Source organism: Lissotriton helveticus, chromosome 2_1 (genome assembly GCF_964261635.1).
Source record: "Lissotriton helveticus chromosome 2_1, aLisHel1.1, whole genome shotgun sequence".
NCBI lineage: Eukaryota > Metazoa > Chordata > Amphibia > Caudata > Salamandridae > Lissotriton > Lissotriton helveticus.
Genome location: NC_136059.1, coordinates 1,188,792,910 through 1,189,235,649, shown reverse-complemented (window position 1 = coordinate 1,189,235,649; position 442,740 = coordinate 1,188,792,910). Strand labels below are relative to the sequence as shown.

Genomic DNA, 442,740 nt, shown 5'->3' with positions numbered 1-442,740 from the left:
TATACATTTCTGAAAACTAGACACCCAGGGGAATTCAGGATAGGGTGACTCGACTGCCTCCCACCAGGTTCTGTTACCCAGAATCCCTTGCAAACCTAAACAATTGGGAAAAAACGCATTTCCTCACATTTCTGTGGTGGAAAGTTCTGGAATCTGCGTGGTTCAACAAATATCCACCCACCCCGTGTTCCCCAAAGTCTAATGAGAAAAATGGTACCTCACTTGCCTGGGTCTGCCTAGTGCCTGCGACAGGAAATTACGCAAAACGCAATGTGGTCGCACCTCAATTTCGCAGTGAAAACTGGCCCTTTTTTGGCAAAGTGCCTACCTGTAGTTTTTGAACCCTAGCTCTGCCGGCACCTAGGAAAACCTAGCAAGCCTATACATTTTTGAAAACTAGACACCCAGGGGAATTCAGGATGGGGTGAATCAACTGCCTCCCACCAGGTTCTGTTACCCAGAATTGCTTGCAAAGCTAAAGAATTGACAAAAAAAATGCATTTTCCTCACATGTCTGTGGTGGAAAGTTCTGGAATCTGGGTGGAACAACAAATTTCCACCCGCCCAGCGTTCCCCCCGGTCTCCCGATAAAAATGGTACCTCACTTGCGTGGGTAGGCATAGTGGCTGCAACAGGAAAAGGCCCAAATTGTACAGTGGAGACTTAAAAATTACCTTTGGCAAAACTACCTTATTTTTTGGGGGGGCACCTGAGTTTTTGGCCCGGTGCTCGGCGGCCATCTTTGGAAACCACCAAACCAAAACAGTTCTGAAAACTAGACACCCGGGGGAGTCCAGGGAGGTATGGCATGTGTGGGTCCCCCAACGTTTTCCTACCCAGAATTCCCTGCAAACCCTAAAATTAGGTAAAAAAACACTTTTCCATACATTTTTGCGTGGGATCTCCGTGCCGGCACAAATGTTCTACCACCCAACGTTTCCCTTGTTCTCCCGAGTAAAATGATACCTCACTTTTGTGGGTGTCCAAAGCAGAACAGGCAAAAAATGTATTTTTAAGAAATTGTAGTGTTCGGGATTGACAAATTAAGCACAGAGAATGCTACTGTTTTGGGGTCATCCTAGTCACAGGCCTTTGGCCCACCCACACAAGTGAGGTATCATTTTACTCGGGAGAACAAGGGGAACACTGGGTGGTAGGACATTTATCTCGTGGCAAAGCTAAACCATTGTCAACAAAGTGCATCATCCGAAGCAGAAGCAAATACCTATCACGACTCATGACTGCCGGAAATATAGATGTTGCCATCAAGGAACTAGTAGACCAATATGAAGCCATTGATGATTTCCTAAGCAAGCCCATCCAAAAAGTTAACCCCAAAAATTTTTCATCTCCTCCAAATTTGTGGGAGTCCACCGGGTAGCTCTAGCGTAGGGCTTAAGGCTGGCACTGTTCTCCCTCAAAAACTGTTCTGCATACAAATTAGTCTGCTCTACAATCTCTGCCAAAAACACATCATCCATAAACAACTTGAAAAAATCAATTAGCAAAAAGTTTTCAGTGTTCACCCTACACCCTGGAACACCAGTAAATTCAGGCAATGCCGGCTGCACCTTGCCTGGGACAACCCAGAGGTCAGAACTTTCAACGACAAGTCTTGCAGCCTGAGGCTGGAGCCCAGCTGCCTCTTGTCTCACTACACCAACTGGAAGTCTAGCAGCCCTAGACTGCAGCCCAGATGCCTCTTGCCGCACTACTGGCACAGCAATGTCCTCCTCTAACACAGACACTTCATCCACACCAAAAGTAGCTTCATCAGCACTCAGAGTATCTTCATCATCAGACGATGCCATGTGGAGAGAAAACTCACAACCAGAATCTTCACCTCCCACCTCTGCCTCAGAATCAGAGTCAGTCTCAGCACCAAGGTCAGAGGAAGAATCAAAAAGCATTCCAACAACTTGCTGAGCAGTAATCCGGCGGCTCGCCATTATCCTCACTAAGAAAGGAGACTGCACAAACAACTCAACAACCAACACTGTGCAAAGTAGGTAAAAAAATGTAAGCCTTTATCACAAAGATCTATAAACTGAATAACTATACATTTCACCAGGCGCGGTCCGTCCATTGGCCCGCAGCCGCCCGCAGCTCCCCCTCGGCGTTAAGCTCAAAGTAAAGGCAGGCGGGACTCGGTAGAACTGACATTCCAATCATGTCAGTCAGCATGATGCCACCCCGCCCACCCCTTCAGAGTCTGAAGGGGGTGGGCGGGGTGGCGTCATGTTGACTGACATGATGATGTCATGTCACCAGGGCAAGCAATACAAGTGCGCATGAGTGGGGACGGAGGGTGAATTTTTTACCCGTGTATGCTCATGCGCACTTGCGTTTGCACTTTTTTGCGCATGCCCATTAGGAGCCCTTTGGGCTCCTAATGGGCGTGCTCCGGGCGAAGAGAAACCTGTGCCCCAAGCACCAGGATTGGCTGCGAGGGGCTGCCAGCCCCCATTCGTGCGTGATGTGAGGCGCCAAGGGGTTGGTGAGCAGAGGTGGCGCGGACCCGGACCGGCGGTGACTTAGGTAAGTTTTAAAAAAACCATTTAATATGTAATTCCCTCCCACCCCCCGTTTCCTCCCCGCGCGACATCACTCTCTCTCTCCCCAGCCGCGACTGATTGTCGTTTAGTTTTATGCTCATTTTACGCCCCACCAGTTAAAAAAGTCACCAGCCACCACTGCAATTCACTTACAAAATACATCCACACTCACCAGCACCTACTCTGCAAAGACACAGCAAATAGTCAACGATATCCCACTAGAAAGAAGAAAAAAAAACTTAAATCTACAAAAAGCAAAATACACATCAAGCACAAATGCAAAACATGTTTGACAATCACAAAAAACAGAAACCAAACATACTCGTATTACTACACACTTTAAAAAAAAAACATTTACATAAAAATTGTACAAAAAAGGTCTCTTACCAAACACATGCAACTACACAAACAGCAGAACCACCAGTAATGATGCCACACACTGCAACAGTCTAAAGAGAAAAGAAAACATTACACTTTAGAAAACAAAAAATACACATTACAACAGGCTATGTCACAGGTTATGTTACAAATGGGGTGACTGTCCCAATGGGGGACAGAATATAAATCTTTTTAGAATTTGGACCCCCTGGAAGCAACCCTTGCCCAAGGGGTCGCTTCCATTTAAAAAAAAAAAACAGATTTCCCTGGTGTCTAGTAAGGTTTTTTGCTCCCTCCTGAGGGCAGAAAGGCAAAATTATGAGGCAGAATATATTCAATAAAAACTAAGGGCCCAAGAAAGAGTCCCTTGCCCAAAGGGTCGCTCGCTTTGCAAAAAAAAAAAAACAATCCCTAGTGTCTAGTGGGCTTTTCTACGCCCCCTGGGTCCAGATTAGGCAAAAAAAGGGGCCAATCTGCCGCCAGGGGGGGCAGAAAAATCTAAAATAATTATTTTGCCCCCAGAAAGCAATCCTTGCCCAAGGGGTGGCTTCCTTTTCAAGAAAAAAGCAATCCCTGGTGTCTAGTGGGCTTTTCTGCCCCCCCCCCCACCTGGGTCCAGATTCGGTAAAAAACACCCAAGTCAAAAACAATTATTTCGCCCCAAGGAAGCAACCCTTGCCCAAGGGGTCGCTTCCTTGCAAAACAAAAGACAATCTCTGGTGTCTAGTGGGCTTTTCTACCCCCCCCCCCCTGGGTCCAGATTCGGCCAAAAAAACGGGGGATGAAAAGTCTAAAATAATATTTATGACCCCAGGAAACGACCCTTTCCCAAGGGGTCGCTTCCTTCCTTTTGATAAAAACAATAATCCCTGGTGTCTAGTGGGCTTTTCTGCCACCCCCCCCGGTCCAGAATCGGCGAAAAAACACTTGATCTGCCCCCAGGGGAGGTAGAAAATTCTGAAATTATAAAATATGCCCCGGGAAGCGACCCTTGCCCAAGGGGTCGCTTCCTTTTTCCCCAAAAAATCCCTGGTGTCTAGTGGTGGCATTCCTGGTGCAGGATTGTGATGCAGTGCTCGATCCTGAACCAGGAATGCCCTGCATTGGGACATCAGGGGAGAGAAAATAGTGTTTCCTCCCCCCCGATGCACCAAGGCACCGAGAAACGCCCGCCCCACCGGAGAGCAGAAACCTTACCTGCTCGCTGGATGCGCTGAAAAGAAATGGCTTCCAGCGCGTCCAGCACTTCCTGGTGACATCGGCGCGCGCTGAGCGTGCTGACGTCCCCAGGAAGCGGGGAGGGAGCGGGGGTGGCAGCGGAAAGTCTTCCGCTGCCATCCCTGCTTAAATCACCGAGATCGATGCCCCAGGGGGGGAGCGCCAGCGCTCCCCCCGAGGGCTGTGCCGATGATGGAGCGGTTCTGTCATCAGCACAGCCCAACCGATGCTGATGACGGAACCGCTCCGTCATCAGCATCGAAGGGGTTAACTCCTCCTTCACTCTGTCAGGTAACCTCAAATAGCACTGCATGGCAAACCCTGCCTGGCAGTCAAAATAATGCCTCTGCAGAGGGATGAAGAAACCAAACTTGTTCTTTCAGGGTTTCTTCATACATGTCAACGTTTTAGAATTAGAAAGGGGAAGAATTTGAAAATAAATCATGGGAATGTATTTTCCACCTTGATTTCTATTGAAGCAGAGTCAATTTAAGACTGGTGAGACAGCTAAAATAAAGCCATTTTAAAGTCATTTTAGGCTTAAAAAATCAGGAGTCTCCTGCCTGCATTGGATCTGTTGGTGTGTATTTTTCTATGAAGATCACAATTCGGCTGCAATACATGTTAAATGTCTATCATTGTTTATCATCACTTTTTAAAAAATCTAAACACAAAAACACCTGAAATCTAAGGGGGGACCCAGGGAGAGCCAGGCGCGAGCTGGTCTTTCCCTGGGTGCGTTCGCGCGAGGGATCTGGGAGCAGGTGGGGTTGATTAGGGGAAGGTATAAAGGGAAGGCGGGCGGTTAATCAAGGAACTGCGTAGCGAGGCAGGGGAAGGGAGTTTTCCTTTTTTGCTGCTCCTTTGGCGTCGCGTACCTTATGGGGACCATGGAGGAAGCGGCGGAGGTCCGTCGGGCTGTCCAGACCCTGTGTGCGGCGGGACGAGAGGACCTGTTACGGCCGGGGGTTCCGGCGGAGGCGTGGGTAGGGTTGGCCCGCCCCCCGCCTCGCAAGGCTTCAAGGGGAGTGTCGCGGGCGGTGTCTGCGTGTCAGTCACCCGGCCCGGAAGTATCGCAGGAGGAAGACGGAGACGCTGCCATGCCGGCGGCGCAGCTCTTGCCGGTCCTGCCCCCCGCAGTGTTGGAGTTCCCGCCGGTTGACCCGGGCGCCCACCAGCAGGTATGTGTTCTACCTTTGCAATGTGCTGGCTTGCGTGGGGCGCCCGGGGGGAGGAGGGGGCGCTCCGTGGGTCGGGCGAAGCAGCGCTTGGGCGGGGCCCCACCGGGGAAGGCTAGGAAGCCTTCGGTGGGGCCGGGTACTTGCCGGGGGAGGAGTCTCGACCTTAGGAGCCTCCCCCGGGTTACTGATCAGGCCGAGGTGCCCGGGGGACCTTCCAACCCGGTTTCTGGCGGAATTGAGGGGGTCTCTCCCTGCCTGTGGGTGAACGGCCGTTGCTACCTTCTGTCCCCTGCGCCTGCTGAGTTGGGGCTGGCCCAACCCCCCTTGCCTGGTGCTGGGGTTGTGGGTTGCCCTGTTGTTGGGGTCCCCCCTGCTGTTCCCTCGGATTGTGCACCCCCTCGGGGGACTTCTGACGCCCACGGGGCTGTACTGCTCACTGACTCCCACCCCCCGCCAGCCCCATGGACACATGGGTCCCCGTCCCCCGGTTTTGCTGACTCCTGTCCTGACCCCCAGCTGTCTCAGGTGTATGGTGGGTTGGATTCGGGCGGTTTGGGGGTGGCCATTGCTCCCTGCCAGGTTCTTTACCCTGTTTCGCGTGAGATGCCCACTGCCCCGCATGTTAGCTCGGCCCCCGGTTTCGCTGGTGCCCCCGGTTTTGCGTCGGTGGACGGTTCTTTGGCGCAGGCTTCACTTGGCTCTTTGGGGAGTGGCAGGTTTGCAGGTTCTTCGCAATCTGGCTTGAGCGGCCGCAGTTTTCATGTCGCGTCTACAGCTGGGCGGCTGTTGGCCGGTTCGGCGGGCTCGGGAACTGTCCCTACGGCTGTTTCCGGTAGCAGGATTACGGGAGAGTCATCTGGAGCGGATCTCTCTTCTGCAGCGTTGCGCGCGCGGAGCTTTCATGACATTGACTGGCAGTTTTATGATGGGGGAATTGGTGATGGGGCGCTGCCAAGTGGCAGTGCGGAGTTTTCATTTTCTGGGGATGTTTCACATGTAACTGTACAAGATGATGAATTGGAAGAAGGGGAATTGCGGGACAAGGAAGTTGGGCTTTTGGCAGCACGGGCCCAGAGGGGTGGGACGGAGCACCCCTCTGTTTCTCGTATTTTGCAGGAGTCATGTGCGGGCCATGCAGCGGTACGGGAGACAGCAAGGAATCGACCGTCTCGAGGGGCTCCTGTTGAAGTTCAGCAGAATTCGGCACCATTGCCAAGAGGTAAGGATAGTTGGTGGGTCGTGTGGCAACCAAGGGAGAGTCTCCCGGTGAAGCGTACCAGATCAATAGGTACAGGGGATGGAGTTGTTACTGAGCGAGTCGCTCTGGCACCGAGGCTTGAGCGGCCGGTGCATCTGAATGTTTCTGATGTGCAAGTTACGGGGGAAGTTTCTAAGGAGGGGGATGGGGTGGCAGTTCCCCAGAAAGTTTCGGAGGATAGTATCCTGCCAAAGAAGTTGCCTTATTCTGGAGTGGGGATGCCTTTGGGGTCTCATTTGTCTGAGAAAACCAAAACTCGCATATGGAATGGTGAATATGTGGATGTTTTTCGGCTTCTCCATAGAGATATACAAGCTAAGGAGGGGTCGAAAGAGGAGGAGTTGGAGTTGGCTCGGAGGCCTCGAGTTCCGAGGTCTATTGAGAATTGGACTTCGGCCTTTCTAATTTATGCCAGCGTGTATAGTCAGCGTTATCCGGATAAGGCAGTGGACATGTTTAAATATGCGGACGTCATCCGTAAGGCCCATGGTTATTTTGGGGGTTTTGCATGGTTGTCGTACGACGAGGAGTTCCGGGCTCGTATGAGTGTGTTCCCAGAGCGTTCCTGGGGTGAGGTCGACATGGAGTTGTGGTTACAGTGGATGGCGTCTGCTCAACCGCCTGCTACGACCCACACGGCTAGCGGGCAGCCCGTGCAATATCGGCCCTTTCAGTTTCGCCCCACTCTCCCTGGGGCGGGGGGTTGGGGCAGAGGGCAGTCCTCCTCCTCTGGAGCGTGCTGGCATTTTAACAGGGGTTCGTGTAACCGGCCAGCATGCAGATATAAACATGAGTGTTCACAGTGCGGGGGCCGGCATGCTCTCACGCAGTGTTTTCCCGGACAGCGTTTCGGAGACCAGGGGAGGGGTGCAGGGGGCAGGGGACAACCCCAGCATTTTGTACACAAGGGCCCCTACTCCTATTAAGCAGGACATTTTGGATTCATGGTTGGAGGAATACCCGGACGTTGAGGCTGCTAAGACTCTGTCCTGGGGTTTCAGAGTTGGGTTCCGGATTGGGTACCAGGGTCCTCGGGTGGGCAGGTGGTCTGACAATCTGAAGTCTGCGAAGGAGTGTCCTCAGGTGGTGCAGAAAAAACTGGACGCTGAGCTGGCAGCGGGTCGGATTGCTGGTCCTTTTCTGGGTTGCCCCCTTCCGGATTTGATTGTCTCCCCGCTGGGTGTGGTACCAAAAAAGGCGGTTGGGGAATTTCGCCTTATACACCATCTGTCTTGGCCTGAGGGTGCATCTATCAACGATTTTATTGACCCAGCTGACTCAACCGTGACCTATGCTTCCGTGGATGACGCCTTGCGGCTTGTTCGCATGGCGGGATTTGGGGCTTTGCTGGCAAAGAGTGACATTCAGTCAGCTTTCCGGCTCCTGCCCATTCACCCCTGGGATTTTGGTCTCTTAGGCATGCATTTTGGTGGCTGTTTTTATGTCGATAAAGTGTTACCCATGGGCTGCTCGATTTCCTGTTCCCTCTTTGAGACCTTCAGTACATTCTTGCAGTGGCGATTCACTTTTATCAGCGGCCATGCTCTGGTCTGCCATTACCTTGATGACTTTCTTTTCATTGGTGAGGGTCATTCTGGGCAGTGTCAGTCGGCTTTGTCAACTTTTCAGGATATGACTTCGGAATTGGGCGTCCCTTTGGCGCCGGATAAAACTGAAGGCCCTTGTACCTCCCTGACTTTCTTAGGGATTGAAATTGATACTACAGTTATGATGGCGCGGCTGCCTGCTGCTAAAGTGCAAGAGATGTCTGATTTCCTCAGGTGGGTTTTGGGGGAGCGCAAAGTAGAACTGCGTAAAGTCCAGAAGCTTTTGGGGTACCTCAATTTTGCTTGTCGGGTTGTACGGGCAGGTCGGACTTTTTGTCGACGTCTGGGCCTCTCGATGTCCGGCGCCAGCCTGCCCCATCATCGGGTGCGCATTACAACTGCTGTCCGTGCTGATTTGACTACCTGGTTGAGTTTCCTGCAAGACTTCAATGGCGTGTCCTTGTTTTTTGCGGATGAGGACATGGTGTGGCAGGTACAGCTTTTCACGGATGCATCGGGAGCGCACGGCTTCGGCATCTTTTGGGAGGGTCGTTGGTGCGCGGCAGGCTGGCCACAACATTGGAAAGATCAGGGTCGCAGTATTGCGTTTCTGGAACTCTTCCCGTTGTTGGTTGCTCTGTTTATCTGTGGACAGGAATTTCAGAATCGCTCTGTATTGTTCCATGTGGACAACATGGCAGTTGTGGACTTGGTTAATAGACAGAGGGCCCGCGATTTGCGGGTATTACGGCTACTGCGAGCCTTCATGTTGAGGTGTCTACAGCTGAATATTGTCTTTAAGGCTAGGCATGTTCCTGGGGCCTCTAATTGCATCGCTGATTCTTTATCTCGCTTTCAGTGGTCCGAATTCCGCAAATTGGCTCCTGGGGCGGACCTGGAACCGACGGCGATCCCACAGTACGTATGGGACTTGGGGGATTGAGGGTACAACAGTTGGTTGAACATTCAGTGGCTGCCTCTACACGGCGGAGCTATTTGAAGGCCTGGCAGGAGTTTTTACAGTTTGGTGAGGAGCTGGGGGGTACGGTTCGGGCTGGTTTATCTGAGGAACAATTCTTATTGCAGTTTGTTTTGCATTTAGCGGACAGAGGCCTATCCCAAACGACCATCTCTGGCAAGTTAGCTGGGGTGTCTTTTTATGGTCAGCTTTGGTGGGGGAGGGATCCTGTTGGGGGGGTGTTGGTTCGTAAGGTTCTTAAGGGGTTGGGTAGGCTACAAGCCGGTGGGCAAAAGTTACGGCAGCCTGTGACCTTTGATTTACTTCAGCTGCTGGTATCGCAGTTGGCTGTGTGCTGCTATGACGCTTTTGAGTGCCACAAGTTTCGTTTGTGTTTTGTTTGGTTATTCTTTGGTGCATTCCGGGCCTCTGAATTGCTGGGTTTGAGGGGTAGGGTGGGTATGACCAGTAGCGAGGTGGTGGTGGAGCATGACAGGGTGCGTTTGTGGTTACGGATGTCCAAAACTGATCAGATGGGGAGGGGAAGGTGGGTGTTTCTGGGTAGGAGTGGAGTGCCTGCTTGCTGCCCTGTGGGGGAATGGGAGGTTTTTGTGTCCTCTCCACATTTTGCCCCGGGGGCAATTTTTTGTCATGGTGATGGAAGCCCCATCCTTGTTTCTCAGTTGTTGGCGGTCCTCCGCAAGGTGTTGTTGGGCCTGGGGAGGGATCCTTCCCAGTTCGGCACTCATTCATTCAGGATTGGGGCGGCGACAGAGGCCGCCAGGCTGGGGTGGGATTGGTCCCAGATTCGTCGCATTGGGCGTTGGCGCTCAAGATGTTGTGAGAAATATGTAAGAAAGTAGTCCTCATTTGCTTTGCCTAACATTTCTTTTTCTCCTAGGTCCTTGGCCCTCAGTCGCTGGATGCAAACGGAGGGTGTGGATCCTGGGGCACTCTTTTGTTAAAAGGGCCGCTGTGGCCGCTGCACGTCAGCTTTGTGGGAGATCTCTTGGTTTAAGTAGCCTGACGCATGCAGTCTCCTGGCATGGCACTGGGGGCATGCGCTGGGGCGGTCTCTTTCCCGCCTTGGCTTCTCTAATTTCAAAAGGTTTGGGGGGCCCTCCGGATCTCCTGGTGTTGCATCTTGGGGAAAACGACTTAGTTTCTCTCTCTGGTTTGACTCTGTTAAAATTAATGCAACAAGACCTAGAAGCCATCAAGACCACATGGGTGAGCACCATGGTGATATGGACTGAGTTTGTTCCTCGATTAAACTGGAATGGGGCAAGGAACTATTCAGCTGTGGAGAAGGCAAGACGCAAAGTGAATAGAGCAATGAGACTGTTTTGTGATCATTTATGTATATACAATTTGGCTCATCACCATTTGAAAGTTTCAGAGACTCATTTATTTTGTGAGGATGGGGTCCATCTGTCTGTCAGGAAGCCCCGGCCGCTGGTAAATCACTGCCTGCATTGTGAACTTGTCTGGAACATGAAAAACTACATTACCCATGTTTCCTAAAGCGGCGCGTCAGAATGATGCAGCGCGACCAGGAAACAGGATATCCTGGTGTTTGCGGAAGACACTTTGCCGATTATTCAGTTCGGACGAGCGGACTAGAGGCTCGTGTGACCGGCTCTTTGTTTTGTCCTGGTTCAGGTGAGTTGAGCGGAAGCTCACGCTGAATGGTGTTTGGAAACCGCTGGATTACCAGGTGGGGCTTAGGAAGCGCCCGTCCCGGTGGCTTATCTGTCGGTATTGGAAACCGGCTATACACCGCCTTGTGGATTAACTGGAGGGGCTTAGGAAGCGCCCGCTTCGCGTCTTGCGAGGTCCTGCTACAGGTTATCCCTGAACTAAGGGGGTGGCGTTACTCGGTACTGTACTGTACTCATTGTCACTGTTTTCCTGTTGCCTCCAACTCGGCTGAGTTCGGAGGTCTGAGCAGTTACTGACATCTAGTATCTGTGTACTTTAAAGGAAAAGTGTTCCTGTTCTTTCCTGCAGAGACGTATCTGCAGGGGAGTGCGTGTTTTCACAACAACCTTTTGTTTTGCTGGGCAACAGTTATGTTCCTGTCTTTATTCCTGGTTGGAATACCCTAATTGACTCCCGTGTACTTGTGGTTGAGAAACTTTTGGGGTATTCGTGTACCTGACGGTACACTTCATTATCCATCCTCTCGGAGGGGAACTTTTCTTTTCCATACTTTGTGACAGGTGAATGGTATCCTCATTGGCATTCAGGTTCCCTTCCAGTTCTCAGGGGGTAGGTGGTGAATGATCTTCCTTACACTCAGTACTTGTGAAACCCTATACCAAGTGGTGGGAGAGAGGGGGCATATTGATGGTCTTCTTTATATCTTTAAGCAGGAAATCCTGGGAATCGAGAAGACGCCTGATCTGTCACTCTTGGTTCCAATACGCCTGTAGTCAAATCAGGTGGGTGTCAAACATAAAGCTGTTCCCCTCCGGACTATCCTCATTTTCCCCCGCTTGATCTCCTTAATAGTCTGCGTCACAAAGAGCCAGACTTGGGATGATCTAGAGGTGGGCCCCTTTTCAGCATCAAACCAATCCTGAGGAGCCACGACGAAAGGCCTGACAGAATAATCGGCCCACGAGTTCTTCTCCTCCTGGTTGGGTTGAATAAAGGGATGGCCACCTTAGATGATGTTCTGGCAGCACTTGCCTTAGTGCAAACAGAACTAGCCTCTTCTCACCAAGAGATAGCCGCGCTGCAGGCCCGGTTTGATGCCTCGCAGCGTAACCCTTTTGATGCAGGGGCTCATGCCCCTCAACCTGCCTCAGTAGTGGTGGAAATGCCTTCCCCTGTTCCCTTAGCCCCTCCGGAACGGTTTATGGGAGATAGAAAAAAGGTACAAGTTTTTATGACCCAGGTAATGTTACACTTCACTTGTAAACCTAAGTGTTTCCTCACTAACCAAGCCAGGGTTTCTTTTCTGATTTCTTACCTGGGGGGAGAGGCTGCTCAGTGGGCGGTTCCCATAGTAAAGAATAATGACGCTATACTTTATGATTGGGACCTATTTAAAACTGAGTTTGAAAAAACCTTTGACCGGAGAGCTGAAACCTTTTCAGCTGATAAAGAATTACTCGTTCTGAAACAGGGCTCTTCAGATTTAGTCACCTACCTGAACCACTTTAGAAGGTTAATAGCGGAAACCGACTGGCCTGAAGCAAAGCAAATGGTTCTGTTCTACCAAGGACTCACAGAAAACCTTAAAGATGTCATCGCTCAAGTTGACCCCCAACCTACGACATGTGCTGCCTTTATTGATTTAGCTCTACGCTTAGACCACAGACTACGGGAACGTAAAGGAGAACAAAGCAGAAAAGACCGCCCAGTATTCTTGGGGGAAAAGACAGCTACTGGGGAAAGAACTGAAGGAAAAACAGAACCGATGGAGATTGGGGTGGTACGGGCATCTTTAACACCGAGTGAAAGAGAACATCGCCGTAAGTTCGGGCTCTGCCTGTATTGTGGAAAGAAAGGTCACTTCTTAAGGGAGTGCCCTGTGAAACCGAAAGGCAGTCGTTATCGTTCAGGACAGGCAGCAGCTTCCACAGCGGAAAAGGTGTCGGAAAACTTCAATGCTTGAGTTTATCAGAAGGGAGAAACTCGAGCACTCACTTCATCCCTTCAGTAACCGAAGAAGACTATGTAGAAAAACGCCTGTTTTTTCTGTCCCTGGAGTTGTGGATAGATAACAATCCCAAGAACATCAGCGCTATGATAGACTCCGGAGCCACTGGCTGTTTCATGGATCTAGCAGAAGCCCGGCGTTTGGGGGTAGTACCTATCACCAAAACTGTTCCTGAGGCAGTTTATGCGGTGGACGGACATGAACTGGAATCAGGCCCAATCAATCAACATACGCCAGAATACGAGATGTGGTATAAGAACTGTCATACGGAAAACATATCGTTCAATCTTATACATGCCCCTACATATGGGGTTATTTTGGGACTTCCGTGGCTGAAAAAACATGAGCCCACCATCTGTTGGACGGATCAGTCATTGCAGTTTCAATCTGCGTATTGTCTAGACCATTGCCTCAGAGAGATTTCGCGGCCTTCCATGTCTTTAGCCGCTACTCAGTTCATTTCCACGGCCGCCGAGAAAGAAGTAACACTACCAAGTTGTTATCAAAAGTATGAAGAAGTATTCAGTAAGGCAAAGGCGGAGATCCTCCCTCCACACCGCGAATACGATTGCCGGATTGATTTGGCACCCGGATCTGTGGTCCCCTGTGGTAGGATTTACGCGTTATCACAACCCGAAACCATACACCTCCGAGAATATTTGGATGACCTTCTTAAATTGGGTTTCATTCGACCCTCTAGATCACCAGCAGCTTCCCCGCTTTTTTTTATTCCGAAAGCAAACGGGGAGCTTCGTTGCTGCATCGATTACAGGGCTTTAAATGCAATCACAATAAAAAATCAATACCCGCTCCCCTTGATACCGGTGTTGTTAGAGCAAGTCAGATCCGCCAATATCTACACTAAATTGGACCTACGGGGAGCCTATCATTTAGTGAGAATAAGAAGCGGCGACGAGTGGAAGACCGCTTTTAAAACACGGTACGGGCTTTTTGAGTACATGGTAATGCCCTTTGGGCTTTGTAATGCCCCAGCCTCTTTTCAGTTTTTTTTGAATGAGGTATTGAGAGACTTTTTAGACATTTTCGCAGTGGTCTATATTGACGACATCCTGATTTACTCCAATGGAGAGAAAGAACACCAAGAACATGTATGCCAAGTCCTTCACGCCTTACACCGGAACCATCTGTTTTGTAAATTGACAAAGTGTGAATTCCATGTCACCACTGTAGAATTCCTAGGTGTTATGCTCACTCCATCAGGGCAAGTCATGGCTGAACGAAAAGTGAGGGCAATCATGGAGTGGCCGAAACCTCACAACGTTAAAGACATTCAAAAACTCCTGGGGTTCGCGAACTTTTATAGGAGGTTCATTGCACACTTCTCAGACATGGTGACTCCGCTTACTAAACTCACCAGAAAGAACACTCCTTTTGTGTGGGGTTTGGCAGAACAGACAGCTTTTGAACAATTGAAAACTGCGTTCACAACCGCTCCTGTGCTAACTCATGCCGATCCAAAACTCCCGTTTGTGGTGGAAGCAGATGCTTCCGATGTAGCTGTCGGGGCCGTGCTCTCCCAAAGGAACGAGAGTACCGGCCATCTCCATCCCATTGCCTTCATGTCCCGAAAATTGAACAACGCAGAGCGTAATTACACCATAGCTGAAAAAGAACTGCTTGCTATTAAAGAAGCGTTCGCGGAATGGAGACACTGGTTAATGGGAGCCTCTCAGCAAATCACGGTGTACACCGACCACCGCAATTTACAGTTTATGCGAGCTGCTCGTCACCTTACTCCCAGACAGCTACGCTGGATGCTGTTTTTTGCCGAATTCCACTTCGTGGTTACGTTTCGTCCGGGTTGTGATAACCGGAAGGCTGATGCACTCTCGCGTCAAGAAAACAGCCCAGCCAAGGAGGTTTTACAAGAGAAATGCATCATTGATCCCAAGAAGGTGGTAGGAGTGATACACACCAATGAGTTTCTTCACAAAGTCAAAAAAGGCATGCAAACCTTTATCTGGAAGACCTGGATCCGCCTACATCCAGAGTGGAAAATTCGTCAGGGGTTGCCAAGAAAGGGCTCGCAACTGCTCCTGCCTACGTTAGCATTAAGACAACAGGCTTTTCAATGGTGTCACGAGTTGCCATGTGCTGGACACACTGGAGGAAAGAAGACTTTGGAGAAAATGCTACGCACATATTGGTGGCCTACCATCCGTCCAGATGTCTTTTCATGGGTACAGCGATGTGACATTTGCTCCCAGGCCAAGAGCGACCATCGTCCAACACAAGGCCTTCTGCAGAGCATGCCTACTCCTGTGAGTCCTTGGGAGAGCTTTTCTGTGGACTTTGTGGTGGGTCTCCCTAAAGATCAAGGGATGACGACCATATTGGTAGTCGTGGACTACGTAACAAAAATGGGTCATTTCATTGCATGCAAAGGAATCCCAACTGCCAGCCAACTTGCTCACCTATTGCTTCTTCACGTAGTCCGGTTGCATGGATTACCAAAAGTCATTGTTTCAGACAGGGGAGCCCAGTTCACCGCTAAGTTTTGGAAGGTATGGTGTAACAGGTTAGGAATAGCATCTTCCTTGTCCACAAGCTTTCATCCCCAGACTGACGGGCAAACCGAAAGGTTAAATCAAACACTCAAGCAATACTTGAGATGTTTTGTTGATACCACTACTGAGGCATGGGTTGATTGGTTATGGACCGCTGAGGTTTCCTATAATGATGCTGCTCATTCCTCTACGTCCTACACCCCGTTTTTCTGTACATATGGGTTTCACCCTAGGTTTGCCCCTTTGAGTGTTCCTCCTTCCGAAGTTCCTATCCCACAGTTACAGGTTAGGCTGGTTCAGTTACGGAAAACTGTGCTACAGGCAAGGAGGAATCTTGAAAAGGCTAAACTGAAGTACAAAGCACAGGCTGATAAGCACCGTAGGTCTTGTCCTCTTTACAACAAGGGCGATTGGGTTTGGTTGTCCACCAGAAATATTCGCTTCCGCAAATACAGTGTTTTCAACCCTAGGTTTATTGGCCCTTACCAGGTGCTTCGTCACATCAATCCAGTAGCTGTGAAACTGTGCCTTCCAGGTCATTTCAGGATCCATCCTGTTTTTCATGTGTCCCTGCTCAAACCTGCAAAGGGTCCTAGAACTAAAACCCCTGAGCCTGTGCGGGTGCAACCGGATGTTGAGTATGAGGTGAGGGGTATCCTGGACGCACGTAAGGTGAGGGGTCGGCTTCAGTATCTGGTAGCCTGGAAGGGCTATGGACCTGAGGAGGACTCATGGGAACCTGCTGGTGCAGTTCATGCCCCTAGGCTGGTTAAGAAATTTCATCTGTCTCATCCGGGTAAACCTGGTGGCAGTCAGTGAATCTTGTGAAGGGGGGGTGTTCTGTCAGGAAGCCCCGGCCGCTGGTAAATCACTGCCTGCATTGTGAACTTGTCTGGAACATGAAAAACTACATTACCCATGTTTCCTAAAGCGGCGCGTCAGAATGATGCAGCGCGACCAGGAAACAGGATATCCTGGTGTTTGCGGAAGACACTTTGCCGATTATTCAGTTCGGACGAGCGGACTAGAGGCTCGTGTGACCGGCTCTTTGTTTTGTCCTGGTTCAGGTGAGTTGAGCGGAAGCTCACGCTGAATGGTGTTTGGAAACCGCTGGATTACCAGGTGGGGCTTAGGAAGCGCCCGTCCCGGTGGCTTATCTGTCGGTATTGGAAACCGGCTATACACCGCCTTGTGGATTAACTGGAGGGGCTTAGGAAGCGCCCGCTTCGCGTCTTGCGAGGTCCTGCTACAGGTTATCCCTGAACTAAGGGGGTGGCGTTACTCGGTACTGTACTGTACTCATTGTCACTGTTTTCCTGTTGCCTCCAACTCGGCTGAGTTCGGAGGTCTGAGCAGTTACTGACATCTAGTATCTGTGTACTTTAAAGGAAAAGTGTTCCTGTTCTTTCCTGCAGAGACGTATCTGCAGGGGAGTGCGTGTTTTCACAACAACCTTTTGTTTTGCTGGGCAACAGTTATGTTCCTGTCTTTATTCCTGGTTGGAATACCCTAATTGACTCCCGTGTACTTGTGGTTGAGAAACTTTTGGGGTATTCGTGTACCTGACGGTACACTTCATTATCCATCCTCTCGGAGGGGAACTTTTCTTTTCCATACTTTGTGACAGGTGAATGGTATCCTCATTGGCATTCAGGTTCCCTTCCAGTTCTCAGGGGGTAGGTGGTGAATGATCTTCCTTACACTCAGTACTTGTGAAACCCTATACCAAGTGGTGGGAGAGAGGGGGCATATTGATGGTCTTCTTTATATCTTTAAGCAGGAAATCCTGGGAATCGAGAAGACGCCTGATCTGTCACTCTTGGTTCCAATACGCCTGTAGTCAAATCAGGTGGGTGTCAAACATAAAGCTGTTCCCCTCCGGACTATCCTCATTTTCCCCCGCTTGATCTCCTTAATAGTCTGCGTCACAAAGAGCCAGACTTGGGATGATCTAGAGGTGGGCCCCTTTTCAGCATCAAACCAATCCTGAGGAGCCACGACGAAAGGCCTGACACTGTCTACTTTAGGGATTTCTTTTTACCTTCTGGAGCTTAGAGACTTGATTGCTAAAGTGCTACAGGTGCAGTTATGGTGTACTCCTTCTATTTCTCCTTTGGGTGGGGCAGGAAAACGCTAAAGGTTTTCCTGGGTGGCGGTTTTGCTAGTGGGGTGGGCAGCCTGGAGCGGGTTGGCCATCCTGAAGGGTAGCTAGTTGGGTAATCCTGGGGGTATTAGGCAAGAGTTCGTTTCGGGTTTCTGTTAGGTAGGGATTTTTAGGCATACTGTGTAGATTGAAATGTCATGAAATAAATAAATAATGAATGTGTTCAGGAAATGTATTATGCACCTGTCTTAAATTAAAGTGGCCTTTCTTGCTCCTTGAAGAAGTGTGGACAGTGATTTCTTGCGCGAGGGGGGACCCAGGGAGAGCCAGGCGCGAGCTGGTCTTTCCCTGGGTGCGTTCGTGCGAGGGATCTGGGAGCAGGTGGGGTTGATTAGGGGAAGGTATAAAGGGAAGGCGGGCGGTTAATCAAGGAACTGCGTAGTGAGGCAGGGGAAGGGAGGTTTCCTTTTTTGCCCCACCCACCCTCCCTGTATTCCTTTAGTTAGGTTTTTCTTTGCGGTGCTCTAGGCGCTGCTCTGGTCTGCTGGCTTTGCCACTCTTAACCCCTTCGACGCTCATGACGAGCTGGGCTCGTCATGAGGTAGCCTCCTCGCACGCTCATGACGAGCCCAGCTCGTCATGAATAATGGGTTTTTTAAAAAACGAGCACAGGGGCAGAATTTCGCTAGCGCTCATGTGGTTAAGGCAGGTGTGTCTGTTATTGTAGTAGGCGGTTTTGCTAGTGGGGTGGGCAGCCTGGAGCGGGTTGGCCATCCTGAAGGGTAGCTAGTTGGGTAATCCTGGGGGTATTAGGCAAGAGTTAGTTTCGGGTTTCTGTTAGGTAGGGATTTTTAGGCATACTGTGTAGATTGAAATGTCATGAAATAAATAAATAATGAATGTGTTCAGGAAATGTATTATGCACCTGTCTTAAATTAAAGTGGCCTTTCTTGCTCCTTGAAGAAGTGTGGACAGTGATTTCTTGCGCGATTTGATCCAGGGGTGGTATCATGAAAGAATTTTTCTAGTGCAGCGCCTGCAATACATAAGGTGAATTCATGTACCCAATATGACTCTGCGTTAGTGCTTTATTTTAGACTGCAAAGCATAGAAAGAGGCAAACCTTTCACACAATTTCTAAGACGTTGGGGGTAGAGTCTCAATAATTTTGTGCTTGGACACTAGCCAGCACAAAATATTTTTTTCCTAATTCAATTTCCAATGCAAAAATTGTTTTCTGCTGGAGAGTACTCTAAAGGTAACGAAAACAGGGCGCAGCACGGCTTTGCGTTACTTAGCGCCAAGAGGGAGTTACATGGGCGTTGCCATGCAACCACCCATGCCTTTTGATGCAAAACCCAATCTACGAACTATAGTGGACATGGTTTAGTCCTAAAAGTTAACACCAGTTGAAAGGAGGCACTAAAAGCAGAAAAGTTTTTATTTCTGCTTTCTTTTCCGACTTTGCATGCGTGCTGCACTGTGCAGCACATATACACAGATACAAAGTAGGACAAGCTTTAAAGTGTGACTAAGCATAGTATTTTGTACTGGATGGGTTTCCTTTCAGTACAACCTAAGCTAGACTCACGCAGACACCCTTGCACTATGGTGCAAAGGTGTTTGCATAAGGCAGGGCAGTTCATTTCTGCACTGGTGCCAGGGAAAGGGGAGGAGAGAGCCATATCTCTGTAGATATGGCACTCTCCCATTCCCTCCCTCCCACACAACCTAGCGCAGCTTTTTTGGCTGCTGTGCTGCGTTCTGTGATTCTTTAGAGAATCTGGGCCGTAGCATTTGAAAATAAATCTCTAACTCCGGTTAAATAACTCAGTTGACGCCATACTCGCGCAAAAAAACAGGGACTTGGCACTACACCAGAATAGCCACCCTGATACGCCCCCAGGTGCTTATTCTCTTTCTAGGTACATCTAGCTCGACAGACCCCACCATAGCCGAAATATTCGAACCTAAAATGGCACCTTTCCAATGGGTGACTTATCTTTTATAAGTCAGTGAACTCGCTTGAACTCAGGTCGAAGATCAGTGTGTTGCTGCGGCTTTTCAAGGTTCTCTAAAGCATACGTCAATGAGTGTAGAAAAGACTGATAACGTGCATCTGGGAGGGGCGCCATGTTGGCTTGTGTATATGAGGCCAGCTGGCTCACGCGCACCCCTAGACGGTACCTACGCGCGCTTCACGTCTGACGCAGGTGTGCGCGAGCTGCAAGCAAGATATATTCATGGAGACTGCAGGGAAAGTAAGCCTTAAAAGCTTATTAACTTTTTTATTTGTTAAATACGTCTGTATTGTATGATCTTACACAACGGAGAATAATGTCTTACATTTGTGAAGATCTTACTTCAAATGCTTTGTAGGGTAACAGCAGTGGTTAATAAAAAGGTAATACAATCCCTGCAAACGGTGGGAAAAAGAACTGTTAAAGTATTACAAGAGCTTTTTCCCATATCAAAACTCCTTTAAGCGTGGGTGTGAGAATGGGAGTGAATGACCTAATCATTTCCTGTGTGCTGAATTAGCAATCGTGGACTATCTGATTATGTCCTAATTTGACCCAATATCGTGTTTTGCACGTGTAACACATTACTATCTCGCCCCTTTTCGTTTTCACAGACAGCCAGTCCTTTTTCTTATTTTGTCTTTATTACCCACATCAAAAAATGAGTTCCAGTAGTATACACAATAAGATATTAAATAGAACGTCTGCGAATATTGACATCACATGGGACATTTTTGTAATCCACTTGGGAAATGTATGTAATCCACCATGGGAATTTCTTGAGTCCACCAGGGCATTTATGTAATTCAGTTATGGAATTTATGTAAACTATGCGGGGGATTTAGGAAATGTATGTAGCCCACCTGAGCCTGGGGAATGCATGTAATTCACCTAGGGAATCTAAGTAGTCCATCTAGGGAAATTATGTACTCCAACCTGGAAAATGTATGTAATCCATCTAGTTTATTCGTGTAATGGAAATCCGGTACTCGCAGTGTTTTTCTTCCTTCAGATTTTCCTAGACCGATGTTTGAACCGTTACTTAAACGTTCTTTTAGATTGCTTTAGGACAAATAAAATGCCCCTGGCTTCCACAACACAGACACTTGTATATAATCTGTCAATTTCTGCATAGGAGTCATGTGACTCCGAAGAAGCCAGGGTGAAAATGTAGTGTTCAGGTTAAGTAAGGTGTCCTGGCAAAGATTCATAGTCTCTTTTCTACACTTGCAGCTCTTCTAGCAACCGATGAAAACCTGCTCTGCCCATTTCGTTTACATTGTCAATATTAAGGGTCTTCAACCCAGAGGCAAAACACCCATGTTTTAGTTTCAGTGATACTAAGCCAAAGTTCAATGTGAAGAAGTTATCTAAAGACAGTCAAGCTAATTCTTCTTTTGTCAGTGAAAAAGACACCTCTCAAAGATATTCAGCAATCACAGACACAATTCGACCTGTCAGTATCCCACATATGAGGTGAATCGCTTTTAGGCAGGACATTTTGAGTGGCAGGAAAGATCGACTCTGTTCATTTTTGTGTCTAGTAAACAATGTTCAAAACAACTGCAATGATGTGCAAAGGAAAATATACATTCATCTTCAAGGTACCTATTCCCAAACTATACTAAATACGTCACAGTTTCGCGGCCCAAACATGGCAAACCTCGAACAACCAGTGTATGTATTTGCATCACAGTGCTATGTTTAAAGACACATTTCCTTTAGATTTTATTGTTCTGGGTGAGACCCAAACCCAATTCTTCTTTCTGTGCCCTGGAAGAAGAAGCATATTTGTTGCAGACAAAGAAACAGCTACATTTTATAAGTTTGGCCACAAAAATGAGAAATGTAATCATTAAATGTTTACAATTGTTATGCGTCCCTAGTGAATTATATATATATATATATATATATATATATATATATATATATATAGTTAGGACCTAGCTGCCATAGGAAATCCGCAACATTCTATTGGGAATAACTTTGGCGACGGTTGAGGAATTTGCGTGTAATTTTCCAAAATTTAGGCCAGCTCCGCTCCGCTTCTTCCCTTGAAGTTTCGGGGGGATTCGTCATGCGGGGGCCGAGAAAAAAGGGGGGTCCCAAAACGTGTTTTCCCCATGTTAATTTCCATAGGACGAATAGACAAGGCTACAGCCCGAACCGCTGAATGGAATTACACCAAACTTTGCAAAATTGTAGGGACTGGTACGCAGAAGTGCCTTTTCTATATTTGGTGAAAATTGCTCCAGTGGTTTTTACAAAAATTAACTTTAAAAAAATGTATATATCTATATGCGCGCTTCGAGCGCTTACAGGTACGCGTACCGGGGAGCGTACCGGGCGCGTCACGGAAGTGCGCGAGTGGAAAGCTGATTGGCTCTCGGGTATCTGTGAACATTCCAAACGGTCCGGAGAGTCCGCCATCTTGTGTCTCGGTAGAACCGAGACACAAGAGGTGGAAAACAAAAGGGGAAAACTGTAAAAGGGGGCAGGGTAGAGACCTCCTGACCCCCTAGGTTTTCTCAGGGGGGCCTAGGAGGAGCCCAAAGGGCGGAGTACGCGCTGGGTGCGATGCCATGTACGCTTACAGGTACGCGTACCCTGAGCGTACCACGGGGAAAAGCAAAAAATATATATATTTTTGGGCCTGGGGGGGGGTCCTTGTGGTGCTTCTACCCTGCCCCCTTTGCGTGTTTTGCACCTTTGTTTCACTGCTTTCTTGTGACTTGGTTCTACCGAGGCACAAGATGGCTGCCAACACTTCCTGGTTTGGAGTGTTGACAGACAGTGGCAGCCAATCAGCATGCCTTTCACAGGAAAGCAGCATGCTCATTGGCTGTCAACACTTCTAACCAGGAAGTGTTGGCATTCATCTTGTGCTAGGTAGACCAAGGCACAAAAGAAGCAGAAAAACAAACGTGTAGAATGCAAAAAGGGGACAGGGTAGAAACAACCTGACCCGTTAGGGCTGCTCAGGTGGTCCCACAAGGATATTAACATATTTAAACGTTATCTGCTAATAGAATTAGCATTTAAAAAACCTTACGAATTCACTGAAAAAACCATAGGTTTCAGGCCTTATATAGTTAGCAATTAGCATTAAAAAAACCTTGCGAATTCACTGAAAAAACCATAGGTTTCAGGCCTTATATAGTTAGGAATTAGCATATACAAAACATTTGAAATTCACTTAAAAAACTATTAGTTGGACTAACTATATTTCGCGCACCCGCAATCCACTGCTGATGATGTTACATATTACATCATTCATGACATGGTCAGTGACATCACTGATGACATCACTGATGACATCTCAAATGACATCACTGATGACATCACTGATGACATCTCAATTGACATCACTGATGACATCATTCATGTGATAATACGATGCACCTCCTCACACTCTAATCTAACCTTTGATACACCCAGTGTTAAATACAAACTACCATTCTTGAAACCATTGACACACCAATACCAGTTACTACGTAAGCACTCACTGATTCCTAGGTCTACACACACATCCACTCATTCGCCCATACAATCACTCATACATACAGTCACTCATCAATACAACACTATCATATGCACTCATACACCTATACAGACACTCACACACTGCCACTCATCCATGGAGTTCCTCACACACCTAGTCAATCATGCAAAGAATCAATCACACTCCCATTTCCTCATCTATACAGTTATACACACAACACCTTACTTATTCAAACATATACTAACACATACTTACTCTCTTAAACAATCACTGATACAAGTACACATTGATCCATACAGCCACTTGCACAATCACTGGCTCTCATGTATAGTCATTTATATATACCAACTCTCACATGCACTGTGTTTTACATATGTACTTACTTGGACATGTAGCACTGAGATATACATTCACTCACCAACACACCAATGCACACAGTCAACCGCCCATACAGCTGTTTCCATATGCACTCTTGAACCCATACACCTAGTGAATCAACTGCTCACACATCTATGCAGAGTCACACACCTCCCAGTCACCCACACACACACTCAGTCTCACATATAAATACTTGGGCAGCCAATCTATAACCCATATAGCCACTCATATAGCTACTGATCAACACATACAGCATCTTACACAACAACAGACATACTGATGCACACATTCAGACAGTTTAGTCACTAACCCATGCATTCAGTAAGACACATTTAATCACTCACTCATACAGTCAGTCACACACCTACTAAATCATTCATCCAGACACTTATACATCCACTCATTCTTCAATATGTAAAACATATTTAAACTTTACAGAAACACACAGTCACTGGATGATGTCATCAGTGATGTCACCAGTGATGTCATCAGTGATGTCATCAGTGATGTCATTTGAGATGTCATCAGTGATGTCACTGACCATGTCATGAATGATGTAATGTGTGATATCATCAGCAGTGGATTGCGGGTGCGCGAAATATAGTTAGTCCAACTAACTATATAGGACCAATTTCAATGTTTTTTTAAATGCTAATTCCTAACTACATAAGGCCTGAAACCTATGGCTTTTTCAGTGTATATATATATATATACCTGAACCTGTACTAATAAACAAACAACTTACCTGCAAGATTGAGTTTGCGGTTTATGTGCTGCAGTGCCCCTGTGAGCTTCGTTACGTGGGTAGTACCCGTCTGCCGGCTCACAGACGGATACTGCAGCACATAAGAGCCATCAACACCAAAGACCAGTCATATCCCGTAGCACGCCATTTTCAGAGTACTCATAACAGCGATCCAAAACATCTCACTTATTATGTTATCGATTGTATCATGCCGCTAAATAGAGGGGGCAACAGAGATGCACTTTTAAGAGTCTTGGAAACTCGCTATATACTGGAGTTAGACAGTCGTACCCCAGGGGGTCTTAACGCCAGTGAGGATTTGTATACGTGTTTATGATCATTTCCTAATAACAATCTCAAACATCTAAACCGTACAATCCTAGATAGCACAATGGTACTCTGTTTTCAATTAATATGGCTGTCAATTTAGACTTCTTTATGGGTTTTAATCTGTTTGCTTTGTAGTATTGCAGTGGTTTAACATCTGTTATGAAATCTAAGATAAAAGGGAGGGGCTCCTCCCATCATATTTTGAAAAAAATTTAATGAAATTTATGATTATATACACATTAGCACATTGCACTTTTAAGAAATACTATTGCACTATGCAGTTATAGCTGCTCCATGCCACTTTAATGGGTTTGAACGTATAAACATGTTTACATTGTATAATGTGTTCATTAGCACAAGCACTTTTGATGGATCCCCACTTGGGGTGCATGAAATCTTGGAGGTTTTATTTAATTAGGAATCATATGGCCTCTAATGCCAATATTTCAACATATTGATGTTAGTGGTTTAAACATGTATTTATTTATTTATATGAATATTTATGAATATGTATTACTTTTGCGATATGTTGCACATAAATATTATATTGTGTATTAAATAAAATCACTCACTATGAGTTTCATTAGTTGAGGTCAAAGACTGCAAAATTATATATAGTCTTTTGTTTGTTTCCTTTTCAAAACAACAACCTTCTGAAATGATGTTGGGGGCGGGAACAATAAGTCCGCCCTTTGTGTTTGCTATTTATATCCCATTTGTGGCAATGCAAACTTACCATGTGATCAAGACTGTGGAGACAGTCGAAACGCGTAATGGCGGGCAAGCTGAGCAATAATATGCATAAATAAAGGCACCTTTGTTTTGGCACCAGAAACGGGTTCAACTCTTCGTCTTTTCATCCAGTTGAATTACTAATTGGAGGCGCAGGCTGCGCCAGGCGAGTTTTGTTTCATATATATATATATATATACACACACACACAACCTAGCTGGAAGGACCCTCAGTTAAAGTTTCTAAAACAGGGAACATTGTTTAACTAGCATCCCCCATGTCTATATGATAATGAAATATAAACTCAAGACTGTTATTAGCTATTGCTATATGTAGAACTCCGTTTAAAAAAATAAATAAAATGTTATTGCATCAAGTAACGAATATTCTGCAGCTGTAACCCATAGACCTTCTGCCACATATATGATACAGTAAGGGCATTGACGTTTATGACATGCAAATTATAAGTCGACTGAAGAATAACAATGAGAAAGAGTAACAACCCACCCCCCCGATGCACTGTCAGTAAACCCCCCCCCTCAAGTTACTGCTCATCCTTCATGGAACGAAAAAGAGAGAGAACAAAAAAGTAGAAAAGAAGAAGATCTCGGCTAAGCAGAGCAACTCCTGAACTACATTTCAACATACTATCCTCAGTGTGTATCGACGCCAAGTGAGGCGGGTTCTAATGGAAGACCCCTATATTCAGCCCACCGTTTCCATATCTTTGTGTGCTTACGCGGACATCCCCTGGCCTTAAAAATCGGAAGCTCTAGGCCCATATTGGAGTCTAAGCCATTTTTCCATGCTGCTAAGGGGGGTGAGTTAGTAGCCTTTCAATGGCGTGCAATGTCATGTTTGGCTAACGTAAGGCCCACAAACATTAGATGGCGCTTGTATATATTGCCACCAATCCAGTATTTAATTTGTAAAATATTAAGGGCAGGTGCTCAGATTTTTAACTGCTTAACCGCGGTGGCAATTCCGCCGCGGTGCGGCAGTTTTAATGAGTGGGCGGGCCCCATCAGCCAATGGACGTGCGCAGCACTACGGAGGTAGGGCTCGCGACGGCTTTTGGCCGACGGGCGCATCGAAGGGGTTAAGGAGGCCACACCCACACACCCCTGGCTCCACCCACTCACCCCACTGACTCCACCCACTTCCTCTATTGGCCCCACCCACCCACACCCAGAACTAGTATTGCTGAACGTGCCATAACAAGGGTTAGACCAAAATCTACAGGTTGAAATCTCAGGAAATGAGCCATGTGCATTGCCAAAAGGATGCACTACAGGACAGTCTATACCCTGTACTGTGCACCTGTGGCTGAGGGTCAGTCACTAGCCACGTGTCATTGAAGCACAGATGGGCCAAGCTGTGGCACAGCAAGATCCTGAGGAGGTGCCTGTCATCCACAGGGGTGTAATTCTGAACACACCACACATCCACCCAGAGAGGTAGAAGACTGAGCACCACACACCCATGACATCTCATCTCCATGTCCCTAGCCCACAGGAAGACCATCAAGGCCCCATTAGCTCCTGTATACACATGCTGTCAGGATCTGACGTGCAGAACCCCTGCAGGTGCTAGGCAGTGGGTAGAGAGCCATACGAAGGACAGAGCTCCTGTCTGGAGCCCAGTGCTGCAGCAAGCGGACCCAGGTAAACTCTGAAATTAAAGCCCTGCTGTTCCTTTCTGATGATGCTTATTCTGGAATGTCACTTATTCACACCTGAATACCCCACCCCTTCTCCCTAGCTGCAACCGGACCTGACCCTCCAAAACAGAAGCATCAATCAATGCAATGCACTTGCAGGAACGCAGTCGCAATATCCGATCATAATGTAATGTCTCACAGCCGCTGCACCCTAAATACAGCAGCAGCCTTGGCCCTACCACAGAGAACAAGACGTGATTCATTGTGATATTATATATAATATTTATACAATCTATGATTTTTAGGTGAGCCCCACCAATACTTCATAGACAAAAGTTGCAGTTGAGCTCTTTTTGCAATTGCTATTCATATTTCATTTCCTGCTTAACAAGGCCCTCTAAGTTATTTATCACCATGCAATGTCCGGTTTTGTTTAGCATTACTCCATATGGACATAAACAAAACATTCCAGTCTCCTCTAACCATTCCAAGCTTCAAATCGGGTAAACTGTGAGAAAAAGTGGTGATGAATGTTCAAGGCAACAGCAAACCAACCCTCTCCCTTCCAGCCTCCTGAGAAATTCACAAGTTAAGCAGCTACAAATTACTTCAAACAGAAACAGTGCTAATTCATCCCTTTGCCGAGCGATGAAGTGGCCAGGCAGCTAGAAGATAACTGTGAATGCGCTAGTGTAAATTAACGTTAAAGGGGCACAAAGTGTGTGCGAAAAATGTGTGTGCGAGAGTGATATGGCACAGTCCGGGCCTTTAAGATGAATGCGCAAATTTAAAATATCTGTGAGTGTTCACACACCAGGCCTGTCTGATAATCATTCATCTGCGTGATTTACATCTAAAGTTACTACAAGAATGGAGATGCTAGAGCCAGGGATCCTACAGTGGACCAATTTGCGCAAGAAACATGAACATAGATAACCTGCAGGAACTTCTGTCCATAAGTGTGTCACTGGGATCTGCCTAAAACTTGTACTGCAGCTGCAGACAAGTGCTGTACCCTGCCCATTTTCTTTAGCATATTCTGCAAAAAGAAAAATATGCTGGTTTACATATGCGGAAAAGCACTGGCACTGGCAATTTACTCTGTTAACCCATAAATTGGGAGGTCAGGTGTGGCAGAGGAAAGGGGCCGTTGAGTCACGAGGTGCTGAGCTTGAAAAAACAGAGTTGACAGTTAACTTATACATTTCTTTGCTGCAAAGAAATTGGTGAAGAGGATACACAATAGTAAACCTGCGTCACATTAATTATTAGCGACTTGTTGTAGTACTATCTACTACTTTCTTACCTGTGACCAGCAGTCTCCTTGGCACTGGCTCCATTAGATCGCTGGCAAATAATGTGTTTTGGTGAGCCCCCGGCCCCGGCCAAGAGCATCAGCATGCAATGCAAATGACAAGTCAAAAGGAATAATTTATATCCTGCTTCTGCTGGGTTTTCATTTCAGTGCATGCGAGTTGTTAATAGAAAGCAGCTACACACTTTTTTATCACTTCGACGATGTCGTATTAAGGTTATTGCCGAGACCGGAACTTTCCAGTACCCAGTCTGCCTTGCCCGCAGACCCAGTGAGCCTTGCCCGCAGCTCCCCCATCAGCCCACCCTCAACTGTAATAATTAACCAATGCGAAAGAAAATGCTCCTTTAAAGGCAGGCATGCACTAACGTGATGCAGTCATCATCCTGGACCTGGGTGGGCCATCCTGCAGGTAGGAGGACGCCACAGGACGCAGGACAGGTAGGTACATTTCTTTTTCATAAGTATTGGGCTCATCTCACTGGGGAGAAAAATTCAATAGCTCCGGCCCTGTTAATGAAGTGCAGGTGCTTAGCACCTGAAAGCTCCTGCACAAATTAAGCACTGCACCAATCCCTTCCAAGATGTGCAGGAATACCAACTTGGGTGAGTAGGGAAGGTCCCATCATAGGACATCCGACAGTCAAGTCAACACCCTTTGCCAGAATCGCACAATCACCTCACATTGCCATATCGTATGAAAAAAGGTACCATCATCTCGCCCACCACGTAGGCAGAGGGGAGAGGCTATCAAGCCAGCCCTGCATAGGCTAGCACAGGTATGGTACACCTGATGTAGATTATTAAACTGAATTAAGCAAAGCCGCATAGCTATAGCAGCTTCTCTGGGGAAATAAAGAGCCTCTGTCCAATCTTCGCTTTCTAATGGGCCCAGATCCCCCTCCCAGGACTCCCGGAGTCGATCCAATGTGGTGGGACTATTAGTCACCAGGGACTAGTATATTTTGGAGATTTTGTGATCCTGTAGATTCCTCATAAACAAATTGGCCTCAATGGGGCTGAAGTCCGGGAGTGACTTCAGGTTGGCGACACTGGGGAGAAGGGTATGTTGGAGGTGAAGATATTTATAGAATTGAGTCTTGGACATCATTAAGTCCTGTTGGAGCTGTGCAAAGGACTTAAGGGTCATACCCTGCATCACATCCCCAAGGGTGGAGATCCCTATGGCATCCCAGTCTTGAGAACTCAGTTTTTAAAAGTTCAATTCTACATAATTTTGTAATTTACAAAGACTCTTTTCTCCACATTCAAGAAAATATTGATTTCTTTTCTCTGTTCATGTAACATTATTTGCCTATTAGTCGCGTGATTTTAGCATAGAAAGCACAACATTATATATCTTGTACATAAAAGTAAAAAAGTGGCATCGAGCAGCATAACTGTTTTAAATTCATAAAATGCTTAACCCTTCAAATATTCATCGGTGTTGACTATCGGAGCATATAGCATTGCCAAAATCTGTGCAATGTCTGAAGTGCGGTTTTCTCTTTAATGAGCAACATTATCGGAGAATGAGCAAGGGTTTGGAACGGAGAGCAGAGTATTTAAAATTCCAATGCTTTGTGAAGCACCGTCCTGAGCCAACTGTGTGTGCACACTACCTAGTTAATTTCAGATCAGTGTGTTAAGTTGCACTGTGTCATGTTCTACTGCTAGAAGCGCTATATATGTGGGGTCGTAGCCACTAATGTGCAACGTGCGCCTGGACACAATAACAATAAAGTTCAAAATCAGGCACAGCCAGCCCTCCTTGGTCACAGGGCAAGGTCAGCGTCTGACAATTGGACCTGAGGTTGCCAGTGTAGTCATAAGTGATTTGAGTGTCAGGGTCCCCGTGGTATGTGGCAGTGGTGGCTCCTCTGCTAAGGCAGAGTAGCGTCGACCCACTGCTATTTCAGCAGTGCAAAATATAAAAATAAAATGATAATAACAGGACTTTTATTTTTCTTTACTAGTGTTGGGGTGGGGATGGGCTCTGTGATGCCAGAGCAGGGGACAAGTGGTTTACACTCCTCTAAGTGCCCCTTATGGTTTGGCCGGCCCTCTAGGGCCGTCCAAACTGTAATGCGCTTTTGGCATGTTCTCCATTGGGCTGTGTTGTACAGCCCCCTGGAGAACAGGCCCAGGCTCCCAGGCACCACCTGATCGTCCAAACAGGACATTCAGACCAATAATGACGCTGCTTCTCCAGCGTTGTGATTGACTGATAGCCTGGAAGGCTGGGTGCTTCTGGTGCTTCCAGCAGACCAAGGACAGAGGAGAGGCATGCGGCTGCGGAAGAGGCATGCGAGGCAGCTGCCACTGGTCAATCAATCAATCATGTGTAGAGTGCACTACTCACCCCTGAGGGTCTCAAGGCTCTGTGGGGGTGGGAGGGTGCTGCTACTGCTCAAACACCCAGGTCATGAGAAGTCTCCTGAAGGTCAGTAGGTCCTGGGTCTGTTGCAAGTGGATGGGGAGGGTGTTCCATGTCTTGGCAGCGAGGTGGGAGAATGATCTGCCACCGGTGGTCGTTCGGTGGATGCGTGGAACGGTGGCGAGTGCGAGGTCAGCGGGCGAAGCTGGCGGTTCAGGGTGTAGAAGGTGAGTCGTTTGTTGAGGTATGTTGGTTCGGTGTTGTGGAGTACTTTGTAAGCGTGGATGAGGAGTTTGAAGGTGATCCTCTTGTTGACGGGGAGACAGTGCAGGTCCCTCAGGAGGTCGGCGATGTGGTTTTGGCAGGGATGTCAAGGATGAGGTGAGCGGAGACGTTCTGTATGCGTTGAAGTCTTCTCTGGATCTTGGCCATGGTTCGCGCGTAGAGGCAGTTGCCGTAGTCCAGCCTACTGCTGACGAGGGCTTGGGTGACCGTCCTTCTGGTTCCGGTGGGGATCCATCGGTAGATCTTGCGAAGCATGCAGAGGGTGTTAAAGCAGGAGGAGGAGGCGGCGTTGACTTGCTGGGTCATTGATAGTGTTGAGTCCAGTATGAACCCCAGGTGTCCGTATAGCTCCCAGCGTGGCCGGCCACCAGGAGTCGTCCCAGGCGTAGGGGGTGGAGGCGAGGATGAGGACCTCTGTCTTGTCAGAGTTCAGTTTCAGGCGACCATTCTTCATCCACTCTGCGATGGCCTTCATTCTTTTGTGGAGGTTGGTCTTGGCGGTGGCGGGGTCCTTGGTGAGGGAAAGGATCAGCTAGGTGTCGTTGGCATATGAGATGATGTTGAGGTCGTGCGATCAGACGATGTTGGCAAGGGGTGCCATGTAGATATTGAAAAGGGTCGGGCTAAGGAATGATCCTTGGGGTACGCTGCAGATGAACTTGGTGGCTTTGGTTCGGAATGGGGGGCGGCAGACTCTCTGGGTTCTGCCGGTGAGGAAGGAGGTGATCCAGTCCAGGGTTTTGTCGCGGATCCCTGTGTTGTGGAGGCATGTGCATAGGGTGTGGTGGCAGACGGTGTCAAAGGCGGCCGAGAGGTCCAGGAGGATGAGGGCCGTGGTTTCGCTGTTGTCCAGCAGAGTCCCGATGTTTTCTGTGGCGGCGATGAGGGCGGTTTCGGTGCTGTGGTTGCTGCGAAATCTGGATTGAGATAAGTCCAGGATGTTGTTCTTCTCGAGGAAGCGGGTCAGTTACCTGTTGACAGTCTTCTCGATGACTTTTGCCGGGAACGGGAGCAGGGAGATGGGCCCGAAGCTCTTTAGGTCCTTGGGGTCCGCCTTGGGTTTCTTGAGTAGGGCGTTGATCTCAGCATGTTTCCAGCTCTCTGGGAAGGTGGCGGTCTCGAAGGAACTGTTGATGATCTTCCCGAGTTGGGATGCAATGATGGAGCTCACTTTGTTGAAGATGTGGTGAGGGCAGGGGTCGGATGGTGAGCGGGAGTGGATGGTGTTCATGATTTTGATGGTGTTGTCATCATTGATGTAGTTCCAGGAGAGTAGGAGGCTGGTTTGGTTGGTGGGCGGTGAGTTTGAAGTGTCGGCAGCTGTTGTGAGGGTCTGGGTGTTGAAGCTGTCGTGGATGTCTGCGATCTTACGGTGGGAGAAGGTGGCTAGTGAGTCGCAGAGGTTTTGCGACGGTGGTATGTTGTTGGAGCTGGAGCTGGGGTTGGCGAGTTCCTTCACTATGTTGAAGAGCTCTTTGCTGTTGTGCGTGTTGTTGTTGATGCGTTCCTTGAAGGAGGTCCTTTTGGCGGTTCGAATGAGCTGGTGGTGCTTGTGGCTGGCGTTCCTGAGGGCTCCTTGTTTGTCCGGTGTCTGTTTGTGGCGCCACTTCTTCTCAAGTATTCAGCAAGTCTGCTTGGATGCCTGGAGGTCGGTGGTGAACCAGATGGCCCTCCTGTTGGTGTGTCTGTTTGAAGGTATCCTGATTGGGCGAGAGTGTTGGTGCAGTCGTCGATCCATTGCCTGATGTTGCGGGCGGCTGTGCCGGTGTTGTTGGAGTCGATTGGTGGGTCTCGGGCGAGGGTGGTGATTAGCTGGTTTTCGGTGACCTTGTTCCAGCTGTGGTGGGGGATTCATTGCAGGTGGTTGTGCGTGGTGTATTTCTTGAAAGAGAAGTGGATGCAGTGGTGGTTGGTCCAGTGAAGTTCAGTGGTGTGGCTGACTGTGACGTGGTTGCTGGCGGAAAAGATGGGGTCAAGTGTGAGTCCGGCGGGGTGGGTGTGTCTCGTGACGAGCTGTTTGAGTCCAAGGTTGGCGAGGTTTTCAAGCAGGGTGGTGGAGTTGCTGTTGTTGGCGTTCTCGAGGTGGAAGTTCAGGTCTCTGAGGAGGATTTAGTCTGTGGAAGCAAGGGCGTGCGTGCTGACGTGCTAGTATATCATCTGCACTGTGCAGCAAAGTCACCATTATCCCCTTCCAGCTGTGTTATGGCGTAAGTTGCTCATGGGGCATTTTAAGAGAGCAAGGGTACAACCAAACTTTCAAGCTCCCCGTATTTCTTGGCCCTAGCATTTTTGGGTAAATGTTTGACCTCTGAATCTCCATCTGCAGTAAAAACTGTATTTTATGTTATAATTTCAGCTAACATGTGGGTGTTGTGATTTTGTGTATATTGCTCTCAAGTGCTTGAACTTTGCATTTTAAACATTTTTGTTGAGCGTGTAGACCGCATAGAGCATTGTGGGTTCCATGCTGCTTTGCGATGTAGACCCTGCATATATAGGCCATAAAGGCTTCCAAAAAAATGCTAGAGGTTTGTGCAGGATTTTCTTCGCTATAGGCAGTATCTACCACTGCCTGTGGAGAAGGGTGCCAAGTGAATGCCTGTTGTTTTGAGGCAAACATTTCTATTATTAATTTGAGAGGTTGGAGAATGTACATGGGAGGTCTCCTATACATTTGGTCAAACTACCAATATCACACAAGCCCATCCTGTAATCAAGGGTTGCTCAGGATCCATATGCTGTGGAAATGTGTGTGCCATTCTTTTGGGTACTACTTCTATGTGTCCATTTGTCACTAGGCCAGATTGTCCTTTATATCAGCTAGGGCTACAGCTTCTGAGTAGTGCATACACAACATGGCTTTGGAACAGCCAAGTTGCTTATCCAGGACTAGGTTGAAGTCTCCTCCCCATAGTATAGTCTGAGGCAAAAGTGCCTTGCACTTGCTCCAAATTCATCAGGGGAAGTGTGGATCATACGTATTTAAGCTGTATGTGTTTATGAAAGTGAAGTGTTGCCCTTCTAGTAGTACTTATATGATTCGAGGGAGTGGACCAAAGTCATGCAAATATCACTGGTTCACAAAAGTTCTTGATTCCCAAATTGTTCTTTATTGTTCAAGTGTCCATCACACAATGACGACAGTTCAAAGAATCATTTCCAATACTCCAAGTAAATCCAAGATGATCAAAATAACATCAAACAGCCGACGCGTTTCGTCCAATGAAGGACATCATCAGGGCTGTTGAAAAACAAACCAGATATAAGAGAATATTCATAACATAAATGTAATCACATTTTCAGAAATTTCCTACTAGTCTCAGCCTATTTCACAATCTAGTGTCTTTTAATTCTACCCCAACCTGTGTTAGGTTTACATCAAACCAAATCATATGAACAAATTTATAAGGCTCACAGAAATTACACATTTTTTGTCGAAAAGACCTGCATAAACTGAATACATCACAAATACAGTTGATTATCTCTCTATACATCATACCTACCTTGCAAAAGGCTTTTCTCAGTACTTCCCTCTTTCCAGTTTACGTCAAAGTGAATACACCACAGTTTGTCTACAAAAATATATCACATAGATATATAAGATTCATGGTACATATATTCCTATTAGCAATCAATCTATTATCTTTAGGACAACTCAGGTTAAACCCGTAGCCCATGTTCTTAAGTCCCATCATCATTGACCTACAATCTCCATCTTAGTTCTACTCCTGACCGTCATTTGAGTTATCTTAACATTCCTAACTTACTATGTCTATTAACCTTATTGGTATTCTTTCCAGTTTTTACTGCAAATTCTTACCTATATTTCAGGTCTATTCAGGTGCAGGACCTCAACTCCCTTTCCAATGTATCCTATTCTGTGTCATGAGAAAAACACAATATTTTATCTAACCAAAAATCACAGATAGACGCTATTCCGCAACCTCTATCAAGTTATCTTCTTAACAAATCCTCAAAAACTGCTTACCAATATGACTATCAGCCAATCTTCACACAACAAATCTCACGAAAGCTCAAAATATTTTCTTTAAACTCTGTATCTGTGAACATAAATACGCCTAAAAAGATGTATATTAAAAACAAAAACAAAAATCTGCATTAAGGAGAAGCTTGACCTCCTAGTACTACTACTACTATGCTGCTACCATACCCTCACCTGTTCTCAGTTAACATTCCATCTTCTTAGTTCTGTTCAAAGAAAAAATATACAAAAAATCTGTCATTAACTATTCTCTCATCAATTTTTTAAAAGCAACTAGTGCATAGACAGAAAATGTCTATCTCCTCCCCTCTTTACCTGAATCAATTCGATTAATTCGTCTACGGGAAGCCCTGATCCATGGCGACGGGCATCTCATCTGGTAACCGTGCACTTAATCTCTTCGGGATGTCGTTATTTAAACTGCTCCTCAGCCAATCACCTTTGCTCCATTTTCCCGCTAAATAAACTTAACCTGCTTCCACTCCGGTCCGCGCTCTACGATTTCCGCCTACATAGCCATCAACCAATCCCCATTCACCTATGCTCAACCAGATAGGTTCCCACTTAGGTCCGCACTACATTCCTCACGCTAAGCCCGTAACCCTATCTCCCGGTAAGTCTGGTGATTTCCGCTTCCTTGCTTGCACCAATCATAAGTAGAGACAGCGCCCTGCATGTTCCGACCTAAAAACCTCATTTAAAGGAAGTGTATATGTCCTCATTCCTATTATATCCGGTCAACATTACTTCCGGTTAATTGTCAACCAATAGAATTCCATTACATCAAATATACGCGAAGACTTGCTCAATCTTTCCTTTTTACCGTTCCTGTCAACCAATCAGATAAAGGGAAAGGAATTCTCATATTAACTCACGTCCCCCGTACCAAGTGTTTCGTAAAAACTTATTAAACAAGTCGTGTTTATTGAAATTAAAGTCATGTGCCGCAACCAGCCACCTATCGATCAATATCTACAAAATATCCATCAATGTGCAACTAATAATATATGTATTACATTTTGTACCTCTGCACTCCAAGTATTCAAAACTTCTGTTCATTAGTTGTCAATGAGTTTATCACATATCCTAATCGCTTATATTCAATTACTGTTGTTATATTGATAACCATCTTATTATTAGTGCAGTTTTAAAATACAAGAAACTTGACCATTATTCAGCACACAAATTTCTCTCGAAATCTTTCATTAATAACCATTTTATTATTAGTGCTGGCTTGCGATTCATGAAATATAACCATTAATCAGTATAGCAACTTTTCCTCGAAATCTTTCATTAATGACCATCTTATTATTAGTGCTGGCTTGCCGTGCATGAGATTTAAACATTAATCTGCAAACAGATTTTCTTGTAATTGCGTATTGTAACTTCAGTGATCATCTCACCTCAGAGTCCTCATCACTGAGAATTTCTGTCCATTACTTACATGTCAAGCTAATCTCCCTTTCCTCTCCTCCATATTAAACTTTATATTACATCCTGTAAATATTTCTACTTCAGAGACTACGCCTTTTATTTTCCAACAGGGATAATTCAAAGAAAGTAATGTAACTCATGTTCTGTTGTAGTGTAGTTCCTATTATCCCAATAGGCTCTGCGCATTGGAATAATACCTTCAATAGTATAGGCCTAGACCAGACGTTAACTAGGTCTACTACTGTCGATATTAGACTTAAAGTTTTGGGTTTGCCAGCTTAGCTCAGAGTTCACTAGAAACTTTCTCGAATGTTCAGGAAGGAATTAACTTCCCTGATTAGACAAGAAGGGATTTAGTTTCTGACAACCATAGAACATGACAACTTTGCTCTCCCCTAATCAAGAGTGTATCTCTAGAGTCGTGTGAACAAAAGGCAATTTATTTTACTCAGTCAGTAAGTGCATTCTTAGTCTCATCAGATTGTAGAGAAAAGGAAGAGACGGGCGTGTTCAATAAAAGATGTTATTTATTGATCAGTCTCTTTTCTCATACAAGAGAAATGGATCGATATTATTGCAATACTTATAGTTAAGTAAAGTGCATACATTAAAAGCAGAAGTATAAAATAATACAGTAAAAACATTGATATGGTTTCTAAGCCATATGAAGGTTTAAAATGAATAAAATATATACATACACATATACATTTGACTAATCGTACTCAACTGGTGTTTCTAGCTACGCCTACCCCGTGTACCTGACCTAAGCCTAATACGTGGGCGGGAATAGAAAGTTACAGTTTAAGTTAAGTTTGTTTTGCCAAGTGACTGACTAAAGAATTCTCTGTGAGGGGTTATTCAGTTCTGTACCTGGAAGTTAGGATGAATGAGGGATGGTATCTCTCGTCTCTGGTCTCGATATTCCAGGCTGCCTGCGAGGGCTACCCGGAAGCGCCGGAGCTGGATTTCTCGGCAGGAGAAATAGGCAGCTGCTCGTTCTCAGCACGTCAAGAAGGCGGGGATGCGCCAGCGGGGTCTGCTCTGCTCTGGGCTTCGGCAAGTCTGGCTGCTCCGATCTCGTCACCACCGCGTGTGTTTGCATAGGGCAATATCGGTAATATTTATACCTTTAAGGTGTCGAGATTGACGTAAGGATGGACATAGATACGTCAATAAGGATGTCATACGACTTGGTCGTTAGCACATTCTTTTGCTGAAGTTCTCGATGAAATCAAAACAATGGCCGCAGGGTTTTTCCCAGGTTGACATAGGTTTGATTTGTTTTGAGAACTCCGTATGCCTTATCAGGGGCTGGAGGAATATCGCTTGTCTAATTAGATGGCAAGCGTTATGACCTAATCAGATAACACGTTCCTGTGCCATAGTGTGGCCTTATCAGATAACGGTTCCTGCATCATGGGGGTTTTCTGCCTCATGGGCTGGCTGCTAGTTAACTTGTTAACCAGAATAGGGTCAGGAATAGGGGGATCGATACAGAACCTATAGGAATACATCACACCCACTCCACGCTAACTATGGACATATTTACTAATCTATGCATAGTAAAACATACTGTAGAGTATAGTGTATACCTTACCACCCAAAATACATAAATGCATTTTGAAATTATCAAATATACGGAAAAAATGCAGTCATATGTATAGTATGCACTCAAGCTGTAGAAAATAGCTAAAGTAAGCACGCATTTGTATACATTGTTGCTATTTGGTATATGAGAATTTACACATGAAATGGCTCTTAATACAGAAAAAAGGTCGAGACCATTTCATCACAGAATAAAATAATTATGAACATACCAGCGGGCAGCTAATGTCTATAAGCTATCGAAAATTAGAAATGTTAGTTCTCTAAGAATAGTTCTTACTTTAAGCAGAAGATAAGTGTCCCGAAAAATATGCAAAAATATTTTGGGGCTGCTGAAAAAATTGCTGTCCGTGAACTGGAGGGAAAATTGTTCATGGTATTCTGTTATTAAAGTTGAAGGCCAAATTCAGGGAACGCCGTGTGCGAGCTTGCTCAAAAGTCTCTATTTTTGCTCTGGTGAGAACATCATATCATTTAGGCTTTCGAAAAAGCTGTCAACAGCTTCCTGGGAGAGTTCCACTAACTCGGAAAAAGGTGTCACCATGCATTCGGTCGCATGATTGTCTCCACTGGCGTTTTGATTTGGAATGATGACAGAAGGTCGTACCTGATCGATGCTGCTTTCATCTTGAACTTCACTACCCCTTAATCGTGATGGTGAAGCTTCCACGAATGCCGTCATCAGGATTGGTAGCCGTTGAGGGCAGCACAAAGCATGAGCCTTTATCGGACTCAACAATGTTTCTGCATCCATTGGCGCATCCGATTGTAGCGTCAGACAGGTGTCTAACACGCATTCTTCTCCGCATAGCAGGCACCTTAATACAGGTAAAACACATCGATGCCACATTGGTCGAAATGATAGAAACCAAGTCATGTTCAGGTCTCTAAGCCGGGATAGTCCCAGGATTTTTGATATCCAGTCCCGGTATCCAATGGCTCGGATTGTTTCTTCCCTTGTCGCAGGTGTTTTGTCTGTGACACGGTTTGCCATAACGAAATATAAGGACTAGGAATAGGATTCCTGCAATCAGTCCTAAAATGAGGGGAAGTCCGCCAAAAATCGAGTGGACGAAATCTGGAAAAATACCCAGTATGGCTTTGAATGGTGTTAATGCCATCGAAAATACTGTCTTAAATACTTGTGAGACTCCACTGGTATCAGAAATATTTAAGATTTCATTCAGGATTTCTGCGAAATGTATGGGGGAATTAGTCGATAACAATGAATGTATCTCTGCAGTCGTCCTTGCGACTTGGAGATCATACGTTTCTTTTGATGACGTGAGCCTGGTCGGCGTCTGAAGAAGCACTGTTTTCATTCTGCTTAAAGTGTCTATTCGAATAGAAGTAATTTTCAAGTTGGGCCATGCCCTTGCCTCCCTGTCTGGAAAGGAGCTGGGGAACAATAAGTGTCCACAGCACTTGTCCTTCGCAGTCGTAGTTCCGAGATAAGGAGTCCCGGGCATAAGACTACAACATCTGCGATCTACAATTAGAATGTAACTCCCATTGTAGAGTCTTTGAAAGAATGGTTCTATCTCTGTTGCAGGTGCGCCTTGCTGGTGACATGAAAGGTTATTTGAGTTCCCTTCACAGGCTCCATGCAAACTAATTCCATTACACAGAAGTGTACCGCTCAGTGACATCGCACAATTATTGCCACTAAGAAACACTTTCTGTCCTTTATTACTGACACATGCATGTGAATAGGGCAAGTTCCATGTTGTTTTAATGTACCCCTTTCCCAATTTTTCGTACATGCCAGCCTGTATATATTTTTGGCAGTATTGAAACCTGAAGGTTGAAATTGGAATATTAATTATCCCATGTATTATCCATTCACTGACAGGTCGTTCTGACATTGTCACTGGTAATCTTTCGAGTTTCTCAATGCTCAGGATTGTATAATCAGCACCCTTCTGGGCCATACTGATATGTTTATCAGTAAGGTTAAAGAAATGGAATAGTGACGTTGTGTTGATTAGACGCCAAGGCACATAGCCTGAACGCAGATTTTGTAACGTCCAGCCAAGCTGTACAATAGAACGCAATTGAGACTGACCGTGTTGTAATAACAGTAAGTCTTGCGATAATATGTCGATTGCTGAAGACACAATGCTGTCCAGAGAAAAAATTCTGGAGGACAGAGTCATTAACCCATTGTCCACTACACAAAGTGATTTTTCCAAATGAATACGGTCAATTTCCCGTATTCTTTCTGCTGTTTCAATTTGAGTAACCTTCCAGGCCTCGTTGTATGCTGCATATACAGAGGCTGCTATGAAACGCTTTTGACGCTGTTTGCGCGGTCCCATAATGAAATCACGCAAGTCAGCACCATCAGTCAGTAAAGTTAGGTGTTGCTTAATTTCTGCCAGTGTGGAAGTTTGTAGCCATTGAAGGCATAATTTGCCCACACTGTAGGTGGTTATTATCCCTGGGTGTTGTCTTTGAGGATATCTAGGGTCTGGCCTGGTCATTTTGAACCCCTGTGTTTTGTTCAGGAATCTGTCTTGACAGTTATTAGTATCTGTGGGCCAGATCAACCACTGTTTCCAATCTGGATGTGTTCTGTTTTGGTTTAATACATAATTTACGTCTATCTCTTCATCTGTAGAGCTATTGCTGTTCATTGTTGGCTTTGGAATAGACGGTTTATTTAAGTCTTTGATTTTGGCTAGGCCAAGACAGGTGGTTTGTTGAACAGTGTCATTTAAAAATATAATTTGTTCTGGGATCATGCAGGCTCTAAACAAAGATTCTATACCATGTACTTGCCATTCTTTTGTACCCCAAACACTTTTTACTTCAACATGTTTGTCCCAATAATCAAAACCAAAAGTATTCATTTTTTCAAAGAATGAGTCTGAATATATCAATTTCGTGTTTGTTATCATGTTCTTTGTCCCTGTCTTATTTGACAATTTGAAATAAAATGTTTCAGCATTACTTGTGTTAAAACCTGAAAAATATGAATATTTGTCGTAAACGGTTCTTGAGCTTCCTTTTGGAGGGGTTGCACAATGTTCCCATTGATTATAATTTAAAACATTTCTAGGTTGTGCAGATTTATGTAAAAAATGGTTACCATAGTGGTTGTAGCAATACATACTATCATAATTTGTAGAACCCTGCAAATAATCATGTTTGGTAAATTTAGCAGACATTACTAAGTCAGACATCATGTTATTTATACTTTCCAAGTCCCAATCATCAGCAAATGAGCTTGGTTTTACAAAGTCACTCAATGAGATCTTAATTTGGTGTGGATATTTCAGGATTTCAACCGGACCATAGATTTCGTAGTCAGTGTTGTCCCATGCTACCCCACCCGGTATAGGATTGGCTGTGAAGTTGACTGAAGAAAGTTCTCTTTTCTCGACGTGTGAAGATGTGTGTGGTTTGAGGATCAAGTTGATTTTCTGACTTGCTGTGTCCATTTTAGCATATTTTCCCTCAATGAAGCGTCCCAATGTTAGTATCATGATGAGCCAAAGTATGAGGATAAATGCACCAAAACCCACCCAAAATTCGATCCATGGAGAAATCAGATATGTTTCTTTCAGTTGTTTCAAAAGTTCTTTAGCTTTATCTTTAAAGGTTTTTGATGATGGCTGTGTCTTTGATTCACTGAAGCCTTCAGAGGAATCATCGAAGTTTATGAAGTAGCCGGATGCAGTTCTGTCAATTGTTCCAATTGCTTCAGGATTACTGTTTCTTGCATTATCATTTGGTACTTCATTATAGATTGGTGTGTCTCTGCTAAATGTTTTTATTTGGGTTTTCAGAGGTCTAAGTTCCATTGCATTTTTGCATAGTCCTTGTTGTTCTTCTGTAGGCGTTTCGAATGTGATTAGCCTCTTTGTTAGGACCTCTGTACTGGTAGCAAACCTTGGTGTTCTGCTACTTATTGGGAGTCCACTTGGCCTACTGTTTGTTATCGGCCACATGATTGTGGTTTTACCAGGTCGATGGATACAACTCGGTTCTCCTTTTTACCAGCAAGCGGCGGTAGTACAACTGATCTTGTCCCGTTGACAGACAAGACAGGAACTGCTTTTCTGTAAGAAGGCCCAAATTCCTTCTTTACCGTGATCTTTTCTCTGACTAGATCCCCGACTTTTGGAATCCAGACAGGTCTTGCTGGGACAGGTGGTGGTTCTTCAGTGGTTGTTGGCTGTTGTTTCAACTTTATGTTGCTCAGGTCTTTTCTTGTTTCATTTAAGTCCTGCAAAATAGCCAAACGGTCTTTGATATCAAAGCTTTTTTCCTTCACCACTGAAGTTTGACTGTCAAGGTCAGAGATTAACATCCTAGTTCCAAATAATAATTCGTACGGACTGAATCCCTTCAGAGAATTTCTTGGCAGGTTATTTAGACTACGTTGGACACTTATTAGATGTTTGACCCACCCAGCTCCCGAACCTAATATCCTTTCCGTTATAGATTGCTTTATGCCTTGGTTTTTTCTTTACACCATCCCGTATCCCTCAGGAAGGAAGTGAGAAGATTCCCGCTGTGCTATGCTCATTTGGCCATGTTTCCCATCAGGCTGGAGGGCTAGAGTGAAAACAATGGTCAAACGTAGCATGCTCTTAGCGTATATGCCATTTAGACTCGCAAATCTTTGTATAACAGTCCAGACGTCAGCCGAGTGCTGGTGATCTACATTATAAGTGGAAACTAGCCTGTATATGTTAATCGCAAGCCTTGCTTTTTACTGTTGATTTTTTCTGGAGTGAAACGACACGGTATTACACCGTTTCTCTCACCACTGCGATTCCTGTTGCAGTTTGGGCAGTTTTTTACAAACAGGGTATGATGCAGGCTCATGCCTGGCCACCAGTACCTTGATTGTAATTCTTCCAGAGAATCTTTTATTTTGAGGTGTCTGAGACCCTCGCCCATATGTGCGTCTGCGATTAACAAGGTTCTCCTGTCCATGTTTGGAATCACTCTATCCCCCACTCCAGGGATTCGAGCAAAAGGGACGGAGTTTGCATCAATTATGTATGTATAATTGAGTGGATAATTGATCGGTAGCGCTGAGCAGTCGCCTTTTGATGACGTTTTCACCGCCAGCACTGTTTCACCGTCAATATACTTCGCTGTATGCTTTTTTCGAACTACGGAAGCCGATTTAGTTGCTACCGCTGTGGCTGTTTCAGCCAATGAATTCCCTGCAACGGGAACGCCATCACGCTGATGACTCAGTGAGTGTATCACGTGAGTCTTTGGTAGTTCTCTTTGTAACAGAACTATTTGTTCCCAAAGCAGTTTTTGCTTTATTGTTGCACCTGTGTCATCTTTGTAACCGTTTTGAATCCATGTCTGCAAATCCTTGTTATATGATTTGACGCAGTAATATGAATCGGACACTATAAGTGTCGGGAATTCGCGATCCGCATTATCTAGCGCCATTTTCAATGCTAATATTTCAGTCTGTTGTTCTGAATTAGTTTCTACTGAGTGTGTTTTTGTTAATAGAGGTCTTAGTTTACCTCCTCGCCACACTTCTTTTGTAATCTCACATGTGGGGTTGTATGCTTGTTCTCCCCAAACGGAGGGTTGAGCATGTCCGTCTGTATAGATTACACAAGCGTACTGTCGTAATGGCAGAATGTCGGCTGGCAGAGGGAATGTTCTTTCATATTCTAGATTTTTTAACTCCTTTAGTTCTGGATCAAAGTAGTAGTATACTTTGTCCGTTGTGATTGAATTCACCCATTGTATCCACTTTGGATTCAATGCTGTGGTTGGTAAATTACATGGTGTTGTTAATGCCTCAAAGGCTGATTCCGCTGTTCTGACTGTGATATGTCTACCGTCAGCTTTCTCTTTTTCTTTCGCTAATGCGGTTTGAACTGCATGAACAATGTTTTCTGTAATGCTGAATTTCTTTTCAGCTTCTGTGTACAAGTGTGATTTGAATGCAATTGGTACCTTTTCTCCCTCATTAGAGGTCAGGTATGTGAATCCGCATCTTCCTGGGATGACTCGAATCACAAGATTGCGTGTGTTGTCACGTGTTTCTAATTTTGTTTTAATTAACATGTCTGTTTGTAAGGATCTCAGAATTTCTGTGTGTATTTGAGTCCAACTGGTTATTTTAAAATCTGGTTTTATCAGATCATAAAGGGGTTTGACCCTTTCTGCGTAATTTGCAATGTATGTTCTTCCGAAATTTAGGAAGCCTAGAATTGACTGTAGGTTTTTTAGTGTTCTAGGTGCTTGGAGTACGGCACATTTCTCTAGGAAATTGTCAGCCAGGCTTTTGCCTTCACTTGATAATTCATATCCTAAGAACAGGACTGTCAGATGGGCAATTCTGGATTTTTTAAAGTTGAATGTGTAACCCTCTGCTGCGAACCCAAGTATTATGGTGTTCACTCTTTTCAAGTGAGTATCCAAGTCATCATCTGTTAAGTATATGTCGTCGACATAAGATAATGCTTCGTCATCATATGTTTGTAGTAATTCTGTTACTCTCGCTGAGAATACTCCCGGGCTGTTCTTGTACCCCTGGGCTAACCGACAGAATTGTTTTTGAGTGCCATTTATTGAGAACGCAGACAAATATCTGCTCTCTGGTGCTATGTTTTGACAAAAGAATCCATTAGAGATGTCTAATGTTGTTTTGTATTTTTTGCGCACTATGTTATTCATTAGTGCAGCACTATGCGAGTTTTGCACTGCAAATGTTTTGCAACATGAGTTAAGGTGTCGGTAATCCAAAACTAGACGGTATGAATTGTCTGGTTTGGAGACCGGAAACAAAGGGTTGTTCATTTGTGAGGTGCAAGTTTCAATCACCCCCTGGTATTCTAGCTGATCTAGTATTTCTTTTACCTGTTTTTTAGCTTCTTGCTTAATTGGGTACTGCCTTTGTGCAGTAGGTTGTGATTTTAACTGGATTTTGTGAGGAGGAGAGTCCTCATCCCATCCTACATGATTTTTATATAAAGCAGGAGCTTGAGCTACTGCCCACTTTCTAGCAAGTGTGTATTTTTTATGAATTGGGATATGATTTGAGAAGGCAGGCATAATTACTTCTTCGCCATGAGGGCACTCCCTGACAAACTCTGGTGGCCAGTCTTTTTCAGCTAGAAGGATGTCATAGCCCTTGGAGAGATTATCCCAAAATAGTCCCCTTATTTTTCTAGTCTTATCCCCTTCTATACGTAATGTTATTTCATATATTTTGTGAGGTTTGCTAACTCTGGTGTCTGCAGTTTCCACTTGAAGATATTCATTCGTGTCCACTGTCTCCAGATGATTCATCTGGACTTTGCGAGCTATGCTCACTTCTGCTGCGCTGTCTAGCATTGTCTGAGCCCATTCTCCGTTTTTCAGTTGTGTCCTCAGAATTCTCGGCATTGTTAACTATTTTAATGCTGGCTACCTTCTTTTTTGGAAATTGTAATTTCTTTTTTAGCTGAGGTTCCTTGTCTTTGGACTTGGCGTGCTCTTCTCTTTGTTCTGATCGTCCTCTTCTTTCCGATTTCTGCGAGGAAGTCTGAAAAGATTGAGAGGGACGTGTATCAATGTCTTGATATCTATCAGGCTTCTTTATATTATCCCTATTTCTAAGGTTATATCTTTTCCCAGAGGGGTCGCTTTGGGGTGACCTGTGTCTTAGGTTCGGAGATTTTTCTCTCCGCCTAGGAGACCTTCCTCTGGACTGGAATTTCTTTTCTTTAGGATTGGATTGTTTGTTTCCATCCCAGCTCTTTTTCTGTGAGGATGAATTGTTATTAAAAAATATTTTTTCCGGACTTTCAACCAGTTGTGGTTTTACTGGTATTCCACCTAAACTATCTCTACCTAGTTCCTCATAGGATTTTTCTATGATTCTGGCAATTTCAGCTGGTTGGTCTGCTATATCTGTCTCTTTTAACCTCTGGCGGATCGCCACGTTTGCTGCTTCTCCCTTGATGTTGGCTAATAATATAGCCGAGACCTGCTTGAAGTCTTTTAGTAATTTCATACCAAGAGTTAAAGCGGGTTCAGGACCGTATTCGTCTTGAATTTGTTTTAGCACATCTGGTATTACCGAAATGGATGGAACACCGTGCGTTTTTGTGTAGATGGAAGCAAAGACTGTACCCCAAGTGTCACAGTCCTCAATGTGTGGTGCGATTCCCATTGGAAGACAGATAGTCAGAATCCTGTGTTTTTCTAACGGGGTGGTGTCTGGAAACACCGCCTCTATTTGGGTGATTTTCTGTGCTAACCAGAATGGTATTTGTTCCCGTTTAGCCGGTACTTTACCTAGGCAGGACTGTATGTTCTGTGGTGTAATTTTATTTGTGTTCCCCTGGTGAGGGGTCAGCTGTGGAATTTTAATTGCTGGTTGAATTGTTGAAGTCCGCATCACATACTGGACTAATTGTCTATGTACTTTTATTAATTGTTTTAGCTGTGTTAAAAGATCCGCTGCAGACATTCTTTCGATGTCTGGATGTGGTGTGTATCCGGCTAGGACCGGCCACGTTGCTCCTGGTCTACCTAAAGGACCGAGCCTGGTGATGTGATTGTTATGTTTTAGGGCGCCATCAAATAAGAGCAGGTGCTCTTGAAATTTGAGAGGTACTTCCACCTCCTCGAAGGGAGTGTACATTTCAGGAGGTTCCTCTATTTTGTAATAGTGGAAGTACTTTGTTACAGCATTTGCTGCTGGAAAATGTATCCATGAATAGTATACCTCTGTCTGCCGATATTCGTGTGCCTCAATTACGAATATGACTGTGCCACCTCTAGGTGTCAGTCCGTTTTCTATAAGTTTTAAGGTTATAGATTTCCTTTTTATGACCGGGATGAGTATTATATCATGGTCTGCGTCTTGTAGTGCAGTATCAGCTGCTGCTATTTCAGCTGCTAATCTAACTGCTTCTCTTTCATCATCACTGTCTACCATTTTACCGACAGGATGGTTATTTCTTTTGTTTGCAGATCAGGTTTCTTATGGAAACAAAGATTAGATGCACAATATTTTGGAACAGTGTATCCTTCAACGTTGACTAAACCAAGAACCATACATAGGAGTTCCCTCCTGCGAGGTCTGGCGGATATGACCTTTCACCCACTCCAGACGTCTTTGGAGTATTATGGGAAAAAGGGGTCTGAGTGAGAAAGCACGACTGAGTTACTCTAAATGTCTTACGTTAGTTTTATCGCCCTTCCAAACGCGTTGGGCGCCATGTAGTGTAGTTCCTATTATCCCAATAGGCTCTGCGCATTGGAATAATACCTTCAATAGTATAGGCCTAGAGCAGACGTTAACTAGGTCTACTACTGTCGATATTAGACTTAAAGTTTTGGGTTTGCTAGCTTAGCTCAGAGTTCACTAGAAACTTTCTCGAATGTTCAGGAAGGAATTAACTTCCCTGATTAGTCAAGAAGGGATTTAGTTTCTGACAACCATAGAACATGACAACTTTGCTCTCCCCTAATCAAGAGTGTATCTCTAGGGTCGTGTGAACAAAAGGCAATTTATTTTACTCAGTCAGTACGTGCATTCTTAGTCTCATCAGATTGTAGAGAAAAGGAAGAGACGGGCGTGTTCAATAAAAGATGTTATTTATTGATCAGTCTCTTTTCTCATACAAGAGAAATGGATCGATATTATTGCAATACTTATATTTAAGTAAAGTGCATACATTAAAAGCAGAAGTATAAAATAATACTGTAAAAACATTGATATGGTTTCTAAGCCATATGAAGGTTTAAAATGAATAAAATATATACATACACATATACATTTGACTAATCGTACTCAACTGGTGTTTCTAGCTACGCCTACCCCGTGTACCTGACCTAAGCCTAATACGTGGGCGGGAATAGAAAGTTACAGTTTAAGTTAAGTTTGTTTTACCAAGTGACTGACTAAAGAATTCTCTGTGAGGGGTTATTCAGTTCTGTACCTGGAAGTTAGGATGAATGAGGGATGGTATCTCTCGTCTCTGGTCTCGATATTCCAGGCTGCCTGCGAGGGCTACCCGGAAGCGCCGGAGCTGGATTTCTCGGCAGGAGAAATAGGCAGCTGCTCGTTCTCAGCACGTCAAGAAGGCGGGGCTGCGCCAGCGGGGTCTGCTCTGCTCTGGGCTTCGGCAAGTCTGGCTGCTCCGATCTCGTCACCACCGCGTGTGTTTGCATAGGGCAATATCGGTAATATTTATACCTTTAAGGTGCCGAGATTGACGTAAGGATGGACATAGATACGTCAATAATGATGTCATACGACTTGGTCGTTAGCACATTCTTTTGCTGAAGTTCTCGATGAAATCAAAACAATGGCCGCAGGGTTTTTCCCAGGTTGACATAGGTTTGATTTGTTTTGAGAACTCCGTATGCCTTATCAGGGGCTGGAGGAATATCGCTTGTCTAATTAGATGGCAAGCGTTATGACCTAATCAGATAACATGTTCATGTGCCGTAGTGTGGCCTTATCAGATAACGGTTCCTGCATCATGGGGGTTTTCTGCCTCATGGGCTGGCTGCTAGTTAACTTGTTAACCAGAATAGGGTCAGGAATAGGGGGATCGATACAGAACCTATAGGAATACATCACACTGTGTTGAGTCCACATCTCACAGCCCTACAGCGACTGATCCAACGCGACTCCTGCTGTCGCAATTGTAAAACCCAATCCCCTCCTCGTTTCGAGATCTTAACTCTTTGCAATCCATGAAATCTGATCCTATTCCTGAATTGATGATGTGTCCTAATGTGTGTATAAATAGGTGACCTTTCATCACAATTCTGAATGGATCTAACATGCTCCTGTATCCTCAATTTGAGCTTTCTCTTTGAGCTCCCAATGTATACTTGATTGCATTCACATAGAATGGCATAAACCACCCCCTCACTGTTACAATTAATGAATTCTTTGATTGTATACACCTGCTCTGTATTAAAGCTGAACTTCTTGGTCCTATTCATACCTATGTCACAAACATTGCATGAACCACACGTAAAAAAACCCGCAGGAGTCTGGTTTAACCAATCTGTATGTTTCTTCTTGATAGGCTCCAAATAATTACTACTGATCATCTGTTTGACCATTGGACTCCTCCTATAAATTACTTCAGGGTGTTCTCCCAATGAAGATGTTAATTGTGGAACACCCCTCAAAAGATTCCAATTTTTATTCAAAGCCTTATACACATCTTTTCTGTTCTCACAGTATTTGGTAACAAAGGCTACACGACACATCGCACTTTTACTATCCTTTTTCTGTATCAGCGTGGATTTCCTTTCCACTCCCAGTATTCTTGCCCTTCTAGTAGTGTTTGTATTAAATTATAGTGGCCTTGCACACCGTTCTCCTCACATACGAGTTTGAATGGAGGTCTCCATGTTACCAGGAGAGCCGTTCCACAAACATATGAGGAGTAATTTGGTAATGATCTATGACAGCACCATTTTAGTGCAAAGAGGGATGTTGCACATATACTGATATAAGTCCCGTGAAGAGTGCAAGAACATTTCTCTATTTGCATAGTCATGCTCACTTTCTGCTAGATTTTTCTGCTGGTTTTTGGACTCTGCACACTAGGACACAGCAGTCCAGTGCCCACTACATGTGATCTGACCCCAAAGGCCCGTAAGTTAAATATCACTAGTGCACTGCAGCCCATTTGGTATCACCACTATAGGGACAATGCAAAGTATGTCACTGAGCCTGCCCCTGCAGGCTGGGTGTGCAGCTTTGGAAAACTGTGTATTCGACCTGGCAAAATAATTTTTTCCAGTCCTAAACCTTATTTTCTGACACTTATAAGTCACCACCAAGGTAGGCCCTGAATGCCCATAGGGCAGGGTGCATGGTATTTCAAAAGCAGGACGTGTATAGTCTATGCTTCACATGTCCTGGCAGCGAAAAACCTCCAAAGTAATTTTTCAATGTGGCAATGCTGGCTCACCAGAAGGGAAAACTTGGGTTACATTTAACTTATTAAAAAGCCTAACTTCAGTTTGGGAGTAGCTAGAAAAATGATTTAATGACTCTTTCAATAGTAATTTAAACCCCTACTTACTGACCAAAACAGATTTTATACTACTGTTTTGACAATGACACTTTTAGAAAGCAGTAAAGTTTCTGCCTGAGCCATATGTGCCTTTCTGCCAGTGTTCACTGTCACCTGACTGTTGATGGCTCCCCAGTGGTGAGATGTGGATTGCTCCCAGACAGTAAGCAAATTACTTGGTTGTGGGGTGTCACATAGCTGGGTTAGGCCCAGGAACAAACACTGCCATTTTACATGTACATGTCTCTTAAGTTGCCTTTTTCTTGAATGATGACTTTTGACACACATTTGCTTGCGTAACAGTGCAGGAACTACATTGCTTACATTTCCACTAGCAATGTCTCCTTGTTTTTATCTCACTTTTATCTCTTTCAGGTCTCGAAACGACACAAGGTGCCACTCAACCATGTGCTATTAAGCACGGCTGGCGACTTAATTAATCTGCCTAATGTTTACACCAGCCGTGCAGTAGTGTAAGATTATTAGGAAATTTTCCTGTGCATGGCTCTGATGAATTGCCAATAGACCCTTTAGGGGTTGATCTGGCAAGAAACATGTTGATCAAACAAACTAAATAGTGCTTATGCTCTACAGGATCATTGTCCCTGATATGAGCCACATTGTTTTTACTTGGGTTAGAGAGCCAGGATTAATAAAATGTATTTAATAAGAATCTCTCTGAACCTTTTTTAAATCTTCACTCACTACACTACAAGCTCCAGTTCACATACCCTCACTCACCAAATGGCTTTATCAAAAGAACTCCATCAAAGAGCCCCTTTGCGGATGCCCGTCGGGCATTGCAGGGCCGGCCCTATGAGGGGCATGCCCAATGATGAAGCATGACACTTTTTGGGGTGTGTGAGGGCACTTCCTCCATTTGGAGGTTACTCCAGAGACCTGACCACCACTAATACCCTTTGGAACTGCCCCTCCCCGTATTTGAGCCCCACCACACATAACAGATGATGTTAGACTAGGTCCCCTTAGTAATGAGGGAGTAACATGCCCAGTCTTAGCCAGTTACACAACACATCCTGATGTCGATAATTTGACAGCAGTACAGTTATGTAGTTTGTATAAAAATTTAGCAACACTATACAAGTGTTTGACCCAGTTTGTTATGCGAACATTAACAATAGATCCTGCAAGGGCTGCTCAAGCTGCACAACCCCAAATGGGTACACTGGGCATAAGCCCACAAACACTAAATGCAGTCATGGGTAAAGTTCCCACAAGACAGGCGGAAATTCTGTTCTGGATTGCACAAAAAACAACTCAGCTTGAAGCAGTATTTCCCCGTACGGGACCCCAGGAAAAGCAAAGGATTTTAACAATATGCTTGCCAATGGGGATGTCTCCCCCAGGAAAGGACTGCACTACTTGGGGTACGGTATTTGCTGCAGTTTATACCAGAACTCTTGGTACCCCTTCGTTACCTGTTTTGCCAGAAGTGGTTAAACAGATCCAGAATGAGTATGGGGCAGCCCCTGCCCTGGCTTTGGGGATGAACCTGATGGGTAATTATGCTGCATTGTCTGCCACCATTAGGCTAAATACCATCAATAACATTAAACCACCTGACTGGTATCAGGATATGTAAATGTAAATGTAAATGTACAGGAATTTATATAGCGCAAATCACCAAGCGGTTTCTAAGCGCTTGCTTAGGGAACCCGTCCTGGTATTCCCCTGTGAGATAACCCCGACAGGGTATCCGCAAGGTGAAAGCCAGGCATCCCGCCGCGAGGGGCCGTTGTGGAGATTAAGCAAGCTATTGCCCAGAGTCGCAGAGTGTGAACCCGTGAGTCGAGTAGGCACCGGAGCGAGAATTGTCGAGTCCATGGACATTTTAGGACTCAAGACCCCGCCGAGCCGGGAATTGAGCCCCGGTCTCGGGCTGACCTCTGCTTCCAGGTCTGCCTCCTCTAACCAGTGAGCCACACTTCTCCACTTGTTCCTTTAAGGAGTCTTCCAAAAAGCGCTCAGTGAGAGGTAGATGGTCAGAACGCAGATCAAAGGAGTACTTGAAACCGAAGAAGGTCTCACAATGCTCATCTGACTACATACTTAAACAGTAAGATGAACCCAAATCATCCAAACCTCAATTCAAAAACAAGAAGGTAGCTAGACTTAAGGTCAAGCATGCAGTGAATATTAAGGACACTGCTTCTGAGTGGGGTGTGGGCTCTGACCATGCTGGACAGTGCTGCAGAGGTCACTATAGTTCACCGGAACCTGATGGATTGTCTGGCGGCAGTCGTAATGAGTGACTATATCCAGTTGAGAACGATAGATACACAGGGTAGAGTTCCGCATCACTTGTGTGTGATGCAACTCCAGTTGGAGGGGGACTTGCATTGACCCGTTATAGTTCTCTTTTTCGGAAACTTGTCATTCGGTGAAATTAGGGAAATTCTCCAATGTTGCAAAGTGCACCCTCATTTTTTTTGCTGAAGGATAGTGACTCTGACTATGCCTTGGGCTCTGTTGACAGGCCCACACATGTATTAGGGTGCACTATGTGTTAGGGTACACCTATAATTGGCATGAACTACCTTATAAGTCCCTAGTAAATAATAGGGTAGGGCGATTGAAACTACCTATAAGACCCTAGTACTTGATAGGGCATGGACATTTAGAGACCAGCAGCATTTGTTGCACTTGCACGTGTGCACTGCTAAGTGCCTGAGGTAAATTTAAAAACAGTCCTGCTCTGCAGCACTGCTTTGAAATGTAAATTGTGCCCAAACTTGACTTTGGTCATACGGGCACTTAAAAAGTGATAATCTACATTATTTGTTTACATAATAGGTACCCCCAGGGTCTCCCCTATGTGTCCCAGCAGTGGAGGGTCATGTAATTAATTATAAGCAGGTCCTCATAAAAGATTTTCTTTATGCCCTGGAGATAGAGAAATTGCACATTTCACTTCCCCTAATGTAGTAAAGTCCCTCCCAAAATTCGACTTTGATGCTACAAGCACTATAGAGTGAGGATGAACATTATTCTTGCATATTCAGGATCCCCAGGCCTCCCCTAAGGGTCCCAGGGGTAAGAGGTCTTATAACTATAATCAGGGCCTTTATAAGTTTGGAAGGAATTTGAGTCTCCACCTGATGCACTGACCAGATGCTGTCCTCTTCCTCGCAGAGAATCCAGCTCCAGTGTTTCTGACTCCCTTCGCGGGGTATTAGAGATTGAGACCCGGAAAGAGATTCCAACCTCTCTCATTCTAAAGGTATGGAGCAGACTAGAACCTAGAGGGACTTCTGGCAAATATTACCTATAGCTAAACTATACCATAGAAAAACAGCACCTACTTCTTACCTCGTACTACACTTAGGTTAGGTACACTGGGGTAGAACTATTTAGAAGCACCAGACAAGTATACACATTTTAGCCTGTGTAATTTATGTATGCATTTTATGAATATTTGTCATAGCTACAAACCATGCTATTGCAGTATTGTTTTATCTTACTGCTAATGCTGTACGTATTATACTGCGCATTCTGTCTTACGATTGTAGCTGTTCATATCTCTTGCACGAGAAATAAGACTTTTCAATAAACCCTTTTTACTGAAACGACCATCTACCTATTTCTGTGTAAACTCTGTAAAAACGAAGCATGCACGATTGACTGAGTGAAACTGTTATCCATTCTTTCCACAATTCTGAGAACTGTTCCGATTCTAAGGGAAACAAAGTTGTCATGTTTATGCGGTTGTCAGAGACTAATCCCTTCTTGTTCATTCGAGAAGTTTCTAGTGACCTCTGAGCTAGCTGGCACACACAAGTAATTAAGTTTAATATACTTGATAGAGACATACTGACCTCAGTCCTATGTCAAAACTATAGTGTATATTATTCCAATGCGCAGAGCCTATAAGGGGTATAGGAACAGCACTACAATGTTTTATATGCCCTGGTGATGGAGAAATTGCACATTTCATTTTCCCCATTGTAGATACCAAGCCACATAGAATAACATTGCAGTAGTTTATAAATGCATAAATATTGCTAGGAATTGAATGAAATATCATTCATTCAAAGACTTAGAAGAATGGCATTCATAAATCCAGCAATATGCCATTGCTGGAATTATCCTAAATTGTACAGAAATAAGACTTTCTGGGATGTAAGTCAAAATGTGGCCTTCATGCAGTCTTCCCTGCTTGGTCAGAGTTAACATGATTAGCCTGGTTGCTTTGTAAAGGATGAGGCTTCAAAAGAGGAACAGGACAAGGAGGGAATGCCAGTCCTACCTACCCCATCCCCTCTGACCCAGCTAGATGGCAGCCTTAAGGAAGGACTCTGCAGATATTAGGGGGAGGAGAGCTATGGAAATGAGCCACACTAAAGGTTGATGTAGCTACTTCTTGCTGTTCTGCTAAGAGTTCAGCCATCATACATTTTGGAGGAACAGTGCTTTCTGGGACAAGAATATGCCACACTTTGGAGTAAGGTGTCATGCTCTGGGTGTTGCCTTGCATGTCATTGGACAGGAGTACTCTCCTGCTTGACCCCATAGAACACCGAATAAATATGTGAGTGATGCAGAGCCTCTCAGTGCTGCTGCCTGAAACTGTAAGGAAAAGAAGGAGTGTACTGCTGCAATCTGAATTTGCACCCACAGGCCCTGCGCTCTGACTGACTGTGCCTGGTGCACACTTTGGTACTACAGCCCTGGGGACTGTGCCTTGCTTCAAGAAGGATTAAGGAGTTGACTCCCTACAGCCCAAGTTAACAGAGCCCACCTGCATCATCTTCACCAAGAGTTCCCAGACTGGAATGCCTTCAGTGGACTTCTAAGGATTTGGCCAAGTGCATTGTGGGATTGTGGTCTCAACCTTCCAAGGTCCATCCAGGAGATTACAGACCCTAGGATTTGTGTTTTGGACAAGGTAAACACACAAGGAGACCTTCAGGAAACACCTCCTGATGTTTTTAGAATTTTCAGGAGAAAAAGCTCCAGAAAAATTTGTAAGTCCGAAGGCAACATTTTGACTGGGACCTCCTGCGTAGTGTATCCCGCTAAGGCTCTATCGCAGTCGGCCTTAAACATTGACTTTGTCCCAGTCAAGCATGACCAGATGTCCCAGAGTGGCGCTATAGACTTATAAGCACTAAAAAGCGGTAATTCTTTAAAAATTCATATCTGCGGTTCCCTGCATTGGATCTTTGTTGTTTTGGTGTCTATTTGTTCATACAAATGTTTACTATTCTTATGAATTGGTGTGGGATTTTTATTATGTGTTGTGTCTTACTTATTTAATGCAATGGTGTTTTAAAATATTTTACATACCTGTATCTTAAGTTAGGTCTGACTGCTCGGTTATAGCTACCTAGGGTTGAGCAAGAGACTAATTTATTGAGATTTTTAATGGACCCTATACCTCGTTAGTGGACTTATTACTGGTTGTAGGTGCATACTTACCCCTACCAATAACGCACCTACCAACATCCAACACCTTCAATACCAAGGTGTAATAAGAAGTTGCACCTTCCAATGAATAATCCTTTTGTTTCCAGTAATGAAACCTGATTATTCATATTGTCTAGTATTAGATTGCAGACATTTAAACACAGCTACTAGCACATTTGCAGTACAAAATGTGCATAAAGCAATACTAATGAACAACATAGTGAGGGAAAAAATACAAAACCCACTCTATATATCTCGAATGCATTTTACTGCCAAAATTTAAAGCGCCTGAAAGCCGGTATTCGACTGCATTTTGGTCACTGAGCTCTCAAAAACAGTTTTGTTGTTGGCTCAAGGGTATAAGAATAGCCCGGGCTGTTTTTGGCACGAGTAACAGAACTTCTGCAAAATTTTGATGACCAGGCATTGTTCTATGCCGATGACATACATGTGACGGATGATGATCTATCACTACACTTGACATGAGTAGATCGCAGCTACAAATTTAATTTAAAAAATCAAAAATTGCCAACTTCAATGTCTTGTTCCTGGGATACGAGCTTTAAGTGAAGGCAAAATCCTGGTGACATATTTCTTAGAGAAGTGTGCTCTTCTACAACCTTCAACTACATTGAAGAGATTAGAATCCATGTTGACATTCCTTGATTTTGGCAGAACTTACATTCCAGATTACGCAGAGTGGGTTGAACCAGTTTACGACCTCATTCATCCAGATTTTTCAAACACACACTGGACACAGCAACACACAAAACATTTGCAGTCAGTACAAGCTGACATGCTATCTTCAAAACACTTACTCACACATGTAAACACAACAAACCAGGTGATCCATATAATTGATGGTACATCAGGGTACACATATGTAACATTCAATGAAGCTGACAATGTACTGATTGCATATAAATCACGTTTATACACCATTCCATAATACACTCTGGTCCAACAGAAAAAATACTAACTGCGGTACAGAATGCTGTGGAGAGAGAGAGAGAGAGAGAGAGAGAGAGAGAGAGAGAGAGAGCACTGACTCAGGGAAAGCGAAAAATTGGCATAACCCGTGCCAACCTTAGAGGCCATCACAACTGCAAACGTTCAGAATGCAAAAGCATTACATTTATAATGGATACAATGGGCTAACTCACTCACTGCAACAGATGTAGATTACAGATTTGACACTACACTACAAACACAGGCATTTCTGCCATATGAACACGAATATCTTCTGCCTAATGAAGTCATGCCTCTAGATCAGTATGATTACATCATATATACTGACAGTTCCTCCAAACCTGCTGCACCAATGCACCAATACTCAGCAGTGTGCACTGCTGTAAAGGGGTGCATGCAGGATGAAGTATTCCACCCTAAGAAAACCTACATGAAGTCACTTAGCGACTGCACTGTGCAGTTGGCTGAACTCAGAGCTCTAATTCTGGCACTAGAGAATTCAGATCCCAGATTCCCCACAGCACATTATGTGTGATTTGTATTATTATGTCCAGTCTAACAATGAGTACTTGCACTACTGCAGCCAGAATGAAGTCAGAAAATCAAAGGGGTGCACAATCAAGCACAAGATTATTTCGGAACAGGTGGCAAAGCTGAAAGAATGCTTGCCTCAGACTCATGTAATCCACACATTGAGTCATCAGCGTGTTGGTGTACATGTTGCAGAGAATTCCATTGCTGATGAAGCCGCAAAAGCAACAGTGCAAACTACTGCTATGGCTGCAATAACTTGTTTAAGTACGAGGACATACAGAGACATGATGGCGTCTGTCAACACTGCACGCAATAATATGTAAGTGTACCTCGGCACTCAAGTATTTATTACACATAGGAGCAAGTGCTTCTATGGGAAAAAAGGTGTTCTGTTCCCATAGAAGCACTTGCTCCTATGTGTAATAAATACTTGAGTGCCGAGGTACACTTACATATTTAGCTTATCTTGTCAGATCTCCTAGGGGATTGTTGACAGTAGTTGACATGTGTGGCGGTGAGATGTCATTGTTACCTTGAAGGGCACCATTAAGTAATTGTTAAACAATTTGGACTATCTTAGTGAATTTCGCAATAATTGGTAGTGCGACAGCCAATACCACCACTACTGACTGTATATTTTTTTGTAAAACTGCACGCAATAACACCCACCTGCTGAAAGGCTTTCCACTCAAGTACTCCTACAAGTTGGATACGCAAAATGGGAACACTGCCGTACACCACCAGGGAGTAGCTCAAAAACATTTGCTCAAAACTTTGCTATTTTTGTGGTTACGATACATCTGAACCAGCGTCATATTATTATAAGCTTGCACTGTAACTTGCAAAGAAAAATATTCTAACAGATACCAAGCTGATATATTCTGCATCTTTTCTTTCCCAGCTGTCAACACAAGGGTTTGACTTTTGGAGGAACGAAGGACTAGCACGCTCGGAGAAACAAGACTTTGTTTAGAGCATGCCATAGAGCACATCAAATGATTTTCCTGAACTGTGCAACAAACATCATGCCTTGGTTTGGCTAAAATAAAGGATTTGAACACACCATTTGCATGTTTTGCAAACTGGCAGCAGTTTACAAAATACACGGAGGAAACATTAGACACCATGCTATGCAATTACATGCACAATTCATCAGATTCCAATTGGAAGGGATGGTTAGTACGGCTCTTAGACACTAATGAATGTCAAGCACAGTTCCTGGATAACACCAAGGGTTTCAAGATCAGCCGTCAACCTATATTATGTACAGACAGAACACTCAGGGTGGTGAAAATTTACAGTTTTGGGAAATTGTGCCTTGATTGGCTAAAAGCCTCAACATTGTCCCAGGTGAAACAGCACTTATCCCTTCTTTTTGATGTCATGGGAATACAGGACTTTTGTTGGGTCCTCGAAAACCACTTAAAAAGCGCTTCTTGTACGCAATATATGATGAAGTGTGAAAAGCTTCTAAGCAGGAAGCTGCTGAAAGACTACGCGAGATTCACAGGGCTAATCCGGATTTCAGATTACTCTCTAATGGGAGTTATTTGATGCTGAATGATGAAGTTTGCTGCAGCATGAAACCAGGAATAGCTTATCTTGTTACAGTTTCTGCCATTGTGACTTGTACACAAGTTCTGTTTACACCTGCCCGTACATTAATGGAGTCAATGCTTTGGCCTTTGATAAAGCTTCGGAATGTGCTCTTTGATACTGTAAGTAGACTGGAAGCCTTACTATTTCAGAAAGATGTGGCCTTAACATCTGCTAAGGAGACATCAGGCGTTATACACACTGAGGGGACCTTTCGTTTGGGCGGCTATTTCCCGCTTTCTTTTTCTTCTCCGAGAACTACGGAGGTGGAACCACGAATATACTTCTTTTGATGGCAGGATATCCGCTATAAGGGGCACTTGGTCATCCATAGATTATAGTGCACATCGAATATTTGGTGCACCGGATATTTATTTACGTGTGAAGAATTGGATGTTTAATCATTTTATCCTCTAGACTTGGATAGTATATTTATAGGCAAGTTGGGCATACATCCCTCTTCACCTCTTTTGTGTTACCTCACTTGTGACAAGTTTATCAATCGTAGATTAAATCACATATTGGTGCACGGACCATTTATTATCCAGAAATTGAATCCTCATAGGACTCCACCTATCAGACTATCATGATCAAAAACCAGAATATTATGTAACAAGCCTCTTCAATTTTTATTTTTCATCATAGTATTTGGTACCAAGACCCCGTGTATACATGACCCTTCATGATTGAACCATCTCTTGAACATCCATATGGATACTGACCATTTTTATTGGAAATAGGGATTGACAGAGCGGTCTGCCACACAGCTGGTTCCGACATCACTTTCTGGTTTTGACATCATATTCTGGACATTGTATTTTCTATTGCCCTGAAGAAGTCCCGGCTGGGACGAAACGCGTCGGCTGTTCTATTATCACTTTGTTGAAAAATAAATCATCTTAAACAAAACGGACTTGCAGAACATTTATATTTACTAAGTGACTATTGAAAAACTGCTTGTTTTATGGTGCACCTGTGCTTTTGATTAACTTCTGCTAAGGAGGCGTTTGATCTTCAGGTTGCAAGGTCTTCTTCTGAGATACAGTCGCTACTCCGGCCAAATATCCCATTACGTCTTGGAGAACTGGTGCATTACATTTTTAACATGTCTGATACTCCAGGGATAGCACACTTTTTCAAAAGCATAGGCTCTGGGTTGGTTAGCACCTTCCAGACACTCTTCGTTGTCATTCCATCATTTATACACTCCATGCTTGGAAGTTTTTTTGGAGGTCTTCAACTGGGCCTTCTCCTGATTGTCGGGACTGTGCTTTTACTTTTTCTGCTCCACAATGGATGTCCCACCTAGAAATCACATGTAACTGGCACTACCACATGTGCTCCCCTGTCGTGAATGCATGGTACAGAGCTTTGATGCACACTTGATCCAGGAACTCAATGAGCACTGGTTTTTGTCATTTCTACCTGCGTGGCTACACTGTGTGTAGCCTGTATGCCGCTGACTGCTGTGCACTTTTGAGTGTGCTGTGAACTTATGCTTAGGAACGCAACTAGTTCAGTCTCTGGACATAGAAGTACTGGTAGACCCCTTAAAGGATCATTTGTATCAGTGTCCTTTGCATTTGCCACTGCTTCTAAATGCATTCTAAGAACTTTCCTGGGATGCTTCTGCTTCTGGTAAATTGAATCCTGGCTCTAGGTCTGTGGATTTCACACTGGCTATGCTTCCTCTTTCACTGGCTGCTGTAGGGTCTAGTTGGGAACATGGTTCCTCCATATACCTGCTCCTTGATGTGCCTCTGGGATCATTGTCTGCGGTTGATGGGAACAGAAATGTTTTCTACCTCTCGAAACACATAAACAATTTGGCATTTTTGATTGTTGGGAACTTTCAATTCAGCCTGTTTTTAACTTTGTACATTAAATCACATTGTTTTTAAGTTTGGTTGTTATGCATTTTATATTTTTTATTGTGGTATTTTGAATGCTTTGGCTTCAAATGGTAAGATTGCCTTTTATCATTTTTTGCATCTTTGAGATATACCACATAGCGTTGCTCTGGATTGCTTTTTATTAGTCTTAGATAGATTTAGCGACTTACATCTGAGAAGTGGGTGTGACGTGGCTTAGTCAGGCGCCGGGAAGAAACACTGCCATTTTACATGCTCACGTTTCTTAAGTTGGCCTCTTTCTTACACAATGATTTTTTGACATACATTTGCTTGTGTAAACGTGCAGGATTAGTGTCTCTGAAAACATTGCTCACATTTCCACTTTCTAAGCACACCATCACAACACTATGAACATTTAGTATAAGGCCGATACGTACATTGTGCAAATGTTGTTATTTGTTGATCGTCCATGAGGCAACATAGCTATCATAAGAGGATAAGTAATGTCTGTCTGGCTGAGGACTCGGCACCAATGCATGGATGCTGTTATCATTTATACACACCCATTTCCTTATTCAATAAGAGGAGCACTCTGCTGTCATTGCGAGTTCACTGAAGGATGGAATCTCAGCCCAGCTGATTCCTTATTTCACTCTGCGAGGAGGGATGTCCAACTTGTGGCCATGGCGAGGACCTGAAAACATTTGCCCAAAGGTTATGGGGAGTTAAATCATTTAGTAGGGATTTTGGCAGACTACCCTCCTTAGGCAACTAGGTTAGGGAGCACATAGTAGGATTACAATGTACACAGTATCTATATGCCAGCATATATACATTGCTTTAGGACAATGGTGGAATAGTTTACCCTTTACACTGTTCTCATATTGCTAATCGTTTTCATCTGCTCCTGTCTATTAATCATTGCAGCGCATATATTTTACATAAGAATCACAATGGTTCAATAAATATTGAACCGCCTCGATGTGTATTTCTTGTATACTATACTCTTTTGGTATGCACCAGTGACTAAGCAAAACAAGTTCTAGATGTGTTACCACAATTCATTGGGGAGTCAGAGTTGTCATGTTCTGAGGTTGCCCAATCAACAATGTGTTACCTTCTCAGGGTTAGGGGTACATATGGTGGCACTGTGCATTAGCAGGGCTGTAGGCCAACATATCCGGAGGGCGTGCATGGAATCAGTCTGGCACAATCCCAACATTTATGTTGTCTATTAAATGTACAGAACCCACTGAGCAAGTGGAATCCGTAAGCAGGGAAGATGTTTTTTCTCCCTGAGCAGGATGACCTGAGGGCTGTGTCCACCACCTTCTGAGTTTCATATGAAGCTTACACTGTCACTGGCAGATGTAGCTCACACCTAGACTTATCGTCCTTTTGTCTTATTACCTGTCTTGTCTTCAAACCCAATGAGACGGGAATCTTCCCCAGAACTGGTTTAGAATGACCACAAGGGATGTTTTGCCCATCATCATAGCCTATTGGGTGGGCATGGGTCGCTCAGCACAAGGAAAGAAAGTTTCTGCTATGTTGGTTTTAGGTAGAGAGGTGCACTGTGGAATAGTCACCAATAAAACACACAGGAAATGCTGCATAAATAGGTACGATCACCAATGGACACATCTACCCCCATTGGTTAGGGATTGACCAGGAGTTTCCTCCACCCACATGCTGACACTGGGCATACATGTGGCACCCCCAGTGTCCTCTTCAGAACACCTCTAGATCTGTGGAAGGTAGAGGAAGGGCTGAATTTGCTATTGTAACCTATGAGGAGAACCCATAGGGCTGGACTTGCTCCCACTTGTACCTAGGACTGAGAAGTGGACTCTTATTAAGCTTCAGGGACACAAAAGCTACAAGAAGCACACTTTTCTGAACAATCCAGTTGACCAGTACCAACTGTTCCTGCCCCGGACCCTGCTGGCGGCTTCCACTGGAGAGAATCCTGACTTCTAGGTGGTGTATTTAAGTTCATGTGGCCTTTAGATAAGTGTGGGAGTGCACTCCTCCTATAAGACCCTAAAAACTGGGACTTTGAAGACTGGAACCAACCTGCCAAGCAGATACGCTGAGGTTGCATTGTTGGTGGGCCTGACTTCACCGCCGCTCCCGCTACATTCTTCTCCACTGCAGCAAATCTGATTCAGCAAGCCTGACACGAACTGGCATAAGATTACGTTGAACCCTCTCCTGCTACAAACTGCAGCCTTGACCCCTGAAGGAATCTGACTTCTGGAAAAGTGACTAAGTACGAATGTAGAAATCTTCACCAAACCTAACGGCAAGCAAAATCTTATCAACATTAATGTCTTTCTGGGGGCGGACTGGGGACTATTCCTGCTTTTTCCTCCTTCATCAGCTGCTTCGTTGAGACCTCGTCTTTCACCAATCCGTCATCAATGACCCCGTCTTCAAATCCTGCCTGCCACATTGCCCTCTGAGGATCTACCTTATCAGAAATGCCTAAGTCAGAAGGTATCTCTTTGACCGCGACCAACCTGAGCCTCGTATCTGACTCATGCTCCATCATTGTCGGCATTAAACCTTACCCTTGTCCAGGTCTAGGGTGACCAGTTGCCCGCAAATGGTGCTTTCTGCTTTTTGGCACTGTGATTCAATTCAAACGTTTAACCTTCATATATTTGATTCTCTATATTGGATGTTTGTCATTTTTATGTTATTTTGTTCATTAAAATATACTCTGTTTTTTCTAAATTGGACTGGGATTTTTATTGTACTCTGTTTTCAACTTTATAACAGTTTTGGTACTTCTAAAATCTTTACACATTCTCTTGCTATGAGCCATAGCTACCAGGGGTTGAGCTCAGCTTTAAATGGCTGAAACCTTTACTGTACCTAACAAGAATAGTGCCATTATTACTTGTAGTGGACTACCATCCAACCCAACTAATAATCCACTTTCTCACAGACAGCCACATCTACCTGTGCCGGTCAAGATAGGCTTTTATTTTTCTTTGCTTTGCACAGATTATTTAGACCGCCCATAATGTATGTCAAGGAATGAAGTGAACAGAAGCAGCACCATTAGTTCACATTAGGGAGTGTGAGAAGGACTTAACTGGACAAACAAGATGGGGTTCGTGTCACCCGTTGTGTAAAACTTGCAGCAAGCAATCGCCGCAGATTCTCAATCACATGAATTGCCAAAAAGAGCTATTACTCCGCATGTCAAGAGTCTAACTATACCCATCCACCTCTCCCTCACCCACATTAGCCACCCCACCTTGTCAGAGGATTGTTTTCATACCCCAAAATCAACCTGATCCCAATTTAATATCTTGATACCAGCAATCCTGCCTATATTTACCTTCTTCATCCGAGGACTTACTGTAGAGGGAGTCCAAGGTGCCGGCCTTTTGACACCACTGCAGTTGTGCCTGCTGGGCTTGTCTCTGTAATGATGTGGCAGTGGTGTGTTATGATCTACTGCGATTAATATGGTGTACCTCTCTTCATGGCATCAGTACCACTGAGCTGGAAATGATTGTAGCTGAGACTTTCAGTATTTACCTACCCATTTCTTAAGTTTCCAATCGTTTAATGTTGATTACACTTCACATGTCTACTAACCAGGCGAATGGAGTTAGGTACTCTACCTAGAGTTAGTAATGTGTTAAGTTCACTGACTTATGATTTATCTCAGTAGATTTCTCCAGTTTGGAATCATAGCCCTTCACAGGGTACTTGTGCTTATAGTTGTGCAGATAATATGTTACAGTGTTTGTTTTATTCAGCCTTGCTTAGGCCTTCTTCAGGTATGTCTGATCCTCTGGGTGAGGTGGTCTTCAAGCCTTTTGTTTACAAACGGCAAGGCACTCTGTTGAGTAAGGAACCAATGAGGCTTGTTGCGAATGGTGATTTTGAGGTATGCCGAATACAGCAAAGGGTAAGTATGCTGGCATGGCATAATTTATGTCTGATGGCTAGGTGTTTCTATCATGCCTTTTGGACAGTTAGGGACATATTTATTAACAAATCAAGCAGCATACCAAGTCATCTTGCTGCGCTGAATGATAGCGAAAGGGCAGGAATGCCCTGTACTTAACATTGTACTGTGCATTCCTATAATTTCCCATGCAGGCCCACATTGTGCTTCCTAGCACCAACGCAAGCACCCTTGCATGATAGTGCAATGGTGTATGTGTTGTAGGCAGGATTGTTGTTGTGCAGGAAGGGGCACCTTCCTGCACAAAAACAATCATCAGAGGCATTTCCTCTTTCTATGTGTGCTGCAGGATGCAGCTCACTTAGAAAGAAGAAACAATGCGGAGAAGTAAAGATATTTCTCCTCGTTGTGCCTCTGGTGGGGAGGCCTACAATTCTAACACGTTCCCAGATCTACCACTCTTGGTATATCTACGGAATTAATCGGAATATATGGATAGATGCGGGGGAGCACCCAAGCTCCACCCATGTAACACCCTCACCATACATTGTAACACAAGGCTGTGATTTGTGCTGCCTGGCGTTACTCTAGATCTACCGAGCCAACAAGGGACATGCAGAGTGGCATTGCATGGCTTGATAATGCTCATTGTAGGTTTTGCACCAACCTGCTTCGCCTTGCATTGAGCAGGGAGACGGAAAACCTATGATACATATACCCCTAAATGTAAAGTCTGGAAATATGGAAAGGGTGGTGCCTAAGTGTGTCAATGACTACTTTTCCCTCACCTTTTGCAGTACTGTGCCCGATCTCTAAAGTTGAACAATATAGCGATGACTGTACATGGTGTCCCCCGGACATGGTATGGGCCCCAGAGAGTGGTGGACCGTCCTGACAGCGAACAGTGGGGAGAAAATGTCAGATCCAAAGAGGTTTTTACATAGTGTTTCAACAAAATCTGCACAATTTCCCATGTTGGATGATTCTGGGAGACCCACTGTGCATAAATGATTGCACCTGGATTGAGTTTTAAGGTCCTTTTTCTTGACATTTAAGACATTCAACACTTTGATCTTGTTGAGGGTTGTGTTTTTGGTCTACATGGTGTTATGTCTCTTTTTGTGCTTGTTAGGAGTAGTAGTCTGCTTGCTCACTCTGGAATTGAGCGTGTCTAACTTAGCATCAATATACTTTTTCGCATTTAAGTAGGAGCAAGCTTGTTGGACTTGGCCCTTTTGGCAGGTTCACCCCTAAACTTTTTGCCTTTTAATGTGACCTGATATTAGTTGTTTTTGGCCTCTGCGCAATTTAGCACTGTGGCCCAGTGTAAAGTGTGTGCGTACTCTGAGTGCGTGTGGTGAGATTGGCCTGCCCTCCCATAGGAATGCATGGGGGATATGTGTGTCCATGGTAATTCCTGATATGAGAGAAGTGCAGGGGCGAGTTTAGTATGTGCGAACTTGTGAGACTAAATGCTGTGCAATGGTGTGCGCAGATTTATTGTGACTAGTGGATGCACTGGGCCAGGGACAGACTAATTTGCATATAGCCAGGTTCTGAACTGGGATGGTGCAGTGAGCTAAAAAACGGCGATGGATCAAGCCCTGATCTGTTGACTGGGTAGGAGTGTTCTGATTAACTCAGATACTCTGTCCATCACCACCCCCTTTTTGAAATTATTTTGGCCACCATGAGTGTGGAAGGGTATGCTCAGACATGAGTCCCTTGCTCATTGCACCATCAGGATTCAAGCAAGCCGGGCCGAAGACGGCTGTAATGCCAGAAACCGGTCCCCGGAAGCTTGTTTCCTTTCCAGTGAAGAATTGGCTTGGTAGTTTGGTCTGCCCTGTTCCCATGATGCACTGGGCCAGGGACAGACTAATTTGCATATAGCCAGGTTCTGAACTGGGATGGTGCAGTGAGCTAAAAAACGGTGATGGATCAAGCCCTGATCTGTTGACTGGGTAGGAGTGTTCTGATTAACTCAGATACTCTGTCCATCACCACCACCTTTTTGAAATTATTTTGGCCACCATGAGTGTGGAAGGGTATGCTCAGACATGAGTCCCTTGCTCATTGCACCATTAGGATTCAAGCAAGCCGGGCCGAAGACGGCTGTAATGCCAGAAACCGGTCCCCGGAAGCTTGTTTCCTTTCCAGTGAAGAATTGGCTTGGTAGTTTGGTCTGCCCTGTTCCCATGATGCACTGGGCCAGGGACAGACTAATTTGCATATAGCCAGGTTCTGAACTGGGATGGTGCAGTGAGCTAAAAAACGGTGATGGATCAAGCCCTGATCTGTTGACTGGGTAGGAGTGTTCTGATTAACTCAGATACTCTGTCCATCACCACCCCCTTTTTGAAACTATTTTGGCCACCATGAGTGTGGAAGGGTATGCTCAGACATGAGTCCCTTGCTCATTGCACCATCAGGATTCAAGCAAGCCGGGCCGAAGACGGCTGTAATGCCAGAAACCGGTCCCCGGAAGCTTGTTTCCTTTCCAGTGAAGAATTGGCTTGGTAGTTTGGTCTGCCCTGTTCCCATGATGCACTGGGCCAGGGACAGACTAATTTGCATATAGCCAGGTTCTGAACTGGGATGGTGCAGTGAGCTAAAAAACAGTGATTGATCAAGCCCTGATCTGTTGACTGGGTAGGAGTGTTCTGATTAACTCAGATACTCTGTCCATCACCACCCTCTTTTGAAATTATTTTGGCCACCATGAGTGTGGAAGGGTATGCTCAGACATGAGTCCCTTGCTCATTGCACCATCAGGATTCAAGCAAGCCGGGCCGAAGACGGCTGTAATGCCAGAAACCGGTCCCCGGAAGCTTGTTTCCTTTCCAGTGAAGAATTGGCTTGGTAGTTTGGTCTGCCATGTTCCCATGATGCACTGGGCCAGGGACAGACTAATTTGCATATAGCCAGGTTCTGAACTGGGATGGTGCAGTGAGCTAAAAAACGGTGATGGATCAAGCCCTAATCTGTTGACTGGGTAGGAGTGTTCTGATTAACTCAGATACTCTGTCCATCACCACCCCCTTTTTGAAACTATTTTGGCCACCATGAGTGTGGAAGGGTCTGCTCAGACATGAGTCCCTTGCTCATTGCACCATCAGGATTCAAGCAAGCCGGGCCGAAGACGGCTGTAATGCCAGAAACCGGTCCCCGAAGCTTGTTTCCTTTCCAGTGAAGAATGGGCTTGGTAGTTTGGTCTGCCCTGTTCCCATGATGCACTGGGCCAGGGACAGACTAATTTGCATATAGCCAGGTTCTGAACTGGGATGGTGCAGTGAGCTAAAAAACGGTGATGGATCAAGCCCTGATCTGTTGACTGGGTAGGAGTGTTCTGATTAACTCAGATACTCTGTCCATCACCACCCCCTTTTTGAAATTATTTTGGCCACCATGAGTGTGGAAGGGTATGCTCAGACATGAGTCCCTTGCTCATTGCACCATCAGGATTCAAGCAAGCCGGGCCGAAGACGGCTGTAATGCCAGAAACCGGTCCCGGGAAGCTTGTTTCCTTTCCAGTGAAGAATTGGCTTGGTAGTTTGATCTGCCCTGTTCCCATGATGCACTGGGCCAGGGACAGACTAATTTGCATATAGCCAGGTTCTGAACTGGGATGGTGCAGTGAGCTAAAAAACGGTGATGGATCAAGCCCTGATCTGTTGACTGGGTAGGAGTGTTCTGATTAACTCAGATACTCTGTCCATCACCACCCCCTTTTTGAAATTATTTTGGCCACCATGAGTGTGGAAGGGTATGCTCAGACATGAGTCCCTTGCTCATTGCACCATCAGGATTCAAGCAAGCCGGGCCGAAGACGGCTGTAATGCCAGAAACCGGTCCCCGGAAGCTTGTTTCCTTTCCAGTGAAGAATTGGCTTGGTAGTTTGGTCTGCCCTGTTCCCATGATGCACTGGGCCAGGGACAGACTAATTTCATATAGCCAGGTTCTGAACTGGGATGGTGCAGTGAGCTAAAAAACAGTGATGGATCAAGCCCTGATCTGTTGACTGGTTAGGAGTGTTCTGATTAACTCAGATACTCTGTCCATCACCACCCCCTTTTTGAAATTATTTTGGCCACCATGAGTGTGGAAGGGTATGCTCAGACATGAGTCCCTTGCTCATTGCACCATCAGGATTCAAGCAAGCCGGGCCGAAAACGGCTGTAATGACAGAAACCGGTCCCCGGAAGCTTGTTTCCTTTCCAGTGAAGAATTGGCTTGGTAGTTTGGTCTGCCCTGTTCCCATGATGCACTGGGCCAGGGACAGACTAATTTGCATATAGCCAGGTTCTGAACTGGGATGGTGCAGTGAGCTAAAAAACGGTGATGGATCAAGCCCTGATCTGTTGACTGGGTAGGAGTGTTCTGATTAACTCAGATACTCTGTCCATCACCACCCCCTTTTTGAAATTATTTTGGCCACCATGAGTGTGGAAGGGTATGCTCAGACATGAGTCCCTTGCTCATTGCACCATCAGGATTCAAGCAAGCCGGGCCGAAGACGGCTGTAATGCCAGAAACCGGTCCCCGGAAGCTTGTTTCCTTTCCAGTGAAGAATTGGCTTGGTAGTTTGGTCTGCCCTGTTCCCATGATGCACTGGGCCAGGGACAGACTAATTTGCATATAGCCAGGTTCTGAACTGGGATGGTGCAGTGAGCTAAAAAACGGTGATGGATAAAGCCCTGATCTGTTGACTGGGTAGGAGTGTTCTGATTAACTCAGATACTCTGTCCATCACCACCCCCTTTTTGAAATTATTTTGGCCACCATGAGTGTGGAAGGGTATGCTCAGACATGAGTCCCTTGCTTATTGCACCATCAGGATTCAAGGAAGCCGGGCCGAAGACGGCTGTAATGCCAGAAACCGGTCCCCGGAAGCTTGTTTCCTTTCCAGTGAAGAATTGGCTTGGTAGTTTGGTCTGCCCTGTTCCCATGATGCACTGGGCCAGGGACAGACTAATTTGCATATAGCCAGGTTCTGAACTGGGATGGTGCAGTGAGCTAAAAAACGGTGATGGATCAAGCCCTGATCTGTTGACTGGGTAGGAGTGTTCTGATTAACTCAGATACTCTGTCCATCACCCCCCCTTTTTGAAATTATTTTGGCCACCATGAGTGTGGAAGGGTATGCTCAGACATGAGTCCCTTGCTCATTGCACCATCAGGATTCAAGCAAGCCGGGCCGAAGATGGCTGTAATGCCAGAAACCGGTCCCCGGAAGCTTGTTTCCTTTCCAGTGAAGAATTGGCATGGTAGTTTGGTCTGCCCTGTTCCCATGATGCACTGGGCCAGGGACAGACTAATTTGCATATAGCCAGGTTCTGAACTGGGATGGTGCAGTGAGCTAAAAAACGGTGATGGATCAAGCCCTGATCTGTTGACTGGGTAGGAGTGTTCTGATTAACTCAAATACTCTGTCCATCACCACCCCCTTTTTGAAATTATTTTGGCCACCATGAGTGTGGAAGGGTATGCTCAGACATGAGTCCCTTGCTCATTGCACCATCAGGATTCAAGCAAGCCGGGCCGAAGACGGCTGTAATGCCAGAAACCGGTCCCCGGAAGCTTGTTTCCTTTCCAGTGAAGAATTGGCTTGGTAGTTTGGTCTGCCCTGTTTCCATGATGCACTGGGCCAGGGACAGACTAATTTGCATATAGCCAGGTTCTGAACTGGGATGGTGCAGTGAGCTAAAAAACGGTGATGGATCAAGCCCTGATCTGTTGACTGGGTAGGAGTGTTCTGATTAACTCAGATACTCTGTCCATCACCACCCCCTTTTTGAAATTATTTTGGCCACCATGAGTGTGGAAGGGTATGCTCAGACATGAGTCCCTTGCTCATTGCACCATCAGGATTCAAGCAAGCCGGGCCGAAGACGGCTGTAATGCCAGAAACCGGTCCCCGGAAGCTTGTTTCCTTTCCAGTGAAGAATTGGCTTGGTAGTTTGGTCTGCCCTGTTCCCATGATGCACTGGGCCAGGGACAGACTAATTTCCATATAGCCATGTTCTGAACTGGGATGGTGCAGTGAGCTAAAAAACGGTGATGGATCAAGCCCTGATCTGTTGACTGGGTAGGAGTGTTCTGATTAACTCAGATACTCTGTCCATCACCACCCCCTTTTTGAAATTATTTTGGCCACCATGAGTGTGGAAGGGTATGCTCAGACATGAGCCCCTTGCTCATTGCACCATCAGGATTCAAGCAAGCCGGGCCGAAGACGGCTGTAATGCCAGAAACCCGTCCCCGGAAGCTTGTTTCCTTTCCAGTGAAGAATTGGCTTGGTAGTTTGGTCTGCCCTGTTCCCATGATGCACTGGGCCAGGGACAGACTAATTTGCATATAGCCAGGTTCTGAACTGGGATGGTGCAGTGAGCTAAAAAAAACGGTGATGGATCAAGCCCTGATCTGTTGACTGGGTAGGAGTGTTCTGATTAACTCAGATACTCTGTCGATCACCACCCCCTTTTTGAAATTAGGAAATGGAATACAGCAAATAAAGAAGACTTCCTCTGTATGCTTTCAGACACTGCCCCGTCCCCGGGGGCAGACATCGAGGCCACAGAAGCAAATGTATCCAAATGGCTACTGAACGCCAGCAATAAGCATGCTCCCCTGACCAGGCTAAAATCAACCCGTCGTACCGACGCACCAAGGTGGTTCTCCTTTGAGCTTAAAAACCAGAAACTGTCGCTACGTCAACTGGAGAGACAGTGGCGATCAAAATATTGTTGAGACAAAAAACTCATTTATATTGCTGCTAGGAAAGAATATAAGAAATGTATACTTCTAGCCAAAGCTGGCCACTTCTCCTCACGCATTATCAATTCCAACAAAAATTCCAAAGAAATATTTAATATAGTTAACGTACTTTCTAACCCAGAGAGAATATTATTGAAGGCTCCACCTTCCCAGGCATTATGCGACTCCCCCAACGACTACTTTATCGATAAAATCACCGCTATAATGGTCAACATCCCCAAGCATTCTCTCACTCCTAGTCCCCCTGCTTTGCCCATTAACAATAAAACGATCAGTCACTTTCCTAGCATTAATACTGAAACTTTCCAGAAACTTCTAACAAAGGTTAAATCAGGCGCTCCCTCTGACTGCTGCCTGCCCCACATACTTAAAGACTGCCTCACAGCTTTCCCTGGTCCTGTACTTACTCTCTTGAATGATTCCTTATCATCTGGCCAAGTTCCCATGGCTTTTAAGAAAGCCATAGTGGTACCCCTACTAAACAAACTAGGAGCTGATCCCACGCTCCTATTCAATTATCGTCCAATCTCCTTGCTCCCGTTCCTTGCTAAGATACTGGAGGCCCACATAGCAAATAGTCTTTCTAATTTTCTGGAAGAATCCAAATACCTCGATCCTCACCAGGCAGGGTTTCGGCCGGCCCATTCCACTGAAACTGTCATATTGGCAGTCCTGAATACTCTCCGGGACCGTGCTGATAAGGGCTCCCCTCATGCACTGGAATTACTGGATCTATCTGTGGCCTTTGACACAGTCGACAATGCTATCTTGGTCGACTGTGTCAAACTTGCGGGCATTGAAGGCGTTGCTGCATGCTGGCTCACTTCATTTCTGGATGATAGGTCTCAGGCGGTTCGCCAAGGGTCCTTCCTGGCTCCCCCACGTAAAATCACATGTGGAGTTCCACAGGGCTCAGCACTTTCCCCTCACTTATTTAATATCTATATCTCTCCTCTGATTAAATCTCTTAAAGAAAGAAATGTGACAGTATTTAATTATGCGGACGATTTACAGTTGGTCTTTAAGATAGATGGCTCCCACAGCTCTGTGTTGGATTTTCAGGCTACCATGTTACACATACAAGAGTGGACGGACCATAATCATCTTAAATTAAACCCAGGAAAAACAGAGATTGTCTTGACTGGGGACAGCCATAAATTCTGGGGCCCACATTACTGGCCTCCAGTGCTGGGTCCTTCACCTTCCCCTTCTACCTCAATAGCGAACTTACAATAAATTCCCAGGTTGGCACTGTGATTTCTAAATGTTTTTTCCAGCTGCGAAAGATTAGGAAGATACACCGGTTCTTCACCCATGATGCCCTAATCCAGATTATAATTGCCACCGTTATGTCACACTTAGACTATGCTAATTCGGTATACCTGGGAATGCCACTCTATCTGTTCAAACGGCTGCAGCTGGTTCAGAACCAGGCAGCACGGCTGATTTTTCGACAACCAAGATGGCAACGAGTTACACCAGTGTTAAGGAAACTACATTGGCTCCTTATTTCTCAGCGTTGTGCTTTTAAAACAGCCTTGCATGGCAAAAGCCCTGCATTTATCAACAGACTGATTTTTAGACATACTCCGACACGAAATCTCCGCTCTGCCCATCTCTCACTACACACCACCCCAACCTTCAAACGAGTTAGACAAGGAGGCTGCAGATTTGCGGTCCTTGCTCCTAAACTCTGGAACTCACTCCCTCTGGAAGTCCGGTCCAGCACTGACATTTTGCAATTCAGAAACCTTCTTAAGACCTGGCTGTTTGTGCGAGCGTACAAATAGATTATTCTGGTAGTATACTTAGCCTGTCTAGCGCCATGAAGCCACCCGGTGTAAGTGTGCTCTACAAATGCCCATTAACATTAACGATAGGCAGGTACATTAGGAAGTCCAATTGTACTACAAACCAAGAGTTTCAATAAATGTCTAACAAACCGGTAACGCGTGGCAGATCCCACCACCGCGATCCGGTCTCATTTCCAAACGAGAGGACAACCTATACACGGTAGCGCGTAGTTGCGACCACCACAGCGCTCCGTGAATCTTTGAAACCAAATAAACAAGTAACTGAAAAAACTGCAGCATGTGGTTGTGACCACCACTGCGCTCCACTTTGGCCCAAACAAAGAAATACCATTGGAATGAAAAATGGCAGCACGTGGCTGTGACCACCACCGCGCTCCGCTTAGGCCCAAACAAAGAAATATCACTGGAATGAAAAACGGCAGCGCGTGGTTGTGACCACCACCGCGCTCCGCTTTTAAATCTCAGAAGATCTAAACCAAGTTAACAACAGCGCGTGAATACAATTACTACTGCGCTCCACATGAAACTCCCACATGAATTACCAATGAAACTGTAACGCGTGGTTAACTCAGCACCGCGCTCCGCTCACCCTTGAATAATCTTCTTATCGGAAATGAATCTCTGAAGGTGCCGGTAGCCTTCCCCCTCTCACAGATCCTGAGGGAAGAAGGAAATCAATGAACCGAAAAAGGAACCGTCCATCCCGAGATCCTCACAACTACCACCGCGACCTGCAATACCAAGAATCAGCCGATGCGCGTTCGTGCCTGAAGTACTTCCTTCCGCTCAAGGATCATGGGAATTGTAGTTTCTTGGTGTTTCGGTAGGGGCAATTCGACCTGTTCTGACAGGGGGTGAATGTTTGCATTGTCCAGCATTCCGTCCATCAATTGTTCTTCTGCAGTGTTCTTATCAAGGCACATATTCTCATGGATGATGACACTATGAGCAAAATTGGAACAAAGCTTGGATTTTTAACTGATGAACCTGTGGAGTTTCTAAAAGCATTTGCTGAGACAGAATAAAAATGTGGCTTTAAAGACATAGAAAAATACCTTGTGCTTGTGTGGAAAATGAGGTCTGACAGTCACATGTTAGGCGATCTTCAGTACAGTGAGTTCAAGAGATCAGTCCTGCTAAGTGACCGTCCACCGACGCCATATTCTGTGCTTGGACACATCAAAACAGTGTTCTACTTGATCAGAAGATGTGTAAATGTTTTGGATCACGCATATGCAGAGAAAGATCTGTGTGAATGAGGTTGCGAAGATATTGATGGGGTACTAAAACCTACGAAATTTCTAAAGCCATTACCCACAAAACTTACACATACATGTACTTGCAAAACCTATGTTAAAAAAAGATGTCCCTGTTGATATGCTCTTTTCAAAGGTTCAACATTCTGCAAATGTATCACAAGCGATTGCCAAAACAAATAAATAAAGTAAACTATGAAAATGTGTCTAAAACAGTAGTGATAAACATTTTCTTTTTCTTATTCAGATCATAAACATTGTTTGATGTATACATAAAAGGATTAAAAACAATTATTATTTGTTTCATTTCTATATATGTCTCTTCTTCCTCTATTATAGCCACAATTTTGGAAAATGGCAGAAGGGTTGCTCTGAGGATTTACTTGCTGGCTCTATAAGACACCTTGACCCCCAAAACCTATGTTTTGACACCAAAATGAAGTATATAGGGCTCATGGTTCCTGAAATATGACATCATCACTGCAACACATCCCCCATTTTTAAAAATGCCATCCAGAAACATTAGGCCCGGATCAGCAATGTCTACTTAAGCTAAATGACTTCTCTAACGATCCAAAAATACTAATCGAAAATAAAAATCTCTAGACAGCAATTTTTTTACATAGATATATCAGGGACCCAGGATCAATACCTAAAGGTGCTAACACAAAGCAATCTATTGCGAAAGGAGATGGACCCAAGGTCCTTCGCTGTTTTTAATTTGTCATGATAACAAGTACCTTTTCTTATTAATCACGTTAGCTCTGGCAGCCAGCTAAAGCTGACTTTTGCCGCCTAAAAATATATGGGTATGTGGATGGTCTGTTTAAGAAGGTGGGGGTGCAGCAAGATGCCAAGAATGTTATGTATCACAGTGGTGGGTGGTTGAGCGGCTGCAAGGTGGTAGGGCAAATATTGTATAGATCTCCCATAACTCCCATCTTCCACCAGAGGTGCCCTTGGGATCAGTTGGGCATGGTTATGGGGGCAGCATTTTAGATGGGTAACTAGGAATAATGGGCAAGTTTTTCACATTTGGAATCTGGGAGCCTTTAATTCTATATGTAAAAGACACACTAAAATACCTTGTGGGTTAAAAGACAAACACACACCTGTATAAGCACACATTCTTTGTTTAGTGTTGCTTAAAAAGCTGCTGGACTTTCATCTGTTAGTGACATTTGCCCAACAAAGTAAGTCAAAGATAAATCAACAGTACTCTCGGTGAAAGACTCCTGGTAAAGGTTGCACTTTATCCTTAGCTACTGGTGTTGTTCACAATAACCTTTCACCATCAGGTAAAATAGCAAACCACTGTCTAAAAGCGGCCTTTAGGTATACTGTAATACTTGCAGTGCAGATCAGTAAGTCCTATTTCTATCGAGTCATGGGTTTGGTTTTCTTTTTCTTTTTAACTAGCAACATAACGACACGCAGCTCGAAATGCATTTTTCGAACAAGACTGGAGAGACTGTGTTAACTTCTTTTTACTTTCCTGTGGTTGACCACTCTGTAAATGTTCACATTTGTCTGTGAGACAATTTTTCTAGGGAGGCCACAAGTTATAGGGTGCTTTCAAGGGCTATTCCGGTTGTCAAAGGCCCTGAGCCCGAGTATAGGTTCGTGCTACAGCTATTATAGCTCAGGGCAGAAGAGTTATAAGGCTATTAGAACATTCCACTGACTGAGCCCAGAATGCTTTAAATTAAAAAAGGAGCAACAGAAAGGCAAACATTGGAATGTTGGAGCAGAAGGTCTATAACAGCCATTACTAGCCACTAGCCTCGCCATGGCTTCACTGGAGCAACATTCAAATGTTCTAATATCTCTTACAATGGTATTGAGTTGACCTTAAACTTACTTTCTCCACTCTCCGCACCATTGTTGTATTACAAATCTTTTCATTCTCCAACCTCCCTGGACATATGGTTATATGTAAAAATATCATGGTCAGAATATCGAATTGCAAATATATTGCATCCACGGTATCAACTATGAGCACATAATCATGCTAAGTGTATATAGAGAGGTATAGATTTACTATTTTTTTTGTTCCTGACACTTTTTTTTAACAGAAACATAGAAAGAAAAGAACTCCAATAACATGTTTTGCAGACTGCGTGGAAGTGGAAGATCCATGAAATTTAATTCTAGATTTACTATTATTAACTCCCCATCTACATTGCTTGATGAAACCGCAGTCAATATTGTGCATGTAGTACTGTTGCAGGTTGATATTCCGACGACAATATTATGACTGCTCCACCCAACTGCCACCTTTATTTGATGCCAGTAGTCGCTCTTTCCTCTGGTCCTACTCACTGCCTCTGATTACACTCTTCCTGCGTTTAACCAAGCCGTGTTGTACCCACATTTCTGCAGTACCGAGTCACGATTGGCACCATCACCATGCTCTCTTTTACCTGCTCTCCCTTCATGTTGCTGCCTCTCCTACAACCTTTCCCTTTCAACTCCTCACTATTTCTTCTCTCTCACAGGCCACCCACTCCACCTCTCTCATGATTCCACCGCTCTCCTTCTCCCTATTTTCCTTATACCCATCCTCACTATTTGCTGCCTCTGACCCCTTTCCCTGGGATCCATTCCCATCTTCTCTATGCGACGCCTTATCTCTCTTACTCCATCTCTTGGTCTCCACTCCCTCTCTCCCTTGTCCCCGTTCTCTGTTTATCTAATTTACCTCTTGCTGGTGCTATAAATTTCTCTTTCTCTGTCTCATTCTGTCTCTTTTGCTTGCCCTTTTCATTCTCCTTTGGCAGCCTTGCTCTTTCTGCCTATATCCAATTCAGTAGCTAGTCCCACCCTCTCTCTTCCAAACCATCCCTTTCCCTTATCCCTCTTCACTACGTTTCTGTTCCCTTTATCTACTGGCATCACTCTCAGTCTGCTGCCTACATCCCCCATCAGATGTCCCCATGTCTCTCTCTTTTTTTGCCAGTGCTGAATTTGAGGCAGTGGGTGCAGGAGGGACCCAAAGGCTCTCTTTTCTGGGGACCAGCACTTATATTTGCTCATCAGATTTTGACCCAGAGCAATAGAGAGAAAAGCACAAAAGTAGGAAAGGAGGATGAGAAAGATGGAAATACAGTGACAAGGGAAAAAGCAGGAATGAAAAAGAACATGGAAGAGTGAGATAAAGGGGCAGAGAGTGTCTGGTAGTGGATGAAAGCGGGATGAGGTGGAAGTAAGAGTACTTAGCCTTGGTATTCGGCACCCTTGACATTCAATAGCACCGGTCACAGGAAGTTGAGCAAAACTTTAGACCTCAACACTTATTTTGTTTTTAAATCAAGCACTGTTGCTGACCCTCTCCTTTCCATTGGTAATCCAACTATCGCTTTTCTCTGTCCCTCACCCACTGTCCCTTTCTAGTTTGATGCATACTGGAAGATGACTTCTCACTCTTGCTGCCAAGATAAATCCCATTATTCATAATATCTGACATCCTCTTTGGTGAAAAGGGAATAGTTGCCAGTGTGAACTATAAGGGTGGGAAACAACCTTTACAACGCAACTTTTACAACGCACTACCATTACAACGCAACTTTTACAACGTAAAATCCATTACAACGCATGTTTTTACAACGCAGTCATTACAACGCATCACACTACATCGCACACCACTACAACGCATGTCATTACAACTCAGTTATTACAACGCATACCATTACAACGCATAAAATTACCATCCAACACTTACCCTACTGTTGCACCTCCTGGAGTTAGAATAGTAATTTTTACCCCTACACTATCCAAAACCTACCCTACTGTTGCACCCCCTGGAGTTAGAATAGTAATTTTTACCCCTACACTATCCAATACTTACCTTACATGCAATGTAATGTAATGCGTTGTAATGGTATGCGTTGTAAATGTAGTATGCGTTGTAATGGAATGCGTTGTAAAGGTAGTTTTAAAGTATTCATTGTAATGGCATGCGTTGTAATGGTGTGCGTTGTAGTGGATGTTGCGGTGTAAAAATTGCGTTGTAAAGGTAGGCGTTGTAAAAGTATGCGTTGTAACGTCATACAACCATAAGGGTTCTTTAGAAACAAACATTTCTATTAAGAAACAGAAAAGAAGGTGAGGGTGGGGAGATGGCCACAACAAATTCCAAAAGCTTCATATGCACCCCTTGTTATGTTATGTAATGTAATGTTATGTTAATGCTATGTGTATTTGTAGTGTGTACGACTCACCCAGGAGTGTATCCTGGTATTGAAAAGCTGGAGTGGCATGGGCTGAGTCAGGGCACAGAGTAGGTATGCACACAACCCATTTTTCATTAAGACAGCCCTCCGCTTTTCTTTCTGGGGAGCATCTAACACCAGAGCCAGTGGCTAGGGGCTCTGCCTATAAAGGGTCTGCCTTGCAGCATTGGTAGCATTTGAATTTCTATAAAAAGAAGTCACTGAGAAAAATAAAATAAACCTACAAATTTCGAAATTAGACTTCCACCAATTCAGACTTGTGAAACCACAGAAACCTTTCTTCAACATGGGGAGGAACCAATGACACCTACTAGGAGGAGAAGGAAACATGAAGCATTTTGTCAGTGATACAAAAGTGGGCAGCATTAGAAGTATAAAGCTAGAGAAAGGGATCTTAACTCAATTGTAAAATTGGTCACAAAATAATTACAGAGGCTGTGGCTATCTGATGTCATGTATTTATAGAGTGTTATCCCCTGTGAGGGTATCAAGGCGCTGAGCAGGTGTGTTGGCATTGTCTTGAGGGGCAAGGGGAGGTTACTGGAAGATCCAAGCCTTCAGCCTCTGTGGAACTCAAGTAGAGAAGAGGAGGCTGAGATGTGTATTGGGAGGTTGTTCCACACTTTAGGAGCAATGTATGAGACGGCACAACCTCCATTTCTGTTTCTGTGTATGAGCACAAATAGGAATCTGGCTGAGCAGAAGTGTCTGGCTGTTTGATGGAAAGAGATACATTGTTCAGGTAGTTATTACCTGTGTTGCATAGTGCTTTGAATGTGTGTGAGAGGAGTTTGAACTGGACGCATTTATGTATCCGGAACTAGCCGAGCACTCTGAAGTGAGGATGAGTCGTACAGCGGTGTTCTGGATGGTTTATAGCCTTCTGATGAGTTGCTTGCCGATTCCTGCATTGAGGGTGTTCCCATATTCCAGCCTGCTGGTGACAAGGATATGGGTGACGGTTTTTATGGTGTTGGTAGGGAGCCATTTGAAGATCTTCCTCAACATTCTCAGAGTGTGGAAGCAAGAGGCTGTGACGACATTGATTTGTGTGGACATGTTGAGCTTGTTGTCAGTGACGATCCAGAGGTTCTTGGCATGGGAGCTGGGGCTGGGACTGGTGTTAGGTCTGAGGTCAGCCGGCCACCAGTGGAGTCCCAGCATGAGGTGTTTTGTCCAAAGATCAATACTTCTGTCTTGTCAATGTTGAGTGTGAGTCAGTTTGATTTCATCTAAGAGGCAAACTCGGTCATGAATGCAGTGAACTTGTTCTTTTTATTTGGGGTCTTGTCCCAGAGGGACAATGTGAGTTGCATGTTGTCAGAGTATGAAAGATTGTTGTTGTGGGAATGAATGACGCTCAGTAGTGGAGTCATATATGTGTTGAAGAGGGTGAGGCTAAGGATTGAACCTTGAGGCCCTCCTCAGATGAGTTTGCAGGTTTCTGAAGGGAACAGTGGTAGGCTGACTGCTTTAGTTCTTTCTGTTAGAAAAGAGCAGATCTAGTGGAAAGTAGTATCTTGAATGCTGATCTTGTATGCATATTTGATGAGGGTGGGGTGTGATACCTTTTGAAAGGCAACTGAGAGGCTGCTGTCTCTCCTCTGTCGAGGATCATGCGGATGTCATCTATGGCAGCAATGAGTGCTGTTTCCATGCTGTGGTTCGGTCTAAAACAGGACTGTGTGGCATTTAGTAACTTGTGGCCGGATGAGGTGGACAGTGAGGTGTCTGTTGATGAGTTTCTTTAGAACCTTGGCCAGGTATGATAGGAGGGAGATCAGTCTGTCATGTTTTCGCTTTGTTGGATCTGTTGAGGGTTTCTTGAGCATGATGGTGACTGCAACTTGTTTCCAAGCTTCCGGGAAGGTGTCTGACTTAATGAAGGCATTGAGGATCGGAGTGAGGGCTTCGCTGATAGGGATGAGTCCTTAGTTGATGGCGTTGTCAGGTCAGGGGTTCAATGGGGCTCTGGAGTGGATGGACTACATTGTACCTGCAAGCGTGGAAATCCTATAAAAATTTCCACAAATGATGTCACTATAAAATTTACTAAGAGAACCAAGAAGTTCCACGATCTTCTACTTCCATGAATTTTTGCCACCATTTTAGAATACATCTTTATACAACACAGGCATTAATAATTACATTTGACTTTCAGTCAATAAATCCAGGTTTGGTGAAGTTTCAAAAGATTATTTTCTTTTTTCAGTAGATTAGTTGCTATTTTTGTTCTTTTTATTCAAATTAGTGGCACATCGGTTACAGAAATATAAAGAAATAAGACTGGTTAGGACAAGCATAGAGAAATAAAAACAGTGTGTTCCATTGAGAGTATAGTCCCTATTCTAAACTAAAGGACCTATCCTAACAAGAACCCATAAAGAGCTCCTTCTGGAAAAGAGCAAGTAGATTTTGGAGCTAATGCAGATAGCTATGGAAAAGATCGCACTCCCCATAAAGGGTAGTTTTGCAGATTCAGCCGAGTACGCCAAACAATTGCAGTAGCAACCTTCTATGCAGGTGAGAAGGAGAGAATCACAGCTGTAGCTATAATCAGTATAAAAACAAAAAATCTGCTCACACAGCGTAAGGAAACAAAGAAATCATCATAAGCAGCAGCTTATACAATTTGGGCTAGGGCATGATAGGGTAGGCATGCATTGAATGCCTCAAGAGTGAGTCTCTTTAGCTAGGAGCACATACTATATAGAAAGCAGCTAAACATGTTGCAAAAATAGATGAATGTGTCATCGGCGTCCAATGTTGAGAGATATTTTGATGGTCCATCGTCTTCGTCCTCAATTCCCACAGTAAATGTTCATGTCAACATGAAGTCAGTTAGAGATGGCTACAACGTATTACAAAAAGTTACATCTACGAAAGTTCTCATGAGAATCTTTTGCAAGCCTACTCTGTACAACAACGAGCTACTCTATGAAATGAAACATTTAAGTTCTGGTATGTCTTTGTTGGATTACAAAATGTAAGCTGCAGCAATCATTTTCTTTTGATTAATACCCTTGTTCAAGATGTATATGTGGCAAAGAATACAATCTACAATAAAGTGATGTCATATTGTGTGAGGAAAGATGGAATATACCTTTCAGAAAACAGCACATTTCACAAAAAGTCAAGCCTTAGAGTTTGAATATAACGTTAAATCACTATTTTATAAAAAAGCATTTATTTTCTTAAAGGGATAGAGTAGAATAAAAGTGTAGGGCTGCCTCATAAGTGGAGAATGACAGAAATGAAAGCTTTCTGCAGAAAATAAACACATTTTTTCACATTTGCATGTCATAGAAAGTCACATTTTCTAACGATTAAATTATTATGCATTTTCCTTGTTAATATTTAGCATGTTTCTATATTATTGTGTGGTGATATTTTCGTAAAACCTTTTCTGCTACCTCATATAATTGGTTGCGTCTCTGTTGTGGTAGCAGGCCACGTAGTCCAGGTCCATTTTTTATTCAAGACGGGGAGACTTGCAGTGACTTCAAAGGGGTCCGGGTGCGGGTCAAAGTGATTTTGTCACAGTAGAAAACTGATACATCATGGCAGAGGCCTTGAGAAGGGGCGATGTTTTTGGAGGTGGCTGCAGCTGCAATGAAATCTTTGATGTTGGCAAATATTCCTTGCTGTTGCTGTTGCCTGCGTTGATGCGATCTGCGAGGTTTGTGCACTTGGTCTTCCGGATTTGCTGGTGATAGTGTCTCGAGGCAGCTCCGAACATTGGGCCCGATTCACAGAACTAACTTAAGACAAAATCCTAAACTTACTACTTTTGGTATTCACAGAACGTACTTACTACTTTTGGTATTCACAGAATGCACTTACTACTTTTGGTATTCACATAATGGATTTACGACTACTAACTTTACGTCTGCACTCGGGCCTGAGATTCCGGCCTGGTGGTGGAGATTCCGGCCCGGAGGTGGGAATTCTGGCCTGGAGGTGGAGATTCCAGCTGGTGGCGGAGACCTAACGACGGCCAAAAGTAATAAGTGCATTTTGTGAATATCAAAAGTAGTAAGTACGTTCTGTGAATACCAAAAGTAGTAAGTATAAGATTTTGTCTTAAGTTAGTTCTGTGAATCTGGCCCATATATTTTTCTGTGTGTTCCAGTTGCTTACAGTACAGTGTCCTCAGCATGAGTTCTTCTGTGTGCCAGCTGGAATGTGTCTGTGTTTCGGCTGTTTTTCTGCATTTGACGGGCCTGGAAGTCGGTGCACGCTGTGATTCAGTCGTTGAAGTTCTTGATTTCCTCCGTCAGGTTGCTGGTGGGTTTAGGCCGGTGTGAGTAGATGGCAGAAGGCCAATCGATATCCAGTATGCTTTTCTGGCAGCTGCAAGCAGGTTCAGAGGTGGTGGATCTATTGTGCCTAGGAACTGGAAAGCTGAAGCTGACGAGGATATGGTCTGTCCAATTGACCATGGTGGTTTGTTAACCATGATGTTGTTGAGGAAATAAAAATAGGGGCCAAGAGGTGTCCAGTGCTGTGGGTGGGCCTGTGACATACTGGGTGAGGTTACCGAGATTTACCAGGAGGGCAATCAAGTTTGAGTCTGTGCGGTATTCCAGGTAAATATTCAGGTTTCATAAGAGGACGAAGGTGCTAGAATATGATGAGGGGCGCAACCATGTCTGTGATTTTGCTGGCAAAGTTGATGTGGTACCCTGGTGGGCTATATAGGAGTGTTCCGCACAAGGTGAAGCTGGCAGTGATTTGTGGCTTGAAGGTGAGGTGCTCCATGTAGCTGGTCTTGGAGTTCGTGGTGTAGGTGCAGCTGAGGTGGTCCTTGTGTATAATGGTGACTACTCCACCAGGTTTGTGCTGACTGTCTGTTCTGGTAATCTTGTAGCAGGTGGGAATGGCAGTGACGATGTCCGCTTCAGAGACTGCATTCAGCTCAGTTTCTGTGAGGCAGAGTAGATCCTGGCCGTGATCGTGCAGCAAGTCCCATATATCTCTGGTGTGTTTGCTGAGGGAGCGGTTGTTGAGGAGCATGCATGTGAGAGCGGAGTGGTGTGTGCATTTAGGTGGGTGGGGTAATGTTGGTGTGGGAGTTTTCAGCTAGATTCATCAAGCCGAAAACGGCTCGCAAAGGGCCAGATTCTGAGAATCTGGCCCTTTGCGAGTGCAATTTTTGCATTTGGAATTCATCATCCCAAATGCAACAATCGCTAATTGCGAAATCGCATATTTGCGAGGAATTGCATTTAAGGAATCTCTATTTGAGATTCCTTAAATGCAATATATCAACCATTTTCAATTTGCGAATTCGCAATTTCTGGCCGCTATTTACCACGAAGTCAGACTTCGTGGTAAATAGCGAAAAATTGCACTTTAGTGAATTTTTCTGAGTGGTATGTTACACACACACATGTCCTTTGAACATGTGTGTGCGCAACATCTGGCTACATTTGCTTTTCAGGGATGCTACAGGGTGTCTTTTGGACACCCCTGGCACCCTTGAAATCGCATCCTTATTTGCGATTAGCAAATTGCTAATCGCAAATAAGGAATAACTCCCCATTCATTCCTATGGGCCTTTTAGGCCCATAGGCCCATAGGAATGAATGGGGAGTTATTCCTTATTTGCGATTAGCAATTTGCTAATCGCAAATAAGGAAGATGTAGGAATCGCAATATTTTTTGCAATTCCTACATGAATCCCGTTTTGCAAGTCCTTAATAACGATTCCTTATGAATCGCTATTAAGGACTCGCAAAACTGAATGATGATGAATCTAGCTGTTTGTGTGTTGGGGGAACGAGTGTGCATGAGAACCTGCAAGAGGCACAGGTGAAGGCTCATTCCGTGTTGTGTGGCACTTTAAGTGTCGGCCAGAGCTGAAAGCATGGAGTGGCAGGGTGGGTAGGTGGAGGAACAGGGGTCCAGTTGCTGGGGCAGTCCAGGCATGGACAGGTGCAAACAAGCTTGCCTTTGGTGCGCCTTTGGCACTCTAGCGGTACAACTGCTGTGTGCATCCTCTGTGCATCTGTGCTGCAGCAGTCGTTAAGTAGGTCCTGGAAGGAGAACGGGAGTGGGAGGCAGGAAGCGGGAGAGCAGGAAACTAGTGAGAAAGAGGACGAGTGCATGGAGGAGTTAAGAGCAGTGGGGTATGGGGGATCAAAAACAACACTTACGTTGAAAGCAGGGTAGCAGAAAAGCAGTGAAAAAAGTCAAAAGTAATAGCGAAAGAAATATGGCATAGAGAAAGCACAGAAAGAGAAGGAGATGATAATGAAACAGAAAGAAGAGCAGGGTCAGACTGGGACAGAAAATTGGCTTGGGCACCAAAATAAAAGTGGCCCCCATTAGTGAATTAGATAGCTGAAAAAGAGGCCCACATTTCAAAATCTGAAGAGGGTTGAGCTTGTAAAGACATGCTGTACAGCTGTTTTGCAAGGTATGCAAGGCAGCATGCATTTGTGCTTGCAGGCAGTATTTATTTCAATGCCAGGAAATTCAAAAGTAAAAACTGGCCCAGCAGACCATAAAACAGTCCCTCAGAAAAGAAAATGGCACACAGCCTGACCTTTCAGACCGGCCCATCTGTCACTGCCTGATTGCCCTATAGGCCAGTCCATCCCCTGAGAGGGGCACAATAACAAACGTAGGTGGCAAGAAATTGGTAAAACAGACAGTGGCAAAATAAACAGTGTCAGACACACAATGAGGTGGCAAAACAGACATTTGCAGATGGACACTGGCAAAAACAAACAGTGGCAAAGACAGACAATTAAGTGGCAAACAGAGAGTGGCAGAACTATTGATGATGCATTTAGGCCAAAAAACGTGTTTAGTCCATATTTAGAATGTTGTCTCCCACCTGCTCCCATATAAATAAACATTTATATTAATATAAAACGCACTAAGACAACAGACTAAAAAAGTAAAAGATGAAAAATATTTTAGATAAGGGCTGAGCCGCTATGGGTTATTTTCATTATAGTAAAAGGTGTAGAAGTTGAGCATCACAACTATCGTTCTGAGTGCCCAGTAATGTGGTCACTTTGGGAATTACAACTGATGCAGTAAATCTATATATGTGGAATTACCTCAGGGGCGTCTGTGGACAAATGACCGAGTGAAACCTGGATATATTTTTCCCCAGAAAATAGCCCGGAATTCAAAATGGCAATCAGAAATTCAGAGAAACAACAATTCTAAAACTATTTTCCATTCAGCAGGGAATTACACGTGAACCTGAAGTAGTTTGCATTTTGGAATAGCCGATGCCCATGATATTGGAAATTCCCGTGCAAATTAACTCCATATGAATTCTGGACACACTTATAATACAGGGAATTCTGTAATCCCTGTGTAAAAGGCAGTCTCTAATTTCCTTATGATTGTCGACTTGTGACACACCCAGTCTTTGATTGTAAAGAAAAGACATCAGAACTCGACTATTATAAGTTATTACAGATGAGTTCTGATGTCACAATGCCTGTTGCCAAAGCCAGCCACCATGGTGAAAGGCAGGTCAGGACACATCGAGGAGCTTAACCGAAGCAGCTGTTTAGCAAGGAAAACTGAAGGTCACCTTGGAGTTCCATAACCTTATAAAGTAACTCCGCCATCTGAACTCTTCTTTGACTTGATATCTCCGTATATTGTACAGTAGAGAGTACTTTATACCTTAGATAATGAAGGCCCATGTGTAAAGCTATAAATATCTTGCAGACATTGTAGAAGACCAGACTCTCCCATATTAAAACCATAAATGTTTATTCTTGTCTTTTTTACCAAAAAGTTATTTCATCTGAAGAAGCAGTACTATGAGACCGCACTCTGAAGTCTCTTTTGTGTCTGCTGGTGAAATGAAAAATACATTTTAAACATCCATGTCCCATCCACAAAGTCTCCTAAGAAGATAAGACACCATCTATTTTGGGAAACTGGCAACACTCTACTAAGGCATCAAAAACTTAGGGCGCAGTAAAATACCCAAAAGCATGGTCTAAGAAACATAGAGGTAGATCTTTAAGAACCTTCGACTCGGGCTGCTTTGTGTCAGCCTCGCTGACCAACTTGGAGACCAATCAAAGTACCAGAAATAAGAAAATGAGTTAAAACTTAGAAGCCTATTTACAAGTTATGCATTGCGCTGCATGACAGGTAAAGGGTAGAAATGCGCCATATTTAGGGCAATACAGCCCATTTCTGACTTTTCCTCTGCATTGGCGTCCTTTTGGCAACCTAGTACCAATGCAGGCACCCTTGCACCATGGTGCAAGAGTGTCTCTGTTGCATGCAGGATTGTTTTTGTGCAGGAAGGAACACCTTCCTGCATAAAAACAATCCTGAGAGGCATATTCCCCAAGCTATGTGTGCTGCAGAATGCAGTAACAACAACAACAATTGATGGACAAAATGCAGAACAATGTCATACATTCAACCCAGTACAGAGGTCTGGGCCTAAATCCATAGTTTCTTTGCACTCCACACCACCCCAGGTCAGACATGGCCATTATGCAAATCAGCCTTGACCCTGTGCCTCATGGGAACAGTCCAGCCCGAACTGCCAAGCCATGTCTTTCCTGGACCGGAATCAAGCATCCAAGGACCGGTTTCTGGCTATCAGCCTTCATCAGCCTGGATAGCTTGACTCCAGTGGTGTGGAGAGCATGGGACTCACGTCTGAGCATACCCATCCCACTCGGGGTGACAAATGCAAAAACAACAATTGATGGACAGAATGCAGAACAATGTCATACATTCACCCCAGGTCACATGCATTTAACCCTTCGAGATGTTTTATGAGATGTTTTATGATTAATTCAACTGGGCGGCAGGAGATTACACACTGATCTCTTTTGTAAGTGCATTAACAACCTTCATAATATTTACCAAGGCTGCCTGCCAATGTCAGTTGACTGGGTGTGAGTGTTTGATTGATTCAGATGCTCCGTCCATCACCACCCCCTTTTGTACCGCTTTTGGCCACCATAAGTGTGGTAGGGTATGCTCAGACGTGAGTCCCTTGCTCACTTTGCCACTGGATTCAAGCAAGCCGGGCTGAAGACGGCTGGAATGCCAGAAACCAGTCCTCGGAAGCTTGTTTCCGGTCCAGGGAAAACATGGCTTGGCAGTTCGGGCTGGACTGTTCCCATGAGGCACAGGGTCAGACTGATTTGCATATAGCCATGTCTGAACTGGGGTGGCAGAGTGGGCTAAAGAACGGTGATGGATTAAACCCAGATCTTTTGACTGGGTGTGAGTGTTTGATTGATTCAGATGCTCCGCCCATCACCACCCCCTTTTGTACCGCAGAATGCAGTAGACATTGAAAGAAGAAATAACGAGGAGAAATAAAGATATTTCTCCTCGTTAAGCCTCTCCTGGGAAGGCATATCTTTTTGGCTTGTTCCCAGATGTACCTCTTCTGGTAAATCTGGGAATGCAACAAAAACCATAGGAATTGCATGGGAAAACCCATGCAGCACTCATGGGACGCCTTCCCAGGGCAGAGTAACGCAACCCAGTGAATTGTGCTGCTTTGCCTTACTCCAGATTTATGGAGACATTCAGGACCACGCAAAGTGGCTTTGCGTGTCTTCATAAATCGGACTTAAGGTTTGCTTCAATCTTGCACTACGATGCGTGTTGTAAGAGTGATGCAAACCAAGTCATAAATAGGCCCCTTTGTTATTCAAGAAGGCCTCCACTGTAACCATATCAGTACAGGACGACCCCCACTCAACTGCCACAGATACATTCAGGGGGAAGTCCTGTCCATCCACTACAGTGGCAAGGAAGGATAACCAAACCCTTCCCATCAGATACTCTAGAAATACCCTAACTAAATGTGCCTGATGTGGGTATCAAGGGGGTTGAAGGACTCTTCCTCTCCAGAAGGCGTCTAATCTAGCATCCTCAACTGCCACCTAAATCAATCTCTGCATGGGCGAAATGCACTCAGTAGTCTTAAGGTGGCATGTAGATGGCAAGTAGGATATTAAAAAAGTGACGGGTAGTATGTTTGAGTTAATCTCAGCCACTGGCAAATACTCTTTAGATCATTCCAGTCTGTGGCACCAAAGTCTGCATTCATGTCCCATTCTTTGGGCAGAACTCAAAATATGTATTATTTTTGGCACACAGTAAATTCAGAATGCTGCAGTATAAGATTTTATTAGCAATACATATTGCAAGGCGCTCTGGGGCTCTCGTAACCGAGGCCTATGGTAACAAGTTTAGATGATATGCATCTGTTGGACCAAAAATACACAACTAATAAAAATATCTCATCTTTTTTTCACAGGTTATAAAATGCAAGGCAGCCGTCCTCTGGGGGGTTAACCAACCATTTTCCATTGAGGAGATTGATGTTGCGCCACCCAAGGCACATGAAGTCCGTATCAAGGTATGGGACAAATGGGGAATGTGTTGCTTTTGGATTTCCATGTGTTCAATGCACTGGTCCAGTAAAAGATAAAACCTAGCTGAAGCATAGGTTTCTAAAACATACTATGAAACTTCTTGCGTTGGGATGACTCCGCAGAGCTTAATTTGTAAAATAATAAGTGCCAGGACCCTGACGAGGAGGCCACTGCAGCTTGCACCACCCATTGCCCCCTCATCGCTGCCAATGACGGTACAAAAATAACCATTAACCATCTCTCTCACCTGCAAGTGCGACCTTTCAGATTATTCCAGGTCCCCAAGCTAAAGGAATGGCTGGGCAGGCAGGCATTAATATTATTAATGTATATTGAATTCATAAACAACAACTGTTCTGTTAATCTCTAAATTAGATGAGCAGCGGCACCATGTGGCAGAGTGTCATAAGGGTAGTGATGGCAATTAAGTGCTGGTGCCGAGCACTGGAAACCACGGGTTCAAATTAAGCACTGACGACGAGGAGGTGAAAATAAACTTCATCAAATTCAGTGACAAGGAAGGGCTAAAGACAAATCCCTGGAACTGCTTAAATGTCAGAACCTGTCTCAGCAGGATCGACCCTCCTCAGTACGGATGATGCTGCTGTCTCAACTGGGAGCAACATCCCCACCCAGTAGTTCAGATTAATGTTTGAGCCCTAAGCCTCTTCTGGAGGATGTCGGTTGATTGACTGACACGTTTTTTTCAAAAGAGAAGGTTGCTACTAATATCTGTTTATTAAGACAGTTAGTCAGCCAACACATTAGTTTGCCTACAATATGGCCAAGAGCTTCAGCTTTCTCAAGGCACTAGTCGGTCATGTATTGATGTGTCAGTAGCTGTCAGGTCCACGGTTCTTGTCGTAAATATATGCACATTTCGAGAATGGAATCCGTAGCTTGTATATCATTATCTCATAAAATGGCATTCCGATTTCGCATCATTGCTTCCTTCCGTTTCTCATCTCTTCAGAATGCACAATTTCGCCTTTGCATCCTGGAACGTGAGGAATCACCTTCCTTAGTTGTACTTGCAGTTCTGCCTAAGGCACCAGTTCCAACCCGAGAATGCTATTGAAGCGTTATTATTGCACCACCATGTACCGCTAATTTTATTTCTAAACATTATGTTAATTTATTTATATAGTTGAATGTTTAACTATTTTAAATAGGTTTTGCTGAATTTACACATATGCTGCTTTGTTCTGAATTTGCAGATGTAATGCTTCATTCACAGTTTAAACTGGGTGCTATACTTTTTGTCACATTGAAAGGTGCCTAAAGTTTGATTGGCCAGAAGTAGCTTAACCTTTGAGTAGGACTTCTTAGTTTTAGGTCCCTAGGCTTACAACAGTTCCAATCTTGGGGTCTGATTATAATGGTGGGACCGCCACCAACAGGTCATTGGTGGCAGTCCCACCAACATCCAGCATAGCGGTTCGACCACCGCATTTTGATGTGGTCGGTCTGACCACAGTGGTTAGAAGGACCGACTGACGCTTCCGACAGGCTCAAGGAGCCCGTCGGGGCGTCAGTCAGATTGTAATCCCTACAATGAAGGCAGTGCCTGGGCAGGCATCACAGTAGGGATTACAATATCCCTTTCCGACAGCCTTTCCAGGGTGGTCTGACCGCCATGAAAAAGCTGTCTGAAAGGTACTTTGGAGGTCAATACCTGGGCCCCTGTGGGCCTCTGCTTTGTGGCCCAGGGGGCACATGTGGTGCCCTCACAAACATCCATGCACTGTGTGCCAGGCCCCTAATGGTGCAAGGCTCTTTGAAAAATTCTCTTTACCATTGCGACTTGTGCAGGAGCAGTTTCTCTGGGCCGCTGCTCAAGCTGCAAAGATAAACAGCATTTTACAACCACCTCCATGGCAGTCGCATCATATTTGGGCTGTCGGGACCGTCGACTCCTTGTCGGATGGCCCAGTGCCTGAAACAATGGAGGTCAGACTGCCATCATAATGAGACCCATTGTTTTATCTTTATTATGATTTTTCCAGAAGCCACCTGGTGGGTCTCCATTTCTCTGTGTTGCCAGTCTAGCGTTGATGTGCGGTACTAACAACTTCTATTTAAAGGTGGGTAGTGCGCAACAACGCACTGTGGGCTAAGCCAGTGTGCTAAAGGCAAAAGTGTTTCTGTGGTCGGCAGCGCCCTGGACCAGCCTGAGATCTGTTATGCTGCTCAATTTTACTCCTGCAGTGGCATTACAGTTTCTAGAACTTGGTGAATTTACCTTTTCAGACTAACTTTTTCCATCCATATGCATGTGACTGATTTGTATTTAATACAAATCTTAAAGAGAATTTTACCGTGGTGTTCCTCATCTAGCAACTAAAGTACATGCACATAAATATTAATTTGCATTGTTAGATCGGCTGTTGCTCATCGACATACCATAGCAAACCTATTTCAATAACTAAAAGATTATCCATCTAGCTTCACAGAAAGGTGGCTGTCTGAACATCACAGGAGATAAATTGATTAATCATTTTCTTTAGTTTGCAATTTGTTATTACTGTGATTAATGAAATAAACAGGGAGAAAGTGTGGCAATCATTACATGGCCACACCTCATTATTAACATCGATTTTTACTGATTTAGTCTTTGTCTTTTTTCACATGCCGGTACTGATACTTTTAATCTGACTTTAATATGTGCCCCCTCGTCTACCAATTCCAGTACTCTTTTTCTAAACTTGACACATTTGACAAGAAGCTTTCGTTCCAGCCTGTAGTTAAGTCTGTGGAAGGGATCGCTTCGGTCCCCTCCACGTATTGAAAACAATTTGCATTTCCTCTCTCTACAAGCCAGAAAAACAGTAATGTTATGTTAATGTTATGTTATGTTAATTTCGATTTATATAGCGCCAAATCACCGACAGGTCTCTTAGCGCTTGCTTTTGGGAACCCGTCCTGGCTTTCCCTGCGAGATTACCCCTACTGGGCACCCCCAAGGTGAAGACCAGGCATCCCGCCGCGGGGGGCCGTAGTGGAGATTAAGCAAGCTATTGCCCAGAGCTGCAGAGTGTGAACCCATGATTCGAGTAGGCACCGAGGCGAGAATTATCGAGTCCGTGGACATTTTGGGCTCAAGACCCTGCCGCGTCGGGAATTGAACCCTGGTCCCGAGTCTGACCTCTGCATCAGGGTCTGCCTCCTCTAACCAGTGAGCCACACTTCTCCACTCCACTTCTCTAATTCAGGCCCTTATTACTTCAAGGTAGGATTACAGAAATGTTTTGTACCTGGGCCTGCCAGACTTCTTAATCAAAAGGCGACAAGAAGTTCAGAATGCAGCGGCACGGCTGCTTCTCAATCTTCCACTGAGAACTCATGTTTCCCCTTATCTCCATTCTTTATATTGACTACCTGTGACTAAACATATTTTGTTCAAGTCATTGTTTCTTACCTTTAGAGCCTTATATCAAGTTGGTCCCAAATATTTTGCCACTAGAATTGATTTCTACCTTCCCATTAGGAAGCTTTTTTTTTTAAATTCTTTAAAAAAAAAAAAGACATGTTAACAGACTTCATGGACAGAAATGCATTATCATCATAGGAGAGTTGCCACAATACCCATGAACCCAATAGCATAATATTATACAAAGACAGTATCTCCATCCAAGGGACAAGGAGTCGCCCCGGCAAATACCACAAAACATAACCTCCAATGTTCATGCTTCCTGAAACCAAATCTATCAATTGTATATGCAGCAAATTATTACATTTCCCCCATTCGACATTTCACATCTGCATGTTCAGGTCATGCATTATAAATGAGGCATTAGCCCTGGTCCATGCCCCAATAAACAACTAACAACATTATAGGGCCACTGATTGACCCTCTAGTTTGCAACACACAGGTGGCCTCCCTGGTACTCCCAGCTATCAGTGGCCCTATAGTACAGCCAGTAAGAGATGAACCCAGTCAGCAGCAGGAATATTCTGCCCAAGCAGATTCTTGTCTGCACATAAACAAAAGAGAAAAGGAAAGAAAAAGGTAACTTACCCAAAACAACAAAAAAACAATAACTAACTGCCAGGAGTCTGCGGATCAATCGCAAAAAAAAAAAAGAAAAAAGGAGCAAACTGACCACTCTATATACGGATGGGGGGGAAGGGAGGGGTAAGCAGGGGTGCCAGGAAGGGTGTCCCGAGAAGGGGGCGACTCTACACCACAGCCCAGAGCAAGCAGAACTAACACATTGGGCGGCGATTTGCGCATGTCTACTCCGTATTCTCAGTCCCACCCCACCGGGCGTCCCCCTCCACTCCATGACAGTGTCCCATGATTTAGCTTTGTCACCCCAAGGCTCCGCATATGGTTTACGCTGCTTAGTGATCTTATCTTCAGAGATAAGTACTTGTTCCTCTGCTTTGACCCAACAGGTCACGTCCACTTCCCACGAGGTAACAAGTGGAGGAGTCCTAGCTTTCCAATGAAGCGCAATTCTCCTCTTGGCCAGGAGGAAGGCCAGATTTCCAAATCTATGCCCTAACTTACGAGCTTTGGGTCTCGGGAAGAGGCCCAACAAACAAACCTCAGGGGTGCACGGCAATGTGCGATCCAGTACGTTATTAACCAGTTCCACAATCCTATTCCAGTAAGTGGGAAGCGCCGGACAGGACCAGATCATATGGTCAAAGTCTGCATTCTCCAATGTGCACCTAGCACAGGACTGGTCATTCCTATTGTAAACCACATTCAACCCATGGGGAGTGAGGTAAGTTCTATGCAGGATGTTGAATTGAAGGGCCTTAAAGGCTGTGTTCCTTGAGGTCTTTTTCAAGCTCGCTAGGACTTTCTGCCATTTCTTATCTGACAGTGGTCGCATTAACCGTTTCTCCCATCTATCCCGTACACCCGGAAGCTTCTTAGGCGCCAACTCTCTTATAGCCAGGTAAAGCCATGTATCAGGTGCCCTGCAGAACCCAGAGTCACTATTGTCTCCAGGACTTGGTGGATATCCGGTTCGCCCCTGGCCGCACCCCAGAGCTCAGTCACTGCCCCACGGAGCTTATGATAATTCTAGAATTGACCGGGGGGAAGTTCGTGATACGTAAGAAAATCGGCCAGCGGAAGCCATTCGCTATCTCTGTAACAGTCGCCCACCGTACGTATGCCCGCCTCCCCTGAACCTATCAATTGTCTCTGCGTGAGAGGGGGGCTGAGCCCCGCCTGGGGGATGCCCACCAATGGAAGGCTCGGGGCATATAACTGTCTCAATCGGGATCTGGCCACACATCTCTCCCAACACCGCACCACCATAAAAAGTAGTGTTCCCATATCAAGCATCTTCTGCCTGAGGTCAAGAATTCTGGGAAGTAACTTGGTATATAGTGCCCCAGCGGGGAGCGAGAACATAAGCAGATCCCTACCATCTATCCATCTTGCTAACCATTGGAGTTGGGTCGCCAAGTAATATGCCTCGAAGTCTGGGGCCCCTAAACCACTGTCTGTAAGCAGGAGGCGCAGGGTCTGTAAAGACACTCTATTACGGCCACCATCCCAAATGAGATCTCTGAGCAACCCATACAACGTCCTAAACTAAGACTTCGGTATCAGTACCGGGAGATTGACAAAGTAATACAATATGCGGGGTAGGACAATCATTTTCGATAATGCCAATATAGCCATAAGTGGTAACTTAAGAGAGCGCCAGAAGGCCACCTGCAGACGCAATGCCCTCAAAGTGCCCCCGAGGCTCCCCTCAAACATATCCGCCTGCGTATGATAAATCTCTATCCCCAAATATCTCCGCCATCCCGAGTGCTCTGGAACTGCCGCTGGGCCTGTCGGCTCACACAAGTGCTGGGGACCCCATGTGGTGTGTGGGCCAAAAAGTCGGAGAGGCAACAGCATAGGGTGGTGAATCTCCCGGCGCTCCCCTCGAGTACCCTGAATGTATGGGCGAACTGCTGCGAAGAATGAAAGCGGCTGTGCCTCTACACGGAAGATAACTGGGCACTTGTGTGTGGTGGGGATCCACTGACTGAGGGCTGCACGGGTGGCAGATCGGCCATTAGCGGCGCCGCCATCTTCTTGATCATCGGACAGCGCTGTTGTGGTGGTGATGTGGCGCGATTGACACCCCTTTGCTGGAGTTGCCTATGTCTTCAGATAAAAAAAAAAACAGCCTCTAACGAGAGGAAGGAGCCCGAAATACCCTGTCAGACATTTACGACTCTCGCCCAGTAATTACAGAGAAGAGACGTGGCAGATCACTGTAGAGTCAGAGAAGTGCTGAGAGGCGGGAGAGGCTGCCTTCCATGTTCATGGGCCCTACGGGATACAAGGGAGTACAAGAACTGAGTAGGGAAGCCAGGTCACTACCACTTGGCTGCACATCCTCTCTCAAGACGCTGGCTGGCAACCACCTGGCCCACCCACTTGTCCTATAATGGCCCAGAGCCTACTCTACAACGGGCAGCACTGAGTCAGCCCTCACTTTGGGGCAATCCCAGCGCACCCGCTGCACTGAAGCCCCCCTTGCGGCTCCCACAGCTCCCACTGCTTTTACAATGGTTTCTGGTGCCTAGAATGGGGAAGCCAGATGCGCGCCAACCGCGCATCACCTTTGATGCTAAGAAAAACACCCGGCAGCAGACAGCGGAGGTTGAGGGAGGTGCTGATGAGTCGCAGCCTGATATACAGCCGTCACAAAGTGAAGATATGAAAGCACTCTTACTAAAAGTCTGGCAGGGCTTTGCAGGAATAGCTGAAAGATAGACACCCTGACCACGCGCATGGATGCGGTTGCCCGCAAGATTGAGGGTCACGAGGCACGCATAAAAGAGACGGAACAACGCATATCAGATGACACATTCAGAGCTCAGTATTGCAAATGGCTAAATTACTGAAGCTCATTGCTGCCAAGAACGAAGACATCGAAGCGAGGAGCTGTAGAAATAACATCCGTGTACTGGGCATTCCTGAAAGCACAATCACAGGCAAAATGGAGGAGTTTATCGAGAGGCTTTTGCTAGACGTAGTAGGGGCGGAACTTCTCTCCCCTCACTTCATAGTGGAGCGGGCGCATTGCTCCCTCGGACCGAAACCACCCCCTTGAAGCACGCCCAGAACCATCATTGCTCGCCTCCTGAATTATAGGGACAGGGATGTCGCTTTCCGGATTGCGAGGGAGAACAAACAATTGCACTTCGAGGGGGTACCCTTCACCATGTATCCTGATTTTACTGCCGCAGCGCAAGAAAAAAGACGCAAAGTCCTAGTGGTGAAACAAAAGCTGTGACAGGCCCAAATAGATTATGCTCTTCTATACCCTGCACATTTACGGGTCACGTACCAAGGTAAACAAGTGTTTTACACAAAGCCCCAACACGTTGAAGAATTTCTAAAAAGGCTTAAAATCCACAAGACAGTTGCAGCTACACCAGGGAGCTCGCCAAGATCAGTCTCACCGCACATAAACTGATAGAAAACTCAGGAAATGGCCACCTTGCTATCTTCTCAAGAATACAAGAATTACCTTGATCTGGCGCCACAAATACTTGCAAAAACTGACCCTATCCTAATAGACTACACATACGAATTGGCGATCTGCCCCCTATGCTGGGAAACAAGGACCAACTGTTGCTAGGCACCCTCGTGCCTAACAGGGTGAATGGTTGTCAGCTCACTGTCCCTGGACGGCAAGAGATACCCGTGTGCCACCCAGCAGTGTTCCCCCTAAGGGAGATCCCCCTGTCCAGTTTCTTCTGGTCGCTGACTAGAAAAGTTGAACGTAATGTTCTGTTCTTTGGGTACCTGGGAGGGGAAAGGGAATGACATAACTGGCATGATTGGGATGCTTCAGTGAGAGGGGGTGATAGGGATATGGATTAATGAATGTTTTGGTATGCACAACTCACAGCTCTCCATTAGTATCTGTGGTTTTCTTCATGTTCGAACACTACTGATAACAGACCTAAACTATTGCAGACCTAACAGCAAAGGGAGACATGGGTGATAAGGTAGGTACTTCTCAGTTGAGACTCATGTCTTGGAATATCAGAGGGTTGGGGGATCCGCTGAAACGGTGGCAAATATTGGCCTATCTTGACCGTCACCAGGTAGGCATTGCCATGCTCCAGGAGACCCACGCCAACTCCAAACTCCCTAATACATTTGCCAGTAAATGGGCAGAATGCAGGCTCTTTTCTTTGTATTCCTCCTATGCCCGGGACACAGCGATACTAACCAAAAAGGAGACACCTTTTGCACTAGCAGGTTCGATAACAGATCCAGATGGACGGTATGTGATTGCTTGGGGCCGCCTAGGCTCCGACTTGGTCACGCTGGCATGCGGTTATGGCCCCAACACAGATACTCCTGACTACTTTACCAACCTCTGGGGTAAAGTTGTAAACATAGGCTCTACCCATATAATCTGGGGCGGCGACTTTAATGTAGCCCTTAATCTGGCCCTAGTTAGGTCTCACGCTGCACCCCACCACTATACTCGCACTCAGGAAGTCCTTCAGGGAATATTGACCAAAGGAGGACTGATAGATACCTGGTCCCACATTCACCCTCAAACCAAAGAAGGCACCCATTTCCGACCTATGCTGCAACGTGGGCCAGAATAGAATGCTTCCTGATCACAAGGGGTCTGGGACCGGCTATCCGAGATGTCACACTCCCCGCCAGAACGCTTTCCGATCATTGCCCGGTGACACTGGGTATGACATCAGGGTATGACAAACCCAGGCCCAGCTGGAGGCTACAGCCCACAGCGTTACTAGTTACAGTTTTCAATCATGAGCTGGGGGAGGAGATTCAGGATTTCTTCCAGAGAAATAAGGGATCAGGGAATAGTGTGGAAATATTATGGGAGGCCTTTAATGTTACAATCAGAAGGTTCTGTATTTCTAAAAGTTTTGGGGTCCTTTGGGACATTACAGACTCTGGAAAAAGACCTAAAAGGCATTGGAGACTCAGATGGCAGTGGGGGAAACGGGGCAAGTACAGAAAGATTTAGCAAAAAAAATATTGGATTATGAGGAAACCGCAACGAGAGAATCAAAATTTAGGGGGCGATATTGAGAAGCTCGCAGGTATTGTGAAGGAAAAAGACCAGGACAGGCTTTGGCTGAGGTGATCAGGCATCCTGGCTTCTCAAACTACATATTAGAAATTCAGGACCCTGGGAAAGTGCGGTATTGAGATACTACAAACATACTACACACATTTACCTCCCATTACACTACACTCTATAACACACAGCGCAGCGGTATATTAGAACTAGATAGCTTTTTGGCATGGGCTTCCCCCCCTCTGTTTATTTCTTGGACACGTTATTGTATCATAAACCCACAGCTAAAGTAATAATTAATGGTAATCTATCAGCTGCATTCCCCATCTCACGAGGTACTTGGCAGGGATGCCCGCTATGAACCCTCTTATTTGCCATTGCGGTAGAGACATTGGCATCCAGGTTGCGTCAGTACCATCAAGAAAAAAGGCATCCCGTTGCTATCTACATCAAATCCAGCTGTCTCTCTATGCAGATGATATTACCCTGTATGTGAGGGACCCCCAACAGATTCTCCTTCGCCTGCATTTCGGTAAAAACGGAGCTGAGGACAGTGACTTTATGTTATGTTATGTTATTTGTTTTTTGTATCGCGCACAGCTGCCCCAGCAAAGGGGCGTCCTGGCGCGTTGAGAAGGTAAACACAACACAACATTTAAAAATGAGCCGGCTCGTTCAGAGAAATTAGGCAAACAAAAAAGTTTTTATTGCCCGCCTAAACTGCAGTAAATTGTCAATTGCCCGGATCTCAGCAGGGAGGGAATTCCATAACTTTGCGGCCACCACTCGAAAAGAGCGGCCGCCCATCCTACTGAGTCTAAAACGAGGAACCGTCGCCAAGTGCATACTCAAAGATCTCAAGGGTCGCAAAGGGACATACGGATTTAAACGTTTTATCAAAATTGGTGGGGCCATGCATTTAAGGATTTTATAAGCCAGGCAGAGTACTTTAAACTTAATCCTCTGACTCATAGGGAGCCAATGGAGGGAGTGCAATGTCTTAGAGGCCGAGCACCGTTTAGGCAGTCCCACCACCACTCTGGCTGCGGTGTTTTGCACTCGCTGTAAACGGGTAAGTTCTGCCTGATTGATCCCGGCTAGAAGTGCACTGGCATAATCCAGCCTGGATAGCACCGATGCCTGAACCACCAGCTGTCTGGTGGAAGCGTCAAAGTACTTAAGGATTGGTCTAAGTCCTCTGATAATGCCATAACAAGAGCCTGCCACTCTCTTGGTATGGCAAGTGAAACTAAGAGCCGGATCCAGCCAGCCCCCAGGTTTTTTATCTCACTTACAGGAACGGGGGTCAGCCCCAGTTCCTGAGGCCACCAGTTGTCATTCCACAGCCCTGCCTGTTTTCCCACCACCATGACCTCAGTTTTCTTAGTATTTAATTGGAGAAGTTTTGATTCATCCAATTAGCCACGGCACATATACCCTCGCGGAAGTTGAGGGCCTCCACATCAGAATCCCCACTCAACGTGACCGCCAGCTGCGTGTCATCCGCATACGAGACCATTGTCAGGCCCCAGCGTTTGACAACCGCAGCCAGCGGTCTAACGTACAGGTTAAACAAGGTGGGGCTCAGAGATGACCCTTGTGGGACCCCCAATGTCAACGGGTACAGTTTAGATTTACCTGGTGGAATAGCAACCCGGAATGATCTATCCGTAAGGAAAGACCGAAACCAGCCTAGCGCGGGCCCCCTAACTCCCGCTTCCTCGAGTCGCTGCAGGAGGATCCCATGTGAGACCGTGTCGAACGCGGCGCTCAGATCTAATAATAGGAGCGCCGCAGTTCGACCGGTATCCAACACGGAGCGCAGATGCTCAACCATAAAAAGTAGAGCAGTCTCCGTGCTGTGTTCTGCACGGAACCCATTTTGCGTGGGGTCCAAGATGTTAGCTCTGGCAAGATGGTCTGCCAGGACCGCATTCACATGGGCCTCGGCAATTTTAGTAGCCCACGGCAACAACGAGATGGGGCGGTAGTTCTCGGGTTTTAAAGGATCCAGGGTGGTCTTTTTTAGGATAGGCGTGACTATCGCCTGTTTCCACCTGATAGGCACAGTTCCTGAAACCAGCGACAGATTAATGAGGTCCAGCACAGGGGCACGACATACCAACAGCATACTTTACTGATGTGAATTGCCGCCTGACCTCAACGTTACAGTTCGCCGGACCCGCTTTGCGGGTCCCGCTTCACCTGGACACTCTGTGGGGGTTTGTTGCAGTTTACAGGGCTGCGAGCGAATCGGCAGGGACTCAAACTACCAGGAGTCCCTGCGAGGCCAATTCTTGACACCTGGCCCGCTCTCCCTGTAGCCACGCCCACAGCGCATCGGCTGTTGGTATAAGCAGCTACTCCTCCTTGCACCGGTGGATTCTCCTTCGCCTGCATTTCGGTAAAAACGGAGCTGAGGACAGTGACTTTACTGATGTGAATTGCCGCCTGACCTCAACGTTACAGTTCGCCGGACCCGCTTTGCAGGTCCCGCTTCACCTGGACACTCTGTGGGGGTTTGTTGCAGTTTACAGGGCTGCGAGCGAATCGGCAGGGACTCAAACTACCAGGAGTCCCTGCGAGGCCAATTCTTGACACCCGGCCTGCTCTCCCTGTAGCCACGCCCACAGCACATCGGCTGTTGGTATAAGCAGCTACTCCTCCTTGCACCGGTGGATTCTCCTTCGCCTGCATTTCGGTAAAAACGGAGCTGAGGACAGTGACTTTACTGATGTGAATTGCCGTCTGACCTCAACGTTACAGTTCGCCGGACCCGCTTCGCGGGTCCCGCTGCACCTGGACACTCTGTGGGGGTTTGTTGCAGTTTACAGGGCTGCGAGCGAATCAGCAGGGACTCAAACTACCAGGAGTCCCTGCGAGGCCAATTCTTGACACCTGGCCCGTTCTCCCTGTAGCCACGCCCACAGCGTATACGTACATAAACAGAACAATACCCGTGCACGCGGGACGCGCGCGGAACGAAGCGCGGAACGAAGCCCGGGCAAAGGGCGGGCCGTCTGCAGCCGTCAGAGGCTTAAGTAGGCTGGGCTGGGCCCCGTCCCTTTGGTTTTTTGTTTTTCTATTTGTTTATTGAAATTATTTTATTTCTAGTTAAGAGTGTTATATTACTGTTTTGTATTTTAGCTGTACTCCTCTGTTGTTTCCTTTTTTGTCTTAAATATGACTGCAAAAAAACTTCGCTCAGGTCGAGTATTAGTGGGGAGGTCAGGTGCTAAAACAAAATCGAATCCCCTGCGGAATAAAATTAATTCTACCCTGCAGCTGAAAGGTCAATGTCAACTGTTTAATTTATGGGAAAGGGGAAAGGATAAAGTTTTGTCGGATACCCCAAACCCCGACGTACTAAAGGGCATAGAATCAGAGGTAGTTCCTCTCCCTGCTAAGGATAATATCAATTTGACTGAGATCCCATTATCGCTCCATTTTGGGAACCCCTCCTTTGAAATAGTGGGGGGTCCCCCTCTTGTTTTGTCTGATTTACAGAGGCAACTGGAGCTTCCTCTTGGGGCTTCTGGTTTTAATAATTTAAAATCCTTTTATGACATTTTTGTAAATTTACCGGAGCTAACAGCGCTTAATCCAACTCTTCTGATTAAGGAGGAATTAAAAGTCTCTCCTGGCCCTTCTCATTCCAAGTTAATTCCGGAGGGTGATTTCACCTTACCTGATATTGATTTAAAGTCGCAAAAGAGGTATTCTGAATCCGTTCATGCTAAAGCTATGGTCACTACAATTGCTAATGAAGCTCCTCTTACCCCTAGGCTCCATCTTTACAGCAGCACTCCTTCTAATAAATCAGATTTTTCACTAGCTCAGCTAAACCTCTCATCTAGCCCTGGCACTAATTTGAATAACATCCTTCAGAGTTCTCCGATTGGCAATGATAATTTAATCTCTAAAACTTTGTCTTCTTTGGAATACTTGTTGTCTTCCACTCTACGTTTATTGGAAAAATTTGTCGGAGGCTCAGATTGCGTCCTAGATACGGTAACCCAAATCCTTAGGGTGTTATTACATAATAAAGGGGGGTCCGATCCTGGGTCGCATCTTGAGTCTGACAACTTATTGACGAATACGAGTGAAGACGAGAGGATAACTAAGGAGAAGGAAATTTTAGACCCAGTCCAAAGGGACTTGATTCCCGTTTCTGATGGGCGGATTGGAAATAAGTTAGCGGCTATTCCGGAGGGTCTCACTGTTTATAATGTAGTGTCAGCTGGAAGCAATTGTATCGCCATCCTCGATGATGTGATAGAACCTTTGATAGATTCAGTTGACACGCAAAATACAGAAATGCCTCCTGTATTTCCTATGTTTGCTTCGCATGTAAAGATAGGAAAAGAGGCATTCGTTGATCCCCCAAATAATGATGTTAGGGTAGCTCCTACAATGCAAAAAAAGAATAGAGCAAAAAAAAGGAAACCTGTCCGAAGATTCTATAAAAAAAGACAGAAGAAACTTAATTTTGATAATAATTTTGAGGCCTCACTAGAAAAATCCTGCCCGAAAGAGCTGTCTCTTAATTCTCTCGATGACACAACTGGGGTATCTAAAGGGGATCAGGTGAACATTATTATTGATTCTGCAGGATCTTTGAGAAATTCACAACCTGTTGAGTCAATTTTCCCCGTAAATGTTTTACCTCCAATTCTTAATCCTTTAGCTAGGCCATTTCAGGATTTACTTGTCATTGAGCCTGTCTCTACCCTGTCTATTCAGGAGAAAGAAAGTGTCGATACCGCCTTTTTGGATTTTATTCCTCTTCTTGATACCGATCTCATTTTAAATAGATCGGCACTTCTTAGGTTTTTCGAGAGATCGAGAGTCTGAAACTAATTCAGACTTCCGATCTGGACTTAGTAACACTCCTGAATTCCACCTTGGGGAAAACAGCCAGGGTTAAGTTTCATTCTAAATTGGTATTAAATCACATCCTACACTGGGCAGAGGAATTACAAATTAGAGGGATAGATGTTGCCCCTTACTTCATTGAGGAACAGGGTAACAAACTGTCCACTAACTTGTCAACCATTCAAGGAGTAAATCCGATTACCACAGACTGGTCCTCAGCTAAGACTAAGGATTTAAAAATGTGTGTAGCAAATAACGAACGACAAGTACTCTATAAAAATCCTCCTCCTTCGAAACCAGTTTTGATGAATGACATATCTAAATGGAGTTGGTTGCCAGGTGTTCTCTCAAGCAAATCCACCTCTTCCCTTAAACCTCATTTAAATTTTTAACATTGATTTGAAGATTATTTCTTGGAACATCGCGGGTTTAAAGAACAGTCCGGAAAAAATATTATTCTTACAATCCCTAGTAGCTGATATTATTTGTCTTCAGGAGACCTGGGTGGAAGGAAAATTAATGATGGATAAAGAGTATTTTGTTTTAGATAGTAGCGCACTTCCCTCCAGGAGAGGCCACGCGAAGGGTGGAATGGCATGCTTACTCTCCAATAAGATTAATTGGAATTTTTCCTATTTCCTAGACCCGAACAAACTGTTCCAGGCAATAACTTTGAAAAATCTGGTTAAAGACGGTTCAAATAAATCACTTGTCCTAATAAATACTTATATTCCTCCTGATATTTGTTTTAACGTTGGCCTAAGGTCGCTTTTTTCCTTTCTTTCTAAAATTATGGATGATCCATCCCCTCCTCATATATTGTTATTGGGGGATTTCAACTGTAAAATTTCTAATTGTGGTCTTGATTTGTTCAGGAATAAGCTTAAGGAAGAGTCTCTCCATATTCCACAAGCTCAGTTCCCGGCGAATATTAAGTCCAATAAAAGAGGGAAATTAATTTTGGAAGGTCTCTCTAAGGCACAGTAATAAATGGCAGGCTTCCCTCTGACATCCCTGCAGCTTTTACTCATAAATCAAAAAATGGAGAATCAATTATTGATTATGTAGTGGCAGATAGCTCCTTTTTTCCTTTTATGAAGGATATATTGGTTGTTAATTCTGAACTAAGCGACCACAAGGTATTGACTGTTTCAGTTGATCTCAAACCTCCCCTGTCGGATTCTTGGCACATTGATACTAAGTTGGTAAATTTTGGAGCCAAGACAGGGAAATGTTACTGGAATTCTGGGGTCATTAAGAGTTTGTTAAGTATCTTGGTATCTACTGTGGAGAATTTGTCCCAATGGGACGGGAAGGAACTTCTAGGTTTCTCAGATTTTTGGGAATTAGTAACCTTAACTGCAAAGAAAGCTCATCCTATTAAAAAAACTTTAGTATTCCCCAAACCACTTCGGCAATTAAATATTGAAATAAATAAATTGATAAGGGGTCAATATTTATTATTTACCAAGGAACGGCATCATAAATTAGTCCTGTTAAAAAGAAGGAGATCAAGGTTGAAGGCTAGATTAAAAAGAGATAGGGATGATTCTCTATGGATCAAACTCCGGGAATCCTCACATAAGGGTCAAGCAAGGACATTTTGGTCTTTAATTGCCGAAGGCTGTGGTTCTAGATCCAGTCCCACACCAATCTCTATTGAAGAGCAGACTTGGGTTTTATATATTAAGCATTTGTATAGCAGTAATGGCTTGCAACAGGATAATGATTCTCTCTATGAGGACCATCTCCCCTTTGATCCACCATCCGAAAAGGATATCGAATTAGCTATCAAGGGCATGCGCTCTTCTGGCGCGATGGGTCTGGATGAGGTCCCGATTTCTGCTTTAAAACAACATAGCGAACTATGGAGTAAAATCCTTTATCCAGTGTTTACATTTTGTTTTATTAGTGGTATTGTTCCTCCATCTTGGAAAGGGAGCATACTAGTTCCTCTCTTCAAAAAAGGGGCTAGAGATCTACCTCAAAACTATCGCCAAATTGCTCTACTAGATGCAATTGGCAAGGTTTTTGCAAAATGTCTTCTTAATTTAATTAACGATTGGGTATCTATGGCTGAAATCTTACCTTATGAACAAACCGGTTTCAGGAAAAGGCACGGTACCCTAGATAATCTGACTGCACTCCAGGTTATAACGGAGAAATATATTAAGGTCCGTGGAGGGCGAGTTTATGGCGTCTTTATCGATTTCTCCACAGCTTTCGATAAAGTGGATAGATCATTGCTGTGGGTAAAGTTATTCGATCTGGGGATGCCATTCCCTCTCATCAGATTAGTTCGTGCTTTGCATTCGGATACCTGGTGCAGAGTATTGTTGGGGGGGGAAAGAGGTCTATCTAGAATTATCTCTACATCCAACGGGTTAAAGCAAGGTTGCCTGTTGGCTCCTTTGCTGTTTTCCCTATATATTGCCGATTTACCCCAGGTTCTCTCTGCAAGCACAGATATTGCTCCAAATTTGGGGGGCTCTCCAATTATATGCCTTATATATGCTGACGACATTTTGATTCTCGATCTAACGCCTATAGGTTTGAATAATCGCCTGCATGCATTACATAAGTACGCAGGAAAGCATCATCTGACAATAAATATCGCAAAAAGTAAAGTGATGTGTTTTTCGGGCAGGAAGAATCCTAAATATGAGAACTTCCATTGGACTGTGGGGGGCCAAAAATTGGAAACAGTAAAATCTTATACCTTCCTTGGCAAAATTGTTATGAGCAACTTAAGTGAAAAAGCTCACATAGCTAATAACATCCGGAAAGCTATTGTCCAGGGAAAGAGTTTGGTGTCTCTATATAAGGCCACAGGCAGAAGACATTTTTCGATATTGCTGGAGGTATTTCGAGCAAAAATTCCTGCCTCTTTACTTTATGGAATGGAATTAATTGATATAAAAAGTTGGAGTTTCTTAAACTCCTCTGAAGGTAAAATCCTACGTAGCCTTTTAACTGTCAATACCGCTAGTTCTACAGCTGCTCTTAGACAGGAACTCGGTTTACGTAGCAGCTGGGTTCAAGGTCTAGCGGGGAGTGTGCGCTGGGTTTTTAGCCTGGCAAAGGGTGAACCTGGCACGTTAAGACATCTCATAAAAACTGAGCTGTTGGGGAATCTTAATGATTATTCTTTGATCCTAAAAATTTTTAGATATGCTGTGAACCATTTACAATTAGATGAAGTTGTTTTATTCTCTTTATCGGCATATCAGTTGAAATCCCTTCTGAAGTTAGCATCTTGGGAATTAGGGTTTAGACTGGATAGAGAGTTTCGTATTTTGAATAAAGGTACCACTCCAGCTATTGATTCCTGTCTGATGAGGAAAGCGCAACCCTATGTTCATTGGAATATTCCTCATGGAGTTAGGCGTATGGTGTTACTACCAAGGCAGGATTTACTTCCTTTGAAATCTCTCTTATCCAGATGATATGGCTCATCAGCTTTATGTGATCTTTGCAATATGAAAAACCAAAATCAGGATTTGCTCCATGTTATCTTTGTTTGCCCAGCTTTAATGTCTTATAGGCGAAAGTGGCTAAGACCCATATGTTTCCAATTGAATATATTATCTGCTAATGCTTTCATTGCGGCCATGAACAACCCCCCCAATGAAATGTTCTGTTTTAAATTGTATAATTTTTTTAAATGTTTTTTGAATTTGTATTAGGCGGTGGTTTCGTTGCCCAGTTTATTCTGTTCATTTCTAACTCTTTTATTACTCTATGTATATATAATATTTCTTATTCAAGTCTTTTTGGAATGTAATACTATGTCTTTTATGTGGATCTCAAGTGAGTTCCGTAATCATAAAATAAATAAAAACTTAAAAACTTGACCCCAACAGAACATTAATCTTCTGCTGCGAGAATTCATTGTCTTTGGTAGGTTATCCGGGGTGCATATTAACTGGGGGAAATCACAGGTATTTCCTTTGACGTCTGCAGTCACTAGATTTGCATTGTATTACCCACTGGAATGGTGTGATACTGACCTCCGGTACCTCGGGATACAACTTTCCAGTGATACGGAGGAACTGCTTCGTCTTAACTATGGTACAGCTATACATCGTCTCACTCGCAACGTCATTCGCTGGATCTCCCTACCTCTCTTGTTTGCCTACCGTGCCTCCCTGATAAATATGGTAGTACTCCCGAAGTTTTTATACCTTTTCTTGAATATAACCTATCATCCTGGTCGATATTTTTTTTAAACTCTTCGTTCTGAACTACTTAGGCTACTCAGGGGAGGCAAACAGCCACAGCTCAAATGGCCCACACTGACAAGACCTTATGCAGAGGGTGGTTTTGACATTCTGGACTTTGAAGTTTATTTTCTTTGTGCGCAGGCACATTACGCTTCCTACTGGATCAACCCATCCCCCCGCTACATGCCACAGGTAGCTGCGGAGCACTGGCTGGCTGATCCAATCCCTTTGGATGGAATAATACATGCACCTCGACCCGCCCGCGACACACCACCACCACTGTTACAAGTACGGTGGATGCATGGCATTGCATTAAAGACCTTCTTGGCTCCCCTCCGCTGTACTCCTCGCAACTTGCTATCTCCTATCACCCCTGGGTGCCCCTGCTGTAGGAGCATGGTTTTCACCAATTGTACGCACGTACCATGATTTCTACATGGGGTGATCTTTTTCACAATTACGTATTACGCACTTCTGATCAACTATTCTATGAGCCTCAAATCTCACCCCTCGACACCTTCCTCTATGTCCGTCCGCGGCAGGGAATTCGCTCTGTTGTCCCAGAATTTCCATAAGAACCCACAAGCTTCGCCCACTGCATCAGATGTTGGGATCCATCGATGGCAAACACCTGGTATCCCGACTTTATCATAGCATACGCGCACAACACACTGGATCCCCCAGCGCAGCCCGCACACAGTGGAGTATGGAACTGGGAAGGGAGATAACTTACGAACAATGGGCATACTGCTGTCTCCAAACTTCACGAATTTCTGCTAGTTGTAGATTACCTGTAATACACGATAAATTCCTACAACGCCTTTACTATACACCCGTCAAAAAGTTTAGATTCAAACTGGCAGACATTGACTGCTGTGAGAGATGTGAAAGAGCTGGAGCAGGGTTCCTACACCTAGCGTGAGAATGCGTATTGGGTACTAGTTCTTGAAGCTCTTAGGAAAATGACAAGTGTACCGTTGGAAGGTGATCCTTTACTGGCACTATTGGGCAACACTGAACAACTCTCTAAGACATATTGCAGATTCATTGCCACATCGCTATTTGCCAAACGTAGAGTGGCTTGTAGGTGGGGTAGGGGACAAGCCCCAAAATTCAAGGAGTGGCTAGAGGACTTAATCTACTGCCAGGGACAGTTGGCAACATATGCTGAAACCCTCCAGCGGACTTCTAGGCCTAAGGATATCTGGGGCCCTCTCCAGACCTATCTCTTAACACAAGACACGGAGAGATCGCACTCCTCCCCTGTTGGGCATGATGGTGGTGATGTTGCTTATTCCCCCCAGTGTTCCGCTAACCCCACCCCATTACCTATGATGCCTGAAATACTTACTAATGCAAATATATTGTATTCCATAAACCCACAGTTTGCCATCTGTGCTCCATATTTCAGGACATGTGCAATAAATGTTAAGTGAAAAACATGTTATGAGTTGTCTGTCAGGAGCGTTCTCCTGACACCTTGGGGATCAATTTGTCGTCCTACAACTGGCTGATTTTCTCTTACTGCAATGGCGTGAATTCAAGACTTTATTCACCTGCTGTACTCACTGTGTTTCGTTCTGCTTATATTTATCTTGGAATTAGATAACTCACGATGCAAAACTTATGTATACCTTTACTACGGTTCTTAGAAGCTGTAATGTATGATACATGTGAGGGAACATGTTAAATAAACTTTTTTTTTTAAATCGGACCTCAAACTGTTCGGGCCTCGAGGGATGTAGAAACCCACCTCCTGTGTAGTTGAACCCTTTGGAGTCCGTAGAAGCTTGTGATCAGCAGACCAGTCAGCAGTGTTGCGGTGCCTGGGAATGAAGGGGAGTGACTCCTTCACTCCAAGGAAGATCATCTTCAGGTGTCTTGGATGTTCCACAGGCCCTACACGGATTCTGTATGGTGCACAGGCACAGACGAAGCAGCAGACTGAGAGGGAGACAAAGTCAGGTCCAACGAAGTCCAACGAAGTCCAGATTGCCCAGAAGGTCAAAGTGCAGTGGTTTCAGTTCTGAATCTTGTCCATGAAGAATCTATGAACCTACACTCAGGTAAGCCCTTAATTACCTTAAGGAAGGGTACGGAAGATTCAGGGGACCCTGACAGGGGAGGGTCCGGACAGGAGGGACGTGACTCCCATGTCTTTTGTCCAGTTTCGCGCCAGAGCGGGAGCCAATGGCTCCCAGGACTGGTTTGAACTGGACTATGCACAGGGACACAAAATGTGCCCCTCATGCAAAATTTCAGGCACTGGCAAGCGCACCCACCCAGGCACTGTCAAGTGCACCCACCCAGCCCTAATACACTACATCCTGTCCGGGAGGTGGTCACACCTCCCTGTGACAGGATGACTATTGTCCTAACTTCCCCTGCTCGTGCTTGGCTCATCAGCAGGAGTGCAGAAATGTGTCTCTGGTTGGCAGCAACCATTTTGTGCTGTGCAGGACTAGAAGGCTGGTACTGAGAACACTGAGAGCCTAGCAGAGGGCTGTATAAGTGGGTGGAATCATACCTCCCACACCGGTAACAGTGTGGGGGTATGATTCCAACATGTTTGACAATAAACACAATAAGGTTTGTTGCAGCCATTTTCGAGATGGTCAACACACGGTCACTTAATGTCTCTCTATATTCGTATATGGCTGCTTAACTGACAGCCCTTGAGAATGGACTCCGTAGACTGCAGGGGTGTCCTGCTCATGCAGGGGTACCCTCTCACTTAGACCCAAGCACCCTGCCCTCAGGATTGTAAAGGCCTGCTATAGGTGTTACTTTTAGGTTTTAAGTGCAGTGCCCCCCTTGATATAGTAAATCTATATCTTTCATAAGTGGTGCATGCACCAACTAACACAGGCTGCAATGGTTCCCTTTTGAATGGTCTTTCAAGTGTGGCATAATACATGCACCAGCCCATGGGTGACCTCTGGGGTCCCTATGCCCTGGGTACAAGGGTGCCATATACTTAAGGACTGACAAGGGTACCCCAGTATCCAATCTGGGGTGTACCTAAGTACATACACAACAGTTTTCGGACAAAGCAGATAGATTGGGGTCCTGATTAGCAGGATCCCAGTCAGACTAGTCAAAAACAGCATCACATCAAGCAAAAAGTGGGGGTAACCATAAGAAGCAGATCCTACTTTCCTACAGAAACCTTGGAAGATTAATATAGTGACTAACTTCCAGTGTAAAAGAAAATGGACCACTCCTCTTCAGAGATAGCAGGCCTTATGATTGGTCAATCTTTGAATCTACAACTAGAGCCAAATTTCGGGGGGGGTGCTGAACCTTTAATCAATAGGCAGAGTGGAGCTTTAGGGGCTCTTAGAAGGGGTGAAACAACAGTAAGGCCTCATTAACATGTAAATGGTCTTAAAGACCTGTGAAGTGCTCGGGTGCGGCGGTGTGTGTGCTTGGGATGCTGTCTCATCCCGGGCTGCCACACACGACGGGGGGGGGGGCTGAAGCCCTTTCAGTCCAATGGGTGTTGCGCGCCTGATATATATATATATGTATATAAATATATCTCCTTATGGATCATAAATTGTGGTTCATTTCTGAACTAAGCCAGTAGAAAGCAAATGGGGTAGCCCTATTAATCACAGTCAAAAAACTACTTATGCCAAATTCTATAAAACGCAAAACACTATTATTCCAATACGGGATTGCTTTTACCACATCAGCATTCGAATTGGAGCGCTGCCGGAATGTGCTAGTCCCATCAAGGGACATGACCACAGAGTCTTAAGGCACCAATCCCGTGCCTGCACTAACTCTTCCTGCCTGCGCTATAAAAGCGTGTAGTGGTCCAGCTGCTTTAGGGGCTTGTTTTTACCATGCCAGTATTGAAATTTGAGCGCTGCTGGAGCACACTGCTCACACCAAGGGACCCGACCACAGAGGGTTATGCCGCAGACACCTGGGCCGCTGCAACACTTGCCCGCACTAACACTTCCTGCATACGCTATAAAAGCGTGCGGTGGTCCCGCTTCTATGTTGGCTTGTTTTTACCTCACCAACATTCGAATTGGAGCACTGCTGAAGCGCACTAATCACATTTTTTCCTGCCTGCGCAATAAAAGCCCACTGTGGTCCCTCTGCCCTGGCCAAGGGTGGGCCGTCCTTGTACGTCGGAGCCCAGAGAAGTCTGGGCCACCCCTCTAATGCCTTCTTCACCTAAAGGTACTGTTGACTGTGTCCCAGCATAACTATATGTTTGCATCCATTGCACATCTTTCTTCCTAAGCCGCTCGGTAGGAGTTGTATGTCACTGATGTGATATCCTACTTGCTTTGTCAAGTTGTTTTGTGTCTAGTAGCTCAAATTGAATCTTGGTTCCTGGCTCACTTGTGTTCGATCATGGGGAAAAAGAAGGCTATAGAGCTAAGGTCAGGTTTAGCAAAAACAAAGAAACCTAAAAAATCCAAAAAACTGATGGGGATAACTGTGTTTTTTATATAGAGTAGATAATTTGTTGATCGAATGCGAGGAGATTTTAGTTCCTGCACTGACCGCTTCTCATCCAAGTATTACCAGGCCCTCAACTAATAATGCCTTGTGAAACCAACAGAGAATCCCCGGGATGTTTAAGAGACCTAGAAAACAGGGCCAGAAACGTACTACTATCGACCAAACACACTCACTGCCAACATGTTCACTTATTCCACCTGGCTCTGCTCCTCCAACCTTAGTTTCACCTGACAGGTTTTTTCTCTGCAGTAACCGCTTTGCTCTGCTGTGTGAGACATCAGTCGAGCATGCTTTTGTTTCTGCTTTTGACAGTAAAAAAACCTGTGTGTATTCCTGTGGAATTCGCTGTGTCTGACTCAAATTTCTAACCATGTTTACTTTACCTCACTCATACAAGATCTGAAGGTTGAGGTGGAGGTGTTAAAGTCAACGGTATTTTCTCTGACTACTACTCTGAATACGTTGTTAGCCTCCAATAGAAACAATGCAGCGCCTGCTCATCAAGCTCCAACCAAACCTATTGGCTGGTCACCGGTTGATCTACCTAGTCTAGTTCACAGATGGCCTCTGTCAATCCAGTCCCCTTCCCTTAGTAAATCATGAACATGACCTTCCTAGGCCTATGGCACCGTGGAATATCAGGCCGAGTAGTTCAACCATCAACACTCCTGGCACTCAAATTTCTAGCACTTGTAATCATTTGATTAACTCGTAAGGCAGTCCATGGTCGCATGTCAAAACCTGCTTTGTGTCCTAGCATGAGCAGACATACTCCAACTGATCCCACTATGATGATCGATGTCCCTCAGCTGAGCCCTCATTCTTGCCACAAAGGGGAGGATTCGATCAAAAACAAAGCAATTTACTGGATTCAACACATCAGGGGTTGTCGTTCAGTTATTCGTGACAACATCACTAGAGCTGAAAGGTTGTATATTCCAACTAAACTGTGATATGGTTGAACCAACCCTTAGGAACATGGACTAGGCTAACAATCTGGTGGCACTTAGTGCTAGGACTTGTCCACCGAGCCACTCAAACATACCATTTGAGTACTCAAGGCCAGTTTACTACACCAATAAGCAATTTAGTTCGTAGTCATCAGTTTCGCATTCCTCAATGAAAATGGCTAAATTATGGGGGTAACTGGTATATGCCCAATCTGGCATTGCCTTTGTCACCAAACTCCAGCCAGTCCCATCTGTCACAGGCTAGTGGGTTGTTCGTTTTTTCAAACTGTCCTTGCTTCTCTGAGGCCCTTCTTAAATCTAACCCAAACTCCTTGACCACTGACATGCTCAACACTACTACCTTGAATTTTTTGATCCTCATTTTTTTACATCACTGACATACTGCAAATGAGCCATTTCTGATATTTGTAAGACCAGAGTCCAGTAAGTTGTCCCTTGTCTCTTGGAACATGCCTGACTGGAACGCTTTTATGCAAGAGCATGACATTTGTTTACTCCAAGAGACATGTTCTCTGGTCTCAACTCACAGGCCTGGCTGTCTTAACTTTTTCATTCCTGCTATTCGAAGCCAGAGGAGTAGAACCTCTGGTGGCCTTTTTACATGGGTTAGAACCTCACTTAACTGTCACATACGTAAACTTAATATTGTCTCACCGGACATCTGGCCATTGAGCCCAATAGTGAGACCAAGCCCAGGACAGCCTTTTTAATGTCTATATTAGAGGGGCTAGAGGAGGTGTGGTATCTCACACCCTCCAAGTCCTAGAACGTTATTTCGAATAGTGTTCTGATCAACCGCATCTCGTCATGGCAGGCGATTTTAATATAACATTCGAGCCCCTCAAAATGATGATGTTCACCTAACAAAAGACGATGATGCAGCTTGCGAATGTCCCCCTTCTGGATATTCCACCAATTTAAAGATGATCACAAGTAGTTCTTCAACTGAAAGCCCTAACCATCGAGCTTGGTGTCAAGGCTGCCTATGGTCGAACAAAATCTGATTTATTAGTAGCTCATACGTACAATAAACCTCATCACACGAGTAGAATCCATTACATTTTAATTGATCTAAGGTTATGGCTGTCTGTCATTGGCATGGTTGTACTGGAAAGGTTAGGAAGTGATCACAATCCTCTTTCCTTGTCTATGCAGACTCTCTGTGAGAATATTCTTCCTGTCCCTGGCCCGATTTATCACACTAGGGACTTTGTTTTGATATCTGATATGCGCCATCTAAAGTGGAGCCAAGAGAGAGAACGTCTGGATATTTTACTGACCTTAAATTCTGACCTCAAAGAAGTTTTGACACAAATTAAGGGCGGCCAACCTATTGCTCCTGACCATTTGATTTCTACTCACAAAGCCTTTTTGACCTTATTTTAGTATATTTTACTGTTGCTGACACTCTGAAAAAGCGCTGGAACCTCTAAGAACTGCCCTTGGTTCAATAAAGAATGCTGTAAGCTTATTCACTAGTTAGCTAGAGCCATCCAAACTAAGGGCATGGCTTGCATTCTATTGGCCAGTAAAACCTACAAGCTGGCTATTATTCGTGCTAAAAAGAACTAGGACAAGCACCAGTGGAGTGCTCTTAAGAATGCCTGTACTGATAGAGACCGTACTAGATTTTGGCAACTATTTTCCCGAGATGGCACTTCTACAATAATGTTGCTCAGTCTGATTGGGTCAGTTACTTTCATACACAATACTCTGATGACCCTTTAAGTATCACCACGGATACCACTCTGGCTCTATCTTGCTTTATCCTTTCCACGCCATTGTTTGACATCTCAGACGTTGTTCAATTTCTATTAGTTGTCAATAGGGGAAGGGCCGCATTACCGATGGAGTCCTGGCTGATGTTTTCTTATCCGATCTGGAGGTTTGGCCCAGTACCTTTTAACGATTGCCAATGCTGTTGCTGAGGGGAATCCCATCTCTGATTTGTGGAAGGGTGCTACAGTATTACCTATCCACAAAAAAGGTCTTGGGTCTCATCCAAGTCACTATAGACCTATTAGTGTAATTGACTGTTTTCAAAACGTTTTTTGTCATTGCGAATTGTCCAAATTTCATGACAGGATACTTGAGAAAGTCATTGTTAGCTCCTTTCAAGAGGGCTTTCAGACGAAAGTCTCCACTATTGATAAGGCTTTCTGTTTTTTATTGATCTACTGGAGGACTGTTATAACTGGCAAGGGCAACTTCTACATTGCCTTTGTCGATTTAAAATCCGCCCTTGATTTTGTCCCACTCCCCATAAGGCTTTCATTGACATGAACATGCCCCTGAATAGCTTGCCACTTGTGCCTTCATGAGGGTAATTTTGCACGCATCAGGTCAGGGAAGCAGGGTCAGTTGATGGATAGGAATCCAGTTCTCAGAGGCGTTCGCCAGGGCTGCGTAATGGCGCCTACACTCTTTTCGTTCTACATCAATGAAATTGTGCCTTTTTTATCCCACGTTGATGCAGATGCTGCCGCATCGGCCAGAGTAAAAAGCCTGATCCTTTTACTTGGTGACGACACTTTGCTGATCTCAGAGACCCAGAGCGGGCTACAGAAACGTCTGACTCTTTTGATGAGTTCTGCCTCGCTCGTGGCTTGGAAATCCACACTGCTAAAACTAAATTGATATCATTCAACCCTCACAAAAAAGAGCATAGTTTTAGAGGGGTACACTTAGAGAAGGTGGAGTCTTTTACCTACTTGGGTGTCACGTTTAGTGGTTGTATGTCTTGGAAATCCTACGTAAACAAACCGGCCCTAAAGCTTAAACAAATCTTGGGGGCAAGACTTTAAGAGTATTGTGCCTCCTATACTGAACCCATTTTGCGCTCCACATTTATGAGGCCAGGGTTTTGGGTTCAGCCCTTTATGGGATTTTCTAACATTAAGGTGCTAACCAGAACAGGAAAAAAATTCCTGCGAAATATTGCCTTCCTCCCACTTAATACCCTTTGGTACCTGCTTTTTATGGAAATGGGAGTAAGAGGGCTACCAGGTGAAGTTAGGTTACATACTCCCCTATACTGGAGGCATTTATGGACCACTCCAGAACTTGCCCACTACATTACTGCCCTACAGGACGTCATGAAAGCTGATCAATTCTCTAAGGTCCCCAAGCTTTGGAATATCAGAGTCGCTCTACTCCCTTGGGCTGCCTAAATTATCGGCGTACACAGCGGTCATCTGTTTCCCATCCAAGGACTCACTGAATCCTGTGGGGGAGTTGATGTTTGTCCCACCTCTAATTTCTCAGTAGAGATTGTCTCACATGTCCTTTTTGTCTGCCCAGCCAAAGCCCGCCCCTGTAGAACTTGACTAACACCTATCTGCAGGCGTCTAGGTGTGCGCAGCCATTCCGATGCGCTTCGTATCTTGAGAACAAATTGTTGCTTAACATAAGCCATTCCTGTTCCTAAGTTTCTAGGTGCTATGATAATACTCAGAAGAACGTTACACCCCCTTTGTTAGTACTATGATGGTTTCTGTGTCATACATTTGCTTTTCTGTTCTGTTTATTAGTTCCATGCACTTTTGAAACCATCTCTTTATTTCAATTGTATTTTGAATGGGCCAGCTGTCATTTTACTGTTTTAACAATCGATTCTGGTGTGCTTTTTTTATGAATCATGAACTTTTCTTGTGTTGAAATGTACTGTTTTATCTATTGATTACGTATTTTTTTCTGCATTTGTACTTTTATGACCCTGATGGCCAGAATAAAGTTACTTGAACTATTTTTCCCATACAGTTCTGAAAGCTTCTAACAGGCCGAACTGGGGCAGAATATAGGCCCGCCCATCAAATTAAAAAAGGACCTCATTAGCACACATTTGTAAATCATGTGAGTTTTGAACTTGGAAACAAAGCTTTGTAGGTGTTTCGGAAGGTATGGGAGACGGCATGCATTTGTGCTTTCTGCAGGCAATGTTTATGGGATATCACAGAAATCAATAGTAAAAACCCACCCACCAGACCATAAAAAAGGTACACAAACAGCTAAAAAACAGCCCAAGCATTAACCTGTCAGACCAGGCCTTCAACACTGCCAAATTGCCCTATATGCCTGTCTGACCCTGCCTGCCAACACCTTAGAGACCTTTTTAATATCATAAACTAGATAAAGTCCCTTCTGCCACTCTATGTAACAATCCAATTTGAAGAAAATATGATAAAAAATCATTCATAAATTGCTGCTAATGATATTCGCAAAGAAAACCTGCATGACCTGGTTTTCAACTACTCCTTTTATATGCGTATGCCGGAGCATATAGCCCCTGTTCCTAGCCAACATTTTGGAGAGGTGGGTATTTAATCAACGGTAAAACCATGTTGAATGATACAACTTGCTAGACAGTTATCAAACAGGCTTTAACTGTTGGCTGTGTCAGTTCTCAATGATTTGAGTAGAATGGTGAATGGCGATGGTTTTGGAATTGGCATTTTACTTGAACTGTTTGCCTTTGACACAATCAACCATTCCATTCTCATGGTCAGATTTGTGGACATAGACTTTTCTGGAACTTCTTTAAGATGGATTAGGACATTCCTAGCAGATGCACAACAGATGTTAGGCTTTCTGCCACATTGAGCTCAATCTAAAACCCTCAGCTGTAGCATCCCTGAAGGTTCCATCTTGTTGCCGATATTGTTTCACAAATACATCCTCCCTTTGGTACCTTTGTTACGGTAAACATCACTTACAACAAAACTTTTTCAACGCACTACCATTACAACGCGGTCATTACAACGCAAACTATTACAACGCATTGCGCTGGGGGGCGCTCTAGGATAGGGAATAGGTTAATTTACTATCCAATAACCTTCCCCAGTGTCCACGGGGACTGGAGTTGGAATAGTAAATTGAACTATTCACTATCCAACACCCAAAAGCGCTATGCGTTGTAATGGTATGCGGTGTAAAAACCGCGTTGTAAAGGCATGCGATGTAAAAGCATGCGTTGTAACGTCATACATCCCTTTTGTTACAGCAAATGGGGAGCATGTTTCTACATGCCTGTGGATGACACACAGATATTGTTTAGTCTAGTTGATCCATCAGAGTCCTCTGGCATGGTCCACTCATCCAGGGCTGACTGTTTATCAGTCACTCAGTGGTGGTTGGCTTGACTTTCCTAAGCTAATCCCTTCAAAAACAAAACTTCATTTTACTTCCCTCCCAAACCATCAGTCATTGATTCTCTGATTTGGCCCAATACTATGGGCCCCAAACCTGGCTCAGCAGCCTCGGTTCATAAGGTGAACATTCATAATAATGCTAATTTATATTTGAAGTCCTAGGGCCCGATGTAGGTAAATCTCATTTACCGACTCTAGAATACTGAATTTTACCGAATTGGTATTCTAGATTCGGTAAATGAGATTTAGGTAAAAATTCAGTAATTTTTAACGAGTCGGTATGATTCGGTAATTACAGAATCGGTATTTAACGGTTCGGTAATTGCCATTGATTCCTATGGGCCTTGAGGCCCATAGGAATCAATGTGAATTACCGAATCGGTAAATACCGATTCGGTAAAATTACAGAATTGTCAAGGGGGACAGGGTGTCACTTTGACACCCTGTTGCACCCCTGATTCTGGCTTGTGTGCCATGTGACACACATACATGCCCTTAGGGCATGTATGTGTGCCACGTGGCACAGGTGTACATGCACAGATGTGCATGTTTACAGGAATTCGTTATTTACCATAAAGTAGTATTTCATGGTAAATAACGAATTCTTATGGGCCTGTGGCACTGTTTTCAGTGCCACCTACATCTAGATTTACCGATTCGGTAAATTTACCGATTCGGTATTTTACCGATTCGGTATTTTACCGAATGGGTAAATTTACCAAATCGGTAAATTTACCGAATTGGTAAATTTAAGGCCCCCTACATTTCAAGAGCAAATACCGGTCGGTAACGGCCGAAATCGGCCGTTACCAACCGGTATTTGGTGTCCTACATCAGGGCCTTAATTCTCTAAAGTAGTCAAATGTTGTTTTTAACGACTTTAAATCTTGAGAACGGACTCCTCTACAGTGTATTGATAAACAGAATCTTCGGACATTGATTAAGGCCTTAATTCAATCTGGGCTTGATTAAGGTAATTCTACTTATGCAGCAGCCCCATGACTCACCTGTTTCATCTTCAAGTGGTTGTAAATGCCTCAGCCACATATCACATAGTTCCGAACATATCTCGCATATGAAACAGCTCTTCTGGCTTACCTATAAAAAACAGAAATATTTTTGGGGACATGGCAATTATGCATCGAGCTGCTTACAGGAGGTCACCGGATTTCTGTGCAAAAAAGTAAAAAGTTTGAATGGTATTAACCCAACTGGACTACCCGCTCTGGCCATCAGTACTTTCTGATGGTTGCCAGAAACCCATAATTTGATCTTTAGATACAATGCTTTCTCCATTGCAGCAGCTAGAAATGTAACAATCTACCTTTCTATCTTCGCTCCAAACCTACACATTTGCAGTTTAGAATTTTGTAACTACTTTTGTAATCTATTTCTCAATCTGTTGTAGGTTTTCTTTCAGCTGCAATTGCAATGCATTACTTTAGCGCTACAATGCTTTGGTGAACAAGTGCTTTACAACTACCAAACCATAGACAAAAGACCAAAATAGAGATTTGTCAGAATTTAATGATCAAATATGTCAGGGGCAGGACCCCAGAACATGGACTATATCACGCTTCGGCTTGTGGCATCTCCCAAGAGGATGAGTCTGTTTGTATATCCATAGCTTGCAAATGAGAGGGTGTCCAGTGCTAGTTAATCAGGATCTTAAAATAGATTATATCCAGCCTGGCTTACTATTGGACTTTCTTATGCATCAGCAATTTTGTGGACCAAACACCCGTCATTATCTAGTGAAGGAGGGACAGCCATGATGTGAATATTGCTGCGTCAACCCACCAGGAGAAGAGTTCAGATCTAAGTTTTTGTTCTATATTGACCAGAGACGATGCCTTATTTGGATATATCCCCATTGTTGAGAAAAAGCAATGTTGTACACTGATTGTAAGTTTTTAGAAGAATCAGTTCCATACTTAATACACCACATCTTCGATTATAAAATCCTTTTGAAAAACCTTTGGTCCCAGGCTATAAGTTTCTTATCTATGAGCATCTTTGCTTTGTTTCACGGGGAGGGTGGGGGAGGGGATCAGCAAGATGGATTCTGTAGATGTTCAGTTTTTGGTAGGTGGAGGCACTAGCCGATGCTACCGGATGGGTGTGGTGTGATGAGGGGAGGGGAGTAGTAAATAGTAAATAACAGGGCCGGGCAAACCGTCATATCCACTTAGGGAGTGCAAACCACTCCTTCTCCTGCTCTGGCCAGACCGGCCCCACCACTGACTGCATTAGGAAAAATAAAATGATAATAACTATACGTTATTTCCATTTTATTTTTTCATTTTGAGTAGTGGGGCATCGCTCCTCTGCCCTAGCAGACGAGCAACCGCTGGGTGGAGGGCCACATACTGAGAATTCAGTGAAGTATCATGTTTGTGGACTGGAGAAAATTTATAATCGGATTGACCACATTGGGACGAAGTAAATTGGATTCAGGTTGCCCAATGTAGATTAATGTGATAGGCACATTAATGGGAAATGTTTGGCAAGCCTGCAAAATTTTGATGGGCAGTGATTGCCCCTACCCTCTGGAACTCCCTCCCCCTCGAACTCCGCACCATCTCTCTCTACCCACAATTCCGCAAACAACTTAAGACCTACCTATTCACGAGATCCTTCGATTAATAACTCTCCTGTTCCCTCAGCTTTTTCAAACTAGGATCCTGTCAGTAATAGCGCCAAGAAACCGCAGGTATACGTGCGCTCTATAAGAAATTTTAAATTCAAATTTTAAATTCAAATTGATACAGTAAAAATGTTTGATATTCACAGATAAACCTTTGACAATTCTATGCATCCTCTTTTGGACATAATGGACAGTGATATTAAAGGATACAGTTTCAAATCAGCCAATTCCCATTGTTAACTAATCCTCATTGCAACCATATTTTATCACTATTATACATTAATAACCAAAGTTAGAATCTTATAAAATGCTGAATGTCAACATCACGATAATCGTTAGCATTGTACCTGTTAGATTTGCTTCTGCAAATTGCTCAAGTAAGTCAATACATGATTGATTCGATTACTGGCAGGAACAAGACATCTCACACGAGCCGGGCGATGTGGAGAGACACAGAATTAACAGAATGAATTATGCCCTTTGACAATAATATACTTGGTGGGTAATAGGAGTTTCTGGCTTGTTTGACTTTCTTTAGGAAAGATCTTCCAATGTGTTTTCTTCTGAAATATGGCGCCCCTAAATCTTGCAACAAACCCACGTTAAAACCCTTGCCACATTTCTGTGCATGCTCAAACACTTTTAGGCTGTGGATGACTGTGTTGTATCCCAATGACACTATTCTGGCAGAATACAGGACCAGCCAACACTTTCTCAGATGGAAATGTTACATTATGATCAGAAAACCTTCTTCAGTTTGGGGATAATAATTGGAAAGGTGCCTGTTTCAGTCATGAAAATATGTTAAGGATACTGAACATATTCCTAAATGCCTTATTTTAAATAGGACAACCAGTGACTATGTAAATCAATTTAATGTAGAATTATTGGGGTTGGCTTGCAAAGCTATGTGCATTTAGCTTAATTACAAATAACCTTTCTTCAAACGCGCAACCACTTATTGAATTCACAAATGTATTTTTTTCCCTTACACACAGAGGTGAGGAGAGGTTGGGATGAGGCTTTTCTGTGACTGGAATGTCCTGTGAATTTGTATCCTTCAACAAAGTTACACAGTTTGACTGCTTGTAAGCTTGTCTAATACCCTACCCTACCTTGGAAAATGTCTGAATTGAACTCCTGACAAGTGTAGGAGTAAATCCTCTTTTTATTCCTGACAAGTGCACAAAGATGGAGTTTCCCCCAAGAGAACAACATTTTCTCAGTGGAAATAGAAGAAGGAAAAAAGTATATAGTTGTAGGAGAAGTCTGAAAACCTGTGGCTGCCTCAAAATTTCAGAAATCTGCGACTGTCACAGGATTCCATGCATGCTTTTGGAAACGTTTGTGAATATCTGAAAGTTGTAAATCTGCACCAATGATTTTTTTAGGAATCTGGTTTATTTTATGTCAATTCATGTATGTCTTTATCCTGATAATCTACAGTGGATCTTGTCCTCCTGGCATGCGGTGGACAACCTCTGCTTTAGATGTATATTCTTCAGGCTTGAGTGGATTGTCACAATGACATTGATAAGATTCAAGGCCATATGCTGTGCATGCATAGGAGGATCCGTGCCCTCTTGCGCTGATATCCCACTTTCCGCTCAGCCGCCTTGTGTGCTGATTGAAATTCCATTGGACTCGAAAAAAACAGCAATCTATCATAATCATAATCCTTTGTATCAAATTCCACCATTACCATTTCATGCAATTTTTTAATAAGTGACTAGTGTTTTACAGAATCTAGCTCCAGCATGTTTTTCAGTAGCCTACTGACGAACAAAACATTAAGACTTTAAATTAAATTTTTTGTTACAGATTCTGGCCTCTGGTATCTGTCGATCTGATGATCATGGGGCCAATGGCACTATCCCAAATCCTGCCTACCCAATAATTCTGGGCCATGAAGCAGCAGGTGTGGTTGAGAGTGTTGGAGAAGGAGTATCCAATGTAAAACCAGGTGAGACGTTGCATTGCGGCACACTTATTCCACTGATGAGCGGGGTGAGCGGGAACGTCACTTCTCATTTGTGGCTGATACCACGTCTTTGCACTTACAGTTCATTTTTAGGGATGTCTCGAGGAGCTGTCCGAGGGAAAATTAATTAAATAATTAATTTTCCTTGCCGTCATCTGTCAAATCACCCCCACCTGGCCCCACTGCCGCACCGCTGTTACCTGCACAAGCCACTCCTGGTTGTCACTTCGATCCTTGCCGACCTTCCTATGCTTTTATGCGTGACTATCAATTAGTTATTTTATTTATGGAGTTTTAACAGGGATGGAGCTAAGTAAGTGATATTCAGGGGAGTGAATATCAAATTTTCCAAACAAAAAAGCAGTGGGCCGCAGGGTGGAATGGTGGGATGACCAAGTTTGGGATGGACTGTTCTCTCGGGGAGCAGCGTTTACACTCATTATGTAGGCCTCTGTCCGAGAAGGCAAAGTAGTTGAAAAACGATGGGTTGGAATGATACCCCGAGCACTTGACAGTGGTTAGACTATGTGCAAGCATTTGTCTCATCACCTTTTGGATTGCCAGTAGAATGCCTGGAAACCTGAGATTAGCACAGCTTTCCAGGCCGAATACTAACAATGTTTGGGAATTTAAAAAAGTAATACATTTGCTCACATTCAAGGAATACTTCTGTGGGTGTAGGTCTACTACTGTTATGGAAAACTGATCCCTATATATATATCTACGTTCCCAATCCAAAAAATAAACAAGTTAAACTCTCTAAGTGAAAGGAGGAGGATAGGAAAAATCAGTGCAGGCATAGCAGATCCGACTCCGGGCCCCCAGCTACCAAGCCAAGAATGCATTTATTTGGGGGGTGTCACATCCTAAACAGACCCCCCCCCTTTAAACTATGCCCCAGAGTTTTATAAATCACAACTCAAACCTCTGCATGGTTGGCCGTGTACTGTAAGTATAATGCTATATTAAGTCAGTCAGTCAGTCAAAGAAGGTCATTGGAAGCAAACAAAGACTACAACTCCCAGAATCCATTTGATTGGCACATTAAAGCCCAGGGTCTATGTCAAGAACATACTGAGTGCAGTAATTGGCGTGCCCAGTTGTATTTGTAGTACTGTTCGTTATGCACCTAAACCATTTGTACACATGCTTGTGTTGTGATAAGAACGGAAGCCCATACTACATTTTCATTCTTTAGTGCTCATTTTAAGAAACTGTCTAATTGAGAAAAAAAACGCTGTGATTTTATTGTTCTCATGATTTGACGGGATCACTGAACGTAGACACGAACTCTTTCCTGTAATGGCCAGTGGAATACAATATTGTATACCATCTCACCATGCCTGTCTTTATGAGATGAAGATCTCTGTTATTTCCGTGTCTCACAGAGACTTTCTACAGTCACAATCGAATCCTTTAAGATCAGAGCCCTGGGTTTGCAGGAAAGCCCTAAACCAATCCTGCAGCAGTATCCCAGGGCTACTTGAGCAGGTAAGATAAGTCACAGTCCATATCGCTATAGCACATATGTTCCACACTGCTAAAACGCATATGTCGTATATTGATTCTTCCAGTCTATGTTCTCAAATTAACTAGATGTTCAATGTGTATTGCAATGTTGTAAAGATGGATTTTTAGTGGGTGTTAACTCATTCATTTTAAATCAACTTTTATACTTGAAGCATGCTTTTACATATGTCAAAATGTTTATTCTAATGTATTTGTTATTGCTTTTAGCCCCCAGCAGCTCAGGCTGCAGTGGTAACCATAAAGTCATGGTTTTCAAATCACTCATGTTGGTGGGACAAATCTACACTGCATTGCCTAAGTGACCTCTGTTTTTTTATGCCACTAGGGCTGCTTTATGCGCTACTTTACCATGGCCTTCAAACAAGGTGTCTGAACCCTTCCATGCTTCTTGGAGCAAGCAAGGTCTGCTGAATCACATCAGAGAAGGGTTGGACATTTTACCAATGCTGCCCCTTGACTTGACCTATTGTGTCACTGAAACCTGAGCACTACATGCCCACTCCCACAGTAATGGGGCAGGAAGCCCGGGGCTTCTAGGAGGTAGTGTGAGGGGTAAAGACTCGGCACTCAATAGTTACCCAAAAGAGCAATATATTGTCTGTCTAATCCAGTGATTAACCTTATGAAAGAGAGAAGTACTTTATTATTCACTACTTCTAGTTTGGTTTTATAGGAAAGGGTGCTAATTAGCAAGACAAAATATCAGTTCACTTAACAGTTAGTCCTGTGCCTCAGTTCTAGACCCTTGTGAAAGCTTAGGTCTACATTAGTTCAAGACTACCTGCTCTCACAGCGGCGGGGACCCATTATAAAGTGCCCATCGTGGTCTAATTCAAGCTGAAAGACCCTGCCTCTCTCCCGATAGCACTTGGGAAGCTCTAGATGCCACGGCTGGTTTGCTTGTGCAACTGCAAACAAGGAGCCGGGCCAAAGCCTTATACGGTGATATTGAAAAGCCCACCCACAGGTTCTCATTGAAATCATCGATTTTGTGTGGTCAGTGGTCACAGCAGTTATCATCAGTTGCCAGTCCAGCAGCACTGCATAGGGAGAGCACAGACTATGGTCTAGTTTGCCTTTGCCGGCAGGGCGCAAGGAAGACCCACATCAGGACTTGCGCCTGTGATACCTGACCAGTTGTTATAACCACAGTCGGTAGTCACACTGTCTTTCTTCATTTTAGAAAAACTCACAGGATGCTTCTATGGGGATGCAGGGAGACCTACTTCAGTACTCATGAGAGCTTATGTAATGTCCCACCAGTAGGGGAAACCACAGACAACAGTCACGCTTCCTTGACTCTCTTTAGAGCCGCCTGACTATTGCGATTACAGGGATGCAGAGAGACCCACTTCTGCTCTCTGATTGACTCCTGGAATGTCTTCCCCAACAGTCTGCACTTCTAGGTAGTTCCCTCTCCCCGAATCATAAGAATTTCCTGACACTATCTGCAGTGCCATCTCTTTGATCAGTGAATATTTCTGGAAACCGTTGTAAAGTTTCAGTTCATTTCTTAAAACCAGTTTCCAGAAAAAGAATGTTGATCTCACTGTCACTATTATGGAACTGGTTCAAAGCAGATCTCTCAGATCACACAGTCTATGTTACCAGTTGATGGTTTCACAGCGGAGAGTTATAAGAGGTGTCACCAAGAGTAGTACCCAAAACAAGAGCAGAACAAGGAGTGAAGATCTTGCACCTCACAGTAATCCGCCTTAGGGGAGTAGCACCTCTAGAAGAGGCAAAAAGCAGGTTGTGGCAGAATGGTTCCCTCTGCACTACAAAAGAGACTGCTGTCCAAACTCCCACACATCCTCCATCTAATCTAATGGGAGTGCTTTGGAAGGAATGCTTATGTAGACCACTGACGAAAGTTTACTGCAGCATTTTAAAATACAGCCCTGTTTCCATCATCTCAGACCTAAATGTCAAGTGCATCTCAAAAGCATCAGGAATGCCAGAAATATAATTTACTACTTTGGGAAGCTGTAACCCAGACTCCATCTTCGGCCATTCTTATCAGGAACAATGAAAAAGGTCCTAGCAATCGTAAAGGAGAGTTTACAAGTATACTACATTTACAAGTATACTACACATTTTCAGTTCTATTAAGGACATGGAGGTGAGGATTATGCATAAACTTTCTTCTCTATTTTCTCCATCAACCTTCAGAAACAATACAGTTAATAACTACATTTTCCCTAAATCCACACGAATCAAGAATACAGCCTATCCATTCAGATGTCAACTATCCCTGGAAGATATATGTGTACTTGCTGTCCCTCCTCTTTCTTCACGCGACTGCGGCTGTGGATTTGCAGAGTGCCTCATTATTCTGCCTTCTATTCATTCCATGTTAAATAAAAAATATTAATAGATTATATATATATATATACATCCTCTAATGTCTTTATTATATACATCCTCTAATGTCTTTATTATCAAACAGAATAGATTCGACATTCCCATCCAAGTACTGTGGATAAATTACTTACATCACAACAACAATACTTTCTGAATGATACAATTTGTATTTTATGTGTAAAGTAAGAGAATGGGCGACCTAATGTCTAATTCTATGATTAGGAATAAAACTTGCATCTGTGTTCTTAATACAATTCAAACTTTCCTTTACGATTGCAAGGAAATGTTACTTTCTCTATTAGGACTGGAGGTGAGGATGGGCAAGCTGGCCGCGGACCGGTCACAGGAGTAAGTCGCTCCTACCTCTCTCTCCCAGCAGACTGAGAAAATGAAAATGACGGAAGAATTCAGAAGACATGCAGAGGATTGAAAGGCTGAGAAATATTGTTACTAATATCCTGGCATTTATACATCATAGAGTTTGCCGTAAAGCTCTGCTGCAGTGCTGGTGGGTTTGCACAAAAGCCATTGGGGAAAGCGCTCTCAATATTGATTGTGCGGAGATGCCGGCACGCGGAACTAAGTTGAAGGACACGGCTAAGGAGACGCTGAGAATGGCGACTGACCCGTTGAAACAACCTGATGCCCACAACCATGCCGTAACCAGGAGACAGGCAACAGCGAAAATCACGAGCACTACAACGGACTCTGCTTCGAAAATGAAAGCTAAAGCAGCCAGAGAGAAAGATGCTGAGCAGAGAGCAGAGCAAAGGGCCGAGCTGAAAGCCGAAAAGAGAGCGGCTGCCATGGCGGCTGCTAAGAAGAATACAAACACGGACTTAAAGACAACCCAGAGAGAGACAAGTGGTAAAACACCCAGGGGTACTACACTGAGACAACCCGCCGTGGCAGAAGCATTCGCTGGGAGAATCGCACGGATTGATCCGGTTCTTGATGACAGCCCAGGGCGAGCGGAGCAACACGCGAACACAGAGGCTGAGGACGGAGCAGCATCACTGTCAAAAGCGGCGTGCGCACAGGGAGCACCAAACAGGGCAATCCTGGATGCGCCGCAGTCAGAGCCGCCGTTACCGGAGCAGTCCTCGGCAACAGAGGAGGCGAGGAAGCTTGCAGGGCAGAATAGCAGAAAATCGGCAGCGGATTCCAATGGAGATACGGAGGCGCGCAGGAAGGTAAGCCGCGCAGAAAATCTGGTCATTGACACTAACAACGAGAAGGGCAAGAGGTGCAAGATGTACAGGGGTCAGGCTTGCTGGGCAACGGTACCATCGGGCAGGGGGTGCGTACAAGCTCGATCGTGATCACAGAAACAGACACAAATGGGCTAAGGGTCTTGCAAGATACAACAGGGAAAGAGATAGCTGACACTATCGATAAGGGAGTTCTTATGGTACATCTGGAGCGTAGTGGCACACAAGAGGATACAAGTGCTCATGGTTCACAGGCTATGACAGAACCGGGGTCGTTAGTACCAGGCTCCCCAAACGACGAGTGTTTTTATTCAGTGAACGATGACACGGGCCTCTTCTGGGAGTGGTGGATCAGAGGAGAGTGCAGTAGAAAGCTCTGCCTCAGACACAGACCCAGATCTAACAGTTTCTGAGGACTCAGAGATCTCAGAGGAGACTATTCAACGGGCCTCCTCAAACCGAAGGAAGAAACATCAGAAAAGTCACCGGAGGTACAATAAGAAAACCCCTATTAGCCCAGCACAAGCGGACATGGCCAAGAAATTAGTTTGGGACTATTCAGCAACCTCTAGTCTATATCATGAAGAAGGAGAGTCTAGAGAGCAACAGAGGAGACCCCAAGGCACACAGCAGCAACCCCCTACAATGGATTTACTATATGCCACCTTAAAACAAATGCAGGGAGAAGCCAGAACGGAGAGCAAAAGAGCTAAGCAAGCTAACAAAAAAATTCAAGGGTCTCTAAGCAAAATGAATAAGCTATATGCAGAGATGGCAGGAAGAATAACTGAAGTAGAGGAAAGAACAGGAAAGTTGTAAGATGAGGTGACCCGCTGGCCGGAATTCAGGGAGGCCCAAGAGAGAATCACAGAAGACATCCAGTGGAAGCTCGAGGATTTCGAGAACAGGCAGAGACGCAATAATATCCGGCTTCTGGGCATTCCGGAGGGGGCAGAGGAGCAGGACGCCAGGTCTTTTGTGATCGCGCTACTAAAAGGTGCCTTCCCGGAAATTGAGAACTGGAACTGGGACAGTGAGGTGCAGCGAGCACATAGATTTCCCCTGGCACAATAGAAGGTATATGGCGCTGTACAGAAAGACAAGCTTAGAGCTATGCTGGTGTTCGTCTGGAATTTTCTGGCTAGACAGGAGATCATGGACAGAGCTAGACCACAGGATCGTCGCACATTTAAAGGGATAACCTTCTTTGCACGACCAGACTTCTGCCACGTTACCGTGGAGAGGAGGTGGAGGCTGAGGCAGACGATAGACCCATTCAAAAACATAGGATGTGAAGCATATCTGTTATTTCCAGCAAGGCTTAAAATACTATTGAATGGTCAGACAAGGATTTCTTCTCCGGGATTAAGGCGCAGGCCTATCTGAACGAGCTAAAGGAAAAAAGGAGCCAGGGAGATGCTGGACAGTTGTACAAAAAGGGTTTCTTTTTGATTCCCCCTTTTTTTTTCTTCTTTCTGCATTTGTAAGGTTAAAATGTAATATTTAGAATGTATTAGTTTAGACATAGATGGGAGGGAGATGGTTGCAACACTTCAGGGGCCAGGAAGCAGCTACACATAGGTCAGGATTGACCTATTTGCCTGTAAAGGGGGGAGGGGGGTGGGGCACAGGGGAAAGGGGGTGCACAGGACAGAAGGTAATGATAAGGGCACAACAGCACAGAGAGACAAAGCAGGACAATTGGGCAATGCAAATAAGAGATAGATACAGGAAAAGAATGACGAAGGGGTATGGTATCATCATGGTAGACTTGTGGTGCCCAGTAGAAAGAAAGAACCATGGGTACCGCTATTAAGATTCTAACGTTAAATGCATGTGGACTCAATGATCAGCTAAAAAGACAGAGGTTGGCATTACTATTGAAAAAGTCACAAGCAGACTTTATATGTCACCAAGAGACTCATATAGAAGGGAACAAACCGTTCCTGCTAGAACAATTAGGGCTGCGTCTCCGGGCATACTCGAGACAAGGAGCCAAAACAAGAGGGGTGGCTATCTTAACTAAATTGTACAATATTAGCTCAAGGAAAAGGCTGGAGGATCAATGGGGAAGATGGGCCTTGATAGAATGCTTGATTAGTGAAGAATGGATTACGCTTGGGTCAATATATGGCTCAACGGAGAATGATCCAGAACTGTTTGATTTCTTGGATTTAGAACTAGCCACGTGGACGCCGAGGATTATTTTAGCAGGGGATTTTAATATAGATGGTGCTGCTGGCTTAGGCATGGAACCTTCGAGACAATATCAAGGAAGGAAAAAAAGGGTCTGCAGAGCAATACTGAATATGGCGGGTAACAATGCACTGGTGGACGCATGGGGGAAGCTGAAACCAGGAGAGGCTGGCTTAACGTATTATTCAGCACCACATAAAAAATGTGTCTGGCTGGATTACTTTTTTACCTCAGGATCAATGCTAGTTAACCTAAAGGTGGAGCGGCTACCACGTATCCTGTCAGATCACAACCCATTGATCTTAACAATAATGGGCGGCGGGCTTAAGAGGCAGGTGAGATTGTGGACATTTGAAAGGGAGCTTCTGGCAGACGAGGAATATCTTAATCACATACATTCATGGATAAAGGGGTTTTGGGACATTAATAGGGGGAGCACGACTGGAGGGAATGATTGGGACGCTTTTGAGGCGGGGGTGCGGGGTGAGACACTTTGCTTTAGTATTTCAAAACAAAAAAAAGAGAAGGCTAGGACGGATCAACTAAGTAATGCTCTGATAGAAGCGGAGCAGAGGCTAGAGCAAGCTACATTGGGTGGGCGCAAGGTGGAGCAACGACTTTTGGAAGTTATGATGGCCAAAGCAGCGGCAGAGGAAAGTATAGCAGTAAAGGCGGCCAAAACATTTACTGTACAAAGGGAGAAGTGTTACGAATATAGTGAGAAAGTAGGCCGCACACTAGCAATAAGCACTAGACAGAGGGCAGCCAAAGGGGCAATTAAAGAAATAAAGGATAGCAATGGCAATTTGATTACAGATATGGGGCGAGTTATGTTATGTTATGTTATGTTAATTGGGCTCTTCTATAGCGCAACGGCTACTCGCAATGGAGTGTCCCGGCGCTTTGGCGAAGAGGACCTTTATTGGAAAGGAAACATAACTGAAATTAAAAGACTTCACAATTCATAAGTAAAAAGCCAGGTTTTTAATGCCTTTCTAAAGGGCATCAGGCTGGGGGCTTGTCTAAGAACAAGAGGCAATTTATTCCACGCGTGTGGGGCCAGGTAGTGAAAAGAGCGCCCCCCTTGTCTAGTTCGTTTGATGGAAGGAACTGACATTAGAAACAAGGAGGCAGAGCGAAGAGCTCTGCTCGGTTTATACAAAACAAGACGCTTTTTAATGTACCTGGGGCCCAAGTCATGAAGAGCCTTGTAAGTTAACGTCAAGCTCTTAAACAGCACCCTTTTGGCTATAGGGAGCCAGTGCAATTCCTTCAGCAAATTAGAGGCACTAGCTCTTCTAGGAAGACCATAGATAGCCCGAGCGGCTGAGTTTTGCACAACCTGAAGTCTCCTTACTAGATATTTGGGAAGACCCAGATAAAGGACGTTAACATAATCCAAACGTGACCCTACCAATGCTTGGACGATGACCCTGCGATGGTTCACGGAAATCAAAGGAAGGAATTTCCTGAGCATCCTCAGGATACCAAAGCATTTCCCAGCAAGACAGGCTATTTGGGGTCCAAAAGTCAGCTCGTTGTCGACAATGATGCCCAGATTTTTAGCCTTGGTGCTAGCATTGGCAGGGGGAAAAAGATCCTGAGGCCACCAACTTTTCCAGTTTGGTTCAGAGACGCACCCGAAAAAAAGCAGCTCCGATTTGTCGGAGTTGCATTTCAGGCCGTGTCTCTTGAACCAATCAAAGACTGCTTCTAAGCAGCCTCTGATACGAGTCCCATCAAACATCTCGTTCTTGTTCTGAGTGAACAAGAGCTGGGTGTCATCAGCGTAAGACACGATCTGAGCGCCAAACGACTCCGCAACCTCTGCAAGGGGGGCCATAAAGATGTTGAAAAGCAGGGGACTAAGAATAGACCCCTGAGGGACCCCCACTTCCAGGGCTGACATAGCTGCGGAGTGAGGTGGCGCCCAGATCGTTTGCCGACGGCTGGCTAGAAATGACTTAAGCCAGTTCCACACCGTCCCCCTAAGACCACACTCCCAGAGTCGAATTAGGAGGGTATCATGGGGGACGGTGTCAAACGCCGCCGACAAGTCTAACATAACCAACATGGCCTTGCCTCCCGAGTCTAAGACCTCTCTGATGGCGGTGGTGACTTCCAGCAATGCGGTCTCTGTGCTGTAATTCGCACGAAACCCAGATTGCGTACTGTGCAACAAGTTGTTATTCTCGATGAAATCCGAGATAGATCGGTGCACATGCTTTTCCGCCACCTTCGCCAGAGCGGGGAGGAGAGAGATAGGCCTATAGTTGGCGTGTATGATGGGATCAAGATTTGGTTTTTTAATTAATGGAAGAATAAGAGCACTCTTCCAGGCCTGTGGGACAATACCAGACGATAGTGAAGAATTCAGAATGGAGTTTATGGGTCCATTTAGCGCAAAGGCTATTTTATTAAGACAAGAGACCGGGCAAGGATCTAGAGGGGAGCCCGATTTCAAGCCTGTCAGGTAGTCTAATGAAGCGGCAGGGCTTAACTGCGGAAATTCCCCAAGAATGGGGTTGACAGAAAGAAGAGCGTCAGGGTCAACAACCCGAGACTGTTTAGAGTAAATGGCAAGGTCAGCTTGGATGCTAGTTATTTTGTCAACAAAATAATGTGCAAGTTCATCTAGCCAAGACTTAGAATGACCCTGAACAGGAATGGCCAAAGATGGCGAAGTAAAGTCTCTAACAATTTTAAAAATCTCCTTACAAGAATTGTCCGAATCATCAATCCGACGTTCGAAATAAGCTTTTTTTTCACTCCAAATCATTTTATGATAGGATCTTGTCAACTCTTTAAGTTTTACTCTCTCATCAGGGTGATAGTCTTTTCTCCAAATTCTTTCTGCTCTCTTACAATATTGGCGAGCTTCTTTAAGCTTAGATGAAAACCAAGGAGCAGAAGCACGTTTGTTTCTAGATTCAACGGCTTTCTCGGGCACGAGATCCGCCAGTGTGGTTGTGAGCCATTCCGTATAAATGGGTAGGTCAGTTTCCACATTACCGGACAAAGTGCAAGGTGACTGTGCCAAAGCCTGAAGTAACGTTTCACTAGATAACAGGTGAAAAGGCCTAAACAGACGTTTAGCCGGAGTCACAGAATTCAATCTGGCAGGAGAAATACTAGAAAGACTAAAAGTAATTAAGAAATGATCCGACCATAATACGGGTTGAGGGGCAAGTGCATTAATCATAACCGTGGAAAAAACTTGGTCCAAAATATGGCCCTTATTATGTGTGGAATCGTGTATAAATGGAGTAAATCCTAAAGTTGCAGTAACCTCCATCAATTTTATTGTGTCGGGATTCGCGACCTCGTCCATGTGTATGTTCAAATCGCCTAACAATAGACAATGTTTAGATTTAAGACATGGCACCGATAACGCAACCTGTAACTCGTCCACAAATGAGCCTAAAGGACCAGGAGCACGATATGCCAGAATACCAGTACAAGCATACTGAGGAGACAAATGAAGAGTGAAGCCAAGTGCCTCCGTATTCTGAATATTATCTACCGGGAAGGTAGTGCAGCGCAATTGGTTGTTAACAATAATAGCTACACCACCCCCACGCCCAGATGTTCTATCTCTCCTAATAATAGAGTAATTCGGTGGAATGGCGTTCGCTAAGTCTGGTGCAGAGGAGTCACTCAGCCATGTCTCGGTGAGATAGAGGCAAGATATATCAGAGTTCTCGAGCAAATTCCATATATCTAAAGCATGGCATCCAAGAGAACGAGTGTTGAGGAGTAGACAAGTAAGAGTAGTCTCTGGATAAGGATGACTAGGTCTGTTATATAAAGGGGCTCGCCAGCCACAGACCTGACAACCTTTTCTTAGTGCCCGATGGCCCGGAAAAACAGAATGGCAGCGCCCCATCGGCGGGCGAAGATCGGAAAGGGTATCGGACGAGTAGGAATAACACATTGTAGAACTAAAAATACAATGGTACCTGTAAAATGACCAAGTCTGCCAGCCGTCCTGCCCCGTCTGCTACCGGAACGCTGACGGGCGCAGACGGGCAGGACTCTGGCACGACTCAGGCGCAGGGAAGGCGCCACCGTGCGCGTTGAAAAAGTGGAGCTTTAAGTAGGCCGGCGGAAGTAATGAAAACCAGTCGCCACGACCCGCACCAATATGGCGGCGTCTGGCTTCACTGGTTACACCAGTATGGCGCTCCCTCACCACCCCAGAACCGGACCCGCCAAACAGCGGTGGAAGGGTAAGTTTTAACGTGCAAGTGAGGGGCAAATAAGCGCTAAGGCACACAAGAAGAAAATTATTTTAAAATCCCAATTTTAAAATAGAGAATGCAAATTAGAAAATGCACGCTGTGCAAGCAGTTTAAAAACACCGCGTTAGCGACCAAATCGCGCAGTCCTTAAGCGCAGAGTATACCGCCTAACCTTTCAGGCACCTATTGCCAGGGAAGGATCGTCGGGCAAGTTCCGCCTTAAGTAGGCCGGCGGAAGTAATGAAAACCAGTCGCCACGACCCGCACCAATATGGCGGCGTCTGGCTTCACTGGTTACACCAGTATGGCGCTCCCTCACCACCCCAGAACCGGACCCGCCAAACAGCGGTGGAAGGGTAAGTTTTAACGTGCAAGTGAGGGGCAAATAAGCGCTAAGGCACACAAGAAGAAAATTATTTTAAAATCCCAATTTTAAAATAGAGAATGCAAATTAGAAAATGCACGCTGTGCAAGCAGTTTAAAAACACCGCGTTAGCGACCAAATCGCGCAGTCCTTAAGCGCAGAGTATACCGCATACTCTGGAAGTCTTTAGGGATTTTTATTGTAAGCTGTATATGGAAGATCAAGATAGAGATCATTTAGATATCCAAAGGTATCTGCAGGGCACACCCAGTAAAGTAATACAGGAGGAAGACAGGTTGGCTATGGATGCTCCCCTAGGAGCAGAGGAAATTATGGAGGCTATGCTGAGCTTACCATCAGGCAAGGCAGCGGGTCCAGATCTAATCCCAGGGGGATTTTATAAAGTCTTCTTCACGTCCATTAAAGCGGACTTAGTAAGAACGATCAGAGAGGCACAGATAGGATTATCCATCCCAGCCAGTTGGGCAGGGGCTGATATTATTTTAATTTTAAAAAAAGGGAAACCCCCAACGGAGCCAGGGTCATACCGCCCAATAACACTTATCAATTCAGGTTTAAAAATCTTCTCTAAAACTCTACCCGTAAGACTTTCCAGGGTAATAGGGAGTTTGGTTAGTGAAAATCAGCATGGGTTCATACCACACAGGGGCACCACGCAACACATTAGGAAGATGATTACCTTATTTGATGTACAAGGGGTACTGGGGATCCCAATGGCAGCCTTGCTGCTAGACGCCGAAAAGGCATTTGATCGTGTAGCTTGGGAATTTCTGTGGGCCGTACTAAGAAGAAGCGGTGTTGGGTCAGGGTTTATGACATCAATTCAGTTGTTATATAAGGCTCCGACTGCATGTGTCAGGGTCAATGCTGGATGCACAGCTCCTTTTACAATCACGAGGGGCACTCGGCAAGGGTGTCCGTGCTCCCCTCTTCTTTTTGCAATGTATATAGACCCTCTGATTTTTAAGCTAGTGAAAAATAATCTAACTCAATCACTGGACACAAAAATGGGCCCCATTAAAGTTCTGGCGTATGCGGATGACATCACGGTCATCACACCATCACCCACTGAGGCCTTTAGGGCAATAGAGCTGGAGGCAGCACAGTTTGGACGAGTGGCAGGATATGCACTGAATAGAGCTAAGACACAGATTATAAAGAACGGTTATGCAGTCTGCACAGACTCACGGGTGAGGACTAAGGGGGTTTATTTAGGGATGGTTGTCACATCAGATCTGGACAGGTTGGTAGAAATTAACATAAGCCCAATAATAAACAAAGCAAAGAAAGATCTGGATAGGATACACAATCTGCACATGTCAATAGTAGGCAGGGTAAACTTTATAAAAATGAATTTACTGCCAAAATGTCTATATTTATTTAGAACAATCCCTCTGTTTTTTAATTGTATATGGTTTAGGACAATAGAACTTGAAACCTTTCTAAAAATCGCTGAAACCTTTTTAAATAATCGCCGTAATTATATTTTAACTGGCACTTCTGTAACTCAGATACCAATAGAATGTACAAAGTTCCCCAGAAGAAGGGTAATAGAATAGGGGAGTAACTCTCTCACTGAAGGTTGTGTAGAAGCGTAGGCAGGGAATAAAGGTAATCCCTTATCGGAACTAAGGATGCCTCACACAATTAAAAGGCTGGACGACTGTTGCCATCCCACCTGATGATTGTATTGTATCATCATTGGCCTCCTGCTCCAGCGACAGGCTGGCGGTGCAATGCCTGACGGGTAGCACAGCGTGCTACTCTTTAGTGGAGTTCTTTTGTTCCTGGCCAATAGATGCGTGCGTGTGAGGGGCCTAAAGAGGTGAAGTAGTGAGCGTGAAGGGAAAGTTAAAAGAGGTCAGTAGAGTCCACTTCAGATTGCTTTATTCATGTGGCTCACTGCCTAATTAAAATTGGTGAAGGGAGGGGTACCGAAGCACAAAGGTAAGGTGATTTGGCTTCGTTCAACTCTCGCCTATGGTGTGGTCAACATGTTTCATGCCTCTGCGGCAATTCTTCAGGACCTAAATATGCTCATCAACTAGTAAGAAAAATCTAACAATTTGAAAGAAATTTCGCATACGACCTGCGTGGTGGATGTACCAAGGCAGGAAGGAGTCCTGCGTGGGTTCCCGCCCTAAGTGGGAGAGGAGGAGAAAAGAAAGACTAAATCATTCCTGGCACCATCAATTGGGAGTTATAGGTCAGGACTTTGCACATGGAATAGTTATCCAGTGAACGGTATGGCTCAAAGGCTCACACCTATACACAGTGAAAGTGAGAGAGAGAAAAAAAGAACAAGGGGGGGTTTCACCATTTGTGTCATGTGTAATTGAAGACAAGTTGCGAATACATTAATTAAATACACACAATGTGTTACACTCCATGCTTGTCACTCATTTGTGTTTCACAGCCAAGGGGTAGTGTAATTACTGGTGACGCGAGCCATTAGCACTTCAATGGGGGAGAGGGATTGAAAGAACACCAAGGTGTAATACTAGTCAGAAAATTCTTACCCCTAATCCCTGGTAGACGAACCCCACAGACTGTCCTTGTGGGGCCTGAGCTGTTAGGTAATTACCTAAATGAGAGGAGGGGGGGTTGTTTTAAAATAGGGGCGGGAGAAAACAGTGTTACATAGTCCTTTAGGTTGTAAGACCCAAAGGATCGCCGAAGGATCCAGCAGTAAACTGTATCACAAAAGTCCTTGTGGTTACAGGAACCCAAGGGTTGCCAATGAGTCCAACCCGCTTCATGCAGTCCAGCCTGTGACCACCAGAAGCCCCAGGGGATGCAATCGGGACCCAGCACGCCGAGGAGACCATGTCCCCGCGTGCACAAACCGAACACCAGACATCCTCGCCGCCCGGAGCCGGACGCGGTCAATGCACCAAGGGGGTATTGCTCCCGAAAGGTGATCGCCGCTCATGCCCCATTAAAGAAGGCGAGTCTGCCCCGCACCCGACGGAGCCCGGCAGGCAAGGCAAACCAGCGGCGGCCGGGGTAAGGATTGCCCCCGTGGAAGCACCCCAGGGTACCCAGAACAAAACGGCAAAAAGTCGTGATGGAAGGATTGCTACGCAATGGATGCCGTAGACAGACCCCATAATGCTTGTCACCCCACCTTACCTGGTTGGCTCAAGGCACTAGGCTGGTAAGCACCTACCCCTACCACGGCGGCGAGATCGCAGGACAGCCGGTGGATGAGTGTGAGGCTCAGCAGTTTATAAAAGCCGGCTTCCGCGGGCGCCATGAGTGGGCGTGGTCTGGGGAGCGTTACTAGGTAACGCAGCCAAGCTTGGTGTGGCGAGCAAGGGGGAAGGCAGTATTAACCAGGAAGCGTCCGATTGGAGCGCCATCTTTAAGTGGAGTCTCCCCCGTTGTGGCGAGTGCAAAAGTTGTATCACGCAAAATGGAGTAGGGGATCTCGTCAATTAAATTACTCATTATGGTACTGAGTCAAGCGAAGTTTAAAGGTCATTGTAGATTGAATTATGCAGGGGGTGAAGAAGGACATGGACTGTACTATTACCCCGGGAGCCCAGGGGGTTATGTCTTAGTTCTGAGCCGATTTGGCCAGATGACGAGGGGCAGTCTCCCTAGTTGGGAAAAAGGGTTGATTGTGGATAAAATACTGAAGCGCTCCTACAAGAGGGTGAAGTGCGTCCCGGGGCAGGATGCCTCGAGGGATACATGCAATACGACATGAAAGCACATCAGAAGGTCAAGGGGGCAGCTCCTAAGTTGGTGTGGGACCCTTATTACAGCAAGGGTGAGTATTGCGTTGCCTCTATCGATATGAGGGCAATCTAAGCATGGTTTATCTGGCTAGCATGTTCCAAGGGACAGAGTCATTTAGACCATGTATGTCTAACTGTAGACGATGCACCCAACGTTGTTCCATTCTGTATAGTGCTTGTTGGTTGATAGATGGATGAAATTCAAGGACAGTCCATTGTATGCTCTCAGCGGAGTGGCTATGTTGTCTGCAGTGTTCATATAACCGGGTGTGTGTCTTCTTGCAGCGAATGTTACTGTTATGCTCCATAATGCGCAGTTTTACAGTGCGCATCGTCATACCGATGTAGTTCAACTTGCATGGACAGGTCAACATGTAGATGCATTTGGAGCTATTGCAGTTCGTGTGTTTGTTTAGATGCCAGGTAAAATCATTTCGCAGCACTATGGTTTTGCCTTGGATTGTCTGAGGGCATATCACACATGATCCGCATCTGTAGTGGCCCGTAACAGGGGGCAAATCCCAGAGGGTATTATGAGGACGGGTGCTCGTCTTTTTAGGGCGAGTATGGATCAGGGTGTCCTTGAGATTGGCTGTTCTTTTAAAAGCAAATCGGGGCCGAGGTATATCCAGGCCTGCCGTGTTCAAAATTCCCCAATGCGAATTCACAGTTTTTTTGATAAACGCAGAGTTTTTTGTGTAGGAGGTAACGCATGTGAGGGTGTCCTCTTTTTCATTTGTGTGGATTTCTAGGAGCGAATCTCTGTTGTTATTGAGCGCCCTCTTTACTGATTGCTTGAGAAGTCTAGTTGGATACCCCCTGTCCTGAAGTTTATGTTGTAGGGTGGTGGCTTCTTGTTTATAGTCTGTTATTGAGGTGCAGTTTCTGCGAAGCCTTAAAAATTGTCCAAAGGGCAAATTGTCCCTTAAGGCTCTGGTGTGGTGGCTATTATACAGAAGCAGGCTGTTTCTGTCAGTTTCTTTTTTGAAAAGGGTAGTGGTGCTTTCTGTGGATTCAACTGAATTGTCAGATCCAAAAACGGTACGGACTGTTCAGAAATCGTACCCGTGAATTTCAAAAAGGGATCTTGAAGGTTAATCCACGCGCAAAAAGCCTCACAGCTGGTTCGATCACCTTTCCAGAAGACTAGAATATCGTCGATGTAGCGACGCCAAAGGGTGAGGTTTTCAAGGAACGGGTTATGGTCAGATGGGTAGATGTAATGTTTTTCGAAGATCGCCATGTAAATACAGGCCAAGCTCGGTGCGAACGTAGAACCCATCGAAGTCCCGCGGATTTGGTGGTAAAGCTGAGACTCATATTTGAAAAAAAATTCTGTAAGAGCTATGTTAGCTAGTTCCATGATGAAGGAGATCGGGGTGGGGGATGACCATTCTTCCGACCGCAGTGTAGATTCGACGGCCTCTAAGGTTGCCTGTTGCGGGATGTTGGTATATAATGCCTCTACGTCTAAGGTTAGGAGGAGGTCAACATCTTCTCTGCCGTCCACTTCATTAATCAAACGAAGGACGTCTCTGGTGTCTTGGAGGTATGATGGAATTTTCTTCACCAGAGGTTGTAGAAAGGCATCACAGAATTGGGATAATGGCTCCAGAAGAGACCCTATTCCAGAGACAATGGGTCTCCCGGGGACTGGGGTGGTACCCTTGTGAATTTTAGGAAGGGTATAGAAGTAGGGCGTAACGGGTTCCATGGTGGTCAGGAAGTCCGCCTCTTTTTTAGTAATCCATTCGTTTGTCTCTCCCTCGATTACTAGGCTCATGATGGTAGTTGTCAGCCGTTTAGTTGGATCTTCAGTGAGGGGTCTGTAGTGAGTGTTATTGGACAGTTGTCGTCTGCATTCGCGGTCATTATCCTCATAATCTTGAATGACCGTGGCTCCACCCTTGTACGCTTGTTTGATAACGATGGATTCATCCTTACCTAGGGTGATAGATGCTTGTCTTTCTGCAATCGTCAAGTTTTGAAATTGTTTGACAGGTGGTTTTTTCTTCAGGCTAGTAAGGACTGCTCGTTCAAATGTCAAGACTTCCGGGGGGACCATCCCATCAGTGGGAGTGAAGGTAGAGGGTTTTCTCAATCCAGTGTCTTGACTGGTCGGCTCGGGTTTGTCGTCAAAGAAGGCACGCAAGCGTATTTTTCTAAATAGTTGTCTTACTTCAATCATCTCTTGAAAGCTGTCTGGGGTGGGCGTCGGGACAAACCCGAGCCCCTTCTCCAAGACGCTCTTCTCCGTCGGGGTTAAGACCCTCGTGGAGAGGTTGACAATTAGACTTTTCTCCCCCTGGAGGTGGTACTCCTGGTTTCCATCATGGTCTGTGGTGTCGGTTGATCTTGCCATTGTACCCCTTTCTGTCCGCCTCGCTTTCGCCCTCTTCCTCTGCCCCAGCCTCTGCCTTGAAAAGGTGGCGGGTTCAAAGGGTAAAACTGCGGTGGACCTTGTGGAAAGAATGGGTATTGCCAAGGCGGTGTCATATGAGGTGGGCCATGAAATGTTGGACCTTGTTGGTAGCCTTGTTGCCAGTTGGGGCGTTGTGGGACCCGAGTGTTTCTTGCAGGGTAACCCCCACTGGAGTCACTACTCGTGGACCCTCGTCTATTGTTGTTATCCGAGCTATCATCAGAAGAGTAGTTGCTCTTTTTCCCTTTGAAACCATCCTTAAGGTAAGGGTAGACTTTCTCCTTTTCAAATTTTGTAATATCTTTTTGGAGTTTAGTTGTTTTTTGTTTTAAGAGAAATTCGTGGTGGTCTGCCATTTCCTGGTTAATCTCAGCTAGCTTGGTGGTGAAGGCAGCTTTGTTATTTTTGTTAATGACGCTCTTCATTGTGGCTTCCAAAACTGAGATTTTTTCTAGTAAGGTATCAGAAAGGCGCTTCGCCGTTTGTGATATTAGAAAAAGTAAATCTTTGGTGCATTTCCATGACACCTGGCACCAATCGACTTTGAATTGTTTATCCTCTAGGAAAAGTCTAGGGATGATATTGACGATTAGCCCCTGTGGGGCTATGTTGCTCCTAAGGTATTCTGTCATCATAATACCGTGTATTGTGATTCTTATTAGCTCTTTTTTCATCTCGGTTAATGTCAGCCATTCATCATTTGACGTGCCAGATGTAGAGGCAGTCGGGTTAGTCAGCAGGAGGCCAATGATGATACAATACAATCATCAGGTAGGATGGCAACAGTCGTCCAGCCTTTTAATTGTGTGAGGCATCCTTAGCTCCGATAAGGGATTACCTTTATTCTCTGCCTACGCTTCTACACAACCTTCAGTAAGAGAGTTACTCCCCTATTCTATTACCCTTCTTCTGGGGAACTTTGTACATTCTATTGGTATCTAGTTTAGTAGGACACGTACTCTGGACCCCGGTAAATATTGTCCTTAAATCAGTCCCCCCTTGTTGTTAGAACTTCTGTAACTCACTCACACTGTGTACCTAGGACTTACCCTGCACTTTCTACACCCTCGGACTCCTGGTTTCCCCGCATACTCCCCGGTCCACCACGGGAATCATTCCCAATTGTTGTGGAGGGAGGCGCGGCAAAGACATCACTTCCGGCATAGAGGGGAGGAGCGCAGAGCCCTAGTAACAGGCAAGCATAAAAGGGGCATGCCATTTACCACGCGCAGCGGATGCGCGAAGCGGGCGCGCCAAAGGCAAGCCCGTCTGCGCCCGGCCGGGACCGGGGGCCACGACCCCTGGTCGCCCCCAACCAATAACCTACAGCCCCGGTTCCCTCCTCGAACTCAGAGGAAAAACTCCCGCACCCTGCCTCTCTGTATGGAACCCGGCCGTGAAAAGGTTTAACTGTTCACACTGTGCGTATCAAACCAACCCTGACCCCCAACACCCTGCCACTCAGCGCCATATGTTCCTTGTAAATTGTAGGTCACTTCCCAAACACTCTTTAGAGATCTCGTTAATCCTAGATGAGTTGGAACCAGATGCGCTGTTCCTCACAGAAACTTGGCTACATGCTGATTCTGATCCAGATATCATTCAAGCCCTACCCAGAGGATATCAAATCCTTCAAGAAGATCGCTCAACTGGAAGAGGTGGGGGCCTAGCTATCATATATAAAGAATGTTATGACTGCCGCAGCTCCCCCAACCCAATACCCAGCTACGAAAGCCTCTCCTTTTCCCTAGAATTCTCTCCCACTTGTACTTTTTCAGGGATCCTTATCTACCGCCCGCCTGGCACTATGGGTCAATTTCTCGAATGTTTGCCCCACTCTATAGCCACTAGAACCTGTAGTCTACCCAACTACACCCTTCTAGGGGATCGCAATATCCATCTTGATGACCCCTCAGACCATGCAGCCACAGAATTAACAAATAGTCTCGAGGCATTACAATTGTCACTACGAGTATTGAAACCGACCCACACAAGGGGCCATCTCCTTGACCCTATCTTTAGCAATTGCACGGACCTCTCAGTTGGCATACCCTCCCCCCTCCTGTGGTCAGACCACTCCTTGATTCCCTTTGTCTTGACAACCCCAACCCTCCACTCCTCCCCACCTACTGCATTCCGGAGAGACCGCATGTGGTCAACACTTAACCACACACAGTGGGCAGCCATCCTGGAATCTTCAATTCCTCCATGCAACCCCGATCCCATCTTAAGTAATGAGAATTACAACAGATGGATAACTCAGTCCCTGGACTCAATACTTCCATTGACCAACATTGAACCAAAACACAGCCCAAAGAATGCGCCCTGGTATTCCTTGGAGCTACGCAACATGAAGCGTCAATGTAAAAAACTTGAAAGGAAATGGCGTCTGGATTACTCTCCCTTAAGCAAAACTGCATATCGATCCCTCATAAAACTCTATAAAATAAAATTAGAACTGCTCAATCTATCTTCTTCGAAAACAAAATAAACGCTGCATCATCAAAGCCCAAAGAAATCTATCAAATCGCCAAAACCTTGCTTAAACTCCCAGAAAAACCTTTAGATCCTTATAATTCCCAAACACGCTGTAATGATCTAGCCGACTTCTTCTATAATAAAATCCACAATGTCTACTCCTCCTTTCCTCACGCCCTACCCCTCCCAACTGGACACAAGGACGTGGGACCCCCACCCGCAGTCGTCCTTGAAACACTCCCCCAATTGGATTCCACAATCCTTCAAACCATCATGTCCCAGGTCAAATCTGGTTCCCCCATGGACCCAGCACCAGCTCAGTCCCTACGGACAGTCTCCTCACATATTCTCCCCACTATTCTTGACCTAATCAACACCTCTCTGGACACAGGCATAGTACCACCCAGCTGGAAACAGGCTTTGGTCAAAGCCCTTCTTAAAAAAGCTAACCTAGATCAGAAAACCCAGGGAACTATCGACCCATCTCCCTGCTACCCTGGCTAAGCAAAATTACGGAAAAACATGTTTTTTTAAAAATTTATTTATAGTTTATTTAAACCAGTGAAAGAACAGGGAGTGGTACAAAGTCTCTCGCCTACATCCCTTCTCGGGCCGGCCGCATCATTTGTCATAGTCAAATCAAAAAAAATCATGTCTAAAGTTAACAATTGCAAAACGGTAACTTCCATTTACAGTAAGGTAAAGGATCATTAGCTGTACCAATGCATGCCTGCACTACATAGCATATTCCTTACAAACAAGACAAAGAGAAACGAACCCATCTTTATGTCTCCCTCCCGTTAGACTGTTCTACCCTCCCCTATCACACAGCCCACCCCCCCAACTAGATGCGCTCATCAGGTCCTAAGTCCTACTGTGTTGTGCGCCCTGAACTCTGTGTACGTGCCAGGTGACCTGTAGTAATGTTTTATACATATTCGCCTTACCATGCTCCCATTCTTTACTGAATGTGTGCAGTTCTTCGTGTCTCATAGCGTGTCTCCCGCCCGCGACCCACCAATATCGGGGTGGAGGGGGGTGGTGTGAGGTCTAACCCCCGCCGCCGTCATCTGTGTCACCCTCCGCATCCTTAGCTGTCAGGTAAGCCTGATACAGTCCCCAGAAGTTCTTAGGGCGGCTCCTAGGGGGGAGCAGCTCTCCAAAGGCCTCAGATTGCGTATTACAATACAGCATCTCACGGGACCATCTTTTCAGGACTGGCAGCGGCCCTCGCATCCAGCAGGTCGCTACAACTTTACGCGCCACCAAGCGGCCCATGTCAACGAGCCGGCGCAGTGGAGCAGGGACCGGCTTAGAGTTGCCCAGCAATGCCAAAGCCGGATCCGGCTGTATCTCTACCTCAGTTATATTGCTCATTTCGCTAAAGACCGCCTTCCAGAACTTATGTATTCCCGGACACTCCCATGCCATATGCATAAAACCAGCTATCATCGTGTGGCACCGCTCAAATTCCGCTGATTGTCTAAGACCATATTTGTGAAGCCTTTCCGGGGTGTAGTATACCCGCTGCAAGTATTTAAAATGTATCAGTCGATGCCTGGCATTCAGGGATACCCTCCTAGTGCTCGTACAACAGTATGTCCACATAGCGTCGTCTATCTGTATGCCAAGATCAGTCTGCCAGGCCAATCTCGCCCTAGTGTAGGTTACTTGAGAGTGTCGGTGCCCAATTTTATACAAATTGGTAATCAGCTTATGCTGGGATGATGTTTTTATCACGTATGTGTACTCCGGTACCTCAGGGGGCTCCGCAAGGTCCGGGCCAAGCAGTTCCAGAAAAGCCCCTCGTACTCTATGGTATTGGAATTTATCTAGGAGCGTATGGTGCTCTCCGCCCTGCGAGACTTGCTCCCAGATCTTGACTATCCCAGCCTCGAATAAATCCCCCATAGTTTTAAGACCAAGTTTTTGCAAAGCCCTGACTACCCCGGGTTCCACAATCGTGGGGAGCCATCTTGCCCATTCAATCAGCATCAGCGGGGAATACAGCAGCTCGCAGGCCTGCGATCGTAGTATCGAGTGCCAAGCGTGATTAGTGGCCCTAACTGAGTCAAGTGTTCCCACTCTGCGGTCCACTGGGTCACATACCGTAGCCGGTAACGGGACAGGGGCTGCAAAAAGCCGCTCCATAATCACGTGTGGGATGTCTCGCCGTCCATGAATCCAGGTGTGTAAGTGCGTAGCTTGCGCAATGTGGTAGTATCTTTCGAAATTAGGCACTCCCAATCCACCCTGCTCATATGGGAGCATCAGGACCTCCCATTTCACCCTAGGCTGTCCACCACCCCAGGCCAATCGGCTTAGGAGCTGCGTGAGTGTACGAAAGAATGATTTCGGCATTACTATGGGGAGGTTAAAGAATAAAAAGAGAAAACGGGGGAGTATCACCATTTTTATGATGGCTATTCTTCCCATGAGGGAAAGCGGAATTTTACACCACCTGTCCACATCGGTAGCCAGCTTACCACAGGCCACGCCATAGTTTTCACGGGCTAAGATGTCTGGGTCAGTGTGTATCTGAATGCCAAGGTATCTGACTGGGTCCGTAGACCACACTAGTGGGTACTCCATGTCAAAACAGTCTGTACCGCTCGTTAACGGGAAAGCCACCGACTTCGTCCAATTCACTCGAAGTCCGGAAAGTGCCCCAAACCGCACCACCTCCCGCAGGACCGCCGACAGGTTGCTGACAGGATCCCTGATATATAGCAGTGTGTCATCCGCATATGTGGATATCCCTATCTTATATGTCGGAAAGCTGATAGCTCTGTGCCTGTGATATTCTCTAAGTGCACACGCCAAAGGTTCCGCAATCAGTGCATACAGCAGCGGAGATAGGGGGCATCCCTGTCTGGTGCCTCTACTAGTCGGGAAAGGATCCGAGACTGCGTCTCCTATCCGTACCCTGGCAGTGGGATAATGATAAAGTGCGCCCAACATTTGGACAAAGGGTTCGCCCAACCCCAGCTTCCTCAAAACTCTAAGCAGAAAGGGCCACTCCACAGAGTCAAAAGCCTTCTCCATGTCCAAGAAGACAGCTACAGCCTGCGTGTCCTGGCGGGTGTGTTGGATCGCGCCCAGTGCCGTGCGGATGTTATAGTTCAGGTTGCGTTCGGGGATAAAACCAGCCTGCTCCGGTGCCACCAATCCGGGAGCTACCAACGACAGGCGTGTCGCTAACACTTTCGCGAAGATCTTAGCGTCGACGTTGATCATCGACAATGGCCTATACGACCCGCAATGTTCAGGGGGCTTCCCTGGTTTAAGAATCGTGACTATGAGAGCCTCTCGCATGGATGGGGGCATCATTCCCGACTCACATATTTCGTCAAAGAGAGTGGAGAGATGTGGAATCAGCAGTTCTTTGAAGGCTTTATAGAAGCCCACCGTCAGACCATCCGCCCCAGGGGCGCTCCCCGATTTCATACCCTCTAGCGCATCAGCGATTTCATCCTTTTGTATCGGGGCCATAAGGAATTCCCTCTGCCAATTTTCCAAGAATGGCATCTTGATGTAGCTCAGATAGTCATCAATGTCGCTCTCCACATTGGTTAATCTAGCAGCATAGAGCCGCGAATAAAAGTCTGTGAATTCCTTGAGAATTTCGCCCTCGTCTCGCAGAATTCGGCCCTCCTCTGTATGAAGTTCCTTGAGTGGGGCAACACGTCTGGTGCCCTTAATGAGTTTTGCCAGTAAAGAGCTCGGACGCTCCCCCTCGCCATAGATTCGCGCGGAGGCGTATTTACCTAGATGTCGTACCTCCCTGTCTGCCTCCTCACAAAATTCCCGGAGAAGTTCCTGCATTCGAGTCAAATCAGCCTCAGCATTGCTCGCTTGGTGTGCCCGCTCCAACTCCGCTATACTCTGCTCTAAGTGGGTCAGTCTCTGCCTTATAGCCTTAAGTACACCAGAATGCTTCGCCATCACCTGACCTCTCATGACCACCTTGAAAGTCTCCCAGACCGTGGAAAAAGTGTCAACCGACCCAATATTAGTGTCAAAGAAGGAGTCTATCTCTTCGGCCAGCTCTGCTCGGAAAGTCTCGTCGAGCAGTGAGTAAGGAGGGAACCGCCAGGTGAAGGGGGGTATTCTCTTCTCTGGAGTGTCTATCACCATCAGCACTGGGGAGTGGTCAGATAACGTGCGAGGAAGTACCTCACATCTCCGTACCTGTGTCTTCATGACACACGATGCCAGCCAATAGTCTATTCTGGTATATATGTTGTGAAAAGACGAGTAGTGTGTGTAACCCCCTGTGGTCGGATATTTGTCCCTCCAAACATCAACCAAGTCGAGTGCAAGCATTTCCACCTGCAACTGTTGTGCCGCTGCCGCCGGGCGACGTGGGGGCCCAGTCGATCTGTCTACCTCAGGGTCAAACACTAAGTTGAGATCGCCCCCCCATAACATCTTGGAACCTGCATACTGGGTGCACAATCTAGCCAATGTAGTATAAAATGCGGGAGTGTCATAGTTCGGGCCGTATACATTGACTACGATAAAGTCTTGCCCTTTCCCCACACACCTCGCAATAACAAATCTGCCATCCGGGTCAGCCCTCAACAGTGTGAGCTGTAGCCGGGATTTGGGGTTAACCCATGTGAGCACCCCCCTAGAGTGTGATGTGAAGCCTGCCAGCACGGTGCATCCCACCAACCCTCTAGCATTTAGCATCGGACTAGTTGGAACTAAGTGCGTTTCTTGTATGAGGGCCAGGTCAATGTGCTGTCTCTGCAAATAGTTCAATACTTTCCTGAGCTTACGATAATCGTTAAGGCCCCTCACGTTCCATGTCAGTGCCCTGAGGCATACCGTGTCACCATTCAAGCCATGGTTAATCTCTGCAGTCAAAGGGTCAAAGAGCAAGGTCGGTGCCAACTATCTAATGCACCAAAGGCTACACTACAGTATCCGGCCGACAAGTGCGATCTTGCATTATCCAACACACATTGATAGTACATCCACAGCAAGCCATTGTCAGCACCATCATTCAAGGCCTTCCTGAAAGTTTCAACCTGCAGCAGCATCTCGAAAAACAAAACCCTACCCCCACCCACCCTCCCACAGCAGACCTCCCCCAACTCGGCCCGACAGTATAACACACCCTCCCGACCCCCAACGTCTCCCTTCCCAAACTTAACTTTACTCCAAGTGGCCCACATCGGAACCACAGTAGCCAAAGGCGCGGGGGCAGAGGTCGCCGACATAGTCAGCCGTAGTAAGTCCAACAGGTCTCCATGTACTCTGACCCCAACGCCCGCATACCCTCATAGTCTACCATTGTGTGACGTATCTCAGCGATTCTCAAGAAAGAGGGGGGTAAAACCACATGCCCCATTCCCACTGAACTTGGGTATATCTCTCCATTCGAGGTGCCCACCCACCCGCCATACAGCCCGCCCCTGAAATGGATTGCTAAGTGCTCAAGTGACCACAATACATCTCATCCATCTTAGTGAACTCTAAATCTCCCCGCAGATGATGCCATTCATGTACTCAGAAAGATCACAGCCAATGAGGGTTCCCCACAGAGCGCGGCATAACCTCCAACTATATATACAAACAGTGTTGCAAGCAATGACCAGTAGCCCAACATTGGTAAGATCTCACCCAGTAGTCGCCGCTGCTCTCGCATATGGGCAGCTGGTCCGCAGGTTAGTCCAATCGTCCACAGAGTTCTGGAACAGCTCGGCCGCAAATCCCCCCCCCACCCATGTAGAGAGAGGCAAGTCACTCGCTCAGTCCTGCTCATCCATCAGCGCTGTATCTTCATGTTCCTCGCATTGGCTGCGCGGGCTATGTCGCTGTTCCTTCGACCACACCTTCAGAGTTTTCTGCAGCTCCCTCGGGTCTGTGAAGAAGTGGGATCGGCCCAGCTTATTAATGCGAAGTTTGGCGGGGTACAACATCGCGTAGTCTAGACCCAGTTCTCGCAGTTGTTTCTTGTACGGGGCAAAGTGGCGTCTCTCCTCTTGTACCTTAGCCGTGAAGTCCGGGTACAAAGATATGTCCATACCCTCATACTGCAGTGACCCCTTTTCTCTGGCCACTCGCAACGCCGCGTCTCTGTCCCTGTAATTCAGGAGTTTGGCTATGATTGGTCTCGGTGTTGTCCCTGTTTTAGGCCTGGGTCCAAGGGTGCGATGCGCCCTCTCAACAATGAACATCGGTGAGAAGGTTTCTTCGCCCAGGAGAGTGGTCAAGAGTTTCTCAACAAACAGCTCCATTTTTCCAGTATTTGTCGTTTCCGCCACTCCCGTGATGCGTATATTCGAGCGCCTGGAGCGCGCCTCCAAATCTTCCGACTTGTCCTGGATGACTTGTAGCAGCTTACTGAACTGCCTGCGGTCCTTGTCCCACTCCATTTGCGCTTCTTCGACCTCCGTTATCCTCCTTTCCGACATGTCCAGGCGTTCCGCATTTTTATCAACCCTCTCCGACATGCGGTCCATTCGGTAGGAAAGGGCGTCTATTTTGGTGCCGATTGCTGTTATGCTATCTTGCAGTCCTTTCTCCATGTGCGTCAGCAGTTCCCTGATTTCTGAGCACATCCCACTCTCAGGAGCTGTGGATTGTGGAGGCGGCCCCGCGGCCTGTGTATCCGGGCCCTTCGCCCGCCTTTGATCGAATGATAGCTTGGGCTGAGTTCTATCGCCCTTACCCATCGTTGTCAGCCAAACGTCCTGTTGCAGCTTCACTCTATACTGGGGAAACCTCAGAGTGCCTCCACTCCACGTCGCGCCAAATCCTATGCAGCCCTCGTAAGGCTATCAGACTATGGTAAGCTCGCCGGATCCCCTTGTCAATGAATATCCTGTAGTGAAGCCGCCGTCACGCTCCTCACTCTGTATGCTGGTCGAAGTGAGGTAGGGGGGGGGGAGAGGGGCCAGTGTCCGCCGCGCAGTGGTTGCTGTGTGGGCTGACGCACCTCACCGCCCCCCGCGCACCTCTCGCCTCTCGTTTCGATGACACGTGGCGCCTGAAGGGTGAGCCAGCCCAACCTCACTAGGCTGCAATGGTGGGGTACTTCTACCCCAGACCGGAGGGACAATGCTCCCACCTCCCTGCAGGGCACTCTTCGTGTTGGTGACCCCCAAACGCCAGGTCTCCAGGAGGGACTCCTAGTTTCAGCGAGGGGGCAGACTCAGTCCGGAGCACTCGTCCGCGCTTACTTTCACAGGGGGAGGCCGGGGTTCAGGGCCTGGTTCACGATGCAAGCGCTCAAGACCTCAGCACCAGCAGTCCGACTGGGTCACTGTGCCCGACTTGTTTGGTTCCCGCCACCGTCGGGACTCAGGCGCGATATGGGCTCCAGGTCCGGGCTCCGCAGTCAATGTCCACGCTGGTTCCGGCTTTTCCCCAGGGCGCACCGGGGCCCCGCGCCCGTTGCAAGGGCACTCCGCTATCAGCCGCCAATACTGGCCGCTGCCCCCGTTTGGCTGTGAGAAAGGTCCGTGGCAGGTTGGAGACACTCCCGTAGGTGTCAAGCTGGTGTTCAGGGGCAGGAAGTACGCCGGGGGCCTCCGACGCGGCTGTTCCGCACCGTAGCGGGAAGAGGTCAGTTACCGCGCCGCACGCACAGCTACGCTGGTCGGATCCTTCTCAGCGCGAGACCGGGGACTGGGCCCAGTCCGTCAGCCCCCGCGTCCTGTGAGCGTCCGTCGGCGCGGCTCTCCCCCGGAGCCCAGGTCTCTGACCGGAGGAACCGGGCGCCTCTCACAGTCGAATGCCGCTGCCTGGTATGTAATTCACCGCAATGGGAGGATATTAGAGCAGGATCGTGTGGGTATCGGCGAGGAGCCCAACGCTCACGCGTCCACCATCGACGCTGGCTAGCTCCGCCCCCCATTACGGAAAAACATGTTAACAACACTCTTACAGAGTTCCTGGAAACAAACCATTTGCTAGATCTCTCTCAAACAGGGTTTCGCCCCATGCATGGGACGGAGATCGCTCTCCTCGCCGTGACAGAGGGAGCTAGGATGATTACGGATCAAGGTGGCACTGCGGCCGTAATTCTCCTGGACCTCAGTGCCGCCTTTGATACCGTAAACCATAGCATCCTTCTACATAGGCTCTCCGATCTAGGAATAACAACAAAAGCAATTACCTCGCTCGAATCCTTTCTATCGGACCGCTCTTTTCAAGTCTTCGAGGGCAATGTCACATCCCCCAGAAAGCCACTCAGCTGTGGGGTACCACAGGGCTCCTCCCTGAGCCCCACGCTTTTCAATATATACTTGCGCCCCCTAGTTGAGGTCGTCCGCCCCTTTGGAGTGCAAATCATCTGATATGCTGACGATACTCAGCTGGTGGTGACCTTGAACCACCCCCTAACCCAGCCGATCGACCTGAGGGGCTGCTTAGAAGCAGTCTTCTCCTGGATGACCACGTCTAGTCTCAAGCTTAATGGAGACAAGACAGAGCTGATGGTGTTGGGCAACTCTCCCCAAACATCTATCGACTCCATATAGCCAACCTCTCTTGGACCTGCCCCCATAGCTAAAGACACAATCAAGAGCCTAGGAATCTGGCTGGACAAAGCACTCACCTTCAATCTCCAATCAGTCAAACTCTCAGCCACTTGCTTCGGTATACTCAGGCTTCTCCGTAAAATCCTCCCCCTCCTTCCGTTTAAGGCAAGACAGATTATGATTCAGGGCCTGATTCTCTCCCGGCTAGACTTTGGGAACGCCCTTTACCTGGGAGCCCCCCAATCGACCCTAAACAAGCTCCAGGTTATCCAGAATTGCGCCGCCCGTACCCTTCTCCAGATCCCTCGCGGTCTCCCCGTAAAATCTGAACTAAGAGACCTCCATTGGCTACCCATCAGGAAAAGAATCGAATTTAAGAGCATGTGCATTGCTCACCGTGCCTTCTGGAGGAAGGGAGCAACCATTAATCACTCTCTGATCTCCCCCTATCACCCGAGCAGACAGCTTAATTCTGCACATGCCTTCCGAGTCATAACTCCTAGGATTCGAAAAGCCAAATGTGGGGGCCAAGCTTTTTCCTTCAACGCAGCAGGACTCTGGAACTCCCTCCCCCTCCCCCTTTGCTCAGAGCCCAACCTGCTATCTTTCCGTAAAAAGTTAAAAACCTTATTATTCAATAAATAAACTCAATTCCTCCTTCAATCACATCCGCCGGTCCACAGCGCTAGGACGCCTCAGGGTAGCTATCGCGCTATACAAAAACCAACTCAATTCAATTCAATTCAAGAGCACATGATTAACCGGTTTGTTTGGTCACAGGGCAAGACAAGGAGAGCGTTAAGGTTTATGTCCTTACCAAGGGAGAGGGGGGGGATGGGTGTTACCAGATTTGAGATTATACTACTGGGCAGCAGCACTACAGCAAATGACAGGTCTCACGGGGGGACAGAGATGGACGTGGAGGCACAATTGGGTTCAATAGCTATATATGGTTTGGCTTTCGGGGAAGAGGTAAAGAACGTTCTCTTGAAGTATACGGAACTAAGCTATTTTAAGAGAACGAGATTCAAAACAGTAGACGCGGCATTTCGGGTATGGAAGGCTTTTAAAAAAAGTGCCGGACTGGGGAGGTTTTACCAGTACACTAGATTAGACAACAACCCTACACTACCGCAAGAGATCTTTGCGGATTCAACCTTCAAGGATTGGAACCGGTTGGGAGTGAAAAAAGTGGGAGACCTGTTAGGATCGACGGGGTTGCGCCAATTTTCAGAAATACAACAGGAATTTGGTATTAGCTCAAGGAGCTTTTTCAAGTCCTTTCAGGCGAGAAGTTTTTTAGCTAGTAAGACAGGAGGATTGCGAGGATTTGAGGATAACGCAATACTGAGAATTATTGAGGAGGGATATGGCTGTACGATTAAAAGGATATATGCGGAACTCATAGCGAATAGAGAGGAAGACATAGGAAAATTCGAACTGAAATGGATGAATAAGGTAGGGATATTACAGGGGTCTTTCGAAAAATCACTACGGCTAGGACAAGAGATATTATGTTCGGCAGCCTTACAAGCCCAACATTATAAAACACTGTATAGGTTGTACTATACGCCAGCTAGAATTGCACAGTGGGGGGGGTACGCAGGGGATTACATGTCCACGATGTGACAGTACAGATGGACATATGGCACATATATTCGTGGAATGCCCTAACCTGAGTCCCTTGTTGGGAGCTATTGAAGTCTTTTTGGATAGATCACTAAACTGCAGAGTAAAGCTAACAGCAGAGGTGATTTTATTAGGAGTAGGGTGGGGCACAATACAACCGCAGTATGAATACTTCCTGTTTGTGGCTATGGCGGTGCTGCGATTGTGTATATCCTCTGCGTGGCGCGATAGATCCCCACCTACTATGCAGCATTGGATGGCAAGATTGCTACATATTCATAATTTGGAAAAGGAGATATATGCTAGAAAAGGGAAAAAGGGAAGAATATTAGGACTACGTATATGGAAACCGATTGCAGAGTGGAAATGCAGAACTGAAGAGATCAGAGTTATAGCGGAAGGGGTAAAATTGGTGATCCCCTTTTGGGGTGTTTTTCTCATTTGTAGTTTGTTAATTATTGGGGTTTTTCTTTTTGAATTCTTTTAGCCCATGTAACATATTGTCATCTTTTCTTAATATTTTCTTGCATATATATATATATATGATGAATTGTGTATATAATCGGCCCATTTATTTACGTATGTCTTAAGTTGTCCTGTGCGGGGGGGAGGGAGGGAATAAATGTTGTTAAAATTTTGAATAAAAATATTGTAAAAAAAGGACTGGAGGTGAGGATTACGTATGTTCAAAGACTACTTACCACTAAAGAGGCTATGTCCACAATGGGTTTACAATAAAACCCCTTAAATGTGGAATCAGAGGACCACTCTACAGCATTCGTTATGTCCTCAAGACTCACACCGACAGAAAAGACCTCAGACTCACCTCTTGTGGAATATGGTCTAAAAATATTGGTATCTGTGCCAACCTACTGTATTACCCATCATACCCATCTGTCAATGGTACATGACCATACCACTTTGACAGGTTTCAGAATTGAAATAAGAATTGATGCTCACCCATCGGTCTAACTTAATCAGTCTTAGTCTCATATGCCTTCAAGTGTTCCACTATATCAGTGCTTCCTGAACTTTTTAGAACCAAGGCCCAATTTTTAGAATGATACATTTTTGTGACACACCTAGCTTTAATGGACATGAGGCGCATGTATTTATGATGAAACTAAAACATTGTGTGGCAGCACACTGTCAGTTACAGGCAGCATATTTTCCTTTGAAATAGATGCTAAATTTGCACGGACATAACGTTTTACAGATAAACTATATTGTGCACAAGTAATAATGAATGGAAATCGGGTATCAGTCTATTTTTATCATGTGTAAATCACCAAGTAAAGTGTCTTGATTTGTTTTAAACCTGTTAACATATTTGTTGCCAGTCACACTTCAGAAATGCAAAAGTATGTGATTCTTTTTTGCATTCCTAATTTCTGGATGAGTACACATCATTTACAAGTATTTACATTTTGTCGTATGTTACAAAAAAATTAAAACATACAGCCTTTCCTTTCATACTCCCCGTACCCCAGCAAGATTGTCACACAATTCAATTTAATTTTCTTTCTCTGACTGTAAAGTGAGAGGAGTTTGGAAAACCAACCCCTGGGGGTTTAAAAAATAAGCAGCAATTGGTCAGAGGACATAGCCTGATATTTGACCTCTGTCTTTGAAGTTCAGCAAATGTGACAAGATAAAAACAGATTTTAAAGGCATCTTTATTTATTGATTGGACATTCGCGACTCCCCAAAACCCGTCTCGACCAAGGGTTTGAGAAACGCTTCACTACACACAACTTGGGACCATCATGAAAGGCAGGGTAAACCTTTAAGCTATACATTGGAGGGCCAGTTCAGAGAGAACGTTCAGTATGGCAACAATGTTTGACCCCACAGGAAACAAGTGTCGGTGCATACACCAGTCCATCCATTGTTTCCAATCCAATCTATAACTTTTGGTGGTGGTTTCTGCCCATGATTTATGGATAAGCTCTTAAGCCTGTTCCGAAAGTCCTGGGATTTTCTGTGTTCCCCTGTAAACCTCCATGCCATCAGTTGCAGGTTCCCCTCCATTACCAGGTGATATGACAGTCCCTCTGGATTCTTCAGAATTAGGGGAAAGTGGGGTATTTAACATATAAGAATACCAAGAAAGTTACAGAAGAACTGGAAACCAAAGTAGACATTTTCATATCAGTGTGACGTGCACTACATCTGCTTTTTGGGTCTGTACTGAGCTGAGGTTCTCGTAATCATGGCAAGGGGGGAACTGTGCCTATTCTCATGACGACAATCCTGTAAAAAGGCATCCGTTGCTACCATGTTTGGATCCGGTCTCCAGCTGAAGTACTTGGGAATTTAATGGTCCAGAAAAGATACAAAGGAATGTGCTGCAAATGGACCCCAGATCTTGCTTAGTTTGTTGAACACTCTTGGGTCTAGCTTCCACATGCTTGAGGTCTTGAGATACCTCGAGTTCCAATCTACCACTTTGCTGGATGTCCTCTGCAGGTGTTCTGCTGTCACTAAGACTAGGTTGGATAGGCAAAATTGTCAAAACTTCTTCTGTGAGGGTCAAGTGCCCCTAGATCAGCAGTTCGTAACCTTTCCACTGCTGTGGACCCCCACTTAATAATCACTGGAACCCAGGGACCCCCATTAAATCATTACTGGATTCAAGGGACCCCCACTGAGTCATTATTGAAATGCCGGGACCCCAGCTAAGCATTTTTCATGACTTAAACCGCAAAACAATACACAAAAGTTACAGAAACAAGCATTCATCAAATAAATACACAAATGATTAAATCATTTCTTAATTCACAAATGAATAGAAAAAGAATGAAAATGTTAACTTTAGTAGCAAGATTTGAGCTTTTCTAAATTCAATTTAGTCCACTGATCATCCATACTATAGTCTGTTTGATGCATCTGTGCTGATCCCACAAATTACTTAGAGGAGACTAACTTAATTGTTAGCCTCCAATTTCAAATTCTTTCTAATTTACAGAACATGTTAAAAAATGAATTTTACATTGTGTTTATTTATTTACTCTTTATTTATCTGTTAATATTATTTATTCTAATAAGCAGTCACTGAACTCCTGAGAAGGATTGGTGGTCCTCCAGGGCCCCTGAACCACAGGATAAGGGCCATTGCCCTAGATGATTTAAATAGCTCACTGCTGAGATATTGCCCATCTTGAAGAAGACACAACATTGGGATCTCGCCTTGGTCCAGCACTTAATTATGGAGAATCTGGCCAGGATCTCCAGACTGTTGATGTACAGTCTGTAGCTCCTGATCCAACCAGCTTCCTTATGTAGCTGGTTGTCTACATATGGCACCCCATCCAGACGGAAGGCATCCCAACTCAATAATGATGTTAGGGTCTCATCCGAAAAGGGCTCTCCCGTTCCATACCTCCATGTGGCTGATATTTTCTTTGGTGTCCTCTGAGAGTGGAACCCGTTCTGTATAAGTAAGATCCTTCCTTAAGTGTGAGACTTTGAGATGTTTCAGGGTATTGTAATGCAGTGGGTAAAGGAAGATCACTTGGATTGAAAGAAGATAGTAACCCCACTATCCTGGCCAGCTGCCTCAGGAATGATTTTGGCTTGGCAAGAGTTCTCCTTAGTTTTTAGTGACTCTTGGCCATCTTTTTATTTGGGAGGCTCAGCGTGACCCATACAGAATCTATCACAAACCCAAAGAAGATGATTGTTTGTCAGGGAGTTCTTGAGGATCTCTTCATGTTGATGAAAAAACCCAGACCCTCGAGGGGAGAGATCGTAGTTGCCAGGTGGGTCTTAAATAACTCCTGGGATTGGTCCATGATGAGGATGCTGTCCAGGTAACCGGTCAGTTGTATGCTCTTTGTTCTGAGGAATTCCATTCCTGGTTTGAGAACATTCGTAAAACACCATGGTGCCAGCAAAAGGCTAAATGGAAGGGTCATGACTTAAATACTTGTTGTCTCTAGATGAAATGGAGGAATGTGTGGTGAGGCTTGTATATAGGGATCAAAAGGTAAGGTAGATCAAAACGAACCAGCCAATCCCCAGGGTGAAGGTTATCTTGAAGATGGAAGCTCTGCATCTTGAAGTGGCGGTATACCAGGAACCCATTGAAGGTCTGCAAGTTTATCACTGGAAGCCTTTGTGCTTCTTCTCCATGAGGAAGCTATTGCTGACAAAACCTCTAGGATGTAAGAAGGAGCTTGCAATGGCATTGTTATGCCTTCAGATCTGCCACATCTTGGTTGATGCACCAGGATTGTACCTCAGTAAACACTAGTGGACGGGGTGGAACAGCCTGGAAGGGATACCCTTAGAAATATGTGGAATCCCATGACCATCTCATTAACCCATATATCCGAGGTTATGTGTCTCCAGTCGGGGGAAATTGTGCTGTGATATGCAGCTTTTCGTTGAGATAGCATAGTTGTTATTTCCCAGGAAGATTATCGCCTGTTGCACCCACTCGGAAGGAGATTCTGGGTAGATCAGAGAACCAGATTGTTTGGCTTCTTCTGCCATGCGTAAAATCTTTTTTGATGAATCCTCCATATCTGAAAGATTGTTTTGGCTGGAGCGCCAGGAGCAGTCAATGTCTTTTTTGGGGTCCTTGATATATTTAGCTAAGAAGGTGGCCCTTTTTGCATCGGTCTTAGGTGTGAGTGGCACCTTCCCTTCCAAGGAAAGATGGCAGCATTCTGCTCGGAGTCTATTACAACCTCTTTGTCCAGAGGTTTGTGAATGCAGCCCTCGACATAGGTGGCCACTTTATCAGCAGGAACCCATTCTGTGGAGTGGGAATGGCATATATCATTCAGGTGAAGCATATCAGGGAAAAGAGGGTCAACAGAGGTGTCTTGATTAGAGGTGGAGCTAGGGATGTCAGATTTAGGTCACCAAGGCCTGACACACTCTTTGTCACCATCAGAGACAAGTGGCGAATCAGTCTTATCATATCTTGGGAAAGGAAGGTCTCCAGAAAAAGGGTCAGCAGGTTCCTGGTATTGGCCCCTGGGGCAGTTCATCCTCTCTCTGAGCAGATGTGTGGTCTGTCTTGGTGGCTCTATGTACCTAGAAGGTCCTGGCTGGTCTTCTCTCCATGGGATGGGATCTAAGTGGCTGGCCAACAACTCAAGGAGGCTCTTCTCCAGGGTGTCATTATTGTGAATAAAGAGGCAAATTTGCATATTGGGGCTGTCACAGGAAAGAATTGCAATAAATGTTTAACACACTGTCCATGTGAACATATCAGGTGTTGTGACATTTAACACAAAGAAAAGTTGTTTCTCTTAATAACATGTGTCAGGAGAATACTGCCTGCATGGCTTCTAAAAGTTGATAAAGTGGTGAGACAAGTTATTCAAAAAGTCCGATTTGTCTCATCAGATGTTGGAGGAAGTAGTCCATTTGAACATCCAGTTAATCTCTTTCCTCAGTCACCTTCTGTATGCTGAAAAAGAACTTTGAAGTAGAAAATATAATTTGTGTTTCCTTGACCCCAACATGGTAGGATTGTTTTGAAAACGTTTTTTACATAGAGTTAAATGTGTGAACCTTGAACAATTAGAGCAAGATATTTAAACTGAAGATTTCTAGTTTCATGAAGCCTTTGTTTAAAATATAAAGTGTTTGAACTAAGTTCTAAAACTTCATTTTATGTATATTTAAGTTTCATAAGGAACTGTAAGTGCATATTTGTTTTGTGAACATTATTTGGTTTGGAGTTTAGTTTTAGGAGGTGCCAAATGCCACAAACCTTGACATCTGGAGAAAGACTGTCTGAACTTGCAGATGAACTTTGTTTGATTTGTGAAAGGATTGCAAGTCATAAACCATGGCATTTGGAAGGACACTGATGAACCTAAAGTCTTTGGAGATTTATTTAGAAAGGTTCTTTGTTGACTCAGGGCAATTTCAGTGTGAGGAGAGAATTATTTATTTAACAGATTTTGTGTTCTGAACCTATTGTTTTCTCTCTGGTATCCTTGGCACACAGGTGGGTGTAAACACACTTCTTGACAATTTGAGTGTATTCAATTATGTTCACACATTAGAAGGGTGTGTTTAGTTTGTAGATTGCCATTTTTGATTAATACAAAAGAGAAGAGAAAGCTGAGAAAATAGATATAAATCAGCAGATATAGCAATTTTCCAAGTGAGAGAATTTTTGAAGTTCAATCATACACTTTAGTAAAATACAGTATTTTTACATTTAGATCTTCACTTAAGAGAGACTAGAAGCTCATGCATTCCAGTGACACATACATATAAACCACCTGTTTTATTTCTTTTCCAAATCCCCTCGGATCCCCAACCCCCCCCCGCCCCCCGCCCCGGGACTTTACTGTGCCAACAATGAATTCCTTTTGGACAGTGTATTCTGGTAGGGCAAGTTGGAGGTTGTGGCATCCCTACAAGACTGGTACAACTAAACCGTGACACAGGGGCGGCAAAGCTGTGGACAGAGCTTTTTGTACAGAGGTGTGTACCTCCTCTGCAAAATGTACATCCCATGAAACAGATTCAACCTCCTTCTCTTGAAGATACAGTTTGGGGCTCCTGGTAGGTGTATGAGTGGAGACTGGCTTCAGCCTCCATATAAAATATATACACACACAAACATATATCCCCGGAGGGTCGTTCATTTTCTCACCTATGGCAAGGGTGATTTTAATTAGGGAACTGGAAGGGGTTATTGCATTGCGCATAGACTATTAAATAGGGCTGAGCATGGGTAACCTTCATGTAAATTACAGACCCAGGTTGAGGCATCAAGCGCCAGGCTTAATGGGGGCTGTGCCCCTGACTGATGTTCTCCCACACAGCAGGAAGACAACCTCAAGTGGTTATAACCTTGTGAGCGGGAGACACCCATCGAATTGTTCACTGAACAGAGCGCAGAGTCGCCAATTTTGAAATATAGAGACTTGTAACGTGCGGTGAGGTAATTATTTGTTTTGAAGGGAAGGAGCCCTCTAGCAGTAGGAGGACCACTGCCCGCATGCGCAGCCCCCTTTGGAACACAACAACAGCCAAGGTATTTTGGAGACCCGGTTCCATGTTCGGAACCAGGAAGGGAAAAAGAGTTAAAAGTCACACATAAACACTGTACTCTATGTGAGGAATTTGATCAATTTAAGGCAATACCGTGAGAGGGTGAAAAGAGATATTCATCTGCCAGTGGCGTAACAAAACTTGAGGAGCCCCCTGCAAAGTACATGGAGGGGGCCCTCCATTCTCTGTGCCAGTCAAGAGCTCTCAGGCCAGCGACCCTTCATACTGCAGGCGCTACGGGGCTTTTGTTACGCCACTGATACCAATACGGCTTCTGTAAATAACCCTGGATGGTGGGGTTAATGGTTGGGCTTTGTCTACCAGCAGTGTACCATAGGTGGTGGTCTATCCACTACAGGGTCCCTGTCATCAGTACGTAGAGAAAGTTTGCCCTGTTTTAGATGGGGTTCCCGATACAGACTCCTGTTATGATATACATCGGGCCAGCTCTTCGTTCAGTTTTGACAAAAGTGCATCCACTGTTCCTTCTGTTTCATACCTCCATCTTCCCTCTTGCTTTCTATTTCTTCCTCTTCATTTTTTCTGATCATTCTATTGTTTCTTCAGTCACATCCCTGACACTGTGCTTTTCCTATCTCCTGTCAGGTATTTCTTTCCCTTTCTCTTCTGTTTTATGCTCTCTGCTTTGTATTTCCTACGTCCATGTTCACACCTTCTCCATTCCCTACTTCTCTTTTCTCTTTTCCTCTTTTATACCCCACCCTCTCTTCCTTTTCAGCTTTCCAGCTGACCTTGCCCTTATGGCACCTCTTGATTTATTTCCTGCATACTTTCTCACTTTGTCCCTTGATTGGCGTTTCCAGTGCATTCTTATCTATCTCTATGCTCTTCATCAATCCTGAACAGACCTTATTGCCCTTCTTCTTCCTCATACTCTCCCAGAGCCCCTAGCCTCAAAGGTTATATTTATTTACTCCAGAGTCTTCACTGGTGTCTCTAAAGAGGCCAGATGGTGCCAGTTCCCCAGTGCTATTTGTCATGTCTCCTGTAGTGGCCACCACCACTGCTGATCAATGTATTGGGTGACAACACAGAAAAAACTGACACTGCTCCTTGCCACACACATTAAATTGTCCAACTACCTTTTCGAGCAAATCAGTGTTGTTTGATTAAAATGTTTGAATCTCTCTCTCTCCATCTACATACACACACACACACACACGTACACACACTCACACACAAACAAAAAGGCCATTGATTGAGGAGAGGAGTTTGTTGGAATGGGGGATATATCTCTACTACTGACTCACCACAGGCCCTTTTTGTTTTGGGCCATGTAAAATAGCCTTGTTCAAATCCCTTCACTTCCCTTATCACTCATACAGCATTCTAGTTCTATTATGTACAGTGACATAGCAATGTTACAGAAAGAAACGAAATAAAAGCACGATACGAGAATGGCAGCCGGAAACTACACACGTCCCCTCGAGAAGACACTACAGTCCCCGACCGTATTACCAACACTGACGACATACCATCTATAAAAAACCAACAAAATCCCCCACATCCAACACTTAAAGGAGTCTTAGAAGGTACAGGAGAAACACAATCGGGGAACGTCTCAATAAGAACCAATTCGCTCTCACAATATACAAACAAAACCCAGGAGGTCGCCCGGAAAGAAGATACAACGACACTCAATATTACCAGAAAGGTTACAGATAGAAGGGAAGGGAAAACACGATATGAGAATGACAGCCGGAAACATGCACAGAAGGAAGATCGGACACCTCTCGACACGGGCAGGACATTGCCGTTGAGTATGGCACACATGGAAAAAACTGTAACAAGTGATGTAGAAGATACCACGACTCCCTTACCTAATGCTACCACTACACGAAGGACACCTAGAAAGGAACAAAGTAGTCATCCCACAAACATGGCATTAAGAGAAATAAGCAGGGAGAGCGACCCGATCAGAGACAGAGCTCACAACCGAGCTTATGACATGAAGAGAAGGTGCCCGTTGAAAAGGAAAAAAGGCGAAATAGAAAACGCAAAACAGGGCTATAGAAATAAGAAGAGGAACAAACGTAGTACTTCATCCCAGACCCAAAGAAAAATCAAAGAGCTTCAATCCCAAGTGAACAATATTCTAAATACAGTACAGGCATTGAAAAAGATGATGGAAAACACAGTATGCTCTCATAACAAAACCAAGCTCATCCAAGAAACTACACGCAAATCTCATAGAAAGGGAAATATGATGGCAATGCCATCACCATACAGGCATAATCGATCTGAGAGGTACCTCAAATACCTGTCGGAGGAAGAAACGCAATCCTTATTACGGGAATATGAAACCACAGGCCGCGATAGAGGGGAAGAAATTAGAACAATCATGATTGATGCAAATAGAAAAACAAGGCTAAACGAAAGGAGACCTAATCTGAACAACCTACAGCAAATCCAATTAATCGACGACCCACAGAACATTAGTACAAGGAACACAGGGAAACCGTTGAAATGCCTACCTCTCAGTTGTCGGTCCGCAGCAAAACATGCATCGGACATAGCGGACCTCATCATGAACAAGGAAATTGACATAGCAATCTTGACAGAAACTTGGCTATCGGAATCCTCTTCACCATATATAGACCTACTTGTACCCCCACAGTATAATATCGTGAGACATGATAGACCAAAAAAGATAGGTGGTGGGATTGCCTGCATATATAGATCAGATATAGAGGTCAGACAAGATCAATCAGAAGCAATCTATACCTGTGAATACCTGAGTCTCAAGATAAGATCTGCAGAGAATCAAAGATGCAAGCTGCATGCGATTTACCACCCTCCAGGCAATAATATGTCCTTCATAGAGCAATTAATGGAAATCATTACCACCAACACCAATTCTGAAACTAATAACATTGTTCTAGGAGACTTTAATTTACACTGGAATGACAAGGATGACAAACAGGTGAATGCTCTTGAAGACCTTCTAGCGGAGCTAAACCTTAACCAAGCGTGTACACAGCCAACACACAGGAAAGGAGCCACATTAGACTGGATAATCTCAAAAACTAACAATTCCTCAATTATAGCAATTGAGCCCTGCGACTGGTCAGATCACCATGCCATAACGTTCCAGATAAATACAATGAAAAAGAACAAGACCATACAACCTACCAGACACAAGAAATGGACGCGAGATACTAAAGATCTGAATATGAAATTACTAATAGAAAGTTGTGAGAAGGACCTAAACCCACCAAACAACATGCTGAAAGTGGAGGATCTCACAGATCATTACACTACAACAGTGACGAACATAATCAACACCACAATGCCACTAAAAATGAAAAAAAATCACAGAGAAGATTAAAAATCCATGGTTCAGTGGAACACTGAATGAAGAAAGGCGGAAACTGAGACTGGCGGAAAGAAAATGGAGACAACGCCCATCATCGCCTGAACTGAATACCCTCAGAAGAATCAGGAGGGAATACAACAAAAAGATCCTAAACTCAAAAAAGGAATTTATTAGAGCTGAACTAGACAACGCCAAAAATAGACCTCGGAAACTATTCGAGATCATAAAACAACAATCCAATAAAGAGGCCAAAACTGCCCAAGAAACGACAAAAACGAAACTAAGTTGTGAGGAGTTCGCAACCTTCTTCACAAACAAGGCCAATACTATGGAAAGAGAGCTCAGAAAAGAAGCTGACAACAATGGCATTACAGACAATCGAACACCCCAAACAATCAATATCACATTGGAAAATACTCAGAACAACACAAAAAACAAGGCGTTATGGGACAATTTCATAACACTCGGCCAAAATACCGTAGCCAAAACACTATCGGACATCAAACCCAACAACCACTATAATGATCCACTCCCATCAAAATGCATCAGAGAAATAAACCATATTGTGATTCCCATATGGATGAAAATAATAAACGCCTCCCTTTCTCAAGGGATCCTCCCAGACTGCCTAAAGACAGGTCAAGTTGTTCCCATCATCAAAAAACCGTCAGCGGACCCAGCAGATCCAAATAACTTCCTCCCAGTGACCAATATCCCTATTCTTGCCAAACTAATTGAGAAATGCGTACAAAACCAATTAAGCCAACACATCACAAACTTCTCGCTACTAGACGACTGCCAGTCAGGATTCAGAACAGGACACAGCACAGAAACAGCGATTCTACATATTGTCGATGATGCACTACAGGCATTAGACCAGAATCAGACATGTCTACTTATCCTCCTTGACCTATCATCAGCATTTGATACGGTAAATCATGAGAAACTACTGAACAGGCTCCACGACAGGATGGGACTGTCGGGAAATGTACTAAAATGGTTTGAATCTTTTCTTCAGAATAGAACGCAAAGATTCTTGGTCAATCAATCACTCTCACCATCATGCCCTAACTCAATTGGAGTCCCTCAAGGTTCTACATTATCTCCATCACTGTTTAACCTCTAGTGGAGAAGTGTGGCTCACTGGTTAGAGGAGGCAGACCTGGAAGCAGAGGTCAGCCCGGGACCAGGGTTCAATTCCCGGCTCGGCGGGGTCTTGAGTCCTAAAATGTCCATGGACTCGACAATTCTCGCTCCGGTGCCTACTCGATTCACGGGTTCACACTCTGCGACTCTGGGCAATAGCTTGCTTAATCTCCACAACGGCCCCTCGCGGCAGGATGCCTGGCTTTCACCTTGCGGATACCCTGCCGGGGTTATCTCACAGGGGAATACCAGGACGGGTTCCCTAAGCAAGCGCTTAGAAACCGCTCGGTGATTTGCGCTATATAAATTCCTGTACATTTACATTTACATTTACATCGAACCTCTCACAGAAATCCTTCAAAATTCCAAAATATCCTATCATATGTATGCTGATGATACGCAGATTTACATCAAGATCTCGTCCAGGGAGGACATCATGGGAATGAATAATGCCCTAAAAACATCATTACAATGGCTAACTGATAATCATCTGAAACTAAATGCGCAAAAAACAGAATTCTTACTAATCACACCATCGAAGAAACCCACAGAAGTAAAAGAATGGACCAACTTGATCACTGCATTAAACTGCACCCCCACCCTAGTTGGATCAGCGAAATCATTAGGAATCATTCTTGATGAGAACCTAAACATGAAAGCCAACATTAAATCAATGACAAAAAGCGCACGCTATCATCTGAACTACATCAGAAAAATGAAACCTTTCATATCTAAGGCGGATCTCAAATTGGCGGTACAATCACTAGTTATCGCAAGGATTGAATATGGATGCACAATGCTAGCAGGTCTTCCAAAAATTTCAACAGCACCTCTAAAGGCATGTCTCAACGCAGCGACAAGACTGATCACCGGATCGAGAAAATTTGACCACATATCACCACACCTGAAGTCATTAAACTGGCTACCTTACGAAGCCAGAATCCAGTTAAAAATGGTATGCATAACCCACAAAGCACTACACCACAATACACCAAGTTACCTTGCCCAGAAAATCAAAATATCTGGAGGAAACAGACCAGCCAGGAGTGCAAAGCAGCTAGTGTTGAGACCAGCCATCTTCAGAAAGAAAAAAACGTACGATAGAGCCTTCTCAGGAGCAGCCCCGAGGATCTGGAACTCACTTCCTCCAAACATTAGAAAAATTACGGACACAACATCCTTTAAGAGGGAAACTAAACTCTACTTAATGAGTAAGTTCCTTCCATAAGGCTTGACTCAAGAAACTAGAATACATCAACAAGGACTGAAAGATACACATGAAAAGAGACTCTTGGGAGATATTATTTCTATTCGAAAATTATATTTAGCTAGATGCTAATCTTTATCGAACACACTATATGTATTTACTGTATATCCTTTAATGTATATTATCAGTCTAGGGCTGCTATATGTATTTTGCTATATATCCTTTAATGTATAATATCAATGTAACCACCTCAAAACACCTACCTTGAAATTGTACCTACCTCAAAACAATGTGAGAAATCTTCCTGAAAAATACTTGTCATTAACCATCTCATGTAATGTGAAGCGCTCTGATACCTAAGGGTCTTGTTCGCGCTATAGAAAACTCTTAAAAACAAAAATAAATAAAAAATAAAAAATTTTGTTGTGGACTCATCTGCAAACAAAAGAAATCCTCCAGGAGGTCAATACCTCAAATACAGAGACATCCACATTGACACAACTCCCCAAAAAACCAGGCATATTCCAACATAGGAAAAGGTAAAAAAGAGCATGAGTTGCATCATTTAGGTCAGCTTATTGGCTTAGAGAGGATGTACACTTTTCTTTTGGTCAGAGTAGGCTTATCAACATTTTCCATCAGCTGTGACATTAGTAAACCTGGTCGTGGAATCTCTCACTGCTGCCTTTTAATTTTTGCAAATTCATTGTAAAGACCAGGCATGACTGAGGTTTTCAACACATGCAACTGTCTGTTACCATTCTTGGACAGATGTATTTAAACAGTCCATTGTTGTGTTTCCTGGATGCTAACAACTCGCTCTTGCTTCATTTTCGATCTCCACGCCACTACATCACAAAGCCATTTACTGATAAGCACCACTATGGATCAAGGACAAAATAACCCCCCAAAAAAGCTGTGTTCCAACCCCACATCGTCTTTCCAATAACTCACTTTAAAATACTATGCAGAGGGCTTGTAGTGTAGTTCCTATATTCCCAATAGGCTCTGCGCATTGGAATAATATATCCTGTAGATTAGACGTAGGACTGAGGTCGACCAGGTCTCTACTGAATATACTAGACTTAATTGTGTGTGCCAGCTAGCTCAGAGGTCACTAGAAACTTTCACGAATTCACAAGAAGGGATTAGTCTCTGACAACCGCATAAACATGCCAACTTTGTTTCCCCAAGATAAAACTGATCTTCAGAGTCGTGGAAACAATAGATAGATATTTCACTCAGTCAATCGTGCATGCTTCATTTCAACAGAGGTGCAGAGAAATAGATAGACTGGTGTTTTCAATAAAAAGGTTTTATTGAACAGCCTTCTTTCTCAAGCATAAGAAATGAACTGCTACAATCGTAACACTGGTTGTAAAATATAATGCATACAGTATAAATAGTAGAATAAAATAATATTGTAAGAACATTATATGGTTCCTAAACTATAGATGAATACACACATAAATAACAGAGGCTAAAAGTACTCAACTGGTGCTTCTAAAATACGCCTACCCCGGTGTACGTAACCTAAGCTTAGTACGAGGGAAGAAGTAAGTAAGGTGTAGCATAAATATAGTATTCTTTTGCCAAGAATCTGCCAAAGATTTCTCTAAGGGTCTAATCAGCTCCGTACCTCAGTTTAGAATGAAGAAGGCTGGTCTCGGGACTCGATTTCCCAACAACCCGCAATGGTAGCTTGGAAACACTGGAGCTGGATTTCTCGGCAGGAGAAAAGACAGTGTCTCTCTCAGTGCGTCTGCTGGAGGGTCGGCTTCCTTCGGCACTTGCTGTAGCAGGGCGCGTCGGGCAAGTAGATAGTCGAGCTGCTCCAAACCACCGTGTGTTTGCGCGCCTTGAAAACATATCTGAGGGCTGGTGGGCAAGATGGCGGCCGCTTGACCCGAGTGAGCGTCACCTCCCTGTCCGGCTCTGACTGAACGGAAGATTTTCTGAGAGTGAAGGAGAGTTTACCGAAGTGAGAGCTGCAGAGGTTCGGAGATATTAAAGAGAATATCTTGGCATTTTGTTTTGGTGGTTTACGCGGCAACAAAGGAAAAAAAAATCCCATGCTAACGGCCCGGCAAGGCTGGAATCTGAGGCTGCAGGCGTCACGGCTCTCTGTAGCCGCCCTTCGGAGTCGGGCTCACCTGTGGGTCTGGAAGGTTTGGCTTGCGGAGAGTCGACAGCGGGAGGAGGCGGCGGCGCCCGGCGGCTTGGAAGAGCGAATGCCGCCGCGTAGGAACGCCCCCGCCAAAGCCTTGGAGGGTTCGCCCTCTGCCTTACTGAAGGAGACCCCTACGCCGGCAACGGGAAAAGAGAAACCGGTAAATTACAAAAGACAGACACGGCAGTGTGTAAAACAATGGCGGTGAGTTTAAAGAAGGATTTCTCAAAAGGGAAAATTCTGGAGAAAATGCAACCCCTTGCTAATTTGAACCGGGGAAGTAAAAATAGGGGCACCAGGACTTTGACCTCAGCTGTTGATGGTATTGGACGAGGGAAGTTAGTAACAGTTCCAGGCATGTTTTCAGGGAAGTCGACTGGGGTTAAAAATCTGCCTCAAAACACAAAAGCGCTGCTTGGGGTTGCAAGAGATATTGAGACTGATAAAAATGCCGAGATCCCAGTGAGAACTTTGGAAGGTTTAAAGGATACAGCGATAACTATGGAAGGGTCAAAGGTTATACTGAAAGACACAAAGGATATTGCGAATCCCGAAATTGAAGGTGAGATAAAGAGGAGTGATATTTCTAATCTTTTATCTGTGCCATTAACCTTTAGCACTGATGAGCCTGGAAGGATTGAAGGAATCAAAAACAGTATTACTGAGAGCTCATTGCAAAATTCTAAGGTGGATCAGACAGATCAGAGCGGGACATTTAAATTCTGTACCTCCTCCGAAGAAAAGTCATATTCTGGATTAGCTGAGGGCAGTTTTCATGATGCCCAGGATGGCGATAGTTTTTTCTCGCCGGCAGAGGATTCTGAGTCAAATGTGGACTCTGTAAAGGAAGGATCAACGTCCGGCGAAGAGACTGGGAGCCGCCCCTAATACTGGTGATACGTTAAAAAAGATGACCCCCTGCCATGTCAAAGGCAGGAAGATATCTAAACAGGCACTCAAGGCTTTAGACAGTGATGAATCTGAGGCCGGCAATAATCTTCAATGGGACTATCTACATGCTACCACTAGCCTCACAGGAGTAGGAGCAGAAGGGCTGATTACACTGGAAGAACAAGCGGGGGACTTTAGCGGGGAAACTGACTCATCTCCCTCTAATTCTTTGATCTACGCTATGCTGAAATCCATCCAAAGTAAGGCACGGCAGGAACATAAGAGGGCTCAGCTGGCCACTATGAAAATACAAGGAGCAATCCGTAAGAACACGAAAGCTTGCTCTGAGGTAATCGCCAGGACAGCAGCCCTTGAAGAGCGCATTGTTGAGCTTGAGGCTGGATTACAGGGTGCAGAAGTGAAAACCCATGCCAATGATCAAAAGCTGACAGATATAATGTGGAAACTCGAAGATTCCGAGAATCGATTACGCAGAAATAATTTAAGATTGCTTGGAATTGAAGTAAATGCTGAGGGGCAAGACATAAGAGGTTTTGTGTTGAATCTGTTCAAAGCTGCATTTCCGGAACTTTCACATTGGTCCTGGGAATTAGAGATCCAAAGAGTGCATCGGTTTCCGTTTATGGTAAAAAAGAACTCTGGCCTGGAAACAAAACCACGGGCTATATTAATATTCTTTGGCAATTTTTTGCTGCGGCAAGCCATCTTCGAAAAGGCTCGTCCAGATGCTAAAAGATCTGCAGAGGGGCATACTTTTTTCGTACAACCCGATTTTTGCCATGTAACAGTGGAGCGGAGGGGGCGACTTCGATCCCTAATCACTCCTTTCCAAAAGAAAGGATGTGAGGTTTATTTAATGAATCCTGCACGGCTAAAAGTAATCATTCATGGCAAGACACAGGTATTCTCCTCCGAAATGCAAGCTGAGGAGTTCTTGAATGAATTACCTGATGGCTAACCGGGACTTAATTGTAAAAGATATTGAATTTTTTTTCTTGATGACGTGTGCTATTGGTATCTTTTAGGAACTATGTATATATTCGCTCTTTTCTTTCCTTTTCCTTTTTTCTTTTCTTCGATCCTCATGGTGTAATCTGTTGTATTTTTTTCTTCACTCTCATGGTTTGATATATTCCGGACAGGGAATGACCACGGGCATTTGGGAAGCGGAGGCATCGTACGGGTTCAAGAACCCTTTTTGCCATTTTTGTGGGTGGGGGAGACTGGGGGGGTGGGGGTAGGGAAGGGGGTGGCGGAAGAAGGTGGGGGAGTGTGTGCTACTGGACAAGGGGAGATTGGTCTTAGAGAAGGGAGGTACTTTGTTTAATCTGTTTAATTTGATACAAAGCTTTGGCAGGTCTAATTTTAGAAATGTTTTCTTAGTGGTATGGCCAATATTCGAGTAGCATCTATCAATATCTATGGGCTCAACGACCCAAACAAACGCCGTCATATTAGAGAAGATCTTCGTTTCTTGCAGGCAGATATTATCTGCCTACAAGAAACACATATTGAGGCTAGCCGGCATTAAATGTTTGGAGATTGAAGGGTTCCAGTTAGTATCTTGGATTAAATTAGAAGCCAAAACCAAAGGAGTTGCCATTTTGGCAAGGCGGACAGGGTTAATATTGTTCGGATCTTTATGGACGCTGGTTCATCGTGTATGGTAAATTTCTAAATAAAGAGTTGACTTTATGTTCGATATATGGGCCTGTACTCGATGACCCAGAAATATTTAAATGGTTGAATTTGGAGTTAATAGGTTGGCCCGCTCCATTAATAATCTGTGGGGACCTTAATATAAATATTGATTGTGACCTGATGAATCAACTGGGGGCTGTACACAGGGGGCGAAAACCAAAGGTCTACAGGGCCCTACGGCATATGATGGATTTGCATGGTTTGATTGATGCTTGGGCATCTTTCAAACCTAAGGACCCTGGATTTACCTATTTTTCTGCCCCTCATAAAATATGTTCCGGCCTAGACTATTTTCTTACTTCTTCAGTACTTGTTGCAAAATCTAATATTACGAGATATCCTAGAGTGATGTTGGACTACAATCCGCTCTTATATAGGGGTAATAAACCAGACATATGGACGCTTAATCATGGTTTGCTTAAGGATAGTAAATATACTGAGTCCATGGTAGTCTGGATTACAGGATTTTTAGAAGAAAATCTGGGTAGTACTGGGATACAAAATGTCTGGGATACACTTAAAGCTAGGATAAGGGGGGAGACTACTCGTTTCGGATGGGAAAGTCAGAAAAAAGAAAAAGTCAAATTATTGAGGTTATATGCAGATTCGGAGAAAGCAGAGGTAAATCTAGCCCGGGCTTTTGCTCGGAATGAGGACACCGACCCCGTTCAGACACAGATTATTTTAGCTAAATCAGCTATAGTAGAAATATCACAAAACAAGGCGGCAAATACATTTGCAGCATGGAACTCTAAGATGTTTGAAAATAGCGAAAGAGCGGGGCATCTATTGGCCTCTAGAACTAGAGAGAGAGAGTCGGCAATACATATTACAAATATTTTAGATCCAGATGTGGGTTTAGTTTCTGACGAAGGTGCTATCGCTTTTACCTTCCAAAAGTTTTATCAAAAACTCTATACAGAGGATATTCTGCAAAATGAGGCAACACAGGGTGAAATCCAAGAATATCTAAGGGAAATAGAGGTTGATATACTATCCTCCGAGGAGAGAGACTTGTAGGTGCAGACATAAGAATGGAGAAAATTTGGCAAGCCATAGATTCCCTCCCCACTGGTAAAGCTGTCGGTCCCGAATTTTTACCCGGGGAGTTCTATAAATGCTTTAATTTACAGCTCTCACCAATTATGATCAAAATGTTTCGTAAGATTCAGAATGGGGATATGCCCCCTGAATCCTGGAAAAGAGCCCGAATTGTGACCTTTTTTAAAAAAGGGTAAGGAACCCTCGGATACAGGGTCTTATCGTCCAATTACGCTTATAAATAGCGATATTAAGATCTATGCAAAGATATTGGCGAATCGGCTCTCGGGGGTGATTAAAAAGCTTGTTTCCGCCCAACAGCATGGGTTTGTCCCCGGATGGGAAACGATAGGCCATATACGTCAGACTATCGCGCTGTTTGACTATACTAAGGTTTCAGGAGACCCTATGGCTTTAATTCTGCTGGATGCAGAAAAAGCTTTTGATAGGGTCTCCTGGCCTTTTCTATGGGCTACCTTGAAACATTATGGGTTGGGGGAAAGATTTAAAAGTATGTACAAACAACCTGTAGCTCAAATTTCTATCATAGGCATTCAGACAGCTACAATAGATATTTCGAGAGGCACTAGGCAGGGCTGTCCCTGCTCTCCTTTATTATTTGCAATTTATATAGATCCCTTAATTAAAAAACTTTTTTTTACTAATTTGATACGACCAATACGATCGAAGGGGGGGGGATACCAAAATCGTAGGTTATGCGGATGACCTGGCCATTCTTACAGACTCTCCACAGGAAGCTCTACACGAAATCCTGATTCTTACTTCACAGTTCGGCTCAATCTCAGGGTACCATCTAAATGAGGCTAAAACTCAAATAATACATAATGATAAAATTGTCTTAGCGAAATATCTAGGGATAGAGATTTGAGCTAATCCGAGGAGATAATATCGATCAATTTAACTCCTTTGATAGATAGAATGGATGTGGATGCCCGTTGGATGAACAATCTTCAATTAACATTAATGGGCAGATGCAATGTGGTTAAAATGACATTCCTTCCCAATATATTGTATTATTTAAGAGCTATTCCTCTACTGTTCGAGCAAAGTTGGTTTAAAAAGTTGGATCGGATCATCTACTGGTTTCTTTGGGCGGGGAAACGGTCTAGGCGGGATATGAAATATATGACATTGCCCAGGGAGAGGGGGGGGGGGGTCCGTGCCCAATCTCTAGATATATTACTGGGCAATAACGGTCAGGCATATAGCTGAACTTTTAGATATTGAGGATCCTGAACGCTCGGACATTTCAATTTACAGTTTAATTTTTGGAGAGGAAGTTCGAGGGCTCTTATTTAGACACATTGATTATGCTTATTTTAAACGGGTGAAGTTTAAGGTGTTGTGGGGGGCCTTTAAAGTTTGGTCTATGGCCCGAAAGATGTGTAATATCGGTCGGCTTCATATCTATATCCCAATTATAGGGAATACCCTACTTCCTGGAATTTTCCAAGATGGATATTTTAGAGAATGGGCATTACAGGGGGTTACTGTAATTGGGGATATAGTATCCGAATCCGGGCTCTTGACTTTTGAAGTTCCCCTGAGGCGGAAAGCCGGGGGTGTTGGATGCTAATGTGCTTTTGAAAACTGTGCTTGAAAACTGTGTTTTTATTGTCTGTCTCAGACTTTTACGCTGGGCAATCTCTCCTCTGAGGCGGAAAGTCGGAGGACTAGGACGCTCGATATTTTAAATATATGCTAGCTGCGATTTGGGCACTAGTACCATCTGTAAAGAATGTAAACCCTTTGGAAACATAGCGCAGGCATTTCTTACCTGCTCTCTCCACCTCCTGAACTCCCGGGCACCCGCGCAGCCGATTGGACGCTGACGCGGTCGTTGCCACGGGGATCCGCCATCTTGGGAGGACGCTCAGGCTTGCGAACTAGTTGTCAGCAGCCTACCGCCCTCCCAGGGATTTAAAGCGCGGGAAGAACACAGCGCTCAGATTTTATGTTCCCCTGAGGCGGAAAGCCGGGGGTGTTGGATGCTAATGTGCTTTTGAAAACTGTGCTTGAAAACTGTGTTTTTATTGTCTGGCTCAGACTTTTACGCTGGGCAATCTCTCCTCTGAGGCGGAAAGCCAGACTAGGACGCTCGATATTTTAAATATATGCTAGCTGCGATTTGGGCACTAGTACCATCTGTAAACATTGTAAACCATTTGGAAACATAGCGCAGGCATTTCTTACCTGCTCTCTCCACCTCCTGAACTCCCGGTCACACGCGCAGCCGATTGGGCGCTGACGCGGTCGTTGCCACGGGGATCCGCCATCTTGGGAGGACGCTCAGGCTTGCGGACTAGTTGTCAGCAGCCTACTACCCTCCTTCCGCCCCTATAAATCTCCATGGCTAATCACCCGCGCAGCGGGCGCGCCGGCGGCGCGCCGAAGGCGCACCAAAGGCAAGCCCGTCTGCGCCCGTCCACGACCGGTCGGGACTCGGGGCCACAGACTCTGGCCCTTTTTAACTTACACTTCCATACAGCTCCTTGCTTATCAAGGTAATGGGTCCCTCAGTTCCTCTACGCTCAAACGTATCATTGCCCTTGGAATCTCTGCTCCTTTTCCTTCCCTTCCTGCGGCTCCCTTGCTTAGACCCCAGTTGACCGCCCCCCCCCTGCTTCCCCCCCCTCGCCCTCCCTGCCAGCCTGCTATGGCTTCGGCCTTCCTTCTTAACAACGGCTCGGCGGGCAGGCACCAGCTGGAACTCTATAATCTGGATACAGAGGCCCCTGATTTCCTGTTCCTTACGGAAACATGGTTTTCCGCAGATTCCTTGCCGGATGTCTTATCCGCGCTTCCCGATTTTTACTATGCCCTCCGGGCCGATCGCCCCGACGGGAAAGTCGGCGGGGGCGTGGCCATGATCATCCGATCCAACCTTCAGCTCCAACTGCTTCCTCATCCCCCCATACCCAACGTAGATTTTATAGTGGCCCGGTCGGTGAACCTCTTGGTTCCCCTCACTGTAGTTCTTATATACCGCCCCCCCCCAGACCATGCCTTATTTTGTGCCTGCCCTACAGGAGCTGCTGGCCACTCTTGTGGTCAACAACTCCTCGGTTCTTCTACTGGGCGACCTCAATTACTGCCCTGGCGACTCCAGGGAAGATAGGGCTTCCAAAGATTTCACTGACACCATGTGTGGTCTCAATTTCATTTCTCATATTCACTCCCCCACTCACTCGCATGGTCATATCCCTGACCAGTTATGGTCTGCCAGTCGGGCTATTTCTTCCATCATTATTCTCCCCTGCACTTGGTCGGATCATTTGCTCATTTCTTTCATTATCGACCTTGGAGCCACCGACAAGCTATCCCTGCCCAAGAACATCCTAGCACGAAACTGGAATCGGGTGGATTTTAACACTCTCTGCTCGTCTTTGGCGGCCCTCCCTCCTGACTTATCGGATCTCTCTCTTGATAAACAAGTTGACGCCATTAACGGCTGGCTGTCAGCCTCATGCGACCCAATGGCCCCTTTCAGGAGGGTCAAGGCGTGCCACCTTCACGAAGCCAATACGTGGTTCACTGATGACCTTAAAACCCTGAAATTGGCTCTCAGGCAGTCAGAACGCCAGTGGAGGCGCATCTATTGCCCCTCCCTGAGAGATCGATACAGGTCTCTCCTTAACAACTACAAGAGAGCTATCCTCTCAGCTAAATTAGACTATTTCTCTGGCAAGATTCTATCAGCAGCAAATAAACCTAAGGAGATTTTCTCTATGGTTCACTCCGTGGCCGCATCTGACAGAGTCAACCCCTACCCAGTCCCATCCCAAGCCCTTTGCCTCTCCTTGAATGACTTCTTTCTTGAGAAGATTGCCAACATCAAACGGAACATCCCTCCGTCTTCTTCTCCCCTTCCCTCCTCTTCCCCCCCTCTATCTGCCTTTCTCATTCAATTTCCACCTATTTCTAAGGAATCTTTCCTTATCTTGCTCAGGAAAATTAAGTCAGGCTCCCCTGCCGACTATGGACCTGCTCGCATTTTAAGGGAGTTGTTCTCCGGTTGCCCCAACCCCCCCCTCTCCCTTCTCAATGCCTCCATTTCCCAGGATACAGTTCCGGTTTTCTTTAAATCAGCCACAGTGATCCCTATCTTAAAGAAACCTGGCTCTGATCCCACTCTCCCTGCTAATTTTAGACCCATCTCCCTGCTCCCTTATTTAGGCAAGATCCTGGAAAGCCACATGACTTCCTGCCTTTCGGCCTACATCGAGGACAACCATCTTCTGGCCTCCCATCAAGCTGGCTTCCGCCCAGTCCACTTGACTGAATCTGTGGTCCTTGCTGTTATGGACGATCTGAAGAGTAAGGCTGACTCCAACTTCCCCCAAGCCTTGGTGCTTCTTGATTTGTCCGCTGCTTTTGACACGGTCGACCATTCCATCCTCCTCGACCGTGTCATGGCAGCGGGCATCCGGGGCTCTGTCTTCTCTTGGCTCGCCTCATTTCTCCAAGGTCGGACGCAGGCCGTTCGTCTCTCCAGTTTCTCTGCCCCCCTCGTCCGGTGCCCTGTGGGGTTCCCCAAGGTTCATCCCTTTCCCCTCTTCTTTTCAACCTTTACATTTATCCGCTTATTGTTTCTTTGTTAAGCATGGAGGTCTCCGTATATAATTACGCCAACGACCTTCAGCTGGTTTTTGACTTCTCTCATAACTCTGATTCCATCCTTAAACTCCAAACCACACTCAATTTCATTGCTGACTGGATGAATCAAAACCATTTAAAGATTAATCCGGACAAGACGGAGCTGGTCCTGACTGGTGGCTCTTCTAGCCCCTGGACCTCTGCCTTCTGGCCTTCCACCTTTGGCCCACCCCCGGTTCCTTCTGCTTCAGTTAGAACCCTGGGAATTAAAATCAGTCAGGACATCTCCCTCCGTCCCCAGGTCAGCTCTGTCGTTTCATCCTGCTTTTTGTCCCTCAGGATCATTAGAAAGATTTCCCGTTTTTTCTCCTTTGATGCCCTGAAAATTATTGTTTTGGCCATGATTCTTTCACGGCTGGACTATGGGAACGGCCTCTATGTGGGCATTCCCGCCTACGAGCTGCGGCATCTTCAGTCCATCCAGAATCAGGCCGCCCGCCTTATTCACAGGCTTCCTAAATTCCATCATACTACTCCCTTACTTAGATACCTTCACTGGCTTCCCATCCTGCAGAGGACACTCTTCAAGATGGGCTGCATTGTTTTTATGGCCCGCGCTCGCACGGCCCCTATTTTCATCAATTCCATGATCACCCACTACCTTCCCTCTCGCAACCTTCGTTCCTCCAACCAGGCACTCTTAACCGTCCCTCGCTTCCGTAAGTCCAGAGTAGGCGGTACTAGATTTTCCATCCTTGCCCCCCGCTTCTGGAACAGCCTTCCTTTGACCATCAGATCCATTCCTGTCTACTTGCACTTTCGCAAGGCACTTAAAACACATCTGTTTTCCCAAGCTTTCCCGTCTTAATCACCCCCTGGTGTTCCGTCTCTTGGTAACTGTTTAATCTCCTAGCGCCAGGAAGCCGCTTGGCCACAGAGCGTTCTACAAATACTTTAAACTTCAAACGTCAAACTTCAAACTTCAAGCAATAAAACAGAAATTTGGAGTTAGTAATAGACACTTCTTCAAATTTTTACAGATTCGAGATTTTTTTCTCTAGAAAAACCAGTAATTGGCATCAAATTCCACTTATTGATGCAATCAAGGGGGGACAATCAACTATCTCCAGGATTTATAAATTATTAAATGAGAGTCGGAGTGATGACTTAGGCAAACATTTTAGCAGGTGGCAGATAGGGTTAGATGCGGGCAGGAGATCTGTGAGGAATCTTTAGGTTACAGTCAAACCTCTACTATTTCAGCAAACCTTCAGGTGCAGTGTTTTAAAACATGGTTCAACTTGTATATTACTCCACATCGTATACAACAAAGGGGGGTACGGTAGGAGTAGATTGCCCTCGGTGTGGGGAATACGCGGTCGATAGTGTCCATATGTTCGCATCATGTCCTTGTTTGATACCGCTTTTAAACAAGATTGAGCAGTATATGGAACAAATATTTGAACGTAGGATACTATTGACTCCGCAAGCCATAATTCTGGGTGTTGTGGATCAAAATGTGACTGAATCTGAGCAAAAATTATTTTTTACAGCCATGGCCATTCTGCGAATATCAATTGCTACTGTTCGGCTGGACCCCACCCCCCCTAATGTGTATGAATGGTTGGGCAAATTTATCAATGTGTGTAAATGGGAAACACTGGTTTTCAAGAGAAGAGGCCCTAGGGCTCGGAGGGAGGGAGAACGGATTTTGGAACCCCTTATTAATTGGATGACCTTTGAGGATTAAGATTCTAGATATTTGGATGAACTGTCAGGCGCTCTTTCGAGTTTTTTTTTTTATATATTTCTTTCTCTCTTTTATATTTAACCAAGCATTCCTTTTTTAATCTATACCTCCTCTCCCCCTTCTTCTTCGTAGTACCCCCGTGGTGGGTGGGTGGGGTGGACGAAAATGAAAATGGGGATGTTTGATATGGTTACTATGTATGTATGTTAATTTGAATATTTGAATGAATTTGTTACCATGTCTTATTATGTCTAATAAAAATCTTTGAAAAGTAAAAAAAAAGAAATGATCTGCTACAATCGTAACACTGGTTTGTAAAATATAATGCATACAGTATAAATAGTAGAATAAAATAATACTGTAAGAGCATTATATGGTTCCTAAACTATAGACAAATACACACATAAATAACAGAGGCTAAAAGTACTCAACTGGTGCTTCTAAAATATGCCTACCCCAGTGTACGTAACCTAAGCTTAGTACGAGGGAAGACGTAAGTAAGGTGTAGTATAAATATAGTATTCTTTTGCTAAGAATCTGCCAAAGATTTCTCTAAGGGTCTAATCAGCTCCGTACCTCAGTTTAGAATGAAGAAGGCTGGTCTCGGGACTCGATTTTCCAACAACCCGCAAGGGTAGCTTGGAAACACTGGAGCTGGATTTCTCGGCAGGAGAAAAGACAGCGTCTCTCTCAGTGCGTCTTCCGGAGGGTTGGCTTCCTTCGGCACTTGCTGTAGCAGGGCGCGTCGGGCAAGTAGATAGTCGAACTGCTCCAAACCACCGTGTGATTGCTTGGGCAAATGTGGGCATATTTATACCTTGAAGGTGCAGGGTTTGATGTACAGTTGGACATAATAACGTCATCAAAGGGTCTCAGTTCTTTGAAAACTCCATGAGTTCTTGGATAAATCAATATTCAAGCAAGGGGAAGTCCCTGACTGCTGAAGGCGGGTTTTTCCAAGAAATCGTTGTGGATTTTCGGAACTAGTGGAAGTAGCCCTGCCGTATTTGGACTGCATGAGCTATGCCTAAATATGGTTATGATTTCTATGCCTATATAAGGATATGGTGATTTATACCTATATTAGGGCATGAATCAGGAAACTTACAATAGAGTCCTAAAATAATACATAACACCCACTCCACGCTATTATGTTCATCTAAGTTCAAACACTAAAACATATAATCTAGAGCATGTGTTTACAACCCCCAAAAAATCATATGAAATGCACTTGACATGGTTGCACACGAAAAAAATGAGTATTTTGTTTAGTACATATGTAAAGGAAATGACTTCATTGTAAGCATATGATATGATATTAGAAATGCTAACTGAATGAATCATGAAAATTACATTTCTGAAATGGCTCTCAGTTACAGAGGAAAAAGGTCGAGACCATCCTATAGCAGAATATACAAACTGTTTTGGTTTGTGGATTAGGCTAATATTGTTTCTCGGAAGTGTTCAAGGAATTCTTGTTCTCTAAGAATAGTTCTACTTTAAGCAGTTTACTTTTGTGCCAAAGTTCAGTTTAGTTTTTTTGGAAAAAAGTCAAATCAAATTGTAGAAAAAATCAAGTTCCAAAGTTAGAAGCTTTTGTTTTGAAAAAAGTGAAGGTCGAATTTCAGAGTTCGAAAGGACGCTGTGTGCTAATTTCAAAAGTTATTCTCGGTGTCAGGAGAAAACATTAATTCATCAATACTGGCAAAGAAATTGTCTACCACAGTAGATGAAAGTTCAACCACTTCATTAAGAAGGTCAATTGTGCACATATGTGTAGCATCGCCGTCAGTGTCAGTTGCCGCGTTAGCAATGTTCATATCAGATGGTACCTGTGTGCCTGTTGGTCCATGTATCTCACCTTCCGTTGGATTTGCCAGTTAGATCTCAATGAATGCCTTCATCAGGATTGGTAGCCGTTGGGGGCAACACAACACATGAGCCATCACCGGACCCAGTAATGCATCAGCATCCGTTGGTGCAACCGATGGTAGTGTTAGACAGACATCTAACATGCATTCCTCTCCACAAAGCATGCATCGTAGAACAGGTAAGATGCAATCTTGTCAGATTGGTCTGAATGACAGGAACCATGTGGTATTCAGATCTCTCAAACGAGCCAAGCCAAGGATCTGTGTTATTCCGTCACGGTACCTCATAGCCTGCAGTGCATTTTCCATGCTGGCTTGGGTATCACTGGTGGCCGGATGTGCCATAACGGAGCAGGAGGAATAAAAATCAGATCCCTGCTACGAGTCCTAAAATGAGAGGCAGGCCGCCGAACACAAAGTGGACGAAGTTAAGAAAAATGCCCAGGACTGCTTCAAAGGGTGCTAACAGTCCCGAAAAAATCGTCTTAAAGACATGTGCAACACCTCTGGTATCAGGCATGTTAAAGATACGACCTAACATTTCTACGAAATGTACTGGGCAGTTTGTTGATAATAATGCATGTATCTCTGCAGAGGACCGTGCAACTTGCAGATCATACGTCTCTCTGCACAAGGTCAGTGGCAGAGTTTTTTGCAAAAGAATGGCTTTTATTCTGCTTAAAGTATCAATTTGTATAGAAGAGATGTTCATTGAAGGCCATAGCGGTGACTCCCCGTCTGTCTTACTTTTAGGAAACAATACTTGCATACAACAAGTGACCCTGGCTGACACAATAACGAGATAGCTTATTCCTGGCATCATTCCACAACAGCTGTGATCATTGAGCATAACGTAGCTACTATTGGAAAGCTGCCTGAAAATTGGATCTATCACCGCTGTGGACGAACCCTGCAGGTGGCAAGAAAGATTATTGGAAGAAACTTTGCAGGCTCCGTGTAAATTAATACCCTGACACAGTGTACCGCTTAGTGAGTTTTCACAATTTTTACCACTAAGAAATACTTCCTTTCCCCCCACTCCAACATTTGTGTGTGTATGGTAAATCCCAGGTCGACTTAATGTATTCTTTACCCAACCTTTCATACAGGCCTGCTGGTATATGTTTTAAGCAATACTGAAACTGGAAAGTCTGCACTGGTATTGTGATGGTGCCATGTATTATCCATTCAAATGATGGTTTCTCAGAAACGGTCAATGGTAATCTCTCCAGCTTTTCAATGCTCAGCACCGTATAGTCTGCCCCCATTTGTGCCAACGAGATTTGTTTATCTGTAAGGTTAAATACAGTAAACAGTGACGTAGTGTTGATTAGACGCCAAGGCACATAGCCGGAACAAAGGTTTTGCAACGTCCAGCTTAATAGTATTATAAAACATAATTGTGACTGGCCATGTTGTAACATTAGCAAGTCCTGTTCCATTATGTCTATGGCAGAGGATACAATGCTGTCCAAAGAATAAATTCTGAACGACAGAGTTGTTAACCCATTGTCAACTACAGAGAATGATTTCTCTAAATTTATACAATCAATTTCTCGTATACTTTCAGCTGTTTCCATTTGCGTGACTTTCCAAGCTTCATTGTAAGCAACGTATATACCAGCGTATATGAAACGTTTATGACGTGGATTACGAGGTTCAAGTAAGATTTCTCGTAATTCAACGCAATCTTTAAGCAAAGATAAGTGTTGTTTTATTTCTGGAAGTGTGGATTTCTGCAGCCACTCAAGGCATAGTTTTCCTACACTATAAGTTGTTATTATCCCTGGATGTTGTCTTTGGATATATCTTGGATCTGGCCGAGTTACTGTGAACCCTTTTGTCTTGTTCAGGAATCTATCTTGACAGTTATTCGTGTCTGTAGGCCAGATTAACCATTTTTTCCATTCAGGATTTGTTCTGTTCTGCTTTAAAATATAATTTACGTCTACCTCCTCATCTGAAGTTAAGTTACTAACAGTTGTGGGTTTAGGTATGGACGGTTTGTTTAAATCCTTTATCTTAGCAATGCCAAGACAAGATGTCTATTGAACAGTGTCATTTATGAACATCATTTGTTCTGGTATGATGCAGGCTCCGAACAATGCTTCTACACCTTGTACCTGCCAGTCTTTTGTGCCCCAAACAGTTTTTGTTTCAATGTTGTCTTTCCAAAAGTCAAAGCCTAAGGTGGACAATTGAGCATAAAAGGAAGCAGAATATATTTGTTTAGTATTTGTCAACATACTTTTCATGCCTGTCTTATTCACAATTTTAAAGTAGAAACTTTCTGGGTTTGTAACATTAAAACTTTTAAAATATGGAAATTTTCTAAGAAACATTTTAGAACTACCTTTCGGAGGTGTTGGACAATGTTCCCATTGATTAAAAGTTAAAACATTTCTAGGGTTTGCAGATTTATGCAAGTAATGATGGCCAAAATGATTAAAACAATACATTTCTTCATAATTTGATGAACCTTCTAAGTATTCATGCTTTGTAAATTTTGCTGACATTTCTAAGTCTGCCATCATGTTATTAACAGTCTCAAAGTCCCAATCATCAGAAAATGTGCTTGGTGAGACGAAATCACTAAAGGAAACCTTACATTGGTGTGGAATCTTTAGCAGCTCAACCGGGCCATAAATGTTATAATCAGTTGTATCCCAGGCTATTCCACCAGGTATGGGACCGCTGTGATGTTCACTGATGACAGATCCCGTTGTTCACGATGATATGATTTGTGTGGCTTCAGGAGCAAGTTGATGTTCTTACTTGCTGTGTCCATTTTAATGTGTTTTCCATCTATCAGCTTTCCCAAACTTAAAACAAGAATGAGCCATAGCAGGAGATAAAGTACACCTAACACAATCCAAAGTTCAATGAAACCAGATATGTATTTGTAAGCTCTTGACCAAGTTCCTTTACTTTTTCCTTGAAAGATTTGTTTGCTGGCGTAGTTTAAGGTTCACTCGTATCCTCAGAAAAGTTATCGAAGTTAATAAAATAGCCAGAGGCAGTTCTGTCAATTGTTGGTATTGCATCCGGATTATTTGAAATCGCTGGAGCTGTTTGTTCCCTTGACATGTTTGTATAGTCAGATGCTACATCATTGTAGACGGGAGTTTCTTGATGAACTGTTATTTGGGTTTCAAGAGGCACAAGTTCCATGGCTTTATTGCATAGTCCTTCTTTTCTCACTTTAGAATCTTCAAAGTAGATGAGTCTTTCAGTTTGAACCTCTTGGATAGTAGCAAGATTTGGTCGTCTGCTACATATATTTATAGCTGCCATCCCTTTGTAAGGGACCACAGTGGTCCAGGTACACACACGCTAGTGGTTTATCTGAAATCAGAAGGGACGTCTGCGCCGGGCGTTTCACTGTTGAAACTTTCATTTTCTGGCATATTTCACATTCCAAAACATAGTTTCTGGTTTGTTTCCTCATGCGTGGCCACCAGTATCGCTGTTTTAATAATGAAACTGTGGCGGAAACACCTGCATGTGCAGAGGCAAGCCCTTCATGTGCCGCTAAGATTAGTCCTAACCTGTGTTCCATGTTTGGGATTACTCTATACCCCACTCCAGGGATTCGAGCAAAAGGAACATTATTCGCATCAGTTATATATGAGTACTTGAATGGAAAATTTAGAGGTAACGCGGCTCCGCTGCCTTTGCTCGTGGCATTGACAGCAAGCATGGTTTCACCATCTATTGTTGTTTTTGAACGATTGATTGCAGTTACGGAAGCCGTTTGCACAGCTGCCTTTGCGGCTTCATCAGCCAATGAATTCCCTTCAACGTGAACGCCATCACGCTGATGACTCAGTGTATGAATCACATGAGTCTTTTGTAGTTCTTTCTGCATAAGAACTACTTGTTCCCAAAGCATTTTATGCTTGATTGTGCCACCTTTTGCGTCTTTAAAACCATTCTGAACCCAGGTCTGCATTTACCATCGTGCCAGCGACCTTTAACAATCGCGCACGAAGCACTCTAGGCTTGTTTACCCCCAATTGCGGGCTGTGCTGATCCGTCTGTATATATTATACATCCGTAATGTTCTAGAGGTAGAATTTCAGTCAGCAGAGGACATTCTTGTCCGTATTGGAGAAATTCTTGGGTCAAACACGTATTCAACGTCTGTTGCAGCAAGAGAATTAACCCATTGTATCCATCTAGGATGTAGAGCTTTTGCATTCGGAATGCTTGCCTTTGTCATTGCCTCTAAGGCAGGTACAGGTGTAACGATTTTAATGCGTTTACCCTGTGCGAGGTCACTCTCCTTTGCTACAGCAGTCTGAACCGCTGTCAGAATTTTTTCTGTTGAAGTGAATTTCATTTCAGCTAATGTGTACAAGTGTGATTTCTAAGCTATTGGTACCTTTTCACCTTCATTAAAGGTTAGGTATGTGAATCCGCATCTCCCTTGGATGATTCGGATTACAAGGTTGCGTACATTGTCACGTGTCTGTAAGTGTTTTGTTGCCAACATGTCTGTTTGCACTGAACGCAAAATTTCTGTGTGTTTTTGAGTCCAATTTGTTGGTTTGAAATCATGTTTGATTAATTCGTAGAGAGGTTTAACCCTTTCTGCGTAATTCAGAATGTAAGTTCTTCTAAAGTTTAGGAATCCTAGAATTAACTCTAGGTTTTTCAGCGTTTTTGGTGTCTGCAGCAGTGCACATTTTTCTAAAAAGTTTGCTGACAGACTTTTGCCTTCACTTGAAAGTTCGTATCCCAGGAATGGGACGTTGAAGTGGGCAATTCTGGACTTTTTAAAGTTGAATTTATACCCTTCAGAGGCGAATCCAAGTATTATGGTGTTCACCCTGTTCAAGTGCCTGTCCAAATCATCATCTGTAAGATAGATGTCGTCGACATAAGATAATGCCTCATCATCATATGTTTGTAGTAACTCTGTTACTCTGACTGAAAATAATCCTGGACTGTTCTTGAATCCCTGGGGGAGACAACAGACGTGTTGTTGTGTCCCCATAATTGAGAAAGCGGTCATATACCTGCTTTCAGTTGCAGTGTTTTGACAGAAGAAACCGTTTGAAATATCTAATGTAGTTTTATATTTCTTGTGAACGATGTTATTCATCAGTGCTGCACTGTGTGAATTTTGTACTGCAAAAGTTTTGCAACAAGAGTTTAAATGTCTGTAATCCAAAACTAGACGATATGTATTGTCTGGTTTGGAGACAGGAAACAAAGGATTGTTCATTGACAAGGTGCATGTTTCAATCACCCCTTGGTATTCAAGTTGATCTAAGATCTCCCTGACTTGCTTTTTAGCTTCCTGCTTTACTGGATACTCCCTCTGAGCAGTAGATTGATTTTTTAACTGGATTTTATGGTGAGGAGAGTCCTCATCCCATCCCACATGATTTTTATATAATGCTGGAGCTTGGGCCACAGGCCATTTTCTGGCATATGTGTGTTTTTTATTAATAGGAATATGATTAGAGAAGACTGGCATAATGATTTCTTCACCATGTGGGCACTCCCTGACACATTCAGGTGGCCAGCCTTTTTCAGCTAGAAGGATGTCATAACTCTTGGATAGTTTTTCCCAAAAGAGTGCTTTTATTTTCCTAGGTATATCCCCCACTATTCGGAGTGTTACCTCATATAACTTAAGGGGTACACTAACCCTGGTGTTGGCAGTTTCAACCGGAATGTATTCATTCAGATCCACTGTCTCCAGATGATCCTTCAGGATCCTGCGAGCTATGGTGACCTCTGCTGCACTGTCCAGCATTGTCTGGGCCCACTCCCCGTTCTTGAGTTGTGTCCTCAAGATCCTCGGCATGTCTGATTTTTATACTTGCTACCTTCTTTTTGGAGAATTGAGTTTTCTTATTTTTTGGAACGTGTTGATTGTCTTTGGACCTCACGCGTTCTTCTTTTTGTTCTGACCGTCCTCTTCTTTCTCATTTCTGCGAGGAAGTCTGAAAGGTACGAGAGGAACGTGTGTCAGTATCTTGATATCTATCAGGTTTTCTTAAATTATCCCTATTTCTAAGGTTATATCTCTTCTCAGAGGGCTCCTTTTGAGTAAACCTTCCTCTGGACTGAGAACGCTTCTTTTTAGGAAGTGTCTGTTTAGTGTTCTCCCACTTCTTTTTAGGAGTAGTGAGATTATTTTTGATAAAAACTTTTTTTGGATTTTCTGTTAGTTCGGGCTTTACAGGTTTCCCTCGCAAACTATCTCTACCTAGTTCTTCATAGGGTTTTTCAATAATTCTTGCAAGTTCATATGGTTGCTCAGTTACATCTATTTCTTTTAGCTTTTGGCGGATTGCCACGGATGCTGCTTCACCTTTAATGTTAGCTAATAGTATAGCTGAGACCTGTTTGAAATCTTTCAGTAATTTCATCCCAAGATTTAAGGCCGGTTCTGGACCGTATTCATTTTGAATTTGTCTCAGAACGTCTGGTATCACCGCCATGGACGGAACACCATGTGTTTTTGTATAGATTGAAGCAAAAACTGTACGTCAAGTGTCGCAGTCTTCTACGTGCGGTGCAATCCCCATTGGTAAACAGATTGTTAGAATCCTGTGCTTCTCATGAGGTGTACTATCGGGAAATGCTGCCTCTATTTGAGTTAGTTTTTGAGCTAACCAGAACGGAATTTGTTCCCGTTTTGTGGACAATTTACCAATGACTGATTGTATCTTCTGTGGTGTAATTTTGTTTGTGTTCCCCTGATTAGGGGTGTGCTGTGGAATTCTTACAGCAGGTTGGACTGTTAATGTCCGCATGACATATTGTACCAATTGTCTATGTATTTTAATTAATTGTTTTAGCTGAGCTAACAGTTTTGCATCTGACATTCTTTCAATGTTTGGATGTGGTGTTTAGCTGGCTAGTACCGGCCATGTTGCTCCTGGTCTACCTAGTGGACCGAGCCTGGTAATATGATTTTGATGTTGTAGGGCACCATTAAACCAGAGCTGATGCTCTTGGTAAGTTAGTGGAATTTCAACATCCTCGAAAGGAAAGTATTCCTCTGGATGTTCCTCCCTTTTATATTAGTGGAACTCATGTGTTACTGGATTTGCTTGTGGAAAGACAATCCATGAATAGAATACCTCTGTCTGCCGATATTCATGTGCCTCTATTACAAATATTACTTTACCACCTCTCGATGATACTCCATTATTTATTAGTTTGTAAGTTATAATCTTATCTTATCTAGGTTTGGTGCAAGTGCTGCTGCTGCAGCTCTAGCTAACGCTTCGTCACTCGCCATCATTTTTTTTACGAAGGTTTGCAGAGCAAGTTTCAAGGAAACAAAAGATAAGGTGCACAATATTTTGGAACACTGTATCCTTCAACGTTGAACAAATCAAAAACGAATACATAGGATTTTTCGTCCTACTCAGTTTAAGGCGGATATTTTATCCCCTAACCCACTCCAGACGTCTATTGGAGTACTTTACAGGAAAAAGGGGTCTCTGTAAAAAGTACGAGTGAGTTACTCTAGTATCTAGCATTAAATTAGTGCCTTACCAAACGTTGGGCGCCATGTAGTATAGTTCTATATTCCCAATAGGCTCTGCGCATTGGAATAATATATCCTGTAGATTAGACGTAGGACTGAGGTCGACTAGGTCTCTACCGAATATACTAGACTTAATTGTGTGTGCCAGCTACCTCAGAGGACACAGGAAACTTTCTCGAATTCACAAGAAGGGATTAGTCTCTGACAACCGCATAAACATGACAACTTCGTTTCCCCAAGATAAAACTGATCTTCAGAGTCGTGGAAACAATAGATAGATATTTCACTCAGTCAATCGTGCATGCTTCGTTTCACCAGAGGTGCAGAGAAATAGATAGACGGGTGTTTTCAATAAAAAGGTTTTATTGAACAGTCTTCTTTCTCAAGCATAAGAAATGAACTGCTACAATCGTAACACTGGTTGTAAAATATAATGCATATAGTATAAATAGTAGAATAAAATAATACTGTAAGAGCATTATATGGTTCCTAAACTATAGATAAATACATACATAAATAACAGAGGCTGAAAGTACTCAACTGGTGCTTCTAAAATACGCCTACCCCGGTGTACCTAACCTAAGCTTAGTACGAAGGAAGAAGTAAGTGAGGTGTAGCATAAATATAGTATTATTTTGCCAAGAATCTGCTCAAGATATCTCTAAGGGTCTAATCAGCTCCGTACCTCAGTTTAGAATGAAGAAGGCTGGTCTAGCTTGGAAACACTGGAGCTGGATTTCTCGGCAGGAGAAAAGACAGCGTCTCTCTCAGTGCGTCTGCTGGAGGGTTGGCTTCCTTCGTCACTTGCTGTAGCAGGGCGCGTCGGGCAAGTAGATAGTCGAACTGCTCCAAACCACCGTGTGTTTGCTTGGGCAAATGTGGGCATATTTATATCTTGAAGGTGCCGGGTTTGACGTACAGTTGGACATAATAACGTCATCAAAGGGTCTCAGTTCTTTGAAAACTCCATGCGTTCTTGGATAAATCAATATTCAAGCAAGGGGAAGTCCCTGACTGCTGAAGGAGGGTTTTTCCAAGAAATTGTTGTGGATTTTCGGAACTAGTGGAAGTAGCCCTGCCGTATTTGGACTGCATGAGCTATGCCTAAAAATGGTTATGATTATATGCCTATATAAGGATATGGTGATTAATACCTATATTAGGGCATGAATCGGGAAACTTACAATAGAGTCCTAAAATAATACATAACAGGCTGATCCATTTAATGTTTGCCAACAGCCCTTGAAACAGACAACAGAAGGATCTCCATCCAACCTTCCACCATGTGGTCCCGCTACTTAAGACTCACTAGAGGTCCAAACTCCTGGTTTATTGATAATCAGCCCAAAACTAAGACCGACCTCTTTCTCCAACCTACTGTCCTGCAGAAACAATCCAAGGAGTCTACCCCAAGTTTCTCTAAATTGATCAAGACAAAGACAACCAGTCACAAGCCTAATCTTTCGCACTGTGCAGCTTTCTCTGCCAGGGTGTTAGAGACTGACAGACAGACACTTGTTCACTGTAGAGTGAGTCTCACTTCTCTTGTCAATTGACAGAGGCAAGGCATTTTATCAAGTGCACTGGCCTTTTTCTGTGGGAAATACTGGATAAGGCGGGTCTGGGTACACGATTCAAAACATGGGAATTGTGCAACTATTCTAGCCTCGCAGCTCGGAAGCTGAGCAGGACTTTCACTTTATAAAAAAAGAAATGGACTGATATCCTCCACATAGAGCACACCTCCTCATTCTGTGCTTCAGGAAAAGAAGCAATGCTTAAGGTGACACACTATTGGTACTAAACCCCAGCCAGAAGGTGAAATGGAAACTTAACAGTCCTAATGGTTGTTAACGCAACTTTGGCCACCCAGACACACTGAGTCATCTCCTTTGGTTCTGTCCCAAACTCAAACACTACTGTTAGGCCGTCTAAAGATAGCAATGAAATGTTTGAAACAGATACACCCTGTCTTTCTAGTTACCTCCTACTGAGACTCCCCAATGCCCCAACACACCCTCTACACTCTAATGGGGCACAGATGGTATACAACGTTTACCACAAAACTTTTTCAACACAGGGAATCACAACGCGGTTGTTACAACGACGTGTTGTGATTCCGCATACCATTACTCCAAAAGTCGGAACAACGACTTGCCGATTGGGAGGGGGGTGTTGGATTTAAAATCCAACACCTTCCCTAGTGTCCGCACAGACTGGAGTTGGAATAGTAAATTATACTATTCCAACATCAAGCGCCCCCCCTCCGCAAGTCAAAAAATATTAATAAAAAGATCTGAACTATAAAAGATCAATGGGTCTGCAAAATATTAACGTTTTTAACATTAATATAATATTACATCAACACAAGTAAAATTCAAAGTTGTGTGCGGCAATAAGAAGCACTATTTACAAGGAGAATAAAGCGAATTAAAAGGTTTTAGGGAAAAAGCCAAGGCCTCATTATACCAAGCAGAACAGAATATGTCACCAGATGCTTAGATAGTGTATAAACAAAAATATTCTAATTGCATCAAGATTAAAGAAAAGTACATTCATGTTGATTAGTGTGATGGTAAATGTGAGCCTTAAATGTCAAATCATCAATGTATTATGAGTTATCAGCTTGGGAAATGTAATCCCTGACACAGAGTTGGATTTTAATTATGGAATATGCAGAAGTGGTCCATAAGTCTTAATGAAGCAGTCTGAGAAGGGATACGACAGTGGCTGATCAGACCAGTGTGAGCTATTTACACTTAACCAGAGACCTTCAAACTCTGTGCTCGCAATCCAGCACGTCACACATGCACTGAACACTGACAACTAACTCATGTAAAAGGAATACTGTTCTCCTCTCCCCCCAGGGTCTCCTTTATCTAATTTTATTCTGATGTGTCTCCTTTACCCATTGTTTGGGTGGATTTCTCCTTCCGCATTATCTGTCTTTTGCAAAGTCTTAATACTTTTCAGACACCTTCTCCCTTTGTCCTTCACTGTTTAACTTTTTCACACTCTTTGTGGGTTCCCGGTCTCTTCCACCCATTTTCCTATTTGGGATCTTTTTACCCTACATTTATAACGCTCTTTCGTCCTCTTTTTCAATATTTTTATCACCTCTCTCTCTGGGCTTGTTTCTTTCACCCTTTCTGCCTCCCTGGGACCCATACTATTGCTCCCTGAGGCCCTACTTCATCCATCTTTGCCCCATCTCTCAATCTATTTGAAGGGATTTATTTCACTCTCTCCTAGGTTGTCTAACATAACCTTTCTCTCTTTGCTCATCCATCTCCCCCAGTCCTCTCTTTATCTATCCCCTGATAATGGTCCACGCAACACAATCTACCATCTCTGACTTCTTTAATTTTCTCTCAACAACATATTTTGATGATGTTTAACAGAATGAGAATGTTCTTTTACAGAGATCTTACAAAACTCAAAATGTATTTGCTCGCTCTCACGTGGCTTAACTGCCTTTCTCCTTCATTCTCAAGGGTGCCTCGTTTGCTCTTATAGGTCTCTTTTAATCTTTATGTGATTCTCTGGGTTTCTCAGGCTCCTTTTATACTTGATCTTCGGGGCTTTTTTTCACCTTTTGATGTTATATTCTTTCATACGCCAGAGTGTTTTTTTCCTACGTACAAATTAATACATTTTCCATAGCTCTACTCCTGTTTTCTTTCTCACATGCACACATTTGTGCTCTTTAAACATTACTTTTTTTCTTTCTGTTTATTAAGGTTTCTCAGATTTGTGGTCTTATATTTTCGCTGTTACTCTCAAACACTGTAAAGTTATTTCACTCTCCTTTGGTCTGCAGAACTCTCTGATAACCCGCTTCACCTCAAGGCACCCCTTATAATAAAGTGTTTCTTCAAAGGCATTACTGTTCAAATTTACCAACCTTAAAAAGATGAAACTATGACTTGGCCTAGTTGAGATTCAAATTAATGAACAACAGATCACAAAACATGTCTTCTCTTTTGATCTCGTATCTTCTCTCTCACTTTCTCCCTCTCTCAAAGTCTGCTTCTTCTCTCTTAGTTCTCTCACCCTTAGTCTCTCTCTCTCTCTGCCTCACTCTCATTCTTTCCATTTATCTCCTTCTCATCATCTTGCTCCTCCTCTGTTTTACTTTCTGTTTTCCTCCCTCTCTCCTTCTTCACCCCCTATGCTCTGCTTCTCCTGTCACCTAATTTTTTCTCTGGCTCGTCACATTTGTTTCCCCTCATATTGTTACACTTCTCAATCTCAGGTTTCCCTCCTCTCATTTTCTTACTCAGACAGACGCTCTCTCTGCTCTCATTTCATCTTCCACTCTGTCCCTTATATTTCTTCCTGAGAGTTCAGACTTCTTTATGTGTAGACATCTCAATTTGCACTTGAGAATGAAACTATAAAATAAGGTTAGAATCCCATATCGGAGAAATATGTTAAATAACTCCAAGAGCTGCATCACCTCATGGATAGGCAGCATTCTAATATACCACTGCATATAGGTTTTAACAACATAATGCCATCTGAAAAAAACAAATTGCAGTTTTTTTGCCCCTACTTTGAAATTTGCACTGGCTGGCACTTCGTGTTCTTGGGTCCTCTGCAGTGTTTACCATGGAGCTCGGGTCAAGGAACCTTTCTCCAGCACAAGTGCTGTCCCCAAATGGACTGCTGTGAATCTAGGAACATTTATAACATTGTGGTAATGAGCTTTGGCATCCCCAAAAAAATGGAAAAGACTTTGCACTCCCGGAGGGACTGTATGTACAGACAACAAACTTTAGTTTAATGCCAAGTAAGTGTTTTTAAGTTTCTAGAACAAAAGCGCTCCCCTTCGTTTACCCTGGAAAATCACTTAGTCTTCCTTAGATGTATTTATTTCAATTTTCCACTACTGGTTCATTTTTATAAGTTCTTCTAGCTTTTAAGAGAAAATATCCGTATATCAATTGAGTTTGGGAGTGGTGAGCACAGCCCGCTTCAGGGCAGTGCGAGTGGTGAGGTCGCAATAGGCGATGACCTGGAGTGGGGCACTGTACTCCTGAGGGTCGCTAATAAGCAGCTTCTTACGGTTTAAAACGCATGCTGCAGAGTTCCTTGTGCATCCAGCTTTCGGGCAGCAATAAAAATGTCAAGATAACTCTTGTAATGAATGTTCCTGCTGGAGAAATACATCAGAGTTGTGTCTAGTGGCAGTTTTAACTTGCCATAAAGTAGCACAGAGGGTTAATTTGCCTGCTGCAAAGAACAGATCTATATTTTTAGGCTAGGTGAGTGGATTAGTAAAAATAGCCTTTAACAGTGCTTTAAAACAAATTAAATGTATGTGAGGGGCTATGGAGAGATATGGGGCACTTTTGACAGATGGCAGTGAGGGAATCCGAGAAGGAGGTCATTGGAGGAGGACACCCAAAAAATACAGAAGAACCGGGCACCACCAGAGCTAAATCCGCCCTGGTGAGTGACGAACTGAAAGCATTTCATGTACCAAAAGTGCCTAACCTGCATTCTCAGCACCTCCTCTAGAGTGTCTTGATTATGAACTGCTCTGTCATTGGAAGGCTGAAACTGCGTCACTCACTTATAAAGCATCACAACTCCTGACAAGCTGCCAGAGCACCATCATGATATGACCTCTCAGAAATAATCTTAAAAATTAAACTACTGCTCATCTCTGATGCCCATCTGCGGCCGGTCTGTTTTTTTTCTACCTGCCCTTCAAGTTTTTTTTCTCTCCAGCGAGTGGCAACATAGAGGTTGGTGCAGGGCAGATATGAGGAAAAACTCTGATCTGAACAGCCAATGAGTAAAGTAATGCAGTCTCCACAGGCAATCAGCTCCGAGGTCGGCCGCCCTAGCCGAAAGGCCACATTCTCTCCCCCGTAGTTTTACACAAACTACTTTACTCTATGAATGTTACTAAAATGTTAATTAGTGCTTCAATTAAGACTAAATCAGCGAGTGTTGGTTAATACATTCTTCAACAGAAGCAAGTCAATGTGCATACATTATAAAGCTTTGCATTTTGCATACCGATGGGATTCCTGGTAAGAAAGCCTTGACAAAGACTGTGCCCCATAATTCAACATAATTTGCTATTCCTTAGCTCTCCAGCGGGACCCGCCTCCTGCTTAGAAAACTGCAAGGGGGGGAGATGCACCCCAATGTACCGTCAGCAGTGGTCCCTGTTCAGCAGAGAAACATCAGCAACATCTGCAAAATGTTCAACAAAGCGGACCCTTGTCCACTAGAGTCACCCAGCAGCAGAGAGGTCACAGGGAGTCAGATGCAATTCAGTGGCGCTAAGTGCAGACTGTGGAAACCGGCAGCCTGGAATTCAATCCTGATACACACTTTACTCCATGTGTGAACCTGAGCAAATGGATTCATCGCTTTATCTCCCAAATGGGACAAATAGAAAAAGACGATTATAATGGGACAAAATACGTGACCGTTTTTTACTTTCCATATAATTGCAATGGGGATTCGATTTAGCTGACAAGGTAAGGGAATCCAATGTCTTTGCCATAAAAAGTTAGTAGTGCACTTGCAGGACGCTGACTGTTGAATTATTGGACATGTTTTTTTAATCACAACTCCCCTAATTGGAAACACAGTGTGATCTTAGGCAGAGATTGGTATAGTCCCATCACCACCACTCTTCAGGAGATGTAAATGCTTAAAATAATAACTGTACCATTCATGGATTCACAATGTTATGCGCTGTTTCAAGTCACTGTATGTGCATTTGCAGTAGAGGAGCAAGGGTGCCATGTGCCTTAATGCTAGCAAGGAATTGCCCACACCATCAGGCATGGGAGCAAAACACAGCTTTAACAGCGATAGAGTGGGCCCTCACACTGCTGGGCCTGGTGCCACTGTACCTGCTGCACTTTGGGCAACTGCAACCAGTGCATTTACAGTTCTGAACTGCGCAAGGACAGCCCCTAAGAGCACTGTGCAGATTCCTAAATTACACAGGAATAACAGCTTTATAACTTGCCTCGTCAAAGCTATAACATCTTCAAACCGAACCCCTTAAATGAAAGCTGTAGTTAAGAGAAGCATTGCCCTGCAAAGTGCAACTGCATGGCGCTTCCCTTATGTACAATGAATTGTAAGCAAAGTTATAGACACTTCGTTATTCCCCACAAAAAATAGATGGGGTTGGCAGACACCCATCTCATCTGCTCCTGTCCACTCTTACCTCTTTGCTGCTGGCACTGCACCACCCCTGCCCAGAGCAGCAGCAAGAAGACGGTCCTTTGGTGAGACATCTCTGACAGGCAGGCAGGGTCTGACCCTGAAGCAGGCAAACCATGCTGAATGTGCAGCCTGCGTGTCGCCAGTGACCCCCCAGGATTCACAACTATCCTGCACTTCTGCCACCCAGCCCTTCTCACAGCTCTCTCCTGTTCATTCATGGAGGTGCGAACATTCTCCTGCTCTAGTCAGCATTGTGCTGCCTCCTCCCTTCTGAGACCCTCAAGCAGTGGAAAACTCTCTCTCCGAGGGCCCTACTCTTGTCAGGGGCCTGGCGCGCTCTGACTGAAGAGAAACAATGTAACTTGTTACTTTGTTTCTCTTCAGTCAGCGCGAGGAGCTCAGGGCAGGCTGCACACTGCAGCTGCTGCTTTAGAGCCTCTCACAGCTCTCTGCAGATGAGCTGAGGGGGCCCCCTTCATGTACTGGACACTGGGGGCGGGGGTGTTTGTTACGCCCCTGCCATCTGCTGCTTGAGCACCGAGCACCAAAGAAAGAAGGAGGGACAGGAAGCATACAAATATCTCCAGGGGGCAATTGACCAAAGTTTTATGGGAAATGTAGCTATCAACTATTTTGTTTCTGAAGGCTGCTGGAGAAAATAAGGAAGAAGCATAATCCTCGTCTCCGGTCCTGACAAAGAATATGAAATTATCCCACTGGACTCATACTACTCACTGGTGAGAAATTCAGCTATTAATGAAGGGAATGGAAGCTCCATTCAGGCAACAACCACAATCCTTGTCAGGGTGAACCACAAAAGTCACAAAATTAACCTGTGCTTAACCCTTTGGTAGCTTGGCACAAAAACAGTCAGGCTTAATTTAGAGGCAAAATGTAAAGTATTTATGCAGCACACACTGTGAAAACACAACACAAGAAAAATCGCAGTCAAATTTAGAAACATAGGATACATTAATAAAATGAGACCAAAACAACAAAAAACAATCAGTAGAATTGGACATATTGCATTTCAAAGTTTAAGTAAGGATAGCACATAAAAGCACAAAGCACCTCGTGTTCATATGGTCATGCTAGCCAGAGGGGAAGTTACAAGTTCAGGCTGGCTGCGATAGAGCACGGGCCGGACACAGAGACCTGGGTAGTCCGCTGAAAAAGTTGCCTTCTCAAAGTCCTGAGTTTTTTTGTGCTAGAAAGGTGCTGTCACGCAAGAAGAAGATGGGCGGCGCGTGCTGTCATCGCTGTAGCATAAAGATTCGGTCAAGTGTCCCGGACGGTGTTGCTGGAGTTTCTTGTTGGCAGCCACATCAGGCTGTTGTTACTGTAGCACGAAGTGCATATCTCACAGGGCCGGTAGTTGCTGGCGGTCGCTGTGGAGCAAAGAGTGACGTTCACCTTAGCTGTGAGATGGCAGGATCTTGGCATTAACAGACCCGTTAATGGTTGCGAAGAACCCAAAACTTTAGGATTTCTCCTTACTTCACAGGAGGAGCTCAACCGATGCCCGCACAGAGTGTAGGACCTGCGGAGGCACCTCATGGGGATCAGGAAATTATTTCAGCAGGGCTGAGGCAGGTCCAATACAGCAGGTCAGCTGATCAGTTGCAGGGAGGCCTCTGGAGCTTCATGTGTCCCTGTAGCTCTGAACAGAAGGTAAGCCAAATGATCCTTGGAGTCACTAAGGTTAGCCTTGGATGAAGGGTAGCAGGTCCAGTCCTACTTCAGAGGGAGCAGCCAGCAGAACAGACACCAGCTGAACAAGGCAGGTTTCATGCAACAGGTTAGTCCTCTGGGGAGCAATGCAGTCATTCTGTTGCCCACAGTTCCAGGAGTGTACCAAAGAGTGGTTCAGGAAGTCTACTATTTTTTGCGGTGCATAACGTCAGTGGGTTTGTCCTCCATTGCCCTTGGTTACTGTACTGAATTCCACACCAACCTTTCATTCTCCCAATGCACTTTCACAAGCTGAAAAGGAATGTCTTCCACTCTAGGTGAAAGCAATACTCCTCCAACGTGCAACAAAAACAGTCCCTACGTGCCAGCAGAAACAATTGTATTGTTTTGCAGCATTTATATAGTGCCTACTGCAATGGGTGTTCTTCCATGTAGTTCCTCATTCCAAAGAGAGATAACATGTTGTGGCACCGCCCTCAAACCCAGACCATTCAACCAGTATGTTATCTTCAAGAATTTCAAAATGAACAAATTGCAGTACATAATTCCACTGCTATGAGTAGGAGATTACATGCCAACACTCGCCATCAAGGATGCCAACTTCTTTCCACATTTCAATAAATCATCAGTCCCTAATGCTCCGTTGTAAGTGGAAAACATTACCAATCCAAAGACTTGCCTTTTTTGGGGGTCACAAAAGTGTCACAATTATTTACAAATGTACCTAATATCTAGCTTTGGTTGTGACACACTTGCTTCACATGCACATTCATGAGTATCGATACCTAGGCATGGCTCAACTTATTGTCTTGCTCACACACAGCAGACATTTGTTTTTGTGCATTGATTAGGATTCACCATCTATGTTTACACATCTCTCTTGTATCCATGTAGACCAAGGGGCCACTCTCCCCTAAGTGACATGCAAGTCCTAATACAGCCTGCAGCGAGTGACGGTATTCCCCTTTTCTAGGCATTATATCCCACAACAGTAAGACTGATAATAAAACTGTCAGGATTTATGGCATCTTGCATTGAGTTGGTTCAAAATGCACAATTGTTTATGCACCCAGTACAGCAATGCCTTGTCAGGCAATTGCCACAAGTGACTGGGAGGATCTAGTGTTAGTGCATCAAAATCTACAGTAGTGAAACTAGAACACTGAACAACTTTTTTCCTTGACTCATAGTTGCATGTGACCATCAAGATAGACCCATCTTTTACAGGCTGGGGTACCCGCATGAATAGCCTCACCAATCAAGATTAGTGGCCTGATAGGAAAGGTTTTTATACATCAATTTGTTGGCGCTGATGGCAGTTTGGCTAGCGTTATGACCATTTCAAACAAAACTTCACACCAAGGTGGTAAGAATGTGAACAGAGAATGTGACCACTGTGTCCTACATACAATAACAGAGGTTCACACATTCACCACAGCTATCCAGCGTAGTGCAAGCGATCTTGCATTGGAATTTGGGTATCTGCAGCTGTGTCATGAATGTATACCAATAACAAGAACATGTAATGCAGTTAAATGGAAAATGTATGTACATTTCTATGTAACTCACAATTTAGACAATCTGGCACTAATAGTTGAAAACATTGGGTCTGATTTAGATTTCGGTGGATGGGTTACTCTGTCACAATGGTGACGGATATCCTATCTGCCGAAATATAAATCTCATTGGATATTACGGGATTTATATTTCGGCAGATGGGATATCCATCACCGTTGTGACTGAGTAACAAGTCAGTCGAAATGTAAATCAGGCCCATTGTCTTTTACCTTCTGTATTTTGCAGAAATAGGCTTGGACTACACTTATGTGTGTGTAAATCTAATACCAATTGCTGAAAACCTTTAAAACAGACACTTTCTTACTGTGTTTGAAATCCCTGTCAAATGCTTTTATTGAAGGGTTTAGAAGTGTAATACTTCTGCAATACCCACAGCTCATTCTTGGGACCAAAATATAGTCTTGACTAGCCCAGTCTGCAGCACTTTTGAAGCTATTCCTTTCCTGTTCTTCCGAGTTCCTCTCCTAGATAGTGAGCTTTCTGCTCATGATCATTTCCCCGTGAAGGGACAGTGAACTCAAAGCTCAAAGCTCTCTCATCAGAGGAATCATTTGTACAGGTCCACAATATGTGACCACATAAGTGTTCTCCAAGGGCTTGTTGGCTTGCCCCCTGTTCTTTGGGATCTCAGGGCCATCGATGCAGTGGGACTCTACAGCTGCGGAGTTTGGAAGTGGGGTTGTGGCATGATCAGCACGTGGGTGATCAACCGGTTTCCTGAGTATTACTACAGGGCTTGTGTTTTAATCAGGACCGAGCGTGCTGGGTTGCCAAAGTGACGCTGCATCGCCAAAGAGTGACTTTCTGCCTTATCCCTTATGTGTTGGGGAGGATCACTGAAGTACCGGTGTTTTCTAGGGACCGAAGTGTACCTCTCCTGACTCACGCCGCACAGACAGGACCCAATACACAGAACTAACTTAAGACAAAATCCTTAACTTACTACCATTTTGGGTATTCACAGAAGGCATCCATTTTGGTATTCACAGAAGGCACTTACTCATTGGTGAATAAGTGCCTTCTGTGAATACCAAAATGAGTAACTTACTCATTTTGAGTAACTTGCTAATTTTGAGTAAATTACTCATTTTGGTATTCACAGAAGGCACTTACTCATCAATGAGTAAGTGCCTTCTGTGAATACCAAAATGAGTAAGTGCCTTCTGTGAACACCAAAATAAGTAAGCGCCTTCTCTGAATACCAAAATAGTAGTAAGTTTAGGATTTTGTCTTAAGTTAGTTCTGTGAATCGGGCCCGCAGTGCGTGCCGAGCCAACAGCGCTTCCCTTCTGCCTCATGCAGCACCCCTGACTAAATCTGCATCGACAGTGTGCGCAGCAGCTGGTGTGGGGAGAAATGACCACAGTGGGAGAGCCACCGCAGCACCTCTCAGTGCAGCTTTACTATGGCACATTGCTCAGGAACCAGGGTGGGCCAGGCAGACGAGGTCCATCAGCCGGCTCTGTCTGGAGTAGCTCTGAGTGTAACAAGCCAGGTAAGGCTGAAATGTGACGGAGCATGGCCCATTTCTGTAGCCCACAAACACTTCTGCAGCCGTCATTCCCCCAGCGCCATTCGAGCGTGCTCCATGGCCAGTGAATCCCTTCAGGATGGGCCCATCCCCACAAAGTGTACTGTGGGTGAGTGGGCCCAGGGGAGCAGTGACGGCGTCTCATGCTCCTTCGAGGGCAGCTCTGTGTTGTGGTCAAAGAAGTGGTGACCCGGGTAGCCCCAAAGGGCTATGAACTTGCCAGAACTTGGGAAAGTTATTTTTTGCGCATTCTGGGATGAGACAACTGTGGAGGCCCCAGAGGTAGGCGTTGGACCGCCTTCAGAGACTAGAAAGAGTTAAGAGAAGCAAATGTATTTTGGTGATCAGGATGTTTCCGTATTTCATCGTATGTGATAACTGACAAAGTACTTATGTAAGATTTCACAGAGTTACCGTAAAGTATCTAATAGGAGCACAGATGCTTCTGTGTCCTACGTTTTCATGATGCAATCATTGTGAGATTTTCTTTAAACCTTAATTATTTGCAAAGTACTTATTTGATTTTTGTCGTTTTGGTCATAATACATCAATCTGGTTTTTATAATCCTGTGTGGAGTCTCTTTTTTGGTGCGTTCATTGTGTTACTGCGTGAGTGTGTTGCACAAATGCTTTACACATTGCCTGCAGATAAGTCTGCCTGTTTTGTGCCAAGCAACAAGAGGTTGCATGCAGGTTATCTTTGGCGTGTGTCTGACTTACCCTGTCTAGAGTGGTGAATTCTGCCTGGCTTGGGTGCATACCTTAGCCAACCACAAACTTCACTCCTAACAACATCCCATTAACAGACATATGTAAAGCAGCTACTTGGTCGATTCGCAAATCTGCATTGAGAGTGTGTTGATGTGTGCGGTGAAATGTCAGCAAATCTCTGGAAACAGTTTTCACCACCTGTACTTCACTGCACTTTGATTCTTCACTGTACGTAGACTCAATAATGCTTCATATTCACATCACATCATCTTATGCTAATGGCAGAAGCATAATCTGAGGTGGAGTCTATGTCCTGATGCATTGTACATTTCAGAGAGTTACTATTAATTACCTCGAAACCAAAAACACTCAAAACAAAGTCAAAAACAAATTGAATATATTCAGAGCCCAACACTGGATGGCAAGAGTGTGCATAGCATGTGATTGACAGCACTACAAACTACAAATCGATTTTTACAAGTAAGTAACTTTTTCCTTTTTGCTGTTTTTGTACTTGTAAATACTGACTACCCAGCTCATTCCTGGAAAGCTGTGATCGCTGAAGATTCCTTTTAGTACACCAGATTTGTTTATATTATTAAAAAAAGTAGAATTATTAGAAGTACACCTGAGAGTGTAAATTTACGATTTTATTTGAAAATACGGACCTGGGTCCTGATCCCAAACTGAGGCCAGATTCACACAAAATCACACTTATATTGCAAGCATTGCAGCACATTGTTGCTCTTCGCTCTTCGCTCAACTGATATATTTGACAGTCTGGAAGGTGTTTATTAATTTCTGTTCTAATAAGAAACCTTGTATGGTAAAATATGGTACCCTTCTGTTTTTAGGCGACAAAGTGATCCCACTCTTTGTTCCTCAGTGTGGAGAATGTCGATGCTGCAAAAGTCCAAAGACGAACATGTGTATGAAGACAAAGTGCGTTTCCTTTTTTTATAACACTTTAACAGCGTGTATAAATGTAATTTTGTTAAACTGTAATTTATATCAATGTACTTCCATAACTGCATCACATTTTGTTTGCAGATCTTGCGAGCCTTTACCATGAATGACTCCACCCACATTAACAGCTCTATTTCTGCCCTAAAAATATTGCACATTTACTCATGTAAAGGGCAGGAGCAAATGTGTTTGCAGTTTGTGGATGGGAAGGGGACTACACCCATAGTTAATTAGGGATGAAGTTTGAGTTTACCTACAATGAAAAATGATTTCCATGTCAAAGAAACTGAACAAGCAAGCATTGACAAAGCTAAATGGTCTGAAATTGGCCTTTTCCTTTAACAATGATTTTTGTTTCGTGTTGGATTTTGCAAAACTTTATTGTTGGTGATACTGGTCCCCCATCAATTAAAACAAGCATTTGCAATGCAATAGGTCTCGCATTTGCTAGAGTTTGAGCTATTGGCATTGTAAATGACAATGCTTTTTATTTATGTGTGGGTTTTGAAAACAAATAAATAAAAGGCATTGTCATTACAATGCCAATAGCTTAAACTCTGGCAAATGCGAGATCTATTGCATTGCAAATGCTTGTTTAGTAATACACCTTCAGAATCACCCTGGGAAGGGGAGGGGGCAGAAACATAAACACAAGCCCATATTATGATGTGTATTAAATCAAAAGATAGAATGTAGCTTCTACCGATAAGATTGAGGCACTACTTCTCAGCTTGAAAAGCACTGCTAAATGCAGCACAATGGCTTCTACATATTTGTTAGTTTATGCACGGAGGGAAATCAGGTGTGAACGTGTGCCGTATGAGATGCCCCCTCACATCCTCCCTCCAGCCTCCTCGCGACGTCATACAATGAAACCCACCTAGCATGTCAGACCTGGGAAAGAAATGTTTTCTAATGTCTCTAGCACAGGCGCATAGAAGGACGCTCAATATTCATCTCTAAGCCCTGTTTAATCATTGTCCAATTAAGCATCCATTTCGTTCAGAAATGTACTTTGTCTTTCCTTAAACATTGTTTGTATTCAGATCCACAGAATCCATTGTGATTAGTTCAGTGCTTTTTCTTCCCCAATGTACTTCGTTGGGAGCAATTTGTTTCTATTTAAACATTTGAAATAATTTTAGTAGCCAAGCAAAAACACTCCCTACCACCCCAGATGGAAATGTAATCATCGGGCATTAAGTTACCCAAATTCACATATGTTCGTCACAAGTGGATCGTGTGTGGTAGGTGTCGTATAGGAGGTCCTCCAGCTTCAAAAACTAAATAAGGCAATAGGAGGCAGGTGGGCTCTGCTGAACTTCTGGGGTCTGATGGCAGCGCCTGCATGAAGCTCCATTAAGGCATTTCTGCAATTTCCGCACAGCTAATTCCAAACATCACAAGCACAAATTGTCTTGAAAGCCATACCTTCCATATGCAACCTCTTCTAGCTCACCTACCAATCCCAAACATGAACTGCCATACAACCCCCCACTTACTAGTGACACCACCCAACTTCTGATAACTTATTCTACCACATTCCTTGAGTGAAGGCATGACATGGTTTGCTGAGTGCCCAAGACTACTTCCTATAACACTGGACTAAGCCCTAATCTTAGGGTCTGGAATAGTGTGCTACCCATCATAAAGTGCCTCAATGCCTTGCCAGGGGTAGCTCTGGAGGTTTTTACCCAGCCTAGTATCAACGACAATCTCGAAGGTTCATTTGCTTGGTGACCTCTGCTTGGGTCTTGAGACCAGTGGTGTTTAACCTCAATGTAAGTGGGCGCCCCATCACAGGCTTGGGCTTAGATCTGGCTCTCGTTAGAGAACAAGCCGAAGACGCCGGCCACCGTCCTTTCCCCTCCGGCCACCGTCCTTTCCCCTCCTTCGGGCAATGTTCTAAAAGACAACCAGGCAGCACACAGTGACTCGGAGAGCGGCTGCGACGCCGGACAACATCGAGCAACATTGGGATCCAAATTTTATTTTCTTAAAGGACCCCATGGCGTCAATCTATGGGGAAACGCAGGAACAAGCCCTCCAACCTAACCCAATGACACCGGCACCAAGTGTAAAAGAGAATGTGCAGCTACAATCAAATAGCATGAAGGAGGAAAAAAACGATTCACAGGATACTCATAGTGAGAGCAGTCCAACAAACAATCCAATAGACCAGCCACAAATCTCTCGGCCATTCGCCAAGCAAAATAGCAACATTGGCCTTGGCAAATCCCTCGTGGTAATAGCCCAAATAAACAAGAACGACTCTCAAATTCACAAAAGAGATAAGGGAATAAAGACCAAGGACAAGGGCAAGGTGAAAGAAACAATAATGGGGAATAAATTGGGGCCTGGGCAAAATGCCGCACAGGACGACTCCTGGCCAACCTCCTTCTCCCTACCTGACGACATAAGCTTGGACAGACAAACAGGATTGGAAAAAAACACCCAATCCCAGTTGGAAGCATACTTAAAGATCAGCCAAGGTCCTCAAGCCAATTATAGACCAGAAGAAGATCAGGAAAACGGACCAGGTGATAATGGAAGGCTGGAATCTACACCATTGCATCCAAATGTCAACCCCCACGAATGGGACAAAGGCCAAAATAAAACTAAAGGATGGTCTAAAAACAATCTAAACCAAGAATCTCCAATTATGATATCATCTATGAGTAGGTCAAATGAAGAGTCAGATGTACTGGAAATACCGTCCAGAGAAGAAGACAAGGCCCCATGGAGTAAAACATTATTAAACACCTTAGACCAGGCAATTAAAGCACTGAACTTCCAGTCAGACAAAATGGACGTTCAGATCGACTTAATAAATCTTATTGCTGGTCATATTTCAGGTATAAACACCAGACTGGACCATATGGCATTCCTGATTCTAGCGAGGGTTGATAAGGGATTCCACACAGAGACCATCCAGCCAAGCTGTGTATGCGGCAAATTAGTGGACAATATGTCAAATTTACCGGCCATATTAAATGACATACTAAGGGCGTTTCAATCATCAGTGGATACAAAACATAACATCAAAACCACGAGCCATACTGGGGTAATAAAATCTGAGGTGGAAATTGGGAGTCAACACATAGTAAGAGACCCTACCCAAAACAGCTATGCAGAGGAAGAGATAAGTACGTTAAGTGAGGAAAAATCTGACAATGAAGCAGGCCAAATAGAGGAGGCACAATGCGCAACAATCCATACTAAAGTCAAGTTAACAAAAAGACAAAGAAAGCGCGCTAGGAAAGGGAGGGCACAACTTAAATTCCAACCTTCAACAGACATTCATATGTATCCCATCTTTCATCATACCACCTCTAAGAAAGAGAACCCAGCTTCTGAAGTAACCGTTTCAAAGCATATAGACAAGCCCCCAGACCAATTAGCCCAGTCAAGTGCAGTAAATGGGAATAGCCTGATTACAGAATCACCAACCCGCCCCACTTACACAAAATCAAAACACACACAAGGGAGTAAACATTTGAGTAGCCAGAAAAAGAAACAAAAAAAACCATACCAACTCAGGATAAAGACAAGACTCAAGATGAGGTTGACGAAAGGGTTTTAATCCAAGAGGCCTGTGTAAATGAGATAGTAATGATTCACCAGACAGACGAAATGCAAATACCCCAGGTCAAACCAGCAAACCAAGACACGAGGTCCCAAAATGACCTAATCAACGCAGATAATAAACAAAATATAATAGACAAAACTAACCAAAGGCAATCCATAAAAAGAGTAGATGAAAAGGAAAACATAAGAACACCAATAAAAATTAATTCAAACGAAGAGGGACGAACCTGCAGTATTCATCAAGCAAACAAACAAACAGTGCGCACTCAGATATTCCAAAATATGAACATTGACAAAAACACGGAAAGGATTAACGAAGCCATCATCCACCCTAAAAGAACAGACGATTCAAATGAAGAAATAACAATAAAAACTCTGAGTCGAGGGAGAAGAATAAACGTAAATGGTGAAACAACACAAGATACAAAATCAGAAGAAGAAAAAAAAGCAAAATTGAGTTCACAAACACAAGCAGAAACAAACAACAAACTGGCATTCATACCGAATACCAGACAACAGGGGGCCGAGACTTCTTGAACATAGGTAATATAATGAGGCTACTAAGAGAAATCCCAAAACTGGACGACATAGCATCCCAAGATCTTCTATCTGTAGAATTTAAGCGCACAAAAATATATCAGAGGTAGAAGAGTCCTTAACCACCTGGTCGTCTAAGGACATAGTTGATAGAATACTTGCTACGAGCATGTCTTTTGAAGCCTGGGGCATAAAACTAAGGCGGGAAGAACGGAAAAAATATCCATTTCCACTTTTAAAAAACATAACCATAGGTAAAAAGAAAATGGAAGAGGGGAATACCCAAAAATCAAGCCTTAAGGGAGCTTGTTCAGTAACTCCGCAAAAAATATCGCAAAATATAAGGAGACATGAAAAGGCAGTGGTGCAAGGAGGCTCTCAGGAACAGATTACTGATTTGTCCTGGGTGGCATCGGTTTTGAGCAATAAATGTTCCTAACAAGTCCAGATATTTAAAGGAAAATAGAACATTACAACCACGGTTAACAGTTGGTAACCAAAAGGAATCCATTGCTGCAAACCCACATATGATCAGCCTCTGTTCCTGGAATGTTCATGGTTTTAATAGTATGGGGCACGACCATGAAACCGCAAGCTTCTTGGATCAACACGACTTAATATTGCTACAAGAAACCTGGAACCTGCGCCAAGTTTCCATCCCGGGTTATATCGAGTTTCACGTCCTCGCCGAAAAACTTTCAAAATGTGGTCATCCGAGAGGAGGCTTATCAACGTATATCGCCCAACAATACAGATGGCAAGCGGAAGAAGTAGACACTGGGGTAAACAGGACACAAGCAATAAAACTTACAGAGAAGTTGGACTCAGGTTCATATGTATTTGCAACCTATTAGTGCTTAATGTTTATGTACACCAGGAAAGGAAAGAGAAAAATGAAAAGCTGATAACTCTACTAACCTTGATCAGGGCTTTGCAAAGCACTCATGAGTCACATTCCATGATTATCTCAGGGGATTTTAATACCAATCTGACAAAGTATGACAAAATAACTCAAGCTCTCGGAGTACTGGGCCTTTTAATCGTGAACAAGAAAGATAATGGGGCTAGTGACATACCTATAACCTTTGTAAGCGGCAATCGGAAGTCAACAATAGACTTCACAATAATGAGCAACAGCTTGATATCGATGGTGAGCTCATTTTCGGTGGGGCAACGAGTGGAAAGCGATCATCTTCCTCTAATCACCAAAATAAAAATGTTGGTCAACAAGACGGAAAAACAAAACACCGTCATTCAGTATCCTGAAAAGTTCAATCTACGTAAACTAAAATGGGGAGGGAAGGATATAAAACCAACAATGGATAAATTAAAAAATGAACTGCTCAGACTAACACCGGAAGAAAAAAAAAACCCGATAAAAACATGGGAACATCTATGTGAAGCAGTAACAAGAAACCCCCCAACCATAAATCAGAATTCGAGAAGAATCAATACTGGGATAAAGCCTTGGTATAATATTACCTTGAGAGAGGAAAAAAGGAAAATCGCACGAGAAGTCCGGAAGCAGGTACTAATGATAAAAAGTGGAATAAAACCAGATAAGTCAAAATTGAAAGTCATGCGGAAAAGATACAAGATCATGCTGAGTAGCGCAAAAACATCGTACCAAGAGGAAATGTGGACAAAATTACCAATTGCCGGGAAACACAAAAATGAACGAACATTTTGGGGTATTATTAACAAACTGACAAAGGGTAATACCCTAAGACAGGAGGCAGGCATTGGAGAAAGTAAGTGGATTCAGCATGCTAAAAACATGTTTATCGACAGGGTGGATGGTCAAAACTGGCCCTGTACATCAGAGTGCAAATTATGCACTAGAAACTCCGAACATGCGGGAACTATTTTAGGAACAGGACATAATCCACCAGAAGAAACTCTGAAGCTAAACTCGGGTTGTGGAAATGGGAACATAGGGAAATTTGAAAACACACTCGTTAGTATATCAGAAAAATTAGTAGACATCGTGCTTGACACCCTAGTAACAACAGACCAGCTCAAAGCTATAATAAATCGCCTGAAAAAAGAGGGTGCAGCGGGTCCTAACGGGCTTTCAAACTCTATCTTCAAACATTCGCCTGAATTCTGGGCAGAATATTTAACACCAATCTTTAATTCAATTTACAACCAGAATAAACTGCCTAGATCCTGGAATGGGAGCATAATTCACCCCATTTTCAAACAAGGTGATCATATTGAGCCGGGGAACTACAGGCTGATTTCGCTGATGGATGTGGAGGCAAAATTATATGGGTCATGCTTACTATCACTCCTTCAAGACTGGATGGAAGACACAAACTCAATACCAATGTTCCAAACGGGTTTCCGGCCAAGGACCGGCACATTAACAAACTTGATAACCCTGGCTCTCCTGAAGGAAAAAGCTGAAAAAAGGAAGACGAGACTGTACGCTTGTTTTATAGACCTGCGAGCAGCCTTTGACAGGGTGAACAGAACCCGTTTATGGGAAAAACTAAGATCATGGGGCATCCCGAAGAAGCTAATGGAGGCTATTATAGGCTTGTATAGTAACACCTGGGCTCGAGTTAAAATGGGAGACGGTAGCAGCGTAACGGCTGAAATTAGTACACAAAAGGGCTTAAAACAAGGCTGTGTACTGGCCCCAAGCTTATTCAACCTTTATATGGCAGACATCGTCAGTCACATGGAGGTCGGGGAAGGCCATCCACCCTACTTGCCAAAAATTCCAATCCCCTTCTTGCAGTATGAGGATGACATTGTCGTTCTGAGTCAAACGCCAATAGGCCTGCAAAGGATGATTGACAATTTGGTAACTTACTTGGAACACGAATGTCTGGAACTGAATAAAGACAAAACCAAAGTGGTCCGCATCGTGGACCCGAAAAAGCCAACATTCAAATGGTACGCAAATAGTACCCCAATAAAGGAGGAAACATCATACAAGTACCTAGGTCTGAAATTGGGGCGAGGCCAAACGAACAAAGAACCCAAAACCGATCTAAAAGCTAAAGCACAGTCCCTGATCTACGCATACCGGCAATTACAAAAAAAACTCAGTTGCCCAAATTATACACACCTGCTGAAAGTGATAAAAGCACATACCCTACCCACTTTGTGATACGCATTGGTCACCTGGTGTGGCAAAGAAGTGGGGCTGTTAAATAGCTTACAAACAAAGATATACAAGGCAGTCCTAAACCTCCCGAACTCGTCAGCACCGGCGCAGGTTCGTCTAGAATTTGGCCTTCTGAATCAGAAGTTTCGCAGTATGGGACCCTTTGTGAAACTCTGTCATAAAATACGCATGTCAGAAGAAGGCTCACTGGACAACCTGTGCTGGAAAGAAATCGATACCCAGAAGAAACTGCACGCGCCAAACAGTTGTGGAGATTTCTTGTCCCAATCCTTGAACTGTATAGGAATTGAAGAAACTTGGGACATGATGCCAGATAGACATACCTTTGACAAAATTGCAAACAATGCGGTCAAATGATAAACTCATATTCCGGGATAAAGCCACAGACTTATCTGGAAAGCCACTTCAATAGGTTCCTAAAACAAAGATATATAAAACATCGACTAGGCCTACAGTTTTCAAAGGATTTGTTACCATCCTGGAAAAATTGTCACACTGACCCTCATTGTCGTCTATGTGGATATCACAATGAAACATTAACTCACTTATTATGTGTTTGCCCGGCGCTTAAGGATTTGAGGAGACGGCTTTTAAAGAACATTTTTAATAAATTGAACATTCGGACATGTAGGCAAGCTGTAATTTGATTGCTAGATGGATCATCTCCTATGTTGGCTTGCAGGGGGGTTAAATATATGATGAAAGTGCAATCTCTCTTACGGCAAGCTGTACAGGGAAATATAGCACCAAATTGAAATATATGATATTTAATTTCATATGGCCAACAGTTCCTAATAGTTAACATTTATACATGTGTTTTTAATGTTCTATGATGACCAAAATGCATTTTTGTAATAATTTTTAATACTTTTATACAATAAAATTGACTATTGACTATTGACACCATCAAACAGTTTAAATGAGGGCAATTATCTTTCCACTTCTCTTGCAAATGAAACTCCATGCAGAGCAAACGTTAAAATAATGTTACATAGTCTGCACTAATCATACATGCCAACATTCCAGATTTACACTGCAAATGCCCGGTTTTAAAGGCAGAATACATGTCATTTTGGCTTCCTCGAATGTATAACTGCCTCTGCACAAAGGGAATTGGATAGAACTACACAGCGCTATATAAAACTAAAAATAAAAAATAAACTGACCTCGTTCAGAGTTAAGACTGATGCGTTATAACATGCGGTTTGTTACAAAGTGCTTTATACATAGTGCTCTATACTGTATCAGTGCTGTTTCTAAGCACTGTGAAACATGGGTGCTATTCTTACACAGATTAAAGATATTTAATTAACCGACTTCGTAAAGATGGACAGCAGAGGTGGCCTTGTGAGGATTGTCACTTCAGACTCCGAGAAGACTTGATGCCAGCGGGGAAGCCCGGGCTGCTTCAACATAGAATCCATTGCTGGGGGGTCGACAGGGTTTTAACCCCCTCCCACGTATGTAGGGCTCACATCCCCTGAAGGACACCCCCACCTGCAGGAGCGAGCTTTTGGGGGGAACCAAAAACTAATCATTGTCTGTAAATTTGCGATTCCTCCTTCGTGGAATGGTGATTAAAGGAGTGGTCAGAGGCCCCACTTGTGACATTATCGAGATATTCTGGTATTCTAACAGAGACTGGTAAAAAGGGTGCCACCTGCTGCAGAAACCAGTAGCTGTGTTTAAGTAATACCCCATACAGTATACACATCCTTCATATCCTGGCTGTAATGTTATTCAATTAAAAATCCACGATTCTCTCTTGGATTGAGTCATCTGTAGCACTGCCCTTTCCAGCAGGGTCGGATTGGGATCACAATTCGGCCCGGGCACTGACGAAAAAAGTGGCCCACATTCAAGAGGCGTAGCCCATATTTAAGGGGCGTGGCCCACATTTAAGGGGCGTGCCCTTTCATGAAACACCATTTGCACAGACAAGGAATGAAAGTGGGAGGATACTGTTCTTGCACAGGACACAGGGCCAAGGTGACAATGGCCTACATGCTGAGCAACTAAAAAAAATAGCAAGGCCCCTTTCTGTCACAAAATTATTCCAGCCCTCCAGCACAGGAGCACCTGAAAAGCAGAAAAGCCCCTGCTATTACTAACCTACTTAGCCCTCCCCAGACCTTCAGCTCAGGAGCACATGAACAGAGGTAAGGCCCCTGCAATTAGTAAATTAATCAGCCCTCCAGGCCTCGGGAAAATGTCCTGGCAGGGGAGCACAAAACACAGCTTTCTGGGTCATCCAAGGTAGCCAGGTAGCCAGGGGGGAGGCTGAGGTGAAGCTGGAGCATGGGAAGTGCCTTCCCAGTGTGTTCTGGCAGTTTGAGTGTTTACCATTTACTGTAGTATTACCCTTGTACCTGTGTATGGTACCCTTTTGTAACTTGCAAACGTCACTTTTCTCTGGTATCACACTGTATGCTACCTCTCAATTTTGCTTGCTTTAGATACTTGCACAAGTGCCACCATTGCCTACGTAAAGTTTGTTCTTGTGCTGGAGTGTCTGCCATTTATTGCAGTATTATACCTCTACTTGTACTTTGTACGCTTTTGTAACCTGCACACATCACTTTTTCCTCCTGTAATGTACCGATTGCTACCTCATGTATTTTGGTTGCTCACGATTGTCACTTTTGATTCATGTAACTTAACGTTTGCTTTTGTAATTTGTCCACTTGTAATTTTTCTCCTCATGTATTATTGCTGTTCCTAGTGTGAAGCGCTCTGACACCTTCGGGTAAAGTCCACGCTATATAAAATCAAATAAATAAAATAAAAGAATTCCAAACATCACCTGGCCCCCACAGCAAGACCCATTCTTCCTCGCCCACTATGCCCTGAATGTGAAGGGCTGTGGGCGAGGTGTTAAGACTAACACCGTTTCTGGGCTGCATGGGCCCCAGGGGGGCCGAGGTGAAAATGGCTCAAAGGCCTGAGAAACACCTGGCCCCCAGGGAGGCCGATTCTTGCAAACAATCACCCCTCCCCAGCCCAGCCTCAGCTTGATTGCTTGGCAGGGCAGGGGTGAAGGAGAGGCCACAGCTGACAATCGCTGTCCGGCCGCACAGCGAGGCTGCTTTCATTTTCTCGGTCTGTCTCCGTGCACTCTGTGGGCCGTTTTTTTTTCTCCCCTTTCCTAGTCCACTCTCTGTGGACTGGGACAGGGGAGAAAAAAACGGCCCACAGAGGGCACTGAGGCACCGGCCCTTCGGCCCCTGCCCGAATGCCCACCTTGCCAATCCGCCCCTGCTTTCCAGCAGAACAGTTTGTGTAAAACCTGTGCAGTGTCACTGAGCAAGGAAGCCCTGCTCCCTTCTTGTAATAAAAGAATAAAACATCATGTGTCTGTTTCTTTCCGTGTTTCACATTTCTGAGTTCAGACGTGTATTCGGGCCCAGTTTCATCCCGTGTTCACACGATGGTGTTCATCGCCCCATTCCCACGCTATATAATTACTATACAATTGTACTAATGTACATGAACCAGGCTGACGGCACCGCAAGTACCCTTTAATGTGCTCTTGCCTCGACATTCAACCCTGTTTTTTCATCTGACTCTTTCAGCTCTTGATGATATGGCCAAGGCCGCAGACGGCGGTATGAATGTTAATGCTTGAATTTTCATCTTCTCCGGAAATAGGGCTAGACGCGCTGCGCTTGTGGAGGATTAAGTGGGAGAAAAGCGAGCATGAGCGTGGGTGGACAGCAGGGGCCTGCTAACATTATGTCAATAGATAACATCCCCAATTCGCTAGATTATGAAAATATGATTAAGGCACAATAATTACTTAATACTACAAAAAGTCTAGAAAAAATCCAAAGACCATCTTCTCCTTGGAGGGGTGCACACACAGAGCTCATGGACAAAGAAGAATTGCGAGAAGGAGCTATCCACAACAAAAGAAGAAATGTGCCATATCCCCCACCTCTTGGTTTATTTCTCTTGTTTGAGGTGTGGGAGGACAGATACGAGAGGAGCTGCACCTCTCAGTCCGCTCTCCCAACCTCCATAACAAGCCTTAGTGCACGGGGGTCCAAGTCCTGATGCAGAGGGTGCCCTGTGCACAAATCCTGATCTGTGAGCTTTCTAGCACAAGCACCAGTGCCAAGAGGGATTTTGCCCGGGCGCAGCCTGGGTACAAGTGATGCAGGTGTAAAAATACAAGCGTGTGCACGGACCCTGGTGGCGTCACCAGCCTGAGTAGACGTCCCACAGAGAGTCCAGGCATAAACTCTTGGTTGACAGAACAGCCTGTGCACACTTCCTGGTGCTGAAGGCAGACTGAATGTCGTTTTGATTTTAAGAGAAGCCTTTTCACAAGCAGTCTGCACAGAAATCCTTGGACTAGAAGCAGTCCTGGTGAGGAGAGAAGTTTATCAAAAATCCTAGCACTATGTTGTTGCTGGAAGAAGCGTGCACAGAAATTCTAGCGCCGATGGCAGTCTGGGCACAAGCTCTTGATTTGACTTGAGGGCAGCCTGTGTACAAATCCGGGTGATAAAAGGATCCTGTGAACAAATCCTGGGGATGAAAGGAGCCTTTGAACAAATCCTGGTGATGAAAGGAGCCTGTGAACAAATGAACCTGTACAGAAATCCTGCTGCCGAGAGTAGCTGCGCTCAAGTCCCTTTGTTATTCTGAGGGACTCCAGACCGCAATCCTTGGCGCTGAGAGCAGTCTGCACACAAATCCTGGTGCAAGGGTCAGCCTGTGTGCGAGTCCCTGTGGCTGCCTGTGCGCAAATGCTGGTGACGAGACCTCCTGTACACAAGGCCATTTGTCGACTTCACTTGAGGGCGTCCGCACCGGTGTCCCTGGTGATGAGAACAACCTGTATGAAAGCCTGGTGCTGAGGTCAGCTTTTGCAAAAGTGCTCGTGCTGTTATTCGACTTTACACAACCCGTGAGGCAAATGGGATCCCGGGCACAGGTTCTGTGCTGAGGCAGCCCATCCAGGAGGCTGCAGCCCCGCAGGAGCCAGACAGACAGACAGGCTGTTCCTCCACGCAGCGTCCCCATCCTCACAGCCTGCCGCTTCCAGCTCGCACTGAGCTCCATGCCTGAAACAAATTTTTGGAAGCTGAAAAAAGGCTAACACAGGAAGTGGAGAAAGGCAGTCTCCGGGAGATGAATGCGAAACAGTAAACCAAGTTGTCGGAGGGGCAGGGAATTAGGAAACGACTCGCTCTCCCAGGGAGACTTTGACCAAGTGAGACAGGGGTCCCAGCTCTGCAATGACCCACACAAACCCTGCCTCTGCGCACCCGCACTTTACTTGTCAGAACGAAAAAGGCACTGGCCAGTTGTGATTCTCACGCAGACAGCCCTTTAGATTTGCTCGCCTCGGATGCACCGCAGGATGCATCTCTTGCAACACCAAAGAGACAATAAATAGAAAACAAATGCGTGGATCGCGCGCACAACTAGCTTAGATGGAAACACGCGCACCGCGTAATGGTGAAAAAGAGCCACTGCTTTCTGTAATGTTCACAGGTACTGGCGTCGTAAGTAAGAATGTGACACTTGTGAGCCACACTAGCTGGCTCCGTGGAGCGACGGGGGGAGGGAAACTGAAGGTGCACGATGCGCCCGCTGCCAGCCTCCGGGGGACAGGAGATGTGCACGCTGTCAGTACGCGTGCACATCTCCTGTCTGCGCGTGCCACCTCCTGTCTCCCTTCGGGACAGAAAGCGGCAGCAATAGTCTCGCAAGCGAAACAGCGCATGCGCTGCGTTTGTACGTGAGACCTAAAAACACTGGCCGAAAAAGCACATATTGCCATTGTTGTCCCTTATACTTAAGGAAACTACTTTGTTTGTGCTCTTTGTGAAAGGACAGAATGCCATTACTGAAAGAGAAGTTAGATAATAGATGCAGTGGGCTGACCAACTGCCTTATGCCTTATGTTATAGGCAGCAGAAGGAAAATCTGTACGACACAATAACATGCCAATGGATGAAGAACGCTGTCTAAAAGCTCCCATAAAAGTTTTAAAAAAAATGTCTGACACAGTGTCATTACTCACATGTGTGCATGCATGGTGAGGCAAGCGCATGTGTACATCGTCATGCTGGAGCGGGCCGTACAGTAAAAACAATGCCTGCCATATGAATATGTGATCATGCAGGGACTGGACATTTTTGAGGGGTTTTTGTTTTTGCTAGTGGTGTGCACCGGCAACAACCTTTTAGGCCTGGCCTACAGACAGCTGTAGCTGTCTTGCCAGCTCATATTTTCCCAAAAAATCATAACAAAAATACAATCATGTATAGGGAATTTTAGTTCACCCTGTTTTGATATTTTGTGGAAATTTGTCCTTTCTGCAGGGTCACTTTGGATTTATTGTCTTTTGTCTGATACCTATTTTGTTTTGGCTGTAGAACTCTGTGCACCCCTGCTAACTTGTCTTAAAGTGCTATCATTGTCACATCTAATTTACATGTGAGTCCTTAGTAAAATGGTACTGCCTGTACCCAGGGCCAGTAAATTCAATACTAGTGGGCTGCAGCACTCCTTGTGCCACCCACTGCAGTAGCCCTCAAAATTATTTCTCCAGGTCTGCCACTACAGACCGGGTATCCAGTTTTAAACTGCCAATTGGACCTAGGTAAATAAACGTTTTGCCAGGCCTAATCTTTCCTTTTTAATACTAATAAATCACCCCTCAAATAGGCCTTTAAAAAAGCACATAGGGCAGGGTACATAGATTTTCTCAGTAGGACATATATATTTAATGTTTACATGTCCTGGTAGTGAAAACCCTCAGAAATCATTTTTCACTGTGGTAAGGCTTGCTCTCTCATAGGTTAGCAATGGCCTACACTGTTATATTTAATAAATGCTACATTCTGTTTGGAAATAGCTAAAAAAAAATATTTCAAGGACTAGTTTTAATAGTATTTTTAAAATTGATTTACCGGTTAAGTTGAGTTTATTTTACTGTTTTGGAAATGACACTTTTAGGAAGCTGTCTTTTTTCCGCCCAAAAACAAAAGGCTTTCCTGCCAGTGTCTAGCTGTCACCTGACCCCTGATGGTTCCCCTGTAGTGAGATGTGGCGGTCGCCAGCAGGTGGTTATAGTTAGGACCTATTTTCCATAGGAAAAGCGTTTTTTGATTTGCCAATATCTTTGGTGCCGTTTGACGAATCTTCGTGAAATTTTCCAAAAAAACAGGGTTGGACTGCTCAGTTTGTGTGTTGAAAGATCGAGGTCCTTAGTCAAGAGGGGGCCGAGAAAAAAGGGAGGTCCCGAAGCACGTTTTCCCCATGTTAATTTCTATAGGAACTTCATTACAGGCAACAGCCCGAAGTGCTGAACGAATTACACCAAACTTGGCAAAAAGGTAGGTCTTAGTTTAGACTGCGCCCTTTTTGTTAAATGCTGTAAATCCGTTCAGTAGTTCCTGAGAAATTTAAAAAAAGAAAAAATATTGATATCTGAGCACCGAGGAGGGTCCGCGAACCCTCCCGGACACGAGCTTCACTCCAAACCAGGAAGTGTTGGCAGCCATCTTGTGACTCAGTAACCGATTCACACAAAAAGGGTGAAGCAAAGTGAAAAATGAAGAAAAGGCGGCAGCGTAGAAACACCCTGACCCCCTAGGCCTGCTAACGGGGTTCCACAAGGACCCCTAGGCCCAAAAAAACTAACAAAAAAAACAAAGTACGGGCTACCGCGCTTCGTTGTATTTTTTAAGCCCCTGGGTGGGCCAGATCCCAGGGGCATGCCTTATTATGTGGCGGGGGCCCACAGGAGCCCCCGCTGCCCTGGGGACCGCCACCTCCCTGGGGCTTTGTTAATGATGTGCAGGCACGCACCAACCCCGCAGCCCTAGGGATCGCCACCTCCCTGGGGCTTTTTTAATAATTAGGGGGGCCTCGTGGGCCCCCCTAAACCCCAGGGACCACCACCTTTGGGGATTTTTTTAATAGCTAAAGTGGGGGGCCTCGCGAGCCTCGGGGACCGCAATCCCCAGGGCTCTGTTTTGTTTAAAAAATAAATGTGTGGGGTGCTCGATCCCCCCCACACACCCCGTGGAACACCACCTCCCTGGGGCTTTAAACACATAGGACGGAGACTGCGCGTCCCCCCTCCTGGAGTCCTCGAAGGACCTGGGGACCGCCACCCCCCAGGGCCAGCTCCTGCAGTGTCCCGGGGTGCCCACCCCTGGAACACTGCTGTTTGCTATGGCCCTGCCATACAAACTCTGCTTTGCTTCGTTGAAGCGAGAGCAGGGAAACTGCTCTTGCTTCAATAAAGCAAAGCAGAATTGCTTTTGTGCAAGGGTAGCTGCATGTCAGCAGCTCCCCTTTCTCAAAAGCAATGCCGGCTCTCGCAGGAGGCGGGGAGCCGGAGAAACCGTGGGGCCATTGGGGCCCCCCCCCCACGGTCCCCAACGAAAAGGGACGGCCTCGCGAGATGGGGTCCCCGGGGCCAGAGTTGCCCGGGAAGGGGCCCCGCCTTAAAAAATATATATTTAAAATAAATAAATATGTGGCCATGCCCTGGGAGATGGGGTCCATGAGGCCAAAATTGGCCTTGGGAGGGGGGCCAGACGGCCCCCTTCTGTTAATTTTTTTAGAAAATAGGGGTCAGGCCCTAGGGAATGGGATCCCCAGGGCCCTAAAAACGGGAAAAGAAAGGGGGCCACACAGCCCCCCTTCTGAAAAACAAAACCAGAAAAAAGCTGGCATTGCGCTGGAGGCCCCGCCCTGTCCCTGAAGCACTTTGCAAACGCCCCCCCGGCCAGTTGTAAGTTGGGGAATTATTTCCCCTTGAATACTGAGGGTCCCCGGGGACCAAGTACCCCACCTGGTACCTCCAGTATGCGCCAGGGAGCTGCGTTGCAGAGAGGTGATCCAAGGCCAGGTCCCCTTTTTACACCACTCTGCAACGCAGCTCTGTTGCGCTTACTGGAGGTACCTGGTGGGCTAGTTGGCCCCCAGGGACCCTCAGGACTCAAGGGGACCAGGGGGCGCGTTTGCACAGTGGTGCAGGGAGGAGGCGGGGCCTGACGTAGCAAGTGTGCAAACGAGCATTGGGGTGAGGTTTTTAGGTTTATCACTAAATGTGTTTCATATATATGCTTCCATGTGCATCGCTGGCGCTATTTGGCTTTTCCTATGTAATTGATCAGCTCACACTATATGAGCAATTTTTCGTTTCCCTAGCCATAGCATCTCTACTCGCTACTTCTGGTGCACTGCCGGTGGGGCTATGAGGTCCTCTTGTGTCCTGAGGACCTCAGGACACAAGTGGACTTCATCCTCTGAGCAGCAGTGCACCAGAACCAACGTTTGCAGAGTGGTGGATAAAGGGGGCATGGCCTTTGTCCACCTCTCAGCAATCCCACTGTGTGGGGCTTTCTAGAGGTAAGTTGTAGGCTAGTTGGCCCCTAAAGAACCCCCAGCAGCGAAGGGGACTTCCAACCCCAGCCAAGAGCGCGCCAGGGAGTCGTTTGTAGAGTGGTGGGAAAAGGGGGCATGGCCTGCTCCTCAAACATAGCAATGCTGCTTTGTGGGACTTACTGGAGATAATAGGAGGGGTAGTTGGCCCCCAAGGATGTCCCTGGGGGCCAACTACCCCTCTTGTTACCTCCAGTAATTCCTGCACAGTAGAATTGCTAAGACTTATTCGGAGGCCATGCCCCCCTTTCTCCACTGTTCTGCAAACACGCCTCCTGGCAGACTACGGGATGGGGGATAAAGTCAAATTTACTCCTGAGGGACTTTAGCGGCCAAGAATCCCTACTGGTACCTCTTGTAAGCCCTACGCACCAGAATTCCTGAGCGCTGGTCGGAGGCCCAGCACACTTTCTCCTCCAGTCTGCAAATGCGACTACTAGTTAAAGAAGTGTTTGCAATGTAATAGGTTTCACATTTGTGAGAATTAGGGCTATTGGCATTGTAAATGCAAAAGTTTGTTACAATTGTTTTTTGGAGTGGAGTGTATGTACGTTGTGTGTAGTGGAATTGTGTGATATGTTGTGCAGTGAAATTATGTGGATATAAAGTATGTGGTGTTTAGTGTCCTGGAATTATGCAGAGTGGGATTATGTGTTATGGAGAGTAATTATGTGGTATGGTAGTCTTTGTTGTGGAGTGGTAACCTCAGGTCTCAGGTTTAGTCTTCCTCGTTTCCATGGAAGCTCAAGTATGAACTCAGTGAGACAAAAAAAGATGAAATCACTGAGGAGCACTTGTGGACCTAGTCAGAGGTATGAGCAGGGCCACTGGAATTATGTGACTGTTTGGCTGCTGCACAATTATACATTTTCTGCATTAGCCACATAATTCATCATCTGTACCCTAATCTGCAGATTTTAACAAAAAAAGCCTTGTTTCTAGCTGAAATGGGTCAAACGTTCCAAAAAATTCCAGCGACAAGTGTTACAGCGTGGTGGAAGGCCCTTTGCAACCTAGAATGATAACCTGTTACTTATTGCTAAATGTGGGTGTTAAATTGGTACTAATGGTGTGCAAGCCACTTTCTACATGTCTGTTGCTTCTTTCAGCAATTCTCATGTCTCTTTGTGCACTTCTCTTGACTGTTTCTGCACCTCTCTTGTCTCTTTTTGCACCTCTGTTGGCTCTTTCTGCACCTCACTTGCTCCTTTCTACACTTCTCTTGCCTCTTTCTGCCCCCTATTGCTTCATTCTGCACTTTCCATGCATCTTTCTGCAACTGTCTTTCTTCTTTCTGCACCCCTGTTGTCTCTTTATGTACCACTTTTGCCGCTTTCTGCACTTTTCTTGCCTTTATCTGCAGTTCCCTTCCCTCTTTCTGCAGGTCTGTTGCTACTTTCTGCACCTAATTTGCTTCTTTTCGCACCCCTGTTGTCTCTTTATGCACTCGTCTTCCCTCTTTCTGTACCTTTCCTGCCTGTTTTTGCATCTCACTTGCCTCTTTCTGCACTTTTCTTTGCTTCTTTCTATACCTCTGTTGCTTCTTTCAGCAATTCTCTTGCCTCTTTGTGCACTTCTCTTGTCTGTTTCTGAACTTCTCTTACTTCTTTCTGCACCACTGTTGCTTCATTCTGCACTTCAATGCTTCTTTCTGCACCCGTCTTGCTTCTTTCTGCACCCCTGTTGTCTCTTTATGTACCTCTTTTGCCTCTTTCTACATTTTTCTTGACTTTTTCTGCACCTCTCGTCCCTCTTTCTGCACATCTATTGCCTCTTTCTGCATCTCATTTGCTTCTTTCTGCACCCCTGTTGTCTCTTTCTGCACTCGTCTGTTTTTGCATCTCTTTCGGCACTTTTCTTGCTACTTTATACACCTTTGTTGCTTCTTCCAGCAATTCTTTTGCCTCTTTGTGCACTTCTCTTGCCTGTTTCTGCACCGCATTTGCCTCTTTTATCACATCTGTTGTCTCTTTCTGCACCTGTCTTGATTCTTTCTGCACTACTGTTGTCTCTTTATGTGCCGGTTTTGCCTCTGTCTGCACTTTTCTTGTCTTTTTCTGCAGTTCTCTTGCTTCTTTCTGCACCTCTATTGCTTCTTTCAGCAATTCTCTTGCCTCTTTGTGCACTTCTCCTGCCTGTTTCTGCACTTTTCTTGCCTCTTTCTGCACCCCTGTAGCTTCATTTTGCATTTGCATGCTTCTTTCTGCACCTGTTTTGCTTCTTTCTGCACCCCTGTTGTCTCTTCATGTACCACTTTTGCCTCTTTCTGCACTTTTCTTGCCTTTTTCTGTGACTCTCTTCCCTCTTTCTGCACATCTGTTGCCTCTTTCTGAACCTCATTTGCTTCTTTCTTCACCCCTGTTGTCTCATTCTGCACTTGTCTTCCCTCTTTCTGTACCTTTCCTGCCTGTTTTTGCATCTCACTCTCCTCTTTCTGCACTTTTCTTTGCATCTTTCTATACCTCAGTTGCTTCTTTCAGCAATTCTCTTGCCTCTTTGTGCACTTTTCTTGCCTGTTTCTGAACTTCTCTTACTTCTTTTGTGGTATATAAATAAATAATACCGGATCTAGGTTTGACTGGACATAGCAATAACAGATAGCTCAATAAATAAGAGTCAAGATTCGAGGTAGTAGGAGTTTGCAGGTTTAATACAGCATAAAGGACAGGAACAGGACAACCTGCACGGGAACAGGATGGCAGGGCCCTGCAGGGGGGACAGGGAATGAGCGCGCTAGGGAAAAGGAATCGGCGTCCCATTTAATAACAGTACCCAAGCATATATACTAAAACAGTTGCATTACAGTGAATACAGTAGGCGGAGCAGTGGGTGTGGTCAACAGCAGTCGCGAAAGATAAGGGTGAAAGTAGGTGTAACAAGAGGCGTATACATGGACATGTGATGTAAACGTAACAGAATATGTCATAAATGGGGCGGAAACATGGAGGGGGCTACCTAAGGAGCCGGGACCTCTAACCTAATGGTGCGTGCAAACTGACAATGACGTGTTACTAGGAGAAGCTGGGGGCTACGAACTCTGCGCTAGGAGTAGAGACTGAAGTCTGGAGAGTCAGGGCGACATGTACCTAAACCCTATCTAGTATCTAATGTTTAGAGGACATGTTGATATAAACTAAGAGTCAGGAGGGGAGAGGCTAACAGACTCTAAGACTGGAGCATGCATTATTCTACATGTAGTGCGTTGAAGAATATTAAATGACCAGTAAATGCAGTATTTCTCTTACATGGAGACGTAAAGGCTAGACAATGACGGAAACTATTGATGCGATTCAGTAGCTTAGGAATGCAGAGAAGGAGGGCTGGACTGATAACTAGAATCATAACATACTCTTGGCAGACTCGTAGGCAGAGCCAGGCCGAGCCGGGCACTGCGAGGCAGGAAGTAAGTGAAGGGTCGAGGATACAGGTGGGGGCTGTATCGCTCCTCAGCGAGGGCTCAGGAGACAGGAGCTGAATCTGGTGTCCGGGCCCTTTTGAGGCCTAGAAACGGGGACTTTTCAATGAAATAACGTGCACACTGAGAAACGTGGCAACGCAACTTTACATAGGCCTAATACTCGTAGCTTTCACGAGAACTGGAAACTAGCATACTAGAGATGGACACAACTGTAATTGCGTCTTTACTCACACATGGGGAACACATATGCATATTAATCATGCACACATAACATAAGATGGGGGACACGTAGGGACACAGAACATGGCAAAATTTACTTTTCCACATTCCCTCCTTGTCACTACGTTTCCATCAGGAAACATCAATATTCATGATACCATCTATCATTTCATACAGTATCATTTGCTCGTCTCGAATTTTCTTGGAACTGGATTTAGAACGGGACTTGGGACTAGGAATACAAGAGGTAGCACAAATGCCGCAAATCGCAGGGCCACATTGTAAACAGAGGCAGCAACTGAATATGATCGCTACTGCAATACCCAGAAATGACAATACTTTCCATCCCCAGGCGGAAATTATATCCCAGAACCAACCGGACCATGTCCAGGTGCCTGGATTTTGGTGTAACATATGGGCAATTTTATGGAGTCTGGTTATAGCTGAATAGACAGACGGTGCGTTATTAGGAATGAAAATGCAGCAACTAGATCCGATGACTCTACATGCCCCGCCCCTATCGGCCAGTATGACGTCAAGGACGAGACGATTCTGGAGCACGACAATTCTCATAAAGGATTGCTCCTCGGTTAGGTTACCTAGAGCAGAAGTAGTCTCAGTCACTACTGCTTCAAGGGTTCTCGTTAATCTACGTATCAGTTTACTATTCACGACAGTACCTAAATAGGGGAAGACACCTTTATTGATATCTATGTACTGTTCTAGAGTAGTTTCAGTATAATCGACAATCGGGAGGTCTCTTTTGTGTCTCGTATGTACTAGGTGGGAGTTCCTATGATAGTCAGGTGGGGCTAGGAAAACTGGTGGCAGTAGGAAGGCAATGTAACAGGTTCCCTCCCAATCGAGGGGCAGACGAACATATGCGGTCTGACCACAAACAAAATAAGAATGACGTGAAGCTTTGAAAATAGATTTCCCACTGTCACTATACTTGACAATAGTAGTACAATCACTATGGCCTACATGTACGGAACCATTATTTCGGACACATAATTCACCTTTTACTGGTAATACTGACATAGCAGGTAAGTCTGGAGTAGAATCAGACTGAACATTCAGGACCATAAGATTCGAAGAATAATTACCCAAATTATACACTTCATTTTCTAGATCTAACCCTGTTCTGTGGGGAAGACCTTGCTTGTCTGGAAAACATGTACTGTTTAGAAAGGACATATCATTGGAGGATGACGTTAACGTGGACCATGCTCCACACGAACCATTATGTGAAAATGGATAAGGAAACAGTGGCAGAACTCCCTTCGGTGTCTGGAAGGGGGGGAGTCGACCACACACCCAACAATTAGTGGCATTGCTGGTCTGGTGTGAATAATGTAACATGCGGATAAAGGAATTATTACGCATAGCAAGACGATATGAGAGTTCATGAGGAGGCAGATCACTAAACGTATGCTCTACTGTATCATTAGAAGACTCATTCACATTAGAAACTGGAAAACACAAATAAAATGCATAACTTGTGCAGGTAATCATAAGGCTGAGATATAGCAGAAAACATAAAATAATAGTGCAACTTTTAGAGTTCTCACTAACTCTCTCTCTGTGGGGGTCTATTATATACATGTCAGAAACCGGTCTAACCGTTTCACCTAGGGGAGGACTTAGACAATCAAACTGGCTGACTTATTTTACTAGACCTTAATTTTTTCTTGTACTCCTGCTGCGGAGTTTTTTCTAACAGGGAGGAATCGGTATCATTGTCTTTTGCGGGACAGTCCTTGAGAATAGTACTTTGGCAGTTTTTAAAATCCTCGGAAATGTTCTTGGAAACAGTCTTTAGTCCGTAAAACTGTTTCACATGAGACAGGTGGACCCAGCCCTTCCTGCCTTCCAGCTTGACGGCAGTACGGGTGGCCAGGAGGACTTGCTTGGGCTCCTTCCAGCGGGGCTCCAGCGGACTTGAACGATCAAAATTCCGGACAAGAACCATGCATCCGGGAACGATTTCATGCGGTGCCACCTCGGTATTGTCTGGAAATGCGGCGGCAACCTGTGAACGACAAGAGTGTAGGGCAGACATCAAGGAAGCTAGGTAATCTGTCAGCATATTACTTGAAACATCGGTAATACTTCGGGGTCTAGGTGTACCCCACATGTTAGGGGGGCGGCCGAATACGACCTCGTACGGGGACAGACCTGATCTGGAATGTGCGACCATGCGCATATAAAACAAAGCGACTGGCAGAGCTACTAGCCAGTCCACACCTTTCTCTTTACATACTTTGGCGATGCGGATTTTCAGAGTCTGATTATGTCTCTCTACGAGACCGGCTGCTTCAGGATGGCGTACACAATGAAACTTCCACTGGTACCCTAACAAAAGGGAAACATGTTTCATGAGCTCAGATGAGAATGGCTGGCCGTTATCTGAATACACGACCCTAGGGAGTCCGTAACGGGGGAAGAATTCACGAACCAACTGCTTGGCAGTGGTCGTGGCTGTGTAATCTGGGACTGGATATGCCTCTGTCCATCTAGACAAAGCGCATACAACTACAAGGACATACTTGAAACCTCGACATCGCTCCATCTGAATATAATCCATCTGGAGGACTTCAAAAGGGTGGTCAGGAGGTTGGAATCCCCCTTGTTCCACCGGGACACTTTTACCTGGATTAAACTGACAACATATCATACAGGTACGGACTTTCTGCTTGGCTGCAGCTCGTAAATGCTTGTTGAACCAAATGTTCTGGATACTATCTAACATAGCTTTTTCTCCTAAATGTGCTGGACTATGTGCGGTATTGATAATGACTTGAACCATAGAGTCGGGGAGAAACCATGTGGCTTTTCCTTTTGTCACCCATCCCTGATCTGTCTGGACCCCTCCTTGTTCGGACCATTTCTTGATTTCATCGGGAGTAGCATGTAACTGGATATCTATGACATCTTGAGTGGGGTCCTTAACTGTCATACAGGTAGTCAGATCTGGAGTATGTGTCTGTGTCGGATTAACTGAAATGTCTGGAGTCTGTGCTGTAAGCTTGGCTGTGCGATCTGCTAGATCATTACCTTGAGAAATAGTGTCAGTAACTTTCGTATGTGCTTTGCACTTCATGATAGCAATAGATGTCGGTAAGTGTATGGCATCTAACAGAGCTTGAATAAGGAGACCATGCTGAATCTTGGTTCCATGAGAAGTCATGAAACCTCTCTCCTGCCAGAGCACTCCAAAGTCGTGTACGACTCCAAATGCGTAACGTGAATCTGTGTAAACATTGACTTTCAGGTTCTTAGCATATATGCAGGCTTGTGTCAGAGCAACTAGCTCTGCTGCTTGAGCGGACAGAGTGTCAATACGATGTGTCTCTATAACTTCAGTGTCTGTAGTCACTGCATACGCGGCTACTAACTCTCCTGTACTTGTTCTCATACATGAACCATCCACATAAAGTGTCAGGTCGGGATCTGGTAATGGAATATCTGTCAGATCTTGTCTTGGCTTAGTCATAGTGTTAACTACTTCCACACAGTCGTGTGTGGCAGGATTCGAATTAACTGACGGTAACAGTGTAGCAGGATTTAGAACGTTGCAGCGTCTGATTTCTATGTGTGGCTGGAACAGTGTCAGTTCATAACCTGTTAAACGTGCAATTGTCAAGTGCTGAGTCTGTGTTCGGTTTAAAAGAACTTCCACGGAGTGTGGAACTTGTACTGTCAAGGAATGTCCTAATACTATGGAATCACTTTGTCTGATAGCTAGTGCTGTGGCTGCAACTGACTTGAGGCACGCAGGCAAAGCCTGGGCTACAGGATCTAGTGTGCTCGAAAAATAAGCACAGGGCTTGTATTGTCCTGCTTGATCTTGTGTGAGAACAGATAATGCTGTACCTTCACGTTCTGTGACAAAAAGTGTAAAAGGCTTACTGTAGTTCGGTGTAGCTAGAACTGGAGCTTGGCATAAGGCTTTCTTTAACTCATTAAAACTAAGTGTATGTTCAGATGTCCAAGGGAGGACAGTCGATACGGCTGCCTCCTGTGTCGTTAACTGTATCAGTGGCTTGGCTAGGAATGCATACTGAGGAATCCATTGTCTGCAGTAAGAAGTGAGGCCGATAAAAGCACGCACCTCCTTCTGTGTCTTGGGCTGAGGAAGACTCGCTATTAACTGGATACGGTCAGGTGTCAACTGCCTACCCCTCTTGGACAGTAAGTGGCCTAAATAGATCACTTGCTGGACACAGAATTGAAGCTTCGAAGGGGACACCTTGTGCCCCATCTCTGCTAAGAAATACAAGACTGTAAGGGATGCTCGCTCGCAAGCACGTTCAGAACGGGCTGTGATCAGCAGATTATCGACATACTGGAGCAGGGCAGTGTCAGTTGGCATGTGAATATTGTCTAGTTGTCTCTTAAGTGCTTGACTGTAAATACTAGGACTTTCTGTGAAACCTTGAGGAGCTCGTGTGAATTGGTAGCTCCTTCCATTTAAACAAAATCCGAAAAGAAACTGGCTGTCTGGATGAATGGGGACACTGAAAAACGCGTTCTTGAGGTCTATGACTGTAAAAAATGTGGCTTCAGAATCAATAGCTGTCAGTAGGGAAGAGATATCTGGGACAACTGGGTACTGGGGAATAACACATTTATTGAGTTCTCGAAGGTCAATCACTAATCGATATACTGGGGGTGCATTTGGATCAGTACGTTTCATGACTGGAATGATCGGAGAATTACATACATTGGAGTCAGTTTCTACAACTACTCCTTGAGCGATGAGCTCGTCAATAATTTTGGATAAGGCTGTTACAGCCTCAGGTGGCAATCTGTACTGTCTGATTCGTGGTAACACTACACCTGGCTTGAGAGTCACACGATGGGGTGTGATTTGCATATAACCTACATCAGTTGGACCTTGCGCCCATAAATGCTGTGGAACATAAGACAATCTCGGATCAAAATCTCGTAATACATAGTGACCCTTGAAGTCACGTAAGAACAGACGTATTCCTTCTGGGGAGCAGCATATGACTGCACCTAATTCTTTCAGTGTTTTAATACCTAACAGATTTTCTGGACATGACTTCGTAAGTAACAGATCAGTAGTGCGGGACAATGGACCTACTTCTAGAGTAACTGGCTTAGATATCTCGTTTACAATAGGCTTTCCTGAAAATCCAAGGGAAACATTTCTAGAGCCTGAGAGCGGAGCCCCTGGAACCTCGTCGTGACTAATGGTGGTCCTACTTGCCCCTGTATCAATCAGAAACTTTCTGTCTTTCCCTAATACTTGACTGTGAACATAGGGACCCTCTTGATCTACAGGTATCTCGATGAGAGGCAAGCCTACCTCCCTCTCTAGGCTGTTTCATGAATATGGCTGATACTCTGGATACTCGGACTGTGCATACTGGTACATCTGCTGTGTAACATGCTGTGTTGCAGTAATAGGCTGCGGTGCTGGAACTGTCTGTTGTGCATCCTGTGGCTGAGAAGCCTGTGAAACTTGTTCTTGTCTAGGCGGACGTGGTCTTTCTTTAGTCTTACCGGTAGCTATGTTGTGTTTCAGAACTGCACACTCGTTTATATAGTGACCTGGCTGTTTACAATAATTGCAGGTCCCTTTAACGGGAACTGCAGGATGACTGGCTTGATTTGTACCCCTCTTCTGACTGTCTTGAGGAACAGATTGTGCAACTAATACTTTCATTTTCGTGTCTTTCATACGTTTCCTTTCATGATCTTGCTCTTCTCTGATTCTATTCTGGTGATACTGAAGCATCTGTAACATTTGGGACGGGGTATTAGCTTGCCAGGTACTTTCGACTTTCAAAACTCGGTTCTTAACTTGTGGACTTGAATTCTCGACTAGTTTAGTAACAAAGAGATGAGGGTATGACTCGCTACTTGTCTTGAGGCCACTGTTAATACTAAAGCATTTCTCAAATCTAGAATAAAAATCACTAGTGTCTTCGTCTTGTTTCTGTTTACAGGCTGAGATTGCATCCCAGTCTTCCTTTTTAGTGGCTAATAATCTTGGCAAAACTTGTATTAATAGTTCTGGTAATTCTTTACATTTCTCTCCAAGACCAGTACCTGGTACTCGTATCTTATCTTCAGCTTCTAGAACTGCCCAATCGATCTTTTTCTCTCCCACCTCCCATTCTTTTTCCTTGAGTTTTTCATATACCCCTGCGGGCAACAGGACTTTTAACATTTTAATTATATCTGGATACGTGTATTCTCCCATATGGAGCATGTCTTTTAATTCTCGGTGGAACCCTGCTGGATCTTTGTCATGACAGGGAATTAATTTCTTCATCTCTAAGAGTTCCATTTTTGTAATCGGAGTGTAAACAAACACTCGTTGCATTTCACCATCCGCTGTCCTAACTGGGTGTACTTCTCGTAACGGATTCTGTCTGTCTATGTAAAAGGGTTTACTTTCTGGGGGTGAGACATGAACAAAATGCGGGTTCAAAAACGTTCTATATTTGTGGCGCTGTTCTAGAATAACACTAATTAAATCGGTACCTAGACCTTTCCATCTATACTGGAGTAACTCGTTCAGGACATCGTGTAACGGACCTGGATCAGAATGTTGACCCTCATACAGAGTAATGAGGTGCTGGATCATATACATACCCACCAGTCGTTGCTCGGCTGGGGGCAGTTTCAGAAACATTTGAGCCACTATTTCATCTGGAAAAGTGGTAGAATCAGTAATCCATCGGACTGCTGATCGGGCTAGTTCTTGTTCATGCATAGTACTTAACTCACTGTAACCGATTCGTGATTTCAGAATGTGATCGGTAGCTTGAAATACTTGTTCTAGAGAACCTTGTTCTGGTGCTGGATGAGGAACAGTTTTCTTGTAATCTAGACGTGAATGTCGGTCGGAAAGTCTAGTTCTACCTACGTACGCTATTCTAGTGGGATTCTCGTCGTCTACCTCTTCAGTAGAAGAGTCATTTTCTTTCTCGTTTACTAGTGCTTCTTTGCGTTTCTCGTGTAACCTTATTATTTCTTTACGAATTTTCTTGTACATACTCTCTATACTACTGATGGTTCTGTGCTTACCCTCGGCTATATTATCACTCCACCTTGTCAGGATTCTCATTTCGGCCGGATCTTTAGTCGGGGAATCTTGTTCTCTTATTAAACAATTAATCAGAAACTTTAATAGCATGAGCTGGATCTCAGCTTTCCTTTGAGACATGGCTTCGCCAATACTTTCTGGATCATCCCCTGTACGGATGAAACGATAAATTCTGTCTAGATCTTCTTTCATATTCGGTAGGGTGTCCAAATACCCGGTCACCCGTCTTACACGGATGGAATATATAACTGTACTATCATCACCTGCAACTGGATCATAGCGGCATTCAGTAAGGGCTCGTCGGATTTCTGCAACGGACTTATATTTGGGCGTACGCTGTAACGCACGTTCATGTAACTCGACTAACGTTACACGTTGGTGTGGCGGCGGGGTACCAGGAGGACCTCCTCCTGCGGCCCCTAAACTAGAATCGTCGACTGATACTCTTCGTGCTGGCGCGGCGGGAAATTGTAATGTGGGCTGGACCGGGGGTACCGTAGCAGGTACTCCGGTGACTGGAGGAGCAGGATTCACATTATTTACAGGAGCTGGCGGAACAGGATTTGCATATTCTGGGACTGTGTCGTCCAAATAGGACGAAATAAAAATATCAGCTGCGGTCGGTTTGTGACGTAGCTTGATCGGAACTAATGGTGGCGGAAAATTACTGGATGCCTCCGGGGTTGCTTTTGGCAAGCCCTCGGCAAGAAGAGGGTACATACCCTTAATAAGGGCATTCCTCTGTCTGTCTGACTGTTCGGTTTTAACTCGTTCACCTATCTCGATTAGTTCCCTTTCTTAGGCTCGTTCTAAGGATTCTCTACTTAGTTCTGACTTTCTGATTTCTTTTTCGGTTCTTTTATGAGATTCTTTGCGCCATAACTCGATGGCATCTTTCTGTGACTGTCTGGCTTTCTTTTTCCATAATGCTTCTTCTACTCGCATGATGCACTCGGCATCCCACGTACCTGATACGGGCCATCTATACTTTTCTTCTAACTCTTTGGTGTACTCCACCCATAAATCTAGATACAATATGGCACTTATGCCATGCTTCTGATACATAAAGTGACCTGGACTGTCCCTAGGCGGGACAGGAACTGCTGCTTCTAACAGACCTTTTCTAGTTTTCAACTGACGTAGTTTGGAAAATAGCGGCATGACTGAACTGTAATCTAGACACAATACAGTACACAATGAACACGATAATTACACCACTTTCATACCACGACATTAAAAATACATGAAGAACATTTAAAATAACAGTTCGAACAGAATACTACCTGGAATACTGAAAACAGAATACATGAATCTTCTCGAGAACAGAACTGACTAGAACAGAAACTAGATGCACTGCTAAAACAGTACGAAACTTACCGGTCTCATAAAGAGACACGTCAGGACCCGCATCCACCGAAGTGGACACTTCGTTTTGGGTCTGTGTACCACCAAAACCCACGGACCAGAGTTAATTAGATTGACCCTGTCTAGATACTACCCCAGCAACGGTACTCACCGGGCAGCAAGAACGGAAGGCCTCGGACTGGACTGGACTGCTACGACGCCGGACGGACGAACTTCGGACTTCAGTTACGGGTGGGCCTCCGGATACCTCCGACCTTGGACTCTCGGCTTGGGCTCTGGTCGGGACTCGCCGCGTTCCTCCACCGCCTCGTCTGGATGCTGGACCGCCACCTCCGTCTCCTCCGTGGGCCTGAGGGATACTTGAAGCAGAAATATCTGCACGTGCACGGTATGTTTCCGTCACGGCTGCAGAGGGTCAGGGGGCCGGCGTGGCTTCACCGGCGCGTGGGGAAAGGGCAAGTCCCTATTCGGGCGCCATTATGTGGTATATAAATAAATAATACCGGATCTAGGTTTGACTGGACATAGCAATAACAGATAGCTCAATAAATAAGAGTCAAGATTCGAGGTAGTAGGAGTTTGCAGGTTTAATACAGCATAAAGGACAGGAACAGGACAACCTGCACGGGAACAGGATGGCAGGGCCCTGCAGGGGGGACAGGGAATGAGCGCGCTAGGGAAAAGGAATCGGCGTCCCATTTAATAACAGTACACAAGCATATATACTAAAACAGTTGCATTACAGTGAATACAGTAGGCGGAGCAGTGGGTGTGGTCAATAGCAGTCGCGAAAGATAAGGGTGAAAGTAGGTGTAACAAGAGGCGTATACATGGACATGTGATGTAAACGTAACAGAATATGTCATAAATGGGGCGGAAACATGGAGGGGGCTACCTAAGGAGCCGGGACCTCTAACCTAATGGTGCGTGCAAACTGACAATGACGTGTTACTAGGAGAAGCTGGGGGCTATGAACTCTGCGCTAGGAGTAGAGACTGAAGTCTGGAGAGTCAGGGCGACATGTACCTAAACCCTATCTAGTATCTAATGTTTAGAGGACATGTTGATATAAACTAAGAGTCAGGAGGGGAGAGGCTAACAGACTCTAAGACTGGAGCATGCATTATTCTACATGTAGTGCGTTGAAGAATATTAAATGACCAGTAAATGCAGTATTTCTCTTACATGGAGACGTAAAGGCTAGACAATGACGGAAACTATTGATGCGATTCAGTAGCTTAGGAATGCAGAGAAGGAGGGCTGGACTGATAACTAGAATCATAACATACTCTTGGCAGACTCGTAGGCAGAGCCAGGCCGAGCCGGGCACTGCGAGGCAGGAAGTAAGTGAAGGGTCGAGGATACAGGTGGGGGCTGTATCGCTCCTCAGCGAGGGCTCAGGAGACAGGAGCTGAATCTGGTGTCCGGGCCCTTTTGAGGCCTAGAAACGGGGACTTTTCAATGAAATAACGTGCACACTGAGAAACGTGGCAACGCAACTTTACATAGGCCTAATACTCGTAGCTTTCACGAGAACTGGAAACTAGCATACTAGAGATGGACACAACTGTAATTGCGTCTTTACTCACACATGGGGAACACATATGCATATTAATCATGCACACATAACATAAGATGGGGGACACGTAGGGACACAGAACATGGCAAAATTTACTTTTCCACACTTTCTGCACCACTGTTGCTTCATTCCGCACTTCAATGCTTTTTTCTGCACCTGTCTTGCTTATTTCTGCACCCCTGTTGTCTCTTTATGTACCTCTTTTGCCTCTTTCTACACATTTTTTGGCTTTTTCTGCACCTCTCGTCCCTCTTTCTGTACATCTATTGCCTCTTTCTGCACCTCATTTGCTTCTTTCTGCACCCCTGTTGTCTCTTTGTGCACTCATCTGTTTTTGCATCTCTTTCTGCATTTTTCTGGCTACCTTATACACATTTGTTGCTTCTTCCAGCAATTCTTTTGCCTCTTTGTGCACATCTCTTGCCTGTTTCTACACCTCCCTTGCCTCTTTTATCACCACTGTTTGCTCTTTCTGCACCTAACGTGCTCCTTTCTACACTTCTCTTGCCTCTTTCTGCAACCCTGTTGCTTCATTCTGCACTTTCCATGCTTCTTTCTGCACCTGTCTTGATTCTTTCTGCTCAACTGTTGTCTCTTTATGTGCCGGTTTTGCCTCTTTCTGCACTTTTCCTGTCTTTTTCTGCAGTTCTCTTGCTTCTTTCTGCACCTCTATTGCTTCTTTCTGCACTTCTCTTGCATCTTTCTGCACCCCGGTTGCTTCATTTTGCACTTTGTAGGCTTCTTTCTGCATCTGTCTTGTTTTTTTATGCAACCCTGTTGTCTTTTTCTGCACTCGTCTACCCTCTTTCTGTACCTTTATTGCCTATCTGCATCTCACTTGCCTCTTTCTGCACTTTTCTTGCTTCTTTCTAGACCTCTGTTGCTTGTGTCTGCACCCGTCCTCCCTCTTTGTGCAACTCTCTAGCTTCTTTCTGCACCACTCGTGCCTTTTTTGTACCTCTGTTGCTTCTTTCTGTACTTCTCTTGACTCTTTCTGCACACTTTGTGCCTCTTTCAGCACCTCTGTTGCTTCTTTCTGCACTTCTCTCCCTTCTTTCTGCACTCCTCAGGCCTCCTTTTGCACCTCTATTGCTTCTTTCTGCACTTCTCTTGCTTCTTCCTGCACCGGTCTTGCCTCTTTCTGCATACCTCTTGGCTCTTTGAGTACATCTTTTGCTTCTTTCTGCACTTCTGTCTCCACTTTCTGCACCTCTCCTGCCTCTTTGTACAACTCTGATGCTTCTTTCTGCAGCTGACTTGCCTATTTCAGCACCTCTGTTGCTTTTTTCTGTACCTCTCTTGACTCTTTCAGCACCTGTTACTTCTTTCTGCATTTCTCTTCCTTTTTTCTGCACCACTCTTACTACTTTCTGCACTTTTCTTGCCTCTTTCTGCACCCCTTTCGCCTCGTTCTGCTCCCCTGCTGCTTCTTTCCGCACTTCAATTGCCTCTTACAGCACGTCTGTTGCTTTTTTTGCAGATCTCCTGCCCCTTTCTGCACCTCACTTGCCTGTTTCAGCACATCTGTTGCTTTTCCTGCAGATCTCTTGCCTCTTTCTGCACCTCTCTTTTCTCTTTCTGCACCTCTCTTGCTTCTATCTGTACCCCTGTTCCCTCTTCCCTCACCTTTTTTGCCTGTTTCTGTACCTTTCTAGCCTCTTTCTGTACCTCTGTTGCCTCTTTCTGCACTTCTCTTGCTCTTTCTGCACCCTTTGTGCCTCAATCAGCACCTCTGTTACTTCTTTCTGTACTTCTTTTCCTTCTTTCTGCACCCCTCCTGCCTCTTTCTGTACCTCTCTTGCCTCTTTGTGCACACATCCCACCTTTTTCTACACCCCTCTTGCCTCTCTCTCCACACCTCTTCCCTCTTGATGCACCTCTGTTGGTTCTTTCTGCACTGCTCTTGCTTCTAGCTGCACCTCTGTTGCTTCTTTCAGCAATTCTCTTGCCTCTTTCTGCACTTTTCTACCTTCTTTCTGCACCCCTCCTGCCTTTTTCTGTACCTCTCTTGCCTCTTTTTGCACCTCTGTTGGCTCTTTCTGCACCTCACTTGCTCCTTTCTACACTTCTCTTGCCTCTTTCTGCCCCCTATTGCTTCATTCTGCAATTTCCATGCATCTTTCTGCAACTGTCTTTCTTCTTTCTGCACCCCTGTTGTCTCTTTATGTACCACTTTTGCCGCTTTCTGCACTTTTCTTGCCTTTATCTGCAGTTCCCTTCCCTCTTTCTGCAGGTCTGTTGCTTCTTTCTGCACCTAATTTGCTTCTTTTCGCACCCCTGTTGTCTCTTTATGCACTCGTCTTCCCTCTTTCTGTACCTTTCCTGCCTGTTTTTGCATCTCACTTGCCTCTTTCTGCACTTTTCTTTGCTTCTTTCTATACCTCTGTTGCTTCTTTCAGCAATTCTCTTGCCTCTTTGTGCACTTCTCTTGTCTGTTTCTGAACTTCTCTTACTTCTTTCTGCACCACTGTTGCTTCATTCTGCACTTCAATGCTTCTTTCTGCACCTGTCTTACTTCTTTCTGCACCCCTGTTGTCTCTTTATGTACCTCTTTTGCCTCTTTCTAAATTTTTCTTGACTTTTTCTGCACCTCTCGTCCCTCTTTCTGCACATCTATTGCCTCTTTCTGCATCTCATTTGCTTCTTTCTGCACCCCTGTTGTCTCTTTCTGCACTCGTCTGTTTTTGCATCTCTTTCGGCACTTTTCTTGCTACTTTATACACCTTTGTTGCTTCTTCCAGCAATTCTTTTGCCTCTTTGTGCACTTCTCTTGCCTGTTTCTGCACCTCATTTGCCTCTTTTATCACCTCTGTTGTCTCTTTCTGCACCTGTCTTGATTCTTTCTGCACTACTGTTGTCTCTTTATGTGCCGGTTTTGCCTCTGTCTGCACTTTTCTTGTCTTTTTCTGCAGTTCTCTTGCTTCTTTCTGCACCTCTATTGCTTCTTTCAGCAATTCTCTTGCCTCTTTGTGCACTTCTCCTGCCTGTTTCTGCACTTTTCTTGCCTCTTTCTGCACCCCTGTAGCTTCATTTTGCATTTGCATGCTTCTTTCTGCACCTGTTTTGCTTCTTTCTGCACCCCTGTTGTCTCTTCATGTACCACTTTTGCCTCTTTCTGCACTTTTCTTGCCTTTTTCTGTGACTCTCTTCCCTCTTTCTGCACATCTGTTGCCTCTTTCTGAACCTCATTAGCTTCTTTCTTCACCCCTGTTGTCTCTTTCTGCACTTGTCTTCCCTCTTTCAGTACCTTTCCTGCCTACTTTTGCATCTCACTTGCCTCTTTCTGCACTTTTCTTTACTTCTTTCTATACCTCTGATGCTTCTTTCAGCAATTATCTTGCCTCTTTGTGCACTTCTCTTGCCTGTTTCTGTACTTCTCTTACCTCTTTCTGAACCTCTGTTGCTTCATTCTGCACTTTCCACACTTCTTCCTGCACCTGTCTTGCTTCTTTCTGAACCCCTGTTGTCGCTTGATGTGCCTCTTTTGCCTCTTTCTGCACTTTTCCTGGCTTTTTCTGCACCTCTCCTCCCCTTTCTGCACATCTGTTGACTCTTTCTGTACCTCATTTGCTTCTTTCTGCTCCCCTCTTTTCTCTTTCTGCACCTGTCTTCCCTCTTTCTGTACCTTTCCTGCCTGTTTTTGCATCTCACTTGCCTCTTTCTGCACTTTTCTAGCTTCTTTCTACACCTGTTGCTTGTTTCAGAAATTCTCTTGCCCTTTTGTGCACTTCTCTTGCCTGTTTCTGCACTTCTCTTGCCTCTTTCTGCACCCCTGTTGCTTCATTCTGCACTTTCCACACTTCTTCCTGCACCTGTCTTGCTTCTTTCTGAACCCCTGTTGTCTCTTTGTGTACCTCTTTTGCCTCTTTCTGCACTTTTCTTGCCTTTTTGTGCACCTCTCTTCCCTTTTTCTGCATGTCTGCTGCCTCTTTCTGCACCTCATTTGCTTCTTTATGCACCCCTGTTGTCTCTTTCTGCCCTCATCTTCCCTCTTTCTGTACCTTTCCTGCCTGTTTTTGCATCTCACTCTCCTCTTTCTGCACTTTTCTTTGCTTCTTTCTATACCTCAGTTGCTTCTTTCAGCAATTCTCTTGCCTCTTTGTGCACTTTTCTTGCCTGTTTCTGAACTTCTCTTACTTCTTTCTGCACCACTGTTGCTTCATTCCGCACTTCAATGCTTTTTTCTGCACCTGTCTTGCTTATTTCTGCACCACTGTTGTCTCTTTATGTACCTCTTTTGCCTCTTTCTACACATTTTTTGGCTTTTTCTGCACCTCTCGTCCCTCTTTCTGCACATCTATTGCCTCTTTCTGCACCTCATTTGCTTCTTTCTGCACCCCTGTTGTCTCTTTCTGCACTCATCTGTTTTTGCATCTCTTTCTGCATTTTTCTGGCTACCTTATACACATTTGTTGCTTCTTCCAGCAATTCTTTTGACTCTTTGTGCACATCTCTTGCCTGTTTCTACACCTCCCTTGCCTCTTTTATCACCACTGTTAGCTCTTTCTGCACCTAACATGCTCCTTTCTACACTTCTCTTGCCTCTTTCTGCAACCCTGTTGCTTCATTCTGCACTTTCCATGCTTCTTTCTGCACCTGTCTTGATTCTTTCTGCTCAACTGTTGTCTCTTTATGTGCCGGTTTTGCCTCTTTCTGCACTTTTCCTGTCTTTTTCTGCAGTTCTCTTGCTTCTTTCTGCACCTCTATTGCTTCTTTCTGCACTTCTCTTGCATCTTTCTGCACCCCGGTTGCTTCATTTTGCACTTTGTAGGCTTCTTTCTGCATCTGTCTTGTTTTTTTATGCAACCCTGTTGTCTTTTTCTGCACTCGTCTACCCTCTTTCTGTACCTTTATTGCCTATCTGCATCTCACTTGCCTCTTTCTGCACTTTTCTTGCTTCTTTCTAGACCTCTGTTGCTTGTGTCTGCACCTGTCCTCCCTCTTTGTGCAACTCTCTAGCTTCTTTCTGCACCACTCGTGCCTTTTTTGTACCTCTGTTGCTTCTTTCTGCACTTCTCTTGACTCTTTCTGCAGACTTTGTGCCTCTTTCAGCACCTCTGTTGCTTCTTTCTGCACTTCTCTCCCTTCTTTCTGCACTCCTTGGGCCTCCTTTTGCACCTCTATTGCTTCTTTCTGCACTTCTCTTGCTTCTTCCTGCACCGGTCTTGCCTCTTTCTGCATACCTCTTGGCTCTTTGAGTACATCTTTTGCTTCTTTCTGCACTTCTGTCTCCACTTTCTGCACCTCTCCTGCCTCTTTGTACAACTCTGATGCTTCTTTCTGCAGCTGACTTGCCTCTTTCAGCACCTCTGTTGCTTTTTTCTGTACCTCTCTTGACTCTTTCAGCACCTGTTACTTCTTTCTGCATTTCTCTTCCTTTTTTCTGCACCACTCTTACTACTTTCTGCACTTTTCTTGCCTCTTTCTGCACCCCTTTCGCCTCGTTCTGCTCCTCTGCTGCTTCTTTCCGTACTTCAATTGCCTCTTTCAGCACGTCTGTTGCTTTTTTTGCAGATCTCCTGCCCCTTTCTGCACCTCACTTGCCTGTTTCAGCACATCTGTTGCTTTTCCTGCAGATCTCTTGCCTCTTTCTGCACCTCTCTTTTCTCTTTCTGCACCTCTCTTGCTTCTATCTGTACCCCTGTTCCCTCTTCCCTCTTCCCTCACCTTTCTTGCCTGTTTCTGTACCTTTCTAGCCTCTTTCTGTACCTCTGTTGCCTCTTTCTGCACTTCTCTTGCTCTTTCTGCACCCTTTGTGCCTCAATCAGCACCTCTGTTACTTCTTTCTGTACTTCTTTTCCTTCTTTCTGCACCCCTCCTGCCTCTTTCTGTACCTCTCTTGCCTCTTTGTGCACACATCCTACCTTTTTCTACACCCCTCTTGCCTCTCTCTCCACCCCTCTTCCCTCTTTATGCACCTCTGTTGGTTCTTTCTGCACTGCTCTTGCTTCTAGCTGCACCTCTGTTGCTTCTTTCAGCAATTCTCTTGCCTCTTTCTGCACTTTTCTACCTTCTTTCAGCACCCCTCCTGCCTCTTTCTGTACCTCTCTTGCCTCTTTGTGCACCTCTCCTATGCCTTTCTGCACCCCATTGCCTCTTTTTACACCTCTGTTGGTTCTTTCTGCACTGCTCTTGCTTCTTTCTGCATCTCACTTGCCTCTTTCTGCACTTCACTTAATTTTTTCTGCACCTCTCTTGCCTCTTTCGTCTCCTGTGTTGTTTCTTTCTGAACTTCTCTTGCCTCCTTCTGCACCTCTTAGTTAGAGGTAGTTTTAATCCCCCAGCCCTATTATGTACTAGGTCCATACAGGGGTGGTCATGCCAATCACAGGGGTACCCCAACCCATAGTGTACCTTAGTGTATGTAGGTGTTGTCACTGTATTATAAGTGTCTTTCAGCATAGCATTGGCTCCGGGCCTGGTTAGTCAGAGTCAGTTACCACTATTACCCGTCAGCAAAAAGTTGGAAGCACAGGATGACTTTGCAACAAGGCCTCTTTCTGCTCCTCTGTTGGTTCTATGTGCACATCGCTTGCTTCTTTCTACATCTTTCTTCGTCTTTCTGGACTTCTGTTGCCTCTTTCTGCATTTCTCTTGCTACTTTCTGCGCTTTTCTTCCTCTTTCTGCACATGTATTACCTTTGTAGGCATAGTTAGAAACTAGCATTTAAAAAACCTTTCAAATTAACTGAAAAAAACACAGGTTTCATGGATGTTATAGTTAGAAATTAGCAGTTAAAAAACCTTAGAAATTCACAGAAAAAAACACAGGTTTCAGGGACGTTATAGGTAGTTGGACATTTCACTCGTACAAAACCAGAGAAATTCGGCCGTTATAGTTAGTTTAGCTAACTATAGCTCACGCCCCAGCAATGCACTGCTGATGATGTCACATATTACATCATTAACGACATGTTCAGTGACATCACTGATGACATCACTGATTACATCTCAAATGACATCACTGATGACATCATCCACGTGATAATCTGATGCACCTCCTCATACCCTAATATAACCTTTGATACACCCACTCTAAAATACAGACTACCATTTTCGAAACCATAGACACACCAATAGCAGTTAGTACATACCCACTCATTAATTCCTAGGTCAACACACACATCCACTCATTCATCCATACGGTCACTCATACATGCAGTCAACCATCAATATGGCACTATCATATGCACTCACATATCTATATAGACACACACACACCACCACTCATCCGTAGAGTTACTCACACACCTAGTCAGTCATGTAAAGAATCAATCACACTCCCATTTACTCACCTATACAGTTATACACTCACCACCTCACTTATTCAAACATATACTAAAACATACTTACACTCTTATACAATAACTAATACAAGCACACACTCATCTATACAGCCACTCTCATAATCACCCACTCTCACATATAGTCATTCATATACTCCAACACTCACATATACTGCCTTTCACATATGCAGTTACTCACACATGTACCACTGAGGCATCCATACACTCACCAACACACCCATACACACACTCACCCACCCATACATACATACAGCCCTTCACAGATGCACTCTTGAACCCATACACCCAGTGAATCACCCACTCACACATCTATGCACAGAGTCACACACCCCCACCCACCCACACAGACACTCAGGTACCCATACAGATACTCAGACAACCAATCAATAACCCTTATAGACCCTCATTTAGCTACTCACCAACCCATGCAACCGCTTACACACCAACTGACAAACTAAACTGTGTGAATGTCTGTATCAGTCACTAACCATGCATTCAGTAAGACACATTTAATCACGCACCTACTAAATCATCCATTCAGACACTTATACACCCACTCATTCGTCAATACACCTTGGCCTATATATATATATATATATATATATATATATATATATATATATATATATATATATATATATATATATATATATATATATATATATATATATATATATATATATATATATATTACCTACTGGCGGTCGCCAGTAGGTATATATAGTTAGGATTTTTTCTCTATGGGTTTTTGGAAAATTCTATGTCTAATAACTTTGGCGTTTGTGGACGGAATTGGCTGAAATTTTCAGGAAAATGGCACATTTTGTTTCTGAGCAGCCCTTGAAAATTTGGGGGGGGTTCGTCAAGGGGGGGCTGAGAAAAAAGGGGGTCCCAAAACGTGTTTTTAACATTGAGTTTTCCATAGGGCGGTTGGCCTCACTTTTAGCCCGAACGGCTGAATGGATGTGCACGAAACTTGGCAAAATTGTAGGGACTGGTAGCCCGATGTGCCTTTTGTAGGTCTCAATATATGTGCTACAGTGGATTTTGAGAAATTAACGTTTAAAAAAAGATATATATCTGTAACAGCGGACCGGGCAGCGCTCCAGGACGCGTACTTTTCGCGCAACGGAGCTTTGTGAAGCGAAGCTGATTGGTTCTCCGGCGTCTGTCAACATTCCAAACAGTGCGTAGCGGCCGCCATCTTGTCTTTCGGTAGGATCGAGAGACAAGAGGAGGCCAAAGCGAAGGGGCAAATGACCATAAGGGGGAATAGTAGATCCTCGCTGACCCCCTACGTTTGATGTGGAGGTTTTAAAAGGGCCCCGCGGGGCAAAAAAAATAAAAATAATAATAATCGAACGGCTGAATGGATTTGCACGAAACTTGGCAAAATATTAGGGACTGGTAGCCCGATGTGCCTTTGCTAGGTCTCAATATATGTGCTCCAGTGGATTTTGAGAAATTAACGTTCAAAAAAAGATATATATCTGTAACAGCGCTCCGCTTCGCGTACTTTTCGCGTTACGGAGCTTTGCGAAGCTGATTGGTTCTCCGGCGTCTGTCAACATTCCAAACAGTCCGTAGCGGCCGCCATCTTGTCTCTCGGTAGGATTGAGAGACAAGAGGAGGCCAAAGCGAAGGGGGAAATGACCATAAGGGGGTATAGTAGATTCTTCCTGACCTCTTAGGTTTGATGTACCATTTTGCCAAGTTTGGTGTAATTCCGTTCAGCCATTCAGGCTGTAGACGTATGTAAATGTCCTATGGAAAATTGCATGCGGAAAACACATTTGAAAGTGTTGAAATTTAGAGCCAATTAAAATGTTACTTTGGTTTTGTATTTGTGTGTGATGAAAGTTAATTGGTTATGTATATATGTCAAATGAGAGGAAACCACAGCCATTTTGTGATACTACTGTCTGAGGTACATTTGTGAGGAATTGTTGGTGGTGAATTTCTGGTGTTTGATTTACACAGTACTAACACTTCTCCTACTTTTAAAAAGGTGAGTTGTTAATTTGTAAGGGGAACTATGTTGTACACTTGAAGATAATTTGAAAAATGTTTTCTGTTATTTATTTGCAGTCCTTCTGTTATACTAAATACTTGATAAAGTTAGTTTTATATTATGTATTACTAAAAACGATAAATGAACGTGATTATTTTTTTCTGCAATTTACAGCAAGCAATTTCAAAATAAAATGGCTCACAATGAAGAGACCGTGGCAATTTCTTTTGAATTGTCCACTACATTGATTGAAATTGAGAGCACCAATAATGAAATATTGTCACAAGGAGGAGATGACTTGTATGATTCCATTAGATTGATTGAAATGGACAGCACCAATAATGAAATATTGGCACAAGGAGATGACTTGAATGATTCCACTACATTGATTGAAATTGAGAGCACCAATAATGAAATATTGTCACAAGGAGGAGATGACTTGTATGATTCCATTAGATTGATTGAAATGGACAGCACCAATAATGAAATATTGTCACAAGGAGGAGATGACTTGAATGATTCCACTACATTGATTGAAATTGAGAGCACCAATAATGAAATATTGTCACGAGGAGATGACTTGAATGATTCCACTACATTGATTGAAATTGACAGCACCAATAATGAAATAGTGTCACAAGGAGGAGATGACTTGAATGATTTTTTTGATCAATCTCTTGATGGCGAATTTATCGAATGTTTGGAGACCATAGAGGTACAAGAATCATCATTGCAGACTTTTCATGAGGACATTGCTGATGAGGACATGTTACTAGTTCTTTCAAATTTAGAAAATTCTGAAGAATAAATTTATATTTAGAAATCAAAAATTGTTTGAGACATTATTCATTTTTATTTTTAATTTATGAGGTTGTAGCGAAGTGATTGTAGTATAAAATTAGACTTATAGTATAGAGTGCAACATTTTTATGTTACATGGTAAGTTTACTCATATTTACTTCCCTTCTGCCACTATATTATCTCCAATGTGTATTTGACATCTCTTCTTCATCTCCGGCCTCCTTTCTCTCACTGTGTCTCCGATGCATCTTATCGCTGCTATTTTGTGTAATTACAGAAGAGAGTAAAATAAAATAGTTCGGAACGTGAAAAGGGGGCAAAGTAGAGTACTCCTCACCCCCTAGGCCTTTTTAGGCAGTCCCAAAAGGATCAGTTTCTGCTTTCCTGAGAGATTATGGTATGAGTTCCATATACCACAATAACTTGCATTACAACATGCAAGATATCTATCTCCTTTTGGAGATATTCGCGCTAAGCGCGAATATCTCCAAAAAGTAACACCTGCCCTGAGCAGTTCTTAGCCATGTTATCCAATGGGAGGTGGATAACATGGCTAAGAGCATTAGCTCGGTAATGCATGAATATCGCTGAGTTTTTAGCGATATTGATGCATTGCGGCCGTTTATTATCGCATTTGCGATAAACCTTGATAATAGCAAGGTTTATCTTCGATAATTTCTGACGATGCTTAGCGGTAAAAAATTCGTTGGTAAGCATCGTTAGCGATAAATATCGCTTAACTTTGGTAATATGCCCCAACGTCTGTTAACGTTCGATTCGAAGGAAATGAGGAAGTGTTGAAAAACATTGTTTGCGCCATCTTGCCTTTTTTGAAATGCCACACTTTTGTGGTGCACGGCAGCCATTTTAGATGTCTTGACCAGACCCACTCTCTGCACGCTGTCGATTCGTAGCATGGCTCCTCACCCTCGCAAGCATCTTCCCCAGGCACTGGTCACCCCCGCTCTCTGTCTTATGCATGGGCAATAAACCTCCCCCCATCTGCGCTGCTCTTCCCTGAAAATCACACTCTGTGCCCGCCCGACACCTCCCTTTCGCCCTATTCACTACCGCACCCTCTGACACTCCTCTTCCTCTGTGTCCGATTGTCCAGGCTATCAGCTAGCCCTGCAGATGTAGTTTATGGCCCCAGCTGTAAAGAATCACCCCTCTTCAAAGGAGTTATAGTAGATCAAGGCCCACACCCGATGAGATCCGTCACACCACACGCGTTCCTACTATCTGAAAACTATCCTGTATTGTGATTGGGGAGGGGACCGAGCCTGAAGCGGAAGATTCCAGGAATGACATCAAAGTTTTTACAATTATGTGTCACATTAAAAATATGTAGCACTCCAACAAAGTAGTAGGAATATAAAACTTTAATAACATATAAATATATACAACAAAACAAAAACAGTAAAAACATTTAAACAACGAAGAGACCGTGGCAATTTCTTTTGAATTATCCAATAGATTTATTGAAATTGACAGCACCAATAATGAAATATTCTTGTCAGTAGCGGTCTGTTGTGCGAATAGTTACAAGGCAGCAGAACGCGCTGAAATCTAGATGGCACGAAAGTGATGTCTAGTAAGTTGCCGCCCAGCAAATAACGGCGTGGGGCGCCGCGGGGGTGAGTGAGTCCAGTAGGCACCACAGCTATTCTTACCGGCATCGCAGAATTACTGCTGGGGACAATGCCTGTGCTGTAGCAGGGTCACAGCAGAAACAAAAAGGATTTTGTTGAAGATGTTGTTGGTTTTAAATTTGAAAACAGTTCTGGTGTCAACTGCTATGCTAATGTAGTGGTTAATGTTTTGTTTTCTCTAGAAAATGTAAAAGAGGGGGAGGCAGTCCAAAGTTCCGTTAAAAGGGCAAAGGAAAGGATCGGTGGTTTGAACTATCAGTGAAAAAGGGGAGGGGGTGCAACAATTTTTCCTACCGGGTCACACTGTGCTTTCACCGGAACTGAGGTCTGCAGGATTCTAGTAATTCAAAGTGAGGCTGGCGCCAGCATGGGAGCGCCGACGTCCCGCGGATACAGTTTCGTCACTCCACGGGCGATCATGGCAGTCATTCCCCATCGGGGGTCGGAGACTCCTGCGGCTCCTCTAGAATCTTCAAGGTCGTGGAGGACTACGGTGGTGGAGTCAAGCAGTGACCGGGCCATTTCTTTATGCTGGGCCCGCTCTTGCCAGGTCGACCGCCATTTTGAGAATTCGGTAGCTACTGGCGATCGCGGGGTCAAATGAGCGGACGGGCTCCACCCTGCCGGGCGAGACGTTGCAGCATGGCCACAGTGGAAGAACCCTTTTCCGGGCGCCTGGAGCGCTGAGGGTGCAGCTGGGAAGCCTTCACCTGGGGAGGCGGGAGAGGCCTGTTCGCACCGTCTCTCCCTCCCAGTGCACCCCACGGCGTCTCGCTTGAGATTTGTTATGGCCGGACCAGGCGATGAGGACGAGGGGGGGGGGGGGGGGGTCGGAGGCATGTGCAAGAAATCCCCCCCCAGTGTTGTCGCAGCCATTATTCAAGAAAGAAGAAGTGTCCCGTCCGTCTTCGGGCCGGGCTTCCGGTAGATGTCGGCCGGACGCCCCTGGCTCTGGCCCTATGAACGGGTTTCTTGGTTTATCGGCTGCAGCCGGATCCCGTCGTCCTCGGCCCCCCGACCGTTGGTGGCCGGACCGGAAGAGCATGTGGCGGGAGTACCTGCAACTCTCAAGGGCCACCGCGGCCGGACTGGGAGAGAGACGGGAGGGTCGAGGAGACATTCCCCCCCCTGCAACTGTTCAGCATTGTAAAGGCAATCCCCTGGCCGGGTCCCGCTGGCCTCGGCCTCTCCTCCGGCTACACCCTACGTTAGGATCTCCTGGCCGAGGCGTGGCAGCAGGACCTGCCTTATATGGGCTGCTCCCGGCTGGGCGTAGCCGCAACCCTGCCCCACCTTGGAAGTTTCCAGAGTGGGGGCGGATGTTCTACTGACTTGCATTTTCCCTAGTCTATCGATTTTTTTGGCGTGGCAGGCGGTGGGACAGCGAGGGGTGATTTGGTTTCTCTTACTGTTTTTCTGGTCTCTCACCACTGGCATATTTTAAACATTTTCTTGTTTCTAGGACATTAATAGGTTTTATCATTATGTTATGTTATCGTTTCTTTGTTCGTTGTGTAGATGTAGCAATCAGTGAGTGCGTATGTAGTAACTAGTATTGGTGTGTCAATGGTTTCAAAAATTATACTCTTTTTAACACTGGGTGAAACAGAGGTTATATTAAAATGTGAGGAGATGCATTGTATTGTCACATGAATGATATCATCAGTGATGTGGTCATTGATGTCAAATGAGATGTCATCAGTGATGTCATCAGTGATGTCATTTGAGATGTCATCAGTGATGTCATCAGTGATGTCACTGACCATGTCATGAATGATGTAATATGTGACATCATCAGCAGTGGATTGCGGGTGCGCGATATATAGTTAGTGCAACTAACTATATATGGAATTTCATTGGTTTTATGTCAATAAAATGTCCAGCTAACTATATATGGTCTCTAACCTATGGTTTTTGCAGTGAATTTTCAAGGTTTTGTAAATGCTAATTCCTAACTATATATGGTCTATAACCTATGGTTTTTTCAGTGAATTTTCAAGGTTTTGTAAATGCTAATTCCTAACTATATATGGTCTATAACCTATGGTTTTTTCAGTGAATATATATATATATATATATATAAAACATATTTAAACTTTACAGAAACACACAGTCACTGGATGATGTCATCAGTGATGTCATTTGAGATGTCATCAGTGATGTCACTGACCATGTCATGAATGATGTATCAGTGAACTAGTGAAAACTCGCTGGGTGCGACTCCTTCATTCTGTGGCAACTCTTGCTTTGTGTATAGCGGCTTGCCTGAGCCGCGAAGGAGTCCCACTGCTCATCAAGCAGGTCCGGTGCATCAGGACATGAGATGCACAGGGTACAACGAGTCCTTGTTCGAGGATGCTGTATTTTGCTGAGTACCTACCTGACTGTTGCAGACATCCCCACTTGGGTTAAAACTTTGGCAGCAAGGGACCCACTGGGGTATGAATATTGGGCAAACTACACCGACCAAGGTGCATTTGTGCATACGCCCATCGGGGCAGGGATAAATCAACCTTGAGGTGTGGCGCACTTTCCTGTTGCTGCCTTCTGCGCATGCCCGTGATGAAGAGCAGGATATGCTCGAAACGCGTCTGGTGCAGATACTGATGTTTTTAAACTGATGGAAGGCTCACGCTACTCCTTGAATAAATGGTGGAAACTCGCTGGGTGCGACTCCTTCATTCTGTGGCAACTCTTTCTTTGTGTATAGCGGCTTGCCTGAGCCGCGAAGGAGTCCCTCTGCTCATCAAGCAGGTCCGGTGCATCAGGACATGAGATGCACAGGGTACAACGAGTCCTTGTTTGAGGATGCTGTATTTTGCTGAGTACCTACCTGACTGTTGCAGACATCCCCACTTGGGTTAAAACTTTGGCAGCAAGGGACCCACTGGGGTATGAATATTGGGCAAACTACACCGACCAAGGTGCAGTTGTGCATACGCCCATCGGGGCAGGGATAAATCAACCTTGAGGTGTGGCGCACTTTCCTGTTGCTGCCTTCTGCGCATGCCCGTGATGAAGAGCAGGATATGCTCGAAACGCGTCTGGCACAGATACTGATGTTTTTAAACTGATGGAAGGCTCACGCTACTCCTTGAATAAATGGTGAAAACTCGCTGGGTGCGACTCCTTCATTCTGTGGCAACTCTTTCTTTGTGTATAGCGGCTTGCCCGAGCCACAAAGGAGTCCCACTGCTCATCAAGCAGGTCCGGTGCATCAGGACATGATATGGACAGGGAACAACGAGTCCTTGTTCGAGGATGCTGTATTTTGCGGAGTACCTACCTGACTGTTGCAGACATCCCCACTGGGGTTAAAACTTTGGCAGCAAGGGACCCACTGGGGTATGAACATTGGGCAAACTACACCGACCAAGGTGCACTTGTGCATACGCCCATCGGGGCGGGGATAAATCAACCTTGAGGTGTGGCGCGCTTTCCTGTTGCTGCCTTCTGCGCATGCCAGTGATCAAGAGCAGGATATGCTCGAAACGCGTCTGGCGCAGATACTGATGTTTTTAAACTGATGGAAGGCTCACGCTACTCCTTGAATAAATGGTGAAAACTCGCTGGGTGCGACTCCTTCATTCTGTGGCAACTCCTTCTTTGTGTATAGCGGCTTGCCCGAGCCGCGAAGGAGTCCCACTGCTCATCAAGCAGGTCCGGTGCATCAGGACATGAGATGCACAGGGAACAGTGAGTCCTTGTTCGAGGATGCTGTATTTTGCGGAGTACCTACCTGACTGTTGCAGACATCCCCACTTTGGTTAAAACTTTGGCAGCAAGGGACCCACTGGGGTATGAATATTGGGTAAACTACACCGACCAAGGTGCAATTGTGCATACGCCCATCGGGGCGGGGATAAATCAACCTTGATGTGTGGCGCGCTTTTCTGTTGCTGCCTTCTGCGCATGCCTGTGATCAAGAGCAGGATATGCTCGAAACGCGTCTGGTGCAGATACTGATGTTTATAAATGGATGGAAGGCCCACGCTACTCCTTGAATAAATGGTGAAAACTCGCTGGGTGCGACTCCTTCATTCTGTGGCAACTCTTTCTTTGTGTATAGCGGCTTGCCCGAGCCGCGAAGGAGTCCCACCGCTCATCAAGCAGGTCCGGTGCATCAGGACATGAGATGCACAGGGAACAACGAGTCCTTGTTCGTGGATGCTGTATTTTGCGGAGTACCTACCTGACTGTTGCAGACATCCCCACTTGGGTTAAAACTTTGGCAGCAAGGGACCCACTGGGGTATGAATATTGGGCAAACTCCACCGACCAAGGTGCACTTGTGCCTATGCCCATCTGGGTGGGGATAAATCAACCTTGAGGTGTGGCACGCTTTCCTGTTGCTGCCTTCTGCGCATGCCAGTGATCAAGAGCAGGATATGCTTGAAACGCGTCTGGCGCAGATACTGATGTTTTTAAACTGATGGAAGGCTCACGCTACTCCCTGAATAAATGGTGAAAACTCGCTGTGTGCGACTCCTTCATTCTGTGGCAACTCTTTCTTCATATATATATATTTTATATATATATATCCCTCCCCGCTATTAAAATGGCGCCGCGCAGCGCGGTACGCTTTAACACCGAAGAAGGGGTTTACCTGAAACGCATCTGTCTGTTGATCAATAAACACCGCAAAAGAAAACATTCCTGTGAGTGCTGCCTTCTTTCCTATGGATTTGGGAGGATTTTGGAGCTTCTATACATAAGCGGCACACCAACGCGACGCCGCACCCGCCTGTTGAGTGACTCACTGTTTGGTGTACAAGGAGCAGTGATAATTTTAGCGAGTGCACCGCCACAACCCGTCCACGGAGAATGGACTGAAAGGTCCATCCTGAATATGATAAGATCGATCTATAAAGCGCATGGATGAACCATAGGAAGCCGGGTAAGCCTGGATATACTCTTACACGCTTTTTTTTTAATTAAGCTTGTGGCAAGGCGAGGGTGTAGGAGACATTTGCGGTGAATATAGGAAGTGGTGCCCGGGATAGGAGCAACACATTTCTAACGACTAATAAGTCATGTTTAGCGTAACAGAGCGCAGAGAGGCTGCGGCCGGAATGTTAAAAAATAAAAACCCGGAGATCACATTACCCCAAATGAAACCTACATTCCTAGTACATCGGCAAACCAGTACATGAAACTAGAAAGATTATACGAAAGAGAGATACGCAAATGGTGGGAGGGCACATCCTTGCAGAGTTATATAGAGGTCCCAAGAGTTCCCAGAGGCTTGCGTATCTATACCATCCCAGCGTATGAGAACTCTGACCCACTGTTACTGGAAGCTTGGGCGGCACATACTGCCCTGTCCTGCAAAGGGATGCTGGAGATTTTAGTACAGTTTGCCTGGACCGACAGGGACAAGGCCTTCAAGGAGATTGAAGCTCTGGAAGAAGAACTGCAGCAAAATGCTGACAAGGAGCAACAAGAACAACTGAGAGAGGCCATGAAGAAGTGACTAGTGAAATATGAAAACAAAATTAAGTTGCGGAAACAGAAACAGTTCGACCGCGACGAGAGGGACTATGCTATGGGAAGGGTCCTGACTTTCGCGAAAAGATATGAACAAACCCGTAAAGAACTGGTGAATAAGAACAAAACCCACTCTAATGAATCTCAACCAAGAGTTGAAACCTCAGAGTCTGACATAACAGAAGGAGAACAATCTGGAGAAGAGATGGCAGGCCCTTCCGGAAGTTCACAGAAGACTCCTCTTCAGCAGGAGTTCAATATTATTCGCCAAACCTGGCTGAGGGAGGGAAGAACAAGCCCCCAGAGGACAGAGAAAAACCAGAAGGGGCGGCTGTAAGGGGAAGAGCAAAGCCAAATCAGACCACCAGGGTGACAAGGAGCAAAAGAGCGGGCAGGTGGTAGAAGAGAAAGACCATCTAACGATAATTAATCTTTCACACAAGGTACTGACGACCACAGAAGTATCAGTTTTGAATTTGGGCCTCACATTCTGCCCTAATAATCGCATGGAATACACCCAAACAGGAATTGATTTGTTTAAATTCATCCGCAAATTGAAGTTACATAAATTTTACAAGACCAAACCAACAACTAAAGAAGCAATATTTCTGAAAAACAATCAAAGGAATACTGATCTTCTTAATGTCAATGATCTGACAGCCCTGGAATTGTTGGAAGATCTACGCCAGGAGAGCTCAATGGAGACACAACTGCTGATCACAACATCTACTCAAAGAATAACAAGAACAGAGATGGAACAAGAGGCACCAAATAGTGGCTTGAAGTTACCATCTAAGATCTTGCCGCAGATGCCACTGGACACTATAGATACTTTCTCTGATTTAATCATCAAGGATTTGATGGCATTCAGGGAAAACAGACAACCAGCTAAAAAGCAGGACAATCTTACGAAAGCACAACGATTGGCAGTAAGGAACTTGGAAGATGACACATCTATTATTTGTAAATCCTCGGACAAAGAGGGCAATGTCGTCCTACTCTCCCGAGAACAGTTTGTAGAAGAAGCTATGCGTCAATTGGGAGATCGAAGCTGTTATGAACAAACATCAAAGGTTAGATACAATGACAGCATTGAGCAACTACATACGTTGCTGAAAAAATGCCAGGTTGCCAGTGCCGATCCACGGCAAGATTGGTTACGTCATGGTCCTTTTAATAATATCACAATTATGAATTAGGGTGTTTGAATTGTTTTAGCATGCCTTTTGTGGTTAAATGTGACTATGGTTATATGAACTGTTTGGGGATACTTACTAGATGGCGCATGCTATCTAGCACAGCGTCTTGGTCCCTCCTTTCTTTTTACCACGTTATGCTAATGAATTAAAATGGCGCCACGCATCGCGTTGCGCTTTGACACCGAAGAAGGGGTTTACCTGAAACACGTCTGTCTGTTGATGTCACTGTTTTATCCCTGTACACAAGACCCAACACTACAGGAACGTCGACAATCTCAGTCCTCCCCCAATGCCCCTGCTGCAACCACCGCAGATACACCAGTGAACTTGCCACACGAGCACCAGGAGAAGGTGGAGGGAGAGAGAGAAAAAACACAGCACCCCCTCTGGCTCCTATAGGGACGTCTGATTGGATATATATTACTTCACAGCACCTACAAAACACAATAGAGAAGCCACTTAAAGCTATACCATAGTAAAGAGGTCACAGTCTCTGTGCCCATACATGCATGCATACACAAATCCCAAATGACATTGTGAAACGACCTCCTACCAGTTTATGGAGCCGTGTTCTCCTGGAACCTATGCATCCAATTCTTCACTGGATATTCAGCGTCTCTCTCCTCCTTATTGTTTTAGTTGAGGGAAAAAGCATCAAGCACAAAAAACCCTCAGAGGCAATGAAATAAACCGGATCTACAAAATAGTGGCCACTCTTCCGCCAATTCGCGGGGGGAAAAAACCTGAAAACGCTATTCTCCAGAATGTCCGTGATTCAACCCGAAAACCGCATAACGATGCGGAGAGGTTTCCAAAATCCCGGCAATGCACCCGATAATAAACGCGCGGCCGCGCGTTTTCTCGTATTCCTTGACTTCAGTATTCGTGAGGTTCGAATGTTCATAAAGGCATTTTCGGACTCACATGACCGTGCAGTACAACGAAAAAGTCCCGCATTTCCAAACACCGCCAAAAGAACGGCGCAAAGCACCGCAATAACCAGGCACCCAAAACAAAAGTCACAGCAGCCAGGAAAACCTCAGAAGTGAAGAAAAACAGGGCAGCGATCAAACAGTTAAAGATACAGGGAGGGGAAACAGGGACACGAATAGAAACCAAGCACCTGACTCAGGCTTCCAGTTCCTTTTAAAGGGCCAGACACAGTCCAGGGACTACAACATGCATAGACACAGAGACAGGACAAGGAGACAGGGAAACAACAAAGGATTCCTAACAGTTGATCAATAAACATCGCAAAAGAAAACATTCCTGTGAGTGCTGCCTTCTTTCCTATGGATTTGGGAGGATTTTGGAGCTTCTATACGTACGCGGCACAACAACGCGACACAGCACCCGCCTGTTGAGTGACTCGCTGTTTGGTGTACAAGATGCCGTGATCAAGCAGCGGCTGCTGCGAAACGCATCGGCTTTTGTCTGCCTTGTGTTGGAATGTTTACTTGGAATGAATTTGGAATAAAATAGAAAACTTGATTGAAACGAGTACCTTTGGTGAGTGCGACCCTCTTTTCTGGTCTCCAGAAGTTGTTGCAATATATATATGTATATATATATATATATATATATATATATATATATATATATATATATATATATATATATATATATATTCACTGAAAAAACCATAGGTTATAGACCATATATAGTTAGGAATTAGCATTTACAAAACCTTGAAAATTCACTGAAAAAACCATAGGTTAGAGACCATATATAGTTAGCTGGACATTTTATTGACATAAAACCAATGAAATTCCATATATAGTTAGTTGCACTAACTATATATCGCGCACCCGCAATCCACTGCTGATGATGTCACATATTACATCATTCATGACATGGTCAGTGACATCACTGATGACATCACTGATGACATCTCAAATGACATCACTGATGACATCACTGATGACATCTCAAATGACATCACTGATGACTACATCCAGTGACTGTATAAGTCTGTAAAGTTAAAATATGTCTTACATATTGAAGAATTAGTGGATGTATAAGTGTCTGGACGAAGGATTTAGTAGGTGCATGACTGAATGTATGAGTGAGTGATTAAATGTGTCTCACTGAGTGCATGGGTTAGTGACTAAACTGTCTTAATTTGTGCATCATTATGTCTGTTGTTCTGTAAACTGCTGAATGTGTTGATCAGTAGCTATATGAGTAACTATATGGGTTATTGATTGATTGCCCAAGTATTTGTATGGGAGACTGAGTGTGTGTGTGGCTAGCTGGGAGGTGTGTGACTCTGTGCAGATCAATCTGTACTTGTATCAATGATTGTATAAGAAACTAAGTATGTGTTAGTACATGTTTGAAAATGTAAGGTGCTCTATGTTTAACTGTATAGACAAGAAAATGGAAGTCTCATTGATTCTTTACAGGACTGACTAGGTGTGTAAGTAACTCCATGGATGAGTGGCAGACTGTGAGTGTCTGTATAGGTGTATGAGTGCATATGATAGTGTTGTAAAGATGAGTGATTGTATGTATGAATGATTGTATGGGTGAATGAGTGAAGGTGTGTGTAGACGTAGCAATCAGTGAGTGCGTATGTAGTAACTAGTATTGGTGTGTCAATGGTTTCAAAAATTATACTCTTTTTAACACTGGGTGAAACAGAGGTTATATTAAAATGTGAGGAGATGCATTGTATTGTCACATGAATGATATCATCAGTGATGTGGTCATTGATGTCAAATGAGATGTCATCAGTGATGTCATCAGTGATGTCATTTGAGATGTCATCAGTGATGTCATCAGTGATGTCACTGACCATGTCATGAATGATGTAATATGTGACATCATCAGCAGTGGATTGCGGGTGCGCGATATATAGTTAGTGCAACTAACTATATATGGAATTTCATTGGTTTTATGTCAATAAAATGTCCAGCTAACTATATATGGTCTCTAACCTATGGTTTTTTCAGTGAATTTTCAAGGTTTTGTAAATGCTAATTCCTAACGATATATGGTCTATAACCTATGGTTTTTTCAGTGAATTTTCAAGGTTTTGTAAATGCTAATTCCTAACTATATATGGTCTATAACCTATGGTTTTTTCAGTGAATTTCAATGGTTTTTTAATAGCAAATATCATAAGCTGTCGAATGTCAAGTACGTGGTAAGTAAAAACATTTTCGTGTTTATGCACACTGATCTGCTTTGAATGCTGCCCCCCACCCCTCATTTCTATTAGGAGTACTCTCTCTTTGCAGATAGTGAAGGGTAGTTAACGCAGCCCTTTGCCCCCTTTGTAATCCGTCGTGCCTGCTTCTCTCTCCATTTGATTGATTGTTCTCTTTGGTTCATTCTCTATTTACAAACAAGCACAGAGTCGCAATACTCTGTTTAGTCTTTGCAGATAGCGAAAAACCGTGTAAAAAAACAAAAGGAATCGAGCAAAATCAGTAGGCCACTAATGGGATCTCTTTTTGACCTCGCTAAAATAGAAACATTAGGAACAACCTGTTGAAAATAGCAATGCGTATGTACATAAGCGGCGTTCATTTGTGTTCACAGTACCCCTTGTTGATTGTTTGAATCGAGCATTGAATTGTTCGAAGTTGGTTCTCTTAAGGATCTTCTCTGCCTGCAAACGAGGAAGAATAGGAATATTCTCTCTCCCTTTGCAGATAGTGAAGGGTAGGTAACGCAAGCCTTTAACACGTCGTACCTATTTCATTCCTCATTGATTGATTGATTGTCCGAACATTGACTGTTTGGGAATTAGTTCTTTTTGGAGGTATTCCCTGTTTGCAAATAAACGTAGGAAAATCTTTGCAAGTAGTGAAAGGGTACGTAATGCGGACCTTTCTCCCCCGTTGTAATCTGTCATGCCTATCTACTCCCCACTGATTGATGCACCTGTTTCACCCGGACCATTTACTAGACATACGTCATCTGGCCCGACCAGAGAGCACCCCTAGTGAAAAGGACATATGCAATAATAACGAAGTGATCACTGTATCCTGTTAACAGAAACTTTAGCATGAAACAACCTGGAAAGAAAAGAATAGGAAAACGAAAATCAGTAGGCCACTGATGAACATGAACTTTTATTAAACAACGAACAAAGAAACGATAACATAACGTAATGATAAAACCTGTTAATGTCCTAGAAACAAGAAAACGTTAAAATATGCCATTGGTGAGAGACCAGAAAAACAGTAAGAGAAACCAAATCACCCCTCGCTGTCCCACCGCCTGCCACGCCCAAAAAATCGATAGACTAGGGAAAATGCAAGTCAGTAGAACATCCGCCCCCACTCTGTAAACTTCCAAGGTGGAGCAGGGTTCCGGCTACGCCCAGCCGGGAGCAGCCTATATAAGGTAGGTCCTGCTGCCACGCCTCGGCCAGGAGATCCTAACGTAGGGTGTAGCCGGAGGAGAGGCCGAGACCAGCGGGACCCGGCCAGGGGATTGCCTTTACAACGCTGAACAGTTGCAGGGGGGGGGGAATGTCTCCTCGACCCTCCCCTCTCTCTCCCAGTCCGGCCGCGGTGGCCCTTGAGAGTTGCAGGTAGTCCCGCCACATGCTCTTCCGGTCCGGCCACCAACGGTCGGGGGGCCGAGGCCGACGGGATCCGGCTGCAGCCGATAAACCAAGAAACCCGTTCATGGGGCCAGAGCCAGGGGCGTCCGGCCGACATCTACCGGAAGCCCGGCCCGAAGACGGACGGGACACTTCTTCTTTCTTGTATAATTGCTGCAACAACCCTGGGGGGGGATGTCTTGCACATGCCTCCGACCCCCCCCCCCTCGTCCTCATCGCCTGGTCCGGCCATAACAAATATCAAGCGAGACGCCGTGGGGTGCACTGGGAGGGAGAGACGGTGCGAACAGGCCTCTCCCGCCTCCCCAGTGGAGGCTTCCCAGCTGCACCCTCAGCGCTCCAGGCGCCCGGAAAAGAGTTCTTCCACTGTGGCCATGCTGCAACGTCTCGCCCGGCAGGGTGGAGCCCGTCCGCTCATTTGACCCCGCGATCGCCAGTAGCTACCGAACTCTCAAAATGGCGGTCGACCTGGCAAGAGCGGGCCCAGCATAAAGAAATGGCCCGGTCACTGGTTGACTCCACCACCGTAGTCCTCCACGACCTTGAAGATTCTAGAGGAGCCGCGGGAGTCTCCGACCCCCGATGGGGAATGACTGCCATGATCACCCGTGGAGTGACGAAACTGTATTCGCGGGACGTCGGCGCCAGCCTCACTTTGAATTACTAGAATCCTGCAGACCTCACTTCCGGTAAAAGCACAGTGTGACCCGGTAGGAAAAATTGTTGCACCCCCTCCCCTTTTTGACTGATAGTTCAAACCACCGATCCTTTCCTTTGCCCTTTTAACGGAACTTTGGACTGCCTCCCCCTCTTTTACATTTTCTAGAGAAAACAAAACATTAACCACTACATTAGCATAGCAGTTGACACCAGAACTGTTTTCAAATTGAAAACCAACAACATCTTCAACAGAATCCTTTTTGTTTCTGCTGTGACCCTGCTACAGCACAGGCATTGTCCCCAGCAGTAATTCTGCAATGCCGGTAAGAATAGCTGTGGTGCCTACTGGACTCACTCACCCCTGCGGCGCCCCACGCCGTTATGTGCTGGGCGGCAACTTGCTAGACATCACTTTAGTGCCATCTAGATTTCAGCGCGTTCTGCTGCCTTGGAACTATTCGCACAACAGACCGCTACTGACAAGAATATTTCATTATTGGTGCTGTCAATTTCAATAAATCTATTGGATAATTCAAAAGAAATTGCCACGGTCTCTTCGTTGTTTAAATGTTTTTACTGTTTTTGTTTTGTTGTATATATTTATATGTTATTAAAGTTTTATATTCCTACTACTTTGTTGGAGTGCTATATATTTTTAATGTGAGACATAATTGTAAAAACTTTGATGTACAAAGAGTCATTCCTGGAATCTTCCGCTTCAGGCTCGATCCCCTCCCCAATCACAATACAGGATAGTTTTCAGATAGTAGGAACACGTGTGGTGTGACGGATCTCATCGGGTGTGGGCCTTGATCTACTATAACTCCTTTGAAGAGGGGTGATTCTTTACAGCTGAGGCCATAAACTACATCTGCAGGGCTAGCTGATAGCCTGGACAATCGGACACAGAGGAAGAGGAGTGTCAGAGGGTGCGGTAGTGAATAGGGCGAAAGGGAGGTGTCGGGCGGGCACAGAGTGTGATTCTCAGGGAAGAGCAGCGCAGATGGGGGGAGGTTTATTGCCCATGCATAAGACAGAGAGCGGGGGTGACCAGTGCCTGGGGAAGATGCTTGCGAGGGTGAGGAGCCATGCTACGAATCGACAGCGTGCAGAGAGTGGGTCTGGTCAAGACATCTAAAATGGCTGCCGTGCACGACAAAAGTGTGGCATTTCAAAAAAGGCAAGATGGCGCAGACAATGTTTTTCAACACTTCCTCATTTCCTTCGAATCGAACGTTAACAGACGTTGGGGCATATTACCAAAGTTAAGCGATATTTATCGCTAACGATGCTTACCAACGAATTTTTTACCGCTAAGCATCGTCAGAAATTATCAAAGATAAACCTTGCTATTATCAAGGTTTATCACAAATGCGATAATAAACGGCCGCAATGCATGAATATCGCTAAAAACTCAGCGATATTCATACATTACCGAGCTAATGCTCTTAGCCATGTTATCCACCTCCCATTGGATAACATGGCTAAGAACTGCTCAGGGCAGGTGTTACTTTTTGGAGATATTCGCGCTTAGCGCGAATATCTCCAAAAGTTGGTAATAGGAGATAGATATCTTGCATGTTGTAATGCAAGTTATTGTGGTATATGGAACTCATACCATAATCTCTCAGGAAAGCAGAAACTGATCCTTTTGGGACCGCCTAAAAAGGCCTAGGGGGTGAGGAGTACTCTACTTTGCCCCCTTTTCACGTTCCGAACTATTTTATTTTACTCTCTTCTGTAATTACACAAAATAGCACCGATAAGATGCATCGGAGACACACAGTGAGAGAAAGGAGGCCGGAGATGAAGAAGAGATGTCAAATACACATTGGAGATAATATAGTGGCAGAAGGGAAGTAAATATGAGTAAACTTACCATGTAACATAAAAATGTTGCACTCTATACTATAAGTCTCATTTTATACTACAATCACTTCGCTACAACCTCATAAATTAAAAATAAAAATGAATAATGTCTCAAACAATTTTTGATTTCTAAATATAAATTTATTCTTCAGAATTTTCTAAATTTGAAAGAACTACTAACATGTCCTCATCAGCAATGTCCTCATGAAAAGTCTGCAATAATGATTCTTGTAACTCTATCGTCTCCAAACACTCGATAAATTCGCCATCAAGAGATTGATCAAAAAAATCATTCAAGTCATCTCCTCCTTCTGACAATATTTCATTATTGGTGCTGTCAATTTCAATCAATGTAGTGGAATCATTCAAGTCATCTCCTCGTGACAATATTTCATTATTGGTGCTCTCAATTTCAATCAATGTAGTGGAATCATTCAAGTCATCTCCTCCTTGTGACAATATTTCATTATTGGTGCTGTCCATTTCAATCAATCTAATGGAATCATACAAGTCATCTCCTCCTTGTGACAATATTTCATTATTGCTGCTCTCAATTTCAATCAACGTAGTGGAATCATTCAAGTCATCTCCTTATGACAATATTTCATTCTTGGTGCTGTCCATTTCAATCAATCTAATGGAATCATACAAGTCATGTCCTCCTTGTGACAATGTTTCATTATTGGTGCTCTCAATTTCAATCAATGTAGTGGACAATTCAAAAGAAATTGCCACGGTCTCTTCATTGTGAGCCATTTTATTTTGGAAATTGCTTGCTGTAAATTGCAGAAAAAAATTATCACTTTCATTTATCGTTTTTAGTAATACATAATATAAAACTAACTTTATCAAGTATTTAGTATAACAGAAGGACTGCAAATAAATAACAGAAAACATTTTTCAAATTATCTTCAAGTGTACAACATAGTTCCCCTTACAAATTAACAACTCACCTTTTCAAAAGTAGGAAAAGTGTTAGTACTGTGTAAATCAAACACCAGAAATTCACCACCAAAAATTCCTCACAAATGTACCTCAGACAGTAGTATCACAAAATGGCTGTGGTTTCCTCTCATTTGACATATATACATAACCAATTAACTTTCATCACACACAAATACAAAACCAAAGTAACATTTTAATTGGTTGTAAATTTAAACACTTTCAAATGTGTTTTCCCCATGCAATTTTCCATAGGACATTTACATACGTCTACAGCCTGAATGGCTGAACGGAATTACACCAAACTTGGCAAAATGGTACATCAAACCTAAGAGGTCAGGAAGGATCTACTATGCCCCCTTATGGTCATTTCCCCCTTCGCTTTGGCCTCCTCTTGTCTCTCAATCCTACCGAGAGACAAGATGGCGGCCGCTACGGACTGTTTGGAATGTTGACAGACGCCGGAGAACCAATCAGCTTCGCAAAGCTCCGTAACGCGAAAAGTACGCGAAGCGGAGGGCTGTTACAGATATATATCTTTTTTTGAACGTTAATTTCTCAAAATCCACTGGAGCACATATATTGAGACCTAGCAAAGGCACATCGGGCTACCAGTCCCTAATATTTTACCAAGTTTCGTGCAAATCCATTCAGCCGTTCGATTATTATTATTATTATTTTTTTTTGCCCCGCGGGGCCCTTTTAAAACCTCCACATCAAACCTAGGGGGTCAGCGAGGATCTACTATTCCCCCTTATGGTCATTTGCCCCTTCGCTTTCGCCTCCTCTTGTCTCTCGATCCTACCGAGAGACAAGATGGCGGCCGCTACGGACTATTTGGAATGTTGACAGACGCCGGAGAACCAATCAGCTTCGCTTCACAAAGCTCCGTTGCGCGAAAAGTCCGCGTCCTGGGCCGCTGCCCAGTCCGCTGTTACAGATATATATCTTTTTTTAAACGTTAATTTCTCAAAATCCACTGCAGCACATATATTGAGACCTACAAAAGGCACATCGGGCTACCAGTCCCTACAATTTTGCCAAGTTTCGTGCAAATCCATTCAGCCGTTCGGGCTAAAAGTGAGGCCAACCGCCCTATGGAAATTAACATGGGAAAAACGCGTTTTGGGACCCCCCTTTTTTCTCGGCCCCCCCTTGACGAACCCCCCCAATTTTCAGGGGCTGCTCAGAAACAAAATGTGCCATTTTCCTGAAAATTTCAGCCAATTCCGTCCACAAACGCCAAAGTTATTAGACATAGAATTTTCAAAAAACCCATAGAGAAAAAATCCTAACTATATATACCTACTGGCGACCGCCAGTAGGTAATATATATATATATATATATATATATATATATATATATATATAGAGAGAGAGATAGATATATATGAATTAAAGAATACCCTGTTGTTTTATTTCTTACCTACTGGTTTTCACATTCAAGCAAGACATCCACACTATGCTAAATACAAATAAACTTTTGGTATATTTATATATCCTATACAAACCAAGCATAAATCATCAGATAAGCAATAATGTATATACATTTTTCTAGGTTGCAGGAAAATACCCCTTCAGCTTTGTGACATATATTTGAAGACATTGCATCTAGTAAAGACTTGAGCAATTGCTGCTTTGTCAAAGAATTCAAGCTTCAACATATGACTTGAGCAGAACATCTAGCATCAACTTGAGTAATAACGTAATAACTGAAGGAAGTGCTTAAACTAATCTATGTAGCAAGGAATAACCCTAGGAACAGCTATCTGCAAAAAGCGGTGTCATCCCTAAATTTGCCATTCGATAATTTACATGGCCATAAATAGTGTCATAAATTAAAGTCCATCAGCTATCGTGGGAAGCAGACACAGACAGATATAAGGGAAAAAAAGGAATCAAGTATTTGCAATGCAATCGGTCTCGCATTACTGAAAATTAGAGCTATTGGCGTTGCATTATTATTTGCATCGCCAATGTTAATGTTAATGTTAGTGGGTATTTGTAGAGCGCACTTACACCGGGTGGCTTCATGGCGCTAAAAGGCTTGGAAAGCTATCAGAATAGACTACTAGTACGCATGCTGAAACAGCCAGGTCTTGAGGAGCTTTCTAAATTGCATAATGTCAGTGCTAGATCGAATTTTCAAAGGGAAGGAGTTCCAGAGTTTAGGTGTGAGGACCGCGGATCTGCGGCCTCCTTGGCATACTTGCTTAAAGTTTGGGATGGTGAGCAGTGAGAGATGGGCCGAACGGAAGTTACGTATTGGAGTATGTCTGAGTATCTGGCTGTTGATAAATGCAGGGCTTTTGCCAGGCAAGGCTTTAAACACAAGACAGCCTGTTTTGAAAGCACAGCGCTGAACAAAAGAGAGCCAATGTAATTTCCTTAGCACAGGCGTGACTGATTGCCATCTTGGTTGTCGATAGACCAGCCGAGCTGCCTGGTTTTGAACCAGCTGCAGCCGTTTGAACAAATAGAGTGGCATTCCCAGGTACACAGCATTAGCATAATCCAAATGCGACAGAACTGTGGCAATTATAATCTGGTTTAGAGCATCGTGAGTGAAAAAACGGTGTATCTTCCTAATCTTACGGAGCTGGAAGAAACACTTAGAGATAACTGTGCCAACCTGAGAGTTCAGTGTGAGTTCGTTGTTAGGAGAGACTCCCAGTGTTTTGGCTGAAGAGGAGGGGGAAGGTGATGGGCCCAGCTCAGGGGGCCAGTAGTGTGGGCCCCAAAACTTATGGCTGTCCCCGGTCAGAACAAGCGTTGTCTTTCCCGGGTTTAATTTAAGGTGAATATGGTCCATCCACTGTTGTATATATAGCATTGTTGCCTGGAAGTCCACAACAGAGCTGTGGGAGCCATCTATCTTAAAAACCAACTGTAAGTCATCCGCATAATTGAAGACTGTCACATTTCTTTCCTTCAGGGATTGGATCAGTTGGGAGATGTAGATATTAAATAAATGAGGGGAGAGTGCCGAACCCTGTGGAACCCCGCAGGTGATTTTACGTGGGGGAGCCAGGAAAGGCCCTTGGCGGAAGGCCTGAGACCTATCGTCCAGAAAAGAGGTAAGCCAGCGAGCGGCAATGCCTTGGATGCCAGCAAGTTTGACACGGTCGACTAAGATAGCATGGTTGACCGTGTCAAAAGCGGCAGATAGGTCTAGTAGCACCAATGCCTGAGGGGAACTCTTATCAGCGTGGCCCCAGAGAGTATCTAGAACTGCCATGATGACCGTTTCGGTAGAATGGGCTGGCTGAAACCCCGCTTGGTGTGCGTCAAGGTATTTGGATTCCTCCAGAAAATTAGAGAGACTATTAGCTACATGGGCCTCCAATAATTTTGCAAAGAACGGGAGCAGGGAAATCGGACGATAATAGGATAGGAGCGTAGGGTCGTCTCCTGGTTTCTTTAATAGAGGTACCACTATGGCTTTCTTAAAAGCCATAGGGACTTGGCCCGATGAAAGTGATTCATTCAAAAGGGTGATTATGGGACCAGGGAGGGCTGTAAGACAGTCTTTGAGTATGTGGGGCGGACAACAGTCAGAAGGAGTGCCCGATTTAAACTTTACTAAAAGTTTTTGGAAGGTTTCAGAATTAATACTAGTAAAGTAACTTAACGTGTCATTATTTTAATGCAAGGCTGAGGGGCTAGGAGTGAGTGGATGCTTGGGGATGTTAGCCTTAATGGCAGTGATGTTGTCAATGAAATATTCATTGAGGGAGTTACACAAAGCCTGAAATGGTAGAGCCTTCAATAAAATTCTCTCTGGGTTAGAGAGTTCATTAACTATAATAAATATTTCTTTAGAGTTGTTATTAGAGTTAATGATACGTGTAGAGAAGTAAGGAGCTTTGGCAAGGTGTTATTAGAGTTAATGATACGTGTAGAGAAGTAATTCGCTTTAGCTCAAACTTTTACTAATGCAAGACCTATCGCATTGTAAATGCTTGTTTTTTTCTGGGACTTTATTCAGTTTACGTCACTGAACTCCAGCACAGTTTGCTCGGGACAACAGCCTGAGGGCTGCCGTTTGTGACACCTGGTTCTCTGTGAAAGCAACACATCCTCCTTCAAGAGCAGCTCATAATTCTGCAGAGATACCACCGCATCACTGTAGCCCAAGATCAGCCATAAATCACACAGACAGGCATAACAGGATGCAATAAAGTATTTCTGCTTGGCTTCTCAACAGCACAAATAGTATGTGTGAATGGCCCAAACGCCGTGCAGCCACCATTAGAAACATTCACGCAGCAACCAAACTAGCACAACAAGTTTACTAGAAAGGTGAAATAAAAGGAAAGTACAGCTGCAGGTAAAAACAGATGTTTCTTTCCTAAGAATACTAAAAATAAAAAGAACTGTCCACGTTGCGCACAACCAGTACATGAAAATAATAAAGCACCAAATAATGTTCAGAGGTTCTATTTTAGTAAACACAGTGTTGAAAATAATTAAAGACATACAAATGTTCCAGTTTTTTTTTTTTGCATGGGCCAAAGTGCAACTAATTACATATAAAAAGGTTGCCGGTTCTTTCCTAGCATACACCACCTTAAGCGCGCTTACTGCTACTGCAACGCACATTTCTAGTTTGTTTTCGGAACAGGCAGGCCCAAGATCAGCCATAAATCACACAGATGGTCACAACAGGAAGCAATAAAGTATTTCTGCTTGGCTGCTCAACCGCACAGATAGTATGTGTGAATGGCCCAAATGCCGTGCAGCCACTATTAGAAACGTTCACGCAGCAACCAGACTAGCACGTCATGTTTACTCGAAAGGTGAAATAAAAGGAAAGTATAGCTGCAGGTAACAGCAGATGTTTCTTTCCTAGGAAAACTAAAAATCAAAAGAACTGTCCACGGGGTGCACAAACAGTTCACGAAAATAATAAAGCACCAAATAATGTTCAGAGGTTCTATTTTAGTAAACACCGTGTTGAAAATAATTAAATACATACAAATGCTCCAGGTTTTTTTTGCATAGGCAATAGTGCAACTAATTACATATAAAATAGTTGCTGGTTCTTTCCTAGCAAACGCCGTATTAAGCGCGCTTACTGCTACTGTGACGCACATTTCTATGTTTGTTTTCGGAACGGGCAGATAAGGCACAGCTGTAGTTGAGAACAAATGTTTCTTTCCTAAGAATACTAAAAATCAAAAGAACTCTCCATATAGTGTACAAGTTCATGAAAATAATAAAGCACAAAATAAGTACAAAACAAAAAACAGGAATTGTTTTTTAGCATGCTCACAGGCTTTCAAAATAATGTAATATAACATGCTGCGTGATTCTTTCTTAACATACCGGGTGATAGTTTCCAAATGCACATCCCTATAAAGGGAAAGGGAAAACAAACCCTGACGATGTAAAGGGAAGCCGAATAAACAAGAGCAAAGAACAAAAATAACAGCAAAACTGGATGCACCAAAACCCGGCAAACCAAAGTATTCAAGCCACGAAAAAAAAAGAAGTTCCAAGGGAAACACTTCACTCCACATGCAGCATGTTTACAGTATTTAGTCGGTGCTGCGTGAGCGTTCCCCCTAAAAAAGAGGCTAATCTGCAAAGCACATTAGCCTGTTACAACGAAAAAAGGCAAACAGACAAGGCAATAAACCAATTAAAAGCAAGGAGGTTAAGTAGAGGGAGTTTACCTAGATATACAGATTACTTAAAGTCTCGGAGAGACAGCGCATGAGCTGCCTAGGCGAGACCTAAAAAGGACAGTCAGCCCTCATTGCATCCTATGAAGCCCAAAAATACAGCCATATCTGATCCGGGAAACATCGAAAACAACGAGGCCAGAGCCACATGTTCTGGAAGCCCGCAAGCGTAATCACGCTTGCCCGAGCAATGACTTTGCCTTAACCACGCATGTGCGTAGATAAGGCAAAGTCGCTCTAGTGTTCCGGATGGGTGAGGAGAGAGGAGCATCGGAAAGCAGACATGGACAGGTAGTTTGGGTTTTAGGGTAGTTTTCACGGGTGGGGGTGGTGGTTTGGGGTAGTTTTCAGGGGTGGGGGTTCTGGGTAGTTTTTAGGGGTGGGGAGATTGGGGTCGTTTTAGGGGTGGGGGTTCAGGGTAGTTTTTAGGGTTGAGGGGGTTCAGGGTATTTTTAGGGGAGGTGGAGGGGTAGTTTTTATGGGTGGGGGTTTGCGCTAGTTTTTAGGGGGTAGGAGGATTGGGGTCATTTTCAGGGGTGGTGGGGGTTTGGGCTAGTTTTAAGGGATGGTGGCGGTTCTGGGTAGATTTAAGGAGTGGTAGGGTTTCAGGGTAATTCAGGGGTAGTTTTTAAGGGTGGTGGGGGTTCGGTGTAGTATTTAGGGGTGGGGGTTCGGGGTAGTTTTCAGGTGTGGAGGGGGTTTGGGGTCGTTTTCAGGGGTGACGGGTTCAGGGTAGTTTTCAGGGGTGGTGAGCATTCTTAGTAATTCAGGGGTAGGTTTTAGGGGAGGTGGGGATCCGGTGTCATTTTTAGGGGGTGAGGGTGTTTGGGGTTAGTTTGTAGGGGGTGGGGGGTTCGGGTAGTTTTCAAGGGTGGAGGGGGTTCGTGAAATTTTCAGGGGGGTTCAGGGTATTTTTTAAAGGGGTTGTTTTTAGGGCTCAAGGAGGGTGATGGGGTAATTTTTAGGGATTAGGGGAGGGCGAGTTGTATTTAGGGAGGAGGGTGGTAACCTAAGCCACACATACCCCTTTACAATGCATGCCTAAGTGGTAAAGCTGGGTAGAGGAACTCGTTGTTCCGACATACAACCATCTGAGCCAGGCCCTGAGGAAGAAATGTGTGAAAGAGATCCAGCGTGCCAGGTTGGTGCCCCTGACGAAAAAAGAGTTACATTTGGAGTGGAAATCACTATCCCACATCGTTGGATGTAGATCTTGCAACTATAGAGGAGTCGCTGTTGCATCTCATATGCTGCTGCCCAACTCTGCTTCAACAATGGCTCAAATCGCTAAGACCTATCTTTTCATCCATAGATCATGGACATATGTGGAGGCAGCATCAGTTCTGTTCCCCAGCACTGTTCTCCAGGATCTTGCCAAATTTGGAAAATTCATGTTGGAGGCAAGAACTTTGCTGAGTGAAGCCAAGCAAAAAGGCAACAGAAAAGATAAAAGGGAATTACTTGCCCTAGGCTGTGGGAAAATGCCAGCGATCACTACCTGATGCTCCAGGCAGACTTTGCACATCGTACTGTTAAAGGTCGGAACACCCTAAATTGGCCAAGAATTATTAGAGAGAAAAAACAAAAACTTGGAAGACCTAGCCGAGCAAACTGTGCCACCGGACACTGGCTTTTGCATTTATAATGTACATTCCTACATTACTCCATTCCCCCCTTAGGCTCTTCGCCCAGTCACCCTTATGGTAACAAAAAGCACAGTCCCATGAGGAGACCCATGTACCTTACCTTGCTAACTTGCACACTTCCTCAGGGAACACTAGTTTTTAACAAATTATTCATCAAGGGGTCCATGTAAACATCGCAATATTGTATGACCGATATCCCGCAACCTATTTTGCTAATTTGCACACAGACCTTGCACCTTAAAATTCACTGATATGTACACTTCTAACAACCATGGATATAGTCCCCATTTCTGTCAATGGCACAAGTGAGCCCCTGCACTTCATTCGTCTAATTTGCACACTGTATTCAGCGGACCCCAGCATCTTAGCAGCATTGCCTCTCACTCGCTTAAAACTAACAACTAAGATGCTTTTATAAAGTTCACTTGATATAAATGGTTTTAAGATAGTCCTTGTGACACTTGACAATACAAGTTTTAAGAGCATTTTGTGAAATGTGCACAGCTACATGAGAAAGGACAGGCAACACATGCCATGACCACATGCATTGTCTACTAAAAGGCGTTTGAAGATGCCATGGTACACAGTAAAAGACTGCTCATCGCAAATGAACAAACAGCACTAAAATGCTGTATTACGCTGTTTTCTCTTCCCTTCTTTATTTTTATTTTCAAATTTTTTTTATTTTCTGTCGAAAACACACCCCACAGGAGTATTAGATACACAGCGGTAAGCCTACAACCCTATCAAGGGCCGGCCGCGTGATCGAGCAGTGCGTTAACTTCGTTAAGAATCTATGCAGAAAGTTAGTCTGTACCCAGCGTTGCGCCTACAACCCACGAGGGGCCGGCTGCGATCCATGGTGCAGAATGTAATAACAGCTGGCCTTGTGGGGAGGCAAGACCCTTAAGGCCCACCTTTGTAACCAACAGGCAACTAGCCCAGCCTCAACAACTAACCCAACAGGGCCCAAGAGCCCAAAGAGTGGTAGAGATAGAAGAGAAAAGGAGAGACAAAGAGAAATGAGCAAAAAGAGAGAAGGAGAGACAGAAAGGCCAGATTAAGAGCGACGTGCGGCTGGGAGGGGGAAGAGGGGCGATAAGTCTGGCCCAGTGTCGGCGGCGATGGGGTCGCATTGCAGGGGGGCAGCTATGGAAGCAATCTGCTCGGGTCAGGGGGATAACAGCATCCTCAAAAAGGCGCAGCGGCCTAAGTTTGGTGGGTACATGGCGCGCATGTTCAACAGCACAGAGATATTTAATTAGAGGTTGCCAAACAGCCTTAAAGCGGGTGTTGCGTGCCTGCAGCCGTGCTGTAAAAAGCTCCATTGTGACAACATGCCATAAACGCACAAACCAGGCTGCGATTGGAGGAGCTTTGTTTTTTTTCCAATACAGGGCTATAAGCTGTTTGGCCGCTCCCAACATGTGGAGTGCCAAGGTCCAATTGCTCCTGGTGAGGGCCTTTCAGGCCAGGAGGTTTAACACCTAGTAGGATTGGGCTTGTGACCTCAGGCAAAGGGAACCCCAGCACCCTCCTGATGTGGCTAAGGACCTCCTTCCAGAATAAAGTCAGCGACGGGCATGCCCACCAAATATGAATGAGATCCCTCGATGCAGATAAGCACCTCCAGCACAAGGGGAAGGATGTAGGAAACATCTTGTGGAGACGTTGGGGCGTTTAGTACCACTGAGTCATGAGTTTATAGGTGTTTTCCCGCTGCGGGATGCTACGGTACACTGTGGGGATATCCTGCCATATCCTACGCCACTGTGCAGGGGTAATGTCTGTTCTGATACTGCTAGCCACTTGCACTGATATGGGTGGAAGGGCGGTGTTTTTGGGTGTTGCAAAATCTGGTAAATGCGGGAAATAAGCCCCTTAGATTCAACAGGATGTCGGACCAGCTATTCAAAGGGGGTGAAGGCACACATGGCCACCTGATACATTTCCTCTTCAGACACCCAGTGCCGCAGCTGGGCATATTGCAGCCTCGCCACCAACAGCTCATGGAACTCTTCTCTACATTGCGCAAAGGATTTAAGCTTACCCTCCTCAAAGAGGTCAGTAATCACCCTGCAGTCTCCCTGCCTCCACTTGGCGAAGGCACGCGAGTGATGTGCCGGTGGGAAGGACGGATTCCCCTCTATCGGGGTGTGCGGTGAAGGAAATGTCATGAGGCCTCGGCGTACAGCTACTTTATCCCATACGTCTAGCACAGTCCTTGTGAGTACTGCAATATAAGCGCTCTTGGAGCGTGCCGCCCGACGTCGCCAGGCAAGGTCCCAGATGGTTCGCCCCGTCACTACCGGGTCCATGTGCAGCCATCCCTTCTCACTCTTCGTCACCCCCCATTCCACCACAAAGCGGAGGTGCGAAGCCCAGTAATAACTCACTAGGTTGGGGCATGCTAGTCCCCCCTATCTCTCAATGTCATCAGAAGCTTCTGCGAGAACCGAGGTGGTTTCCCGCCCCAAATAAAGTTTGTGAGGTCGCGCTGGAGGCCTTGTATACAACGTAGTGGAATGAGCGTGGGGAGGCACTGAAACAGATATAACATTTTAGGGAGGATCGACATCTTGATGGTATTGAGTCTGCCCAGCCACAACAGCACTAGGGGTCTCCACTTCCGCAAGTCTTCCAGGACCGATCTTCGACATTCCCACCAATTCACTTGTGTCCATGTGTCTAGAGAGGGAGTTACCTGGAGGCCAAGATAGCGGATGCCCTGGGGGGCCCACTGGTATGGCACTAGCTTCTCCAGGAGGGGGATCTCTTCCTTCGGGATAGTAAGGTTAAGGGCCCAGGACTTGCTATGATTAATCTTGAGGCCAGAGGCCCGCTGAAAGAGGTTCAGCGCTGTATGGAGTGCCGGGAGGTACTCCCTGGGGCGTGTTAGGGTAAGGATGAGATCATCTGCAAACAAAGCCACCTTATTCTCACGGCCACCCATGGGGATACCATGTATGTCAGCCGCCTGACGAATCATCTCTGCCAGTGGTTCCACCACAAGGGCAAAAAGTAAGGGTGAGAGTGGGCACCCCTGTCTGGTACCCCTATGAATGGTGAACGGCGCCGAAAGCGGGGCAAGATATGGTGCCATGAACCAAGTGACCATGTTCTGACCTAACCCAATCATACATAGGATCGCCCACAGGAAAGTCCAGTCCACCCGGTCGAACGCCTTCTCCGCATCTAGCGACAGAAGGCAAGCCGGAATTCCCCAGTGGTGCACTTTCACTACTAGGTGTGCAATTTTGGGCACGTTATCCGCTCCCTGCCGGTTGCGAATGAAACCAACCTGGTCCGGGTCTACGAGACCCTGCATATAGGGATCCAGATGCTTCGCCAAGAGTTTGGTGTAGATTTTAAAGTCAGTGTTTAGTAGGGCAATCGGCGGTATGATGCACACTGCGCGGGATCCTCCCTGGCTTCAGGATCAATGCTATCTCCGCCATGCCCATATTGCGGGACGGCCCCTCCGTATCAGTGAACGAGTTATACAGCCGTAAAAGATGAGGCCAAAGCTGTGACTGAAACATGCGATAGACACAAAGAGGTAGACAATCTGGCCCTGGAGTCTTCCCAAGGGGAAGGTCCTTCATGGCTTCTGCTACCTCTTCTTGGGTAATGGGGCCTTCCAGGGCCTTTTCATAGTGTGGATGTAGCGGCGTCCCCGTGTAGTTGTTCAGGATGTCCGCCACTACGTCCAGAGATGGTGACTCCTCCTTACACAGTGCAGAGTAGTAAGCCCGGAACGCCTCGCTCTTGTCTTTCTCCAAAGTGACTCTCGTCCCGTCCGGAAGCTGGATATTGGCTATATGTGCCCTGGCAGCACGTGCCCTCAGCCGCCCTGCCAGTAGCCTGCCCACCTTGTCCCCTCCCTCAAAATATCTCTGCTTCAGGGCCAGCAAGGATTTTTCCGCCTTGTTAGTGCCTAAAAGCCGAAGCTGCCCTCTGAGATTGGCAAGTCACCGCCTGGATGTCAACGATTTGCCACCCTGATCTCATCGTTCCTCTAGCTTTATGTCCTTTGCCAGGCTATCTTCCAAAGCCCGAGCCCGCGCGTAAGTACGATTGAGAGAGTGGTAATGTGACCCCGGATTGTTACCTTAAAGGCATCCCATACCACGGAAAAAGGTGTCTCTGGCAGGTCGTTACTAGAAAAATAGGAGTCAATGGCCGTTCTAATACTTTCCACATCAGCTGCATCCCGGAGAATGCCCGGCAGCAGACGCCACATCGCCTCTCGCGCAGGGCAAGCGGTCGGGTCCTGCAGGAGCAGCTCGACATGCGCATGATCCGATAGTCACCGACCGACCCCTGCCCACACCACATCTTCAACAAAGCCGACGCCATCATCGCACCCCATCTCCGGGACATCATCAACTCCTCCTTCCACACCGCCACCTTCCCGGAGAGCTGGAAGCACGCCGAGCTTACCGCCCTCCTGAAGAAACCTACGGCGGACCCCACCGACCTCAAGAACTACTGTCCCATCTCGCTCCTTCCCTTTCCGGCCAAAGTCATCAAAAAGACTGTCAACAGACAGCTGGCCGCCTTCCTCGAGACAAATGGATCCCTCGACCCCTCGCAGTCCGGGTTTCGGGCCAACCACAGCACCGAGACCGCCCTAATCGCAGCCACCGATGACATCAGAACCCTGATCGACAACGGGGAAACAGCGGCCCTCATCCTCTTGGACCGCTCTGCGGCGTTCGACACAGTCTGCCACCGCACCCTAGTGAAGCGCCTCAGCAACATCGGAATCCGAGAGAAAGCACTGGAGTGGATCATCTCGTTCCTCGCCGGAAGAACCCAGAGAGTCCGCCTCCCCCCATTCAGATCCGAGGCCACCGAAGTCATCTGCGGCGTACCACAAGGTTCTTCACTCAGCCCAACCCTCTTCAACGTCTACATGAGCCCCGTCGCAGCCATCACAAGCCAACACGACCTCAACATCATCTCCTACGCCGACGACACCCAGCTGATCCTCTCCCTCACCAACGACCCACCACCGCCAGAGCCACCCTACACGAAGGGAGAAAGACGTCGCCGACTGGATGAGGAGCAGCCGCCTGAAACTGAACTCAGACAAGACGGAAGTCCTCATCCTGGGATCATCACCCTCCGCCTGGGACGACTCCTGGTGGCCCCCGGCCCTGGGCACCGCTACCAAACCAACAGACCACGCACGCAACCTGGGCTTCATCCTGGACGCCTCCCTGTCGATGACCAGACAAGTCAACGCCGTCTCATCCTCGTGCTACAACACCCTGCGCATGCTCCGCAAGATCTTCAGATGGATCCCCACCGAAACCAGGAAGACCGTCACCCAGGCACACGTCACCAACCGACTGGACTACGGGAACACCCTCTATGCCGGAACCACAGCCAAACTTAAAAAAAGACTCCAACGCATCCAGAACGCCTCCGCACGACTCATCCTGGACGTCCCCAGACACAGCCACATCACCGGACACCTGAGAGACCTGCACTGGCTCCCCGTCAGCAAGAGAATCACGTTCAGACTCCTGACCCACGCACACAAGGCTCTCCACAACCTGGGCCCCAAGTACCTCAACGACCGCATGACCTTTTTCACGCCCACCCGCCAGCTACGATCAACTAGCCATGCCCTGGCCACCGTACCACGCATCCGCAGAGCCACCGCCGGAGGAAGATCCTTCTCCTACCTGGCAGCCAAGACCTGGAACTCCCTCCCCACCCACCTTCGGCGAACCCAGGACCATCTCTCCTTCGGGAAACAGCTCAAGACCTGGCTCTTCGAGCAGTAACTCACCCCCCCCCCCTTCAGCGCCTTGAGACCCTCCCGGGTGAGTAGCGCGCTTTATAAATGTCGTGATTGATTGATTGATAGTGAGATATCCGACATGGAGGCTCCCAACACGTCACGCAGCAGAGCATGGGAAATAAATAAATAATCTATACGGGAGTACGAGCGGTGGGCGTGAGAGTAGAATTAATAGTCCCTTAACTCCGGGGAGTGATAGCGCCACGCATCAAACAACCCCAGGTCTGCTACTTGAGTACGCAGTGCGGAGGACATGGCCCCAGCTCCGCTAAACGAGGCATCGCTGCGATCGGCTCCTGGGTCCCAAACTAAGTTAAAGTCCCCCCCCCCAAAATCAGCGAGGGGTCTCCTTGCGGAACATGTTCTTTCAGAAGTGATCTAAGGTACCGATCCTGCATCTGGTTGGGTGAGTACACATTACATAGAGTAAAGATGCGCTGCCCAATCCCTACACTCACTCTAAGAAAGCGTCCATCCCCGCTCCTGAAGGATTTGGCCTCTCCCCGCCTGATGCCAGTCCTGCACAATATCGCTACACCTGCTGTCTTGGTGTCTGCTGTAGCCCAAAATTGGAAAGGGTATCTAGGGTGCGCCATGCGCCCAGTATCTGCTTGCACGAGGTGGGTTTCCTGTAAAAATATGATGTCAGGGTTCTGCTGCAGAAGGTAACGCCATGTTTGCCGCCGCTTATTAGAAGAGTTCAGGCCTTTGACATTAAGCGTTAAAACCTTTAAGGGACTAGGCAAGTTAGCTGTTATACTAGAATCCAAACAGGTGTCATCCGCGCTCCCCCATCCCAGTTCCGCAGCAGCATACATCCGCAGGGAAGGTCAGCCACCTCATCCCACACAAAGCTCCGCTGCCGCATAGCCCCCAACCCAACGCACACAGAGAAGGGGGGAGAGAGAGAAAGGAAGCAGTGAGAGGTAGAGAAAAGAAAGGTACAGGGGAGAAAGGCAGTAACCCAACAGTGGCCAACCGGGCCAAGTCCATCTGTTCCCATCACCGAGCATCCTACACCCTCGGGTTCAGATAAGCCCAGGGATGTCACTCCCTCAGGAATCAGCGGGGATAAGGGAGTAGTCGGCCTCAAACTCGTCATGTAGGGGAGCCCCGGCGTCCCCCACTCTAAAAGGAAGGAGCCAGGTTGTAAATCTGGGTGGGACAGTGACCGGCAATCTGAAAAGTAAGGACACATGTCCGAGGGGATATGTCTCTCAGTTCCGCGTGGGCCTGCACTCAGTCTGTCATGGGGTCGAGGGGTGTGAGCTAAGGTCTTCCTTATCCCCCTTGAGTGATCGTATGTGGGCGATATTATCCTGTTTGGCCTGGGAGGCAGACTGCTCATCTACTCGTGGCGAACGGCGAGGGCGGGACACAGTAGTCCAGGATGGTTTGGCAGGCACGGGTTCCTGACGTCGGGAGCGAAAAGGGCTGGTCGGCGGAGATGTCGGAATACGAAGCAGTTGGGCCACCTCTGTGTAGGTTTGCCCCACTCAGCGTTTAGACTCCCATTGGAAGATGAGGGCAAATGGGTGCCCCCACTGGTACGAGATGCCCACGTCTCGCAATTTCTCCGTCACAGGCTTGAAGGCACAACGCCGTTTCAGAGTGTTGGGCGGCGAGTCCTGAAAGATTTGGATCTTGTTTCCCTCGTAGCAGAGATCCGGCTTAGCGCGGGCGGCCTTATGGATAGCCTCCTTTTCAGTGAAGAAATGGACTCTAGTTAAGAAATCCGGGAGAAGGCCTGGCCTCCCCGCGGGCCCGGAGACCCTATGGGCTCGATCCAAAGCCGGCGGGGGAGGCATCCTCGTCCCCCCATACTTCATGGAGTAATCGTACAACGTATGTCATGATGTCGTTCCCCTCTGCACCAAGAGGCACCCCACGGACACGAAGGTTGTTCCGGCGACTCCGGTTTTCCAAATCTTCCTGCTTTACTTGAAGCTCTATGTGTTGCTCCTCCAGCGTTGCGTGACGTTGCCACAACTGCTCCTGATCCCCCGTGCGAGCATCCACTGTTTTCTCCAGCCCATCGACTTGGTCCCCCAAGTCAGTCACCTCCTTTCGAAGCTCTCGCACACATGAGTGCACCTCCGTGCGCAAAGCGCCGATCTCCGATTTGAGATCAGACAAGAAGGATGACATGAACGCCTGGGTCACTGGTGCCGAGCCTCCGTCAGCCTACGATGCCACCACATTGGGAGCCGATGCTCCCGCCCTGTCCCACATGGCTACCATGGTGTTGTCCCTGGAGGCGGCAGCCGGATCCGCCTTGCCCCCCTTGGAACGTGTCATCGCCAGGCTGGTGATATCTTGTCGGCCATACATTGGCCAGAAAAGGGTTACTTACTTGATAGGGGCGCACTGCTAAGAATTAGCGCAATAGAATCAGTTAATTCACTGTTAGATTTGAGGTGCAAAACAAAGGGGCTGAGGGGAAAACCCAAAACCCCTCCAAGTAGTGTCGACCCGGGTCGACACTGTGCATAAAGAAACTGGAATGCCCCTGCACTCTCTAAAGAAATATATGTACATCATTAATAACTCTTCAAGTCTTTCGTAGGTGGGTGGTGTCTTTAATGTTCATAACAAATAGACCAGCCGACACGTGTTTTGTCGCGTTTGGGACAGTCTTCCCGCGACTCCTCAGGGCTAAAAACTTTGTGGGCAAGTGGTTGAAGTCGCTCTGTCGGTGATATTTCCGAAGCTCTATGTTATGAACATTAAAGACACCACCCACCTACGAAAGACTTGAAGAGTTATTAATGGTTATTGTTTAACTGATAGGCTTTGTCCTTGCTTTCTAAAGTCGACAACATTTGAATGTACATATATTTCTTTAGAGTGTGCAGGGGCATTCCAGTTTCGATATCTTGTCGGCCCTCAGGCCGCGTGATCTGTGCGTGCTTGCTCCGATGTACAAAGACGGGGGAGCTTCCTATCCGTGCCGCTCTCCTGTGGCCCCAACCACGGTATGTCTAATGTGGGTTCCTATAGCCCTGAAGCACTGATTCCAGCCAAACAGCGTGGAAGGAGCCTCAGGCCTCCGTAACGCTAGGGCGGGCCGCCCAGCGCCTCCGGGCCTTCCCACTTGATGTTCACTGTCTCCTTATCCCCCCCACCGGTAGTACCACTGAGCGCAGAGGCCCCGGGAAGAGTATAGTGTCCCTGGCCGCAGCAGCGCACGATGTCAAATGTCCCAGGGCCGCCCGGTGAAGCAGTCTCAAAATGGCAGGGGAGCACTCTTGTTGACGTGCCGCCCTCACGCGGCCCCCAATCCCCAGCCGTGCTGTACCTGATATGGGCCCCACGAGCCCCGCTGCGTGGTGGTTGCAGGTATTCCCAACGGTTCCCGCACCGCGTAGTCTCTCCGGTTGGGCCCTACCAGGCTGCTACTCAACTGGGCTGCTACTGCTTCGCTCCCTGCCGCCTCACTGCAGTCTCAGCCGGTGCAATTCTCAGGGCACCGCTCGGCAACACGCCACTTATCACTGTCGATCAATGCGAGCCCCCACAATCCAGGGTCCCGATGTTACAATGGGATGCCCCCAGGTGTGTCTGCATACAGCCCATCGATCCCAATGCCGGGCGGTGGAGGAATCTCAAAATGTCGGGGGCGCCCACGTCCCGCTGCAACTCACAGTCGCAGCCCCCAGCCACGCACCAGGTCAAGCGCTCCTGAAATGCCAACTTGCAGCCTAGTGCCCCCAAAGCTGGTCCATAGCAGAGGCCCAAGGAGGCTGGGGGTGTCCGCAGTCCGTCGCGCCTCACACCTGGCCCCCCTCACCCGCACTGTACCTGCATTCAGTTCAGACACTGGCCGCTGCGAATCTCCACACTGCAGGTCTCTCCGGGCCGATCAGGCGTCTCCCGCCTAGCGAGCCCCGACACAGCATCCACCATCGCCGCCTCTGCAGGATCACCGGTCCGCCCCTGTGGTTGTCTCCAGCCGCTTTCGAGGCAAAAGCGTCACCAGGTACCCCGCCGCCGCTCGGGGCATACACCGGCCCGAGATAGGGCCCCGCCAGTGCACACACAAAATGGCGGACCACACGCCAGTCTCTGCTATGCCTCTGGTCGGCCACTCATCGCCCTCAGCCGCATCAGGGGTCACTTTAGCTCGGCCTGTAGCTCGTCATCAGCACGACTTCCTCCGCCACCATCCGACGCCAGAAGGGGTCGGCGCTGCTGATCTCTCCCGCCTCTGGTCCGCTTGTTCTCCAGCCCTCGGAGGCCCCGGGATCGCCTGGAGAAGGACTCCGACAGGGGCTCACACAATGGCGGCCTGCTCATCCGGACCTCCAAGTCCCGCGATTCTCCGTGCCGTATAACGCCGTCGGGCAGTGTGCAGCCTCTCGGCCGTGGGCCCTGGTCACCGCCGCCAATGTCCACTGCAAAGATAAGTGCCGTGGGTCCCTGGCTCTGCTTTAATTGCTGAAAACAGTGGCGGACCGCCCGAGCTCCCGGGAGACACGTCCTACACCATCGCTGGCTAAGCCACGCCCCTCCCTTCTTTATTGTTAACATTGTGATTGTATTAATTGGAAAAAGTGTATGAAACTGCTGTAATATGTTGTTTTTTTAGCTTCACTTTTTTTATTAACATTATGATTGTAATAGTTTGAACAATTGCAATGTTTTAAAATAATGGCACAATCAAACTTTCATTCATTCATTCAACTTGAGTAACCACAACTTTTTAAGATTTTTAAACTGTTGGATCTGACTGCAAAAGGGCATCTAGTGACCACATGAAGTACTTCAATTTTGTGAAAGACATGAAGAAGTTGAATCTGAACTGGGAGAGGCATGCTATAACAGTTTGTGAAACTGCAGGCTTGTGAAGACTTGAAGCAGTCAGATCTGAAGTGAGAGGGACATTTAGTAACCACTAGAAAGTACTGCACATTTATGGAACACTTTTCAAACCATTGCCTGTGACTCAAGAGGGACCTCTAGTAATAACTTGAGATACTGCAACGTTGTGAAGATTTCAAACAGTACCTTGCGACTAAAGGGGCATCAAGCTAACTACTTGAAGTATTGAAATTTAGCTAAAGACTTTTAAAGCAGTTGCATGGGACTAAAGAAGGACATTGAAGTACTGCAATTTAGTGAAAGACATTTGAAGCAGTTGCATCCTACTTGAGAGGGGCTTCTAGTAATGTCTTGTGGAGCTGAATGAAAGACTTTTTAAGCAGTTGTTCTCACTCGAGAAGGACATCTAGTTATGTCTTGTGGGGCTGCAGTCTTAATAAAGACTTCAAGCTGTTGCTTTTGGTTCTAGAGTGAGGACTAGTAAAGACTTGAAATACTGCAACTATGCCAAAGGTAAAACCTGTTGGCTTTGCCAATGCTTGTTATTTTTGTGTTTGCCAGCGTTGACCAGCAGCGGCAACAACCATTTGCAGAGCCAAAAAGCCAGCTAAAACCTTTCAAAAGTTAGACCTATTGGCTTTGCCAATGATTGTTGTTTGGATCAGGTTGCTCGAGTGTGAGGCAAGGATAGTCCACTATTCTTGGTAATCTTTATGATTTCTTTGAACAAATCTTTTAACTGCAAATAACTTTTGTCTTTCGTTTTCACTTTTGTTGGGAAAACTTACTTTGCTGTTCTTTTTGTGGTTGCGTTTATGTTTTGCTCTAACTGTTTTTCTCTATTGGAGGATGATGAGGATGAGCATGTTTATATATGGTTGGTCTCCTCCTACCTTGAATTCAAAGTGTGCGCACTTGTGTAAGCGACCGAGAAAGAGCAGTAGAAACAGGATGCATCTGACCTGATGATAGAGCAGACCGATGGAGCTGTTGGAACTGATGGTACTGCTTATGATGAAGATGGCAATACATAAATTATTGGTATGAAGTGATGGGTAGTAGAGAGAAGGAAGGTACCACCATGGCAGCTGGTACAAGAGGGGCCTAAGAGACACAACTGTAAAGTTTGCACCTGTGAATTTTGTTATAGTCATTTACTACCAGATCAAATTTACAAAATTAATGCATACATTCTTGTGCTCTCCACTACACAAACGTTTGTATGGCATGTTCAAGTTCTAACCAAGAGGGTATATGTTTAGGTGTGATTGTAGCTATACAGGGCTCATCTTCAGTCAAATGTACCCATTTATTAATCTTCTAATCTTGCATTTGAAATACTGAAAGCGCTTGGGAGGCAAGGGAAAGTGCAATGGTTTAAATTTTGTTTGCGGGAAGAATTATTGGTGTTGTGCTGACTTTCTCATTTCTTTACATTCTTTAGATAAAAAGAAATAAACCAAATAAAATACCACATGTGGGGTAATGGCATTTTCCATAACTATTCATATAAGAAAGATGTCATGAAAGGGACACAGCCATTCAAAAATGGAAAAGAAGTTAAGGTAAAAGGATGGTACAGAGGAGCCTCACAAACTATGAGCAGGAATAAAAGTGTAACAGATACCCACATGTGGAAGCCTGTCATCTCAGAACTCGTGGATGTTGTTGCACTACTGAGAAACCAGTCACACTACTCTGGCTTACTTAGTGACCAATGCAACTGGCAGCATGCCCATGGGACCTTAAATACAACTTCGATAAATCAAAGAACTGACACAAGGAAAACACATTTCATTGTGTTTTGGGATGACTTAGTATAAGCAAAAGTGCAATCCCAAGAAGCATTCTTGGCAATCCTTGATGAAGTTAAACTTACTTACTCGACCCACATCATCTTTAAGGTTGGTTCTAGGCTCGGCATATCAAGAGGCATCTACAAGAAAGCTTACCATAACAGCTTACTAATGGGGGAACGAAAAAGGCTTAAGAGCAATAATCAATTTCTTACTTCTATTTCATCCTTTCCTGATCTTTCCTATCTGTCTGCTTGCCCTTTCCTGCTAAGAATCTTTATGTACTGAACCCCCTTCTTGCACTTTCCACTTAGATGAACAGCTCAGCCTGTGTTGTTTAAGTTAGACTTTAATCACAAGAAACACAATTAAATCTCAAAAAGGCCATTGATATTGGAATTTGAAACTCAATAAAAGAGGACGTTCAAAAGTGATTGCTGCCCCAATTGGACAAGTTGAGGAATTTTATCAAAGTGTGCAAACTTTGCTGTCTGCCTACAGAAAATTTCATGATATGTGCAGTTTTTACCTCCGGGACTCCAGACTATCAATTCTAGTGGCTTTCCCCCTCTTCACGTAGATGGTGCATGGTGGAGCCTCCTTCTAGGCATTTACTCTTATTTACTTATCCTTACTACCCTGCTGGGTGTATAGGCCATCAATCAGGACTTTTCAGCCACCTCTGTCCTGGGCTTTTCTTTCAATCTGACTGCAGGTGTAACCCATCTCCTTGGAGTCAGTTTCAAGGTTCAATGTTTTCTTGGCCTTCCTCTTTTCCCCGTGAGGGTGCCAGGTTAGAGCTTGCCTGCTGGTGTTTGATGCAGACTTGCGGAGGGTGTGACCAATCCAGCCCCAGGGTCTTTGCATGATTTCTTCATGAGCATGGAGTTGGAAAGTCTGCTGGCATAGGTATTTGTTGCTGATGGTGTTTGGTCAATGGATTTGGAGGATTTTCCTCAGACAGGTGTTTAATAGGGTATGGACTTTGTTGGTGGTGGTCACTGTGGTCCTCCAAGTTTCTTATCCTTACAGAAGGACCAATTTTACGTTGGTGTAAAAAGCCTGAGCTTGGTTTGCAGCGTTAGGTCCTTGGAACTCCAGATCTTCTTTAGCTGAATGAAAGCAACCCTTGCTTTGCCGATTTTTGCCTTGACATCGGTATCAGTGTTGCCTGCTTCTCTATGACACTACCCAGGTAGGTGAAGGCGTCAACCTCTTCCAGTGCATTGCCTGCAAGAGTGACTGCAGTTGTGCTATCCTATCAATCAATCAATCAATCATGCCATTTGTATAGCGCACTACTCACCCGGGAGGGTCTCAAGGCGCTTGGGGGGAGGGGTATGCTACTGCTCGAACAGCCAGGTCTTGAGTTGTTTCCTGAAGGCGAGATGGTCCTGGGTCAGCCGAAGGTGGATGGGGAGGGAGTTCCAAGTCTTGGCAGCCAGGTAAGAGAAGGATCTTCCTCCGGCGGTGGCTCTTCGGATGCGTGGTACGGCTGCGAGGGCGAGGCTGGTGGACCGTAGCTGGCGGGTGGGCGTGTAGAAGGTCAGGCGGTCGTTGAGGTACTTGGGGCCCAGGTCGTGGAGAGACTTGTGTGCGTGGGTGAGGAGCCGGAACGTGATCCTCTTGTCGACGGGGAGCCAGTGCAGGTTCCTCAGGTGGCTGGAGATGTGGCTGCGTCGGGGGACATCCAGGATCAGTCGGGCGGAGGCGTTCTGGATGCGCTGGAGTCTTTTCTGTAGCTTGGCTGTGGTTCCGGCGTAGAGGACGTTTCCGTAGTCCAGTCGGCTGGTGACGAGTGCCTGGGTGACAGTCTTCCTGGTCTCGGTCGGGATCCAGCGGAAGATCTTGCGAAGCATACGCAGGGTGTTGAAGCACGATGAGGAGACGGCGTTGACTTGTCTGGTCATCGAGAGGGAGGGGTCCAGGATGAAGCCCAGGTTGCGTGCGTGGTCGGTTGGCTTGGGTGCGGTGCCCAGGGCTGGGGGCCACCAGGAGTCGTCCCAGGCGGAGGGCGAAGATCACAGGAGGAGGACTTCCGTCTTGTCCGAGTTCAGTTTCAGGTGGCTGTCCTTCATCCACTCGGCGACGTCTTTCATCCCTTCGTGTAGGCAGGTTCTGGCGGTGTCGGGGTCTCTGGTGAGGGAGAGGATCAGCTGGGTGTCGTCGGCGTAAGAGATGATGTTGAGGTTGTGCTGGCGTGCGATGGCTGCGAGAGGTTTCATGTAGATGTTGAAGAGGGTGGAGCTGAGTGAAGATCCTTGCGGGACGCCACAGATGACTTCGGTGGCCTCGGAGCGAAACGGGGGGAGGCGGACTCTTTGTGTTCTGCCGGCGAGGAACGAGATGATCCACTCCAGTGCCTTCTCTTGGATACTGATGTTGCTGAGGCGCTGGACTAGGGTGCGGTGGCAGACCGTGTCGAACGCAGCGGAGAGGTCCAGGAGGATGAGGGCCACTGTTTCCCCCTTGTCGAGCAGGGTCCGGATGTCGTTGGTGGCTGGGATGAGGGCGGTCTCGGTGCTGTGGTTGGCTCTGAAGCCGGACTGCGAGGGGTCGAGGGATCCGTTCGTCTCGAGGAAGGCGGTCAGCTGTCTGTTGACGATCTTCTCGATGACTTTAGCAGGAAAAGGGAGGAGCGAGATGGGGCGAAGTTTTTGAGATCGGTGGGGTCCGCTGTAGGTTTCTTCAGGAGGGCGCTGATCTCGGCGTGCTTCCAGCTCTCCGGGAAGGTGGCGGTGTTGAAGGAGGCGTTGATGATGTTCCGGAGTTGGGGTGCGATGGTGGAGTCGGCCTTGTTGAAGACGTGGTGTGGGCAGGGGTCGGTCGGTGATCCGGAGTGGATGGTGTTCATCGTGCGGGCTGTGTCTTCGGTGGTCACCGTGGTCCAGGTGGGAAGGATGGCGGTGGGGGGCGTTGGTTCGACGGTTGGGTGCGTGGGTGGGGCACCAAAGCTGTTGTGGATGTCGGCGATCTTGCGGTGGAAGAACGAGACGAGGGAGTCGCAGAGGTCTTGTGACGGAGTGATGTCGTTGGTGCCGGTGCTGGGGTTGGAGAACTCCTTGACGATAGTGAAGAGCTCTTTGCTGTCGTGGGCGTTGTTGTCCAGTCGTTCCTTCAGGGATTTCTTCTTGGTGGTGCGGATGAGCTGGTGGTGCTTGCGGGTAGCGTGTTTGAGGGCGGTCATGTTGTCGGTGGTCCGGTCGAGGAGCCAGGCTTTCTCGAGGGTGCGGCAGGTCTTCTTGGAGTCCTTGAGGTCGTCGGTGAACCAGGATGCCTTCTTGCTTCTGGGTCTGCTGGGAGGGTTCTTTAGTGGCACGAGGTCATCGGCGCAGGCGGTCAGCCACTGTGTGAAGTTGCGGGCTGCTTCGTTGGGGTCCGTTGTGTTGGCGGGTGGGCTCTGGCTGAGGGAGGTGGTGAGCTGGTCTGCGGTGATCTTGCTCCAATTCCTGTGAGGTACCTGTTGCGGGTGGTGGTGGGTTGTGGATCTTTTGAAGCTGAAGTGGACGCAGCTGTGGTCGGTCCAGTGGAGTCCGGTGGCGTGGCTGAAGGTGATGTACTTGCTGGAAGAGAAGATGGGATCAAGCGTGTGGCCGGCATAGTGGGTGGGGGTGTTGACCAGTTGCTTGAGTCCGAGGTTGGCGAGGTTTTCCAGCAGGGCGGTAGTGTTGCGGTCCTTGTTGTTCTCCGGGTGGAAGTTGAGGTCCCCGAGGAGGATGTAGTCGGTGGAGGGGAGGGCGTGCGGGCTGATGAAGTCTGTGATGTCTTCGGTGAATTGTGTGCGTGGTCCCGGGGCTCTGTAGACGAGGGTGCCTCTGAGGGTCGTCTTAGGGTCGGTGTGAATCTGGAAGTGGAGATGTTCGGCTGCGGCGAAGGAGTCGTTGGCGTCGGTCGTGATGCGGATGGTGTTCCTGTGGACGATGGCGATGCCACCTCCGGTCTGGTTGATGCGGTCCCTCCTGATGATCTTGTACCCGTCCGGGATGGCGATGGCGATGTCGGGTGCAGAGGAGGCGTTCATCCAGGTTTCCGTGAGGAAGGCGACGTCCGGTGTTTGTCTTGGCGGGTGCGGGGCAGGTTCGGAGGCAGGTGAACTTGCAGGTGCAGCAGGTGAAGGGTCCGTGGGTGCGTCTCGGGGTGGCTCGGCAGCAGGCGTGGGTCCGGCCGGCATTGAGTGCGTTGAGAGTGGCGGCGTCGTAGGTCAGTCGGGTCGTCTTGCCTCGGCGGGGAGGGCCAGGGGTCCTGGCGCTGGGCGCGGGCCAGGCGCGGACGGGCGCAGACGGGCTTACCTTTTGCGCACCTTCGGCGCTCAATCGGTGGTCCCGCTGCGCGTGTCCGCTGCGCGGTCGCTCTGGGGGCGTCATAAGTAAGGAGCCGGGAGGGAGGAGCAGCTGGGTGGCGGGAGCGGGGTGGCGAATGGAATCACAGGGGGGCGGGGCCGCAGGGAAGCAGCGGCGGGAAATTCCAAGAAGCAGCGGGCAGCGGGAAATTCCCAGGAACAGCGGGAAATTCCCAGGAGCAGCGGTATATTCCCAGGAGCAGCGGGCAGCGAGCGAAGGAATCTGCAGGCAGGAGGCGGCAAAGGCAGGCAGGAGCGGCAGCAGTGAGTGGGGCGACCAAGCCCTGTGGAGGGCTGAGCGGTCACTAGAAATAAAACTGTAGAACTCTTGCCTGTGAAAACAAAGAGAGAGCTAAGATCCCCTGGAATTTAGGAAGACAGTAAAGACTTGGCTGTGCCCCAACAGATGAATTGCCTAGCGCAAAACAGTATAGGACATGATCTAATTCATAAGGAACAATCCGTCACCTACACAAAGATGGATGGTAGAAACATATGAAAGTGTTTATTCCTCTCACACCCTCTTTGCTCCTCTCCTTGCATAGGTGCAGCTATAAGTACAAAGAAACACACGAAGAGCACCTTATAGTTATTATGACCTACACCCCAGCATTTTCCCTTTATGCTACCCTATGAATATATTCTGTAAGAAAATGGGTTATTAGTTGGGGAGGATGTGAGTCTTAGCCAAGTAATAAGTTCAAAATCCTGTTATGTCCAACACATAAATTCAATTAAAAAAAAACCTGAGCTGAACGCCTGTTAGTTATGGCACAGAGCAAACAGGTTTGACTTGAGGAAAAGTGTGTAAAATATGTAGTGGTACCAAAATAAATAAAATAAATGGTCAAAACACCATACAATAACAATTCCTCACCCAATTTCTAGAAACAGACAACATTTTAATAAATAAAAGGCGACCAAAATGAATAACATATAATGATGGGAACTAGAGATAATATTTTTTTTAAATGTTATGGCAAAAAACACCAAGAGAAAGTAAAACATCAATCAGAAGTGACTATTCCTGGTGAAACCGGAGTTGAGGCGTAATTTCAGGCCAACTGTGATGGAGCAGAGGCTGGATAACTCATGCGATCGTCCCTTTACTTTCTGACGTGGTATCTGAAATGGAAGTCAAAATCCTCCAACAGGTCAGGGCTTTAGGTAGTATCCAGCAAAGTCCTCTCCGAGCCAGATAGCCATTAGATGAGGTCCATCTGAAGCTGCTGGCTTTGGTGGAAAAGCTCCAAGTGGGAAAATTCAGAGCTGGTGGCTGCAGAAGTCCTCTCGTCAGGCAGATACTTTTTAGTGCCTTCACTCAGTCAAGATTTTTGCAGTGCTGCCATACGCAAATTCGAAAGGTCATAAATGCACCGTATTTACAAGATACAGTGCATTCCTGTCCTTTCAGCCAGTGCAGGCCCACCATTTTCAGCCGAGCATCAACACAAGCATTCTTGCACCATGGTGCAAGGGTGTCTGTGTTATTGGCATGATTGTTTTTGTGCAGGTTGATTGAGAGGCTTGCACCATCAGGGCATCAAAAAATGTAATGCCCCGGTGACACATGCATCTTGTAAAGGAGGCCGTTAGTCTTTTTTATGGAGCTCAAAGTTCTCCAGTGGGGCAAGCCTCAAGCTTTATCCAGCAAAGTCCCCTCAAAATTGGACACCTTTGCTGCGAGGTCCTGCTGACCTTCTCAGGGTATGTTCAAAAATGCCTCAACCTTTCTGGAGCAGTCTTTTTGGACACTTCTAAGGCTCCCAGCAACTCAGAGACAGCACTTAGCGACCAGGACTGCAGCAGAGGCTACCAGCAAGGTCCAGTCTAGGTCTAGTTGCTACTGGTCAGCTGGGCACTTCAGTTAAGATCTCTACCTTCAGACTTAGGGCCTCATTTTCAAAGAATTGGTGTAGGGCAGCGCCCCAAGTCTTTTTGTGGCACTGGCCTATGCCAGTACAGGGAAAAGGCCTCTTGCAGATTGCTGTGTCACTGTTGCCACACAGGAGGACAGCCAACTGAACCACGGAGTCTACTTCTCAGTCCTGGGTCCATTCCTTTTCTGTTCTTACTTAGGTCTAGATGCGTTCTGATTAACTGTGGGCGAGGTGCTACTTTTGTAGGTTTTACTAGCCACAAGGTAGGGTGACTAACATTTTTAACGTCATGTTTCCTAAATAGTTAGTAAAACTCAAGCTTCACCAGAAAATGTTACTTTTTAATTCACATTCAAAAAAGTAGCTGAAGTATTCCCATACCATTTCCAAAATCAAATATAGCAGAGTTAGAATTTAATTCTGTCTTTAGTTTTTCCCATTAGACTGTTTATGAGTCCATTTACAGTAAAAATACCTTTTGAGGGCTTTTCACTGTGGGGACATACTAGCACTACATTTTTGCATGTACCCCTTTTAAAACCTAGGGCCTTATTACGAGTCTGGCGGTCCACGTATGCCCAGATTCACTGGACGCGGCAGTGGCGGTCTTCTGACTGCCCTATTAAGACCATGGCATTCAGGTCACCCTGAGACCACTGCAACTGCCAGGGATCGGTGATGTGGCGGTCTTGAGGCAGCATTATGCTTGGTCGGGCCGCAACGGTACAGTCGCAACGGCCCGTCAAGCATTTTACAAGCCTCATGTGTGGCAGTGAGGAAAAACAGAGGGCCCTACAGGGCCCCCTGGTGCCTCACGCCATGTAGTTGCACACAGGGGCACAACATGTACTCCCCCCCCTCCCTCTGTGCATGCACGCCAGTAACTGCCAGTACTGCCTTTGACGTTCCTATTGTGGTGCCTGTCTCATAGACATCACCCTGGGAACGCCAGGGAATAAATAAATAAAATAAATAAACAGCCCGCAAGACAGAAGAAAACTCCTAATCTGGCGGACGGGTTCAAACATGGGCCTGGCAGTGTGGGAGCGGGGCGGCCCGCTCTTGCAGCGTCAAAATCGTAATAAGACCCCTAGGCTTCCTATCTTGTGGGCTACAAATCCTACTTAGGGATGATTTATTCAATATTTAAAATTAAGTTTCTTCACTGTCGAAATGAGTTATTTTGACAGGTTTGCTAACCGATTTAAAAAGCTGCAGCAGTCAGGCTGCACAGGTAAGTCTTAAAGTCATGTTTTCTTTGTCTGACTATTAGATAGCACAACATATGCTGCAGTCCACAGGTACCATTTAACTGTTCCATGCCACTGATATATTTTCCTACACCATATACTATGGCCTTACTGGTGAGTTAAATAAGCTGATTAAGGGTTAGACAAATCTGTCCTGTTTTATGGGTCTGAGCACATTTTGGGGCCTGAACAGCACTGCCCCTGTGAAAAGGATTCAAACAATGGGAGTGACCAACCAAAAAGGTACTTTTTCATACATGCTTATCTAACCAATTGTGTAGATTCTACTCATCAAATAAAATGTGCCTTAGGCCTCTTCACAGATTTTAAGCACCCAATACAATCATCTTGCATATATGAACACTATGGATATGGATAGGAGACTGACATATGCAGTCAGCTGTTTTTAATTAAAAAAAATGGTAGTGTTCCTGTACCTCATTAAATGTACACTATCAAATTAACTTTGAATTGTGTATTGATTGTTAGTCTTATCACCCAATTATCTAGGTGTGCGTGGTTGGAGATATTATGCCACATATAAACTGTATTTCTATAAAAATCTGCATCTGTCATCTGAAATTCAAATTCTTCCAACAACATCTTCAGGTACTTTAAAAAAACACTGAAGAGCCTTAAAATTCAGACAGGAAAACTATATATTTTTGGAAAAAATATGAAAGCAGATTCTCTCCTATTTAGAGTTGTGCATTACTGCTATATATTTTTTATAGTTGACCAAATTAAACCAATTAAACTCATCGGCAGACTTTCTAACCCACGCCAAACTGTACGTAGCTGTGAAGTTAAGATTAGTACATCTATACTTACCTATCTATACTTAACCTTGCTAATTTACTGGTTGTCGATATTCTGGAACGTATATATTTGTGGTTCGAAGTGAAAAACGTGATATACCGGTGGTACACCACCTCTTTTTTATTCACCTTAGATGGGCTTGTTAACTGCTTAAAGTATTTTAAATCTACAGCTGCACTTTTTAGATGCCCAGAAATGTAACGTGATATACATTTCGGAAATAAGTCATCCTTGTTTATTGAACAGAGTAGGAAACGGTACCGGACTGATGGATGACAACACCAGCAGGTTCAGCTGTAAAGGCAAGGATATTTACAACTTCATTGGCACCAGCACCTTCTCCGAGTACACGGTTGTGAGCGACGACAGTGTGGTTAAAATTGATGCCTCTGCTCCCCCTGAAAAAGTCTGTCTGATTGGATGTGGCTTTTCCACTGGATACGGATCTGCGGTGAAAGCTGCGAAGGTAATTATGGTAATATCGTATCACCGCTAAAAGCTGCCCTTACCAAAACCCTTAGGTCAGATGCAGCATTCGCAAACCAGGGGTTGCAATGTGTACACTGACTGGTTTGGGACTGAGACTGCAAATTGCAAGGCGACCTATGCAGCATCGTGAATAGTCCAATCACAGAATGCTACAAAATGACCTGCCTAATAAATGTATTTAGTTGCATTTGCAACCCTCTATGATTGGCTGCCAATGTAATGCATGGATGGAGGCCTGGAAGGAAAACAGCAGCGCTCCGCCCATGCATTTGCTTTACAAAACAGAAAATATATATATTTAAAAACAGCTCGTGTTCCTGAAAGGAACTGGTGATGCTTTAAAAAAAATCAGGTTTGTGAAAACATTGGAGGAAGCAGGCAATGCTTGTTCTCCCTGAAACGCTCAAGACCAGTCGCAAAAGGGAATGTGTTGCAAGGATAGCCCCCTTCGAATTTCGATTTGGAAGGGGTTGCCAAATTCACTTTGTTAGTTGGAAAGACCTTTCTCACTTTGCAAAAAAAAATTATTTTCCAATCGCAAACCCTGCGATTTTGCACATTGCTGGATTTGATGTCACAAAATGGATTGGTACATCTGGCCCTGTGTTTATTAAGAAAAGCTACAACAATATGGATGTAAATGAAATGCACAATTAGATTGTGCCTTGGTTTTACAGACCATGATGTGACACTCAAATATAGACACCAGCCTGATTATGACTTTGGCTTGCATGTGTTTTTTCTTTCTGCAGATTGAACCAGGTTCTACGTGTGTTATTTTTGGCTTGGGTGGAATTGGGCTATCGGTTGTGATTGGCTGTAAAGTCGCTGGAGCTACCCGTATCATTGGTGTGGACATCAATCCAGAAAAGTTTGCCAAAGCCAAAGAATTAGGAGCCACTGAGTGCATCAACCCACAGGACAATACCAAGCCCATCCATGAGGTGCTGGTTGAGTTGACCAGTGGTGGAGTGGACTATGCCTTTGAGTGCATCGGACGTGTTGATTCAATGGTAGGTAAATAGAAAACATAACAGGATACAGTCAATCATGCAAGTGGTAGAATACATACAGTTATTTGTAGGAGTGTAGCTATGTTTACGCACCAATTGGCTCACCGGGCCATCTGTGTTGCTGTGACATGGACTTAAAAATAATTGTCTTTTGTAATCTGTTTGAATCTTTTTACATACCAGTAAGGAGGTAGCCAGAAAAATTAAGTATTTCCCTTTTAGAACCATATCCCAAATGGCACTAAGCTATTAGAGAACTGGGGTGAGTGAGCCTGGCACTGGAAGGTTACTCTACCAAGAGATTTCTCATAATAACATTTCCCAAAAGGATATTCTGCACCTCAGTTCTCAAAGAATTGGGTTAAAAAGGTAGAGACTGTCCAGAAAGTTCTGCATTGCTTTCATGAAAGAACCAAATTCATCAAGAGTTGTCTACTGTGGCTGCCACACAATAGAGATGTTGAAGGGGTCACTTCTGCAAAAACAAATCTTGAAAATATGGGGCCACACCGCATTTTATTGACGTGTTGAAATACATTGTGTTAAGAAACCAGGGGTTAAACAGAAATTGTGTAGTGAAATCACACAGTCAAGGCCTATCAACCCCATCAACATTTGCAGGGAACCCCATTCTTTCAATATGTTTGTATTTATTTTAATTTCTTTTTAGATGTCTTTTCTTCTTTCATTCCTTCTTTCCTTTTATCGTTAATATCCATTTTCAACTTTTTTCTTTCATATTTATCCTCTTTCTTTATTCCTTGCCATATTTCTGTTCTTGTGTTCGGGCTGAAAAGTCTTCTCCCATAGTGTGGGCCTTGCATACGTTCCGCCCATATCTGTTTGGCATCAAGTTTTGGTGCAGACAGATCATAAGGCACTCAAATGGTTGATGGCTATGAAGGGAGAGAATCCGAAGTTGTAGAGATGGTCTTTTTCATTGCAAGGGTTAGACTTTGTTGTGGAGCACAAAGCCGGATGGAGTAATGGGAAGGCTGATGGACTTTCCTGCTGGTTTTACTGATCTGACCACCCAACCTCTCCAGGTTTGGAGTTGGTTCAGGTGTTCTGATCTGGGGGGCATCTATTGGGATGGAAAAGTCCTCTGCATGATAAAGACATGCACCCCTGCCGTGAGTGCCCAACTGAATCGTTGTTTGGGTCTCTAATGATGATTTTGTTCTGTAATAGGTGAACACGAATCATGCATCTGCACCATGGCATAGGCCTGTCTCATGGATTGTGATCTTGTTCAATCTGAGATGGGTGCCCAAAGTGCTACCCTCACAGTGGTGGAAGGCTACTCCCTTCACCAGGAGGTAAACAGCAGTAGCAAGGTGGTGGTGGCATACCATATGATGATTAGTAGGTTGAACTAGAGGTGCATGCGTAGTGAAAACGTGCTGAGTGCATGTGAGCGTGCAAGCCATACACTACACAGAGGGTGATGTGTGGAACAGTGTTCTCTTGGTAAATGTATGTGCATTGGCAATGGGTATTTAAAGTAACAAACTCCGATGCAGTACAGAGCGACTGCAGCACAGACTCAATCTACGCACACTGTTTAATACAGAAGCGTGGGGTTCTGCAAAAACTCATTTACCACCACATAGCGGAGTTTGCCGATGCAGCAGCGCCCACCTCTAGTATTTTGCTGATGTTTTTATCTATTAGTTAATGTTTCGCATTGTCCTAGAGAAAAATTTCGGAAGCTGTTGGGTGCAATTTAAATCCTGCTCTCAGTTTGACACAGAGCATGAGCACGCTCAAGCATATATGCCCTTGTTGCTGCCTCATGCGCACAAAACCAGCCATTAGATTGGGTGAGCTAGGCCCACGCTCGACACGCTGACCTTAAAATGTGTGCGAGAGCAGCCATCTCCCTTCAATCTGGCTCCAAAGAAAAGTGTACCCTACCATTTTGCTAACACACTGACAATTCACTGCATGTGTTTTCCTGCTACTGTGAGCTCCGACAGTCCTCTCTTTGGCTTTATCATGCATGCACACTGTCAGCTCTGGCAAGAGCCTCACAGCTGCTTCACGTTGTATATGCTTTCAGCGCCATCCTGCATTGACCTGAAACGCAAGTGCACCACCTGAAGTGATAATAGACAGAGCACAACATAGAAAAAACAGGAGGCTATCAAAAGACGCTGATCAAGGACAGTAGCTGGGTACGTACATGGAAGACTCTTGGGATGAAGCACAAAAAAGTGCACACTCTGAGAGCTTGAAGCTAACTCCGCATGCCTCTACATAATCTTCTTGATTGCTAAAATATTCTCCTTTTCGACATATGTATGTTCATCTGCTTTAGGTTTCAGGGAGATTGATAAAAAAAGGACATCGGTAAAAGGTTGCTGAAAACAAGACTGAATACATCACTGCAAGCGCTAGAAAGCACAGGCCGTCGGGTGACATGTTCCATTAGTTACCACTGACACCGAGCTCGGAACCCCCCCTCGACCAGGACCATCAGACAGCATTTCCAACCCAACAACATCTTGACAGACAGCGTGTGCTGTGTACCTTTCTGTTTTCGTGGGTGGGTCTTGGTGCTTAGAGTACCTTGTAGCGCTTCATACCAGTCTTTCAGTGCTTCCCAAAGATTACAATGGAAACGTGACACAGGTGTTTCTGTTTACATTGGTCGGTTTGTAGCAGAGTATATGTCCCCCTTTATTCGATCACCCACCTCGTGTTTTATAGTGGGCTGAGATAAATCTGCCCTTTACCACCACCAGTCACTGTGAGTGCTGCCCCACCCCACCAGCCATCTCTGTCCTCTCGAACTCCTACTACTCACCCCTGCCCCGGCGAGGGGAGGATAAGCGTGATGAACAAACAAGCCAACGTTCAATCAACTGTTTCATGCCTCAGCTTACCTCCACAATACTGATCAACACAAAAGACACACTCATCAATTAGACAATACCAAGCAGAACATTCTGCACTGCACTTCTTGAGCTAAGAGTGGAAACAGTGATTGTACTAAGGGCCTGAGCATGAGTTTGGTGTTGTGGGAGCGGGCTGCTATGCCACCGCCCCGCTCCCACAGCACCAAAACTCACTGCTGGGTGACTGCCAGAATATGAGTTACCTCGTGGTCTGGCGGGAGGACCTTTAGTGTTCCCATGGCAGTGCCCATTAAAAAGGCATCGCAGGTGGAGCGCCAAAGTCTGCTCCTGCACAGCATGGACTGTAAAGTTCATGCCATGCAGGAAAGGGGGTGAATGCACACAGGGGAGCACGGCATATGCCCCCTTGCAGTCACCCTATGGCCCTAATGCAACAGGGGCCCCTGTAGTGCACCCTTTGTTTCCTCTCTGCCACAGTTGTCATGGCGGCCTGACCGCCATGAAAACTGTAGCGTGAGGAAACTCCTAATATGCTCTGCAGTGCTGCAATGGCATAGCCAGAATATTAGGGCCTCTCACTGGTGTCATATGTTAGGTGACTGCCACTCTGGCGATCCAGGTACGGCCACTATGGGTTCGACGGTCCGATTGGCTGCTGAACTCCTAATCAGGCCCAAATTAGTTTAGAACTCTACTGCCACCTAGTGGATATTAATAAAGTCTTATAAATATCTTTTGAAGGTGATGTGATTCATTTTTAGGTCTCGCCTGACCAAGCGCATGCGCTGGTCTGGCGAGACTTTTAGTAAGGGCTTCAAAAAATGCTGCCATGGCTGGCCTAGCGCTTGCCTTCATGCGAGCGTGCACGTGCGCAGCCACCATCTGTCTTTCACAGGTCTTTAAGCGTGTGGCTGCTGCAGCTGCGTTCACTTTTACAGCCGCGCGCCCACTCTCTCCGCCCTGTCTGTGTCCATGTCTTTACTTTTGCTATAATCGCAACACCCGTTTAAGGACAATGTATGCTACAAGGGACTTGTTTGTGAACAGCAATAGATTGCAAATAGGAGTAGTACAAATGTATCGTCCTCCAGTGAATCAGAACTGATATCACACTTAGCAGACTAGAGCATATTTAACAAAGAATGGAAGGAAAAAGAAAGGCACGGAGGAAATAAATTATATGCAAAGAGTTATTTTATATTTGAGTGTCAAAACATCGTATGGGGAGATACAATTAGAGCAAATCAAGCAAAAAGAGTTATGAACAGAGATATAGTTCGCATCAACTCATTAGTTCACAACAAAGGTATCAACTCCTAGTGGATATAGCAAACAACCAAATGAACTAATTAATAATGGTTGTGTGTTGGTGCCAGCGCAACGCTTCTGGAGATGATGGAAGTGTCGACGTTTCGGTCTTATATTGTAGTCGTCAAGAAGACCATCATCAGGACAATATTCATTTGTTGCTGGGACAACCCCCTAATTAAAACAATAAATTGATATTACTATCAAAACATATTGAAAACATAAAAATCATTCAAATTACATCTATTAAAAAATCTCTTAAAACTCCGTGTAACAGAAAACTCTGTCATTGTGAAATGATATTAGACATGTCACTCCTTCCTAGTGCTGTCTGGAAACTGATTAGTACTATAAGAAACAACTCAATTAATGGTTGTATGTAGATGTCAAAAGAATACTAAGAACACTTAACATCTCAAAAGCCTTAAACTAAAATCAATATAAACATTGTTGTACCTATCTAAGCATTCCAATGGTCACATAGGTCATCATCATTTAAACAGATAAAATACTGTGAGATACATAAAACAACCTTTTGTATAGCTGCTATGTAAACTACATTATTATGACACGTTTGTCAGTTGAAATAAACTTAATTGATCAAGGTGAAAGGAAAAAACATGGTTGTAAGTAATGCGATATGTAATTCACCTGGAAATGAAGCAAGTATGGTTCGCAAGATCGTTTCAGACGGGAAGATGTTGTTCGAAGTCGACTGAATCAAAGTAACCTATGTGGGGTGGGAAATGCATCTACTTATGACGCTTCCTATATCTCAACTTAAAAATAAGCTTGAAATAAAGCTATAAACGAATGGTACGGTGATTACCAGTTTTAAAATTGAAGGTCAAGAGCCTGAGTTCGTAGTTGTAATATTCACAACGTTGTGGTGGGACTCTTAAACACGCAAACATGAGATGAGGCAATGTTATCTGCATGGAAAATAAATTAGACCCTATCAAAATACTGGGTGTAGCGCCACAAAGACACAACTGGCCTCAGTTCTATAAAACATATTTGAGTCTATTGTTGCTTTAAAAGATATTTACCTGTCAACAACAATGACCGACTGCTAAATGGCTTAGACACCTGCAACACTGAATGCACGATAGATAGAAAATACAAAATCCGGCACCTCGATAATTTTATAATTCCCAAGGTATAAGTGAAGCTAACTCTATGTGGAATATCAGTGAATTTAAATTCAGGCCGACCACTGTCATAGAGCAATAGATCTTAGTTGTCAGAAGGAAAAGACCACTAACCCCCTTGTATGTCGGTCTGGGGGAAACTGACTCTATGGGGAAGTTAAGACCGATAGCTAAGGTTCTACGGTTGGTGGAGGATGCCAGAAAGATTACTAGACAGGACCGCAAAAACCCTTATCTATAGCTGCTTGTTGTTGAGAAACGGAGCCTAACAGGGCGCAAGCAGAAACTTACTTGGAAACACCGTGAGCAGTCCGACACTGAACCATCGGCGAGTGTAGTCATCAGATGACTGGAAAATATTGGACGCCGTAGTAGTCTCTTTTTTATATGATCAGCTATGTATGCAATTGGTGGAGGTGAAGGCGCCACACCGGCGCTTTACTTTTAACATTAAAAGTAAAGCGCGGTGCCGTGATTATAGCAAAAGTAAAGAAATTAAAAAAACATATTTCTTTAATTTTACTATAATCGCGGCACCCGCAATTCACTTTTAATGTTAAAAAGTAAAGCGCGGGTGCCGCGATTATAGCAAAAGTAAAGAAATAGATGTTTTTTTCTATTTCTTTACTTTTGCTATAATCGCGGCACTAGCGCTTTACTTTTAATGTTAAAAGTAAAGCGCTGGTGCCTCGATTATAGCAAAAGTAAAGAAAAAGACAAAAACATCTATTTCTTTACTTATGGTATAATCACGGCACCGGCGCTTTACTTTTAACATTAAAAGTAAAGCGCGGAAGGCAATGCGGCTTTCCATAAAATAAGAACTTGTACTGAGACAGAGCTGCCACCTAGGAGGTCTGAGGTGCTACAGCATAATATCTACATAGGATAGCCTTTTCTAATTTGCTTCTTCAGGAAAGACATCAATGAACTCTAGTCTGAGCCTTAAATGCAATCCTAGCTCCACTTGGGAGTGAGTGCAGTTCTTTGAAAATAGGGGAGCATGACAGAATTAAGAAGAGTTTAAGGTGAGTCTGGCAGCGCATTTGAAATCGATTGGGACATTTTGGTAATGTTTTAATATCTTCAAGGAAAGTGAGTTTCCAGCATAGACTTGCAGGATCCAACTACCAAGTTTAGACTGTTATTGGTCCCTGGAGTAGTCTACGTAAAAGACACAAACATTCGCTCTACAACTACAAGCCACATACATCAAATAACCAAACTGAGACTCTTGGCACAAGCAGGTGCGTTCCATATTCTAAACACCCTACTCGTAAAGACAACCTGCATCCTCATATCTCTACGGTTAACATTTCATGTTTACATGTTGTATACACGGGCAAAGGCGTTTGAAAGCTAAGCCACTAAGGTTCTCACACTAAAGACTTGTTTTGTATGCAAATGTCAGCAACCAATTTTGTTTCAATTTACAGTGATGCAGAACACAAAATGTTTCTGGTGTACCCTTCATCCTTTTAATAAGGACAGCAGTCTCGGGTTATGAAGACCATATTTACCGTTTTTGTTTGGAACATACAGTCAGTGTGTTGATTTTCTAAGTTACACCATACTTTGCCTGCAGGCGCCCGCTTCTATACCATAACTTTCAGCTTCAGTCCCAATTTCGTGGTGGAGTGGGGTTCACACAGTGCATTCCTTTGGGATGTGCTTTGTGTGTAGCTCTGACATACACAAACTATAGTACAGAGCATTCTGCTACAAGCCCTGTTTAATGCATGTGTGTGGTGTGCCACTGTTAACTGTGTCACGCTGATACTTCAAACACAGTCAGTAATCTCCATATGCACTCCATGCTTTGAGCATTTGTGGGGTGCTCAGCGTGCAGCTTTTTGCTCTGTGTACTATTCTACTCACAGAGCCATGCATCCGTGTGTGATTCATGTTTTGAATTGTAACCATAAATGTTTTCAACTCAAGGTTGTTAAATACATTTTAATGCTTTTTTTCATAGCAAACAATATTTATGTTTTGTTCTAATAAAATCTAAGTTTGCTTTGGCAAAGGTTTAACGGATATTGCTGCAAATCATCAACAAGCATTGGCATAGCCAATAGGTCTCACTTTTGGGACCTTGTAAGTATTTAGTTATGCAGCACAATATATATTTGGTGCAACAACATAAACTGTTGTATGGCTAAACACTTATAAGGTACAAGGTTTAGCCATGCAACAGCTGATGTTGTTGCACCAAGAATATTGTGCTGCAAAACTAAATACTTATAAGGTCCCAAAAGCGAGACCTATTGGCTATGCCAATGCTTGTTATGTGTTCTTAGTGCTCAGGACTCGGAACTCTGCGAGCTGGTGGAACTCTGTGAAATACAGCAGAGATTTTCGGGAACTCTGTGGAATTCCGCCAAGTGAAACTCCATGAGCTCTGCTCTGCTCAAGCCTAGTGCCTACCTCAAAGGGGACTGTGTTATTTCATACTGAACGTCGTTTACCTTTGCATGTGTAGATTTAGAATTAGAATACTTCTTTTATACAAAATAAGTATTTGACTGGAGTTTGATTTAATGTGTGCGCTGTGTGCACAATGAGTTATGACATGTTCACTGATCTGTATCTACACTTACCTCCGAGGGAGCCTTGGCAGCTTGCGCTACATTACCAATCCAATTGAGAGTCAGGTGAAGAAGGAGGTGCTTGACCCAATTGAGCGGGATCCATAGTAGAATCGACCACCGGACATCAGGAGTAAACAGCCTCAACCATCTCGATTGGCCCAGTAACACCTGCTTACCCTGCGGCCCTCTGAACGGTGTTCTGACACCTTGTTTCCATTGTTTAATCTTTCTTTCCATCTTAACTTCTGTCCATCTATTTTGTTTATATGTCTACATTTTTTCCATATTTCTGTTCTCTTTTCTTTCCACCTTTTCCATCTTTCCATCTTTTGCATCACATATCTGTTTCCACCTTATTTTCTTTCTTTACTTCATTCCTGCTTTACTTCCTTGTTTGTTTGCTTCACTGTTTGTTTTTACATCTTTTTCTCCTCCTTTATTTCCATCTTTTTCTCCTCCATTATTTCCTTCTTTCCATATTTTCTTCACTTTAATTTCTCCACCCTTATTTTTGTCTCTTCCTTCCCCCTTCTCTCCATCCATGTTTCAGTTTTTTCAGTATTTTTACTTCATTTTTTCTTTTCTAGGTTTCTTGTTGACTTTGATATCTTTTCTTCCCTCCTCTGCAGCGTTTTCTATATTTTTAAATCCATCAAGCCATCTATCTCTTTATACTTTTCTGTCTTTCTCTCATTATTCTTTCTATCCATTTATTAGCTTTAATCCGTCTGCTAATTTATATTTTCACTCCATCCTTCTGTCTTTTCCTTTGGTTTTTTTATCCATCCATTTATGCATCCATACATCTTCTTTCCTTCCTTCCTTCCCTCCCTCCCTCCCTCCCTCCTTCCTTCCTTCCTTCCTTCCTTCCTTCCTTCCTTCCTCCCTTCCTTCTTTCCCTCCCTCCCTCCCCATCAATCAATCCATCCATCCTTCCATCTCACCAGTCCATCCACCCTTCTACCTCTCAATCCAGCCACCATGTTCCCATTCATCATTCCTTCTTATCAGGCTTCTTCTTATCCAGCCTTCTTTCCATACACCCACCTTTTTTCCAGCCACAATTCTTTTCATTCACCCCTCCTTCTCTAATCCCGTTCATCCACTCTTTGCTGCCTCCATACATGTATCAACCCATCTGTCTGTTCATTCCTCCTGTCTGTTTATTCATGCATCAATCTAGCTTTCTATCCATCCATTATTCCCTCTACCATCCTTCCTTCTCTCTTTCCATCCATTGACTCTTGTTCTATACATTCATCCACCTATTGTCTTTCCAGACATTCAACAATTATTCTTCCCAACCATCCTCCTTCCATGTATTCTTCTCTCTATCGCACCATCTCTTCCTTTCGTGCCCATCAAAGATTCATCATGCTATTCTCTTGCAGTGGTATTTATAAGCTTCTCTTTTGAGGCCAGCATCAACAATCAAAAGTTAAAGGAGCCATAAACAGCAAAATTAATGTCTATGTTGCTGAACTCCCAATTGTATCCCACCCTGCTCAAGCTGCTTCAGTGGGGGGTTGTAACACCCCATATTCTTCCTTTTATCTTTATGTCCTTTTCTGTGTTCTGTTTTTTAGGTTTTGCCTGGCGAAAGCTGCGCACCGCGCAGCTTTTCGACGCAGGCGAAAACCTTCTGTTAACAGTAGAGTGGCTTGGGAATCCGCCCTCTGTTCCATTGGCTAGCTCCATAAATGGAGGCTAGCCATTGGAACAGAGATCTGTCCGTCAATTGCGGAGCAGATTCGGGGGCGTTCCGGCCATTTTTACTCTTCTCACCCCTTTCCTACGTCATGCGGCTGTGATCCGGCCCCTTTGGACACGTCAGTGCGGCGGTGGGCGGGGTTTCTTTTTTTGTTGTTGAGGTTTATTTTCGTCATTCCGCGGCCGACCGTCGCCGGAGGAAGTCCAGGTCCAGGTGAGTGCTTTTCGTTCCCGCACCCCTCTCCCGCTGTCCGTCTTCCCGTTCCTGCCCCCCCGCTGTTTGTGTCCCCGTTTCCCTCCCGCTGTCCGTGTGCCTGACAAAGGGCAGGGCCCACAGCTACCACTTAAAGTTACTGCGACAAGCCCTGCACACTACCAGCTCCCCATGTTATTCCCTCTGTTTTTAGCAGTAATTGTTTTATTGTTCCTTCTTGTTCCTTTGACACTCACCAGATGGGGGCTCTATGAAGGTTGAGAACTTTGATCAGAACGGGGTTAAGGCCTATCTCTGATTTGAGCTGTTGACTAGCATTTGAAGTGAATACAGCTCGTATTTGAGACACATTGGCTTGCCAGTCACTTGTAGCCACATGCAGTGTCCCCAAAACTGTTAAAGGCTGAAGATTGCGGACAAAACTCATTTGACGCAGGTGCCTACGTAGTTTTGTGCATGCACGCAGCATGTAGGAGCTCACCTTCAAAGTAATGCAGGAGTTTTTCTTTTTCATTTCCCAAAATGATTTGAAAAATATTTTCCAAAATGTTGTTCTAAAAAGTAATTGCAGAACCATCACGGGGAAAGGGCGGAGGGCCGAAGCAGCACTGGGGTTGGAGAAGGCAGCGTCGAAGCACATGGGCAAGTGCAGCATGGGGGGAGTGGGAGAAGCAGACATGCGACAGAGCAACTGAGGTACACTGACTGCTTAAATGCATGCGCTGTCGTGGTGTGCTTAAAACCAGCAAAATAAGTTCTTCAAAAGCAAGCAGTGAAAGTAACCTCTCAGACTTAATGAGGCAGTCTGTGCTCCACAGCAGGAATAAACGCAATTTTGACAAACTGTAGCACGAATAAGAAGCTGCTAAATGAGTGCGCATAAAAGCCAGCCAATGGTAAGCATTGTCGGCTCCAAGCCGGAGTGTTATTACTGAGCCACAATGTCTCGCGACAACAAGGCATGCACGGTCTAGTAGACTTCGACTTAAAAATGTGGAAGGGGGGCCAGTGCCAGCCCACAGCCTAAGTAGACCACCTCCCGCTGAGACGGTTACTTGGCAACCCCAGGCCCATTGTACCATAGAGTACAAGCAGTCCGTCTCCTACGGACCTAGAACATGTAGGCTTTGAGTGCCCGTCGCTGCCTGCTACAGTAAATTCGTTTCTTGAAGTCTGTCATAACTGGTTTGCACTGTAGGGCTATGACATTATTGGTAACCACTTTGCATCGACGAATACCAATCTGCCGCTTCACAAACTAAGCACCATTGATGGGTTACTTTTTTATTTTAATTGATACTATATCGAAAGTAAGCAGGAAAGTCCGTAATTGCTGATATTCTGTGATGCAATGGACCTGGGCTTGCACACAAGGAACCACCATGTTGGTCTCTTCAGTCGAAATTTATAGTGACCACTTTCTCTTTGAAGATGGTTTCCCACGGTTCTACCTGCAGCACGAGGGCCATTATAAACATCTTTTAAAGAGATGAATGAACCGCCAGAATTTCATAACTTGACATGGGAGTGCATTCCCTACCCATGGCACATTTTGCCACTGGATTGTTTGATTCTACGTTTCAGAGCTATCCTGCCAATGAGATGAGTAAGACGCTGCCTACATAGGACCTGTCTTTGCTGAGAAGTTTCTTAGGTTTATGCACTTCGAAGGTCCTTGATTGGACCCCTGCAGAATTACGCCGGGCTCTCCTTCGCTGCAGTCTTGCAAAACCAAACAAACCACCTGAATTCTATAAACTAAATGAAAGGGCCTTCGTAAACTGATTAACTGATAGGATAGTAACTTCTTACTGTGGTGTGCTGATGGCTTAAAGATGCATCTAGAAACTGGTGGCCCCCCAGACTGGGAATGCTATGCTGTGAATTCTACTTGTATTGCGAGGGGATGCTCAGTAGTATAATCATACAGTGGTTTGTTCTTGCATGTGAGTGGCTGTTCCCCAGTTGGAAAAGGGCTGATCACACTAGTTTGCATCAAGAGGGTGCATTTAGCTTCTTATGAAGGGTTCTCACTGAGCGCTCTGCTGATTGGTATTCTCCAATCTTTGTTATTATGTAGCAAGTTGGGGGGGGTCTGTACATGAGTAACTTATCATTCCAATGTAGGGCATTGTGTCAAGACTCCATCTCTGGAGGGTCAAGAGTTTGAGGATGCATCGTCAGTCTTCTAAAGCCCTACATTAGTCATTTGTTTCTAGCAGCAACTGCGGTGTCCACAGGTTGGGCAAATACTTTATTGCAGATTGTCAGGTTCTGTCCGCTGCCATCTAGCTATCTTTGTACACGTTGCATTCTCCTTGTAGGTCTTAATCCAAGGTAAATGTGTATTACCTAGGTAATGGTTTGGCATAAACTTTTTTGGTGTGTGGTTAGAAAGTGTCAGGCAGGCATGGAGCATGGTAATTATTCCCTTTACATTAAGGCACTGAGCGATGGACCGCTGTGATGAGGAGCACAGTAATTTATGTGGGTAGCTGGTGCCCTGCCTCATCCAGGATCAAGCTGTAATCTGCTGACCTGCTGTAACTCCTCTGTGGGTACTCTGTAAGAGCCCCCATCTTGTATGCAGCAGAGAAGCTCTTTTGTAGGTGCCCTAAAGGAGCGAGCCCCCATCCGGATCGCTCAGAGGAATTAATATTCCTTGTGCATAAGCTGTAGACTGCTTTCCATAGGTTCCTTTACAGCCCAGGTCTTGCGTGGAGTGTCTTCTGTAGGTGGTCTATAAAGAGCTTGCGTCCAGTATCGATTGGGGCAGGTTATCTGAGTGCACTGTAAGAGCCAGCATCTAGGATTGAGCCGCTCATTTTAAGAGGGTGCTCTTCAGCTCCACAAAATAACATGGTGATCCAGAACTGCACGAGTCTCTCGGCCCCATTGCAAATTCTGGAAGTAGTCAGTTGTTGTTTTTGTATTGTGGTGAGTGTTTTTATTTTTTTTATATTTTTAGTTTTAATTATTTGATTTCTTTCTTCTTGTTTGTCCTTTCCCTTGGGCATTGCATCATATATTTGATTGGCTGACCGTCTTTCTTGTGCTACTAACTTTTAGGTTTCTACTTTTTTCTTTCATTAAGCTCTGAGAGTGCATATGTTCCAGCTCTCTTGTATGTGCTTCTCCCACGGTCCAATATCGGTCCCCTCACTGTTAAAATCTCCCTTGTGTTTGGTGCTCACGTGTGCTTCTCCCCACCCCACATGTTCCATGCACTCGTGTACTGCTTTTCTCCTCAGTTTTAGATTTACCTCCTCACCCGACACCAACTCCGGTTTTATTTATTTCTTGTAGTGTCCCTCAGCTGCCATTTGCTGCTGGACTGCGCTTAATTGCAACTATGTATTGCATCAGGTGGCGTCCCTTCTCTAGGACTAATAAATAATTGCAAATATGATGCAAGTGTCATTCGAAGGGCATGCATGGTGATGCATCCTACTGAATGACGCTGGACTATGTTGTGGACTTGTAATAAGTCGTAGAAATTTGAGTGTAAAAAAAATGTATGTTCAATGTTCCATAGTGGTCCAACAGGAGTGAGTTCCATTATCTTGGCCATTTGAAATGATAGCTGGCTTCTGTCATTGCAAACTTGAAAAGTAGCAGTCGCCAGGAGTGAGATCACCACATCAAAGTTTAGATACGTAGCATAAGGAATTGCCTTGCAGCTGCATCCTGCTCTCCCTGCAGTTTGCAAATCGAGTGCTTTCAGGGTGTAGTACTTTGCATATTATAGACTAGGCAGTCGATGGAGATGTGCTCCCTTCGAGGGAAACCTAGGGAAAGCAAAGTAACCTGTAGGGGATTTATGTAAAAAGATCCTTAACTTAAGTCAGGACCATTTGATTTTGCTAAAATTGTGTGTAGTATACTTGTAGGCGCTTTCAGCCAGCCCTCTTCATCTGCTGGTCAGTTATGGTCTCATTCATGTTTGTCTAACGTTCAGTACAGCTTGGAGCATGGGGCAATGGGTCTGCCTACTTCAACCATTGGTTAACTTTACTGAGTGACTGTATTCTGCCCTCGAGCAACATATCTGCTGTGATTTCAGTTGAGTTGGCACTTTCATGATTGTTCTGTTAAGTATATTTGGTAGTCATCGTGGCTTCCCCCTTTTTAGGTTTCGCCTAAGTGAAAGCTGCACACTGCGCAGCTTTTCGCGCAGATGAAAACCTAATGAGAATACTATGTGGCTTAGGAATCCGCCCTCTGTTCCATTGGCTAGCTCCATAAATGGAGGCTAGCCATTGGAACAGAGATCTGTCCGTCATGGCCGGACCAGATTCGTGGGCGTTCCTGCAATTTCTTCCCTCTCCACCCTTTTCTGATCGTCATCGCGGCGGTGGGTGTGTGCTATTTTCTTTTGGGGGAAGGTTTGTTTTGGTCATTGCAGGCCGACCGCCGCCGGAAGAAGTCCAGGTGAGTGCTTTTTCTTGCCTTTCCCGCCCCCCTCCCGCTGTCCGTGCCTTTCCCGCCCCCCCTCCCGCTGTCGGTGCCTTTCCCGCCCCCCCTCCCGCTGTCCGTGCCTTTCCCGCCCCCTCCCGATGTCCGTGCCTTTCCTGCCCCCCTCCCGCTGTCCGTGCCTTTCCTTGTTTTTCCTATAACGACTTCTTCCATCAGCCTGATTTACGGTGTAATGGGAGACTTTACTTCACACAGTTTATACATTTTTCTCCTCGGAAATTAAACACAATGCACTATGCTATGGTGTTTAATTGCTCCGAGTCCTAAAAAGGTAAAAGCAAAGGGTGGCGATGTGTCCGATATACCCGTGTTTGGTATTAGCTTTAAAACAAGCTGAATTCTAGTTGGGAAACTACAGAACAATTCTAGTGTGTGCGTGGATGAAGTCATTCACTAGTATAAAGAGTGAAATGCAGACAAAGTTACACTACTCCCTCTTGATGTTATGTGTGCTTCTAATATACTAACCAATTATTCTGCATCTCTTCACTTAAAGGAGGATAAATTGTGTGTGTGTGTGGCTCTGGGTGTGTGTGTGTGTGTGTGGCTCTGGGTGTGTGGGTGTGTGTGTGGCTGGCTCTGGGTGTGTGTGTGTGGCTGGCTCTGGGTGTGTGTGTGTGGCTCTGGGTGTGTGTCTGACTGGCTCTGCGTGTGTGTGTGTGTGGCTCTGGGTGTGTGTGGTAGTAATTGCTGTCTGCTGAGCTCGTCCGTAGGGTACAATAGGTCTCACATTTGCGAGAGATTAAGCTAATGGCAATGTAAATGACAATGCCATTTATTTATCTGTTTTCAAAACCAACACATAAATACAAATTTTGGCATTTACAATGCCAATAGCTCTAACTTTTCCAAAGGCGGAACCATTGCATTGTAAATGCTAGTTTCTTCTGTCATCCTTATTTAGGTATTTTTCCATCTTTCTTTTCTTCCTTCCCTACATCAGTCTATCATTCTTTTTTCCCCTTCTTTCCATCCTTCTTTTTGACTTTAATGTATTTCTTTTCCTCCTATCTTTCTTCTATCTATTGTTCTTGGTGTTTTTTCAATTAATCCATCTATACTTCTGTACATCCTTCTGTATTAATTATCCATCCATAGTTTTCTCCATTGCGCTTTATTTTATTCATTCACCCATCCATCCTTCATTCCATTCTTGTAAATTTCATTTCTTTCTTCTCTTCACCTATCTATCAACTGAACCATTCATCCATACATCCTTCTGTCCCTCCTCCTTTTCTTCTATTCAATCTTCCCTTTCCTCATCCATCCCTTTTTCCCTCCGTATATCTCTCTATCATTCATCCTACCTTCCATCCACTTAATTCTTCCTGCCATTTGTCCATGTCTCAGTAATTTCTTCCATCCATCTCTCAATCCAACTTACTTCTCACCCTCCCTTCTCCCGGTCCATTCATCTCTTCGTCTGTCCAGAGGTGCATCCCTCAATCCATGCATGTATCCATCCATCATCTTTGCAACCATCCATCTATACTCTCCAACTATCTTTCTCTCATTACTTTAATCCTTCTATCCATCCACCCCTTCTCATTGTCCATTTTTCTCTCTACCACTCTGTTCGTTTTGTGCTCTCATTTCATTTGTTTTCCCACCTAAAAGCTCAAACATTTTATCCAAGTATAGTGATATTCAGTTAAAAGCTTAACCTCGGAAAGCAACAGTGAAAGGAACCATAAACAATAATCAAAATGTTTTATTTATTTATTTATTATTTATTTAATGGTTTTGTAAAGCGCGTAGTAACTCAAAGAGCATCCCAGCGCTGACCTGATTCTCCAAGGGTTTCAGCTGTCTGATGAGCTTATGTCTGCGGGAAAAGGAGGGTCTTTAGGGTTTTTCTAAACTGGAGGTAGTTCGGTTCTGTCCTGAGTTTCCGTGGTAGATGGTTCCAATGTTTTGCCGTGTGAACCGAGAAGCGACGGCCACCGGTCTTGGCCTTTCTAACTCTCGGGACTGCGATAAGATTTTCTGCACAGGACCGGAGGTCTCTCTCCGCTTTGTATGGGATTAGGAGTTCTTTGAGAAGGGGGGGGACCATTATTGTTGAGGGTTTTATGGGCCAGGCAGAGGGCCTTGAAGACGACCCTTTCTCTGACTGGGAGCCAGTGGAGGGATTTAAGAGCCGGCCTGGCGGAAGATCTTCCTGGTGTGCCCGTGAGTAGGCGGGCGGCGGCGTTTTGGACCTTTTGCAGTGAGTTCAGGGTGGCTTCAGGGGCTCCCAGGTAGATGGAGTTACAGTAGTCTAATCTTGCCAGGATTAGACCCTGAATGAGGAGCCTCCTTGCGGTCTCAGGGAGTAGGGGGAAGACCTTCCTGCAGGCTCTGAGTAGCCCAAAACATGTCCCTGCCGTTTTTTTAGCCTGGGTTTTAAAGCTCATATCCTTCTCAATCCACACACCAAGGCTCTTGACCTCTTCCTTGGGTGTAGGAGGGTCACCTAGGCAACTAGGCCAAAGGTGAGATGGTAGAGAGAGCCCCTTGTGGCCCATCAAGAGGATCTTGGTCTTGGACCCATTCAGTTTAAGTGAGGAGAGGTTCATCCATCGGTGGACCTCGGAGAGGCAGCTGTGGAGATCCGATGGGGCGTGGTGGGGATGTGAGAGGGTTACGACCAGTTGAGTGTCGTCGGCGTAGTTGATAATTGACACGCCGAACGAACTGACCCTCTTCTCCAGTGTGGCCATGTACACGTTGAACAACGTGGGGCTCAAGGATGAGCCCTGTGGTACTCCGCACCGGAGGGGGAAGGTGGATGAGCAGCTGTCATTTTCCCGCACCTGAAAGGAGCGTCCTGATAAAAAGGATTCTAACCATTTTAGGGCCGTACCCATTAGTCCGATCTCTCCCAGTCGATGGATTAGGGTTGGGTGGTCTACAGTGTCGAAGGCCGCACTGAGGTCCAGGAGGATCACTGCCACTGATCCTCCTGTGTCCAGAATGCTTCTGGCCTTCTCTACCGCTGCCAGGAGGGCGATGTCCGTGCCCTGACCTGGACGGAACCCTGTCTGGGAGACCGCTAAGAGGTTGTTGCTTTCTAGGTAAGATGATAATTGTTTGTTTACCAGCTTCTCTGCGATCTTGCTGTTTCCAGGAAGGAGGGATATGGGCCTGTAGTTGGTGAGGTCCCGCGGGTCTAAGGAAGGTTTTTTTAGTAGACCTTTGACAGCTGCCGTTTTCCAGCTGGAGGGGACTATGCCCTCCGTGAAAGAGGAGTTGATCAGGGCCGTAAGGGGGGGGATGATGGTGCTCGACACTTTTTTTAGGAAACGGAGGGGTGCAGGGTCAAGGGGGGAGCCACTTTTAATTGAGGCCAGCGTTGCTCCTACTTCTTCCGTTGTTACGGGGCCGAAGGCATCCAGGAAGGGTTGGGGGTGAGCTAGTGGCAGAGGAGGATAGGTAGAGGTGGCAGTGAGATCCTGCTCTGTGTGGGCTTGATCGGGGGGGGGTATGGTAAGAAGAATTTTTTTAATCTTTTCGTCAAAGAAGGTGGCTAGGTTGTTACATTTTGTTTCAGCTTCTTTGGGGTCGAGGTATTTGAGTGGGGGGTCAGGGGCGTGGAGGAGCTCTTTAAGAACTGAATAGGTTTCATGGGCCGAGCAAGCGGCGTTTTTAATTCTGTTCTCGTAGAAGCTAGTTTTGGTGTAACGGAGCTCTTTTTTGTAAGTTTTTACAGAGGAACGGAATGACTCTTTTTGTTCCATGGTTTTTTCCTTCCTCCAGATACGTTCATTCCTTTTACAAATCTTGCGAAGAAGGTTGAGTTCCGGGGTGTACCAGGGTGAGGGATTAACTCTCTTGATGTATTTCAGAGAGTGGGTTTTAGGCAGAATGGCGTCGAGCGATTGGGTAATCCAGGTACTGAGTTCTTTGTCCCCTGCTAAGGTGTCGTGGGGGGGAGGCGGGGCGTTTTCCCTGAGTTTGGCTGCCCACACGTCTGGTTCCAGTCTCTGCCAACGTCTGGTATACGTTCTGGTTTTGGAAGGTGGAGAAGGCGGAGTGATGATGTCCCATACTAGGGAGACCAAAAAGTGGTCCGTCCAGGGAAGGGGGATATGGTCGAGCGTTCTCAGATTAGAGATATTGGAAAGAATCGGATCAAGCAGTTGCCCTCTTTCATGAGTGGCTCGGGGGTTTTTGAGATCAAGGCCCATTGAGGTGAAATCCTGGAGTAGGTCACTGGCCTGCTTGTCATCAGGGTCCAAGAAATGTACATTCAAGTCTCCTAGTAATAGGTAGTTAATGGTGGAGGTACATTTGATGGACGTCTGGTCGATAATTTTGTTCGAAAAGTCTCCTAGATTGCCTGGTGGACGGTATATCAGTGTCCCTGACAGCGAGGTAACTGGGGATATTTGTATTGTGTAATGGCAGCTTTCGTATCCCTTGATGTTGCCATCAGATGTTCTACAGGTGAGGGTGTCCTTAAGAATTATCGCTAGTCCACCTCCCCTCCCTTCTGGTCTATTCAGTGAGCACATGACGTATCCGGGGGGGAGTGCTAGAACGATGTCTGGGCCACTGCTGGGGGTAAGCCAGGTTTCTGTTAGAAACAGAATATCTAGGGCATTGTTTGTAATTAAAAGGTTCACTTCGTGAGAGTGTTTTACGAGCGACCTGCAGTTAAGTAGGCCTAGGTGCAAACCCTTGGGTGCCGAGTGTTGATTGGCAGGGTTGCATGTGTCACAGCCAGTAAAATAGGTGTCTCCATTCAGGATGCGTGAGCAGGCGGGCTGTTTGTTGGGGTTTAAGGATAATAAGTCCGCGCGAGTGTAAGTCCGGTCGTTGCGGGCCGATAAGGACAGAGTAACTGGGCCTGGGGCGGGCTGGGCCCGGACAGGCCCAGACGGGCTTGCCTTTGGCGCGCCTTCGGCGCGCTGACGGCGCGCCCGCTGCGCCCGTCCGCTGCGCTCCCTATGCTGGCACATATTTTATGGAGCGTTGATGGGCGTTGGAGAGATGGGCGTGGCCAGCAGGAGTGGGCGTGTCCCGTGGCTTCTCGAGGTGAGGGATGGCGGCGAGCAAGCGTTTCCTGCCCCTGACAGCGCTTGGATCGGCTGATTAGGGTTAGCAGGTAAGCGTGAAGGAGTGGGTGCTAAGTGGTTTAAAAACACACAAAATACAATTTTAAAAGCAACAAATTCAAATTTTTTCAGCAAACAGAACTCCCGGCTTCCGCCTCAGGAGGATAAGGTACAATGCGGCACTAGCAATCAGGCGCGCTTTAGTACTGGCGAGGGATGGGCGTGGCCAACAGGAGTGGGCGTGTCCCGTGGCTCCTCGAGGTGAGGGATGGCGGCGAGCAAGCGTTTCCTGCCCCTGACAGCGCTTGGATCGGCTGATTAGGGTTAGCAGGTAAGCGTGAAGGAGTGGGTGCTAAGTGGTTTAAAAACACACAAAATACAATTTTAAAAGCAACAAATTCAAATTTTTTCAGCAAACAGAACTCCCGGCTTCCGCCTCAGGAGGATAAGGTACAATGCGGCACTAGCAATCAGGCGCGCTTTAGTACTGGCGAGGGATGGGCGTGGCCAACAGGAGTGGGCGTGTCCCGTGGCTCCTCGAGGTGAGGGATGGCGGCGAGCAAGCGTTTCCTGCCCCTGACAGCGCTTGGATCGGCTGATTAGGGTTAGCAGGTAAGCGTGAAGGAGTGGGTGCTAAGTGGTTTAAAAACACACAAAATACAATTTTAAAAGCAACAAATTCAAATTTTTTCAGCAAACAGAACTCCCGGCTTCCGCCTCAGGAGGATAAGGTACAATGCGGCACTAGCAATCAGGCGCGCTTTAGTACTGGCGAGGGATGGGCGTGGCCAACAGGAGTGGGCGTGTCCCGTGGCTCCTCGAGGTGAGGGATGGCGGCGAGCAAGCGTTTCCTGCCCCTGACAGCGCTTGGATCGGCTGATTAGGGTTAGCAGGTAAGCGTGAAGGAGTGGGTGCTAAGTGGTTTAAAAACACACAAAATACAATTTTAAAAGCAACAAATTCAAATTTTTTCAGCAAACAGAACTCCCGGCTTCAGCCTCAGGAGGATAAGGTACAATGCGGCACTAGCAATCAGGCGCGCTTTAGTACTGGCGAGGGATGGGCGTGGCCAACAGGAGTGGGCGTGTCCCGTGGCTCCTCGAGGTGAGGGATGGCGGCGAGCAAGCGTTTCCTGCCCCTGACAGCGCTTGGATCGGCTGATTAGGGTTAGCAGGTAAGCGTGAAGGAGTGGGTGCTAAGTGGTTTAAAAACACACAAAATACAATTTTAAAAGCAACAAATTCAAATTTTTTCAGCAAACAGAACTCCCGGCTTCCGCCTCAGGAGGATAAGGTACAATGCGGCACTAGCAATCAGGCGCGCTTTAGTACTGGCGAGGGATGGGCGTGGCCAACAGGAGTGGGCGTGTCCCGTGGCTCCTCGAGGTGAGGGATGGCGGCGAGCAAGCGTTTCCTGCCCCTGACAGCGCTTGGATCGGCTGATTAGGGTTAGCAGGTAAGCGTGAAGGAGTGGGTGCTAAGTGGTTTAAAAACACACAAAATACAATTTTAAAAGCAACAAATTCAAATTTTTTCAGCAAACAGAACTCCCGGCTTCCGCCTCAGGAGGATAAGGTACCATAGACCTCCCCACTGTTACCAACCACAGTTCAGGCTGCTGAAGTGGGAGGTTCATGACTCCCTCACCAAACTAGTGGAAAAGTAGCAAATATTAACAAGCCACCATTTCTCTGAAACTGGGGTTAGTGCACATTCTTTCAAAGTGAGGGTCTCCATCATGAGCTTTCCTTGCTTTTCTACATTCCAATCTGTTGTGTCTTTTTCATTTTCTAGCGCCTCATGTCACTCTTTCAATTTCTCTTTGTTCTTCTGTCCCTTTGTATGCCTACCTATCTGTGAGAGGTTGGCTCAGTATATGATGTACACTTATGTAAGTGGGCACCCTGCACCAATCCAGACAACCCTTATTGGTGATTTTAGTTGTCTTAGACAACCTTAGAAAGCTCTCCAAGTGGTAGCTGTGGAGAGCAGCCTTCAGGCTTTGTCCAGAAGGGGTGTAAAGCAGCTTGTTTTACCAGATCATAATCTTATAGGTATAGATTAAGTGAAAAAGAACCACACAGTGTGTTTAGAAAAATACGCATTTATTATAAGACGCTCACTAAAACAGATATCTCCTAGCCAATAATATACACAATACACACAATACTTTGCAATGGAGACAGGTAAGTAATACAAAATACACAGTGGTCCCCAGGGGGAGACCAAACCATATACTAAAATAGTGGTATGCGAACCATGACTCGAGTCAAGACAATAGTCAGAGGATGTAGAAGTGCCGGTGACCCAAGGAACCACCCAAGGTGAGTATCCATGATCCCCAAGGAAGTTGTGTGCAGTGTAGGAACACAACCACGTTCTCTGTACAAATCAACATGTAAGTCGCTGCTGCAATTTTAAAGAATGAGGACCCTTCCCACTGGACCCTGAAGAAACCTCATGGAGGACAAGAGGTTGGAGAGCCCTGACGAGTGGACACACTTGGAACCAGGTTACCTGCACCAGGGAAGCCAGGTGCATAGGTGTGAAGTGGCATCAGAAACCATTGTCAAACTCAATGAGAGACTTCAGGGAGATGCCACTGCTGGAGAAGGTGAAACTGTCAGGTGGAAACCAAAGGTGGATTCAAGATGGGAAGAACCTGCAAGCAGAGGGGACAGAGTCTGTGCCACTCAGGAATAATGTTGCAGGAGAGCTGACGGTGACAATGGAACTGCAGCTGTGTGGACCAGACGACACTGTGGAAGACCAGGAGCTATATACGAGCAGTCCCTTGTCAGGTGTCGAAACATGAGAGGTCTGTCAACGTGGAAGTTGAAAAAGGTGCAATATCAGGACCAGCAAGGTACAGCAGACTCATCACAATCAGGAGAGTCAGGGCAGGCCCTGAGCAATCAGGGGAGTCCAAAGAATTCAAAGGTGTCCCTTGACAGGACCCACAAGCTGGAGGCACTGGAGTTGCAAGAGGACCTCGAGCAGCTCACCAAAGAAGCAGGCCCACAGTGCAAGCAATGTGGTGTGGTCGAAGATTCTGGTCACTGGAGATGCTTGAGGTTGGGGCTACTTGGAGCCCGAAGATCTTGATGGAAGGAAGCCAACATGCCTTTGCAACGCCAAGTCGTCACGGTGCACAGGGGTTCGGTTACTGCAGCCCGACGAGGGATACTGGCCTCAAACTTGATGAGAGGACAGGGAAGGCCTCGAGCAACGTGGAAAACCACCACCTGTGTTGCTGAGCCTTTCAGAGTCCTTGGGAACCCAGGATCAGCAGACCGGTCAGCTTAGTTGCGGTGCCTGCAGATGCAGGGAAGTGACTCTTTCACTTCCAGGGAGATTCCTTCAGGTGTCTTGGATTCCCACAGGCCTTGGAAGGTTTCCTGTATAGAGCACAGGCACGGACCTTGCAGCAAACGAGCAGGGCGAAGAGATCAGGAGCAGCAGGAGTCTTCCCGATTGCAGCCTTGATGCCCAGAGCGAAGTCCAGAATTTACAGATGGTCGAAGTTGAAGTGGTGTTTAATTGAATCGTGTCCCAATGTGAATCTAGGGACCCACCCTCAAACATAGACAGAATGGGTGTGCAACTGCATATTTTACAAAATCATAAAATACATAAACACTGTTATCAGGACTAGATAAGTTCAAAAAGAGCAAAGAAAATTTAAAATCAAATAGGACTTCAGAAGTTTGTCAATAATAAACTGATGTGGGAAAATATAATTACAATATCTGAGATAATTCACGATTTTAATATTAATTCATCATTTGCAAGTATTAAATTGGAAGATCTTGAAAAAAGTTGATTTATGCCCACTCAAAGAGATGAAAAGTTGCAAATAATTAGTGGGACACATGAAGAAGAGAACCCTTCAGATTTCAAGTCAATAAGTAAGAAAACAATTTTAGGTGAAACTATTTTGAATGAGCACTTCAGTAGGATTCCAATATGTCCATTGTTATTAAAGAAGTTGGATATGTTTCAAAATATTATCAGTATGTCTGTCAAAAGTTAAGGAGTAGCCCAGTAGACAGAATTAATCTCAAAGTGATGAACTGAAAAAAGAAAGCCATAGATACCATGCCCTTCTTTTTTGCATTCAGCAAGATCTGAGACCTAATTATTACCTTTGGAGGATCATTTCCCCTGATAAAATATGGCAAAAAGGGGTCCATACACTTGTTGTAAACCCTATTCTGTGTTCATCAATGCTGAACTTTAGAGTCTCAACACAAAGTTCTGATCATAAATGGCATCTGCATACAAAAGGAAGTAATAAGCTCAAATGAAGAAGGCAAAAAAGCAGAACATTTTAATAAGATTAAGCAGATTGGAGAAAATAAAGAAATTCTGAATACAAAAAAATAAACAAAAAGAAAAGATGTGCAGCAACATAGAAACAACACAGAATATAAAAATATATAAAGTACGTAATCAACTCCTAATAAAAGAAAGAAAGAAAGAAAATAGTTTCCAATATTTGCATATCCAAAAAGTCTTGGAAAATAAAGAGGAAGAACAATGGTGTGTAATATATGAATGAGGAAAATCATTAACGCCTTAACTGCGGTGGTTTTTCCGCCGCGGTGCGGGCGTTCTAAAGGGTGCGCGGGCCGCGTCGGCTGTTGGAAGTGCGCAGCACCACGGAGGTAGCTCGCGCGACGGCTGACAGCAGCAGGGAAGGGTTTTAAAAAGGGCCACAGTTGATCAAGTTCATTAAGGATATAACCGAAGAGAAGCAGGAAAAGGTGCTAACCCCACAATAATCACAAAAGAATTGTTTACATCCAGCAGTGAAGAGCTTTTCCCCAAAAAGAATTAAATGGGAGGCTCAAAATGTTTCAAATTGGTAAAGTAAGAAAAGGTGACCATTAAAAGAAGACACTTTAGTGCCACTAGCTAAAGGAGAAGAAACAAAGGGTCAAATACTCAAACTAGGGATCTGAATTGGAGAACTTGTGTGAGTCCTAAAGAAAAGATGATAATGTATCCCAAATGTGGAAACTAATATTAAGGAATTTCAAAAGCACAACTGGAATGATTACAGCGAGGTATCTAACATGTGAACTTCTTCTAAGACAAAAGGCCTGCAGTTAGTGGATGATTTTCTGAATGAAGATGAAAGGGATTACATGAACCATTCAATTGTTTTATATTTTATCTAATCTGTGTGATGTTTAAGTTACAAAAGACTTAGGAGTATTGAATTATATTAACTTCTCAAAGACCATGGGCAGGAAATCTTAGAGAAATGAAGAGTCCTCTTTAACTCATGTAACAAAGTTGGTTATATTGTAACAGTTGTGGATGACATAAGAAGATTGGGCATTCATGTTTTTTCATGTGAAAAGAAAACTCAGATTGCAGGAGTATCCCATAATAGTTCCAGAGAATAAATTAGTGTTGAGGGTGGAAATTAATCAAACTTTACAAAAAGTAATGCTGGACCAAACAATCATTGTTACACAAACAAGATATGAGAGGTGTATCCAATTGGAAATAATTGAAAGTGTGAATGGCTATAATTGGAATTGGGTGGTGGCAGTTGCAAATAATCTGGAAGAGCCAGCATTGCAGGGTTCAGAAGGAAACTCAAATGATGATTATAATGTTACAAGAAACTTAGGAGCTGAAAGAAATGGAGTGTAATAATTACATCTCTTGTTATGTCAAAGTAGAACAAGTGACCTATATCTGTCCTTCAGGTGAACTACTGACTTTAATACCAGTTCTTTTAAACTGAAGACAGAAAGAATTACTTATAGTCTCAGGATTTTTTTAACTGCAATACTTTTTGGCCTTATAGGTGGTGCATAGTGGTTCCAACAACTTATTCAAATGGTTCATAATTATTATTCTATATATTCCACGATGCAAAAAGATGATCTAATAACATTATTACTATTAATAATTGAGGAGAATGAGGAAAAATACTTCAACTTTCCAAAACTATTTTTGGGTAATTTTAAAACTAAGATACCACAAACAGGTTATGATGATTTGTATTTTAAAATGTATGAAGATTCAATCGAAATACTAGCAGAGGTCCTCAAGAAGGCAATGTGTAACAAGAGAGGCAATGATTTAGAGGCCTCAGTCTAATACATTGAAGGAGTCAAATAGTTGTACTTGGACAATCAATAATTACAAAAAGGGGGTGGTGATGGACAGAGTATCTGAGTTAATCAGAACACTCCTACCCAGTCAACAGATCAGGGCTTGATCCATCACCGTTTTTTAGCTCACTGCACCATCCCAGTTCGGAACCTGGCTATATGCAAATTAGTCTGTCCCTAGCCCAGTGCATCATGGGAACAGGGCAGACCAAACTACCAAGCCAATTCTTCACTGGAAAGGAAACAAGCTTCCGGGGACCGGTTTCTTGCATGACAGCCGTCTTCGGCCCGGCTTGCTTGAATCCTGATGGTGCAATGAGCAAGGGACTCATGTCTGAGCATACCCTTCCACACTCATGGTGGCCAAAATAATTACAAAAAGGGGGTGGTGATGGACAGAGTATCTGAGTTAATCAGAACACTCCTACCCAGTCAACAGATCAGGGCTTGATCCATCACTGTTTTTTAGCTCACTGCACCATCCCAGTTCAGAACCTGGCTATATGCAAATTAGTCTGTCCCTGGCCCAGTGCATCATGGGAACAGGGCAGACCAAACTACCAAGCCAATTCTTCACTGGAAAGGAAACAAGCTTCCGGGGACCGGTTTCTGGCATTACAGCCGTCTTCGGCCCGGCTTGCTTGAATCCTGATGGTGCAATGAGCAAGGGACTCATGTCTGAGCATACCCTTCCACACTCATGGTGGCCAAAATAATTACAAAAAGGGGGTGGTGATGGACAGAGTATCTGAGTTAATCAGAACACTCCTACCCAGTCAACAGATCAGGGCTTGATCCATCACCGTTTTTTAGCTCACTGCACCATCCCAGTTCAGAACCTGGCTATATGCAAATTAGTCTGTCCCTGGCCCAGTGCATCATGGGAACAGGGCAGACCTAACTACCAAGCCAATTCTTCACTGGAAAGGAAACAAACTTCCGGGGACCGGTTTCTGGCATTACAGCCGTCTTCGGCCCGGCTTGCTTGAATCCTGATGGTGCAATGAGCAAGGGACTCATGTCTGAGCATACCCTTCCACACTAATGGTGGCAAAAATAATTACAAAAAGGGGGTGGTGATGGACAGAGTATCTGAGTTAATCAGAACACTCCTACCCAGTCAACAGATCAGGGCTTGATCCATCACCGTTTTTTAGCTCAATGCACCATCCCAGTTCAAAACCTGGCAATATGCAAATTAGTCTGTCCCTGGCCCAGTGCATCATGGGAACAGGGCAGACCAAACTACCAAGCCAATTCTTCACTGGAAAGGAAACAAGCTTCCGGGGACCGGTTTCTGGCATTACAGCCGTCTTCGGCCCGGCTTGCTTGAATCCTGATGGTGCAATGAGCAAGGGACTCATGTCTGAGCATACCCTTCCACACTCATGGTGGCCAAAATAATTACAAAAAGGGGGTGGTGATGGACAGAGTATCTGAGTTAATCAGAACACTCCTACCCAGTCAACAGATCAGGGCTTGATCCATCACCGATGAGTCCCTTGCTCATTGCACCATCAGGATTCAAGCAAGCCGGGCCGACGACGGCTGAAATGCCAGAAACCGGTCCCCGGAAGCTTGTTTCCTTCCCAGTGTAAGAATTGGCTTGGTAGTTTGGTTTGCCCTGTTCCCATCATGCACTGGGACAGGAACAGACTAATTTGCATATAGCCAGGTTCTGAACTGGGATGGTGCAGTGAGCTAAAAAACGGTGTTGGATCTAGCCCTGATCTCTTGACTGGGTGAGAGTATTCTGCTTAATTCAGAAACTCTGTCCATCACCACCCCTTGTTGTTTAATATTTTGTCCACCCTAAGCGTGGAAGGGTATACTCAGATACGAGTCCCTTGCTCATTGCACCATTAGGATTCAAGCAAGCCGGGCCGACGATGGCTGAAATGCCAAAAACCGGTCCCCGGAAGCTTGTTTCCTTCCCAGTGTAAGAATTGGCTTGGTAGTTTGGTTTGCCCTGTTCCCATCATGCACTGGGACAGGAACAGACTAATTTGCATATAGCCAGGTACTGAACTGGGATGGTGCAGTGAGCTAAAAAACGGTGTTGGATCTAGCCCTGATCTCTTGACTGGGTGAGAGTATTCTGCTTAATTCAGAAACTCTGTCCATCACCACCCCTTGTTGTTAAATATTTTGTCCACCCTAAGCGTGGAAGGGTATACTCAGATGTGAGTCCCTTGCTCATTGCACCATCAGGATTCAAGCGAGCCGGGCCGACGACGGCTGAAATGCCAGAAACCGGTCCCCGGAAGCTTGTTTCCTTCCCAGTGTAAGAATTGGCTTGGTAGTTTGGTTTGCCCTGTTCCCATCATGCACTGGGACAGGAACAGACTAATTTGCATATAGCCAGGTTCTGAACTGGGATGGTGCAGTGAGCTAAAAAACGGTGTTGGATCTAGCCCTGATCTCTTGACTGGGTGAGAGTATTCTGCTTAATTCAGAAACTCTGTCCATCACCACTCCTTGTTGTTAAATATTTTGTCCACCCTAAGCGTGGAAGGGTATACTCAGATTTGAGTCCCTTGCTCATTGCACCATCAGGATTCAAGCAAGCCGGGCTGACGACGGCTGAAATGCCAGAAACCGGTTCCCGGAAGCTTGTTTCCTTCCCAGTGTAAGAATTGGCTTGGTAGTTTGGTTTGCCCTGTTCCCATCATGCACTGGGCCAGGAACAGACTAATTTGCATATAGCCAGGTTCTGAACTGGGATGGTGCAGTGAGCTAAAAAACGGTGTTGGATCTAGCCCTGATCTCTTGACTGGGTGAGAGTATTCTGCTTAATTCAGAAACTCTGTCCATCACCACCCCTTGTTGTTAAATATTTTGTCCACCCTAAGCGTGGAAGGGTATACTCAGATGTGAGTCCCTTGCTCATTGCACCATCAGGATTCAAGCAAGCCGGGCCGACGACAGCTGAAATGCCAGAAACCGGTCCCCGGAAGCTTGTTTCCTTCCCAGTGTAAGAATTGGCTTGGTAGTTTGGTTTGCCCTGTTCCCATCATGCACTGGGACAGGAACAGACTAATTTGCATATAGCCAGGTTCTGAACTGGGATGGTGCAGTGAGCTAAAAAACGGTGTTGGATCTAGCCCTGATCTCTTGACTGGGTGAGAGTATTCTGCTTAATTCAGAAACTCTGTCCATCACCACCCCTTGTTGTTAAATATTTTGTCCACCCTAAGCGTGGAAGGGTATACTCAGATGTGAGTCCCTTGCTCATTGCACCATCAGGATTCAAGCAAGCCGGGCCGACGACGGCTGAAATGCCAGAAACCGGTCCCCGGAAGCTTGTTTCCTTCCCAGTGTAAGAATTGGCTTGGTAGTTTGGTTTGCCCTGTTCCCATCATGCACTGGGACAGGACCAGACTAATTTGCATATAGCCAGGTTCTGAACTGGGATGGTGCAGTGAGCTAAAAAACGGTGTTGGATCTAGCCCTGATCTCTTGACTGGGTGAGAGTATTCTGCTTAATTCAGAAACTCTGCCCATCACCACCCCTTGTTGTTAAGTACTTGGACAATCAGCATTTAATAATGGAAAAAATAACTTCATGATTAATTAAGCAATAGTCCTTGCCCAGTTCTACAGTTTGATAGTTGATTTATAGGTAGCGGAGGATTTTAGACCACTATTAATATCTATGGGTTTGGAAAGAAAAGGGAGAGCTGTATGGAAATCAAGAATCAAACTGGAGATCAGAATTATTAATAGAATTTTTAGCATAAAAGTGACGTGAAGACAGATCTTTATTTACTATAATATCTCTATAAAAGACTTTCAAAATGGCCTCCTAAAAAGAATTTGTTTATTGAAAAAGACTTTTTAAGATAAGAGGACATTCCCTAAAATGAGGCCAGAAAAGATTTAAATAAACAAAATAGAGCCTCTCAAACTAAGTGAACGTACCAGAAATATATTAATAAAGGAATATTGGAAACAGTATAGAAAAATGATGGGTAGAATAAAGTATACGGGAAAAGAAAAAGTTTAGATGAAAGTTAAAACAGCATTTAAAGACTTTTGAGATCTGATTAGAAAATAAATTGAAAGAAGGGTTCAATGTCTACACAAGTAGAAGAAAGGGTTGGGGTAAACTATATTACTGTTAATGTTCCCAATAATTTTCTTCTCCATGTGTGGCAGGGAAATGTTTGTGTTTTCACTTTACCCATATGTGAGCGCAACTGAGTAATGTGATGTGCAACTGTGCAGGTAAACATGCTACTTCTTAAAACTCACTTTAAAACACATTTTCCCAATGATATTCGCTTAAATCCCCTAGGTTTAGATACTGTTGGAATGGATAACTCACAAATGTGTCCAGTACTTCAATAATAACCACTGAACAAAAAACATCGTCTTCTGGAACAAAAATAAGTTTAATATAACAGTCTTAAGCATTCTTCATTATTCATCTGTAAAAAACAACACATCACTTCTAGGCAGAAAATGTTTTTGTGCAACAATAGAAACCAAACCAATGTGAAAAAAAGTCACAACAAATAAATCAACCACCAAAAGGTATGTACCATTTGAAAACATAAGCATCTTGCTTATGGTAACAAGACCTATGCGTATAATCAAAATATGTCCCTAAATTTAATGTGACACAGAATAAGGCACTTTTCCTGTGTGCAAATCAGAAGAAGTCTATGAAAGAGCAGTCCAATCATACCATTCACTGGCGATAGAACTGTGGCAAAATATTAAATACTTATATGAGAATATCTACTTGTGTGCTTTCACTTTACACAGAACACAAGCACTATACTACCTCTGATCCTCTGGTACCGTGCCACAGAATACCTTACAATAGGTCACTCTGAACAGACCATGCTGCTCCTCTGTTACTAGACAAAGTAATGTGTGCCATGAAAAGGCCTGTCAGTTACTGGACTCTATAATGTCTGAACATGAGGTAGTAGGCCACATGAAACCTTCTATCAGATACTAAGTCAGATCATGCCTGCTATCAGTTACTACCCACATAATCTCTGTGTATCAGTTACTAGGCCATGGATGTCTTGCCTTTCAGCTACTGTGCCACATAGTAGTACCCATCATACCTGCCTATACTTGGCAGTACAATAGGTGTGTATAAGTCATTATGCCACAGGGTCTTTACAATCAGTGGGTTGCGTACTGGCTTCTGAGTAAGTGGTTCACATGATTCCTGACCGCAGCACACTGGGTGCTTGGGCAAAGTTTGCTAAGACAATATATGCATGTATTCCTTCTCTCTACCTTTGTATTTCCTGTGTCTCCATTTTCTCCTTCTATCCTTTCTCCCTAAACTCTTCCTCTCACTACCTCATTCTTGCTCAGAATTGCAGTGAGGTGCAAGAATCCCTTGTGAATCAAGTCCACTGGGCTTAACTCGCACACTACCTTAAATTTAAAAACAAGCATTGGCAAAGCCAATAGGTCATAGCAATCCCATAGCTATAGGTGATGGCAATGCGAGTGCATTTGTGTATGGCTCGGGCTGTTTTTGTTGATAGACACAAATGTATTAATACTGATAGAGTGCGCAGGTCACCCGACTATAAAATGTACATACTCACCAGGGCCCATAATCAAATTACAGATTTCTAGAGTCAGGTAACCTACGCTTCTTGACTACCAGATATTTTACCTACTAGGTCCTATACCATTGACTTACCAATCCTAGTCGCTGGTACCTGTAAACCTATTGGGTCAGGGAGTTAGTTTTAAAATAGGTAGCAAATAACATATGCACTCATATAATAACCACAGACTCGGGAAAGTTTTAAACTCTTTATCTAAACTTCATAAATGGTCATGGTCCAAAGATTGAACACGATAAGACTCTCAATAACGAAAATCAGAAATAATGTATAGCTATGCAAAAGATATATTATACCAATCATTTAGCAATTTAAAGGAAAGGTAAGAACAAGGAACATGCTATTAAACATTTAAAACAGACTTTCACAATTTTGTCTAAGGGTGGGAAAAGAAGGAACATGCTAAATAACACAACTTTCAAGCAATTTTCAAAGGGTGGGTAAAAAGAGGGAACATAAAATGTAATTACGAAAACAATTTTAGCATATAACTATAGGGAAGGTAAGAACAGGGAACACACTATTAATTCAAATTACGAATTATTCATTGCAAAGGGAGGGTAAGAAAAGAACATATGCAATCAAACTTTTATCGATTTAGGGAGGGTAAAGAGAAAGACAAGCGAAAATATAATGACGATACCCACACAGATTTATATTTACCTAGAATGGTGTGAAGACCAACCCTGGCCACGGGTCAGTTAAGGACAGAAACCCCAAAAGTTGCAGTTGCCAGTAGGCCAGCAGGTGCAGATCAGAATCAGGACAGGATAAACCAGATTTGGATCAGGACCGGACCACCAAAGGTTAAGACCAGCACCCGCCGTTCAGTTGCAACGCCTGCGCTACTCCCTCTCTGCAGCTAACAGTCAGAACCCCGATTGGGTTATCGATATCACCGACAAAGTGCTCCGCCAGCACCTCAACTTCCCAGAACCCTGATTGGGTCAGCGAGTCTTCTGACAGAGTGCTCCGCAGCCCTCTGCTCTGGGTCACCTATTGAGTGCGTTGGGTCAGTGACAGGTCAGCTATTCAGACAAGTCGGGCAATTTCTCTGGCTAAACCTACACTAGTTATACTATTTTCCAGGTCAGTGTACCACCCCCAATGTTGCAAGTGTAAGGATCCCCAATTTTAATTGGACAAAAGAAGAGGAGAGGTCGCACACCACACCAAAAATGAAACTTTTACCATCTCTTATTTAAATTTATGTTCCCGCCCATCAAATTCAGTTTCTAATGAGGTTTTATTCCACCCAACAATGGATGTTCTATTGGCAAATACATTGTTTAACATTGTATAAATTTGGGTTCACAAGTCCATGTTCCCAAGAGCATCTTCTAGTCAGTTATGTTCCATGGCCATAGTCCAAAGGTCACTGTTCCAGAGACTTGAGATTTTCGCGCAGTCGCAGTTTCAACAAATATAGAGTACAGCGTTACAAGCCAGGCCAGTTTTCAAAGTGCGTCATGAAATGGAAAAGAAACAGTTTTAAAACACAGAATAAATGAATACACTGTATACCATGGATTTCTACTCAATACCCATTATTTTATATTTAACTATAGCATTAGGATTAGGCAAAATGAACAGCTTGGCGAAAGCAGCAGTGCAAGCTTCGCGCCTTTGAGAACATAAAGCAACCATCTTAGTTCTCGTGCGCAGAAGCGAAAGTTTTCCCTCCAAAGCAAAGTGTACGTCATGTCACGTGAGTATGACAGACGCATGCGCAGTAGAAAATCCCGCGTAGCAGAGGCCATATTAATGCAAGCGTATTAGGATTAGTAAAACACATAAGCAAGCGTCACTCGGACACCCCATGTTGATGTATAATATGCAAAATTAGTAAGACAAACATGTTGGTTACTTTATTAACGTTATTCGAGGTTCATGAATACAAGCAAGTCACTTTATGTGCGAATTCTTGCTCCATCAATACTGCCATTGCCTATAGCTCTCAGATTGCTGGGACCTATTGGCTTTGCCAATGCTGGTTTTAGAAACAGCAAGCGTATCTGTCGTTGTTCTCATTAAAGACAGGTCCCTTTTGGAGGGCCAAGGAATTTTCTGTCTCAGCAGAGAAATGTGGGGAAAGGGCTCAACGACACAGGTGTAAATGACACAGTTGGCATCATTGTTGAAGCCCACACATGCTCCAGAGGGATTATAACGATCCCTCAGCAGAGCAAAGCCCTCTTGCCTACACAGAGGGATGTTCAGAATCACACATATGAGCAAAGGCAAACTCCCCCTCAGGCACAGAGTACCAGGCTCTGTTACAGATTGGTTGGGCAAGGGGATTATTGGCATATTAAGTTTTGTCGCAAATGGGAAGAGAGAGCCCAGACTGAGTGAGGGAGAAGCAGGTTGGAAACAGAGAAGTGGTGACAAACCCTAACAAAAAGCCAGAGGATGGAGCATGGGCCCAGCCTGGGCCTAGTGCGGGCTGGCTGGACAGGAATTCAAGATTGAGAACATATACAGCAGGCTAAAAGGTAGACATATTTTCGAAGATGACATTAAGAGACCGATTTTATAACTTTATGGGGGAGAGTGGTGTATCGGGAGAAGAGATGGGTTAATTTAATTTGACTATGTTAGGATGTATTTACGTCAGTTTAGAAGGTGTGTCTAAACCGAAGGATGTTGTATTTGTGCACTCAACTTCCTTCTAAAACAAAGGCCTTTCACGCAAACAGCAACTGTGTCTAGTCGTTGTCTGCCAGTGTTAACCTCTGAGTGAGAACCCAGGTCTGCATGTCAACATCATGCTGCTCAGTGTCGACATACGGTGCATTTGCAGGAACTCTTTGACCCTGATGGCTGGTGGGAATTCTGTTAAAACAAACATTCCTAGAATTCCACTTCATTGTGCCCTGCCCCTCGTGTCCCTCTTTGCTTTAGGCATTTGGATAGTCCTTGAAGCTAAAAAATAAGCATGGTCAGTTTTTGTGTTTTTATCTAACACTGACCTCTATGGAAAAACCAATATGTTGGATCTCCAGTTGCCTCCAGTTGTCCCCCCCAACCTGGTCCAGGTGTCATGCGGTGTTCGAAGGTGCAGAGCTCCTCCCCCTTGGACTCCTGCAAGAGGGCAGCAAAGATGTGCTTGTCTGCAACAGTTGGCGACTCAGTGAACGAAGCGATTTTTGACAGCGGTAATGAATCTAGCAGCTTTAGAGTTCTTTAAATTGTATTGTATTGTAATTGCATTTATATAGCGCTTACTACCGAGTACCGAGGCGTTGAAGAGCTTGTCTTCACACCTTCTTGAGTAGCCCATCAGGGGCTCCTAAAATGTGCCCACGTGTATTGATCTGTTCCTAAGACACATGAGACCTTTGCATCTAGTTTCTGTCCTACCCTATGAAAAAGGGTTTAGGGTAAAGGGGCAGGGAGCATTGTTTCATTAATGCCTTCGAAAATCTACTTTCCAGGGAAGTCTCTAGACCAGAATCTGTGTTTTGTATCATTGAATACATTGACAGATGTGCATTTCTCAGCGCACAAGACAGGAAGGTTGCCAGCGTCATTGTCCTCTTCAGTAATGAGAATTCACGTTAGTGCGAGGCCCAGAATCCCAGGGAAGAATGCCTGGGGGGCGTGAGGGAGTGTTGCGTTGCTGCTCATGCAGTAAGTGTTTGCGCTATCAGCCCCAGCCTGTCTGCCTTGTGCCTCTTCCGATTTGCGATCCACTGAGGAGGGCAGCTTGGTGGGGTGACAGGCTGAACAGTGGGAGCAGTAGCACGGCAATTAGAGAGGGCTGAGTCGCTGGCAGAGGTAACAAGTAGTGACATATCCAATAGGTCTTGCCTTTGGGGCCTTTTAAGCATTTCGCTGTGCAGCACATTGACCTGGGTGCTGTGCCACCAGGGATTGAAGAGCTATACAGTTACTACACACTCAAAAATCAGGGGCACAGGTCAAACCCAGAGCACCTGCTCATTTATATTTACAGTAATAGATTAATACAAGCAAGTGCCAGCATAATTGTGCTAACAAGCACTGAACAAAAGTGCCTATTTGTTTGCCTTGTAAATTGCTGATTGTTAAAGCCTTTTGATAATTATCTGCTACAAATTACAAACATGTCCACTCCGGGCCATCGGGCTGTATCAGCCTCACAATAGAAAGCATTACCTATTCCATTAATTTACAATATATGCTTGTTTCTAGCACACCAAACGCGTGATGTCTGATTTCAACTCATTAGGTAGATTTAGTTCCGAAGAATAAGTAAGCCACAGCAGACATGAAGTACATATAGCCCAATGACCAGTAAAAAGTAATTTATAGAAAAAAGAATAAATAAGTGCAAAGGGCCCACAGTTTTTCATGGGAAGTGACAAAGAGGCTGGTGCATGGCAGGGTTACCAATAGAGACGACAGAAATTCCTGTGTGTTAAGTGAAACATGGTAATGTTGCCCACACAGTGGAAATTAGGCTGATCCGTGGGTGGAAAAAAACATCAAAAAAGCACAGTTGCTATTTTAAGCATAGTGGAGGAAAGGACTATGTGTTTAGTTTAATGCAAACTGCATTAAAGTAAACTTATTGCTGAGACCTTCACAGTTCCTTCAAATCAACTTTCCCTTGCAGGGAAGTATAAGGTGGCTCGCCTGCCTGCAGTTTCCCCGCAACAGGCGGAAATCATGTACAAGCTCCCCAGCTGAAAAAGTTTCTTTGAAGAGCACAATCAGGGCTGGCCATTGTAATTAACTTACCATAATTACAATTTGATCACAACAACCAGGACCTGGCCGTGCTGGGCAGTACAACTATTTCTCATTCTGTGCATTCCCAATGCAGGGAAAAATTAATTATTTTTTTGCAAGCCATTTTCTTCCTTCTTTTCTAATCCAGAGCAGACGATTGCAGAAACAGATCCATTCAGAGTGGCCTAAAAAAAATGGAGTTGCCACCTCGTTTAGATACCACTTCATACACCTTTCTTTCACCACCACTGATACAGAAAATAAATCTATATTTTCCTCCAAGACTAATGGCAAGAGTGACGTGCCTTCTAACACGGCAGCCTGGATCACAGCCACCCTCGTCCCCTAGCAGTGGACGGACAGTGGTGTGGAAAGGCAAAGGTAAACATTTGAAGCATAGACTGTGGCCCTGTGCATCTCTGCCTGGGACAAGGCGCTGAAGGGCAGTGTCCTACCCCAGCAAACCGCTCGATAATAAACAACCAATTCATTCAACACGGCAGTCTTCATGGTGGACAGTTCCTTTCCCATCCTCTCTGCTTAGCAGCAGCTGCAGTACCACCTTTATAGGGGCAGTTCCCCCTGCTCTAAGTTCAACTTGTGCTTCACAACAGACCTAAATAAAATACATTATACATAAAAATTTATTAGTTTTACCTTTTTGGTCGCCTCCAAAATTATAGTTAGGAATTTGTTTGTCAAAGTGACAAATATATTATGAAGTTTTGAGCATCCGTTTAAATCCATTCCGAAGTGGTCTATGGAAAGAGCGTGTCCATACTATCCACAGGAAGCTGCTTAGGTCTAGGGCCACTGTAACCCACATGCATTAGTCTTCTCAAGCACGCAGATATACCAGGGAGGGCACATAAAGGATTACAGGGAGGGGAAGGTAATTACGAGCACTAGCATTCCAGCCCAATTTTTTTTTTAAACAAAGCACGCGCGCATAGTGACTGAAAACATGAGCGCTAGTGTTCCTGCAAAAAAACAAATTAAACAAGCACGCGCGCAGCAGCAGGGGGAGTGGAGGAGAGAAAGGAGGGGCCCTGCGCTGGATTCCCTTGAGGGAGGGAGCAGCAAGGCACGATAACATATGGTGCTGCTGCTCGCTCCCGCAAAGGAATCACCAAACGTGCACGCGTCGCCAGTGAAGGCAATGGAACGCGTGCACGTTTTTGGCCTTAAAACTAACTCGATGGCTAAAGGTCTTTTTCCTAGGCAGCGTATGCGTGCTGCTAGGCGAGACCGAATAAAAAAAAGGCAGTGTTGCCCTGTTAGTGTTTAAACTGCACTTTGAAAGTGCTCAATGAAACAGAAAAAAGAAGTCCAACAACATAATTAAATTAAACCGAAAGGCAATACTACAATAACAGGGCCAGTCGCCAGGGACGGGAACTACCCACAGAAAGACGGGAGAAACAATACAATTAGCCACTGAAAGGAAGGGAATTTTTAAAAGCATACAAAGGAACCAATGGAAAGCTGGAGGTGTGCTCAATGCCGATAGATAAGATACTGCATGTCTCACAGAGCAGCGCATGCGTGCTAAACTCAGGCTCGACCTAGTAAGGCACTTAACTGGCACATGTATCAAAAATTTCCTTTGCGATTACTTTTAGCGAAAAATAAGGATTCGCTAATAAGGAATCGCAAAAGCCTGTGCATGTAGGAATCCTTAAAAAATTGCGATTCCTAAACATTCCTTATTTGCGATTCGCAAATTGCGAGTCGCAATTAAGGACTTTCTACCCATTCATTCCTAATGTGCGAGTACCCAATAGGTACTCCCAAATTGCACATGCAATTTCAAGGGGGCCAAAAGGACACCCTGTTGCACCTCTAAAATTGACCTCTAAAACACACACATGATAGGGCATGTATATGTGTGTGTAACCTGGAACTTTGAAAAAAGCACTTTAGTGCATTTTTCAAATTTTTTGCTAATTATCAACAGGTATACATTTCCGGTAATTAGCGGACCCTAATAGCGAAATCGCTATTTTAAATGGCAACTTGCATTGCATGCAAAGCATTGCAATTTGAGATTCCTTAAATGCAATTGCAATTTGCGATTTTTGCATTTGGGATGATGCATCCCAAATGCAAAAATACTGGTTGCAAAGAAGTTTGCGACCTGATTTTTCCTTGATGCATGTGGCCCTTAATGATTGCCTACAGAGCTTTCATTCTTTGTTAGCCAGGGTTCTATGGTCCGAACGCTAGGATTAAGTTTAAAGTATCCATTAGAGATCCCTTTCATCTGATATGGGTTCCGGGTAGGTGTGGTATATAAATAAATAATACCGGATCTATTTTTGAATGAATGAATGAATAACAGATAGCTCAATAAAATAAGAGTCAAGATTCGAGGTAGTGGGAGTTTTGCAGGTTTATTACAGCATAAAGGACAGGGACAGGATAACCTGCATAGGAACAGAATGGCAAGGACTAGCATGGCCCGGCAGCTGCCGGGGACAGGATCTGGAATGGCTAGCTCTAACTTTTAATAACAATACATGAGCATATATACATAACGCAAACACATAGCATTACATTGCAATGGGCGTAACAGTGGGTGGAGCAGTAGGTGTGACGCGTAGCAGTCGCGAAAGATAAGGGTGAGAAGAAGGTGTAACAGGGCATATACATAGACATGTGATGCAAACGTAACAGAATATGTCATGAATGGGCGGAAACCATGGAGGGGGCTACCTAAGGAGCCGGGACCTCTAACCTAATGGTGCGCGCAAACTGGCAATGACGTATCACTAGGAGAAGCTGGGGGCTATGAACTCTGTGCTAGGAGCAGAGACTAAAGTCTGGAGGGTCGGAGCGACATGTACCTAAACCCTATCTAGTATCTGATGTTTAGGGAACATGTTGATATAAACTAGAAGTCAGGAGGGGAAAGGCTAACAGACTCTAAGACTGAAGCATGCATTATTCTTCATGTAGTGCGTGATGAAGAATATTAAATGACCATTAAATACAGTATTTCTCTTAACATGGAGCCCTAAAGGCTAGACAATGACGGAAACTATTGATGCGATCCAGTAGCTTAGGAATGCAGGGAAGGAGGGCTGAACTGATAACTGGAATCATAACATAGTCTTGGCAGACTTAGAGGCAGAGCCAAGCTGCACCGGGCACTGCGAGGCAGGAAGTAAGTGAAGGGTCGAGGATACAGGTGGGGGCTGTATCCCTCCTCAGCGAGGCTTCAGGAGACAGGAGCTGAATCTGATGTCCAGGCCCTTTTGAGGCCTGGAAACGGGGACTTTACAATGAAATAACGTGCACACTGGGAAACGTGGCAACGTAGCTTTACATAGGCCTGATACTCGTGTTATTCACGAGGACTGAAAACTGACATACTAGAGGTGGACACAACTGTAATTGCGTCTTTAATCGAACATGGGGAGTACATATACATATTAATCATGCACACATAACATATGATGGATGACATGTAGGGACACAGAACATGGCAAAATTTACTTTTCCACATTCCCTCCTTGTCACTACGTTTCCATCAGGAAACATCAATATTCATGATACCATCTATCATTTCATACAGTATCATTTGCTCATCTCGAATAGTCCTGGAACGAGATTTAGAACGGGACTTGGGACTAGGAATACAAGAGGTAGCACAAATGCCGCAAATCGCAGGGCCACATTGTATACAGAGGCAGCAGCTGAATATGATCGCTACTGCAATACCTAGAAAGGACAAGACTTTTCATCCCCAGGCGGAAATTATATTCCAGAACCAACCGGACCATGTCCAGGTGCCTGGATCTTGGTGTAACAGATGGGCAATTTTATGGAGTCTGGTTATAGCTGAATAAACAGACGGCGCGTTATTTGGAATGAAAATGCAGCAACTGGATCCGATGACTCTACAGGCCCCGCCCCTATCGGCCAGTACGACGTCAAGGACGAGACGATTTTGGAGCACGACAATTCTCATAAAAGATTGCTCTTCAGTTAAGTTACCTAGAGCGGAGGCAGTCTCATCTACTACAGCTTCAAGGGTTCTTGTTAACCTACGGATTAGCTTACTATTTACAACTGTACCTAAATAAGGGAAGACACCTTTATTGATATCTATGTATTGCTCTAGAGCAGTTTCAGTATAATCGACAATCGGGAGGTTTCTCTTATGTCTAGTATGTACTAGGTAGGAATTCCTATGATAGTCAGGTGGGGCTAGGAAAACAGGTGGCAGTAGGAAGGCAATGTAACAGGTACCCTCCCAATCGAGGGGCAGACGGACATATGCAGTATGACCACAAACAAAATAAGAATGACGTGAAGCTTTGAAAATAGATTTCCCACTGTCACTATACTTGATAATAGTAGTACAATCACTATGTCCTACATGTACGGAACCATTATTTCGGACACATAGTTCGCCTTTGACTGGTAGTACTGAAATAGCAGGTAAGTCTGGAGTGGTATCAGACTGAACATTCAGGACCATGAAATTCGACGAATAATTACCTAAATTATACACTTCATTTTCTAGATCTAAACCTGTTCTGTGGGGGAGACCTTGCTTGTCTGGGAAACATGTACTGTTAAGAAAAGACATATCTGTTGAGGATGACGTTAACGTGGACCATGCTCCACACGAACCATTATGTGAAAAAGGATAAGGAAAGAGTGGCAGAACTCCCTTCGGTGTCTGGAAAGGGGGGAGTCGACCACACACCCAACAATTAGTGGCATTGCTGGTCTGGTGTGAATAATGTAACATGCGGATAAAAGTATTATTTCTCATAGCGAGGCGGTAGGAAAATTCATGAGGGGGCAGATCACTAAACGTGTGCTCTACTGTAACATTAGAAGACTTATATACATGAGAAACTGGAAAGCACAGATAAAATGCATAACTGGTGCAGGAAATCATAATGCTGAGAAATAATATGAAACTTAGAAAAACGATACATCGGATTGAGTTTTGACTGACTCTCTCACTATGGGGGTCTATTTTATACATGTCAGAAACAGTCTAACCGTTTCACCTAGGGGAGGACTTATACAATCAAACTGGCTGACTTAATTTACTAGACCGTAGTTTTTGCTTGTACTCCTGCTGCGGAGTTTTCTCTAACAAGGGAGGGGTTGTGTCAATGTCATTTGCGGGACAGTCCTTAGGAACAATGTTTTGACAAGTTTTTAAATCCTGGGAAATGTTCTTGGAGACCGGCTTTAATCCATAGAATTTCTTGACGTGCGAAAGGTGCACCCAGCCGCGGCGTCCTTCCAACTTCACGGCTGTACGGGTGGTGAGGAGGACCTGACGGGGCTCCTTCCAACGTGGCTCCAGCGGACTTGATCTGTCAAAGTTTCGGACGAGGACCATCGAACCTGGAACGATTTCATGCGGTGCCACCTCGGTATTATCTGGAAATGCGGCGGCAACCTGTGAACGACATGAGTTGAGGGCAGACATCAAGGAAGCTAGGTAATCTGTCAGCATATTACATGAAACATCGGTAATACTTCGGGGCCTAGGTGTACCCCACATGTTAGGGGGGCGGCCGAAGACGACCTCATACGGGGACAGACCTGATCTGGAATGTGCGACCATGCGCATATAAAACAAAGCGACTGGCAGAGCTACTAGCCAGTCCACACCTTTTTCCTTACAAATTTTAGCGATGCGGATTTTCAGGGTCTGATTATGTCTCTCAACGAGACCGGCTGCTTCAGGATGGCGTACACAATGGAACTTCCACTGGTACCCTAACAACAGGGAAACGTGCTTCATGAGTTCAGATGAGAATGGCTGACCATTGTCAGAATATACGACTCTAGGGAGTCCATAACGAGGGAAAAATTCACGAACCAACTGCTTGGCAGTGGTCGTGGCTGTGTAATCTGGGACTGGATATGCTTCTGTCCACCTGGACAAAGCGCATACAACTACAAGGACATACTTGAAACCTCGACATCGCTCCATCTGGATATAATCCATCTGGAGGACTTCAAAAGGGTGGTCAGGAGGCTGGAAACCACCTTGTTCCACCGGGACACTTTTACCTGGATTAAACTGACAACATATCATACAGGTACGGACTTTCTGCTTGGCTGCAGCTCGTAAATGCTTGTTGAACCAAATGTTCTGGATACTATCTAACATTGCTTTTTCTCCTAAATGTGCTGGACTATGTGCGGTATTAATAAGGACTTGAACCATAGAGTCGGGGAGAAACCATGCGGTTCTTCCCTTCGTCACCCATCCTTGATCTGTCTGGACCCCTCCTTGTTCGGACCATTTCTTGATTTCTTCAGGAGTAGCATGTAACTGGATGTCTATGACATCTTGTGTAGGGTCCTTAACTGTCATACATGTAGTCGGATCTGGAGTGTGTGTCATGTTAACTGGAATGTCTGGAGTCTGAGCTGTAAGCTTGGCTGTGCGATCGGCTAGATCGTTACCTTGGGAAATAATGTCAGTAACTTTCGTATGTGCTTTGCATTTCATGATAGCAATGGATGTCGGTAAATGTATGGCATCTAACAGAGCTTGAATAAGGAGACCATGCTGAATCTTGGTTCCATGAGAAGTCATGAAACCTCTCTCCTGCCAGAGCACTCCAAAGTCGTGTACGACTCCAAATGCGTAGCGTGAATCTGTGTAAATATTAACTTTCAGGTTCTTGGCATGTATACAGGCTTGTGTCAGAGCAACTAGCTCTGCTGCTTGAGCGGACAGAGTGTCAATACGGTGTGTCTCAATAACTTCAGTGTCAGTAGTCACTGCATACGCGGCGACTAGATCTCCTGTACTAGTTCTCATACATGACCCATCCACATAAAGTGTCAGGTCGGGATCTGGTAAAGGAATATCTGTAAGATCTTGTCTTGGCTTTGTCGTAATGTTAACTACTTCCACACAGTCATGTGTGTCAGGATTTGAATTAACGGATGGTAACAGTGTAGCAGGGTTTAGGACGTTGCAGCGTCTGATTTCTATGTGTGGTTGGAATAGTGTCAGTTCATAACCTGTTAGACGTGCAATTGTCAAGTGCTGTGTTTGTGTTCTATTTAAAAGAACTTCCACGGAGTGTGGAACTTGTACTGTTAGGGAGTGTCCTAAAACTATGGAATCACTTTGTCTAATAGCTAGTGCTGTGGCTGCAACTGACTTGAGGCACGCAGGCAAAGCCTGGGCGACTGGATCTAATGTGCTCGAAAAATAAGCACACGGCTTGTATTGTCCTGCTTGATCTTGTGTGAGAACAGATAATGCTGTACCTTCACGTTCTGTGACGAAAAGTGTAAAAGGCTTACTGTAGTTCGGTGTGGCTAGAACTGGAGCTTCGCATAGGGCTTTCTTTAACTCGTTGAAACTCAGTGCATGTTCAGATGTCCAAGGGAGGACAGTCGATACGGCTGCCTCCTGTGTGGTTAACTGTATCAGTGGCTTGGCTAGAAATGCATACTGAGGAATCCATTGTCTACAATAAGAAGTAAGGCCGATAAAGGCACGTACCTCCTTCTGGGTCTTGGGCTGAGGAAGACTCGCTATTAACTGGATACGGTCTGGTGTCAACTGCCTACCCCTCTTGGACAGTAAGTGTCCTAAGTAGACCACTTGCTGGACACAGAATTGAAGCTTCGAAGGGGACACCTTGTGCCCCATCTCGGCTAGGAAATACAGAACCGTCAGTGACGCTCGCTCGCAATCACGTTCAGAACGGGCTGTGATCAGTAGATCATCGACATACTGGAGCAGGGCAGTGTCAGTTGGCATGTGAACGTTGTCTAGTTGTCTCTTAAGTGCTTGACTGTAAATACTAGGACTTTCTGTGAAACCTTGAGGAGCTCGTGTAAACATATAGCTCCTTCCATTTAGACAGAATCCGAAAAGAAACTGGCTGTCTGGATGAATTGGAACACTAAAAAATGCATTCTTAAGATCGATTACTGTAAAGAACGTGGCTTCAGAATCAATGGCTGTCAATAGGGAAGAGATATCTGGGACAACAGGGTACTGAGGAATAATACATTTGTTAAGTTCTCGTAGATCAATCACTAATCGATATACTGGAGGTGCATTTGGATCAGTACGTTTCATGACTGGAATGATCGGAGAATTACATACGTTGGAGTCAGTTTCTACAACTACTCCTTGAGCGATGAGCTCGTCAATAATTTTGGATAAGGCTGCTACGGCCTCAGGTGGCAATCTATACTGTCTGATTCGGGGTAACACTACACCTGGCTTGAGAGTCACACGATGGGGTGTGATTTGCATGTACCCTACATCAGTTGGACCTTGCGCCCATAAATGCTGCGGGACATTAGACAGTCTTGGATCAAAATCTCGTAATACGTAGTGACCCTTAAAGTCACGTAGGAACAATCGTATTCCCTCTGGGGAACAGCATATAACTGCACCTAACTCTTTCAGTGTTTTAATGCCCAATAGATTTTCTGGACATGACTTAGTAAGTAACAGATCAGTAGTGCGGGACAATGGACCTACTTCTAGAGTGACTGGTTTGGAGATCTCGTTTATGATAGGTTTTCCTGAAAATCCAAGGGAAACATTTCTAGAGCCTGAGAGCGGAGCCCCTGGAACTTCGGCGTGACTAATTGTGGTCCTACTTGCCCCTGTATCAATCAAAAACTTTCTGTCTTTCCCTAATACTTGACTGTGAACATAGGGACCTTCTTGATCTACAGGTATCTCGATGAGAGGCAAGCCTACCTCCCTCTCTAGGCTGTTTCATGAATACTGTTGATACTCTGGATACTCAGACTGTGCATACTGGTACATCTGCGATGTAACATGCTGTGTTGCAGCAATAGGCTGCGATGCTGTAACTGTCTGTGGTGCATTCTGTGGCTGAGGAGTCTGTGAAACTTGTTCTTGTCTAGGCGGACGTGGTCTTTCTTTTGTCTTACCGGTAGCTATGTTGTGTTTCAGAACTGCACACTCGTTTATAAAATGACCTGGCTGTTTACAATAATTGCAATTCCCTTTAACGGGAGCTGCAGGATGACTGGCTTGATTCGGACCCCTCTTCTGACTGTCTTGAGGAACGGATTGTGCAACTAGTACTTTCATTTTCGTGTCTTTCATACGTTTTCTTTCGTGTTCTTGCTCTTCCCTGATTCTATTCTGGTGGTACTGGAGCATCTGGAGCATCTGGGACGGAGTATTAGCTTGCCAGGTGCTTTCAACTTTCAAAACTCGATTTTTAACTTGTGGACTTGAATTCTCGACTAATTTAGTAACAAAAAGGTGAGGGTATGACTCGCTACTTGTCTTGAGGCCACTGTTGATACTAAAGCACTTTTCAAACCTAGAATAAAAATCACTAATATCTTCATCTTGTTTCTGTTTACAGGCTGAGATTGCATCCCAGTCTTCCTTTTTCGTTGTTAATAATCTGGGTAAAACTTGAATCAATAATTCTGGTAATTCTTTACATTTCTCTCCTAGACCAGTACCTGGTACACGTGACTTATCTTCTGCTTCTAGAACTGTCCAGTCTATCTTTTTCTCTCCCACCTCCCATTCTTTTTCCTTTAGCTTTTCATACACCCCTGCGGGCAACAGGACCTTTAACATCTTAATTATATCCGGGTACGTGTATTCTCCCATACGGAGCATGTCTTTTAATTCTCTATGGAACCCTGCTGGATCTTTGTCATGACAGGGAATTAATTTCTTCATTTCGAGGAGTTCCATCTTTGTAATCGGGGTGTAAACAAACACTCGTTGCATTTCACCGTCCTCTGTCTTAACTGGATGCACTTCTCGTAACGGGTTCTGTCTTTCTATGTAAAATGGTTTACTTTCTGGGGGTGAGACATGAACAAAATGCGGGTTCAGAAACGTTCTATATTTATGGCGCTGTTCTAGAATGACACTAATTAAATCGGTACCTAGACCTCTCCATTTATACTGGAGTAACCCGTTCAGGATATCATGTAACGGACCTGGATCAGAGTGCTGACCCTCATACAGAGTAATGAGGTGCTGGATCATATACATACCCACCAGTCGCTGCTCGGCTGGGGGCAATTTCAGAAACATTTGTGCCACTATTTCGTCTGGAAAAGTGGTAGAATCAGTAATCCATCGGACTGCTGATCGGGCTAGTTCTTGTTCATGCATGGTACTTAATTCACTGTAACCGATTCGTGATTTCAGAATGTGATCGGTAGCTTGGAACACTTGTTCTAGAGAACCTTGTTCTGGTACTGAATGATGGAAAATTGACTTGTGTTCTAGGCGTAAATGGCGATCTGGAAATCTAGGTTTTCCTACATACGCTATTCTGGCGGGATTCTCGTCCTCTTCCTCTTCAGGATCAGAGATACTTTCTTTCTCACTTACTTGTGCTGCTTTACACTGTTCGTGTATCTTTATTATTTCTCTGCGTATTTTCTTGTACATACTCTCCATGGCATTGATGGTATTGTGCTTACCCTCAGCTATATTATCACTCCACTTTGTTAGAATTTTCATTTCTTCCGGGTCTTTAGACGGGTAATCTTGTTCTCTTATTAGACAGTTAATTAAAAACTTTAATATCATGCGCTGAATCTCGGCTTTCCTTTGAGACATGGCATCACTAATACTTCCTGGGTCATCCCCTGTACGGATGAAACGATATATTCTGTCTAGATCTTCTTTCATGTTTGGTAGGGTGACTAGATACTCGGTCACTCTTCTTACGCGTACTGAATATAAAACCATATTAAACTCGCCTGGAACTGGGTCATAGGCACATTCGCCAAGGGTTTGCCTGATTTCTGCAACAGATTTATTACTCTTGGGAGTACGCTGTGATGCTTGAGCATGTAATTCGAGTGCTGATAAACGCTTGTGTGGCGGCGGGGTTTGAGGAAGACCTCCTCCTGCGGCCCCTAAACTAGAATCGTCGACTGACATTCTTCGTGGCGGAGCGGGAAATTGGAATGCTGGCTGGACCGGGGGTACCGTAGCAGGTACTGCATGGGGTGCCCCGGTGTCTGGGGGAGCAGGATGTGCCTGATTTACAGGGACTGGCGGAGCGCGAACAGGATTCGCATATTCAGGGACTGTGTCGTCCAGATAGGACGAAATAAAAATATCAGCTGCGGTCGGTTTGTGACGTAACTTGGTCGGAACTAGTGGTGGCGGAAAGTTACTGGATGCCTCCGGGGTCGCTTTTGGCAAGCCCTCGGCAAGAAGAGGGTACATACCCTTAATAAGGGCATTCCTCTGTCTGTCTCTCTGTTCAGTTTTGACTTGTTCACCTATCTCGATTAATTCTTTTTCTTGGGCTCGCTCTTGGGATTCTCTACTTAATTCTGATTTTCTGATTTCTTTTTCGGTTCTTTTATGAGCTTCTTTGCGCCATAACTCAATGGCATCTTTCTGTGATTGTCTGGCTTTCTTTTTCCATAATGCCTCTTCTACTCGCATGATGCATTCGGCATCCCATGTACCCGATACGGGCCATCTATACTTTTCTTCTAACTGTTTGGTATACTCTACCCATAAATCTAGATACAATATGGCGCTTATGCCATGCTTCTGATACATAAAATGACCTGGACTGTCCCTGGGCGGGACGGGAACTGCTGCTTCCAGCAGACCCTTTCTAGTTTTTAACTGACGTAACTTGGAAAATATGGGCATGACTGAACTGTAATCTAGACACAATACAATACACAATGAACACGATACTTATTCTCCATTCATACCACGACATTAAAATACATGAAAAACATTTAAAATAACAGTTCGAACAAAATACTACCTGGAATACTGAGAACAGAACACATGAATTTTCTCGAGAACAGAAACTGACTAGAACAGAAACTAGATGCACTGCTGGAACAGTACGAAACTTACCGGTCTCATAAAGAGACACGTCAGGACCCGCATCCACCGAAGTGGACACTTCGTTTGTGGGACTGTGTACCACCAACCCACAGACCAAAGTCAATTAGATTGACCCTGTCGAGATACCACCCCAGTAACGGTACTCACCGGGCAGCAAGAATGGAAGGCCTCGGACTGGACTGGACTGCTACGACGACGGACGACGAACTTCGGACTTCAGTTACGGGTGGACCTCCGGATACCTCGGACCTTGGACTCTTGGCTTGGGCTCTGGTCGGGACTCGCCGCGTTCCTCCACCGTCTCGTCTGGATGCTGGACCGCCTCCTCCGTCTCCTCCGTGGGCCTGAGGGATACTTGAGCAGAAATATCTGCCACTGCGCAGAAGAGTTCCGTCACGACTGCAGAGGGTCAGGGGGTCGGCGTGGCTTCACCGACGCGTGGGGAAAGGGCAAGTCCCTATTCGGGCGCCATTATGTGGTATATAAATAAATAATACCGGATCTATTTTTGAATGAATGAATGAATAACAGATAGCTCAATAAAATAAGAGTCAAGATTCGAGGTAGTGGGAGTTTTGCAGGTTTATTACAGCATAAAGGACAGGGACAGGATAACCTGCATAGGAACAGAATGGCAAGGACTAGCATGGCCCGGCAGCTGCCGGGGACAGGATCTGGAATGGCTAGCTCTAACTTTTAATAACAATACATGAGCATATATACATAACGCAAACACATAGCATTACATTGCAATGGGCGTAACAGTGGGTGGAGCAGTAGGTGTGACGCGTAGCAGTCGCGAAAGATAAGGGTGAGAAGAAGGTGTAACAGGGCGTATACATAGACATGTGATGCAAACGTAACAGAATATGTCATGAATGGGCGGAAACCATGGAGGGGGCTACCTAAGGAGCCGGGACCTCTAACCTAATGGTGCGCGCAAACTGGCAATGACGTATCACTAGGAGAAGCTGGGGGCTATGAACTCTGTGCTAGGAGCAGAGACTAAAGTCTGGAGGGTCGGAGCGACATGTACCTAAACCCTATCTAGTATCTGATGTTTAGGGAACATGTTGATATAAACTAGAAGTCAGGAGGGGAAAGGCTAACAGACTCTAAGACTGAAGCATGCATTATTCTTCATGTAGTGCGTGATGAAGAATATTAAATGACCATTAAATACAGTATTTCTCTTAACATGGAGCCCTAAAGGCTAGACAATGACGGAAACTATTGATGCGATCCAGTAGCTTAGGAATGCAGGGAAGGAGGGCTGAACTGATAACTGGAATCATAACATAGTCTTGGCAGACTTAGAGGCAGAGCCAAGCTGCACCGGGCACTGCGAGGCAGGAAGTAAGTGAAGGGTCGAGGATACAGGTGGGGGCTGTATCCCTCCTCAGCGAGGCTTCAGGAGACAGGAGCTGAATCTGATGTCCAGGCCCTTTTGAGGCCTGGAAACGGGGACTTTACAATATAATAACGTGCACACTGGGAAACGTGGCAACGTAGCTTTACATAGGCCTGATACTCGTGTTATTCACGAGGACTGAAAACTGACATACTAGAGGTGGACACAACTGTAATTGCGTCTTTAATCGAACATGGGGAGTACATATACATATTAATCATGCACACATAACATATGATGGATGACATGTAGGGACACAGAACATGGCAAAATTTACTTTTCCACATAGGCCTGAAGGGCACAGAAGATCATTAGACCGTGACAAGTTGTCCTAGAGGCGTTCTAATTTAATTAAATTCTTAGGTGATCAGTATATGGCCCCGTAGAGTGATAGGTGCAGTGTTGAATTGATTGCTAGCAGTATAAGGTGACATGAGGGGCGATATAAGCCCCACAAAAGATTTCTCTACACCTCTGGAGCAGTCGGAGGGCTGCAAGAATGCAATGAATACAAATAATCAAATTGAAATAAATAGGAATTTAGGCTGTGAAAGGCTTCTTCCTATATTCCCTCAGTTCCTCCGGCCTTCGGTGCTGCCATTGTAATTTTAGATGTCTCATTACTGGGCTTAAATTCCTTCCTACAGATGATACACGAGGATGAAGTTGCTTCTTCTATCAAAGTTTGACCTTTTTCAACAAAACAGTTCCTCATTAAGACAACTATAGACAAAAATGTCCTCTAGTGGCACAAGAGGTAACAAGAGGGTGCCAGATGATTGTAACAGGCCTAAATTGCTAGGCTATGAAGAGTACCCAAACTGCAAATTCTCATTTTTCTGCGGCTCTGAAATTCCTTGCGCTGTTCCTGAAACAGACTATTGTAGAAGAACCTGATGTTCTGGGGGATTTTTGGAGAGACAATTTGAAATATTTACTCAGCTTTCTGTTTTTTGTCTTTCTCAGACTTCTGCCCTACTTTCTACTCACTATGCACTTGGAACCTGCATCATTGTTGGCGTGTCTCCAAAATCATCGCAGATCTCTTTCGACCCTATGCTGATGCTCTGCGGACGCACTCTGAAAGGAGCCTGCTTCGGAGGTACAATCTGATGAAATAAAATATCTTATTGGGCGAAATCTAGACTGCAAACATTGTGCCCTTTTCTTTTTACATAAATTGTGCTCGTGGCAAAAGTGGCAGGTTAGGGAGAACCTACCATGTTTTTCCCACTGTTGCAATTAATTTGGTAATACAGAAGGGGCCGGGGGCCTGTTCTATGAAACCAAGTGCACTAACACAAATCATGTGAAAACAGTATCTATGAAGCGGGTTTTCTTATGGAATCAGGTAGTGGAGGGAGGAAGAGCAATGTCACAATCAAAATGGGGGTTGTGCATGGGTGTATGTCGGTGTGTTTCAGAGTTTCTGTACATTTGTTTGTGCGGGAGGATCCGAGGCTTCTTGATGCATGGTAATATTAAGTTGCCTATAAGAGAGATGTCTGTGGCACATTATGACATTGACTGACTTACACGTGAGACACTTGCGACAAATCATGGCATTTGAATGGATAGATTGAGGGCCTCATGGGGACCATCATGTAATTGACTGGCTGGTTGGTGGATCCTTAGGGCACCACATGCTGTTGACTAGCATATGGTAAAATGCTCTGGCACACCATCTATTTAAGTGGAGTCTGTTCTGTTATCAACGTTTTTTGTAGCACCTTTTGCCATTATTATGACATTGTTGCACTTTCTTGAATTAGGCAACCTTATTGTACAGTTCCAGCATGTCAATCCACCAGTTGAATGTGGCTGGTTGTAAATCATTAGTAGACATTTCTTTGCTAAAAGCCTATTTAGCTAATGGTTGTGTTAGTCAAAGTAAGATGAGGTAAATCCAGCTTGATCCAGAAGGGAGTATGTCTGTACCAAAGCCCTTCGCGGGTTTTCCCTGAGCTGGGCGTTTGATTATGGAGCAACAGTCTGAATAGACTGCTTCAAGGCTGGAATATATTTATGGTGTGATGTGCATGTGAGAGGTAGCATGCTTAATGCTCATTTTAGCTAAATGATTATAAAATATATGTAAGTGCAGTGAGGAAAAGTGCTATTCACTTCTCAACACTTTGACAAATATATGGCTTTGGTGCCTAGTTGTGTACCAGATAGGAGTTATTTCTGCTTAGTGAGTTTTTTTTACGGGAAAGGAAATTATAGGTGTTACTGGGAAAGTGTTGTGTAGTGGGTACTCTTGGGTAGAAAGTGCTGGTGAGTGTTCAATCACAGTCGGGCATGTGTGAGCGGGTGTTTCTACACTGTACTGTTGTGGTACTTCAAGGTGTATCTTGGTTTTGACAATAGCTTACTTACCCCACCACTGTGCCGTGTCGCATGCATGTCAGGATAATGTCATGGAAGGCCTATTGATATTCTATGGCTGGAGAAGCAAGGTAGTAAATAATATCAAAAAGGGGGAGTGAAGAGGTGGTTCTCAACGGCACCAAGGTGGGCGCATCCTCCTCTCCTGAAAGTACAGTTTATCAACAGGTCCACCTCACGTTGAGTTAGTGTGTATCCTGATGTTCATGGAATACACAATGTGTGTTAAAATACCCCCCACACACCAAAAGGGCCCTTGGTGTCATGCTTCATCATTGGGGTCTTCCCGCCCCGCTGCGGGACGGGGCAGTGCTGCGACAAGCGACTACGCTGGAGCACCTTTTTATGTAGGTGCTATGTGAGTGAATTGGAGTGAGTGTCAGTAGGGTCAGGGGTGATATATAAAAGTGATGTTAAAAAATACCTGGCCTGGTGGTAGAAAACTTTTTAATAAACACTGGCTGGTATTGTTAAAAAAAAAGTGATTCGGAGAGATAAAGCAAGTTAATGGGCTTACTCTCCTGTGCGGGTCAACATGTTTCGGGGCACCATGCCCCTTCGTCAGGACCGGGGTCAGATCCCCCTGTCACTCACTAATGTTTTACCACAAAAATGTTTAAATATTAAGGTGTATGTACAGAGGTGTGTGATAATATTCTCATTATCAATGTGTATAGATATATAGTTTATATTTATACGTTTCCCTAGCTCTATCAGAAGTCCTGATGTAGTAAGCTTAGGGAGGATGGAGTCAGTGCCCCATGAGCCAAGTCAGGACAAAGGGTATTTGAGGGTCCAATCAACCCCCAGCACGTCAGTGCTTCCTCCTTCGTCCGTCACACACCTCTGTACATACACCTCAATATTTAAAATTGTTTGTGGTAAAACATTAGTGAGTGACAGGGGGATCTGACCCCGGTCCTGACGAAGGGGCATGGTGCCCCGAAACATGTTGACCCGCACAGGAGAGTAAGCCCATTAACTTGCTTTATCTCTCCGAATCACTTTTTTTTAACAATACCAGCCAGTGCTTATTAAAAAGTTTTTTCTACCACCAGGCAAGGTATTTTTTAACATCACTTTTATATATCACCCCTGACCCTACTGACACTCACTCCAATTCACTCAAATAGCACCCACATAAAAAGGTGCTCCAGCGTAGTCGCTTGTCGCAGCACTGCCCCGTCCCGCAGCGGGGCGGGAAGACCCGAATGATGAAGCATGACACCAAGGGCCCTTTTGGTGTGTGAGGGGTATTTTAACACACATTGCGTATTCCATGAACATCAGGATACACACTAACTCAACGTGAGGTGGACCTTGTTGAGAAGCAAGGTAGACCAAGCAGAACTCAGCATTTTAGAATCATCATATCTTCTCTCATAATAGAGCAGAGCACATAGTATAAAACAATGTGGGCTTAAGACACAACAGTGCATGGCATACGTTTGTTATAGGAATACATAAACACAACTATTTTGGCAAGCAAAGATAATTGCAACATTCACACATCAATTGTATTTAAGCAGCATATGCAGAACAACAAATACAAAGAGAGACAGCATATACGCAGTCACACATACAGTAGCAGTCTACGTGCATGCTGTTACGCATGCACATACAGGTGGATTTTAAGGGATATTTTAACCTAAACAATGCCAAATAACATTAAATCTCCTATCCAAAGTAACGCTGAAAACCCTCTTTTGTGAAATTCTGGTGACCTATCAATAGCTTTTGACCTTCCAGCCATACACGTATACCAAATCCCATCCTCCACAAGCTCTGTTCCTTTTTCCAGTTCTTCTCCAGTTGTTTCTCCTATTATTTTTAAAATTATATTGCTATTCTGTTCTAACTGTATTCCCTTTCTAATCTAGTATTCACTTTAATTCCCTTCCAAATTCTTCCTCTTGTGTTTGCTTTTCTCATTTTGTTTCTGTTCTCTTCCCAGTTCTGTTTACTATTCCTCTTTTTCCACCCTCTTTGCAAGCACTTCCCATACACCATTCAAACCTCTTTACAAACCTCTGTTCATCATGTTTCCAATTCCTCTTCAAGTCATTTTTAAAGCCTCATTTCAGAATATATTAATTATCTTCCAAATTCTCTGTCTTTCCCAAAATTCTTTCTCCATTGCCAACTCAACCACCATCATTCTCACTTGCCTACTTCACTATCTCTCATTTTGCTATCACTATTTTCATCTCGATACCAATTTCTACTTCATGCCCAATTTCCTCCCCCATTCAAGTTTCTGCCCCCCAATTCTGTTTTTCCAATGTTTTCCTTACCCTGTTTCTCCATCCACAAATATCATTCACCAGTTGATGATGGAAAGAAAACGCCTTGTGGAGGTATCAATGGAAAAGCAAATTAGTAACTGATCTCGGAAATTTTCCAGGTAAGTAGGTAGCTTTCACTCTTCCTTAGCATCCCTTTCCCTGGATCCATCAGTTCAATCAGCTTCCCTGTACCCTCTTACTCCAATTTGCAGGGCAATCTGGTAATATAGATAAACACCCATCATACCAAACCAAACATTTTTTCTGCAGTGCTTGCAACCTATGTGTCACCTAGAACCCTTCTCTCCATGTGCTAAAAGACTTAATACTCTTCCTGTTCCCCCTACCACCACTTACCCCCAGTGCTTAATTTGTAGAAGAATATGTGCTATTGCCCAAAGTTCTGCTCAGAAGCTCGCAGCAGGCACTGGCCACCAAAAACCAAGGCTGGTAGTCTGGAATTAAACTTGTGCCTTTTTAATTGGCTACCAGACACTCCTTGCCCCTTTATCTCATTCAACCTGAATTTGAGAGGGTTTTTCTGTCCTCGTCCTCCTTCTTTCCCCTTAGTGCGTTTTCCCGCTCTTGTTCTCGGGAAATAACCAATAAGGAAATAATAAGTGCCGGTCCACAAAAATTGAGTGGAGGTGGCTCCTCCTGGCATCCACTGTCTCAAATTAAGTGCTTCTTACCCATTATATTTTCACCACATTTGTTTTTGACCTCCTTCTAAAACATCTAAAGTTCTGTTTCCCACAACCCTAGCCCTTTGATATCTTCAAAAACTCGCCCTCAAACTTTAAATAAGGTTCTTTCCCTCCTGTTGTGGGAGAATCATGTAAAAAAAACGCTGCTACACCTATAAGTGGTTTGCTACTCACACTATTGCCTTGGCTCCTCCTACAAAAAGATCAGAACCTCAGAACTCCTCACCCTAAAACACTATTTCACCTAACTTACCAGTAGTCCTTAAAAATTACTGCCAACTTTTAGGTCTGTTAAAAATGACCAACATCTCAGACTCCCAGTGAACCTCCAAACCCCCAGACCCATTCACTTTTGCCTAATTTCCTTCAACTCCAGCCACATGTGCCTGTGCTGCCTTAGCTACATATGCAAAAAGAACAAATGATGGACAGAATGCATAACAATGTCATACATTCACACCAGTACAGAGATCAGGGCCTAAATCCATCGTTTTTTTGCTCACCATGCCATTCCAGTTTGGACCCAGACATATGCAAATCAGTCTTGTCCCTGCGCCCAATGGGAACAGTCCAGCCCGAACTGCCAGGCCAGGTCCTCCTGGACTGGAAACAAGCATCTTAGGACCAGTTTCGGACTTTCAGCCCTCATCAGCCAGGATAGCTTGAATCCAGTGGCATGGAGAGCATGCGACCCACTTCTGGGCATACCTGTCCACTCAGGGTGACAAATGCAAAAAGAACAATTGATGGACAGAATGCAGAACAATGTCATTCATTCCCCCAGTACAGAGATATGGACCTGAATCCATCGTTTTTTTGCTCACCAGGCCATTCCAGTTTGGACCCAGGCATATGCAAATAATCTGGTCCTGGGCTCACTGTGCCACTGAATTCAAGCTATCCTGGCTGATGAGAGGTGAAACCCTGAAACCGGTCCTAGGATGCTTGTTTCCAGTCCAGGGAGGACCTGGCTTGGCAGTTCCAGCTGGACCGTTCCCATGAGGCACAAGGTCAAGACTGATTTGCACATGGCCAGGTCTAAACTGGGGTGGCATGGTGAGCAAAAGAATGATGGATTTAACCCAGATCTCTTGACTGGGGGTGAATGTTTTGATTTGTTCTGCATTCAGTCCATCAATTGTGTGTCTTTTGCCTTAGCTACATATGCACTATAATGGTCCTGTACATGTAAGAACATCCTGTATGTAAGGCCAAGCAATCATGTAAAATGGAAATTGTTATCCAACCACCTCTGGCACCAAGTCATGGATGCCTGCCTGCATGAGAGACTGAAAACATCCACAGTGTTCTGGAGCACCAAAACTATTTGGCATTCCAGTGTATTTGTCCCTGAGACCTTACTCATCCCTGACCAGCTATCTATTATCTGTACCACTGCCATATCTTACACTACAACTTTCTTGAGCAAGGTTTCACAGAACTGGAATAAAATTAGGCCTCACTTCATCTTAATGTAACAGATAATCAAATTAAATCGCCATAATGTGTGTGAGAATACAAAAAAAGAATGATGTACGATGGCAAAAATGAAAAAGGAAAAGTAGTATCATACAAAGAAAATGTGAATGAAACATGGAGTCACTGGTCAAAAAACAGAACCCACTATGTTCTTAGGAAATCACCCTCTAATGGATCATCTGCTTAGAGATCTCTTTAAATTGCCCCAGTGTGGAAGACTGAAAGACTGCCCCAGTGCCGAAATAGCCATACAACGTGAGCAAATTAAAACAAACCAAAAGCCCTACTTTGTCCACCTCATTCTTCCTCTCAAATAATCCAGACACACAACCACCATTTTCTTGTTTGCCTGCAACCTGTCCATTAATTTACATCCATTCCTATCCTAACCCCTTTCATTCTTAGACATACGTATCCTATTTCTTCAGCGCAGTTCCATATCGAAGACTAAAAAGCATACTGTTAAATGTAAAATTTCCAATTCTGCCCTCCTCACGTCTCTGGGTTAAATAAAAGCAAGACTCGCTGCCTGCAACACCCTCTGACATAAACCACAAGCAACCATTGTCATGCTAAAACCCGCCTTTGGCAACCTTGCCTACCAGTTCCACTCACCATATCACAAATACCCTTTCAAAAAGACTTTCAGAGTACAATCTTGGGTTGCTGTGAACCACTGGGATACAAACATGTAATGGTCCCAATGCCCAACTCCATTGTTCCAGACTACAATCTTCAACCCATGATGAAGCCTCAGTCTGTGGTATTTGTAGCCATGCTTCACCTTGCTCTCTATCCCCAATAACAGCCCTTTACTTAGGGTCCATAGACTGTCACTGTGTTTCACTTTCTACTCCTGAATTCTCCTATTCCCATCAATTTCCATCCCTTCAGTTTATCCTCCCAGCACTCTGCACCTTTCCTTCTTCTCGCATGCTAGATTTGATTTACTTTCCTTCAATTGTTCCTACCACAGAGTCCTCCATATACTCTGCTCCAGACTTTTTCCCATTACCTCAGTCCTTTTCTAGAAACTTTTCTTTCGAGCACCTATGCAGGACACTCCCCACAGTATTCTTGATACCTCTTCTGACCAGCCTTTAGCATGGCCTTGCTGCTTTAGGTGTTTTTGAGGCCTAATACGAATAAGTATATCTGCATATGTTTTAATGTCTTTCGGTTTAATATAAATTGCACGTTAATACTACACATGTGATTTTAACTATATTATTTTCATCTTTAATAAAACTACCTGCCAGCCTCCACTCTACCTTTCTTTCTTTTAGCTAGTATAACCCACCTACCCTCTTGTAGGCCATGTCTGATTATTCACATAAACATACCATTCATTCTTACTGTAGGATTCTTTCAGCTTCCGCCTAGAACCAGCTTTACTCCATCATAGTCCTAGAATAGACTTCAGCGATAGCTGTCAAGGAGGAAGCACGAGCTCCAAAACAACCTGTTGCTACTTTAGAGACACCTTGGATTCTAGTAGTCACTACCCTCTGTCATGCAAACGACGCCCGGAAATCCGGCAGATTTATACATAGGTGTACTTTATTCACCACCTCTGTCCTTCAGCCCACAAACAAGGCAAGCTGACCTCCACTCCAGGCACTACAATATCACTGACTCTGCCACATACAAAACAAGAGCTCTGATTCCCACAATAACATAACAAGGCTGACGCAGGCCCAACCACTACACAAGTACCTGATAATTACCAGGCATATCACAATGTTCACAGCTAGGATCCCCAAAGCACTGAAGAGGGTATGTACCCTATAACCCTCAGCCTGCTAAATATCCATTCCCTCCATTGCCATGAAATTTCACCCAAGTCTCGCTTCACAACTACCCGAGGCCCTTTAGCTGCCCAGCTCAGGGATGGAGATAATCATATTCAGTAGTGCCTGTTCCCCATATTAGACTATACCACTGTCCTCATAATGTAACGTTTGTGGTGAGGGGAGGCTGTTGAAGCGCGGTGAGGGAAACTGTAATTATTACGCTCACCGACATTTAAGTGATTATCTTCAGTTTATTTCATATGCTTAGTCTGTACAGAAGCCACTGATGTCAGACCTCTCCAGAATTGCTCCAACCGACTTTTTGGGAACTGTCATTTTGAAGGAACAGTGTTAAATCATACAAAAACATTCCATTCTAATGACATACTTCATACAGTATAACACAACAGAAACCAACTACCAGGAGGGCCACAATAACCCTTAAAATACATTACTTGAAGTTCTCATCTACCATGTTTTTTCGATGTACAGCTACACTATTTTTTGAAGGAGTGAGACACTGCTCATGATATCTGAATACTAACTGCAGATAGCAGAAACACATTGCATCTCCCCTGTTAAGACATCTGCACCATAATGCCTCCTGGCGTGTGGGACGACATACCACACTTAAGAAATCCCCCTGCTGTTTCATACTGCTATACATTTGTGGGAGCACAGGGTTTCTGCTGAGAACAACTTCAGAAAGCAGAAACTTTATCCAGTCTTATTTATTTCCACCAATATAACATAACATAACATAATAGCACAGCTTAGCGCAGCTCTCACACCTTAAACAGCCAACAGTCTTTTCCACTTATTTAGAGATCCACTGTTGTCATGGTAGATTTGCTTGGTACATGACACCTAGTGGAACCCCACTGAGCCAATGAAGTTTAAGACTAAACAAGTTATACCAGTTTCTCTTCACTTACCCATCAATCATAAACCCGATGTACAGGTTGATGGATCTTTGATATCGACAGAGATGTAAGGAGCTGAAGTCAATATAAAGCATCATCAACTATGATTTTTGTTTTTATTCAGTCAATAAAGAGAGTCAGTGTTAGGTATAGGGTTTTATTTTCAAATCTTTTAGATTGTTATCCTTTATTAAGGTGTTATTTTCCAAGTCTCTCTATTGAAAGTTAATATAACCAATCAATCGATATTTTATAATGAAGTAAATCAATATATTAATCAATAGTGCAATCGATACAATAATAATGCAACAAGCATGTTCCATAAAGAATCTCTCCTATTTTATATAAATCAAACCTGAATGCGAGAAGAAATAAAGGTGTCAGTTCAGATACCTATGTAGGGTTCTTGATGAGAGAATCAAGCATAAGCATGAAGCTCTAGCATATTAACCTGGAAAACATTGTCAGCTGTAGTAAGAGCAGATCATGAAATTAGCTTCTCAAGAGGAGAAGTCTAAGAAAACTCAGCAAAGAGACTCCTCTAAGAGAGCCTAGAATAAGGGATGCCCACTTACTGCTCATAGTCTAAGGAAAGGAATGAATGAAAGTCTCAATCAATCTCTGCTCACTCTGAAAGCAATATAAGTACACACACTAGTATAAATACACATATTCTGTGTTGTAACATTAATATTCTTTCTTTTCCACATTTACCAATAAGATTTCAGCACGCTCCTGGTAACAGATTTACTCCCCATCTTTTCACCAGAATACAATGGTCTTTTACCTATGTCTTCTTGAATATTGCGGCACATCCTTTTTTTGTTTTCCAAAATCTCCTTCCCGCGAATCATCCTCCCTGTCATCTGCATCATTTGCAGTGAGAATTGTTGCAGCACTGGACTAACCCTCTTCTCATTATTATCTAATGGACCATTTTTGCTGACTGAGAAGTAAATGGAGTTAGCATTTAATCAAACAATCTTGTTAACAGTGCAACCCATTTGACCACACAATAAGGACCAGGAATCAGTGACTATACTTAAGAAGGTTTATTACAAAATAGTAGTCAGGTTAAGGTACAAAAATCTTAAAACCATGATGTAAAGCTACAGAATAATGGCCACCCAACCTCCTACAGAAGTTCGGGCGTACCAGAATAAAGCAGACAAGAAGTTCAGTCATAGCAATACAAAAGATCAATAACTATACATGGGTAAAGTCTAAAGTCATCTATGTTAAATACAACTAAGATGATGGTTTAAAACGTTAAAAGGATCTAAGAAATGAGGGAAATGCGGAAAAAGAAGAAAATGTGGGAAAGTGCAGAAAGGTGTCAGCATTTCAGAAGCTCAGTCAAGAGTCTTCTTAGGGCAGGGAAATGAGTGTTATCCTAAGTCACACTTCTGCAAGAGTCAAAGGGAAAGCTTAGAGGTTTAAACCGCTTTGAGCTGTGCTGACACCCTTTACCTGGCCCTTTGGTCTTCCGATATCCTACAGCGTCTCCCTGCTTTCAAGGAATCCCTTAGCGCCTCGCCGGACCCGCTTCGCGGGTCCCGCAGTGCTTTTGACTTGCTGAAGCTGCTGGGCCATTTGGGAGCATTCTGTGGAGGAATGTGGGCAGGCGACAGCGTCGGCGGGGCTGCGAGCACACAGGCAGGGACTCCAGTGTCCAGGAGTCCCTGCGCGCCCGATCTACTACACCTGGGCTGCTCTCCCCGCTGGCCACGCCCCCGCCAACGGATTGAAATACAGGCTTGCTCTTCAGTATATTGGGACCGCTTTGAGCTCTGCTGACACCCTTTACCTGGCCCTTTGGTCTTCCGATATCCTACAGCGTCTCCCTGCTTTCAAGGAATCCCTTAGCGCCTCGCCGGACCCGCTTCGCGGGTCCCGCAGCGCTTTTGACTTGCTGAAGCTGCTGGGCCATTTGGGAGCATTCTGTGGAGGAACGCGGGCAGGCGACAGCGTCAGCGGGGCTGCGAGCACACAGGCAGGGACTCCAGTGTCCAGGAGTCCCTGCACGCCCGATCTACTACACCTGGGCTGCTCTCCCCGCTGGCCACGCCCCCGCCAACGGATTGAAATACAGGCTTGCTCTTCAGTATATTGGGACCGCTTTGAGCTGTGCTGACACCCTTTACCTGGCCCTTTGGTCTTCCGATATCCTACAGCGTCTCCCTGCTTTCAAGGAATCCCTTAGCGCTTCGCGGGTCCCGCAGCGCTTTTGACTTGCTGAAGCTGCTGGGCCATTTGGCAGCATTCTGTGGAGGAACGCGGGCAGGCGACAGCGTCGGCGGGGCTGCGAGCACACAGGCAGGAACTCCAGTGTCCAGGAGTCCCTGCGCGCCCGATCTACTACACCTGGGCTGCTCTCCCCACTGGCCACGCCCCCGCCAACGGATTGAAATACAGGCTTGCTCTTCAGTATATTGGGACCGCTTTGAGCTGTGCTGACACCCTTTACCTGGCCCTTTGGTCTTCCGATATCCTACAGCGTCTCCCTGCTTTCAAGGAATCCCTTAGCGCCTCGCCGGACCCGCTTCGCGGGTCCCGCAGCGCTTTTGACTTGCAGAAGCTGCTGGGCCATTTGGGAGCATTCTGTGGAGGAACGCCGGCAGGCGACAGCGTCGGCGGGGCTGCGAGCACACAGGCAGAGACTTCAGTGTCCAGGAGTCCCTGCGCGCCCGATCTACTACACCTGGGCTGCTCTCCCCGCTGGCCACGCCCACCCGCCTATCAGCCTATGAGCCTGCTGTATTTCTGTTCAAAGGCGACCTGTGCTACCGCTTCGCGGGAGCGTGCCGGGAGAAGCCCGGGACAAGGGCGGGACCGTCTGTGGCCGTCCGGGGCCGAGGGAGGCCGGGCTGGGCCAGCCCTCTGACACTGACCATACTGGTTTATATTGCACTAAGAAAGGGTTCTGTCGAATAAGTGCTAGACTTGGAACTCCGTAAAAGGGTTGGTGACTTTAAAACATGTCTGTATATCCAGGTAGTATAGTCCTGATGACCCAAACGGACGAGCCTGGACCCGCAGTTATTGGCCCCCTAGACAAATACTTTAATCGGACCACACAGGACATTGATAAAGAGATAACGCTTGCAGAGAGGCGGGCAGAGCGTAGATTGTCTATTGAACTTCTTAAAAATCCTGGAGACAAATGCTCAGCTCAAATATATCCTGCATTGGTAACGCCTTTGTCATCTTTAAACCTGCCTGTTGTAGCTGAAATATGTCACGATGTAACTATTAATAAGGGGAACCAGGGTATTGTAGCTGAACCAACATCTTCCTGTGTGAGTCATATTGACCCTATAATATGCTCATCTGAAATACGTGCCCCGGTTCCTGTGCCCCAATTAAAATCAGGTTCAAAAAGAAAAAGGAGTACCGCACCTAGAAAATGTAATACTTCTAAACCCCCACACAAACTTAGGAAAGTGAGCAAAAAAATGTGCCCCAGTAAGGCTGTCACTGAAGTAAGTCGTAGTGGGGAAAGTATACAAGAGGGTGATGTTGTTGTACTGGATAATCTGGATTCTAGTATTGCTAATTCTCCGGACACTGGCTTGGTAATGGCCGGTACATCACAACTTCCTAGCAACCTGTTACTAGATCTAGAAAGGCTGCTAAGGTCAATTTTACTTCCAATAGAGGAACGAATTAGCAAACTATCTGACCGGCTAGATCGTTTTGAGCAGGCAACATTAGATAATTTCTTTTCAACAAAGGCACTCATAAAAACCCAAGTAAGGCTAGTTGAAAGTAGCAAGCCCAAGAATAATACACAATGCATACCGGAGGATAAGGGACGAAGGTTACAAACTAATTCTCCAGTGCCACCTAAGTCGGGTAGTGCAGCAGGGAAGAGACCATCCAAGCCTCTTGACTTAGTTACACCAGGCTCTATCAACAATTGCTCTAATATTACAATTACGTCCCAGACTGCGGGGCAATCAATGCCGCTTAGTTTAAATCCGTTGCCCAGTGAGGGTGTAGGGGGCAACGTGTGTTCTGGCACAGGTACTGCTCTACCAACCGTCCCATCAACTAGCAATCAGCCCCCAGTAAGCAAACCTGCACTTTGCCCTGCCCCCATAGTTTTCAAACCGTCCCTACCAGCCTTGACAAAGCAACCTCAAAAGAAACCCCAAATGAACCTTACCCCTGATTCCTTTCCCTATGTAGCTGTCCTTACTAATGTTCCACCACTTTTAATGGGACAGAGAGAAACCTTCCAGATGCTCAAAAATAAGGTTATGCACTGGTTAAGGGTGAACCGGCCTCTACCAGGGGAAGTGGATGGATTAATATTGGGGGTGAGGAGAATAGAATGGATAGGTTGTACCCCCAAAAGTTTGGGAGGGGACTTTATTGTGGTCAACTTTCAAGATTCAAGGGTGGCAGGATGGATAACAAAATTGGGATGGGGCATAAACAATGGAGGAATCAACATTGTTGATCTTACTTTCTTCTACCCACGACCTATTAGTGTCCTGACTGGTCTGCTTAATGAGCAAACTTGTCCCCCTAATCCCCCACGGTCAAGGATTTACCCACCTGTTCCGTCGTTCCAGTGCCAAAACAATCTTACTGGCCCGAACTGTAACTTTTCGGTTGGATGGCAAGATCCAGGTTGGGGATGTTGACAAACCTTTTATCATATGAATTTTGGTGGAATGGTAAACAGCATGAATCAACAAGGGGATTCTAATGACCCTGATTCAAATGCTGGGGTAACGTTAGATGACACGAATATTGGTGATGATATCGCGAATTTGGAGGAAGGTTGTGGGGATGTAAGGAAAGGGGAGTTACCTATACTGACCGTACATGTTGATAATGACATGGATGGAGGTAGTACAAGGACTAGTGAGAGACCTGTCGGGATTGATGCAAGCTTAGAGAATATACAACCATGTTCTTTAACAAATGTAGTATGTGAGGAAGGGTTTAGTCCTGGGAAATTGCTATCTTGGAATATTGCTGGGTTGTATAGCAAGTCTGAATTACAAACCTGGGTAGACTTTATTAACGGGTTCGACGTTTCCTTCCCAGTGTAAGAATTGGCTTTTGTAGTCTGGTCTGCCCTGTTCCCATGATGCACTGGGCCAGGGACAGACTAATTTGCATACAGCCAGGTTCTGAAACTGGGATGGTGCAATGAGCTAAAAAACGGTGTTGGATCTAGCCCTGATCTCTTGACTGGGTGAGAGTACTCTGCTTAATTCAGAGACTCTGTCCATCACCACCCCTTGTTGTAAATAATTTTGTCCACCCTAAGCGTGGAAGGGTATACTCAGATGTGAGTCCCTTGCTCATTGCACCATCAGGATTCAGGCAAGCCGGGCCGAAGACGGCTGTAATGCCAGAAACCGGTCCCCGGAAGCTTGTTTCATTCCCAGTGTAAGAATTGGCTTTTGTAGTCTGGTCTGCCCTGTTCCCATGATGCACTGGGCCAGGGACAGACTAATTTACATACAGCCAGGTTCTGAAACTGGGATGGTGCAATGAGCTAAAAAACGGTGTTGGATCTAGCCCTGATCTCTTGACTGGGTGAGAGTACTCTGCTTAATTCAGAGACTCTGTCCATCACCACCCCTTGTTGTAAATAATTTTGTCCACCCTAAGCGTGGAAGGGTATACTCAGATGTGAGTCCCTTGCTCATTGCACCATCAGGATTCAGGCAAGCCGGGCCGAAGACGGCTGTAATGCCAGAAACCGGTCCCCGGAAGCTTGTTTCCTTCCCAGTGTAAGAATTGGCTTTTGTAGTCTGGTCTGCCCTGTTCCCATGATGCACTGGGCCAGGGACAGACTAATTTGCATACAGCCAGGTTCTGAAACTGGGATGGTGCAATGAGCTAAAAAACGGTGTTGGATCTAGCCCTGATCTCTTGACTGGGTGAGAGTACTCTGCTTAATTCAGAGACTCTGTCCATCACCACCCCTTGTTGTAAATAAAGGGGTAACGTTAGATGACACGAATATTGGTGATGATATCGCGAATTTGGAGGAAGGTTGTGGGGATGTAAGGAAAGGGGAGTTACCTATACTGACCGTACATGTTGATAATGACATGGATGGCGGTAGTACAAGGACTAGTGAGAGACCTGTCGGGATTGATGCAAGCTTAGAGAATATACAACCATGTTCTTTAACAAATGTAGTATGTGAGGAAGGGTTTAGTCCTGGGAAATTGCTATCTTGGAATATTGCTGGGTTGTATAGCAAGTCTGAATTACAAACCTGGGTAGACTTTATTAACGGGTTCGACGTGTGCTGTTTCCAAGAAACATGGGCCTGTGACCCTGTTTTTCTCTGTGGGTACTTACATTTTTCAATCCCAGCTACCAGAGGGGTTAGGGGCCGGCCAATGGGGGGCCTTACAGTGTGGATAAGGCAGGATCCTGACATTTCTATCAAAGCGTTGGATGTGGGACACAGTGACATTCAAATGTTAAGACTGTCCTCAGAAAAGTGGGGTGTGATTGATCTGTATAACATCTATGCAAGAGGAACGAACTCGGGGAGTTCTCCCACCCTAGAGGCCTTGCTCTCCTTCTTGGAAACCAAGTCCCTAAAAAATAGAATTGTAGTAGCTGGGGACTTAAACAGGACCTTCGAACCACTTGACAGTACAAATGATCCCCTAGGCCAGGATGAGGATATGCTTTGGGGTATACCATCTTTGAGTATAGATCCTATAAAGCGGTGGACGAAGGACGTATTGCTACTAAATGCAATGTGTTTGGAGCATGGGTTAAGAGCTTTAAACGGGAGGACACCAGGGGACAAAGAAGGTGCTTGTACTTTTGATAATGGCCATAGCAGGAGCAGAATAGATTATGTTATATGTAGTCTTTCACTCTGGCAGGGGGTTTTTGATATGGTCATCAATGGTAGATTGGAAAGCGATCACAATCCCCTTTGTGTGACCCATAAATGGTGGAGCGTGGGGCCTTATGACATGTATACAAGAAACGAACAACTTTCAATAATGGCCAACGACATGCGAAGGTTGAAATGGCCAAGTGTCTTAGCAAATGAAGAATCTATGATTACTATTAAAGCTGAGGTTGATAAAGCTCTCATTTCTATGGAAGCGGCAAAACCTATAATCCGCCTCCTAAGACCACATTTTATGCAACCACTAAGTACTAAAAGTAAAAGACCTCCTAAAGCGGCCAGGTGGTTTAACCGACAGTGTAGGGCAGCCCGATTGGCACTGGGTCATGCGATTAGAGCAAGAGATAGGGCTATGACTAGTGTAGCCAGAAAATCCTACAATATATGTATCCTCCAGGCAAAGAGACAATGGGATGAAGAGCACTGGGCAGAGCTAAAGGAGGCTTCCGGTAGTAAGGATTCCAGGCTTTTTTGGAAGATTATAAAGTGGGGTAGAGGCGGTACCCCAGATAGGCCAGATAACAACGTAGCTGAAGAAGCCTGGGTTGAGTATTTTAGACCTCAATATGCTGATGCAAAGAAGGATGGGTTAGGGGAGGTGTTACCGCCAGTTTTCGCTACTGATAACCTGTTTTCTCTCAAGGAAGTGGAATTAGCTATTTGCTCTGTTAAAGGGGGGAGGGCACCAGGGCTAGACGGAATACCGTCAGATGTCTTCAAACACGACACGAAAAAGTGGGCGAGGTATGTCCTATTATTGAGTAATGCAATTGCCAAGGGTGGGGTGGTCCCGGAGCTGTGGCAAGGTGCCAATATTATACCCATCCACAAAAAAGGAGATTGATCTCTCCCAGCTAATTACAGACCAATAAGCTTGATTGCAACCATACAAAAAGTTCTGGGGAAAATGGTTGTAAATCAGCTTATGGACTGGGTGGACGAGAATAATGCCCTATCCCCCTACCAGGCAGGATTCAGGCGGGCCACTAGCACAATCGACCAAGTCTTTCGTTTTACCATTTTGCGGTGGAGGACGGTATTGCTTGGCAAAGGCTGCCTGTATGTTGCATTTGTCGACTTGCGGGCAGCCTTTGATTTGGTCCCAAGGCAAAAGCTATGGAAGGTATTACATAAATTAGCCATACCAGCTGAACTCCTTACCCTTATCATGCGATTGCATGAATGTAATTTTGCAAGGGTCCAGTGGGGTGGGAATGGCGAGGCATCCTCAGACTTCCCGGTAGAAAGGGGGGTCCGACAAGGTTGTGCAATGGCACCCCTACTATTCTCACTATTCATTAATGGGATTGTGGGGAGGATGATAGATGTTAGTGTAGATGCACCTTCGTTAGCGGGCGTCAGGGTCCCGATCCTGATGTTCGCTGACGACACTCTAATTATGTTTAAGACTCCTGCAGGTCTACAGCGTGCCCTAAATATATTTGATGATTTTTGTAAAGAACATGGCCTTGAAGTAAATGTGGGCAAGACGAAGTTAATGGTCTTTTCCCCCCGCCATAAAGCCCACCCTAGGGTATTTTTGAACAATATCAAGCTAGAGGTGGTTAGCGAATTCACATACCTAGGGGTCCAGATAACAGACGGCTCGGGCTGGTTACATCATCTGGAAAAAACGACATTAAAACACCAACAAATCTCGGGGGCACTGCGGGGGGAACACAGGAAATCCAAAACAAAACCCATCAAGCCTGTCCCTATAGTGTATGACGCAAAGGCTCTAGGTGCGGCCCTATATGGGGCAGAGTTGTGGGCCTGGGATAACCTATCTACCTTACAGACATCAGAAAACAGGTTTTTTTAGAGGAATTACAGGTGTACCCCAGAGCACCACTCTAATTCCACTGTTCTCCGACCTAGGCAGACGATCAATCAGTGATAGAGCAAGATTGCGCCCCATTCTTCACTGGAGACGTCTATGGACAACTCCAGAGATTAAACATTATGCAGATGGATTCCTGGCAATTATCAAGGAAGACACATTTCACAAGATTAATTGGTTAAAAAACTTAAGGGCCATGTTAATTAAATTGGGCCTTTCTAATCTGTGGGAAAATCCCCAGGGCGAAGTCTTCCCAAGCAAAGAAACCCTCAAGTCGCAATATTGGGATTGGGTGGATAGTAGCCTTTTGAGGGGCACGAGATCTGATTCTATGGCTGGCCGCTTTTTGGAAGTTAAAATCTGTCCAATATTGGAAAACTATTGGGACAGTATTACTGCCCCAATGGACAGGAAGTTATTTTTCCAATTAAGGTCTGGATCCCTTCCTTTAAAAATATTGACTGCAGGATGGCAGAACCTGACCTCTAAGTGTTGCCCAGTGTGTAAAGCTGCGACTGAAAGTCTAGGTCATTTCTTATTTGTCTGTAATGCTTATTCGTTACCAAGGAGGGTTTGGCTAACCCGAGTTTGCAAAAATCTTGGGACACGATGTAGTGTAGTGGCTATGAGAATTCTATGTACATCCACTGATGAGCCAATTGCACTTGGAGTGGCTAAATATCTGGGGTGGGCTTGGTCCATTAGGAGGAGGTCGATAGGTAGGGTTTGTTAATGTAGTTCACTAAATGTAATTTTAATGTGATTTTTAATGTAACTTGGTCTTATATTTATGTATAATTTGTATTATATACTATCGTATTTGCTTGCACAACTGTTTTTAGAAATTGTATATGTATATTGATGAATGTACTAGTTGTTATTTGTAATGAATTGTTTGTATGTTGTGCTTTTATGAGATTTCATCTCGAATAAAGCTTATACTACTACTGGTTTAAACCTCTCAAAGTCCAAAGAAAAATGGTGGTAACCTCAGACAGTGTGAACTCCAGCTATTTCCATCAGAATCTTCTAAGTAATACCCCTCTGTTCACATCATCAGTGGCTCCATTGTCCTTCTCATTATCACGATATGAGCTGCAACATCAACAATTTCTCCCAGGCCAGACACGGAAACGGTATTGTCCTTGGTCACCTATAAATCTTCGCAACAGTGCTGAATGAAAACTTTCAGTTAACGCTCCTACTCTCCATGTTCCTAGTCAAGGTCTTCTTCTCAGGCTCTCTCTATCGCTAGTACAGTGTTACATCTATTTTCAAAATAACAAGCCATGTAAATGTACCTGTAAGGAAAAAACATGCAAGCAGAAAATGGAAAACACAATTTCATGCAGAAAGAAATATGGCCTAGTTAGGACAAGTTTGCTTACTAAATCAGTGGTGCACATTTAATTTACATGTGCACATTCAACCACAAGTGAATAAAAGCTGTCAGTACATTAGATTCATATTACATGTTACATACAGATGAAATAACTTTGAGTACAAGTATATAGATGTGACTAAGAACAACATTATAAATGCAAATATTAAATGTTAGTGCACACATCACATAAGTCTTTTCGTTTCTAAAATAAATACATTTTAATAGTGTTAGAAAGATTTTCATCAGCTTTGAAAGAAGTATATAATTTAATATGGTTAACGCACACAATGTATGTATGAGTCTGTAATCCTCCACTGAATGCACTTCAATAGTGAAGTCAAGTGCAACACTTTAGATGAATACCATTAGGATACACAAGTATGTAGTGCTAATTGCACATTTACATTGTGTATTTATGACATATACGAATGGAGGCAAAGTTGCGCTACTCCAATGCCCCCTCTGATGGTGAATCAAGCCATCACATCAAGATAAGCATCTCTTATAAGATGGACAAATCACAGTCTTGTTGTTTTCATCATCTTTCATCCAAATTCCTCCAGACATTTCATGTCATCATAGTATTTACCCAGTCTATATTCTAGTTCTATGTCTGCTCTCTTTCTCTTCAATCCCCTTTTCATTTGTGCACATTTGTAAATTTTATAAACCACAAACAGAGTCAATCCACAAAGAGCAATTATCACCAAGGGACCCAAATGCTTCCATGAATTCCACTCCCTGAGTACCCAAACAATCTGCCTAAAGCAGTAATTCTATTCCCTATTGCTTCCCAAGCACCTGTTGCTTCCAACCCTGTCAAATCTATCTTAAAATCAGTAATGTTCTTAATATATCTCTACAAATCCTTATTGTTATCAGAACTTTTAAGATCAGACAGACCCGCCATCCTTTACTAGGATAATGTCTAACACAAGTCTATTCTGCAAAACCATGCATCTGATAGCAACCATCTCAGTAACTATCACTAAAAATCCTCCAGCCGGACTTGTAGACAACTTATCAACTACAGTGGAAAGCTTTCTAATCTGATGTGAATTCAATATCATCCCTACGGATGGTATTATGGCACCAAAGATGTTTCCCACAATTTCACTAGCACTGGCACCTCTCTTAGTTCTCACATGTTCTTCCCCTGTCTGGTCATCAAGATTTCCCACATGATAGACTTTTGGAAAAAGTATCCCCATGTAACATGTTCCATACCATCTCCTGTGTATCCTACAATGAGTATTCTTCTCACAAATATGGTAGACTCCTAGAATAACAGGATCTGCTCCATTTAAATATAGTCCCCAATTCCCAAAAGTTTCAAAAGTGTAATCACATTCACTCCAACCTACAACATAAGTATCTAAATTAGATGTTCTAGTATAAATACCCCGTTTCCCATAATGTTGCCAATCTAATGCTAATGTTGCTTCCTTTTCAGCTACCTTATGTTCAAGCCATTCTTTAGCCCATATTGGTGCATTTGTGTGATGCTGCTATAATCATAATAATTCTTCTCTTATCTTCTGATGAAGCTATATATTTCTTCTCAACATCTGTCAATATACAAGTCAAATTGTGTCTACGGGCACAAACTGTATCTAAGGTTATGGTGGGTTTGAAGAAATGTCCAACTATATCCAGTGTCCTAGCATCAGGTTGACGATTCAAATATTTCAGCAGGGGAATTTCTGAAAAAAAACATATTTTGTATAATACTATTGGACATATCCTTTCCCATAGAAAAGACTCATCCACAAACTACAAGATACAACATAAGTCAGAGGAATATGATGATATGTAAAATCCTCTGCTGTAGAGGCAGGCAATTGCATACACACATAACAGTCCCTAGCATCCATAGTGTCAACGTATTCATAAAGCAATTTGGAATAAACATTCAATGTAGACCTAAACTCTTTTACATGAAAGGTGTGGGTCAACTCAACATTACAAGCAAAGCAATTAATACTAATGTCACAACAACAAATACCCCTGCACACAAGCATCTACATCTACCAGTATTAGTAATAGGTTCCATGATTTCTATGAGGTAAGATCATTTAGGTGGAAGATAGCAATATAGTCTTCTCTGTCGGTTTCTACCTATGCAGACAGCAAAACAAAGTTCAAGTGTCTATTCAACAAAATATGCTCAAAGGATTTTTTGTGAGACTTTCTTAACCTTACTCTGTGTTCTTCTAAATGACAAACGTACGCTCCTTCAGCAGACTCAGGCCTTGGAACTCTTCTTAGTAGTTTGGGCAAAATCTATTAAGTACTTTCTGATAAATGCACAGTTCATATACACAATGATCACGTCCAGGATAAATTGAGTCAGTCTGTTTAGTGGTAGTGCAACTTCAAAGTTCAGTTCAGCTACAAAGTTCAGTTCAAGGAGGCTCAATTGAATGAAGATTGTTATAGCAAAATGTTCAAAATTATCTCTCCCAGTCATTAGCAGGCAAATATGTCCATTCAGGGGCGGAGTACCTTCAACAAGGTACTCTTGTTCTTGTTGATCTCCTTACTGCTGGCCCTTCCTCATCATTGTCACTTCAGCATCTTCTTGCATAGTGTGTGGTTCTGGCACTTCAGACAAACTGTGTCAAATTGCATATTTATGACATGTAAAAATGGAGCTGAAGTTACACTGCTCAAAAACTTTACTACCAGTCCTCTAATACAACAAATGTCTATTCATTAAATAATAAACAGTAGTTTCTGAAATTTCAAGGTCTGCAGCAAAGAAAAAAAACATCTTGCACAAACAACTATTCAATGTAGAAAACAGGCCTTTCAATATTAATATATTCTCTTATTTATTCATGGAATCTTCGGTTATGTCAAGTTAAGAATTCATGCTTCATTTCAGTTACAAGCCTATTGTTTTTAAGTACGCTTGCCTTCTACAAATTTTACATTTAACACATTTCATTTTTAAACTTAAGCTCTGCGCATTATTTTTTTTATAAGCATTATACACATGACCACATTTGCGGTAGCACACCTGAAGGGGTGAAATGCTCAGTGGTGCACTGCTTCCATTACTAGCCCCACCTCCTGGAACCCCCAAACCTCCCCCTTCTCCCAAAACCACCCAATGTGGCAGCCTGGCACGGGCAGGTGCTCCATGCTACTGAATTAACCATTTTACTTTGCTGTGCGCCATTGGATGTTTCAAAGTAACCGGAGTTTCTTCTTGGTGCTCTCATGGTGCAACAGTGCTGCTGCCATGATTCAAAGCTGTGTTGCCATGCCCCTGGGCTGTTTACAATTACTACCCATGTCAATTAGCCTATTGCACCGATTCTTAATTTGTCCTAGTCCTTCCAAAATGATTACCATAAATGGCGGCAGCAATGTGTCAATCTCTATGCTTCCAGTCTAGCAGTGGGGCCTCTGCCTTATAGTGAGACAGCTGTGCTTGGTCTCCTAAGTCAATGGCTTCAGGATATATGTGTATATATTTGGTTACATTTCCTCCAGCTTATACTTACATCTGGTCCCACTCCAACAATGTTGACTGAACACCAGTGGTTTTGGTCATTCTGAAGGATCTTGTAGCCTGCTGGAGAGGTCTCTGCCGATATCGTGCCAAGCGCTCACTCTGTCATCGTCTGGTTTTCCAGTTAACATTTCTGGTTTTAGACTCACATCTGCGAGCAGGCTAAAAGGCTTCAGACTAAAGTAAAGGGTGTCCGGGGAAGGGAGTTTCTTCTCCGCATTGACACAAAACACCAGATATACGAATCCTTAGTTTGGGCGGTCATGTGAACTATGGAATGCAAAGTGGCCCAAAAATCAGTATCAACCAACTTTTGCATGCACTAGTATTTTTTAGCTGAAAGTTGAAACAAGCACAGAACCAAATAGCCTTGCATCACTTAGCGTCAAATGCCAGATAATGTATGCAAAGTGAGCATAATGGGGGTGGGAACAGGTGGAAAACACCTAGGATTCAAGCAAAGGCAGTTCAACTACAGTCACACAATGTAGTTAGACCTTGCTTTGCATCGAATACTGTGACCAAATGAAAATAGGCAGAATCAAGTGGTTTCAGGAAAATCGTGTACATTATAAGCATCACTTAAAAAAAATAATAATGTCAGTTAATTTCACTATTTTTTTTAATGTTTTCACTTAATTCCAGTTATTTGCACTATTGCTCAGCACCGTGATTGTGTGTAGTATAGGAAGGGGGGCTGGCTTGTGGCTGTACTACTTTAATTCATGTTAAACAGTCACAAGAGTTCAAATCCTGTCTGAATCAGTTATGCTTTATATTTTCGTCCCATCCCTCTACCTCTGCATGAAGGTGTGACGACAGGCACAGCGGGCCACTATGGGGCATTGTGTTCTTGACCACTAAAACAATATGTGTTTTTTGTTGTACCAAAGGTTTCAAAAGCAAAGACTGTGTTCCACAAATAGTATCCGATTACCTGGCCAAGAAATTTGATCTGGATGGACTGATTACCCACACGTTGCCTTTTGAGAAAATCAATGAAGGATTTGAACTGCTACGCTCAGGCAAGAGGTGAGCTTTGCATTTGTGGGATCCATGGGGTTTATTCAAATATTTAAATGATGTTTATGGTGTCGTAACATGTTGCAGCCTTTCAAAGCACTGTTGCAATAATGTGAATGAAGGTAAGCACTCATGCATTGATGAGGCCTGTGAAACTCCTCTGGCTCGCTCAGTCATCTTACACTCTTTAACACCTTTACTACTGTTTTTTTTAATATTACTGAGAGATCATTTGCATTTGGGGACCACATCAGTGAAGGTAATCTCTTCCTAATTTAGGGTTCTATATGTATTGTAATTGGCCACCAACATGAATTCCTGGACAACATGCATAGGGATGAAAACTGTGAGCTAGCGTGATGGATTCTGTGTTATATGCCTCACCACACACGCATACAGCACCCCCCACACACGCACTAATGTCTTCATCTCCATATTAACTTTGACTCTGACTTCGGGTGTCTTCCCTCATTACCAAATGTGTGACTATTGGCAACCGAGAAACAATAAAAAGCAGAGAAATAATGTGGGGAAGTGAATGGGAAAGCATAAAACAGGGCAACAGTGTTTCATTTCCACCATCCTCTGCAGGCACATTTAGCTAGTTAACTTCCATGACCTCCACCTCCTTACCTCTTTGACCTTTCTGCCGTCCTGCCTCAACCTCTCTGCCTCCACACCTAATCTCAATGAAGCCCTAATTTTCCTGCATTCTGGCCCAACAAACGAACATACTGAAAAATACTACTTGCGGGGAAGATGGCGGGCTGATCCCGTGTTGAGGAGCACATGCTGAGACCGCTCCTGTAATGGTCCCCACTACCTCCCGCAACCGCCACCCAGCATCTCGGGACTGATTGTGCTACCCTCACAACAGTACTTGCACTCAATGGGGATTCTAGTGCAGGACAGGAGGGGGTAACAACTTTGCATACAGTGGCTGTTGTTTGGTCTGGAGCTGAGCAAATTGCTGCTGGCCCAGCCTAGCTGGTTGAACTCCTTCTCTCAAAAAATATGAGAGGGACCCCTTAGTGATGTCAAGGGAAATGAGGTACAGACCGTTGTTAAAAGCAATTCTCTTGACCCAGATGAGATGTGATTAAATAGTCAAACAAGCACCCAAAAAAACATTTTTTTCATTCAAAGCGATCGATCAATTTATACATTTATTCAAAGTTTAAAAACACAAGTATTTTCTATAAGTCCATGATTATACATAAATTAAAAACCAATCCTATTACACTCCTGATACAAAACACAGTTTTCCTTCTCACCACCGTACCTAATGTAACGTGATGAGAAAAATTCCTTATAAAATAATAAATGGAACAATTTCTAATTATGACCAGCATAAACAGAAGAGACAACACAACAGTATGACATCACCCCTTGTCAAATACCTATCCACCTTCAAAGGAAATTCAGAAAACCTCCTAATAGATGTATCGATAATATTAACATTCCACTAGGATTGGTTAGTCCTTGAATTGTGTCCAACCCAGCGTCAACGCGTTTCGATGGTATCTTTGATTATGCACCCATCTTTATCAAGACCAAAACATTTATTTGTCTCCTTTTCTTATGTACCAGAGAATCGTTATTTTCAATCCTTATTTTATATGACAGATTTTCTACCGACTCAACGATGATTGCTTGAGCCTTGTCCTGACGGTATTTCTTAATATGTTCTTGTTGCAATTGTCAATCAATTTCAGTGTCACTTGCACTTCATGGCCCGAGCCTCAGCCTTTCGGGTAGATGCATCCAAGGTTGCGTTTATACTGTCCTACTTAGGTGGCGATGCTTCCCAGTGGTCCATATGCTTGGTGGAGAACGATGACCCCATGTTATACAACCTGCCAGTGTTCAAAGAGACGATGCAAAGGATGTTCGCCCCACATACCTTTGTACAAGTAGCAGATAACGAACTCCTTGGTCTGAAACAGGGCAACACAGACCTGCTACATTAAATCACCGTGTTCAGCAGGTTGGTAATTGAAGCTCGTTGGCTCGAATCCAAAAAGGTGTCCGTGTTCTATAGAGTCCTACGTGATGAACTCAAAGACCTGCTTTCCCAGATACCGGAAAGGAATACCGAAGAACCGGTTTATCCCATGATGCTCCTGAACCAATGCAGATAGGTGGTATCCGGGGGCCTCTATCCAAGGAAGAACGCGATAAAAGGAGGAAACAGAATTAGTGTTTATATTGCTGCAAGAGTGGGCACTTTGTTCAGGCATGCCCAGTAAAGCCAAATAGATCAAGAGGGAAGAAACCGTTTGTTCTTCCGATCACCAAGGGAGACGGACTGGGAAACGGGGAAACCCTGTAGATCATGGGGTCCGACTACTGGGTTCTTCGTATACCAAAATCTCGACCCCTGCCTTTTGTGACAACCACCATCATTTGGGTGAGAATGTTATGCTACAGACTCTTTGAGCCCAGAAATGGCAGGTAACAGCCCTTATCGACTCAGGAGCCACCGGAAACTTCATCGACACCAAATACATGACGGATCTGGATATGGCCACGGTACACAAGGAGAAACCCAAAACAGTAAAAACAGTAGATGGCACGGATCTTACGTCTGGTCTTATCCGTTTTCAAACAGAGGACATGAAGATGACGTTTGGAAACAACCACACTGAATCCATTACCTTCGACGTGATCGATGCACCCCAGTTCCGATTGATATTAGGCCTTCCTTGGTTGGTGTACCACAGCTCCCGTATTGATGGGGCATCCAGGGTTATGTCACTGGATTCGGCTAGCTGTTCTGCATACTGCTACCCGCAGACAGACACTCCTAGTACCACAGAGGTACAAGCCCATGCGTTGCCCCTAACTGGAATGGGTATGTTCTCCCAAGGGGAAGTGCCTGATGACAACTCGGACCTTGCTAACGTGTTTGATAAAAAAGGAGCAAGGACTCTTCCTCCGCATCGTAGCTTTGACTGCAGAATCAAACTAATACCAGGCTCTACTCTTCCTTGTAGCCGTATATATTCCCTTACGGAAAAGAAGAATGAACACCTATGTAACTACCTAGAAGAATACCTGCTTAATGGGTTCATACGACATTCCAGATCGCCGGTGTCATCTCTCCTCTTCTTCGTGGCCAAGAAGGAGGGGGACTTAAGAACGTGCATTGATTTTAGGGCCATGAATGCTATTACGGTAAAAAACTGTATCCCGTACCCCTGATATCCAATCTGCTGGACCAGGTGAAGGACGCCAACATAAATACCAAGCTGGACCTGCGCGGAGCTTACCATCTCGTCAGAGTCCGGAAGGGTGACGAATGGGAGACTGCTTTCAGAACTAAATTCGGTCTCTTCGAGTACCAGGTCATGCCTTTCGGACTCTGCAACACTCCTGCTGCCTTCCAGTATTTCATCAATGAAGTGCTGAGGGAATACATTGATCTGTTTTGCGCCGTCTACATAGACGATATCCTGTGCTTCTCCAACAACATGCCCGCGCACGTTCATCATGTACGCACTATCTTACAACGACTACAGCAACATGGCTTGTACATGAAACTGGAGAAGAGTGTCTTCCACACCACCTCTGTTGAATTACTGGGACACATTATAACCCCTGATGGTATTCAAATGGATAACAAAAAGGTTGGGGCTATACTGCAATGGCCATCCCCCAGCTCCGTGAAACACGTCCAGAGATTCCTGGGATTTGCAAATTACTATAGCCGCTTCATTTTGGGTTTCTGTGCATTAGTTACTCCTATCACCTGGTTGTTCGTAAAGGAGCCCAGTTCCAGTGGGACCACAAGGCCAAATAAGCCTGCCAAGAAGTGAAAACAAGGTTCACCACGGCTCCCATTTTGATACATCCCAATGCCGAACAGCCTTTCATAGTGGAGGCCGATGCCTCACAAGACGCCCTGGGGGGCATGCTGTTTCAGAGAAACACTAAAACGGGCCTGTTGCACCCAGTGGCTTTCTACTCCAGGAAATCGCTACCAACCGAACGCAATTGCACTATTTCAGACTGTGAACTGTTAGCCATAAAAGCCACGTTCTAGGAATGGCATAATTATCTGAAGGATGCTAGGCATCCAGTGACCGTCTACACTGATCACAGGAACCTGCAGTTCCTTCGTTCGGCTCGAGCCCTTACCTCCAGGCACTTACGTTGGACTTTGTTCTTCAACGAATACTCCTTTCGCATCACTTACCGAACCGGCGGAGAGAATGCCAAAGCCGATGCGTTGTCCCGTCTTGAGGAAACCGAAGAGTCCACGTCTGTGGCTGAAACCACAACCATTATCCCTTTCAAGGAAGAATCCTTACCATGGCCTTTCTTTCTTGACTCCACAACCATATATAACAGAAAGAAACCACGTCATGGATAGGGTAGCTCCAAGGAATCACAGCACAAAACGGATATTGGTATAAGGGAGACCGTTTCTACCTAACCAAGATGGATCACCGACAACAAGCACTATACATGTGTCATGACCACCTGCTGTCCAATCATCCAGGACATGCTAAAACCCTAGACTTGCTACAACGTCATTTTTGGTGGCTCTCAGTGAGTACTGATGTATACGCCTATATAAACCGTTGTGCCATTTGCGCTCAGGGAAAAAACACATCCCAGGCTTCAGTAGGTCTGCTGCACCCTATTCCTGTACCACCGTATCCATGGCACACCGTCTCCATGGACTTTGTTGTTGAGCTGCCAACGACTCATGAGGGATACACCACTATCCTTACCATTGTGGATCACCTTACCAAAATGGCACATTTCGTACCCCTGAAGAAACTACCCACAGCTTCTGAGCTTGCTATGATCTTTATGCATAACATAGTCAGGTTACATGGCATAACGTCAGTAGTGATCACGGACAGAGGCTCACAGTTCCTGTCTAGGTTCTGGAACGAAGTTTGTAACGCTATGGACATGGTAGTGCGCTTATCGTCGGCTTACCACCCCCAGACCGACGGACAGGCGGAGAGAACGAACCAGACCATGGAGCAGTACCTTTGCTGCTTACTATTGACTTTGGAGAAAGAATGGTCCGAGGTGCTGTGGATGGTGGAATACACCTACAACAACAGCAAACATTCAGCCATAGGCATGTCACCTTTTTTCTGTCTCATAGGGCGCCATCCTCAGACAGTCCCCTGGGAGAAGCCACAAGAGAGTCCTTTCCCCACTGTACAAGCCTATCATGCCCTCCTTTGTTGTCTCTGGCAACAAGTCCGATTTGAGTTGGCAAAAGCAAACGAGAACTATAAACAGAATGCAGATAACCACAGGCAGGCCGAGCCACACTACAAGGTGGGGGATAGGGTGTGGGTGTCCATAAGCAACCTCAATGTACATTGCCCCAAAAAAGTGTTACCACGCTACATAAGACCTTATGGTATCAAGAAGGTGATAAATCGTGTCTCCACAAAACTCTCCTTACCTCCCCAGATGAAAATACATCCGGTTTTTCATGTGTCCCTCCTGCCGCCTGTTCACCCTGAGTGGTTAGTCTCCTCCCCGCCTCCTCCTGTTCTCATGGGCGACCACGAGGAGTACGAAGTCAGGGCTATTCTTGATTCTGGTAGGACCCGAGGTAGGCTCTTTTACCTGGTGGACTGGAAGGGTTATGGTCCGGAGGATAGGTCCTGGGAACCCCTGTCCCATGTCCGTCCCTCCTCCCGGTTGGTTCGGGCTTTCCATGCTAATCATCCCCTTTGTCCTCGGCCTGCCACCCCTGTGTGATCTGCGGGGTTGGTTGGGGGGGTCTGTTTTGTGGGGGCTGCTGTCACAATTCCGATCCCCGAATGAATGCGGAAGTATGAACCTGCCTTGGTACACGAAGTCGAGTCAGTGGTTTAGCTTCCAGAGACCGGAAGCTGACGTCACTCCAGTACCGGCGCATCCAGGGGAATCCGCATAACCATTGGATTAACGCCTTTACCCCAACAGACGTTTCATGAAACTCTGCTTTCGTGACTCCTTCACCGTGGGAGAGAATCACGCTCGGTGCTTCTCTCTGGACTAAGGTACGCTTCTGTTGCTTGCTGAATCTCTCCACACGCCGTGGAGGACTTTCTGTGTTTGCCATAAACTCCGGGATACCTGCTTTGTTTTTGTATGGCTTCCAACATGTGGGTGCGTAGTTGGGACTATTGACATATGAGTAACCCGCGCAGGAGCGCTTGTTTGCTTTCTGGTTGACTACGTGCAGGAGGGCTTGCTTGCCTTCAGACAACGCGCAGGAGCATTTGTTTGCTTTCTGGTTGTCTACGTGCAGAAGCGCTTGCTTGCCTTCAGGGTTTCCACGCGCAGGAGCGCGTGTTTGCTTTCTGGGTGTCTGCGCAGGAGCGCAAGAATACTTTCGGATTTCCACGCGGAGGAGCGCTTGTTTTACTTTGCAGTCTTCATTTGATGACTTCCTGACTTTGCTTATGGTTTCCCCAGCTGCCTTGCTTAGGTGATTATGCTGATTTACCTATATTGACATGTTTATGAAGAGGGTGGGGGTGTGCACGGCTCAAAAGTAATATCCCTTCCCTGCTCTCCTATTCCAGGTGGCGTTTCTCAGGGGTCAGTAGGAACACAGAGGTCAGGATCCCGATTTTCTACAACCCATCCTTTTTTCTTCCTGGCATCCCCCCCAGTCCCATCTTCATCCTTGTTAGTTTTCAGCCTCTACTAGGGTAAGGTGGTGGATGTTCATGTTACCTCTGCGAGATCACCTCGCATGACTACGGTAAGACTTGTGGGGTTCTGACAGATAGTAGAGAGGAAGGGGGTGGACAGGCCCTATTAATGGACGAGGCCTGATTGACATGGCTGGCATCCCGTAGTAGGATATACCAGTGGGGAGATTTTTGCAAGCTGTTACATTGTGTGTGCCAGGGAGCCTTGTGCCCCCGGTTCTCCCTTGAGTGACAGGACCAGATGGTAGGGTGCTTGGAGATCCTTCTTTGATTGCGGAGAGTTTTGTGAATTACTTCGCATAACTTTAGTCAGTAAAGGAATTCCTATCAGCAGATGTGGTGCACCGCTTTATAAGGGATTTCCCACCCCAGACCCTCTCTGATGTAGCCCGGGCGGATCTAGACCTTAAACCCACTGTGGAGGAATTTTCTAAAGCGCTGGGAGACCTAAATTCTGGCAAGGCCCCGGGCCCTAGTGGATACCCTTGTGATTTTTTTAAGAGATATTCCATGAAATTGGGACCTCATTTGATGAGAGTGGTGGAGGAGGCGCGAACACACAGTGGCCTCCCGCGGGATTGGCATCACGCCGAGATAGTTGTGTTTCATAAACCGGGTCGGCCTCTGGACCAACACGCCTCATATTGCCCAATATCGTTATTAAATATTGAGGCCAAGATCCTCGCTAAGGCCTTGGCCAATGGTCTTCTGTCCCATAATACTTCCTTGATTCATCCGGACCAGGCGGGCTTCATGCCTCATAGGGCAACACGTCACAATATACGTTGGACACACGTAGCCTTGGCCGCAATTCGGGACTTTGATCAACCGGCCGCACTTCTCCTAGCAGACATAGATAGAGCATTTGACTCTCTCAGCTGCACGTATTTGTTTGCCCTGTTAGATCATTTGAATATTGGACCCCGATTCTTATCCTACCTTAAACTATTATACACAGACTTGACAGCATCGGTTTGTGTTGCGGAATCAGTCTCCTTTACTTTTCCTATCAGCCGGGGCACTTGCCAGGACTGTCCACTGTTGCCATATTTATTTGTTCTGGCAATGGAACCCTTGGCCGCTTGGGTGCAGATGGATGCACAAGTGGCAGGGTTTGAGTGGACCCGGGGACTATCAGACAGCATCGCATTGCATGCGGACAAAGTCCTGTTCTTCTTGACAGATATCAATAAAACTGGACCGAGGATATTACGTATTATGCAGATATTTGGGGAATCTTCCGGTCTGTTTATGAATCCTCGTAAATCTACCCTATGGGTGTTGGGGAAACATAAGGAGTTGGCCGCCTGAGCCTCTTCAGTGCAGGTTACTACAATAGGGGTAAAATACCTGGGAGTCTTCTTGTCCGATTCGACGGGGGTTTCCTGGGACAGAAATATTGAGCCAGTGTAGACAAGGGTCTGTGATGAACTGAATACTTGGTCCCTTATGCCACTCTCCTTTCCGAGTTGATTGACAATCTTCAAAATGGTATTGTTACCACAATTGCTATATCAACTACAAAACCACCCATACCCGGTCTCTCCGGCATGGCTTCGTCAGGTCACCTCGGTCCTAAGGCAATTTTTTTGGGCAGGTAAGGCATCCAGAGTGGCGTTGAAAACATGTTTCCAGCCAACATACTGCGGGGGTTAGCCACCTCAGATGTACAATCATTATACATGGCCTCACATCTCCTGATCTTGAACGATTGGTGGTATGGGGACAGAAGTGACCCCGCATATGCGTTGGAAAGACAATACATGGGAGAGGTCACCCTTCACACTATTCTGTATTCTGCCTCCCGTCGTACAGCTTTACCGTCGGCTACGAGGGTAGTCTTTCAGGTGTGAGACAGGCTCTGGGAAAGTTGGGTAGGTGGGGCAGATTGATGAAGGAAATACCACTATGGTCGAATGGGGGTCTGCCTCAGTTGGAGGCCTTGACTGGATTCCGAGGATGGGACAACATAGGGATTTCCACCTTGGGAGATGTGATGTAGGGTACAGTCTGGAAGTCTTTTCAAGATCATCAACAAGAATACCAGATGCCAAAGACCTAGTTTTTTAGATACCTTTAATTTTGGCATGCCCTTCTTCCCAGTATTACAGAACTGGAATCCCTCCTCGAATTCAGTCCCATTGAAGCAAAATTGTTCATGGGGGACTGACAAGACCATAACATTTCCAAAATGTATCAATCATTAGTAACAAATAGCCCCACCACGCTTGACAAACAAAGGTTGGTGTGGGAGGGAGACCATGGCCCATTAGACGGAGATGACTGGAATGATGCATTAGCATACCCCCGGGGGGCAGCGATTGCAATGCAGCTCCGACTATTTCAATGTAACTATTTACATAGGGTGTACTTTACCCACGTTCGGTTGTGGAGGGTGGGCCTAGTGACATCCCCAACGTGTTTGCGATGTGGTCGGGAGGATGGCACCCTACTCCATACAGTGTGGCAGTGTACAGCGCTTGCTAGGTTTGGCGGGGGTATTGGCCTGTTTGATGGAGATGTTGGGGTGGGAGCTCCCTTCCTCACCTAGGTTAGTGCTTCTACATATCATGGAAGGCAATGGTGGGAACATATATAAACGTCATCTACTGTTATTGGGCCTAGTGATAGCAAAACAAGATATTGCACGAAACTGGAAAGCTGAAGCCCGGCCTTCCTTATCGACATGGAAAAATGGCTTGGATTTTAACATGGGGTTGGAGATACCCATCTTTAAAGCACGGGGCTGCCACAAAAACACCCAAAGATCTGGAGGCGGTGGGCGGAGTATACAGGCATCTATTTAGAGCCCAATACATCCTGGGATGATAGCATGGGACTAAGATACATGAGGCAAGTGGCTCGAAAGGAACTGCTTTACCGTGAATTAGACCTCAAGTGGTGCTGGAGAGGTAGAATTGTGCAATGGGGGGGAGTTAACTGGGGTAAGCTTAATTGTTTTTCTTATCCATGTTATACCAAGAGAAAGCATGCATACAAAATGTCATTGCCAATGTGTTGTGCTTGAAATGTAGCAGAAGACCTCTAGTCGGAGGGGCTTTGCATTGTATGTGCTCATTGACGCAATAAAATCTGTTTATAAAAAAAAGAAAAGATGGTCACAATATTTTCATATGGAATTTGAAGCTTCACAAGCCCTCAGCCAATGGCGGCAAGGGTCTTCACAGTCTTCTTCTTAGCCCTAATCTTAATGTCTAACCAGAGCGGGGGTGCCAAAGGGAGTATGGGCTTGACTAGCTCTACATATGTGGGGTAGGTTATATATATATATCTACAAAAGGGATGGAGGAATTATTATACAGTGAGTGGTAGGGATGCGAAGTAGGTGGGGAGGGCATGGGGGTGGTCCGCACATCGCTTCTTGAGGGCTGTCAATGCAACTGACAGCATAAGGGGGTGCATGATTCCCTTTCACAGTAACAGGGAGGGTTGGTTTGGGTTAGGGGAGCTGCGGGGAGCATTGGTGGGTGTTAGTGTTAAACAGTTTGTGCACTTCACAAAAAGGGGTGGTGGGGGCAGTCTTAGGAGTCAGAATAATTCGAAACTGTATTCGGCATGTAAAATAGTGAGGAGGGTGGTTGGCAGTTAGAGATGGTGACTAGGCTGTAAGGTCATATAGTCGGGCTAGTTAATGACTAGTTTAAAATGAATGTGTTGGAATGTGGCAGGCTTAAATTAGATGAGGAAACGACAACAAATTTGCGAGGAATTAGCACCATACAAGCCACAAATTGTTGGGGTAACTGAAACTCACTTAGCATTCAAAGATCGACAAGTATTGAAGCAGCTGGGGTATGAGCCGCTTATATGCACTTCTCAAACAGTGTCTATACGGGGGCTGCATTAATGAAAACTAGGAAACTAGCTGCTAGGATTTAGAAAATTGCTTCTGGTAGTAGGGGCAGATATGCTATTGCACAGCTCGCCATCAATGAGCTGACATATACTATCTGTGTAGTGTATGGCCTTAACTCGGACAATCCAGCAGTTTTTTATTATTTAAATTTGGAATTGTTGGATTGGGGTAGAAATTTGATCTTAATGGGGGACTTTAACTGTGTGGTCAGCTATCATATAGATACTACTAATGGGCAAGCTAGTGTTAGGATGGTTAAAACATGGGCATCTTTCATGGAAATAATTAGACTGCATTGCCTTGTTGACCACAGAGAGCTTTGCTCCCCTTGATACCATGTTGACTCATAGTCAATGTTCTTGTATCAATCTGATTTTGGTAAAAGGATAGCTGTTGGAAGGAGCATCTATTGAGATCTGTCCTAATTTTACCTCAGACTACAACCCCATTATATTTTATATGCAGTCTAGTTCAGTAGAAGGAAGGGACAGTCGATGACCCTTTACATTTCCTTGAAAATTGCTTGCCATTATGAAATATCAGGTTAATTTGAAGCGCCTACTTTTAGAGTATATATTGAATAATAAAGGTACTGCTTCGATTGCAACTGTCTGGGACTGCATGAAACCATATATACAGGGGATGATCCTTTGGTTTATTTTGGCTCAAAATAGGGGCAAACAGCTAGAGGAGGCCCAAATTCGGCAGGAGTGTTTGGATCTGGAAAAAGATCCTTTACATGCAATTCTCTTTAAAGACCCCCAGGAGCAGTCACTACATCTAAAGGTAATTGAGAGATGACAAATACTCAATAGGGGGTTAAAGGAGAGGGTGGCTGCTATTTAACAGAATATTATGGCTTCCCAATATGAATTTAGGGCAAAGGTGGGGCATCTTCTGGCTTACCAGATTTCTGATAAAAAAGCAAATACTATTATCTGTCAGATTGTAGGGGAAAGTGGTGTAGTATACATAAACCCTCAATCAATCATAGGACAATTTGCTATATTCTATCAAAAACTGCACCATAGGTCTGACAGCAACAACTATCAGGCTGCAGGCAAGGACCTACAGGAGTGTGGTATGTCCTGACTCGATCTCCAACAGCAACATGTCCTGGAGAGGGAAATCAGCCTCAGGAAGGTTGAGATAGCTATAAATACTTTACCTTCAGGGAAAGCAGCTGGGGAAGATTCAATACTGTTGGAATTCTATAAAGTCTTTATTGATATTCCAGCACCAAAGCTCTTTGATTTGGTAACTGCTATTAGCAATGGAGAAGCTGCTCTGCTGTCATGGGGACAGACCAACATTGTGGTTTGTCTCCAATAAGACAAACCCCCTGAGGAACGGAGTTCTTATTGACCTATCTCCCTGATAAACGCGAATGCAAGGTCTTCTCTAAAATTCTAGTCCTGCGTCTCGCTCCAGTTATACATAATGTGGTCTCAGAACAACAACATGGGTTTATCTCTGATAGAGACACCACGGTACACACCAATACTGCAATTGCGGCGTTAGATGTGGCTGGTAAAATTAAGGATAACATAGGTATGATTATGGTGGATGCAGAGAAGGCTTTTGATTGAGTTATTTAAGGGAGCACTTTGGCTGATCATGGCTGAAACAGCAACCTGTTTATTACACTTGTACAGATGCTCTGTAAGAACCCGGTTGCTAATGTCTTGATCTGCGGACATTCATCTTCTTCTTTTCCAATAGGACTGGGCACACGGCAGTGTTGTCCACTCTTTCCTTTGCTGTTTGCCCTTTACATCGAACCTTATTTAAGACACTTGAATGGGAACAAGGGTATACAACCTGTCCGGCTTAATGGTACTGATCTCAAAATAATGCCTTACGCTGATGATGTCCTCAGTCTTTGCCAGTAACCCGTATAATGCTGTCAATATAATATCCAAGGAGGCTGAACAATTCGGTTCCTTCTCCGGATAAAATGTGGACACAGGTGATTTTAAATTTCAAATCACAAACCCCTGTGATAGGTGTGGCACACACTGATACGTATCTCGGCATATGCTTGTGTAGTCGCTTGGAGAATATTATCCCACTTAATTATGAATCTCTTTTGAAAAGAGTTATAGTGAAACTGCGACAACGGCACAAACTCCCTTTGAGCATCTTAGGTAGATGTAATATTGTTAAAATGAATATACTGCCAAAGTTTCTATATCTGTTTTGTTCAATACCACTTCGAGTTCTAGATTCTTTCTTCAAACAATTAGACAGGGCAATTAGTAGTTTTATGTGGGGTTATAGGAGACCTAGGCGTGCCATCCGCTTCCTGAAGCTACCCTATAACAGGGTGGATTTAAACTACCAGACTTTAAGCTATTTTTTTGGGCATCATTTACTGGCCACATTTGAAGTTTATTGGTTGGAAACAAGGGTGGGCAGACTGCATATTTTTATTTTTTATTTTACGGAGTGTTATATAGCACGAACTTGACCCGAAGGTATCGGGTATCAGAGCACTTTACAAAAGCACCAGTTGTATTACTTGAGGACACATTCATTTTTGTTAGGCACAGGGAGATTAAGTGATTTGCCCAGAATCAGAGAATGAAGCACGTCCTTTCAGAGACACCAACTTGGTTCCCCAGATTAGAGTCAACCGCCCTAGCCGTTAGGCCACCACCTATCACATGGGTACCAATTAGCACTAGGTATATATTGACATCTCTTTTTTCATGAATTGATGGATCCTGACTACTTTAAGCAGGTGAGGTTCAAAGTAGTAAGGGATATAGTGTGAATTTGATGAGAAATCTGTACAAGATTTTCTTTACCAACTGTTCATTTGTTGATTATGCTTTGGAGCAATACTCTATTCCCTGACATATTTCATGACAACGTAGGACAACTTTGGGGTCGGCATAGTTAACTTGGGACAGCTGTATGATAGGCATGGTTTCTGGGCATTTAATTCCCTACGGGCTGCATTTGGGCTCTCGCAGCACCATTTAAAAAAATATATCTGCAGGTGAGGCACTATATTGTTATTGCAATTAAGTATAGCAATGATATAGTAACGACTGACCTTCTCTCTTGTTATTATCAATCTGGGCAAGAAGGAAAGATGGTTAGTATAAGTATAATCTATCAGAAGTACATGGCCTATACACTTGATGATAGTACTCGCATTAAAATGGAGCCAGCGCCAGATGACCGCTTACGACTGCTGAGTTAAAGGATGCATTCGTTATTTTAGATCAGTCAATCAGCTCGACCAGTCTTAAACTACAGCAATTTAAGACAATTTTAATGTTATAATATACACCAGATAGCATCTCGAAATGGGGTGCGATGGGACTTCAGAGCGCTCATACTGCCCCAAGTGTAAGCATTACGCAGCAGATATAGTACACATGTTCATCAAGTGCCCTAAGCTGATAGTATGTTGGGGCAGTTTATTTGAATTGATCTCAGTGCATCTTGGGATTGAAATTAACCTGAGCTATAAGGAAATCATGTTGGGTTATATATTTGCATTGGCTCCCAGCCTGAGGGCATTAATTATAATTATAATAGTTAGCCCCCTTCTATGTGTTCCTAGGGCATGGATTGATCCTACACCTCCCAAGGTGTAGAATTTTGGACTATGCTTTGCCAAATCTACGAATGTGAAACTTTAATTGCCAAAGCTCTGGGTCCTCGATCAATTAAAAAAGTGGGAAAAATGTTGTTACATTAGCTTTGGTCCTAGCCAATTGTTCTATTCATCTCTTTTCTGGTCACTTTAGATCAACTTATAAATCTAACCTTAACTTTCCTCTATATAATTTTATTTAATGTTTTCATTGTCTGGAGATATTTTGTTTATGTAAGTGATTGCATTGATTATTCTGACTCTTTGTAAAAATCAAATAAAAATCTAATTGAAAAAAATAACTAAAAAATAGTACTAGCAACTGACATGCCAACAAAAGTCAGCCAGTCAAAGTAGTTATCTGCTCGGTCTCATGATGTCATATGGTCAGAAGCCTAAGTCTTTTCCTCTGATTCAACCACCTTGCTATGCTCTCTCTGTGATTTCATCACTCTGCCGTAGGCCATGTGATGCCATTTCGTGTCATAATGTTGCAAATTTTTGGTTTTCACGCATGAAAAAAATCACCCCCATAAATGTTGGTAAGTATGGGAACTCAACAGAGACTATGACAGATCCATTGCTTTGAGACTTCCTCACAGTGCCCAACAGAAAGCACCACACCAGCTTCACGGCCTTGGTATCTTTCAAGACCTACCGTCCTATAAGTAGACCCAACGATCAGCTTAGGAACAGGAAGAGCTCCAGGGAAAATTAAAGAGCAGAAAGGGGGTATTGTGGCATTCACCCAAGATCTGGACCACGTAAATGACTACACCACACATGGAGCTCCGTAATACATGTCTTTATTCTCTGGCATGCAACAGTTAACTGAACACACAGCGTCATAGACTTTATTAACCACACCCAGACACACCCAAATCCCTCCCAACTGATTCAGTAACTTTGTAAGGAGTCTGCCTAGGACCAAAAGGGTCCCACTGCACATAATGACACTACACTACAGGTATCACCTTGTCCAAAAGCAAAAAGAAATAAAAGGTGCCCATGTAAAAAAGAAAGATAAACAGAGTGATGAAAGATTCAATTCAAACTTATTTACACCGATGTCGTTGTGGCATTGTCACACAAGAACTGGATTAACAGGTATATACCATTATGGCAAATGCTAAACCCCCAAGAAAAGTCTAGCTATCTCGACTTTACAGGTGCATGATGTTATATAAGAGGAGGAGTTAGCATTTACAATGGATTTTCCGGTTGCAGAAGCAGAGACCGTGTGTGTTCAACAAAGGCTCTAGTCTCCTAGGCAGTGGAAGACAAATCATATTTTAATGAGCGATCAGTGTCTGTTTCTGGTCCAAATGGGATGTTTCTGAGCACTTGAGATATCACATCAGGCTAACCCCGAACTATGGTAGGGGCTGGCACCCACCCACCAATCCTTGTCAATATGGATGATTGCACATTGTGATCAATTGAAGAGAAAACTGCATTATATCACTAACGTATTGAGGCACACTGAAAATATATACATTAAACCTGCAAAAGAAAACTGTGTAGCAGTAATACTAGCAGCTGTTGATCATTGACCCATATAACTGACGTGCATTTTTATCTATTCCAGTATTCGAACAATCTTGCTGTTTTGAGGAATGAACTCTGGAAGCCTTCTGGTGCCTTGGAAAATGTGGAGACCGTGATATTTCAAAGAAAAATTGAGATTGCTTCCAATGTATATTTCCTTTTAAATACGCCTCATGCAAATAAAAGTATCATCAATGGTTGCATTGAAATAAAGACTCGTTATCTATCAGCTTCGTAAAGTAGAATCCAGTGAATTTGCGCAATTCTAATATGTTGCAATCATTCTTGGTAAAATGGTGTCTGGCTCGGGTGTAATGTTTGCTGTGCCTTATTATAGGTAGATATTTGCATCTTTATAGCATTTAGCTGCTGCCGTGGGAGGCTTCAGCCTTTAAGATTTATCACATCCTTCCATGCAAGCAGTCACTCACACACTCATAGACGTGGCAATTGACCCAACCGTCCTTGAACTCACTTATTCAGTCATTTCCCAGTGCACTGACCCAATAATCCATGCACTCACTCATTAATCAATCATCTGTACAGTGTGTCACTTGTTCGTTCATCCATGCACTTACCGATCCAGCTAATCGTTGACCCATTCTAACACTCACCCATCCACACTGACTCACCAATCAGGGGTAAAATAGCCACACCTATTTGCTTTATACATCCTTATTCAAGAAATGCACATCAGACAGGATTGGTTCCTTTCTTACCCCCATTGACTATAGAAACATTATCATCCAACACCAGACTGACCAAAGAAGCAATCCAAGATAGGGTTGTTGAAAAATACAGTCACAAATAGTTTTTTCCCCTTATGCAAATTACATACTGCTCTTTGCCAAAAACAAAAACGCTAACAAACTCATGCTTGTTTGTGGAAGACATAGGATAATTTGCCATATAATGAAACCTGCCAAGTACAAATAGGTTGGAATCCTATCCATTAACAAGAAATGTAAATAGCCAAACCGCAGTGCACCTTTCCAGCGGATCACCAGTACATAACATATCTTTGGGCAGAGATAAGCCTCGAAATCTGTTAAGCCTCTGATCACATTATGAGATACAATTACACAATGACTTAGAAATTGAATTGCTTTGACAGGATATCCTTAATTGAAATGGTGAAATTACTGAAATTATTCTGAGGCTTGTGGTCTCAGACCCTGAATTATATTAACTGGTAGTACAGTCTGCTAAATTCTAGCTCTCCCTTGGGGAGGCCCACAATTAGGAGCATGGAGCCTATGAGATCCAAGGACCATGGTGTGTCTGTCCATTTACTCTGACAGTCTTAGTTATGGGAGAAAACTCCTGCCAGTTCATGTAATGGGACAGGCATATAAATAACTATGAAATACTCATGGCCTAGATACCACCCCCAAATGTATATTCATAAAAATAGTCACTGAAATTATCAACAACAAATGAGGAAATGTGTCCCAATGAGGATTCCCTCTCTCTCTCTTTAACAGCTTTAAACTAACTGAGTGTAAAGTGCCCTGGGCATACTTTGCTTTTACACACAGACAGCAACGACAGTTATTTGTAGACATACCCTCGAAGTAAAACTGCTATTTTCTCTACAGGTAGGAATTTGTCACCCACTGAAACGCCATGTGTTGTAAAGGAACTATAGGAGCTGTGGGTTGGAACTGGAACCCTGAGGAAAGGCAACACTATAAGGGACACCAGTAATACAGAGGCTCTTGGTGGCTGCAATGTACCCAGGGTGCTATAATAAAATAATTCTTCATAAAACTATGCTTAGAGTGTATGCTTTACATTAGCAATGAGATACATTTTGAAGCAGCCCAGGTCGAGGTGCCAATCGATGGTGTTAAGGAGAGGCCAATGACAGTTAAGTGCGCAGTTATTAAGGTGATAAAGTCCCAGCACAGTTTAGCTTCTATTGTACTTTGTTTTCAGGAAGAATCAGTTCTCAGTCACTGCAGCAAAGGAGGAATGGATTTAAATCAAGAGATCCTCTAAGCAAGTACCTAAGCCTGTGAGAACTAGAGAGTATTCATTGTGAGTAAGAAGATTGATCAGTCCTAAGACAAGCCATAGCTTCCTATTTGTAGAATGAGTGACAATGGTCGCATATACAGTGGCCAAACAGCATGGGAACCAACGTAAAGCTAGCCTCTAAAGCTGCACTTGATCAATTGAACAGGAAGGATTAGGACAGAAAGGATATAGACGCAGCATAGTAAGTAGGGCTGGGTTTCAGGTCGCAGGGCAGAGGGGGGTTAAGGTAGTTTTTAGGGCAGGGGCACTGTTTTGGGCACAGGGCAGGGGGCAGGCATGGGCATCCGCAGGGGGGGGGCAAGGAGGGGCGCTTGCCCCTCCCTGGAGCGACCCTCCTTGCCCCCCCTGCGGACGCCCAGGAAAACCGTGACTTTAAGACGGGCTTCTCACTCTCTTTCCTCTCCTTTCTTTTATTTGCTTCCCTGTGAAATGGATCCAAAAAAGAAAGACGCTTTTGCTGGAAATGTCATATTTTTCTGACATTTTAATTCCAAAGTGCAGCATTGGGAATAAAAGGCTGAAAATATATAAATAACTAAGTAAAGTAAGACAGAGTGGTAGCAAACTAGCCAAACTGATTTTATTCACACTTAATCACATTAGTGCCACTTTTACAGAGTTTGCCAGTGAAGCGCTATTTTTGTTTTCTTGTCTTTGTTTTCCCTGGACTTAGTGCACCAATCCTGCAGGTACTGCATTGTGTTGATTCAAAAACAAAATGTGTGCTACGGTTCTGCATCCAGGGATGTGGTCTTTTTACCATACTGCTTGCGTTTTGTGAGGATGTCAGCAATGGCCATTGAAATGGGCCCATTCAGGGCCCTGTAGTCGTGTCCTTAACTTTTAAGGAAAAAGTGCTCACTGATTTCTGAATAGTGAGTGCAAAAGCATTAAGGTAACCATGTTGTTCCTGCTTACATTCACCATGGTTTGCTACATTTTGCATTCCCTATAAGTGTTTGCTTGTTCCAGGATGTTGTTACTTTTTTTTTTGTAGGCCGCATATTACTCTTGTCTAGTGCGTAATTTAAATTGAGCCGCGTTTATAGGGGGCAACGATTGGGTTGTAGTTGAAGACAGTTGGAGTTTTTCTCAGTGGGGCAGTACGGTGTTCAGTGGGGGAGAGGATGTGGCACTATGGTCAGAGCTGCTGAATTTGGAACTGGGAACCAGGTTTAGCCTTAATAACCAGTCCAACAGACCACTCTCCTGCAAGAGCACAATCACATGCTAGACCTTAGAAGGCTTCGCAATACCTAGAAGTCCTGGTGTCTTCGCACCAGCAGGTGGACCCTAGCATGACAAGTGTAGGTCAACCTTCAAGGCTTGTCCACCACTATCCATACTGAAGTTCAGCTCCAGTCTTGCGGGCAGGCCTATGAAGCAGCACACCCTAAAACAACAGTGACCCTGTCACTGAGGTCACAGGATCCTTGAGAAGGGCCAGCTCTAGGGCGGTGCAACCATTTTGACTGCACCAGGTGCTGACCTTGGGTGGAGGCATTATGTCCTGCAGGTATATTATGGTTTTAAAATCGCTTGCTGGGGGGAGGAGCCAAGATGGCGACCAGGACGGACGCGTAGGCTCCCGGCTCCGTGACCCTCCGAGCCTCGCACAACTATCCTGCATATCATCCTGTTATCGCGCTATATTCTGTATTGGGGAAGGAGCGCTGAATTTGATGGCGCGATTCCCGGCTCCCTGCCGGCCCCGAAATCGGAGACATCCGCAGCGGTAGTTAGCGGCCCTAAAGTCTCTTGAGCCGGGACGTGGGTTGCAGGGCATGGCCGGACAAAGAAGCAACAACAGCGGCCATCTGTACAGGGGCGGAGTCGGTCTACTAGTGCGAAGTGGCCATCGGTCAGGTTTTGGCCGCGGACGCCTTAATTGACTGGCAACGTGGCGATGTAGCACCCCCCGAAGCGCTGGCCTGTTGGATACATTCTATGTCGGCGGAGCACATACTGTGACGACCCCGACGCTGTTTAGGATTCGGCCCGGTTTTCGCGGGCCGCTCCCGAATCCTCGGCTGGCGCCGCTCGGGGCGAGGACGATCGCTGCTCCCACGGGCGCACGACCGGCTCTGCAGATCCTGCCGGAGATGAGACTGTTTCTGGGATACTGAGGTGCCCCCATTGCTGGCGCTACGTGGTGGGATTCGGAACTGAGCTGTGTGTTCATTACACGGGCAGGATTGACTTGGCAGTGTGGAGAGAGACATTCCTCCGATGTGTGACTTGACCTGTCTTTTGTGTGGTCCATTGGTCTCCGGGAGTATTCACCTGCAGGCTGGGAACTAATGCTTGGAACGCCCGACGACCCCCCCATCCCCAAGATGGCGGTTACGATGCAAGACATCATGGCGGCCATAGCTGATGTCCGAGTCTCTCTGGATGAGCAGTTCGCAAAGCTGAACACTGCTCTGGATACAGGATTCATTGCGCTCCACCCGACAAGAGCTGTTCCCGCCGGGGCCGACGAGGGGGAAGGGCCCCAGCTAGTAATGCCCTGTGGGCTTGTTGACGACGTGGTTCAGACGCAACTGGACATGTTCCCCCCTACATCTTCCCACGGTCTTGTTCACCATGAGCACAGTAATTGTGTAAGCAGGGCTTGGCGATCTGAAGAATGTCTCTTGGGGGTCCCCCAGGGATCACAGGGGCCGATGTCAGACTTATTGTCTTTGAACTTTGTGCAGGTGCTTTGGACATCTTGTCGAACAATCTCCGTTGGATGTTGTGAACTGCTGTTGCTTACGGCTGGCTTGGGGGGACAGCCCACCAATCTGTCCTGGTTGCCCTTGTTGCCCACGTCGACTAACATGGCGGCTGGCCGGTTGATCTCTGCTGACGTTTTGGATCGAACGGGACAGGGTTGAGGTCATGTCCTGGATTGTTAGCCATTGTGTCTTCTCCAGCGTCTGTAGGATTAACCCTTTGCCTCTTTTCGTGAGTGATCAAAACCGCTTTGCAGATTTGTCGATGGTGGGCGGTGGCCCTGCTTTGACTTTAGACTCTGTGTACGTCTATCCTGTTTTCCCTTCTTTCGTATTGACTTTGACACTCTACTGTTTTCGGTTATTTTTGTGATGCTGGCGGTTCGGATGGATAGAACCCGTGTGAAAAATCGCAACAATTCATTTGTACTGGACGGGGTCTTCGTGATGGAACGTGAGGGTTTGGGCTGAACTGGACTGGACTTTGATGCAATGTTTCTTTTGTCTTTGCTGGGTTATATCTGTGGGAGCGAGGGCCAGACGTGGTTCTGAGTGTTTGATATTTATGTGTCTGATGTGTTCGGGACGGGATTTGCTGCCTCTATGGTGCCGGGGATCAGGCGGGATGGTCCTTTTTCTGCTTGCGACTCCCCTACGAAATGTCTCTTGCTTTGCTGTAATTTGCTTAACATTACGGTACGGGGTGTCTGCTCTTGGCGGGGGGATGGGAGTCCGGGAGCTCGTATTGATTTGTTATATTCTCCTCCTCCAACTTTTTCCCTTCCTTGGGGTGTAGTTTAGGGGGCGACAGGCACGCTGCTAGTGGGGTTAGGTCGTAGCCATCTGCAGGGGTGTAGGGTGGGGGGTTGTGGGGGGGGGGTTATTTTTCCTTTGTTATTTTCTATGACCATTCTATTTCCCCTTTCCTTTCTTCACAAGAGCTGTGGCGTATTCTCCTGATTCTTGCCTAACGTATCCGGGTGTCACATGTTTGCTCCGTACCTCCTGTACTCCTGGTGGGCGGGTGCTATTGATGGGTGCCTGCGGTCATTGCTATCCAATTGTTTTGCTTCTGGTTCACGCTGCATTTGATTTTTCTGCTGCTTATGACTGTACATTATTTCGTCACTTCATTTGCCCGTCCACAGCTGTGCTGTATTTTGTTTAATGACACCTGATATGTATATTTTTCCTCTTGTGTTATAATAATAAAAAGATTTATTAAAAAAAAAAAATCGCTTGCTGCCTCCTTCCTGGCCTCCAGCAATTTTCGGCAACAATAAAAATGTCATGATGACTCTGGTGATTAATGTTCTTCCTAGAGAGATCAGAATTTTGTCTAGTGGAAGTTTTGTTACTTGCAGTTTATAAGTTAAAATCCTAACTTAGAACAGTGAGCTATTAACTGTCATCTAAGAGCTGCATACAAACTGCAAGGTATAAATTAGAGCGTTATGTACCCCCCCAGTCTTTGATTATCCTAATGTCCCAAAAAGTGTTCTTTTGGACAGAAATCAATTCTGATTATTAAGGAGAACCCCCAACCATGGTATTACGTTTTAAATTCCGGGTATTGTGTTTTTCCAGACCAATCACTATAAAACTATATGGGCTACTAGTATGGTTGTCATGTGACTCCTACACCTTGTAGTCCTTAGTCTTATGTAACATTTTCTATACAGTGATTTACACACATATTGATTGTCTCTGTGTAATGTGTGATGTAAAGAGCTCTGACACCCCACAATGGTATGAGTGGCGCTGTAAATCAAATTAAATGCATCTGAGAGAGAGTGGTTATGGAAACTTGGGGGGCACAGTTAAAGGGTGGTAGTGAGGGAATCCATGGCAGAGGTGGTCATTGGGGGGCACTAACAAACATTAATGCACAGGACACCACCAGTGCTATGGCTGGCCCTGCCCTTGAAGCCAGTCTGCCTCACCCATGGGTACCTCCATTGGCCTTATTTCAGCAGTAGTAGCTGCAACTCACCAGAGATTGGCAATGCTGGATTTGCACGCACACCAAACTAAGGGGTCAATTAGGATGGCGGACGGAAGGACGACCGCCATCCTGGAGTATGCGGAAAAAGCCTTTTTTCCGTCCTCCTGCCGCGGACACTCCGTCCGCCATATTATAATGGGAAACACTGTCAAATTTCCGTACGCGGCGGGAAAGCACGCACCGCCGTGGAACTACACCCGACCCCGCGGCGGACGTGACCAATCCAGACACACCGCCGTACGGAATGACGTCTCCGACCGTCCTCCAAATCACGATGGCGGAAAACACACATAAATTTGCTGCGGAAAAACAACCTGCCTGAACACGGCGGAATCACCACAGCGGAGATACACACCACAAGCAGATCGCCGTCATGAACCCAGCGCTACAATCATTTCCGATACTCTTCGTGCTCCACCACCAGCAAGTCATGGACCATCATCGACGACGACGCAGGTACGCCAAACCACCAATTGCTGTCGTAAGGGGAGTACCTGCCAGGGCTGTGACGTTGGAAGGGGGAGTGTCATGTCAGAGGAAATACATTGACGATCGCACCAAAATATACACAATTGAAGTACACAACCAGGAATGACAACGACAAACAACAACACATGATTTATTAGCTTTATTCAACATAACAGGTACATCAGAGGCAGTAAATGAGAGGGGCTAAGTGCATCAACAGTCCATTGCACTGAACAGGTACATCAGAGGCAGCACATGAGAGGGGCTAAGTGCATTAACAGTCCATTGCACAGAACAGCTACATCATTGGCAGCACATGAGAGGGCAGAATGCAGTATCTGAACAGCAACAGGGCCTTGTGGACAACAGAGCAGGTACATCAGAGGCAGTAAATGAGAGGGGCTAAGTGCATCAACAGTCCATTGCACTGAACAGGTACATCAGAGGTAGCACATGAGAGGGGCTAAGTGCATCAACAGTCCATTGCACAGAACAGCTACATCATTGGCAGCACATGAGAGGGCAGAATGCAGTATCAGAACAGCAACAGGGCATTGTGGACAACAGAGCAGGCACATCAGAGGCAGTAAATGAGAGAGGCTAAGTGCATCAACAGTCCATTGCACTGAACAGGTACATCAGAGGCAGCACATGAGAGGGGCTAAGTGCATCAACAGTCCATTGCACAGAACAGCTACATCATTGGCAGCACATGAGAGGGCAGAATACAGTATCAGAACAGCAACAGGGCCTTGTGGACAACAGAGCAGGTACATCAGAGGCAGTAAATGAGAGGGGCTAAGTGCATCAACAGTCCATTGCACTGAACAGGTACATCAGAGGCAGCACATGAGAGGGGCTAAGTGCATCAACAGTCCATTGCACAGAACAGCTACATCATTGGCAGCACATGAGAGGGCAAAATGCAGTATCAGAACAGCAACAGGGCATTGTGGACAACAGAGCAGGTACATCAGAGGCAGCATATGAGATGGGCTAAGTGCATAAACAGTCCATTGCACAGAACAGCTACATCATTGGCAGCACATGAGAGGGCAGAATGCAGTATCAAAACAGCAACAGGGCCTTGTGGACAACAGAGCAGGTACATCAGAGGCAGTAAATGAGAGGGTCTAAGTGCATCAACAGTCCATTGCACTGAACAGGTACATCAGAGGCAGCACATGGGAGGGGCTAAGTGCATCAACAGTCCATTGCACAGAACAGCTACATCATTGGCAGCACATGAGAGGGCAGAATGCAGTATCAGAACAGCAACAGGGCATTGTGGACAACAGAGCAGGTACATCAGAGGCAGTAAATGAGAGGGGCTAAGTGCATCAACAGTCCATTGCACTGAACAGGTACATCAGAGGCAGCACATGAGAGGGGCTAAGTGCATCAACAGTCCATTGCACAGAACGGCTACATCATTGGCAGCACATGAGAGGGCAGAATGCAGTATCAGAACAGCAACAGGGCATTGTGGACAACAGAGCAGGTACATCAGAGGCAGTAAATGAGAGGGGCTAAGTGCATCAACAGTCCATTGCACTGAACAGGTACATCAGAGGCAGCACATGAGAGGGGCTAAGTGCATCAACAGTCCATTGCACAGAACAGCTACATCATTGGCAGCACATGAGAGGGCAGAATGCAGTATCAGAACAGCAACAGGGCATTGTGAACAACAGGGCAGGTACATAGGAGGCAGCATATGAGATGTGCTAAGTGCATCAACAGTCCATTGCACAGAACAGCTACATCATTGGCAGCACATGAGAGAGCAGAATGCAGTATCAGAACAGCAACAGGGCCTTGTGGACAACAGAGCAGGTACATCACTGGCTACCCAAGTACGTGTGTCAAGCGACCCGTGACAAGGACAATAATAATGTCTGGGTGGTTACATTCGTCAATCTACACACAAAGTAAAATGGCATGTGAGTGATGGCAACTAAACCTCACACCACAGAATCTGGTGGACTGCTTGAACTACTCGCCTCGGACATACCGCCAGCACCAGCAACAGGAGTGTGAGACACAGCCACCGATCTACTGACTGGCACTTGAGCCATAGACCCAGACACACCGCCAGCACCAGAAACATGAGTGTGAGACACAGCCACCGATCTACTGACTGACACATGAGCCATAGACCCAGACACACCGCCAGCACCAGAAACAGGAATGTGAGACACAGCCACCGATCTACTGACTGACACATGAGCCATAGACCCAGACACACCGCCAGCACCAGAAACAGGAGTGTGAGACACAGCCACAGCTGTAGTGACTGACACATGAGCCCTAGACCCAGACACACCGCCAGCACCAGAAACAGGAGTGTGACACACAGCCACAGATCTACTGACTGACACATGAGCCATAGACCCAGACACAGTGCCAGGACATGTCCCAGTACACTGACCAACAAATACCATGCCTGCATCTGACACATGAGAGTGGCAGACAGACACAGTGCCAGTACCTGCAACAGGAGAGGGCACAACTGACACAGTGCTACTACATGATGCATGACAGCGTACAATAGACACCGTGCCACTATCTGACACATGAGAGTGAACTGCAGCTGACTCACTAGGACCACTGAAATGATGAGCCACAGGGCTGTATGGGCCAGGAGGCAGTGTGGCCCTGGGAGCTGGGGAAAGCTGTACTGGAGCGACATCTGGGTGGTCATGTGTCACTGGTGTGTGCCTCCGTTTTTTGTGTGAAATGTTGGGGCACCCCGGACCTGACTGGACTGGTAAGTGGAGTGGCATCATCAGACATCAAAGGTGTATCATGTGCTTGTGGTGGTCTGCTCTCTGGGGACGTGCTGGACCCTGCCTGCCGTTTGCTGTGGGCCTGCCTTCTGCCCTCTGCATCATGTGTAATGGGGGATGCAACAACAGTGTACTCCTTCCTCTGCTTCTGCTGGGCGCGGATGGGAGTAGAGGTATGGGGGGACTCCACCGCTGACACATGTGTTGTACGTTCCTTAAACATCATCCTCAGTGCAGCCAGGGGTGATATATGCCTGTCCTTGATGGTGCTCGTGTCCATGGGAGAACCCTTGGCCATGGGATGTGCCTCGGACGTAGGAGGTTTCCTGTCCCTGGAATGTCCCTGATCCCTTGCCGGTGCCCTGTCCCTGGGTGCAGACTTGTCCATTGTAGTGTCCCTTTCCTTGGAAGTGTCCTTGTCCTTGGGAGTGTCCCTCCTCTTGGGAGGTGCCCTTTCCTTGGAAGTGTCCTTGTCCTTGGGAGTGTCCCTGCTCTTGGAAGGTGCCCTTTCCTTGGGAGTGTCCCTGCTCTTGGGAGGTGCCCTTTCCTTGGAAGTGTCCTTGTCCTTGGGAGTGTCCCTGCTCTTGGGAGGTGCCCTTTCCTTGGAAGTGTCCTTGTCCTTGGGAGTGTCCCTGCTCTTGGGAGGTGCCCTTTCCTTGGAAGTGTCCTTGTCCTTGGGAGTGTCCCAGCTCTTGGGAGGTGCCCTTGGCTTGGGAGTCCCTTTTATGGGGGATGCCTGTGCAGCATGTGAATCCATTTCCCCCAACACCCCTTGATGATCCTGTGTGTCAACTCCAGTGTTGCTCACGTCGTCTTCGGAGAAAGATATCCCAGTCCTAGGGGATGGTGTCTGTGCCCTCCATGCCCTGCCTTGCTGCCTGTGGCTGCTCCTAGTGTAATAACCTGATTAAGAGTCCTGGTCTGATGACTTACTCTCCCCTGTAACATCAAGTGGTGTGCAAGTTGGTACAGAAGTAGCACCCTGTCTATGCGACTGTACAATGGCTGAGGACACAGTGTTTGCCAATGACTGAACTGTTCTGTGGAGACCAGCAACATCGCCATGCATCCCCTTCATGAATGCCACCACCTGCCCCAACTTCCTATCGTGGTCTTGGAATGCATTGATCATGTTGGTCTGCCCTACACACATCTGTCGCAGCAGATCAACAGCCTCAGCATAAAGTGCACTTTGTGTCACAGGGGCAGGCTCTGCGGTGCCTGCACCGAAGGCAACTCTGCTCCCCCTCCTCTGGTGAGCACGAGCAGTACATGTTGCAGTGGGTGGCAGTGTGGGCCCTGTGTGCTGTGTCCCGACTGAAGGTGTCGATTGCCCACTCCCTGTCTGTGACAACTGTTCTGACTCACCAACACTGTCTGATGATGAGGACGATGGTGTCGCCACATGTGAGTCCTCAGGGATGGTTCTGTCCCCCTCTCCGTGGCTGCTCTCTTCAGTCTCAGTCTGCGTGTGTGTCATCTCGGATCCGGATGCATTGCCACCACTCATCTCCGTCGTCTGTGTCTCAGTGACACTTACAACAGAACCCCAGCAGAGGCGGGACGGAATTTAACCGTAAGGTCCTTGGACCTGGAAGCGAGAACGGCACTTTAACTACATTTTGACAGCGAAAATTGGGAGTTTATATCATAGCTTCCCACACTTCAGGTCACAAGTCCCCAAATAGGACCATTTTACTTAGGCCTAGAAACAATACAGTTTGGAAAATGTCTTCAAACCTCTGTTATTGCAGGATAGAAAATTCCTTTTTGCCATAACCTGTGGAAAGAATATAAACCAAGATTGGATGTGTATCATAGTACTGCATCCTCTGTTGCCCTATCAAGTACCAACAGCACCAGGACTCCTTAACGAATCTACATATTAGGCGTTTTGGGACCTATACAGAACAGGACTAAGGAACACAGTGATCCCCTTACCTTCATAACAAACTCAGGGGTAATCTATCAGAATCCCTGTTACGACAGACGAAAAAAGAAAAGTCTTGAAAAAGGTGGAATTTATCTGTTCTTGCCACCGAAACGCGTCGACGCCCACCCTTCAGTACAATTTTTGTCTCCATCACCAATGTTTATATACAAAAATGTGCAATGATAAAACATAGGTGTTAGTACTTGTGAGCTACGAATGTACAAACTGTATTTTACAAATCTCTTTATGTTTTACATTTGATGTCTGTCTTCTCAATTGTGCAGGTCATAATTGATTGTCAAATTCGTTTTGCCTTTTTAACCAATTACCTAGGTACCTATACATGTTTAGTAAAGAAACCAATTGTTTTTAACCTTTTATGTTTAATAAATGATATGTACTCTATATTTGTTGGTTGTAATACAATTGATTTTATTGTGATGACTTAAGCTATGCTTTAGCTATACTTTATTAGATGTTCAAGGGAATCTCTTCTGTTTGACTGGTTAGATAACCTCATTTCCCTTGAGTTCCTTAAGGGGTACCTCTCATTCTTATATTCTCAGTGCCCTCGGACAAAGCTGGAAGAGAGAGGGGAGAGATGTTAACCTAAGTGACACACTCACGTACTGAAGGTTTCAAAGTCACACCGTTTCTTACAGTCGATTGACATGTATCACCCATCCTGTACACGAACCACCCCTACCACACATCCTCACATCATAGATCCGTGGGTGTCTGTGAAACCTGTACATCATACAAACAGGGCAAGTGCATGCAGACCACCACACATGTCATGCCATGGGACACCAGACCTCAACGGCATGTCCTGGAACCCTCAAATACAAGTCAACTGGTATGTCCACCTGGCGGACATGGGTGCTACCGCTCACTCCGCTAATGACACCAACATGCAATATATGCAAAAGATACGCACCACGGATGTCACTACTGTGTCTGAGCACGGATACATGCATTCACTCACAAGTTACAGACACATACAGTCTGCTTACCGCTAGTTTGCTGTTGATCCCCTCTCAGCCGGGCGGACAGGTCCGGATGCGTCACAGCAATTATGCGGTGCATTAGAGGTGTCATGGTGCGTCGGGCAAGGCGGACTGTTCTCGAAATGATCCCCAGTGTCATCTCCGCAACGTTCTTGCTGAGCCTGGATATGTCGTCCCAGCGCTTGTGGCAGTGTGTGTGTCGTCTATTGCACACCCCCACTGCCCGTACATCATGTGCTATGGTCCTCCACACGGCCTTGCGAAGGTGCAGCTTCACCTACCAGGATGGGAGACAAGAGGGTAACGTCAGTGGACTGTTTCACAATAATATACATTGCAGAAACACGTATCTTCATGCGGCCATGCACAGTACAACACATGTGAAGGTCCCGCAGCACACCGGCAAGCTTGCAGAAGCAAGGAGACAGTGACCACCTCATGCCCACCAACATGTTACCCACTTCACTTACCACCTGACCGGGGGCACCGTAGAGCCGTTCATAGTGGCTGAGCACACCGTCCACAAGGACATCCAGCACCGCTGCGGTGAAGGGACGAGACCGGATCTCTCGCACTCTCGACATGGCAAGGTCCAGGACTGTGGCACTACAGAAGCAGTTGTTGGATAGCTCAGGAGCAGCAGGTGGAGGTGACGGTCGCAGGCAGCAGTGGCTGGAAGCAGTGAATGTGTGCAGGAAATCTTCACACATATATAGGGCCCTGAGCTCATATCAGTGGCACACGTCTGCAGCAATTGGTTTTCCCTGGATGCTTCATTCAAAAAGAGCCAATGACTCAGATTGTTGTGGCGGTGCACGTCTTCTGCAATTTTTGAATGCGCTTACGTGCAACGCGTAACCTGTTCCCATTGGCTACATGTGCACGGACCGTCACGTTCACACACAGGCGACCGCATGTGTGCGCTACCGCGACGGTGCATCATTTGAAAATTATTCACTCACTGGCGCCGCTATGGCGGTGCACGCCTTCCGCGGTGGCGGTGCAGGCAAACACATACATTTGATGATGCAATCTGAAATGGCAGTTGAAACAACCCCTTACAGTGTTATTGCCTCACCCACCGCCAGTCCAGCCCGGCACCCACCGTCAGTCCAGGCCGGTCATGCACCGCCAGTCCTGGCACCGCCCAGTCCTGGCGGAGGGTGCCCTGCCTGGATTGGTGGTGGGTGACCGGCCTGGACTGGCAGTGGGTGACCGGCCTGGACTGGCGGTGGGTGACCGGCCTGGACTGGTGGAGGGTGACTGGCCTGGACTGGCGGTGGGTGACCGGCCTGGACTGGCAGAGGGTGACCGGCCTGGACTGGCGGTGGGTGACCGGCCTGGACTGGTGGTGGGTGACCGGCCTGGACTGGCGGAGGGTGACCGGCCTGGACTGGCGGAGGATGACCGGCCTGGACTGGCGGTGGGTGACTGGCCTGGACTGGCGGTGGGTGACCGGCCTGGACTGGCGGTGGGTGACCGGCCTGGACTGGCGGTGTGTGACAGGCCTGGACTGGCGGTGTGTGACAGGCCTGGACTGGCGGTGGGTGACCGGCCTGGACTGGCGGTGGATGACCGGCCTGGACTTGCGGAGGGTGACCGGCCTGGACTGGCGGAGGGTAACCGGCCTGGACTGGCGGAGGGTGACCGGGCTGGACTGGCGGTGCGTGACTGGCCTGGACTGACGGTGGGTGACCGGGCGGGACTGGCGGTGCGTGACCGGCCTGGACTGACGGTGGGTGCCGGGCTGGACTGGCGGTGGGTGAGGCAATAACACTGTAAGGGGTTGTTTCAACTGCCATTTCAGATTGCATCATCAAATGTATGTGTTTGCCTGCACCGCCACCGCAGAAGGCGTGCACCGCCATAGCGGCGCCAGTGACTGATTGATTTCAAATGATGCACCGTCGCGGTAGTGCGCACATGCATTTAGAGGGGTGCAACCGGGATGGTCATTGACCATACAGCATATGTCATGCTTAATTACTGTGTAATCGGTCATCTCCTGTGTTGGTGGAAGGCGTCCCCAGATGGCGTTTGTACACACACTGCATGTCTCCGCACACATGTAATCTTCTTAGTTGTATGTGTGTGTCAGGACATGTCCGGAATGCTGTAAGATTTTTTATGTGTAGTCTATGGACCATGTCCACGTGCGACATTCATGTCCATTTGTTGCATGTGTGCTCAGACTGTAGACCTTGCCAGTGGTTAACAAAGGATAGTGTTGTGTGCCAAAGTTGCGTCCGATGTGCATTGCGAAGTGTTGACGTATTGGTCTTGTGGACACACGTGTTCATTTCTACACATCTACACAGTACCGCAAGGGTGTGTACACACATTCATTAGCTTTTGTGAGTGTGTGCAAGTAACAATGATGTGTGTGTACATGCATTCTGTGTATGCGTGTCTGTTGTTGTGTGCCCATGCATGTCAGCTGAGGGGGCATTGTATGTGTGTTCATGGGTGCATGAACACAAGTAGGGTGTGTTCCAATTTCATGTTGTTTGTGCACGTACATGTGTGTCTGTGTGGACGCTTGTCCACATATGGGCCCTCAGTCATGTGTTGCTGCAAGATGTTATAACATGTGTGCACGTTACATTGTACATGTTAGCCCACAGGATGTTATTTGTGGCTGTACATTGTGTGTGTAGTCAGCTCTATTGCCTTATATATTGTTCCGGTCACACATATCATCACTGTCTGCAACATGTATTATTAGCATTGTGGTGCTCAAGATGTGGTAGTGTTGCACAGCTATGCGTTGTTGCTCATTTGACATCTGCTGCCATCTACTCCCACACAGGAGGGCTCCAAATGTGCATCGACCATACACTGTGCTGGAGGACATGGTTGACGAGGAGGTGATCCGCAAATACCGGCTTGACCGACTGAGATTGCAGGAGCTTGTCACACAATTGTCACCTCATCTACAGCCACGCAGGACATATCCTGGAGCTTTCACACCCACAGTAAAGGTGATGGCGGCACTTCATTTCTTTGCGACTGGCACTTTCCAGTACACAGTTGGTCATGCGGGAGGGACGTCACAATCCATGTTCAGCATGGTTCTGCGGGATGTCCTGAATGCCATGATGCTTTACAAGGATGATTACATCCATTTTCCACATCAGGCACAGTTGGCAGCAGTCAAAGGGGACTTCTATGCCCTGGCTTAGTTACCACACGTAGTGGGTTCAATTGATGGGACACATATTGGTCTCATACCACCCCGGGCACGTGAAGCTGTATATAGGAATCGGAAGCACTACCATTCGATCAACGTGCAAGTGGTGTGCCTGGCTGACAACATCCTCTCGCATGTGTGTGCCAGATTTCCCGGTTCCGCCCATGACTCCCACATCATGCGGAGCAGCATTGTCCCCCAACTGATGGCTAATCTGCGTCCAGAACATGCGTGGCTTGTAGGTGAGTGTGCTGAAAGGACAATTGTGTTGTCAGTGTGTTGTGAGGACAATTGTGTTGTATGTGTGGCATGGTGTTTCCACAAATCCTGGTAATGAAATTTGTGTCTTTCATCACCCCACCTAGGCGACTCTGTGTACCCAAACAGGCCGTGGCTGCTGAGCCCCATCAGGAATCCTACTACCCCTGGTGAATTGCAATATAATGATGCCCATGGGAGGACACGTCGAGTGATAGAACGTACTTTTGGACTGCTGAAGTCTAGGTTTCGCTGCCTTGACAAAACCGGAGGGGCCCTGCCATACTCACCAGGCAAAGTATGCAAAATCGTGATTGCATGCTGCATGCTCCACAACCTGGCCTTGCGCAATAACATTGAACTGATCATGGACCCTGAAGACCAACAGGTTGCTCGGCCTCCCATCCCACCCATGTCGACTGATGAGGATAGTGGTGAGGAAGAAGGTGTGGACCAGAGGCGTCATCTCATTGATCGCTATTTCCCTTGAATGTGAGTAACTACCGCTTATACAGCCAGACAATGTGTGATGTATGTTTGGTGGTGGAGTGTGGATGTGGTGTGTCTATGCTGCCTGTTCTGGTAAGTTATGTTTGCAAATGTGTGTGTTAGATGGGGTACATGCTATGCTCCCTGATGTGTGTCCTGTGATCCACTTACTTGGTGATGAGTGTGGTTTGTGGGATGTTGCAGTACAGTGTGTTGTGATGGGTGTGAATCTCTTTCCTGACCTGTGTTTGTTGTTCTCTCATTATCCCTAGGTCACTCCCACAGAGGCATGATTCTCAACAACATTGATCCCTGCACCTGGTAACATTACATTCTAAGACAATCATGTGATTAAAACATGGAGGCAACACATCATTGAGTGTTTACGTGATGTTTATTTACAGGTTGAGGATTGATGTTGGTGCATATTTACAAAGAAATGTTGGTGAGGGAGTGAGAGTTGAAGGTCATGGCAGATGAAAACACCGTGGGGACACCACAATGTGTGATGTCCAGCTAGTCCAACAGACGTGTGGCAATGGTTGGCATTGTGGGACAGGATAGTTTTCAGGGTGAATGGCAGGCTCAGACAAGGGTGAAGTCATTGGCGCCCCCTCTTAGAGCGGGTAGATGGAGCAACACCACTGCCCTCAACTGCATCCAGCCTCGGACGGCACCTCCGTCTTGGAGCCGGAGCGGAGACAGCTGTGGGGGCAGGTTGGTCAGGGGCCACCTCCCTGTCCGTGGGCTCAGGTGTGGGTGGCGGTGGTGTTGGGGAGCGGTCCTGCTGGGCACTAGGGTGAGGGGGGTGGTGTGGCGCGGGATAGCCAGTCCCTCCACAGAGCAGTTGCTTGGCCTATGATGTCCACAATTTGCCCTATGCGGGTATCAATGGACCGCAACAGATTGCTGTTCTCTTGTGAGTCTTGGTGGGTCCGATCAGACTGTTCCTGGGCCCGCTGATAGGAGGCATTGACTCTTGCGATGGCTTCCAGGGTTTCGGCGCCAGGATGGGGTGGGTGTCCTTCCCCACCTCGATGGACAACTGCACTCCTGGTTGTGTGCTGTGCCCTCACCTGTGTCCTCTCACGTCCACTCTCCCTGCTTGCCTGTGATGTTGATGGTCCATCATCGGCTGATGGATCAGGCAGGGTGGCACAGGCAGGAGTGGTAGTGGTGGTGGTGGTGGTGGTGGTGGTGGTGGTGGAGGTGGTGGTGGTGGTGGTGGCTGCACAGCTCACTATGGCAGGTGATGGTGTGGTGACACAGGCCGAGGTGGTGGAGGCAGTGATGTCCTGGGAGCCTGATGGCCCTGGAAGTCTGCTTTGTCCCGCATCGTCCTCTGCGTCTGAGCTGGCAATGGGCTCATCCCCAGAGAGTCCGTGCTGTGAGGGGGGCGACTGGTGCTGCCGGTTGCTGGTTTCGCCAGTCAAGTTGCGATCACCTGAGGGACAGGATTATCATGATCAATGCTGTGGACATGACATGTTTTTGGTAACAACATTACAAATCATTTACCTCTCTCACACACCCCACGCACTCCCCCCCCACCGCCACCCTTCCTGTGGACATGGGGGCCTGTTGGGAGTTGTAGTGCTGGTCTCTCACCCCCCCCACCCACCGCCATCCCTCCCTGTGGACATGGGGGCCTGTTGGGAGTCGTAGTGCTGGTCTCTCACACACCCCACACACCTCTCGCACTCCCCCCCACCCACCGCCATCCCTCCCTGTGGACATGGGGGCCTGTTGGGAGTTGTAGTGCTGGTCTCTCACACCCCCCCCAATGCCACCCTCCCTGTGGACATGGGGGCCTGTTGGGAGTTGTAGTGCTGGTCTCTCACACCCCCCACCCACCGCCATCCCTCCCTGTGGACATGGGGGCCTGTTGGGAGTTGTAGTGCTGGCCTCTCACACCCCCCCCAACGCCACCCTCCCTGTGGACATGGGGGCCTGTTGGGAGTTGTAGTGCTGGTCTCTCACACCCCCCACCCACCGCCATCCCTCCCTGTGGACATGGGGGCCTGTTGGGGGTTATAGTGCTGGTCTCTCACACCCCCCCCAACGCCACCCTCCCTGTGGACATGGGGGCCTGTTGGGAGTTGTAGTGCTGGTCTTTCACACCCCCACCCACCGCCATCCCTCCCTGTGGACATGGGGGCCTGTTGGGAGTTGTAGTGCTGGTCTCTCACACACCCCACCCACCGCCACCCTCCCTGTGGGCATGGGGGCCTGTTGGGAGTTGTGGTACTGGCTGCTTTGACAACATGCAAGCCTGGGAACGTAGGAGGCAACATTTATGTTTGGTCATGGTGGGTGCATTTGTGGCCAGGACTTCACATTTGGGTGACTGTGTGGTCCACATGCATGGATTGGGGCCAGGGAGATGTGTGTTGGCAGTTGTGCATGGCAGACCATGGCAGTGTGGTCGTGGTCATTTGTTTGTACTTACCAGCCTCTTCTCCCTCCTCGATTCCTTCCAGGCTTTCAGGGTGCAGTATGCCCAGCACCTTCTCCTCCCATTCAGCAAATGGTAAGGGCTCCGGGGGAGTGCCGCCGCCAGTGTGGTGTGCCCGCAGGTGGTTCTTCGCCCTGATGCCTTTCACCCTTGCCTTGAGGTCGTGCCACCGCCTCTGGATGTCGTGTTTGGTGCGTGGCACGGTCCCTGACGCATTCACTCTGGTCACTATCCTGTCCCACATGTGGTTTTTGGTTGCCAAGGTTGTCTGCTGAACTAGGTTGCCGAAGAGCTGTGGTTCGACACGGATGATTTCATCCACCATGACCTTCAACTCAGTGTCAGTGAATTTTGGATTTTTCTTTGGTGCCATGGTGTGTGATGTGCAAGGTGTTGGTGTGGTGGGGTGGGATGTGCAGGTGTGTGGTGTGTAGGGATGGTGTTCTGTTGGTTTGTGTGGTGTGTGTGTTTGTGAGCAGGTTGTATGTGTGTTTGTGTGTGTCTGCTGTACGTGGTAATGTGGCTCTTGCTTGCAGCTATGCTGTGATGCAAAGGACTGTGGTAGTGGGAGGGATTCATTTTATACTCTGTGTGGTGGTGGTGTCCCAATGGTTGTTGGCAATCAGGTGTTCTGTGGGTGTGGTGATTTAGGTGCATTTTTCGGTGCTTGGGGGGTGTCATTGGGGCGTGTAGTTGCTGGGGGTGGGTGTTTCAGGTGGTTGGGTGTTCTGTTTAATGTATTTTCTATTTACTTCCGTCTGCCATTTTGTAATCGGTTTGACGGTAGGGATGGTGTTTGTGTGGTCCTTCCGCAGTCATGGTCCGTTTTCGGAGGTATTGTTTTCACGGCGGTGGAGGACGGCGGTGAGTTCCGTTGGAATGGCGGCATTATCCTAATCGCGCGGACGGACCCTCCGCAGGTATAGCGGCGGTTGGGCCTGTTCCCGCGGTCATGTCCGTCCGCGGCGGTGGGTGTTCTTTTGGTTCCGTCCGCCGCGGACGGTGTTAGATGTGTTCCGTCCGCCGCGGACGGTGTTTGATGTGATCCGTCCGCCGCGGTTGGAGTTTTTTGACATGAATATCCTAATCGTAACCGCGGATTCTCCGCGGTGTGGGAGGGAGTGATTTTGCCGCGACCATGGCGGACGGTACCCGTTTCCGTCCGCCATCCTAATGAGCCCCTAAGTTCGCAAACTTACAGTCTACTGGCTTCATTCACACGCACTTTTAACATGTGCTGCCTGCTGTGGGGCCACTGGAATTATGCTGTAGTGTTGACTAAATTATGCATTTAAAAAAAGGCTGCAGCGTAATGCAGTATATTTTCAGATATTTTATTATTTTGACGTGTATACACATGCTAACAGTCTCTGGAAAGATTTTGCCTTATTAGTACCAGTGTAACATACAAACGCAGCAGTGAGAAAGGTGATCAGTCAACCTTTACAATAGGCCATCCACTCCGCAGCAACACAAGTCACATTTTATATTAACTTTTGATATGTTTGAGCTACAAACAATTTATTAGTTTAAATGGTCAGATCATGCAGCATATCTTGCATTATGAGGCAAATATGGCAGAGCCATAATTTTAGCGAAAACATTTGCAAACTAGGATATTTTGCCATTCATGTTTGAACTGCTGTTGAGGAAAAAGGGAGTAGTGCTGATGACAGAAACTCCATGGCTCGGAGACAAATGGCTTGTGTTTCCACATTTTATCATATTTGGTTCACTCTGTGATTAGAAGTGATTATCCCACTTTGTGAATATATTTTAATGTCAATAACTCATTATAACCTTAAATAATCATGTGTATCCATTGGTTGATTAAACTGGGCAGTGAAATGCCAAACAAATACTAAAAATTGGGATGTCTGCGCATTCTGCCACACCTCTGGCTCCACCCACAGATCCAATCCTTGGGTTATTCCCGCCCTTTGATTCTCCGCCCACTGTTCCCCTACTTTTTTCCCCCACTTTGACCACTGTGTAAGACTCAGCATCCCTGGACCTGTGATGTGCCGCAGCTGCGGGCCGCCGCATGTGCCACACATTTACGGTGCCGGGCTTTCGCATAAGGGAGCCGGCCATTATTGTATCCCTAAACGTGGGCACGTTGTCAGTTTGACATTGACTACACATAGAGGGACTCTAAGTTTCTTTTAAAAAATATAGCTAACATTTGGACCTATACATTTTATTTTGTATAAATTAATTGAATGTGTTTAAAATTTAGCAATGCCGGGGAATTCTAGTAAAGGGAGCACCCATTGGCGAATCACTAGCGTGTGTGATTGATGCATTATTTATTACTAACTTTGACGTTGTGCTTTAACGTTGGATAAAAGTTATCATGAATTCTAGCACCAAGAAGCCAAAATTGGTAAATATGTGTGCTACAAATAATCCCTAACATACACTGTGCATACTGTATATTTAATCTGGTGCTTTAATCATAAGCTGTTTTAAAGTATTCTGATAAAAATCGAATCGTGCTGAAGAGAGCCTTGATTGGTGTTGGATCGTGGACCCGGAACTCTGCACACCTAGCAGACAGAGATAAAGCACCTTGTCAGAAAGTTTAGCGTTTTCCCTACAGGTGGTGTTTGTTGGCCTGTGGCAGGGTCAGTCATATGTCCTGGATTCCTGGCATTTAATTGAGTCTATCACACTTCTGCGCCCCAGTCTTTCTTGTGCCTCAGCTGGCACACATCATGTCAGAGGATGGTGATGACGTTAACATTTTGCCCCCCCCTCCCCCCTTGGAAAAATCTCTGCGGACGCCCATGGGGGCAGGGTAGGTTTCTATGGCTCCGGACTGGGTTTTAGGGCTCACGGCGAGAGGGTTGGGCAGTTTTAAGGGCTGGGACCGGTTTTAGGGCTCAGGGAGAGGGTCGTTTTTAGGTTTGGGGACGGGCCGTTTGCCGAGCTGGGGCCGGGTTTTAGACCTCAGGGCGGGGGCTGGGGTGTAATCTTTTCCACGCATATGCCTTTCCCAAACACGCCTTTACAATGAAATTCATTATAAAGGATTGCGAATTAAAGGCACTCGTAGTAATTGCATGTGTGGTCAGCCGCTACGGGAAAGAGCAGTGGGGCTGGCTGAGGGGGGATTTGGAGAGTGAAAATTAAATAAATAATGAATTTTCCCTCATGGTCATCTCTCGAAATCCCACCCAGATGGCTCCACCGCCCTACAGCTCTCACCTGCAGCGGCCACGGCTGTGTGCAGTTCCGTCTTAAAAGCCAATTAAACCAATGTGTCCTAGCAGCAGCATTTTTATAGATGCACGTTGCTTCTTTTTTTTGTCGGATCCTGAACAGTGTGCATTCTCATATAATATCAGATTCGACATAGTGCATGATGTCACAGGGTCATAAAAAAGAGACACAGAGTAATAAAAGGCGTGAAGGCTGCAGCTTATCTAGGAAACGCCTGTTGTGAGTGGGTATATCAAGGCAGGAATAACACAAGAGACATTTTACAATGGGAAAAAACTAGAATAAGCACTTTACTAAGGTGGAACTCCAACTAAAGTGCAATTATGTGATGAAACTACTGAAGACGTGGCCACTTCACTTCAAAAGCAGTGTCAAAAACCGATCTTGATGAATATACCACAGTGCATATCTGGTGAAAAATTCAGTTAGAATTAGTCTCCTCGGTGGAGCGAGAACTTTAAACTGGATCAGTTTGCTAAAGGTAGATCCTCTGCACCCCTTCCGCCTCCCTTCTAAAGAGCCACTTTTGGAATGGAAAGAATATTTCAAAAAGTAAATATCTACAACTAAGCAGGCCTTAATCACTTTATATATATGTTAAAGACCCAAAATATGTATATCAGCTATTTAAAAGAGTAAATACGATAAGGATAAAGGACCAGATGTACGACCGTTACTTCGGGACCGCAACTGCCAAATAGGTCAGCCCAATGTACTAACTCTATTTTGCTAGTTGCTAACCTATTAACGACTCGCAAAATAGGGTTAGTGACTCTCTAGTAGGAAGGGGAGTGCCAGGGGCGTCCTTTCCCAATAGCGAGTCCTTACCCAATGTATATTTGTTCTGCGACCGAAATTGCTGTGCAAAACACTCACAGTTTACCAGTAAGGCACTCGCAAACTGGAAGGGGTCCCCAGGGGACTGCCTTTAAAAAATAAAACTGAAAAGTTAATTTTTTCTTTTTAAAATGCATCCCCTTTACTTTTAAGGAAAAGGGAATGCATTTAAAATAAAACTGCTTTATTGACAAAGCAGTCCCAGACATGGTGGTCTGCTGTCCCCAGCAGACCACCATCCCTGGGAGTGGCAGTCTTTCCCAATGGGGTCCCAAATTGCAACAGCCTCATTAATATTCATGAGGCATGCAATTTGCGACCCCATTGGGACTCGCGAACAGTGTCTGAGACACTGTTGTACATTGAATTTTTCGACTCGCAAATTTCGACTTGCAAATTATCGCAATGTGCGAGTCGCAAAATTCAATGGTCGTACATCTGCCCCATAGAGTGTTATTTCATTGTTCCCAAACTTGATTTACATGTTGGTGTAGATTCCAAAAATAATGCAGATGGTAGGAAAATTGAAAAATGAAAGGCGCACACACCTGTATAAAATGGAATTGTCAGGAAGGTATCTTAAAGCTGGTAGTGGAGGAATAGAAAATGGATTAAAGGATGTAGTGTGCAAAACAGATTGAGCTCCTAATGCCTATCTCCAAAAAATATTAAGAAAAGACAATCAGATTTAAGAAATAATGAACACACAGAGGACAGACTGTTGTCCTACAACTGTGCCAGTATCAGTCATGTGGCGAATGTATGAGCGGACGTCTTTAAGAAGAGAATGAGAAAAGCCTAATTCTAGTGGGTGTTAACCCTGATGGACATATGTCTAACGAGATTCTGGTTATCACATAACGAAATTTGGGTTATCACATAATGAGATTTTGATTATCACAGTTTCGTATTTGAATTTAAAGACAAGAAGGCCAACTGTAAATATTATGTGGCAAAAAAGGATACTGGTACTAGGCTGGAGAGACCATAGTAAGTTCAGGATATATCTGAAACTGATAACAAGGAGCATGTATTGGAAGTGGAACAAATGGGTAATGGGATTTAGGAACAGGGCTCTGGCGCACTGCAAACAGCGAAGGCCTGAAAGTAGTGGCTGAAGAACTGCCACACCCTCGCAGAATTAAAAAATATACATGAAAAAGAAAATTAATAAACAATAAGCTCAGTCGCAGGCAGTGAAGGGAGCTAGTTTTGGGGGGATGAAGTGCAGTCTGTGCAAACAGAAAGATGTCACTCACTGTGAAGGGAGCTGTTGGCATAAGCGGCCATTGATCTGTGCTTTAACCTATGGTCGTGGAAGAAAAGCATGAATGACCATATAACAGACCAATGTTTGAAGAGGGCTGGCTGAAAGCCCCTTTAAGTATTATATGTATATAATGTTTAAAAAATCAAAATGTCTTCGCTAACGCCAGACCTTAAAAATTAGGAGTGGCCACCCCACTCTGGGCCACCGCCCAATTAGGGAATTTAAGAGTCACTAAAGGCTTTGACCGGTGGGATCTAGTTGGCTTATCCTCTGTCGGGGACATGTGGAAGGAAGGAGTAGTAGTCTCCTTTGTATAGTTGAGACAAATATGAACTAGCAACCTCAGAACAATACAGATATCTCCAAAGCAGACATGCGTTGGAAGCGGTAATACACAGGGGTGAAACTCCGCCAGAGTCCTCACCATTAGAGGACAGAATACTAGACAGCCACCTTCCAAATAAGGCAATTTCCTTGATTTATAAAAAACGTATAAACAATGTACCTGACCCCCTCCTCCGACTCCGAGCTCACTCGGACCACGACGTAGCTGGACTGGATGATGGTGAAAGGTTAGAGGCACTTGCATCTCCTAGAGAAACGGCTATCTCATCTAGGCTGAGGCTAGTCCAGCTCAAAATACTTCAGAGAATATACCACTCTGGGCCTACGTTGATGAAGATGGGCTTTAGGGTTGATGCATATTCTATCAGGGGATGGCGGCAAGACGTCATATTCATAGATACACTCTGGGAATGTTCAGTAATCCAGGGATATTGGGCGAGGGTGACAAGTTGTATGACAGAAGTCATGGGGGTAACAACCAAGTGCAATATCAAGTTATGTCTCCTAAATATCTGGGGTCCTACAGACTTAAGCACCAAAGAGAAACTATGGGTTCCTCTGGGGATGATGGTCACCGAGCCGAATATTGCAAAACTGTGGGGGGTCAAGAGAAAAGCTGTCCCTGAGGATCAGTGAGAACGATATGGACCATTGTATGTTTACCGAAAAAAACTGTATATGTATCAAGAGGTTGCCCCAACAAGTGGTCGCAGATATGGCAAAAATGGAACACTTACAGGGGAGAGATCTGTGAACCATCGATGGACATACAAAGAGTGTACGTTGAGTAGAACTCAGTAGGTCACAATACTGTACATTCTCCGCCCATGCTGGGGATACACTTTTACTGTGGATTGTTGCCAAATGCTGCACTGAATTTAACAATGCCTGTACGTCGTTTTTCAAGTGTTAATTGGATTTCAATAAAAAGAACTGTTAAAAAAAATGGAGGAGTTGAGATCTTGAATTAATCTGCCACTGGGTATTTTTACTTGGTCCATGCTCCAATCCATCATCTATCTATATATATAAAAACAAATGTATGTCTGTCTGTCTGTCTGTTTGACCTTTATGCATTACTACACCATTCACCCGATCGCCATGAAACGTTGGAAAGTTGTTGAGTACACTCCCGCGAAGGTTTCTGGCATAAAACATTTTTTAATATCGGCCCCCCAGGGCCCTCATATTCTTTGAAATACTGATGTACGCACAAGAGGGAAAAACAAAAAATCGAGTATCCACAAGCACTCGAATAAATAAATAGAATTAAAACAGCATTCATCCGATCGCCAGGAAATTTTGGGAAGTTGTTGAGTACACGCCCGCGAAGGTTTCTGGCATAATTTTATTTTAAATATCGGCCCCCCCAGGGCCCTCATAATCCTTTGAATACTGATGTACGCACAAGACGGAAAAACAAAAAATCGTGTATCCACAAGCACTCGATAAATAAATAAATAGAATTTAAAGAGCATTCATCCGATCGCCAGGAAACTTTGGGAAGTTGTTGAGTACACTCCCGCGAACGTTTCTGGCATAACATTTTTTAAAATATCGGCCCCCCAGGGCCCTCATAATCTTTCGAATACTGACTTTTTCCATTTACGGAATACCAGGCGACGTATAAGTCCATCGATACTGTGATAAATCAAGACAAAGTTGACAATTACCCAACGGAACTCTTGAAATCACTGGATTTGCCAGGTATGCCACCGCACATTTTAACATTGAAAATTGGCGTGCCGATCATTCTTCCTCAAAACATCAATCCACCACGGCTTTGCAATGGCACAAGACTTTCGGTGAAAAAGATGATGAACAATGTCATCGAAGCGACAATTTTGAATGGGAAATTCAAGGGGGAAGATGTACTGTTGCCACGTATTCCAATGATCCCAACAGATATGCCTTTTGAATTCAAACGTTTATAGTTTCCGTTGCGACTCGCTTTTGCAATGACCATCAACAAAGCACAAGGACAATCGCTGCAAGTGTGTGGACTAGATTTGGAGAATCCGTGCTTCTCACATGGACAACTGTATGTGGCCAGCTCATGCATCGGAAAACCTTCTGATTTATTCGTGTACGCACCAGACGGAAAAACAAAAAATATCGTGTATCCACAAGCACTCGAATAAATAAGTAGAATTAAAGCAACACTTCGAAATGTTTTCCATAATAAAATGAATAAGTTTCAATAAAAATGACACAATGTAAATTGAATGTTATCATAACGAGTTTCCTTGAATTTCCTTTCTTCTGAGATCGCAGCAACGCGCGACGGGTAAGCTAGTTTGTATAATAAATTCTTACTACTTACAGACAGGGGCCAAGACATCCAAAGGACCCCTTGTCCTGCTCTGATATGTACTGTTGCTCATTAACTGCAATAACATTTGCCCTCAGTACTTAGACACAAACAACTCATTATGGAACACAGGAGATGCGGTGTGAGTTCTATGGCACAATGAGCTTCAGACCCAGGATTGGGTGTACCCATTGCACTTAGAGTATCTCACTGATAAAAAAAAAAACATTTGAAGGGTGGATTACTTGAATTAATCCATGGCATGGATAATTTTTCTGGCCCACACCCAGTCCTTCATTTTTGCTCACTGTGCCTCTACAGATTGGGGCCAAGCTGTATATCAGTGATGAGGCCCAACAAAGCTGATATCAGGATGCGGGGTTGGAGGTACTTCTTAACATTTATTAGAACATTGGAATGTTGGGAGCTCCCTTGAAAACAATGGAGTGCTCCGAGCTTCTAATGGCTGGTATAAGCCTGGAGCTCCAACATTCCAATGTTTCTTTGTTCACAGCTCTGGCTGTGAACAAAGGCTTCAAGGACCCTGAGGGGATTCCAATCCCCTCACGCTTCCATAAGGCTTTGTTCTTTTTTGTTAGAACATTCTGCCCTCTCGGGGCCTTTAACGCTGGAGAGGGCCTTTAATAGCCGGTATAGCCCTCTACGGCGGGCTATAAGGCTATAGTGTGGTTCCTGAGTGTGAAAACAGTACTTTGAAGTCTTTCCCCTTCATTGTCTTAAAGCAAAGAAAAGGCTGTCCATTTTACAAGAGTGATGCTGTTGACTGGATTAAGTCTATGCATACTGTGCGGTAGTATGTTAACAGTGCACAACTATTCCCAGCAGGCCATGAACTCTTCCATTTCTAGAGAGATAGCAATACCCTTGGATATTCACGTATAATTTTCCTCCTGGTTCAAAACGTCCTTTGTAGTAGTCATGCTTCGATTTTGCCGGGGAGGCTACTCCATTTGAGCAGAGGAGCGCCCCCCACTTAAAAATCCCCCCAAAGATGAAAAATAAAACGGTGATCAATTACCATTATATTTTTCATCCCCCACCCCGAGTCAGGTGTCAGGACGGGGGCAGGGCCACTGGTGAGTGACAGAAGCATCTCACTCAGCAGGAAGGAGGGTGAGGCTGGTATGGCACCGTTTAACATTCACACGTCTTTTTGGCCTGCCGTCTTGCAACGACCAGCCACGCACGCGCACTTTAAACATCTCCATCCCAGCTGTCTTAATACAGCTGGGTTAAAGAAAACCAAAGCCCGCAGAGCACTGTGGAGAGCCGAGTGAGGCAGCTCCCACCAATCATAGGGCTGCTCTCATGCTGGTGAGAGCAGCCCTAGGATTGGCCAAGGGAGTTGCTGCTTCCTGTTCTTGTGTAGAAAGGAGAGGAATGGAGCAAGGACGTTGCCGAGTTCAGATAGGTTTTATTTTTTTAATATATATATATATATATTATTTTAAACGTGCGCTACTACCCCCACCCCTCCCGTAGATGCCAGCCCCCACTGCAATTTTGCTGCAGTCAGGAACTTGCTACAAAGATATCAGAAGGTAGTTTTCAAGACCTATTGCCTCCTAAAGTATTATTTATGTGTTGGGTTACATGCTTAGCATTCTTAGACAAGTTATTTAATGTATCTCTTAATCTTGTAGTGATCTATTACAACCAATATGCCTTCTTGACCTACATTAGTGATAAGGCACAGTCTGGAGTCCTGTGTCTCTGATTTCTCTCTTATCCCATTTCACTTACACCGCTTTAGGACTGACCCTCATATTCTGGTGTATCTGGTGACTGGTGAGGGATGGAAATGAACATAGTTTTTTTTGGGCAAAGTTAGTGCAAATCTGACATATGAAAGTGGTCTGACACTCCTTGTGTTCCAGTTCAAAGTGAATGCTACCTAACAGTTCAGGGAGATGCATCTCTTTTAATGTATTTATTTATTTAGGAGATTTATAAAGCGCAACTATCACCTTACAGGCATCCTGGCGCTGAAGCACCACAAAGGTGGCAAACAGAGGATGTGACAGAAAGGTCCCAACAGGTTAAACCTTCGGAAACAGCCAGGTTTTAACACGTTTCCTAAAGAGGAGAAGTTCCTCCGTTTGACGAATCTCCAAGGGCAGGCTGTTCCAGAGTTTGGCAGCAGCGACTCCAAAATGTAATGCAAATACAAGTTTACGTATGGTTGGTCCCTGCCCGCAATGGCAAAGAAAAGCTCAAATTTATATTCTAGTAGGCCCAGAGTTTACCAGTGCCTAACAATAATTCAAGCATTCCTTCCATCATTTTTAGGTGGTCTTTGTGTAAAAATGGCAGCACATTTTAGCGATCCATTAAAAAATGATTTATGTTGTTTGAATTGTGTGAAGTTGGAGTATTGCTGAATTTGGCACCTGATTAGGGTATTTCCTTGCATTCATGGTATGTGGATGGAAGACAGGACTGTCACACAGGCACATGTTTTTTTTAAATCTTTGTAAAATGTTTCTTACATCACGGGCCTTGATGTATCTTAATATGGCCACACTTCATGGATTTCATATAATGCAGCGCATGGAGAAGTGTTGGGGCCTCTATCAACATGAGATTGTTTAGATTCCCTTCTGCAGGCTAATAAGGATTGTGTGTGTGTTCATTTTTCAGGTATTGTTACTGCTCATGTTGCAGAGCCAGAGAAGGATTTTTAGGTCGAGCCTCGCAGCGCGCATGCACTGCTCTGCGAGGCTTCTTGTGGTTTCTCTGTCTGGGTCTGACTCCTCCCAACCTTAGGATTGGCTTTTGCGAGTGTCTTTCAATAATGAATGCACGCAAATGGCTAAAGGCAGGTGCATGTCCCACATCTTTTCTAATGTTCACTCCCACAGCGTTTTGCTCTCAGGAGCGAGCAGCGGAGCGTAGGGTAGCAGCTGCATTCTTCGTGGGTCAGGTTACTATTTCCACACAACGTGCCATGCTTTCGCTTTCACTTGTTTTGTATTTTGATGGGTTGTTTTACTGGTGGGAGTTTCTTCTTCTGTGTGACCCGATAAATATAAGGGTACCAAAAAAACTGTTGGATAAGTCTAGGATGTTTATGAGTTTAATCATCTGGGTGTTATTAATTCCAAGACAGGTAGTGACATGGTGAATCTGGAAAATTGAGAAAGCATAGTAAGAAGACAGCAGAAGTGATATGATGGCTGGAACCACTTGGGAGATCAAGAAGGGTCAGCAGGATGAGGGATGCTGGATAAGAGAAGTCTGAGCAGATTAAATTGATTATCTCAAGGCGCTGAGGGGGAGGGGGGGATTCGAGAAGGCTCTTCCTGAATGCTTGCTGTGTGAGGTTCGCCTGATGCTGAGGGGGAGTTCATTCCAGGGCTTAGCTGCGATGTAGGAGAAGGCTCTTCCTCCCATTCTGGCTCTGCAATGTGTGGGATTTTGACCAGGGCAAGGTCAGCAGAGGTTTCTCTTGGGTGCGTAGAAGGAGATTTTTTCGCTGAGGTATTGGGGTCCAGTGTGTGGAAGAGTTTGTAGGCGTGAGTGAGCAGCTTGAAGGTCACGCTCTTGTTGACTGGGAGCCAGTGGAGGTCTCGTAGGTGCTGGCTGATGTGGTCTTGTGGTAGGATGCTGAGGACAAGACTGGCAGCGGCGTTGTGGATGGTCTGGAGTTTGAAGAGAAGAGATCTGTTGATTCCGTAGTCCAGTCTGCTGGTCATGAGTGCATGGGTGATGGTCTTTCTGGATTCGGGGGGATCAATTTGAAGGTCGTGTGAAGGACGGAGAGGGTGTTGAAGCATGTGGAAGATATGGCGTTGACTTGTCCGTTCATGGTGAGGGAGGACTCTAGTATGATGTCGAGGTTGCGGGCGTGGTCCTGTCCTTGGGTGTGGGAGGGTTGCTGAGGGAGCTGGGCCACCAGGTGTTGTACCATGCAGAGGGGGTGGATCCGAGGATGAGGACTTCCGTTTTCTCCAAGTTGAGCTTCAGACAGCTGCTGATCATCCAGGATGCGACGTCTTTCATTCCTGCCTGGAAACTGTGTCTGGTGATGCCGGGTTCCTTGGTCAGGGAGAGGATGTGCTTGGTGTCATCGGCATAGGATACTATGCTTAGTCTGTGTTTTCTGACGATGGTAGTGAGGGGGGCCATGTAGATGTTGAAGAGCGTAGGGTTGAGTGAGGATTCCTGGGGTACTCTGCAGCTGATCTCTGTGGGTTCAGAGAGGAAGGGCGGGAGTCTGAATCTTTGAGTTCGGCCTGTGAGGAAGGAGCGGTTCCAGTCTTGGCAGTACCCTGTATGCTGGCAGTTAGTGTGTAGTGGGAGACGGTGTCGAAGGATGCTGAGAGGTCTAGTAAGAAGAGGGCAGCCTTGTGGCCATCGTCAAGTAGGGCGCGGATGTCGTCCATGGCAGCTAGGAGGGCGGTCTCTGTAATGTGGTTGCTGTGGAATCCGGATTGGGAGATGTCGGGGATCGAGTTGGATTCGATGAAGTTCGTGAGCTGGTTGTTGACGATCTTCTCAGTGACTTTGGCTGCGAAGGGCAAGAGAGAGAGGGTCTGTAGTTTTTTAGGTCAGTTGGGTCTGCAGAGGGCTTTTTGAGGAGGGGCTTGACTTCTGCGCGTTCCTAGTCGTCGGGGAACGAACCTGTTTCGAGGGTGCAGTTGATGGTACGTCATAGTTCGGATGCTATGGCGGAGACAGCTCTGTGGAAGATGTCCTGCGGGCAGGGGTCGGTGGTGGCTCCTGTGTGTATACTCTTCAAGGTCTTAGCGGTGTCTTCTGTGGTGACAGGGGTCCAGGCGGTGATGGTAGGCTGGGTTGCTTTGCCGGAGGTGGGTGTAGTATCTGTGCCATGGTTCCGTTCATCAAAGCTGTCGTACAGAGTCCTGATCTTGTGATGGAAGTAAGAGCTGAGATTGTTGCAGAGGTCCTGGGAGGGAGGGACGTCGGAGGATTCGCTGGGGGTTTGGTGAATTCTTGTATGATGCTGAAGAGTTCTGTAGAGTTTTGAGAGTTGGCGAGGATTCTGTCCTCAATGAAGTTCTTCTTTGTGGTCTGATGAGTTGGTGGTGTTCTGTCATGGCGGTCTTGTAGGCGATGCATGCTTCCAAGGTTTTGCTGTTCCTCCAAGCTTTCTTGAGTCGTCAGCACGTGCTCTTGGACTCTCAGAGGTTGGTGGTGAACCCAGGTAGCTTTCGTGGTGCGTTGTCGGTTGGAGTTCTGGAGGGGGGGCGAGTGTGTTTGTGCAGTCAGTGATCCATCTGTGGAGTTCGTTGGCTGCAGAGTTGGCATCGGTCGTGGTGGGTGGAGGAACGCGGTTGAGGGCAGAGTTGAGGTGCTCTTCAGTGGGCTTGCTCCAGTTCCTGCGCGGGGCATGGTGTAGGCTTGTGTGCGGTAGGTTTCGATGGGAAGTGGACGTAGTGGTGGTCGGGCCAGAGGGGCTGCATGGTGTGGCTGAAGCAAATGTTGTTTACTCCTGTGAAGATGGTGTTGAGGGTGTGTCCTACCTTGTGGGTGGGGGTGGTGACGAGCTGTCTCAGTCCGAAGTTGGCAAGGTTGTCAAGGAGGGCGGTGGAGTTGGGGTTGCTGAGGTTGTCGCGGTGGAAATTCAGGTCCCCGCACAGTACGTAAGTACTTAGTTACCTCCCAGATTGGACACTGGTGTACCCTTATCAGTCCCTAATATATGACACTCAGGTACCCAGAGCATAGGCACACCAGGGTTCCCCAATGGGCTGAAGCATGTATTACGCCACCCATGAGGGACAGCTCAAACTATAATTCCAGGCATGCCATTGCAGCCTGTGTAAGCTGGTGCTAGCACTACTTACAAATGATATAGGGTTTCCTTTATCTACGGTCACTACACTTAAAACCTATGTCACCCCTAAAGCAGGCCTTTCAATCCTGAAGGCAGGGTGCTTGGTTCTAAGTGTGAGGGTGTCCCTGCATGAGCAGGACATACGTACAGTCTTCGGAGTCCAGTCTCCCGGGCTGTAAGTGCATTAGCCATTACGATATATAGAGTGGCCATGCATCATTAAGTGATATATATACAGACAAGCAAGCTTGTAGGAAATTAGAAAAAATATGGAGGAAAGGTCACCAGGAAGCAGATAAAAAAGGCTACTATGCTGCCCTGTCCATATACCATAAAAACATCCGATCTGCTAGGAAAAATTACATTGCCTCACAACTTGCAGAGGCGGGCAACTCCCCGAGGGCTTTATACCAGATCCTACAAGCCTTTACAAAACCTACGGCTTGTGAAAGTCTGGACGTTTCCTCACAATCCCTATGTGATGACATCTCTCTCTATTTTAAGGATATGATAGAGCTGATCTATGATACAATCACCAAGACAATCTGTCCTACGGATACTTCTCCTACGGCCCTCCCCCAGTCCCGGGTTATGGACACGGAGACACTCACAGTCTTTCCAGCTGCCAACCTAAGTGACATTGAGGCACTTATTGGTCATATCAAGACAGGGTCTCAGCTTGATCTCATCCCGGCTAGAATTGTTACCACCATGGGCAACTCCCTTGGGCCTTTGATCCAAACTTTGGTAAATCGCTCGATTGCAGAGGACCAGGTACCACGGGATTGGAAGAAGGCCATTGTAAACCCAATCCGAAAGAATTCTGCTCTCCCCTGGTCAGACCTATCTAACCTCTGCCCCAAATCTCTCCTTCCTTACCTGAGTAAGATAACTGAAAAGCACATTAACATCCACCTGTCGAGTTTCATCGAGCGGTCCTGAGGATTAGATCGCTCCCAGTCCGGATTTAGGCCCAACTTTAGCACGAAATCAGCACTCCTATCTGTGACAGACACCATCAGAATGTCACAGGATGGGGGGAGCTCAGTGATTCTAGTGCTATTGGACCTTTCCGCGGCTTTCGACACGGTATCACACAATATCTTACTCAGTCGATTGCAGGAGATAGGGGTTCGGGGTCTGGCCTGGTCTTGGCTGAAGAGCTTTTTATCTGGCCGCTCGCAGAGTGTCAATCTGGGTGCCTTTCGCTCAGCCCCGATAGAGCTCACTAAGGGGGTACCACAGGGCTCATGCCTAAGACCCACACTTTTCAATGTGTATGTGGCCCCCTTAACGGATCTCATGAGATCATATGGATTTATCCCGGTGTCATACGCGGATGATACTCAGCTCCTTTTCCCTTTTAAAACCCTGACAGCTGCAGCTAAAAACTCATTTTCGGAAGGGATGAGGGCAGTGTCCCAATGGATGGCCACAAACTTCCTGCAATGTAATGTAGGGAAGACTGAGGTCATGCTATTTGGAGATGTGCCACTGCAGTGGTCACCGGGCTGGTGGCCATCAGATCTGGGTCCCGTCCCTATTCCCAAGCAAACTGTAAAGAACCTGGGGGTTCGACTAGATCAGGGACTGTCACTGAAAGATTATGTCAACCAAACAGCTGGATCTTGCCTGCATGTAATTGGACTCCTTAGACGAGTGTTTCCCTTATTGCCGGATACATCTAGAAAGACCCTGGTCCAGGCTCTAGTGCTTAGTCACCTGGACTATTGCAATGGGTTACTGATATCAGCTACCGAAAACTCGCTAAGTAGGCTTCAGGTGGTCCAGAACACCGCTGCAAGGCTGGTTCTCAATGCCCCTCCGAGAACCCCCTCTCGCCCTCTTCTGGACAAATTGCACTGGCTACCGATCCGTGCACGGGTACAATTTAAAACTTGCTACATAATTCACAAGAGTATTTATGGCTCCTGTCCGCTGTACCTGGCTGAGAAATTTGTCCTGTATAACCCAGTACGCACCCTCCGTTCCAGCAATCAATACCTTCTTCAGGCTCCTTCTATAAGAAGGTCATGACTGGGAGGAAAAGCTCTTTCATTACTGGGTCCAGCTCTCTGGAACAAATTGCCTTCTACCCTCAGACAGTGTACCAATCATTTAGCCTTTAGGAAAATGTTGAAGACCTTTCTGTTTTGATTATCTCCCTGTCTCTAATTTGGTGAGCATAATACCTCTACCTGCTGGGCGAACAAAGCGCAGAGATACTCCTTCGGGAGTCGAGTCCAGCGCTATATAAGCCTATAAATAAATAGAGTGGCCATGCATCATTAAGTGATGACCATCTCTGAAATGGCTGTAACGAACCCTATCATGTTTGGTATCAAACATGTTGCACTGTAAAGCTCCTCCGGGAGGCCCTCAGTGCTCCCGGTACCAGTCTTCTTGACCCAGACAGCACAACATGGATGCTGCCGACCAAAGACACGATTCTGCCCTCCTGCTGCTGAGCCAAGTACGAGCAGGGGAAGGCAGAACAATAGGTATCCTGTCACAGGGAGGTGTGACCACCTCCCAGACAGGGTTTAGTGTATTGGGGCCGGGTGGGAGCATTTGCCAGCACCACTCAGTCTGCTTGAAGGGCTCATTTAGTGCCCTCCTTGCATAGTCCAGTTCAAACCAACTCAGGGAGCCGTTGGCACCCACTCTGGCGCAAAACTGGACAAAGGACCGGGAGTATGCTCCCCACTGTCCGACCCCTCCCCTGGAACAGAACCCTGAATCATCCCAACCCTTTCCTTAGGGTACTTAAGGGCTTACCTGAGGGTGAGTCCCTAGATTTGTTGTAGGACAAGATTCATTTCAAGACACTACTTCTTCTTTGACCGTCTTGGCACTCTTGACTTCGCTGGACTTAGCTCTGGGCATCAAGGCTGCAACTGGGAAGACACCTGCTGCTCCTAAACTCGTCGCCCTGCTCATCTGCTGCAACATCCGTGCCTGTGCTCCAAACAGGAACCTTCGAAGACCTGTGGGCATCCAAGACACCTGAAGGAATCTCCCTTGAAGTGAAGGAGTCCTTTCCCTGCATCTGCAGGCACCGCAACTGAGCTGACTGGTCTGCTGATCCTGGGCTCCCACGGACTCCAAAAGACTCAGCAACACAGGTGGTGGTTCCTCACATCCTTCGAGGCCTGCCCTGTCCTCTTACTAAGTTGTTGGCCAGTATCCCTCGTCGGAGCCGCAAGAACCGAACCCCAGTGCACTGCGTCGACTTGCTGTTGCAAAGGCTTGTTGGCTTCTTTTAATGAAGATCTTCGGGCTCCAAGTAGCCCCCACCTCAAGCATCTCCTGTGACCAAGATCTTTGTTCTCACCACATCACTTGCACTCAGGGCCTGCATATTTGGTGAGCTGCTTGAGGTCCCCTCGCGACTATAGTGTCTCTGGCCTGTGGGTCCTCTTAAGGGTCGTATTTGCTTTTTATGAGCCTCCCTGATTGCTCAGGGCTGGCCCTGACTCCCCTGTTTGTGGTGAGTCAACTGGACCTTGCTGGTCCAGACACTGCACCTTCTTCGCTTTCTATGTTGTTTGCAGTTGCCAAGGCTTGTTGGTGCCCCTGATGGACACCGGCCCCTCAACTCGCGACATCTAGCGTGGTAAAGGCTCAGAATGGCTCCTGGTCTTCCACAGCATTACCTGGTCCTCACAGCTGTAGCTCCAAGGTCACTGTCAACTCCCCTGTAACACTCGACTCTGGGCACTCATCTTCCGGGCCCCCTGGTCACTTCCAAGTGGCCTAGACTCTGTCCCCTCTGCTTGCAGGTACTTGAATCTACCTTTGGGTTCCACTAGACACTTTCATATTCTCCAGCAGCTTCATCTTCCTGAAGTCCTCCAATGAAAACGACAGCGGTTTCCGATGCCACTTCACACCTATGGACCCAGCTTCCCTGGTGTAGGTGTCCTAGTTCCTAGGGCATCCACCGGTGGGGTGGTTCTCTAATCTACTGTCATTCATGGGGTGCCTTCAGGGTCTACTGGGAAGGGTGCTTCTTCTTTAAAATTGCACCTGCCGAAAGCACTTTTCCATCTAAAACTGAGCTCAAGGCAGTGTACTGGAATATGTTAGTCTTGAAGCGTTTCTCATCTAATATTAAACCCTCACTAACCAATACATTCCTCGATGCCAAGTATGAGGCCTCCTATGAGAGTTACTGGGATCTAATTACTTCAACAAGGGATAGGAAACTGTACCATCAGTTCAGGGTGGGATCGCTACCAACAAATGCTTTTATGAACAAATGGTGTACCACTAATCGCAGTAACTGTCCCTTTTGTGAGGACATGAAGGAATCCTAGTTGCATATCTTTTTTGTATGTCCTTTGTATCATAAACCAAGGTCTAGATGGTTGAAACCTATCGCTTTAAATATAGGGACCAGGTCTAGCAGCGAGGCTTTTAGGATCCTAAAATCATCCTTGGAGGGTCCTATTGTCATCGCTGTTGCAAAGTTTTTGGGCTGGGGATGGGTGATACGCTGGAAAAACAAAATGACTGGTTAACACCTTAACCGCGGTACGATTTACCGCGGTGCCCTGAAGATTTCAAAAACCCGCGTTACATGACGAGCTCAGCTCGTCATGAGTGTACGAGAGGTGTACCTCATGACGAGCTGAGCTCGTCATGAGCGTCGAAGGGGTTAATAGTTACTTGTCTAAGTGTTGCAGTTTCCTTTTATAATCTAGTACTTTGCACTTGCACTTCACTGTATAAATACTAATTGTGGATATGACATTTTAAAATGTACTGTTAAAATGGTGCTACTTGTGATTTTAAATATTTATTGTTATATCATGAAGTTATAGGGCGAATGTTGTTATTTTAGAAAACCGGCACGTGGAGACCCTCCGATTTTTATTGTTTTGTATTTTATATAACTTTTATGATTTTAGCTAAAATCAAAATAAAGTTTTTGACTGACTGACTGGCAAAGTGACTTACTCGTTGACTTGCACTGATCCCGCTGTTGTGTTCCCACTCTGCACCAGGGTGATACAGGCTAAATTAATTCCATCAATCACCTACGGAAGTGAAGCCATGAGAGGGAGACACGTGGAAACATTGAACTGCACCATTTCAAGAGCCCTGAGAATAATATACGGGTTGCCTGGATATACATCTCCCGCGCAAATGAGTCTTGAATTCGGGATGCAAAGACAAGAGCTGGCCCGTAAAGGAGCTTTAGTTAAAACCTGGTATAAAATCAAAAAAGGGCAGCCGGAAACGTTAAACTCCTACTTGTGGAGGGAACTAGAAGCCTCAGAGACCTGCCTAGTTAGACACTTCTTGGACAGTGCACTGGACCAGCTGGGGTTACGGCAACTCTGGGCATCGTCAGGGTCCATGGCAAGCTTCAAAAAAATCGTAAACAACACTGTCAAAAATGAATCTATTATACAAGACAAATCGGTCTTGACAGAACGCGCACACGGCTGGCTCACTGTACAGTCCTACAGCAAAGCAACTCCTCAAGCATACCTCCTATCTAACTTCTCCAAAACCACCAAAGAGAAGTTTCTGAAATTCCGGTAAGGCTTATTGCCATCCGCAAATCACCTGCCGCCATGGTTACGCCCTCCGAAGCTGGCAATCTGCAGTCTCTGTGGGGAAGGAGAGGAGGACATAGTCCATATCATAACCACATGCCGGGAACTGATGCAGGAGCGCCTGTCACTACTTAGACCAATCTTCAATAAGAAACAAATATGGTCGTGAAGACAAGCGGTGCTCGCAAGGGTCTCTGGTGAAGATATTCAACTAAGCTGCTGCCTGGTAAAAATTTTAACTGCTGCGGATCTCAGACTAAAATAATACCGCCAGATCATCAGAGAAGTAGCACTGGTACCGGGATGGAGCCGGCCCGCTAATCCATCATGTAATAGCCTTAACAGTGCTTTGTACATCAAGCACTAAACATTTCTGCACATCCAAGCCTCAAGGAAAAGCATCAACAGGCTAACCTCGGCCATTCTTGTATTGAGCAACAAAAGTTGATGCAGCACCATGCACTTTAAACTGGTACCCAATCGCCCACACTCATTCTGAAGCCAAGTCCCTGACCAGGGGGGAAATTCTGCCTCACAAACTGCTGCTAAATTTCTGCAAACAAAAAAATGAAGAAACTGGACTATGGGTTACCAAGGCCGGAGGAGTGGATCATGGCTATCAGCCTTTTAAATTGATGTTTTACTGTTTTATAAAAGATGGCCAACTTTTGTAAAGGTTTTAATTAACTATACAATAAACATATTACTTACTTACACTCTGCACAAAGCCTCAATGGGGCTCCTGGTTACTTACCTCATGTGGTTACTTGGGTGCCTGGAATTTCTACGTCCTCTGGGTATAGTCTTGGCTCACGTCCCACTATTTTAGTATATGGTTTGGTCTCCCGCTGGTGACCACTGCGTATTTCGGGCTACTTACCTGTTTCTATTGAAATGTATTGTGTGCATTGTGTAGATCTCCAGCTATGAGATATCTGTATGTGTTAGTGAGTGTCTTATAATAAATACATATTTTTATAAATACACTGTGTGGTTCCTTTACACTTAATCAACACCTATAAGATTATGTTCTGGTAAAACAAGCGGCCTTACACTCCTTTTGGACTTAGCCTGAAGGCTGCTCTCCACAGCTACCACTTAGAGAGCTTTCTAAGGTTGTCTAAGACCTCTTAAATCACCACAAGGGTTGTCTGGATTGGAGCGGGGTGCCCACTCACATAAGCCAGCTTCTCACACATGCCACACTAAAACAGCATTTGCTTCAATCTCTCAAGAAAAGAAAATGACAAAATAAGAATTTACAATTGGTATCTAGTTGATTCAATTCAGCAAGATATGATTCTGCAAATATTGAACTGTATCTAAATTGAGCTATAAAGACTGTGATAATGAACATGACAACTATTTTCTATCAAAGACAAATAAAAAGAATGTGGAATTCCCTAGGGCCAAGGTTGCAGTAGAAGAGTAGGGATAATAACACATTTATAAGAAGACTACTGTATATAAGCTGAATGAAATAACCGCAAGTTAAGCATCCAAACTTTTGCTCAATATGCACAAGTAGAAGTCAACGCAGAATACTGAGTCTGCCTGCTGCTGCTATATTTTCCTAAAGGTCTGACTGTAGACAAAAGTGTTATTTTACCAAGGCTAAGTGTAGAATAGTAATTGCTGTTACGTTAATAGTTGCTATCTTAGCATTTATAGTTATTTTAGTTGGTTTTACCCCAGAGATTGAAACTTTCGGATCTACACCTGCAACTACATCAACTACACATACACTAGATTAGAGAAAATGTAAAGCTTCATACATAGGTGCTTCAAATTGAGATTTCACATCCAATGTTTATTCTAGATTAGTTCAGCAATACACCCAATACACCCAAGCTTTAGATGCTAAAGACTGTCATGTCTGTGCACACCTACCTTTTTAAGCTGCTGAAGAAGTAAAATACTATCATATTTCACTTTCATACACAGTTACATGTAGTATATTGCTTAGTTTGTTTTATAGACAGGAATGTTTTACATATTAATATTTCTAATTATGATATAATCCTGTTAGAAATGGGGTCTCTAGGTAGCAATGGTTTGCACCCTGTCCAAGTAGGGACTCTTACTCTAGTCAGCTTAAGTAAGTTACACACTAGTAATAACCCCTGCTCACCCCCTTGGTAGCTTGGCACAGAGCAGTCAGGTTTATCCCCAGAGAAAATGTGTAAAGAATTTGTACACACACACACACATACACACACAGTAACACAGTGAAAACACAACAAAAGGACTCCAATTCAATTTAGAAAAATAGTCACGATGTATCTGCTGAAAACAAGACCAACACAACAAAACTCCTACATATAGTAAAGACATGAATTTTCAAAGATTAAATAAAGTTGTAATTCTTAAAAAAATAAAAGGTTGCGTTATTTGGGGGCTCGATACCTCGGTTCCTTACTGCGGTGCTGTGTCATTGATGAAATCGGCGCTCAGAGAAGATGCGTCGATGCTGCGTCAAAAGTTAGGTCGCACTGCGTCAATTCCACAGTGTCGAAGCAGGTGCTGTGTTGTAGTCACAGCGGTGTGTCACGGACTTCAGTGATTGCCCTGAGACTTCCAACCTGAGGCAAGCTCATCTCAAGCCCTTGGAGAACCTCAGAGAGCAGGATGTAGAAAGCAAAGTCCAGTCCTTTCACTCCCAGGACAGAAGTAGCAAGCAGCAGGCCAGCACAGTAAAGCAAACAGCAAAGTGGCAGGCAGTCCCTCCTGATAGCAACACAGCTCTTCTTCCTGGCAGAATGTCCTCAACCCAGAAGTGTTCTGGGTATATGGTGTCAGGGGTCAAGTACTTATACCAATGTCAGCCTTTGAAGTAGGCAAACTTCAAAGTAACGTATTTGTAGTGCACAAGACACTGCCCTTCCTTGTCCTGACTCCAGATATACTACAGGAGGTGGAGACTTGTTTGTGTGGGGACAGGCGCAGCCATATTCAGGTATCAGTGTCAACTCCTCCCACCACTCTAGCTCTGGAAGGCCCATCAGGATATGCAGTGAGTTCATCCACGCCTGTTGACTGACTGCTAGGTAACGACCTGGAGCATACTACCTAGAAGGAGGTGGAGCTCAGGTCGCACTTGGATATGTTAGGATTGCCTGAGTGTGCGTGCATGACCACACGGTGCATGGCTGCCAGAGAGGGTGATCAGAAGCACATGAAACAGTGGCCGGGTGCCTGCCAGGAAGAGGAGGGGAAGGAGTGTGGGAAACTCGCTCCTGAAATTCCCACGGTCTGGGATGAGGCTGAACCTGTGGGGGACTCCCCGGAACCTACAGGGGAAGATGTGGCTGAACTGGGGTACTTTACTGAGCTGACCCATTGGCAGCAGGAAGGAGGCCCCACCAGGGAAGAATTCTGCACGACACAGAAAGAGTGCCCCACTCTTGTGGGTCTTTGGATACAGGCCGAGGACCAGGCAGCAGGTAACACCTCAGCTTCTCACCTGATTTATTGGGAGAATGATCTCCTGTATAGTGAGCTTAAGGTTGCTTAGCCTGGGACAGCCTGTGTGCTGCTGGTACCCCAGTGCTTCAGGGCATTCCTACTGGGTCTGGTTTATGAGGTGCCACTGGCAGGAAATTTGAGGCAGGACAACACCTTTGACGGGCTTGGCACTCACTTTTATTGGCCCCAAATGAGGAAGGCCTCAGATGTGTTCTGCAGGACCTGTCCAAACTGCCAGGCAAGTGGCAAGTCTGGAAAGACGGGCCAGGGTCCTCTTCAAGCGTTTCCTGTCATGAGCACCCATTTTGAGTGGGTGCGCATTGACATTGTGGGGTGTCTAGATCGCAAGACAGCCATGGGCAACAGGTTTATCCTGGTCTCGGTGGACCATGCCACCAGGTATCTGGAAACTATCACTCTGAGGACAGTGACTGCGCCCACCGTGGCCAGGGCACTTATGGGGATATTTAACCCATGTGGGTGTCCCCAAGGAGGTAGTATCTGACCGGGGTACCAAATTCATGTCTCTGTACGTGAAGGCCATGTGGAAGGTGGGTAGTGTCACCTACTAATTCACCATCCCTTACCACCCCAAAAGCAATGGATTGGTTGAAAGGTTCAACCGTACCCTGAAGGGCATAATTATGGGTCTCTCAGAACCCATGAGGCATCGGTGGGACGTCCTCTTACCATGTCTGTTGTTCGCCTACGCAGCGGTACCACAGAAGGGAATTCACTTCAGCCCTTATGAGCTTCTGTATGGGCACCCTGTGAGAGGACCTCTCAGTTTGGTAAAGGAAGGCTGTAAGCAAGCTCCTAGTAAGACACCCCAGGATGTATTCACTTACATGCTGGCCTTCCGGAACCAGACAGCCAGCTTCCGGAAACTTGCCAAGGAGAATCTGAAATCCAGCCAGCAGGACATGAAATGCTGGTATGACCAGAATACCACTCTGGTTGAGTTTCAGCCTGGCCAGAAAGAATGGGGGGTGGCCCCTTTAGAGCCCCGTGCTCTCCAAGACTGCTGGTCGGAGCCATTTGAGGTGAAGGAGCACAAGAGTGATGTCACCTACATGGTGGACATGGAGACTCCTAGGAACCCTTTAAGGGTCCTACACGTGAACCGCTGCAAACCGCATTTTGAGAGGTCCTTTTACTCGCGGAAACTAACCTGAGTGCTTGTTTGCTGCCAGAACGCCAATCCCGTTTCCACCCAGCCTCCCTGTATCCCTGGAGGGATTGACCGCCCTGCCGCAATTTAACAGTTTGCAGCACCCGCTTCGCGGGTGCCGCTGCGCGGTGAGTGGCGTGGGGTTGAGGCTGGTGGAGTGCTTGTGCTGCTGGCCCGAGGTAGGAGGAGGGAGCAACGCGAGACCATCGAGGGAGCGCGCCGCAGGGACTCGTAAGACCAGGAGTCCCTGCGCTGCACAGGTGTGCACGGCCGCGCCCCCAGGAAGACACGCCCCACGACTGCAATGCCCCCTTATCTTCACCGGTTTACCACTCAGCGGGACGCGAGCGGGACGCCGAGCGAAGCCCGGGCAAAGGGCGGGCCCTCTGTGGCCCTCCGGGGACCGAGGAGCCGGGCCGGGGCCATACCCTTTTCCATCACCGTTCCTTGTCAGATACCAGTAAAATAAACATGTGAGTGAAAAACTACTGTTCATAACTTACTTTTGTTCCCTACTTGAGTCTGGAACTATCCCCCATTATGCCCTCCAAACTGGTAACTATGGACAATTTTTTAATTAAAAAGGTTGCGCAAATCAACAGCAACAGAAGGGCGTCCTTGGGGTTGGAGCATTCTCCTACAATTACACCGGAGATTCCATTTACTGTCACAGACACACCTTTGTCAGAGGAGCCCCCTGCCCCTGCAGGCAAAGTAACTACCGTAGTTGCCATGGTCCATGCGGGTCAGCATGATGAGGATTCCCACGCTCAAGCCCTCATGGGGACAGGTATAGGTTCTTCTGAAATATATGAGCCTGCAGCAAAGGAATCCCCTAGAAGATTTAAGAAAGCCCGAGTGAGACGCAGGGGAAAGCAAAGGAAAATCAGCCATAAAATTACACAAGGAGGGGGGGTGATTTTGGAACTTTACCACTATTTACAGAAACGAGATCAGTTAAATTAGGAGAAATAGGGGATGTCATCGCGCCCAAACGCCCTAGAGATTCTTTGCTGCTTATCGATTTATCACACTCAGGGGTCACAGATAACATTGAAAGCCCTTCTGCTGACCCCACCATGATAAGCAAGCATCTCTTGTCTAGTACACCTGCTAGTTTATCCCTATTGGACTTACCTACTGGGAATGATAGTGTTAGGCTATCGGGCTCCCCAAAACTCCCTATTGAGTCATCGCCCAAGTCTCCTACATCCCCCCTCATTACGAGAAACAGCAAAAAAAGGGGGGGCGAGCCATTGGGTAATCAAGCACATAAAATAAGGAAAGGGGTTGTTCACTCTCCTCAGTCACAAACTGGCCAAACCCTAGTATGTGAGGCGGCCATGATGGCCAAAATTGTAGAACTTATCAGGGGTGTGACGCAACCACTTCTAGATAAGACTATTATGATGTGTGCACATCTAGATCAAATAGAGAAGAAGGTCGAACAGAATTCCCTCCTCTTATTTGACCTGGTAAAGGGGCTAGAAAAAGCTAAGACGAACTCTTTATTAAGAGCCAACCCACCTGTAAAATCCATAGTAACAGCTCCCCCTCCAATACTAGTACCTATAACACCAGCATCTATAACACCGGCACCTGTGCAAAAACAGAAATCTGTGCAAGAGGGGGTAAGATCGGGTAGCCCTGCGATTACGTTATTAACTCCAACTCCACAATTGGCCACACCTCAACTGGCGGCTCCAGTAACTAAGGAGCAAACACCTAAACCAGGGGGAATTCAAAATCAAGGTGGTAGTAAGGACTTATTAATGACTAAGTCAAGTAAAGGGAATGTTTTGGCCATCGCTCCCGAAAAAACTAGTCGTGTCATAGACTTAACCCCTGATTCTGCCCCTTATGTTATTGTAATGGCAGGGGTCCCAGAACTGCCTGCAGGTAAATGGGAAGATCATGGATCACTACGGAACAAGGTTGTCTTTTGGCTCCGTGATAATAGACCGTTACCTGCATCAATAAATGGTGAAATTATAAGTGTAAGGCGTGCCAACTGGGTGGGAGCCAGGCCAAAGGATAGAAATGGTGATGTTATAATCATCAATTTTAAGGATCATAGGGCCGTGAGGCATATTGGGGATTGGTTCGATGCTAGAAGCAGCGATTCCATCTCTACACATCTTCTATCCTATTTCTATCCCTACGCACCCCCAAAAAGCTTTAATAACTGGGGCAGGGACAGGCAGCCTATTAAGAAGCCAGTCCACCAACGTCGGGGGTTTGGAAATATAAGACCATGGGATAGGGTTGGACCTGGGGGGGTACCGCCTGTGCTGGGTAGTTCTGTTTATGCAAGTGGTCAAGGCCCCTCTCTTTACACTCAGAGGCCGGAGGACTTTTATCCCAGAAATCAGCATCAGGTCTATCAATACCCCCCTTTCAGTAATTATTACCCACCATACTTGGGACCCAACCTTACTCAAGGTAGACCATGGAACAATAGAGGATTGCTTCCACATATGTATAACCTACCGATCCAAAACCGCTTCCAGATCTTCTCCGGTCTGGATGGGGTAGATTGACAGCAAGCCCAGATTCCCATAGAAACTGTGGCTGGGAAAAACCCCTCTCCCCCAGTTTTTCAAGTTCTTACTAGGGGTGGGGTTCTCTCTAATAGCACTGAGGCCCCCATTGAGTCATCTCAAGAATCTCCCACATTAAATAAGACCCTCACTCTCGATAGGTTGACACCTTGTGACAGTGATATTCTGGAGCAGATGCAATCAATCGCAGGTGATAACAATGGGAGCAGGGAAAAGACAGGAAATGGCTCGATACAGGTGAAGAGTGACCTTTGTGCACTGCTTTTCTGGAACATAGCAGGGTTGAGGCAAAAAATTATTAACCCAGCCTGGGAGTCTGTAATAAGCGGCCAGGATATAGTGGCCCTGCAAGAAACATGGATTCAGGACCCAATCCACGTAAATGGTTATAGAACCTTCTTTACCCCAGCAGTTGGAGGCCATTTTGGAAGGGCAAAGGGTGGTTTGACTACGTTTGTTTCAAATCAACTCAAAATTAAACAGGTTCATTGTCATTTATATTCTAATTAATTTCAGCTCATAATTCTAAGAGATTTTAAAGGAGCGAAGGTGATCATTATTAATTTCTACAATAATGTCCTGAGGGAAGAAATTGTGGTTGCGATGAAGCAGCTCAAGGAGGAAGTTCAGTTAGAGGTAGATAAAAATGACAGAGAACTAGTAATTTTATGGGGGGGGGGGATTTTAACTGTTCACTCTGTACCAAAGGGAGCCAGGGCCTATGTGGCCTAATGACAGAGAGAGATACGTATCTGACTCACTTTGATCACACTTTGATGGGGGATTTGTTGAACGAATTACTATTCATGTTTGACTTGGGGTTTGCTAATGAAACAGCGCTAAAACCCACACCCTTTGCCCCGACCTTTGTTGGTAGAGGTTTGGTGTCAACCATTGACTTTATTATCTCCTCCAGTAATCTTAATCATAGAGTGGTGGGGGTTACAAATATCCAATTGCCCATAAGTGACCATCTCCCCCAATGCCTTAAGGTAGCAGATTTGTTCCCAGACCCATCTTCGGCCGCGCCTCTCGTTGAGGCAGCGGTTGATGTGGTTCTCGGGAGACAAAATGGGTACACACTCAATTGGAGCAAAGTAATCCCCGCAACATTTTTCAAGGATCTCTGGGAGGTGTGCTCTACTAGCTTTATGACCTGTTTGGGAGATAATTCTAGTAATGATCAAATAATTGAGCACTTTGGTATAATAGCTACAAACATAAAAAGTAGCTTAATGGTGGGGTCAAAACGTAGAGGTAAGGGATCCAAGAGTTGGTTCGACAACGCATGTACCAGGGCGCTGAAAAATCTAAAACATGCAGTACACAGAAGCCCCAGGGACACAGGTGAAATAAGAGCATGCAGGTCCGCATATAACCAGGCCCTTAAAGTAAGGAAAACTGTGCTAAATAAGGAGGCAATAGATTCACTCTGCGAGGCTTCAAAAACTAAAAATTCCGCCGCATTTTGGAAAGTAATTAACACCCCTTTCCCTTACGAAACCCATACGGCGCGAATTGAGATCGCAATAAACGAGGATAATTGGGTGGATCATTTTTCCAATCTTTACAAGGCACAGGATGATACCCGTAGCAGAGGTCCTCAGATTAGCTTGGACTTACAACCAGGCCCTAATTTGGTTGTAACACTTGATGAGGTATTGCTCGCCCTAAGAGCTACCAAAGGAGGCAAGGCAGCTGGGCCTGACGGGATCCCTGCGGACCTATTTAAAGTAAACACTGAAATCTGGGGCCCAATGTTGGTACAACTTTTTAATGCGGCTTCATCGAGGGGCTTGAAAGATTCCTGGTTTACCTCTGTCATCGTCCCTATTTATAATAAGGGGGATAGAAACAGCTGTGCCTGTTACAGGCCAATCTCCCTTCTCGATTCTTCAATAAAAATCCTGGGACGAATAGTGTTGGCAAGACTCCAAAGCTGGGCGGAGGAAAATGAAGTCATGAGCGACTTGCAATTTGGTTTCCAAAAAGGGATTGGCACAATCGAGCAAGGCCTAAATTTAATGTTATTGCAACATAAATATATAAGGATAAAGTCGGAACGCTTGTATTTTACCTTTGTGGACCTTTCGTCAGCGTTCGACTGCGTGTCACACACCAAATTGTGGGCAATTATGAAAAGTTTGGGAGTGGACAACACCATCATCTGTTTCCTGAGGGAACTTTATAGTAGAGCCACAGCTTCTGTTCGCTACGGTAGGGGGGGCGAATGCTCCAGACAATTCAGTGTGGGTCGTGGAGTGCGTCAAGGTTGTGTATTAGCACCTTTTCTTTTCCTCCTCTACATTAATGGGCTTGAGCATCACCTGCTGCAGGAGTGCAGAGATATGCCCAGGGTGGGGAGGAGGGCAATCCCTGCGCTCATGTATGCGGATGATGCCGTGCTTATGGCACGTACTCCTCAGGCTCTGCAAAAACTAGTAGTAAGTTTTGAGAACTTCATGCTGAATCTAGACCTGCTAGTAAATTGTAGTAAAACTTTCACAATGAACTGTGGTCCAAAATCAGGTAAATCGATGAAACGGATGTTTTTAAATAATGTTCCATTAGATAACACCCCAACCTTTTCTTATTTGGGCATTTTATTCCATGAGTCAGGTTCTTGGACAAGCGCAATTAGGGCCAGAACTCTTTTATTTATGAAAACGATCATGGCCCTAAAGAATTTTGTTAGAAAATTGGGCAGGAAGTCGATAAAAGAAATGTTAACTATATATAAAGCAACATGCTTATCCGTGGCTATGTATGGCTCAGGCTTGTGGGGGTACGCAAATGTTGATCCAATCCAGGTGGTGGAAAACAAATTTATGAGGGAAGTCCTTGCAGTTCCACAGTGTGTTGCCACATTTAACTGTCACGCTGAACTTGCACAACCCTACATAACAGACATTATTAAAATTCAACCTATCCTTTTGTGGCATAGGGTATGGACCACAAATGAATGCGTTATGAATCGGGCTCTATTACAGGATACCCTCAGCCTGGATCACGTGGATAGAGCAGAATGGCTGGGATACGTTAAGTGCTTCCTGACTGAGATTGGGTGCTATTCTTATTACTCGGATCCATCTTCAATGGATAGCATCTCAAGGAGTACACTGAAAACCCTCTGCCTGGACCATCTTGAGGATAAGAGAAGGAGAGCTGAAACTCTGAAACATTCAGTACATTCCCACCTCCTTACTCTATGTGAGACTAAGTCTGTACAGCCATACCTATCCCTGCCCATGACAAACTATGATCGCTTTCTTTTAACTCGTTTTAGATTTTGTATATTTTTTAGATTGGTGTCTTTTCCTAGTATGAATTCATGGATACGTATATTGCCCACTTGCTCGTGTGATGGCATGTCACATCAATCGGATATCCATATCCTTTTCTTCTGCAGACTTTCTAGTGCCTCTCGTAGAAAAATTATCGTCCCTTTTTTAAAAGAAATTAATTTAACCAGATGCCGCCCAGCTTTTTTAGAAGTCCAGAGAATGGATACGGTTTTAACTGTAACTGTGGTTTTAAATTTTTTAAAAAGTGTTTTTAAATTACGGAAACAAATGGTAACGGAAATGGTTTCAATTTTTTCCTACTGAATAACTGTCTATTGATCCCCCTCACTGAACTCACATTAAGAGCTGTAATCATTGTAATCTGTTTTTATGTCTGTTACTTTTATGGTTACTTTTTTTTAACCGAATAAAGTTCTTTGAATTGAATTGAAAATTGAGAGGTCTGAGATGGCCATGTTCTTGGTCACGGATGATGGGCTGAAAGAGGAGAGTGAATATCTCTGAGACCTCCATAGCTTCAAAAAAGCAAGATGGGTCAGTGGAGGATGTGACCCTCTCCCCTACTCTGACCCTAGAGTAGCAGGGGGACTGTCACCAGTTTCTGGGACAGTTTGCCTCCATGTTCTCACTCACCCATGGAGTCACCCAATGGTGCATCCATGATATTGACACTGAGGACAGAATGCCTGATAAGCACAAGCCTTACAGGTTGTCTGATGCACAAGCCTTACAGGTTGTCTGATAGAGTGAAGTACAGCATCAAAGAGGAAGTCTCTAATATGCTTGAGTTAGGTGTGATTGACCCTCCAACAGTCCTTGGTCCAGGAAAGGGGTTTTGGTCTCCACGGCTGCCCTGCCCGGTGTCACATCTGAACTGCGGTTCTGTGTTAAGTAGCGTAGGCTCAATACCGTCACAAAGATCGACACACGCCCCATCCCCAGAGCAGATGAGCTCATTGATCGGCTGGAAGCTGCCAAGTTCCCCATTTCTAACAGTACTGACTTAAGTTAGCCTAACTACTGATGCCATATTAACACTAATGTACCCAATAACATTGAAAGGACTTTTTTTCACATTGAACTACTGTTTCGCACAAGATGTTTTTCTCTTCCACTGTTGATGCTGTAACTTTGCAGAAGCCTTCAATTTGATAGTGAATAGGCATTTGTTATGTATTAGACAACTGATAGTGAGGTTCTCACTGGAAGGAAAGAATATGGCAGGAAGCATGACTCAGGGGAAGAACTGTCTCAACCGAAATGTGGACGAAGTATTTTTAAGGTCTTATTTCTCTGGCCTACTGTGAAGACGTGAGAAACTAGGGAGTTAACCTGCTCCCAGGGGGATGCTGATATCCTGCTGGAAGGTGAGAAAAGGGAATGCGTCAATTGTTTCAACTTATCTTTTAAAACATTTACATTAGCTTGTGTTCCTATGGTAGTTCACTGCACTCTGGATTCTGTTTCAGAGATTACAGTTACCTTTCTTCAATGGAGATCCCCAATTGAGCACTTTTCTTTTCAAGATATGTCTGCTGATTGATAGCTGCGAATACTTTCCAGCTTGAAAAATCTTTATTGCTTAAGTGAAAAGGCTTCATGCTTATGCGTTTTTTTCTTTCGTCAAGGACTTTTTTAGGGGGTTTTGAACTGACACTTTTTCTATGACTTAATTAAGAAATTGCCATTTGTATGCTTAATTTAGATTAGGGGAATTCCTTTATGGAACATGTTTATTGTATTATCTCTATCCTATTTGTATTATTCATTAACTTGGTATTTTACCTTGTTTATTTGAATTTTCAATAATGCTGATTAATAGATTCATATTTATGGGGAAAAACTATTTAAACTTATTAAAATTGTTAATCAAACATTTTAACTCACATCAGCTCTCTTTATTTACTATTATAGAGCCCTAAATGGATGTTGTTGTTTATGAAGGTTTGATTTAAATGAATGCTCCTTTTAAATTCTCCTTGTTGACTAACAAAAGTCCATACGACCAGTGTTGGGGGTTATTTAATGATTGCACCCGAAGACTGAGGTCTCTGCACCGTTACCATCATAAACACATTTGCCATTGGCCTAAAGGTGGCTGGGGTGGAGTGTTTCCTGCATGAGTACAACATTTTCTAGCTATCGCGACAAGAATTTTAGATTCTATAAAGACACGGAGGCGAGGATTATGCTTTCTCAATTTCTTTACTGCAAATACAGCAGCCAATGAAAGTAAAACTACAACAATAAAAAACGTCAATACCCATGAGGCTTTGATCCACGTCACAGCCAATCACTGCATTATCAAGTATACAAAGTAGAGAGACACCAATCTGCCTTCTGGAGTAGTGTGGCTCACTGGTTAGAGGCAGCAGGCCTGAGAGCAGAAGTCAGCCCGGGACCAGGGTTCAATTCCCGACGCGGCAGGGTCTTGGACCTTGGTCAGCGGACTTGATAATTCTCGCTTCGGTGCTTACTCTAATCAGGGGTTCCACTCGGCAACTCTGGGCATTAGCTTGCCTAATCTCCACAACGGCCCCACCAATTCCGGGGATGCCTGGCTCCACCTTGGGGACTCCCAGCAAGGGACCATCCCACAGGGAAAGCCAGGACGGGTTCCCCAGAGTTATACAGTGCCGGGACGCCCCGTTGCTGGGGCAGCTGTGCGCTTTACAAGTATACTACATTTACATTTACATTTACATTTACATCTTTCTTTGCGCGAACTCAGTCCAATACGAACAATCAAAGTCTTAAACTCTCAACGGAGAGATGAACAGTTCCTGTAAGAATTCTCAATGGAGAATAATCCACAGCAAATGAAGACATCTGCTTCTGTCAGGAAGGCACAGTAGCTCCATCCGGAGTATGCAATCAACTCTTGTTGGAATCATTTCCGAAAACAGAAAACAAGGTTGAGAAAGGGAGCCCACAATTTAATTTCTCATTGGGTGGGCAAAAAACGTTATTAGAACAATATAACATCAAACAACTTTACAGTTGCATAAACTGTCGCAACGGGTGGGATAATCCTCGCCTCTGTGCCCTTAATGGAATCTAAAATTCTTGTTGCGATAGCTAGAAAATGTTGTATTCTATAGCAGGACCGGAGGCTTCTGATTATGCTGGTTCAAAGCTCATCAATCACAGCATCAGAAACATGAGGAATAGGTTTATAATAAAACACTTTAAACATCGAATCAGAAGACCAGTTAGCTGCTTTGAGGTTGTCTTCCAAACAGGATACTAACAAGAAGACTTTGGAGGCCATAGCCCCTCTGGCAGAGTGGGCACCATAAACAGAGATGTCAATACCTGCCTCTGACATCACCCATCTCACCCACCTAGCTAAGGTAACAGCAGAGACTGGTTTGAATGGCTTCTGGACAGAAATTAACAATTGCCCCAAAGGATCAGACCTGTGGGCAAAAGTACGTTTTTCATAACACTTCAAACACTGTAATACACATAATTTGTTATTATGAGGAAAAGAAGGATACTCCACCGAACGAGACTTGGTCTTAGTCTGTCGAGAGATCACAAAAGAGACACCTTGAGGAGAAAACATCCTACCAGCTAGGTCTAAAGCCCGAACATCAGACACTCTTCGACATGAAATGAGGCACAGCAACATGGTAAGTTTGGCAGAAAACTGCTGTAAAGGTAAATCAACAATATCCGGCCAAGATTCCAGCAGGGAGAGCACTTTAGAAACATCCCATAAAGTGGAATTCCTGGGCCGAGGAGGGTTGGCCACACGGACACCCTTATGTAACTTACAAACCAGGGGGTGCATCCCCACAGGCTTACCATCAATCTCATCATGCCCAGCAGAAATAGAAATAGCAGACCTGAAATTATTAACCGACCTGTAAGCAAGGCCTGATTCTGCAGATTCGGACAGGAAATTCAAAATCTCAGTTACATTTGATCCCACAGGATCCACCTGCCTTTGAAGGCACCAACCCACCCATCTTTTCCACAAGCTTTATGCTTGTTGCATAAAGCTGGCAGCCGCCTGTGAAAGTTCTGCAATGCTCTCATGTCTCCTGAGAGTGTCCAAACCATCAGTATTAACTGATTCTGAAGGACCAGTGGATGGCCTGACCCCACTGGGTCCTGAAGGAGAGTCGGAACATAGGAAGTCGGAACAGAAGATCCACAGATTACTCCAGTAGTGTGGAAAACCACGACTGAGTCTTCCACAAAGGTGTCACCAACACTAATGAGGCTCTCTGTCGACGGACAAAGGCCACCACCCTCGGGATCAGGGCAAACGGAGGAAAAGCATAATTCCTCTGATGCCCCCAATGGTGAAGGAACGCGTCCGTTCCCATCGCCATCGGCGCCGGTCTCCAACTGAAGAACAGGGGAAGCTGGGCATTGAGGCGAGAGGCAAACAGATCTATCTGGCAAGGGCCTCCCATATCCTTGATCTGAGCAAACAGCGAGGGGTGAAGCCTCCAATCGCTGAAATCTCAGAGAAACCTGGAGTTCCACTTGGTTGAGCTTCCCCGGAAGATACTCCGCCACAACCAAGATCTTGCGGGCCAGGCAAAAATGCCAGAATTCTTTCACTATGTTCACAAGCATGCGGGATTTTGTCCCCCCTAATCGATTGATGTATCTCACCGCTGAGACATTGTCCATTCGAAGCAGGATGCAGCAATTGCTCTTCAGGGGTGAGATAGATCTGATGGCAAAGGAGCCGGCCAGCAACTTTAGGCAGTTTATGTGCAGTTCTAATTCTTTGGCTGACCACCTTCCTCCTGTGGTAAAGTCCCCACAGCGAGCGCCCCAGCCCCATTGGCTGGCGTCGGATTCGACAACCACATCCTGGACTGCGCCGAAAATTGCTCAACCGTTCCAGGCTGTCATGTGCTCCAACCACCATTGAAGCTCTTTCCGGGCTTCCAGGGACAAGGGAATGAGGTGATCGTAATAAAACCTCTTTTGAATATAGTAAATCTTGAGTCTCTGAAGGGCCCTGTAGTGCAAGGGACCCGGAAAAATGGCTTGAATTGATGATGCAAGAAGCCCTACTATTCTTGCCAGAACTCTCAGAGAAATACATTGCTTGGACAAGGTGGATCTGATCTCTCTCTTTATGGATCTGATCTTGGTTACCGGAAGGAGATGGAATCTATCAAGAAGCCCACAAACTCCATCTGTTGACTCGGAATCAGCACTGATTTTTTGGAATTGATAACAAAACCCAGATTCTGTAACAGGGACGTCGTCCACTCCAAATGAGTGAGAAGAAGAGTCCGATCCTGCGCCAGAATTAACATGTCATCTGAGTACACAATGAGGCTCACCCCCATATCCCAGAGACGGGAGACCACGGGCTTCAGGAGGTTGGTGAAGACCCACGGAGCTGATGACAGGCCAAAGGGGAGAGTCTGATATCGGTACCACCGCCCTTTCCATTGAAATTGCAAAAAATGTTGATGTGAGGGGCAAACTGGTACAGTCAGATAAGCATCCTTCAAGTCCAGCCGGACCATCCAGTCTCCTTCCAGCAGGAGATCCCTCAAAAGATAGATGCCCTCCATCTTGAAATGTCGATAAACTACATAAGGATTGAAATCTCTCAAATTCAACACCAGGCGTTGATCTCCACCTTTCTTTTGAACCAAAAAGACTTTGCTGCAAAATCCTTCGGGAATGAAGGGTCCTACTGCAATGGCCTGTTTGGCCAAAAGCTCTTCTAGTTCTGAGTCTATAAAACTCTGTTCTTGAAGGGAAAAAAGGGGAGGGTGGGGAGGGAACACTTGAAGGGGACAGTCCAATAGTTCTATCTGGTAACCCTGTACTGTTTGAAGGACCCACACATCTGAGGTGAGACTCGTCCAACTGACCACAAAATGTAACAATCTGCCCCCTAGGGGGATCAACGGACACACAGGACTTACCAGAGGACTGGGCGTCGAAATTCTTGTACCCTCGGTTAACACCCCGGTTGAAGCGGTCTCTGTAGCCGCGCGACCTGGAGGGATAGAAACCAGCCTGCTCGGGCTCTTGGGTGTAACCTCTGCCGCGTCTTGGGGCATATCCTCGCTGAGGAGATGTATTCGAGTAGCGGCCGGTCGAGCGTCCTCTGCCACGTCCGGCCCTACCAGAGACCTGGTGTAGCACTCTTTTCAATGAAGCTTGAGATTTGTCGAGGGAAGCGAAAGTGCTAACGAAATTGGCGATATCTTTTACAAATTTGTCACCAAAGAGCTGGCCCTCTGCAAAAGGGCCCGGTTCCGATGAGGCCAATTCCACCAACTGTGGGTCAATCCTGAGTAAGACGGATTTTCGTCTTTCCGTAGCCAAGGCGCAGTTAGCGTTCCCAAGCATGCAAATCGCCCTTTGAGCCCAACCAGCCAGGACCTCAGGGTGGATAGCGTCACCCGTCTCCTGAGCCTGAAGGGCCAATTCCAAAATCTTAGCCAACGGGCCCGAAAGGTCCAGGACCTTATCTTGGCACGCCCGGAGGGCGTGGTCAATCCCCTTCTTGGGATCCTTTTTATACTTCTTTAAAAAAGTAGTCATCGAGGTATCTATGTCAGGGGTAAGGGCTACCTTATGGGCAAGGTCTGGGCATGGACATTCTGAATTCAAACCGGCCCTAACCTCTTTGTCAAAAGCTTTGCGCAGGTGTGTCTGTAAATACTCAGCCACCACAGGTGGAGGAACCCAGTCAGAGGATCTAGGGTGTATAATGTCTGAGGGGTCGTACATGAAGAGAGAAGGGTTAACAGGGGAGGAAGCGTGCTTACGCTTTTTTGCACACCTACGAGGCTTGGAAGCCTGTGAGGAATCAGTGTCGTTATCAGTATCAGTAGTGGTATCATGCACCGGGATAGGAGATGACTGAGGACGGGCAGGGGCGGGCGTCTCACCTTTGGAGTCTTCATTAGATTTGTACACTTTAGCATAGGAGTGTACATGGGGCCAAAACCTTTGCCGGGGGGGGGGGTCAGGAACAGGGGAAGAATGTGGTTTGGGCTTATCAGGGACCAACAACTCTAACTTCTTAGCGAGGGGTAGCAGGGCTGAAGAAAAGGCCTTATCTAATTTCGCGTCTAGCTTCTTGTCAATTATGTTCTCCATAGACTCTTCCTCATAATATTCCTCTTCACCCTGTTCATCGCACACAGCCACCTCCTCTTGGTAGTAGTCAAACACTGCCATACTCAATAATAGAATTGAAAATTCTAGTCAAAATCCCCAGAGGAAAGCTCAATTATCAGCCCAGGATGAAGGCGTTGGTGGGGAGTAGTGCCAGACACAGGAGCCAATAAAACAATACAAAAGTCACTCAAAGTACATAAAGTCCCACTCTAGGACTAATGGAGGTAAAAAAAAACCCTAGCTGGCCTCAGAAAAGGGGCACCCAAAAATTGTGGCTTTCAGAATTTCAGAAGCACTGGGAAGTCAGGGGTTAATGCCTGCTCCTAGCGGTGTATAAATAGAAAAAACGCTGCCTTTTTTGTGGAAAAAAGGCCTCAATGGCTCCTGGCCCGCTGCGTGATCTTCCCCTATTCAGCTCAGGGCAAAGCGTCTGTCGGCACTGTCCACGGGGCTGTGCGCATACAGAGACGCGCACGAACCCCGGAGACGCACGCTGAGAGCCCACGAAGGCCTCGGCGTGCGTCTCTATCCCAGAGGGGGGGGGGGGCAAGTCCCTTCCGATCGTGCACCGCGATCCAAAGCAGCCGAGGCTGCCGGCAGCTGAAAGGGGAACACAGGGAGCTGCTAAAGCGCAACACACGCTTGTGACGGGGGCTACGGGACACAGAGCGGGCAGGTAAAGCCGCGCTCCGAAGCGGAGAGAAACACTGGAAGGCACGTCTTGAGCAGCGCGTGCTAAGCAGCATACAAGCCCCCACAAGTAAGTGAAAAGCGCCACAGCGCGATAATAGCAAGGCAATACAATTACCATCTGAAAATATATATGTAAATATCAAATGCAATAAAATACAACACAGTGCAAGTATACAGAGTAGAGAGGCACTTATCTGGGCTGCCGAGCAGCAAAGAAAGAGGAATCCAGATTGGTGTCTCTCTACTTTGTATACTTGATAATGCAGTGATTGGCTGTGACTAAGGAGGCGTGGTTCAAAGCCTCATGGGTATTGAAGTTTTTTATTGTTGTAGTTTTACTTTCATTGGCTGCTGTGTTTGCAGTAAAGAAATTGAGAAAGCATAATCAGAAGCCTTCGGTCCTGCTATAGAATTTTGTATGGGTTTTAAAGGAGGTGAAGCACACAAAGAGCTGTAGCTAGATGCAGGGCTCTGGGTGGCTTGTGTAGAATGGAGGCCACCGCAATCACAAAGTCAGTTGGACCTAGCGCTGAGGCAAAGCTGAAGCAAGTGCACCTGCAGGTGGTCGCCCCAGATTTATGGTCAGCAGCTGGGCTTGAGGTAATCGGCATCACTTCTAATGTTTTTTAGCCACACAAATGCAGGCTGAAGCTAATTAAATACCCTCACCGTGCCTGGACAGCTGACAGAGGAGTGTGCTAGAGAAAGCTTTACAGGGATTTCCAGATCAGATCCTTGTCTCTAACCGTGCCCTCCCTGCTGGAAAACTAAAGCAGCACAACCGATTGCCTGCCAGTTCTACCCATCCAGTTTCTTTGACCTCCATTATCCTTCCACATGTGACAAAACCTGGTGATGCGTTCTGCTACTTAAAAAGGCACTTCTTAGCTAACATTAAATACAGATGCCTACACCAAGTGCTCCCTAACTAGCTTGTCATTTATTTAGTGCATTTAGCAGTAGAATTCGTGTGACACTTACCGCTTGATGTAACAGGAAAGCAACAATTTTCCTCGCCATGACATGAATCCAATACCTTGCAGTACTGCTGAGAAATCCTCACACAAGCACTTCCTAAGTCACAGTTCAAAACATCCTCACATGCTGTAACATTTCTGTGGTTCAAAGGCATCTCTAACGATTCATCTGGTCTATGCCTTGAGTTTCTGCTATTTCAGCACTTAACCCTACCACACTTGAATCCTGCACTGCAGAACCCATGTTATTATTACATCAGTAAAACTCATATATGTCTATAAATGCACCTCATAACTGAACTATAACACCCCTACCCAGGGCACAAGTCGTAAAAAAAGAAGTGGGGGGACGCTGTCACCGGAAGTGACGTCACAACAGGAAGTGATGTCACGAAAGGTGCCGAGCTCCTCGTCCCAGAGAGACCAAAGAGTGAAGTCCAGCTGTTTGGCAGGGGGGACGGTGTCCCCCGGTAAAATAAGTGGGGGGACGCCGTCCACCCGCATGGTACCCCGACTCGAGCCCTGCCCCTACCATCCCGACCTTATGTAACTTCATTTATTACAACCCTGGCCTTCCGCAGTTCCATGCACCTCAGTCTTCTAGACGGCATAAAAAGGGACTTCAGTACATATCTTCATCAATGCCCTGCCCTCTGTTCCACAACTGAATCCTTTCCAGTGACTGTTATCCTTTCCAGTGACTGTTTTCCCATTCTCATCTGGGGCCCCTTGACAGATCACCTCCTCTCAGAGCTTGTAAACAGTTTGACAAGAAGGTTGTGAGACAGACACCAGAGAAGTCCTTCTTTGTGGCTGCTTTGATTCGGGTAGTAATAGTTGGACTTATTTGCAAATCATCACTTAATTTTATCAAGAAAACATTCAGGAAAGGTCTACAAAACGTGTAAACTGTTATCCAAATTGTTGGGGGAATTGTGCTTTTACAAGCACTGTTTGGCCTTATTTTAAAAAACATTTTTGGATGGAGAACCCAGTGAATCCTCCTAGGGAACGTAGGGTCACTTGCTCACTTTGTAAACGTCATTCGATAGGTTGTTTATGCGGAGGGTATCTTTTTGTCCTGGTTACTCCCCTGCTCCTGTGGCAGGACATGCACAAGAATAGGGGCCAAAGTTATCAATTGAGGGGCACTGAATTAAAATAGAAAATAAGTTATAAGCAAGTGGTACCCCTAAAGCCTGCCCTTAAGGATACGTTAAGGTACTGGTTACATTTCTGTCTGTGACAGATATATGAAGTTGCTTGTAATGAGACTGCAAAAACTATGGACACTGATTTAGATTTATTTTTTTTACAAATTGGGAGACATTTTTTGCCCTGTTAGCTTGCACAGAATTTGAATATAATTTTCTATGGAAAAAGCTAAAATATAAAAAATGTTGCTGAAAAAATTGGGAGGAATATAAACCTGGGCCCAGATTTACAAATAAATCATGCAGTGCAGCACGTGTAGTTGCTGAGTTGCATGAATGGGAGAGCGCCATATCTATAAAGATGTAGCGCTGTTCTCTCTCTATCCTGGTGCACTTTATGCTGCCATGCGCCAAAACAGATACCTTTGCACTATAGTGCATGGGGTCTTCGCTGTGGTCCGCTTAGTTTTTGTGCAAGAAGGCGTCGCTTCTTGCACCAAAACTAGGCTGAAAAGCAATTTCCTCTTTCTATGTGCTGCAAAATGCAGCATCCATTGAAAGGGGAAAAACAAGGAGAAATATGGCGTACGGCCAGAGCTGCAGACTTTGAAACTGGGGAACCAGGTTCAGGTTTCATGCTGGCTCAACATCCTGTGATTCTGGGCAAATCACTTAATCTCCCTGTGCATACCAAAAATAAATGTGCCCCCCTTGTGTAATAAAACTGGTGCTCATGCAAAGGGCTCTAATACCTTCGGGTCGAATTTTCTCCACAAAAAAACTGAAAAAAAAAAATTATATATATATTTCTCCTCATTACCTCATCCTCTGGGAGGTGCAGGGTTTTGGTGCAAATCCATGTCTACATGTCTTTGAAGAAATGGATTTCTGTCAAACTCTATAGGTGGATGCACAGAATTGCCCATGCACTACCCACGGAATGCCTCCTTGACGCAATGTACTGCCCTGGGTTACTGTGGGTCACAGTCCAGCGCAAATCATGATTCTCACTGTATAGTAAATACTAACCCAACAATGTGCATCAAATCTGCGCTTAAAAAGTACACATAGCTGTTGAGTTTCCCCTGTCCATGCGTGATGTGCTGCTCCAGCCCTCGTTACTTCCTTTCAATTCTCGGCTTGTAGTTGTGTTTTATAATGGTATACACAAGACTACAAGTCCCAGAATTCAAAGAAATCACTAAACTGGAGTAGCACATCACACATGGACCTGGGAAACTTGGCATGGCTGAAAAAATGTTTCTAAATCTGGACCCTTGAGCTTTGGCATGTACATAGCAGCAAAGCATGATTTTCCGGTTGTTTTATTTTATTTTATTTAATGCGATTTTATATAGCACGAACATTACCCAAAGGTGTCAGAGCGCTTTACAAAAGAACCAGTTTGTAGAGACGGTCTAGTTTATGCATGTCACGTCGGCGACGTGACGTGTGGGCGGCGATGATTGGCTGCGCGCGCAGAGGCGTGCGAGCGGCGCGAAGAGCGCGAACAGTCCGAGCAGAGCCGAGATAAGAGTAGAGGCTCGGCGCTCTTTAGGAGATAACGAGAAATAAAAGCAGTTAACACAGCCTGGCTCCAGAGTCCTTATTGGCACATACCTGCATCATTACAATGGCGACGAGGATGGGATGAAGACCCCCCAGCAAGGCAGGACCACCAAACCGACCTCAAGACAGCAAGCAGAGCACCAGAGGCACCAGGACCACCACACAAGGGACAGACGAGCAGGAACACCCTTGTGCAGGACAACAGGTACCCTAAAGAGCGTGGCAGAGCCAGGAACACCTGAGGGGGTGGCGCAGAGGAGTGAAAAAAGGGGGGACAGACCCCAGGAACCAGAACAAAGGGCACAGAACCCGCAGGACCAGAGAACACGCGCTGAAGAACTCACAGGGAACTGAGGGGACCGACACAGATAGTCCCCGAGCCCAAACAAGTGAAGAAGAACAGGACGACACACCAGGGAGTCCCCGCAGCCGAGGAGGAACACTAACCGCGCTAAAGAAAGAAAAGATGAGCGCGCAAACAGGTTACGCGACGGCGCCAGTACAGTTTTTACCCCGCCCAGGAGAACCCCTCATGAAATGGGAGGACTGGAGAGAATACATAGACAATTTCATAGGTGTCCTGGAAGACGAGAACGAAGAAGTGTTCAAACCCCAGAGAAAGAAGCGCATCTTGCTACTGAACCTAGGCCCGGAAGGTCTCCGGATTTACAAGAGCTTAGTCCCGAAACAGAGAACAGCCACGGACGACGATGTGTACGCACATGCACTCGACGACCTCAATGAACATTTCAGACCGGCAGTGTGCATGTCGGTGGACAGGTACAACTTCCAACAGAGGAAGCAGCGGCAAGGAGAAACGGTGGAGGAGTACGTGGCAGCACTGAAACGGCTGGCAGCTACGTGCAAGTACGCCAACTGGGAAGAAGAGTTCATAAAGGACCAGGTGGTGATGCACACCACGTGCACGACCGTGCAGGACAAGTTATGGGCCAGTGGAGACACCACACTTAAAGAGGTGTTAGTCATCGTAAAAAGAGCGGAATTAGCACGTCGATGTGCTGAAGTGACGAAGAAAGAAATGGCGACCAGCACCATGGTGAACAAGGTAGATGATGAAGGGCCTCGCAGAGAGTATCAGAACAGGAAACCAACGGAGAAAGGGCCCAACAAGTGGCAAAGCAACGCAAGCACGTCAGGGAAACAAGCAGGGAGCAACAGGAAGCCATGCTACAGGTGTGGGAGTTGGTCGCACGAAGCACATGACAGGAAGTGCCCCGCATTCCGCGCCAAGTGCATGTACTGCGGAATAATTGGCCACTACGAGAAGGTTTGCAGGAAGAAGGCCTCCAAGAGCACGGTGAGATGTGTGGGTCAAAGCAACGAAGATCTGGACGACGATACCGAGGCAGAAGAGGTCACGGTGATATACATTGAAGACCAGGTACTAAGTACGGATGGCAAAGTCCTGGACAGAGAAGGAAGACGTACGATGAAACCAGTCTTGGAAATGGCTATAGGTGGTGTCAAGATCAACGTAGTGGCAGACACAGGATCACCCTTCACCATCATCCAGAGAGCAGTATGGGAGGAGAAATTTGCACCACGTCTCGGCCCAGAGCTAGAGAAACTAGACATTCGCCCAGTCATGTACAACGGAGACTGCATACCAATGGCGGGGTTCAGACCACTGACCTTCGAATTTCGAGGCCGGTCAGCACACTGCAAGCTCTATGTATCGGAGAGAGGCCCGTCGGTCTTAGGATGGCTGGATCAAGGCGACCTGGGCATCAAGCTGGATCCGGGAGGCAAGGAGCAAATACTAGTGACGGACCAGGAAGCAGTGCCAAGTCTGGACAAATGGAGGAGCGAATACCCCAAAGTATTTGGAGGCACAGTAGGGAAGCTGGAAAAGTTCGCCCACAAAATCATTCTGAAGGAGGACGCCGTCCCGGTGGCCCACAAGGCAAGAAATGTCCCGTTGGCGATAAGAGAAGCAGTAAGAGAAGAACTCCAAGACTTGGAAAAGAAGGGGATAATCGAACCCATCACGTGCGCCGAGTGGCTGGCGCCCTTAGTAGTGGTTAAGAAACCCAACGGAAAGGTCCGGTTGTGCGTCGACCTGAGAGAACTGAATAAAAACATTGTGGTGGAAAGGTTCCCCTTGCCCAGGATAGAGGAGATGCTGGCCAGCACCAGGGGGATTAAGTGGTACTCCACCATAGATTTGACCTCCGCGTACCATCAAATAGCTCTACACCCGGACAGCCGCAAACTAACATCCTTCATCACCCCGTTTGGGTGCTACCAGTTCCGCCGGATGCCATTCGGTTTAGCTTCAGCAGCGGCAGTGTTTCAGAAAATGATGCACCAATTATTCAAGGACATCACTGACGTCCAATACTTCCAGGACGACATCTTGGTGATGGGAAGAGACATACCAGACCATGATGTGAAGTTGGGAAAAGTATTGAAGATCCTAGAAAGGAAAGGACTCACGGCCGAATGGTCCAAATGCCGAATAGGGATGAACTCGGTAACCTACCTGGGGCATGAGATAGGAGTGCAGGGTGTGACTCCTAAGGCAGAAAATGTCAGAGCGATCTGTGAAGCACCATCCCCCGCCACCAAGGAAGAGGTCAGGTCATTCCTGGGAATGGCAGAGTATTACGGGAAATTCGTGCAGCACTTTGCCTCAAAGACTCATCACATGAGACAGCTTACAAAAGAAAACACGGAATTCAGTTGGTCAGAGGACACACAAAAGGAATTTGAGATCATCAAAAAGGAAGTGGCTGGAGCCATACCTCTCCAAGGATTCGACCCTCAAGGCAAAACTGTACTAACCACCGACGCCAGCGACAAAGGATTGGGTGCTGTCCTCATGCAAGACCGAGGGCAAGGACAGTTGGAAACGATCAGCTTCGCCTCACGCACACTGAGTGAAACAGAAAAAAAGTACAGCGTGATAGAGGAGATGCTGGCGGTGGCGTGGGCCACCACGCGATTCAGACAATTCCTGTGGGGCACCAGGTTTCAGTTGCGGACTGACCACAAACCGTTACTGAGAGTGCTAACATCGAGCGGCCATGCAGATGCCACGCCCCGCATATCAAAAATGTCACTAAAACTTCTGGAATTCAGGTACGATGTGGAACATATACCAGGCAGCAAAAACAAGGTCGCAGACTACTTGAGCCGAGCGGCAGCCATGGAACCAGGGGAGGAAGACAAGGCCGGTACAGAAGAATGGGTGGCACTAATGGAGGATCATGAAAGAGTCATCAGCCTTCAAGAATGGACACAGGCGTATGAGGAAGATCAGACATTGGAAGAGGCGAAAATATACATCACCCAAGGATGGCCGGACAAGAGACACATCCAGAGAGAACTCAATCCCTACTTCGAAGTAAGGGAAGAACTATCATTGGACAACCAAGGAATATTCGTGTATAGAGGTGAGAAGGTTATCCCCCCGACAAGCATCATACCCAGACTGCTGGACATGCTACACGAAGGGCACCTGGGCATCGGAAAACTCAAACTGCGGTCCAAGCAAGACTATTGGTGGCCAGGAATGGATATAAGAGCAGAACGACATGTAAGGGAGTGCGCGAGGTGCCAAGGTGCAGACAAGACACTCAAACCACTGCGCCCAGCATTGGGTACTTTTGAAACGCCAAGAAATCCATGGGAAGAGTTGTCAGTTGATATCTTAGGCCCGATCCTAGACACACGAGGAGTCCAAAAGTATGTGTGTGTCCTTGTCGACAAATTTTCGAAATGGCCAGAAGTGAAGATAGAGGAAGCCATGGACACTGAAACAATAGTAAAGTTTTTGGCAGACACCTTTGTGAGGGAGGGCATACCCAAGTACATCCTCAGTGACAATGGGCCCCAATTCAGATCGGAAAAATGGGACAACTTCATGCAAAGAAATGGCATCCTGGCGAAACACACATCCATCTACCACCCGGCGGGAAACGGCCAAGTGGAACGCTTCAACAGGGTAGTGATGGGATCAATCCAAGCGGCCATCTCGGACAACAAAGACTGGGAGAAGGACATATGGCACATGTTATGGGCATACAGGATCACTCCCACAGGCACGGGATATAGCCCCTTTCAGTTATTGCGCGGCCGGGAACCATTCACCCAGGACAACCGAGTATGGAAAGAAAAAACGATAGTAAGCGAATGGTCCCCCGCAGTGGTGCGCGCCAACATAGAGAAAGCTTAGGCAGTATACACAAGACATTACAACGAGCGGAGGAATGTGCGTGACACAGAACTCAAAGAAGGGGAATGGGTGAGAGTAAAGTTGCCCACACTACAAAGAAAGGGAGAGAGCAAATACAGCAAGCCCATGCAGGTGAAGGAAATTAAGGGCAGAGCGGCCAGATTGAGTGACGGCAACATATGGTCACAGGACCGCATGGCTAGATGCAATAAGATCCTAACGTGGGACTATGGAAGAGCAGGTGGAGAAGAAGAGAACGAGTTCGGGCAACAGGAACATCAGGAGAATGAACTTGCCCTGAGAGGAGGAGAACAACGACAAGTGGAAGCAAGGAGCAACGAGCAGGAGATAAGAGCTGATGAGAATGGCAGTGACAGAAATGGACAAGGAGAGGCAAGAGGAAGCAAAAGAAACGGCGAGGAAGAGAACCACACCACCCCAGTAAGACAGACTCGGAGTGGCAGAGTGGTGGTGAAGCCCACGAGGTTCAGAGACTATGATCTGAGCGACGGACTGTAAGTTACAATTGGTTGTGTGGAAAAAAGGGAGATATGTAGAGACGGTCTAGTTTATGCACGTCACGTCGGCGACGTGACGTGTGGGCGGCGATGATTGGCTGCGCGCGCAGAGGCGTGCGAGCGGCGCGAAGAGCGCGAACAGTCCGAGCAGAGCCGAGATAAGAGTAGAGGCTCGGCGCTCTTTAGGAGATAACGAGAAATAAAAGCAGTTAACACAGCCTGGCTCCAGAGTCCTTATTGGCACATACCTGCATCATTACACAGTTGCGATACATAAGGACTTTGGATTACATGAGTTACATAAGAGATACAAACAGAAAAAATTGCAAATGTACAAGGTGTAAAGTCACTCAAAGGAGAGATATAAACAGGGGGAAAAAAATCACATGTACAAGTTGTAAAGTCACTCAGGGAGTCTGCTTGTTAATCCAGTTTCCCAAAAACGTTTAAGCTACAAAACAAAAAAGAATGGCCATTGTCAATATCTATTCCAATCATTTTTATGGTTACAGTGCGAACAGGGCCGGTCCTAGAACTTCTGGGGCCCTGGGCGAAAGGGAAGTTGTGAGGCCCCTCTAATTTGCATGTAAAATCCAGTTGCGGCCAGCATGACTCGCGGGTGGGAGGTCTCGGGGGGGGCGGGGCGGTTCGCGCGGGGGGGGTGGTAGTTTAAAAATAAAATAAACGTACCTTCCCAGGTCTCGCGCCATCTCTGCTCCTGACCTGCTTTCCGTCTTTCCTGCCTCTAGCAGGAACAGCAAGCAGGCAGCCTCCCTCCCCATAGCCAATCACCACGCTGCAATGTCAGCCGACCAGCCTGGCGCCTATGGGGAGGCCATTTTCTCTATGTAGGTGCCTACATGGAGAAAGGCCAGAGTGTGCATGACTGGTTTGGTCAGCCCTGGAGGGCAGACCAAACAGTCAGGGCCCTTAGCTGCGGGCAAGGCACTCCTCCCCTGCCCTAAAGCAGACCAGCCCGCCCCCAACCAAACACTTCTGCTTTCTCGCAGTGCGCGTAGCAGAAACATAAAATGGCCTTTTTTGCATTTTGTGTTTCTGCTTCTCGCACTGCGAGAAAGCAGTGGGGCAACGCTCCTCCGCCCTGGTGGAAGAGCTTTGAAAGTTACATCGTGGGACTATTGATCTTATTTGGCATCCCTGAAGAGACCTAACGTGGAT

At 45.4% G+C, this 442,740-nt stretch overlaps 1 protein-coding gene across 1 annotated transcript; it reads left to right on the top strand.

The window, feature by feature from the left end:
- Nucleotides 1-19,258: 19,258 nt before the first annotated feature.
- LOC144818544 (alcohol dehydrogenase 1-like) lies at nt 19,259-376,330 on the top strand. The gene is made up of 9 exons (XM_078676065.1): nt 19,259-19,658; nt 88,488-88,589; nt 121,819-121,960; nt 200,539-200,626; nt 285,800-286,019; nt 286,795-287,055; nt 337,098-337,233; nt 360,254-360,392; nt 376,142-376,330. The coding sequence occupies exons 1-9, from the start codon at nt 19,641-19,643 to the stop codon at nt 376,164-376,166; spliced, it is 1,131 nt and encodes a 376-aa protein (XP_078532191.1). The 5' UTR covers nt 19,259-19,640; the 3' UTR covers nt 376,167-376,330.
- Nucleotides 376,331-442,740: the final 66,410 nt, after the last annotated feature.

Excerpts from the sequence above, each read along its gene's own strand:
- LOC144818544 (XM_078676065.1), top strand. Across the intron at positions 200,627-285,799 it reads AACATGTGTATGAAGACAAA|AGTAGGAAACGGTACCGGAC; the intron begins GTGCGTTTCCTT and ends TTTATTGAACAG. Across the intron at positions 287,056-337,097 it reads TCGGACGTGTTGATTCAATG|ACTTCTGCCCTACTTTCTAC; the intron begins GTAGGTAAATAG and ends TGTCTTTCTCAG.